Source organism: Falco rusticolus, chromosome 4, assembly GCF_015220075.1.
Source record: "Falco rusticolus isolate bFalRus1 chromosome 4, bFalRus1.pri, whole genome shotgun sequence".
Classification (NCBI taxonomy): domain Eukaryota; kingdom Metazoa; phylum Chordata; class Aves; order Falconiformes; family Falconidae; genus Falco; species Falco rusticolus.
This window is the reverse complement of record NC_051190.1, coordinates 44589996-45046842: the sequence shown is the minus strand read 5'-3', so window position 1 is coordinate 45046842 and position 456847 is coordinate 44589996. Positions and strand designations below refer to the sequence as shown.

General features: G+C 50.7%; 27 protein-coding genes and 1 long non-coding RNA gene across 66 annotated transcripts; 12 read left to right on the top strand and 16 right to left on the bottom strand.

Annotated features, from left to right (window-relative positions):
• The first annotated feature begins 1620 nt into the window (after nucleotides 1–1620).
• On the top strand, nucleotides 1621–9250 carry TMEM59L (transmembrane protein 59 like). 2 transcript variants are annotated; one of them, XM_037387280.1, is made up of 8 exons: nucleotides 1621–1870; nucleotides 3679–3784; nucleotides 4071–4165; nucleotides 6002–6148; nucleotides 6245–6344; nucleotides 6669–6780; nucleotides 6900–7041; nucleotides 7310–9250. In XM_037387280.1, exons 1-8 carry the CDS (start codon nucleotides 1721–1723, stop codon nucleotides 7469–7471), a joined length of 1014 nt encoding a protein of 337 aa, XP_037243177.1. In that variant the 5' UTR covers nucleotides 1621–1720; the 3' UTR covers nucleotides 7472–9250. The 2 variants fall into 2 exon arrangements, with proteins under 2 accessions (XP_037243177.1, XP_037243178.1); XM_037387281.1 differs by having other exon boundaries at nucleotides 1635–1870; nucleotides 6924–7041.
• Nucleotides 9251–12987: 3737 nt separating this feature from the next.
• LOC119145794 lies at nucleotides 12988–16495 on the top strand. The gene is made up of 2 exons (XM_037382472.1): nucleotides 12988–14755; nucleotides 16392–16495. The coding sequence occupies exon 1, from the start codon at nucleotides 13306–13308 to the stop codon at nucleotides 14308–14310; it is 1005 nt and encodes a 334-aa protein (XP_037238369.1). The 5' UTR covers nucleotides 12988–13305; the 3' UTR covers nucleotides 14311–14755; nucleotides 16392–16495.
• Nucleotides 14911–17031, bottom strand: LOC119145793. 2 transcript variants are annotated; one of them, XM_037382471.1, is made up of 3 exons: nucleotides 16430–17031; nucleotides 15933–16065; nucleotides 14911–15419 (listed from the first exon to the last, which is right to left on the bottom strand). In XM_037382471.1, the coding sequence occupies exons 1-3, from the start codon at nucleotides 17011–17013 to the stop codon at nucleotides 15327–15329; spliced, it is 810 nt and encodes a 269-aa protein (XP_037238368.1). In that variant the 5' UTR covers nucleotides 17014–17031; the 3' UTR covers nucleotides 14911–15326. The 2 variants fall into 2 exon arrangements, with proteins under 2 accessions (XP_037238368.1, XP_037238367.1); XM_037382470.1 differs by having other exon boundaries at nucleotides 14911–16065.
• A 538-nt stretch (nucleotides 17032–17569) lies between these two features.
• On the top strand, nucleotides 17570–35808 carry KLHL26 (kelch like family member 26). 3 transcript variants are annotated; one of them, XM_037383558.1, is made up of 3 exons: nucleotides 17570–17738; nucleotides 29513–29695; nucleotides 32829–35808. In XM_037383558.1, the coding sequence occupies exons 1-3, from the start codon at nucleotides 17692–17694 to the stop codon at nucleotides 34408–34410; spliced, it is 1812 nt and encodes a 603-aa protein (XP_037239455.1). In that variant the 5' UTR covers nucleotides 17570–17691; the 3' UTR covers nucleotides 34411–35808. The 3 variants fall into 3 exon arrangements, with proteins under 3 accessions (XP_037239455.1, XP_037239457.1, XP_037239458.1); XM_037383561.1 differs by lacking the exon at nucleotides 17570–17738 and adding an exon at nucleotides 19251–19373; XM_037383560.1 differs by lacking the exon at nucleotides 29513–29695.
• Nucleotides 35809–45468: 9660 nt separating this feature from the next.
• On the top strand, nucleotides 45469–95023 carry CRTC1 (CREB regulated transcription coactivator 1). Of its 4 annotated transcripts, XM_037383545.1 has the most exons (15): nucleotides 45469–45651; nucleotides 65823–65939; nucleotides 68921–68968; nucleotides 71960–72097; nucleotides 74147–74208; nucleotides 75102–75196; nucleotides 76523–76608; nucleotides 77016–77059; nucleotides 77380–77600; nucleotides 80372–80508; nucleotides 81075–81326; nucleotides 83565–83666; nucleotides 88943–89029; nucleotides 89857–90037; nucleotides 90803–95023. In XM_037383545.1, the coding sequence occupies exons 1-15, from the start codon at nucleotides 45526–45528 to the stop codon at nucleotides 91012–91014; spliced, it is 1908 nt and encodes a 635-aa protein (XP_037239442.1). In that variant the 5' UTR covers nucleotides 45469–45525; the 3' UTR covers nucleotides 91015–95023. The 4 variants fall into 4 exon arrangements, with proteins under 4 accessions (XP_037239442.1, XP_037239443.1, XP_037239444.1 ...); XM_037383546.1 differs by lacking the exon at nucleotides 68921–68968; XM_037383547.1 differs by lacking the exon at nucleotides 83565–83666.
• A 7837-nt stretch (nucleotides 95024–102860) lies between these two features.
• Nucleotides 102861–140241, bottom strand: LOC119146201 (cartilage oligomeric matrix protein). 6 transcript variants are annotated; one of them, XM_037383541.1, is made up of 23 exons: nucleotides 140216–140241; nucleotides 138136–138773; nucleotides 134937–135048; nucleotides 120416–128536; nucleotides 118695–119938; nucleotides 116474–116559; nucleotides 114223–114274; nucleotides 111875–112047; nucleotides 110474–110611; nucleotides 109582–109659; nucleotides 109273–109431; nucleotides 108563–108667; nucleotides 108293–108400; nucleotides 107964–108123; nucleotides 106606–106724; nucleotides 106114–106166; nucleotides 105485–105678; nucleotides 104810–104988; nucleotides 104621–104669; nucleotides 104175–104371; nucleotides 103860–104032; nucleotides 103558–103697; nucleotides 102861–103392 (listed from the first exon to the last, which is right to left on the bottom strand). In XM_037383541.1, exons 5-23 carry the CDS (start codon nucleotides 118768–118770, stop codon nucleotides 103346–103348), a joined length of 2286 nt encoding a protein of 761 aa, XP_037239438.1. In that variant the 5' UTR covers nucleotides 118771–119938; nucleotides 120416–128536; nucleotides 134937–135048; nucleotides 138136–138773; nucleotides 140216–140241; the 3' UTR covers nucleotides 102861–103345. The 6 variants fall into 6 exon arrangements, with proteins under 6 accessions (XP_037239438.1, XP_037239434.1, XP_037239435.1 ...); XM_037383537.1 differs by lacking the exon at nucleotides 140216–140241 and adding an exon at nucleotides 139589–140109; XM_037383538.1 differs by lacking the exon at nucleotides 140216–140241 and adding an exon at nucleotides 139869–140109 and having other exon boundaries at nucleotides 138136–139743.
• Nucleotides 140242–140466: 225 nt separating this feature from the next.
• Nucleotides 140467–164598, top strand: UPF1 (UPF1 RNA helicase and ATPase). 4 transcript variants are annotated; one of them, XM_037383528.1, is made up of 24 exons: nucleotides 140467–140808; nucleotides 147740–147882; nucleotides 148294–148383; nucleotides 148942–149109; nucleotides 150015–150195; nucleotides 150766–150927; nucleotides 151543–151627; nucleotides 151851–151949; nucleotides 152163–152271; nucleotides 153087–153246; nucleotides 153372–153490; nucleotides 153768–153932; nucleotides 154157–154271; nucleotides 154467–154610; nucleotides 155059–155272; nucleotides 155503–155620; nucleotides 157250–157406; nucleotides 158425–158567; nucleotides 159257–159431; nucleotides 160176–160257; nucleotides 160788–160949; nucleotides 161279–161496; nucleotides 161967–162089; nucleotides 162209–164598. In XM_037383528.1, the coding sequence occupies exons 1-23, from the start codon at nucleotides 140584–140586 to the stop codon at nucleotides 162084–162086; spliced, it is 3354 nt and encodes a 1117-aa protein (XP_037239425.1). In that variant the 5' UTR covers nucleotides 140467–140583; the 3' UTR covers nucleotides 162087–162089; nucleotides 162209–164598. The 4 variants fall into 4 exon arrangements, with proteins under 4 accessions (XP_037239425.1, XP_037239423.1, XP_037239424.1 ...); XM_037383526.1 differs by having other exon boundaries at nucleotides 152154–152271; XM_037383527.1 differs by having other exon boundaries at nucleotides 150006–150195.
• Nucleotides 164599–164667: 69 nt separating this feature from the next.
• GDF1 (growth differentiation factor 1) lies at nucleotides 164668–169141 on the bottom strand. The gene is made up of 2 exons (XM_037383588.1): nucleotides 168835–169141; nucleotides 164668–167791 (listed from the first exon to the last, which is right to left on the bottom strand). Exons 1-2 carry the CDS (start codon nucleotides 169109–169111, stop codon nucleotides 166956–166958), a joined length of 1113 nt encoding a protein of 370 aa, XP_037239485.1. The 5' UTR covers nucleotides 169112–169141; the 3' UTR covers nucleotides 164668–166955.
• Nucleotides 169142–169279: 138 nt separating this feature from the next.
• CERS1 (ceramide synthase 1) lies at nucleotides 169280–184579 on the bottom strand. 3 transcript variants are annotated; one of them, XM_037383595.1, is made up of 7 exons: nucleotides 184069–184579; nucleotides 174880–175039; nucleotides 174194–174374; nucleotides 173703–173864; nucleotides 172506–172653; nucleotides 171753–171901; nucleotides 169280–171285 (listed from the first exon to the last, which is right to left on the bottom strand). In XM_037383595.1, the coding sequence occupies exons 2-7, from the start codon at nucleotides 174992–174994 to the stop codon at nucleotides 171243–171245; spliced, it is 798 nt and encodes a 265-aa protein (XP_037239492.1). In that variant the 5' UTR covers nucleotides 174995–175039; nucleotides 184069–184579; the 3' UTR covers nucleotides 169280–171242. The 3 variants fall into 3 exon arrangements, with proteins under 3 accessions (XP_037239492.1, XP_037239490.1, XP_037239491.1); XM_037383593.1 differs by lacking the exon at nucleotides 184069–184579 and adding an exon at nucleotides 182965–183287; XM_037383594.1 differs by lacking the exon at nucleotides 184069–184579 and adding an exon at nucleotides 183037–183287.
• Nucleotides 184580–186062: 1483 nt separating this feature from the next.
• On the bottom strand, nucleotides 186063–192001 carry COPE (COPI coat complex subunit epsilon). Its single transcript, XM_037383604.1, has 10 exons — nucleotides 191840–192001; nucleotides 191463–191525; nucleotides 190941–191041; nucleotides 190580–190732; nucleotides 190060–190113; nucleotides 189073–189154; nucleotides 187868–188023; nucleotides 187525–187593; nucleotides 186943–187017; nucleotides 186063–186403 (listed from the first exon to the last, which is right to left on the bottom strand). Exons 1-10 carry the CDS (start codon nucleotides 191963–191965, stop codon nucleotides 186356–186358), a joined length of 927 nt encoding a protein of 308 aa, XP_037239501.1. The 5' UTR covers nucleotides 191966–192001; the 3' UTR covers nucleotides 186063–186355.
• Nucleotides 192002–192168: 167 nt separating this feature from the next.
• On the top strand, nucleotides 192169–197429 carry DDX49 (DEAD-box helicase 49). The gene is made up of 13 exons (XM_037383567.1): nucleotides 192169–192315; nucleotides 192406–192529; nucleotides 192628–192713; nucleotides 192962–193083; nucleotides 193173–193360; nucleotides 193497–193637; nucleotides 194200–194275; nucleotides 194380–194456; nucleotides 194971–195068; nucleotides 195423–195497; nucleotides 196092–196180; nucleotides 196569–196640; nucleotides 196929–197429. The coding sequence occupies exons 1-13, from the start codon at nucleotides 192201–192203 to the stop codon at nucleotides 197118–197120; spliced, it is 1455 nt and encodes a 484-aa protein (XP_037239464.1). The 5' UTR covers nucleotides 192169–192200; the 3' UTR covers nucleotides 197121–197429.
• An 8078-nt stretch (nucleotides 197430–205507) lies between these two features.
• HOMER3 (homer scaffold protein 3) lies at nucleotides 205508–237064 on the bottom strand. 3 transcript variants are annotated; one of them, XM_037383573.1, is made up of 11 exons: nucleotides 236957–237064; nucleotides 236377–236492; nucleotides 235793–235959; nucleotides 217752–217908; nucleotides 216697–216828; nucleotides 216184–216291; nucleotides 212702–212823; nucleotides 211625–211781; nucleotides 209622–209732; nucleotides 208637–208717; nucleotides 205508–207584 (listed from the first exon to the last, which is right to left on the bottom strand). In XM_037383573.1, exons 1-11 carry the CDS (start codon nucleotides 236970–236972, stop codon nucleotides 207396–207398), a joined length of 1356 nt encoding a protein of 451 aa, XP_037239470.1. In that variant the 5' UTR covers nucleotides 236973–237064; the 3' UTR covers nucleotides 205508–207395. The 3 variants fall into 3 exon arrangements, with proteins under 3 accessions (XP_037239470.1, XP_037239471.1, XP_037239472.1); XM_037383574.1 differs by lacking the exons at nucleotides 235793–235959; nucleotides 236377–236492; nucleotides 236957–237064 and adding exons at nucleotides 219820–219964; nucleotides 229063–229344; XM_037383575.1 differs by lacking the exons at nucleotides 235793–235959; nucleotides 236377–236492; nucleotides 236957–237064 and adding an exon at nucleotides 229063–229344.
• Nucleotides 236381–261816, bottom strand: SUGP2 (SURP and G-patch domain containing 2). Of its 9 annotated transcripts, none has more exons than XM_037383517.1 (13): nucleotides 261708–261816; nucleotides 261033–261154; nucleotides 258197–259879; nucleotides 257139–257256; nucleotides 255931–256439; nucleotides 255631–255742; nucleotides 254306–254826; nucleotides 253278–253342; nucleotides 252463–252599; nucleotides 239210–239291; nucleotides 238936–239034; nucleotides 236957–237162; nucleotides 236381–236492 (listed from the first exon to the last, which is right to left on the bottom strand). In XM_037383517.1, the coding sequence occupies exons 2-12, from the start codon at nucleotides 261151–261153 to the stop codon at nucleotides 236989–236991; spliced, it is 3621 nt and encodes a 1206-aa protein (XP_037239414.1). In that variant the 5' UTR covers nucleotide 261154; nucleotides 261708–261816; the 3' UTR covers nucleotides 236381–236492; nucleotides 236957–236988. The 9 variants fall into 9 exon arrangements, 7 of the variants coding, with proteins under 7 accessions (XP_037239414.1, XP_037239421.1, XP_037239415.1 ...); XM_037383524.1 differs by lacking the exon at nucleotides 261708–261816 and adding an exon at nucleotides 261507–261574; XM_037383518.1 differs by lacking the exon at nucleotides 261708–261816 and adding an exon at nucleotides 261440–261562.
• On the top strand, nucleotides 261640–268137 carry ARMC6 (armadillo repeat containing 6). 2 transcript variants are annotated; one of them, XM_037383572.1, is made up of 8 exons: nucleotides 261640–261738; nucleotides 262663–262815; nucleotides 263264–263346; nucleotides 264039–264609; nucleotides 265082–265227; nucleotides 265777–265908; nucleotides 266423–266560; nucleotides 267405–268080. In XM_037383572.1, exons 2-8 carry the CDS (start codon nucleotides 262695–262697, stop codon nucleotides 267615–267617), a joined length of 1404 nt encoding a protein of 467 aa, XP_037239469.1. In that variant the 5' UTR covers nucleotides 261640–261738; nucleotides 262663–262694; the 3' UTR covers nucleotides 267618–268080. The 2 variants fall into 2 exon arrangements, with proteins under 2 accessions (XP_037239469.1, XP_037239468.1); XM_037383571.1 differs by lacking the exon at nucleotides 261640–261738 and adding an exon at nucleotides 262001–262097 and having other exon boundaries at nucleotides 267405–268137.
• Nucleotides 268138–268787: 650 nt separating this feature from the next.
• SLC25A42 (solute carrier family 25 member 42) lies at nucleotides 268788–291713 on the top strand. 4 transcript variants are annotated; one of them, XM_037383601.1, is made up of 8 exons: nucleotides 268788–269010; nucleotides 280297–280419; nucleotides 281546–281657; nucleotides 283980–284005; nucleotides 284855–285021; nucleotides 285672–285788; nucleotides 286269–286420; nucleotides 286814–287139. In XM_037383601.1, the coding sequence occupies exons 2-8, from the start codon at nucleotides 280336–280338 to the stop codon at nucleotides 287137–287139; spliced, it is 984 nt and encodes a 327-aa protein (XP_037239498.1). In that variant the 5' UTR covers nucleotides 268788–269010; nucleotides 280297–280335. The 4 variants fall into 4 exon arrangements, with proteins under 4 accessions (XP_037239498.1, XP_037239499.1, XP_037239497.1 ...); XM_037383600.1 differs by lacking the exon at nucleotides 268788–269010 and adding an exon at nucleotides 269624–269689 and having other exon boundaries at nucleotides 286814–291713; XM_037383602.1 differs by lacking the exons at nucleotides 268788–269010; nucleotides 285672–285788 and adding an exon at nucleotides 269580–269689 and having other exon boundaries at nucleotides 286814–291713.
• Nucleotides 291714–293975: 2262 nt separating this feature from the next.
• Nucleotides 293976–298458, bottom strand: TMEM161A (transmembrane protein 161A). 2 transcript variants are annotated; one of them, XM_037383569.1, is made up of 12 exons: nucleotides 298392–298458; nucleotides 297706–297809; nucleotides 297538–297618; nucleotides 297226–297323; nucleotides 296936–297092; nucleotides 296481–296632; nucleotides 296330–296390; nucleotides 296049–296192; nucleotides 295736–295849; nucleotides 295345–295519; nucleotides 295170–295266; nucleotides 293976–294932 (listed from the first exon to the last, which is right to left on the bottom strand). In XM_037383569.1, the coding sequence occupies exons 1-12, from the start codon at nucleotides 298392–298394 to the stop codon at nucleotides 294676–294678; spliced, it is 1443 nt and encodes a 480-aa protein (XP_037239466.1). In that variant the 5' UTR covers nucleotides 298395–298458; the 3' UTR covers nucleotides 293976–294675. The 2 variants fall into 2 exon arrangements, with proteins under 2 accessions (XP_037239466.1, XP_037239467.1); XM_037383570.1 differs by lacking the exon at nucleotides 295736–295849.
• A 4111-nt stretch (nucleotides 298459–302569) lies between these two features.
• On the bottom strand, nucleotides 302570–329773 carry LOC119146244. Its single transcript, XR_005103667.1, has 4 exons — nucleotides 329351–329773; nucleotides 315658–316021; nucleotides 303470–303562; nucleotides 302570–302895 (listed from the first exon to the last, which is right to left on the bottom strand). It is a non-coding gene; the product is annotated as an uncharacterized LOC119146244 (long non-coding RNA).
• A 6759-nt stretch (nucleotides 329774–336532) lies between these two features.
• On the bottom strand, nucleotides 336533–339054 carry LOC119146224 (collagen alpha-1(I) chain-like). Of its 2 annotated transcripts, XM_037383591.1 has the most exons (3): nucleotides 338875–339054; nucleotides 338704–338764; nucleotides 336533–338501 (listed from the first exon to the last, which is right to left on the bottom strand). In XM_037383591.1, the coding sequence occupies exon 3, from the start codon at nucleotides 338399–338401 to the stop codon at nucleotides 337307–337309; it is 1095 nt and encodes a 364-aa protein (XP_037239488.1). In that variant the 5' UTR covers nucleotides 338402–338501; nucleotides 338704–338764; nucleotides 338875–339054; the 3' UTR covers nucleotides 336533–337306. The 2 variants fall into 2 exon arrangements, with proteins under 2 accessions (XP_037239488.1, XP_037239487.1); XM_037383590.1 differs by having other exon boundaries at nucleotides 336533–338764; nucleotides 338875–339052.
• A 921-nt stretch (nucleotides 339055–339975) lies between these two features.
• Nucleotides 339976–351447, bottom strand: MEF2B (myocyte enhancer factor 2B). The gene is made up of 9 exons (XM_037383582.1): nucleotides 351290–351447; nucleotides 344151–344230; nucleotides 343746–343949; nucleotides 343546–343674; nucleotides 343299–343461; nucleotides 342119–342264; nucleotides 341442–341553; nucleotides 341275–341365; nucleotides 339976–340791 (listed from the first exon to the last, which is right to left on the bottom strand). The coding sequence occupies exons 2-9, from the start codon at nucleotides 344202–344204 to the stop codon at nucleotides 340479–340481; spliced, it is 1212 nt and encodes a 403-aa protein (XP_037239479.1). The 5' UTR covers nucleotides 344205–344230; nucleotides 351290–351447; the 3' UTR covers nucleotides 339976–340478.
• Nucleotides 351448–355565: 4118 nt separating this feature from the next.
• TMEM221 (transmembrane protein 221) lies at nucleotides 355566–361279 on the top strand. Its single transcript, XM_037383605.1, has 3 exons — nucleotides 355566–356090; nucleotides 359445–359530; nucleotides 359811–361279. The coding sequence occupies exons 1-3, from the start codon at nucleotides 355801–355803 to the stop codon at nucleotides 360326–360328; spliced, it is 894 nt and encodes a 297-aa protein (XP_037239502.1). The 5' UTR covers nucleotides 355566–355800; the 3' UTR covers nucleotides 360329–361279.
• Nucleotides 361280–361394: 115 nt separating this feature from the next.
• BORCS8 (BLOC-1 related complex subunit 8) lies at nucleotides 361395–369592 on the bottom strand. Its single transcript, XM_037383624.1, has 5 exons — nucleotides 369490–369592; nucleotides 367841–367953; nucleotides 363401–363465; nucleotides 362871–362978; nucleotides 361395–361949 (listed from the first exon to the last, which is right to left on the bottom strand). The coding sequence occupies exons 1-5, from the start codon at nucleotides 369524–369526 to the stop codon at nucleotides 361907–361909; spliced, it is 366 nt and encodes a 121-aa protein (XP_037239521.1). The 5' UTR covers nucleotides 369527–369592; the 3' UTR covers nucleotides 361395–361906.
• Nucleotides 369593–370333: 741 nt separating this feature from the next.
• On the top strand, nucleotides 370334–375794 carry RFXANK (regulatory factor X associated ankyrin containing protein). Of its 2 annotated transcripts, none has more exons than XM_037383612.1 (10): nucleotides 370334–370661; nucleotides 371025–371239; nucleotides 371465–371542; nucleotides 372324–372404; nucleotides 372771–372836; nucleotides 373014–373114; nucleotides 374151–374276; nucleotides 374790–374856; nucleotides 375093–375173; nucleotides 375423–375794. In XM_037383612.1, the coding sequence occupies exons 2-10, from the start codon at nucleotides 371032–371034 to the stop codon at nucleotides 375458–375460; spliced, it is 846 nt and encodes a 281-aa protein (XP_037239509.1). In that variant the 5' UTR covers nucleotides 370334–370661; nucleotides 371025–371031; the 3' UTR covers nucleotides 375461–375794. The 2 variants fall into 2 exon arrangements, with proteins under 2 accessions (XP_037239509.1, XP_037239508.1); XM_037383611.1 differs by having other exon boundaries at nucleotides 370336–370661; nucleotides 375415–375794.
• Nucleotides 375795–376285: 491 nt separating this feature from the next.
• On the bottom strand, nucleotides 376286–378685 carry LOC119146237 (nuclear receptor 2C2 associated protein). Its single transcript, XM_037383623.1, has 6 exons — nucleotides 378616–378685; nucleotides 377765–377811; nucleotides 377530–377620; nucleotides 377325–377430; nucleotides 376937–377004; nucleotides 376286–376642 (listed from the first exon to the last, which is right to left on the bottom strand). Exons 2-6 carry the CDS (start codon nucleotides 377803–377805, stop codon nucleotides 376526–376528), a joined length of 423 nt encoding a protein of 140 aa, XP_037239520.1. The 5' UTR covers nucleotides 377806–377811; nucleotides 378616–378685; the 3' UTR covers nucleotides 376286–376525.
• Nucleotides 378686–386377: 7692 nt separating this feature from the next.
• NCAN (neurocan) lies at nucleotides 386378–402783 on the top strand. Of its 2 annotated transcripts, none has more exons than XM_037383515.1 (15): nucleotides 386378–386604; nucleotides 392800–392879; nucleotides 393954–394355; nucleotides 395089–395263; nucleotides 395336–395463; nucleotides 395746–396039; nucleotides 396363–397196; nucleotides 397289–398461; nucleotides 399018–399134; nucleotides 399365–399478; nucleotides 399684–399842; nucleotides 399949–400031; nucleotides 400119–400263; nucleotides 400843–401025; nucleotides 401137–402783. In XM_037383515.1, exons 2-15 carry the CDS (start codon nucleotides 392807–392809, stop codon nucleotides 401292–401294), a joined length of 4038 nt encoding a protein of 1345 aa, XP_037239412.1. In that variant the 5' UTR covers nucleotides 386378–386604; nucleotides 392800–392806; the 3' UTR covers nucleotides 401295–402783. The 2 variants fall into 2 exon arrangements, with proteins under 2 accessions (XP_037239412.1, XP_037239413.1); XM_037383516.1 differs by having other exon boundaries at nucleotides 401133–402783.
• A 119-nt stretch (nucleotides 402784–402902) lies between these two features.
• HAPLN4 (hyaluronan and proteoglycan link protein 4) lies at nucleotides 402903–408113 on the bottom strand. The gene is made up of 5 exons (XM_037383587.1): nucleotides 407983–408113; nucleotides 406601–406718; nucleotides 405863–406225; nucleotides 404806–405108; nucleotides 402903–404089 (listed from the first exon to the last, which is right to left on the bottom strand). The coding sequence occupies exons 2-5, from the start codon at nucleotides 406716–406718 to the stop codon at nucleotides 403752–403754; spliced, it is 1122 nt and encodes a 373-aa protein (XP_037239484.1). The 5' UTR covers nucleotides 407983–408113; the 3' UTR covers nucleotides 402903–403751.
• A 944-nt stretch (nucleotides 408114–409057) lies between these two features.
• Nucleotides 409058–414569, bottom strand: TM6SF2 (transmembrane 6 superfamily member 2). 3 transcript variants are annotated; one of them, XM_037383584.1, is made up of 10 exons: nucleotides 414449–414569; nucleotides 411702–411808; nucleotides 411493–411590; nucleotides 411181–411284; nucleotides 410935–411017; nucleotides 410619–410743; nucleotides 410405–410506; nucleotides 410191–410283; nucleotides 409991–410110; nucleotides 409058–409648 (listed from the first exon to the last, which is right to left on the bottom strand). In XM_037383584.1, exons 1-10 carry the CDS (start codon nucleotides 414538–414540, stop codon nucleotides 409442–409444), a joined length of 1131 nt encoding a protein of 376 aa, XP_037239481.1. In that variant the 5' UTR covers nucleotides 414541–414569; the 3' UTR covers nucleotides 409058–409441. The 3 variants fall into 3 exon arrangements, with proteins under 3 accessions (XP_037239481.1, XP_037239483.1, XP_037239482.1); XM_037383586.1 differs by having other exon boundaries at nucleotides 409058–409528; XM_037383585.1 differs by having other exon boundaries at nucleotides 411702–411837; nucleotides 414449–414528.
• Nucleotides 414570–416657: 2088 nt separating this feature from the next.
• Nucleotides 416658–436199, bottom strand: SUGP1 (SURP and G-patch domain containing 1). 2 transcript variants are annotated; one of them, XM_037383543.1, is made up of 14 exons: nucleotides 436129–436199; nucleotides 435720–435891; nucleotides 435027–435130; nucleotides 434348–434575; nucleotides 432325–432448; nucleotides 431581–431684; nucleotides 429752–429875; nucleotides 427420–427961; nucleotides 422239–422345; nucleotides 421409–421586; nucleotides 421041–421147; nucleotides 420060–420205; nucleotides 418414–418543; nucleotides 416658–417870 (listed from the first exon to the last, which is right to left on the bottom strand). In XM_037383543.1, exons 1-14 carry the CDS (start codon nucleotides 436151–436153, stop codon nucleotides 417844–417846), a joined length of 2118 nt encoding a protein of 705 aa, XP_037239440.1. In that variant the 5' UTR covers nucleotides 436154–436199; the 3' UTR covers nucleotides 416658–417843. The 2 variants fall into 2 exon arrangements, with proteins under 2 accessions (XP_037239440.1, XP_037239439.1); XM_037383542.1 differs by having other exon boundaries at nucleotides 435720–435922; nucleotides 436129–436156.
• A 526-nt stretch (nucleotides 436200–436725) lies between these two features.
• Nucleotides 436726–455857, top strand: MAU2 (MAU2 sister chromatid cohesion factor). Its single transcript, XM_037383578.1, has 19 exons — nucleotides 436726–437015; nucleotides 437111–437128; nucleotides 437378–437443; nucleotides 438122–438217; nucleotides 439907–440001; nucleotides 440514–440541; nucleotides 441017–441172; nucleotides 441699–441845; nucleotides 442339–442429; nucleotides 443079–443182; nucleotides 444214–444291; nucleotides 444867–444932; nucleotides 445221–445304; nucleotides 446262–446311; nucleotides 446554–446631; nucleotides 447112–447223; nucleotides 447818–447908; nucleotides 449630–449757; nucleotides 451228–455857. The coding sequence occupies exons 1-19, from the start codon at nucleotides 436926–436928 to the stop codon at nucleotides 451300–451302; spliced, it is 1653 nt and encodes a 550-aa protein (XP_037239475.1). The 5' UTR covers nucleotides 436726–436925; the 3' UTR covers nucleotides 451303–455857.
• The last annotated feature ends 990 nt before the right edge of the window (nucleotides 455858–456847 follow it).

Genomic DNA, 456847 nt, shown 5'->3' with positions numbered 1-456847 from the left:
TCTATCCCATTTACTTGGCCATTCGTCACCGGTGCTGGACACGAGGCCGAGGGGCTGGCAGGGCTCCAGGAGGGGGAAGGGGGGAGCGCAGCCGACCTGGCAGCCCCGCCAGCCCGGCCGGAGCACATTTTCTCCCGGCCCTGGTTTGATTAACAAGATGAATAAGCTGGCGGAGCGCAGCGGGGCGAGGAGAGGCCCCACTCCCTGCTCCCGGGGGGGCATAGGGCTGAGCTCCCCAGCCACCTCCCAGGGGGGACCCGGCCATCCCCACCCCTCTCCCCCTTCCCCAGGGCACAGAGCACCCCTCAACCCTGAGCTGGGAGTGGGAGACCCCCCTTTCCCCATGCCGGGGTCCTGCCATGTGTTCCCCATTAGGGCTGGAGGTTAGCGAAGCCCCCAGCCCCCCTCCTCCTCCTCCTCCCCCCCCCGGGCCCGCTTTGGGGTGCTGCCATAAATAAGGCTAACGGGCAGGGCAGCGGCGAGGCGGCGAGCGCGGGGCCAAGCCTGCGCCTTTTATGTCTTTTAAACCCTGGGAAATCGAAGCTGTAAATCTGGGGTGTCAGGGAGAGCCCAGCGCCCTGGCTGAGCGGGGCCCTGCGGAGCCAGGGTGTGGGGGGGACCCACCAAGGTGGCTCCGGGAAGCCCCCAGGAGGGAGGCACGCCTGGATCTAATGCTGCCCTGGGGGGCACGGTCCCTGGAGGGGTGCTGGGCTGGGGGGCAGTGAGACTCCGGGGCTGCTACTCGCTGGTACTGGTGTGCTCCCAGTGCCAGGGCAGCCCTGTCTCTGTGCACCCCTGCTGCTGTGTGCCCCCTGGTCCCCATGGCCCCCTCGGTCCCCATGGCCCCCCCAGTCCCTCTGTGCTGCTGGTGTCAGTGTGGTCCCAGTCCTGCTGCTCCCCTAGCCCTTTGCATCCCCTAGTCCTACTGCACCCCCTTGATCCCTCTGCATCCCCTGGACCCCTGCATCCCAGTGTCCCCCCGCATCCCAGTGTCCCCCTGCCCCCCTCACTGTGTCCGCCACACCTTCTGGTCCCTGTGTATCTCCAGGTCCCCCTGCATCCTGTACCAGAGCATCTCCTGGTCCCCAGGCCCCACCTTGTCCTCCTACATCCCGTGGTACCCTCGCATCTCCCAGTGCCCCTGCACCCCCCCATACTCCCACACCCCCTGGTGCTCTGGCACCCTGCATCCTCTTGCACCCTCCAGTGTCCATGTACCCCTGTATCCCCCTGTGCCCTGACACCCCCATCTTCCCGCACCCCAGTGCCCGTGCAGCCTGCATCCTCCTGCACCCACGGGTACCCGAGTACCCCCCTCTCCTCCCATACTGCCGGTGCCCGTGCACCCTGCATACTCCAGTGCCCGGGTACCCCTCCATCCTCCCGCATCCCCAGTGCCCGTGCACCCTGCATCTTTCTGCACCCCCAGGTACCCGGGTACCACCCCATCCTCCCGTACCCCCGGTGCCCGTGCACACTGCATCCCCCGGTGCCCGGGTACCCCCATCCTCCCGCCCACCCGCTCCCAGCATCCCCGGGCAGCGCTGCCGCCGGTGCCGCTGGCGGGGGCTGCCGGTGCCGCCGGAGCTGCGGCAGGCTGCGGCGGCTCCCCCCGCCCCCGGCTCCCCCCGCCGCCCCCGCCCGGCGCACGGCGCGTCACGGCGGGGCCGGCGGCGGCGGTGGGTGCGCTCCGCTCCGCGCTCCGCGCCCCGCGCCCGCCATGGCGGCCCGGCGCCCCCGGGCCCTGCTCGCTCTCGGCCTGGCCCTGGCCGCCGCCGCCGCCGCCGCCGACCCCTTCTCGCCCCAGCTGGGGGACACCGCCGGGTGCCGCGGGCAGTGCGGCCGCAGCCTGCCGCGCCGAGCCGCCGCCGTGAGTCCGGCCGGGCACCGGGCACCGGGGGTACCGGGGGTGCTGGGGATACCGGGGGCACCGGGGTACAGGGGGTGCTGGGGGTACCGGGGGCACCGGGTACCGGCCGTGCTGGGGGTACAGGATGTACCGGGGGTACTGGGGGCACCGGGGTACTGGAGGTACCGGGAGCATCAGGGTACCGGGGGTACTGGGGACACTGGGGTACCGGGTGTACTGGGGGTTCTGGGGGTACGGGGGGCACCGGGGTACTGGGGGTGCTGGGGTTACCAGGGTACCGGGGATACCGCAGCACCACGGGTACGGGGTGTACCAGGGGCACCGGGGGCACTGGGGTACTAGGTTTACCGGGGGTACGGAGGGTACGGAGGGTACTGAGGGCACCGGGGTACTGGGGGCACCAGTGGTACTGAGGGTGTCGGGGGCACTAGGGGCACTGGGGTACCAGGGTACCAGGAGCATGGGGAGCATTAGTAGCACCAGGAGTGCAAGGAGCATCATGGGGGACCAGGGGTACTGGGAGCATTGGGAGGAACCGGGAGCACCAGGGGAAACTGGGAGCAGCAGGAGTATCAGGGACACTGGGAGCAGTGGGAACAGCTGGGGCACTGGCAGCAGCAGGAGTATCAGGGACACCAGGAGCACTGGGACCAGTGAGGGCACCGTGGGCACCAGCCCACCCTGTGTGGGCATTGCCGCTGCACGGCCACACACCAGCCCCCCCCCCCCCCCTTCCACAGGGAGCACCGTGGTGGGCACCGGGAGAGCCTCAGAGCCCCGGTGGTCTCCGCCGCCACAGCTTTGGGTGCCCCCAGCGAGGGCACCCACTGCAGTTTGGGGTGCCTGCAGTGGTTTCGCCCATCTTGGCATTGGCGTGCCCCCCAGTCTCACCTGTGCCTGGTTTGGGGTGCCCTTGGTGGTGGCAGCCACCCCACACTGGGGGTGCCCCCCAGCCCCCCATCACCAGTGGCATGGCACAGCCATCCCCAAGAGTGGTGGCATGGGGCCAGTGGGGCCAAGGACAACCGGGGTGGCGGGTGACACCGTGGTGACAGGGTGGGCCAGCACCACGTGCTGGCAGCGGGGACTGAGATGGAGCCGAGCGCTGGTGGCTGGACCCGGAGCATCACGGAAAGGCCCGGATCAGAGCTGCCGTGGCCGTGCCATGCCAGGGGCTGCCCGGTGGCCCCCATCCCCGAGCCCCCACGCGGGCAGGGCTGTATCTAGGCCAGTGCCTTGGCAGGAGCCAGTGTGGCCGCCGCTGCCATGGGTGGGATGAAGTTGTTTTCCCATCGGGGCTGGAGCTGCCTCCCTGCCAGCACCCAGCCCTGCCTGCTGGCCGGGGCACCCGCTCCCCCCGAGCCTGCACACGCCGTGACCCCCACATAGGCTCAGTGCCCTTCCGTCCAGCCCCCCAGTGTGTTCCCAGTCCACCCAGTGCATGCACCTCCCCCCATGCACACCCCCCCCACCCCCCCGAGTGCAGCCCCCACCTGCTGCCAGCCCACGCCAGGGCCTGGCAGGTGCCGAGCTCCCTGACCGAGGCGGGGGGACCCGCCACATCCTCGATGGGGCCGGGGCCACGTGCCAACCCCACCCTTGGGTGCAAACGGGGGAGCGAAGGCAGTTCTCCCAGCCTGGGGGATGCCGTCACCTTGGGTTTTGGGGTGACAACCCAGCAGGGGTCCCGCAGGAGAGCCACGGCGCCTGGTGCCCCCCAGCTGGGTGCAGGGGGCCGCGGGGGGGGGCCGGCACAGCCACCGGGCTGAGCTTGGTGCCAGCTCCACGCTCCCTCCTCCTCCCTGCAGGATGCTGTTCTCAACGCCTGTTACCGGGGCTGCCGGCTGTTCTCCATCTGTCACTTCGTGGATGCGAGTGCCGAGCTGAACACAACCAGAGCCGAGTGTGAAGCAGGTGAGGAGCCAGCGGCCGAGCGGCCCCTGCGCCCCAAAGACCATCCCAGGGGTCCCCCCCACATACCACTGGCACCACCATGACGCTTTCCACACTCCCGAGCATCCTGCCTCCGCTCAGCCCCACGCTGTGCCCCAGGGCTGCATCCAGAGCCTGCTGCAAACCAAGCAGGTTGCAGGTTTACACCCACTGGGTGTAAATCAGGAGGGGTAGGGGGGTGCTGGGGGTGCGGGGCTCATCGGGGGGATCGAGCCCCCCCTAAATGACCCCTCCTCCTGCCTTGCAGCGTGCGCCGAAGCCTACAGCAACGCAGAGGAGCAGTTTGGCTGCGTGACAGGGTGCCGCAAGCAGCTGCCTGAGGTGGAGAACAGGAAGGAGAAGGTGAGGGGCGGGGGAGATGGGGAGCCCCTCTTCCCCCCTGAACCCCCTAGCCTGTCCCTGGTGCCACCGGCCGAGGCTCTGCCCTGTCCCTGCATGGAGCTCCATCCTGGCTGCTCCGTCCCTGTGCCATCACCCCATGGGACTGCCGGGGACTGGTGGCATTTGCCCCCACAAGGAGCCTGGAGCCATGGAGCCTTGGGGGTGGCTTCTCCAGCAGCCTCGTCCCTTGCCTGACCCCCAGCATGGGGACGTGGGGCATCTTGGTCACCCTGAGCCTGGCAGGGACCAAAGGACAGGGCAGAGCAGGCAATACCAATGCAATGGAGACCCTGCTGAGCCCACCAGCCACCCCCTGCCCGGGACCCCACGGGGGAATGCTGGGACATGGTGGCTTGGTCCTTGGGTTCCACTTCAGGGAGGACTTCTTCCTCCCATGGGAGCTCAGCCCAGTCCCTCCTCTCCCTGGGGATGGAGGCTACAACACCCCACACATGCAGCCCATCCCTCTGTCATCCATCTATCATCCCTCCCTCCCTCCATCCATCTGTCATCCCTCCATCCATCATCCATCCCTCACCCCTCCATCCCCAGCACAGGCATCCAGCCCCATCCCTGCCTTTGCTGCCTCCTGGCCATCCCCACCAGCAACCTCATGTCTTGGCGAGGTTGCTTCGGTTCCCCTCGATGCTTTCCCAGGGTGGCTCGGGCCCAGACCTGCTCCCTGCATGCTCCCACCACCCGGCACAACCCACGCCGCAGGATGCCTGCCGCATCTTGCTGTATTTTATGTCCCCCATTATAGGTGCCCCCACGGAGGGGTGCCGCGGGGGTGCCAGAGGGGTGCCAGGGAGACACGAGCCCGCTGCTGACCCGTCGCGCTGCTTCACCCAAAGCACATAAAATGGATTAACGGGGCTCGACCCGTGCTGCCACTGGTTTCGGCCAGGCAGGGTGATTATGCCAAATTCCCAGGGCGAGAAGTTCTGGCTGGTGACTGTTGCAGATTCCCCCGGTTTTGATCTGTTATCCTTCCCAGCAATTAGCAACGCTTTTTCCTCCTACATTTAATTAATTCAGCTTTTGCCCAATTAATTAAATTAGACTTTGGCCCAAGGAAGAGGCTTTTGGCTTTGTACACGTGCAGATGAAGATAAATTTGTGCTGTAGAAAGCTGCGGCTCCTTCAAAAAACCGCTTTGCAGCCGGTTTTTAAGACCTTCCTGATCCCATTTCCCAGCCCCTCTCCAAGGTCGGGGACGAGCCTCGGGGGGTGACCGGCTGACAGGGAGGGCTGGCACCCCCTTCACCCCCCCAAAAGCATTTTTCCTTTGGGTTCCCAGACAAGCAGGCAAAGCAGATTTAGCATAATAATTAGATACAGAATCTGACCTATTTATTTCCTGTTTGCTGGTTTGACCGTGCAAGGGGCTGTCGGAAAATGTTCGAAGCCAGTGGCAGGGAGCAGCCAAGCGGATTCCAGCAGGGATGCTTTAAAAATAACAAACTGCCGCGACGGCCAAGAATCCAGGGCACCGAGAGGCTGCCAGGAGAGGAACGCCCTCAGCATCTCGGCCGCTCGCTCCTATTGTTTCAAGCGCTGGTGTGAGCGCAGGGCTGCTGAGGGCTGGGTGACGGCCCTGGGGACCACAGCCCCAAGCTTGGTGACCCTCCTGGGGCTGGAGCACAGGCCCTGCATGTCCCCATCCCCGGCAGAAGCGGGCTGAGCCCCAGACCTGAGCACCCAGCTCAGCCGGGACACAGCCTTGGGGTGGGACGTTGTCCGCTGGGGTGGGTGACAGGGGGCTGGCGGTGACACCATGTCCCTGCTCCTTTGCAGAGCCTGGAGCTGAAGGTGCCATCATTCTCCGTGTTCGATTTGGTCTCCACCTTCTGCAACGACATCGTCAGCTCTGCCCAGAGCTTCATCTCTTCCACCTGGACCTTCTACCTGCAGGCGGACGATGGCAAAGTCGTGGTGTTTCAGGTGGGGGTGTCCTGTGTCCTCTCTCTGCTGGGTGCTAAGAGGAGTGAGGACCCACTTGCTCACCATTTTCTCCCTCTTTCCCTGCTGACCCACCAGTCCCAGCCCGAGATGGAGTATCCAGTACCCGAGGTGCCGGAGGTGCAGCCAGCGCAGCCGGGACCAGGGTCCAGCCCCCGTGTCCTGCAGCCCCACACAGGTGCAGGGGGGTCCGGGCTGCTGGGGGGGCACTGGGAGCCTGCGTGCCCTCCTGGCTCTCATCCCATTTCTCCAGAGCTAAACAAATTACCCGCTTCTTGGGTCTGATTAGCTTCCCACACCCCACACCCACGCAGGGGGGGTGGGTCTGGATTCAGGACCCACTCCAAGAAGCTGCTGGGATCGTCCACACCCCCACCACAGGCGGAGGGTCCCCGTGGGGGAGAGGGGACCACCCGGCACCCCTGCACCCGGTCCGGTGCGGGCAAGGGGCAGGCATGCCCACAGCGGGTGCCCGGGCTCAGAGTCGCCTCTCCCCCGCCAGGCCCCCGGGTGAAGGGGGAGAAGCCCCCCGTGAAGAAGCCACGGGGCAAAGCCAAGGCACAGCACCCGGACCCCCCGCAGCCGGAGCACGACTTCCTCGGCTGCATGTCCAAGTAGGTGCAATGGGGCTGCGCGGGGCCGGAGGGCCCTGGACCTGCTGGAGCAGATGCTCTTCCCCCCAGCTGCCTCCCCAGCTCCCTGTGCCCTGCTATAAACTCGTCCTTTTTCTTTGGTGGGGGGTGGTGGGGTGTTACAGGCGCTCGGGCCTTCCTCGCTGGATCCTGGCTGCCTGCCTCTTCCTCTCCATCATGGTGATGCTGTGGCTGAGCTGTGCCAGTTTGGTGACCGCCCCTGAGCAGCATGTCAAGACCCAGGTATGGGGTGAGCGGTGCTCAGCGCAGCCCGGGGTGGTCCCACGGGGGTCCCTGACACCCTGTGTCTCCCCGTTCTGGCTGGGTGAATCTTGCGGGGTGAAGATGTGGCCGTTCAGTGCCTGTGGTCCCCGGCCACCGTGCTGGGCATGCTGGCATGTCTGTGCTGTGTGGTACGTCCCCAGCCAGCCCCGCGGTGATCCCAGCCGGGGGACAAGAGGGTCCTGTCCCCTGCTCTGGGGCTGCATGGTCCCCTCTGCCTCTCTTCCAGCCTCTGAGCATCAACGGGGACAAGGAGTACCTGGAGGACCTGGATGGCCCAAGCACCTTCCCCCTGCCACCCGTCATTGCTGTCACCCTGTGCCCTGCGCACGGTGGTGAGGATGCGGGGCCACTGCCCCTCAAAGTCGACCTGGACAAGACCGTCCTGTAGTGCTCCCACCCCTTCCCGTCACCTCCACACCACCTCCCTGTCACCTTCCCCATGGCGTCATCCCCGGTCCTGCTCCGCTGCCCTGTGTCCCTGGCTCCTGGCGGGGCATCTCTGGCTCTGGCACGGAGGGGACCGGGGGTGCGATCGGGCTTGGCTCCGCTCTTCTCCCCAGGGATGGCCACTGCGGAGGAGGCTCCCAGGAGCCAGGCTGCGGCTTCACCTCCTCCGTAGATGTTCTGTTTTCTGGGATCCTGGCTGCCAGCACTCAAGAGCCAAAAGAGGAGCTGCCAGAGTGGGGAGGCCGGGGGGAGCCCGTCCTCATGGTGGGGCGGTCTGTCTCCTCCCGACCGGAGCCCCCGGGGCCCCGCAGCCCTCCGGGCATGGGTCCAGCGCTGGGCAGGAGGGAGCCGGCTGCAGTGGGGGATGGAGAGTGTCTGCAGCGTTCTGGGCTTTGGCTCGGCACATCCCCGGCCTCCCACCTTGGGCTGAGCCTCCAAGGCGCCGTCTCTGGCCCTGAGAACTCCCTTCCGCTGGCCGGAGCCGATTGCCTTGGGGAGCCGAAACGTGGCGAATGGATTTGGTGTTGGCAGCTGGAGAGAAGAGCAGATCTCGCTGCCTCCATGCCCACGCGAGGACCCAGCCAGCCCCTTCCTGGAGCTGTGGAGGGGCCCCGGGATGGCTCCTTCCCCTCCCTGCTCCGTGATGCCTTGCGGGTGGCTGGCCCCAGTGCCGACGGGTTGCTGGGACCAAGCAGGGGACGAGGTGGCGTTTCCCTGCCTCGTGCTGTCATGGCGCATTCGAGCTTGGGCAGGAGGTGGGAGCTGCTGGGATGCCTCCGTCCTGGGCTCAGCATCCCTGCCCGGAGCCGGGAGCAGCTCAGCCTGCGGGGCTGTAGCTGATGGCAGGACCTAGCAGCAGCCAGCCTCCGGGTCCCCGGGCTCACAGCCCTGCCCTGGAAGTAGGGGGCCGGCCCTGGGGTCTCCCAGCCAAGTGGGGTCCCCCTCGGCTCACCCCAGCACAGCCCCTCGGTGTGGAGGGGTCCCTTCCCTCCCCCTGCTCCACAGGGCTCTGCCTCTGCAGCCAGGCTCAGTGCGAGCTGGGGCATCTCCCCATATCCCCACCGTTCTCCATCACTTGACTTCATGCGTCGTTTCGTGGTTTGATTTGCACCGGCATGTGGTTCATCGGCCCCCGGCCCCCCGTGGGGCCACCCCCGCGCGCGGAGGGATGGCTCGGCGGTCCCTGCCAGCCCCGTGTCCACCTAACACAGTCTGTACAGATTAACTTATTGCCCGCGACTCCCCACCCTTGGGTTATTAGGCTCCCTCCCTGTGCTGGCTGCTCCCCGGCGCTGAGCGGTCTCGGGGGGCCATGGCGTGGTGGGGTGGGGGGGCTCTGGTCCCTGGTCCCCATCCCCGCCGATTTTGTGCTGCTCCATATCACTTTAACCCGTGCAACATATCTGGGGCTGGGGAAACTGGGGGGGGGGGGGGGGGGTGAGGGGTCTCGTGTACATTTTGGGGTACACTTTTCATTGTTGCTTTTTGGCCGCTTGGCTCAGTGCGAAGCTCGGGGGGTCTGTGGTGGCTGTGGCCTGGGGGGGGTGTCTGTGTCCTGGCCACAGCGGCTTTCCCCGTCCCTGGGTGCAACCGTGCCAGGCTGCGAGCTCGGGGGAGAGGGCAGCCCTGGAGCCCCCCCAGCTTCGCTTCCAAAGGGCAAACCCAGCCTCAAGCTGGCTGGGCAGTGCGGGTGGAGGGGAAATAAAAGGTTTGTACCAGATTTGGATGAGTCGGTGGCTTCACGGGGTGCCCATCACCAGCTGGGGAGCAGGTTTGAACCCCCTTGTGGGGCTGGAAGGTGGGTGCAGGTCAGTTCCCATCTTGCCATCCCATCTGTGCAAGCTGAGCCAGGATGAAACCTCTGGCAAACTGGAGAGAGGTCCCCTGTCTGGGCTGTTTTGCAGGGATACGGGGCGATGCTCCCCTCTGCTGCAAGCTGCAGATTTACCGGATCGAGAGATTCAGCATCAAGCGTAAAAGGAGATGCTGTGTTCCCTGGAGAGCTGGTACCGACATCAGTGGGTGCTGGGAAGGTGCGGGGTGGGTGGGGGGCTGTGCACCCCAACACGTTCACCCAGCAGCTGTGAGGAGGAGGAGGCTGAGACAGGGCACTGCGGAGGGCTGCATGCACGTGCTCACATGTGCCTGTAAAGACAGGCTGGGGAACGAGGGCTTTTCCCTCTGGAAACTGCCCACTGAGACCCGGGCACCCGTTGCGAGGAGGGAGAGTGCAAATTGGGCTGCGCACACGCGTGACACGTCAGCGTAACACGCCGCAGCCGCCCGGGCTCGAGGGCTGGGACGTGCTCACACGTGCGTGCACCCACCTTTCCCCTGCGGCTTGTGTTTTTCCTGGCGCAGCGCCTGCGTCCACGCCACAGTCGAGCTCTCCCCATGCCAAGCACGACACAAAAGCTCACGCAAGGGCCTGGAGGCTCGTTTTTAGCACTTCAGTAGCTCAGCAGGGTCCCATCCTCGGAGCCAGCAGCGACACGGGGCCCCTGAGAAGCCAGGGCTGGTGCTGGCCTCAGCTGCTTGTTTTCCCTGGGATGTGGAGCCGGGGATGAGGAGGTGCTGCCTGACCCCCGGGAGGGCTGCGGATGGATGCTGGGGTGCGCGACACGAGTCGCAGCCAAAGAAGGATCTCCAAGGGGGATGCAGCGCCTGGTCCGCTGCCTGCCAGCAGCCTCTCCTGCCGGAGCACGGCCCCCGCCTGTCCCTAAATTGGGGCTGCGATGTCCCCTCCACGCAGCACGGCAATGCTGGGGGCTGGAGGGGGATGCTCTACTCTGCTGGGCTCAGCTCGCCAAATGGAGGGGAGAGGGATGGTGTTCTCAGCGCACTGCCTGCCCTGCCTCTGCCTGTGCCGTGCGCAGGATGCTCTGGGCAGCCTTGGCTGTGCAAGGCTGGCATATCCCATGGCTGCATTGCCCGGGTGGTGGGGTTTGGGGGCTTGCACGATGTCCTCAGCAGGTTGGGTGCCTTAGGGTGCCAGGGTGGGCAGGGGGGTGTTGGGGGCTGGCAGGACAAGCAGGAAGAGCTGAGAAATGGCAGCCCAGTGCTGGGCAGCCTTTGGGGTAGGCACAAGCTCATGACCCAGAGCCCCCTGGCCAGGGTCAAGGCACCAAGTGCCCCCTGGATGGCATGTCAGAGGGTGTCTTTCTCCAGCATTTTCCATAGGTAGCCCAGGACATCAGCGCTGAGCCTCATTACAGGCTAGGTGGGGGTGCTGGCAGCTGCTCGCCCCCAGACACCCACTCTGCGGTGATGGAGCAGCAGTTGGGTGCAAGCAAGAGCAAGCAGAAAGACCCCAAGATGGTGCTGCCTGGGGCTGAGACCCCCAACACAGGGTTGTCTGCATCTCCCTGCCACGGGCTGGTGCAGAGGGAGGGGGCAACACACAAGATCGGTGCGGACAGCTGGTAAACCCTGCCCGCTGCGGGCAGCGCTCCGAGTGGGTCCCCTCCTGGGATGGGAGCCGGGCTACAAACCGTGGACAAGCTCCTTGCCTTTAAACTGGAATCAGATTCCGTGTTGCTGGCTCGGGGTGCAGGAAACCGTGCCCAGGAGCAGGTGAGGAGGGACCCCACTCCAACAAGAAGGAGACGCATGAAATTAGCTGGTTCCACTCCCCGCAGCAGGCAGCCGGGGTGTTTTCCATCCGACGCCTTTTCCTTCTCGCTCCCTCTTGTATTTTTTCACGGGGGAAGCAAAATTCATGGTGTGTGGCCCCATCGGCAATGGGCAAGCCAGGCTGCGGCGGAATCACACCCTTCAGCCCATGGCTGGTGATCAGGGCACGGGGGACCATGAGCCCATGGCAGATCGTGTCCTCGTGGCGAGCATCTGTGCACCCACACTCGCCTCAGCATGTCCAGCCACAGGTCAGCAAGAAATCACAGACTGGTAGGTGGGGACTGTTAGCCACGCTGCGGCAAGAAGTGGCCTCAAAAAGTGGGGGAAGGCCAGCAAGCTGCCCCCCACACCTCCACCATGGACCCCCGCAGCATCTCCCTGCTGAGGAGATGCCATCGCTTGGCCTCTGTGCCGGTAGCAGGTGCTGAGGGTCACAGGGGGTCTTGCTGGCTGTGGTTGGGGTCGGCAGCGCCCCCGACCCTCGCCGCTGGCTCTGTGGCTGCGCTGGGCTGCTGTTCTCACCTCCAGAAAATGCCCCCTCCTTTCTCCACCCCCCTTCAAATCTCAGCTGCTGGGAGCTGGCGTGGCTCCACCGCTGCTCGCACACTCCAGCTGAGGAGCCAGGCCACGCGGCGAATGCATTTGTGCACGGATTTCCCTCCCCTCTTGCCGTCTGCTCCCAATGGTGTCGTTTGCCCCTATTTCTCATCGCGCTCTCCTGTGCTGAAGATGACTTCAGGAGCACTCGCAGCTCCTTGTCCCACTGCCGGGTGCCTGGAGCCCTGTGCCATGTCCCACTGGGATGTCTCTGCTTAGGAAGAGCATTGGGGTCCAGGGATGCCGCACAGGGCAGAAAACCCAGAACTGGGACAGCAGGACTCCGACAAGTCCCTGCCTTGTGCAGACACGCCAACCCACACTTTTATGCTTTGTGACCAGTTTCTCCAGATTCAGAGTGGACATGGTGTTGGTTCACCTGGGTCTGAACCTGTTGCTCTCCTTCGCCCTTTCCCACTGGCAGCCCAGGGAGATGCTGCTGGGCACGAAGCAGCCGGGGGGTGTTTCTTCTTCTTGCCTCATGTTGGAGGAATGAGGGTCTTTCATGAGAGTCACAATCAGGGTGAAACAGTGGGTTTGGGCCCTGCCAGGGCAGGGCTTTTGAAGATGATGGAAAAAAGAGCCTGGGTTATCTCAGCTGGGGAAAGGATATTTTCTAGCTGCTCCAGCTGCCTCTCGCTGCCCCTGGCCTGGCTCCTGCTAGCACATGTCTGCAATCCGGTGTTGTCCTGACCAACACACAGAGCTGTAAATTCAGCTTTAATCCCAACGGAGGTAAGTCTCCATCCAGAGACGGAGCGAGGATGAGGATGCAGGGTGGAGAGTTGGACAGGGGTTCCAAGTGAGCTCTGGCAGCACCGCTGGCTTGCAGCACCTTCCCGACGCTGCGTGTGGGAGCTGAGCCCTTGCCCTTACAAATGCTCCTTCAAACTGTGCCGGGCACCATCCTGGAGCCAGCAGCAAAGCTCATGTGGCCTTCAAAGATAGAAATCTCATGGTGCTGCTGAAACCAGGCAGCCAGGCTGGCGGGGGAGCGTGGTGCTGTGGATGGGCACCCGGGAAAACACATCCATGGGTTTCCTCTCCCTGTCCACCTTCCTATGACCTACCCCAAAGAAGCGGAGCCACGGGTGATTCAACAACAACAAAACCAAACGAAAAACAATCTCCTCGTGCTAATGGGATTGGTTCTGTCCCTACCACGCACATTCCAGCCTGGCTCGAGGGACCGCTCGGGGCGGGGGGGAAGGGGAGGCTAATGAAGCCAAATTATTCTCCGTCTTCAAATGTCAGAGTTCAGCGCGGTGCCGCTGGCTGGACCTGGCGCAGCTGCTGTGCCGTGGTGGTGCCGTGTGGAGGCGAAGCACCCTCTCGGCAGCCGGCACGGAGCACTCGCACACATCCAGCCCACCGCCAAGTGACATACATTTTCCATTCCCTGGGCTTCATTACTTCTTGGAACGCAGACTTCGCTCGCTGGGCCATGAGGGGCTTCGCTTCCCTCCGTGTTTATTTTCGCTGCTGTGTGTTCTTCTGCCAGGTGAGGAGCACAGCCAAGCTGGTCAGGGAAAGCAGGGATGTATGGTTGTGGTTTGGCTGGATGGATGGGAATCGGGCTCCCTTAAGCACCGATGCGGCAGCGCGGTGCAGCACCTGCTCACCTTCAGGCGCTGGAGCCATCCCACTGATTTCACGGGGACGACACGTGTACTTAACACTGCAGCACGTGCAGAGGGGATTTGCTGGATCGCGGCCTTGCACCAGTGCCGAACAGTGCTGGGGACAGCCAACGCCTCCAGCTGGTGTGGGAGCCGGCTCCCGCGGGTGCCGCGTGCGTCAGCTCGCCTTGCCATGCGTGGGCGTGGAAGAAGCCCAAGATTCATAAAAGAAGGTGCGCAGCCTTCCCCCAAGGCAGACCCCACGTGGCTCTGCTGTCTGCTGCCTGCTCACGCCTGCTCCTCCTGCTCACTCTTCAGTGCAAGGCACAGCAATGCCTGTGCCTCCCAGCACATGCGCGCAGTATCTGCGCAGGATGAGATGGAACCACTGCTCCAGGGTCTGGGTAACACTGCCTGGAGCCATTGTTTCCATCCCGGCAAGGATGGTGCTCAGCTGGTGTGTTGTGCCGGAGCCTCAGCAGCAGCTGCTGTGTCAGTTCGACTCTGCAGCAGGAGATCGGGGACCTGCAGGGCTGCTCTGTGCCCTGGGATGGGTGGGAGCCTACAGTTATCTGTGTGGAGTTATCTGTGGTGGCAACTGGCAGAGGTGGTGTGCAAGGTGGGGAAGAGGGTGTCTTACCTTCACCAGCCTCCCAGGACAACGCCTCAGGGAGGTAAAACACATCCAAGCCTGAACACGACCATGGGGAGATGCAGGCAGGATATCCTGATGGGGCAAAATAAAAGGGAGGGAGAAGGACCAGTGCATGCAATGCCACGGCCCATCCTTCCACGGAGAGCCCTGGCTCTGCCAGCACACGCAGACACACCCCAGCCCGCATGCTCGATGCCTCCCTGGGCTCACACGCTTGCCGGGATTACACGGGGATTAGCAGAGAGCTGTCTACCAGAAATCAAAAGGGAGTAAAACCAGCCAGAGGCACAGGCACTGAAAAAGCCCACAGCACCCTCCAGACATGCATGACAAGCAGAGGATGGAGCAGTATGGGTTGCTGATGCTGTGCGGAGGCAGTGAGCAAGAGGGAGGTCACTCGCAGACTCCTCCATAACAATAGCAAATAAGGGAACGGAGAGTCTTTGTTGTGCTGGGGAAAATCTAGCAAGAATTGGGAAAAAAAAAGCTCGTTGCAGCCAGCTGTCTGCCTCCTCCACCCAACACAAACTGCGTGGACCGATAGAGCTGCGAGGAATTCCTGTTTCTGAGCGTTTGCAGGATGAAACGAAAAGGTCGGAGGAAAAGGCAGTGCTGCCAGCTCATGATTTTGTCATTAGTCTCACAGTGTTGGCCGCAGATTTTAAAGCCCCAGCTGTGGGAGTCGTGGGATATGCGAGAGCTTGGCTTGCAGTAAAAGGTACATTGATAGACCTCATGTTTTGGGGGGGGGGGGGGGGGGGGGGAGAAGTGAAAATATGACTCAAATACATCCTGATGGCTTAAAATGAAGAAAGAAAAATGTAAATACTTTGGAGTTTATTATTTCTTTTTTTTTTAACCTAGTAAGTTAGATCTGTGATTTTACAGGCAGACCACCGCTTTCCACAGTAGGAATACCAGGACTGCCTTGATAAACTGTGTGCGCCAGATAAATATATTAAAGTTGTGCAAGTTGCTCAGATGCTGTGCTAACACTGGTCGTAAAAATCACCTTAGATATAAGGCAGGCTCCTTGGGGAAGGGGCTAAGTGCACTCAACAAATAATGAATAGAAATAAAAATAAATATCAAATGGCCCATAAAATCAAACAATAATGGTAACTAAAAAGTTCCTGGATTTGCTGCCAGAGATAAAATCCCATCAGCAGTATGAAATAACAAGAAATACCCCCTTTTGGTTCCTTCTCCACATGACAAAAGTCAGCACGCCTGGTCACCAGAGTAGTTATGGAATACATCTCCTTTCCAGCATCTTGCAAATGCATTTTTCATGCTTTGAGAGACCTTCTGGGGTTCAATTTAACTGGGATCTGGGGAACATGTGAAAGGCATTTACAGCATGCAGCACAGCCTGGTTTTTCCTGCAGGGGAAGCAGAGGTGTAACGTTCACAGCTCCCATCCACTGACCCACCTGGGACAGAGAGGTCCACAGCAAGTGGGCAGCCTGGCTGGGCTAGCTGTCAGCAGGGCTGCTTTATTACCATGCATTTACTGAACTGAAATAGATGCACTTAAAATATCTATATAGACCTAAAAATAATAAAGGGAAAGCATTTATTTTAAACGTTTTAAAGAGCGGGGCATGCCACAAAGCTAAAGCGACAGAAAGCAGCCCCAGGAGAGTGTGGAAGGTATCAAATGAAGCAGAGCTGGTGTCTGAGGAAGCAGGACAAGTGCGAGGCACTGGAAAGGAGGGGCAGGAGCCCTGAAACACCAGCCAAATGCACAGAGCAGTGGTCAAGGTGGGGGGAGAGCTGGGGTGGGGGCCACGCTCGCTTCTGCGGCTCCGTCGTGCGGGCAGCACTGCCCGGCAGAAAGGGCATGGTGGTGAAACATCGGGGATGGACTGCTGCGGGCTGTGCTGATGACTTACAGCGTTAACGTTCATCCGCTGCCTCTCATCTCCTCTTGCTCTCCCCGTTCCTCGATGCGCTGACATCTCCTCTTCTGTGTAGGTCAGGTCTAAAATAACAGGGCCCCGAGGTCCTGGCTGGGGTCTCCATGCGCTGCAGCAATACAAATAGCAAATTAATAAGTACTGCTTCCTTTTCTCCCAAAGGTTTTACAAGGCTTAATTAATGAATGTCTGTAAAACGCATTTGGAGCTGGGAATGAAATGTGCTGTGGAAATGCCAAATATTTTTAATGCTCCAGCAGATTTAGAAGATTTAAATAAGAAAAATACACAGCTTCGCCTCTGAAACAGATTGCTCTCCTTGAAGCAGAGGGCTCCAGAACATGAAGTTTTCATCAGGCTGACTTGAAAGAGTATTTTCACGGCTTTCCAAGTGCGTTTATTCTCATGTATGAATTCCCCCTTTCCCTTATACAGATGTGGACACCAAGGCATGGGAAATCAAAGAAATTTACCCCCGGTCGTTGGCAGAGCCACCGCTATGAATAATTTCCTGATTTCCACTGACGACTGGAATGCCCTCTAGACCATCCGCTCTCTCCAGATGTGTGCCGGCTTTAAAAATTACATGGACCCTGCGACGCTTGGCCTTGTCTCTCCCGGTTGTTTTGGGAAGAGCCAGGAGCGACTCTGATGCCGACCATGTGTGGGGACGCGGGGCGGCGAAGGCATCTTTGGCACCAAGACTGTGCAGCGGGAGCGTTGCGATCTCCAACGACAAGACTGCACCCTCTGGAGGGTACTGTTGCTCTTGCACAAAGCACTTATGGCAATAAAATCCTGGTCCATAATCATCCAGGTGGTTTGGTGGGAGGTGGCGCCCCCAGGACGATGGGGAGCAGGGTTGTCCCCGCAGTCCCGGGCTGGTTGCACACAGGATGGTCCCTGCAGGAGACATTTTGAGTCGCACGTGAAATGCCGAAGGCAAGCGTGGAGCGCTGGGGTGCTGGCTGCGGGCAGGGGCCGGCGGCTGCCCTTGGATGGTGGTCGGCTGGAAGGTGCTGGCATGAGGAGGCCCGTGGGGTGGTGACAGACCCATGGGACCCCTTAGCTGTGGAGCAGTGACAGACCCCCCCAGACCTCCGCAGCTGTGGGGCGGTGACAGCCCTTGGGACCCGTCAGCTGAGGGATTGGGACAGACCCCCAAGTCCTCTCAGCCACTGAGCAGTGACAGCCCGCAGCGACCCTCTGGCCATGGGGAGGTGACAGTCCCCCGGGCTTCATGGTCATCGGATGGTGACAGCCCCCAGGCCCCCTCAGCTGTGGGGCAGTGACAGACCCCCCAGGGCCCCTTCAGCCACGAGGGGGATGACAGACCCCAGGGCCCCCTCAGCCACGAGGGGGGCGACAGACACCCCAGGGCCCCCTCAGCCATGATGGGGGTGACAGACACCCCAGGGCCCCCTCAGCCACGAGGGGGGTGACAGACACCCCAGGGCCCCCTCAGCCACGAGGGGGGTGACAGGCCCCGGGGCCCCTCAGCCATGAGGGGGTGCCAGCCCCCTGGGTCCCCTCAGCCGTGGGGCAGCGACAGCCCCCGGGCCCCCTCACCGGCGGGGCGGTGACAGTCCCCGGTGGCGGCGGGGCGGCGCCAGGCCCGGCGGGAGCGGAGCCGCTCCCCGGTCCCTGCCGCCCGCCGCGGGCCCCGCTCGCTCCTGCGCCTTTAACGCGGCGGCTCCCGCCGCCTCCCAGCTCGGGGCCCGGCGGCGCAGCGAAGATGGCGGAGTCCGGCGGGGCCGAATTCACCGCGGAGCGGCCGAGCAGGTGAGCGGGGCCCGGGCGCGGCCTAGGCCGGGGGTTCGCGGGCGGGCGGCGGGGCGGAGCGCGGGGGCCCGGCCCGGCTGGGCCGCGGTGGCGGGCGGGGGCCGGCTGGGCCCGGTGGCGGCCGCGGCGCCTCCTCGCCTTCCTCCAGCGCCGGCAAGCGCCCCTCTGTTCAGTTATTTTCCCTTTACGTTCGGTGTTGCGGCTGCCCGGGGGTCCCGGCGAGGCGGGAGGCCGGCCCGGGGTGCTGAGGGGGTGCGCTGAGCAGGGCCCGGCGGCTGAGCGCCCTCTGAAAGGTAACGCCGGTAATTAGTAACCAGGCTTTCCCAGGTGGAGCTGATGAGGAGGAAAGCTGAGGTTTGAGGGAAGCTCTACGGAGAATATTGTGAAGCACACCCCGACCCCGCTTGGGCAGGCTGCGGCGCCAGCGGCTGGGGGGGTTTGTGGACACCCCTTTTGGGGTTACAGGGGCGCCCCAAGGTTTTGGTGTTTCAGGCCCATTCCATCGCACCCCCCAGCCCCAGCCTCCTCCCTGGGTCACTGGTGGTGGTCCCGGGGTGTGACTCGGCCTTCCAGGGCAGCGCGGGGTCGGAGGTACCTGGAGGGGTCTTGTGGCGGCGGGCGGCTGTAGGGGTGCCGCTTCGGGGGGGTTCTCCATTCCCAGGGCTTCCCTGTCTTTCCTCATCCAAAAGTTGCCCTGTTGGACACTTCAGAAAGTTGTGTTGTCTGTCTCTCGGGTGTCATTGCTGTCAACCTGTGACTTGGCTTCAAAGCATCGTTTGTCCTCATCGTAACTCTGCGTTCGCTCCTGAAATAACCACCCTGTATGTCGGAGAGGGAGAGCTCTCGCTGTCATTGTTCAGCACTGGCGAAGCCTGTCTGAATTCTCACCTTATATACTGTGGTGTTAAACCACGGCGTGTGTATATATATATATATATATATATATATACTTTTTTAATTATTATTTTCCTCTAATGACCCCTTGTGTAAACTCTGTGCTGTGTTCCCTGGGGCATTTCATTTTATCTCTCTGCACCTCTTTTTTCTTCCCTCTCAGAACAGGAACGGCAGCGCTTCTTTCACACGGGTGTCAGGAGGGCTGCTCGCTTGCCGCTCCAGAGTTTCTTGGTTCTGGGTGTGTAGCAGTGAGAAATGGAAGTAATTTGTTTCAGGGCTGTGATAAATCACCCAGGCTGAAGCTGCAGCCGTTTTGTTCCCTGAGCTGTAGCTCCGTCATGCTCCCTATCGCTGCATGTTTATTTTCTTTGTAAATTTTAAAGTAAAGCCCCTTGAAGTTTGGATACTGTTTCTTGTTGGTCGTTAGTCTTCTGTTTTAAAGGATGTGTTTATTGGAATATCCAAGGGGAAAACCTGATGGGGAGCATTGGACGTGCCACATAGTCTCTCTAGAGCAAGAAGAATTAGAAGGGCATTCCCTATCAACACTGGTTCCTTGTTAGGTGCTTCCACTTCTGACTTCTTTGCATTTACTGAGTATTTACTCTCTAAGGCAAAAGGACAAAGTCCTCTCTTGCTGTTACACGCATGCCATTTCGGTGGTGCACTGTTACTCAAACAGCACGGACAGAATTTCCATCTTTGGAATTGCTACTGCATGGCTGATGCTTGTTACCCGTAAGTATGCTGGCTTCCCCAAAGCAAGAAAATTAACTTGTCTGCTGGGGATCCTGTGCTTTCATTCGATAAGGAACCTGCTATGCAAGATGGGATGGACAAAAGGCTTTTGACACACTGATGGCATGAGATAAGGCTGTTGCTGTGTGTTGAAAAGCAAATGGCCCAAATCTTCCATTTTGAAACAAACTTGTCTGCCTTTTGTTTGTTTCCCTTCCTCTTTCTTCCTCAATGGATAGAATTTCATGAGTTACAAATGGGTTTCATATTTTACTCAGCCCTCCGTATCATGCTGAGGCTCACTCTGTAATACTGTGCTGCTCCTGAATATATGCTTTTTGATTAGTGAACAAGCAAATACAGAGGAAATGGTGAAATCCATTGGTACCCTTGGTAAGAGAAGCGCCCTGTGCTTTAGACTTTTTAGTGAGGTGTGTGAACTCTGCTGCAGTGGTGGTGAGGCAGGATTGTACAAAGCAGGGTGACGAAGATCTAGGAAAATCATCTCAGATGATAGAGAGGATGTTATCGTGCAGACCTTTAAGCAGGAATAAAGGTGTCCAGACGAGTTGTTGAGGAGAGCTGCGTGTCTCTCAAATTGGGAATAATCTGTCGAAGCAAGGAAGGCAGCCAGGTTGTAGAAACACTTTTCAAAAACCTCCCCAGTATTGTTACACACTGGCGTGTTTGCTGAAAGCGGTCCCACCTGTCAAAACCAGAATGAATGGGCAAGGGAGACCTGCAGGTCTTCCTTATCTCAAAGTACATATGTCTGTGTTCACATCAAGAGAAAGTCGACCTGAACTCTCCTAACCTTATTGCTTCTGAAGAAAACGGTGGGAGAGAGAGAAAACTTGCAGGAGGATGGAGTAAAACCACGTTGGGGGAAGATAATGATAAGGGCTGTGACTCTGCCTTGCCTTTGTGTTTCTGTAATCTTACATAGCTTCAGCCTTTTAGATTCACCCCCCACTCCTTTTGAAACTGTTTGAAGTTTAGTTTTGTGTGGTTTCTATGCTCTATACACTGCCACATGGCAATTTGAAAACAGATTTAGTTGTTAGATCTGGTAGACGTGGTGTAAATGTTTACACTCTAATTGAATCACTGTAAAAATAACTGCTGCTTTCTTTTTCAACGTTGGGAGACTTATGAGCTGGAGGCTTTATTTAGAGCAAAAGTAAACTTAAGTGATTCTTTAAAGGTTCCTGTCTTACCTCCAAGCGTTGTGTAGCATTAAGTGCTTTGTAAGGAAAAGCCTTGCATCAAGGGACAGTGGCTAAGGCGTCTTTTCCAATTTGGCATTTACATGGAAGATAAATGCTGAACTTGCACAGAAGTCAGTGACCTTTTAGAGAAGCCGTTGTTGCACTTCTGGTGGTCTTGGGTTATTCTGTTCAGGTGATCCAGTGAGGGTGGCACGAAGCCTGTGCAGAACTGAACTGCCCAAGGAGCCGGGAAACATAATGATGTTTAGGATGGGCGCAAGCCTGTCAGGAGGTAAGTGCAGAGGATTTAGGTAATGAGGGAAACAGGCTACAAACAGCTGCGTCAGTAAGAGGATTTGATCCTGGAACTGAATTGGAATTGGTGTTACGATGCCAGGTGCTGAGACAGCTGCTCGCATCTGCGAGAAAAGATGTTTTCTTTAGTTTGCATTAAAGGGATGGTGGGTTTTTCTTCTGTTGTCTGCTGTTTCATCATTTTACGTTGCTTTTGCTTGAGATCCCTAGCAGCTCTGAGGCAATAATCTGGAGGGTGGAGGTGCAGGGAGAGGAAAGGTGTGCTGTTGCTCACTGCACGCTGTAGTACCTACTCTGCATTTAACTAGTCCTGTCGTTTTTATTGCAACACTGCCCAGACGATGCAATCGAGTGCCGCAGAAACAGGCTGAGACAAACAAGTACCTCGTAGTCCGATTTTGAAGTTTTTTGAAGTTTCTTCCGAGTGTGGAGCAAAGAGCCCGGTATGGTTGTGTGGGAGAAGGTAGCAGAGTGATTTGCTTGGTGGGGGGAACTTTCTGCCCTGCTGGGAACTGCTAGTGGAGCTGAAATGGGCTGTCCTCAGCGGGAACAGGACCCAGGTGTTGCTGACCTGTGACGAGCCAGGAAGCTGAGACTTTTTTGGACGAAAAGCGGCGGTAGCTGTGCCACGAATCAGCTTTGCTCTGTTTCCAAAGGTGAAAACATGATGGTGGAGCGGGGTGGTATCTAGAAGGCCAGCAGCAAACAAGTGCTTGGGGCTGGGCTGAGTGTTCCTTTTGGGGTGGCCTTGGTGGCTCTGCCGTGCTTCCCCACACCACTAGGTGCCTCTCGGCCTTTGCACAGCAGCTCTGCCACGGGTGCTGCTGGGAGGTGCGCAGGGATGGCGGCAGAAAACACCCACCACCGCTTCTGCCTGCTAGAACGACTCTGGTGGTGTGTTGTAAAAGGAGGATTCTGCTTTTTGCCTGTGTTTTGTTTTGTTTTGGTTTTTTCTTCTTTTTCTGGATACAACTTCGCTGTAGTTTTCCTTTTTCCAGAGCCGGGGGTTGGCAGGGTTTGACTGTAAGGGCAATGTGGTGGGGGGAACATGGAACTGTTTAACGCAGCGCTGTCAGCAGGAGTATCGAGTGTATAAAGAGCCTGTACTTAGCCATGTACTGTGGATACACAGGCTAATTTTACGTGGTGTAAAATCCACCATCCGTCTGGGGGTCCTTGTGTGGCTGGCTGAGCTCGGGAGCAAGAGAGCAGCTGACTTTTTCATTGCTGTGATACTGCCTGTGGCTGTCAGAGTAATTTATATGCTTAGAGTGATTTTTATATTTGCTCAGTTTGTTCCTGGCTCAGTGGGATTAGGCTTGGGGCTGACAAGAATATAATAAGGATAAAGTTTGGGGTGGTGAAGTAGTATCTTCCCGTTCTTGGTTATTGTAAAAATACAGGTTGAGGTGGTGGAAAGGCAGGGTGGTGTTAGTGCTGGGTGATGTGTGTCGCCGTCGCCTGCTCCATCCTCTCTGCTGCTGGAGGAGGTTTGGGGCAGGACTGAGGGTGCCCCAGGAAAATCCCTGTACAGGACAAGGTCCCCTGCAGTAGCTCTGTATATGGGCAGAGAGAAGAGAAATGGCAGATCCTGGTAAATAAATGATCTTCTCAGCCTGACACTTTGTTTCCCTCCAATATCTTGATGCTACCAGTGTGCAAATTTGGACTCACGGGTCCCTTACCTGAGAGCTGCATTGGCTGCTTAGGGTGCTGAACAGAGGGGACCATGCTACTTTTCCCATTTGTCCTTGCACCAGCATAAAGATGACGCTGGCTCTGTGACAGAAGCGTTTTTAAGAATCTCGTTCTTTTTATTTTTTATTGTTGGTGTGTGTCCATTCCCGCCCCCCCCAGTTTGTCCTGGGTACAGCGTGTACTGACCAGTCCCTTACGTTGATACTCCATGAGGTTGCACAGAGTTTAATGTGTTCAGGTATTTCACCCTCCACTTTTTTGTTGCTCCAGTGCTCCATTTTACCAGGCCAGCCAGCTTCTGACAGCCATCCAGTTTTATTAGTGCTTTTAGCAGAAACCAAAATCCCACCTCCTCTGGCTTCCGAACAACCTACTGATTGAAGCCTGGGAGCAGCATGTATTTGTGTGTGTGTCCGTGTCCGCTGGGCCCTGTGTGAGTCCAGCTCAGGAAAAAAAGAAAAACACGGATTTGGAAATGTGTCTAGGACTTCTCAGGGGACAAAAAAAATAATAATAAAAAAAAAAGCCTCTTGCTTCAACTTGCTGCCTTACCTTTGGGTTATAGGTTTTCCTTGGTTCCAACCTGGGAGAAGTGGGATGCAGATAAGCAAATAAGATCAGTAGGACCTCATTCAGAAAGCACTTAAAAATGAAACATGAAGGTACCTCTTGCCACCTGTGAAATGTCTTTAGCTGCTGGTTTCACTAAATGCAAGGCTGAATCAGGCGTGGGTTGTCCAGCAGTGGAGAGCGTGGGAGCCCAGCAGTGCCTGGTCCCAACCCAGCATCGGGCAGTCCATTTCTTGAGCCCTCAGTTCCCTCTTTGTGAGCATGACAAGCCTGTTGGGTCGCTGTAACACAAATTAAAAAAAGAGCTTGGTTTGTTGGGCTTTGTTCTTTTTTTTTAAGTAATGAATGTTACTTGTTCTCCCTTTATCAAATGTTAACTTTCCTTTTGTTTTGGGACTCAAAGTGTAAAAGACAAAAGGCGAGACTTTTCAAACTTTACTATTCAACTTCAGGCATTTTACAGAAGACCATTTTTTTCACCTTCTCTAACTCAGACCCATTTATAATATCTTATTTGAGCAGTCCAAATCGCTAGTCACTTTTAAATAGAGATATTAGTCTCAGGCTTTCTACTTGTATTTATTGCCTTTGATAAAAGAGGGGGTGTCAGGAGAGGAAAATGCGTGGAGGCCGAGGAGAGAAATAAGAAATTAAGGGAAGGAGGTGGAAAGGGGAACAAAGAAATCGATTAAATGATTTTGCTTGTATATCTTTCCGAAGGATGATTATGTTTCTCTGCAAAACATCCCCTTCATTCCCTGTGTTAATATTTAATTAGTTGCTGATCATTAAGTGCTTATTGTTGTTGCTAATTTGGACAGGGAAACCATGGTAAATGTTGTTTCTGATGGGGTGCTGGTGACGGTCTTGCTTGCTGCTGGGAATGTAAGTAGGTTAACAGGGCAGGTATTTTTAAGTCTCATTGCCTGGGAGCATCTCATCTTTCTTGCACCCAAACTTCAAGGAAACCTCTTGATGTCTTTTTGTAAGGGGGTGCAAAGGCCACGGGAGCGTTGTCCGAAAGTCCCAACAAGAGCCCATGAGACAGCAAATCTACAGGAAAGGGTTTAGCCTTTTTTGCCCTAATGTAACATTTGTTAGTGTGAGGTGCTGAAAACTTATTTTCATCATTTGGGCATGTGATATAAAGCCTCAGGATCTGAAATATTACAGTAACCATGGCTACCAGTGACTTATCTGAGGGAGTTTGACTTTTGTTTTGATTTTAAGTGTCTTAATTGTAGTTTAAAAATCAGAATCTGAATGTGTTTTTTACTTAGGCATGAAACTAAAGGCATTAAATGATTTGCATTATTAAAATATCTATAATGCTGCCTTTCAAAGGTTCTCAAAGAAGGTCCTTAATATTCATACCCTATGTTCTAAATAAAGTTACTCTTCAGCTGTATGTTAGTTCTGCTGCTCTTGCCATAAAAAATTTCTTGCAGGCTTGAGTGCTCCGGAGGTGCCTCGCTGGCTATTTTGCAATCCCAAGTCCTTTGTTTATCCACAGAAAAGCTGTGGCACTCCGTACTTGATGCATGCGAACACACACACATGCTGCTGCTTTTCCTCCCTCCTTTTTTGTACCCCAGCCATGCCCCGCGGGGTCCTACCTTTAGAGCTTGTGTTTACTGTAGAGGCTGGCTGTTGGAAGTTTGCCCTGCTTAGAAATCTTGCCAACCTCCTTGAGTTTCTCCTGTATGAAAAATTACCGAGCACCACCTGCCCAGAGAGTGGGAAAATGTGGGTGGATATTAGCAAGGATGCTGAACTGGGATGGAGAGCCAGCCTGGCTAGCACTGAACTACCCCTCCTTCCAAAGAGGGCTGTGTTATAAAAGAAGACGACAGGCAGCTGTGTAGCAAGAGATTTTTCTTATTTAATTCAATCAGTGAAATGTTATAATCTGGCGTGGTATAATTCTCTCCATTTGTACTTGTGCAGTAGTTGCAAACATGCTGAAATACGAACTCATGCTTGGTAAGCCTTTAATTCCAGCTTTGATGTTTTTAATCATCAGTACAGATTTGGTAAAAATGATTCATTAGCTTGAAACGCATCTTGGATAACACGTGATGTTGTGGAGAATCAAGGAGGCAGAGCCAGGGGACGGTTGTTCTTTGGGGTGTTCTTTGTGCCCCATCTGAACTGTTCCTTGAAGTATGGCCCTTAAATGTCTCTCAGCCCATCAGTTTTAGAGGCCTCTTGGGTGTCCAGCCCTGCGATCAGATGCCTCCTCGCTGCATCTGTTTCTGGTCAAAGATCAAGCAGCCCTTGCTCAGAAACATGTCAGCTAAGGATGTGGTCAGCGTGCTTGGGGTGAGGATGAGCACATGGCCAAGCTCCTGCAATAGGTGCAGCAGCAGAAGCAGAATTTCTGGGCTTGTTTGCTTTCCCTGGCTGCCTGCTGGCTGGAACCACTCCCTTAACCCTTTGCTTTAACATTTTTGCAAGCCTGCGACATGTGTACGGTTTTGGGCTGATTTTCTCCAAGCTACGGTCACATACACCATGCTGAGCTTTATCCTGCGGAGACTGGAGAGGATTGAAAGCAATCTGGCTTCAGAGCAGTGGCTTGGAGACAAATCCTCAATCCCATTACTCGTTCCCTGGCAGTCCCTTTTTGAAAAGCGGGTACCGGTGATGTTAGCAGCCTTTGAGGCTGCTGCCCAGAATGGATTGCCCTTTGGAATCAGCGTGTCTCTTGAGTTCCAGCTGCCCCCACCATTCGTACGATGGGTGCAGTTCCATGAATATAAAGATGCCTTTCACCACTACGGTGATTTCCATATGGAAAGTGGGATTTCTGTTGCTGTGAAGTCACCTTTATACCAATATATTCATGTTACGATCATGTAAACACTTGCAGATCCCCTTGCAGATCACTGCGAAGCCTGTGGGATGTGCAGTGGAGGTGCTGCTTGACATGGGTTTTGTTTTACTTTTTTTTTTTTCAAAGGATAAATTTGATGGGGTGCAGCCAGACACGCTTGACCCCGCTCCAAGCCAGCACGCTCAGCCCCTGCCGAAGGTCGCTCCGGCCACAGAAGCCTCTGCAGACCCCTGTGGTGGGGGAAGTACTTCACACAGTGCCGTCCTTTTGAGGACAAAGACGAAAAACTGAGGAAAATACCAGAGGCTCTCCAGCCCTCCCTCCATCAGCAAGGGAAGGGGGGAAGGAGCAGAATAAACACTTTCTCACTGTTGTGTGATGAAAGGCTTTTATCTTGAAGGCATGTTCTGAACTGCTGAGGAGGGGATGCAACTCTCCCGAAGTTTGTCTGCAAGGCTGTTTCTTCTGTAACAGATTGTTAAGCAACAAGTACAGGGCATATTCAGATCTCAAGATAGGGACAGCTTCACAAAGGCACTTTCAGATGTTCAAGGCTTCCTTTTGTGCTTTATTTTTTTTTCTTTTTTTTTTTTTTTTTAGTCTTGACATCCAGCTGCTGCCTCTCTTCTTCCTCTATTCCTAATGCAGTGCAAGGAGAGGAAAGCAAGGCCGTGTGATGTGATGCACGCCACTGCACCCTGTGCCACAGCACCCTGGTTTGAGCCAAGCCTGCTTTTATTACAAATCCTTTTTTATTAAATGCGGTGCAAACAGTGTTTGTTGTTGTTTGCTTACCTCTCCTCCTCCCGCTTTGTTTTTTTGTAAAACCTCTTGATTTCTCATGCTTTGTGTGGATTTTATTATGCTTCCAGCTTGTATGTTCTAAAAATTCTTTGCTTCCAGACTGAAAAAAACGGGACATTATTAATGCTTCTCTTAGTATTTAGTTTTGTTTTGTTTTGTCGGCCCCCCCCAGCCTTTGGAGGATTGTGTAATCATTGGATCCTTTTATTCTATACCTGTAAATAGACAAAGGAACTAGTACAGGGAGTTTTTCTGAGGTGGCTGTTCACAATTGCCTATTGAAATGAATTGCACATGCAAACACGTTTATTCCAGCACAGAAATATCTACCCGCCCAGATTCAGTCGTCCATCTACTTTAAACTTACACTCTGGTTATTAACAATGACTGTAAAAGTTAATTGAGAAAAAGGAAAAAAAGAGGAATATTTGTTCGGGTAAAGGTTGTTTGAAGAGGGACCCGCACTGGAAGGGTTGTGGATAGAGTGAAAGTGATTCTATATGGGTAAGCCCTTAGGCTGGAAAAAGGAATATTTTAAAATTGGTATGAAAAAAATGCTGAAGGAAATTCCCATGAGAAGAATCCTGCAGGAGATCGCATCTAAATGAAGTTACAGTAAATCTAGGAGTTGCCATCTCCCAGATGAGCTGCCAGAGCTGTCTGTGTGTGTATGTTACCTGTCCAGTGTGAAGCAAAATGGGTTTGCTTGGTGAGTGATACTGTGTTCAGAGGCAAGATCCATTTCCTTGCTTATGCTCAGTGTTTCCTCCTTTCGAGTCCAGCAAATCCAAGCCATTGTTCCAGAGAGGAGAGTAAAATGAGTTTGACATGATGAATATTCATGCACTCCTTCCCTCCAATCTCCTTCCTTTTTCGCCATGGGAAGAGCTGGAGCAGAGAGACGTTTCTTGGCTCGCGGAGTAATGGATAAAGGTCTTGTCATCAACTGACTTTTTGCTAATCCTTTTTATTATAGGAAGGATGTTGGAGTTTGGACTCCACTCTCTGAACTAAGATTTTTTAGTATGCTTTGACTTTAAGGTAGAAATTTCAGATCTCTGCTACAAGAAGCACAGCTGACTGGTATCAGTCATCCCAGTAGGAACTTGTATGAATATTGAGGCATGTTCCCAGGGCTGAGGAGTTTTGAAACGGATTGCAAAGATTTGATATCTGCATCCTGCAGCATCCCAAAGAGCTCTAAAGCTACTCACATAAAGCGGCTGCCCTCTCAGTGCTCTGATGAACATCGCAGATTTCCCTTAACTCGCCTCTTCTGTAAAGCTTGCAGGAAATTGCAGTCCGATAAGTTAGGCAAGTAGCAGGTCCTGTCCATTGTTCCTTATTGTTTGAGGATTGTTTACATCCCCTTTTTTGTTATCCCATCTCCCTGACTCTTCTCTGACCTTGCCTACTTTTTTCACCCATTGTGTGTGGCTCTTGTTGTTTAGGTAGTAAACTCTTAGGGACAGTTGTTAGCAAATGATGGGATTATGCAGCCCCTAGCACATGGGTAGCTAGTCTCTGTACTGCTTTTTTTTTGGCTGTGTTCATATATTCTACCTAAATAATAATACTACTCTTTAAGTACAGTACTAAGTGCACTCTCCCACTGTGGCCTTGGGAGCAAGTAATGCAGCTTTCCAGATTCGGTATGATCTGCTTGGGATTTTTTAAATGTTACGCTTCCATAAAATATTTTTAAAATACAAAGACCAAATAGCAGGATGCTTCTGAAAATATAAACCCCATCCTGAAGAGTGGTCCTTATGTGTGTTTTCTTCCCAGAAGGACCCAGATCTTGATCCTGAAAAGTAGTTCAGAATTGGATTAAATTTGCAAAGGAATTTAGGATTTCATGCTTCTGATGGTGTGAGCGGTCCCTGTTTGGTGGACAGGGTGTGCTGATCCGCTGTCGCCTTGCTCAGGAAACCTGCAGCATAATTGCAGTTATTTTCAGAGGAGCACAGAGCATCTAATAGTCTTTTCCACTTGTGCAGAGATAACTGCTGATGTTCACCTCCAAATGCAGCGTTCTCGCTGACAAGTGCATCTGAGGCCAAGTGAATCTAAGAATGATGCTCTCTGCGCTGGGGAACATGTGTGAGAGGCATTGGGAAAACCAAGGAAATATTTACACTGGGAGGGGACTGTTTACAGTGTAGTTCAAACAGCTGACGTTATTTAGAGCAGCTAGTGCTATGTAATATTTTGCTGTTGCTCTTCTCATGAGGGTCAGGCATAAGGAAAGGATCAAATAGGGCTAGCAGGGCTGTCCCTGGACGGTGCAGAGTATCTAACAGCTGCAGGCAGAATAGGTGGTGAGAAGAATAAGCAACTGTGATCCAGTCTCGTGGTTGAAGTCAAGGTCAGGGTGGACTCTGGGGTAGTTGTAGTGTGGGGACACCGATGTTCGTTGGAGGCTTTGGCCCCGCTAGTTGATGTTTGGAGGGTCTCTGAAGCCCACGTGTGCTGTGGCGTGACGGGTTGTCAGTAATGCGAGAGTATAATTTAAAAATTTGGAAGTCTCTCTTGTACTGGGAGAAGGGAATACGAGGTACTGATGTCATGATGTTCTGTGTGGCGATTGAGCTGGGAATTTGCGTTCAAACTGCTTCATGTTACAGTGTCTTCCCCAGCATGCTTTGTAGGTATACCACATATTGTTTTAATTTAAAACCAGCCTGTCTCTCTTGTTCTGTTTTTAGCATGGCTGACAAGAACAGCACCCTGAAATGCACGTTCTCTGCTCCTGGCCACAGCACCACTCTACTGCAGGGACTGGCCTCGCTCCGAGCTCAGGCTCAGCTGCTTGATGTCATCCTCACTATAAATAATGAAGTGTTTCAGGTTCATAAAGTTGTCTTGGCTGCCTGCAGTGACTATTTCAGGTGAGAATCTGACAGGGAAGCAGGCATTTTTACCTTTCCCATTGATTTTCTGTTTCCCCATCCTCCCCTACCCCAGCCTTCCCACCACTCCCTGAAATCACACCCATGCACAGCCCCTTGGAGGTACGGTTTGCCCCACTGATGTCGGTGGGGTTACCTGCAGGCACGTAGAGGCTCAGAGTCTGTCCCTCTACACGCAGATGAAGTTTGTTCGACTACAGCAGCTGGGCCAAGACCCAAGTTCAAGCTCAGGTCTTGAACCCACCTTGGCGGCCTCAGTAGGTGCTCTGCCTGTTGAAGGAAACAGGCTTTTGCCCTGGAGCTATTTGAGCTGATTGCGAAGTGACAGCAGGGCTCTGAAATGAGTCATCCCATTGAAGGATGGTGCCCATTGTAAATACACTCCTGTTATCTTTAAATACTACTGATCTGTCTCCAGTGCTCACGGTTCTTAGCCTGAGGAGTATGAAGCGGTTTGTGTGTGTGTTCCCCAGGCTTCTGGTAGGTAGGGGAGAATTGTCCCGTCTTGTGTGGGTAGAAAAGTGAAGCACGGGGATGAGATTTCCCAGTAAATTAATGCAGAGTGAGCCATTTGCAGAGCAGGAAATTCAGTCGTAAGCGAAAATATGTATTCATCCACCTTGCCTCTGTCAAACTCTTTTGTAATGGTTCTCTGGCTTGGAATGACTTTTGAGTTAGGGATTTTTTTCTGGTGGTGCCAGCAGCAGTGTCAAGTGAGGCCCATGCTGGAGGCAGTGGGTATAGGGAAGGTTCGAAATAACAGAGAACTTGACCTGGGTGTTGTTCTGGACCGCAGGTCGTAGCAAGTCAGGGTGAAGGGCTCTTCAGCAGGGTTTGCGATCCCTTGATGTGTAGGTTCCTTACCAGAGCAGACTGGTTTGCTGAGCAGGTAACCAGTGTCCCTTGGCATATCTCTTGTATCCCTTCACCCATTTCTTCAGCTGCTCTGGTGGCACCCGTCTTACCTACACATTTTCTAGGCTGTTCCCTTCTCTCTCCCTTTGGTAACATAAACCTTCCAAGCTTATCACTCTCCCTAACAGGCATGCAATTAATGATGGAGCTGATCTCCCACCAAATGCTAATAGCACTATTTGTATTCATAAATGCTGTATGCAGTGCCACTGCTAGTGTGTTTTCACTGTTGAAACATAATTGCTGAGTAGGTTTCTTGTTATAACTTCTGTGATGCTAAGGAAGGTTGTCCTGGGGAACAATGGCAGAATAATCTAGCTTTTGAAAATACTCTGGTTTTATGCAGAAGGGGGGAGGGAAGAGAGTGAAATTGAGGCATTTATATAATCAGCATTTTAGAACCATAACACTTTTTAAAGGAATTGCATTTTGTTTGATGATTTGTCTTCATCATGGCAACAATAATGCTTTTCTTTCCTTATGCATGTTCAGCTCTGTGTAGCTAATGCATGAGTACATGTACGTCTGCATATCCTCTGGGGCAGGGGATCAGGGCAGCATGCTGTTCTGTGACATGGGATATGCAAGGGGGTTTTAGCAGAATGCTCTCATCTGCTACATGGACAAATAATTGTGAACAGTATTGCTGGTCACTCGGTTACAGAAAGCTGATTTCCATATGCAGATACTTCCTTATTTAGGTCATTCAGGATTTCTTGGGTTTATGCTGGGCGGCAGCAGGTTTTCTAGCCTGGTTTGGACAGGAAACTTGGAATTCTTGTCTTTCGACACTGTTCCCAAGATATTCCTTTATTCCTGTGTTGATGCAGAAGAGCAGGGTCTGTTCAGCATATTTTTTTTTTTATTTCTCTCTGACTAACTTGCACCTTAAAGTCACTGCAGCTTCCTAAGGCAGCCCTACATGCCTTCACGATGAATTCACCTTTCTGATGGAAAAGAGTAGGTTATCGATGGTGGAAAAACCAACCCAAAATGTGCAGGCAGCTTCCAGCAGTTTGAAAGGTCTTTTGTATGGCGGGCTGTAGCCTTGCTGTGATGTGCGTACGGTGGCAGTGAATGGCGAAACTCCGTCTCGCAGTTTTTCCAGCAACCTGTTTTGACTTTGGCTTCCCCAGAACTGCTCTGCTACCGCTTGTTGAAGACTACACAGAGCACAAACCTTTGCCCCTGAGCTACCCATATATAACAAAAACTGCTGAAATTTAATGTAAATGTATAAAAAAACCCAAATGTGCAGTTATGTCCCCATCACGCCTACAGGCCTTGTAGCTGGGAAACACAGCACCGCTCTAGAAGAGTGGTTTACGAGATGTCTGCGCACAGTCCTTGGCGTGGTATGTGCTTCCTGTGGAATTTAGAAGCCTCCCAAGGAGGTGATCTAGGGCCTAATCTCTGCGTGGCCTGGTCAACTGGTGTGCTTGCAGCTGTGCTGTAACAAAATATTTTTTTTTTTAATTGCCTGTTAGCCCCCTGCCGTCGTACTGCAACATGACAGAGGTTTTCTAAAGTGGCTGCAACTCCTATTTTCTTAAGGCGTTGGGAATGAACCTTGGAGGGCAGGTTCTGTTGTGATTACCAAAGCTGTTCCTAAGATGTGTTGCATATGCAATATTGAAGCCATTTCATAGCTAGCCCGCGATATCACAGACCAACTGAAATCTGTGCCTAAAGGCAGAGCTGCAGGCAAGCTCAGAGGATTGATGGCCTCCTAAACACAGGTTTCTTCGGAGGTGTATTTTTTGTGCTCACAAATACTGCGTACTTTAGGGTATGGTTACCAATCTCTGCTGGTACAGGTCCTGTAGTATCCTTTGGTTGTTGAATATCATGGGTTTGTTGGTGTCCGGTGTACTACACTCCATGCTCTGGTAGCTCTGCTGACTTCTTGAAGCTTGTGGTCCTCTCTTACTTATGCTGCCAACGGGATTGAAAAATTTAACTTTCTGATAGCTCTGAATGTTACTTCTCAGTGCACTGTTTCTGCATGCTTTATGTAAGTAATTGCACGCTCAAATTTCTCGTGGCTTTTAGAGATTTAGCCTTGACTTATTCCCCCCCTTCCCCATCTTCCCTAAAAGAATCAGTATGTTTTAAAAAAATAAAATTCTGAAGTGATCTGTCATTTTACATGTATTTAAAAAGGGGGAAATTTTTTGTTTGTGTTCTTGACCTCCAGGGCAATGTTCACAGGTGGGATGAGAGAAGCCAGCCAAGATGTGATCGAACTGAAAGGTGTATCTGCAAAAGGACTGAAACACATAATAGACTTTGCATACAGTGCTGAAGTGACTCTTGATCTTGACTGTATCCAGGATGTGCTGGGAGCTGCTGTTTTCCTCCAGATGGTGCCTGTCGTGGAGCTCTGCGAAGAATTTCTGAAGTCTGCCATGAGCGTAGAAACATGTCTCAATATTGGACAGATGGCCACCACCTTTAGCCTCGCATCCTTGAAGGAATCAGTAGATGCATTCACTTTTAGGCATTTCCTCCAGATCTCTGAGGAAGAGGATTTCCTCCACCTGCCACTGGAGCGCCTCGTTTTCTTCTTGCAGAGCAATAAGCTGAAAAGCTGCAGTGAAATAGACCTCTTCCGTGCTGCCGTCCGCTGGCTGCAGTATGACCCAACCCGCCGCGCCAATGCCAGCCAGGTCCTCTGCCACATCCGCTTCCCACTGATGAAGTCCTCGGAGCTGGTGGACAGCGTCCAGACCTTGGATATCATGGTGGAAGACGTCTTGTGCCGGCAGTATTTGCTGGAGGCGTTCAATTACCAGATCCTGCCCTTTCGCCAGCACGAGATGCAATCCCCTCGGACCACCATCCGCTCAGACGTCCTGTCCCTCATCACCTTTGGTGGCACTCCCTACACCGACAACGACCGCACTGTGAGCTGCAAAGTCTACTACCTGCCGGACGCCAGCGTGCGCCAGTTTAAGGAGCTGACGGAAATGGAGGTGGGCAGCAGCCATTCTTGTGTGGCCGTGCTTGACAACTTTGTCTACGTCGTAGGAGGGCAGCACCTGCAGTACCGGAGCGGCGAGGGAGCTGTGGATATCTGCTACCGTTACGATCCGCACCTGAACCAGTGGCTGCGCATCCAGGCCATGCAGGAGAGCAGGATCCAGTTCCAGCTCAATGTCCTCCACGGCATGGTGTATGCCACGGGTGGGAGGAACCGGTCAGGGAGCTTGGCCTCCGTAGAGAAGTATTGCCCCAAAAATAACGAGTGGACTTACGTGTGCTCCCTGAAACGCAGGACGTGGGGGCACGCTGGAGCCACGGTAGGGGACAAATTGTACATATCAGGTGGGTATGGCATTTCAGTAGAAGACAAAAAAGCCCTGCACTGTTACGACCCTGCTGTGGATCAGTGGGAGTTTAAAACCCCGATGAATGAACCCAGAGTTCTGCATGCCATGGTCAGCACAAATAATAGGATTTACGCTCTGGGAGGCCGCATGGACCACGTTGACCGTTGTTTCGATGTTTTGGCTGTGGAATATTATGTGCCTGAAACAGACCAATGGACAACGGTGAGCCCGATGCGTGCAGGTCAGTCAGAAGCTGGCTGTTGTTTACTAGAAAAAAAGATTTATATCGTAGGAGGGTACAATTGGCATCTGAACAATGTTACGAGCATTGTGCAGGTGTACAACACAGAAACGGATGAATGGGAAAGGGACCTACATTTTCCAGAATCTTTTGCTGGGATAGCATGTGCTCCTGTTATACTCCCGCAGGTAACCACCCAGAGATAACTATGCATGACGGCGTCGGCCTGTGAAGTCACCTCCTGTTGCATGTTATCAGGATGCTGTGGTGTTTCTTTGTTGTTTGCAAATGGTATTGTGCATTTTGTGGGTGAGGGAAGGAGAAAAATAGCTTGCGTTCCCTCCTCCATAAAGTCCCTCCTCCTCTTATGTAGTGTTCTGGCAAGCATGTTTCATCAGAAGCACTTGTCAGCTAGTTAGACTTCACAGATGTTACAGCTGGAAAAAGCCTTTCTCTTTTTTTATTTTTTCCTTTTTTTTTTATGGGGGGGTGCATTTTGCCAGTTTTTCATATTTTTAACAATGTTATACATTGCAAACATTGACAGCTCAGGAGTAACTTAAGTACTGTGGTTTGTTTAAAAGAGTTCAGGTGTGATTTTTATTAATAGCTCCGAAAATCATTGTATGTTGCTTTGTTGTTTTTTAGCAAACAAAGAAACCAAAAGCTATATAACATACTGACCTCCAGAAGCAATAAAGGGACAGTGGGAGCTAGAAGAGCTCAGGTGCTTGGATTATGAAAGCATATTCTTGCTTTTCAAAGGTGACTTTGTTTTTGCCTCTCCTCCTAAAAGGGGAATATTTATCCCTGCACACCTCTGGTCTCTGTTGGTTCTTCATTGCTTGTATTACGCTGCAATTCCAGATCCCTTCCTCACCACCCCCAGACAGCACCGTGATGCTCTAGTCCAGAAATTCTCCCTTAATCGGGGCATTCAGAGTTTGCAACACTAAAGCCATGCTGATAGCTTGATTACATATCAACAGGCATGATTTTTAAATTTTTTTTTTAATAACTGCCAAAAATGTATTTGGCTTCACTGGCAATAAGAGGTCTGGAGCTGTTTGCCTGGGCTGCCCCACTAAAGCAGAGAGCCCCCCCCCCCCAGTTTCTGGTTTGGGACCCCGTTGCCTTTGCCTACCCCATCGCTGCACCAATACGCATTCATCCGAACTCTTTTCGTATGAAAAGAGTAAAGGAGGTGGGTGCTACTTGCTCATAAGCTTGAAGGTTTTCTCCCTTGACTTGTAAATAAGACACTTGGCATCATAATACGATGGAAATCCAAGTGGAATGGGGTTTTTTTGTTGTTGTTGCCAGTGGGTGTTTTAAATTAAGAGATTCATTTTAAGATGACTCTGTCATTTTTGTAAAAATCTGTGTTTACTGCACAGAATACTGTTACTTCCTGAACTTTCCTTCCTTCCAAGCCATTTTTTCTAATTAATTTGACTGATTAATATATTGAAAGTTTCTCCTTCTATCAGGTATTCTGTTTCAAGGGCTTTGTTTTGTATCTGTGTAAGTTTGATTTTGATGTATGCAGTCTTCTTTTTAGAGAAACTGTTGCATTCTGCTGTTAAATAAATACTGTGCTGTAACCTTTAGAGACAATATGTAACGTCTGTTTTGCTAATGAATCATTGAGCAGGTCTGTGTAAAGCATGAACTCCATACCTCGGATTCACTGAAAGATATTTTTTCTGGAATAATGAAATTGAAGCACCTTTGGATATTATATGGTGAGAGCACATGCACTCTCAGTTAAGCTCTGCATTCTAAATTTTAGATAAAATGATGCATATTTTCATCTGTTCCTACCTATTTGCTGGTTTGCCAATAATAAATTAATGAAAAGTACTTGTTGTTGTATAGTATGCTAAAGTCAGTGGGCAAGCTCTATGTTCTAACTCTTAGGCAGTTAATTTACTCCATTCTCTGTTCATTTGGTCTGGCATAGAAGCCAGAAACACTGAAGAACAGTCTTGGCAGATAACAAGCAAATTTTGAAAGGATGAAATGTAACTCAATACAAGCTTCAAAGTTACAAAATAATGGATTTTCTTCTTTTAATGCTTCCATATGTTTATTGAAAGGGTCCTTTCTTAGGTTAGTAACAAATAGAAGGTTACTTCCTTTCCTATTTGCAGAATACCATTCATCCTCTGATGAGCGTGTCATTCCTTCATCATTGCCTTCCTGAAATACTTAAGTATTCTTCCCTATTTTATTTAAATTTTCCTACCAAAAGGATTTCTGTGGCAGCAGTTGATGCTTTGGCTGTTCTCTAATAACCTGAGTTTTTTTGAACACGCAGCCATAGTGCTCATAACCCACACCACATCAGATGGCGGGAGAACCCATGCAATGATCATAGTTGGCATCTCTTTGTAAGGAAGCGGTGCTTTATTTTTTCACTTCAAGCTTCTAAGGTACGTGTGTGTGTCGGGGGGTAAAGGGCAAAAAAGAAAAGAAAAAAAGCAAAAATGAAAAATGAAAAAGCGTGTTTTGTATTGCTTTTAAGGTCAACCTTGCAAAACCAGACTTCACCTCTGTATTCGTTCATACTGGAATGGTGGCTTTGCAGGTAGGAGGATACACAAAGCCGTTCTATAACTGTATTTAAAAACAGAACAACTGTTGCCTGCCATGCAGCGAACTAGCCTGGTACTCGCATTCCCATTCCCTGGTGCTGCGGAGTGGGAGCTGGGAAAGGCTTCCAGATTCTTTCGCTGAGGCTTGCGACAGAGCACTGCTGTGTACCACCTCTCTTTGTTACTGGAATGTTCTTTTTATAGCAATATAAATAACTATTTTTCATAATGTTAGCTAGAAATATTCTAGCTGTTCTATCGCAGAGACTGACTAAAATATTTGTGGAAGTGCATATCATCCATATTGCTAATAAAATTTGTTTTATCCCTGTGAAGTATGTAGTTGTGGTTCTGGGCTGTTCTGTGCGTAACCCATCCGTTATTCTGAAAACAAATGGGTCTGATTCTTCTGCTCTATTGCAACAACTTGACTGCTTAGATGAGGGTCTTCACATAAATATCTTGTGCTTTGGAGCCGGGATGAAGAAAACACTTTATGGGATGCCCCACATGAAAAGCAAGTGGTCCTCTTCAAGAATGAGCAAAGCCACATAAATGTTTGATTGCACACGGAGTCATTTATTAGTCTCGGAGCAGCAATAAACGTTATAGGGGTAAACCTGATTTGGTACAATTTAAAATACCCTTGAACAGATGGGGAACAGTAAAAGTGCAGCATCATTAGTTCTAGGTATTTGCAGAGTATGCATGTCCCATTAGGGACTCCTGTCATGGCCAGGATAATAGCTTCTGTCTTCTCTGATGTTTTATGGGCCAGAAATTATACTTAAAACTATAAAGAAAGAAAGCACTAGAACTCTTGGCAGGGTGCAGAATAGCTAGAGATTGGGAATGTCTGCATCCTATTAATGGTGTCATTGACCCTTTTCCAGAGGGTCTTTCGGCTCGGCAATCTGACTGTCGTTTCTCCCTATCCTAGAACCTTGCTAATTCACGCAGACGTGTCCTAGCTTTTATACCAAGGTCTCGGAAGTTTAATAGCAGTGGAAAATTTCATTTCTTTTGATTTACAATGAATGAAGGCACTCCCGCTAGCTCTTAGTACGCTGGTGCTGATTTAAAATGATGCTATGCAACAGAACTGCTCGGGACCTCTTGTAAGCCACATCAAACCCAGTCAGACGTTTCCACTTCCATGTCTGTGATAAGGTCTTTAGTTGCTGAAACTCTGCAAACTTTAGGGACATTCATCATGCTAGGATTATTGAAGCCAGACTACTGTCAGAATAAATAAAACATGTTTCCCAGTGCAACTCTAATTATGATTTTTAGCCAGTTGTGTAATGTGCAGAACTTTATTTACAATAAATCTTCCAGTTGCTTGCATAAATGAATGAGATTTCATCACTTGTGACTTAAGGACCAGGAAAAGTTAATGTGGCTGAATAAATTTACAGTCTAGCCTGGGTGTGTTGGCATGTCAGGCGAGTGAGGGAGCGGAGCCGGCTAGCGTTGCCTTCCTAAGAGGGCTCAGCTATCTTGAATTTCACCTGGGAGCATATATATATCATATAGACATCTCTCCCTTCAAGTTATTTTTTACAAAGACAGCTTAGATTCTACTTTGCATTTTAATGGCGAGTAGGCACAGTATCATCCCACAGACTCCAGAACTTTTTGTTTCTCATTCCAAACTAATAACTGAGTTTCAGTATACACAACTTTGGCACTTTTCAGTTTCATATTTCAACTTTAGGGAGTTTCACAGAGCAGTTTTACCATTTATTTGTGGGGCAGGTACAATTTCAACTGCTCCAATGTTGAACGTTCCATTAAATGAATACAAAATGTGCTTTCTGCTTGGAAACAGCTGCTGGTTTAGCGGTGCAACCTGAAATTACCCTCAGATTGTAAGAAAAAAGGGTAAAGATTTAGTTGAGGGGGATGGTGGGGGCCTGCAGGAGGGGCAGCATTGGAGTAGTGTGTGCAGTTTGCAATGGAAAGTAAGAAAAGCTGTTAGAGCAAAAGTTTTCAGAAGGTTTTATAAGCTGTAGAGAGAAAATCAAAGGTTCTTGGCTCGGTCCCTGAGGCTTTGCAGTTGCTGTTTCACACCCAGGCCCCTGTCACGTAATTAGCTAGAACTAGTTTATATGGCTTCTTAAAAAATGAAAATCTTTTCTTGCTTGTTTACGCAGGCTAGCAGCCAGTCTGCTCCTGGCTACACTGCTTTATATCTAGAGCAATTCCTTTGAAGTCACTGGAGTTGCACTACATTAACACTGGAGTATCTGGAGCAGAATTTAAACTTTTAGTTGTGTTTAATATTTTTGATGTATATTTTCCTGTCACAGTGCTTTGAAAAATGTACTAAAAACTATTTTACATATGGTTATCTGACATTTGTAATCAGGTTGCTAATCTGTGTCTCCCTACAAAGTTTGTAATTATTAGATTTAAATCCATTCTTCCCCCCCCCCCCCCCCCCCCCGTGGCCTGGGGTCTTATTAAAACATGTGATCCTCCTTACAGATGCAGATTTACTCTTTGGCAGTATCTATACTTGCGTTCAGTATTACTGCCTTAAGGATAGTGGTTTACAACTGGATTTAGAAGGAATGTATGAATTTTACTGAGCTTTGGAAGAGACAAATTTGCCCTGTGGTGCAGTTAGCGTGTCTGGACCTTAATTTTGCATGCTTCAGGGTGCTGGTGTGATGAAAGCTTCCTTGTGCCAAAAGCGTGTACTTGTTATTCTTTAGGAAGAAAGGGAGAGCATGTGTCATGGAAGGGGGGTCAGGTTTAGTCCTCGGATGAATAGAGACGCTCTCCACGTGCAAGCACATGTGTGTTTGCCCATGAGTTGTGCGGGCTGGGGCAGCTGTCCCATGCTACTTGCAACAGCCTTCCGCCATGTTCTGTGGGGTTGCACCATGCTTGGGGCTTTTTCTTGTAGCATCCAAGTCTTTCTGAAAGCCTGCTGCATTCTGTTGGACTGCAGCTGTGCTGTTACAGTGGGGGTAAGAGGAGGAAGGAAGAGGGTCCCTGTCCTTCTCGCTTTTATTGGTAGTAGTAGCCTAGAAATATGTCCACCCATTGTACCATGAAGGACCATTAAAGCAAACCTTGATGCCTGGCCAGATGTTCGGCAGGTTTTCGGCTGAAGGCTTATAGCTTGCAGTGGAGAACCTCCCGTTTTCACAGTAAAAACCAAGTTGTTACATTCCTTCTGAGGCTTTTTCGGGACAGCAGTTAGAGTTCAAGCAAATGACTCACTGCTGCTATCCAAGAAGCCTGAAAGGAACTTCTTAGAAACGCACTTTTCTTGAGACACAGACCCTTCGTCTGCAAAGCCCCAAGGCTCGCAAGCAGGGCAAGGCACCTGTGAGGCACTTCAGGGGGTATTTCAGTCTGGTGTAGAGTTTGCTGTTAAACGTACGTGTAGGTATTTTGCTGAAATAAGGTATAACCATGTGTTGGAAGTTGCCGTGTACTGATGCGTTGTGCTGAATTGCAGCCTTAAAATGGCTACAGCCAGCAACCAGATCTGCGCTACAGACTTTGCAAGAGAAATCTGCCAGTGTCCCTGAAAAATAAAATTTCATTTCTCTCCTGTCAAACTGTCCCATTTGGCAGGTTTATCAACACAGCTTGTTTTGCTTCAGTAGCAGGAAGAGGGAGGGAGAAAGGAGGTGCTTCTACTTTGCGGCTACAAAACAGTTTGCAAGCACGATTGTACTGTAGAAGAAATGCTTTGCTGTTAGGGCACGCTGCTGTTCCTGTCCGGAACAGTCCTCATAGCAGTCATAATCCAGAGCAGTCCTTGTAGCGATGTAAGCTGTGCTGCATTTGCACCCCTTGTTCATTTGGTGTGCAAATGCGATCTGTGTGTGTTGGGCAAGAGAACAGTTCAGTCCCAGAAGCCACAAAACAGGGACTGCCGTGGAGGTTGCTTAGTCTCCTGCTGAGAAATCGACCTTCTGTAATGCTCCTACTTCAGAGTGAAATGACTGAAACTCGGGATGTGCCTGAATTTGGCTGGCATGTTTGTCTAACTGTTCATCAGGGTTTCATGCAAAAATTACCATACCTGCAAAAAACCCATACTGAATTCTCCTCCGCCCTTAGATAGACTGATTTATTTTTAATACCTTCAGCAGGACAGTCGAGCCTTTAACTTGTAGGTAAACATCTGTCCCAAGGCATGGAAATAGCAGAGGTTGGTTTTGCGCTGGGATGTGAAGTGGAGGAGTAGGGAGGTAGTTGACTCTGTGGAGCCTGCTAGCCACGGCTGAAGCTCATGGTTCATGGTGTTGTATTTCTGCTGCTTTGCAATTCTGCTTGGTTATAGTAGGAGAGAGCAGGACAAGGCCTGATGCTTGTGTGGTTTCACACCAGGGATTTTTGCCTACCATAAAGCTGTTTTAATATACACGAGTGCTCAGAAAATGTCAGCAAAAGAAACCTTTGGATTTTTAATCTGTCACTTGTGACCCTTTAGGCACGCATCTCTGAAGCTGAACCATGAGATTTAAAAAGAAATTATTTTCTGCTACTTTATATATAGAATATCACCAAATTCTCTGAATTTTGATTTGACAGGCGGCTATGGAAGGAAACATCTTGCTCTCTGACATGCTTCTCTGTCTGATCTACAATTTGATTTGCGATGGTGTAATCTTATAGTGGTAAAAAAATATTTCCCGGTTTCCTGTTTGTTTCAGTAAAGTGCATGATTCTTACCGGTGCCGCACTTCTTAGTGCTGACTGTGAATATACCTGCATAGAAGACTTTGCCTACCATCCAAATGTTATCTTTGGAAAGACATAAACTAGCTGCCGCTTTACCGGCTCACCACATCACCTTAGCATCACGGGAATACTTCTGGCTTCAGTGTGGCGTGAAGCCAAGCCTTGATTCTGGGAAAAATAACCGTAACAGAATCCTCTGTGTGGTTGCCAAAGTATTTCAGAGCACCAGAAGATATGACTTGTAGAAATAAGAATAATATCTTCTAGTAGTCAGTGTTTGCTTGCTTTCTGTAATTGTAGAATTGACAGGGAATGGTAAAGAAACTAAACTGGAAGGATGACAAGGGAATACTGGTACAGACAGCAGAACCAAGCCTTCTATGCAGCTGTAACTTGGTTTGCTTGGAGTTCGCGTCAGATTTGATGAGTGGTGCAGAGAGGGTAATTCAGGTGCTTTTATCTGCCCTCAGGAAACAAGGATATCTTAAAGAAGTGGTCACAGATTCAGAGTGAAACAAGAGAATGTTTTCCTGAAATACATTCCTGAAAGCACAATTTGGAGCTCAGTTCAAAACAGCACTGGAACTAGGGACTGTGGACTTTGCAGGGTATTCTTCTCTGAGAATAATGGGAACTTCGTTGCAAACGTCAGCAGGAACATTAAGTAGGAAGTGAGAAAGATCAAAATCTTTGTGTCTGTAGGCAAAAAAAAAGTCAGCTTATTTGTCGATCAAGGCATAATCTCATGCTGTCTGTTGTGTAAGTTCTGCAACCTCGCACCTTCCTCTGAAGCCTCTAAGGGAAAATACAGAAGTAGCTGGATCTCTTCTGTCCGAGCAATTCCTAAGGACCTGGAGGATAACAAACAAGCAATAAGTAAACACGAGTTCCTCCCTAAACCCGCTTGCTCTCAGGCTGCATCTGCTCTAAGAAGCTGCAGGTTGCTCAGTGAGGAGTTGTTTGCAACAAAAGCAGATGTGAACACCACAGCCCCGTCCTCCAATGACTCTTTGTTTGCTTCAGAGCAAAGCTCTGATTCTCAGTTACAAGAAACTTTTTCATAACACGTCTGGAAGGCTGGGGGAGATAGAGCTGCTGTCTCGGGGGATCCCATCACAGCTTTCTAGTGAGATCAAGTTGTTCTCACATGGCTCCATATGTGCTCAAGGTGAAGACGGCAGGAGACATAAATAATACTTATGGTATGAGCTCATCATTTTGTCAAAAGCATGGCATATCTCCTTCGGTGGAGGAAGAAGGAAACCTGGCACTCGCCTAAAATGTCTCCTTGCCAATGCCTTAATGCAGTCAAGATTTACATTGTCTGCTGGGTCATGCACTTAGCAGCCATTCGGATCCACCCACACCCCAAAAAGTGGAGCTGTGAGTGGGTGAGACATTCCAGAGGCAATGCAGCAAACACAAATGTTGTATTGAAGAGAAAGAAGTTTGTTATGCAAACTGTTTTAAAATCAGAGAATTTAAGAACAGAAGCAGGGTCCAGGTTGCACACTGGAATTTAATCTGATAAAGCTGCACAGGCAAAACAGTAAGAAAAGGAATTTTCTTAAGGGAGGAAGCTGTAACACCCCCCCCCCCCACCACCACCTCCCTGGCCATCTGCATTCCTTCCCTGCGAACCAGGAGCTGTCAGAGGGGAGATTTCACTGTCTTCAATCTCGGGAGATCCAAGAGGGTAAAATCTATCAAGTTTCATCTTAGGCACTTAATCTTTTGGTGCTACAGATGAGGCAGAGTGGCAGCTGGGTCTCTAGATGTTTGATATTACCACCTATGGTATAAAATCCAGGATAACTCAACAAACTATTTATCATCGTCTCGCTTCTTGAGCAAAACCAACACGGATAATAGGTATCTTAGTGTTGAATCTTTATGATTTATATGCTTTTAGCATGACAAGCCAATTTTGCAGGTCATACGCTGTTCATGTGCGCAGCTAGAGGGTATTTAACTGAATATGTGTGCCGGTTGTTTATTCCTGGTGAAAAATGCAAGAAGTGGTTAGACTAACATCTGTCAGGAATGACAGAGGAAGGGCTGATCCTGGCAGGGCCTAGATGATCTTTTAAGTCCCAGCTCTGTTTTCTGCGATGGTATCTCATACCATGTTATAAACTTCAAGTGCAAGCTGGCAACTAGAATTTAGGGTAGGACGTGACTTTGTGGCTAATAGTAATCCTCACAGTTGCTGAACTAAGTTTCATCCATCCATCTCTAACAGTCTTGCAGTGGTGGATAATTATAATCTCTTATTTTTATGTGGGCGGGAAATGCTTATAAATGACTGGTAAGCTGACTGAACCAAGGCCACAAAGGTGATCAGTAGTGGAAGTGAGAACAGTCTTGATTTCTTTGATCTGATAGTTTAACCATGACAGGATTTGGTTACTGGAGTAAGCACCATTCAGGGGCAGAGCGATGCACCAAAAAAGGAGAGTGTCCACTTTCTCTCTGTCGCTTTGTAAAAAAAAAAAAAAAAGCATTAAAGGGCAACATGTGGGTATGGGGAAGCAGTACTGTCAGGATTTATTACTGCCTAATGCGTGTGTCCTGCATATCACAGTGCTTTGCACTCATCTGACGTTAACACAGCTGGAATCAATGCATAAGCCTAAGCTTATGTTTTGAAATGGCTGTACTCCCTAGAACTGCCCGCTCACATCCCAGCAGGGTCATCCCCGCCTGTCATCCCGTCCCTGTGGCAGATACGCTGCGTCCCACACACATCACTGGCTCGGTCAGTCAAGGTCCTGACTCCGTGGGGAGGGGGGAGCAAGTCTCTGGTGGTGTTGACGTCGAGTTGGGGTTTGCTGGGAAGAAATCTGCGTCTGCGGAAGGCCATGGGAGAGGGAGCAGGGTGGAGCTGGATGTGCTCGCAGGAGTTTGGCAGCAAAGAGTCGCTTGTGTGGGAAGACTGCGCCGTTTTGTTTCTGCATAGTTTAGAACAGAGCTGCGGTAGCATCTTCTGCTTTGCTGTACAACACACCTAAATGGTCTGGGAAAGCAGGAGACTCTCACAATTCCTAAACCTTTCTTGGAAATAATGCCTTTACTTGGTATCTTGGGATTTCTGCTGTACAGGTATGGCTCATCTTGGAGCTTCACATATCTTATCTTCCAGGAAGAGGCAGCAATCGGAAGAGTAGGAGCTGTTGCTTTCTTACAAGACTTGCTAACGAGTTTGTAAGTTGTTTCCCTTTCCCTTTCTCTGGCTGCTGCACATGCTGCTCCCTCCCTCCCAGCACTAGCAGGTGGAGGAACAGGAGCTGGATCTTAGACAGGAGCTGGACCTTTGTCACCTCATGCCTCAGCAGGGCCCGACTGGATCCACCTGAGGTGCTGGGACAATGGGTTCGTTCAGGAAATTCTCCTGCCTCCCATTTTGTGAAGCAGAGAAAAGCCCCTTTGAAACAAGCCCGCTAAGCTCTCAATGACTTAAAAAAAAAAAAAAAAAAAAAAGCAAAATTGAGGATTTAAATTTGCTGGTTACAAAATACCTGGGGTTTTAGAGGTTTGGGATTTACCTCCCCCTCAGGGGCAGGCCTGGCTGTTGGTGCGCACCCCGGGGCTCAGGCCCCGCCGCATTCCGGCGGGAAGCGCCCTCAGCCGCGAGGCGCGGGGGCCCACGGAGGCGGGGACACCCGCCAGCACCAGAGGGTGATGCCAGGGCCCTAAAGGCGGAGAGCCCGGGGGACGTGGCGGCGGGGCAACGGCAGGACCGAAGGGAACGGGAACCGGCCCCGGCGACGCCGCCTCAGCGCGCCCGTGGCGTCGGGGGAAGGCCCCGCCCTGCGCACGCGCGCCGCCCGCCACCGCCTCCCGCGCGCGCCGCCCGCCGCCCCGCGCATGCGCCCCTCCGCCCCCTCGCCGCCCCCTCCCGCCCCGCGCCGCCGCCGCGCAGGCGCCCTGCGCCCCCCCGCCCGCCCGGCCGGCCCGCCCGGCGCATGCGCCTCGCCCCCTCCGGCGCGGGGAGGGGGATGCGGACGGGGGAAGATGGCGGCCTCGAACAACCCGCGGAAATTCAGCGAGAAGATCGCGCTGCACAACCAGAAACAGGCGGAGGAGACGGCGGCCTTCGAGGAGGTTATGAAGGACCTGAGCCTGACCCGCGCCCACCGGGTGAGCCGGCGTCGCTGTCCCTGCGGCCGCCTGCCCGCCCGCCCGCGCGCGCCCCCGGTGGAGGCGGGGGGGGGGGGAGGGGCGGCGCCCCCCGCGGCGGCGCCCCCCGCGGCGCCCCTCGGTCCGGGGGCAGCGGCGGCGGGCGGGGCGGCGGGCAGCGCCCCCTGGTGGGGCCGGGAGGCGCCCCCCAACCCCCCCTCCGCCCCCCCCCAGCCCCCCCTCCCGTTTCCCCGGCATCGGGCCCGGTGCCCGCCGTGGGCCGGAGCATCCTCCGGAGAGCGGCACCTGCCGTCGGGCGGGCCGGGCCGGGGCGGCGCGGCGCGGGCAGGTGCGCGCCGGGGGGCGGCGGGGCAGGGCCTGCCCGGGGGCGTCCTCGGTACCTCCGTCGGAGGGGGGGGCTCTGCCCGCGGCGGGCCCCTCACGTCTTCACGGGTGGGGACTCCTCAGGGCTGGCTTGGGGGAGATCCCCTCTCCCCTGGGATGGGTCTTGAGGGGCGAGTCTCGGTTCCTCGCCCCGGGTCTGAGGGGGGTGTCTCGGTTCCTCACCCCGGGACAGACCCGGATCTGAGGGGAGGGGTCCTTGTTTCCTCACCCCGGGTCTGAGAGGACGGGTCCCGGTTCCTCACCCCGGGGCAGACCCGAGTCTGAGGGGAGGGGTTCCCTGGTCCTTCACCCGGGTCTGAGAGGACGGGTCCCGGTTCCTCACCCCGGAACAGGCCCGGATCTGAGGGGTCCCCCCAGTTCCTTCACCCGGGTCTGGGGGGGTCCCTGGTCCCTCACCCCAGGACAGGCCCCGGGTCTGAGGGGGAGCCCCAGCTCCTCACCCTAGGGCAGGCCCTGAGGCTGAGCAGGGGGGTCCCACTTCCCACACCCGGGTCTGAGGGGATGGGGTCCTGCTCCCTCAGCCTGGGACAAGCCCAGACCGGGGCGGGGGTCCCAGCCTGCGGGGCAGGGGCTGCCAGCCTTGCAGCTGCCTGCTGAGGAGCGCTTCCCTCGGGGCCCTGCAGCATCCCCTGCTCCGTCAGGGGCAGGCAGGGCAGCCCAGGCCCCAGGGGAAGCCCTGGTTTCCCTGAGCTGCCGGACTCGGTGTCACTAATGTTGTTCGTGTTATACTCTAGTTATCATAGGTGCTAATTGCTGCGCTTCCAAATCCTCCTTGTCTTCTGATGTCTCTGCAAAGCCCATCAGCAGAAATTCCCGGCATAACAAATGCGCTTCCAAACATCAGAAGCCTTTTCTGGTTTAGATACAGGGATATCAGAGCTTTTCTCTATGATCATCCTCTCACCTGCTTGCTTGTCAACGCTTTTGTTTTTCTTTTAACCGTTTAAAGGAAATTTAGGATCTTGTTTGTGGCTGAACCTTCACAGGAATGGGAACAAGTGAACATGCAGTTGGATTTGCAGTAAAATGTTTCCTCTGTGTTGGGATAGGTTAAACATCGGTTCTGGATTGGTGCTGCTGCTGGTCAGGTGTAAGAGAAAGGCACACTGCTTCTGTCAGCTCCTGCTTGGGAAGGTGTGAGGCCAGAGCTTTTTTCGTGCTAAACTATTTGCTGATGTTTCATAGAGGATGCTGGTAGAGTTACTGTTAGTTGAGAGCAGAGTGAGGGCAATATAGAGATGTTTGCTGTCGCTGGAGTCATCCTGTTTCTTGCAGCTCTGTCGTGCCTGTGCAGCTCCATAGCGTGGGGTTTTGCCTGTTGGTGGTCAGTCCTTGGCTGCTGCTTGAGAGCTGGGCGTTCTTGAGAGAGAGATCGTTCTTGAAGTCTGCAATTACAGGTTGTCCTTCAGTTAACTCTTAGGTTTAACGTTCACCTTCCGCAAGATAAGTCAGAATCCTGTTTCAGTTTCTACTGAACCTGAGTGTTCCTACCCCAGGTTTTGCAGACGGAAACCCATCTTGTTTTCAAGAACCTGGTATTGAGAAAAGGACCCAAGATGAATAAGTTTTCTGAGGATTCTGGGTACTGAAGTGATGGAAACACTGACCAAATAGCTGAGTAAAATGTCCCCTTTGTAGACTTTTTCTTCTAAATTCCATGATTTCATCTGTGTTTAAAATGCAGTATAAAAGCAAAAAGGGGTTAAGCACAACTTTGCTGTTTGCTCTCATTTTCATTTGGCAACCAACACTTTGCTGTCAGTTTGAAAACGCGTTACTCAGTTTGTGGAAGCAGCCCAAAATTTCTGTTGCCTTTTCATTATTAGTAATTGTCTTTTTGCAATGTTTACAGTTTTGTCTGTTTTATTGTTAGTTACTGGTCCTAGCAGAGGCAGAGAACTACTGTTCCACCATTTCTTGTGCGTACACATGCTGTTTCTGAGCTTGCTTTCTGACTTGGTAATCTTCCGCCTATTTATACTGTTCAGTTCATCTGAGATTTTAAAGTCATGATAGGTCTTTCTTGCCCAGGACAAAACAGAGCATGATATTAACTCTTTCTTTCTCTCATGCCCTCACCATTCAATTGATTAAAAAAAATAATAAATCCTTTGAAAAAGAAATCGCTTTGGTTTCAAACGTGTTCCCCTATGCTCAGGAGCAGCAAGGTGCTGTTTTTCAGCTGGCAAATTCAAGAATGCATTTTAGCCTTTCTGGGAGACACAGACCTTGCAAAGAGTCATGGAGGTGGGTGGTCGGTAGAAGCACTGGAGCTGCTTAATTGTCTTGTGAGTGGGACCTTCGTATTCATAATCCAGAGATTTCTGTGAGTCCCATAGTAACAAAGTGGGTGAGAAGAGGGGGAGGTTTTTTCGCTGTGACATTGACTCTTTATATTTTGCTTGTGGTTGTGCTCCTTTCCTTTTTTTATGTGAAGCATGAAATTTTAGAACTGCACTGATTTCTGTGTTTTAAGCATGGGTTGTTTACTAGGGCCCACTCTCAATTTCTCTTGTAACATAGCCCAGTGATGCTTGCTGCGTTGCATGTATTTACTCATACAAGGCTGTCGCTGCCCTTTAAAATTGTAGTTAACAAAACATTAACATGCAGATAACACAGATAGTGCAGATCTTTTCAATGTATGACTCTCCATATGCTAGAAAGTCTTAAGAGTTTTAAAGAAAATTTGGGCATAGCTTGTGACCTGCATTTTAAAGGTGGGTCTTGTTCAGTTAGAGATGTTCTCAGGTTTCTAGGATTGGGGTTTTTTGTAATATACATTGTTAAAGTTACTCAGTTTTGAGGGATTTCATCCGGAGCTGTGTTTGAGCTCCCTCTTATGGACCTTGCAGTCTTACCTTAAAAAAAGAAAAAAAGCCCCCCCCCCCCCCCCCCCCAACCCCTAACTCCAAAACCACACCAACTAGTGCTGTCTCCCAGCCCCACCTGCCTGGAGAGCTGCGCTGATGCTACTGGAGTGAAAACAGGGAAGAAAACTGAGGTTAATGGTGATGTTTGGAAACATTCTGCAAAATTCCAGCACCGCTATACAGTCTTCTGCACGCAAAGACCCCCATGCAGGCAGCTTGCAGAAAGTGCCTCAGTGAGCCACTACTAACAGCACTTCTCAAAAAGAGGGTATTTAGTAATGACCTGTATTCCTCAGTGATACAAAACTTATTTTCTGTGTTGCCAGGCACATAATTTAATGCTTTGTCAATCTGTACGATGGTGCTGTGACAAGGTTTGCTTGCATATTTTTAGGTGCTACCAAAAGTTGTGTATGCCTGCATTGCTTTTCTGAGTTCTTGAAAGCTATGTGAAGAGTCAGTGTTTCTATTTTAAACCTGAATATTTTTAATGTGAAGATCCTGTTTTAGTTTATTTTTTTCAGATGGAATATATTGTAATAGCATAGCTATCCATAGGTGTCCATTTGACTGAAGCGAAATTAAATAAAATCCAAGTGAAAGCCCCATAGTTTGTGTTTGTGTGTATGTGTGTGTGTTAAAGAAACATACACAGGCACACACCTCCCTGTAACAAAACTTGTACTTACATATGAGACAGTCAGTCATTTACTTGCTCCTACTGGCTGTGGAAGAACTCAAAATGTCTCTTTGTACATTCACAGATCATCGTTCAATGTAGATAGGATGCAAAACAGTATTTAAACGCTTAGTTAAATCAGGAATGCTAATCTGTGGTTGTAAAACTGAGAAACACTAATGATGATACAGTGTTGCAATGTTTCCTAATGTCTTCAGCATGTTTTTATTAAATAATTTGATAAAAAAGGAATTCCTGACTATGTAATAGTATTTTTGAATGTTGGAAAGATATTAAAGAAATGCATCAAAATCAGGACTGAGCCATCCAAGCATGGAAGTTAATGCTTTCAACTGGAAGTAGTTTTGTTCAAGTTAATAGTATCATGAGTTTCTCTCAAAAGAGAAATGTTAGTTTTTCAAGTTCTAGCCGGTGTTTTTCTTCTTTGTTACTTTCCCAGACAGGGTTCGGGCCCTGAATGTGCACATTTCCAGACAAAGAAATAGGTCGCTTAGGCTTCATCTGTGATCTTCCTCTAGTTTCTCTGATGAAGCAGGACACAGAACCAAGTCAGTTGGTTTCCGTACCACCAGACACGCTCCCCACATCGCAGTGTCTGTACCACTGGCAGTGGGCATCTTCATTCTTGTGACAAACACAGGCTGAAATAATGGTGCACTGTCATTAATTCTTTGAAAGAATTATTGTAAATCAGGAGAGTGAAAATGCAGAGGTGAGCTACTCGCAGGCGCACAAAGAATCTCTTGTCTGTGTGCCCCACGCGGCTTTCCTTAACTCATCTGAGCTGTCCAAGGTAAACATACAAATCGGCTTCTGATAGGCCATGCTGGACAACTCGCATACTTCAGTTAGCAGTGTGACGCTGCTTCTGGTAAACCCAGTCAGGTTTTTGTTGTGGTTATTTTTTCTTTTAAGGAGACAATGACATTTTTATTATTATTATTACTATTCCATCATTGCCCTGCATTACAGCTGCTTGTTTCAGCTCTCAGTCTTTTTCTGTGCAGTGGCGAAGTCCATCTGTTTTAATGATGTAGCAAAGCCATGAAGGAGCTGTAGGCACGTGAAACTATGATTGTACAACCTCTCTGTTTCAGTGTATTAATTGTAATTCACAAGATGAACGTGTGGAACTCAGCTCAGTGTGGTGCATTTCAGTTTTCTTTAGCTTCAGCGGTGGAGAGCATTTGCAGTAATTTGCATTTATAGAAGCTGCTCATTTAGTAAGAGAATACATTCTCAAGGTTATGTACAGTCAGCTCTTCCAACTCTTTGAGGGTGATTTGGGGTTTTCCCTCAAAGAGAATTACTGAGCTGCAAAGCCATTCTTGCAGAGGTGAGCTTTGCCTGGAGTTAAGATCCTGAAAAGTTTTACATCCAGATACTGATTTTCTTGGTTTTGTATTTGCAAATTGAAGTTTTGATGCCTTTCAGTTATAGTTGCCAATATAGGAGCTAAAAACCTCCTGTAGAAGTTACAGACATGGCAAAAACATCAGTCAACAGGAGGAGTTGTTGCTGTGATGATCTGAATTATGTGCTGGCATCAGTAGAAGGGCAGAGGTAAACGAGTGTTCTGTGCTTAAGTAAAGCATTAGACCACAAAACAGTACAAGAGGAGAATATGTTATACTGAAAAATTATTTTAGTAGCAGTGTGGCTTAGGCACAAGCTTTCTTCAGTACCCGTTAGATGAAATGGAAAAGAGCGGCTCTTTACACAGTGAAAAAAAAAAAAAAAAAAGAGAGAAAAAGAGGGGGAAACCCCTAAGCCCTGGAAAGCCCATAATATGATTGTGTAAGGATGTGGTGTTGAAAACCATTTTTAACTGTAGTTACGTTTCTCAATTGGATTACTTTTTATTTTAATTTTTTTATCATGTAAACTGCATTTTTATTTTCCTAACCATCTTGCATTACCTGTGCTGATTTTGAAACAACATTTATTTTAATCTGTTCATCCAACTGCTCCTTCTAGCACTAACCATGTTTTCAGTTTTATAATCAATTTATTGATGTCATTGATTTTAGTTATGAAGCATTTACCGTCCCTTATCAAGATCAAGACCCTGATTCTTTGCTGAGGCAGCAGCATTGTGCACATTTAAGCTCCTGTAAGCTTTTCAGTCAGTGCGAGCTCTGGCATGGCTCAGCGGTGGGTTGCATCAGGATTGGCCATATTAAATCAAACCGATGGGTTTGGGTTTGTTTTCAGTTTGGTTTTTTTTTGTTGTTGGTTTTTTTTTTTTTTTTTTAAGGTGAGCTTTAGGCCAGGCAGGTTCCTGCTCTGACTAGCTGTTTAAGTTTTTCTGCAAGAAATGATCAGGTATTTCTAGACACTTTCATTGTAGCGATAATAAAATACTGATTTGGCAAAAAGTAGACATCTTCTCAAAAATGATCAATAGAGATTTAAACAAAATGTCTTAAAAGCTAAATATTTTTATTTGGTTTCTATTATCTATCTCTAATTGCAAAGGAGTGTTTTCTTGGGCTGTGTTATCGTGGTTTTGTTAGTCTCCCTGACAGCATCGATCAGTCTCTAATGGTATGTTCCACACTGACATCAGTATTTTTGTACCTGAGGTAGGATCTGAAACTCAAGTGTACTTCAGGGCACTTTTCAGCAAATGTAATACTGTATCTTAAAAAAAATAAAGAAAATAAGCTTTTCCTTGTTAAAAATAACATTTCTGGTTGCGATGGCTAAAATTTTACCCCAGTGTTTTTGTAGACATGCTGGAGTAGCTGTTGCTTTGTAGTTGAGGGTATAGGGTAGCAGACAGGATTGGAGTAAGTGGGTGAAAAGAAGCAAACTGTCAAAATCTGGCAGATTTTTTTGCGTGTGTGAACATCAGCTTGCAGCAGTGTTCGTTTTGTGACAGTGACTGGTTGCGACCTCAGTGCTGCTTCCCCTTTTTTCTTTTGGTCTAAACTAATTGCGTTTCAATAAACAAACGCGGTCCCAAAGGTTTCGGTGTAAAATTGAGGTGGTATTCAAACTTGTGAGCCTTTGTTTAACTCATTAGCTAAGATCAGTGTATCTGATAGTGCATAGGAGTTAATACTTAAAATGTCACTTTGATTTGTTTTAAATCATTTGTGTAGCATGTTCAGTGCTGTGTAAGTGATATCCAGGAACAAGATTTCTGTCAAGATCTCCATTGGTACTTGTCGAGCCAAATCAACATTGCAAAAGTGCATATTTGTTGACCAAGGATGTTTTTGTATGATCTCATTGGTACTTTATAAATTATAAAGTTGTAACTGAGTGTTGATAATAGTCTTGTTTTGCAAATTATTTCTTGGGGACTGAAACTTCTTCCCCTTGTACCAGAACAAGCCTTTGCAATAAAACAACAACACACACCCAGAAAAAAATGGGTCTTAAATAATGAAGTAGAGAAAGAAATGATGCATTCTGGCTTTAGGCTTCAGTAATAATTCTGCAGCACTTCACAATCCTGTCTAAAAGTCTGTATTTTACAGGCAGATGTTCTCAATGTGTATTACTTTCTTGCCTGCTCGGTCCATCGCTTTTCTTGACGACTGGGAAAATATCCTCTGTGATATCCCTGCTGGGCTACTAACTTGTGTTTTTTAGTATGGTTACTTATCACTACGTAGTAGTAAGATGTGTTAATGGCTGACTGCAGTTCTGTTAGATGAGTTTTCAATTAATTCTGATACCCAGCTATTACTATTTATGTTAGTATTATTGTCCTTGGACAGCCGAGGTCTCAAAGGGGAAGGAATTTGAATTGATTTTCCAAAATACGTGTATTTCCAGGCAGATGGTGATAGTTCTCAGCTCAGAAAGCATATCAGTTATTTGTGACCTGCCTTTCTGTACGTCAGTGCCTCTTTTGACCTGTTGTAGAAGCAGCATCTTGTAGCGATATGAAGCTGTGCAGAAGATTTTTCTAGCTCTGGAGTCCTTAAGTGGTGTTTCGACATCTGTAAGCTGGATTAAGGGGGGAAAAACTCGGTGGCAGAAGGGAAGACGAGTGATTGTTTCATATACTGACTTCTCACCTATTCTGTGCAGAGTCTTAATGGGGATTGTATTCATGGCATCTGTTCAGCAACCGCTAATTATTGGAGTGGTGTCACTGGGTTTCTCTTGGTTTTGTCTGTACATGCAATGAGCAAGGATTGTCTTTTAATCACAATTCCATGAGACCCTGTTCCCCCCCTTGTCACCTCTGTGGCTTTTCTCCATTAGTGAGGGAGAGCAAAATAATATCTTAAGTATTGTTAAAGTTTCCATCAGCCTACTCAGATTCAAATGTCTTATTGACCTTCTCATTGTAATTAGATTTTTCTTTTGTGCAGTGAATGATTACATTGTAAAGCCTTTTGCATTCGAAGAATTTTGACTCTAATGGCAGATATTTTTAATACCTAGGGAATTGTCTGGTGCCTCATGAGCTACAAACAAGTTCTTGAGCTGTAATAGAAGGGCTTAAGGTTGAGCTGCAGTGGGAGGAATTGTTGGGAGGGAAGAACATGCTGCAAAGGCCATGGTGGTTTTGGGGACTGGTGAAGTGTTATCTTGGTCTCATGGGCTGAAGGTCAGCGTGAGATGGCTTTCTCTGCGTGTGCACCATCAGGAGACTCGGCAGCAGCTAAATTGTGCATTTATTCTGTACAAATAGGTTTTTAACGGAACCAGCTGTGCTTGTGGCTGCTGTCAGTGCAGAGTTAGGTTCTCTCCTGGTCGCTGATAAACTCCAAAGAGTGCAAACATGCCCTGCTTGTCGCCTAATTTACGAAACTTGTAGGGTTACATAACTGAATTTTCATTCTTCAGCTAAAAATAATAAATGGAACATAAAAGCTATTTTTATCTTGCTTAATGAGGGCATCTCTGCTTTTATTTCATCTTTTCTGAGACATTTCAATAGAAGGAATGGGGTTGGTTTAGGAACTTTTATACTGGTCATTCATTGTCCATCGTTCTCTGAAGTCTTGTCCATCAACCAGCAAAGAGAGATGTTGGCCTGCTCAGAATGAGTGTTTTCTTTAAAAGTACCTTGTTAGCTAATAATGATTATTAAAATAAGTAGATTTTGAGTGTGTTATGCTAAATTTAAATACAGCAAAAAGAATTCTTTGCCTTCTGGATATCAAATAATCAATAAGCTTCAAGTATGAGGCCTCTCTGATGTATTACATTGCATTATCAGCAACATACATGCCTCCTTCTTTTTGGAAACCCTTTCAGAAAAGAAGGGTGGCATTTGCAGAAGTGACATGGGATCTGGTTTGTTTTTAAAAGCAGTGCAGATTGGGTTTGGTTCATATTGTAGCTTAGCTTGGCTCTCTGCCCGGTGATAGAGCAGAACTCTGAAGAATAGTCACTATTTTAAGTCTCTAGTTGTGCTGTATCCTGTTTTTACTTGCTACTCAGTTGTGACTGTTAAATTTTAAACAGTAAACCTTTGTTCACCAGAAATAGCAAAGTGTTTTTAAACACAGAGTGACAGCCCATGTATTAAATGTTACTATTTATTATTTATCATTATTACTTTATTTATTCAAGTTCTGCGAGGTGGCCTCTGACCAGTTCTTTGCCCTCCAACCCCCAAAATATCAAATAGTTTATATCAGTTCATGTTTTGGAGAAAGTTAGATGCAGCTAATGAGTGAAGAAGTGCCACTGTTTAAAAGTTCTGCTGGTGTGAAACAAAGAAATAATAATTTTTAAAATTGCAGCATTAAATGCTACTACCTTCTTCCCTCTCGCCTCCTTTCTCTGCAAGTTAAACATTCTGGTTTGTTCTCTTCGGGTTCACAAGAAAAAGGATTTTTGATTTCGAGTGTAATGTGGGTTTGGGTGGTTTATAAAGTGTAAGTGTACGTTAGGGGGTGAGAGCTTTTCACTTTCACATGAATTCTAGAAGACATCTGGGGGTAGAGGTCCGAGTATGTGCATAATTTTTATAACCCCGTTTCCTCACGGTTTTATAGCTGAGGCAATCTGGGGAGTTGGTTGCAGCTCCTGAAGGAGAATCTAATGGTGCCTTGGAATTTGTAGATGACTCATAACAGGACAAAACAATCCAGTTAAGCGATTTGAGGTCTTAAATAATCTCTCCAACAGGAAGGTGAAGAAAACATGAACTCATGAGTAATAATTGGCTCTCTCAGAGTGCTAGAAGTGCAGTGATGGCTAGTTGGCAGGGATTCAGATGGTTCCTCTTTAAGCTTCGCTGATCAATATATTTCTCAGCTCTTATGAATGAAATTTATTTGACTGGACTGTAGTGCTTTTAACAAAGCAGTATTACGGTTACCAGTTGGGAGAAGTTTATTTTAAGTTGGTTTATAGCAGTGACATGTTGCGCCTCAGCTGCGTGGGATAGGGCTGTATCTAATCTTTTTGGGTTTGCTTTTCCTCCTGTTCTCTGCTGATCTTTTTGGGTTTGCTTTTCCTCCTGTTCTCTACTCACTACAGGAATCGGCCAGGTGACAGGACAGTTTTTCGATGAAGAAGAGCCTGCAATAACGGCTTTCTTTCCATTTTGTGGTGCAGCCATCTTTGCCTTGGCAGTTCTTCATGGACATGCTAGCTACAAAGATTAAATGGTTTTAGATAATCCCAAAAATAAACCGATAGGAATACCTCCCTCAAATGACTAGCATGGCCATAGAAACTGGAGAAAAGAACTTACTCCATCGTCTCCTTTCTCCTTTTTGAAGCACAGAATCATTCAGGCTTGCTTTAATTTTGTAGGGGCTTTTATGCAGCTGCAAGGAACTCACGCAGGTGTTCAGTAGTTGTACACCCTTTGAGACCTCACAGTTGTACTGGTAAGCAAGTGGAACTGCAGCATATATGTAATACTATCAGGTAACCTTTAAGCTTAATCAGGTTTGTAAAATTTTAAGTTAGCTATCTTGCTGTCCCTGTTCCTCTGAGTAGCAGTTTTCATTACTCTGGTGATGAAAACCCCTTCTTCTGATTCCCAGTTTGTTTTTTCACGGCATCTGGAGAGAGCTCCTGTTTCATGTCAAGCTCTGGCTCCGTGAGATGGAGGGGGAGGATTCTGCTTCCCCTCCCCTCTGTGCAGACCCTGGCCCTGAGTTCCTGTGAGCTGGGACCATTGACAGGCTGTAGCAGAATCCCCTTGGTTCTGGTTCTTGAATATGTGGCCTTCTGTTTTGTTGTTAATTTCTGAAGTCTTTGAGAAAATTTGGGTATTTCAGTGCATTGGGAAAACCCTTGATCCTTGAACAGTATATTTGGTAGCATACTATAGCTATCCACTGGTAAAAATCGAGTGCTGGCCTTGCGTTTGCAGCTCTACTATGAGTAGAGAGTTGGTTGTGAAGTGTCTCAGTGTGGCAGGAACAACGCCATTGCTCTTTTGTGGCTGCTAAATTCCAACATATTACAACAGGTTCCTTCCCTAAAAGGCAGAAAAAATGGATTTCTTTTTCTTTTCTTGAATTTTTCTTCTTAATGACTGCGTTGGGCTGGCCTGCAGAGTTTTTCTGTTTGTGTCCTGACATGTCCGTGCGATAATGGAACAAGTGCTTGAAAACAACTTAAATGATGTTATGTTGATGGAAGAGTAAACAATGATGTAGCAGTTCTAAAAGCATGGGTTCAAATCCAGTTCATACCATATGTCTGAATTTTTTTGTCATAATTTTCACTTGGTTTGTAGTAGACATTTGGCTTCCTGTTTTGGCTTGGTAGCACTTTTCTCTGCAATATTTATTGCGCTAGGATGCTAATAGCATTAGGCCAAATATGATTGGCAGAGGCAATGAGGGAAACTTTTGCTCGGCTTGTCTGCACTTGTCTGTTCCTAGCCAGTGTTAAAATCTTCACTTTTATGAAAATAAAAACATACTAAATTTTTTTTCAAAAAACCCCACCATTGCAAACATCTTGTTACAAAGCCAATGATGGAATATTTTAAATCCCAAGTGACCCAGACAGAGCAGCTGCTATCACTGCGGATTATACCTTTCCTCTAAACTTCAGACTTCATTTCCTTTACCAGTCTTCCTGGGAGGAACAGCTGTGCCTTTGGATCCACTGCTGCGGTTGGATCAGTACTTGAAACTGCAGGAAATAAGTTAACTTTAGAAATCTGGCTTGATGGTGTTTCTTCCTGATTGTGACAGCCCAAATGAGAGAGAAATGCAAGGGATTCTCTTCTCTTTTTCTTTGATAAATTAGCCTGTGTAGTCTGTCTCCATTAGCCAGGAAGGTTTGTGAAGGAGCTAGCTATGTTTTTCTAGCGTTACTTTGTGCACCGTGTTCGCTTTTTGTTGTTGCCACGAATGGCTGATTATTCAGAAATAAAAGAATGGTGTCACTTGCTTTGCAGCAGGCACGTTTAAATGTGTTCTGATGGTGAGAGGAATGTGGCTTTCTGAGTTCCCTTTTTGTATCTACGGTGTGCATTAGCTTTAAGGGGCTGATAAAACCACCTGTATACTTGTAATTCTATATATTTTTTTATCTAGCTCTGTGGTCAAGACTTTTCCTAGAGAATCAGTGTCTTTCATCAAAGAATTTGAACAGCAGTTTCCTGATACCACATCTTTTTCTTTATATTAGGTAGAGTAGCATTAGGTGCTCTGAAAGACAATTTAAAAGAAGTGGGTTTACACCATGAGGTTTATTTTACCCTATCTCATAGGGCATTTGTTGGATTGAGGAGAAACATCTATCCTATACAGACTTCTGTGGGCGCGTGCTCAGATGAAAGGGAAAGTATTGATGTTACTAGATTTCATCATCTAATTTTTAATTATTTGGTAAATGAAAGTAAATGGCTAAAATTTCAAGTAGACATCCATCTCTTCTTTAGCCCCCTATTCAGCTATTAGATAACATGCCTAGGGAGATTTTAATCTGTAATGTCTAAATAGGGGAAGTTTTTTTTTTTCATTATTTGCAATAAATGGCTAAAAACCTGATAGAACTATGAAAATGGTCAGTATTAACTTAGCAGTTGTACTCAAACTATAGAAGCATTATATGGATTAAAAAGTCAAGCATTCCAAAAGTCTTTCCAATCTTCATTCGTCTCCTTCTGTGTGAGCAGTATGATGGTCTTTAACTCATTTATCGCATCTTCCCCCCTCCCCTAGTGAGACTGAAACCCCAGCCTCTTTCAGCACTGAAATGGATAATGGTGGTTTACTGGAGGTTGTAAAATATCTTGATTTATCCACATTGTTCCGTGTATAGCTCTGGGCCTTGGAGTGCACCCGTCCAACTTTGGTTTGCTGATAGGATAATTAAACCCCCAGAGAAGTGCTCCGCGCCTTTAGACTGTTGAGGAGCCTGAGTAGTTCAAAACCAACTTAATCTTTACAATATTCTTCTGGTGTGATTATTCTCATTTTATAGGAGGTTAACTTAGATGCGAGTGGTAAAATAGAAGGAATTGATACTCTGAATGTCCAATTTGGTACTCAGGAGGAAAACCCAACAGCAGGTCTTCAGTTTTTAAAGTGCTTTATCCACTCACAGCACAGGTCCAGCTGACTCCAGGAGTATAGTACTTTAGACCCCATTCAGTTAACCTGAAAATTAGCAGCTGCCTCTGAAAAAGTCCTTAATTGCTCAGCTGGTGTCCTGAGGCACTTTGGTAGCAGAGGGAAGACAGAAATGCCGGGGTGCTGTAACACAAGGCCTGTTCTCTTGTTATTCTTTTCATACCTTCCAGCTTCCGTGAGAGTGAAGATGAGGTTTGCTCAGGCACCACTTTCAGTAGGCAGCCCTGAATCATAGTGTGAGATCAGAGTGTCCGGCTGAGTTAGTCTGAACGTTGAAGAAATCATCCTTTTTGTGGGCTCCTACTCTTCTCTCCCATTTCCCTTCTACTATCAAAAATGCATCTGGTTGTGGAGTGAGCAAGTTAGGAGAAACCAAGCTAACCCACAAAGTTTCTCTGCTAGTTCAACCTTCTTTAACCAGATTTCTTTCAGGTCATGAGAGTTCTGGTGCAAGGAGAGGGGCAAGGTTATACAGCTTCCCTGGGAAAGAAGAGGCAGCCAGAGCACTGGGACTGTGTTCTCCACGGTGCGATCTGCTTGGTTGTGTTATAAAACTACATCCTCCGTTGCTCATGAAACTTTTTTTCTGCTAATAACTTTCTGTGTCTTCTCATTATTGATATTAATTTTAGATTCTTGGCTTTAATGAGATTGTGTCTGGGTCTGTTGATGTAGAGAGGGACTGGCAGCTGAATACCTGCTTATAATTAATGAAATTGTGGCTAACATTTAAATTTTCTTTTCCTTGGCTTACTAGGATTCTCTTTTATTGATTTATGAATCCTTCCTCGTTTAATTAAATAAATTCTAGACAGCTTTCTTGAAGGGTGGTTTTAGTAAATGGGCAGCTATTTTGATGTATATTAATTTTAGAAATTGGTTGGGTAGCAAGTGCAGGGTTTATAACATTCAAATTCTAATAAGAACTTTGGAATATTAACAGAAGAGGATTAGTGTGAGGGAAGGGAGGAGCCAAACTCTTGGTGGCCAGGGCAGTTATTTAATTGTTGGATAGTTTTTGGCAACTTGGACAGAGACATAAAGAACATTTTAAATATAATAGTTAGATGGGTAATTAGGTGATTTTTAGCTAGCGGCTATATTGCCACTAACTCTAAATGCAATAACTATGATCATTAAATTGATGTTAACTTATCTTTCTTTTTAAGACTGTGTTTGTTTTTCTTATCAACATGAGGATTGTGAATGGGAAGAAATCTCCCTTTGAAGAAAATACTTCCACTGGGATTCCATTGAGTAACTGATGTGTCTTGAGGGTTTGCTTGACTTAGTGTTTAATTTCACGTAGGAGAAAGAAACCAGATTAGTTTGGGAGACTCTCTGCCTTCTCCTTGCTCACAGAAGAGGCAGAGCGTGCACACTTAACTTGGAAAGTTTCTCTCTTGTTGCCCTACCTGTGTAACTTGAAAAATCCAGTTGTGAAGATAAAAAGGTGCTTGGTCTCTACTGTCTATCTTTGGCGATTCTGCAGAGAGGCCAGGAATGGTAATAGAAGTGCCTTTTCATTGAGGCAGAGCTTACTAGCAAGAGTTGGGCTGTGAGTTCTTTCCTAGGGAGAGACAGAAAATAGCAGTGACATACTACTGAGGATGCCAAATCGATCTGTCAGTTTAAAAACTCCAGGCAACTGTCTGTTCTTTTCTGTGGCAGGTCCTGCCTGTGGTCGATTTAGGAGAAATTTCAGACATATCCAACTGGGAAACTTTGAACCGATTTGAACAATAGGATTTACCTATAATGCAGTCTCTAAAACTTTCAGTTAATCCTTTAAACAGAATTTAATTTCCAATTAAGCTTTAATAATACATTTCCAATTTTAATCTGCACTTATTTTTGCTGCTTATTAGCCTCAACATGCTGAAAGGAAAGCTTTCTAAAGTGAAAAGCTAAAATTTATAAGAAAGCATGGTATGGAAACTGCAAGACGGCAAAAGAGCAGTTATCATGAAATCTTACTTCCTGTATTCATCAGATATCTTAGGGTTTTTTATCAAACGGACACTCCACCCTTTTATTACAGTTATGGGAATCAAATGTTTATGTATTAAAAAGGGCATTTAAAAAGAAACTTTCATAGTGGGTTTTGATTGACTTAATTCCAGTATCAGATTTGCTGTTCAATTACAGTTAAGTTCTGTCCATAAGATTGTAATTTGTCCAGAATTTTTTTGGAAGAATTTGGAGAAGTTGAAGCGTTGAATTTTAATAAATACTTCCTTTGATTCCCATCTGCATATTTTGGACACTTAGAAAGTCTGTAAGAAAACTGGATATGCTTTTAGGGATATGTTTCTCCCTCTCTCTCTCTTTTTTTTTTTTTTTTTTTTTAATGTATTGTATAACTTGAATCTCTCCCTACAAACACAGCTGTATATCCAACAAACTTTAACCCAGTCTAAATGGAAAAATTGAGGTAGTTCATAGAAATGTGTTCATATAGAAGCTAGTATCTGGAAGAATGTTCCATTGTTAGCCAGTAATTGTGTTAAATCTAATATTTTTTATTTCTTGCCAGAGTTGTGTGTGTCTTTACTTCCATTCACCAGAGTAAGATCATGTCATGTTACTGAGCTGTTAGCTGGGTTAAGAATGTAATTGCTTGCAGATTCCTAATTACTACATGGAAAAGTAATGATTCCTTTCCTGTTTGCTCTGAAGGTGCTGCTACTGCCTCGCAGGTACCTTTGCAGAAATTTATTTGTTTTAACATAACTTCAAATCTGGTGAACCAACAGTGTGTCAGCCTTTTATTTGAGAACATTTTCAGCTATTCTAGAAAACTGCTTGTACAGAAGTATTTGATTTTTAACGATCAAATTGGATTTTAACTTAAAATCTTCGGGGTTTTTTTTCTTTAAGTAGCATAAGAGAAATGCTGGTGGAGGGAAAATTACAGATTCAGTTAGGATCTGTCATTTGGGAAACATTTCTTCTGAACAAGAATGCCAAGCAGAAATAAAATGGTTTAACAAGCAAAAGCTTTTTCCTTACCAGAAGCTTTCTCAGGAAAGAACCGGAATATTTAGCAATATTTTCAACTGTCAAGGAGCTATTATCTTGGCCACATAATACATAAATGGAAAAGCTGTAATGTAGAGTTGCTAAGTTCTCATGGTTCAAGAAATTAATATATCTGGTGAACGCTAAGTAATTCATTATTGTACTTCACTGTCTAAATTCATATAGAAAGCAAGTTTGTTACTAATTGAATCTAACCCCAGGAGATAAAAGCTAGAGTTGTCATGAGACTTGTTAACATTTTAAGAGTAATCTGAATTTTTCTATTAAGAAAAGGCACTCTTTTTTTTTTTTTTTTTCCCCTTGTAAAATAAAACCCCACAATCTCCCTCTTCAGACCTAATCCCCAAACCCCAAATTGTGCAATACACTTAATTCACCTCACTAGGTAGCTGTACAGAAAAAAAAAAAAGAGGAAGTGTTCATTATAGTCACAGCCGATGTCTGTTTTCATTTCCAGTGCTGCTTTTCTTTGTGCACAGGTCCCCTTAGTAAGACTCGAGACTCCTGAGTTACCTCAAAGCATGACAGTGAAATTTGCAGGTTTTTTTGCTGATCCTCTGCTTTGAAAAATGTGAGCTGGTTTTGCTTGAGGTCTTCCGTTGGAATGACAGTAAGATCTAACGTCGCAGTTATTTAAAAATGCTTTCTTCCCAGCTGAAAAGCTGGAATTTTGAGGCACTCAGCAAACTGGCCTGCTCAGCTTACGCTTGATCTTCATAGATTGCAAGTGGCAGTTGTTGATGGTCTCTAATAAACCGCGTAGTCTGGGGGCCGCTCGTTGTTAAAAGGCAAGGAGGCTGGAGAGAGGAAGAAATACAGATCTACACGCTGGTGTAATGATATATGTTAGCAATAACAAGCAATCAGTTTTCTCATTTTTGGCACAGATCTCCAAAAGTGTTTATCGAAGGTAGCGTTACTAAAATTAATGATACAGCAAAGCCATTTAACAAGCTCATTTCTGAGAACCGCTGTAGTTCGCGATCTCTTGTGTTTCCTCGTTTCCATGTTTAACTGTAGTGGAAAGACAAATGGTCGTGACCTCCCTGTTACATTATGCTTTGAGGTAGGTATATACCGGGGAAGGCCAAACATAAAAAAACCCCAAAAAAACCCCCAACATAGAGCACCCCCACCCCTGGGTGCCTTATAGTAGGTTCTTTAAAAGAAATCAACACCTGTTGAAATAGTTACTTCAATGTTTGGCACGAATCCCAAGCAAGCCTTTTTTAACAACAAAAACATATGTATGGGCCAGGCAAAAAGCACAGCTAGTTCTGATATTGTGCTTTTAGCGATCTGCAGCTACAAGTTAGAGGGGCTGTGACTCATTAAGTGATAGCAGCGCCGAGCGTTTCTCTAATTTCATGTATGGCTTAGAGAGCGCTGGATTGTCATTGCATGTCAAAGGATAGCAGAAGGAAAGCTGGGGGGGGGGCTTTCCTGCTTTTTAGATGGGCTCTTTTTCAATTGTTTGATACAGCACACTGTGAATCTTTTATAGGTCTTGGGGCTGGGGGGATTTACCTGCCCTTTTGTTAAGGAAAGAACCATCAGCCGCTATGTGCCACATAGTTGAGGCTTTTGAGAGCGCCCGTTCCATAGAGAGGTTTCATCTTGAAGAGCCATCTTGTAAGTTTGGGATTTATTTGGTCCCTCAGCTGAAGCATAAAGATTTTGGCTGTCTGTATATTTGGAAATTGGTGGCTTCTAGGGGAGATACTGCAAATGAAAGGTACTTGAGTTGCTTTCCTAGGGATAGTTTTAAAGTCAGAAGAATGCATGCAGTTTTCCTTGGGGTTATGTTGTTTTCTCCCCCTCTATTCAGGGACTATTTTAATACATATCCCCCTAAGTGTTGGCACGATAACAAGCAGAACCGTCCCTTTTCTCTCTATCCTGTCTTGGTGCTATCAGCATGCAGCGTGGTGTCTTCGCTGTCAGCACTGCTCAGCATCCCTGCTGGTGTTACCACTGTTTTAGCAGAGGACTCTGCATAGATCATCTTGTCAACACGGAAAGTACTAGCTCTTCCTTCCGTTTGCTAGGAACATCTTCACTCAACCTCAGGGCCTTTGTGGTAAAACTGAGGAGGCAGGGCCACTTCTTTCCATCCCTCTGTTTCCTTTGCTTGAAGAAAGTGTAAAGAAAAAAAAAAACAAACACCCATGTAAACATCCCGTTTTGGGGATGCCACATTTTCTAGTACTTCTTCCAAACTTTGCTCTTCAAAATTCTGGCATTGTGAGGTGAAGGCTTTCAGATCTATTTGAATGAAACTAAACCAAGATTTGTTGATGTACACGCTAAAGTACCTTAGCAACCAACCTGCATCTAGTCCAAGATCTGAACATTTAGTCTTTAAACAATTCTTTGCTACCAATCTAGAAATGTTCTTGCATTTTAGAGTGCAAAAACAGCCAGTTGACATCTAGTGAGGAACAACATACATTATAAAATATGTACTCCTCCACAGTGGGAGGAGAAGGAGCTTATGTAAGCTCATTTCTTTGCTACTTTAATTGTAGTTTCTTGAGTCCTTGGAAGATGCATCCCTGGGAGCAGGATTGTTGTGTTCAAATGATTGCAAATTCTGCTTTTTCAGTGTAAAATAGGGCTTTGGTGGCAGTGTGTTATTAAATCTATATGTGTTTGCTGTGAACATTACAGAATTGATGGAGAAATTATTTTAAATATTGGTGCTACTATGCTAAAAAATCTATACAGGTCATTAACAAAAGATTAATCAAAAATTGTAGCTCTTAATAAGAGCTCTTGAGACAGTATAGCCTTCTGAAAGAAGTGACAATGAAAATAAGTGGATGTTTGAGTAGAAAAGAAACAACTTTCTCTTGCACACTGTTTTTTTGTACACCAGAAATGTGTACAGCTATGGGAAAGCATACTAGAATATTCTAGTAGAGAGGTGTCATTCAGAACTAAGGAATGATATCTGGCATTTATTGAAACTTTGTAGTCTGTAACGTTTATTTTCCTGTATACCTGTTCAGTAAGGAATTCTTCACTGTGGGTTTTTTTTTTTGTTGGGTTTTCTTTGAAAACCTGTGTCTCCACACTTTCTAGTCTAGAGAGCTTTTCCTGATGCAAGAAACCAAAGCAGTTATCTAATGGTGCAAAGCTACAACGTACTGTAACATCTCTGTTACCTGGGCTGCTAAAAGGTTGAATGTTTCTTTAAACAGTATCCTCAAACTAAATCAAGATGACTTTCTTATTTCTATATCACACACGTAAACAGCTGGCTAATTCTGATATTAGTGTCATGATCAGACTGACACAGGTTTTTTACATCCTGGTTTTCAGAATAGCAGCTGGTGGAAGAACGGTGTGGTTTCGCATGGTGGTTATTTGTTGGAAATTAAATACGATCGCTGACTGTGGAGTTGATTTTTCTTCCATCACTTTACACTATCACACAAGACCCAGCGTGGCAGTTTGCCAACCGTGCTTTGTGGAGAAGATCGACGTTCACTCACAGCAGTTGAATTTGTGCTGTTTGTAGATAGTATCCATTCTTGGTGATAACGGACATGGTGTCAAGTTGAGTCAGTTAAAACAGTTGAAAAATAAATGACTTGCCATAAGTGACTTTACCCTTATGCTTTCCTACTCCTTTTCTTTTAGTTACAGCTGCAGAAAACCCAATATTTGCAACTGGGACAGAGTCGTGGCCAGTACTATGGTGGGTCACTGCCAAATGTGAATCAGATTGGAAACAGTGCCATGGATCTCCCCTTTCAGGTGAGTTTAATAGGGTATTTCTTTCTTTTTGTTGATTAATGCCGTGCCTGGGTACTACTTTTTCCTCACAGGTCACCATGAACTAGCTGCTGGTTCAGAACATAGCACCACGGCCTCAGCAGCTCACCCTGTTTGCAAAATTTTTGCTCTTTTGGAGTGGAGTATAGTTGCGTATAGGATGTGTGGCTATTTTTGTATTGTATATATCCAGTGGTAGATATTAGTTCTCCTGTCCCTGGTCATGATGCATTTGTATCAAGAATACACGGAGGCGATGCAATTTCTTTTTGTCAGTGAATATTCATCGTGATTGGGGTTGTTATTTTTTGTTCAGTACCAAATTCATAATGAAATCTTCTGCAAAGATACTGTAGATTCAAAGCAAAAGTGGAAGCAGATAATGCAAGGTGATGTGGAAAGCGCTGGGAGATGGGGGTGTGGAAGAAGGTTCCCCATAGCGTGTTCCAGGGGAGTGATGTGTGGATTTCAGGAGAGGAGAAGGAGGAATGCGGTACAAACTGATATCAGAATAGTTGTTTTTCGTTGGGCTGGCTGAAAAGTAAATGTAGGGATGTACTGGCCTTTTTTTCTTCTTTTTTTTCTTTTTTTTTCTTCTTTTTTTCCTTCTTTTTTTTTCCTTCTTTTTTTTCCTTCTTTTTTTCCCTTCTTTTTTTTCCTTCTCTTATTTTTCCTTCTCTTATTTTTCCTTCTTTTTTTTCCCTTCTTTTTTTTCCCTTCTTTTTTTTCCCTTCTTTTTTTTCCCTTCTTTTTTTTCCCTTCTTTTTTTTCCCTTCTTTTTTTTCCCTTCTTTTTTTTCCCTTCTTTTTTTTCCCTTCTTTTTTTTCCCTTCTTTTTTTCCCTTCTTTTTTTCCCTTCTTTTTTTTCCCTTCCTTTTTTTCCCTTCCTTTTTTTCCCTTCTTTTTTTTCCCTTCTTTTTTTTCCCTTCTTTTTTTCCCTTCTTTTTTTCCCTTCTTTTTTTCCCTTCTTTTTTTCCCTTCTTTTTTTCCCTTCTTTTTTTCCCTTCTTTTTTTCCCTTCTTTTTTTCCCTTCTTTTTTTCCCTTCTTTTTTTCCCTTCTTTTTTTCCCTTCTTTTTTTTCCCTTCTTTTTTTTCCCTTCTTTTCTTTCCCTTCTTTTCTTTCCCTTCTTTTCTTTCCCTTCTTTTCTTTCCCTTCTTTTCTTTCCCTTCTTTTCTTTCCCTTCTTTTCTTTCCCTTCTTTTCTTTCCCTTCTTTTCTTTCCCTTCTTTTCTTTCCCTTCTTTTCTTTCCCTTCTTTTCTTTCCCTTCTTTTCTTTCCCTTCTTTTCTTTCCCTTCTTTTTTTTCCCTTCTTTTTTTTCCCTTCTTTTTTTCCCTTCTTTTCTTTCCCTTCTTTTCTTTCCCTTCTTTTCTTTCCCTTTTTCTTTCCCTTCTTTTTTCCCTTCTTTTTTCCCTTCTTTTTTTTTCCCTTCTTTTTTTTTCCCTTCTTTTTTTTCCCTTCTTTTTTTTTCCCCTTCTTTTTTTTCCCCTTCTTTTTTTTCCCCTTCTTTTTTTTCCCTTCTTTTTTTTCCCTTCTTTTTTTTCCCTTCTTTTTTTTACCTTATTTTTTTTTCCCTTCTTTTTTTTTCCCTTCTTTTTTTTTCCCTTCTTTTTTTTTCCCTTCTTTTTTTTCCCTTCTTTTTTTTTCCCTTCTTTTTTTTCCCTTCTTTTTTTTTCCCCTTCTTTTTTTTCCCCTTCTTTTTTTTTTCCCCTTCTTTTTTTTTTCCCCTTCTTTTTTTTTTCCCCCTTCTTTTTTTTTTTACCCTTCTTTTTTTTTTTCCCCTATTTTTTTTTTCCCCTTATTTTTTTTTTCCCCTTCTTTTTTTTTTCCCCTTCTTTTTTTTTTCCCCTTCTTTTTTTTTTCCCCTTCTTTTTTTTTTTCCCCTTCTTTTTTTTTTTCCCCTTCTTTTTTTTTTTCCCCTTCTTTTTTTTTTTCCCCTTCTTTTTTTTTTTCCCCTTCTTTTTTTTTTTCCCCTTCTTTTTTTTTTTCCCCTTCTTTTTTTTTTTTCCCCTTCTTTTTTTTTTTTTCTTCCTGCTGTTGTGACTCCAGAGGTGAGGCACTATAAACAGAAAATCAGTGTTTTGTGTGAAAGCTTTGCTGTTAGTAAGCATGTTTGGACAGAAGATGTATAGTGGATAGGATTACATGATGGATACTTTGGGGCTTCTGATTTCTGTAGTTAGTTGATTTAGGGGTTTTAAAATAATTAAAATTTCTGAATTAGTTTTTTTGAGCAGTAACTTTTACGCTTTTATCTCGCAAGGATGGGTTAAGAATTAAATTTTGCAGTTTGTGGTTTTCTGATGAAAGCTGGCTTTAATAAATATGGAGAAACTACTGTTGATGTCCTCTGACTAGGCCTTTTGAAATACACGTAGACAGCTGAATTTGTGGAGGTTAAAAGCTTGAATCTTGTGCAAGAGGAGAGGCAAATGTCTATTTTAATCTGGTTGCCGTAAGGGAACACAGTAGAGAGGTTTGTAATGTTAGTATTATTCCACAAGCATCTGGTCTCTTCAAGATTTTCTCTTCTTTTTAAGGAGGTTCATGGTTACTGTTCTTTTAAAGCAATAGTATTCAGTATTTTGGAGCTTGATGGCCATTACTGATGGTTATTACATAGACTGTTTTAGTCCTGAAACTAATAGAGTGCTTGAAAGTGAATATTCAAAAATTTATGAATGGTTGGAGGAAGATTGTCCTTAAACTCCACCTTTCTATATATTGTTTTTCACACACACTCTCAGAAATCCAAAACTGTTACAGATAACAAATGGTGACAAGCAACAAAATAAACCCATGTATTTGTGTCAGTGATGAATGCTTTCCAGGTTTTTCACTTTTAAGCTAAAATACGATGAAATTGCCAAAAGATATTTGTATGATGTGCCCGTCAGGTAAAGCCTGTCTGGTTGTCTCTGGTGAGAGCGTTAGTGTCTGAGAATCTTGGTTCTTTGCATTTACAGCACAACGGAGCTCTGGCAGAAGCCTTTGGAGCAGTTCCTGTCTCTTTGGTAAACAAGTATTTAGGTTTGTGCAAATACGTATTTAGGACTGGTGTACTGTTTGCCCAGGTAGATACGTATTTTAGCACATGTTACACTTTTTCTGGTATGCGCAGTATTTATTTGATTCACCGTCCCAGCTCCAAAGGAGTTATGGTCTGTCACATAAATACAGGTTTTGCCATGCATCCCGGTTTGGAACATGCATAATAATTCCTATACAGACTTCCTGGACTTGCTGTGATCTGCCATGTGATTATTTATGATTTATGGGGGATTAATTTGATGCAGACGGTGGTTTATTTGGCACTGTCTTGGCCTGTGATTAAAGCCATCTCTGAGCATGTGCACTTAGCCTGCATGTTGAACTCCATCGGGAAAGGCAGAATGATTACCCAAATGCTGCTTGTCACCAGGAGGCACTGAAATGTAGACTGTCAGTAGGTACTGCTCCTCTCTTTCCCCCTCACCCGCCTTGCTCGGTTTTATTTCTTAATGTCTTGATAAATCTTAAAGGGACACTGGTTCTTTAGAGCACTGAGCTTTTTCCTTCCTGTCTGTATTTAGCTGCCCCCCCCCACCCCCCTTTTTTTTTTTTAATGTTTTGTGGAGTTTTGGTTCTGATCTCAGATCCCTGAATGTTTTTCAGGGAAGCAAAACAGTTCAAGTTCTTAATTTTCCAAATAAAATTGATGCTTGGATCTGTTTGGGTGGTTTGGGGTTTTTTTTGTGGTTTTTGTTGTTGTTGTTGTGGGGTTTTTTGTGGTTTTTTTTTTATCACAGTTGTTTATTATAGTTAAATATCATGTGCCCTGCAGCGATGGGGTTTCTAATGAAGGCGTGTTGCCTGGTGTTTGGTCCAGAGTAAGTTTCCTTGGATAGTTGCTGTGAGAGAAGCCAGACCTGTTGGAGGTGATACCTTTTTTCTCAAGTGTTTGTATTTTCTGATTTCCCTAAGCAAGTTAGGGATTCACTTGGGGTCTTTGTTCCTGGAAAGCCAGAAAACAGCATTGCCCAAAAATTCCTTGCTCTATAAATTGTGGCCTTGTGATGGGGCATGGTCCATGTTTACTTGTACCACTGTTGCACTCAAATCAGATTTTTGTTGTGTTTTTAATGCAGAAGTTGTGCCTGAAAAAGGGAAGACTTTTTAAAAATTACTATTTTTGAGTTCAACTTTTTTGTCTGTATACTCATATGCATTGGTTCCTTTTCAATTCCAGGTGAGGTCTGCATTCTGTATGCTTCAGGCTGGCTTCTCCTTTTTTAGAAACGTTGTGGTTGAGACCACTGGCATAGGAAATTGCTTTTCCTGTTGACTGTCCAGGCACGCATATATTTGCAAATTTTGCTGCCTTTTGGGGTAGATCTGATGTAACAGCAGTACGAGGAAGAGTTTGAGACCTTTTGTTGTTGTTTTGGAAGTATGAATATTCCTGGTTCTGTAAACAAATAGATTGCTAGTGTTTGCAGCAGAGATGAAACCAATGTGTTTTAATGTAAATTATTTAAAATTGAAATGCTGTGACTTGAGGTTTCTAAGGCTTCGTACAAGAAAGTTATGCTTGCTAAGGAACTGAAGCAAAACACCACGATCTTAATAGCCGAGAGTACAGTAAAAAGTCACTGTGCTCTCTCTAGTCCCATGTTGACTTAAGCAATACTCTGCTGCATATAAAGTGTTGGCCCTGAAATGAGAAAATAAACACCACGGCCAGTTTGTATCCATTTATATTAACACAGGTTATGTGTGCATAGAGGGAGAGGAGTCTAATTGCTTAAATAGAAAAGAGTTTAAAATAGTAGAAAGATTCTTAAAAAAGTTACTGCAAACAGAACATTTATAAAACTTCTTAGAAATAATAATTTAAACAGCCAAAGCCAGATACTTTAATCTTTTTTTTCCTTCTTTTTTTTTCTTTTTTTTTTTTTCTTTTTTTTTTTTTTTTTTTAATATGGAAGCCAGATGGTTTCATGGCTTGGCAGACAGGACAGTGCATTTGCCACGTGCAGCACCTGAATGGAGGAGGAAATTTTGGATTTGCAAACAGATGGTGTTGAGGGACTCAGTAAAGCTGTTCACATTGGCAAGGAGTGGAAGACTGTGTAGCTTTTTTTTCCCCAGAGACCCATATATTGCTGTTGAAGTATGAGTAGAGGTTGACCATTCAGTACTTCCTTTTTCCCCCCCGCAGGTATATGCTGGGAAAGGCTTTTGAAAATGTAGAAGTTTTCCAGTTTAGCCTGGGAACTCATCATCCCCGTCCTTTCTCTGCCATCCTTATTCTCTGAAATCACTTGCTGACAAGTAAAAACTCTCAAGTTATTGGTGCCAATAAGATTCAAGGTGGAATCAACGCACCTAGGTTCACTGCGCAACCTAAATGAAATGAAAATCACTTAAATATCGGATACTGAAACTTTTTCTAGACAGAGGAGGAAGGAAACTGCTTTTCTTTTTCTTTTAATTCTATCAGTGTCCCCTGTTAAATAATGATGTTGAAAGGAGGGGTGAAAGGAAGTTTTGAGAGAACATGGCATATTCTGGTGAATGTTAGGCTCACCGTGCATCTTCTTCCTGCATCTCCTGCCCTTGTAGTTTAAGCTCTGGTTGCCAGCATGTTCCTTCTGGATGCATGCTGCATGTTACACCAAGGGAATGTAAACAGCAGTTGTCAGTAGGCTCCCTGGCACACTCGCTTGTGGTATTTTAGAGACACAAAGGTTGGAGAGCAGTGCTGATTTATGAGAGGGCAGGTCTAGCATGGTCTGCCTCCGCTTGTCTCTAATCTCTGCCTGGAAGAGATAGCCTCGGTAATTGCTTTCCATGGCTATAGTAAAAATGTTGCTGGGGAAAAAATTTACATAGTTACACTTGTCCATGGCTTTTTTGAGTTTCATTCCTTGGAATAATACAGCCTTGCATACAATATGAATAGGTTCTGGGCAGACTGCTTGCATAGGTATTTTTCTGCTTATAACTTCATGTGTGTCTCTCAGACTCCTTTTCAGTCATCGGGGTTGGACACAAGCAGGACAACTCGGCATCATGGTCTGGTGGACAGAGTGTATCGTGACAGAAATCGTCTTGGCTCCCCGCATCGACGCCCTCTCTCTGTGGATAAACATGGAAGACAAATATCCTTTGGTTCATGAGCTGGCAGTAAACACCTATCTTTCCAACAATATCACAGTTTTCAGTTTTTATAGTTCCCTTCTTCCTCCCCTCCTCACCTGTCAGCAGAGTTGCTTCCCATCTCAGTTAATGTCATCTGCTTTTTCTGAACTGTGATCTAGTCTATAAATACCTACTGTTCTGTAAAGTAAGCATTTACCTTTCTCAGTTTCCTCAGCTCTAATTGGGGATAATGATACACGTGAGGCTGAGAGGGATTGAGATCCTTTGATTGATTGGTGACAGCGAACACGGCTTCGCTAAGGGCAAATCCTGCCTGACAAATTTGGTGGCCTTTTATAACAGGGTTACGGTGTTGGTGGATGAGGGAAGAGCAACTGATGTCATCTACCTGGACTTGTGCAAAGCATTTGATACTGTCCTGCACGACATCCTTGTCTCTAAATCGGAGAGACATGGATTTGATGGAGGGACCACTTGGTGGGTAAGGAATTGGCTGGATGGTTGCACTCAAAGAGTTGTGGTCAACAGCTCGATGTCCAAGTGGAGACCAGTAACGAGTGGCGTTCTTCAGGGGTCCGTGTTGGGGCCAGCGCTGTTAAACATTTTCGTTGGTGATACGGACAGGAGGATCGAGTGTACCCTCAGCAAGTTTACCGATCACACCAGGCTGTGCGGTGTGGTCGACACGCTGGAGGGAAGGGACGTGATGCCATCCAGGGGGACCATCACAGTGTGAGAGATGGGCCCGTCTGAACCTCGTGAAGTTCAATAAGGCCAAGTGTAAGGTCCTGCATGTAGGTCAGGGCAATCCCAAGCACAGATACAGGCTGGGCGGAGAATGGGTTGAGAGCAGCTCTGAGGAGAAATACTGGGGTGTGTTGGTGGATGAGAAGCTCAACATCATCCAGCAATGTGCATTTGCAGCCCAGAAAGCGAACTGGATCCTGGGCTGCATCAAAAGCAGCGTGGCCAGCAGGTTGGGGGAGGTGAGTTCTCCCTCTCTGCTCCACTTGTGAGACCCCACCTGCAGTACTGCCTCCAGCTCTGGGGCCCCCCATGTAAGAAGGATGTGGAGCTGTCGGAGCAAGTCCAGAGGAGGCCATTAAGATGATCAAGGGGGCTGGAGCCCCTCTCCAGGCTGAGAGAGTTGGGGTGGTTCAGCCTGGAGAAGAGAAGGCTCCGGGGAGACCTTATAGCAGCCTGCCAGTACCCAAAGGGGGGCTACAGGAAAGCTGAAGAGGGATTTTTACAAAGGCACATAGGGACAGGACAAGGGGGAATGGCTTTAAGCTGAAAGTGGCGAGATTTAGATCAGGTATAAGGAAGAAATTGTTCCCCGTGAGGGCGGTGAGGCGGTGGGACAGGCTGCCCAGAGCAGCTGTGGGTGCCCCATCTCTGGCAGGGCTCAAGGCCAGGCTGGATGGGGCTCGGGGCAGCCTGGGCTGGGGGGAGGGGTCCGTGCCCATGGCAGGGGGCTGGAACTGAATGATCTTTAAAATCCCTTCCAACCCAGACTATTCCATGATTCTATGAAAAGGCAGGGCAGTCTTGGTGAAACTGAGTTTCTTTTCAGAACTGAGTAAATCCAAACCAGAATAATTCTTTGCAGTTCATTGTGTGTTTTCTTACAAGTTGATTCATCGGTTTAGTATTTGCCAAGTGCTGTTTCTTCTTGCCGTTTGTGAGAGTGAATTAGGTTATTATTTCTGGCTGGCTTAAAATCTGCCACAATTGGATGGCTTGATGGAGCTAAAGGGAATGTATGTGTGGGAGAGTGGAAGGATGATGGCTTTTCAGGGAAGAGTTAGATGCTCAGAAAGGGAAAAGAAGGATTGTTGTCCTGTTGCTCAAACATTACAACAATCCCGATAATACTTTGAGTGTCCTTTTAAAGTCAGTGTGTTCCCTGTAGGGAATCCGCTTGCCTTTCTCTTGTGAGCTTAGTGGTTCTGACGGGGCAATTTGAATTATTCCTTGGGAAAAGAATTCAAATAAGCCTCCTACTTAAATGAGAAAGCAATGTTCTTCCCCTTAACTGATGGAATCACGTGGACAGCTGTCCGTATGGCACTGTGTATCTGTCACCTCCCTCAGACACAAGCTGGAGAAGGTTAGTGGCACAGTTGTGTGCATGTGTCTTAGTATTTGAACTGCATTCTCCGATACAGGCTGTTATTGTTCCTCACAGGAGTTGGCCATCCGAGTTGCCATGCCTTCCTGAATTTCGAAATTGGGTTTTTTTCTTCTATTATGCTTATTCTTTTAGATGACCTGCTTTTAAAATTAAGATGTCAGCTCATGTGATCTGTGTGAAGGTAAATCTTGCCAGATGGTCGAAGACATACCCCCAAAATCATTGAGTGGTAAATTGGTATTTTTGATAAATTGACTTGGATATTTCTCATGGCACAGAAACTGGGTTAGTCTGCCCTCACGAGCGTTCCAGTGGAAAGGAACAGAGTTGCCTGTTACTGCCCCTCGAGCTCCTGACACTGGAGGTTCTGGCTCGCCTAGGTGGTGGCCTGCGTTCCCGAGCGAAGGACTGTTCGTCATGAGAGATGTGTTGACCGTGGAGGTTCCCGTCTCCACGTGCATCCTGAACCAGTCATTTTCCCTCCCTACGAAACAGGGATGCTTGCTTTTCAAAGACTAGTGTAACCAAAGTATGTATAAGCAGCTTTCAAATTAAAAATTGCATTATTTGATCATGCATAATCTTAACAAAGCATATCAAATTATTTTCTAACAACGGCAACCAATTTATCCTGTATTCCTCTCAATCCCATTATTGAAACAATTGCTCTTCAAACTTGAACTAATTTGTTCTGTGAATTGATTGTTTCACAAGGAAAGTTGTGTCTGGTGTATGCCATATATAGATTTTGGTTTTTTTAATGCAGAGTATTCAGGTTTTATTGAGTTGGTTACATTTGTCTGGGGTTAAGCATTCTTTTATTTACAGAAACTGACAGTAATTTATTTTTTTTTTTGCCTTCCTTTCAGGACAAATTCGGATTCTGCCTTGCACCAGAGTACTATGACTCCAGCTCAACAAGAATCCTTTTCAGGAGGGTCACAGGATATGCAGCAGAAGAGAGGTAAACAGAGAAAACCAGTAAAAATATTTGTAACTATCAAAGCATTGTACTTCAGATTACCTGCACATGTACTGGTGTTAATCTCTTTCTATAAATACACATGTACATAACACTTCCTAAATTCAGTTACACGGGAATTGAAACAAAGGACCCCATTTACTCTTCTGGGTACTGAAATCCAGAAAAGACTACAGAAATCTAAGACAGAACATTTTCCTGAACCCTGTTTTCTGTTATTCTCAGACCTATGGGGAAAAGTAATCTGGGCTTGTGGGACTCTGGCGGTTAGACTTGCTCTCAGCAGTACTAGAGGTTTGTGATAACTTCTAGACAAATGTAGAGCTCACAGGCATTTCATAGTTGGTGAAACAATATCGTGAGGTGGCAAGGCTTCATCTAGGTTTTATTTATGGCATTGAGGCCACCAGTGGATATACCCTCTTGGCTGCAATGCTTACAAACGGGTCTCTCCAGTAACATTTCCAGTTACAAGCTGGAGCAGCGCAGCCCTGTGGCACTAACAATTCGGCTGGCCTCTGCTCCGGCTGTCTGTTCCAGAAATACCTTAAAAGCTCTTAAATCTGTGTGGAGAAATTTAATCGTTCAATAAGCACCCAGAGACAGGTGAACGCACAAGTTGGATGCATGTACCCTGTACTGCAGCTCTTCCGTATACTTCTACAACAGCAAAATATTAAACAATGATCAACTTAAGCAGTATTACATAAATACAGATTTATGGTTGTTGTTGAGAAAGGCTTCTGTTAGATCTGACTGGGCTTCCTTTTGATGTTTCTTCGTCACCTTGATGTTAGCATGATGACACTGTTGTTTGCTTTGAACAGACATACTTGGAATATGGAGAAATAACAGCTTTAGAGCATTTCTCTTCCCAGGGGAGATGGTCTGGATTTTTCCCCGCTGGAATTGTCCTTTTGGCCACCTGTTAGATATACCAGGTGTATATATATCACTTGTGCAAAATTCAAAATATAGGAAAAACTAGGTCCCAAGATACACTTTTCTATGTAGATCTGAGCAGACTATATTGGAGGCCAAATTTTTTTTCAGTATTATTTGTTTTTTGTTTTTTTTTTTAAGCCGATAATGCCTCCTTGCTAATAAATACAATTTTGGTCTCTGGTCTTTGATTTTTTTTTTTATTTTTTTTTTTAATTTTGATCTCGTAACAGTAGAATGCCACTGTTTCATATTCATTGATATTAGATTACTTAAGAGTTTTCAAATGGTTAGATTTCAAATCTGAAAATTTCTTACTGAGACACTTAATATTATATTATGATTCCTTTTGTTCTCATTTCTTAGTTTTATTACTGACTGTCCCTGGAATGGAGGAAACCACCTCTGAGGCAGACAAAACCCTCTCTAAGCAAGGATGGGACACTAAAAAGGTAGGGATCTCCCATTTCAAAGTGTAAAGATTTTATTTTCTGAAAGTATTAAGTAAATTAATGCTCTGAATATTGTCAACCAAAACAAACTACTTGCAGAGATTAGATTAAATGCTGTATTGGAAACAAACCACTCAATGTTAATTAGATCAGAAAGGCACTTTATATGTATGTATGCATGCACATGTTTGATTATATCAGGAGAAACTTGAATTTGAGCCTTGTTGGGCCAATAAAGCAAAAAAGGTGACAGATGTCTTCTAAGAGCTTCACAGAGCTCTTGTGTAGAGGAATAGCTCTTCTGTAGAAACATGTTAAATTGAGTAAAACTTATTAATTGAAGTATATCCTAAGCATTAATCTCTAGCAGTATCTTTGCTTTTAAAAACATCTTCCTTCTATTTTAGACTGGGTCATCAAGACCTAAATCATGTGAAGTTCCAGGAATCAAGTAAGTTTTAGCAATTTATTTTAAAGAGTATTGAGGTCTTTAAGAGAGAATGTTTTGTATTGAATGTCCTCTTGCTTGTGAGGTTTCTGAAAAGTTCTTCGATGGTGTAACACTGCAATAGATACTGACAAGCCAAGCCAGAACCTCTATAAGTGACCCACTGGCTATTACATCTCTTATTAGTTTATCCGAAATACAATATATAGTTCTGTATATGGCAACTTCCTTTTTAAAAAACAATCTTATAAAAATCTGTCCAGACTGAAATATAAATTGAGGTATGTCTTTTTTTTTTGTTTTATTGTCTCTCCCTTATTTAGCATCTTTCCATCAGCTGACCAGGAAAACACTACAACACTGATTCCTGCTACGCATAACACGGGTGGCTCCCTGCCAGACCTGACAAACATCCATTTCCCCTCCCCTCTTCCAACACCGTTAGATCCTGAGGAATCCACATTCCCAGCCCTGAGTAGCTCCAATAGTACTGGAAATCTTGCTGCCAATCTGACTCACTTGGGCATCAGCACTGCCAATCAGGGTAAGATCATAACACTCAGGTGTTTTTGCAGATTGTCCGTAATATGTCACTTGTCTTAAATTATGGAAGTTCCCTTGCTGAATATTACTGTTTTGTCTGAGAGGTAATTGCATTTTGCTGTTGATTGACGTTTCTTTGTAAACAAGTTGTATCAAGCCATTTCTGTACAAAAGAGTGAGACAGCTGTATTTAGTTATATGACTTACAAATTGTCTTTCATTTTTCTGATGTTCTTGGTGCCCAAATCTGCTTTTTTTGTTGTATTTTATGTATAAGACTACAGGAGAGACTAGCATCCAAAGTGTGCCTCTCTTGTAATCCATTGTACTTAACACCAACAGCACTTGTGTTATGGAAACATCTTAGAGTAGGGCTTTTGTTTTCGTTCCTTTGGAATGTTGGGTTGTTTTTTTTCAGTGTGAGGATTCTTTTGGGGAGGGAACACTGCTTGCTTCATCTGAAGCAGATTTTCTCATTTGGGCATTTAAGAATGATATGGAGCCATTACAAAGTGTGCTGGTTGTTGTGAACTTGACTGCTTAAGTTTTGAAAATACCCTGAATATTCAGGCAACATAATAAGCAGGGCTTTGGGAAATAATACCAAGTGCACACCTTAATTTCTCAGAGCTCTCGCTATGGTGCCTTTGTGTTGAAATTGTTGCCTTTCTAGCAGTGTAGGTTTTGTTACAAATTCTTCTCGTGTGCAGTTGCTGTTTGAGCTGTTCAGCGTGGTGAGTCTGAGTTGTGGTTGTTGGGGTTCTTGGACTTGGGCAGTACTGATAATTTTTATTTTTTACAAAACAACTCCACAAACCAACAAACGTTTGTCATGCTGGCAATTTATAATATTCATACTGATCACCTGATAATTTCAGGACACATTAACTTTATAGGCAAATAGCCTAAACTGGCGATGGCTATTTTTTAAATAATTTCACTGGGTCGTACTGTAATAGTTGTGAAGTGGGTTGCATTCTTTTGTTGTCGGTGACAGTTGCAGTCAGTTGATTCCTAGAATAGAAATGAGGCATTGTATCCAAAAAATGCCAGTGTATTTCCTGTGTTAGGCAGGATTCCCTTACCCACTTAAAAATCCTCTCATATATTGGGAAAAGGAAATAATTCTAATCACGTTAGCATAGTGTTACGACTGAGCAGTTATGTCTAAGAATGAAGCAAGAAGGTGGTTTAACCATTTTAAGTACAGAGTAGGGCAGCAGCTTTCAGCATCCTGTGACAAGTTTTCTGGTCTCAAAAGAGACTGTGCAGAGTTTCAGAGATGGGCTGTTGCTCAAGTAGAATTTAGCGAGTCTGTGCAGACAGAACTGTTGTTTGTATAAAAAGAAACAAACTACTTGCATGGAGTTAAGCCAGATCGGGTCACTAAATTTTTTGCTGTACCTATAATTAGCAGAGTAAACGGTATAAAACCAAACCGGTAAGTATATAATTGCTTTGAAAACATTTCCTGATCTATCAAAGACTAACAAATAAAAAAAAATATACTCATTGATGATTTCGCTGCTTCTCTTTGGAGACTATCCCATAGTTTAACCATTGGCATAGTCACTGTTTGGCGCTTTTTTAAACTGATTTCTTCAAGCTTTCCTTGCCCTTCTTCTAGCTCTTCAGCAGAAAGTGTAAAGGCTTTTGAACCTTTTGCAGGAGCTGTGTGCCTTGCACAGGCATGCCCTCAGCAGCCCCAAGAAAAGGTGGGGGAACAAACACCTGCCCGGTTACAAAGAACTGCCAGCAATTTCAGATTACACATCAGTGCCTTTGAGTTTGTCAGTTCGCTGACATGTTCCGTGAGACAGTGTTGATTTTGAAAACATCGCAGGGGAAGCCAGGCAGTCTTCAGAATCTGTGCCGTTTGAGCCAGTTTGCCTGCTGGCTCCTTGGCAGCCCGGACTTCCTGGCTCCCTGGCAGCCTGCCTGGAAGCCTTGAACATTTGCCAAGTGCCTAGGAGCTCACAGGCTCTTGTGAATTCCTCCTTTCTGGCAGCTCTAGAAGAACAGCTCACCAGCTAGATTGTCCTGAAATCACTTTCCAGGGTGTCTCGGTTCCTCTGGGGTGAGGCAGAAAATAGAGGAGGTTGCAAAACTTGCAGTTTTTTGTCTTGAATTTGAACAAAATTAAAATGCTTGAATTGTTTATCCCGCCCCCCTGCTAGGTCATGGATCTTTAGAGTGTGAAGGATGTTTCCTGCCTTCCTGTGCATTGGTATGCCGTTAAAAATGGAGTACTTCCTGTGCAACCAGTTTTTCTTCTGCATTTTCCATGAAATAGGTGTTTGCTTTTATAATATCTCAAGTGCCCTCTGATTATTCTTGTTATATGGTCTGTTATCTTCTTTCTGAAGTTTGAGCCCTTACGAATAGAGCAGAATGTGCTTTTCTGGGTTCAGTGCGTGCGGCCCGGGAGGTGTGCGAGAATGATACCTATTGTTTCTGTAAACCGCTGAAGCTGCTCTGCTTATTTCAATTTCAAGTCAGTGTCTGAACGAACCTGAACAACCATGACTGGTTTTGGTCCAGGATAAACCACAAGGATCTTCCACTCATCCTACTGCTCTTCAGCCTGACAAAATTAATTGCAAATTAGCTAGTGAGTTCAAGCCTGATTGGCCAAGGTGCGTTCAGTGCTTTGCATTAAGTAGTTGTCCACTCACACCGTTAATTTTTCATCCTTTAGGTAATCACCCCTGTACAAGTATCAATACACCATTGCTCTGTTCCCATTTAAGCTGGTTGGTTTGTTCCTGGCAGGAATGACAACGACGCCAGCCCCTTCCCAGCAGCACCGCCAGCCAGCCGTCAGCCCTCTCTCCTTGAGTGCAGACTCAAGACGACCACAGTCACAGCAGATGTCTCCTACGCTTTCCCCTTTGTCACCGATTACTCAGGTAGGACCTTCCTTGGAGAGCTCAAAGTTTTCAATCACAGATTGTTTACTGAGGAGAAGCTGGCTGTAACTTCATCTCTCTTTTTCTGTAATTTTCTTCTGTAAATGTGTTCGTTAATTCAGAGCCCTAACAAGGGAGAGCTTTGTAGAGGGGACAGATTTTACTTTTGCTTTTCTTGAACCGTGGTAAAAAACACCTGTTAGGACACTTTCCTGCAGCGTTGTTATCCCAGAGTTAGTTGTGAAATTTTGAAGATACTTCTCTGATTTATGGGAGAAACTCAATTAGATTTTTAAATTCCTGAATGTGAGACTGCCGTTGACTGGGTTATTGATGTCTGACCTGGACATTCAACTGGGCTTTTAGAGTATTTGCTTAGTGTACACTGGAGGTGATACTAAGCCTTTTGAAACCTGGTCCTGACTGTTTCTGAACCTTTAGGAAACGTTTCTTTAAATGCAAGATGAGATTGACTTAGTACAGTTCCCTTGGTGTGAAACTTGATGGGCTTGAAAATGAAGGGAAATTACCTGCCAGCATGGATGATTTTGATTCTTCTTTTTAAGGCCGTGGCTATGGATGCATTGTCTCTGGAGCAGCAGCTTCCTCCATATCCATTTTTCACCCAGACAACTTCCCAACAACAGCAGCAGACGCAGGTGGCAAGTACCCTGCCTCAGAATACTCCTTTAATGCAGACCTCTGGTTTACAGCGAGGAACACAGCTCCCCCCACTCTCTGTCACGGTACCTTCTACCATCCCACAGTCACCTCCTGGTAGCCAGGCCCAACCATCAATGGGAATAGACATCAACTCGGTAAGCTTGGGCACAGCTGGAAATGATAGAGCTTCCATTTCCTGCAGCGTAGTGTCAGAGGTCAAGCTGGACAGCCCTTGTAATAATTATACTTTTAGGCAGAGTCTGAAGCAGACTTAGGATGGTTTTGGTTGAATCCACGTTTAAATGTTTTATAGAGGAAAATTTGGTTTTCATGTGCGCTTAGGGTGGCTGTATTTTCATAAAGTGGCGTCCCTTACCACTCCACGTTTGATTAGAGCAGCTTAAATAGATCAGCGTTTATTTAGTGCCTTGCCGCTGCCGTGGCATCGATACGTTTGCCGGCTGTTAAGTGTAATGCAGCCCCAACACATTGTATGTTACACAGTGTGCTATAGCCTGGAGGAGGTAACAGAGCTTCAATAAAGAAACCTGCTAGCAAGCATTTTCCAAAAGTTGAGAGAACCAGGTATTTTCTATACTTTTTAGAACCCTTTCATTTTAAGGAATTTTAGAGCGTACGTTATGATCTTCAAAAACTGGGTTTGTGGCTGCCTTCAGATGCCCAGAGGAGGTAGACTGTATACATACATACACCGATGATTTATGGACAGGTTTCTTTTTCTTGCTTGTTTTAACATGGTCTGTTATGAAATGTTCTGTCTGTCTCAACATAACGAAAATCTGAAATGCAGAGCAAGGTCAGAGTTCCAGGCTATCGAGGGAAGAATTTCACAGCTCGTTCTCTGCTCATCCTGCCCTGCTGTGTAGGATCTCTGGTGTTGTCTGACCTGTTGTGTCCTCCTGGCAGTGTTGTAGTGACAGCAATTGGTTTGAGAATGAGATGAAATCGTTGTCTAGTGATCTAGCACTTGATCGGGGGTTTCATTTGTGGATCTAACTTTTAACAGTTCCTGCTGATGAGTGCTTCTTGAAAGAAGTTGCTTCCCTTTCAGAATTGGAAGGGGAAGGGGGAAGGACAAACCCAGCAGTGGAAAGGATACCAATCCGCTCAAAATGTGTTAGAATTAAAACGCTGGGACGCTTCTCATGTAGCTACTAGTATAGATGATTCTGATTTTCATTCTTTGCTTTCTGTGTTGCTTTCCTCATCCTAAACTTATTTACGACCTTAACTTTTAGGGTGCTGTGCTTATCTTTTTAAAGCAACTGAAACAATTCATAAATAAATGTAAGTTTAAAGCTAGTTTATCAAAAAGCCGTTGGAGCTGTGTTACGGTCTAACTGACAACTTCTGTGCAGTTTTTGTAAAGCAATATTGAAATTCTTTTTGCTGTAGTTTGGATGTCTGCTTAAAGTTTGTAAGGAGCAATGCATAGCAGGAAGGGTTAAGACACATTTTCTTGAGATTTACAGAATTCGGTGTTGGGAAGCATTTGTAGTACAGCGTTCTCCCACGCTGCAAAGCTGTCTGATTAAATTACTCCTTTTCTTAGAACTACTGGATTGCAGGTTTTCCTCAATCATCTGTTAATTTCTAGAGGAAGTATGATGAGAAGAGCTGTACTTACTATTTATGCTAATTAGTGCAATATTCCATTAAATGCCAGTAAGATTATTAATTTGCTCAAATCCAGGGTTCTTTATGCCCCCAAAAAGGTAAATCTTTGAAAGTGTGTTCTCAAGATGACTGGGAACAATGGAAATGTTACTAATATAAACCTGCAAAACACAGTGTGAATTCTCAGACAGTGTCTGTTCCATGTCCTGGGGTAAAACGCAGCGTTGCGAAGGATTCCAGCCGGGTGTACACTTCCATCTGGATAACGCACCCGGGCTTTAAGACTAGGCAGAGTAATAGGAGAAGGATTTCTAGAGCAATGTAAACACAGGTTAAGAATGTGTGGGTATGGCAGTTGAAGAATAAATTACATTATTTTTGAGTTATTCCCAGCTTTCAAGGCTTCTTTTCCCTAAATCATTGGCTGACCAGATTTTATTTTTTATTTTTTATTTTTTATTTATTTTTTTTTAATTGAGTGTAACTGAGAACAGGGAGGAAATAGTTCCGCAGTTTTGCTTATACAACAGCGCTGCCCTGCTCTCAGCCCTTCAGTCAGACCAGACCATGCCACGCTGATACCTTAACTCTCTCCTTTTTGCGGCATTGTTCACAGTAATCGTGTCTTCATACATAGCCAAGAATTGCTGAAGAGGATGGTTTCTCCCAGCTTCCTCGAGCTGTATACGCCAGAAGTTTATAATTTTCCAACCTTCCATCAATCCCATGGTCTTTAATTCTGTGTTGTTCTGTAGGCTTCACTCCAGCAGTACCGCAGTAATGCTGGATCCCCAGCCAACCAGTCTCCCACCTCTCCTGTCTCCAATCAAGGCTTCTCTCCTGGCAGCTCCCCTCAAGTAAGGGACTCTGTGCTTCCACAGGCCTTGCTTCTTGTGTTTGTTTTTAGTTGAGTCTCTCCATTACTGACCCATAGTTGTCTCACTGTAATTGTATGTGCCTCATACATTACCGATGTCTCATCTCGTCTGCAGTTCCATTCAGTTCCAGAGTTTTTCAGTAGCTGGTGAATTGCCTTTTGATTGATCAAAGCTGCTATTTGAATGCTCTTAAAACTCAGTTACCTCTTTGGGGTGTGCCATGGACAGAACCTCCAGGTAGACCCCTTCCAATTAGCGGTGTCGGGTAGGAGCTGAGGGCTGAGGTTGGGAGGGCAGGGGGGAGAGAGAGAGAGGGAAAGGCAAGTGCCTCCTGCAGCAGGATAATTCCTGTGGCACCAAATACCCCTCGTGTGGCCAAATGCATTGACATCAGGACCTTTATTTTACATGGGAACGTAGACTTTGACAGAAAACACCAGAGAAAACGCTCTTAAAAATTAGCAGCTGTATCTTGTGGCTTGCAAGTAGTGGATTAGTAAACACGCTTTCTTGCATGGTAGCTGGTTTTTCTTCCTGTGTATGTATCTACTCATACATCCACATGTCCTATATGCAAGTCGTAGCTTGGTATGTGTGTTAATCCTACGAAGGGAGATTTTTATCTGCCCGCAGCAAGACAGTTAAGCAGCCTTTGGGGGTGCCCCTAGCGTAAGGGAGTGAGTGCATTTGCAGTGCAGAAATAATCTGACACTGCTAAAAGAGCTCCGTATGGCTGCCCTTTTCCTAAATCCCACCTGTAGAAATAAGGTGCAGGAAATTCTTTCAGAGCATCACAACAGAGTCTGAAAATACATTTTCTGTTTCATCATTTAACGTTTTAAGGCTGTAAGGAGGATCCTATCTAAATAAGTTCTGCCCCTTCATGGTTCCAAAGCAGAAGCTTCGTCTCTCCTTGCCATTAGCCAGAGACAGGTCACTGGTAAGCTCAGTAACAGATCCGAGTGTCAGGACTGTCTGGATTTTCTTAACCCTTGCTTAATTGCTTCTTAACTTCTCTCTTCTGCCTGCTTCTGTGACTTCTGCTGTGTTCTGTGTGTGGCTCAAAGAAAACAAGCAAACTTACTCCTCTAGGCTGTCATGTAGAGCAAAGCTGTTGCCAAGTCCTGCTGCAAATTCTCAGGTCCAGTTCTCATTTGGGCAGTGCATCCAATTTTGATTTTTGCATTGATTTTTCTTTCCCCCTTGACTTCTCAATAACTCCTCCTTGGTTTTGTCCCACAGGCTTGTTGCCACTGGTCAGTCCAAAAGTACTGGAGTGCTGCAAGCGCTCCCCAGTGGAGCACACACTTGGCTGTAATTTTTCCTGCTGGGCCCGTTTTATCCTGTAAAGCCTTGCTTTGGTTTTGCTATTTTCAAGTGGGATGCCATAACTGAGTGAAAGGAAGAGGTTTTATTAATGCTGCTTACTTTAGTATTGGCCACTTAAAAATACCCACACAATTCTTTACTTTCGCTAAATTAAAAATGAGACAGCTTTCCTGCCTCCGTCAATGAACCAAAAGCTAGTAGTGCCGAGCGAGCTATCTGTGGTAGTCGTTGCAAATATGAAGCGTGGAGAGAAGCAATGGGGGAAGAAAAAAACAGTTTGGAAGAAAAATTTGGGTTGGTTGCAATTATGGGGGCAGCTCCCAAATAGCAGGATCCATTAGACTGTAGAGTCATCTACTGCCAAGCATAAAGGCAGATTGGTTCCAACAGCAGAACATGCCCGTTGTGGAACAGTCTGGCACTGGCTGACAAGAGTGGAATAAAGTAGGTGTGACCGGGTAGGCGTCCTCCGCTTGTTCCTGTTTCTCTGATTAATTTTAGGTTAAATCGTTCTGCAGCGTACCAGTATGATGAGTGACACGCTCTAAAAATAGAAATCTGTCGTTCTGATTTTTATCACATACGGTTCATTCACCAGAAGTTATTTTTCATCTTTCCACATCTCCAAATCTATTTGCTCTTCTGTTTTGGATGTGTGTTTGTTATATGAAGGTCTTCCTGTTCAAACACGAATTGAAAAGCTCTGCTTGTAGTTCTCAGCTTTGTGTTTGCATGGCTTTTCATTGACAGTGGCTTGTTTATTACTACTTTGCTTTTCTCCTCTAACACCTGGCATACTGTTCCAATTAGATAGAAATCTGTTTTTTTTAGTAGACTGGCTCTATACTGGATAATATGGTATGTATTTTTAGATTAATAATTTAAGCCAGGGGTTTTGTGGTTTGGGTTTGGTTTTTTTCTTGCAGTCACCACATCATTAACCCAAGAAGATGTACTGTTGACAAAACAGACCTCATCTCGCGTTTCTGGAGGAGATGGTGTTAGCAAGATGTTTTTCACAGAGTTGTCGATAAATTATTCTAGGGCTCTGAAGTGTTGAAGTAATGACATTTCCAGTTGATTTCCTTTGGGAGTTTCAGTGCTTACAGATGTAATAGCCGGTATACTTCAGAGCTGAGGGATAAATATGGGCTTGTATGTTTTGTTAGGAGTTACTAGCCTAGACTTGCACAAATAGATTTTGGTCTCCTGTTTATTATATTTCATGTTTTCCACACTTTTTAGGATGGGAACAGTGCTTAGTGGCATGCAAAGGTTTTAGGTTTTGCCCTAGTTCTGAAAAGCTCCTCCGTGAATGAAATGTCAGAAGTTAAAGGAAGAAAAATACCTTGATCCTCGTTGGAGCTCTCAAATAGCGATTGTGTTTCTAGTGTTGGTCCGAACTGGCTTTGATTCATGTTGAGGATGTGACATCCCGAAGCGCAGATTTTTCATTAGAAATTGTTATAAAACATCACACAGCTCCGAAGCCGTGCCTTGTCGCTTAAAATAGGAACAATTTTCCTGTGATAAGAGTTAAGCCTGGCTGGTCCTGATCGGCTTGCTTGAGTCAGCTCTCACTTCTGACTCTGTTTTCTTTGTTTTTAGAAGGAAGTGTCACATGTAGCAGGTCGAGTAATGCCGAGTTTGAGTAGTTGTTCAACGTGTGACTGGTCAGCAAGCAAGATAACAGTGATTTAAAGAAGAGTGAAAAGTGTGGTGTTTTTTTATTTATTTAAGTAGTGCTTTGCCTTTTCCCTGATGAGGCATGAAGCGGCTCTTGCCTGTGATGTTTGATGACTTCCTTGTAACCTGGTCTCATGTGAGGGATAGAGCAGCGACAATAGTTTTGAGGACCAGATGATAAATCCGAAGACCCGTTCCAATTATAATCGTTTTCAGTTTTTCCCTGCCTCTAAGGAGGGCATCAAGTAGGGTGTTAAGCTGCAAAGATGCCGTTATTGTTCTGTGGTTGTAGCTGTGACAGATCATAAATGCGCAGGCAAGTGAATCAAAAATCTTAATCTTTTGCCCATAAATCCCTCTTCTTGGCTCAGGCTCTACTTAGTCAGTCTTAAGGATGAGCTTCATTTAGTCAAACCATTGCTTACGGAGAAGTTACCGTGTGACCTCTGATGAAGATCTGGAGGCAGCTGTCTGCTCCTGTTTCTGCCTCTGCCAGTGTCTTGCTCTCCCACAGCGCGGTGGTGGTCCGTCAGGCTTGTGTTTCCAGCGTTCTGACGTTACCCAGCAGCGCTGCTCCGCAGCAAATTTCTCCCTTCCTCAAGGGCACTCAAATGGTACCTGCACCCTCGCCTGCAGCCGGTGGAAAGCGCTTCGCGGCGGTGCTCAGAGCAGTTCTTGGATCAGGCAGGATCTGCTCAGCGAGGAGTTTTGTAGCACGCGCAGCGTGTGCTGACCTTTCAGCCACCTTCCCCCATGGGGTCTCGTTCTCGAGCTGTGAATTCCTCCCTTTGAATGCCACATTTATCCCAAAGCATCCATATAACGTGATAGCCGAGGATTCTGGCTGAAGGTGGGAAGGTTTTTGTTTGCTTTAAAAAGAGTATATTGTTGCTTCTTTCCTGGTAGTCCCCTCTCCTGGAAGTTGTGGGCAATTTAGTTTTTCTTTTATACGAGACTTCCCTTCTTTTCCTTGCATGCCACCTGCAAATAAGCTGCGCTGAGATATGCTGCTGATGCAGGAGGGAGAATGTTTAAAATGGGATGTTTGCTGAAATGTGGATGTTCACTGTTGTGGACATCGTCTGCTGGTTTTTTGTGTATCTTAATCTCTGGCTGCGTTTAGTGCTTTTAAGTGGTGGCTGGTATAATTCTGTTCTGATATTTCCTAGGCTTTTGTTGAATTTCATGTGCTGCTTAGGTTTTTAAGGAGAAAAATTGTAGCCTTCCTCTTTTAACGTGTAGATAAAGCAGCTGGAAAACGCTGTGCAAGGTATTGAATTATGTTTTTTAAGACTGATACAAACTCTCCGTGCAAGTTGTCTTTTAGAGACACCATCTGTTACAGCTGCTGTCTTTGTCAGTGGATGTTTTTTCAGCTGGAATATCAGGATTTGTGACAGTTTAAAATAAGAGGTGATCTCTCTGTGATTTCTGTTATATCTGGCAATTCTTTGGGACAATATTGAATAGTATTACAACTTCAACATCAAATTCTCGGTCACCTTTAGAATAATTGATAGAGAATAACTGATAAATGCTTGTTGTGCCAAAGGGGACAGTAAAATAGCAAGGCTGAGGGATGCCTCCTGAGATTCTTGCCTTCAAACTGCTGATAACATGCTTTCCCAGGCTTTCTCGTTAACTTTTCTGATCCGCAGCAAAAAGAGAAATGACTTTACACTGTCAGTTTGGCATGTTGTTGTCTCAGTGAACTGGCTGTGCTGTGAACACGAGGTTGCAGAGGCAGTGAGCTAGTCGCTACCTGCGTGCTGGTGAGCAGCTTTGCATTGCATTTTGTTTTTAACGTGCAGTTTACTTCTGTGTGGGGTTTGTCTTTCACACACCCCCTCAAAAAAAAAAACCAACCTTCACAAAAAAGCTGAAGTTGCAGCTTGATTGTGGTTTTTTCTTTGATTTATTTCTTGTGTTACCTAGCGCACTCGTCTGTTTTCATAAATCAGAAGTTTTCTGTGTTGTATGTCCTCCGTGAGGAAGTTTGTTTGGTTTACTTGACTGTATTTTTGTGCTTACCAAAAGGCAGCGTAACATGGAAGGATTTGCGTGTTGCAGGGAAATACCGAATGTTTGATGAATTTGCTGATGGTTAGTGGTTGTTAATAATAAAGGGCACTGCTAACTAACATTGAGAAGAATCAGTTGGAAGGCTCGAGTCACTCGCACACCGTGGGTACGTCTGTTTGTGAGATTTTTGCACCATAAAGACTCTGTTTTGTTTTCAGCATTCTTCCATTCTGGGGAGTGTATTTGGTGACTCCTATTATGATCAGCAGATGACAGCTAGGCAGGCTAATGCCCTATCCCATCAGGTGAGCAAATTCATCTCAGATTTTCAGCTATATTTCGGCCACTTTCAGCTTAAAATAAATACAGATCAACTTTTGATTATTTTATGTGAGATCACATTTTGTCCATATAGTTTTACTTCTGTTATTTTTAGTTTGCAATACTCTGGGATTGCTTTTCTTCTGCCTTCCCCCCCCTCCTCCCCTGCCTTCCCCCTTGTCCCTCCGCCATTGCAGCAGATGTTTTTAAAGGTGTTCTGCCAAGTTTATTGGATTAAAAATAATGAAAATAAATTTTAAAACCCCCACGTTTCTGGCCGTAGTTGCATTTGGGAAAGATTTGCTTGTAGGTGGTAACAATATTTACTCCTGAATTTGGCAAACAGCTCGTGCGCGGTACCAAAACGCAGCGAGCAGACCCGTGTGCCTTCGTTAGTTTGGCCAGGCAGCGCAGTGATTCATTCAGCTATGAAATACACGCCGCTAGCGGGAAAACCCGAGATGGCTTCTGAGAGGCAGTGCTTGATGGGCAGATACCTGAGTTAGTAGCATGAATTACGTTTGGTTTTTTTTTTTTTATTTTGTTCTAAAGCTACCTTTTCTTTTGTTGTTATGGTATCAAAAGCAACACTTTTATTTTTGCATCCACCCTCATTCCCCTGCACTCTGGATTTGGCAGAAAACTATTCTGGAAAGTTAAGTGAAAATAGACCGTATTTTGACCAACGAAACCTAAAGATGAATTTGTTTGCCTGTCTCGATATTGCTTCCCGTACTTGAGCTTTGTAAGTTGTTTTGCTGTTCTTTCCTGATGGTTAGAAGTAATAATTCCTTTGTGCCTTGGTCTTCAGCTTGAACAGTTTAATATGATAGAAAACGCCATTAGTTCCAACAGCCTGTACAGCCCTTGTTCCACCCTTAACTACTCCCAGGCAGCCATGATGGGACTTACCGGCAGTCATGGCAGCTTGCAGGACTCGCAGCAGCTGAATTACTCCAGCCATGGAAACATCCCCAACATCATTCTTACAGGTAAGAATCAGAGCCTGAACCGGCAACCAGACCATGTCGGTGTTTCTTTGTTGTGCAGTGGCTCGCTTCGAGCCGAGAAAGGAAGAGGGTGTCATTGCATGTGAAGGTTTTGTTTCACCTTGGGCGAACGCTGTTACCGGTGTGATGTGTTTCCCGAGTGCCAGCGAGCGCGATGGCTCTTGTTTAATCCCAGCAAACTGTTAGAGCTGCAGTGGCAGCGCTGATTGTCTTATAGACTTCCCCTGCCTCTGAATTTACAGGATCCTCCGCCACAGCAAAGGAGAAGCTGCAAAAGCCAAACTTCTTCCTCTGCTGCTCTGGTCGGGCTTGCCAACAAAGGGCTTTTTGGTGTCACATATGGTGGCGAATCTGGTCACAGTGGGATGTTTGGAAACAATTTCTGCGCAGGCCACTGAGAAAACCATCATTCAGTCCGTATTTCAGCCAAGAACTCTTGCTGATTAGAATGATGCAAATGAAGGTTATTCCTCCTAAAGCCAGAGGAGAGAAAAGAGACTCGAGTGATGCCACTTTGTGGCCCCCAAATGTACATATATGATTTTTGCTTTTTGTTAGGCCGTTACAATGGCTTTGAGATGCGCTGACAAATCTGTAATTCCTCCGGCTGGAAACGAGGATAGATGTTGCTCCCCTTAGTTCGATAAATCGTTCCAGAATTTTTGCAAGCTGTTTTATCCCCTGACTGCCTGGCGAGTGTGTATTTGCTAAGCCCTGCCAACACCTTTCTCTTCCTCTTCCCTGCAGTGACAGGAGAATCTCCTCCCAGCTTATCAAAAGAACTGACCAGCTCTTTGGCAGGAGTGGGAGACGTCAGCTTTGATACGGATTCCCAGTTCCCTCTGGATGAACTCAAAATTGACCCTTTAACCTTGGATGGACTGCACATGCTGAATGACCCAGACATGGTCCTCACCGACCCCGCCACAGAGGACACGTTCAGGATGGACCGGCTGTGAAGTGCGGACGCCAGGAGCGTGGGAATGACGCTTGTTCCTGGAGCCCAGCCGAACTAGAGAGTCCAGTGGGTCAGTCGTGTCAGAACAGGAGCTGCCGAGAGCAGTAGCTCTGTCCTGTACAACATGTACAATGAGTAAAGCTTGTCGTTCTAAGCTTGCAGCGCTGCAGACCCCTACTCCCTGTCGCGCCGTATTTCACCCCTTATCCGCTCATTGCCATTAATGAGTAAGGAGTTTCCATCAGCCTTTTCCTCTCCAGAGCCCCCCCCTTTCCCCCCACCAAGGCTCCAGCGTTAAGTTGTCAGTTTATCCTTTTGCACTAGAAAAGGGGTGGTTTTGGGCAGGCGAGGAAGGTTCAGAGCCAAGGGCAAAGAGATTCTGTCGAACGAACCACGCCGGTGGCTGCTGTTGGAGATGGGGAGGGGGACGCGCCGACGGCACCCCCCCCTCCCTCCCCCCGATTCGAAAGCAAATCTCTGCATTGGCACCTCTGGGAGGGGCTGGGGGAGCTTCGGCGGTTTTGACTCTGCTTTGTGACACCTGCTTTGTAGAGTAAAACGCTGCTTCTTCCCTTCTCGCTGCGCCATGTTTGTTTGCAGGTTTGTCTCCTTGACTGTTGTCCTGCACCTGCTGCCTCTTCTCGTGCCCCGAGCAAACTCGCCCGCTTGGCAAAGCGGCAAAGCAGCCTGGCAGCCCGATGGCCTTTGTAGCTGGCCAGTCATGAAAGGCGACTGTAAACACTAGTTTCAAAGCTTTTTTTTTTTTTTTTTTAATATATATGTAATATATATATTTATATATATGTATACATATATATAGCATTTCTGAGCACACAAAAAAGTACTATAATTCATTACTTGATTAGCACGGAGGAAGGATCGGAACATTTTAAAGCAGCTAGAAGAATATAGGAGACTAACGTGCAGAGCATATTTCTAATTTTACTTTGTGAGAGATTCCTGGGCAACAGGAAGGGCATTTCTATAGCAATGCCTGGCTCAAGTCACGATGACTATTTTTTATTTTTTATTCTTATTCATTACTTATTCTGTTACCATTATTTATGATCTTTTTGGTTTTTTATTTAAGTATTTGGATATTAGGAAAGTAGCTAAACTACATACAGCCAATTGAAGCACTCTACATAATACTTGTACAGTACATCTTTTTGTGTTTTTATTCCAGAAATATATTATATATATTATATATATAGGTATTTTTAACTAACTGGAATTTTAAACAGATGTTGAGCAGAAGGAAGCCTAAGGCAAGTCTAGATGTTTTCCTTTTATATAGTCAAAATAGGGTGGCAGGAACTTAGATATTCCTTCTTTCACCCTGGGGAAAAAATAGCTTGCTCCACAGCAAACAGTACTGTATCCTCAAACAGGTTGAGATTCTGTTAAATTTATAATAGACTATTTCTGTTAGTCCTTGTTAATATTCTGTGCTGCGGTATAACGGACCGGTGAACAACACTTTATCAATGGAAGATTAAAAACAAAACAAAACACCCCAAACCCACAAAACCCAAACCATCCATTGACTCCAAATTGGTGGTTTCACTTAAATGTCATGGCTGAATTGATAACGATTCCCAGTGAACTGATAATGATTCCCAGATCTCTGCGCTTGGGGCTCTCATCACATTTGACAACACAATTAAAGATTTATCGAGAGCCCACCAGGCTTACAGCAGTTGCTAAAAGGTTGTCTTTGTTACACTGGAATCTGCACAGTAACAGAATCTAAGTCCAGGACCCTTCTCTTCAGTAGAAGTTACAAATTAACATTATTTTTAGGCTTAAATTAAAAATTACGTTGGGCCTAACACCCCAAACGTGAGGTGATCGAACACCTGCTAGAGGAAGGCATTTCCACGCAGCAGGGGTTGAACATCCCCATCTATTTTTGTTAAATACGGCCTGGATAAAAGAGCCATTCTAGTCTTCATTTCAAGACGAGTTGCGTTTTGTTGGTCCCCCCCCTCTGGCATGGTAGTTCCACATCTGCTCTCTCCGCTTGGTCTGCATCAGCTGGATTTGCTTTTTCATATAAAAACCTGTCCGTTCTCTCAGCTCTCATGACTTTCAAGCAAAAAAAAACAACAAAAAACCACAAAAAAACCAAAAAACCAAACCCAACCAACCCCAAACCAAACCACCCTCAGCACTTCCACCCGCGCCCTTCCCCTGGCGGCAGCTTTGCCTTGCTGTTCCCCGCTAACGAAGGTCTGCGGAGGAGCTGGGCTGCTCTTAATGAGTTATACTAGGTTTCTGTGTGCTTCCAGAAATCCGTGGGACGCTGTCCTGAGATTCGGGCAAACACTGCTGAGCAGAGTCGTTGTTGGGATCTCTCTAATCTGGGTGCGTGTTTGCTCACGTTTGTGCCATTAGTTGACCATTTGCACTAAAAACGTTTTGGTTTTGTTTTTGTTTTTTTTTCTTTTTGATCTCTTGGCTTAACGTGTGTCTTTTCTTTTCGTGGTCCTCCCCATGCGATTGAAAGTTTATCCCGCATCTTCGTTGAAATTTGGGTTGTTTGGGCAGGATTTAAGCCCAGTAGTACTGGTTAACTCCTGGTGTCTGCTTGTTTCGGATCGCTTAATGCTTTTTCAGTTGAAGAAGGCAGAAGGGAGAGGTAGCTCGGACCAGGAGGATACACCGGGAGAACCGGAGTCCTTCGGGCATGGGTGGCTCCGAGTCCTTCGCTTTGGACAGCCGAAGGTGCAGTGCGAGTTCAATCCGCTTCTTGCAGTTTGCGTAGTTCCTGGATGGGATTTCTGTCTGTATCGCGCTCTCGTTCAAATGACTCTCATGCATGTACATTCTCGTTTGTGATCTATTTTTTTAAAACCAGAGTCACTTCGGAATGAAGCGGCCAAGCAGGAGATGTGATGCCTCACTGGAGACTTTTACAGGGAGCTGTTGCTAAATGCTACCTTCTAATTTTTTTTAAACGACATGTGTATATAAGAGATCTTGTTTATTAGACTTGTAAGTAGACATTTAAAATGGCCTTAATTTAAAAATAACACGTCTGGATGCAACTGTCAAAATTAGGGACCATCTAGTGGAGAGAAATCCAGGTTTTGTTCCTTTCCTGCGGGGCGAACGGTGAAGGGTGCTCTGGGAGTGGGAAGGCGCGAGCCGGAGTCATCCCGGGAAGCAGGTGACGGTTGTGTGGGACAAGATGCGCTTCACCCCCTGCGCCCAGGAGTGGGCAGGGAGAAGCTGCTTTGGGTACCGACCCTTTGAGAACCGGAGCAGTTATGGCAACAGCGCTTGCGTTTTGCTTCCCCGGCTTCCCGACAGTGTCGTGTGGGAGCTGCGCTTCGAGAGAGACGTTTCTCCCCCTCTCCCCATCAAGCTGATGGTTTCATAACGCGTGTTTGCGCGAGGCTGATGCGGAAGCAAAACCAGGCGCTGGGGTTGTCGGAGGTGAACGGGGAGCGGGTGCCCTGGTATTTTCAGAACCTGTAATTGTGATTTGGTTTGAAAATATAGTAGCGCCGTTTTCATGGGAAACGGCGCGTGAAGGGGTGAGAGCTGTTGGGAGCGGCTGGCCCTCCCCATCCAGGGACGGATGAGTGGAAAGAAAAACGATCACTTAGCAAAAAAAAAAAAAAAAAAAAAAAGAAAAAAAAAAGAAAAAAAAGTAGTATTATTTATAACTTTTTGAGTTAAATGATATTGAAACTGTCTGGTGTCTCAAAGGGTTACTGTCCAAACATACCTGCTGAGTGAACCCTACCCCCTCCCTACAACGTGTGTTTTTATATCTCTCTCTCTATATATATATATATATATATAAAATTTCCCAAGCTAGACTGTTGCATTTGCCAATACAATGGGGAAATAATAGGAATAAACCTTCGGTGTATAAAATACTGTGACTTTCAACAGAAAACCCCCGAAGTCCAGCTGTCGGTGGCAGTGCGGGTGGGTGGGAGGGGGGAGGCTCTCGGTGTACATAGCTTCCTGCATCCCCCCCCCCCCCCCAGCCGCCCCGAATGAATCTGCACAGGCCGGGGTCGGTCCCTCCCGACCCTCTCAGCTCACTACTGCTTCTGCATGGCAGTGACCACTCACCCAGCGATCTCTAACTGTGCAAAACCTTCCCTGTATAGAGAACCTGTCATTATTTTTTTTTTTTAAAAAAAAAGGAAAAAAAAAAAAGAGGGGAAAAGGTTTCCAGAAAGAGGCTGCGAATTAATTTCAGAAATTGTCAATTATTTGTACGTTGTTATACCTTACTTTGAATTTAATTCATTTTAAAAAAAAAAAAAAAAAAGTGTGCCTGAGACCCTCGGCACGAACCCAGAACGCTTACAGACGAACCTGCAGCTCAGAGAACAATCTGCCCTCTGCGTTTGCATAAAAGCAGCATCCGATCACTTACGGAATCATTTAAACTCCCCTCAGAAATAAGGTCTTGACTGCGCTTGCTTGTAAAAGCTTGGATTTCTGTAGAAACAATAATTAAGGCTCGAGATCTTGTCCCTTAATGAGCATGGTACTCCCCCTGGAAACCCCCTCTGTACAAGAAGGAAGAGGAAAAGCCCCCTCATCATCCCGTAGGTTACAATGTACGCTGTGCTTTCAGGAGGAAAAAAAAAAAAAAAAAAAAAAAAAAGCAGAAAAAAAAAAAGGCGTTTATTCCTCTGAAAAATGGAACCCCCGTCACTGTGATGGCAATGTGAAAGCGCAGGTAGCGTTTGTTACGTGTGTCTGTTCTTTTTAAAAAAGAAAAAAGAAAAAAAAAATACAAATTTGTAGTGTTCCTGTTCTTTGTATTTTTAGTTGCATATTATTTATACTGCGCAGTGTAGGCATGGATTGCATGTCAGTTTTCTATGCGGGCACCATGATGACATTATAACTGTGTATTATAAATCATTTTTACCTTTTTAAACAGAATCATTGTGTGGAATTTCTATACTGCAAAACAAAAACACTACATTACGTACTATATTCATTTGTGTTATTTATTTTATTATTTTGTGGGGGGGGGGGAGGGGGGTGGTTTTAACTGTGGTGTATATTGCCTTATGTGGGCTTGACGAATTTTATCAAAATAAAGGCCTAAAGGGGTAAAATAACGTTTACTGTTTTCTTCGGTAAGTTGACTCGGGGAGGCAGCTGTGGAAAACCACGCGGTGGAGCGCAGGAAGGGAAGGGGATCGGTAGCGCAGAGGGATGGTGCGGAAGGAGCGTGCAGCCGAGTGCCGTGTTAACTGCAAGCAGGGAGGAGTGCGCGGCTGAGGGGGGATTCGGGTCTTCGTGCCACTTGGACGTCGGTAATCGCGTCGCAAGGATGAGGAGCCTTGTCAGGCCCGGCCACGTCCCTCCTACGGGTGCCAGTGTCTGAAGGGGCCGTGGCACGGCCGTCCTGGGGACCAGCCCTGAAAACCACCTCCCACGCCCTCGCCCCAAAGGATTTCACGCTCCCAGCGCCACTTGGAGCGGGGCAGCGCAGGCGCTTCGGGGAAGATCCCGATGCTCGTTCTCTGTCGCAGGTTCCCCGCTTCTGCGAGGCGAAGGGTCTGAGTGCGGTGGCTGTCTGAGGGTCACAGGTAATGAGACCACAGAAGAGGGCAGGTGCCTGTACCCCGTGTTCCGCGGTGCTGGCGGCGGGGCCCTTGGTGGCCGCTGGGTCCTGGCGCGGGAGGTGCCGTCGCGCCAGCGCTTGGCAGCTGCTTCTCCCCGCTCGGGTTCTGGCCCCGCCGTCTCAGAACCAGCTGAACCTGTTGCTGCTTTAAAGTTGCACGTGTCGTCTCGTAACTAAATAGTAGGCAAGGAAAGGCCTAAATAGCGTTGGGTTTGGTTTATCTCAGTTCTTTTTACTTTCAATTTTGCTGTTGAGTAGCTACAGGAGAATAAAAGTAAACGCTACGTGTTGGATTTTTGATGTAGGTTTTCTGCTTGCTGGAGAATCCCAGCGATCTCATGTTCGTGTTTGCCACTGTGTACGAAGGTCCTGTTTTGTTGTGGTTTAATTTAGTAATTGGCTCAGCTTTAAGGCGACATAATTTGGGGCAGAAAACCCACGTGGAAAGTAGCACTTGTTTTTTGGAGAGACAGAGGGAGAAATGCTCATGGTTCCTGACCTGTCTCCGGCTGTTTGCTGTCATGACAGACCTGCTGGCCCTCAGGAGCTGGTTACTGGTGTCGGTTTGGCTGTTGGAAGCGGGTCGCTTTGAGTTTATCCAGCTGCTTTTCCCTGTTTCCAAAGAGCAGCCGGGTAGGGGAGCACTGGGACCGCTGGCGGTCGGCACAGCGAGGCTTTACAGCGGCCCTTGGGCTGGAGGGACGGGCCCTGGAGACACGGTCGCACCCTGAAGCTTTCCCACTGTCCCCCTGTCCTGCTCTCCCGTTATCCCGTTATCCTGCTGTCCCGCTGCGAGGCACCTGCGGAACCTGCTGCTGCAGCGCTGGGAACAAAGCAAACACCTCGGGAATCGCTGCCTCTGGCGTCAGCAGCAGCTGCTGGGGACCTGTCACTGCGCGCTCTCTGCGCGCTCTCTGCGCGCTCGCTGCGCTTCCTGACACGTGCCACCTGCCACAGGGATTTCTGTCCCCACTGGCGCGTACGCGAGACTCTGCTTTCCCAGTGGCAGCATTCAGATGTTTTCTCACAACGTGACAATCGGATGGGAATGGAGGTGACAGTTTAGATGATTTTACTCTTTAATTTTGCCTGCCCTCAGCCTATACCGGCTCCCAGACGCTGCTACTTTTTTTTTTTTTTTTTTTTCAAATGTGCAAACAGTATTTCCCCTTGGTGGCGGTTGATGCGTTCAGGCAAAAGGGATAAACCCCTCGGTGAAAAAATGAACCATAGTGGTGGTGGGAGCTGCCTGCGGGACAGCGCCACGTTGGGGGTAAATCACCTTTTGCCATCTTTCTCGGTTTTGGGAAGCTGGGATCTGCCATGTGAAAGCGGTTTGTTGTGGAGCATGGACACGTTGACTTTTGTTGCTGGTTCTAGTCTCATTTTATTGCGCTCAAAACTCAAAAAAATCATTTGAGCTGTCGGTCTGTGCCCTGGGAATGTTAATTACCTGTTTCCGAAAGCTGACACTTCGGTCCGTGCGCGGAAGGGATGGCGTTTCCCGAGCTGGTGGAGGGATTCCTCCTCTTCAATAAATGAGTGTCCGTAACGGCAGTCGCTTTCCGTGCCAGTGTGGGCTGGAGCCAAGGGTGCTTTTGTCGCAGGAGGCGACCTGGGCTACTTCTGGAGGAGTTCGCCGGTGCCGCTGTGGCAGAAACCTCCTAGGTGGGAACTTAATCCGGGTTTATTGCGGGGAACCCGGGCAGACGTGCCCTGGCTCTGAGCGAGCAGCTGTGTTTGTGTCAGCCTGGCTTTTGTCGGTCTTAAAATTGTCAGGTTTTTAGTGTCTGTCGGATCGAGGTTTTGTTTTATAGTGTTTTTCTTCATGTTGCATGGTGGATGAGGCAGGATGAGCTGGGCTTTGCGGCGCTGGGACCTGCTGACGGGTGACGGTGGCAGTTGTGTGGCAGTCGACGTGTTTGCTCAATGTTTTCAAAACCCTGAGAGGCTGAGGGGACGCACGCAGTTAACTCCGCTCTCACCTTGCTTTCGCCTCCCAGCTTACCCGAGCCGTTAGAGAATCCTTCGATAAATAAATGGGGATGAGCAGAGCTGGGAGGGCGCCGGGGGCGCTCGGCACGTGGGTGGAGAGGCCGCGTCTGCTCCCGGCTCTTGTCTTGGAATATCCGTTCTTTGAGCAGAAGCTGTTCAAGCCTCGTGACCCCAGTTAACGAACAGGGAGGGCATCGCTCGGCTTTGAAAGCATCTTGAAAAAGGAGACAAGACCAAAACGGTTGGTGCTTCTGCTGGAGAAACGCAGCTCTCGGGGGCGGAGGTGTTGTGGAGGCTCCTGAGTCCGTTCTGGCCCCGCTCTTGTCGGTGGCAGAAGCCCAACTGCTCCAGGCACTGGCACCGGGGTTTTGCCGGAGCAGAACCGTTGGCTTGATGTTCTCTGGGGCCAGTATTTGCCGCTGCGGCGGGTGGTGCTGCCTCCGGGGCCAGGGCAGGAGGGGATCGATCCGTTTGTGTCACCGTGAGGCCGCTGCTCTCGGAGCTGGGGGACGGCGCACACGTCACATACAGATTTCCCCGGCTATCGGCTCCGGTTCAAACTTTCGGTATCGAATAGAGCTACAGCCTCGTGCGGATAAAGCTTTGCAAGGTGTCAAGGGCGCCCTGTTCTGCAAGTGAAATGAAAGGGTTTTTTTTTAATTGCGGTTGAGATTTTTTTAACGAGGGAAAATGCAGGGAAATGTGTGTTCTGCCCCTGGGAACGTTACTCTCCACCACATGCAACTTGAGCTACATCTTTAAAGATGAGTCCGAGACCTGTGCAGATTCATCCACCCTTCAGTTCTTCCCTTAATGTGCAATAGAAGGGGGGGGCTTCCCCCTCAATACATGTAAATTTGTCACGACTGAGTAACGGCGAAGGGGAGCCTCGGGTAAGGCTTCGGCTGGTGGGCAGAGGTTTCTATTTGTAACAAATCTCGACGAAGCTGTGGAAGTAGGGCAGGGGCTGCGGCGGAGGCAGTCGGAGCAGGGGTCGTGTAGAGCGAAGGACAAAGCCAGGTGACAGAGCGCTGTCGGCTCTGGGGAGGCGCCAGCTCTCAGCGCGCTGCGTCGCCCTCCGCCTTTGGAACTGCTCCGTCTGTACGGGGGGGTGTAACGTTCGTTTGTACGTGTGCTACGGGTTGTTCGATCCGACCTTTTTATACCGTGGTTTAGGAAAAAAAGGGAGGAAAGGTCTCCGGTTATAAATTAAGAGCTGGTTTCTGGAACTGGAGTCGTGGAGTTGTCGGAATTTCCTTCAGCAATTTTACAGGCTTCAACTTGCTCGTAGCAATTGAGTTGAATTATACCCTACAAAGGGCAAATTTTTTTGATTCAACAAAATCTGCTCTGGCTATTTGTCGAGAAAGAAGAGCAAGCAGCGCTCCCACAACCTTGCTTAGGTGTAATGTCCCGAGCCTCCCTTTCGAAAGGAAAAGACGAAGCTTGGGCTCGATTTTGGAATTTCTAAGACATTAAATATAGAGAAGATAAATAGGTAAACCTTCTGTCCTTGCAGAGTAGATGATGAATATAAGAGTTAGATGATAATACTTGCGGGGCACAATGTCGGGGGGGAGGGGGGGAGGGTATAGGGCTTGCTTAAACAAAACTTTCGTTACTTACGGGATCCTGACTATTCATGGCATGAGCATCAACCCCCTCGGACGATAACCGCGTGTACCAGTATACCCTGTACACATCCACCAGTCTCTGGTCGGCGTTATGCAGCGTAGTAATTAAAATACTGTATTTCAGTTAGCTAGTAACTAATAAGACAGTAGGTAATGAGGTTTTATTTTGGGGAGGAATTAGAACTTTTAGATACTTTTTCTTCAGACCTTAACGGAGCCCCCATCTGTGGAAGGATTCCTTGTAGAAGAAGTGGAAGTTAAATGTAGTAGTACTCATGAAGGGAAAGTTTGATTTTAATAAAATTAAATACAGCTGCTTTTGGCAGCTTCTCTCACAGACTGGCAGCTAAAACAACTTTGTGTAGTTCATTGAGCTTGGGGAAAAATGTCAGATTTATGCATTTTCAGAGACAGTATAATATACTGTTCTTTACAAGCTAAACTTTTTCTATTAAAATAATTTGTGGATTATTTCACTGATATATGCAATCCTATATTCAGCTACAGCGTTGGTGGCACAGGAACTCTGGAAAAGTTGTCCCTGCGACATAAAAGTTTTATTTATTGTGTTTTTCTATAGGTAAAGTGGAAAACTGAAGTTGGCTTTAAGTGTTTGCAATCTGAGAAATGATGTGAAAAAAGCAGCTCAACTAAATGTACATTCTTTTCAATCTTTTCTTTTTTGTGTGAAGGCTTTTGTCTTTGTATCTTTGCATTATTTGTAAATGAAATGTAATAAAAGTTCAAATGTTTTTGTCTCTGGCTGCTTAGCTTTCTCTTAGTTTCATTTGTCGTTTGTTTGCTTTTTTTCCTGATGGTTTTCAGTGTCGAAATATTGGTGTTTTCAGTGCTCGTGGTTGTAAAGAAATAGCGAAACGAGATTCTTTTGATTAGCTGGGTTCTTACAGCTAGGAGAACTGCTCTGGCTCGCTCTTCAAGAGGGAACAGATGCAAAGCGTTGTGCGAAGGCTCGAGATTTAAACCATCTCCTGCACTTTTCCCCGAGTCCTGAAGCCCCGGGTGACGCCGCGGTGGCCAGCTCTGCTCCGCTCCGCTCGGGTCAGAGCCTGGCCCCTTTCTGGGTGTCTTTGGAGCTTTCTGGGGTACGGGGAGTCTGTCTGTTTGAGTTGCTGGATTTTTGCAAGAGAAAATGAGCACGTAGACGTTGAGACTTGCCTAATTAGCCCGTCATATGTGCGTGCTTTAACGAACTGGGTGTAGATTTCACCGCATCTTGCGTTAGGTTGGTCAGCGATGAAGAGTTCTGTGTTCCTAAGGCAGCCGGGAGGGAACGGGCAGTTCCCCCTCTGCTCGGGCCGTTATTTTGAACGGAATTAATCTTTTTCTGATGCTGTTTTATGCTTGTCTGTTGGAAAGGTGCATTTGCAATCACTATTGTGAGCCGGGGCCGGGTTTGCTGGGGAGAAGCTGCCCTCAAACGCGCCACCTCTGCCCTTACCCACTCTGGCATCGGATTCTTACAAGGGATAGAAGGGCCCTGCGGTACGTACAGCACCCTGTGGAGGACGTGCTGTACTCTGGCCTGCCTCATGGCAGAAAAAAACCTCTCTGGGTTTTTTTTTTTCCTCTTGGGGAAAGAAAACTTGGTGGCTGTTTTCCTGACAGCCTTGGAAGGGTGAAGGGAGATGTGCTGGATGTGCTGTGATCACAAGCAAACAGCCTCTGAAGGAGCCAGTTAGCGAGACCGGGGTTCCTTCGGCAGATCTCTGCCTACGCTGCTGCCTCCGGAACGGGAAATTCAGATGCACGGAGCTGGGGAGACCCGCACTGGGTGAAGTGCAGCTTCTGCCATCAGCTTGCCGAGAGGAGAGGAGAGGAGAAGCTATGTTCACACTTGGCTCATTTGGTAACATCAAACAGAAGCAGCGCGTCCAGTGTGGGGTATTTATCGCTCGGCCGCCTCCCGGAGCGAGCTCCTGACTCCCCGGAGCGCGCCTTCAGCTACTCAATGGGAGCTGCCTGCTGAAACCACGAGCAGGTCGTCTCCTGAAACCATGAGCAAGTTTCAGTCTCATTAAGGTGAACTGCTTACCTGCAGCATCTTGCCCAGTCTGGCCTTTCCTGGCTCTCTGGGCAGCCTGGAATGCTGCTGGGTTATTGGTTACCTGGAAGAGACGGGCTCACAGCAGCTTCGAGGCGATGGGATCACAGCCCCACTCTGCCTGCTGCTCCCAGCTCGGGAGCACCCGCGCTGCTACCGGCCTCAGCTTTCCCAGTTCCTGGGCTGTTTGTGGGAGCTCTGGCATGGTGTCGTAGGACAGGTCAAGCATAAAGCTTTCACTTATCGCTCCAAAACTGCCGCTTACAAGGAGGAGGTAGGACACTAACTAGAGGGAGGGTCTTGAATGACAAAGCGGCCCGTGCGTGTGCGCTGTGAACGGAAATGTTGATTCAGCCGAGGGCTCTCTAGCTGTGCTATCACTTTCAGCTTCTGAGAGCTTCTCTGTTACACATCTGTACCGGAAAAGTTTCAGAAGAGGAAAAAGCAACATGCATGTGACCAAGGAGAAGTCTAGTATTTATTATCCAACATTCCAAGTATTTATTATCCAACATTCCAGAACAAAGATACTCTCCTTAAAGTGCTTTTTTTTTTTTTTCATCTTTTGTGAGCAAGTCGTACACAGGCTGCTCTCTGTGTCCTTTTCAGACTAGTGCTGGGTTTGCTTTGCAGTAGGTCTCAAAATGGAAAACAACATTCACACTCGAGAGAGCCTTGGAGTAGGGAAGAGATTCCTGGGAATCAGCCACACTAAACTTACTCGAACAATTCCGGCTACTACAGGTAGCTTCTCAGCACATCTTTTTCCATGTAGCGTAGAAAACTAGTGTTTACAGCAGCACGGGCTTCTGTTCACACTTGCTGCCTACACCTCTGCCGTTCCAATAGCTTTTCGTAGCGTTTAAAGAAAGTTGCTGTTGTAGGAAAGATGCCAGATAATGCGTTGGCACGTGGTGCTGTGCAGAGGGCAGTGGTACGTTACTTACAGTTCTTCATACCAGAGCAATAGTGGGGCAGCTGAGTACAGTTTTTAAAGCAAGTTGGGCTGGACAGACGTTTAAATCTGAGGTTAGTCTTGCTGAACTCTAAATGTTTCATAGTCTTCTGGAATGGTGTCTGAGGAGGACGAGATTAAAGCAAATCGAGATTAGAAGTAGAACCAGAAATGAAAAATACTGTAAGCTATGTTGCAGATGTACGTGTAGGCTATCCATGAACTAGTGAACGTCTGGAAAGCACAACGGCAAAAACTTCTGCACCTGACTTTCCAAACTAACTCACCATTGCAGCGATAACGCAGGTTTGACCAAATAATGTTCTCTTGGGAGAAGCAGAAGACTCCCAGGCGTCCTCCTCGCATGGTTGTATCAAGGACAACTCCAGTGTCTGCTACTACTTCAGGGCCTTCATAGAAGCGAGCTCTAGGGGAGAACAAGCACATGTAGGACAGGAACAGAAGACTGATGCACCCTTGTAGAAATCATCCCTCGGTCAGACACTCTCCCTTTACCACAGGACTGCACCAGAGATGCTGCTTTTGCGTGTGAAACTTGCGCTCAGCCGTGCAAAGGTAAACCCCTCACCTGATGTAGCCAACTTGCGGCCGATGCTGCAGGAACCAGCGGTAAGATGTCTTGTCCTTCCAGCCAGAATTACGAGGGTCTTTCCACAGCAGTTTGACCTGGTCCGTGGTGTCTCCGGTGTGCCAGAGAGAGTTGCGGAGATACTCACCGGGGCCTGTTTTAGACTTCACTGCCTAAGACAGGGAAGAGACCAGTAAAATGTGCAGATAAAGGATTGACTGACTACAGCTCATGCCCCGCTGTGTGTGTCTGAGCAGCACAGCTAAGGGAAAGGCCAGAATCCACTACTGAATTCTTTTTCAGTGGCTTCTATACCTTCAGTTGAATTCCAGGTTCTGCTACTGCTCGGAAGGGGTTTGCCTGCCAATATGTCTGTTCCATCTGCTTCCACATGACCACGTAAAAGCTGGAACTGTCCTGGTAACCAAATATGAAGCCAGCGTAGTCATCATCTGTGGCAGTGTTGACGTGGAATGTGCCCTCAAAGTCCACTCCATTGAATGCCGTGTAACCTGTAAGTGGTAGGAAAGACAAATACTTTGTGTTCTAAGACAAAATGTAGATCCATTTCTTTCTGGGTTCAGATGGGGGAGATGGATTTTGCTATGCCAAATCTGGAGACTCTGCCTACTACAGAAAATATTTGCCCAGGAGGTAGATGGAATCATCAAGTAGGGTCTGAAGTATTTGTAAAAGCTGTACCGAGAAGTATGCAGTTAATAAGTGATAATTTTCCAACAGGACAATACTAAGTGCCTCACCTACAGCCAGGCCAGGATCGCTGTTCATGGTCTGGACAATTTCCATGCCCTAAGAAAGAAGAATGTTGACTCGTTAGTGTAGTTCCAGACCTACTACCTTAACTTTTGTTAAGTGACCAGGGGAGAGGCTTGTTTGGTACAGGCTTGTTCCCACTGGAGCCAGTAGCCCATCCTGGAGCAGGCTCCTACCTGGTTGAGGACAATCCAGTTGGGGTCAATCTGTGCGTCGCCCTCAGGGTCCAGCACAACTGTCTGGAAGGCCCGGAAGTCTGTGAGTGTCACTTCTGCGTTCTCTGGGCACACATCGATTCTGTCAATCACCATGTCTCTGTCAAAGTCATCTTCACAAAGGTTTCCCACGCCATCACCTGAGAGCACAGGAAGAGAAAAGGGAGTCACAAGCTTTCACAAATTTCTCCTACCCCTTGTACCCAAGTCTTACTCAGCTAGCCTTTGGCTAGCACAGTTTAAGGTAGCCATGTCTATGCAAGGTTAGGAGGTGTTCAGAGCACCGGTACAACTTCCTTTAACTCAGTTGCAAAGTAACTCTGAGGCTTCTCTTGCTTGCAGACGTGTTGTGAACAGAAGAAAGACCTCAAATTGTAGACACTTTGGGAAGAGAACTTCTCCCAAATACAGTGCTGGTGTCAGGGTTATTGGACATCTGAAAACGATGTGGGACTGTCTCGAGTCTATGCTTAATTCTAAAGTCTTAATGCTTTTTGTCTAAAGTCTAAATTCTAAAGTCTAAAGTGCTTAAAATTCTGAACTCCTCTCTAGCTCTAGAGGTCAAACCGAAAGGCATTGGCCACCAGGAATGGACCCCTCCCCCAGGCAGAGCTGATGTGCATCCATTTCCCTTACCATCTGAGTCTTCTTGGCCAGGGTTAGGGACAAGCCGGCAGTTGTCAGGACCTGGAGGTCTCTCATCTGGAATCCCATCATCGTCGTCGTCATCGTCACATTCATCTCCCAGCCCATCGTTGTCTGTGTCCACCTGGGAGCTGTTGGGCACTGATGGGCAGTTATCCCGTGAATCTTGGTGGCCGTCCCCATCACTGACGGAGAAAATTACAGGGAAAGATTATCTGCTGGCACGTGCTTTTAAAAAAAAAAAAGGCATGCAGCACCTTTCTAGGAGCTGGGATCCTCAACAGTAACAGCAGCTGGTGATTTTAGCCTTATGGAAGTCTTAAGCTATCAGTTATACCAGCAACAGATCAGAAATATTCCTGCTGTATGTGTAGCATATGAACAAATCTGCAAGCGGCAGCTAACGACAAGCAAGCCTGCTGCCAGCAAGCTTACCTCCGTGAGCTTTCGGACGTACTGGCAAGTTCCTGAGGTCTGAAGAAAATTCCACCTCCCTTAACCTCTCTTTTTATCGGATAAGGCAAGCCAGGCTGTCACAGCGTTGCCAACGCATGCCACCTTCTCCCTCCATCCCCAAGATTTCATGCAACCTAAGCGTAATTTTTGCAGCTAGCTCTCACCTGTCCTGGTTGGTGTCACAGACGTCTCCCACTAGATCGTGATCGGTATCTTTCTAGGAAAAAAAAGCAATAATAATTTACACTTTCCATAGATCAAGAGGAGGATTAGGCAGTAAAGAGAGCAGAGAGGTGTTAGCCTCAGTGCCATAGCCATTCTGATTGAGGACAGAGCTGGCAACAGTGGGAGAGTTCCTTCTGCAGGATTTACAAGCTGCCCTGATGAATTCAAGCAGCGCTATTTCTAAACACAGATGAATGGGGTAGGAAGAGAGACGTCCAGAGTGCAGCACTTCCTCTCCGAGTTATGCTTCCACATGCCAGGATGTGTGATCCCGGGGGGGGGCTGTACCTTTTGTACTGCAGGCTGGCAGCTAAAATTGGCAAGAGGCCATCTTGGGTGAGTTACCAGGTACGCACGTCTGAGGCAGACGATACTGTCTTCAGTGAGAAAAATGAACCCCTAAGACTGCAAAATGGGAAGTGCTTACTTACCTGGTCCGGGTTACTGACTGTTGGGCAGCTGTCACACACATCTCCTACTCCGTCACCATCGCTATCTTTTTGGTCAGGGTTAGGAACTCTTCTGCAGTTGTCCATTGGGTTTTTGATTCCTGTAAAACATGTGAAGGGGACCCATCAAGGCAACAGGGCTAGTAAGCTCTACGCAGCCAGATCTCTTGGGTCTAAGAGATGGCAAAAATCTAGGACAGCTGAATTCATGTAATAAAGCAATTTCAATTTTTGTGTATACTTTACACAGTTTAAATTACATCTAGCAGTTACGGAGGACAGAAGAGATCAGCAGCAACTGATCTTAAAACATGCTCCACCAGACTGCATTGTGATGGAGCGCATGTGATCTGAGCGTGCTGTTGCACATGGCCCTGAGAGGAAATGTCCTTGCCTGCATTCCCTGGGGAAAGCCAAAGAACTGAAGAACATGGCTCCAAACTGGGATCCTATCTGTGGAGGAATGAGTGGCCAAGGAAGATGAAGCTGTCTGCAGTTCCCTGAACCAAGACTGTCTTTTCCTCTGTAAAGCAGATGTCTATATAATTATAAGTCAAGGTTAATCAAGGTTAATCTTGGCTATTTGACATGGAAGATGTAGACGGTGCCTTCTCAAGGCCCGAGACAGGACAGGAACAATCTAATTGGCAACCTGTATGACTTCGCTTCCTACTCCTCTGCATTTACCTACTACACCAGCAAGTCATGCCAGCAGGGAGCTACTTGGCAGGATGTAGCCAGACCCAAGCAGCCCTAGATGCACTGGAAATACTCTGTAAACAAATAAGTACATCTCAGACCAGCAGCAGTTTTGATTTCTGGCTTTTGAAAGCAGGCTTTGTGCAAATACAGCATCAGTAGTGCACAGACTGTTTTCAAAGCCAGCTAGGTGTTTTTTTGCCCCAGAAGACACCTCTGACACATACTGCCTTGAGCCAATAGCTGCTAACAACTCTGGTATTCCCATACTTCTTCATAAGTTTAAATTGCAGCACAAAGTAGTGTCCTTGTCTGGACTCAGATCAGTTTGCATGGTACATCTTTCTTAAGTCTGACACAGGTTTGATGTGATTGTGCTAATAAAAAATTGTTAGCACCATCCTGATGATCAATCTTTAAACCCTGCAAGAGCTGAACTGTGAAGGATGCTGGGTTGATCTTGGCATCTGAAGAGCTGAGCTGTGCTTCATCCCATCAGAAATTAGTTCCGCTCCTGTAGAGCTGAAGCCTCTGAAGGCTGGCACCTGCCACAAGGCTCTCCAGCTGGGTGCTGGATAGCTCTCTGGTTCTTAGGTCAGTACATCTGCTCCTCTCTGAGGATGCCCTCCAGCAGCTCTTACCATCTCCGTCCATGTCATCGTCACACTCGTCTCCCTTCCCATCGCCATCAATGTCCCGTTGATCATTGTTCTTCACTTGGCGACAGTTGTCACAGGCATCACCAAAGTTATCCTTGTCCGCATTGCGCTGGTCTGCATTGCGTGTGTACACGCAGTTGTCCTGTGGGAGAGAGGGACTGGCTGAGGGGAAACGTTTGGCAGCAAGCATGCTACTAAGGAGTAAGAAAGATGAAAGTTCTGAGGTATGTGACCAGCTGCTCTGAGAAGTTGTTTTGCAGGACCTCTGGGTACACTTAGGTATGGAATAGCTTAAACATGAGAATTCAAACCTCAGCATTCAATATCCCGTCTCCGTCAGCATCATCATCACAGGCATCTCCAATTCCATCCCTGTCTGCATCCTCCTGGCCAGAGTTGGGGACAGTCACACAGTTATCCTGAAAGGAAAGCAACAGAGGGCCTGCTGGGAAGCTCTGCATGTCCTTTAGCCTGAGTTCTGAAGGTTGGGCAGGGTCTCACCAGCACCCAAGGCCCCCCCTCAAATCAGAACTGCCCCGTTCTGGTTAGGCACTGCTTCCAGCTAAACAGGAGACAATTACCTTGCGGCACTTTTTGTCAGAGCAGCGTTGCTTCTCGTCAGGGACTCCATCAATGTCCGTATCCTTCCCACAGACATAGCCGTTCCCTGCCCACCCCACGAGGCACTGGAAGACAGCAGATAAACAAAATGAGGCTACTGGTGAGTCCCCTGATGGCAGTATGCCTCCAAAATTGAAGGCTTTCCATGAGAACCAGCACAAAGCATTGCAAATTCAGGTACGCAATGCTCTACAGGAAAAATATTATCTGGAAGAAAGATGGATGCTGTAAATAGCATTTTAAATAGCTGAGATACAAGCTCTGTGCTTGTTCCTGAGATTATAAAGACAGATGCAGCAGCAAAAGTTCTTGGCTCCAGCAGGTTGCTGAACAGTGCCTCTCCCTACTCAGCCGTGTGTAATGTTTCATGACTGACAAATATATAGCGCTTCACGGAAAAACAAACAAACAAGCAAACAAATAAATCCCAACAAACAAACAACAGTGGATCTGAGGTGCCAGGAGCGGTCCAGCTTCCCCGGAGAGCACGGAAAGAGGCCCTGCCCTGGCTCAGGTGGTGGTGGGGAGCAGGGCTGCGCAGGGAAGGCATGCTCTCCAGGAGAGGGCAGTGGCAGACCCAGGAGAGCGAGCACAGCGCGAGGGAAAGGGGAGCCAGCAGCCCCCAGGCGCAGGGAGGTTCCCCCCAGGCGCAGGGAGGTTTGGCCCTTACCACGCAGGAGAGGGACCCGTCGCGCTCCACGATGCACTGTGCTTTCTCGTGGCAGGGACTGATTTCACCATTAGGGCAGCGCCTCACTGTCTGGCTCTTGCAACCAGTGACCTGATCCCCAACGAAGCCAGGTTTACAAGCCCCGCACTTGTAGGATCCCTGCAAGAAAAAGCAATAGGGAATTAACTAGAACGTCATTCCCAGCAAACCTTTGCTGTAACCTTCCTCAGCGGCTGGACTGCCACAGCTAACAGAGGCCCCAGAGCCTGGGGAAGAGACACCCATGTGAGGCTTTCCCATAATATTTACCCGTGTATTGATGCAGATAGAGTTTGGGACACAATTTCTGGCAGCACCTGTCTCACATTCATTGATGTCAGTACAGACCTGTCCGGGAATGATAAAATAGACATTAACTTCACTCTTAAACAGACACCACATCAGATTAGAGGATTAGGGCATCACTAGATGCAGAAGCAAAGCTCCTGTCACACCTTGCTAGGACCCACAGCTCAAGGTTCTCCTTCAGACCAGCTTCAGTCAGATCCCAACAATACTCCTACCCCCCAGCAAGCTGGTCACCCTCTACAGAGTCACCAGAGATTTTAGCCTGGCAAAATAGCTTAGCTCTGAGCTGAGCTGTCAGAGTATCTCCTTACTGTAAAAGGACAGAAGAGAGTCAATGGAGCAAGAAGGTCACAGACTGTGTCCTATGACCAGCTAGCAGCTCTCTAAATAACACAAGCCACATGCCGTTCCTGCTTTTGGCAATATATTCTTATAAACCATACTAAGACTAGGCGGTTGGGTGTTTTGTTTTTTTTTACTTTAATCTGCCTACAGCTGTCAGGGAAGCGTTGGGGCAGGGGGGGCGGGCAGTAGCTGCACAAACTCTTCTGTATCCTAGTGCGAAGGATTCTCCAGTCTGGCTTCAGAGCCACAAATGTGTCAGAGACGTAACATTCTGTCCAGCATAAATTCAGCAGAGGTAAGGTCTTGGAGTAGAGGGCACACTGCTGCTGATGTGCTGGGACATCGTTGGCAAGCCTCCTCTCACTGCGTCAGGCTCCCCCCCAGCACAATGCAGTCATCTTGCATTTCCCTCCCATTTCTTTGAAGGTGCCAAGACCTTTGCATTACAATTACAGAGGGGAAAGAGTTAACGGCTTCTGAAGGATACAGAAATGTTTCTGAGCCTTACCTGTTTGTTGGCCCTGGCATAAGCTAGTCCAACCCCTTCGACCATTTGCCCAGTGAAGCCAGGAGGGCAGGGATCGCAGCGGAAGCCAGGGGTGGTGTTAATGCACTGGACCTTTGGGAAGCAGGGGTTTGCATTGCACTGTAAACAAGAAAAAGGTTGTGCAGAACTGTGAGGCAGGCTCGTTCCACACCAGCTGTGAAGGCAGCTCAAAGCAGGCCTTGCTGGGTGAGATCCAGCTATTGTACTTTTATTTTTAAAGAATAAACCAAAAATGCATAGAAGTTCCTGGCTTTCCTTGCGAGTGGAAAATGCAGTTTCCCCATCTCAGTTGTTCTCCCAAGTTCCAGTATGTGCAGACAAGTAAAACAAATCAACTTTCAGGACTAATTCTTCTTAGGTGACATCAATTGCCCAGGCAAAGAGCTGGCTTCACTGCACACTTTCCTTCCTGGCAGTCTCTGAATCCAGAGAACTGGATAATTTCTTACACTGGTTTTGAAAGACAAGAACAGTTGTTTGTTTACTTCTCTGGGAAGCAACAGTCTTTCCAAAATTGCTATTAATGCTTGCTTTATTTTCTCCAACACTTCATTATTTTCACTGAATACTTATGCTCCGTACCAGCAGATGCATTACAGTAATACAGTGGTTCCCACATTTTGGTGACTAACAGATTATCATCAATCTCAAAATCTCTCATGGACCCTTTTAACTTCAGCAGGTTTTTGAACTGAAGTGCCATGGAGGTTGTATGGTTTTGCAAGGCACTTAAGAGTTACTTGGTGGACTAAGCAGTGAGCACAGGACTATGGTCTGGGAACCACAGAACTAAGGAATCTTATGGACACGCAGAAATAATGGTTGAGTAAAACTTTGCAAACATGCAGAGAGTAAACTTGACAGAATGCCACACGTTCTAAAAAAAACATAAATTAAACAGTATCTGCCTCACAAGGTTTAAAGGCAGAAGTAAAGCAAGTAGTGTGGTAAGATTTATTGTATAAAGGACTATTCGGGAAGCTTTGATTCCATTCCACACATAATAAATCTTATCTCTAACAACTCATCAGCCTTTAGCTCAAAAGATTGTAAGACCAAAAGGGACTGTTCTGGTCTTCCAAACTCGCCTTCCTGTGTGGCACAAATGAAAAGATTTATTTTGTTGGAGCCCATGTATCTTTTAGAAAGAAATGCCTAGCTAGACTGGATATAAACCCAACATGGAACAGAGCTTAAGGAGGGCGAGATCCAGACTTCCTTCCATTGAAATGATGTTTCTGTTGAACTTCACCTCCTAAGGGAATTGCAAGACTTTTCTTTACAACTACAAGATAAACGTGCAACACTCCAACAGGAGCGAGCCAGTTTTGTAACTCCCAGCCTGTTCTACTCGTGTTTTACCTCATTGATATCTGTGCAGTGGGACCCATTGCCTGAATAACCTGGGGGACAGGGTCCGCAGCGGAAGCCAGTGCCAGTCTCAGTGCAGGTCACTCCAGGGAAGCAGGAGTTCGGGAGGCATCTGTTAAACTGTGTCACAGTGATGACAGGGCCTGTCACCTCAGTGTGCATGCCTACAGGACAAGAGGAATGTTAAGAACAGAGCTGTCTCTGCCAGAGGCTATCATCAGGTGGTCCCATTGTTTCAGAAGATATCAGTGTGCTTCACACCCCAGACATTTCCTCACAACCTTTCTGAGAGCTGAGCAGTTGTAGCACTGTTTTGTAAACAAAAATGAAGCCAGAAGCAGCAGTTTGACAGATTTCTGAGTCAAAGCAGGCAAAAAATAGATAAGCAACCCCAGAAGTCTTAGCTCCCAGTCCAAAACTCTTGTTGTGCCACCCTCCTCATTGGTGTAATGCCCTTGCTTGTGGAGTCCAACAGAGATTGGTTCTCTCCTTGGTTCCTCTATAACTACACCTCAGTGGTGGCATGGACATTTGGCTAAAGCAGAACCCACACAGGCTTAAATCTGGGAAGCATTGTGGAGGGCTGTCAGCCAAAATCTCCGCTGTAGAAGGCAGGCATGTTAAACAGGTCAGCTTGGTTCGTAGCAGGAATGCACTCACATCAGGCTCACGGAAGGCTCTCATGCCATAATGTTATACATAACATGCTACCTGCTGTCTCCACAGGACTAGGAAACCTCACATCATCCTGACAGATGAGAAATCAATCTGTTATGCAGACATTCTAGGCTGGAACACAGCAATGTGGTCTATCTAAGCCCAAAGCATTATGTGTGATGTGTAGGAAAGTGTAACCCATGTAAAATGCTACTGTAGTCCTATCCAGAAGCACTCTGAACACATCGAGCCTGTCCCCACACTGCTGCACACCAGCCTTCCTTAAAGGTTTCAGGCCAAATGCCAGGTTTTTGTCCTTATCCTCATGATAAGGACAGCACAAGAGAACTTGCAAAATTAATCTGTATGAGATGCAGAACTTTACTGACTGTGAATAACTTTCAAGACTGTGAATAAACTTTCCCAGCATCTAGAATTGTCACGAGTCTCCCACACCCACTACTCCAAGTGGCAAGGACACTTTTTGCTCCTACTTTCTCCAGCTTGAAAGCCCAACATAAAAAACCTGAAACAAGACAAACCAAACCCCAACACTCCACCACCGCCAGCTGCAAAATCTTCACTAAAAGCAAGGCCTCCTCTCTTCATGCTTCTCTTTCTGAGAAATAACGAGAGAAGCACACAACTGCTGTGAGTCACATTGTTCAATGCATGACTAAAAAAGGCTCAAATTCTACAGTAAGGAGTACAGGAGAAGAACGCATATAAAGCAGAACAGCAAGTGGGAAAGGCAGAAATCAAGTAACAGAGAGAAAGTTCAGGACAGTTTTATGAGCAAATTATTAAAACAATTGCTGTGGATGAATGCATTTGTGTACTGCAGGTCCCAGAAGCTTTGGCTAATCTCTTTTCCAGCAGAAGTACAATCTCTCCAAATGCAGAAGTGGTTATTGCTCCACCCTTTGAGTGTACTGGCAAATAATAGAGCATCTCCAAGAACCATGCTTTCTGAAAGCCAGATACACTGGAAGTAAATTCCAGTCTAGAAAAAAACCCACACATTTATTGGGGAGCACAGGGCAAGACTTATATGGGAAAATTTATGACCCTGTTTCCTGAAACCTCTGTAAACCTCTGCTTGGATGGTGGCAGCACTAGGATGGAAGGAATAGCGCAGCAATGCCTCTTGGGGGTGATGTTCTCTTCCACTTGCAGCTCAGGAGTAGCCAACTATATCCCACAGGATACCCAGTGTGCATTCCCAGGCAGTTCTAACATCAGCCATGGGCTGGCTTATTAGGAGATGTGGTTGGGCAGCTTTCCGCACTAGAATGCGGCTACCCTGAGAAGTACAGCGTGGTATGGCACACCACCACTAACAAAGCTTACTTCAGAAATAGTGGAAGTAAGCAAATGCTGGGTTTTGCTGGAAGGAAAGATAAGCTTTTTAAGGCTACTTCTGCACCCCATGCTCAGGGAAGGGGTAACGGCTTCAGCTATTGAACCACAAGAACAGCATGGAACACTGGTCCATGTGTGCAGAATGCTGTGGGGGGAAAAAAGCATCACTGAGTATTACCCTGTGACACTCGGGATAATTGTGAAACAAGCCATTTCCTTTGGGGAGATGGTCACAGGTGGCATTTTACTTTTGTTTGGACACAACGGCACAAAGGACTTGGAGGAGGCAGCTGAACATAGGACTGGGCTCAGTAACTCACCACAGGCATCACACTCCATGACTGTATTCTTCAGGAATGTTATCTCCTTAATCTAGAAGAAAACAAGAACCACCAAAGGCTGAGTTTTGTTCCCACGCAAACTAATAGCCCCACTGTCAGAAAACAGGGTGTCTCTGTGAGACTGCACAGCTATTGACAAACAAATTAACTCGTACCCCAAAATCTGTGTTGCAGACTTTCTGGAAGCTGAGGTGGCTTGTATTCCCTGCCATAAGTCACTCCCTGGTGTAGTGTTTCTACAGGCTAACTTGATAATAATATTCTGTCCCAGATGCAGGAAACACTTGACTTGAATACACAGAAACAAGTGTCATAGAGAAACACGAATCTACTTCATTTGGTTCTTCTACTCTAGAAGATGCTGAACTAGCAGTCCTAGAGAGGTCTGCTTTATCTGCAGTCCAGGCACTGCGTAAGTCAAGTCAGGAGGAGGTTCCCCTGTGAGCCATTTTTGCAGATACATGAATAACCTAATCTGATATTGCTTATGTTATTCTTTGGCCTTAATGCCCTTGCCACGAGGAGATTTAGAATCTGTTCATGAAAGCTCCTCCCTCCAGACTTCCTCTGGTCTCCTCCAGGCTCCTATTCCTTCAAGCTTGCTTCAGTAAAGCAGTGCAAAGATGCTGTTCCTTTGGTGAAGAAAGGAATACGGGACAGGCACAACTAAGCGTGTCAGTCTCAAGCTAACATTTATCCCTAGCATCTTAAACAGCAACCCCAGCCGACTTCTGTCCTGTAAAAGCCTCACTGGCTATCTACAAGTGATGCTCAGGACCACCCTTCCACACCCTGTGGGCTTTATGTTTTCACGATTGTCATTCCAGTTGGACAAAAGCTTCTACTCACGCCTCTCTGCCAGCTCCCAGCTTTAAGGGCAAGCTTTCTTTTTATCTTAGATTCTCTCTTCTCTTCAACACCGCCTGGGGTCATGTATTTTGAATAGTTAATGCAGAGACAGATCTAACGAAAATCCCCAGAACATCTCCCATCAGAAGTGGGTGACAGAGAGCAGAGTAGAGAATTTGGAGCACTGCTAATGAATATCAGCGGTTCTTTTGTGCCAAGAATCCTTCGGCCTTGGCTCAGGAGAGTCGATCTGGCCTTTTATTGTTATGCCTTTTGCCATCCTTATTGCCAGCATCCCAAGATGCTGAATCAAGGAAAAGTAAGTTTTAGAAAACCTTTGCATAGATTAAGAACTTATGAACTGCCACCTTGGCTCTCCAGTTGTATGTGCAAGTTTGTCTTCCGAGGAAGAGTTGTCTTGAAAGTGCTGTTGACAAAAAGGCCATGGATAAAAAAAAAAAAGAAAAAGTAGGTGGCAAGAGTGAGAGAAAGAACAAACAGAAAACCTGTATGGAGAAGCAGTGCTAAGCTGGAAGGGAACACTGGAAATCATTGCTGGAGGCTGCCAGGAACCATGTCTGACCTGATTCCTAGTAAACACTGGGTATTTATGCAGCAGCCTGAAATGTGAGAGTAACTCCATGCAACAGATGTTTTTGCAGATTAGAGGCCGCCCAGTTTGCACTGGCACAGGGACCTGTCTGCCATTCCAATTATCTGGCAGGCAGAGGCTGCTGCCCTCAGCTCCCAGAGTGGATCAAGGGAGAATGGAACCTTTTTCTATACTTAAAAGAGAGTTGACCAGACAAACCACCATCTCCTCGTTAAAATGGGAAAAGATCTCAAGCACCCAAGAAGTTCCAAATTCCCTAAGAAACTACCAGAGCCAGAAAGGCTTTGGATTAAAAGAAGAGGAAAGAGTGAATACAGAGCTTGTTTAGACTCCATATGACTTCCCTTTCCAGGACCCTAATAGATGGCTGAAAGGTCTCTTCCATCTTCCAAGTTTGGACTCTTTACTGATTTCATGAGCGCACAAAACCAAGGAAAAAGTGACTTGTTTTTTCAGTTAAATATATACCCACTGTGTGTGCGTGTCTTTATTTTTTAAGAGTTCGTGCTCCATGTACACTGTTTTACAGCAGACACAGTTCTGAGCAGCAGAATTTGGAATTCAAATGAATCCGCTGTATCTCAGAATTATGAATCTGACTAGGAGACCACCTCTCAACTCTGGTTTGCAGTGCAATAGTTCTATTGCCCATTTCACTTAACACCAGAAGCAGCCCCCCCCCCAATTCCAGAACTCAGCACGTGTGGCAGAGGATTCAGAGATCTTTCTTGTGCAGCATAGAAGGAATTAGGTCCCTTTCTCACCTACCTGCTGTTTCAACAAGTCTCGAACTTCTGTAAGCACACGGTTAGTTTCTCTCATCTCTTCCAGCATTTCTGGCCCAACTTCACCTCCTAAAAAACCCAAAGTGGTTGAGAAAAACACAGAAGAGCCATTAGCAGTACAAAGCAACTGATACTATTAACTTCAGCTTAATACTAAAGACACAGGCTCCTCCACACCAGTCTCTGCCAGTTCCTAACTAGAAGATTGTTGGAATTAACCGACTTGCACATGGGGTACAATTAGCTCTGGGCGGGACAGGCAGTGATAATCAGCCATGCTTCTCAGGTAGGTAACAGTTACCCCTCCGCAAACAAATTGGCCTGGCAGTCTGGCAGTTGTGGTAGCTGTTAATCTGGCACGGTCTCTGCAGTTCGCACATAGGAAGGCTTTGCTGCCAAAAGAAGCAAATTAATAATTCAGTACTGTGGAAGCTGCTGTGAAGGGCACCACTAAAGTAAAGCTGTTTGCTGAGTCTATCCCAAACGTGCTGCCAAGCACTGAACGTGGAAAACCAGCACATCAGCCGTTGCTGGGCCTGTTCTCAAGGTACCAACTTTTTTCTTGCTGGAGAGGGGTTCTTTTCACACAGCGGCAGTTTCAAATTGCTGTGTAGTGGCTTTGGGACACAAAGGATACATCTGCTCATCCATGCAACATTGCAAAATCCTGTTTAAGCTATGCTGAACAGAGGATATAAATCATCTTACAAGGTCACCTAGAGCAGATTAACATGATTTTTCCCTCCCATCTGCTACATTCTAGACTTGCCTAGTCGTTTGTGACATGCTAAGAATCTAGTCTATGCTCCAGCTTTGCTCAAGAAGCATGAATGGAAGTAGCTCATTGTTTCTAGAATTATGTAAGTTTTAAGAGAACTTGAACCATTTAAAAACAATTGGACACGAAGTTCAACTCTGGTATTCTCCTATCTGCCATGAGAAAGTACCACCTCATTTCTCTAGTTTTTCTTAGGTTAATCCAGCCCCTAGCAGAAGTCACACCATGCCTACAGTGCAAGCAATCCTTTATGAAGAGAGAAATAACATTATCTTCTACAAACAGCACTGTGCATCCAGGGGAAAATTAACCGGAGTTAGGGGTCTGCCTCCTTGAGCATGAACAATTTGCCAGTGCTGAAGGCAGGATGGGAGTTCGTGCTACTGACTTAGTACAACAACTTCGGCATTCTCACGTAACAAATGAGCCAGAGAGCCTCATGGATCTTCTCTGCACAGAACCAAGAGGACTTCATGAATATTTGTAACGTCTCCAATACATGTTGGTTTGGGAACTAAACTGAAGCCACAAATGTGTCATTCTAAGATGGAAAGACTGAATTAAAGTGGTGTTTCTTATTTTATTGAAAACAAGGAGCTTGCACATGATTTCTGACTTCAAACAGAGGTTTTGAATAAGCTCCGCATGAAGGCTTCAGGCAGCTTCCGTTATTCTTGGGAAGAATTTTCCATCCCTAGTAGCAAGATGTAAATGAAAATAAAAGTTTGGGTTTTTTTTTAATATTCAAATTCACAATAATGATTCAACCACTCAGGAGCGATTTCCAAAGGAAATCTATGCACTTGCAGACATTTGCATTACTATGTGTCCTTCTCCACAGACTCATTCTGTCTCCACAAGCAAACACCTGACTCTCTGGTCCACAGCCTAGGTCTGCCAGATCTCACGAATGCTCTTCAAGTTGAGCATTCCCCTAACAAGCTGTTCACAGAAGTGAAACTTTTCTAATGAATTTAGTATGGCTACATTCCTAGAAGTCAAAGCTTCCCTTAGCTCTGTGTGCACAAGCAGAGACTATCTAAGGATCCTGATATAGGACATTCTGTATGGTCTGGTTTTTTAACTTAAATCACATGAAAAATGCAGATTAATGTAATGTGATGTGTCTCTTGCAGGTCATTACAAAACACAACACAATTTCCAGTTGCCCTAGAATAAATGCTTTTCTCAAAAAAACCTTCACTACACAGGAGTGGAACTGGGGAAAAATGTAAGACTGAACATTCAAACAGTTAAGCTTCGTGTTTCATATGAAACTACAAAATCCCTAAACATTGTTTTTAGCTTTCAGTAGATACAATTGAAATGTTACCTTTTTCCTATTCCCTTCTGCAAAACAAAATTTTTGTAGGAGTCTAGAAAGCATACAAGTCCAAAAAATATAGACATAATTAAAATTACTTACCTGCTCTTCTCTGCTGATATGATGAAAAAGGACAAGAGAGGAAGAGGAGAAAAACAAAGGCTTGAGCTGAAATCATCTTTGAATCTCCAGGCAGTATGGATGTATGGGCTTCTCTTGCAACGAATTTTTAACCTGCAGGTTTGCCTCTGCTCCCCATTAGTGTCTGTGGTTTGCTATTTATGAAGTTGCATTCCTTCCTCTGAAGTTCTTATTCTCTGATGCTGGACGAGGGTGGACGTCATTTCTGGCTGCTAGTCCACAGAGAACGTTGCAAAAGTAAACAATATGAGAAACTCATCAGGAGAGTAGTTTAATTTTTTTTTTTTAGACCAGCTTGCACCAAAATAGGTCAGAAAATTCCAGAATTAAATGGATTCTTTTTGGATTGGGGTTTTTATTTCTTCTTCATGAACACAGGATAGACGGATGATTCATAGCCGTATCCGCCACAGATTTTCCCTCTAAAATTGCTCACAAGATCACAAAAGCTATGAGACATCTGGACTTCACTAGAATTTCAGAAAAGGCTCTTTGAACTCCCAAAAGACAGCTTCACCACTCACTCTTGGGGCAGAATTATTGAATCATCTTCCAGCTCCAAAGAGGAGCGATCACATCCTATTTCGGAGAGGGATTGGGCAAATGTATGAGCCCTTAGAGGCTGATGTTCTTATTACCCCCCACCCAGGCTTGTTTAAAGGAAGGATACAGTGCACAAGTGACGGCATGAAAGGACGGCAAACTTTGTCGTTTCTTGTCTGCAAAGCAATGAGTCTCAATCCAGCATTTTCCATCAGTCAGTCTCAATCCAGCACTTTCCAGCAGAAGACACAGAGCGGATTGAGAAATCCATCTAGAGCAGCCAACGTAAATCTGCCCAAAGAAAATCTTAAAGCTACTACATCAAGGAAATTGCAAGTTAAACTGTGACCTGTAAAAAGGGTTAGTCTGGAGATCAGTGAAGTTCTTGATCACACATTCTCACTGTTTGATTGTGAAATCTGTCAGTATGTTGATCATACAACACCCTTGGGGACACCAACAGGAAAGCCCCAGGAAACAGTAGCTCAGTCTTAAAAGTGTTAGAGCAGCAGGATCCTTGGATATTTACATAAAAGATTTTTTTCTCATTTTGACCTCAGACCTCCCATGTTCAGGAAGAAACTTCCTATCCCTGTGGCTGTGCACAGTTCTCGAAGGTAACTGGGTGCAGTCTTGCAGGCGCTGGTGGGCATGCATGTTCGCTACAGTAAGCAAATAAATATTATTAGTTTTATTATACAGGAATGCTGCAGCAGACAGATTTTACACTTTCTTGCAACAAGCAAATTTATAATGAAAACAAAGTAAATCTGCATGAGTTACCTAGGTGGTATTTGCATGGTTCTGCTTGTCTGGCACACATGCCATCTCATGTTACACACCGCAAGTGACTTCCCGCTGTCAACCCACAGGTAAATCAGCTTTGAGGGTTTGATACTTGTGGTAAGCTGAAGTGGTTTAGCTGGAACTCAGAACAACTGAGTTTCCCAAGTTTTAGCATTTCTGAGTACTTCTGGACAAATCAAAACCATGGCAACCGATTATATTAAAGATAAAATACACTGGTTTTTGCAGTGATGTTCTGGGAAATATTATTTACAAATTTTATTTTATAGCAACAAATGGGGAGTGAATGAAAAATGCCCTGTCACACATCCCACAGAGACCAAGCCTTTCACCTGAAACAGTGACAGCTGATGTCCATCCAGCTGATGTTTGAAGATGCTGTTGGCAAGGGGTGAGAGAGGCATTCAGACTTCCCAGACTGCTCAGTCCAGGACCCTGATAGATGGCAAGCAAGGAAGCCCATTAGTACCTGTTATGGTAGCAGAGAGTTTTAAGGAAAAAGCATATTACTTCAACAGAAGCCTGATAGGTCGTTAATAAAGGAAGGTTCTTGCCAACTATGTAAAAAAAAAATATCTGGTGGTTTGTTTTTTTTTTTCAAGTAGGGAGAAGTAATAAAACTCGAGAAAGAAAGAAATGTAACTCAAATGGAATGAAGAATGGACAAGGGTCACTTGTGAGGTCACCTCGGAAACAACTGACATCATCTTTGCTTTGTATGGAGAAATATATGTCCATATAGAACGATGAGATAATCAAAATCTAGTACTACAAAAATAGAAACGGAAACAAAAAAAGGAACTATTCAATATAAGGCAAATAAAATATGTATGAGCAGTAATGATGTTTTCTGCTATCTAAGCAAAGTATTACTCAGTGCTATCAGGACATAAACCCAAACAAACCCACATAAAAGAAAACAACCCTTGAAGTCAGACACCTAATAAAAAAGTTGCTTGAAAGTCCAGTATCCAGCTAACTGGATACTTCTGTGTTTCTAAGTTTTCAGGGGCCAAAAACCTGCCAGTTTTTGATAAGAAATTGTAGGCTGACTAGAAACAACCATTTCTGAGGCCACATGAAATTGGCTTGTAAAACAATGTGACCCCCAACCAGCAAGGGAGCAGTATTTGTACCTAGGAAGAGCTCTCAAACACTATCCAGAAAAGTCCTGCTTCCTTGGTACAGAGTTCAGTGTTTTTCTGAACACTTTCAGCTGCCAGAATCACATGCCCTTTTGTAATACTATAAACTGGTGATCACATTGTGTGTAAAATTCATTATATTTTCTAATATGCCTATTATTTAACATCCAAATTAACTCATCAAAACCATTATTATAGAGAAGTTAGGTAATTTTCTTTGGGTTTGCTAGGAACTGAAGGAATCCAAATAACTGATGTTAAAAAAAAGAAATGTCCCAAGCTCCTGGAGTCACTGCAAAGGCAAAGAGTGAACCCCTTTCTTCTGAAGAATACCTTGTATTGACAAGCTGCAAGTCCCCAAAGTAATTAAAACATTCAGGGCTACCAGCAGCAAACCTGGATCTCTCCACAGGGATGAGAAAAAGAGGACTTTGGTAATGTGGACAATCTGCAAAGTGGATGATCTACAAATACGTCACCATCTCTGTTCTCCTCTGCAGGAGAGTCACTAATAATAAATTTATTAGTGGAGGCTGGAGAGTACATTAAACTGGCTCACAGGCAGCGCACGTTACTTGTAAGTAACTTTACAGTTAGCTGAGGTGTTACAGCACAAGAGGGGAAACTGTGAGTATGTACTTAAAAGATGCAAGTTCTCAAACTCAGTAAAGTCAGGAATGTTCACTGCTAAGAAATGACATTCATTTCCCTCAGCAGCAGTTAGTGTAGGGCAGCATGGTGACAGAGTACTGCTTGTTATTACTGCTGACTTATTCCAAATGAAATGAACCAAAGCATATTAAATCTGCATTACACTAATTTTATGTATCTGAACAAACAGGTCTTCTGCATATTAAGGTAGCGATCAGTAAGTCTTTACATTATTCTAGAAACCCAAAGCCATTTCTCGTTAGTCTGCAACAGTTTCTGGGATCATTTCCATTTCATTGACAGTAGCAAAATAACTGTACAAATTAAAATGTAGCTAGTTTCTACAGAGCTTTCTGTAGTTGAGCAAGACATGGTGTCTCCACAAGGTGAGGTCATTCCTACCTTTATTTTCTTTGGACTCATTTTATACCTTTCTATATTCAGATCTGGGGGCTAGAAATCCCTGTAAATCACTACTTTAACACAGCTTAAACACATAGTAGCAGATCAGAAAGTGTTTGGTTCATTATTTCTGGATGCCTGTGTCTGTCTGAAAAGGACAAATTCAAAAGTACCTGATTTATTTGAACTTGTTATTTGATGGGGAAACATCTTCCAGATTTGTCAATATCATTTTTTAAGCATTACTGATTTGAAAAAAAAAAAAAAAAAAAAAAAAAGGTGAGCAGCAGATAGTGTTTATTTGGGCTTCAGTGTTAAAGTTTTTCTGCACTCTGTGCAGTGCCAGGTTAGTTACACCTTTTTCCCTGACTGGAGTTGACATCACAAATGAAACAAGCACACAAACAAACAACAAAAAGAAAAGCTCATACTAGTTTAAAGTTAAAATACTTTCCATCTCTGTGTTTTTAACTAATCTTTGCCAAGTGAAGGACAAAAGTCAGAAGGAAAAAGTTATTTTTCAGTCTTGTAAGGTCAAGTTCTAAAAATAAGTGAAAAACATCTACACCCTCTGAAATGGTATGCTTAGTGTTTTACAATGTTTCTTATATATTTATGGTTGTAAGAAACCAAAGTATATAAAAGATGAGCAGTGAGGACTTTTTAAAAAAAGTCTCCTTTTCCTCCCAATACAGGATCAATAGTACTAATAGCACTCTTCACAAGTACTTCTCTACCCTGTTCTTAAATACTTCCAGCAATTGAGACCCCACAACCACCCTAAGCAGCCTTCCAATGTTTTATATTCCCACTGCTAGAAAATGTTTCCAAGGGATGCTATTTATGCTATTTTGCCTCTTTTCTTATTCACCGTGGACTCAAAGAGCAGATTACTCCCTTCTTTGACCTAGCACTATGTATTTGAAAACTTGTGTTTCAATTCTATACTTTTGTAAAAGCCTGGTAATGTACGCAGCTTCCAAGTTTTATACAACCAGTATAGCAATGTGGAGACGAAAAACGATCATAGTCATTGCAGACTGTCAGCAGTTAGTTCTAAGAGAAATAAAAGTCCTGAAGTCTCAACTAAATCTTCATCAGTTGTGTTTTTTCTTAATTGTCACAATACATAAACTATGACTCAGAAGACACATCATCTATTGTGGTGAACTGCTAGATTATAACTGAAGTTGAACAAACATTTCACTCATGAGTAGATCCGTAAGAAGCCCAATACATCAGAATTTCACAGCAGTTTTTTTCAGCTTGTACTTATTTTGAATGCTATTGTCTAACGTTTGCCAATTCCAAAGATACACACTGTGAGAAGGACTGGATGCTGAAGTCTGAGGCTTAGCTGCCAGCAGAATCTTCAGCCTTGTCCTACCTTTCTACTATGTCCTTCCAGACGAAACAACAAACCTACTTTCAAAAGTCTGCAAAACATGATTTTACAGCTTGATTATGTACAAATACTTATTTCATCCGTTGCTAAAACACAATCTCAACAAACAGGATTCCTAAATGACCTAATTAGAGCTATTTGCAGTGCTGAAGTAACAAAACTAAATAATGTAAAGAATAGCACCAATGCTTTATGGGAGACAGATTCGTTACTTGACACAAACACCTAATGCAAATATTACACACAAAATCCATCAGTCAATAGGTAAGAACATTCCTATCCCCTCCCCATATACCTCATTCATTGCAAGATGGAATAATCCATTATAGGTTGTGGTTTGTTACATGTTTGAAGAGTTACAACTTGCTGCAGTCTGGTTTATGTCTCTAACTTTGAATTCCTCAGGAAAGCAAGCACTGAAGAAGACCTTTTGTAAGTATTTTGATGTTTTTTTTCATTTAATCAATGACAAACTGCAATGTCAGAGAATCCAACCCGCAAAATGAATGGACATGGCTCTGTTGTGCATGACGCTAACTTTACCATTCATTCTTCTTGTTTTCTACCCTACTAAGGGAATGTGACTAATGTTAATAAAGCCATTTACATGAGCTAAAAACACAAGTCACACAACTTGCTGTGGCAACAGGCAGAATGACATAACGCTGGGCCGTAACCACGATATCACAGCAGTTGGCACATTGTGATAAGGACGTCTCCTGCAAGGAAGCTACTGCCTTCCACCACAGAAGCATGGCGCTCCTTGAAATAAGCTTAGAGTTCCAGAGGGTCCAACTTTCCTGCTTGCTCCTTCAACGCTTCTAGAAATTTGATGACTTGTACACTTACTGCATATGAAAAGCTGGCTTTCAAGGGAACATCATTTTTATCCTGGGCATTTTCTTGGAGTTCTGAATGCAACAAAACACAAACACCATAACATTAGTGTACAAAAATAGCTGCAAACTGGTTTCTGAAAAAAGGCACAGAGATGCCTTCCAAAGTCTGAGGGAGGAATCCCACAAAAAAAGACATTGATGAGCCAAGAACACATTCAAACTCTTTGTTTTATCCTCAGCTCCTAACCCCCAACCAAAAATAGAGGGAAAATAAAGATGCTAGTCCAAAAATTTCTAAACCATCAGGACAGACTCCCTGAACCTCTGGACCTGACCTACCGGTAAGAATCGGAAGCAGCTCCTGTCCTACAAGGTTTTTTGATTCTTCATCTTTCTAACGAGACTCCCAACAAGATAACCATTTGTAGCAACCATGAGAGAGTTAAATGGCCTGACTTTTTATTGCCACATTATTCTTCTGAGGAAGAAAGAATCCTGCTCTACAGACATGGAACTGAATCACTCTGAAGCTTGAGCTGGGTCACACCATGCAAGTAAATTGAACCTGGAAGCCCAAAGCTCATGCCAGCACTGTAATAACTAAACCGTCTTTCTTCTCTGAAGAAGGGGAATCTTCATTCACAAACATTGGCAGGGAAAGATACTAAAATAAAAAAAAGCACACAGACATTCATCTAAACTAAGCGATACTACATATCGTCTGGGCAGCCTTACCACCACACTAAGTGGCTGATCTTCCTGGAAGTGACATATTCTGCCCACACTGGCTAAGAGAACGACACACGATGACACAGGAACTCTGAGGAGCATCAGCAAGAAAGGCTGTACTTTTACAAGAGAAGAAAATATCCAGCAACTATAGGCCATAAAAAGTGTCTAAGTGCATGGCAAGAACACTGTTCAGTTTCATCACAGATGTGATAGTGCACTTCCAATACTCAGAGAGCAGCAGGAAGTACGAATGAGGCTAGCCTAGACTGTTCAGGTCACCTAGATTACTTGATTACTTGGTTACCAGTAGGTACATCCAGGGACTTGACTCAGGATCAGCAGGAGACAAGGCCAGTGACAGGACTGGTGACAAAGACACAATATAGGTCCAAGGTCTATCCTGAGACAGGGCTAAAAGACCACGTTGAACGTTGTTCTTCATTTAAAATATAGCCCAAAACTTCCCAGTGGCTCAATGAGTTTTAATACTCTAATACGTTGTCTCTAGAAAGGTCACAGCACTGTCAAATATTCCACACTCCAGGGTTCCACACTGATAAGCTGACCCCTTCCAAAATGCCTGAGACATTGTGTCAACATAATCCTGCCTGAAGAGAACTAAGACACCTGGAACTGAAATGCTTTGTTCAAAACTGAGGGCAGAAGGCCAATCAAAGGGCCCACAGATTTCGTGTTGGTCCTCATTCAGCTTTGCCTTACCTCTCATTTAAGCCTGCCAAAGACAAACCATAATGAAAGAGAAGCCCAAGGGGCTGAAAAGCAGCAGCACGTTCAGATCAAGAAGAGCTGTCTCCCATCCTTCCCGTCCTCTCAAGCAGCTCGCTGTAATGAGGCGTACAGATGGGGGTTTAAAATGCTGCCAGAGCTCCTTCTCCCCACCGCCACCCGGCTCAAAACTGTTCCCCAGCATATGTCGTAATCATACACCCAGAAGGGTTGTTAAAACCTTACAGGAAACATCTCACATTTTTTCCTTTACTATTCATGCCATTTTCTATTAGGGACAATAAAGACTTCTAACACTGGATTAAGCTCATTTGCAACAATGAGCTACTATTGCTCCAGGAACCAGTGGGAGCTCAGACTTGTTGAGGGAACTGGGAATAATTAACTGAATTGTACTGGAAAAAAGGAGAAGACTGAAGGCTGTTTTGACCAAGAGAGAAGCAAACTGATGCGATGGTTAAGCCATCATGTCTTGCTGGGAATTATTGGTGGGAGTATCGTTAGAGTATGCAGGTTTTTTCAGTAAAACTGCTTTGGCCATGGTCTCCCTTTTTGATTTTTGCTACTAAAAGACACCTCCCAGAGTCATAATGACAATAACACAGTTTTACTGATTGCTTTCACTCATTGCTTAGTATGCACTAAGTCACTTCCCCGAACTCTTAGGTATGGCAAACCTTAAAAACAAAAGCTTTTCTTAGCAGACTGGTTTTTCTTTTCCCCTAAATGATGTATATAATTCACCTCCATGGTCAATCCTTATTGTGTAATCCAGGGGTCTTCAGCAAGAGCGTAAACAGGAATTGTCTCATTACAGAAGGGACTGGAAGTGCTCAGTGCTCTGAGATCACACATGTAGGTGGGCAGACAACACGTACACTTTTTAATAGTCTAGGGACCTCTCTTAGGGAGCACTGACTTGGTTTTGATCACGGACCAAGACTTATTAACTCAAAAGAAACATCTGGCATTGACCCCTTCACAGGCAGAATACTGAACCTAAGGGACCCTGGAAATCTACTCTGATACGTTGCTGGAGCTGTCTGCACATGATTAGTTCGGTAGCTATACATAAATGCACATACTGTATGAATAATACTATTTCTGTATCACATATACAAGTATTACATAGATGAGTATTTGCTGTCCTCAAATTACTGCTTTCCAGCCACAAGTTGGCACATGCCATTAGCCTTTTGACATGCAGCTTCAAAAAAAGATTAAGTTTCCATCGTTCCTTTCAGCAAGGAGGATCCCAAGGAACTTGACAATCTATTCATACCTAATACCACCAGAACATAGACACCTTTGGGACAGAGAGCACAGCCAAATACATAACAGAGTGCAGAACAGCAGAGAAAAAGGGAAACATTTGGCTTAGGACTCCAGAGAAAACCTTGCTGTTTATAGAGAGAGCCAAGGAATGGTTAGCATCCATTCATGGGAGACAGAACTGTGCTTTCTATGGTCACATCCCAAATACCCACAGAGAAAATTTGAACTTCACAGTTTATTCTGCCTCAGCAGTATGAAGTGGTAAGTTACCTTTCCCAACAAACTGGACCAGTAGTTCTAATAACTGCGTTCAGACAGACCACAAAGCTGTCCTTTCTGCGGACATCTCAAGGGAACATCAAGAAATTTTCCATTCCAGAAGTTATATTAAGCAGACCTGTTCAGGTCTCCTGGATACATGCAGCAAAAAGTGTAGCTTTTTAATAAGTGTTGATTCAAGATTAATGGTAGTTCTCTTGACACTTCCTCTCTTACCAACTGCAACAGGGGCCATTTTTTCCTTCCCATTTTCTCTTTTTAACATAACCTTTCCATAGCAATTAGCTCTACCGCTTACATTAAAATAAAACAAACAACACACCAAAAACCAGAAGGAAGATATCTAGTGTGATTTAACAGCTGGAAATAAGCAAAACCAGCACCAAGCCATCAGGTCTTTTCAGGACACCAGTGATCAAAAGACCACTGTTGAGGTACTCTGTAAAAAAGTAATTTGCAGTCAGCTGTTTGCAGGAGACACAAACTTTTTCGCTACTGAAAATCAGAGTTAACTTGTACGGAGGGGAAAAAAGGATAGAACACTCTGTATTAATTCCCCCTCACATCTTCACTGGCTGTGGGGATGCTGAAAGCATTAGGTCAGAAGCCTGACCATTGTTTTTTCCAAACTCAACTCTTAAACATACTGGATGGAACTGAGAAAGGGGGAAAAGAAGTCAGTCACTAAATGTCACTCTTTGTCTCGTCTCAGGAAGAGGCTACACACACATTCAGCTTTCATATGAGTAGTTTAACACTTGCATGCAGAAATATGAATTTTTCTTATACAAGGGAAATGCAGAAACAAGCCTTTAGGAATTACAATGAAAATTATTCAAGTATACATGCTTTCTTCGATTGCCATGGAATCAGGATGACTAGGACATTCATGAAGGGCACAAAGATACAGGAAGCACCAGCAGATTGTCAAGGCTGTTCTCTAAAGTGGTCTCATTATCCATATGTAAAATGAGAATCCTGAATATGAAAAAAGAAAATGGGTTTATTATTATATCAGAACCTTAGTATTCCACAAAAATAATTCTTCTTCTTATGATGGTGGTAGAGCAGAACATTGTCTCGACCTTTTTTGCTTATACCCTGCTTCAGCTGATTAATAACTTCTGCTAGATTTCAAGCAAAGAAGAATGAATCTTATTCCTGGAAACTATCTTTTATGCCTTCATTAATTGTTCCCAAAATCTTGACCACAAAAGGATGCCAGCTCCTCAAGAATGACAAACCCAGTATCTTCTAGACAGACCCCATTATATCACAAGGCAGTATATTCTCCACACTGCTGTCCCCTTTCCAGTGTTTGCCTGAGGCATTCCATAGGCTTTCTGTCAAAGATAATTATGGCTGTCATAGGAATGAATAGACGGAGATGTTCACTGGGCCCACGCTCTGGGGGTGGGCAAGGACAGGTATCGTCCTCAGAAGCCAGGAGCACTTTGTCTCTCTCAAAAGAGAGATCTCATACAATATGAAGTTGAATTTTCAAACAGAAATAATAGCACAGAGCCAGGCAGCTGAGCCCTTATTCACATTTGGTTAGATAACAACGTTAAATACTCAGCTATTCGCACGCAGAAGTCTCTCCCTGCTGAGGCCTGAAAGCGCACAGGTATGACTCAAAAATATCTGAGTTGCAGCTTTCACCAAGCTAAAGGGAACGTCTGTGCTACCTCGTCCAGACTACTAGAAAGTTATTAACAGCTGCAAGTCAAAAGAATCAATTCAAGAGGCATATTAGCCTTAAACAGTTGCACTTGTGAAACTGCTTGTTTCACCAACCCCACAGATTGTGGAAACTGAGAATTCATACTTCTCCTGGTGCACATACTGTCAGCTCATCTTATCATACATCTCTTTTCACATGCACATTTTGTTTTCATAAGCTTTGAGACATTACAGATTACTGGCTTTATCCAAAAATTGTGCTTCTTTGTACGTCATTTATAAACTCAGAGGAAAATTCAACATCATCCAGACTATGGGTTGGGGTTTTTTTCACCCCAGAGAAATGGAAAAATGGCGTGTACACAGGCTCACAAGTGGTGGGAAGCTCTCCAGAAAGATGGAGCCTGGAGACTAATACAAACCTCTTGAGTTTTCAAGAAAATATCAGACCAGAAATCTCACAGGAATGAACTGGCTCTGGAGATTTCTGGCAATTCCTTCTCCGGACCCCACCCAAAGCTGAAAAACAGCCACAAAAGCAAATCTATTATTTTTCACAATATTGTTCAGTATCATGGTCTGTGTAAAGATTCAGAGTAAGTCCTTGCTTCAACTAAATTGCTCTTCTCATACCTAATTGTGATGGTCACAGCATTACTCTAATTTTAATTCCACATGGAAACTAGAAGTTTGATCCTCTGTATTTTTGCAATACTCCCTTCAATAAAGGCCAATTGCTTTTGGCTAGCACAGCAGCCAGTTTCTTCCATTAACCTTTATTCAAGCCAAAACACTTTGGGTGTAAGCAACATTGAGTTCCTGAGACAATGACGGCCAGAGAAATACCTATCATGAGAGTGGAATCCGAGAGCTCTCCCCAAACTCCAGCTGCTTTGTCTCTCCTTGACATCTTTTTAGTCTTTGAATGCTTTCTGCACAAGCCATTACACCCTTCAACACTTCTTCCAGGAAAGCGCACACAATTCCAGGAACCCCACGCCTCAGGTGAATAAATAGCAATGACAAAAGCAACTTTCTACTGGCAAGGCAGGAGACAATGTTGAAACTCTGAGCCTCTATACACAAACGCAGTAAAAGCTACCACGAAGGCCAATATTTCCCAAGGAAATCAAATATCAATGCATGGTTTGAATAGGAGATCTTCTGGAAAGAGTAATGAACATGTCTAACCCTGTACACTCAGCAAAATCTGATCTCACAGCCTGAGATCATTTGCTGGCTTCAAGGTACATCTGGGAGTTACTCCGAACACAGTGGGAAGAGAAGTGGTTTCTAGGGAGATCCAAGTTACACTTCTAAATCTCCCTACAAAACAGGAGCTTTTGCCATTTAGTGCTGCAAGTGCCCCCTTCCTTTCTTCCCCGCGCCCCCCCACCCCCCCACCCCCAAGGTTTGTGCTGGCCTCTAGCGGAATATGGAACAAATAGTATAAAAAGGAAAAAAAGCAGCAAGGCACATGCAGCCTCCTACAAAGCTGACCAGGCCTTCAGCTATTCATAGATTAATTCAGTGGGAATTCGTTTAAAGCAGTACATACTTGCTAGTAAAGGGCAAACCTTTATACCCTAGCCTGAGAGTGATCCATCAATTCAGACCACTCGCAGCACCATAATGGGTCATTCTATAAAGAAAACATCTGTAACAACACAGTTCTTAAATGATATCTTTGGTGTTTCCCGATGCTCATCACATCATCAAGTCCACAAGAACAATATCCCTTGTTTTGTTTCAGCCTTTCTGCTTCCTCAGTAACAAAGGTGGATGCAGGCTACAACTGGATTTGGTTTGGGCCCCAAGAGAACAGCTCCAGATCAGTCTGGGATCCAGCAATCAGCCTGTTCCACTACTCCAGCTACCCCAAGATTTGGCTTCAGACCTCAAGACACATGGTCTGATCATGAATGAGTACACTGTTTGACTAGTTATAATACCATCCTTCCCTCCATTTCCTAGTAAGCCCTCATACTCATAGAAAATACTGGGTTATTTATCCTGCCACTCCTTAGGATTATTCTAATCTGGCTTTTCCATCATGACCTTGCATGCTTTGGACTTTCCATGAGCTCTTTATTACACTGTGCAACTTCTCCTGCTGTAGAAGTTCTGCATCTTGGCTAGCGGCCCAGTGCTGCTCTTGATCCAAAGGAGTTCATCGTCCAATGTTTAACATCACTTTTTTGTTTAACTGACATCATTACTAAAGCGCTACTTAGAATTATTGCCCTCCAGACCTTCTTCATATCCATTTTGCAATCACCTCTTCCAGCAAAGTCATACACTAATCTGCTGCCAGGAAGGTGGCCTAATATGTTAGTATCTTGTCTGAGATTGGAATGCCACTTACTTGCCAGAAAGCTTCCCATAGCACCTTTGCTCCGTCTTTACGTTACAGCTGAAATAGAGGCTGTAGGATCTAGTTCAAAAATATTTCATTTTGTTAATAACATTTGCTAACAACTACATTAAAAAAAAAATAATCTGTGTTCTGGGTTTCCTCCATATGACATAAGGCTCATGGATTTCTGGACCAGAATTGAGAAGCTGTTTGAAAACTTCTGTTTGATCATAAATCAAGGCCAGTAATTACCTTTTTAGTAAAAACAGCCTCAGTTCACAGTTTCCAGACTTGATGGGTCCATAGCGTTGCCATGGGCTTTCCTAAGGGTCCAGGAATTCAAGCAGACTCCACTTTCATTACAGCACCTGTAGCAGCTTCTGCAACATGAATCTCGAAAATGGCATCACTTGATAATTGCTGTCTGCATGACGCTGGAAGGAACAGTATGGAAACATTCCTTATCTCTATTTTTTCACAGCTCTTCCAGCACCTTTCCATTTATTTACTCACTGTCACACTGGCTGCCTTCCACAGTGGGAACTCTGCCTCCTCGCACAGCACATGGAAAAGCCAAAAGCAAAGGCTAGCTGGGTGGTTCATTTGGAAGTGCTGTTGAAAATCTGGTAGAAGGCAGATTGGATCAGGTCTGGAGAAGATCCCGAGGTGTTGCCATCAGGGTGCTGCTGCTCCCCAAGGCAGGTCAGTGGGTCTTAAATGGTCCAGTCTGAAGAAGCCTCAGTAACCAGCACCACCAGGCTGGGGTGAGAGAATCGCTTTCAGTGTTAGTGGAGTAGAAAGCCAATCCATAGCATGGTTCCTTTTGAAAGCTAGGTCTCTGGTAAGTTGAATTTACTAAACTAAGTTAAAATCAGTTACAAAGGGGGAAAAAAGCGATAATACCCCACACTAAATCTGGGCCTGGTCATGTTTAAAAAAGTTTATTTCTTACAAAAATAGTTTCCAAGCTGTAAACTATGATGCCAAAAAATAGGTATAACACTACAGAGATCTATTAATTAAACCAAGAGTTTTCTTTTGCTAAAGCCAATGAGTAAACTACTGAGGGCAACAAAACACTGGCACACCTCTGCCTGCTTAGCAGCTGAGGAGCAAGCCATGAAACTGTACTGAGAAAGGGAAAACCAATAACCCTTAGCAAAGAAACTCCACAAAACACTCCTTAACATCAATCTGATAGTGGGAAACCTTGTTTTAAGCAAGCAGGGGCAAATTCACTGCATTTTAAGCCCATTGTGTTTAGGAAGCAGGTGTGTTATGAACTGAAAGGTTCATTTTCAGGAGTACTGTCAAAATCTGGGACCCCACTGCCCTCTTAATCTTTCCATATGCTGTTTGATGAAATTCTGCCAGTGGCCTGGGTACATTTCCAAGGAACTCATGACTTCTGGGAAGGCATTACAAAGCTACACTGGAACCATTCATGACCTGTGTTCAGTACTGGCTTGGTTCCTTCTCAAATCCACAACATTTTGCAAAGAAAACATTCTTTCCACTTCAAGCAAGCTTCTCCATCCAGAAACCAGTCTGGTTCAGGCACTCAACCTCTTCTCGCCCTGCCCTCACCCCCAGACATCAGAAACACAAGCCTTCTAAAGGAAGGGCTTCCATGATGGCAAAACAACTGCAACACCTAATACATTTGGTCTCACTCAATTCTAGATCTGGGTTTTTTTCAGACAAAAAATAAAGGAAAAGCAACTGTTAACATAACTAGCCTTACCTATAGCTGCTACTATCAAAGTATGAAAGTTCTTACACTCATTGTTCTCTGAACCTTTAATATTTGCAGTGAAAAAAGAAGGCCTAGCTGGTGAACTCTGTTTCACATCCATAGGAACTGAGATGTTCATGGAAAAGCCAGAGAAGATAATTTTTAAGAGCTGGACACCAGAAAATGAAATGGTTCATATTTCAGGACAAGGACCTTCTTGGATGCAGATGTTTAGTCCAGCAGGAATCTGAACCACTCCTGTAAGTCATGTAGCCACATTATATGGCTAAACGCACATTGTTACATGTGTGTTTACAGACACACACACCCCTCAGCAAAACCCAAAGGGCAACACACCTAATAGATGGATTGCTTACATTATTTCATTTTTGAGACAAGTGCCCAATTAACAAACTTCTCCCACAGCAGGAGGAAGGATTTACTTTATACGTAGAGAATGCAAGTATGTTATTCACTTAAACAAAAAGCAAATAAAAAGATAGGGTGGGACTCAAAAAATACTGGTTTTCAAATGATCCATTCTCTTAAGATACTCTTTACAAAAACAGCTTCATATTTAACCCTGTGCATGCTACCTTCCCCAGAAGTTAAAAGCATGTTTGTAAAGCAGTAATGCTTTGAGAAGAAAGCAAGCTGCTACCACATCAGAAGTCCTGTTGCTAAAACTCAAAGTATTTATAAATTTAAATGAGACACCAGGGATAACCTGAAAACTCAGCACTCTTCTATTTTCCCCACTAAAACTGAGGGAGGAACACCAGTCCACAAGATTCAAACACACATCAAAACCCTTTGTGAAGTACTGGATTTTACATTATACCGAAATAACCTCACTGCTTCTCCATCTGCCTAGGATGACTGCCAGAAATTAAAACAAAGAGGCATATACACTCTTTGTAGTCAATCATGAACTTCAATATTTGTTTTTAAGCTCAGATACAACATCTGTTTTGAAGAAGCCCCATTTAAAGAAACGTTGATGCCCCTTTAGAAACAGTATTTTTAAAAAGTCTTCTCCTTCCAGACCTCCTACCAAAGATTTAATAGGTAACAGATACTCTCAAATATCTTTTTGAATATATCCATCAATTCCAGCAATTTTTTTTCTTGGATTTTAGAAACTATGCCTTTTTGCTTGCGATCTTTAACTTCTGTGGTCAGTTACAGAGAAGTAGATCACTTCACATAGTACTTTTGCAACCAAAAACCTACAGAAAGCCAGAAGCTCTGTTAATAAAAAGATCTCCCCCCTACATTAGTTCCTTGAATTCAGATTCTGTGCTAACGTGGCATTGTTTAGGATGAACACACACTTCAGCTGTTTTCAAGGAGTGGGAATTAGAAAGGATTTTAATAGATTTTTGCAGGGAAGGATTTCAAATTTTAGATTGAAACAAAATATTTTTAATTAGTATTTTAACATTGTTACCTTTTCATTGTTTATTAGCTTTTTAATATCCACTTACCTTAAGACAGCCAAGAAAACTGGTTTACAGCATAGAGTTTATAGCTAGTTTCATTTACTGGCTTTCATATACTGCTATTATCTTTTTATGTCAATCATCACCTTAATATATAAGTACCTTCTTCCTTCAAGATCACTGAAGAAATGTCAGTATCTTCTCCTCTTTTTCCTTCATTAAGTTATCTATCCATGACTTGTTTCAGGAATATTTTTTAAAGCCACAATTGAACCTGCAGGTAAATGAGTTGAAACAGAAATATTACACAATTTGCTGAAGGATAAAAGCATTGAGATTCCCTTGATAATGAGTAATAGCCCTTTTCTGTGAATTTTCTATACTACGTTACTTGTACTCCTGAAATCAAAGCTGGGTTGCTGTTAGATTTCTGGCACCTTAGAGAAATTCTTACATTTACACAATAATACTTTTCTGATATGCTTTTAGCTTGTGAAAATATTCTGTCCATTAAAGGCCTTTTCAAAAATGACCACTCAATCTAATACCACTCCACAGAGATCTTTTAATGTGATGTTAAAATATCTGTCATATAAATGTAAGCATTAAGACTGAAGCCATAAAATCATAATAAAAAAAAAAGGGGTTTTTTTTCCCATCTTACTCAGAACAGCTCTTTCTCCCAGTATTATTGTTCATATTCCATAAAGCAGCATGCTCAATTAATGATGCGTCTGTCTCACCACGGCTGGAAGTAAAGCTTTACTGACATTAGGGATTAATAGACTGCATATCCTTACACACACATGCTGCATTACTTTCAATCTAGTGCATATTAGGACTGTGCTTTTTAATTCCACAAGAGCCCAATAAACCCTTCAATATTTACTCAGGGAGATTTTATGGTCTTCTTGTTTCATGAAGGTATTTATATGAGCTCTGATCTTACGACATTTGCATCATCAGCCATTAATTTATAGAAATTAAATAGAAATAAACAAAAATAGATCCATAACCACCTTCTCCAGATGCCTACTCAATGCTGCAATATTTGTTGGTCCAATACCTAGATATGGAACAAAAATACAGCCAACCCAACCGCTCCCTGTCCTGACGCTACTACAGACATTCCAATAGGAAAAAACTGAGGAAAAATTACGAAGTTCTGGGAAAAGATCCATTTTAGCTATTAAAGCTTATTATCACATTTTTAAGGGCTATAAAGCTTTTTAAAGATTATATGGGATGAAGGAAGCTATAGAAATGTTATAATCCCAGAAGATCTTCCTAAACAAAAGGAAAATGTATGTTGCTATGAACCTGCTTCAAGCTGTTCTTTTGATTATTTTTTTCCCCAGCGCTACATTAGCTTTCCTTCTATGTCCCTCTTGTGGCAACTGAGAAGAATTGTAACATCCGCAATGGAATGCCCAATTCATAGCCTTCAAAAATTTTTGCTTTGTTGCTGCATTTTTGCTGTGTTTTTTTTTAATAAAAATTTTTGTTTTATTGCAGTTTTGTTGGTATAGAGGAGAATAGTTTTTCTTTAAAAAACCCAACAATAGGTATTCTTTGCTTTTCCATCTATTAGTACTCAGGCTAGGTAAACTAGGTAAAATTGTATGGAATTTTCATTTGAAGGTTTCTTTCAGGGAAAAGGCAAGCAAAAGAAAAAACAGAGACAAATAGAAAATGAAGCACTTTTAAAACAATATGAGCTATCTGAACATTCAACAACAATGAAGAAATACAGATGTGAAGTGAAATAAGAAAGTGGTTAAATATGCATAATAAATTTGCTGATTGCATTTATTGTTCTAGAATATGTTAAATGCATTGCTAACCACAGTACTTATGATACAGATACAGATGTGTAATGTGTGAGCATTCCTTCAGCATGCTTTCTCAAGAACATCTGATCTCCACTTCATACTCGTTTTCCCCTAACCTGAATCGTTTTATCCCAGGATAAAAATACACATATTTTTTTTTATCCAAGCCTGTCATTTGAAGTAGCAGTTTTGCAAAGATTCCTCACACTCAGTTTGATTGGCTCTGAACCTCTCACGTCATGATGACACTTTCCAGCACTATCTCCATGGCTTGGAGTTTGCAGAGACCAATCAGTTCATTCCTTTTCCTAACAGCTTGTTTTCAGCCCTCTCTTGTGCAGTCCTGAGTGGAGGATGTTATCAAATCCCAGTGCTAGCATGTCTTGGAATTGAAATGAGTTTCAAGGAAAGTCCTCTGGCAAAGCCAATTATTTTGAGTCAGGGCTGTTATTTCTACCAACACCTGAACTGCTGTATGCATCCCCTTTACATTCATAATGATCAGGAACCTTTATTATCACCTCGTCAAGATAATCACCTTAAACTTTATTTAGTTTGCTGGAAGCAAGCAGAAAGCATCTTTTTTTAAAATCAAATTCACCCACATTTGTTCTCTTGGATAGCATCTTATGGCTAAGTATGTCCTGCGAATTCTAGCTTCTAACTATGCATAAAAATGGTAAAGTAACAACATTTTCAGAGAATGTGTTCCAGTTTTCTGAAGTGTTACCTTTTAAAATTTCATACTGCATGCACGACAGCAAAGACCAATGAGTCAGAGTGCCATCTCTCTGCATTAGCCTAGATTTAAAGGAGAAAACTCACAAAAGATGGCTTACTCAAAAAATATTGTCTACGAGCTTTGTAGCATGGCCTGCATATGTCCCTCCATGTTTATCTTTCAAAGCACCAAAGTAGCCCACAGAGTTTCCAGCACGCAGTGCACTGCAATTAATAATGTCATGAAAGTCACATGTACCCTCTTCACAAGTCATGCTTCTACGTTGGCATAAAGACTATTTGCAGTCTCCATTTTTACACACAGTAACCAGGAGCCCAATGGCCACAACTAATTGCCAGTTTGACCCCTTGTCAAAATATATGGAAGTGAACTGCAGGCCATCCACCCGACTTACTCTGGTTTTACTTTTGCCTGGCATGACCGAGGAGCAGACCATATGGTGTGGTGGGGGATCTCCTTGCAGCCCTCCAGCTTCAGCACCTCAGACAGCAGCATCATCTTGCCCACAAATGTGGCCAACAGTCCTTGGTGCCTCCATATCAGAAGACAAATTTACCTTCTGATGGCAGAGCGAGCTAAGGACCTGCAATTTTCAGCAAGTTTTCCAAACAACTTCCCTTTAAAAGCATTGTTATGTTCTGTTTTAAGTAAGTGAGAGGGAAAGAAATCCAGCAGTGCATCAAAACTTTGATCAGTTTCCAAAACTTTTGAGGATTCTGTAAAGCAGCCAAATGGTGCAAGTACGTTCTGTTTATTAATAAGTAAGTGTTCATACCAAGCAGCCTACCTGGTTTTATAAATTTCTTCTTCAATTCCACTTTCATCCTCAAGTAGGATTTCATATTTTCTCACAGTTACACTTTTTTCTGAACTACGAAACAGTTAATTTGCTGTTTGTTTTATGAAAGCACCAGTTTAGTTCATCCATGGATGCTTTCCAACCAAACTTCTGGTGGGCTTTAATTCAGTTGTATTTCACCTTTAGGAATCTAGAAGAATCAAGACATTATAACCGTCTCGTGACACAGATGAACCTAAGTATGGGTATACACTGGCTTATCCTGATGTCACCATGTTAAACTGGAGCTGATGTGACAGTCACAATTCAACAATAAATTCTCCATTCTGCCTTTTGATTTTAGTGGCTTGTTGAATTAACCTACTTTAATCTGAATCCTGAATTAGGATACATTTTTGATAAACTACTGACACAGTCTATTCTTCCTAGAGGCTTAATGCTAAAGATGAATTCAAACAGTCTGTGTGCAGAAGTGATGACTCCTGTATTCTCTTGACTTGCTCTTTCCCTTCCTGTATTTGGTGTGCAGCATTCCTAGGACAAGGATGCTTTTCAATCTTCATCTAGATCTTTTCAGCCTACCAGCTGCAAATCTGGTACATGTTGTTTCAGTTCCAGGCTTTATCCTACACGAAAAGCAAAAATAAAATTAAAGTTACTTGTAAAAGAAGATACATATTTGCATCTTATAGTTGAAGGCTTTAGTAGGGAAGAGGGATTGAATATCTAACCTTTCATATCGATGTGTTTCACAACACACAGAAGTTATCTTAAAAGATATTTGTTGTGTGCTAATAAAAGGATGTTGAAATAAGGGCAACCAGATCCAAAACTTTGTTTATTTATGGGTAGAAACATGTGCTACTCGCCTGCTCTGCACAACCCAGTCATTCATCTTCCCTGACCTCAGAGAATCTCCATGGCCAACTCCACTACCCTCACCTCACAGCAACACAGCTTTCTGGCTCTCACAGTTTTATTAGGTATTACAGGTATAATAGGTATTACGGCTAGAACAGGTATTACTATAATACCAAATCCTTCTTAATTACCATGTCTGCCTCAAAACACTTCAAGCCCCTGCGTAACTCCCTCATCCAGGCTACCTCTCTGTTAGCCCAGACTCTAACCACTCCTTTTAATCAGGAGCACGAGGCCGACAGGCCACAGAACGAGCAGCTGCAGCTCCAGGCTCGCAGCAGCCTCTAAGGAGCTAAAGGGCCCCACACTGCCTCCACAGGGGCAACCACCACGACACCTCCCCTCACACGAACCTGGTACCACCAGCACCACACAGGCTGCAGCCTCCACAGAGCCCATCCACCACCACAACCCTCCATGGGGGTCGACAACCAGCACAGCCTCTCTCCTCCCTCCAACCTCCTCAGGGCCCTTCGCCACAGGAGGCTCAGGGGTTTACCTTATGACTCTCTACAATTACCTGACAGCAGGCTGCAGGCAGGTGGGGTCGGCCTCTTCTCCCAAGTAACAAGAGACGGGACAAGAAGAAACGGCCTCAAGTTGTGCCAGGGGAAGTTTAGGTTGGATATTAGGCAATATGTCTTCACCGAAAGAGTGGTCAAGCATTGGAAAAGGCTGCCCAGGGAAGCGATGTAACCACCGTGCTTGGAGGTGTTTAAAAACCGCGCAGATGCAGCGCTTAGTGATGGACCCTGTGGTTCTGGCTTAACGGTTGGACTTAATCTTACGTCTTTACCCACCTAAACGAATCCACGAGTCGAAGTGCCAGCCGCCTCCTCAGGGCCGCCACCGCCTCCACAGCCCGCCACCGCCTCCACAGCCCGCCTTCCCTCTTCATCTCGAGGATCCATTGGCTGTCAGAGCCGTCAGTCATGAGAAGGCTCCGCCCCTCACCGCGCGGCGGGGGGGGTGGTGTCGGTGAGGGGAGCGCCTCTGACAGGGACCCCCCTCCCCGCCCCCGCCCGCCAGGTGGCTCGCGGCGCCTGCCCCGCGCCGCCCGCGCCCCTTCGCGCCTTCCGCGGCAGCTCCTCCCCCTCGGCCGCCCTCCCCAGGTGTGTGCGTGCTACGTCACCCCTCCCGCGCGTACGGGGCGTGCTGGCGTCGCCGTCCTCCGTGCGCTCCGCGTCACCGCTCCTGGCCTGGCGCGCGGCGGCGGCAGCAGCGGCCGGACGGTTCCGCTCGCAGCGCCTCGGGGTTCGCTTCTCCGGCGGCGCCCGCCCGCCGCCTCGGCCGCCTTCCTCCGCCGTTGGCTCCGGGCCGTGCGGGACCCGCCCGAGCGGGAAGGCGGCGGGCTCGTTGGTGGCCGGTTCGCCCGCGCGGCCTGGTGCGCGCGGCGGATCCTGCCGCTCGCGTAGCGCGGCGCCCGGGCTCCCTGAGGTGAGGCCCGGCCGGCTCGGGCTCGGGCTCGGGGGTGGAGGGGGTGGGGAAAAGCCGCTGCTCCTCGTCGCCGCCGCCATGAGCGTGGAGGCGTACGGCCCCAGTTCGCAGACCCTCACCTTCCTGGACACCGAGGAGGCCGAGCTGCTCGGCGCCGACACGCAGGGCTCCGAGTTCGAGTTCACCGACTTCACTCTCCCCAGCCAGACCCAAACCCCGCCCGGGCCCGGGCAGGCGGGGCCGGGACAGGGCCAAGGGCCCCCCGGCGCGGGGCAGGGACCGCCGGGACCGATCGAAGCGCAGGTGAGTCCGCGGCCGGAGGCGGGGGAGGGGGGGGGCCTCAGGGCGTCTCCGCTACTGGGGCGCGGGGGGGGGGGGGGGGTCCGGAAGGGGCGGGCGGACCCGGCCGTGGGGCCGGCGAGGGGAAGCCCTGGGCGGGCTGCGGGGCTGGGCGCTCGGCCCCCGGCAGCGCCGCACGGGGAAGTGGAGCCGCGTGTGGCTGCTCGCCCGCCCCGGCGGGAGGAGGCTGCCGGCGGCCGGCACACGGCGGGCCCTGGCCGGCCCGGGGAGCGAGCCTGGCGGCCGGTTCTGCCCTGGAAGCGCAGGGGGAGCGCGCCGGGGGCAGGGCTGAGCCCGGCCGGCGGGCTTCGCGGCCGTGTCGTGGCAGTTGGGTCGCTTTTCCTTGCGACGTTGAAGTAAGAAATCAAAAACGCTGCTGGGTGTCATTTCAGCTTCTTTTCCTCTTTAAAACAAGTACGGCCATAGGTAGTATTTGGTTATCAAGTCGGGTACTGAAGAAATTAAACGTTACTTCTAATTTCGTCCTTCATATGACTTAAAAACAAAATAGGCTTTTAATTTGTTATTATTATTGTAATCTTTATTTCTTTGCCACCTTTTCTGCTGCACAGTTGCAGCGCTGGTTTGTTTTGGGTTTGTATGGGAGTGACGGTTGACATGGCCTGAGATTTAAGTTCAGATCTGGGTCTGGTTTCCCATAACTTAAACGGGTGAATTTTTTTAAATATAGCCTGTTGGTACCTACATGACAATTAAATTGCATTTTTTCAACAATTCACAAAAGTGAAAGTGAAGAAGGAGCTAGGGTTATGTGCTCGCAAGTGAAGTGTTGCCAGTGAAGATACTGCCTGTCACTGTGCTACATCTTGACTGTGTCTATAGTAAAAACAAAAACCCTGAAAAACTGTTCCTTTAAAAAAAAAAAAAGCCGGACTTTTCTCCATTTAAAGATCATGAAATGTTCTGCTGAGTTTCATTACATCTGGATAAATACTCATGCAGTCCCATTATTAACAATTAAATGTATGTTATCTATGTTTTAAATATGAGTGTAACAAGGAGTTGAAATGCTTTACATAGGTTTTTAACCCTGAACCAAACATAGTTTGAGTGGGCTTGATTTTGCCTTTTACTTGCAAAACCTGATGTATCAGGGCTGGTAAGTGGTACTGTGGGTGCAGAAGTGAGCAAACTGGAAACAAGCCAGCATGTCCAGGCACTGAGAATCTACAGGTGTGCAGTGCAGGACTGAAGGTGGTATTATCCCTACAGTCCTACCCGTATCGGGTTTATCCCAGGGCAAATTGAATGACTTTTTTTTTTTTTTTGGTACTTGAAAGTGCTCAGTGTGCAGCCTAGGCGTAGCTGCTGCGCAGGGACCTGCTCCAGGTAAGAGTCTGGGATAGAATTGGAGATGTGACCCCGTGGGCTGTTTGTGTATTTTCTGTTTACTTACAGCTTCTGAGTTTGGGTTTGGTAGACTTTATCCAGTTTGAGCATTGAAATATTAGTGTTACGAAGTAATAGTAAAATCTTGTCTGTGTACGGTCAGACTATACATTAATTGATTAAAAAGGCAGATTTAATAAAATTTCAGTTTTTAAAGCTTTAGTGGGTTGTGAGCATTCCAGAACTCACAGTAGAGAATATGTGGCTAAAAGAAGAAAAGGCACCCCAAAATAAGCCTCATAAGCTAAAAGACCAGACAAGAGGATTAATTTGAATTTTTTGTCTAAACATGTTTGGAAAGCCTTTGAAGTAAAAAAAATAAAAATATCTGGAGAGCACATTCAGGTACTAGTATGTCTGTAAGATTTTTATTTTTTTTAAAGTGAGTGCATTTGTGATGTTTCCGCAATTTCTTGTGGTCATCCTGATCTTCATTTTGACTTCAGAAATGTGGGTTTTGGGGAGGGTGGGGAGAGGGAATGGACCTATTGCAAACAAGAACTCTCAGAAGTGCAGTAAGTATAGTGTCCTTCTGAGCTGAGGTACAGCAAAACCCAGATCCCTGGATCTGTTTAGACTTGTACATTTCAACAGTCTCATGAGTGATAAGATCAGAAATTATGGTTTTTAAAGATTCTAGGGAAAACTTTGCTGCCTTCAAGAAATAATTTAAACTTGTTATGTCTTTTGGCAGGGGACATACTAGATAATAACTTCTGAAGCACCAAAATTGATCACATACATTTTGCTCAATTAAAGGTGGTCACTGTGATCATAATTGAAGCGACTTAAATAAATGCTCTTTTATTAGAAGCTGATAAACGTTGGAGGTGTATACTTCTACTCTGCTGTTTCATTCTGGTACTTTATTTTGGTGTCCTAGTGTTTAAAAAGATTACTTGAGCAGTACAAAGCACCCGGTTTCTTAAAATGTGATTGATTTAGGCAGTCTACAAGAGCTTCCTTTCCCAACATATATTTAACTAATAGTTTAAAAGGATGTTGTTACAGTTGATTAGTGTCCAATTGATGAAAGATAGCAAGAGGTTAGCAGCGCAGAAACAATGTCTACTGTTTTCAGAAAACTATCTGTTGTTTACATATAATTAAAATCAAACATAGGAATACACTTTTCTAAATATTTTAAGATAGCTTCTGGTTTCTGTCTTATTTTTTCCCTTTTCAAGGCAAGGGCTTAGTTACGGTGCTAGGAAGCAGTCACAGGCTCGATGAGTGTGGTGGACGAGGCACATGGTGTTAGTGTGTTAGTTAAGCTGTTCAAGTGGTTGAGGGAGGCTGGGTCAGCTATTAGATTTTTGGTCTAGACTATGGGGGCTGGATTTAATTTCCAGTTCTAACAAAGACTGTTTGTCTTAGCAAAATGAGTCCTTGTTGCTCAGGTCCCCATCTGGAAATACAGTTTAGTGTCTACGCTGCTCTGGAGGTGTTGTGGCAGTGAATGTTCTCTGTAATATCCCCTTCCTGATTTTGAAAGGGAAAGCAAATCTTTATAAGAGATTATAATAAAATACCATAACTAATCTATAGCTTTAATGTAATATTATATACCTCTATAAACACCAAGTGCTTGGGTTACCCATACAAGTCCAAAAGTATGTATTTTTTCTAAAGCATGAGGGGAAAATTACCTAGGCTGGGACAGTGTGACTGGGTGTCCTGCAGTTACTGTGCAGTGTTGAAGTGTGTTGCCATGATTGATTGGACAGTAGTCTTGTAACGCTTACTCTTGTAGCAAAATACCTACTTAACTGCAATTAGTTTTCTTGTTACAGCTTGAAATGTGCTACTTGAAAGTAGAACTACATAAAGCTGATGTAGCTGCGTTCACTTGTGGATCAGCTTCTGATGTGGGTGGGGTACATTAGCTGGAAGCACTGGGAGAAACTGAGATGGTAATACTCTGTTCCTGCTGATTTTGGGACTCGCTTATACATGGTCAGTAGAAGCCACAACATAGTCTGGTTTACGATTCTGTAATTCAGCTCTCTCGACTTTTACTGTTGTCTCTCGACTGGTATTTTAGACGCCAGGAAAGGAGCAAGGGAGGGACCAGTACCTTGGTGGTAGTTTTGGAGCACCTCAGTGTTTAGACTGCTGTAGCTGTTAAACTTGCTGTGCTAGAAGTTTCAGTCAACACTTTTTAAAATAGAGGAGGCCTCCCCCCTCCTTTATACAACAGTTGATGGTGCCAGATTTTTAATAATATGCACATAGGCTAACATCAGAGTAGGTTTTAGAACAATAGTTGAGTCACTTCCTCATTGTGTGCCTGCCAAGGCCTAGTACTCGCTCACTGCCGGATTTTCATAGTAACAGGTGACATCATTCCTGCCTAACTCTCTGAAAGGGCAGGAGCTCCCCAGGGTGTAACTAACACAGTCACCTGGTGCAGAAGTACAGATAGCTTGCAATCATTGTAGTTTCTTGGTTTTCTGCATTATAAAAAAAAATAGTTTTATTACTGTTCAGTAATGTTAATTTTTTATGAGCACCCAAAAAAAAGTATTAAACTTGTCAACTGATGTGTATAATAATGTGTTCTGCCTCTTTGGAATAGACTGATAGAAATGCACTGGTGAATGCCTGGTATTTGTGCTTCTAAGAAATTCAGTTTAACTTAAGGCTTTGGAATTCCACCTGCTTCATGATCAGTTAATAAGTTATCTTTGTATTTTGTAAAATGGCATTGTATATTTAAAAATGGATGTTTATCTTCAAACATCAGTGCAGATGCCATTACACATTGAGCTGATTGGATTTGGGTTCATCATACTAGTGGGTTGTTGCATGCTGCTGCAGTTTCTTTCAGGTTTTTTTTAATCTTTTCCCTCTGCTGGTTTTGCACGTTCTGGGCTGACGGTTCCTCTTGGCTGATTCTTTCTATTAAAAGCCAGTACTTGGAGGTAACATCATACAAAGTCATGCTATTTAGACTGTGTTTTGCAAATGAGCCTCATTTCATTTGAAGATAATGGAACAGAGCTTGTGTCATTGAGTCCAATTCCTTACTGCTGAGGGCAAAAGTGAAGCGGCTTACACTTATTTTTAAGTTTAACTCTTGCAATTGGCTGTTAAATTTTAATGTGCAATACTGAAACTAACTGGCATGGAATCTAAATGAGACTTTCAGAGAAGTAAGCTTGTTTTGATTTGCCTATGAGTTACAGCTATAAAATGCTACAGCAACTATTTTTATCAAATTTCTTTTAATAAAGATTTAGCGTTCTTCTCGCTGTGGACAGCTTTCTCTTGTCAGAGAATCATGTTACAGATACCAGATAAATTGCATTACAGTGTCTTAAGTGCAAGAGTTACTAAAATACTACGTTGATAGACGAAGGCCTTGAGTGATTCTTATGCTGCCATTTATTAGCTAGTTTGAAAATTTTCAGGAATAAATTCATCTTGTCTCACCCAGTACCTTTAAAAACATTGTGTGTGGTGGGAGTATTAATAAATCTGATGATTTTGCTGTGATAGGGAAACTACCTCACTGGGCTCATCTCAAATGTTCTATTAATAACCACTGCAGTCACTGTGGTGGTCCCTTTCCCACCTTTTTCCACTCAAGGTTTCTGTGAATTATGGCATGCTTATCTCTTCCCACGTTTTACTGAGATCTTGGCTGAACAAGTCAAAGAATCAGGTAGCTGAGTGAACAACATTTTGGGGGATGTGAGGATCTGGCCATCTTGGGAGGTTCTTGACAGCATGGTGTTAAGGTGCTAAGGCTCTCCATGGCTGTTAGTCTGTGCAGCAGTAGAATTAAACAAGGAACACCTGTGAGGCCCAAGGGCCAGCAGCTGTACTAGTCATGTCGCAATCTGATTTGTGACATGTGTGCTTCTTGATGCTCCTTCCTGGTGGTAAATGCACTTTACCCAGTATTGCCAAAAAGGACTTATTTTTAGCATGAGAAAGGGTTGGTGTGTGAAAGTTGCTGATGCAGCACCAAATGTTGCAGGAGTTGGTGGTTCTGGCAGTTAGTGTATCCTCAGTGGAAAGAGCGCACCTGTGCTTGTATGCTGTTAGTGCACTTGATCTCTGAAGTGTGTTGCTCTGAAAACTTGGGCTGCATTACTGGTTTTGATGGACTTTGGCAGCTTTCTTGGGTAACTTAGGCCTCGTTTTTTAAAAGGAAAACATATTGTAGCTAACCCAAATCTAAAGTAACACAATAGTGACTGTCACACCGGATGTATTTTGCAAGTATGCTTGATTCTGTGTGTAATACGGTGTTGTGGTTTAACCCCAGCCAGAAACAAAGTACCATGCAGCTGCTTGCTTCCCCCGCCACCATCTTGGGTTTGGAAAGGAAGATAGAACTTGAAGGTGGAAATAAGAACAACTTAATAATTAAAACAGGAGGGAAAACCAAAACAACAATAATAACAATTATAATGAAAAGGGAGTAGGGGAGAGGAATAAAACTCAAATGGAAGGGAGAAAAAGAAACCCCAAGTGATGCACGATACAAGTGCTTGCCACCTGCTGAGCAATGCCCAGCCAGTCCCCAAGCAGTGATCAGCAGGCCTTGGCAAACTCCCCCCAGTCTATATACTGAGCATGATGTATGCAGTACCCCTCTGGCTACTTGGGGTTGGCTGTCCTGGCTGTGTCCCCTCACAATTTCTTGTGCCCCTTCAGCCTTATTGCTGGCAAGGTCTGAGAAGCTGAAAAGTGCTTGACTTGGTATGAACGTTACCTAGCCACAACTAAAACCACCAATGTGTTATCAACATTGTTCTCACACAAAATCCAAAACACAGCACTGCACCAGCTACTAAGAAAATCAACCCTTATCCCAATTGAAAACAGGACATAGAGTTGGTACATCTTGAACAAGTGATACTGCCTGGAGAGTTAGAGACTCAGCTGAAAACCAGTTTCTTTTCTTTCTTGTGCTATTTCAATCTTTTTTTTTTTTTAATTTGGCTTATATGAGAAGAGCTTTCTTGATTACCTGCTCTGTGTTGGACAAGTGGCATGAAGTTGTGCTTCTGATGTCTTTGGTTGGGGGGAAACATGGATTTGGTGGATGGAGACCTGCAGAATAGGTGGTGAAAGTCCTGTACAATAAAGATTCTGCTTTCAGGTAGATTTCTGGAGTAAAATCAAGGGTGAAAAAAACCCATGTTTGATGCTGCTGGAACTGTTTAAACAGGATTTTGTGCATTGTGTAAGACTGGGTGGAAAGACATAATTGCAGAAAAGCCATCTCCTTTCAACTTTTTTCTGCTTATCAGTTGGTGTTTAAATAATGCTGTAAGATAGGAGCTAATGAAGCAAGTATTGATTATATAACTGGTATGTGCTCCAGCTCTTACCAGCATTTTTCTTTCCTTTTGAGATTTTCTACATTGAACACAAATTTTTGCTTTGAGGAGTAGGGGTCACTGTCCTTGGCTTTATGTTTTGGAGTCTGTTTTGATTGTATAACTTAAGCACTGACCTTGCATTTCAGGTTAATGGACCTGATGGCATTCTACAGAATGGAGCTGTGGATGATAATGTGGCTAAAACCAGCCAGCTTCTGGCAGAGTTGAATTTTGAAGAAGATGAAGAAGATACCTATTATACAAAGGATCTTCCTGTGCATGCTTGCAGGTAAGGCCTAAGCTTTGCCCCAGGCTTATTATTTCCAGGGGGCAGGAGCACTTTGTGTGAGTGAAAGGTGGATGCTTAGAGGATTTTGGAGACAGCCACATTATGGGTAGGAGGGTGGTGCCCTCTGGTGAGCTCTTATAGAGACTTAGAGCTGCTACATCCAGCAGGTCTTTGAGCTCCCTTGAAGAATAAAAAGGCTAAGCCAGCCTAGGGATGGTAATGGTGGGAAGTGATAAAATACTTGTGACTCAAAACAGAAGCTCGTGTTTGATGCTTTTACCAACACTCATGTTCCCTAATTTTCTGCTTCCCCTCACTTTTGTATGCTACTAGGGAATTTAAATCTTGTGTTTGAATTTTCCTATATGCGAGTACCCAATCGCTTCCCATTTTTGCTTTTTTTAATTCCAGCTACTGTGGCATCCATGACCCTGCCTGTGTGGTCTACTGTAACACCAGCAAAAAGTGGTTCTGTAATGGGCGTGGAAATACATCTGGCAGGTAAATGGTCAAATGATGGAAATAACAATGACAATCTTGTCTTTAGAGTGTGTTGGTTTTGAAGTGGTATGATGGCTGTGACTGACATTTGGTGATAATCTAGGTCTAGTGACTTAAATGTGAACCTCCAGCTGCCTCTTTAGCTTTTCTGCTGTTCCCAGCTCAGACCTCGATTTCAGCAAAACTTGAATCACTTCTGTGAAGTCAGCTTGCTGCTGCTTCTCCTATCGTGAATTCCTGCAAAGCACAGTAGAACTGATGCTCTTGACCTGTGGAGCTTTGGGAGGCTTCTTTCAATTATCAGTAACATTGAAAGAATAGGAAACATGTAAGAAATTCTTTTACATTCATCTACCTTTAAAGTGTTCATTCACTGAGAAACCACCGAAACTGCAGTAGCAGTGTCTTTGCTTGGATGAAAAGAGCAAGATCTTGCCAACGTCTGCCACAGTGTAAATAGATTTTGTGTCTTTTAATAACTGAGTTGACATATCAAGTTAGGACTAAATGTGGTTTTCCTGTTAACTTAATATAAATGTATGTCCTCTTTGGTTTCAGCCACATTGTTAATCATCTTGTGAGAGCGAAGTGCAAAGAGGTGACTCTCCATAAAGATGGACCTCTAGGAGAGACTGTCTTGGAATGTTATAACTGTGGATGTCGTAATGTGTTTCTCCTTGGCTTTATTCCAGCTAAGGCAGACTCTGTGGTTGTTTTGCTGTGCAGGTGAGAGAATGCCTTTGTTGGCATGTTTGTGTCAAGTCTGTTGCATAACCTTGTTTCTAAAGGATAATGCTTGCTTTCATTTGGTACCGAAATACATTTTATACTCTTAATTTGCTACCGTTCTTCCTTTAGATGATCATATAGACTTCATGCCTTGTGTAGATAATGCAATAACTGAACATTCTGTTATGTGGGGCAAATATCTTAACTCTATAGAAAATGAAGCAGTCCTTAATGGAAGAAACGTGTGGTTTTCCTTTTTTTTTTTTTTTTAAACTGCTTTTTCAGATTTGGAAGTGTAACAGATCAGTTCAGAAAATTACTCTGGAGTGTTGCTGGAGTAGTCCCTCTGTTACTTAGTGCGTTTTTCTGTCAGCACGTAGAATCATTTGAAGATGACAGTAAATCAGGAGTTGTTCTCTGACAGGTTCTATCAGAAATCATGATTTCATAATTGTATGCATTTTAATTAAATGCTGTCACCATGTATTTGACAGTAGAAGGTGTGTTTCTATGGAATGAGTTATTCTATTTGTTTAAAAAAACAGATGGGAAGTAATCCTGAGTGTTTTCTGATATATTGTATGTGTGCATAATCTTAATGGACTGTAACCACTTCCAAAGGTGAGTGTCATATATAATATTTTAGATGCTGAAACTTCAGTTCTAGAAATGCCCAAGAAATGCTATGTAGGATACTGAGCCTTCCCAGTGTTGAAGTAGCAAATACAGGAACTAAAAAATTAATTGGGCCGGTAGGCTGGGGTGGTGGTGGTTGGTTTTTTTTTTTCCTTTTAACTGAGATACTGGAGTTGTTTTAAGAGCCTATTTTTACATTTGATATGATAGACTTTTTCTTACACCTGTCTAATTTAATAATTTTTTTCAATGTTTTGGTTGTGCAGGCAGCCATGTGCCAGTCAGAGCAGTTTAAAGGATATTAATTGGGACAGTTCACAGTGGCAGCCTCTTATCCAAGATCGTTGTTTCCTTTCATGGCTGGTAAAGATTCCATCCGAACAGGAACAGTTGAGAGCACGTCAGATTACAGCTCAACAGATTAACAAACTGGAAGAACTTTGGAAGGTATGTGCTGCTTTTCAAGTACTGGTTATATTTTACAAAGTGCTAATTTTCTGGCTTTATGAAGGAGGGACAAGGCTGTTTTAACAGCTGTATAAGACAGAGGACATACTTAAATTACATGAGGTTTAAATCCTGCAGATTTGACAAGCAGTGTAACTGGAAATTGGTCAACAGAGTCAGAGTCACGAAATTGTTTGTCTCAGTAGGAAAGTTTCACCCTTGGGTTCCTCAGCTCTGTTCAAGTTGCACTGTCAAGCAATCTGAAAAAACAACTTTCCTTCCCCATTTCGAGTCTTTCACTTGTTTCTGCTTTATGTGGTGACTAGCTGAGATGGGAACAGTTAGTCCATGCTTGGTATTCAGTTAATGCTTTTTGAGAGGCTTTTCTGTACATCCTTTAAAGCATAACAGACCTGACTGGATGTGAGTGTAGTTTTAACAGGTGGTCATACCTTGATATAACTTCCCATAATAGTAAAACATGGTATTACCAGTCCATTGCACAATGAGAGCTTATCACTTGTTTGTGCTTAAAACCTTGAAACAAAACACTGGTGCTTTACATTCTAGGAAAATCCATCTGCAACCCTTGAGGACTTAGAAAAGCCTGGTGTTGATGAAGAACCACAGCATGTTCTGCTTAGATACGAAGATGCTTATCAATACCAAAATATATTTGGTCCTCTAGTCAAGCTTGAGGCAGACTATGACAAGAAACTCAAGGAGTCTCAGGTAATGTGCTTGAAGTACGCTTGTTTGAGGGGGCTTCTGGCTAGTTCTCAGGTATCAAAGCACGTGGTCATTCTCAACAGCATAGAACAAAGGCCCAAATGAAATATATGTCTTTATTACAGTACTGTCGCATCATAGTAATTGCAGTAGTAATGGTGATGTATGGTAGCAGGGAGAGGAAAGGAAAATAAATTGAGGTTTTAAAAAAGAGCTTGAAATACTTGGGAACTTCCACCTTTGTTCAAAGTTCATCTTTCCAAGAACCATGTTCTATCATAGAACTGCAGTTTGGCCACCTTCTTTTATGTTGTCATTGAATTTTGTGAGGTCATGCAAGCACTTACTGAATGTTTTAAAGTTGGGGGTGAGAGAATAATAATGCAAGTGGTGATTACGACTTCATTTCTCATTAAGTAACTTTCGTAGAACAGAATTATCTTCTGTAGATGGTGTGAACTCAGTCCGTAGGAATAAATACAGAGATTTGTCTGTACTGTGACGTTGGTACAGCACCTTTAGTATTTCTCTACTGTTTCAAAGTATAGGACAGCGAGGGCTGTCGTATCAGCAAACAGCTCTTTAAGAACATAATAGATGCTTTTTCTTTACCATTAGACACAAGATAACATCACAGTGAGATGGGACTTGGGCTTGAACAAGAAAAGGATTGCTTATTTCACTTTGCCAAAGACTGATTCAGGTAATGACAACTCGATTATGTTTTGTCGGGGTTTTTTGGGTTTTGTTTTGTGTGGTTTGGTTTTTGGTTTGTTTTTTTTTACTGCCCAGTGAATAACAAAGTTTTTAAAGAACTGTGATCTGGCCTGGGATATAAGATAGTATTGTAAGGGGTTTTTTGTGTCGGGGGATGGTTGTTTCTTGGTGAGTATTCTGAGTGTGGGTTTTTTTTCCTTCCTTTGTAGATATGCGTCTTATGCAAGGAGATGAGATCTGCTTGAGGTATAAAGGAGACCTGGCTCCTTTATGGAAAGGAATTGGTCATGTTATCAAAGTTCCTGATAGTATCCTTTACTTAGTGAGCCTTCAGGAAGGCTTAATTGAAGGTTTAAGTCTCTCCAAGAAATCAGTAATTGTGTACAAAAGTAATTTTGAGATAATTTTAATTTGTTGAGGGCGGGCGGCTGGGTGTCTGCTAAAAAAAAAAACCAAATCAAAATTGGGGAAAATAAAATTCAAATTTTTGCTATAGATTACTACTTAACGAGGTTCTACAGATTATGGTGATGAGATAGCCATTGAGCTGAGGAGCAGCGTTGGAGCACCTGTGGAAGTTACTCATAACTTCCAGGTGGATTTTGTATGGAAGTCAACTTCCTTTGACAGGTATTGAGAAAGCACTTAACCTTTGCAAATAGTGGGTGCAGTTGATGTGTATATTTTCCTTTACCTTTGGGAATTTTTGAACAAGGAAAGTTGTATTGTTTTGTGATGCTAGCAATCAAATCTGAGTATGCCCAATGTATCAAGTCTATGAACATGGTAACTGGTTCATAGAGCAACAGGCCTAACTTTTACTAGAAATGGAATTAATCTGAATGCCATCAAACTACCTTTTTTCTCATTTTGAAGGGATGCTTAGGGTTTGTTGCAAGTACATCAAGGGGGAGAAACTTACCTTATGTCTAGTAATATTTGGAACGTATGAAGAAAAATTGTTTTGTAGTTCAGCTTCCTGAACACTGCTCCATCATGAAGTATGCTCTGATTTGAGTTGACATTCTAAACTTTGAGTTACTTTAGCTGAAATTTCAAGGCATTTGAATCTGCTGTGGCGTCAGTAAGCTTCAGACATGTCTGTACTGCATTTTGTTAGGAGTTTTATTACAGTGGAAGAGTACACATTTTCTTCAAATCTTGCACCTAAAATTACTACTGCAAATTCTTTTGGAGGCTGGTGCTTCTCTGTGGATTTTTCTGGTTATAATACTTTGTAGTATTCACATAGGGAAAAACAACAGCGGTGTTCTCAGGGTCTAATGTTCATCTCTTAATTCTATTAGCAGGCATTCTACATTGTTCTTTTTCCCCAAGGCATTTGTGCCTGATGTCTGATTAACCTTTGTGTAGGATGCTTGTGGATAGTTGTATTTGAAGTCATACTGATTTTTTTTTTTTTTTCTGTCCTTCCCTCGTTTCAGAATGCAGAGTGCTTTAAAAACATTTGCTGTGGATGAGACTTCAGTGTCTGGGTACATCTATCACAAACTGTTAGGTCATGAGGTAGAAGATGTAATTATTAAATGCCAGTTGCCAAAGCGCTTTACAGCACAAGGACTTCCTGATCTCAACCATTCTCAGGTAACCTCATCTCCTTTTTACTACACACAAAGAATATGATGAAGAATTTATAAATAGAGGTTGAACAACTTTGTAACTTCCTATGCATAGAATGTTAAACAGCAATAACTTTTTTTTTTTTTTAGGTTTATGCTGTGAAGACTGTCCTGCAGCGTCCTCTGAGCCTTATTCAGGGTCCCCCTGGTACTGGAAAAACAGTGACATCAGCCACAATAGTCTATCATCTGGCTAGACAAGGCAATGGGTAAGAACTGCTCTCCCTAAATCTTTATGTATAAGGTTACGATATTAATGGTCAAAGAATCAACTTGATTTTAAAAACTAAAATAACTTGTATCATTGAGCTAGTAAGGTTTTCTAGAAGTATATTTTTCTGGGAAGATTTGTGCTTATTTCAGAAAATGTTTTTCTGCAGCATGTTTTTAGGGTGTGTGTGCCATAACGCATGGTTTTATTACAAGTCCATTGGAAAAAAGTTTTACAGTGCATTGAGACTGACTTCTTGCTTTATTTTTGTCAAGGCCTGTGTTAGTCTGTGCTCCAAGTAATATAGCTGTCGATCAGTTGACTGAGAAGATCCATCAAACTGGACTGAAAGTGGTTCGTCTGTGTGCTAAAAGTCGTGAGGCAATTGACTCTCCTGTCTCCTTCTTGGCATTACATAACCAGATCAGAAACATGGATAGGTAAGAAGTGGTTGAGGGGGGGGGGGGTGGGGGGTGAAAAATCAACTGAAGTGTTGTGGTGGGCACAACTGATTAACTCTGTGGTGATGGTGTGATACTTGCTTGATGTGATAACTTTTTTGCTTCTATACATGTGTCATATTTAGTTTTACAAATGAGTTCTGCTGTAATCCTACCCAGTTCTTAATTAGGCTGTAAAGCAAAATTCTGGTTTTTTTCTTTAGCATGCCAGAGCTTCAGAAACTGCAGCAGCTTAAAGATGAAACTGGAGAACTGTCATCTGCTGATGAGAAACGTTACCGTGCACTGAAACGAACAGCAGAGCGTGAATTACTTATGGTAAGGTTCCCTCGCTTCTAGCAGCTTGAATAATTGCCTTCTCCCAGTTGAGGCTTAGCTGCAGTTTGCTGGTAGAGATCAGCGTACAACTTAAATTTTGGGAGGATTCCTGGGATGGTATTGAATATACTTCGGTGTAGAAATACTGTCTGTTGATAACCTACTTGACTAATTTCAGTTCTGTTTCTGTTTCAGAATGCAGACGTGATCTGTTGCACGTGTGTGGGAGCTGGTGATCCAAGACTTGCAAAAATGCAGTTCCGCTCCATTCTGATTGATGAAAGCACACAGGCTACTGAGCCGGAGTGCATGGTGCCAGTTGTCCTGGGAGCAAAACAGGTAGGAGCCATTGGATTTCACTAAAGAAAATGTCATTGAAGAAAGAGTTTATGAATAGAGGAAGTAGCATCAAGCAGTAACAATCACAGTGTAGGCATGTAAGGATACAAAATCCTTTCCTTTCATGGAAGGTGGTTCCATAATATAGATCTAAATGATTTTATTTTGTTAGTCCTCTTAGTTTTCTGTTTCTGTGGCATAATCTTTGCCTGGAATATGTTGGTGCTGTTGGAACAATGTGGAGACCAAATAAGATCTTAATTGAAAATGATCAGCTGAAAAGCTAGTGGATGCTAAAGGTTTATAAGCCTTAAATTAGATCTGAAGCTTATTACAAGTCAGACTGATTACTTGGTAGTATATTTTATAGTAGGATACTGCTATTGTTCTAGCTGTTGGGCCAGTTTCAGAAAATAACTTGGAAATCTGCAACCTTCTTTTTCCACAGCTTATTCTTGTGGGTGACCACTGCCAGCTTGGTCCTGTTGTGATGTGTAAAAAGGCTGCAAAGGCTGGCCTGTCTCAGTCTCTCTTCGAGAGGCTTGTGGTGCTGGGTATTCGGCCAATTCGCCTACAAGTGCAGTACCGCATGCATCCTGCACTGAGTGCTTTTCCATCCAATATCTTCTATGAGGGTTCACTCCAGAATGGTGTTACTGCAGGTAAGCAAGAGTGATATGCCTGCGAATTATTTTCTTTTCCATTCATTAAGGATCAAAGGCAGGCTTCTTTAATCTAGATGAGGGGTTTTTTTAATACATTTGCCTAAAAAAAGAATTTCCACTGCACTTAGTGTTGAGTCTTTACAGTGCTTTGATATGAGAATAAGTATGTTTGCTAGTAAAGCACAGTGCTAACTGTTTTTTTTACTTACTGGTTTTGTGCTCTTCAGCGGACCGTGTGAAAAAAGGTTTTGATTTCCAGTGGCCACAGCCAGATAAGCCGATGTTTTTCTATGTTACACAAGGACAGGAAGAAATTGCCAGCTCAGGCACTTCTTACTTAAACAGGTAAACAAAATTAAATGCTGAGATATAAACTTAAAAAAAAAAATATATTTTGTCCCAGTGCATCTCAAATGTAAGGGAGATTATTAACAGATCCATTTAACAGTCTGGTGACATCTCTTGGAGACAGTCACAATTAAATGAAGTCAGGAGAGTGCAGTGTACAGTTCCTGCTGCAGACCAAATAGCTAAGCGTTTCTGTATCCTTCAGAATCTCCGCAACAAAACTCAACAGTATGCTGTATTCACTGTGACTTGTGGTGCCTTGCTGTGCGAATAAAGGCGTAACAGCTAAATAAAGGCTTGTGTTCTCAAAGAAGTTACTTCTGTTTCTGTGAAGGTGGTATCTCTGCTTCAAATGAGCCAGCCCCCGACCTCAAATGTGTTGTGTGCTGGGATACAGTACTTCAGTGTTATCGATTCTTATGTTCTGCAGTAGCTCTTCTATAATTAATAAAACGTTGTTTCCTATTAACAGCTATGATTGGAATTGCTTGTGTGCTGGTTTTTAATAAAAGCTGCCATCAGGGATAGTGCAGGCTGAGCTGCCTTTTGGAGTCGATTTGCCCTAGGCTCCCTTTACAGTAAACAAAGAGAAAAAGGCATCTGCAATGGGAGCAGTTCAGATCTTAAGTGGGTTTGAATTGTTCTGTGGAGATGTGTGTTTTCCTTCACTAGTAGTATAAGGAGCATGGGACAATTAAGTGCCTAATATGTGGAATGAATTTGGGCCAGCGAGTCAACTGACTGCAGCTGCAGCAGGAAATGCTGATCAAGTTGCATTTTGAGGCCAGAACCCAAATAGCTCCTGAAGCAGAGTCCTAATTCTTAGACTTTGGTGGGGTGCGAAAGGAATGGGAACTTAATTTTCTCTTTTCTACCCCCTTTTTTTTTTTTCCCTGCACTTTCCACGTTTTTCAGTTAGTGAGCTTAAAACACCTTATTCCTCTTATTTGTATGTGTGTGTTCATGTGCCTGGAAGGGAAACCAGCCCAACTTAAGAAAAATATCTGCTGCGATATTTTTAATCTGTCTGTTTCATGAACAGCATGTGCAAGACTGCTGAATGCAGCAAGCCAGATTGTGCACACACAAATGGCACAATAGTTGGCTGACAGGGAGACTGGCATTAAAAACAGTCTATATTTAAAACTAGAAGATAAAGCAACTGAAGGAACCGTTCGCACAGTGGGATGGAACATTTTTAATGATCTGGCTCATAAATGTACACATGTACTTTTAACTAAGTAGTTCCATCTTGGAATAATAGCCACCGTGAATTTAATTGTTCCAGAAAGTCTAGTTGTGTAGCTCTGAGAAGGTGGAGGTCTATGTAAGAAGAAATTTCTGTGTCCTTCTGAGACCTTTTTTTTGAGATGTTGGCTTTTGCTCATATTCCTCTGGCTGAGAATATCTTGTGTCTGGCCTAAGTCAAGAGGTGATTAGTGGTGAATGCTTAAGCAGAATTAATCTGAGTGCTTGAGCGGTGTAAAATTGATCTTTTTCCCGAAGTAGCCTTTCTGACAAAAGGCTAGCACAGGGTACATGGTCAAGTTTTTTAGACCCATTAACTTGCAGAAAGTTAAACCTAATGCCTTGATTCTCCTTAGATAAACAAATCTCTTTTTCTAGGACGGAAGCTGCCAATGTGGAGAAGATAACTACAAAGCTATTGAAAGCTGGTGCCAAACCAGATCAGATTGGCATTATTACTCCTTACGAAGGTCAACGATCCTATCTGGTGCAGTATATGCAGTTCAGTGGTTCCTTGCATACGAAACTCTACCAGGTATGGAGTTGTTACACAAATGAGAGCACTTAGATGCAGAGAACCTAGAAAAGTCAGATATTGTGAAACTTTACAATATTTTCATTTTTAGTCTGGCTTTTTAGGCGTCAGTCTGTGTTTATTCTTAGTCATTTTTGAATTTTTCAGTTGATTGTGGTTAAAATAGACTGGGGAGAAGAGTTTAAGAGGTATCGAGTGCCAGGAAGTGTCAGGGGAGCAGCTGGCCAGATAAAGGAGAAAGCTCTAAGGTCTCTGTTGGAACGCACTGAAGCCTTCCTTTCTCCTCCGAGGACTCACGGAGGCACAGAAGGGAGAGGTCATTAGTGCTTCAGCTATGGAAAAGCTTCAGTCAGCTTGTGCCGTAGGATAAAAGAGCCATGCCAAGAGACATGCAGGAAACCAAGCTCCATAAATTCTGATGGTCATACTATTTATTTGCTTGGGAACATGTCCTCGCATCAGTAGAACTCCTCTACCAAACATGAACATTTGTTGCTACAAACAAGATGGTTGTATGTTTAATGTCGTCTGTTTTGCAATATTGAGAACTTGGTCAGTGTTTTCACTGAAGGAAAACTTAGTGGAAATACTTTTCCTTCTGCCAGGAATGATCTGTCCCTCTGATTCGGGTTTCTCGGTAGCTGGGGGCAGCAGTGCTCATTTGGACCCATCTTACTACAAGGTTTTGGAATACTCAGAAGTCTTCTTGGCAAAATACCTAGAAAAGGAATGCTTTCCATAGTGCAAATGCCAGTTTTGGGGAGGAAATATGAGAACCATAAAGCAGTGAATATAAAAGTAATTTGTCCTAAACTGAGACTGTCTGTTCCTCTTTAGGGAAACTATTTACTGACCAGTGGAATTACTAAATCACTCATCATTTAAAAAAAAAAAATAACATTTTTTGTCAAATGATGGGAACTGCTAGTGCATGGCCCATGCATTTTGTAATGCCTGTTGGTAGCGTAACTGTTTTGCACTGTGCTTCCGTGATCTACATGTTTTCCTTCTGTTTCAGGAAGTGGAAATTGCAAGTGTGGATGCCTTCCAGGGACGTGAGAAGGACTTTATTATCCTTTCTTGTGTGAGGGCCAATGAACACCAAGGAATAGGGTTTCTGAATGACCCCAGGCGTCTTAATGTAGCCCTTACAAGAGCAAGGTAAAGTAAAATCAAGCAAACTTATCTATTCTAGACACAGAATTTGGTCTGCTAAAGCATCAATACAGCCCACCTAACAAAAGGTCTGTGTTTTGTGGGTAGCAGGCCCGTTCCCCACTCCACCTGGTTTAAGGGAACCTGAATATTTCCACATTCCCTACAATTTACAGGAGCAATCTCAACCTAATCAGTGTCACCATGTGGCATCAGTAGTTAGCAGAGGCCGCCATGTCGTTCCCCTTTGTTTGCAGGACAGCACTCTTCCCTTCATCTGCTGCTTTATCCCTTCCAGCAGCCATTTTCCCATTTTGCTTCTCTTAATGGGTTTGATTACTGAGAAGAGTACAACACTATTTGGTTGGCTTCCTTGGTTTCTGCAAGCTTGCAAACCAGTGCAGGGTGGTGGTTGGTTGGGTACACAGATGGGTTTGGTAAGCCTGCAAAAGGAAGCTTGTGATTATTGAGAAACTGACTGCAGCAATCTCCTTTCAAGTCTTTTGTCATACTACAGAAATCATCTGCTGTAAACAAAACAATTGTATCGGGGTCTCCCACTGTCATGGGCTTCTGTTATGTGCCTTGATTTACTGCAAAAGAGATTGGCTTCAAGGCTGTTCTGACATTAATATGTAGCATGGCTTTATTTTTAGTCAAAGTTAATTTTAGTTTCTCTGTCTGCTGTTGTACAGGTATGGAGTAATTATTGTTGGGAACCCAAAAGCACTGTCTAAACAACCACTTTGGAATCACCTACTGAATTACTACAAAGAACAGAAGGTTCTGGTGGAGGGACCACTGAATAACCTCCGGGAAAGCCTTATGCAGTTCAGCAAACCCCGGAAACTTGTCAATACCATCAACCCAGTAAGTTGACATCTTCTTCTCTCAGATGTTTGTGGCATGAAACAGTTGGGGATCGATTGATCAGTTAGAAATGGATGGAATAAAGTCACCTACGTAGCCTCAGCCATGACTTTCCATTTTTGTTGCCTAGTGAATGATGTGTGACTCAAGTCAGTTGCTGCTTCAGCTCTTTCCAAGTTGAGCACTCGTAGAAAAGCTGTTTTAGTGTGCTTTTTAAATTATTGCTCTTTATTTACTGCAAAATTTTATGAGAGGGTAACTTCTGAGGTGAGCGAAACAAAGTAACTGTTTTCTGTAGAAATGGCAAGCTCATTAAGCACGTATACTTAATAGCATTACACTATAATCTTCAACCTGTAAGTTTTATACTTAGTCCTTTAACATAAGATAAGTAGTCGTTTGCGGGAGGAAGGTTGTCCGCCATCACAGGAGGAGAGCGGCAGGGATGGAGCAAGGGGAGAGCTATGATCAGAACCTTGGAATGGACTGAAAATTCATCCGGTGTTTCACAGTTTGAGATCAGCTGCCTGTAGAATCTTAACTTCTTTTTCTTGTTGTCATGATGAAGTTGAAATGATCATTGGATGTTTTCTGTGTATTAGAACTGGTTAGTTTCCTCAGCACTTGTAAAGTAGGTGTGATCTGTGGAGTTTTTCTGGATTTTTACCCAAAATAACTTACATTGAAGTTGCAGTGCAAAGTTTTCTGTGCAAAGGCTTTGTCTAATTCCTATAATGTTTCCAGGGTGCCCGTTTCATGACTACTGCCATGTATGACGCACGCGAGGCTATTATTCCAGGATCTGTCTATGACCGGAGCAGTCAAGGTAAAGGAAGCCATCAGAATTAACGCTTTCATAGATAACTTTTTTTCCTCAACTAGTCCTTGGGGTGTGGTACGTTACGGACTTCAAACTGCTAAACGGTTGAAGAGCCACTCCAGAAAAATACAGAATTTGAGAACTGAGAATGTTGATGAGGTGCCTGGATTTTGCTCTCTGTGTATAGAAGCCCCTACAGTCTTAACTTGATGTCTGCAGAGCAAGTGAAAAATGAGGGGGAAGGGAGCGTGTGTGTGTCTGTGTGTAAATGTTTCAAGAGTCTTAAATTTTACAAATACAGTAAAAGTATCTGTAGGGAGGAACATGTGTTCGCCAAGTCTGAAATTTTCAAGTGTGGAATAATTGGTGAACTGGAAATACTGGTGGTTCTTGGCAGTGGTAGACTTGTCCTTTCAATTTCTCATTCTGATTTATCCTGCTTACAAATCCTGCCTTACTGTTAAAAGCAGAAATATTAATTGATTTCTAAATATTCAGCGGGCCTGAAATCACTGTGGCTTTCCTCCCCTCCTCAGGGCGCCCATCCAACATGTACTTCCAAACCCACGACCAGATTGGGATGATCAGTGCTGGCCCCAGCCATGTCACTGCTATGAACATTCCTATCCCTTTCAACCTTGTGATGCCACCGATGCCACCGCCGGGGTACTTTGGCCAGGCTAACGGACCAGCTGCAGGTATGGGGGCAAGGGTGAATGGTGCAAAACCTATAATTTGGGTCTGAAGTTGAAGAATGGGGGGTTTTGCTACTCTTGCAGCAGCGCTGATGAGAGTAGATGATGTGCTTCAGTAGTAAGTCTTAGTGGGGAGCGCTACAGCCACTAGCAAGTGTCCCTTTGCTGCATCTGCACTGGTGGTTCTGCCTTTTGGTTTCTCTGCACCTGCTATGTTGATGACCTGTAAAACGTTGTGTCTTGCAAGTGGTCAAGTCTTTCTAGAAAGTTAATTCTCACATGTTTGCATGTGTAAGACTTCTCACTGTTGGTTGGTATAAACGCTTTTCCAGGACGTGGGGCGCCAAAAGGAAAGACTGGTCGTGGTGGGCGCCAGAAAAATCGTTTTGGGATTCCTGGAACTAGTCAGTCAAACCTTCCGAATAGTCAAGCGAGCCAAGATGTGGTGTCCCAGCCTTTCTCCCAGGGTCCACTGACTCAGGGGTATATCTCCATGAGTCAGCCATCACAGATGAGTCAGCCTGGGCTCTCCCAACCAGAATTATCACAGGTAAGCAGGATTTGATGTATGGTGTGCCCTTTTCCCTGGGTTTTGTGTTGATCTTTGTGTGTGCACATCCTTGTTTCCTAGTACTAAGGAAAATGGAAACTAAAACCATTTTCAATGACTTGGCCACAGCATTTCATACTCCTCCATTTGGTGGGCTCTCTAAGTACGCCTGAGAACAAAAGTGAAATGCTGCATGTAGAGACTTGAACTTGAGCCTTAATGTTGAACTGCTTGCCTGTTCATTGGCCAGCTATTGCAAACCCCTTTATGCTTGTGGCAATTTGCAGCAAAAAAAGTAGATCTAAAAAAAAAAATAAAAAAAAATCAACAGAACACAGTTCAACAAGTCCCTGACAAACCCAAACCTCTCAGACTTCTTTATTAACCCTGGCTGCTAGGCATTCTGCTTTGTAAGGGAGGACTTGAGCTTGATAATGAGTTAAAGGCTTAACACCCACTTTCATTTTCAGGACAGTTACCTTGGTGATGAGTTTAAATCTCAGATTGACGTGGCGCTGTCACAGGACTCTACTTACCAGGGTGAACGTGCATATCAACATGGTGGAGTGACGGGACTGTCACAGTATTAGAGTGTAAGGCACTTGAGGTTCACTCCTCTGCTTCTTACTCCCCGATTTAAGTTCACAAACACAGTGTCTGTCTTAAAAGCGACATCCCTAATGCAGCTGTTGTTTTGCTTTCTTGCTTTCAGGTTGAGGAAGAAGAGCTAAGCTTGTGTGGAGCTTAGTTCATCAGCATTTTATTCTGGGTAATAAAAAAAATAAAATAAAATGGATACCTGTTTTCCACTGCTAAAACTGAAGCACCACTGTGTGAGAGCAACAGGAGAAAGAAACCAACCAACGGAGAGGAGAGAGAGAGAAAGGAGCGCGCGCGAGAGAGCCCACTGCTAGCTCACTGAGACAAGGAGACTGACCGGAGAGGAGAGAGCGCACTGAAGGACTGGCTGGCGCCTCACTGGGAAGGCAACTCACCCTGAAATGAGTGGTCAGCTGAGTCCCTGCTCCCCCAGTCAAACAAGCTCGAGAGAAGGGCCTTAAGCAGGTTTCACTTCATTCCATACTTCTCTTTGCGAGCAGGGCATTACTTTTCAGAGCAGATGGGGAGAGGAAAACCCTCATCTCAGAGTTGTTCTCGTTTTAAAGGGGTACTATATTTTAGCAGTAACTGTTTACATTTTAGAAGCAGAGTATCTGAGAGAGAGAGAGAGAGAGAGAGTTCCTAAGTGACAGCAAGCCAAGCAGAAATCCAGCAGAACATAGCTGATGCTCAACTCTGAGATGCAGGTTTTGTTGTCCAACACTGGCTCTGAAATCCTAGTGTCATCGTGTCGCCCACATTCTGAACGGGTCTTTTGTGACAAGGTGGTTTTAAAGAGATTCTTTCAAAGGAGCACTGGATTTTTAGAAGTTTGTCTCTGAATTCTTAGTGGTGGACCTGGGAGATCCTTGTTCTGAGAAGCTTACAAAAAGTTTAAAACAAAACTAAATTAGAGCACCAACCTTGAGAACTTTCAGTGTGATTTTAAAGTTGCAGCAATCAGCCTCTTCTTCCTACATTGGATAGCAGTTAGAGTGAAAGGAGCCTGCGCGCTCGAGCAGGAGGAGGGTTTCAAAGTGTTTTCTGTATGCTTTAATTGGCTACTGTCTGGACTCTACTCTGTGAAAAACAAGCCTTTCTGTAAGATGAACTTTGCGCTTGAAAGGGGATGGGTTCCTGTGCCCTTCGGCCCTGGAGGAAAAGATGCTAACAGGCCTGCTTTACTTGCTCCCTCAGACCTGGGGAAGAAGTAGTGGAAACTGGGGATTATATTGGTTTTGAAGTAAAGACTCTACAATGTTAACCGAAGAAGGTTGGAAAAAAATGGACAAAGCAGGCAGTTGTTGGAAGGTGGCCTCTGATAGCTGGGTATAATTAGAGATAATGGGTTAGGCTTTTGTGTGGCTTCTTCAGTGATTAATGCAGATAGCTGAAAGATTCAGGTGTTGAAAACCAAACCCGGAGCCTATTTTTCAGGTAGTGGACACGGCTGTGCCATCAATGCTGGCTTGAGAAATAGCTGGAAGTCAAAAACAGCACATAAGAGAAGCCATCCAATTTCTAAGTTGTACCCATGTCTTAAATAAGTCATATGGGAACACTGGGAGCATTTTATTTCTGTCTAAACCTTTTTAGAAACGGCGCAGAGAATTTAAAATTCCTACAGACCCATTTTTATCAGATCCCTAAATTAGACTAACCTCTACCTCCTAATTGGCAAAGAACAGTAGAGTGTGATTCACTAACCTCGGTGTTTTTAAAGTTTGAATTAAGTTAGCTTTATACTCAAAGGGCTCCAAGTGTTTCTAGTCTTTTTTTTGGGGGAACTCAAAATACCTCTCATATGAATGTACTTAAATGACGTAAAACCCACTTTTTGTAACTGGGGGGGAAGCCCTTTCATTACTGTCCTTTCTGTAGATTGTTGACCGCTTTCATAACCTGTATTTGCTGTAGTTTTTCAAGAGTGTCTCTCCCCCAGTGCAGACCTGGTGTAGCATACCCACAAACTGTGAGTAGCATGCACATAAACATGGAACAGGTGTTCAAAATTTTTTTTGTTCGGTCCTGCAGCGAACATAGTTTGAGAACTGCAAAAGAAACTTTCCAGAAATGAAACCCATTCTTTTCTCATAAAAAGCCTCCAGAGTTTAGACTTCTAAAATGTGAAAGAATGGAGACACAGGCCACCTTCCTTCCTTGTAAGATGGACTGTTTTATTTATTAACATTGCCGAAGGGCTTTTTAATTTTTTTCCTTCCGTAGACTGCGTAGTTGCATAGATTTTTCTGATAGGTTTAAGCTGTAACCCTCTGTGCAATGCAATCCATTGAGTAACGTAACCCCCTCCTCTCCCCTCACCCCTTTATTTCACTGACAGGAATGCTTGCCTCTGCTTTGTGCTGTTTTTTTCCTTTGTAGCAGTTACTCTGAGTTTTATAAATCCAGACATCAGTGCTAGCACGGTGTTACTCTTTTTTTTTGATTTTGTCTCAGTTTGTTTTAAACCTGTTTGTCATCAATAAAATATTAATAAACAGCTCTTGCATTCAAGGTGGCCCCTACCTTTCAATGATGAAACCATGCAATGTTCATTAAAACTTAGTCTGATTGTATAAACTTCAAGTTTATTACTTTTTTTAAACACAGACTAGTACAAAAGTGTGGTGTATGCATAGTGTACATGGGTAAGCAAACGAAGTGTGAAAACGCTGTTAGATGCCCTACCTGTCCTCCCTCAGGCTCAAAGGGGGGTACTGCAAGCCCCAGCACGGTGCTCCCAAACCCTGGTTGTAGGAGGTGACCAGGCAGGCCTGGAACATCCCCCTCCTGCTTCCCCTGTGCTGCAGTAAACGCAAAACAGGCTTTTCCCTCCATTCCAGGTGGCTCAGCCTGGCTCTGCCCACCCTGCAGGTAAGCTCAGCACAGCTACACCAGGGCTGGCTCCTGCTCCCACCGCTGCGGTGCTGGTCAGGGTGCTGGGGAGCCAGGCCCTGAGCCTCCTTTCCACGTGTTACATGAGCTGAGCCCTTCAGCCCCTTTGTCTGCTGCAGCACAGGTACAAAAAAACCCTAATACTTCAAGGTTTTCTTAATTCTGCTCATTTTAAGTAGCTGGCTCCTGCTTGCCTAATGCCGACTCTAAGCCCTTAAGTGGTTTGAAGTGCTTGAGGTGGTTTTCAGCATAGCTCTTCCCTGGCGCTGTTGGGAAATGCAGTTGGACGTGGAAACGGAGGGATGTTACCACACAGCTGAAGCACTGGAGCTGCTCCAGTCTCGGGGTTCAGCTACATGTTTCAGGGGTGTTAGAAAAACACTGTTGCAGGGGACAGCGAGACGTTTCCTCTGCAAAGCCAGCAGTGGTTAAACCCTCAGTGTCGTTCCCCCCCCGCCCCCAGGCAGGGGTCCAGCTTGGCTTGGCAATACTTCATCACGCCTTGAAGACAACACAGCATCAGTACAAAACAAACAAAAAAATATTAATCTATGCTATGTTGTCAGGTTCACATTTAAAGAAAAAAGACAAAAAATTCAAGTCTAACTCTTGATTCCTTTTCTTTCTCCCTGCCCCCACTCCCCCAAAAAAAACCAACCCAAAGCTGCAGGTGTGGCAGGAGAGCCCAGCCTGGAGCAGCTGGTGCTCAACCCCGGCCCCACGGTTTGACACGACACAGGGAGCAGCTTTGGAGCTTGGCCCAGGCTTTAGACCCCCAGCTGCTGCAAGGCCCCGCGGAAGAAAAGCAGCAATGCTCCCGTCGGTGACCACCGTGCTCGGAGGGGCAAAGCTGGGTCCCCGCTGCACAGTGCTGCTCCGCTGGCTCCTGGTAGTGGCATTAAATGAGAGCACAGTCACGCTACTGCGAGGGACTGAGCACCGCAGCCAACAAAAAAAAATTAAAATATCGCTAAAACGCACAACCGCGTGAACGTGGTGCCTGGTACAGCAGGGCTGCCGGTGCCCGATGCTCGGCTGCCATCTGGCTCCCGCTGCAGCTGCCGGTGAGCAGGGACAAGCGCACACACAGCCCCGTCTCATCAATTTGCAAATGAGGTAAATTAAATACTGACCCCCAGCAGGCTGGGAGGGAGCGAGCCTCCACCACCCCACCCCGCGCCCACCTCAGCCCCCTGCTTCACCCTTACCCTCAGCCAAAACACCCGTCGCACAGCAACTGGCCCCACAGCTCCCAGGGGCCGTTCCGGACAGAACCACGGATGCATTTGGCCACGTGGCACCTCCGAGCCACGCACAGCCCAGCCCCAAACCGCCCCATCACCAACCGCAGAGCAAAAATTGTTCCACAGCAAAAGAGAAAACGCTGCGGGAAGGGATTCAGTCACGGAGCCGCAGCTCCTGCTGTGACATCATACCTCTTCCTGCTGCACCAACTCCTCCCGCCACGGCCACGCTGCAGCTGAGCCCTGCACCCAGGACACAGGAAACCACCAGCATCATTTCACCAAAAGAAGGAATTTCTTTTTTGCGCTGAGAAAGCTGCAGCATGTAGCCAAAAAGGCGAAAAATACAGGCCCGCTGCTGCTCTCCCAAGCGGGTGCCTGGCTGGCACCAGCAGCAGCTCGGACAAGCACGAGGGGCCTGGGATTCACAACCTGCTGCTGCCATCGTCCGTGGAGAACGGCACAGACAACCAGCACCAGACCTGATCATAATCCCTCGGCCGATGGCTGCACGCAGGGCTGAGCACCCTAATCAATCAGTCACAGCTCCAGCACCGCTCCCCCCGTGCCAGCCCTCCTCCCCAGCAGCCCGGGGGAAGCTCCAGCGCTCAACGCACCACCGGGAAACCAGCACAGAGGGGATTTAACACACTTGCATTTATTCCATCAATCATTCAGTGCTTCGGGGACCCCAGGGCACGCGCTCCCCCAGCCACTCCGCTACCTGCAACCACACTCATCCACCACCATGTCCTCGTAGTGCCTCAGCACCACGTTGTCGTTGTTATCATAGTAGAGGATGGAGATGGGGGACAGCCTGACAGGGACACAGCAGGGCTGGGGGGTGCCCTCCGGGTCCAGCGAGTGCACCATGGTTTGGAGGATGGCGTGGTTGGTGCTGTTCAGCTCCGCTGTCAGGGGAAAGGGGCACTCGCCCAGGCAGTAATTAGCCATGTAGCCCTGCGGGGCGATGATCCAGTTCTCCCAGCCAACATCACTGAAGCTGATGTAAAGCCGCCGCGGCTTGCAGAGGTTGCTCGGAGTGACCGGGGTGTAGTGAGCACTTCTCCTCCTCCTGGAAGCCTTGCACTGCTGCTGGCTGAGGGTCACCACCAAAAGAGAGGTGTCCAGGAAGGAATCGATGCTGGCACAGAGGCTCTGCAGTCCCATGCTTGCCAGGGCTGATGCGCCACCGCCACTGCTCACCGAGATCTCCAAGACCAAGCCCAGATTCCTGCTGTACGTTCTCCAGTCCTTCGCCACCCCGCTCAGGTTGAAGAGGAGAGACTTGTGCAGCTGGGCGAAGGACTGCTCCACCAGCAGCTTTCGGCTGCCCTCCTGCGAGGGCATGCCCCGGAGAGACAGCTGGGAGGTTTGGTAGAGCCTCAGCTCAAAAACCTGCCCCTGGCTGGAGGTGTGGTAGGAGTTGTGGCTGAATTTGATCTCTAGCTGAGCCATCGTCAAGTGCTCGCTCTCCTCCAGCACGGAGAGGTTAAAGTACAGGCGCTTCTGCAGGCACAGCAGCCTCGGGGGCTGCCCGTTATGAATGAAGTGGCCTGACAAAGGAGAAACAGAGATGGTGGTGGTGGTGCGGGATCAGCCTCCCAACACTCCAGTTTAAGCTCTTGGCTGTGCAGCAAGAGGAAGATGGTGCGGACAGAGGCGGGCAGCCAAGCCTGCAGTTGTCGTATCAAGATGACTAGGCTGCAGTAAGGGCTACCAGCTCAATGGTCTGGAGGCACAAACACTAGCCCAGGCTCCAGCCTGCAGCACCGGGATGCTACAGCCATCCCAGCGTCTCCTCTATATGCTACTTAACCTCTTGGTGTGTTATTTTTCCCCAGCTGTGAACATCTACCCCCCCCAGCCAGGCTGTTGTGGGTGCCGGCTGTTTGGGATGGAGGGGAAAGGAGGACAAATGGCAGCAAAGTTTAGGAGCGGGTAAGCTGCCTGCTTTAGCCAGCCCAAGGTTTTCATGGAAAGCTGGAACCACAAGAGAAGCGAGCTCCGTGGTGTCCCAAGGCCTAGAAGACACCAATCAAACAGTTCCCACATAACTGAGAACATGGCTCAGAGGGGCCACAGGCTGAAGCAGCCAGATGTGCCCCAGGGTCAGCCAGAGGCATGAGGACAAAAAGGAGGAGGGGGGGACACAGCCAAATGGCCAAGCATCTCATCCCTGCCCGAGCATCTGGTCCCTGCCCTGAGCTGGGTGCTGGTCTCGCAGCTACTGCCCAGGCAATGAGTCACCTCCACTGCCACAAGCCCAACGGGCCACGCCGGTCACCCAGGATCAAACCAGCACCTCCGGACTGCTTTAAGCGACGGCAGGACAGAGCCCGACAGGGCTCCACACCCTCACCCTGCCACCTTGCCCACCGACGTGTTTCTAAACCCTAAATAATTGTATCTGCAACATCCAGAGGGACCAGAGCCTACAGAGCAGTGACTTCTCCTGGAGGGCACTGCCCTGTCCCCCCCCAGCCTCTCCTGCTGCACCCCAGAGATGGAAAAGGAAGGACTGGAGGAAAAAATCTCCCAGCCCAGAGATCAGAGGGGCTTCCCAAAGTAAAGGGCCCAAACTATGGCGTTTCTGTACCTTGGTCAGCGAAGACACGGATGATGTTCCCAGGGACGTTAAATTCCTCCACCCTACAGCCATCTGCCAGGTCTTTGTTTGCCGAAGGCATCGTCTTTCTCTTCTGGAAGATCCGCCAGAGCACAGAGGGCACAGGAACGGGGGATTTGGGGCTGGGCTTGGCGCTCAAACCCAAGGATTTTAAGAGCAAACTTTCCTGCAAGCTTAACTCGGTGGCCAGAACGGTGGCAAGCAGAGCCCAGGCAAGGCTGGCCCTGAAGCTGGGGAGAAGCCCCATTGCTGCTCTCCCTCCCGCAGACAAAGGGCAGCCGGGGCTGGGACCTGAAGCCAGGGGCCAGGGGGGTGTTGATGGCCTGATTGGAGCCTTTGATCTGGTTAGTGCTCAATTAGCACAGAGGGATTCCCAGGATTGGGCAGAGGATGGGAGCAGTCCCTCCAGGCTCCCCCGGACCTGTTAACCCTTGAGGCTGCGCGGCAGGAGGGCAGCTGCCCTCCTCCCTCAGAGCTCCCACAACCTCTCCCGTATCTCCACACCATCGAGGGCCAACGACAAAGTCCTTGGTGGCAGGGAAGAAGCCACTCTTCCCCACGCAAAAGTACCAGCAAGTCCAGCCCTGCTCCCATCCACCACAGACATCCCACCTGGACCCAGGGGGAGACACAGATCTGGGTCTCTCCTTTCTCCCTCCTCCCACATCAACTTTATTTCTTTTTTCAAAATTCCATCGCCGCATCCAACACTTCTCTCAAGGCCATCAACTTCCAGCACACCAAATCATCCGACCCTTCAGCTCCCCGCCGCACACACCGCCCTGCCCACCAGCCACACAGCCCCAGGGCCAGGACAAAAAGCCACCAGCACCCCCCTGGGCACGGGGTCCCTGCCCCAGCCAGGCAGAGGGGCCCCCCTGTCCCACAGCCCCTTTCTAGCCCTCGCAGCTGCAGGCAGCGCCACTGATGTTAGACACGCACGCGACACTGGCCAACGAGTTACCACCAAATGCTGAAGCTGGGCAAGCCAGTACCGCAAAGACTCAGTTTACACACACACGTACTGCCCGGGTGCTGCTGTCCCCCCAGATCGGTGCCGTCACTACCCCGACTGCCACGACCAAGCAGCAAGAAGCCTGGGATATCAGTTCCCTTCATTTTCTCTTTCCTGCAAACCCCGCTTGAAAGCCAAGGAACTAAAGCACCGAGATGCCAGGCGATGACAAGCGAGGTGACAATGCCTGCCACCGCTTGGGACAGCTTCCATCAGCCCCAAGTCACGTTTTCCTTTCTGCTTACCAAGGAACTTTCCCCACGGCTCACATTGAATCAATTCAACAGACCAAACAAGAAAAAAAGAACAATTAACCACCATCTGATGCCTGGAATTAATGCCCTGAATCCCCCCCGCCACCACCTGCTGCCTCAGCCGGGAGGGAGCTCCGCTTCCCAGGGAGGACCCAGGAGCTGCGGGTCCCAGCCCTGCCAGAGGGAAGCAATGGGGCAGGCTTGGTCTGGGGGGGCTGCGAGATCCACAGGGCTTCCCAGCACCGGGACACAGCCCAGCGCAGCCTCAGGACCCTGCAGGGCTCCGGGCCGGTGCTGCCTGGAAAACCAACCCTGGGAGCAGGAACTATTTATTCGTTACTTGAGCAAGCGCAGACGTTGCTGGGTGAGAGAGACCCTGCAGGACTGGGACCGGCTTTTTAAGCAACTTAAATCTCCTGGCCCTCATCCATCAGGACAGGAGGCTGGAATAATGCTCCAAGGGCTGGGCTTCCAGGGAGACCCGCTCACAGGACCTGTGCTGTGCCCCCAGACGTACGTGGGCAGCTCCGTATGGGTGACCCCTCCTGAGGGGGAAGGCTCAGGGGGGGCACGGCATCACCTCCCTCGTCCCTCTGGGCAGCTACAGAGCTGGCTTTGGGCTCCCCTTGCCTGGGACCACCCAGTGATGCCAACGGAGGAGAGGCCGCTTCCCTCCCCTGTTCGATGCTGGGTCAGAGGACCCTCCAGGGGCTGCTGAGGAAGGGTCGGCGGGAGGGTCCAACCATAAAGAGAGGAGGAATCACAAAGGGGCTGAGAATAGCCAAGGGACGGAGCGACAGAAGAAACACCAGGGGACCTAAAGCCAGCTCCAAATCCTACCTGGACCAGCAAAGTCACCAGCCTCTCAACTGAACCAGCACAGGCTGGCTACAGAAACACGGCAGCACAGGTGAAGCCTGGTCACAGGCAAGCCCCAGGAGGGGCCTGATCCTGTCAGTGGCATCTCTTCCCCAGCTCCGGGCAGGGGATGGAGGGGTGTCGGGGATGAAGTTCTCCTTGTGCCTTTCATTTGCTGGGTTTGAGTATAGGGTCCTGGGCCAGTCCCCAGATCCAGCCAGGCTGCCCAGGCTGCGGCGGCCACGCTGCCCTTATAACCGCTTGTCTTTCACAAGTCCGTTCTTCAGGTGCATCCTGCAGAAGAGACACGGCAGGCAGTGAGGCTCGGCCTCCGTGCCGACTCTCCCTCCCTTACTTTCACACATTACTACCCAGGTCAGCCCTCTCGACAAGCTCACAGTTTGTCCCCAGTCAGCCAGACCTGCCCTGTGGGATCCATCCTGCCAGACTTAGTCCTCACCCCACGAAGCGCAGGTGCTGCTCAGAGAGAACAGGCTCAAGCAAAGAGCTGGTCCTGCAGGGTGAGCAGGGGAGGATCCACAGGACAGAAAGATGGAGGGACGCACCGCGATGCCCAGGCATGGATACACAAAGCTCCTGACGCCTGCAGCAATGTTTTACACTCTGCATCAAGGCATCCTGCTCTTCTGCCTTCCAGCCCGGTGCTGAACCCTTTGACAGTGGTGCTGGGAGGTCTGCCAGCATCTCTTACCCCAGCCCGCAGATGCTGTACACGTGTCACCCCCCCACGGCCCACATACCCTTCTTTCAGAGCGTTGGGCAGCTGGAGTCCAGCCTCTTTCTTCTTGGCCATCGTGGTTTTCTTGCTGTCCTCCACGTCGTACTCGCGCACGTCATTCACCTCCTTCATCTGCCCCATCAGCACCTTGGCCACAAACAGGACGATGTACTGGTGGGGGGAGAGACACCGTCAGCCACAAACTCCGAGCCGCAGAGCTGTTCCACCCAAGCTACTCGCACCCCACTGGCTAAGGGGGACCTTCCTCCACTGTCTGTAACCCCAAGAAGGGCAGGGCAGGTCCCTCGGGATGGCCAGAGCCCTGGGACGTGGCCGATGACCCACAGCAGGGGGAGGCAGCACTCCTGCAACCACGCTTCACCGCTTTCCCCCCCCCAGATGATGAAGCCTGATGCCATCCTGCTCTACCCAGGGTCGAGCTCACCGCCCTGAGCCCTCCAAGCCCACCCCTCTCACCCCCTCCCCAAAGCTTCAGGGGATGCCGGAGCATTGACACCCATATCAAGTTCCAGCCTGCGCCAGCTGCTGTTATCGCTCTCTCCCCATGGATCCCCCGGGGGTGGGTGGGTGAGAGACAGTCTGAATTCCAGCACAGAGGAACCCCCCGGGCACTGACACCATCTCCCTCCTCCCCTCCATGCCACCCCCCCAGTCTTCTGAAGCATCCTGCCTCCCTCCAGCTGCCCCAGGGCAGGCAGGCAGCAGGCGCCCTGCAGGAGCAGCCAGGCAGGGGTCGCTGAGCCCCCCTACTCACCAGGAACCAGTAGATGTTCATCAGAGTGAGGATGAGGAGCAGAGCATTGAAGAAGAAGTAGAAGGGGATATTGGGGACCGACTGGAGGCTGGAGTAGCAAGTGGCGTAGAGCACCTTGAGGGGGAACCAGTAGAGACGGAACCAGAACCTGCCAGGGCAGAAGGAGCAGCGTGGGAATAATGGTCCACAGGGATCCCAGGGGGAACAGGGTGGGAATAATGGTCTGCAGGGATCTCAGGGGAAGAACGGTGGGATTAACGGTCCGCAGGGATCCCGGCCCACAGGGATCCTGGGGGGAGCAGGGGGGCATTAACGGCCCACAGGGATCCTGGGGGAGCAGGGGGGCATTAACGGCCCACAGGGATCCCGGGGGAGCAGGGGGGCATTAACGGCCCACAGGGATCCCGGGGAGGGAGCAGGTTCCCCTCGCACAACCTCCTGCCCCCAGCAGCCCCCCTCGCACCCAGCTGTCCCTGCTCTGGGCATCGGGCCTGGGTTCCCGGGTCCAGCTCTGGGCAGGGCTTCACGCAGCTCCCGGGAAAGGAGAATGTGATTTCTGTGGGACGCGGCACCTGAGGCAGGTCTGCACTGCAGGTTGCCTCAGCTGGATGGGCGGCAGGAGGGGAACATAGCTGGAAGGTTTTCCTACTCCAGCACCTCCCCACTTTATCACCAAACACCTTCACTGCTCTCCTTCCCTCAAACTGGGGGCTCTTGCTGCTACGCCCGCTCTTCCGAGCAGCCCGTGGAGCGGGAGGAAGGAGACCAAGGCACAGATTAGGAGCGACAACCTGTTACCTGTCTACTCTTCATCTTTTTTTCTCCTGCCTTGCCCCAAGAGGAACAGCAAGGCTGGAATCTGGGACAGCCCTGCGTCCCATTTCCTTCTTGCAAAAGCGCTTCTGACTGCTAAAACCAAGAGAGCGGGGAAATGGGAACAGCTCCTCTCCCCCGGGGTCATTTGTCATGCTGCAAAGCGACATTTCGCAGGCACTTCTGTGGTGGCAGACGGCAAAGTGACTACAGAAGGATTCCAAGCTCAGCATGGGGTCAGGCTCTGCGGGAACCTCTTCCTGAGCAGTTTTGGAAAGGGCTGGTTCCCATGCGCACAAAGCCAGAGGTGCTGGGTACCCTGAGGCGCTGGAGGGACCACAAGAGCTGGCAGGGACAGTTGGAAGTGGGATCACACAAACTCACCAGCTGATGCTGAAGGTGAGGCAGCCGATGTTGGAGATGATGTCGTTGAGGCGATGATAGACACCCCCCCGGTGCTTGAAGTAGACGTTGAGCTTGGTGAATTCCAGCTGCACGTCATTGACGTCGTGCAGGAAGAGCACAAGGATGCCCACGTTGTGGTACCTGCAGGAAAAAGGGGCGCAGGGAGGGAGATGTGTGGGATGCGGGTTGACATCAGCACCCAGCACCCACAGTCCATCACACCAGGAGTGGACTCGCTCCCTGAATAAACCAGACAGCCAGACCTGGCACGGCACAGCGTAGCAACGTGCGTAGTGGTGCAACAGCTCATGAGCACCAGGATTGCTGCGGGAGCACGGAGGCAGGGGAAGCTCCACGGCAACCCAGCCGGAGTCCTCCTGCTGCGTGCCCACCAGATGCACGTGAGCACAGAACAGCTGCAGCTTGTGCTGCGTAGCTGCCCGGGAGCAGCGTCACAGCAGGGACCTCACCTGAAAGCGTAGGAGAAGGCTATGAGGGTCAGCGTGACCACGTGGTGGAGAAGCATGACGACAGAGTCCTTGCGCCACGTGTCCATGTAGGCGGTGGCATAGATGGAGTGCCCGTAGAAGCTACACTGCAACAGGTAGGCGATGGCGATGTCCGTGGGCACATCCATGCCCTTCTTCCAGTCTGGGGTGGGACAAGAGACACCCGGGTGAGCCCAGAGCCTCCTTCAGCGGCAGAGACAGGGGCACGAAGAGCAGCGAGCACGAGCACGCAGCCGCCAGAGCTGCCCCAGCGCTCCAGCTCCCTTTCAGGTCATCACAGACCCAAAGGCTGGAAGGGAACACAGGTATCCTGGCTCCCACACTCTGCCTTGGGCATTAGACCCACTCCCCCCCAGACCTAAAAGGGAAGCCTTGGTTTACTTCTCTCCTGCTTTAACTACTCAGTCCCTCTCCCCTCCTCAGCCGACACATCCCAGCTCCTGCCACCTGCAATAGCCACTAGATGACTCTCTCTGTAACGAAATGAAGGGAGACAGCCTGTTGTGCCTTTCGGTACCCACAGCACCATAAAGGCAATTTAGAGGTTCAGTCTCCTCTTTCACCCCAATTCCCATTCCCTTGGTCAATCCAGGTGCCCTACGACCCTGGACACGCTAAGCCATACCCACTTCTCCCTGGTTCTTTACCATAAAAGACAGATGGTGGGTCGTAGAAGAAGGGGTAGTCGGTGAAGAAAAGCAGGTAGATGCCATATGACCAAGATAACGTGTAGAAAAAGAACTTCCAGGCACTCTCGGGCATCTTGGCAGCATCTTTTGGCTGCAAGTTGCACCACTCCCCGAAAGGCTGTGAGGAGAGAGGAGAAATATCATCAGACAGGGCGAAAAGTCAGGCCCTGGAGAGCCCAGGGCAGCTCACCCGGCCTCCAAGAGATGTGAACGCTGCGTGTGCCACCAGACAGGGAAAAAACAGGCTCACTAACCCCATTTTTCTGGCCTTTACAGCACAAATAAGGAGGTCCAAGAGAGCCTGGAAAAGCAGGAGGCTGGAGATTCTGCCACTCAGCCTTGGCCAGGGTGGGAAGCTGTGAGAGGAGAGCCTCAGAGAAGGCAGGAGCCGACGGCGCGCACCATGGTCCGGGCACCACTCCATCACCCTCGCTCCGGGAGCGGCTGCCCACAGCCAGCTTTTGCACAACAGAGCCAATAACTCATAAAATAAAACCCGAGTCCTATCTGCACAAGGAAACCCAGAAGGGGAAGCTGTAACGAGACTGCCCTACGTGTATGGATCTTGCAGCACGGCCAACTCCAGAGAAGAGCTTTCCCAGTGAGAAAGCAGTGGCTTTGCAGAGTTGTAAACACCCGGCTGGTGCAAGATGCCCCTGCATGTGCAACCAGTGCTGGGGGGGGGGGGGCAGCTTTTTGCAGGTAATGGAGCACTGGGACCTCTTGCTCTCACCCTCACCCACGTTCCCAGAGCAGCTTTTCTAGCTGACCAGTGCTGAAATGCTGCTGGTTTCCCCCCTACTTGTGGTTTGCAGCACCCCTCCCACCTGCCAGGACTCAGAAACAGGTTGTGAAGTCTCCCCAGATCCGGCCAAAGTGAGGGAAGGGAGGACAAGCAGTTCTGCAAACGGCTCGTGCTAATCAGAACGAAACTTTCTCACCCCGATGTCCCCACAGTCCCGTGGCTGAGGAGCATCACCCAGCTCTCCCAGCACTCACGCTCTGCAGCTGTGGGAGAGCTGGGCCACCGAGAACCGGGACAACTCGGAAATTGTTGCAAAAGCAAAGCCCCAGCACTGAACAGCAAAACAGCAGCCGACGCTCCCCTTCGCCTCAGCCCACGTGCCGGAGCACGGGCGATGCTGCACCCCGAGCATGCCCAGCCTGGCTGGGGCTCCAGGCGTGGATGTTTTCCCTCCGTGGCAGCTGAGCAGCAACAGGCAGCGTTTCTGCTTCTCATCACAGCGTGACAGAGCCCTATCAGCCCGGGGAACCTCCTCCCGTCAACTGCAGGGGAGCAGCCGGCACAGGGGAGCGCGTTGCTCCAGGTCCGCAGGGAACCATCGCTGCCCCAAACACGGATAACACCCAAAGGCACCCGGCTGAGAGCTCCCCGGGGAGAGGCCAGATAAGCTGGAGATGAAAACAAAATGCCTGCAGAGTAACCGTACCCTGCCCCAGGTCAGCACTTTTTTCCGGCTCCTCCATGCCCCCAGGCTATATTAAGACCCCAGCTGTCCCCAGGCAGTGGCTGCTCTGGCTTTTAGCCCCTCTCAGCATCAGATTTTCAAAGGACTTCACTCGAAGCATTGTCCCAGCCTCCAAGTGCTTTGTTTGAAGCTCCCAGTTTCCCAGCATTGGGCAGACCTGGATGCACCAGTCCCACACAGCCCTGCCAAAGCGGTCCATATCCCCTCCAACAGCTCCGCTCGCCCCTACGCGTCTGGCATGCAGAGCGCGGCCATCCTCATTGAGACCAGGACCGCGCTGCTGCCAAGGCTTCTTCCAAGGTAGGAAAAAGAGGAGGAAGCTCGAAGGGTGAATAAATAATGCAGAGACAAAGTCCTTAAGCCCAGAAAGCATGAATTATTTGTGTCTCCATACAGTGGAGCATAGAAGCAGCTCAGCTATGGGGACAGCTCACCACACTGCCATGCCAGCGAGTTGCAAAGCCCCCTGCCCCCTCAGCTGGGGCTGGATTTAGGATGCTGAGCTCAGTCCCAAATCCCTGTTGCAGCCTTGCCGCCCATCATCTGCCAAGTCATTTCTCTTCTTCTTTGTGCCTCAGTTCCCTGCCTGCAAAGGGGAAGGAACACCACATGTCCACCCCGGGGAGACAGAGCTGATGGCAAGGACCATGGCCCATGGGGCAGGCACACGGTGGGAGACACCCCGCATTTTGCAGGTGCTTGGACCCTTGGTGGAGATGGCAGCAGCACAGTGCATCGCTGCTGGGAGCCCGCCGGCACCGCCTGGCGAAGGGTCCACCGCCAGCATGGCAGCGGCTCTCAGTCCGGAGCAAAAGCAAAACCCAAGGAATGGCTACCCCACTGCAGCGTGTGGCAACTAATGCTCAGAGAGGGTTTAGCCCTCGCTGCGCATATGGCTAATGACAAGCCCTGGCCAGAGCCCTCCTCCTGCCTTAGACAGCCACGGGGCATCCCCGGCTGTACCCCGAGCTCTACAGAGATGGTAGCTGGCTCCGGAGCAGACACAAGGAGGGAACCAGCAGCACCCAGCAGGCTGGGGGGACAAGTTCATGCCCGTGGGGAGGCCCCACCGAAACCTGGCTGGCTTGCACGGGAAGCGCGAGCCAAGGAGGTGCACGGAGCAGCCCACGCAGGAGGTGTGTGAGCCCTCTCCCTGGGGGTGGGAGGTGTGCGAGGTGGGGGATGTCCCCCTGTTACCCGGCTGCCGTTCCCACGGCAACAGCACAGAGATGCCTGTTGCTAAGGGTGACGGATGCTGCGGCGGGAACAGCGGATCTGGCTCCGGCTGAAAGAGCCCAAGGCTCTTGGCAAGTGATGTAATGGGGCTTTGCTTAAAGGGCAACCAGCTCTTCCTCCCTCCTCCTCCTCCCCATTTCCCCCACGCAAACCTTCAGAGGCACCTTCTGATTCATTTGCAAAATTAACCAGCCAGGGGGACGGGACTGTTCCCCCACAGCCCGGCCCCACACCGCGGGAGGGGGGGAAGGAGCGGAGCAGCGGGTGAGAGCGCGCTGCGAGAGCGGTTTGGAGCTGGAAAGAGAAACCGAATGGAAACTGTCGCTGCCCACAGCTCTGCTGAAGTGTCAAAAAAATACTCGTAGCAAAAAGCAAACACATGCTCTCTCCCTTTTTGCAGCCTCCGGCACTAGAGGAAAGCTGCCAGCCCCCTTAAATCTACAACCAGCTAAAGCAGCAGGACACCAGTCCTCCCAGCAGCCTGGCAGGCTTGCAGCGATGGGCTATGAACCATGGCTTGTTACAGAGGAATCGCAGCCCCCAGACCGCCCCCGTCGCCGCTGCCACCTCCCCAGGCTGGGGACCAGAGCCTGGCCAGATCCCAGCCGTGCCCGTCTGGTCCTGGGCACAACGCGTTCCCCAGAGAACACAAAGGACTGGCTGGCACGACGCAGCCCCGGCCCAGGGAACTGGCAGCTTTACATCAGCTTTTACTCCATGGGGATGAGAACAACGAGCAAGCAGAGCTCCGAGGCCAAACCTGCCATGGCAAACAGCTCCTGCCCCTTCCACCGCAGCAGCACAGCTCCCTGCGGCACCGTGCTGTCCCCCCACAGCGGCGATGGTGCCTTTCCATCCCGAGGGACTAAATCCCCTCCGGACCCAGCCTGGACACCGCTCCCACCCCCTGCCACTGCAGGGATGAGGTGCAGAGCCTGCAGAAAGACCCATCACTGGTCTCTAAACCCAAAGAAATGGGTCTCCTGGAGCCTGTGGACCCGAGGGCAGCAGCCGTCACCCTGCTACAAAAGGGGACCGAAGGGAGCGTGGCATGGAGAGCTCCAGCTCTCACTGCTCCATCCCTACACCAGGGAGCAAACTGCTCAGTGCCTCAGTTTCTCTGCCCACCCAGCAGCTAAGACACTGGGAAGCTGCGTTAGGCTCTGGACAAGACTTCCCAGATAAATAGGTAGAAAAAAAGCATTGTGACAACAGCAACAAACCAAGAGACATTATTTCCTCCTCTGCAAGCGGTAGAACGTGCCCCTAAGAGCAGAAGACAACACTCTTTGAAGACAAGACGCATCTGCCCGCAGGGTGCTGCGGGGGCTGAGTAACTCCGGGTGCCCAATGCTGACGCAGCAGCACAGGGCGAGCAGCCCCCGTGCGCAGCGGTGGCAGCTTCATTCCCAAGAAAAGACCCATTGTTGTGGCTTTCTCCCCTCCCGCTTCCAGGGTTTGTGCTTGGAGCAGCAGGACGAGCCAAGGAAACGCCGGCGCAGCAGAGCCTTCTCCCACCCCTGGGCTGGGTCGGGGTCCTTGGCTCCCGGCAGAGGTTGCATTGGGTGGCCAGTTTTCAGGACAGCAGTAATTCCTGCCTCCAAGTCGCACGCCCGGCACTGGGGCTTGGAAAAATGAGTCTTGGCAATACTGTAGGGTGGAGAAAAGTTGCACAAATCACTGACAGGGATAAGAGAGACCCTCACTTTCCAGCTTCCACGGGGCTACACTTCACACACCTAGAAGCCATGCTTTCCAGAGCATATTTTTCAATTTACACAACACTTCTCCTTGCAGACGACACTGCAATGCCCTACAAATTTTGACAGCAAGCTGACTAGCGGCTGGGCCAAAACCAGGAAACATTCACCCAGTGCAGAGAAAAGGCAGGCGGCTCTTAGGGACGGGGGCGATGCCCGACAAACATCACCAGCTTCAGAAGCAGCTTTTACACGAAATGAATTTTTCTCACTCATGGATTTACACTTCGCTGACTTTGGGGACTTTAACTCCCAGCAGCAAAGGTGGCTCAGGGTAGTTTGGCGCCTGCCTCGCCTTGCCACAGTTATGGGGGCTCACCTCCGTGCATGAATCCAGGGGGGCTCTTAGACCTGTTCGGGCTCAGCGCATCGCTTGAGACCTGCTGGTGAAAGGAGCCAGCTAGGGCAGGCTCGCCGAGCTCCAGCCACTGCCCCAGCCTCTCCCCAGCGGCACTTGGCCTCGGCAGCGCTGGGCTCAGCTGCCCTCCAGGGTGTTTAACGAACGCAGAGATGCTCAGGTTGCTGCTTTTTAATCAAACTCCTCAGAGCCTGGCTGCAGCCGCACTCCACACAGGGGACACAGCAAGGGCAGTGGCTTCCAGAGACCAGCAGAGCCCAGATGCTGGTCACAGCAGGGGGACAGGGGACACAGGCTGAGCGAGGGGCTTCCAGGGGTGGGAACACTCACCTGGAACCAGCTTGGTCCCCATTTCTGAAGGTGGTCAGCAGCTCCAGCGAGCTCATACCATCACACGTGCCCTGAGTATCATTCATGTTTGTGCACTCAGACGTCAATGGACAAGGAGCAAAGACTCTCGGGCCAGACCCCAGAGGGAAGGATCCATCCCTCAGCCCTTACACGGATGCCCATGCCCCCATTATAGCTGACTGCAGGGTCTCTCCCTACCGGGTAACCCACACCTGCTCAGGTTAAAACCAAGCATAACTCATAACTGGGATCTTTCCTACACCAAAACAGCTCCTTTCCGTGTTTGCACCAAGTGAGGATTTTGTGAAGAAGAGGCAATGGGCCAAAAATTAATCTTTGTTCTAAGGATGATGGGAAACCTGCGTCTAATGCACAGGGACCGACCCAACTGCTGCAACAAGCGAAGGTCCACGGTACCAAATCCCAACCAGACCTCTCCCATCACAGGCACAACCTTCCCCACTCCTGCAACCCAACCACAAGACCCTTTGTGACACAGATGGCACGGGGTAAATGCCGCTGTGGCCCTAGAAGGGAGCAAGGAGCCCACCACCTCTCCTCTGGATCCCGCTGATGAAAACAGGCCATGCAGGCATCGCGGGAAGAGGCGTACAGCTTTAATGCGCTCGTTTCTCGGAGGAGCAGCCATGGCCAGAGCTAAGTAAAGTGCACTTGACCCTCCGAGCCTTGTGGTAAGTCACTTCTTCCTCAGATGCAGAGGATCACAATCCAAGAGGCAAGATTTATTATTTATAAATAACGCGCAAGAAGGCAGCGCTCTCCAGGCACCGAGTGGATTCATTTTTGTAACTGTGTTTCAGTTCTTGCAGGGAACATGAAGAGATTCCAAACGAGGAAGGTGGCTCGAGTCTGCACCGGGAAGCCGAGTCCCGAGCACGGGACCCTGGAGGTCTTTTTTCTCCCCGACTTTCTTCTTGAACAACCCCGACTCCACCGCTGCCTGTACAGGGGCCACGCAACACAAACCCATTTGCTAAATGCTGCCAGAGGTTTTAGAGGAAAGCCACAGCCTCCATCTTTTCCCATAGCAACTCCAGCAGAACAAACAGAGAAAAACTTCAGATCCTTTTAAAATACACAGAGTTGTCTCTCCCTGCCACTACCCTTCCACCTATTCGCCGGGAGAAGACCAACGCTATCACCATTTCACCCGGCACCTCTCTCATCACTATAACACATGCAGATGTAGCCACAAGAACCAGCTCTGATCACCCCCACCCCCCCTTCTGCAATTACAAGCGTGACCCATTTCTCCGAGGGAATGGTATCTCTGCGTTCGTACAAGCCACCGAGCATCCTGCTTTTCTTCACGCTCTGACCACCGCTCTCCCCGTGACGCTGAGCCTTATGCACGGGGCAACTGCAGCATGAAGGAAACAAGAGGGCGTTTGTCACGACAGACCCAGGGTCACCTCCAACCTCGCTCAGCCCAGCGGCAGCACCGCACGCTGCCCATCGGTAGCCACAGGCAGCCGGGGTACAGGTAACAAGGAGAAATTCGGTCCCCCCAGACGGCCAGCGTGCCACCTCGCCGATGTGCCACTCCAGCAGCTTCAAATGACTCCGGGGGACTGAGCCTGGAACCTTGCACAAGGTCAGGATCCACCTTGTGTTACCGGATAAGCAAAGGCAGCTCCGCACAGAAGGAAGAGGCAGTTTGAAGGCAGGTCGGCAGCAGACAGGGCAGAGGGGACAGCTGTCGCTCCCCAGAGCCTAATTCTGGGATGCAAAGCAGCTGTCTTTCAGAGATGCTGAAATCAGAGATCCCTGAAATGGGATGCAACGCATCCGTGAAGCAGCCTCCAAAGGAAGCCATTCACCCAGGGAATAAGGCCTGTCCTGCGTAGCTGCAAAGAGCCACACGTGCTCTTGTAGCTACTCAAGGCCTCTCGCCTACTCATGGGGAGGTGAGCAAGGGGTCGTCTCCGAGAGCCAAGGGCTCTCCCCTGACCCAAAACACTCCATCTCCCTTACTTCTGCCTTCCGAGTCCTGTGGAGGCCAGGGTAAGCGCGGAGCGAAGCGCACAGCGTCTCTAGGAAAGCAGCGTGGAAGAAACCGCCTCATGAGGCGGGGACGGAGCCATCGGGAGGAGAGGGGAGCTCAGTTCCGTTACCGACGCTTTCCACAGGGAGAAATTAAACAGAGCTGCTCTCCGCTCCTGGGTACCCCCCTGCTCGCCCTGCCCCTGCCAGCACACCGCGGGAACAGGGAGGGGACGATGGGCAGAGACCCCTCGGAGGCTGCGAGGTTGGGGGTTCGCCTCCCTGCGCTCCCAGGAAGGTCAGCGCAGCGCTGCAGCACCGCAGCCACCCCCACGCCATCCCTCCCCACCGCCGCACCGGGGAGGGAAGCGGGGAAGGCCATTTTCCCTGCAAGCCGCGGGTGACACACAGGAATGTGGTCCTTTCCTTTCCGTCCCGTCCCCCCCCCCCGCCCCCCCCCCAAGGAATCCTCATGGAAATACCACCCCGCAGCCCCCGCGGGGATGTGGCTGCGGGGGGAGCGCTCCCGGTGGAGGGGGATGCTCGTTCCTCTAGGATGCTGCCCAGGGGGGTCGGGCAGCCCTCCTGCACACCCCCCCCAGCCCGCGGGGAAGGGTCTCTCCAGGGCGATGCAGCCCAAGGCGGGGGAGACGGGCATCCCTCCTGCAACATCCCCACCCCCCGGAGAAGGGGCTCTCCGGGACGAGCCTGCCGGGATGCAGCCCGGGGGGGGACGCGCATCCCGCCTGCGACCCCCCCCGCCGCCCGGGGGAAGGGGCTCTCCCAGGCGACGCAGCCCCGGCTGCCGCCCCCCGCCGCCCCCCGCGCCCCCGGCCGCACTGACCCGAAAGAGGCGGCGGGCGGCGGCGCGGCGCAGCGCGGTCCAGGCCAGCGCGCCCAGGGCGCAGAGCAGCACCTCGGGCCAGCCCAGCCGCGCGTTCTCCAGCCAGGTCCGCCGCGCCAGCTCCCAGCCGCAGTCCCCGCAGCGCCGCGCCGCCGCCGCCAGGCTGCCGTAGCCCCGCCGCAGCAGCTGCCCGTAGCCGGGCATGGGCTCGGGAGGCGGCATGGCGCTGCCACCGGCTCCGCTCCGCGCCGCTCAGCGCCGCCCGCCCATGGCCCGCCGCGCCGCGCAGCCGCCGCGCAGCCTCCCGCCTCCCCCCGCCGCTACCGGCGCCCCCAGAGCCGCCCCCCGCGGAGGAGGGGCAGCGTGCCTTGGGGGAGGGGGAGCGGCGCCTCATTAGGTGCCCGCTAATCAGCACTTAATCGGCACGCAGCGGAGCGCCGGCTCATTAGGTGCCCGGCCATCAGCACACTCACTGAATTCAGTCATATGTATATCATTTATACCGTATTTATAGGATATAAAGACATATATGATTCTTATTCGATATATATAATATTATATATCATTTTATCAAACATCATATACCCTAGAAATACGATATAAATAATATAAATTATTATTCATCGTATATATTATATGTATAATTTATATCAAACAACAATCATATACATTATTTATAACCTAGAAATACGATATAAATAATATATGATTATTATTTGACATATATAATATATATAATTTATAACAATCATATGCATTATTTATATCCTATAAATAGGATATAAATTATATGATTATTCGATATGTTATATATCAATATATGTCAAATAATAATATATATTGCTTATATCATATTTATAGGATATACATAATCATATTTATATAAAAATTATGCATGTGTTGTATCATTATAGATCAAATAATATTATTTACAATATTTATGATAGAAATAATACATTATTCTTCTATATATTATATATGATTTAATCATTATACATCGAATAATAATCATACATCGTATAAATGTGATATAAATAATATATATGGTTAATATTTGATCTATATAATATATGTTATATATACTGTTATATACAAGCTTCTTACGCAAAAGGCAATGCCACTGCTCTCCCGAGCCGTGACAACAGGCTGCAGTCTCTCCGTAGCACGAGCCGGACACAACTACCAACACTCTGGGATCAGGAGATGACGACGGACGATACAACCACAGCAAACTGCTCTGCCTGACCATGGTGCACCTTTGGGTGGCCCTGGGGGTGCAAGTGGCCCGCAGCGCTTTGGCAACACTGCAGTTCCTGCAGTTCTCCATCTGAAAATGCCCAACTTAAACATTCACCCCTAAGTGTTCAAAGCGAAACGCTGCTCCACATCTTTTTTTCCATACCTCCCAGCAAGAGTCTCGAAGCAGCGGAAGATTCATCCCTTCCCCACAAAGTGTTTCAGGGTGGAAGCACCTGGTGACCTTCCACTACCACTACAGCTCAGCTTCGGCACCTGTTGCAGCTTAGAAGGCTCTGGAATAACAAGATGCACCTGAACGAATACAAACACACGCTCCCAAAAGGTCACCCCTGATGAAATTTTTACTGAACGCCTCCTCCAGAAGGCAGGCAGTGTGCGCTCCCGCTAGCTGCTGATTCATAGAACACAAACCTTGTTCTGTATATGTTTAAAATTAAAAGTGATAGACCTACAGTCACGTAGACAATTAAACATCTGGGTCATTTGGAGAAGTGTGAGTTTAAGATGGACATTGCCCTAAAACTCCAACACTGAAATTGTCTCATGGTGAGGCACAGCAGGAACCTCGGAACGGAGGCGCTGCAGCAGCGCAGCCGGGGTTGGGATTCAAGCACGGAGGGTCCAGTTGTGTCCTAACGCACCAGGACAATCAGCTAAATCGCAGCTGTGGGATCCCTACTGCTGGAGATGGAGAATTATCAGCACCATCATCACAGGCACTCATGAAACTGGAACTGGAACCAGCTCAACAGGGAAACAAAAAGGCAAACCGCAAGTTTTATCTCATTTCTAGTCACTCCTCTGACCGCAGCCATTCTGTCTTCAGGTTCTCTGGAACCTCTCTAATTGCTCGGGGGCAGCAATGGGAAAACACAAACTCTTCCCCTCAGATCCGAACAACATGTTCCCCTATTCTCACACTGACAGCGCTGGCTCCCGCTATGCCACTTGCTTTTATTGTTTACATTTTTAAGTCAATTTATCATGGCCCATCAAGTGAGTAATGGCTGCCCTGAGCACACAAGCCCCTTTCACGTCTCCCTCAGACAGCTCCACAAAGGAAACATTCATTCCAAACTGGACCATGAATAACCCCTCATTGAAAATAGCTGCTCGCTAAACAAGCCAAGGAGAGAGACAATGAGCCCTTTCAGAGCGATCACGGCTGAGGTGGGCACAAAGGAAATGCCAGTTGGACACATTTACAGCGTAGTATAAACCCCTCTTCCCCCCCTCCCCAAAACCCAAATGACAATTCAAAAGATAATTCCAATATTAGAGGAGGTCCCAGCCCAGGGCTCCGCTCCGACAGCTGCTCTTTGCATCTGATACAACACGATCATTCGACACACAGTCTGCGACGCTAGAGTCCAAGGCTACAGAAAAGCATCATCTCATAGCATTGATCACGTTCCGTCCACAACACATGAGGTTCAACCACCACCAGGCTTTCAGAAGCCACCAGTGACGAGTGCACTGCCACACGTACTGCAGGATGTACTTTCCTGCCTCCAGGACACGAGCTACTGCACTTTACCAATTTAAGATTAAGGTTGAGCCTATTACAACCGGATTATTTTTATTTTGGGGAAGCTTTCCCTCTCACCAGCAGTAACCCTTACAGCTGCGTGTGCTACTTCCAGAGGATGCTGAAGTTAAAGGAGAAGCCATTGCTCCGGCTGGAAGAAGATCCGTAACTCAGGGTTCATCCATGTACTGAATGCAGATGCTTAAAATTAACCTTCACACCCTTCCCACATCTGTACCCTCGGGACAGCTGAGCGGGCTCAGTTCCACAGTGGGATTACTCCAATTCCAGAAATTAAGGGGCACACAGCTCCAGAAAAGGCTTTATTAGGAATGTTTAAGGTACAGTGTTGTGTATTGATTCGCACTGTATTTTAAACTGAGTTCAGGACCCAGGCGAGCTGGAAGACGGGCTTTTCAGCTCCCAAACTCAAGTAGCCACGTGTTATATACAGGTTTAGCTCTGGCTTGCTGGACTGCCAGACCCTGCCTCAGCCAGACTGACCCCCAGAAGGCATTTTTCCATGTTACCAGGGAAGCTTTGCACATCAACCCCCATTCCCAAGGTACCACAGAGCAGGTCCGCAGCCTCGTTCCCCTCTCCTCACGCGCTGGGGGCATACTGCATGGCTAGCCGGTCAAAGTCATTCTCCTTCAAATCAGGAACAAAAACAAAATGAACAAATCTTGAACTTTACTGGTAATTGAATAAAACCTGCGTTAGCTGAAGAGAACACGACTAGCACAGCTCACAAAGGAAAAAAAGGAATTCTAAGCAGCAAGATTGCCTGTATCAGTTCTCAGTTTTTTGCAAGTTGTTCCATTTTCCCTTTGCTACTACCTTTCTTTCCCCCTCCCTCAGTTCTCCCTTTCAGAAGGACATTTCCTCTATTTACGCATCACGTCTGATGGTAACAAACTTCTGAAGGATTCAGAACCCGTATCTCAGTGCTATCCTTTCAAGATGTTACCAGGTGCTGGTGCATGACCCCTTTGTTTACTACCTGGCTCTCGTTTCCCAACATCTCCCACAAGGGGCAGGAAATTTGCTGGTAAGTGATGTAAGGGAGAAAGAATGCGGACCCGCCCCCTCAGAACTGCAATCATGTAGGGGTAAAGAATCCGCTCCCCCCATCAGACACGGGTATGAAGCATGATAAATTCAAGTGTATATTAGAAAGCAATTAGTACCTTTGCCTGATACTCCTTTATGAATGGGTGATTTTTATGCGCATCCTTCAGCTGTGACAAATAGCGATTCGTAACCTGATGAGATGAGATAGATAACTTTAAATATTGAGATTAATTATTGAGAAGCCAAGAGTTTAAAACACCACACTTCAATGTGTGTGTTTACAGTGAGTAAAGACCTGATTTTCTCAGTGTCCTGAATGGTAGAAGCCCCAGTTAAAACCAGTAAGACTTGTCCATACCCTCCACGTAAAAAATAGACCTTAAATAGCAGGTTCAAGAAATGACTCGGTGAGAACTGAACACAGAACTCAAGAGATTCCTTTTTCCGCCCAGGCCTTCCTCTCAAGTATATATCCTTGTCTTCACCTGTATCTACAGAAATTCTTTATTGAATATTGAAGAAATGAGCTCCCCGCACCCCAGAACTATTCTGTTGTGTTAATGCCAATCCTGATGGGAACACTTAAAACTGCAAAACCCAAGCAAAGCTGCCACCTGCACCAGGAACACACAACCTGTCCTCAGCAGCAGAAGGGGTCAATTGTTGCCGCTTGCTGAGCACAAGGACACAAGCCTCACCTCTGGTGGTTTGCCCAAGTGCTGCGACAGGACAACAAAGTTGATCAGCGTCTCAGGGTGGCCACTGTCCTGAAAACAAGAACAATCACCTGATGTAGCTGACCTACCCCCACCGTGACTGAAGTGTAGCAACCAGGACAGTGCTGCCCACACCCACAGCTCACTCTACTGGAAAAGGCCAACTAGGAGAAAAGGCAGGCGCTAACAGTGACCACCCTCAGCGATACGTATCAAATTACTGGTATTTTCAGGAAGTTTATCAGTGAAAGTCTTTGCTGTTTTACTCTATAACACCCCCCCCCCCCAGCCGAGAGCAAATCTGCCTGGCAAAACCAGAAAGCACCTTGTCCAAGGCCTCCTGAAGCACTCCCTCTGCATCGTCCCACTTGCCCATAGCCATGTAGCAGGCTGCCTGTCCGTTAAGTAGGAGGAGGGTGGAGGAGCATTTGTCTGCCATCTCTTGGAAGATGTAATAGGCATCCTGCAACTTCTCGCCACCCTGCAAAGGGAGAAGACAAACACCCACAGTTTCATTATGCGTTGCTAAGAGGCCTGTACATTCTTGCCGTGGTTGCAGGACTAAGCACAAAGTTCATTTCCAGGTTATAAAGCACAGGTATGAAACGTGTAAGAACAAATGCTGACAGCTGTCGGCATTCGTGTGATCTCCTGTACCATGCCAGATCACCGTCAGCCCACAGATGAAAGAAATTAAAAAATATTAAGAACCACTTAAATGATCAAAAGGTTCAAGCTTCCATTCAAAAAGAAACAAACACTTCAAAAGAACCACTTCAGATGCCTGATGTAATAAAGGATTACAAAATGAGATTTTTATAATTAAATGCAGGTATGGACACCTGGCTTTTCAAAAAGTTCCAGGTTCTACATGCAGTGGCTTCCACCAATTAGAGATGGGATCCCTTGTGCAAACTCAGCTCTTAATGAAGATCTAGCCACACACTATTGTACGAGAGATTTCATAAGAAAGCCAAATGAACGCTAAAAAAGAATTCTTAACAGTGTAACAGGTTATTGGCAAGCATAACCCTGAACTTCACTGAATTTTAGGAGACTACTTATTTTCAATCACCTGATTACCTGGACTGCCACACAGTGTATGTTTCTGACTTGCAAACATGCTTGTGAATGTTTGCAAAAGACTGAAAGTCTGGTCTAAGCAGAGAATTACGTTTTTTTCTTGGAGTTTAATTGCAAGCTCTGGATGCCAGTAACACTGCAGCCTTCCATTTTGTATTATAAGGTTTTGTGAATTATTTAAGTGGGGTTTAGCTCTTCCCTGTGTGATCTGAAGGCTAAGGAGCACAGGTGAAAGACTGACAATCCAAAGAATCAAATAGTTTGTGAAGCCAGCTACCAATATTTTCTGTGTTCTTGAAGGAAGGAAAAAAAAACCCCACCCCAAACCCAACAAAAACCATGGATACTTTTCTGAAAGTGTGATGGGAGAAAAGCAATCAAGCAACAAGACACGGAGTGGTGTTTCTCAGATGTTGCCGCCTAGGGATCCCCATTTAAGATACTCACTACGGCCAGGTTCACCCAGGCAGTTGCCAGCTGAGTCAGAGTCGCATCCTCATCTTGCTCCTGCATTTTCTTAAGTTCCTTGCTGCAGAAACAAAAGCGGGAGTCGCACAACAAAGACAAGGCAACTTCTTTAAGAGAGACACAAAAGGTTGTAGTTTCTTCCCTCAGCTCTTTCATCGCTATAGCACAACAGCCACAGCAAGCTGGCAACACGGCCCAAACACCTCCTAATACTTTACTGAAATGATCTGTCAAAGACCTCCCTCGTTTACTTCCCTATGGGAAGTTAAAGAAATTCACATGGCATCTCAGCGTGGCCAGGGTGGGAAGGGGCCTCTGGAGCCCCCCAGCCCAGCACCTGCTCCAGGGCTGGATGTCTCCAGAGGAGACCCCACAGCCTGGCTGAGCCCTGTCCCAGCACTCTGCCACCCTCATGGCAAAGACATTTTTCCTCATATTCAGACGGAACTTCCCATGTTGCAGTTTGTGCCCGTTGCCCCTTGTCCTGTTGCTGGGCACCGCTGGGAAGAGCCTGGCCCTGTCCTCTCGACATCGCCCTTAAGGTGTTTGCATGCATTGATACGATCCCCTCTCAGCCTTCCCTCCTCCAGGATGAGCAGCCCCAGCTCCCTCAGCCCTTCCTCATCAGAGAGATGTTCCAGCCCCTCATCATCTTCATCGCCCTTCGCTGGCCCGTCTCCACCAGTCCCCTGTCTCTCTCGAACTGGGGAGCCCAGCACTGGACACAGTAAATCACATCCTATCAAAGGTCAGATTAAACCTAGAGGTCAGTCTCTTCCTTTAGCTGTACCCAGCTACTGCCACTTGAATGAAAACATTTTGCAGCACACCCACACCTACACACAAGTTGTTCTGTCCACTGCAGGTGTTGAAATGCATCGCCCAGGGAGGCTGGGGGATGAAAATTCCTTTATCAAGACCCACCCCAGAAAAACACCATCAAGAAGCAAAGCGACACAAACCTACCGAGCCAGATCAAGCCTGTCAAGCTTCAGAAGAATCTGTATCATCATGGCCATGCTGCAAGGAACGAGAGCAAAGTGATTTTCACAACTGCAGGCTTTACTGCTCCCTGCGCTTTGCCTGGGAGCCTGCTCCTTAGCAGAGAGAGTGGCCAGTGCCCAGGGACCCACCTCCCTGCTGCAGGGAACCACTAGTGCAGGCCCCAGCAGGGGGAAACTTGCTCCCAGCTCCCAAGCGCTCCCTCGCTGCACTGAGGGACATTAATGCTCACCTCAGCGATTCTGAACGCACGTGAATCGATAAAGCAGGATCTTAGGTTTCACAAGGGAGCAACAGACTTGGCATCGTAGGTCAGGCACCAAATCATTTACTCCAAGGTAGCAAACCTCAAAGTAGTTTCTCAATGGTTTTTAAAGGGTTTTAGACATAAGCCAGACCTCAGGCATTTCTAGGGCACCTCTCCCCAGACGAGAGAGGCTTTGCTAGCACACACCTCCACCATGTCAGGCTGAGTGACACTTACCATTCCAAGCTCTCCCCTTGATGCAGAGTACGCAGAGCCGCGTCAGGATTTTTGTCGTGGAAATAGATGGAAGCAGCCATCAGCAAGAAAGTAGTATTGGCTATATCGACGCTTTTTGCCATTTTCTTGTCCAAATCAGCAACAATTGCATCCCTGTGAAGAGCAAGGGTGAGTATTTGGGAGTGTTTCATTACCACGCAAGACAAAAAGATCCTTCCTCCCCATCAGTTCTGCCTTTTTGAGATTCGCTGCAAACCCACAAAAAACCACAATAAAGACCACAATTCTACAAGAAACTTTCCACATGGAGACATATTTCCTGTAGGCCAGGGCTTGAGTTCGAACTTATTATCAGACTTACCTTTGATTCTCACTTGAAAGATATTCTGCAAACATCTTCACTGCCTGGAGCTCAGGACTAGCATTGGCTTTAATTTCATCCAGGACAACACCATATTTTCTCTGTAAAAGACAGTGAAGAAAACCCTGTGACTTAATTTTTCAGGACACAAGAAATACACGCTTACTTCCTAAAACCACAGTGAGAACAACACCATCAGGAACAGTAGATTTCTACTTTATGTCTCACATTGTACTCTATAAAATGCGACCAGACTGCATAACCCCAAAGAGGCCTATTTACCCATGTGCCATTTTAAAGACAATAAAGCACCTCTCAAAGGGGTCTCACCGGGTCACCCTGACCCTACATACAGTGAGTTGCGATCACAATCGCAGCACGGTCAGGGAACGCATTACGTTCCAGTGCTGAAGGGGGAATTATTACCAAACTGTATAACGCTGTACTCACAGGACTCCCGTTCACGACCCCCTCGACACCAGCCCTGCAGTCAGATTGTGCTGCTGCAGACACAGCACTCACCTGGGCAATGTAGGCGCGGAATAAGAACACATCCCTCTCCACTTCCTTCTCCGGAGTGGACGGCTGAAGGGATGACAGAACATAAGACTCACCCGCAGGGATCCGTACAGCCAGAACCCAACCCCGCAGCAACACCTGAGGCTCCTGCAGGGAAACGATCCCCGCCCCCACCCTCTCAGGGCCCACGGGAGCTTCCCCCCCACTCCCGCGTCCCCCTGCTGGAGCGGGGCGGTGGGGGGCCCCCCAGATAGGCCGGGACGTGGCGGCCAGGATCGAAGGGCACTCGGGGAGCCCCAGGCTCAGGCCTTGAGACGCCGGGGCGGCGAGGCCCAGGGAGAGGCCCGGGGAGAGGCCGCCTACCCCCGAACCGCTCCTACCTTGACCCGCTGCGCCTCATTGATGGCGGCCTGATAGGCCCCGATGTAGAAGCTATTCTTCACGTCGAAGAGCTCGTCGGCATCGCCGCCCTGACCAGCAGAGCCCGCGCCCGCCCCGGACGCCATTTCCCCGCCCCAGACACGTCTCCGGAATCAGCTGAATCGCGGCGGCTGCTGGGAGCCGCCGTCTCCATGGCGACCTCCCGCGCCAGCCAATAGACACGCAAGGAGCTAGAGACGTCAGCAGAGCGCCGGAAGCTGCCTGCCGCGCAAGGCAGGCTGGGTGGGGCGGCAGGGGGTAGCCAATGAGGGGGCGGGCGCTCCTGGTGACGTACGGCAGGAAGCGGCGTGCGGCGCGGCCATGGCGGCGTTCCGGGCTCTGGGGCTTGCGCCGTGGCTAGCGGAGCAGGCACGGCAGGTGGGGCTGAGCCGGCCCACACCCGTGCAGGCCGCCTGCATCCCGGCCGTGCTGCAGGGTGAGTGCCCGGGCCCTCCCGCGCCCGCCGCCGCCCGCCGTCGCCCCCCGCGCCCGCTCACGGGCCCCGGCCTCCTCTCTTCCCCCGCAGGTCGCGATTGCCTGGGCTGCGCCAAGACGGGCAGCGGGAAGACGGCGGCCTTCGTGCTGCCCGTGCTGCAGGTGCTCTCTGAGGACCCCTACGGCATCTTCTGCCTGGTGCTGACACCCACCAGGTACCGAGCAGCCCCGGGAGGGCGCTGAGCGGCTGAGCCGGCCCCGGGAGGCCCCGCCGCCGCCGTCTGCCCTGCTGCAGTTGTCTCCTCCCCGGCAGGGAACTGGCATACCAGATCGCCGAGCAGTTCCGCGTCCTGGGGAAGCCCCTCGGCCTGAAGGACTGCGTGGTGGTGGGCGGCCTGGGTGAGTGCTGCTGCACAGGGCTCGGAGCCTCCGGCCTCCCACTCCAGCCCTGGTATGGCAGGGCTGGGACAGAGCAGGGCACCCGGGGAGGTTCTCTTTCCACACGGTTTGTTTTCTTCACACTGAGGAGCTGTTCCCCAGTGCCCGAGGCAGCGGAGGCTGGTGGGAGTAAGAGAGCAATGCTTTACAGACTAAATGATTTTAAGGTCAGTGTCGAATATTCCTCGGCTCTGTGGTCCTCGTTGCAGACATGGTGGCGCAGGCGCTGGAGCTCTCTCGTAAACCCCACGTTGTCATCGCTACACCTGGCAGGCTGGCGGATCACCTCCGCAGCTCCAACACTTTCAGTCTTAAAAAGCTAAAGTTCTTGGTAAGACAGTTTTATTTTTTAAAATTTTAATACTTTTAAGATTTTTAGGTATGCATGCAGATGAGCTCAGTATTTTTGACTGTGCCTAGGTTTTGGATGAAGCTGACCGGCTGTTGGAGCAGGGCTGTGCTGACTTCACGGCAGACTTGGAGGTGATTCTGGAGGCCGTTCCAGCGCGCAGACAAACGTTGCTGTTCAGCGCCACGCTGACTGATACGCTGAACGAGCTGAAGAGCCTGGCTGCGAACAGACCATTCTTCTGGGAGGCTGTGTCCGAGTAAGTCTCCACCCACTCTACTGAGCGGATGAAGAATCCCGTTTCCACTTCGTTACCTTGTCTCCTTACTGCCTTTCATCTCCCTTATGTTCTATCTTCAACCACCAACTGGTGCTTCACCTTCCCCTCCCGACAGGGTGCGGACGGTGGATGAGTTGGACCAGCGCTACTTGCTTGTACCTGAAGCGGTCAAGGACGCGTACCTAGTCCATTTAATCCAGACTTTCCAGGATGAGCATGAAGACTGGTCTATTATTATCTTTACTAAAACCTGCAAGTGAGTGACATTGTTCCTCCCGATTGCTCCTAACGTACACGTGTCTTTATGTTTCTAGTTCAGATCCGATTTGGACTGAATGGGATGTTAGTCTAGGATGGTATTTGCTTCCTTAGTCTGTTCTGAAGTTTGGTAGAGAAACACCTTTTCCTTGGAGCGGTCTGGGGATGAAGGGCCTCCTAAAAATCTAGCACGCTAGAAGGTTGAGGTGCTTGACCTCCCTGCATCTTCCTTTCCTCCTGCTGATAGATATTGGAAAAGCGAGGGGGGAAATGGCGCTGTTGAGGAGACAGCGCTGTGCTGCTCCCTCCCTTCGGTGGTTCAGGTGACCGGGATTGAGCCCTGGAGCTGGTGACATTCCCCCGAGTGCAAGTGGGAATCCAGTCGCTTTCTCTGGGGTGAGCGGGTGTCCTGTTCCCTACTCCTGTCAGAGCATTCTAGAACTAACTGCATTGTGGGAATTGTAGTGTGAGGGCTTCCCGAGAAACCCCAGCTCTGTCCTCACCCATCAGCTTTACATTTCCCTGTTAGTTTCTGGTAATTTACTTTTTTTCCCTTCAAGGGACTGCCAGGTCTTGAACATGATGCTCAGGAGATACAGCTTTCCTTCTGTAGCTTTGCATTCCATGATGAAACAGGTGAGTGATGGGCAGATCTGGGAGATGGATGCTTCCAGCTGCATCCCTGAGCCAGGCATCTGTCCACATCGCCACATCCCTCATACAGCCTTTTCTCTTTACAGCGGCAACGATTTGCAGCTTTAGCAAAGTTCAAGTCCAGCATCTTCAAGATTCTCATTGCCACTGACGTTGCTGCCAGGTAAGGGAAAAATGTGGTTTTTGTTGCCACACCTCTTAAGCCTGCTTTCTAAACACCAGAACCACTGTGGAGATTAGGGTGGGATTTAGGGATAGGATTAGGATTTAGCAGGAGGGTGAGCTTTAAATTCCCCCTGCTTGAGTAGGACAGGGTTGTTCAGTCCTGTTGTAGACCATCCCTGAGCTGTGCTTCGGAGCCTGTTTGTGTGGGGGGTAGCTCTGATCCCGGCTTGTTTTGCTGCAGCAGGGAAGGGGGCTGTTCTAGCAGAATCATTTCTCTGTGGCTTAATGTGTTTCCCGGATCTAGGGGGGACCTGCAGGGGGAAAGGCAGCGTTGTGTTTTTTGGCTGTTGGGGAGTTGCACGAGGAGGGAGTTTGTCCTAGAACCAGCCTGAGCCAGTAAGGATGATATTTGTTAACATACGGGGCTCTCGGAGAAAGTAGAGGACAAGAATTTAAACTGCCTCTATTAAATCAGCCTTTCTCAGCTGCTGTTCCTTTTCCCTGCATTCCAGAGGTTTGGACATTCCTGCAGTACAAGTCGTCATCAATCACAACACTCCTGGCCTGCCGAAAATCTACATTCACCGGGTTGGCCGGACAGCCCGTGCAGGTGAGCAGGGGAATCCGATTTTTTTGGCTGGCTAAAACTGGGATCCCAGTGTTGGGGCTGAGCCCTGAGTGGGTGCGAGGCAGCTGCAGCGCAGCCTTCCCAGTCAGTACCAGATATACTGGGATCTCTGGCTCAGCATCCCACCTTCAGATTGGGCCGATGGCTCACGCTGACTTGTGTCTGATCTGCGCCAATGGTTACCTGAATTTTCAGAGCAATTAAAGACCCCTCTGAGCACCCTGACCCTATACTGTGCTAGGCTGACTCATGGGGACGGATGGAATTTGGTGTGGGTTAGGCTTCCTCTCGCTCTGCTTGTCAAGATTCATGTATCGCTGTTTTTTCATCATCCAGGTCGCAAAGGAATAGCTATTACACTGGTGACACAGTATGACATCCACCTCGTCCATGCTATTGAGGAAGAAATCAGTAAGTGCCACTAAAATGGGGGATCGTAGATGCTCCTTGGTGCTTGTGCTACTGGCGGCACTGATTTCATCAGTGCAGAATGTTAGGCTCGAGATCATCGGCGTAAAGGTTTCTCTTCCCTGCGTGGCTAAGGCTTGGAGCAGAGCAGGAGCACTTGAACCTCCATCAGCTTTGATTTTGCTCCTGAGTGTGCCAGGCATCAACATCTTTCTCCTCCTGCTATTTCAAGTGGAGGAGAAACCGCCTGATGAGCTTTCTCTAACCTTTTATAAAAGCGGCCAGCTTCTTCCTTACTGCCTTTGGTATTGCCTGTGCGGATGGGGACAAAAATAACAGGTTGCCTTGCATAGGTTCAGGCTTCCTATTTTTTTAGGAAGTAGACCTAATAAATGCAACCTCTTGTGGTATGGGCAGTTGTAGACACCGGGGAGGATTTAATCCTTTGTTGTAGGCTGAAGAAATCGGAGCGATCATAGCATATGACAACAATTCCACTGATAATCATTGGAAAGATATTAGGTTTTTTACTAGTTGAGAACCCACCCCTTGATTTTGTAAGCAACCATGGTCTGCAAATGTCTCACCCTGATTTAGAACTGAAGCTGCAGGAGTACTCTGTGGAGGAGCAGTTTGTGCTTGACATCCTCACCCAAGTGAACGTCACCAGGAGGGAATGTGAAATCGTAAGTGTGCAAGTGTGAAGCGCCTTTGCTGAGAGCACTGGAGATCCTGCGCAGCTGCATGTAAGCAGGAGATTTGTCGCAGTCTAACATGCGGCTCTGGACGTGCAGATTTGCTCTTGAGCATATAAGTAAGAATTTGTGTTCCTCTTTCTGCTGGAAGCGCTTGGATATGTGTGTATGGAGAGTTGGTTTAGTTACTTTCCCTAAGTTTGCTCTATTATTGCACGTTTTCACAGCATTTTTATGCTGCTGCGTGTTGAGGTGGGTACTTTTGGGGGAAGGCCTGCAAGCTACCGAAAATGTGTGTGCTGGGAGGTTCCTCCAACCCTCCAGAGCTGTCTTTTCTGTGTGTCACACACAGTGCTCTGCTGTATTTTTCCTTTGACAGGAACTGGAAGGAATGGATTTTGATGAGAGGAAAGAAATAAATAAGCGGAAACAAATGATCCTTGAAGGAAAGGTGAGAGCTGCTGCTATATGAACTATTTTGATTAGTAGCTGGTGTAATGCTGTCAGCGTGGAAGAAGAAGGGCAGTTTCTCCCTCACTGCTGTGGTGTGTCTGCTCACTCCCCTTCAGGGTGGTGAAATTTTATCTGAAAGGGTGACTAAAAGGTATTAAAAAGTGCATTGGAGCAGCCTCTGACTTTTCTAGCCTGTGACTGGGTAGGAAGGCAAAGGGGCTTGGAAGGGCAAAGGGGGTGGCACTGTCCCTGGGCATGTCGCGTGTCCTGACATTTGCCGTTGCAGGATCCAGATCTGGAAGCAAAAAGGAAGGCAGAGCTAGCAAAGATCAAGAAGAAAAACAAGCAATGCCGCGAGAAGCTCCAGCAGACACTGCAGAGGAAAAAGCAGCTGCAGCTGAAGAAGAAACTGCAGAAGAGGATGGAGCGGCGGAACAACCGGCGTGCTAAGGAAGAGAAAGAACAGCCCTTGGACTGACTTGCTTGGCTCAGACAGCCCTGACGTTGCTGCCACTTTGGGAATACCGGGATCTAATGTGTGTTAATCTGGACGCTTCTGGGGAAGGTGGGTGAGGGGAGAAGGGACACTTTGATAAACTGCCTCTGTTATTTTTTTCTTCCTTCACAACCCTGCTGGCTTGAGCCATTCCTGGCAGCTGGATCAGACTCCTGGAAGAACACCTTTCAAGAGCATGTTTCCTTCCTCCAGCAAAGGAGAGTCCAGACCTGGATTCTTGGTGACGTGAAGGGAAATAAAGATCCTTTCTCTCTCTTCCTCCTTCATTCAGTCATTGCTCTTTCTCTTTCGAGGGCTGGTGCTCGCCATCACACTTGTTTATATCAACAGATTCTCCCCTGAGCCAGGGTCTAAAAATACTGTTGACAAAATGAGCTCAGCCCCTATCGGTGCCACAGCCCAGACATCTCTGAGAGGAAACATTCCTGGAACGCTTTGGGGGGGTTGTATTGTGTGGCTGGTCCTGGGGTTTTCTTGGGCTAATTCTGCTTTCTACATTTACGTGAGACGTGAGCCGTCTGCCTTGGCTCAGACTCCAGCCCTGGGCTGCTGTCCCTACGGATAGCGGAGTCACGGTTTGGAGACCGGGGCTGCTGGGGACTCTTTTCTGAGATGATCAGTTGGTTCAAGGCCGGTTGCTGGCACAGAAGAGCCCCAGGAGGAGGATTGCCTTGTTTCTTGTGCCATCCAAGAGTAACCAGCGCAGTTTGTATTTGGGTCTGCTCTGCTCTGTAGGCTGCTGGGCCTCCCTATGTAGATTTGCACCACGCGTGCGTGGAACAGGAGCTTGGTTAGGCTGGAGGGGGTTGAGCTCTCCCAAGAAACAGTTGTGGTTCCCTGTGGAGACAGGATTTAATATCCCAGAGCAGCTCCGGGCAGAGTTTGGCCAGCTCTGTTCTGTGTCAGGTTTGATCCTCAAGTGCCTTCTTCAATGTTCAGAGCTTTCTATGACTTGAGACTGACAATCTGTTATGTCTGTTCTCTGGCTTACGAAAATAGTTTCTGTGGTCAGTGCCCAAATAAATTATTTATTGCAACAAGTGACTGGATGTTTGACTTCCTCCAACACCCAGGGGAGTTTGGGATCTTGGGGGCAGGGAGCAGTGTTTGTGTGGGCAAACAGCTTGGGGATAAAATCTGTTTTATTTCAAGAGATGAGTAAGGATTGAGCTGCTTGTGGGTGTTGCCGTCCCTCAGTCCCTGCACGCAGCCTGAGCCCAGCTCCTTTCCTGAGGCCACACATCCCTGCGGTGTGTTTGCCTGACTCGGGTGAGGTCTCGTGGAGGAAAGCTGATGTTCCCCACAGGGGAAACTCCTGCAGCCACGGGCAGCAGGGCCTCTGGGTGCCTCCTGGCCAGGCAGCGCTGGCTCAACCTAGGGAGATGCAGGTCCACCTGGCCACGGGGTTTTGGAGATGCCTGAATGTGTTCCTCACTTCGTCCTCGTGGGTGAAAAAACACTCCACAGCCTGCCTGGCAGCACAGCTCGCTGTCGCTGGTGGCAGCTGCTGCAGCAGCAGCGAATGGGTTTGTATCAGGCTGATGCTTTCTGAATACCAAACGCTTCTACAGCTTTGTGCATGCTAATTTGTGGAGCGAGCCTGTTAGCTGTAAATTAAAAAGACACCCTGTCTTGGACAGGCTGCTCCTGCCCTCCTGGGGGGGCTGATCCTGCCTTTGAGTGTGGGTTGTTCCCCTCCCTCTCGCAGACACTCCTTAACCTGCTGTCTGAAGCCTCTTTGCTTCAGCCTGGTGGGGGTTTTTCTCTGTGCGACTTCTGCATGTGACGTGTGGGGTTTGATCAAGGCTCTTGTCTCGAAGCTTTATTCAAAATTCCTTTTAATACACCCTTTGTCTTTCTTTGAGCAGCCTTCTGTGTGAGGGTAAGACACGTGCCGGAAATAAGCACTTTCTGTAGCGCTGATTAGATGTTCTCGCTTCAGATCATCAGTTTTGGGGAGTGGCCGAGTAAAAAAAGAGGTTGCTGTGCTAGCTGGGATGTAGAAAAATGCCTTAAATTCCCAGATTAGGAATCTACATCTTGCCCAGGGTTAAAGGACATGGAGTGATGTTTCAGATTTGCTGTCAGTACTGCCCCCAAGCAGGCTATTCCAGTCTGGGGTTTATAAGCACTGTCATAAACCTTTGGGATCCGCCAGAAATACAAGGACTCCCTTCCCGTCACAGCCTAGACTGTGTTTTGGGTGGAAAAGCTGTTGCTGCTGCCCGTGGCCCTGCCTGCCAGCCCCCCAGCGGTGCTCGCAGCTTCCCTGCCCGGGGTGTGCAAGAATGGCCCAGCGCACGGCTGCCCTGCTGTGCCCTGCCGCACCCATCACCCATCGCTGTGCGCCCATCGCTGCGCACCCTGTGCCTTCCGCAGGCACTGCTCTCCCTGCTCCTTCAGCCCCAGCTCCGATGTATGTGTGGGGGGGGTCTCCCTGGCTGGGTTGCCATGGAAACTCTTCCCAGTTCAGCATCTTGGATGGCTGCCTCTTCTCTCACCTGGACAGAGTGTGGCTGCTGAGCACCATGCTGGCACGAGGCACAGCCGGGGGGGGTGTGGGGGGACAGTCCTGTGCCCCTGCCAGCCCTCCTCATCCTCCTGCCTCCTCTGGGTGTGGAACCATCTCCAGGCCCTGTGGCTCCGAGAGGCTCCTCCATCTCCCACCTGGCGGGGCAGTGGGTCTGGCCTTGGCACCGCTGGCTCTGCGGGCACGTGCCAGGACCCCAGGACTGGCTGCCTTCACTGAGCTTCAGGAAATACCTGGAGCATTTCCCCCATCTCTGCCCCTCTTACAGAGGAACACACACCTCTGGCGCGCGCTTCCCAGAAGTTTTGCAGGGAGAAGGGAGAGGTGAGGATCCTCCTACGTGAGACACGCAGAATTGGATAAATCCTCTGTGCTGGCGCTTCTGCTGAACAAGGAGATGTGGAACGCAGGGGTTGGTCACCTTTGGAGCTGCCTCCCCCTGTGTGTGGGGGTGCTGTATCAGGCAGGAAAGCTCTGGATCTCTCCAGGGAAGAAAAGGCAGCTGCAAGGAAACAGTCTGGGGTAATCTTGGGGCCAGGCTTTGGATTTCTCTCCACTGAGGCAGCAGTGCTGCACTGGGGCTCGTGTTCCAGCTTTGCTGCAGCTGCAGGTGCAACCAGTGCCAGCTCTCCCCTCACAGGGGCTGTACTTGGGGCACCCCCCACCCCATCTCTGTGCCCACTGAAAGCAGCTGTGTAGCCACGTAGGTTCTCCATGCTGTCCAAAATCCCACCAGTCCAGCCCTCACTCCGTCAGCTGCTGCTTTACCTTTGGATGCTCTTTGTAAACAAAACCTCAGCTGTTTGGAAAGCCTTAAGAAAAGCTGCTTAACAAGCTTTTCTGCCACTTTTTTTCTTTTTCTTTTTTTTTTTTTTTTTTTCCCCTTTTTCCCCCCTCCAGGCCCTTCTCCTGGGGCAGCCCCAGGGACCTGTCAGCATAGCCGGCAGATGGCAGCTGGTGTGCTCCGGACAGCCTCGCTGCTGGCTCTGGTCCTTGCTCAGAGGGAAATGGAGCACAGGGCTCCCTGTCTGGGCCGCTGGGTGCTCAGGATTTGGTCTGAGAAAGCCAGGAGACAGCGTGGGGACAGGCAGGTGTCCCCAAGCCTTGCCCATTGGGTCAGGCTCCAACTGGGTCAGCACGTCAAGCCTCAGCCTTTTCCCTTCCCTTGCAGAGCAGGTTGATCCTTCCAGCCTTTTCCCTTTCCTTGCAGAGCAGGATGATCCTGAACCCTGCAATGCTCCATTGTAGTTACGGCTGCTCTCCGTTCTGGGTCTCTCCTCCCAGACCCTTGCAGTTCCTTTGTTGAACCTTCACCTTCCCTGCTGCACCTTAAAGCTTTTCCCTGCCAGTTTTCGGTGATTAAACTCCTTGCCCATGGCACACCCTCCATCAGGAGGTGCTGCCCAGACATGTGTCTTCACTCCGCGTATGACACGCTTGACACCGTAACTCCCCTAGTTCCTCCCTGCCAGCATCAGAACTCCAAAAATGGGACAGAGAGAAGGAATACCTGGGTATTTTTTTTCCTCCCCTTCTGTGCTAAGAAAACCTCCCTGCTGGCTCTGTTTAATTCATAGCTGTCTGTCACTCCCTGCAGCAGCTCGTCTCCTGGGAACGCATCCCTGCATGACTTGCTTTGGATTCCTGTCACCTCTGGGAGGGGGAGAGCAGTTGCCAAGGAGCAGAATACTCCGCTCCAGCCTTGCAAAGAGAATCTGCGAACACAGCACTAAACCTGTTGCAGTGGCTCAGCCCCATCCTTTCATCTCTGCTCGGTACTTCCCAGTATCATTCTTGAATTCCCAAGCCCAAACTTCACAAGCTGTGCTGCTCTCATTGAGAGCACCGGAGAGGCAGCACTCATGCCATGGATCTCCAGGCTCAGACACTGTTTTCATCTACCCGTAACAAGGTCTGGACATGAGTATCTCCAGCCTGTAAGGCTAGAGCGAGATGTTTTCTGTCTGCTGCCTGCTGGGATTTGAAACCCTGTTAGCCCAGCATCGGTGCAAACAGAAGGCAGAGTCGTTCCTCCAGTCCTTGGGAAAAATAAGCTAGGAACAGGGTGAGGAGCTAGTGCTGAGGCAAGAGGCTGTCCTGCTCTCTCTGGAGCGCAGTGTCACCCCCGTGCAGCCCGCAGGACAGGCTGTGTGAGGTGGGTGACAACTCACACCTGGAGCAGCTTATGCAAGTCCCAGTAAACTACAAAGCGGATGTATCTACTGGGATAGCTGGCGCTGTAGACTGCAGAGCCCTGCCCTGCACACCATGGGGACAGGTGGACCAGCCTCCTGCCCTGTTCCACCTGGCACCGCCCTACGGAGGCAGCCAACAGCGGCATCCGCAGAAATGGAATTTGGTACCTTTGATTCTCACTGCCCAGGCTCGCACGCCAGAGCCCAGGGAGCCGAGTGGATGCAAGTGATGCGTCAGCCGCGAGCCAACCGGGGCCTCGCTCCTTGGATTCCCTGTTGCTGGAGCTGCCATCCCTCTGGAGTGTTGCTTGCTCTTACCACAAGTGTCTGATTTCCAGCGTTACTCCAGCCGCTGATTTTTTGGAAGGGTGGAGGGAAGCTGATGGAGGAGGCAGGACCTTGCGCACAGATCGTTAGTGCTGTAGTTCGTGGCCTTTTCCCTTGGAGCAGAAACTGCCTTTACACACCACAATCTAATAACGATAACAATTATAAATGACTCTGGGAAAGGGGACTGTGAACCTCATCAGATTTGGGGGGGGCTTTATTATGCGTGCATGGACATGTTCCAAAACACACATTTAATTGCCTTCTCTGGCACACATGGAAATTGTCTCCCAGTGTGTGCATGGAGAGGCGGGGGTTACACTCCTGGAGCACGCTTGCCTGTGCTGTCAAGTGTAAACAGACCATTTCTGAACTAAAAATAACCTACCCTCTGAGTAACAGAGCAGCTGATCTCTGCAGCCCAGATGCAAGAGCTCAAAAGGGTTAGGTCACCTATTTTTCACTAATGGCACTATTTAATTACAAGTTCCCCCAGGTTTGATCCTTCGGAGATTTGAAACAAAGTGCCTAGTTAGCTTTCCCTCCATCAAGAATTTGCTTCTCTCAAAACCGCAGCTATCAAAGACAATCTGTTAAGTAACTTTGAAGTGAGGCCGCCTAACAACACACGCATTACCGGGGTGCTCTGCAGCAGCTTTTTGGGGAAAAGAAAGATTTTTACTTCTTGTTTAACATCACTCAACAGACTTAAGGTATTAACCAGCCTGGCCTGTGTTAACCTTTTCTTCTGGCTCTCGGGGCATCTTGTAGATGCTGGTAATCTAAGTCGAGCAATCCTTGGGGGAGGGTAATTACTTGCTTTGTGAAGGAGGGATCCAAGCCCAGGCAGGTGAGCAGGCTGCCAAGCTGGTGGTGGTCCTCCAGGTCTGGACTGGCTTTGCATCCCTGCTCAGCCTGGAAGGTTTGTATTGGCATCTGTCAGATGGTGTTTGCATCAGGCACATCCTTTTTCTGAGGCTCTATTATTGGCACGTCCTGGAATAGCAAAGCTTCGTTTCCTCTGGCTGAGCTGGTCAGAAGGAGCTCGGCTTGGGTCTGGATTCGGAGCGGAGGATCACACCTTGCTGCTCATCATCATAGTCAGACAAAGGGGAAGGTTGCAAGATTATTTTTTTTTTATTTGTTCAGCCTGATCTCTTATGTGAGCCATTTCCCCCTTTATTAATGTTCTGTCTAGGTTTTCTATGAATAATTAAGATTTTAATTTGCCAAAAGAATTAGTTCTCTCAAGGTACCTGCAATCAGTAGCATGTCTCCTCCGGTAAGGAAGCCACTGTTATTTAATTGCTGACGGTAATTGTTGTTGTGAGACAGAAGCAAACATAAACCTGCAGCCTTGCCACTCAGCTTTTGTAACACCGTATCTTCTTTTGAAGCAAAAGCAGCACAAAGAGGGAAGGGGTGAGGCTTGGAAAGCACGTGGCCGGGATGTGTTAGGGCGCTACTGTTCTGAACCACAGTTGAAGTCCTTTTTAAATGCTCACTAGCGTGGGGCAGACGGAATCAGCGCTTTGCTGCTCTACCGTCTACAGTAGGATTGTCTCATCGCTAACGGCAGATTTAGGGCATTTGTGGCAAGAGCTGGTGATGAATGGGTTTTCATTAGTTCAGAAGAGGGGAAGACTGCAACGGAAAGTGCCTCCCAGAACCATCCATCACACCACCCCGTGATGCCTCAATAAAAGCCTTTTTTTTTTTTTTAACAAATGCTGAGCACAGGACAGATCTCATCAAAAAGCCGCTATTCAGGTTATTCTGGCAAGGAAAAGAATTGCAACTAACACCCATGGGGAAGAGCAGAAAGGAAGATGGCTTCTGTTCACGGTTCCTGACAATGGAAGAGCAAAGCAGCACAGGCAGGACCGTGATGAGCTGTGGGTGATGCACAGCGAACGCGTGCGAAGTACCGCTGCCTGGAGGTACGCTGCACGCAGTGGAACAGCGTCTAGCAGCATGCCAGGGCCAGGGCAGCTCCGACGGCAAAGCTTCCAGAGGTGACAGCACCATTGGGCTGCAAGGAACAGGCTGCTCAGAGTTTAGTCAATGAGCTCTCTTGGTTCCCACCGCAGAAGTGTTGATTATGCAAGAGCTGAGCGGAGGAATTTGCACTTAATACAACTGGGTGTAATACTTCCTCCCATGAGCCAGGAACAGCACTTCCAGGGGGTTACACCTCCTCGGGATATCACATAGTGGGCTGCTGAGTCTCAAGCACTAGTTCTGGAACTCTGCAGGACCGGTGCACAGCACCCTCCTCTTGTTGGTACCCAAACACCCCATCCACCGCCTGAGCCCAGCAGCACCCCCGATGCCCATTTCATTCACCATACTGGTGAGACCTGAGGGGGCAGGACCGCTTCCACAGCAGTCACCTGGGCTTTGGCTTCATACGGGACATGAGGATAAGCAGCAGGCTAAAACTTGTGCTTTTCAGGGCATTGGGTTTGGTTTGTGGGTTTTTTTCACAGCATTTTTTAAACAGTCTGGTACCAGCTGACTCAGCCTGAGATGAAGAGGTCGAACACCACGAAACAAAGAGCTTCCTGCAGGACATCGGTGGAAGATTAGCTACAGATCCCTCATGTTTGTGACTTGTTGCATGACTTGTAGCCCTTCTTGCACTCAACCCAGACTGTCAGTGGGTTGGTTCTCTTTTTGCTGTAGGTCTAGGTGGAGTTCTCTAGCAATGCTAGGCTGTGCTTTGAGGATATAAAATATCCTTAAATAGCGTAAGAGCTGGGTCTAACGCTACACTGCTGCCTGACCCAAGTGAAAGCAGGTCTGGTACCTGGACTGTCTGGGGAGAGCAGCAGGCAGCGCAGCACTCCATGAAGCTGTCGGAGCTGCCGTCTCAGCCGAGCATCACGCTGCAGCTTGCATCTGCCTCTCCCCTGCTCAGACGGAGTCCTGCTGGGATGTGCAGCAGCTTGACTCCGTCCTCCCTCTCATTTCTCGTCCTCCCTCTCATTTCTCGGGAATGGCCTGAGCACGGCCTCCCTGGGGAGAGATGACTCAGCCAGGCGTGGCATGTGCGGGGCTGGTCAGCCCCGTCAATGAGCAATAATACAGCACAGGCAGTGGCCAGGACGCTGAGCTACAAAACGGTCCCTGCCAGACTGTAAGGATCCATACCCAGCTCCAGTGGCAGCCACAGAAAACAACTGGGAGAGAGTAGTAGTACAGAACGTAAAACTTTCACACAACTTTCTCCCATACCCCCAATCCCACCCTCCTCCCTCCATATGCCAGTGACGGAGATGCAAAGCAAACACACCTTTCTGGGAGCTGATCTCTATTTCAAAAGAAGGCTGCTCCTGTGGGAATAAAATATGAACACTGGCACGGGGTGGTAAACAAACCCCTAGAAATTTTTTGTCACCCAGTTACTTCCTTCCCTTCTTAAATACCCTGAAACAAATATTACTACAGTAACTCCAGCCTCATACAGTTGTGAGAACACTTCATGCAAAAGAAAAAAAAATAAAATAAAACCCAACAACAACAAAAAAACCCCAACCCCAAAACAGAAAAGCCCTTCCCTGGCTGTGCAGGTCTGGAAATCTCGATGTTTCCTTGTTACCCCTGGGAAAGGGAAGGGCTTTGCCTAGACAAAATCCAGCAGAGTCACCAGGGTGCCAGACCCAAATCCTGCCCTGACTTGCAGGCAGCGAGTGGAAACTGCGAGTTCCCCTCGTGGTCAGCAGGTGAGCGAAGGGAGAGGCAGACCCCGAGGAGCCGCAGCTCTGCCGAGGTTCAGCTGGGCACGGGGAGCAGTGCTGGGCAGCCAGGGCTGGCCAAGCACCAGGATTTCTGCAGACCTGTGGAACGTTCCCAGGATTGCTGCTGTCTTTGCCTAATGTAGAGCGGCAAAGAAGGGAAAAAAACCCAAGAACAAAATCCAAACTCATCAGCACTCCTGTAAGGCTACTAACTACTTCTACACAGACACTGCTTCATCATTCAGCATGGGGTTAACATGCTCCTAGGTTACTACAGGGACACAGCGGGTGCTGGGGGACACACAACCTTCCAGGTTTCTGTGATGCCTCCCTCAATTCCTATTACTAGACAACATCTACCATAACTCACGAACATCCCACAGGCCCCTCCGGGCACTGGTCCCAGCATGCTCCAAACGCCTCCTGTTCTGGTTTAAGCTGGCCAAGCGTGGCAAGCTGGGACCCGTACCCTTCACAAGGAGTACTGCTCGGCTGGCACGGAGCAGGACAGCTCTGCGGACTGTTTCCCAATAATAAAAAAAGAAAAAAAAGAAACCAAGAGCAACTGCGACTTGCCCCATTTAATTTCAATTAACTGCAGCCCTTAGAGGCCCAGAGAGATGCCAATCTAGCAGTTTGTTGGTCATCCCCTCAGGGACGTCCCATTTCTAATGTCCCTTTCCCAACTGAGCCTTTACTCTTCTCAGCTTAAAATCTGAACAAGTCATTAAATCCCACTGTGTTAAACTAAGAGCTTTAAGACCTGCGGTTCTTCTTCCTCTGGAGCATGTGACTGAACAGTGGAAAGGACACCTGGTCAGGCAAGCATCCTTCTGGGCAGTGGGGGGACTGCCACCTTTGGAAGCTCCTGACAGCGACCAGTGTTACTGGATCCTGTTAGAAAGACACAAGGTAGTTAGGGCTGGGCAAGAGGAAAAGGAGTGACTGTTGTCCTCAGTGTGCTAGAACTTCTCCTCCCTCCCTAGGTGGGGAGACAGGCAGCAAAGGCTTGCAAAAGGCAAGTGGTTTCCTAAAAAAACTACTGAAAAAAAATGCAAAGGCTGCTCAGCCCCTTCCCCTAGAAAACTGTAAAAACGCTGGAGACACAGTGTGGCAGCAGGGGGGCTGGGAAGGCAGCACGGGGACAGTTGTCATCTCTGGACCACGCCACAGCCATGGCAGGGTCCAGAGAGGGCTGGCTGGGACCTGTCGATGCTCCTGTAGAGGATGCAGGAGCTCAGATGCTCTCTGCCCTCTGCCTGGGCGCTCAGGGGGCAGTAAGTGGCTGCGGCTGGTCTCCATGCTGTCCAGGCAGCTGCTGGTATGTTGGCGTATCCTGCCCGAACAGACCTCGAGGCTGTTCTGTGACTGTAACTGCTGTCGGTGACCAGTCCCAGCTCAGGCTCCTCTCCTCCGGAGGCGTCTCCTCTGAGCTTGCTACTGCTCAGTTGCTCTCTACCAGCTTGGCTAGTCCCTGCCGGATCTCACTGAGCTCAAATATCTTCACATCCATTATCTCTGCAACCTTGGTGACTTCGTTCTGGATCTTCTCCCTCTCGGCTAGGGTCTCTGCCAGCGTCTGCTCAGCCAGGTGAAGGCGTCGCTCCAGCTCTGCGTTGCGTGCCTCCAGCTCCTGCCGAAGGACACAGGTGCAGTGAGGTGGCCGCCCCAGACCACACACACTGCTCACGGACCACCCTTATCTCCACAAAACAGCCGTGCTAACACGCCAGTGCCAGGCTACCCACACCCAGCCAGCCCAGGTCTCCACCAATTTTTTTGACCGATGCATCTCCCTATCTCAAGCCACAGCACGCCAGCATGCACACGCATGTGAGCACGTGTTCCCCAAACCCAGCCATCTTCCCACAGTTTGCAAAGGTATATAAATGCAGATCATCTCCTCACATGTCTATCTAATCTCCAGGTCTGATGGCATTTGATGTTTGGAGATATTATTCTGCCATGAAAACTAGTGCCCGTGTGCGGGGCTGAGCCCCGCAGCAGATCCCCTTGTTCAGTAGCTCAGAGGTAAACACAGGCAGGCAGAGCCCCCAGAGACTGCACAACAGACCGTGCTTCCATCTGTGTCGTTGCCCTGAGGTGCAGAGCAGCTTGCATCCCTTCTGCCAGCCAGACTGAGTCAGAGCTCGGCTCCCCAGCCATCCCTGTCCACCCAGCAAGCTAAGCAGGACTTGGGAGAGATGGAGGGTCACAGGACACCACAGGTTCTGCTCCAGTCCCATCTCAGGGGCTACTGTAAGTGCTAGAGGTGAGTACACAAAGGCTGGGGCGAATGAGAGCACAAACTATTATTCCTCAACCATTGCAGATCAATACCAATGTAAGAAACCTGCACGATGCACAAAAATTACTGGGAACAATAAATTGGGTTCGACCATTATTGGGAATTTCTAATACAGACTTGGGTCCTCTGTTTGACCTACTAAAAGGGGACGCTAATCTGGGTTTGCTGTTACCTGCTGATTGTGCCCCATGCCATTATCTCTGAGGGATACAGGGAGGGTGGCAGAAGGGAAAGACGTAGGCAAGGACCTTTTCCCATCATCCAGAGGCAGAGATAGGCATGGCAGCTCTATGGCATTCACCCTTTGGCTCAAAGGAGGAATGAGGATGGATCCCTCTACTATGAGTGCAGAAGTGTTCCAGATGTGCCATCTTTACCTGCAGCTTCTGCAGTGTCTCCTCACGCTCGCCCTCTGCTTCCCATCGTCCACACTTCTGGCTCTTCAGCATCTGAATCTCCTAAAGCACAAGGAGGAAGAGCATCGTGTCAGATCCGCCCCTGTCCCAGCTGGGCCAGAGCCCACCACATACTCCAAGCAAGGCCCTTTCCCTCACTCCAAGGATTACATCACCATGCTCAGCTCCAAATTTTCCTACCTCGCTTTCTAACCTTCTGCTTCTGCTGTACCTGCTGCCTCCCTCTAAGATCTTAGTCCCTCATCAAGATGTCTGGCTGAGTGCCAGCGAGGTTCAGTGGTCTCTGCACCCTGTTGCATCCTTGCTCAAGATCGGATCGCAGGCCGTTGGGTGAAGCATGCCTTTACCCCAGCATTCTTCCCCTAGCCTGAGTAGGTGTGGAGATGGGGGAGGGCTGACTCTCTAAGGATTGGGAACCCCAAAACAACTCCCCTCATCAATCCTCATGTTGTGGCTCCAACCCGAAGGCTCCATCCACCCACCCTGCTGAAGCACAGCCACCAGAGAGCCTGCAGATGTGTAAACTGGAGAGATTCTCTCCACATCTCCCCTCCTTCACAGCCTCTGTAATTAAAACTGTGCTTTAAATTATTCATTTACATGCAGTGAAAGCGAGAAGCAATTACTCCAGCAGAGTCTAGCTGCAGCTGCAGACGGCTGAGCAGAGAAGGGGTATGGCTGAGCCCTGCCATTTGTGCAGTGCTGGAGCATCCCCACTCCGGGTTATTTGCAGGGGAAGCTCCCAGCACTTTGCTCCTACTCAGCTTTGCCTCTCTGGGAAGGGAGACCACTGAGGGGGCCGTGCTGGCTTGCAGAGGCTCCTGGCTTGCACAGACAGCTCGTGCAACAGCATGAGGGGCCCTCTGACCCCGTACAAGCTGTAATGACAGACGAGGTGTTGGTGATTGACAGGCTTCAGGCTTTGCTCTGCTTTGTAGGGTATTACCTCATCCTTAGCCTTGATCAGGAGTTCCAGCTCCTCAAGGGTTTGGCTCAGCTCTTCCTTGTTGTTCTCACTGGAGGAATCGTGAGCCCCCTGTGACTCCAGTTCTGCTACCTACATGGAAGCAAGCACAGGGAAGGCGTGCTCAGAGATACAGGAATGTCCTGACACCTTGTCACCCACAGTCATTCTCTATCATGTTCTGGCTTCCTTACAAACCCAACGGGGCTTACAATATGGTAGTGGCTCCCACCCAGAGGCTGTTAGGAAAAAATTCTCTCCTGCTCTGCACAGAAACACATCGTGGTGGAACTTGGTCTAGAGGCTCTGTCTCTGCTTTCTCCTGCAGTTCTGCACTTCCAGCAAAGCCCAACCGGCTGACACCAAGCACATGAGCCTACAACCCAAAGGGATGGCTAGATCTAGTTCCATTTACACCCCTGGGCAGCGAGTGCCAAGGACAAGAGTTACTGCAGCTCTACCACAGCAGAGCTGGGAGGAAGGCTTTGCCCAAGCATCCTCCCCATTCCTGAAAAATTCAGCCTGGTGGCTTAGATTAATCATGAAGACTCATTTTTAAAAGCTCATCAGAAGGTCTACAGCAGCTATGGCTGGGGCCCAAGCTCTCATGGGGCCTGCACTGAGCTTTACAGGTGCAGCTCTAGTGATGGGTACCCTCAGACAGGCAGGGCTTGGACCCTGGCATGATGGTTTTCCACAAGCAGGGGCAGCAAGGCAACGCTGGCTGGCCTGGGACCTTGCCAGGGTCCACGTAACGGTGGCTGTGAGCTCTGAGGGTCCACATAACGGTGGCTGTGAGCTCTGAGGGTCACAGAGTCACGGCTAGAATCAACCAGCTCCAGCCCCCAAATGCTCCAGTTCAGGGATGATAATCTAGATGTTTCACTGAGTTACAGTTTCTGCTGTGACTCTGCCAAGCCCCCAGTGGTTGCCCTTCACCTAATGCCCACAAAACCCTCCCTCCTAGCTCCTGACTGCGAGAACAGCCACAAACGAGCTGAGTACGCACAGAGCAATGGCAGGAAAAAGGCAGCCCCGAAGCCACATGTATACACCCACCCCTTCCCAAGATCCCTGCTGTACCTAGGTCAGGCTCCTACCGCAGAGGAGAGAATTTTTTCAGTGCATCTGTCCCACTGCCTGCCTCCAGCAATGAGAATTAGCAACGGGCAGAGCAAATCCTGCAGGATGGCTGTGTGTACTGCACAGACTGGCCACACAGCAGCCATCAAGTGGGAACAGCTGTTAATTGCTATAAATCCCTGCTGTCCTTTGAATGAGCTATCTCGAAGTGAAATGGCTTCATGCCTTCTTCTCCAGGGCTCCAGAGTCCTTTCCCAGCTAAACCCCAACTGTCCTAAAACCTTTTCCTGAGCACTCCACAGTTCTTCCCTCCCAACAAACCCAGCCGTGTGACTCTCACTCCCCTGCCCAGATGCACACAGGCCTCCTCAGTTGATCCGTGACCTCTCTGACATTATGTAGGTCAAAAGATTCTATTATTCCAACCGAACAAGGGCTTGTTTGTACGGCGCCACCCGGGTTTCATGATGTTGCAGCTTGGATTCAAGCTAATTATAGCAGATAGAGCAATCTTCATCCTTCCTGCCAGCAGCCAGAACATTGCCCCTATGCCCAGCTCAGGGGGGGCACAGGCTTTACTCAGTATTGCTGGGCCCCCCAGAAAATCTCAAGGGAAGCTGGTGATCGTTGACTTTGTACTCTCGTTTCCTCCCTTTATCCATGGGGACCCAGCACGCCCCAATGTGCTCTGCAGAAAAGAGGAGCTCTTGTGAGAGCTCCCTAGTTACATGGCCTTATTCCTTGACATGTTTTCCCTGCCAGGCTCATGCAGCATCCTGGATTTCCATCCCATCTCCTGCAGGCACCCATGGAAGCCGATGGGAGAATGAGGTCAAGGGCACCATCTGGCTCCGAGGCAGGGCTTCCTCTGACCTGCTCTGTAAAGGCCCTCCCATGCTCACCCGCTGCCGCAGCATTTCCGTCTCCTCCTGATAAGCAGCCAGCTGCTTCTTCCACTGGTCCACGTTGGCATTTGCTTCATGGAGAGCAGCCACAAGCTTGTTGTTGTTGTCCTGCAGGCTGAAGAATTCAGCTTCCCACTGGACCTCACTCACCGAACTGTGTGAGAGAACAGAAGAAATGTTCAGGAAAGTGTAAGAGAGTCTCAGCATGGAGATTTCTTCTCCCAGTGCTAACACGTACTGAAACAACGTTCTTGCACGTGCTGGGCAGCTACCTGCTCCTCGACAGTTTTCTATTTGGCTTTCATGTCGCTTCCCAAATTTAAATGCTTCTCCCAGCCCTGAATTTGCATCCCTTTCCTTTATCCCTGGATAATGTTTGACTTTGAGGCCATGTGTGCTTGCTTGAGACTGCAGGAACCACACTGTGAGATTAATGGGTTGGGGGGGTGGGGGAAGATATGGCTACTATAAAGGAGCTTTGCAACGTGGGACTGCAAATGCATTTTTAAAATCCTTCTTAGATCTGAGTTTGCTTTGAATAAAACCCTACCACCCTAGACTCAGGAGAAGGTAGCAAAGGACACTTGCTTTTGATTTAAAAATATTCTAAGTGTTCAGCTGGGAGCTTAATAGGAGCCACAGGGCAGAATCCAGCCCAGAGCCTTTTCAACAGACAAAGAACGGAAGCAGCAGGGACTTTGCTGGAATCATCAGGGGAATTAACACAAATGCAGCCCTGGGCCAGCTGGAAAAGCGTGAACATCTTCTGGTATCACAAACTACTGATCTGTAGATAACTGGCATCAACTCATCCCTGCTGCAGGCACAAAGCGCTCTTCTTCCCATCAGCCTGAACAGCAAATTTCACGGCCAAGCTGCAATAACTTTCTACTAGGGAAGAGGGGAAATTGGTACAGTGGAGGGTCTGAGCAGCAGCAGACACGGGGCATTACTCGGCTACTTAAAGAAGTAGCGTTGGGTCAAAAGTATTTGGGAGGACAGGGACATGCACCAAATCATGCCAAAAGAGAGAGTTTAGGAGTCAGGAGCAGAGAGCGCTTGTGGCAGCCTCACCCTTCTGAAAGCATCTTCTTCAGCCGCTCCTTCTCTGTTGTTATTTCAACATCGGCACTTTGGCTCCGGAATAGCTTATCTTCTCCTGGCCCATTGGAGCTGATGATGGGGCTGGGAAGTACCTGGGGGATGAAGAAGAGATGGGTTATCACACAGCAGTGATGAGAGGCCACGTGGCCACGAGGTCTCTGCAAACTCATCCACAGCCCAGTTCACAGGGCTGGTTCCCAGCCCCTGCGCTCTTGTGAGAAACGCTGGCTTTCAGTCCTCGCTTAGATGGTGCTGTGCTTGTCTACATGACCAGGGGTGGCAGAGAGCCTCCTGCATGGCTCAGCAACACCGGTCATAGCATAGCAATGACTTTGGAAGCTACATGGCCACGGGGCTCTCTCTGGGATAAGTAGATCAGTGCTTTGCTCCTCCAGCAGCTGCCACGTCCTCTCTCTCCCTGTCTCCATGCCATGCTGGGGCAGCGATCCCAGCGCACAGGCACCCTGAGCAGGTGGGCTCACAGCTTGCGTGCACCAACTATTCCTCCCTCCCAACTCGAGGTACTGAATTCTCCAGCTCTCAGCTTCCCCTTGACAAATGCCAGCCACGTTATAGCTGTAACCGGAGCCCCAGGGCCATGCAAGCACTCGGAACTGCTCAAGCTGCCTGTTTCAGGGGGCTGCGGAGTTCTTAACAGGATTTTCTTGCTGGTTCTCAGAGCAGTGGAAAGACACAACTCTAAACACAGGTCTACCAGGCCACCTGGGTTCAGTCGCATGTCCACCTCGAATGAAGACACCAGGTGCCACTGGGATGGTGTTTCTCCAGCTCAAGGCGGGGAAGCTCTGCTGTTGCTCAGATGACTCTGGTCCCCATTTCCCAAAGGCATGGGAGAGGAAACTCACAGCCTCTGCACCAAAGTATATCCTTCTCTATGGCTCCATATTCCTGCATACATCAGAGCTTGCAACCAACTCATCCTGAGTGGCAGTGGAGCAGAGATGAACATGCAGAAGCCAACTTTACACCCTCCAGCCCCCTCAGGGACCCCGTCGGCACAGTCTGCTCTCACAGCAGGGGGGCAGCTGGGCACTGACGGGGAAAACAGCTATAAAAAGACACTCTGAGCAATGGGTCCCTGGGATCCTAAGTTGGGGACTATGAGACCAGTGGCTGGGGAGCCCGCTGGAGTTCATAGGTAGCCCTCAAATGCCGGTGGTTAAGGACAGCCACCTGCCCTCAGGGTCGGCTGACATCTATAAATAGAACCAGGCAGGGCCAGGAGATGTGTCCAACACCAGCTCCAGGGAGCAACTGAGAAGTGAGACCTGCAAAACACAACCCTGCCTCACCTTTACTACAAGGTGGGGACACTGAGGAAGGGAAGGGGCAGAAGTTTCCTGTTCTGGTGTGCTGAGACCCTGTGAGTCCAACTCAAACTGAGAACAGCTGAGGATGTATGTGCCATACTGTTTTGCTGCTTACAGCATCCCTAGTGACATACTCTGCAATGGGGATGCTAAATGGGATGGGGATTGGCCTAGAAAGTACTAAAGGAGAGGAGAAAGATGCTATCCTGGGATTTCCCCAGCTCTGAAAATCTGAAGCCTAAGTAAACTAGTGCAGATGCAGAAAATGAGGAAGCCCTGATTTGATTTCAGGAGACAGATCTACTCTCTGCTCACTTGCAAACAGAAACACAATCAATTATTCAAGGACGAAACTCATGTTTGAAGCTCTACTAACGCAGAGACCGCGAATCAGCAGCGGGACAGTGGGAGAAGGGATGACGGATGCCCGGGCTGGGGGAGGCAGGACAAGATCTGCACGCCCACATGGCAGGGGACAGCGCACGCATGGCTGTGGCACCACGATGGCTGCAGGCAGGGGCTGTGCATACTTGTGCTTGAGCTCTCCCACCTAGAGACAGGGCAGGCTCAATGGGCTCACGATGTGGCAGTTTTAGAGCTGCTGAGCCAGGTGAGAAGAATTGAACAGAGCCTTCAGCCATTTCCCTGATCTGGGTTTAACCTTCAGCTTCTGACCTCTTCATCCCTTCGGTTGCAAGTTGCCATTGCAGCACAGGGGAGATGAACGCATCCTGTTGTGGCATCTGAGGAGTGGTGCCTGGTGTAAACAGGGTAAGAGGGAGTACCTCTACTCCCAGCCTCCATCTCCTGTGGCCAGGGGAGCTGGGAGGTGGAGGCTGCAGCTGGCCATCAAGCTTTGTCTTGGGTAACTGTTACTGACCAGAGTCTTTTTCCTGAACCTTTGGTTCTGCTACAAATGCTTTACTGCATACTGTAATGCCACCCATTGGGATGGGGCTTAGAGTTAGCAGGAGTCAAAAGCTAGGCAGATTTTCCCTGGTTTTGCACCCCACATGACATTTCCACGCTCTGCAGAGCCACCACCTTCCCCTCCCTCTCCCCTCCCTGCAGGCCAAGGTAGTGTTCACACTCCCTCCTCCTCCTCTGCTCCCACTCCATCTGTACTCAACCCAGAGAATGCAGTGCCCTGCATCCTACAGCTCTTCTCCTACTGCCAGGAGCTCTGGAAAATGCAGAGGCACCTCTGGAGTGAACCATTTGGGAGGGCAGCTTCACCACCAGCACCGAGCTGCTTCACCATGTGAAAAAGCAGCATGGAGTTCTCCACAGTTTATCCTCTCCCCTCCATCCCACTGCTGCTGGAGCTGGTTTAACCACATGGAGAGAAAGGTAACAAGTGCGCGAGCAGGATCTGTGATTGGCTTAAGCTTTCTGGCTTGGTTTCCTCGGGGAAAGAAAATTGAACGACTGGCTGTCATACATGCAGTTCCACCTTAGGGGAGTGTGATTTCTACTCTCACAGCTTCTCTTCCACATTGGAAATATGACAGAAAAGGGAGTCTGGTCAGCACTCCTCATTCACCAGCTCTAGGAAATTATCTTTCCATGGACCCTCACGGACAGCACCATCAGCTGTCAGAGAACTTGGAGAAGAACCCCCTACAGCCCCAGAAGAGGAAGAAAGACTGTTGGAAATGCCATGTGTCTTCCTTCCTATGATCCTCAACCAGGCAACATGCACTTCTGATTGCTACTTGCCTCTTACTGTCATACTGAGCCCAGGGAGAGCCAGCAGCCTTAAAGAAAAAAAGAAATACAACCGAAAACACCAAACCAAAAAATCCCACACCTCCAGCATGCCTTTGTAAAATGTCAAATGGTTTTGATAGTATAACTGGCAAAGAGGGAGGAGGGTGAACCTTCCCAGGAGCTCCATTTAAGCACTTATTAGTTAATCTACTTCGTGTGTTTCAATGGAGTGACCTCAGGGCCACACGTGTCACCAAAACGTGGAGCTCCAACCTCAGCGTCTGGCCAGAAAACTCTCAGAGAGAAAGGGATGAAAGCAAGAATTACGTGGGGAGATCAGGACGGTGGTCGCTTTCCCCAGCTGTCACTGCCCTGCGGTGAGCTTCACTCACACCTCTCCCCCAGCATTACCTGGTGAGATGTGATGTTCAGGGCAGGGTTGGTCAGTTCCGTTTTATCCTGTGACTTCTCCCTCGCCAAACGGGCTGCTTCCTTCACTTCCTGGAACTTCTCTGCAAACTAGAGGGGAGTGGAAAAGTCAGCTCTGGTGCTACACCAAAATGTGGAACAAACTAGAATTGCTGCCTGGGTTACTCCTCCCCTTGCAACTTCATTCAACATGCTTTTTATTTTCTCTTCATCTAACAATAAAATTCAGGGAATAGTCCCTTCCTGCCCCTGCCCATGATTCTGGCACTCAGGACTGTGGGGTTAGCTAAACAGCAATGACAGAAATCGAGCCCCAAATCCTAACTGAATTTATGATGCTCAAAACACTCTGCAAATATTACTTTAAAGCTCTTCCTAGCATCTTTGCATCAGATTTTAGTGCAGCAGGAACAGCATTGTATCAGGTTCCTAAAGCCTCTTCCAGAGACTGATCTCCCCTTCAGGGTTTCAGGGACATTCCCGCTGCAGCATTACCTGGGAGAGATGTTGCTCCGAAGCAAAGCCCAACCCATACACCGTATTGGCTCGGCTGTCTGCCCACTGACCAAATTTCTGGGAGGTCTTTGTGAAGGTCATGTTGGGGGTAATAGTGCTGTTGATGATCGCCTGTAGAGAGAGGCAATGAGAGTCAGAGAGAACTCCAGCCTGCTGCCCTGCGGTGGTGATGTGGGACTGAGCACTATAATCCCTGTGTACTCTAGGAACAAGGGGTAGAAAGCTCTGGGGTTTAATCTATAAGACAACACTTCGGGCTTTTGGTGACCAAAAGTCTTTCTAGTATGGCTGCATGACATGAACAAATCTCAATCATCATGTCTGCTGGAAAACAAAAAAACCACAACCCACCAAACCAACAACTCAGCATCATCAGCTTCCTCCATTGCTGGAAAATAAAATAAGAGACAGCATCCCTGTCTCTGGGGTCTTAACAACTTTCTGATGTTCTCCATTCTCATGGCAAGTAAAAAAAAAAAAAAAAAGGCTTAGCCAGCAATCAGGGCTAGCCATTACAAAACACTCTCTGCTGGTTAGAGTAGCAACAAAATAAATTGCCTGGGAAGATTGCCGAACATCTGCCATTGGAGGTCTTCAAGGAAGACCTTTCCATTCAGGAAAATGCCTATCAAGAACAGTTTAGGGAGAGCTAATCGCGTTTTGTCAAAGTGACTGAACAGACTACCTCTGCGACTCCCCCAGCCTCTGTCTGTCATTTCATTATATCTACAGCGGCTGGTTTTAGCACAGGATAAAGGCTCTCAGAAAAAGCTTGTGTTTTGCGTGCACTGGGTGTTAGAAGAGAGTAGGGCAGGGACAGACAACATTGGACCCTAGGGCATGTTTTTCATCAGCACAGCTTCTAGTGCCTAACACTAAATACACTTGAGCATGGAGGTCATGTTTTACCTGTCGTTGCCTGCTGCCATGCTGAGAACTGACCAACTTGCCACCAAAACCAACACCAGAACAGACTCTGGCCGGAGAAAAACCTGCCGTCAAGCTGTGCGATGCTGTCAGCAAACACCCCCTACCTTGGTGCCCCCCACACTGATGATCCGGTACACATTGCGCGTGGCATCGTAGAAATAGGAGACGGTCAAAGCGTGCTTGCTGGCAGGGATCCAGTTCCGTTTGGTGGCAGGATCGATCTGGAAGACATGGGCCCTCGTGCTGAAGATTGGCTGCTCCCTGCAAGAGAGTGAACAGGACTGTCAGGGCAGAGGGGAAGCAACGGAGGAAGCGCATCGACTTCCTGGCCCTTGCGTGGCGTTATGCACCGCCAGCAGCACTTCTGCTTTTCGCCTTCTCTCCAGGGATCCAAGACACTACGTGCTAAGCAGCGCAGCTCCCAAGGACACAGCATTTCTCAACCAGCTCGCCCTCACTGAGCCTCCCTGCAGGGAGTAGCAGCTCCCCACGCTCTGGGCTGGTGTCGTCTAGTGTCCTTCTTATTAGGGCAGCCGTGACCCAAGTTCTCCATCATGCCTGTGAGTTGCCTTCCCAAGACCTCTGGGCTTCTGTGCTCTCCCCAGGAGCCCTCCACATCCTTGGCACTCTTCTAAAGGCCATTTTAGAAGCTGGGGGGCTTCTGGCTGATGCTCTTGCAAAGTAAAAGCCCTTGGCTGCTTACGCCTCCTATTTGCTCACCATCCAGATGACAGCAGCTTTCATTGCACACTAGTGACCTGGGTCTATGAAGATATCTTTGGCACAACAGCAAAGCTACCAAGAGTCTCTAAGTACAGGTACGGTTTTTTACCTTCCTCTAGAGCTTCTCAGTCCCCCCTGCTGCAGTCTTCAGATATTTCCAAAGAGCACAGCCTGGTCGTTCCAGCAATAACAGGCTATGTCCTCAGGTTAGTAGATCTTGTACGCAATTTCACCCAAGGACAGGCACCAAACTTGCAAGCAGAAGTGCAAATAGGGCATGGCAATCTCATGTTTGGGGCATACCTGATGGTCCTTCACAACACAGCCAGTGTGGCAGAGCTATGCTAATGATCAGGGGTTATACTATTTTTAGCCTAACTTCAAGCTTTCTTTCACCATCTCTCGGCCTCTTGGTGGTCACTTTGTGGCAACTTCACCAGGTGTATGATTTCTCTGGCTGTATTATTTGTACTTCATAGGGTATCTCCAAGTTGGAGCTGTCGGGAGGTGGATGGATGGAGGATGTGTTTGGGATGTGAGCACAAAAAGCACCTTCCCCCCAGCTCAGCTCTTCCTCTCTTGACTCATGCTTGGGAAGCGCATCCTGCAGTGAAAGGTCACATCGCAGGATTAAAAGCAAGCCACTTAACAATGAATTAAAGGAAACACTTCACCACACAATGCACAGCTGCTGTAAGAAAGCACTGAACCCAAGCACTGCCCGGATTTTGTAACCAGTAATATCTGAGCCGAACTAAGGAGTTGAACCTCAGGCATCAGGATGTAACTTGAGCGTTTCAGTAGGCAGGAAGGAATGTTTCCATGACACAACAGTCCAGGTGCATCAGGGCTTGGGGTCTTCATTTGACTTTGGTTAAAACCCAAGGCACTGGCTGTTGCCATGCTCCTTATGCAAACCTAGTGAAATCTGACGTGTCTGGAAACGTCCCACACCCCCATGACAGCTGCAAACAAGGCAGAGTCACAATCCTGCTATGTGCAAGCTCCCAAAATCCAGACATTTATATTTCCTCCCCACTGCAAGTCCTCACAGCTGCAATGAGCAGACCTTCCCACCAATCCAAAGCCAAGCGTACCTGGTGCTTTCTGAACCCAGCATCAAAAATTAAGGAAATAAAATACTCCCTCTACCTCCCAGTTTCAAGCTTTGCTCCCAGGTTACAGCCCTGACTCGGATCTCTTGTGACTGCATGAGGGTCTAAACCAGCCCCTTCTCTGCACCCTCGCTGCCTGATTTTATTCAGCCACAGACTGTTTTCAAAACGTGATTCCAATTTTCCAGGCTCCACTAACAGATACTAAATCTTACACGGATCACAACTTATCCTCTGAGACACAGTATCTACAGAGTAGGGAAAAAATAATGTTTCTGCACCTGAACCCCTGTGTCCTGGGCTAGTGTCAGAAAGAACAGAGGAAGGACATTACCTAGCTGTTGACATTTGTTAGTAAGGGTAAGACAGACTACAGGCCAGTGGAGTTAGTACACATCTCTCCTCCAACAGCTTCCTTCCCAGGGCTCCTAGCTGGACTGAGGCTCCTTTTTGGTTTTGCCTCCACAGTGATTCATTTCCTAGCGATGGAAGAGTCAGCTGTTATTTATTACACCGAGCACAGACAGAGCGTTCAACCAGGCAGCGTTCAGGGGCTTCGTTTGTCCCAAACGCACAAAGCTTGTAATTTGTAATGATTTCTCATCACTGAACAAGTTTTCTTCCCTGTCATGGAAGATAATTGGGTGAGACGTGTAACTGGAGTTAATCCCTTTGGCAGCAGGCGCTGGCTGTTGGGAGAGGGTCACGGAGAAGCCTGGAAGGCTCTAGTGTTTCCAGTCATGCACACGTGATGCCAGCTGCATGACGGAAAACCCTCCTCGGAGCTCAACCCGCACGCAGGGCAGCTATTCCTGCGCTCGCTGTTCAGCGGGGAGCTCTGCACCCGGAGCTGGTGCAAACCATCCTGCTGACCAAGCGACGTTTCAAACAGCCCCGTGCCATGCACCCTGATGGAGGTCTGGCATTCCTGGGGATAACCTTTCTCTGCCCGCAGGGACAGTCTGCAGCCACACCTGGGAAGTCACCCACCGTGTGCACTCCCTGCCCCACACTCCACGGAGCCAGGCATGATCCCAGACCCCAGCAGTGCAGAACCCCATGCTGCCTCCCCATGACATTCAAGACAGCTGTGCTATTCATTTGCTTTGTAAATTAGTGTCTCCCGTAACTGGTCCCCACCCTGCTCTTTCCCATTATCAGCTGAGCCTGTGTGTCTCAAAAAGAGAGCAAAAATGTAAGACAGTGAATTTGCACGATGAAGGATGCCTGTAGAAGGGGTAGAGCACACAGATCTCCCTGTCTCTCAGCTAGGTCTGCCTCCAAACAGGTCACCTACGGGTGTCTTCATACCTGGAAAACCCCATTGCCTTCCTACTGATCACTCCAAGACAGAAGAGGATTAGAAGGCCACCTAGATGTCAACTGCCCTGTAATTACAGTGTCACTAACCACAAAAGCCAGCATTATTTTCCTTCTGAGCATCAGGAGCAGAAAATTAAATGCCACTGGAAGGCCTGTCAGGCAGGAGAAAAGCCCACCTTCACAGAGGTTTGCTGATTTTTTTTCTATTCACAAGACTGACTCGGCTGCTCTCTTGCCCATCCCACAGCCGCGGGGTGTGCATGCTGTTTTCCTGGTCTCAGGAACACCGAAATATGAAATACACACTGCTGATGGGTGCTGCTGTCCAGGAAGAGTGCTCTGCTTTTTGTGCCTTCACATAATCACAGCTGCCTCGACACTCCTCATACATTTGTTTGTGCCTTATGGCCTTCCCTGGAGCAACAAAACTTGGTGCTGCCTGCGAGCTATCCCTTCCAGTTACAGCTGTGGAAGTCCCACCAGCTCTCTGAACAGGCCTGCTGCCAGTTACACCAGATGTGCTTTGCTTCCAACAGGTAGCAACCTGGCACCGATGGCCGGGCTCGTCAGCATTCGCCTGCCTGCCTGCTGCCAAGAAGGGACTCCTGCACCCACCTCCCAAGCAAAACATGCAGAATCTCCTGGAATTATCTTCCATGTTTCCCCTTCCCGCACTGCAAATGGGAACAGTGGCTGCCAGCTTGCATGTCCCTAATAACGGTGACTGGAGATCGCTTTAAGAGGCCAGCGTGGCACTGCTTTCTCACAGCTACCTGAGCGTAACGCCAGCCTGGCAGGGGCACAGTGCTTTCTAGGAAGCAGTTGCTTAAGCACTGTAGGTAATGCTTAGGAGAGCTTTGTGCTCTGATGGGAGCAGCGCAGAGATGTTCACGCTTCTTTTGCAGTGTTTCTGCAGAGAAAAAAAAAGTCTTTGTTTTAAATCCATCAAATGATACAAATCGTATCCAGCTAGTACAAGAATTTCATTGTCAAGGATACTGGCTAGCGTGGAAACCTGCCTTTCAATACTCGCTTATTTGCCTGACAAGGTTAAAAGCAAATGCTACGAAACAAAAGCTCTCCGAGAGCCTAAGTGGTGGAACACAATAAAAAACAGACAGAGTAGGCAGCAATGCAAACCAAGAGAGAAGAAAAGCAAGAAAGTCTGCAAATCTAGGGACACATCTCTTAGAAGTCATAAATGGCTTATTAAATGGAAAAAGCCTCTCCCTCACCCTTCCTACGATCTCTTTAGCAGCAAAGAACCACGGCAGGGTTTGACACGGCTCAGCACAGCGGGTGGATTGGCAAGGCAAGGGCACTGGCAGGACTGAGGGAAGTTCCCAGCAGGAGAAGCACAGGTGCTGAAAGCCAGATCTGAGACGCATCAGTGGAGTAATGTCTGAGGAGCACCCATCTGCATTCAGCTTGCTTCTGACCTCTTGTTTCCAAAAACACTACAAAGCATTTAAAAATAGCCCTGAAAGTGCCTAGGATTCAAACTGTCATGTTCTCTCTCCCACTACAGCCCTCTTGTCCCCGGGGGTTTGAAGTGTATATGCTGGATACACCACACACCCCTAAATGCTGACACTTCTTTTCCTGCTCCCAGCTGGGAGTCCCTGTAACAATACAGACATAGCAGTGAAAAGGGCATGTGTAAATAAAACCACTTACATCCCCCCAGGGCTGTCCTTCGCAGATAATTAAGAAAAACCAAAGCAAATGACTGAAAGGACAAAGATCTGGCTGAGACACAGACACGATCAGCAAGTGCCTGATGGCAACTGGAAAGGATCCAGGTCTCATCACTGCCAGCATTTGCTCCCAGCCCAGGGAGGGAAGGGCAAAATTCAATACCCCAAGTCCCGATAGCTTAAAAATGACCTGTCCCCGGTGAATGTTCCCTAACACTCCAGCAGCAGGCTACTAGCTACCAGGCAAAACCAAGCAACTAAAACTGAAAAGAAGAGATGGTCTAACTCATCTAGGTACTCCTGATGGGTTCACATCAGCTCCAGAACGCTGCCTGAGCAAAGACCAAAACGCCTCCTTTTGTGGCTTCTCCTTACAGAGAAGCTGGAAGAAGGTCACGGGGTGTTTGGGGAGGACACATAAATATAGGCGATGGATCAATCATTTCCAATTTGCTCACTGACTGAAGTCTCTGACTCAGTGGTCATTAAGGCAACACGTAAAACTGCACGCTGGTCTCATTTCCACCTTGGTTCTTAAATTATTTCCCTCTCTTCAGAATCCAAATTGATTTCTTAATGAATAGCAGCTTATTTCACCATTGCCAGGAGAGCAAATCATTATTTGCCCTCTTAATTTACAGTCTCAGCAGAGCAGAAATGGACTGAGCAGGCCAAAGGGACCGAGTTCGCTAAGGCTGGACGAGGGACCTCATTGCGTTAGGACATGCTGATGCACTGCCAGGACCCTGGAGGAGAAGCCTGCCCTGCAAGCACTGCCCTGTGCCAAGGAGGTACAGATGGCATCAATTCAGTCCCCTGCACCATGCCACATTCTGCCTAGCAGGGGAACAGCGGGCACCAAAGGTACCAAAGGCTGGAGAAGGCTAAAACCAGCGCCACCCCCTCTATTCCGTGCAATCTGAACTCATATGTCACTGGATGCATGGACTGTCCTTGAGTGTCCTGTCTGGATGCAGGCTCTACCCTCCTCTTCGCAGGCATGCTGGCCTCTTCCTAAGCAGGATCTTCTAAAATAACCCCCAGAGAGAACGCAACGGAAAGGGGGATGAGCCACCTCCCAGAGAGGTCTCTCCAAAGAGGGACTGCAGCATTTCCTGTTTAGGAGTCAGCACCAGGGACCGGTGCCAGGCTTGTCCCATGACACACCTGCGATGTGTTAGGATCGTATGGATCGGTAAATAGGAGGCATCACGGTGACACACGCCCACCCCAGCACAGTAAAGCAATATCCAAGCTGAAGCAGAGCTGCTGACACCAGGCTGCCGGGAGCTCGGAGCCCATCTTGCACAGAGGGATCCAGACACACATCTACCTCATGCCTTAATCCCTCTGCTAGGTATGTCTTTAACAGGAGGATTTCACAGTTTTCTCTCTAATCCTCCTCAGAAAAATACCTGCAACTTGCAAACAAGTCTAATAGCGGAACAGAAGTAAAAAGGTGAAGAGTTTTTTGGTTTAAGCCACAGGAGTCACAGACAGAGCTAGGAACAGGGCATGCTCTCCACGGCATCCTCCAGCCTCCTGCCACAAGGTAACAGCACACAGTCCTGTAAAGCAACACATCCCATTCTAAGGAATAGCCCAGGTTAGAGGAAGGGACAGAGAGCCCTGGAAAGAGCTGCTCAGCAAAATATTTAGATCTAAATGTCAACAGGACTGTGGCAGCTCTGGTGTGTTTCACTGCATGCTCACCCCCTTCTCTCTTTACCCCATCCCAACTTCAGCTGCCTGTTGGGGTCTTTGCACGTCAGAGAAACCGTGTTGTGTTGCTTTTACTTTCTCAAGGTATTTCCAAAGCAAATAGCACCCCTTTGGGAAAATCCTGCTTGACAGTTCCAGGCTCGCTCTCTCTTCAGCAGATTCCTAAACCTAAGGGCAACTGCTAAAAAGCAGCCCTCCTGCCAGACCTCTTCACAGGGAGAAAGGGAGAGGAAGAAATCAGGCGTTTATTGTTTGCTTTAGACCTTTTATTGCATCCAGTGATGCCTTTGCTTGATCACTGCTATGCTGGCTGTGGGGAGGGGTCTCTTTCTGACTGCACAGCTGCATTTGACTTGTGCTTTGTCCTCATTCTTCTCTGATTTTCTGTGCAATCTGGAAGATTTTTCCCACTGAGATCCTCTCTTTTTTTTTTTTTTTTTTCCCCTCAGTAATTCTCACCTCACAATCCTGCCTGCCTGTGACATGCCCATTTAGTTAACTGAATTACTTATCACATCCTGCTCACCTGCCCCCACCCTTTGCTGCATGACCAGAGAGAAGAAACCTTATGTTTGCTGTGGAAAAGGAAGCTTTTAGAGTCACCATTCCCCAAATTTATATGAACGTTTATGTCCTGTTCTCAGGTCCAAAGCAAGACGTGCAACAAAAGTGCGGGATCCAAACCTAGACACAAGTAGAGTGTTTTAAGAGAGGGATTTGGCCAGTGAGTCCAAGTTCAAAGTACTCAAGAGACACAGTGAATAGGTCTGAGGTTTAGAATAAAATCTTTTAGCCACTTAAGACAGCAGCTGGAACATGCTGGGAAGGCTGAGCTTTGGTCCTCATTAACTGCATTTGCCTCGGTGCTCCTGGACGGGGTTCAGACAAGGGCATCTCTAGGAAGTCCATGTGCTGTTCCCCAGCCTGTACCTCCTCTCAGTCACTGCAGTTCCTCTTTGCAGGGATATTCATTTACTTGTCAGAGAAAGGAGCCTCTCTGCACTTGGACGCAGAGAGGATAATCACTTCAAACACTCTGCTCTGCACGTAGGCAGTCTGTGGTTCCCCTTCACCTAAAAACCACACCAAAAATGCCTTGCAAGAAATTACAAAGTACCAGATCAGCCGAATCATTTGTTTCTGTGGATCACGGGCAGAACAGTACTCAGCCACAGGGGCAGGGAAGGGCTCCAGGGGTGCAATGTTCCTGCTGACAGCAGCAGGATACCTTCAGAGTATCTAGGAATGTATTTTTACACTGTGACTGGGCTCAATACGCAGCCACAATGAGCAAGCCCCTCCAAAAGAGGTCATCTTCTGATAAAGGCCCTTTGCCAGCCACAGCAGGAGGTAAGGATTTCCCAGCTGCCGTGACAGAACTTTGCAATTCTCACTGCAATCCTCCCAAAAGCCCTTTCTCTCTGCAAGGTCTGGTTTCCTGGATGGGTGTCCGTAGGTCAGCTCGCACAGAGCAGAAAGGGGTACGTGAGAGCATGTGAGCACGACAGATATGTGGCTTAGCTCTGGCACGAAGCCCACCGCCACGCTGAGTCAGCTGGGAGGCCGTGCTGGCTGCTGGCGTCAGGGCCAGGGCTCTCCCTCCTGCTGGATCACCAGCCAGAGCACGCGGGGGTGAGAAACCCTGCAAAGCAGCACCCGCCGGGATAATTTGAGGAAGAGGGTTGGCCAGGGCAGATGGGGGGAAAATGTTTTTCAGAATTTCAGACAGACAGAGCCCAGTATTTCAAAAGGCAGAACTAGAGCACGGAGAGGGCCTGAGAACCCATCTCCTCCTCCTCCACTGCTCTCCGTCTTTGTTTCCTTTTATCTTCCCTCAGCAGCTTGAATAGCTGCTGACTGCACGTCAGTGCTGTTTGGGGAAGAAGTGTGGGTTAATGGAAGCCAAACCTCATTTCTTTCCCTTTGCATTTCTCCCCAAAGTCTAACCCTTCCTCTGAGCCAGGGACTGGGTGTAACTCCCTCCACAGCCTACGGATTCTACTGTTTCACTGTAAATGGGTGTAGAGAGCGTGCTTTGATATTGCTTCCCCAGGACTGGGGTGCAGAGCGAGCTTTGATATTGCTTACCCAAGATTTAGGCACAAGCCCCTAGGACACTGACTGTTAGACACTGAACTGCAAAACCGCTTTGGGAACAAAGTTTGGTAGAATGGATTCCCAGCTCTTTGTTCTCACCACCAGGCGGGTGTTCAAGCCCTCTTAGCTGCAGCTTTGCTTTCGTTCTGTGCTGCATCCTGTGTGACCTTGGGGAAAATGCATAGATGCTGCTAGTGTCCAGATGGGACTGAAAGAGGCCAGACCTCTACTCCACAGCCACAAAGGGAAGGTGGAGCAGTGCAGCTCCAGCAACGGGAGCTGGTGAGGGGCTGCCTTCCCTCCTGCCTCCCCAGCTCCCAAGAGATTACCCAGCAGGGCTTAGCACAGGAATGAAAAGCAGCTGCCTCATGGCCTGTCTACAGATAAAGGGCAGCAAAGGAATCCTGGCTGAATATGCTCCTGTTGGATCAGCGTGGGGAACAGCGACAAGCATGCAAGGTCAGGCACAGAGACAGGGAATCAAGGGCATTTAAAGACACAACACAGCTGAGACAGATTTCTTTTGGAAACCAGTCTCCATCTACAGAACGTCTTGGCTGCTGAACACTATGCTACTGGGTGTCTACAACACAAGCTGTGCATTCACCTTCCCAGGACAACTGTTACTTCTGCTACTAAGCTTCAGCAGCTCTTTCTTCTGAGACACGCAGATAGTTGCTGGAAGCCTGTATAGCAATTAAAAGTTAAGAAACCCAGCAGAGCCAGACTGCAGCTAAGTAATTCTTTATACATTCCAGAAAACATGTCCAGTAATAACTAGAAGCAGAGTAGTGGAGATACATGCACATTTCAAAATGCTCCGTGCCTCCAACACATTCTGCCTCTCCGTTACAAGCTACAGGACCCTCAGTACTTCCAGGCACAGATGCCTGCTCAGCTTCACTAGAGAAAGTCCCCAAGATCATCTACTACTTTCAAATTTTCAACCTGCCCTTGTCAGAGCTCCAAAACACAACCAGCAGCCTCTCTGACACAGGCAGTTTGAACTGCCTGTGTAGCAGAGGTCAGTGGGTGACAGTATAGGTAGGGGTGGGTGAATTAACTTGCTTGGTATACGTGACAAGCAGGTAAACTCTATACTGCTCAAATTAGGCACCAGTAAATTTGCACCTACCTATATTTATATTTGACAATGCTATCAGCAGAGTTCCACTCAGCTAGGACCCAACTAAATTCACTTCCCTCAGGATCAAGAGTTAGTTAATAACAGTTAATTATCAAGTAACTGTCCTCTTCAAAGAGGAAGCCCTAACGCATTAATACCTACAGTGCAGTCGATACAAAAAGGCCATGGAGAATTATCCATGAAAATCAGAACATGATGTTAGAAAGAAATATAATATGGAGGAACGAAACCAAAATCCCTGATTTAAACATAAGTTAATGAAAATCAGCTGCCAGAATGTGATGTAAAAGGTGATGTACTTTTAATCTCTTTCATATCCAGAGTAAGCTAAATGCTGCTGAAAGCTACTCATGATCCTCATGTGATAAACGTACAAGAAAAAAGACACTTTTACCTCAGAAGTTAAGTGAAAATAAGCAATTTTGGGTGAAAATGTTATCCCTGGCTTAACAATAGTTTTTCTACTACACCAGTGTCATTATACTGCGAAGTCTAAGCAGACTGAGACGGTAACACTATCTCAATGTCTTCCATGGGAGCTGGCGACCCTCTAAAGAAATCACATAGCTGCAGTACATCCAAGAAGGATCCATCCACTAACTCTAATGAAGTACTAGTCCCAAGCTATCTGCCTGTTAAACCTTCCTGGCTGTTCTAGAAGTTTACAGTAACTTTTGGGGATCACAGGAAAAGTTACAGGGAAATAGGGACACTCTGATTTAACCTGGCTCAGCACATACTCCGCCAGCTTCAAAGGATCTAACGCCAGATTCATGCAACTGTCGCTTTTGATTCTTCCCCGCTACCTTTTCTGCCTCTTCAATCTGTGTTTGACTGTTCAATCATTTTATCTAGGTAGTCCAGGAGGAAAATTAGCAAAAGGAAATCAAGCCCCTAAGAATGTTATTTATTTCTCTTGCACTGTCAAACCCAAACGTTTGGAGCGAGTTGATCAGACAGGCTTCCTACAGATCCAGTGTGCTTTCAAAGAGCCACAAAGACTTTACTGCACAAGAAATTCACAACACATGTCAGGTCCTTAAAGTTACGCGGTTGAGACTTATAACTAGGACATAAATTAAATACCAGACTAAGCTCCTATTTCCATGCCAAAATCCACTGCCACATCCATGCAGCATTATTTCACTCTTGGAAAATCTGAAGGGGATCATAAACTAAATCATCAGGGATTTCCAGTCAGCTATTTATCCATTTAGAAATGCAAACAGAATCCATTTTACTGAATGCCAAAATCACAACAGCCAAACCAACCTCCTAATTTCTAACTTCTGGAAAAGTTTGTAGACACAACCCAGCTCCAGTCCTCCCACCCAGCCTCCCAGTTTGGATTTCATACAACATATAGATCACTGGAGGCTTCCCTCACATACGAGTTTATTTAAAGAAGTTGCAGAGACTTGCAATTACCTACTTTCTAACCCATAAAATAAAAGGCAAGCCTAAACTTTAAAGCTTGCAATGTGGAAAACAGGCGATTTAAAACCTTCATTTCTTTTGCCATAACCTTTAAAATAGCTCAGCGGCCACGAGCAATAAAAGCAATTCAAGAATAATAAACTGCCGGTCTCACCCCATCTCTGCCGAGCGTCGGCTTCTTCCTCTCCCGTCCTTCCTCAGCCGCTTCTCCCCACGTTTTGATTTATTTCTCCCTTCCTCTTTCTTTCTGTCTTTCTCCGGATCCGGATGCTCTTTAAATTTCCTCCGGAATTTCACTTTGAAATCTTGCTAGTTTTGCTGTTGGCTCGAAACGCCCAGTCACTGCCGAGCTTGCGGGGCAGGGAGGGCAGGGGCCGACCGGCCCCGCGGGCGCCTACCCGCACCCCCGCGCAGAGCGTTCGGCGGGGCGCTGCCCCCCCCCCTTCGCCGCCGACCCCCCCCCCCGCCGCCGCAGCCCCGGCGCTGCCCCCGCTCCGGCTGTCGGGCTCCCCCTTCCCCCCGGCACGGAGGGGAGCGGCAAGAGGAGGTGGTGCCTCACTCCGCAAGCCCGTTCAGACAAAGCCGTCTGCGGCGCCCTCAGCCCCGCAAGTTGCTCCCCGCAGCCCCGCCAAGTGCAGCCCCGCTCCGGAGCGCCAGTTCTTTGTTCTCTCCCCGATTTCTCCCCCCTCCTCCTCCTCCTCTCCCCCCTACCCGCCTCCTCCCTCCGCCAACTGCCCCATCTCGGTCACATTTCTCTGCTTCTTCTCCTGACTTTATTCCCGGGGCCGGGGCCGGGGCCGGCTCGGCGGCACCACCTGCCGGGCAGAGCCAGTAGAGCCGGGGCCGACGGGGCCGGGGCTAGCGGGGCCGGGGCTAGCGGAGCCGGGGCTAGCGGGGCCGGGGCTAGCCGAGCCGGGGCTAGCGGGGCCGGGGCTAGCGGGGCCGGGGCTAGCGGGGCCGGGGCTAGCCGAGCCGGGGCTAGTCAGTCCCGTGCCCCCGACCGCCGCTGTACCCCGGCCCCCGGAGGGTTGCCGCGCTGCGCTGGAGAACTTAATGGGCGCTGGCTCCCCATGAAAACTAAAATCGTGGGGTTTAATCTCAGTCTAGACATCTGCTCTATCAGAAATAGGGCGCTCTTTGTTGTTCTTTTATGAAGTCATTTCTGCAAGTGGAAAATTAACATAAATCATGAAGACGTTTGTATGAGATGGGAAAATAGCCTGGGAAGAAGGGAGCTGCGTGAAAGCGGAGTGTGGATCATGAGCCATCAGCCACTCCCAGCCTGCCGCTGTGGCCGGAGCACCCCCGGCTGCAATGCCCAGGCTCCGAGCAGGAGAGGAGGGGTACCCCTGCCCCCCCGGGAACCGCTGCCCAGGCCCAGTGCCCGCACCTCCAGGATGCTGAACAACCAGAGAGGGCTCACAGGAGAGCCACGAGAGAGAACACAACAAGCTTTGTACTGAAAGAATAAAAGCGCTTCGTCTGTTCGTCAAGGAAAAAGATACAGTGTGACTTGATCATAACCATAAAAAACTTCCTGGCAGAAAGGAATTTTATACAAGAGTGCTTCTGAGTTTCACCAGCACAGGTGGCACAAGCCCTGCGGGCTGGGAGCCCGCACAGAATGGGTCAGTCTAGGAATAAGGTACGTTTTTTCATCATAAGGGTAGAGATGCTCTGGTAGCCTGGCTTCGTGAAGCCAACGGAAAGCCACAGCAGGAACAGATCTCTCCATGCCTGCTCCTTTTTGGCATTATATTCAACAGGTTTGCAGCAGAGATTCTGTGCACAGCAGCTGCTCTGGGTGCTGCTGGCAATGCACAGTGGGTGTCCACCCCTACGAAAGAAGAATGGGGACCTGCTAGTGAACACTACCTATTCCAATGTGCTTGTGGTAAAACTCAGAATTGACCAGTATCAGCTGAACTGGGTGGGGTGTGGTTGTTCTGGGCCTTAAGTTATAACTCTGAAGCTGTAGACAAGTTTTACAGAGTTTTGAGATGGCAGCAACTATGCAAGCTTCTCATACAAACAAACCTTAGTAAAGAACCTGAAATTTGGCCCTGGCAGGAAACTACGTTTGCATTTCCTCGCAGGCACCCTGACCAGTGCACTCAAATCCTGACCGAACACCAGCACTCCTCACTCCATTCCCAGAAGTGCCTCAGCTTCGCTTTATAATACGCCACTACCCCAACTTCCCATGAGCAGGCTCAGTGGTGCTGAGTTATGTCACTGCTGGATGATCCCAGTCCCCTTTATGGTCTTTACTTATCAGGACATTTTAATAGGAAATCTTCCCAAGAGAGATTTTGTTAATCCCTGCACATTAATTTCTCCGTGGGTTAAAAACTTTAGAACTTGCACCAAAATAGTAAGCTCTGTACTGGTAATTTTACAATTAAAGGTGGAAGTAGCACTCATAATTCAGCAATATTCATATCAGATTTCAATACTAGCAGCACAAACACGAGCAATAACACCAGTTCCCACACTGCTTTCTGCGGTTTATCTCCATCCTACTTTATAAGGTATTTACAAGGGAGATTCACTGAGCTGTAATTCTTTGTCTCCGGTGTCCCCACAACTATTGCCTCTGTGTTCGGGGTTATGGTTTGCTGCTGGTGATTTTGAGTGTGACATCAAGATGTATTCTGAGCACACTAAGGTGTTTGAAACACAGGCAGCAGCTGTCAGCACAGAAGATTTCTGGCACCGAGAGCTGAACTGAGGTTAGAAGCAATGGGGAAGGTTTGTGTTTTCATAGCATATTGGTGTACATGCAGAAAAGCCATTGCAGGGCACAAATCGGAGCAGTGCTGGGTGGCTCTTCCAAGCTGGCAGCTGAACAAGTAGCTCAAGGACTACCTCGGCTCTGTCGCAGCACGGAGCACCGGCAGTCCTCTTGCCCCATATTCTCCGTCCTTCCTACGTGCAACATGGCAACCAATGACAAAAGGACTAAAACTGCACCAAAGACACTACTGAAAGTAGGGCACAATATCTTTCATATCGACCTGTTAACTGTAACTTATCTACAGCTTCTCTTAGCTAATTATTTTACACATTTAAATTAGGGTAATTAGATCAGCAGGAATTGAACTAAAACCAAATGCTGGTAGCCTTGTGAGGATTTTCAGAAATGGGATTTTATATTCCATCTGAACTTCCTTTCACTACGGGAAGAGAGTAAGTGTCCCCAAAGATAAGAATGGAAATTTCTATCACTTCCTATGCTGTTAGTTACATACCACTACCCAGTCTGTATCATTAATTTCCATATAGCCCTTTGCATATAGGGAGAGGGAATATAGGTAAAGGAGCCCTGCAATCTAGAAGTAGACCCCCTTTCAAACAGTGAGACAAGACATGCACCTCAGATGTTGTTTCTGCATTGCTCTAACAAAATCACTGAAATGCAGCCAGGCAGATCTTGGCGTAACCGTTTGCCAGCAGCTATCCAGTCTTCCGATTTTCAGATGTCCGTTGTATATAGTTCTCTTGCTCACACTTCATGCCTATGGCTTCACCTTGCTAGGAAAGGCTGACACTGTTCCCACCTTTACATCCTTCTGTGGCAAGTGCAAAGATTGCTCTGTTGGTAAGCAGCAGCGTTAGCAGACACGGTAATCCATGAATTTGCTTCTTACAAGTTCCACAGCTGGCCTCACCTTCCTTCTATGGTATTTGCATGCAATACCCAAGGAGCTGTTGTTGTTATGAAGCGTAACAGAATAATTTGACCCTGGGAGAAAGAAGGCATCCTAAGAGACTGTGACTCCAATTCAAGATAAAGCAGTTTAACGTATTTATGTTTTAAGGGAGAAAAAACACTGCATAGCCACTTCTCCGGTCTTTTTTCCTCTCCAGGTATCTGTTTGTACACATCGTCTTCATTTCCAAGCATTCCTGTTTACCCTGATAACAGGTGTTTTGCTACAGCTGGCAGAAACTTGTTTTGTGTGCAGCTGGAAAAAAATGAGCTGCCTGTGTCTAGAAGAGCATTAACCTTGTACTTCATGCATGTCTGGCAAGAGACAGAGTGAGGCAGCATAGTCTTTTGTTCAGGGATTTTCCTGATCAAGAACCCCTGTTATTTTCCAAATGAAAGAAAGTAAAAGAACATTTATTTGAAAATGAAGGAAAAAGTGTCTCAGAAAAAATGCTCTACTTTCAATGGCCTTTAAGAAAAGGAGCTATGATGTCTGAAAGTTGACCGCAGCTCAGAAATAAATTCAGAACAACGCAGTACTTAAGCTGATTCATGACATTTTTGGACAGAGGAAGATGTATCATAAAGGTCACTAAAAACACATTAGAAAAATAAATGCATGGGAAGTGTTTTGAAAGCCTAAATAGAGGGAAGGGAAAGGGAAAGAAAGGTAAAATATAAGAAGATGACTCAGGAACTTCTAACAAAGCACCAGATCTGACACCAATACTCACTATGGTCAGTGACAAGTAATCTCACCTCACATGTGAAATGAGAATAGTAGCAACCTCTTGGGGCACTGGGAGACTTAATTAGTTGCTATTCGTAGATTAAACAGAAAGTCTGAAGGTGAAAGCACTAAATGCTAAGTATTATTAGCTTCTGAAGTATTCATTTCTGTAATTGGGCAACCCCAACATTACAAGAAAGTGGATCAGTGTCAATTTTTGAACGGAATTTATTCTTAAGGTTCTATCATGTCAAAAAGGTACCCAAATAAGGAACTTTTCTTTTAAAAGTGGTAACTGGTAACACATCTATGTAATACACAATGCAGCTTGTTATCTTCAGTTCAGAGTTTCTCACTCTTACCCAAATTTACATTCCCCATTCCTTACCAGGAAACACCACGTCATCTCAACCAAACAGCTCGGCAAGCGGCAAGCTCCCAGAGCTCTCTGTGAAACCTGTGCTGTGCTGCGCACCGGCGCTGTACGCCTTAAGAAAAGCTCACAAGCGTTGACTCATTAACACCAGACATGTTTGTTTGTGTGGCTGAACTCTTCCTTGCCCTGCTTGATCCCTCTGTAGCCACTGCTGGACTTCCCAAGCCTGCTGTACCAGTGGGTTTTGAGCTGGTTTCTCTGCTCTTCCAAGGCAGAGATAAATGACCCTTGTAGAAGTTCCAAACCAACAAGAAAAAGAAAAGGAGTGCAAACCCAGCCCTCAAGAGTTTTAAGCCAAGCTTCTCTCTTTGGCTGTCCACAGATTCCTGTTTTGCTGCCTCGCTCAGCAAAGGTGGGACTGAAAATCATCAGCTCCTGCTTCACTACACCTTTTTATTGTGGCAGTAATGTGGGCTTCCTCTGTCTTTTCTTGGGCGTAAAGGCCATAGCAGGCCACAGCGATAAGGAATCCCTTCCTTCCCTTTGGATTTCTCAACTGAGAGACAATCGTAAAAACCAGCCGCATCCATTGTCACATTAAATATTGCTATCCCTCCACCATGGAGAAGACATTTAGAGTCCTCGGCCTGCAGTCTGCTCCCGTTAAACTTCCATACTATGCTTGCCAGAATCGACAGAGGAACACCTTCAAGATGAACATTGTTTCCAAGGGTAAAGAGACATTTTCTGACACTATTTTCTGAAATTATGAAGCTAATTTTTTTAAGTAAGAGCACTGGGAATTTAAATTACATAACCAAATACATATTCAAATAAATGTAAAATTGAATTCACCAGTCTTGACAATGGGTAATGAACAGGTAAGGGGTAAAGACAAGGAAATCCCATTACTAACAGGTCTTACTATCAGTGACGTCTCGCTGGCCTTATTCCCACTGATGTGCAACAGAATGAATACGGGACAAGAAGTTTAAGACTTCCCAATTTTAGTCTGATTTTTACTCACCTGTACACATACATAGCCATGGATAAAGGAATTCACCTTCGTATGCCTCAGTTTCTATAGTTAATGACATCTCTTCACAGAAATGCTTTGATGTCTGCACAATGCTTATATCAGCTGTGTAAAAGTTGCCCAACTGTCCCACTGATTGCCTTATTATCCTTTGTTGTGCAGTCTAAAATATACAAGACTAAAGACAACTCTGACTTTAAAGAGACATAAGTGAAGGTAAGAGACACATCTTGTGTCACAAAGAAAGCAATGGATCTTGCAACTCCTTACAAAGTTACTGCATAATACCAGATCACACACACCTGCAGTTATACATTAAAAGTAATTAATTTCCCAATCCCACTGAAAATAATAAAATTAATTTTAAACAGCTGATAACAAATAACCTTCTTTTGAAGCATACTCCTGAACAGCAAAGCATGTCATGTATATGCAGAACAGCACCCTAAAGCAGTGACAGATTTAATAGGACATCCGATGCGTCCTGTGATTTCTGCAAAGCAGGTGTGGGAGCGACACCAATAACTTCAAATAGGTCACGTTTATGCTTCCCCTGAGAGTAAGAGTTTCAGTCTGAACTGGGGTGTTCTGACATTTAGATTGAGAGGGTTAAAAGCATTAGGCAGTACTAGCTCAGCATGGGTTTTTTTGGTCTTAGTTCAAAAGTAATAATCAGTTCTGTGTTTTTCTATAATGCAAGTACTCCAGAGAGCATAAACTGGACAAGCACTTTGATCACATTAAGTTAAAGTATTATTTCTTAAAAGAAATGTTCACTTACCTACACTAAGGCAGCTGGAAGCATCCCCATATTTCACACTTTGAACTAAATTCCTGGGGGTGAGGGTGGAACAAAACAGAAAAAAACAAACCCAAAACCCAAATATATGAAAACACAGACAAGAAGTGTTCCAGCTGGCTTCATTCCATTTCTAGGAATCATCCTAGTTTTGTGTTACAGACATTAAGAGTGCCCTGATAAAGCAATCTCACATCAGGTGTGCAGCTGATACAGTAGCTTTTTACTTACCTCGTATGACCAGTTGGATTTGACAGCAGAAGACATTCCTTAGCAGACTGAGACCATGCGCAGTAAGGATCCCGTGCCAAGATGCAATCCAAGCAGTACTTGTACTGGTGGCACTCGGAAACTGGAAGCTGTACCACTTGAGACAGGGACTGTACATAGAGCATGCCCTGGAAATGCAGGAGGGAGTTCTTTTACAATAGTGAGATTTTAAGCTGTTATTTTCTAATATGGATCAAAAGATGTTCTGGTATTTATTAAAAACATCAATAAACTAAAAATCTTGTAAGAACGGATGGTGATGAGAAAAAATCCTAGCTTTCCAGAGCATGTAAAATGACAACGAGTTCCTTCCCTAATTTTTTAATGAACATAAAGGCTTGTTTCAGTTATATTTTGACACACAGAATTCAGTCTTCTACAGAAAAAAGATGTTTTGTGCTTCTGTTATTAACGAATACATGATAGAAGCAGAATTATGAGACATTTACAGGCTATTTAAAAGCCAGAAGAACAACACAGAAGAGCAAGGCCTGAGGCAAGCTATTACAGCAGTCACTTTCCATATGTAGGGACAGAAGTTCTACCTTTTCAGCAGACAGCTGGAGAGATCGTACAGGCTCAGGAGACAGAAACAGCTGTAGCTCTTCCACAACGAACATTCCCCCATCACAATTGAAAGCTTTATGCAAATATCCATCATCTACATAAAATGAAATGTATTTCTGAAGATAAACTTGTTTAAACATAGCATAACATTTTAGCCTGATAATTCATGTTGAAATTAGATAGAGATTTAGAAGACATTCCTGGGCATAGGGAATTTTTTAAATTCTTCAAAGCAATTCTTATATTTTCTTTCAATAAAAGAGAAGTGATGATTTTTTTCAGTGGAAAAAAAGACCTCAAACAATCCCTGAATTTGCAAATATTACGTCAAGTCTCCTTTGATATGGAAAGTTTCTAAAGAGAGGCTTTTAATGTCCAATAAGCTAAACACATTTAATCTAACTGGGATGAAAATATTAAACCAGCAAGACAGCTTCTGAATGCAAAAATTCAAACAGAGCTGATGAATACTTTTACTTTTTTGAAGTCTCAGAAAAACAATCTGGAACAAAATACTTAAAAATCTATAGTATTTTTTCCTAAAATAAATGCACTTACCTGTTCCTAGAAACATAATATCATAGGTTTGTTTATCTAGGCCCGTGTATCCTGGTATAGTTTGAACCTCTCTTCAGTAGCACCAGTCTATCACCAATTGGATTTACAGATTTATCCATTAGAGGGTGATCTCTAACAAACTGCAAAACTTTGTCAGGCAAGTCAGAAGTATTATACCCAATACTCCGGGCAAAATTGTCAATGCACTAGGAACAAAACAAAACGCACATGATTACAACTGCTTTCACGTTTCACTAAGTTATATAAAAAAGGTGTATTTCCTTCTAAACATTTTGTGATTTCTACTTATCTTCAAAAGATAAAAATCATTCTTTTCCTCACACTTTATGAACTAGCTAATAATCCCACATCTCTGGAGGAGCAGAACTGTAAGCAAGGCAGTTTTTCTAGGAACCTTTGTATGATGGAATGAGAATGCATGTATCTCTTTGCTGATTGACCTAATAATTTGTTACCAAAAAAGATAATCTAGAGGTTCTCCTTTAATTATAACAAGTAAATTCATATTTACAGCACCAGGACGTGGAACTGGCACTTCTCCCCTGTACACCATCCACTTAACAGGGGCATGTTCCAGAGTTACTGGTCCTTTGTAGCTTCCTTTGGAGAAGACTTCCTGAATATTTTCCATATTGTATGCAGAAACAGCTGATATGTCTTATCTTCCACTTAGAAGAAAAAAAACCAAACCCAAACCACAAAACAAGTTTTATTGGCTCTTATAAGGAATACTGTAAAATAACGCAATCTCCACAGTGCACACTGCTGCTATCTTTTTCGGGATTACCCAAAAGATCCCTAACACTAAAAATACTTCTCTGTTGCTGTTTTCATGATTCACTAAGAAGATAATAAAACAAAGACACTCATAAAAGATGGTATTAAATATGTTTTTTTAAAAATCAAGAACCTCTCTCAAATAAATCAAAGCAAATTAAGAGAATGAGGATCATTTGACCACCTTTCTTGTAAACAGACAACTGAGGCCAAGTATTACACGGTAATCAACGTTTTGACAAGATTCTCCTCCCGTTGGCTCCACGCTTCTGACACAGACCATTAATCCCTTTAACTCAGCTTACTGAAAAACACAATACTCTTCCTCTTTGCCTCCATTTATAATGCTTTTCAAAATGATGACTGAAAATTTAGGCAGACTTTTAGGATCGGTTACTGATGTGATTTCAGTTCTACCAGTGAATACAAAGAATAAGGCTCTTTGCCACACCCAAAGGAATACATATTCTACAAATTCCTATCCTAGGACACACTGAACCCAATCTGCCGTAACCAGAAATAAAACTCACATAAACTCCAGTGGATACAAAGTGACAGGTAAGTAGGTGGCAGCAGGTTAAGCTGCACAGTGCTGACTGTGCTGCATTCTGGTAATTCTGATGCTTTTATAAAACATGAGAATTACCTATTCACAGCTACTTTGCCACTGGTATTTTTTGACATGCAAAGTTTTGATACACTTTGTCTTGTTCTTCTTCATTAATCAGAGCATTAAGAAAAAGCTAGTTAACCCTAAAACTTGTAAGGTCTTGGACTGGAGTTGTGTTTTCATTTTCACAGAACATTATATTAGACAAACAGGCCATGACAGATACTTCTTTTGCAACAGGAGAATAATTCTGCACCTTGAAATGTCAGCTATTTCCTTTAGTGCTCTAAAGACCGGAAGAATCCAGGGCTTTGTGTGTGTAATTATATAATTTTATATTTAATTAGTTTTAATTGCCCCACCATCCGACTAGAGAAAACATAACTCTAAAAACTTGGCTTAGCAGGTTTTGGTTAGTTTTTAATTGAAGGCTTTGGCCCAGGAACCAAAAACATTTTGTTTTAGATGATAATGTTTGCTCAGTTGGATCAAGCTGTACGAAAAACAAATGTGGTCCATTAAAACATGCAGCGTAATTTATACAGTAAAATCTGTATTCAGACATAATTACCATATGATCACAAGTTGGGTGATATGCATTGGTTCCACAAACATGTAAGTTAGAGTCATTTATCTTATGGAGGAAGAGTATGTAGTTCTGGCATTTTATCTAAAATAGAAAATAAAAGTAAAATTTACATAGTGTAGTGGATTGCATCTGAAAATTTCCTGGTACCTCAGCAGCAAACAAACAAATCCAACAGACATAAATGAACTTGCTTTTACTTTGTTTATTAAAAAGAAGCTTGATACTGTAGCCATTTTCATTTTAGTAAATAACTTACAGGGGAAAACAGAAGTTCCAATCTTGTCCTTTCCTCTATGAATACATTCCAGTTGTCTTTCCTGTGTAGCAAACCAGTATTCCTAAAAGCCAAAAATACATGTAAGGTGGTATATCACAAATTTTTGCACCCCCACCCCCAAGTTATGTATAAAAAAGTCCCTAAATAATCCTAACTTTGAACCTACTGGGGTAAATAAGCATGTTTTTACATATCTCCATAACATGCAAGGCATAATAAATAACCTGAAGAGAGGTACTGCTCTGCTTAAAAAAGAAGATTCTGTGATAAAGTTTCAAGCCTTGAAATAGTAATACTTTTATACATTTAAAACCAGAACATTAAGTTCAAATTAAGAAAACCACAAGCAAAGTATCTTTTTAAAGAAGGTATGGGGAAAAAAAGAAACATTTTAATTTACCCTAGCTATTTCTCTAGAAATATTATTCAAGTCAAGAGCAAATACTGCATCTCTGCCTCCAACAAATAAAGTATTAGTTTCTTTATTCACAAGAAGAGTGGAAACATTGGATAATGATTCTTTCATAAAAGTGTTTATAATTCCAGCTGCAAAACACAGAATATAAGTTATTTTAAAAATATTTATCACTAGAATCACAGTGTTACATAATAAAAATTCCAGATTGCAAACAAATTGTAACAGAACAAAGGTAAAAGCTTGTACACATTTTCAGAACATTTTCTAAATAATACATAAGTATTTGAATAAATGCATAGGTATTCTTCTCCCAATTTATTACAGGAAACTAAACAAAGCTGTTATTATTATTTCCTATAAACCAGAACCTCCAGCTACAGCAATTACTGTTCAGGCATTCCTCACTGTCATTTGGATGAGTGCATCCGCAACATTTGAGGTGAAACAGTCCATAGCATTCTTTCTGTGCCTAATAAAAAATAAACTCCCAACACTGTGCTGTGTTTCTGCTTGTAAAATTCCTATTTTTCACTTACTTTGGTATTTTACTGTTTTTCTGTGAAGGAGTTCCCAACAGATGCTTTTGTCTCTTTTATTAATTGCAAAACAAGATAAAGGACAACCTCAGTGCTGCCCATTTTCAGAAATTCAACTAGAAATAAATTTCTCCCAGATTTTATTCCTTGCCATTAAATAACTACTGGCAGTAATTTCTTTACGGTACTTGAAAGTATCCTGCGAAGGCCCTCCAAACTAAGTTTCTGTAGTCTTCAAATGTTTTCTGAAACTTGTCAAAATCTCTTTCATTTTCCATTCAGTTAACCACTTCCAGCCATCCTAAAAATTAAAAGCAGTTTAAGTTCATTGTAATATTTGATAAGATAGGTAATATTTGGTATTCACTGTAGTATTTTTGTAAGAGTTGTACACATGCCCTTTTACAAGACTTTGTAGCTATTACCTATATTTATACTAATTAGAAGTAAGACACTATGACGGCAATTCCAAGCTATTACCAGCAAAACAAGCTTTCTGCTAGGTCTGCGATTCTCATTTGCAAGCAGTGATGTTTCAGATTTTCTGCAGGGTCACTAAGCACTATTTCACAAACAGTAAGAACAACTGGGAACATTTGCAGCAGTCAGCTATTTTAAGTATTTAAGAAACACCATAGCTAAACCCACTTTATTTACAGTAATTCACCAGGTTTTAGATATATGTTATATAAAAATAATATATATACATATTAAATCAACCATGTTAGGAAAGAAGAACTTCCATTAAGTTAATTAGAATCAGTTACTCTTACTCTTGGAATATTGGCAGTCCATCTAAATGAGCATGCCCTCCAGCCAATGCTAGAAAACTTAACAAAATTAAAGCTAGGTAGTTGTCATCTGCAATTACAGAAACCACAAAGCCAGATTCCAAATCTGCTTTCATAAAGAAGGGAATCTCTGCTCTTTCTGCACTTTCATCTGTAGGGAAAAGCCCACAGCTGAGGAAAGCATTTGCATAAGCCAAGTAAAATAGTGTTTGGGTTAGAATACTTTTAAATTACTGAATCAGGTCGGAAACTTCAGAAAACTATTGAGTAACTTGTTAGCCCCTGTACTGCAACCCAGGGTGTGAGTCTGTACAAACAGATGTTGCCCATGTGCCAAGACACTTTCTTGGCCAAGAGCACCTATACCCTAGGATGTATGATATTTGAGAACAGACTGTTTTGTTTTATACTCTTCTGTGACCAGCTCTGTTCACAGCATCTGGGACCACTGGTCCTGGCAACAACAGACACCAGGAGTTTGCAGCTATTCTGTCCCATCACATCTTTATTTCAGTGGACAAATCTTAATTCTGACCCTGGATTCCCACTGCACATTTTGCTTTAACCCATCCCCTGACGGGTGCTTTGGACTGCGCATGTGGTGCAGTGGAACAGAGGCGGCCCAGGCCTGAGGGACAGGAGGCATGCCCCTCACTCATGGCCCCAGGCTCCCCAAACGGCACCCCAACCCAGCATCACTCCCCTGAGCCCCCTCACCCCTCGGGGGGCAGCCCCCACACCCCCCCCCACAGGACCCCACCAACCAACACCGCCATACCCCAGCCCGGCCACCAGCCCCACTCCCCTCAGCCCAAGCACTCTCAAAATGGTGGCGCCGCCCCAGCCCCACTCCCCTCAGCCCGCACACCCTCAAAATGGTGGCGCCTCCCTCAGCCCCAGGGTAGCACATGGTGCTGCCCACCGGGGCACGCAGGCCCTGCAGATAGGTGGAGCCACCCTGGGGCAGCAGGACAAAGACAACTCTGGTCCCGAGGGCAATGCCCCAGACTTTCCCCTGCCGGGGATGCCAGAAGCGGAGCCACGCACACCCCTGGGGGAAGGTCCATTCGGTGCCGGAGACTGGTGGGAGAGATGGGTGCTGTGAAACCCAGGTACCGATCTCCCCAGACTAGGGGCTGTGTTGAGATCTGAGGGGAAATGGGCACAAACACATTCTCCTTGTTTCATAGTAAAGTTTGTCACACCTGCTACCTGAGGGGAAACCGGTACAAAAATTCTTATTTCATAGGAAAGCCAGTCTCACCTGCTAACTGAGAGGAAATGGGTACAAAATGTCTCCTCTTTCATAGTAAAGCCCGTCTCAGTCGCTACCTGAGGGGAAATGGGTACAAAAATTCTCGTTTATAGTAAAGCCAGTCTCACTCGCTACCTGAGGGGAAATGGGTACAAAAATTCTCCTCATTTCATAGTAAAGTCTGTCACACTTGCTACGTGAGGGGAAATGGGTACAAAAATTCTCCTCATTTCATAGTAAAGTCTGTCACGCTTGCTACGTGAGGGGAAATGGGTACAAAAATTCTTGTTTCATAGTAAAACCCGTCTCACCCGCTACCTGAGGGGAAATGGGTACAAAATTTCGTTTCACAGTAAAGCCAGTCTCACTCGCTACCTGAGGGGAAATGGGTACAAAAATTCTCCTCATTTCATAGTAAAGTCTGTCACACTTGCTACGTGAGGGGAAATGGGTACAAAAATTCTCGCTTCACAGTAAGGCCCATCTCACCCACTGCCTGAGGGGAAATGGGCACAAACACATTCTCCTTGTTTATAGTAAAGTCTGTCACACCCACTACCTGAGGGGAAATGGGTACAAAAATTCTTGTTTCATAGGAAAGCCAGTCTTGCCCGCTACCTGAGGGCAAATGGGTACAAAAATTCTTGTTTCTAGAAAAGCCCATCTCACCCACTACCTGAGGGGAAATGGGTACAAAAATCCTTGTTTCACAGTAAAGCCAGTCTCACCTGCTACCTGAGGGGAAATGGATACAAAAACTATTGTTTCATAGTAAAGCCAGTCTCACCTGCTGAGGGGAAATGGTTACAAAAATTCTGCTTTATAGTAAAGCCCATCTCACCCGCTGACGGGAAATGGGCACAAACACATTCTCCTTAGTTCACAGTAAAGTCTGTCACACCCGTTACCTGAGGGGAAATGGGTACAAAAATTGTTTCATAGTAAAACCAGTCTCACCTGCTAACTAAGGGGAAATGGGTACAAAAATTCTGCTCTTTCATAGTAAAGCCCGTCTTACCCACTACCTGAGGGGAAATGGGCACAAACACATTCTCCTCGTTTATAGTAGTCTGCCACACACTCTACCTGAGGGGAAATGGGTACAAAAATTCTTGTTTCATAGGTAAGCCAGTCTTGCCTGCTACCTGAGGGCAAATGAGTACAAAAATTCTCCTCCTTCATAGTAAAGCCCGTCTCACCTGCTACCTGAGAGGAAATGGGTATAAAATTTCTTGTTTCACATTAGAGCCAGTCTCACTTGCTGAGGGGAAATGGGTACAAAAATTCTGCTTTATAGTAACGTCTGTCACACCCACTACCTAAAGGCAAATGGGTACAAAAATTGTCATTTCATAGTAAAGCCCATCTCACCTGCTACCTGAGGGGAAATGGGCACAAACCCATTCTCATATCATGGTAAAGGCCGCCTCACCCGCTACCTGTCCTAGCATTTGTCTCCTCTCTAGGTCATGGTGGCGGGACCAGCACAGGGAAGCTGCTGCCGGTGTTCGTCAGGAACGCTGGCTTTCTTGTGTCAAATGACACCCCTAAACAATGGACCATCTTTGTTGTTTATGTTTTTTGTGATTTAGGGGAAATGCATGTAAATTACACAGGCATGTGGGTGACAACTGATCTGCATCCTCTTAGGGACTTAAATTTAACAACCTGGATTGAACAGTAAAATAAACGAAGGGTTTTTCTGCTTGGTGTATGCAACAAATGGGAACTCTGCAGAACTCCCCTCCACTAACCTTCCTCCTGCTGACATCAGTAGGTAACGCACAGTAACTGGTAAGGCATCAAATAAATCCAGAAGTTACAGATTCTCTTTACATTTTTGTGTTGTGTGACCTCTTAATGGTCTCCCATTTTAGACTGTTTTTCAGAATTCTTATTTCTCATCCAGTAATAGTTCCGGTTTCTGAAATAGGTCTTGTAAACTGTTCAAAGATAGAACTTTTGTTAACCCCATGAATCAAACAGTCTACAGTGAACTTCTGCCAAAGGGGCAGCTGTTTTAAAAATTGGATTTTATTGCTTTGTGTTCACTGTTTTACTATTGCTTTATTACCTAGCGGCAGGATATGAAATACGATTTCCCCTTCAAAGCAAAGTCTTGCCTAGGAAATAATTTTCAAGGAAATTAGCACAACCTTCTAATGACATGAATTAGGCACAAAAAGCTGAAGAGAACACAGTGTGCTACCACTTTCTTAAACAGCAGTAACTTTATTGCCCACAGATAATGCAAACATTTTCCACACTTGCTGAAATTCAGCAAGTTACCTACTTAACAAGGTTCACAAAAACTATTTATTTCAGAAGTACCCTATTGTTCTTTTGAGCATATTCTCATTTAAGGTGTTTATTATTGCTCAAATCTACAGTCTGGTTGTGATTGGCCACTCAGTCGTGAGATATGCAGACTTAAAGATCATACAGGACTTTCAGGAATTTGTTTTTAATTAGAAAATACACCTGCCTATAGGATAGAAAACAATCCAAAATAACAATATTTGAATTTCTGAGTCCAGACTTTCTTTGGGCACAATACATCAGGATTAACTTTAAACCAGAACGGAGTATCAATAGAAAAAAATACTGTACATTGACTTTGAGAAATAACATCTCAGCACAGATTTAAGTGTTCACACTAAGGATGCTATAGTGTCTTCTAAAAAACCCAAAAAATAAATAGGAAAAACATCATTGGTATTACACCAAAGAAAAGTTTTGAAGGCAAAAAAAATGGAAACATCTCTATTAGTCCAACACAATTACTCCAAACAGTATATTATTGACTGTAGTTCTCTTACTCTGTTAGGGCACCTCCCCCAAAATGGGGATCTCCTCATTTCTCTCCAACGAGAGCAAATGTCCTTTCTTCTAGAACCAGGTCCTTAAGTATCGTAAATTTTTGAAGGAAAAGGAGGAAAAAGGTGTAGCCAGGGCTTGGACTTGCCTCTGTAAAACTTTTCCTAGCTGTCAATGTAAAAAGCAAGGGACAGGAGACCTGGCTGGTATCTTTCACAAACAAACACTCTCACTTTACCTCTGGATGGAAGGCAGCTGCACAAGTGTTAAATTTCAGTTTGTTGCAATTTCCCTCCTCATATCCTGTCTAAAAAAGGAATTTGAATTTAAAGGCAACAGTAAACCACACACATATGTAAAGAGAAAGTTTTGCTGTTCTAGTCAGTACACCAAGAAAATCAGAGAGACAACTAATTCCTGGGATATGGGAATAAAGGGTAAAATTCTTGCTTTCTGACTGGGGCACAACGGTTTTGACGTTCATGTGGAAAGTAACACTGTCGTGTATGGATTTAATGCACTAGAAGCCACATGAAGAAGTAACTAAGAAATGATTTAGTGGGTATTCTCAACAGAGACATTTAGCAGCACAGAAACAGAGGGACCTTCCTTCCCTCACACACTATAAAATCCTGCTTTACACTAATATAACACTGCGTAATCTCAATTCCACTTGTTAGTGCCATAATGATGCATATCTCTTACAAATGGCCAAATTCACAAGCAAAACATTTAAACCAGAAATTGTTTAGTTCTACATTTATTGCAGATATTAAAAGATTAACAATGCTAACATGTTTACTTACACTAAAAAGAAATGTCAGTTATCCAATAACATAAACATCTTATTGTTACTAGCTTAGCACTACTGCCAATTTGCACGGAACAGAAACTAGCAAATTGCTCTACAAGATTAATGGCAAAAAACAACCAAAAGACAGTAGACACACCACTGAAGTTAGTTAAAATGTTCACTGAAGCTTGCAGTCTTCATGGAAGAGAGCCTGGAACTAAAATAACAGAAAAGAAGCTAGTAAACTTTAAACAAGGCAATGTATCTGCATAACAAATGTTTCACATGTACAAGTATTTAAAATTTTCAAATCAGAGCTGCCTGCAAAAGCAGGTCAAAATAAAAGGAAATTCCTTTTGCAAAAGGAGTGTAAGGTCATCTCTTGGTAAAACAAGATAAAAGTGGCAAATGGTTACCCACTTGAGAGCAACACTGGAATCTCAGCACCAGTACTGCTCTGCTGATATCTTGTCCAAAATTAAAGTTTGGCACAAGAAAGACAGACCATACTACAGTCATCCAGGGTAGCAGATTAAGATTTTCCCAATGTTCACCTTTATTCTCAAGACAGCATTATACTCCAAATTGAATTGCACTCAGGAAGGACGGTACCATTTTCCAATCTGGGTACCAACAATTCTCCCAGATCAGGCGAGCAGGTGTTTAGCAAATGCACCCCGAATGGTACTAGGCCCAAAAAACTCCGGTTAAATCAGAGCAGCACAGAATGCTGATCTGGGTCCGAGAGAGTGGATTTCAACCTAGTGTGAAACTCCACTTCGCCTTGTGCCTTTCTGCAAATAGTGTATCATATGATCAAGAATCCTTGCAAAATGTAAATGTGAAAGAAGAGGTGAACTAGAAGTTTGCAGGGAAATAAAAATGGTGAACAGCAGCTTCATCACTGAAACTAAAAGAAAAGCTACACCCTTTTGAGTGGGTCTGAGAAATACATGAGAGGCCAACAGTATTGGTTCCAGAGTGCCATTCTAAACCAGACTGGGATTGATAGATCTCCTTTTCAAAAGGCTTGAGGTTTCACACTGTGTAACTGCTAATTAGGCACAGGAAAGAAAGAGGGGCAGCGAAGAATACACTCAAATAGGAACTTAACAGGTAAGCATACACTGCCACGCACTGTAATTGATGATCTTTCAAGTAGCCTGTGGTCCAAAATGTTTAAGGATTTTAAGCATCTCCAAGTAAAGCCTATGAGAAATGTCTGGGCTATCAGATGTCCTTAATCAAGTCTGACAACCAGATAAACTTGTTTGTCTATAGCCTTCATGCTTCAACTTCTTGTAATGTAAAGGTGAAGACACATGTGATGTTCATGGAAAAACAGAACTACCGGTGTATTTTTCTATACCTGCCATCGTGGTTTTATTTGGTGATTATGTGCTTCAAGGCAAGTAAAACACAAAATCACAAAAAAGTGATCAGAAAATTACACCACGACATGATTTTGTTTCTTACAGTTTCAAAGACCCATACAGTAAAGAAAAAAAATTGCATTCATAAACTAAAACTGATCGTTACAAGCAAGGAAAAGTTTGTTGCTATAGAATGAAAATGAAGACACTCCCTTTCAACCAGCAGGGTTTTTAATGGAGAAAGAATATAATTTTGTTCTTTAAACAGCAGGCACAGGCAAGTTGATAACTGAAGAACACACTTTCTTGCATAATTGTCAGTTAGGAACTTGAGATGCTGCCACGTTACTGTGGGGTGCTATTAGTGGTGTACTACAAGCTCTTTGCTCTACAAAGAAGCATGGTGCAGGATGGAAACATCAGCAAGACAGCACTCACTGCTAGTAAGCAGAACATGCGTCAGCTCAAGATCAGCTCTTTAAAAAGAACTTCAGTGAAGCAGGTTTTGGTACTGTAACATTCAAGTGAAGACTTCTGACTAGTTTTAGAAAGATAATGATGGAGAATGAGTACACTAAAAAGTGTGATATTAAATTCTGTCACTTTCGGTAACCCAATCACAGATCCCTTATTAACGTGCAAGTCAGAAAAAGATGAATGTTTATTTGTGGTAACACTACTAAATCTTTCATGTCTTCAGAGCTGCTTCACCAAGCAGTTAGGCAATGCTTTTTGTTGAAGTACAGTAGATGAATCCAGTCTTCTCTTTCATTAAGTTCTGGAATAGTCCCTTAAAAGTACAAGCTTTTTGTCTTGTTTCTTGGGATTTTTCAATAAAAGACCTTCTGCAAAGCAAGTATTTAATAGAAACAGAAATGACTCTCTAAACTGATGGTCTTATAAAACTGATGATCCACTTCCAGATGACTTCTGAATATCTGACTTCCAAGTGTTTTCTTCAGTATTTTCTGCAGACACATGAATTGCACCTGGTCATGGCTTGAACTTCATTGAGAAGAAAAGAAATTACTCAAGAATTTGTTGGAGAAGAGCTGCAAATTTGTGTAAAAACAAAAAGTACACTTAAAAGTATGTACTACTTGTTCATTACAATGAAAAACCTTAGCAGCCGAGGTTTTCAAGGAAGAGTTTAGTGTTCTCAGACTTGGATGAACTCAGTTATTCATCCTACACTTAAAAGTTTAGAATCCTATACAAAATAAGCATGCAGGCAGTGACTCTTCATCAAATTGGCATGTGGAGGAAAGGAAACTGCTTTATGCAGACTCCAGAAGTAGATCAGAAGATCAGCCCATCAACAACATGTAGTATAATAAAAATCTGGACTGCCTTGCAAGAAGATCTGAATTTGGAAGATTCTTGGTTTCAGAAAGGATCAGAGCCAAACCAGGCTAGTCACGTTTTTCATGTTGCTTATTCCGTTTTTGGGTAAGCCATCTCATCACAAACCAGGCAAACTTGGCCAAAAAGAGAGGTAAACAGGCACTTCCGAGAACAAAATCAGTTGTTTCTTCCTCAGAAGATGACATCCAAGTTGTTAGCTTGCACAATTAAATACAAGACTAACTTTAATCTTGGAAAATGTTTTAATACATTAGTATTCAAGTCCACTACTATAGAACAAAATGTTCTTCATACTGGCATACTCTGCCGAAGATCTTTCACACAGCAGCCTTTGCATATCCGTGCACTTTCTAGCGAGCGAGTCTCTTATGTCAAACCTAGAAAGTAAGATTGGGGGTAATTCAGCAGTTCAGAGCAGTTCAACGTAGGTCTGGATTTTCATGAAATGTTAAGAAGCCAGATATACTCATGGAAACAGTACTATTTTCTTGGTAAAGGAAGACTTAAAAAGCCCTGGTATTTTAATGTTTGCAGGAATTCATAAACCAGACGTGTCCATTGCACATACCTATTTACTTGCTCTTTTCTGCCTGTACATTTGTATCATTCTTTGACGGAAAACATCAAATGCATCTTCTTTATTTTCTTCCCCTGCAACACCCAAGCCCTCCCCTGCAGAGGTAGCACCCCTAGGGAGTAAAATGAATAGTTAGAACACTCTGTTTCTGTTACATTTGACAATGTGCAGAAGAGATCTAAACAATAGCTTCCAACATAGACACAATTCAAGTGGAAAGGAATTCTGCTGCTTTTGGGGGAGAAGGGGAGCAGAGGCTTGGTATCTGGCATACCAGATCAACTATAAAACAATTCCCACCTCCCATTACACATGCAAATACCCACCAGAAGAAAATGCTCCTGTGATATTAAGGGAGCAGTGAAGATACAGTCATCTGACAGATAAAATTCTTACATGAACTTTAACCACTTCATTCATGGCAGATAGGATCCTCTGTCAAAAGATGGCAAAAACTGCCTCATTTCTTAAATTTCAAAAATGACAGAAGCCAGAAACTTCAAGGAATGAGTAGGAAACACCATGTAACTCTGGATAAAAGATAAAATTTTTACCAAGGGAACACAATGCTGCTTGATTAAAACTAGCACCCAAAGCAAGCTGAAGTCTGTAGGACACACACTATAGACAAAACCTGGAGCTTCTGCCCCTCCAAGAAAAATGAGTCATTAACTCATCTCTTCATCCAGACAAGCCAATAGAAGCAGACAGGCCTCAACAATATCAAAACAACTTTCTGGCCTGGAAGTAGATGGAGAGGATGACCCACAAGAATGCAGAGACATAAATAATTACAAACCATCTCTTTCTCCAGGCTATGTGCATAGAACATAGACACTACAAAGCTAAGAGTAATGAAACTTCTGCCACAGGAATGATCCTCTGTGCCAGTTTTATCCTCCAGGTCAGTTACATTAGTATTATCTAGTAAAGATTTCATTACATGAAGTACAAAATTTTTTTAGATTGCACCACATACTGAAATTGGGATTGCTATGCTATCAGGGTGAAATTTGAGGACCTAGAGTACAACAAAGAAAAATTATTCTTATCCAATTTCTGTAATGATAGGTCCACTTAAGCCAAGTAGCTTGTTGTGCAACTCTGAAATAACATTCACAGACTCTAAAAAGCAAATTCAACTTTACAGTCCACAGCAGAAATGGTGCTGTTTTCCAAAGACCTCCCAAACCTTTGCTTTTTTCCATCTTTTATAGTATGACCTGTTTGAAGCACACTCTCTTCACTTGCTGTTTTCATTACACAACAGTATGTTTTTTCTATTTACACCATAGTTTCTCTTCTAGATTACTTTCAGAATAAAAAACCCAATCAAAGACATGAGATTACTCAGAGGAGGGTCTGTCCCATACAACGTTCTGCCTTTGAGTGTGGGCTAGGTTTTTTGGTTTTTTTAAGCACTTTTTGAACGGTAAAATTGGTCAGACTCATAGCTGTGACAAATTAGTTCTCAAGACAGAGAACAGCTCAGAAGACTAACATGAATCTCCATTTAAAATTTCTGGACCCATCATTTCCATGAGTTGTCACCATGCGATTCACGTATTTTTTACAGTAACATAAATAAAAATCTCAAACCTGCAAATATGACTTGCTCTCACGCCAAAGACAAGTTTTAAGCTTTCCTAACAAAAAAGGGTCTCAAGTTTCTTTGTGTAACAACTGATGTGCCTGAATACATCAGTTTTCACCATCAGCGTTAGATAATGATGAAGGTATGCTCTACACTGGAACTGGAGTGTCTCCAATTATTAATCCATCCCCTTTTGCTCAGAGAATGAGATTAGACAGCATGTGGACTTTTAAACAAGTCATCAATAGAAGAGTTGGTAGTTTTCAAAAGGGGAGGAAGGAGTAGAGGCTACAGATTACTAAAAAAAAACCCCTGCAGTATCAAAGCAAATAACAAGAGAAAGCAAAATGTTAAATTGCACTGGTTTCAGCCTGAGATTGTTGCAAAGTATTGTCCAAAGAACAACTTTGATGGGAAAGTAAAGAAGTGCACACTGTGAAAATAATAATGGAGTTCTCTCTACATTACAGAAAAGGTCAACAAGTTTTTGTAAGAGGTACAGAAAGCAGTTCTTCACTACTCTTTGCAGGTGTCTTTACAAGAGTGACACAGCAATGGACTCAAGCTGAAAAAACTATATTACCACATATTAAAAATGCAGTTATTTGGCCAGAAACTATAGAATGTGGCAGGCCAAGTGTCAGATCAGATATAATTAAATAGCTCATGATCAGCTGTGCAGTGAAAGTTGTGCCAGGAGCTACAGAAACCAAAAAATTACTCATATATTTGGTCTCAGTAAGTTTTGGGGTTAAGAAACAAGATTCTAATGTAAGAGAGCTACAGGTGAGGTAAGTTGCTTTCTCATCCATTTGCTGCTAAGAAGGAAATACAGAAAATACAGTGATGGCCACTGGATCACAGGGAGCACTAACAAAAAAAGAAAGCAAACAACCAGAAGTATCCCACCAACTAAAATGACCAGTACTGTCCGAGACTTGAAGAGAACAAAGAAATCCCTGGAAAAAGAAGACTGTTAAACCACAGACTACAAGTGTGGACTAGAAAGCTTGTTATATGGGTTCAGAGACGAATAAATGGTTTCTGCCTCCTTATGCAGCCAGGGAGTTGAAGGAGGTAGTATCCAGTCTCTGTGCTGGCAGCAGTGGACACCGGATACAGCAACTTTAAAATACAAAATGAAGATTCAAAACCAAAACTATATTTTAAAGGAAAAAACACACTTACCTTCTGGCAGATGCACTTACCTCTTTCAGTATGCAATGGAATGAATCACATAATTAAGAGTGAAAATAAATTTGTTGCCTAAACCTAGGATACTGTGTACGGCATTCTCAAAGTCTATTTATATATTATGTACCTGGTGTGGTAGCAAGGAGATTCCCAGGATAATACTATGTGTTAGGTTTTTTTAAACCTAAATACACCAAACAACAAAAACCACCTCCTGAAGAACAGGGGCACCCATATATCTTTATATATATTTATATCTACACCATTCACGCTGCAGCCTTCAGTGATGTCAAACTGGATGGCAAGAAACAGCCACCTTCCACAGCAGACTGCCCAGCTTGGCCAGAAAAATGCGTGAAGTCTCCACGCTCAATTCTGCTGAGGCCAGAGACCAACGTCAAGACGGAAACAAAACATGGAACTAGCCACATCTAGGTGGGTCAGATAAACACAGTGACTATTAGAATCCCAGCCTTTGCCACAGCTGTCAAATTTCTGTAGTGTGTTCCCATTACATACACTTTTACAGGCTCTCTGATTCCTTTTCCTCGTGTACCAAGGCCATGTCCTTCTTGCCAGCCCATCTTCTGAAGCATCTGGAAACCCACATTCCTGTTTGTCAGTTTCTTGTGTGAAAATTCTAAATCTTTTGGTTTCTATGGTGAGGAAAAAACAGGAAAACAAAGGGGTTTTTTGTTATACAGGGAGATCATGTATTAAAAATCACTCAACCCCACGCACCACCCCCCAGCTAAGTGTGTTTGAATTTCTGGATACACAGAAATATCTTCTAAGCAGCACTTCATTAGCAACACAGAAAAAGTCTATCAAAGACTAAATACCTGACTTGTCAGGTTTTTTTTTTAAAAAAGTATGTATTTCAGGTTCTAAAACTGTTTAACTACATTATCACAATAGCAAAAAGTACACCTTCATATTTTATAAGGCAGTTATGGTTTTTAATAACAAATATTGAATGATTTGATGACTGAATCCCTATTATAAATACAGAAGCAGTCTGTAACATCGTAGCAATTTTGGACAATTACAACATATTTTCCAGACACTGATTTCTTTATTATTATTTTAAAATAGAATACAAGATTAACACACAACTTTTCAACAGTGCTCCAATCACAAAATGTTTAATTTTGACACAGGTAGTTAAAAGACAACAGGAGCCACAGCTCTCCTCAGATTTAGCCCAGTCTTTTTCAGGATCAGACTCTTCAGGTCTTAATTGGATTTTATGACAATGACACATTTTCAGAGGCTGTCTCTTGTAAAGAAAGCTGATTCTCAGAATGCAATAGCAAACCAGAAGAGTTATTTACCTTCTTCTTCTTTGTAACTGGGCAACCACGAGGCCTATCATAAGCAATTCTGACAGGTTCATGCACTGCAAGTCAAATCAAAGACAAAATTCAGCTGTAAAGAAAAACAATTTTAATACAGAACGCCAAAAGCACATCTCAAGTGGGACTTTCAACTCAATGCCTTGGCCTAAAATCAGAAGCAACAACAAAAGATCAGAATAAAATAAAATAAAAAAAAAACCCCAAACGGTAAGACTTTTTTTTCCCCCTCCACCACAGAAAAGGTAATTACTACATGCATGTGTTTAGTTTTGGACATATCATACCAGCAACACACTGATGGGTGGTATAGTGTAAGGACTTCAGATTTTTCATTTCCCTGAGCTTCTGTAACACTCTGATACAAAATTCCGACTGGACTTAAATGAGGTTATTGTATATCATTTTTTTGTGATATTGTATATCACAAATTACAACCTTCACCAATAAAAATCATTATGCAGAGAAAAGACATTTGTTAAAGTAGCTGCAGAGAACATATAATCAGTTTTAAGCTACTTCTCTCTCAATTCTTAGAACATCATGACCTACTGCTGCTGTAGCCATACTGACAGGCCAATCCAAAGTCTAAATATATTTAGTCAAACACTCCAAATATATTCAGTGCTATACTTAAGTCTGTTAAACCTTCCATACACTGATAAAATAAACCCCACAACAACTACTACCATGAGTTTTTTAAGCAGCAGAGAGGGTAACATTCACATATACTTAGAGAATATCTGAGGAATGATGTTTGATGCAAGAAAATAGTTCAGGAATGATGTTTGATGCAAACTTTGCTATTGCACTGCAGTGCAAAGACCGTTACACAATTTACTCAGATTCTCCTTTGTCAGTTGAATGAACCCTTAAAGAGAATATTTTGTTCATTTTTATATTAAAAATTTTAATTCTTTTAGTCAGTAAGTCAGTAACAAAGTACATAAAAATCAGGAATTCTGTACTTACTGACACCTACAAAATATCTTTGAAGTAACACTCACCTTTTGGTTCTTCTATGAGGCAAATCCTTTTAGATGCAGGAATCATACCAACTTTCAGAGACTTGCTGCTGATTCGTTTGCGAGGAAACAGGGCACCAGGAGCAGGAGTTGATGCCTGTGTCGACAGATTTGGTATACCACCATCAGATGAGGTGGCTAGCTGCATTTCACCTGTTGAAATTTCCTCTCCTGTTTTGGAAATCATTTCTTCAGCTAGGTTTTCCACACTTCTACCTGCTGACATGTCATCCTCTTCTCCCTCCTCTGCTTGCTCCATTTCCATTTCTTCCAAAGGCTGGGAGATATCCTCCTCAAACTCGGCTTCCTCCTCATTATCTTCTTCCTCCTCTTCTTCTTCATCCTCTTCCTCTTCTGAAATATCCAAATTTCTCTCTTCAGGTTTAGCACTTTCCCCAGTATCAGTTGCTTCTGACACAGCACTGAAGTTAATAGATGGACATAACTCATAGACTTTCATTCGGTAAAATTTGAAAGCAGAACTGTTACGATCCTGTAGAAACCTGAGCAAAAATTACAGTGAAAGTAACATCAGAATTTATTTTTTTTTTTAGCTAGATTAGAAATAAATCTCTTTATTAATTTTAGAATGGTCATTCCAGGTGTTTTTGTAAAACTGCAGGATTTCCTGACAACATGTACTAGGAACACCAATCATTCTCAATTCTTACAGACTGCTTTTTACAACACAGTTTGAGAAGTCCTGATAAAGGATTCAGTACAATTATCTTCATTATATAGATGGAGAAACTAAGAACCTAGCTCTGGATGACCCAGAAGCAAACAGCAGACCCCAGAAGAGAATTTCGGGTCTTCCAAATTTGAGTCATGCAGTTTATGTGGAAATAGGTGTATTGATTCTGAGAGACAGAAGAGAGAACAGAGCTCCATTTTTGTTGGCACAGTATGACTAAAAGAGAAAAACCTGCTAATTTACACTGGAGCACTTAAAAAACCAACAAGATTGCAAATAGTTTGGCAGAACACTGTTTCAAGATGCAAGCTGATTACTTAGGATATGAAAAAAACAAAAAACCACCACGTATATCACCACCATATATATCAGTGCATGTACGCATTTGGGAGAAGTGTCTTTCTTTCTTGGGTATTTCAGATATTCACCATTAATGGAGGTGCTGAGCAGGACAACAGGCAGTATTGCTCAAAATCCTCTGTTCCTAAACACATTGAATAAAAGCATACATCTCAACAAACAATAAAAGGAAATACCTCCTTAGTAACTGTTTAGATGTATTTTGATTTTTCTTATCGGCCCATGTACAGAGATAAATGTGTGGGTTACTCACCAAAGGTCTGGGTTATCTGCACTGTTGTCTATGCTGAACTGCTCAATTTCTGGTCCTACCTGAGCAACAAACTTGGCAAGCTTCTCAGCAGTTTCCATTGTTTTAGCATCCACTGCAAGAAACAGAATGCTCGTCATCTACAGCTTCATACAAAATCTGCATTGCTGGAAGGTCAATACAGCTAAGAACTATCTTCTTTAGCAAAATAAATGATTTTTAAAATTTCCAGCAGAACATTCTATACAGTTCTTTTCTCATGTAATTTGCAATTGAAAAATCTAATGATGGATCTTCACTTACCGTCAGGAAACTGAGAGGACAATGGTGGGAAAAGTTCAGGCGGTGCTAATAAATCCTCGGAATCTGCCCTTTCTTCTGCTGGCAGAGAGACCTCTGAACTGGTAGCACATTGTGAGGATGAGGCTGTATCGAGGGAAGAGTTCTTCTCAGACAGGCTGGTTTCCGATACAGAAGGCTTTGACTGGACTGAACCTTGAAGATGCTTGTCTTGGTGCTTCAGCGCTGTACCAGCTGAAAGCACAGTCTGTGTCCCTATGGTTGCTCTCCTCACCCTCCTTCCTCGAATACCATGCTGTGTGAGAATTCCAAGCCTTTTTCTTTTAAATAGCCTTCTCTTAATACTTGCGACTTTCCTGGCATACAACATGGCCCTGACTGATTCTGTTGCAGATTCTTCTAGTGTTCTGCCCTCACCACCCGCTTCCTTTCCAGATGATGTCCGCCTTTGCATCTCTGATAACTTCAGTCTGTAATACTTGTATTCTAGACTATCTTCATCAGACAAGAACCTAAATAAAACCATATAAATAAAATGAAAGCCTAAGCTGAAAGCACCAACTAATCTCAAATTCTCAGATCAGAAACTCGGTAGCAATCGATCCTTTTTTCCAGGGGTATACATAAGTTGCTACATTAATGTTAGCCTGCACACGTTCTTCTCAGAATAACAGCCATCTCCACTTCTAAAGCAGTAAGTATGCCAAGCAAATAAATGATGGAGGGTTTTGACATAAATCATTTGTCTAGTAATTAATAAGCTACGCTGCAATTCACATGTGAGGACATACTGTCATATTAAAAGATCATTATGTTTGGAAGTGTCTCAGCTTTCCTTTTCCAACATTATTCCTAGAACGCAAGTTCCCTAAATCTGTTAACTTACTCTATGTTTATATCAACTACATGTGCTTACTATTTTCATCTCGTAAATGTAAATTGCTTTTAAGGTCTTGTATTTGGATTGACATAGAGTCATTATTGACAGATCAAAAGGAATGCGACCTATTAGACAAAAGAGAAGCAACAGGACGATTTCCAGGGATATCAGGAAGTATAATTAGCTTAGGAAACGTTTTCATAAAGTATGATTAAATATACAGTAGGCTTTGCTCTTACACCCATTGAATGAAATACTGAATTTAATTAAACCTATTCCAAATAACTTAATCAGAGAGTAGTGTTACAACATACTGTTCAAACACACCTACCAATATTCAGGACAGTTCTTTTGAGCATTTCTCTCTTTGGCAGACAAGGTTCCTGAAACAATGCTATTCACTAGCTGTTCAATTGTCTCTACGACTTTTCGATCAGCTCGCTGTGGGGCTGTAGGAAGAAACAAAAAGCAGTCATTGTATTATCCTCATCAACGGAGTATCAGTATGTTGCCTTTTTTATTCTTTGACACACTGACATTTGCAATTTTTCAACATATTAATACAAAATAGGCTGCACTTAATACTACAATAAATTAAGGAAACTTCAGAAACTCTGTTTTCTCAACTCAGCTTACATTCCAGAACAGTTTATAACAAGAAGCACCATGGTTTAAAAAACTTTGCCATCCTGGGCAAGTTAAGCCATCCTTTAAAAGGCAATTCCTTATTGCACCAAAAGGATTTTGTGCAAAGTAAGTCTGCTTGAACACTGCTCTGAAGGGGCGAGTTCCAAATTATTAGCTGTTCAGTGTCAGTGCTGCAAGACCGCCCTGCAAAAGTATCTGAGGTTCAAGCAGGAAACACCTGAGCAGTACAGTAATGAGTAAGAATGCTTTAGAGGGTGAACTAGATGGCCTAATACAGTGGAGGAGACAGTATTCCTATGGATGGTAGTATATAAACAACTTGAAAGAAATATGCCTGCAATCTGATATAAGTGCTAATGGTAACATCTCCAACTTTGCTTATATGCAAATACTTACTCTGTGATGTAGCCAGTTACAGCTGTGGTGCTGGCCTCCCTACCTCGAAGTTGTGAAGCCGGAGGGTAGGGCAGCTGACGCAGCCAAGGGCACAAGGTGAAAATCCTAGTTTTAAAGCATAAGCACGTGCAGGAGAGGGGAGGAAGGAGACATGCTTTCATCCACAAAACTGAAAGCGATTGCTACAACAGATATATTTACTACCTGCCTCAGCACTGCTAGGGGTTTACATGGAATTCCCAGAGTTAGGAATTCCTGACCTAATGAAACCATAAAAATGAAGACAAAACACTAGCAACAACTAAAGAAAGTATATACTGCAAAGTGCCTTACAAGTTCACTCACTTTTAACTTTTGTGTCAGGAGAGGGTTTTTTAAGCTGTGCTGTGGACTCTGGCTCAGTTTTTTTCATCTGAATTGGATATCCACTCTTCTCCAACCAAGCCTTCAAGTTTTCAATGTACTCTCTTCCAAACAAAGTTGAATCATCAAAGTTTGGGAACAGTGTTGGTGCTGGAGCCATTTCCTGGAGCCCTACAGCTTCAAGTATTTTCTCTTGCCTGAAAACAGATGCTAGAGCAAAGGTCTGACCCAGAAGAGCTAAGGACTTACGACACAGAGAAACAGTGGTCTCAAAAGCACTTGCCATTTCTCTTGGATTACCAAACCCACTTGTCTTAATGCTCAACTCATACGCATTGCAGGCCATAAGTAGCGGTGTAACACCTTTCAGTAGGCGGTCTTGTAGCCTCATTATGTATTTATCAAAAGGTTTTATTATTTCAAAGAAGCAGTTCTTTGTTTTCACAGCACCTTTGTCCAATAGCATATTTAAAAACTCATTGTCCACTTTGGGAGTTTTCAGAGCAGCATGTTGTAAACTCTTGATAGTAAAGAAACAATAATCTCTGTGTTCTGGCTTTAAGGAGCATTTGAACGAAGCAAGCATTTTTGCACACGTTTCTGTCTCTAGCTCGAAGAGAGCTCCGAAGAGCCGGGAAAATTCTGCATCGTTTTTTATTGCATGAAACCCAGCCCATTTTATAATTTCTATTCCAAATGTTGAAAAAATGTCTGATTTATCCACAAGGTCAAAACTGAGATTTCTGAAAACATGCGCGGGCTTTGGGAGCCTGAGGATAGGTCTCTGGGTTGTTATAGTTGGCCTCTGATTAGGTCGCGGAGGCAACTTTTGATTAGGGCGCTGGACAGTCACTGGCCTCTGGTTTGGTCGTTCAGCAGCTTCTGGCATTTGATCAGGTTGCATCGCTGGCTTCTGATCAAGGCTCGGTTGCAGTTTTTTAGTGTTCCATTTCTTTAGGGGAGTTTTGATCTCTCCTTTGAATACTTTAGTTTTAACGGCACCCCTTGTAATACGCTTTCCTCGCAGAGCTCTTCCCCTGCCAATGCTGCCCCTCCGTATTGGGGGTCGGAACTCACTGTCAGCTTGAATTCCAAAGTCTACATCATACTCCTGATTTTCCATGTTGCCATATTCATCTTCCATGAGTCCCGGTGATCTAAAATCACCTAAAATATCTGAAGAACTAAAATCAGTTTCATGTGGTCCAGTGGATTCCCAAGAGTCAGGAGGGCCATAGTCCTGGTCATGAGAAGCCAGGGCCCCATACTCCCGGTCATGGGAAGCTGGGCGTCCGTATTCCCGATCATGGGAGGCTGGGCGCCCATACTCCCTATCACGAGATGCTGGGCGCCCATACTCCCGATTATGTGAAGCAGGACGCCCATACTCCCGATCATGAGAAGCTGGATGCCCATACTCCCGGTCACGAGATGCTGGACGACCAAATTCCCGGTCACGAGACGCTGGGCGGCCGTACTGTTCATGGTAGTAGTTATCTTTCCTTATGAGAGGACTAGTAGATCTATAAGAAGGTCCTGGATAGTCATCTCTAGGGTCTTCAGTCCAGTCATCATGTGGATGGTGCTGGGCGTTGTCATGAGTGTATCTTCCATCATCATGAAAACTGTCTTCATATCTTGGTCTTGGGATTGGCCTTGAATGAGCTGCAATGATAAAAACATAAATACACCGAGGGATTGCAAGCGGTATTAAAAAAATTTTTAATAAACACATTTAGACACCTACAGGAGTCAACATATCATAACTTCTGAAGAACAGTACACATCTCTAATTTTAGGATATTCCCATTTGCTTTCTTACATACATTGAATAATTCATAATAAGTAAAAAGCAACAAATTATTAGCAATGCCTAAACCGACGTTACAAAAAAATTTATTAAAACTAACTCACTAAAGCTGAAACACCAGTTCCACTATAAACCCCATTTTATACTTGCTCACAACCTTCTCAGTCTAGGAAGACGCTAATGCTGTGCAAGTAATGCTTCCATTCAGATTTCTTGGATGCAAAAATATGGAAAGCATGCACTTTCTGTTTCCACACTGAATGGTGGAATTCCACAGTTGAACAGAAGACTGTATTTTCTGCAAACTCATACACAATTATCTAAGACAACGTTAAAGTCAGAGATACCAGAATTGCCTGCCAAGTATCCAAGATTCCCTATTCCCTAATTCCAGTTGTCAAATTCAGGAAGTACAGAATAGTTGAACAAATTAAGTACTTAAATAAATGATTTCTCCGGAGCTTATACAACATTAAAAAAACAGAAGAGACCCCATTTTAAAACTCTCAATTTCCTATGAATGTAATCCAAGTTATTTTTCTAGGCATTTTATATACCCAATATAGAAGATAAAAGAATTTGCAATCATGTTTTGTATATGTGCACCAAATTAAAGTCCTGCCTTCAGCTTTTCCTTCGAAACTAACACAAAATACAAAGCCTTCAGATGCACTCCTACACTTATTTAACTTATCAGGTATCAACAGAATTCCACCCTGCAGCGGTGCCTCTGGAGAGCTCCCTGAAATGGGACCCACTCCCCAGCGCAGCCTCAACAAAATTCCTTTGTCTGAAATTTGGGTTTTTTGCCTGGAATTTGCATTCCACATTGGAACAGCATCAGTCATACCAAGCTATTAGACTCTTCAATAAAAATGGACGTGGAAAAACACCGGCACAAGTCCACGTTTGTGGCAAACCCCGGGAAATGGAAGGCACGGAACGTGACAGAGCTGTCACCAGAAGGGCTAGTTTAACCCGCGGCACACCGCGCCCGGGTTTCCTTACCTTTGAAATGATGGATGGTGTCCTCTATAGCATCGCTGCGGTCCATGCGGTACCTCTTCACTTTGTCCTGCACCACAGCATCGAACGTCTCCCGTGTGATCCGCCGGGAGGCCATTTTCATCCTGTAGCACAACAGCACAATGCGGTCCCTGCCCGGAGCACGGCCGCCGGGGAGCGGCCCCCCGCTGCCGACACCTTCCCGGCCCCGGAGCCCCACCGGGGCTCGGCCCGGGCGGATCGCCGTGAGTGCGAGGCGGCGGTCAGCTCCCCCCTGTCCCGCGCCCGGCGGCCCGGCCTGAGGCGAGCGGCAGCGTGAGGGGCAGCCGCGCCCGCTGGCGCCCCCCGCCCCTCACCGGCCGCCCCCCGGCAGCCCGCCGCCCCCCGCTGCCACAGCCGCAGGCACCCACCGGCAGGAGGCGACGCCCCTGGCCCGCCCCGCGGCCCGCCCCCGCCGGGAGCCGGCCCTGCCCTCACCGAGGCGGCGCCCCCCGCCCCGGTCCCGCAGCCTCCCCGCCACACGGGAATCTCCCAGCAGCCCCCGCGGGACGCGGCTCGCCCCGCCCCCCAGCGCCGCGCCTGCGCACCGCGGGGGCTGCCGCCACGCACGCGCGGCCTCCCCAGCCCCCAGAGGCGGGCGGTGTCGGGGCAGCGCTGCCGTGACGGCTCGGTACTCACGGGGAGGGCGCGGGCCCCAGTCGACGGCGCGGTAAGCAGAACAGGAGCGGCTCGCTGCTTCCCGCGCCGTCGGCGGGGCCGCGGGGCACCCGCTACCGCGCAGGCCGGGCCCCGGAGCGTGCGGCGTAGTGCGCCTGCGCGGGAGGCGCGGCCGCATGCGCAGTTGGATGCGGCGGGATCTTTTTCGCGCCGCGTTTTTTGGAGTGAGGGGTGTTAGCGCGACTATTTGCACTGGCGCATGCGCACTGGGAGGGCTGGGTGGTGGAGGGCGGGGCCGTTCCCGCCCCCTGCGTACGGTGGCCGAGTGGTGCCAGCGCGGTGAGCCCGCGGCTCTTTGTCAGGCGGGAGGAGCCCGTTGGGGAGCGGCGCTGCAGGCGGCGAGGGACCCAGGTGGGTCGTGACGAGAACCGAGGCCCGTTATACGCCCGGGAGCTCCCCCGCTACCTGCGTCCGGTTCCTGGGCCCTCTCTGCGGCAGAGCCTCCCCGAAAGGCTGGGGAACGGGACCCACCCGACCGGCTGGGCCTGCTGAGGGGGGTGCGGGGGCGGACCGGGCCCTGCTGTGGTAGGGGCTCGGGGCTAGGCCGGGGGGCGCAGGGCCGTGTTGGCCCTCGAGCCTGCAGTGTCTCAGGGCCCAGCGTGCCCGGGCAGGCCGCCCACCGTACCCCTGCGGCAAGCGAGGGGCAGCGGGAGCCCTGTCACGTTAACACACCTCTGCAGCAGAGCACTAGCAGCTTCCCCAGCCAGATCCTGGGCCTCTGAAATTTCTCCTTAGCTCTTTTAGTTGCTCTGTTTCTGCCCATTAAAAACCACCAAAACCACTTATCCCTGTGAACATGTATTTTTGGGTTTGAGTTCTTGCTTTTGTTTTGAAGCAGAGCAAGTCACTACCTTTGGTTCAGGTTAGCATTAGAAGGCTTTGCACCAAAACTAATTGTGGACTGTCTTAATGACAGGGTAAGGAGGCGGTTTATCCCATTAGAGTAAAATGGGATCGAAACAGATTGCGCAAGAAACGTTTGATGATGCAGTGCAAGAAAACATTACAGAATTTGAAATGGATCCAGAAGAAGCTGTGAGAGAAGCTGTGCAGCAGTTTGAGTCCCAAGGTATTGTAAATTCATCTGCTTCTGCAGTTGAGATTATTACAGGCTGAGGTTTTACATATCTTAACTGTTAGTAGAACCTGCATGCAAAGATTGATCCTCCCGTATTGAAAAGAAGCCTTTGTGAAGTGGAACATAGATACCATTAATGCTAACCTAGTTTTGTGGAGTAATTATGACTGAAAAAACTGCTTTGACTGAAACTGCAGGGTGCAGTTTGGTCAATGAAACTAAATGTTTGGGGTTTTTTTCCTTAGTTGACATTTAGCTAAACTGATGCTTTGTTCCAGGCGTATTTGACCATTACATTAGAGCTTTAGTAACATTTCAGCATCTTTGTGCATTGATCCATGCTTTGCAATAAGTTCATCTTTGTTTGCTGTGTTAACTTGACAATTTTTACCCAAGCTCCTGTAACTAATATTAATCTTGGTTTTGTTTTTCCTTTTAGGTGTTGATCTAAGCAATATTGTGAAAGCTGTGCGACAGCCTGCCTCTGAAAACGGTCAAAAGCAAAAGCACGAAATTTTGCTGGTAGGAGCACAAATTTCTGTTGTCTTCTAAGGATCACAGTTATATAATAGTTTAAGTAATAGACTAAGAATAATGAGATATCCCTTCTACTTCTGCCTCTGCCCCATTTCTCTGTGAGCTCTTCAACAAGCAGTTAATCCCATCTGTTTTGCAAACTAGCAGTAATATAAAAGTTCAGAGAGCTAGCTTGCGCTTTTCAGTGGAAGAATCGGTGTGAGTGCAGAGTGCCAGCAGAGACTGCCTTTTGTGACTTGGAAGCAGTTTCTGCTGTTACCAGGTAAACTCAAACGACAGAAGGACTTTAATGAAAGGCATACAAGTAAGCTAAGCGGTAGCTGTTAGCTAGCTCTTCTGAGGGTAGATGAGAAGATTGAATACAGTCCCTCGTCAGTAAGAACATAAAAATACTCATGCACACCACTGACCCCTGTGAAATGTGCTGGTTGGGCCCAGTTCACCCACTACTGGTCAGACTGGCATACAGAGGTGGCAGAAGTACAGAGAAGCCTCTGTTCCTCCAAGGGTCCTGTGCATGAAGACAAAATGCTGCTTTTTAAGACAGCTATTTCTTAAATATGTCAAACTAAATTTATAAGATGACAACCATTATAAATAAACAAGTTTGACTGTGAAGAACTGCTCTTGTTCCTGCACAGTTCAGATCAGAAGTTAACTCTCGTTCTCTTCTTTAGACTTTAGATTCCCTTGGGAGAGCTGTTGCTGACTCTGATCTCGCTGAGATGGCCGAGCAGCTAGTGGTCTTCACTGATCAGTGCAAAGAACAGCTGGCTTTCCGCTACCTGGCTGGGCAGAATGGTGCCTATTCTGTGGTGTTCTCTGCCTGCCAGTTGGCTTCAGGAGACAGAAATTTAATGCTGAAAGCCTTTTACACTCTGTCTGCCATCTTGGATGGGCAGCCAGACCTACTTGACTCTGCTGGCCAGGATCTGCTGTTACAAACTCTGCAAGAATATAGGGAGGATGCAGAAATGACACTGGCTGGGATCCGATGCATTCGGCATGCCTGTCTGAAACACGAGCAGAACCGTCAGGACTTCGTGAAAGGTGGAGTTCTGCCACTTCTGACTGGAGCTATAGTCCAGCACGGAGACAGTGCTGATGTTGTCCGAACAGCCTCCTCGGCGCTCAGGATCATGACGTTTGATGATGACATCCGTGTGCCCTTTGGTCATGCTCATGATCATGCTAAAATGATAGTGCTGGAAAATGATGGGTTAAGAGTCCTCATTGAAGCTGCAAAAGGTAAAATTAACCCCATAATTTTGAATCATCTGTGCCTTCTTATCTGAGAACTGTGCTTTGTCATAACCTGAAGCTCCCCAGAGATGATTCAGAAATTTGCTACTAAAATTATATTTAATTCTGTGATGAATTGTGCCCCGAGAAAGAAAAATATGACTGCTCCAGAGGCTATCAGCAGCACCAGGGTGGCAGTTATCAGAGCTATTTGTCAGTCTGTCAAGGGAGTGTTTTACAGCCCAGTGCAGGTTTACAAGCACTTTATTCCTGCTGAGGTACTTCGTTCTTGCCGAGAAAAGATACTGTATCAGTCTAGGTGGAGAATGCACAGAATGTCACCTGTGCTATTTTAATACAATAAATGTAATATACTGTTTGCTTTTTTTTTTTTTTAAACGAAGCAAAGTAAAGCACCTTGATTCTGCAGCACCCCTCCTTGCTTGTAGTCACTCCATTCATCATCTCTCCTCTACAGCATTCACAGATAACTCCAGTGTTCTCAGTGAACTGTGTGCCACCCTTTCTCGCCTTTCTGTCAGGAATGAATTCTGTCAAGAAATTGTGGACCTTGGCGGCTTAAATTTTATGGTGGCTCTGCTGGCTGACTGCATCGACCACCCGGTGAGCGATACAAAGTGTACTTGGGAGCGGAGGTAAAGCAGCAGGGCTTGCTTTTCATTTTGAAGTCCTGGCTGTGAATGGGCCTCGGACTGTGCATTATTCTAGGGGCAGTTGGGGTTGAAACCCAAACACTGATCCCCATTTACAGCCTTATATACAGAACTAGGTTATATGTGCTCTCTGGGGTAAGAATGTGTCCATTCTGAGCCCCTTGCTCACAGTTACGTCCTCAGTCCTCCATGAGCAGAGCTCTGCTTGCTCCTAGAAGAGCTGAGCTTCTGGTTTTCCACTATTCTAGCTAGAAGAGATTCAAGAGGATTTAGATTCAAGTCCCAGAGAGTTGATGTTTGATTCTTTAAGCTTCTTTAAAAACCTTGGCCAAATTAACAAGATTCCTTACTACTCTGTCTAGCAAGAAAGTATGACTGAGTATAGTGTTGGTCGTTGTAGTTGAGAATTACAGCTATTTGCATGAAGTTGCTGCTTGGCTTTCAGAAGTCTGTAAAACACTGCCCAGCTTTCTAAGCTGTTTTTTCTTGATGAACGCAGGATGTGGTGAAGCAGGTGCTGAGTGCCATCCGAGCAGTTGCTGGTAATGATGATGTGAAAGATGCCATTGTTAACGCTGGGGGAACCGACCTCATTGTGCTTGCTATAAGCCATCACCTTGCCAACGCTCAGGTATGCACCAAAGTGGCTGGTGAAGTGGCGCCAGGGCTGGGAATGGAGATCAGGTTTGGGCTGTATAATGTGGCAGCGTAACTTGTCTTGCTTGTGTGGGGGAACAACCCAGAGCGTTGCTCTGACCTATGTTAAACAGCTTATGCTAAGAGCAGATACGTTCTAAGTAGAGTTGTTAGATGATTGCAACTGAGCAGTGTATTAAACCTTTTAATACCTGGTTGTTGTAGAGGGGTTAAGTGCATGGTTTGGCAAAGATTTGTGTAAATTGAAAGGTATGTCCACTTTAATATATTAAGGGGTTTTCTTGTTCCCGAATCAGATGTGGGATACAGTGTTCTACACCTCTGGGGTGTAAAACTTGATTTACATGCTAGAGAAGCAGGATATGTCAGTGGAAGAAATCTTTAAAAAAAAAAATATTTTTTTTGAAATTGACAGAAAAAAGGACAGCCTTTTTTCCCTGAAAGCAACATTTTAAGCCAGTGAGTGTTTCTTCCCCTTTGTCTTGCAGATCTGTGAGCAGGGTTGTGCAGCCTTGTGCATGTTGGCTTTGCGCAAACCTGAGAACTGTAATGTCATCATGGAAGGTGGAGGGGCGTTGGCAGCTCTTCAGGCTATGAAAGCACACCCACGGGAAGTGGCTGTACAGGTATGTGCCTTGGAGTACTTGATTATTCAGGACTGATGTTGGCAGTGTTCACTGTTTCACTGGGCTTGTGTCCTTTACTTGACAAATACCAAAAGGTTCTGAGTGTGTTGGGAATGCAGCATCTAAACGCAGGACTCCCTACATGTGTCATCCTGATGGGATCAGAGCAAAACTTAGTTTGGGTTTTAAATCCACCTGAATTCAGGTTGAAGCAACTGTGGAATGCTGTGCTTCTCTTCTAGGCATTACTTTTCCTCCTCCTTGAAAGAGTGGGAGGAGGATAGGCTCTTTCAAACCCAGCCTGTGCTATGATGATATCTGTCCTATAGGAAACATTGCCATCTGTTCCCAGTGTTGAATAAAACACCTACATGGCAAGAAGTTAGCCTCTGGTTTTGCATGCGAGTCTTGGTAGATTCTGTGTCCACCTCTGTGCTCCCCTGAGCATTAAAATACTGTAGAAAATATTTTCTGAAAGCGTAGTTTAAGCTAAGTGCCAGGGAAGGTGGCCAGAACATCATACAAGGGTGTGGAAAGGTGGGTCTGCTCTAACTGGAGAATTCTGTCTTAGCATTATTTAAAGATTGGTGTTTGAGATTTGCTGGTCTTCTGACAGAAGCAGGAGGCTTGGTTGTATAAACTTCAGTGTGAAATAGCATCCATACTTTTGTCCATGGATTTTATACTTCCAGAAAATAATTTGTGGAGGTCTACAGCATCTCACATTGGCCCAGAAAATATTCTTTCAGTTGGAGCCATCTCTGCTTTGTGTGCGCCAGCATCCTACGCAGGTGGTATTTCCCAACAAAAGAAGCTAATATCTCTGATTTACCTCTTTCCTCAGAAACAGGCTTGCATGCTGATCCGCAACCTGGTCTCCCGGAGCCGGGACTTTTCTCAGCCCATCTTAGAGATGGGAGCTGAGAACCTAATCACAGAAGCTCGTGCAGCACACAAGGACTGCGATGATGTGGCCAAAGCTGCGCTGAGGGATCTTGGCTGTAAAGTGGAGCTCCGAGAGCTGTGGACAGGTCAGAAGGGAAGCCTAGCTCAGTGAATCGTCACTCCACTGAGCAGTGGAGCTTCAACACATCTATGTATGTGAAGTCTAAGGGGGGAAACCAAGTGGCGTGAATTAATTTGCAGTTACATTGAACTGAAATATCTGAAGCAAATGCCTGGCTTGTGAGGCTGCAGTGAACTTTGTATTGGGAGCTACAGCTGAAATGGCTTTATGCATTCGCAGGCTGCAAATCAACTCTGTGTAGTAACATTCCCCGAATCATCTAATGCCTGAAGATGATTTGCTTCCCCCTGTTGTTATGTATGTTCCCCATGTACAGAACGGGGTCGTTCCCACGTGCTCTACTCTATACAGTAAGAGCAAAAGTGGCTCTTTTCTGATAGGAGTTTGGTATGTACTGTGGCAGCTGGTTCAGATTTGTTCCTCTGCTCTCTGCCAACGGAGGCTAGCAGTCTGGTCTGGTAACAGGATGGATGAGGAGGAATCCCATCGCTTATGAATGTGTTCTGTCCTCTTGTACTGTTCTACTAACTGTCATTTACTGCTGACCATATTCTGTGTTGCTGCTTTGTTTTGGATTTTTCAACCAAGGTAACATTTTAAACAAAAGCAAAGTAAGGATTTCAGATAGTATGGGCCAAAGCAACATAACCTGATGATGTTGCTGTTTGCATCCAGGAGGAAAGTTCACGTTCCTCTTTCAGTGAGATGAGCATGCTGGGGACTGGTAGCGAGGATGGTAGTTTCAAAGCAGGGATAAATGGGCAGTGGTACCACACAGTGGGAATCCAGCATGGGGGAGCGCAGGCTTTGGCTATCTCTTAGCAGGGTTGCACTTCCCAGAATCCAAGAGTGCCGTAAATGTACAAGAAGGCTGTTCACCTCGTGGACTGAAGACAGCTATGGATTTGGGGGCGGAACAGGGGAAGTGAAACATCCAGAACGGTTCTGTAGTCTCAGTTAAAGGCTTCTGTGTGCCCCAGTTCCTTTGCTGGGCTGTGTTGTTACCAGCCCTCTCTGATGCTGAACCTTCCTCCTGCGCTGCTACTGATGTACTTGAGTGGATATTTTCTAATGTGATACTCTGTAGAAATGTTGACCCTATAAAACATAAAAGTGCTACAAGGGTGGTTGGCTCTTTACGGAGCCTTTTTGAGGCAGGAAAAGAAAGGTGGTGGAAATGCCTCTGTTGACTTTAAAGCCTCCTGCAGCCCTGCGCTATCTGCCAGCAGATAGCAAAGGTCATTGTGTTCTCCAAAGGCTTCTGACCCCGGAGAGTGTTTGTGCGATGAGAGGCTCCTGGGTCGCCTCCCTTCTTGCTGTGTGGAAGGCTCGGTGTGTTTGAGCAGTGCTCTGATCCGCCGGTGAAGGTGCCCCGCTCCTTTGTGGCAGAGCGGGCAAGAAGAGCTGGTGAAGAGCCCCTGAGGTCCCAAGCCCTGCGGGAGAGCCTGATGGCTCCGGGGAGTGTGTTTGGTGGAGCCTGGCTCACCCAGCTGGCTCGGGGGGGGGGGGGCGGTCAGAAGTGGCACTGAGGCTTAACGTGGTGCTGCGAGAGAATCAGAAGGGGGGGGGGGGGGGTCGCTCCACAGTGGCAGGAAAGCTTAGATTAATTTTCTTTCCATTTTAAACAAGCGGTAGTGTAATGCTGAGCTTCTCTGACCTGCAGCTGCCGGGGTTTAACCTCGGGTGGAGGCATGGGGAGCAGGCAGAGCGGGGCGCAGGGCACGCAGCCATGCGGGACGAGGCTGGGGCAGGGCACGCTGCCCCGGGGGACGCAGGTGGAGCCGGGCAGGGCCCTGCGCGGGCTTTGCGCGCTATCTGCGTGCCGCGCAGCGCCGGGCGCACCCCACCTTCCCCACCCACCCCACACAGACCCAGCGCTCCGCCCCCGGCCGCGCTGCCCTCCTCTTCCCCGGCACCGGTTGGCTGGTTTCCCCGTCTGTCTGCTGCTGCGCAGCCACTCCCCGCGCACGGTACTGCCCCTGGCGCGGCGATTGGCCAGCCGTCAGGGCGGGCGCCGCCTCCCGCGGGTGCAGCGAGGGAGGGGGAGGTCTGGCGGCCGCAGGGAGACAGCGGCTGAGGCGGCGCGGAGCGGAGCGGAGCCGGTGAGTGCGGGCCGGGCCCGGGCCCCGGGCGCCGCCGTGGGCAGGCACGGCCCCGCGCGCCCATCGCCGTGGCCTCGCGTCACAGGGCCGGGCGGCCCGGGCCGCGCTGTGTGTGCGGGGCCGGGTGACATTGCCGCGGCCTCCCGCGGGGTCACCGCCGCTTCGCCCTCCCCCCTGCCGCGCTGTCCCGGCGGGGCTCGGGCTCCTCCGCCCGCCGCCGCCCCCTCTGCCCGGCGGCTCGGGGGAGCGGCTGGAGCCGCGCCGGGGGCCGGGTGCCGTGCTCGCCGCCCGGCTGCGGCACAGCGCCGGAGGCCCGGCCCGCCCCGGGTCGTGCTGCCCCGCTGCCCGGCCCCTGCCTGCCTGCCCTGCCTGCTTGCCCGCCCCCTGTCTCCCTTCCCGGCCCCTGCCCGCCCCGCTGCCTGCCTGCCCTGCCTGCCTTCCCAGCCCCTGCCCGGTCCCTGTCTCCCTTCCCAGCCTCTGCCTGCCTTCCCGGCCCCTGCCCGCCTGTCCCGCTGCCCACCCCGCTGCCCGCCTGCTCTGCCTGCCCACGCTGTTGCCCACCTGGCCTGCCCTGCTGCCTGCCCTGCCTGTCTTCCCAGCCCCTGCCTGCCCGGCCCCTGGCCGCCTGCCCCACTGCTCACCCTGCTGCCTGCTTGCCCTGCTGCCTGCCTTGCCTTCCTTTCCAGCCCCTGCCCAGCCCCTGCCTGCCCACCCCGCTGCCCTGCCCGCCCTGCCTGCCTGCTCTGCTGCCTGCCTTCCCAGCCCCTGCCTGCCCACCCTGCTGCCCTACCTGCCCCACTACCTGCCCAGCCCCTGGCCATCTACCCCTCTGCCTGCCCTGGCTGCCTTCCCAGCCCTTACTTGCCTGCCCCGCTTCCCAGCCCCTGCCTGCCTGCTCCACTGCCCGCCCTGCCTGGCCACCCACCTGCCTTGCCACTTGTCCTGCTGCTCCTCTTGCCTGGCCCTGCCCCCCTGCTGCCCTGCCAGCCAGTCCTGCTTCTCAGGTTTGAGGCTGGTGTCTGTCGAGCGCAGCGGGCTCCTCTTCCCTTCCAAGTCTTTTGATCAAAGATGAGTGCGTGTGTCCAGGTGCGCCCTTAGGTGTGAGATGTGATTTTTGTTTAGTTTTTTTTAAGTTGATGTGAACCTGTGAGTAAGGCACACTTGCGTTCCTCTGCGGGGGGGTAGGTACCGGGGAGCGTGGAAGGTGTTAAATGCAGTTCCCTTGATGTCTTCTATCCTACTTCAGCGTAAGAAAAAAGTTGCAGAGCAGGGGTGACTTTCTTGCTTTACCTTCAAATGTGGAAATGGAAGAAGTGTCTCGTCTTGGGTTTAAATCATAACATAAAAAGACAGATGGAAAATGCTGGAAATTATTGTGCAGTATTAATAAACACAGTGCCACCTTCTCTGCTGTATGCAAACGTGTAACTTACTCACTGCAGGCGTAGCAGTTGGTGCTGCAATTGCTTTGTTGACCTTAAACCTGCACTGTCCTGAAGTTTGGAGGAGTCAAAGATCTGTTTGTTGACTGTGTTTTTCCTGTTGGCTGTTAATTTAGCAGACTGCATGGAGTGGGTTTGGAGCCTGCTGTCGCTTGGCTCTTTTTGTATTTGGTTCTTACGCTTCATGGTCACATTAACTGCAAAGCCTTTTCTGGAGGTTGTGTGCTCCTCCGGTGTTTTTCTGTGGTTTGATGACTTTAGAGAGTTTTGAAAACATTCTGGTTTTTAAATGACTCTAGTTTGGAAGAGGGGTGTGTGTGTAAAGGAACAGAAGAGATGTCTGTGGGTGTTGGAAAACAGCTGAGGGAAGAGGGACTGTGTAATAAGGGTACCAGAGGGTTGGTATAATCATACCAACAACCTGTGGGTGAATGTATTTTTAAAAAATCATGTGATTGGGCATCTAAAACACCAGGGCTGGATTCTAGGTAGCTCTGAGCATCCTTACATCCTTCTAGAGCTGTGGATGCTCACACTTTTTTTTTTTTCTTTCCCCCAGCATGTCAGAATCATTATTTAGGATATCTGAATGTTGGTCTTGAGGAGAGCTGCTGCGGAGGTGGGGACTGGGACTGCCCTTGGTGTTGGGTGTCAGCAGGAGCTCCCTGGCCCAGGTGATCCTTCAGGCTGGGGAATTTTAGCTCTTGATAGCACAGCGGTATGAGTCAGGAGCTGCGATAATTTCTTGTTCCTTGATCTGCAGCTGTAGCTAGTACACCGACTTGGGCAGTCCCCATTGCAAGTGCATGTTTCGGGCATAGCTGGTGTGTTAAACTTGGCTTCAGGAAGTTACATAAAACATAAGATGAGCACCAACGCAGCCTTGAGTGTGTGGTTACCTGAAACGGATGGGCTTGGTACAGGTCAGACAGGTTTGCTGTTAGAAAAAAGCTCAGGAACCAGCAAGAGTCGTTTTCTTCTTAGTGACTTTGCTGCTGATTGTAGGAAGATGCATTCAGGTTTGTACTTCTCTTAGGTGAAACTGATACCAATGCTTCAACTTTGCAGTGTTGCTGTTTTCCAGGTGATAAGTAAGTATTCCAGGTGGCGTTACATTTTGTGTTGTATGGAAAGGTGAACTGAAATGCAAACAGCTTACTCCAGCTCACAGAATGAATGAGTGTTGGAGGAGTTCTTTGCATTCCAGTTGTGCTTTAAATCCGCTACTCCTTGCTGTTGTGCAGTTAATGATGAAGGTGTGTCTGTGCCATGTGTAAGTGCTGAGTTACCCTAAGGTAATCAAACTTAATTGAAATCTGCAATGCTTTGGCTAACCAGAGTTGGTGCTTAACTTTGCCTTAATTTTTGTGTGGCTCAGAGTGAGTACAACAGTGAGTGGAGTGGGCAGCTCACAGTCTAGCATGACTCCGTGCAGCCGAGGTGGAAAGTGTTGCTGTTAGGAGATGACACCTGCCTGGCACGCTTGTGGGTCGTTGTACTTAGTGATGGAAGGTTGTAGTTCTTTATTTTCCCTTTTTTTCTTTGTAGGCAATGTAAACTGCTGGGGTTTTAGAGCAGAAATTGTAATCATCCGTTACTGTGTTGGAACAGCTCCTGGCAAAGATTGCTCACGTATTGATTGGGGGTTGCTTGTGTTCCAAAGAACCTCAGTTTGCCATCAGAAATTTCACCCATGTTGGGATCTGTCACTTTGGGACCTGTGGTAGCATTCAGATGAATGTATCTGGGAACGACTGATGGGAGTTAACGGTTGGACTTTAAGATCTTAAAGGTCTTTTCCAATCTAAACGATTCTATGAATCTACAAAAGCTTATATTTCGTGTGCCTGTGGGAGGGCTGTTGTCCAAGAGGTCGTGTATAATATTTTCTTGTTGTGTCTTCCTCGTGACATTATCTTTGAGAAATATTTTTTTTGAGAGGAGTATTCAAGCTGGGAGGATGCTTGAATATGGTTGTTGATTTGTTTGGTTTTCTGCCTTCTGTTCCTAAGGGAGGTGATTGCTGCCTGGCCAAGGAGTGGGTTCGGCGGAGGCCCCTGTGATTCACTCCTCTTGTTGAAGTGCTCTGTTCTCCCTCAGATAAAGCTGTTATCTGTCTTGCAGATAAGAACTGGTCTTCAGTTTTTGGCTGTGGAAAGCATAGTTGAGGTGTTCCCAGCAACAGTCTTCTTTTAGCAGCTGAAGAATGAAGCACTGTTTTTTTCTTGCCAAGATTTTCTCTGTTCTGTGGCTCATGCCTGCCTTCCAAGCCTCGTTCAAAATGCAAGTCACCTGCACTCCTCTGAATAATACAGCTGGCTTTGCTAGCAGAGGTTTAGATTTAACCATTTCTCAGTGTTCGTTCAGCAACTGGCTTAATTAAAGTCAGATAATCTAAAAACCACGTGAAGAATTGTATCTTTATCCTCAGTTTTATTGGCAGACTTGAGTTATATCTGGCTGCAGGAGGCAGGAGGAGCGTTTATTTTGTACTTTGGAGCTAAGAAAGGATGTCAAAAAATTAAACTCTTCCAGATACTGTAATTTAGTGAGTGTTCTAGTCGGTGATTCTTTAAAATCACGCTAACAGTTTCTGTACAGACCTTTAAAGGAAGAAGTGCAATGCACTGTTCATAGCTAATATTTTGGGGTCGGATTTGTATGCAACCGAAAGATGAATGTGACTGAAGAGTTGAGTCTGCAGGGCATATCTGGTTTTGATTTTTAATGGCTTAATCAAACTGGAAGGCAAAGATGGACCTCAAGGGGCCATCTAGTTATAGTTCATCCCTCTGTGCTGAGTGTTTCAGCCCTTTTTTCTGTGATTTTCTGCGGTGCTTTTGCTCCCAGAGTGAATTTAAGGCTGCAGTAATCTCAGCATTTACCACATCTCTTTCTCTGTCAGGCTCAATTGCTCAGTTTAACAATAACAATTGAAGGAAACCTCATTGAGCAACTTCCCAGGGTACTGTTTCACTTCAGACTGCCTGGGAAAATGCATGAAAATTTTTGCAGGAACTCTCTTGGTTTTCTTTTTTCCTAATTTAATTATACACTTTCATCAGTGATGTTAACGACATAATAAAAAAAAAAAAAAGAATTAGGAACCAGCTAGCTGTTGACTAATGAGAGAAGCTGGCGTATCTGAATGGAGTTATACAAATGACTTTACCTGAATGAAATTGAAATTCTCCCCCAGAGGTGATCTGTGACTTCAGGTTTGTATCACAATAACGTCTGTGGGCTGTAAGTGTATGGTCAGTGCTGTACACAAATTTAGGGAATAAAAAAAGTCTTCTACGTTTCTGTGTTGTTTTCTCTTCTGCCTTTTGGTAATGATTAGAGAGAAGCTGGTAGCAGGACTGTTTCTTCAGCCTATCTTACGAACACAGCACGTCTTGTGGTCATCAAGTCACAGCAGCTCCTGCCTGCTCCAACACTGTGGCTTTGCCATTACCTGCCAGGGCTCTAAACTACTTTTATAATTACTCCTGGGGTTGTCCGAGGAAAAAGCAAACATTTCTCAGCAAATAGCTGCTGTTGCGTTCAGATCGCTGACGGTGCTGTTTGCTTTGCAGCGTGTCTGCTCTTCTTGCTGGGGAGATGATACTCTTTCAGAAATCTTAGTGTTTTGTGACAGGTCTAAATTCCAGTGGAGAATATCAGACAAACATGTTTTTCAGTCATCATAGAATTGTTTTGGTTGGAAAAGACCTTTCCAACTGTTCACCTCACGCTGCCAAGCCCACCACTAAGCCGTGTTACAAGCCTCCAGGGGTGGTGAGTCAACCACTGCCCTGGGCAGCCTGTTCCAGTGCTGGACAACCCCTTTCAGTGAAGAAATTTCTCCTGATAGCCAATCTAAACCTCCTCTGGTGCAATTTGAGGCTGTTTCCTATTGTCCTGTTGTTTGTTAATTGGGAGTGGAGATGACACCTCGCTACAGCCTCCATTCGGGCAGTCGAAGAGAGCCATCAGGTCTTCCCTGAGCTTCCTCCTCTCGCGGCTAAACCCCCTCAGCTCCCTCTGCTGCTTCTCACCAGGTGCCCCAGCCCCTTCCCCAGCTCTGTTGCCCTTTTCTGGACACACTCCAGCACCTCAACATCTTTCTTGTAGCGAGGGACCCAAAACTCAACAAGGTGTTTGAGGTGCAGCATTCCCGATGCCCAGTACCAGGGGACGATCACTGCCCTGGTCCTGCTGGCCACACTATTGCTGACACAAGCCAGGATGCCATTGGCCTTCTGGGCACGCTGCTGGCACTGGCTCATGTTCAGTCAGTTGTTGACCAGCACCCCCAGTCCCTTTCCCACCGGGCAGCTTCCCAAGCCTGCAGCGCTGCGTGGGACTGGTGTGACCCAGGAGCAGGACCTGGCATGGAGCCCTGTTGAACTTCACACAGTTGGCCTCAGCCCACCGGTCCTCAGGTAGTTGATAAAGATATTAAACAGAACTGGCCCCACTGGGGAGCACCATGTGTGACTAGCCACCCACTGAGCTGAACGGAGTTTTTCACCCAGCGAAGGGTATGCCTGTACCAGCCGTGAGCAGCCCATTTCCCCTGGAGATGCTGACAGAAAGCTTAGAAATAACTAGATTAATAGGATATGGAAAACTTAGAATAATTAAAACTCTCATTGTATGTACAAAATGAAGGTGAAAAGTTCAGAGCGAGGGAGACTACTAAGCCTTCATCCTCAACGACCACCACCAGGAGACAGTGCACAAGCACAAATGGGAGGAAACTTATGTTAATGACTTCTCGGTAGACTAATTATCCTAACCCAACCTATTCTCAGGCATCTACTGAATATGTATGAATGTATACTTGAAATCACACGTGCACAAAGAAGTCGGGACAGCAGGTGCTTTCGGAATTATCCACCCTGGTGCCCGCCGGTGAGTTAAACATACCTGGTTTATAACCTCTCCTGAGTTATAAAGTTTAATTCCGCACGTCAGCGCTGTGGGAAATGGTGTCAAAGGCTTTACTAAAGTCTAAGTAGACACCATCTGCAGCCTGCCCCCCATCCACTAAGCGGGTCGACTTGTCATGGAAGGAGACCAGGGCAGGCAGTGACTGACAGGTTGCGATGACGCGTTGCAAGCCAGTCTCTGGGCTGGATGCCTGTTTGCTGCCTACACAGTCCCATGAAAACCCTGATGCCTGGGTCTGCTTTTGTGGTTAAAGTATTTTGATATTAACAGATAGTTTCTGGTCTCCCCAGGTGCTGGCATAATGGGAGTGGTTAGGATGCCAGGGAAGCCTGGAGAGGATGGGCAGTGTGATTCCTGCCTCCTGGAGCTGTGAGTGCTGTGCAAAACATTCCTCCTTCCCGCTGCTCTGGGAGGTTGGTGGTGGGGATCCACCTTGGGAAAGCACGTGTGTGGCTGGTAAAATACATGAAGGAGGGATTTCAGGCAGGCTGTGCTGTAATGATGTGAAGTCAAACTTTTAAATTAGGTCTAATTTTTAAATCTAGATAATAATCTGCAAGCCTTTACTTTAGCAATGTGATTTTAATTGTACACACCCTAGCTGGAGTATTTGTGCTTATTGCTTGGTTGTGACGCTGGTCTCTGAAACTCGTTGGCTCTTCTGCTGAAGATCTAATTATCTTAAGACTCTGTAACTTAACATATGTTCAAATGAAATAGCTGAAATACAGCGTCATGATTGGATTCGCAACTGGCTTGGACAGCCAGAGCTGTTTTTTCTCTGAACCCCCACTCCCCTTTGGGCAATGAACTGGCACCTGCCTGTAAGACATTCTTCCTAGCAGGATGCTTTTATCATCTGAATAACTTGATTCTGTCTCGCCTGTCCTTTTAATCAAAATCACCACCAAGAAAAGCAGAATGTCTGACTTGTCAGAGAGTCAATTTGACAGCTTGATTGAACTTGCTCAGGTATTCATTAAGTGCCGCTAGAGAGAGCTGGGAGAAAGGAAAGGAAAGACTAACAATGCTCTCGTTTTTAATGTGCAGAGCATATTCTGTGCGCCTCCTGGTATGCAGGGAATGAAACTTGCTGTAGCGCACAGATGTTTCTACAATTGCTAGAACACAGGCAGGTTACCTAGAAAGAGTCCCAGGACTCAAAGAATCATCACAAAACAAACCGCTGCAGCTAAATTCATCAGTTTAAGGTGCCACTGCCAGAAACAAAGGGTTGAGCTTCCCTGTTTCTCAACTTGGTAAATAATCATTGGTCTGTGACTGAATTAGCATGGCTGAGTTACAGGCAGTGTTTTCTGATGGAGTTGAAACTGGATGCTGGAGTAAGTGCTTTGTACTTTCAATAAACTAGCATGAATTTTGTTGAAAAAGCACAGCGTATGTTACTCATTAAACCTCTTTAACTTTTGAACTCGCCTTTGCCAGCAGTTTTGCTTTCTGATTACATATTCTCTTAGGGGAATGGTTTGCTCTACAGCGTGTAGTACTGAGGCGTCTGGATCCAGATGTGTGACAAGGACTTGGGTAACTACAGTATAAATAACACAGAAGTGTGTTATAAAAAAATAAATCTAATCCGCAGCTATTTCTTTCTTGTTGCCTGTGGCTTTGTAAACATAAGTAATGACTGTGTGCCGAGCTATACAAAATACAAGGATTTAAAAAATATCCAGCTGCTCCATGTTGGGTTTCAGTGGATTACTTAATGAGCGAGTCAGATTGCTGTATATGCAAAATAATGCCTGGCTTCTAATGGGCAGGCGCTCCAAATTCACAGCAAAACTTTAAAGCAAAGCTTTGTTCTCTGTGGCTTTGGTGTGCGTAACTGGTCATAACAGCCAGAATGTGGGTAATAACTCCCGGACATCAGAATCCAGTCCAGCTCCAAAATAAAATACGGATGCATTACTTTGCAGTGAGCAACGGGAACAAAAATAATAAACATTATTTTTACGTTTAAGCCTCTGCAAGTTTAGAGCCTATATTTATGTAGAGCATGTGGGCAGTTTTAATGTGTAAAACTGAGCATATAGACAGGTGTTTGTAAGATATGGGCATTCGGCACTAAAAATAAAAAAAGAACATGTCTGAACAGGATCAAAGAGAATATTGTTGAGTAAATGGGTATCATCTTTATGCATGTGCATGCTCTAAAATAAATCCAGGCTTAATAACATCAGTTTAGTTTTAAAAATTTCCTTTTAGTCATCTCTTTCTCAATCATCTTTCAAAATCACGTTTTAAAATAAAGTTGCATATTGCATTCCTAAGCTCTTTAGCATGATTTCTATTTTTGTGGGTTTATTTTTGGTAGAGATAAATCTGATATTGTGACCTACATTTCTTTATTTGAGACAGCTAGGGGTAATATCTCTACCTGCAATTTCTTTCATGCTTTTGCTGAAAGGCATTGTTTTACAGTAAGTCTTCCAGGTCCATAAGATAAGAAGGAAAAGAAGTAACTGCAGGTAGTAATTAGAAATAATAAACAGTCTGTCTTCTTCAAAATAATTTGATGAAGTGCTCTGCTCCGTAGTGTTATGAATCCTGTAAGGAGTAAGACCGTAAATACAAGGTGTTGTTCATGTGGTCTGATGTGACCAAGCTTCCATCACAGAACTTTTCAAGTGCAAACACCGATGCTGTTTAGGTCATGCTTTGGTCTATCAGATGCTGTCTTTCATTAAAATCTTGAGTTATTACTCCCTGAGCAATATCCTGCAATATCCTCCTTTTGCAAACACCCTCAGGAGTTGTAAACACATTGATATGTGTCTTCCCAAAGCTCTAGCGAGTGATGTCTGGCATTAAAGATACCAGGTGTGTTTGTCCTCCTTTGGACCGAGTGCGCGGGTCATGCATAGCTTCATCATCACAAATTGGTCATGCACGAATACAGACAAGGCTGATCTGCCTCTGGCTTTGCGTTAATATCTCTGCTGCAACCAAGGGGTTTGGAAAATGAAGTCTGGCACTAATTTATGAGAGCAATGTGGGGAGAAAAAAATAGGTCAGCAAGTATGAAAGGTGCTGACAAGCATATAATATCTAGAGAGTGTTAAAAACAAATAATAAAATCGTCTTCAGATGATCTTTCCAAGCTGTTGTGCCTGAGGTTTCCTAGGCATCGGAGGGTGGCAAAGGTGAAGGGACTTGCTGGGGAGCACATGAGAAGGCTGGGGCAGAACTGGGGACGAGTTTAGGAGTTCAGATTTCCTCACACTACATTGCTGGAAAGGAAGCTAACCGTGGAAGCGTGGTTCTTGGAGCAGGCTTGTTGCTTCGAAAACTGATCCTTGGACTTATGGACCCCATTTGTGAATAGATTCAGAACTCGGAGAGGCACCTAAAGTTTTTCAAACTTTAGCTCTTTCCTTTCTGCATATTTAAGGATGAAAAAAACCCCACATCATAAAAAGCAGAAACAATAGGAAATTAGATGCTAAAGTGACAGCTTCTCGATAGTCTGCAGCTAACATGAGACTGACCTTGCCTTTCATGAGGCAAGTGAGACCATGTGTCCCAGCAAGGGACATCTGTGCAAACTGCACTGCTCGCCAGCCACGAGCACGTCTGCGTTGCAACTGTGGAGAAAGGGAGTTCGGCAGTCACTGCTGTGCTGCTTTCAGTTGGATCGCTAGCGTCATCAAAATAGCCTTTATGGCACGTGTGAGGCATTGGATCTGGCTCTTTCCTAAAATAACCTCCAGTTGCTTGTGGCAGGCTTTCAGGACTTACTGCTGTGACTATTTTTTTCCATTTTCCAGGGCTGGGTTTTAAATTTCTGTATGCCTTCTCCGATATCTAGATGCTCAGTGGTCAGAGCTGAGTAGCAAGCAAAATCCTCACTGTAAGTGATGGCAGAGGTCAGAGCGGGATCTGGTTCTTCTCTCTAGAAACTGCAGATGTTTTGATGTTGTCACTTGCAGCTGAGTTCCCGGTGGGCTGAAAAGAGTGAATATGATTGATGCAGTTTTTAAATAGCACCAAAGTACACACACACGCACGCGTACGCTTGCACCTTGAAGGAGGGAAGTGGCACCAGGATCCTGGAAATGCTCCTCACCTGGGAACTTGGGAGAGGGGTTTTCATCCTGAAAATGGCCCTGGGAATAGGTCGCTCCCCCTTCCTCTACAAACTTCTTATTTCCTGCGTATTTCCTACTTTTGACACTAACTCTTGCTTTGTTCTTGTTTGCAATTTAGGAGCTGTAGCTCTTCTGCCCACTTGCAAGTGCAACTGGTATGGGTAATGGTGTGAGAGAAGGTCAAGTGGATTTCAAACAGCAGGATGTGGAGCCAGTTACATCGACCCGTCTTCCGTCAGAGGTAAGAGCAGATCGGTGGGTGTGTGCAGTGGCTTTGAGGGAAGAGCTGCCTGGCTGCCGTCCAAAGGAAGCATCTCAATGGGATTTGAGCTGCGGAGTCCTGAAAGAGTTGCAGTGTATGTGCAAGGTACATAACGTGGAACTTTTGCTTTCTCTGAGGACAGCCAAGCAGTTCCAGCCCTCTGGGAAGGGTTGGGCATCACTCACAGCTGACAGGCAGGCAGGGCTGCGTTCCTTGTTCAAGGTTATGTCTTGTTATGTCTTTTGTGGCAGGGCTGGGAAGAGAGCCATAAGTCTTGGTTTCTCTGCTCTTGCTGGAGTCTTGTCAGAAACGCTGGAAGAGAAGGTGACACTGAACCTTGGCCTGATTTAGACCAAAACGCAGGCTGAAGTTCACACAGCACTAGCGCTGCCTTTGCATGGCTACCCTTGCGTTTAGCACCCGACAGGCAGAGACTGGAAAGGAAAATTGAACCGAAGCACGTATTTTGGTAATAAACATTAACTTCTTAGTTGTGAAACATTCCAACAAAAAAAAAAAAAAGTTAACTTCTCCATGAAAACACAAAGCATATCAAAAGTTAACATTCTTAAGCCTTGTCTTGACTTGTCTTTCAGAATGTAACCTTCACGGTGTTAGATTTCAAGTCATTTACTTGCTTTCTGCCCATGTGTTATAAGAAGATAGCTGCTTTATAAATATGAGCTGTGGCAGGAATGTCGATAACAAAAATACTTCCATTTATCGTAGTAGGAAACCTGCCTTGTTTTATTCTTGCAATCTTGGGAACATTGTGGGAATAGGGCTTGTGTGTTACTGGAAGGGCAAGAAAGCGGCTTACCTTCTCTACACGCCTAAATCATGAGGAAGTAGTGGCTTAGCCTTTAGAAGTCTTAATAGGGAGAAGACAGTACATGTGAGAGGTGGCAGACCTTGGAATTTTGCCTCTTGGCAGCCAAGTCTACTCTTTGTGCTTCGTGATCTGACCAGGAATTTACTGTGTTTAAAATTTTGAAGATAATTTTGACCCAAGTCCTTGAGAGGGGGTAAATGCTGCAGCAAAGGTAAAATATTACAACTTTAATTTAGGATTGACTGTGTTGTACTGAACAAAGCTTTGTTCCAGGATAACCAGGAGAAAAAGAAAGTACTCAACTCCCTGATGTCTGGTGCATTGGCTGGTGCTGTTGCTAAAACTGCAGTAGCTCCACTGGATAGGACAAAAATCATGTTTCAAGGTGAGTCCCAGCGGCTTTTGCAAAATGCTCTTATTGTTAGCAGAATCCAAAACAGCTTCTCTGATGTGCTCAGCCAGCCTGTTCTCCAGTGCACTGCCCTCCTTCAGCCTACAGAGACCTGGCAGGGTGCAGACAAAATAGTGATGTTACCATGATGAATCGAGCCTAAAAACCTATTGTTTGATTCTGGGTGGGATTATTGCAGGTGTCAATCAGCTGTGCATCTGGCCCGTACTCTTGGACCCAAGTCTCATGGTAGTCAGCAAGAGTTTTTCAGTCTCAGTGTAATGCAGATACACGTATTGCTGGTTAGAGACGATGCCTCGTGGCTCGTGAACTTTGGCTGGCCGTGTGTGTTCTGCAACATCAGGGAGAGTTTTGGTGTGCAAAGTAAATCGATGCCGTAAGGACAGGGATGGTTGGCAACACTCCCCATTTCTGTGTCTGTTCAGTTTGGAAAAATAAGGTGGGGAAAAGAGCAATATGAGGAGATGTGGTGACACTGGAGGGAGGTAATTGAGCTGTTTGAGTTTCTTGCTGAAGGCTGAATGCCAGGCCGTGCCTGCTCGAATGCATGCAGTCTTTTTTACTGAGGGTTGCATTGTATTGCAGCTGAATTGTTTTGGTTGGAGTTGAAGTCGAGGATGAAAAGTACCGCAGGAGGCATTGACGCTGGTGTACCTGGCTTTGTATTACACAGCTGCCCTTTCCGGAACCTGTAAAGTGTGTAACTGGAAACTAAATTCATCTAATTGGAACTGAAAATTCTCACTTGTTTAGTGGGATTTGGGATTCAGCCCCATCATGAGCTCTGTTCCGTTCCCCCGTTTCAGTGCAGGAACTGTCAGCCGCGCTAATTGTCCCAAAGGGAAGCATGCAGACTGCTAATACAGTAGACATTTTGTGAAGCCAAGAATTTTAAATCTGGTTGATGTCCCAGATTAAATGAATTGGGGAGGTTTAATCTAATCCCTGGATGACATTTAATTTTGAATTGACTTTCATTTGACATGATTTTCATTCTCGGCATAGCAGGGGCTGAGGCCTGGAATAGCAGGGATATAGATCAGGGAGTTCAGGCTGTAGGGAGCTAAAGCCTGGGCTGGCTGCAGGCTGGGATCGCATCTGTGACCAGATGCTTGTGCAGCAATGAGGACGTGCTGTGCTTTCTCACCAGAACAAACACTGGAGTTCATCTAAGGTTGGAAATGTCAGGACCAGAGGTGAGCTGGAAACTGCAGAACTGGCGTGAGTCAACAGCTGTCCGTATAAATCACCTTTAATTTGTACGGGCGTACATTTAGAAAAAGACCTGTTTGGTTTGGCCCATTAAACTTGATGCAAAGGATATGACTAAAATGTGCCCGTGCTGACCAATTTCGTAGGATCTAGCTCTCCTGAAGGTTTTTACTGTGGGGCCTCTTCCCTGGCTGTGAAAAGGGAAAGCATCTCTGGGTCGTGTGAGTGTAGGAAGGTTGTCCCTCAAACTAGAGACTGAAGAATTTTCCTGTGGGAGAGAGAAAGAGCTCTTTTCTGTTGCAGAGCCAGCTGCAATTGGTTATTGAGGTGTTGTTATTTCTTTAAAAAAAAAAAAATGTTGAATTGCATAAAGGAGCAGTGCGGTGAAAACGTATTTGCATGTGATTGTTTGATACACTTGAGAGGTTACAAGTCTCAAAGGAGTTTGAAAGAAACTGCAATAGACACTTAATTGGAACCATATTTCACTAGCGTTGCTGTTCAGGTTTTAGCCTGGGTTTCCTTCCTGCTGTAGGAATGTTACAAAACAGAGCTGCTGTATGCCAAATAAATCTTGCTTCCAAATGCCTTGTGTATTACATAGTTAAAGAGATGCTGTCAGTTTGAATGGATGCAAGAAAAGAAACGGAGTGTTCGTTTGAGTTTTGCTAGGATGAAACCATTCTTGCGTGGAGCCTCGCTAAACAGACCCGTTCTTTGCTGGATTCTGGCATTAGTCTGGAACCTGTGCACAGAAGTGGTCTACTAAAATCAGCGGTTGGTGCAGTTTTGATTTTTGTAAAATGTATTTTTGATTTATTCATTTCTGTTTAGTGCTTTAAAGTAAGAAGCATGACACAAACTGAGTGTTTTTGTAACAGTAGGTGGAAAAACAAACTTAGGTGCTAAAGAGAGTTTGGGAGCACTTACCAGTGGAAAGTCTTTGTTTATGATAAAGAATCTCTATTTTCTCTTGCATTAATTCTTTTGCTTCTGTCTTTATCCCTTAGATAAAATGCCTGTATGGTTTATTTGATCCATCTAAATGTATTGCAAGACCTAATGCTCATTTTTTCTTTTTAGTGTCTTCAAAAAGATTTTCTGCCAAGGTGAGATGATATGTGTGTCTCCTGTTGACCTGAAGTGTTTGATTAATGGCCGTAATAGCCCTAACAGCATCTTTTGTTTGTATTTATTTAACTTTCTTGCTTGGATTTTATTGGCAGCACTAACAGTGAAGGAGCACGGAGGGGAAAGACTGGAAACAGTGTTGTTTATAATACTCCTTAGGACAGCGCTCTTTCATGTTCATGTTCTGGCCCAGTGCCTGGCACAGAGGGGTCTCAGTCCTCGTTCGTACTCCAGGTTCTACCTGTGACATGGCAGTAAATGTTGTGGCATCGTTCAGGGGTTTGTTTCCCTGGGCCCGCTCCTTCAGCGGTTGCTTTCTTCCCCCCCAACCACACTGGAGTTGTTTCAGAGTATATAGGACATTTGAATTTGGGAGCTGGTGGCTGTCCCGGCTTGCTGAATGTTTTCATGCATGTGCATTGCGGCTGCTTCATGCGTGCTGTGCTAATGTGTGCAATCCGGGCGTTTCTGCCTTACACTAAGAAGATTTATTTGGGTGGAGAAATGGTCTGTGCAAACAGCAGTCCAGCTCTGTGCCTTGCCCTCGGAGGGAAAATGAAGATGTCTTGAATCTAAAACTCTGGTTTCCTGACTCTGGTTCTTTTTTGCTTTAATGTATCTGATTCGGTCTCCCCAGAGAGGACGTTTTAGTTGTCTTATTGTGGAGTCAGGGTCGCGAGCATAAACAGCTGATAGCAGATCACTGTGGCTGGGGTGGGAAGGAGGATTTGGAGAGGTTAAGCTATAGGGTCACCTTTTCCCCCTCTATTGTTCGGACTTCCTCTTATCATGATCTCCCCATCTGACCTTTGATCCATTGCCTGCAGGAAGCCTACAGGCTGATTTATCGCACCTACCTCAATGAAGGCTTCTGGAGTCTCTGGCGAGGGAACTCAGCCACCATGGTCCGTGTGATCCCTTACGCTGCCATTCAGTTCTGCGCGCACGAAGAGTACAAGCAGCTCCTGGGGAGTTACTACGGCTTCCAGGGAAAGTAAGATGCAGTGTGGCTTTGGTCCTTGCAGAGGAGGACAGAGCAGTTTGTGGGACCAGAGATGTAGGGAGGGAGCACGTTTCCCTGCGTTGTGCAGGCCTGCTGAGTTGAGAGCTCCGTGGGTACCGAGGTGTGCTGGCCCCTCTCATGATGCCTAGGCAGAACGGGATGGGCGAGGGGGCTGAGCAAAGGGCCGGGCTCCTCATCTTGCACAGGGGAAAGCTTTGTGAGAAGGTGACCCTATCTTCTAGAGGCGTGAGCAAGAAGTGGCCTAGACACTGAGTTAGCGCTTCCCTGTGCCGAGAGCGGGCAGGCAAAACAAAGAGCTTTTCTTTGCAGGAGAAGCAACAAGATCCAGCCTTGCGCTGTTACCTGAGCCATGCGCGTGGCCTGAGCCTCTTGCTCTTGGGCATGTAGAGTCTGAGACACCCCCAGTCAGCCTTGCTGCCCTCGACAGAGGTTTTCTCAAAGCCTCCTCCTTGAACGGCTGTGGCAAACCACAGCTGCTCCAACCCCCACCCACCCACCTCTCTTCAGTACACAGGCAGGGAAGGGATTCGGTAGCAGATAGAGTAGAGCCATGCTCAAAAGCCACGTAGTATTTCCATCTCCAGGTGATCTGTTTGGTCTCTTCTCTCACCTTACTTTAGAGCGCTGACACCCTTTCCTCGATTCATTGCTGGCTCTCTGGCAGGCACAACGGCTGCCATGTTAACCTACCCCTTGGATATGGTCCGTGCTCGAATGGCTGTCACGCCGAAGGAGATGTAAGTGCCTAACAAAAGCAAGTACAAGCACCCCGAACAAACACAGAACTTTCTTTTTAAGGTCAGATGATTTTGTTCCCATTTTCTGGGTCACTTCTTGCTCGGAGCCTTTGGTGTAATAAACCTCTTACTGCTGGGGTCTGAGCACTGATTAAATGACCAGAGCCCTGGTCAGTCCAGGGGCTGGAAGGAGATCGATACTGAAAGACCTCACTAGTAAAACCTGCGTGTTGGTTCTTGAGGAGGCCAGCTGGCACGGTGCCTCCGCGAGAGATGGAACAGCCAGGATAGCATGTGGCGATAGGGCTGTAGGAGAGCTGGTGACTGGCTTCTCCGGACTGAAATCCCTTCTGAGCTGTTTGCTGAGCTCAGAGCCCAAATAATTAACTGTTGATCCTTCAGAAAGTCCTGTTGGAATTATTACTGGTGTGTGCAGTCACTAACCAGCGCAGATTTGGTTTTCCTGTGTCCGCATGCTAGGTACAGCAATATTGTTCACGTCTTCATACGAATATCCCGAGAGGAAGGATTGAAGACATTGTATAGGGGATTTACGCCGACCATCCTTGGAGTGATTCCATATGCTGGGCTTAGCTTCTTCACCTATGAGACGTTGAAGAAACTGCATGCAGGTAAAGGCAACTTGGTTTGCTTTCGAATGAAACGGTGTAGGCTTTTGGCCGGTTCCAGATGTTTGAATTCAGCGGTACAAGTCCTTTGCCTGGCCTTGAAGCCAATTGCAAAGTTCTGTGCTGGTGGAGCCTGTGCCTCTGTCTCTCTGATTCCAGGCTATGACGAAGGCAAGCCGCAGATAAGCAGTATCTCAGTCTTGCAGAGGAACAAGGGGGTGCAAGTCCTGGGTGCAGAAGGGCTGGGTTACATACCGAGTCAGCTAACAACCAAATTGGGTACAAAATCTCAGGAGCTCAGGCACTCAGCACTCCCTTTGGTTCTCTGCCCACTTGCCCTGAGTCACGTGTTTATGATGAGAAGCTTTCTGCCCTCTGCTACTTTCTCTTTCCCAGATCACAGTGGGAAATTGCAGCCATCCCCTCCGGAGCGGCTTTTGTTTGGTGCCTGTGCAGGCTTGATCGGCCAGTCAGCCTCTTACCCCCTGGATGTGGTTCGCCGACGCATGCAGACAGCGGGGGTTATGGGACACACGTACAGTTCCATCCTTCTCACCATGCAGGAGATTATAAGAGAAGAGGGACTAATCCGTGGCTTGTACAAAGGACTCAGCATGAACTGGGTCAAAGGTCCGATTGCAGTGGGAATAAGCTTCACAACCTTTGACCTGACGCAGATCCTTCTCCGTAAATTACAGCACAGCACTAATGTTGAAAGGTAGTAGCTTAATCCCCACAGCCCTTGCTGGGGAAAAGTACAACAACGTGTAGAAAGAGCAATGCTAGCGTCCCCTCACATTGTACATGCTCTCCTGCAGCTGAGAACTTTGTTTGTTCTGTTGTTGTAATTTTTTTCTTTTGAATGAGCCTCTGAGTTTTATGGAAACCTCGACCTGAAACTAACTCTTTCCTGAACAAAATTCTTACGGTTCTGCAGAACTGAGTCCTCTAAAGCAGCTGCCTCACCCTTCTGTTTTACTCTTTGATACCGGGAGTGGAGCCTCTCAAACAAACACGTGCTGCTGCTGGCTCCTCACCTGGGCTCTGTGGGCAGATGAAGCGGTGGATGATGAAAGAGAGGACTCGGTGCTGTTGGAATGAACCCCTGGATCTGGGAAGTGACTGCTGCTCCTGGTAGGCAGTTTTGAGTTACTGAACATGTGTTAGCTGGAGGCAGCGTGCCAAGTGCAATATTCCATTTAGTCTGTCGGGAGTTGCAGATTCCTCTGACCTGTAAGCATCCGTCTCCATAAAACAGGACGCAACAGGATTTAACAGGTCCAGGTCACTCCTTTTGTTCTGGAAGTTGAATGTGAGCTCCGGCTAGAAATGCTGCCCTTTTCCCAACGTTCTTCTCGTTTCTGGGTTGAGTTGCGTAAAATCTCGCTTGCTTGCAATGTTCCTCTGAGATTACCAAAGACTGTAGACAGCAGGGGAGGAAAGTTCTGAGCAGTTTTGCAAATCCAATTCTCATGTTTGTTGTCAGTGTTACTGAGCAGGGGCTGTGCCCGGATTCACGAACAGGATTGAATCGAACTGCAGAGATGCTTTCGGGCTCCCCGAACCCTTCCATTGTTGTCACGGTCTTCAAGGCAGCGTTTTTGGGGGGATTTGGCAGGCTGTAGCGTTGATGCACTAGAAAAGGAGGCGTCGCGTAAAGTTGAAGCAGTTTTATCCTTCAGTATTATTGTCGCTGCTTTCTGCACAATGTGAGAACAAACGTCCCGCAGGTGCACGCGTGACACAAGCGGCGCCATCCTGCAAGGCATGTTCGCGTCTGGTGGATACAGCCTAGTAGTTGACTCAAGCTTCTGGCCCTGCTTCGGAACAACTTGGTTGTCCTTTGGTGCCTGCTGTGTAGGTTGTGTCACCTCTGTTTATTAGTCCACACCTAAGCCTACTTGCTTTTATTCCTAGAGTTCTTCTGGACCGACTGGGTCCTTGGGAGAATGGGCAGCACAGCTGGTATGGACCCTGCAGAAATTATATCTAGTGCCAATCATTTCTAGTTGCAAGTTGAAAATGAATGGGGAAGCACCTTTCAGCGTTTCTGTTTCAAGTGGGTTTTCAGGGAAAAGGAGATTTGAGGGTGGTTTCGGTTTATGTTCCATTCCTCTGTTAAATTGGGAGTGCAAGAGAGGTCAGAGAAGCTTGAGAGTTCTCTGAGATTCGGATTACATAAACCAAGATTAAAAATCCCTTTCCAGCTGATATAGTCTGTAATGTATGAAAGGAAAATAAGGTATAATTTAAAAGCTGTCCTTTCCTGGTGTACGTAGTTTAGCCGTTGTAGTTCGAGCTTTGTGTCATGGCTTTGTTAATGGGAATGGAGGGAATTGCACAATTGGTAGAAATAGCTTTCTCCTTTCTTTTGTCTTTGCACTTGTTCTTTGGAGCATAACTTGCTTCTAATGCCAAATATTTCCCTAGGAATTGAGCACCTACACTTCCATTTTGTGGACACGGCAGAGAGCCAGCGTACTGAAGTATTAGCATGCGTGTTGTTCCCGGAACACGTGCGATACTGTCATGGTTGTGGCTGGGCGGGGTATTAACCTCAGTAATTTCTGCCTCCAAGCCCACAAATGATGATTTCCGTTGTGAAACTTGACTGCAGTTGCCGATTTACCTTGTAATTAAAGCAATGTTAGGTGGTGGTGTTTGAAGAGTCTTTAGAAACGATAGCCATGAGTTCTCTATATTTTTTGCTCCATTGCTAATGGAAGATGATCAGTTGTTCTCTTCGTTGGGGTGAAATTCTGTTGAGTCCTTTGCGAGAGCTCTGATTTCTTTTCTCCAATGGAGAAGCCAATTACTTCTGCTCTTGTCTTTATCCCGTCTGGCCCAGTGAGGAAATACGAAGCCAGTTGCATCCTACCACTGGGGTGAGGTGCAGAGCAGCAGCTAGGTGTGCCCGCAGCCGACGGCGCGGACCTGACCGTGCGTACAATGCGTAGCGAGTTCTCTTGCAGCTTGAAGGGTGCCGGTTCAGAGCGCGGCCCTTTCTGCACAGCCGGTGGGTACTACCTGAGGATGGTCTCCCTGGCTCCATAGCACGGTAGGTCCTCTCGGAGGCGAGCACAGCAGAGCTTGTCTTACGAGGTGCTGAGCATTGCTGAACCCCTGTGGCAACGGAGGTGGCTTGATGCCTCCTGGGTCCCAACTGGGAAGGGATTTACACTGGATATGACTAACCGCTTGGTTGGGACCGAACGGGAGGGCACAGGGTGCCGTCTGCCGTGTCAGGGGTGCAGCTGGTATAGTACCTGGACAAGGAGAAGTCTGTGGAGGAGGCAGCTTCTGGTTGGCTGGCCCTGGCATCGCCCACCGTGCAGCCAGAGCCTGGCAACTCCGAGGTGAGAAACAGGACCTGAAGCACAGCCAGACTTGGAAGCACTGGGCTCAGATAAGTTGTTCCTTAATTAGCAGCTGTACCTGATTATAATTCAGTGGAGTTTTAACCAAACACGTTTTTCCAAGTTTTGCAGGCTGAGTGTTTGTTCAGAGACAGATCTTTGAATTCAGTCTGTAATGGTTTTGGTGCTTTTGTTTCTTGGACAAAAGTGTTCAGAGTAACTATGTGTTACTGCTTTGGGTTGGTTTAAATAGCTTTTTTTCTTTTTTTCTTCTCTGGTTTGAATGTAGAAAAGGAGAAAACAGAGTGTTCTCTTCCCTTCTCTTAATCCTTGCATGAATTGAGGCATGTTCCAGATCTCTCTGCTGCCTGGAATGAGTGCCCAAGGAGTTTGGGCACACTGGTTTGGAAAGGGAGGGTGTCTGTGTGCTGGCCAGGAAGGTCTGTTGCCTTTAGCTCTGAGAACAGAGACAAGTCTAACAGGAATATTCTCTAGTCCTTTATTTCTTTAGAACTTCTTTACTACCACAGATTCTCCTATTTTTCATCTTATTCTTCTCAGATTCCTTGCTTTTATTTTTAAGTCATTGTTCCTTAATGCGTTACCGCCAAACATTAATTTGTGCTTCCCCCCCCCCCTTGTCTGCTCTCCCTCCCTTCCTGCTTCTGCACCTTTAGTCCTGCACTAGCACTTCGAGAAAATCGGGTCCGATGAAATGCATTCAGAATTACAAACCCGCAGCTTTGAGAGCGATACCCAACCAGGCATCCCACTCACAGGCGGGGATGCTTATGGCATGGGGCAAGAACTTAAAGGCATTAGGTGATGGGGCAGAAGGGTTTTTGAAAGGTTCTTGAACTACTTGTCCAGCCTAGCGCCGTCGCTTCTCCTAGCTCCTTTTCTTCCCAAGCTGTGAAACGCTGCTGCTTCTCGCCGTTCCCTCTTTGGGCACCTCCGCGTGATGCCCGCTCTCTCCGTGGAAGTGGCTGCTGGCTTGGGCAGGTGGTTCTGGGAGAGCTGGTCCTTCTGGGATGCTCAGTTAGGGGACTTGCACGTGAAAGGTGGGATCTGAGCTGGCGTCTTGCAAACCTGTTTGCAAACAGGCCTCTGCCAGTTCCCCGGGAAGGTGCCAGTGGTTGGCAGGACTGTGGTGGAAGGATCAGGAGAGGGGTCCCAGGCTCCTGAGGCATGAAGTCCCTGGAAGCCCTGGGGTGGGATCAGGAGAGGGGTCCCTGGAAGTCCTGGGGTGGGCATCGGTACTCCACGGGAGCTCTCCGAAAGCAGTTTTGTAGCTTCTGTGGGAAAACAGCGGTACTTCTGGTAACTTCTTGCCACCGTCCACCTGGAAGGACGCGAGCACTGTTGTCTTTTTACACAAAAAGCAGATGAAAGGAAACCTTGAGCAGAAGCACTGTGGCAACCCCGAGCGAGTGTGGTGCCAGGCCTGGGCGGGCAGGAGGGGAAGGAATGCGGTGTGGAATACTTCCCATGCCCTTCTCCCAGTGCCTGACTGGGTGCTTGGACCCTGCAGGGAGCCCAGGGTGCGCTACGGACCCCCCCTACCTGGACTGGGCCAGAGGAGGAGGTGGCCTTCCTACAAACCAGCCTTTTTTTATTATTATTTTTAATTGTAGGGGCTGATTCCTCCCGCTACCCCCGTCTCCCCCGTAAATGCCGTGTGCTGCAGGGTTTCCCAGCACTGTTCACTGCCTGTGTGGTCTATGCATATATTAGCACAAACACTGTTAAATGCCTTTTGTCCAGACGTGTCCTCACCATCGATGTGTGTGTGTATGCGTGTGTGTCAGTTTGGAACTGCTTTTCTTGGATCTGGAGTTCTATTTTATTGCAGTGAAGACACTTTGTTATATAATGTTTATATATTTTAAGATTTGTGCCAAGAGAGGATGTATATTTAATAAAAAATATAATTGACTTTGCAGGCTCTCTGAGGGTGTCTCCTGTTCTACGTTGCTCATAAGAGAGGGGGGTCTGGCACATCCGGATGGGTTTATCGAGGGGCTAAATATGGGGGAGGTGGGGGCTGTGGCTTGGGGGGTGCCTTTTGTGGGGCTCACGGTGCCCCCAACCACTGTGCACGGGTCATCGCTTGGAGCTTGGCGTAGATGCTGGGAGAAGCTTGAAGGATGGCAAGCAAACTGGGGCTGGCTGGAAGTCTGTGGTCCCTCCGGAGGCGGGCAGCGTTGTCCCCATCCCCAGCGCCGCACTGGGGGACAGGGACGGGTGTGCAATGGCAGCAGGTGGCACTGTCGGCTCAGGCATGGCCCGGCAGCTTCCCCGAAGTTGGGGACCCCCAGCTGCTGCTCCGCTCTTGGGGCTCTCGGCGCTTGCAGCTGCGATCCTGGTCTGGTGCGGATGCGATGCTGCGATGCCCTGCAAGGTGGGAAGGTCTCAGCAGCGAGGACAGGGCCAGTGCAGTGACCCCCCCTGTAGCCCACTACGGGCACGCTGGGGCGGAGCTGATGTCCTGGCTGTACCCCAAGGGAAACTGAGGCCCAGAGGCTGAGACTTGCACTAAACCTTGCAGGAAGAGCGTGGCAGAGCTGGGCAGCGGTCCCTGTCCCCCTCCCCTGGACCAGCTGCCTCTGGACCCTGCCAGCTGAGGGTCAGCATCCTTGCCTTGGCCTTTCTGCCTCCCTCTGCACCAGGGACCACCCCCCCGGGTTCCTTTGGGCTGCCAGCCACGGAGAGAGCTGCGAGTAGGAATGTCCTGCTGTTCCAAGCAGGAGCAGCTCTGTGGGATGCAGGACGGCAAGGGGGGGGTGTGCCATTTTGGATGGAAGTGGGGTGGGAAGGCAGGGCTCATGCTTCCCCCCCTGCCAGGGCACGAGGAAAGAACCCCAGCCCTCAGGTTCTCGCCAAGCACGGCTCGGCGGGAGCAGAGGTGGGTGTGCAGTCAGTGGGCACAGGCGATGCTGCGCCAGAGCTGGGTCATCGCAGGAATTCCCGGTGCCAGGCCGAATCCTGGTGCCAGTGGAGCCTCTGCAGTGACAAAACCTCTTGGTCCCAGCTGCTCCCCTCTCTGCAGAGAGCACGGCCCTTGGCAGAGCCCTGCCCATACTGTCTTCTAAAATAAAGCAACAGAAATAATTCCGGGCTGAGGAAGATGGGGGGGCCCTTTCACTTTATTTGATGTGGCCCAATTTCAGTGCCTGTGGATCTGTCTCCTGCTCTTGGCTAGTCTATCAGTCATTGTCCCCGCCTGAGAGGGTCACGTCTGGGCAGATCTCAGGGGAGGAACTGTCTGCATGTCTGAATGCAGCACAACCCCTGGCCCTAGCAACCATCCTGCCTCCGCACAGGCTTCCCCCAGCTCAGCCCCCGGCTGCTCCTCCGCATGCTCCGGGAAAATTAGATAAATGAGCCATCAAGGCAGTCGGACTGGCTTCTAATGGGACGGCGCAGGCTGGAACAAGTCCCTCTCTGTCCTGGTCCTGCGGGAATCGCTTCTTCCTTGCACTTTTCCACCCGTGTCTTGGGGACAGTGCTGCTGGAGCCAAATTCTTCCCAGCCCTGGGCTGGTTAATGGTGCTGCTCTGGTTTCCCCAGCTGTTGGCAAGAGGGGAATTCCCCTGTCATTTTTTTTGGCAAAAGGGCTTTTACTGCATCCACAGCTTGGGTGACTCGGGAGGGCTGTCCGGATTAGCCCTGTTAACACCAGGCAAAGGGCTGCCTTCTCGCCTCAGCCCTTAGCAAGAGGGAATTAAGACCATTACAAGGCTATCAAAAAGGATCAGAGCCCCTCTCCCTTTCTCTAAGCAGCCCAGACCTGCTAATCCTTTTTCATGCAGCCAGACTAGCACCCACCGTGCGGTGGGGAAGAGCTCGGCTGAGCTGGATGAGGGGCTGCGTACCCCGTGTGTCCCCCCCCTGCAGCCACCATTGGGCTGAGCACTGTGTTACCAGTCCAGGTGCGATCCCAGGGGGAGGAAGGGCCGGGAACAGGCACCAAGTCAGACTGCGATGGGGCAAACGCCAGGTCTGCTCTCGAACGCAGTGAAGCCCGACGGCGGGGTCTGTGCAGGTGCTCAGCCCCTTCCCCTTGCTGCAGTTACAGGGGGCTTTGCTGCTCGCCCCCCTGCCCCAAGGCAGCCACCCTCGCACCATTGGACCCCCTGCCCTGCTCCAGGAGCTCCAGGGCCACAAAGCACAAAGTAGCTGCTTTTAGAGCAGCAAACTACTCTGGGGTACTTCTTTATTTCTGAAACAGCCAACAGCCAGGGCTGCTGAGCCTGAGGATTTCACACGAAGCAGAGGGATGACCCCAAGGAGCTCCATCCCAGCTGGCTGGAGCAGCGACCCTACAAAAACACCCTTGCCTGCAGCTGGTGGGGGCAAACGCTAGGCAAAGCAACCCCCAAATCTGTGCTGGAGAGCTGCGCCACCACTCCAACCCGGCCATGAGCTCTGCACCACGGAGGGGCGATCCCCACCGGGTCCCCTGCCCGGCACGGACTGCCTGGGCTAGCAGGAGCTGCCGCCCTCCAGGGAAACACGGCGGCAGCGTGGTGTCCCTGTGTCCTCAAAGGAAACACAGTGGCAGAGTGTCCCCGTGTCAGCTCAGAGCAGGCAGCACTGAACCCAGCCATGGCACTTCAGCTCCTCCATCACTGTCCGGGGCCAGGAACGGGAGGAGGGGCTGGAGCGGCGGCAGGGTGAGAGCAGGCACGGTGGTGATGGGCGGCAGGAGCGGGTGATGCCCGCGCTGGCCCAGACACATAAAACCTATAATGCCAAGACCTGGAGGCAGAAATATCCCCACGTGCGTGTCCATGTGTGCCACCAGCACGTGCAAAGGGAGAAACCAGCCAAGGCAGGAGCAAAGGGACCAGCAGCCAGGGCACCAGCTGTGCCCCAAGGCACATCCCAGCTACCTCCCAGTCAGGAGGCTGCCAGGTACTGGTGGAAGTAGAGGCCGAAGAGGCTGGTGACAACCTGGCAGGCAGCCACCCACCAGGTGAGGAAGGCGAAGAGTCCACGGAAGAAGAGAGGGGTGAAGATGGCACCCAAGATGCTGGTGATCTGCTCCACCGCAGCACGCACATCCTCCCTGTCCTCGCCGCTGGGACGTGGCGGTGCTGCGGTCGCTGCCGGAGGGAGGGGAAGGGGGTCTGGGTACAGCCCCCACGAGTGGTGCCCTGTGTGACAGAGGGGACAGGTCCGTGGGGGGCCGGTCCCCGTGCTGCAGCCTCATCCCTGTGCTACAGCTGTGCTGGTGGCAGAGTCCCAGCATTGCTGCGTGCATTCAGGTCGTGCCAACTGCAAACTGTGTCTTGAGAGCCTGGGGACGCCTTGGATACTGATGGCTTGACGATGACTTGCCGGTCTCATCCTGCCCCTCCTGAGCCCCCCTGTTCCCCCCACCGCCTCCTTACCCAGCGTCTTGAGGAGCAGCGTGCAGTGGAGGGTGAGGATGATGGGCCCCAGGTACTGCAGGCTGACCACGGAGACGTAGCAGTAAATCCTCGTGATCTGTGGGCAGTGGGGATCAGCAGGAGGCCGGCGGCCGTGCCCGCACCCCCGCTCCTATCCCAGCTCTCGCATCCGGACCTTGCGCTGGATCTCCAGGATGGTGATGCGCCCGGCTTCCTTCCTCATCTGCTCCACCCAGCGCTCGGCCAGGCCCAGGTATGCCTGGAGGTGATGGCGAGTGACAGCCAGGCGCAGCAGGCAGAGGCCGACGATGGTCCAGAGGCGCGCGGTGTTGTAGGCAGAGTCTGACATGCTGGGGCAAGAGGAGGGGGCTGTCAGGGAGATCTCAGGGTCCAGAACTCCCCTGTACCCCAGAAGGTAATTGATGGAACAGGGTGTGGTGGTGGTGGTGAGGATGGGGGTGCTACTGGTGGTGGAGGAGGTGGACTGGTGTGCCCATGCCTCCGTTTCCCCTCAGGGCAAGGATGCCAGGGCACAGAGTCAGACCCGCTGCCAGTGCCCCACTTACATCTGCACCGTCTGCTTGCCCATGGGCGCGTGGAGCAGGAATTCCCGTGAGATGGGCTTGATCCACATCACCACCACGAGGACAGGCGCCAGGAAACTCACGTGGAGCAGGACCCTGTGGCAGAGCCATCAGAGACCCCCACGCAGCCTGGTGCCCCCCCTGGGCAGGGACCGATCCTCACCTATGCCCCCTTCACCCTCTCCCATCACCAAACCTCCTCGCTGCCCTGCAGCTGCAGAGCCAGGGGGTCCCAGCCCCAAGACACCTGCACCGACCCCCCCGCCTCCTTCCCCACCCATAGATTTCACCCAACTGGGTCAGGGGCTTGTCGGCTGCCATCCGGAGAGCATCAAGGTGTGTCTGGGCCAGGCGCAGCCCCGGGAAGGTCAGGCAGGCACCCAGGAAGGAGCACAGGGCCACCAGCCCCAGCTTGAAAGCCAGCTTGGCGAGGGGCAGCCTGTGGAGAGAGAAGGTAGCACAGAGGGAACATGGGCTGGCCCCATCCCTGGTGGTCCCCGGAGGGGTTCCCCACCCAGACCTCCAAAAAACCTCCCCAAAACCTCCATTTTCCTCCCTGCCCAGTCATCAACTCACGTCCACTCCCAGCCCCGCTGCTTCAGGATGCTCTCCAGGTTGCTAGTGACACTGGCCAGCCCTGTGGGGAGCGACCCCACCCATCAGTGGGGTGCACACAGCCCTCAGGGACCCCCTGCCCACCCACCTCTCCCCATGCCCCCTCACCCACCGGGCTCGAGGCCGAACTCCAGGTAGTCCTCGCGGATGACCAGGGCCACCATGGCGAGGAGGAGGAAGAAGAAGGCGAAGGTGAGGCAGACGGAGCGCTCACCTCCCTCCTCTGAGCGGAAGTAATGGCGCATCACCATGAAGAAAACCTTGCTGCAGGCGAGGGACGGCTGTCAAGGAAACCAGGGACTTCGGGGTGTCCCCCGACACTTGTGGGCCCCCCCTGCTCATTAGCACCTTGTAAAGCATCTGCATCATTAGGCCACCGCCTCCTTCTCTGGGGGGAAGGCTCTCATCAGGCACCTTTACAGCTCATCAGCGAGTGGCTTATAAATCCGTAAATTTAAGATTTCCACCACAGCTGGGTTTTAATGGGGAAAAACAAAGGATGGCGGGTTCCTTCTCCGGCAGCCTGGACCTGGCGGGTTGTGGCAATTGCACCCGGCAGAAGGATACACGGAGAAGATGACTGTCAGCAGGCACCAGAGCACCCCGATGTTCGTCTCCTTCTGGGGGTCCGCCAGGCAGTAGTAGCCCTCGGTGAAGATGTACACGGCGGTGGAGTAGACGGCAAAATCCACAAACCACTGGTAGTCCAGGAAATAACGCAGCACTGGTGTGACAGAGGGACACGTCACCGTGCTATGGAGATGGACAGCGGGGGTCCTGGGCACAGCCAAGGGTCCTGAGTCCAGGGCAATGGTGGGTGCTGCGTGCGGAGGGAGCGGAGGGTGCACAGGGGTTACCGAGAGCATCCACGGCGGTGATGGGGCTGGTGTCCAGGCGGAGGTCGATGTCCCGGGGCACAGAGAGGGGCTTGTCATCCGTCACGCCATTCATCCTCCTGCAAGGGAAACCCAGGCTGGGGACGGTGGCCAACGAGCTACTTGTCCCCTGCGCCCCATGGTGCCAACAGCCCTGCGCACGGCCCCAACTGTCAGTGCCTCACATCCCCAGAGGCGACCCACAGCACTCTGCCATGACTTCCATTATCACCAAACCAAGATATTGATCATTTGAAGTCCCTCCTGCCCGCCGAAGCCGCGAGCTGAGCTGACCTGTCCCGCCGGGCCCTGGGGCGCTGCTTCCCTGCCAGGGCGCAGAGCTCCTCGTCCGAGGGGTGCTTGTAGCGGTGCAGGCTGGAAGGGAGCCGTCGGCTGTCAACGGTGCCGGGGGGTGTCCCCAAGGCCCCCCCGGGAACAAGCAGGGAGGGACGGGCCACGTACCTGCCGTTGCAGAGGAGCCAGCGAGCAAAGGAGCAGTGTGGGGCCATCTTCTGCATGACGCTGGCTGCCAGCAGGCTCAGCACCACCTGCACCCCCATCACCGCCTGCACCGGGGGCACCCGCAGGGGCTGACCCTCGCACCCCAGCTCCCAGAGCTGGGGGGAGCTGGGGGCCCCCCCCCAGCCTGCAACGCCGGGGCTTTCTGCTTCCCCCAGCCCCTGTCCCTGCTATGGGACAGCCTGGGGGTGCATCCCTGAGGCAGGCACCCTCCGGACATGTGTCCCCCCCCCGGGTGTGCAACCCCTGGGACATGCTGGGCGTGCACCCCCCGGCAGGCACCCTCCAGGCACGCACACCCCTGGGACAGCCCAGGAATGACCACTCGGGCACGCACCCCCCCGGCAGGCACCCACATGCATGCACCCTCCCCCAGTCGTGCAACCCCCCGGAACACCCCCGGGCATGCACCCCCCCGGGCATGCACCCTCTGGCCTTGGACACCCCGGGACACTCCGGGCATGCACCCCAGAGCATGCACACACCCGCCGGGCTTGCACCCCCCTGGGCTTGCACCCCCCGGCACAGCCCGTGCATGCACCCCCCCGGGCTGACCCCCTCCCGGACAGCCTGGACACGCACACCCCAGGACAGCCCCCCCCGGGCAGGGACCCCCGGCCCGCGCTCACCATGCCGGGGTCAGTGCAAAGGCGGCCGCAGGAAGCCTGGCCGCCGCCACCGTCCCGTGCCGGCCAATCCGCCGCAGCTCTCCCTCTGATTGGCAGCTAAGCGACCAATGGAGAGGCGGAGTTGGGCGGGGGCGGGCCCTCGACGGCGCCCTGATTCCGCTGGCGCTGCCTCCTGGGAGCTGTGGTCCCGGCGCGCCCTGGGACGGCGTGTCCGAGTCCCAGCTGCGCACGGATGGGGGGGCGGATGATGTATCATATACATGGATGTGTATGCCTGAGCCTGGCTGGACCCCAGGTGCCCACCAGAGCCGCTCTGTCAATGCCCTCCTCAGCTGGACAGGGGAGAGAAAACACAGCAAAAGGCTCGTGGGCTGAGGTGAGGACAGGGACATCACTCGGCAGTTACCGTCACAGGCAAAACAGACTCGACTTGGGGACATCAGTTTAATTTATTACCGTTGAAATCAGAGTAGGGTAATGAGAAATAAATGCAAAACTTAAAAACACCTTCCCCCACCCCCCTGCTTCTTCCCAGGCACAACTTCACTCCTGATTTCTCTCCCTCCTCCCCACCAGCAGTGCAGGGGACAGGGAATGGGGCTGCGGTCAGTTCATCGCACATCTCTGCTGCTCCTTCCTCCGCAGGGACAGGGCTCCTCACGCTGTCCCTGCTCCAGCGCAGGGTCCCTCCCATGGGAGACTCCTCCACCAACTTCTCCAACCTGAGGAGTCCTCCAGTGGGCAGTGGTTCTTCCTGAGCTGCTCCAGTGGGGGTCCCCGGGGGGTCCCCAGCCTGGGCTCCTCCCCACGGGGCCACAGGTCCTGCTGGGAGCTGCTGCAGCGTGGGCTGCCCACGGGTCACAGCCCCCTGCCCCGGCATGGGGTCCTGCCTGGGCTGTGGGGGGGAAACTGCTCCCCGGTGGGCTCCATGGGCTGGGGGCACAGCCTGCCTCGCCGGGGGCTTCCCCTTGGGCTGCCGGGGAGCCTCTGCTCCGGTGCCTGGAGCCCCCCCGGCCCTCCTTCCTCACTGACCTGGGTGCCTGCAGAGCTGCTGCTCTCGCATATTCTCCCTCCTCTCTTGCACTGTTGCAGGTTTTTTCCCCTTCTTAATACTCTATCCCAGAGGCACTTCCACCATCGCTGATGGGCTCATCCTTGGCCAGCAACGGGTCTATCTGGAGCCGGCTGGCATTGGCTCCATTGGACATGGGGGCAGCTTCTGGCATCGTCTCACAGAAGCCACCCCTGTAGCCCCCTGCCACCAAACCCTTGCCACACAAACCCAGTACGAGCCCCTATGTACATAGGCACATGCATGTGGGTGTGCGTTTGCACCTGACAGGCCCCTTCAAGCTGAGGCTGTGCGATGCCCACCCCTGCACCCAGCCCCCGGGCACCGTACTTTGGGGACAAAGGAGGGCACAGGGGTTTGGGTGGCAGCAGCTCCATCCCTGTGGCCTCCCCATCCTCCTCCACCCTGGCCCGGGGCTGGCTAAGCTGGGACCTTCCCCTCCCTGTGCACTCCCTGGAGCGACGATGCCACAGGGCTGTAACCATCCCACATGCCGTGTCCTTTTGCCCATGTCTTCCTTGCAGGATAAATGGGATCCTCTCCTGCATTTCTCCCCCTGTTGCTGCCCGGCTGCATCTCCCTGTGAGCACCAGAGGAGCTGAAGCTGGATGAGGCCAGGGCAGAGCCCACCGGGTGCAGCATGTCCAAGGTGACGGTGGATGGTGGATAAGGGGCTTCGGTGCCCACCACGGTGCCAGCACCTGCGTCATGGTGGGGGTCTGCAGGCTTCGCAGCTGAGCTCAGAGATATTTAGGCTGTGCCAGCCCTGTCCTGCAAGGAGCACCCACTCACCCTGACTGGAGGCTCTGCCGGGTGCTGGTGGGTGTCCTGGTCCAGGCAGGGTGCTGGTGGCCCCGAGGGGTTGCCATGGATATCGATCTCCCAGGTGACGGGATGCACTTCCCGCTAGATGTCGCTTCGGCCTGTGCCCCGAGCATCCCCCGCGGGTTGGGGTACACAGGCTTGGGGTGCCACATCCTCCCCCATCCCCAGGCACCCCTGGAGCGGCCTGGGCATGCAGCCCCCTGTGCCCCCTGTACCAGCCTCAGCCAGGAGCTGAGCAGCCCCTCCACCACCAGCAGGGAGAACTCAGGGGCTGGGATGCCAAAAAGTCCCCCCAGTTCCCCCAAAGTGGCCCAATTCTGGCTGCCAGGTGCCCACAGCTGAGCCAAGCCAGGGTTGGAGGGAGAAACCTGCTCCATCACCTTTGCTGGCTGGGCATACCTCATGACCTGCCCACCACCACCCCAAACCCCCAGGGCCCCCCAGCCGTTGCACTGGGGTACAGCACTGGCCACAGGGGCTGCACAAACTGGTAGCTGTGCCTCTCTGGAACAAATACTGGGCCCCAGGATCCTCGCAGCCCCCACAGCGTCAGCTTTCAGCTCCACCGAGACACAAAAAAAAAGGAGGGAAAGGTGGAAGATGGATGCTTGGAGCACCCCCAGCCCGGCTGCCCTCCCCCAGGACACAAAAGCCCCTTTGAGGACTGATTTTACACCGCTCCTGCCGGGATGCTCGAATTAGCATCAGCAAAGGGAGCTGCCGCGACGGGTGGTTGGCGATGCTCCTGTAAAGTCATCAAATTAACGGGGTCCCCGGTCCCGTGCCCGGTGAGGGGGTGCCAGGCCCAGCATGGTCCCCGTAAACACTGGGGGACGTTTCCTCGGTGCTGGGGCTTGGCAGCCACAGGGCACCCACCGAGCTGGAACCCATCCCATCCCGTGCTGCCGCCGGTCCCGCAGCTGGGAGACCCCATGGGCACCGCAGCCGGGGGGCGAGCTGGGGGACCCGCCACCTCTGGGCGATGCTGGGGGCAGCTGGCATGCCAGGAGCCGCTCGGTGCCCATTCCTCCCCCAGAAGTTTCCCATTTTGCACAAAGGCGGCGGCGGGCGGCGGCGGGCATTGTCCGGGCTGCATCGCATTACCCAGGGCTCCCGGAGAAATCACTTGTATTTCACGCTCCATTGAGCAGCTGCCTGTATATATTTTCTGTGTTGCACTTTTAGCATGACAAAAGGAGAGGGCCTGTGAACTCCTTGCTCTTCAGACCTCTCCGACATGTCCCCTGAGCGGAGCCCCCCTCGGTTAGCATAACAAACTGCCACGCTCCCTCCAACGTGCTCCGGCTCCCTCCCAGGCCCTTTCCCCCCGGGTAATTTAATGTATAGCTCAATATTTGGGCGTCTGGGTCGCTGGCAGCGGCGGGCGAGCACGTGCGGGGGGAGCTGGGAGGCAGGGGTGTCGGCAAGGGCATCCTTCCGCGCATCCTCAGGGAAGCCAGCCTGGCCCCACGACACCTACAGCGTGCGTAACTGGTCACCAGCAACACCAGTGGGACCTCACAGTGCTCCCTGGGGAGAGGGCTGAGCCCCACTGGACCCAGCACTGGCTCCCTGGCTCGGGCATCCCGATGCCAAGTGAGCAACCAGAGTCCCCAGCCTGTGCCGTGGCGCTGTCACTGTCCCCTCTCTGTCTGCTGCTGGCGCTGCAGATCTCCAGGCTCTATTTTTGCCTTGAAATTTGATTTAAAAGACAGAAAAATGGGGGCTGCGGGGCTGGAGTGAGTCTGGGGACCAGACCCGCAGCACTGGAGCAACCAGTCAGTGTGCTGGGAGCTGGTGGTGTTGGCTTGGTGTTTGTCCCTCCCGTCTCCCCCTTTCCCCAACCTGTCCCACTTGTCCCCTGCCAGGGCCACCCGTGGGGAGCCCTGCGGACCAGCAAAGCAGGGCCAGACCCAGTTCCCAGTCTGGGGTGGAAACAAGGAGAGGAAGAGGGAGGGAGGGCAAGGTGAGACGTGCCTGTCCCCACGCTGGCCAAGCCTGAAGCTGAGCTGCTCCTGTCTCCCCCCAGCCCAGAGGGGACAGGACATCACCCCCCCAGGCCTGAGATCCCCTCCCCTCCTGCTGCTGGGAAGGGGAAGGTTGGCCAGGCAAAAAGCTCGACCTGCTGGGAAGGAGACACACACTGGACACCGGGTCTTGCAGGGATTTGGGGGGTCCTCCAAGAAAAAGGGGCAAAATTCTTCTCAGACACCAGTGGCACATGTGGCTGCGACACAGCTGGGGGCTTTGAACACCTTTAATGCACATAATTTTTTTTTCTCTTTCGCCTCGTTGAGCTGCAGACCTCGTCCTCCCAATGCCTCGGGCTCGGCATGAGCAGCTCTGGGTCTTTCCACCTTCCTGGAATGCCATCTCACGGTCCGTGCACCTCGTCTGGCAGCAAGGTTGGGGGGGACCCCCAAGTGTGACGTCCTGGGCACGTCTGGCTTCAGCCTTGGGGCTGCTTAGATGGGAAAGGAGGGAGCAAGCCCTTACCCCGGGGGTGGGAAGGGCATCCGCACAGATCCTGCCCGCGCTTCGAACAGAGCCTTGGCTTTTCTCCAGCCTTCCTGGCCACCCGGCCCCCACGGCATCCGCTCACATCACCTGTTAATGGGAGAAACTGGTGTGAGCCCAGTCCCAATCCGGTGAGCATTGGTACTGAGTCCCTACGGGACGGCCGGGAGGTGACTGTCACGACCATGCCAGCTCCCTGCCCCAGGGATTCCTGCTGTCCCCACAACCACAGTCCCCAGCCCGCCGGGCACCTGGGGGTTTCTACAGGGCTCCGACTCCAGACTCCAGCAGAGGGGACAGGCAGGACTTTGGGATCAGTCTGTATTTAAGTGGCTGGTGACACCTTGGGACATCCTGAAAGAGGGCAGGTGACAGCAGGAGCGGGAAAAATGAGTGTCTAATGGGGAGAAGAGCCCCTACGCGGGTGGGAAAGGGGGTTGTGTCCTGCAAAACTCATGCAAGACCTTTAAGGCGATGCTCCCAAAGCAGTGAGTGCCTGGGGGGCACCTGGGCACTGCTGTGGGGTTCACGGGGTCCCCACCTCCCCCATTCCCACCCGCTTCTCCAAAACATCCTCACCGAGCCAGGCTTTGTGCCAGGTCTCTTGGGAACAGGCTGACCCTCACGCCGTCCCCGGGGCACGCGCTGGCACCTCTTCACTCACCTCCTTGTTGCAGCCAGTTGGTTGTAGGGGGTTCCAACACCCTGGCTGTGGGGTGCAGCCCACAGAGCCCCCACTGCGCTGCCGGGCAGCTGCCTGCGGATGAACATAGACGGCGTTAGCTGCTGTCTGCACCGGGGCTTCCCCGCCACATCACCCTGCATGCACCCCTTCCCTTATTCCAGTCTCCTCCTGCATTTTTCCTCTTCCCCAGGGCTGTACCCCTCCCCCCACCCCGCCCCTCCAGCCTTCCCCCCTCACAGCTTTGCAGGGTCTGAGCCTGAATTTGCTCATTAATTGGCCAGTCGGGGCATCCTTGTGTTCTCCCTTCACGTTCAGCCGTCGGTGTTGCTTTATGGGGTGCTAAAGCTGCGCTGACAAGTGCTGCATGGCATAAATCCCAGAGAAGTGCCTGTTCTCGCTGGCTCACCCAGCCCTGATCCCCTGCCAGGGCTCTGTCAGCTTTGGGGGTTCAGGTCCATCCGCCTCCGTGGGGTGGGGAATCAGTGCAGGTCCTGACATTTCCCCCAGCCCCTCAGACCCTGAGCCCACCGATGTCCTCGGTGCACCATACCACGTGCATGGGTGCCCACACAGGGCTGGGGAATGCGTGAGCGTGTTTGCACGTGCCGAAGTTGCCTGATGCTCCAGCATGAATGTCACTCTTAGAAGATCTCCTCCCCAGTGCTTTTATGCTTGGGTTTTGCCAGAGCCTGGCTGGGCAACCATCTCTGGGATGCCAGAGCCCAGTTGGGCAACCATCCCTGGGATGCTGCAAAGCCACTGGGGCGCAGGGAAGTTGCTCACTGCCGGAGGGGTCTGCTGCAAGGCCAGGCTCCCAGCAAACCCACCACAATCCCATGTCAGACCCTCTTCCCAGATCTCCCTCACCCCTTCCCTGCGCCAACAGTGCCATGCCTGTGCCCCACCTCAGAGAAGCCTTGCACGGGGGATGCAGGTGCTCCCAATCCCCCTTTCCCAGGGGGCTGCACTGCTGCCTTACGGGATCGGGGCACACACAGAGGCTGCCCACACTTTCCGGGAGTTTGGGGTTCACTATGGTGCTGGCTCTGCCTCCATGTAGCCAAGGGGGTCCCCATCTGCCCCCCACGTCCCCTCTCTTGTGGGGTGAGACCACTGGAGCTGAGTGAGCATCTGTGCAGTGCCCGGCGCAGGGATGGCCGGGGCTGGGATGAGGAGCTCAGCAGCTCATTCCACGCGATGGGAATGGGAAGGGCCCAATCCTGCTGCAGCACACAGTGAGTTTGCCGTGCGCAGTGAGAACCACCGGCATTTTCTCCTTGCTCCAACATGGGGGCAAGACACGAGTGACCCCCGGGGAGTCCTGGGGCAATTTATGAGCCCAAACCTGGGTTTGTGGCACAGCTCAGCACCACTGGGGCCACTGCCTGGGGGATATAACCTCCCTGAGATGGGGCTGTAAGGGGAGAATTGGGGTGCCCAGGGGGTCCTCCCTCCTCCCCCGGCTGCCCTGCCCTCACCAGGCTGGGAACAGCTTGAGTGTCCAGGCAGGGAATTCATTTAAATAAATTTCCATAGGGATTAATTTTGCCCCTTCTCCAGCAGTGTGGTGGAGGCGAGCACACGTGTGTGTGCATGAGAAAAGCTGAGCCTGTTTTGGGGGAGCTGGGGAAACGAGGAAGATGGGGGGTACCATCCTCTCCCCACAGCCCCATCCACCCTCACTGCCCTTCATCCCTTCATCCCCAGCTCCAGGAAGGTTTTCAGCCCATCCTCACCCACAGGCAAGCCCAGCCCAGCGGGTGCTCGGTGCCAGAGCTGCTGGTCCTGAGCAGGGGGGAACATTGCCTACAAATCATCCAGCACCCCAAAATTCAAAACTTTCCAAACAGAGCTACAGCGAGCCAGGAGTCAGCATTGGGTGGCCCAAAATACCATCAGGAAGAGAGATTTTGGCTGTGCGTGAAGAAAATCCACAGGATTTTCTCCCACCAGAAGCCCATGATGCCCCCCCCAGCACCAGGAGCCTTGTCCTGGCTGCAGCTGGGTGCTGGGTTTGCCCTGTGGGTGCCTGACTTGGGTCCTTCTACACCAAAATTCGACATTTTTGCTTTTTGTTGCTCCCTGAGCAGTGCACAGGGAGGCCAGGCACAAACCCCTGGCAGGGCAGGGATGAGGAGGGATGCAGCGGGGGCTAATCTGGCACAGGGCAGAGGGGGTGCCCCAGGGTGCCACCCAAAATTCTGCTGCCGAAGGCTCCCGCACCACTGAGTAATTCTGCCCACAGGTCCCCCTGAGCTCTGCCCACCCGCAGCCCCGGCAGCTCCCCCCCCCCAGCCAACGGGGATATCTACGCTGGGAAAAGCACTCCTGGAGCGGCCGCACAGTCTGGATGCTTGGAAATCCCAGGAGCCAATAATCTCATGATGCTTTTCAGCTTTTTCCAGCCCTCCCCAGGACCCCTGACACGGGGAACACTCTTTCAGCGAGGAGAAATTATAAACACCCCCCCCTCCCCGTTAAATGAGCGCAAGAGCATCTAAATGACAGATGCGGGTTTTTTTCCATTCTGCTTAGGATTTGGGATTCAAAGCATGAGACGGATTCAAATAACCGGGGGAAATAAATCAGGGCTAGTAAACACTTGGAAACAAGCAGAGCAATAGCTATTTTTGGCTGTCAAATTTGGGAGGTTTTAAGGCTCCTTCAGGGCACGAACTGCTGCAAGAATTCGTTAGCGCTGCAGCAAAATAAAAGCACGGCGAGAAGGGAGAGTTTCCTTTCTCCTCCCAGGGAGATGGAGACGGGCAAAACCAGCAATTCCAGGTCTGCCGGGAGGCTCGCACTACAGAAATGCTGCTTTTGGGCTCTGGGGTGGAAAACAGGGACCCTGGGAGATTCCTGGAGGGAATGTGGCCGTGGAGGGTCTGTCCCAGGAACCTGCCATCTCTCCCAAGCCAAGTTTTTTTCCATTGAGGCTGGAGGGAGCAGAATTAAACCAATTTCTTTGAAAATGCCAAGCGGAGCGCAGAACATCACGGGGATTGTTTGAAAATGAAACAATCCCCTTTCAATTTGGATTTTCCACCGGAATCCCAATTTTTCAGTAACTCACACGTGCCTTTGGGAAAGCGAGGCTGCTGGAAGGGCAGCTCTCGCCATACGGTGCCAGCCCCCGCTGCCTTGGGCTCTAAAGCACCCACCTTTGGTGCTGCAGCACCCACCAGCACCCAGCACTGCCCCAGCATCCTGCACCTCGTTTGCTTGAGTTCCTTAAGGCTCGGAGATTCAGGGAAGCAAGGAAAGCCCTCAGACCTGCTGGCGGCTGGGCTCGTTAGTGTAATTTTGGAAGCCTGGGCTGCCCCACAGCTGGGCACAGCTCTGCCTTTAAACTCCAGGAGCTCCAAAGCTGGGCTTGTAGGGGATGGGGGTGAGATTTTTGGGGTGTGCAGTGTACCCCAAGCTCTTTATTTTTTTTTTTTTTCTTTTTCTTTCCTCAAGAGACCCTGCATGCTGCACACCTCCTGTTCCCAGGTAAACTGACCTTGCTTTGTGTCCCCAGCCTGGCTGGGAACCCAGAATGGGCACCCACTGTCCATCCCAGAGTGGGCAGCCCCTGTGAGTGCTGGGTACCTGGCCCACGGGGCAGCACCCAAATAAATTGAGCTGAATTATAGTTTAAGGCAAAGCTCAGCATCAGCATGGAAGTTCTCTGCTCTTTGCCATGGAAACAAGCGTTGCTAAGGGATTGCTTAATAAGGAGTAAAATATTCTAAAAATCTAAGTTTATGTGGCAGCAGGATTGAACCCCCCGTCCTGGGCAGGGGATGGGGCTGTCGGGGGCTGCCCTTGCAGCAGCTGCCACGCACAGCCAAACGCTCCAGTTCTCCATCCATATGGAGAAACTCCTGGCACAGGGAGAACCAGGCACAGGACAGGGGTGCTGGGTGATTTGGAGTGAGCACAGGCTTCCCAGCCGTGGTGGCATGGCCCTGGGGTCACTCCAGCACGGAGCTGGGGATGTCAAGTCTGCCATCCTTTAGAACAAGCCTATATGTTATCAAATACACTCACAAAAGGGGGCCCCAAGGGATAAAGGCACCAGCACTGCCCCCTCAGAGCAGGGGCGATGCTCTGCTCTTGCACTGTGCCTCAGTTTCCCCTCCTGCATGAGCAACGCGGTTGCTGCCATCAACACCTGAGCTGGCGATACTCAGTTAACTTTATTAATTTTATGGGCATGAGGAAAGGGGCCGGGGGGGTGGGAATAATACAGGCAGGGGCCACCTCTGACCTTGACCCCTGTCCTGGCTCCCTGCGGCAGCTGGGCCGTCGCGCCTCCGCCGACAGCTCAATGGGCGCTTTGTCCGCGCCCGCCGGCCCTGCGCAGCCCCGTCACCCCCAATAATATTTATGGAGTCGGCAGTCACCTTCTCCCCTGCTCCCTGCATCTCAATAACAGCCAGGCTGGTGAGATCCAGGGAATCGGGGAATTTATAGTCTGGAGAGTTGCTGCTCTTTAGCCCCGTGGGGTGCAGAGCGGTGGATCCTGCCCCTTGCAGAGCATGTGCATGAATAATGTGCCCCGGCTTGGTTCTGGGTACTGTTTGCAGCCCTTCAGCTTTTTTTTTTCTTCCTTTCTTTCCCATAAACCCAGCCTGTTTAAAAGCAAACAGGTGGGGCTATTTTCTCACTTTTCCCAAGTCTTGCAAAGCTGCTTTGCTCCCAAACCAGCTTTGGGGGGGTAGAGGAGGTGGTACAAGTGCAACGCTGATTTATTTTACTGTGTTTCTGCTCATGGCCCTGATTCCTCTATCAATTAAAACAACTGAAAGCTCCTTTTCAAAGCTCCAGCATTTAAGATCCTTCTGCCAGAGATGCTGTGGATGGGTGCAGCCCCAGTACCCCCGGGCATGGGGGTGTTCGGGGATTGCCCTGAGCCCATCAAAGTCCTGGGAAGCCCCCTCAGCATCCCAGGCTCCAAAGCAGATGGTTTAAGCAAAAGTGTTTATTCAGGAAGGGATCAACCAGGGAAACCTGAACATGTGGGGCAGAAAGAGGAGGATTGGTGAAAACAATGATCCCAGTTTCCTGGGATTTGGAAAATCCTAGTAAAAGGTGATTTCTCCTTGATGGGTGATTCTGGGCAGGAAGGGGTGGGACATGAATCCAAGTTCCTGCAGAGTTATTCCAAACCTTACCAAAACCGGGGCTGAAGCAGTGGATCTCTGCGAGTGGGAAACTGGGCCAGTGTGGGCATCCCAGGATGCTCCAGCTGCACAGAAATTGGTCAGTTGAGTCGGATGCTACTGCTGCTGTTCCCACATGGATAAGAGTGAGAGCCTCTTGGCACGGATCAGATCCTGAGCGATGGGGAATTGCCAAGGCTCACATCCTTCCCTGCTTCTTGGGGGAAAAGCCAGCCCAGAAAGGATCCAGCAGATCCCCCAGATGACTCGCCAGACACCCAGGGACTGACACTGATGGCTCTTCCAACCGCCAGGCTGGATCTTCAGGAGCCCTAAATCCCCCCCGCAATGTGGAGCTGCTCCCACGTGCTGTCCCCAAAGGCATGTGCTTCTCCGTCCTGCAGGAGCTTGATTTTGGAGCTGTTTCAACGGACTTTGGGAGATGCCCCAGCATAAATGAACCAAACTGGTCCTTTCCCAGCTTTGCCATGATCTTCTGATAAATCCTGTAGTTCGGAGCAAACTAGCCCCTGGCTGACGGTGCAGAGCGGAGCAATCCTCCAGTGCCGACGCGTGTTTCCCTGCTGGTTTGTTGCTTCCTTCTGTTAATCAAGCTGGGACGTAACAGGCAGAAAGGACCGGGATGCTGGGTACGTCCACAACCCCCCCTGCATGGAAAATCCGTTTTTGGGGCTCTTTAACCCCAAAGCTGCAGGTACCGCTGTGCTTCAGGCAGGGTTTTCCTGGGGCTGGGGGGTGTGTGGCTCATCCTGACACCCAAATGGCACATGGGAGAGAGGAGGAGGAGGAGGAAGGATGCTGGGGAAAGCAGAGTCATGATTTCCACACACGCTGAACTTCTTTATAGCCAGTCCATCAGGGGAACAGCTACAGCCTTGATCCCCTGTTCCCATCGCACTGGGGCACCCTAAGGAAACACGAGCATCCCCCAGCACTACCCTGTGAGCCAGAGCAGCTTCCAGCCTATTTAAAAAAAGGAAACCAATTTATCTTCCTCCTCCTCCACTGGATGCAGGTTGGATGGCGCCGTGGAGCATCCTGCCACCGCTCGATGCTGAGCCATGTCTGCACAGCCTGGAGCTGCCACTTCCCAAGGCCACAGCGCAGGGGCTGGTCCTCACTGCACCACAGAGCATCTCCCGTCGGCCTCGCGCGCATGCGGCTTCTTCCCATTCCCCTTCCCCAGGGCTCGTTCAGAGAAATGCTGCATGACACCGGCCCTTGAGCATTGGCGGCTGGAGATGAATCTGGAGTGTCACCTCCTGCCACCGCCCTCGTTCCCAGCCCGCGGAGCAGATGCATGGGAGATAACACACCCCTGCAAAGAGCAGGGTGAGCAGAGGAGGATGGGAAAGTCCTGAGAGGCAAATATAAACTGATTTTTGTGAAGCTGGAGCGCCGGAGCTCCTTTATGCAAAGGGTTTGTGTTGTTCTCCATGCAGGGCAAGAGCTGCAGGGTGCTGATGGAGCTGGGCAAGACGGTTTCTGGAGATGCCTCAGGCACTTCAGGCTTAGTCTGGGTGGGAAGTGGGGGTTTAGCTGCAAGAGGAGGGTATGGGTTGGGGTACAGGGAGAGCAGGGGGCAGCTCGTCAAGGGATGCCCAAGCTATGGCTGCCACCAAGCCACAAAGCAGCTTGCAAAGGGCTGGACCCACCGGGAGGGGGTCTGACCGCGGCCCCTCGCCAGCCTTGTGCCCCCTTCCCAACCGGCGCAGCCCTCCCGGGAGCCAGCTACCGGTGGGCGTCGGAGGGTGGTTGTAACAAGCATCATTGCCGGCTTGCTGAGCTAGGCATAATTGTTGCAAAACCGCTGCGCACATGCTGAGCTTCATAATTATCAGGCTTGTCTGCCAGGCTCTCCCTTCCCCCAGCACAACGGCACACTTGATTATGATTATGGTGGCTAATTTTGTCTGGTGCATCTTAGGCATATGGGCCCCCACCTGCTCTGAATATGCAAACGCCGCTGATTTGCTCCTCGGTGGCCGGGCCAGTGGGCAGGCGGGGAGGGGGAACCTGCCCAGCGCCACGAACAAAGAAACCCCACGCAGCGGCGCGGGCACAAAGAGCCACCCGCACCGGAGCTGCCCACGGCATGGCGGTGCCCAAGCCTCCGGCTCTGCTTCCCATGGGCGAGATGGAGCATCTGTGAGCAGCGAAAGCGCGGGGCACGTCGGGCACGTCTAGGGCAGTGTGCACACGCACACCCCTATATAATCAACACCCTACAGACAACCCCTGCCATGCAACCCCTGGTGTTTGCTGGCTCCAGCCCGCCTTTCCCACATCCGCATCCCGCAGCCTTGCAGAACCTTCCCTGCCCACCAGAACATATTGTTTGGTGACACGTAGGAGGGGGGTTTTCGCTCGCGTGTCGGTAACGCTCATAAAAGCATCCGTGCAATGGGGAAGGGCAGCTGAGGTGGTCTCACGTCTGCCTTGCCGGGACTGCTGTCAGGGGGGCTTTGCCATGCTAATGGATAATTAGATAGGCAGACAGACTGACAAGGATCCAGATGGATGGATAGATGCCACGAGGATCTGGTGACAGATAAATAGGCAGATGCTAATGGGCAGCGCAAACAACAGCTCAGACTCCTGCTAATTCCCACTGTAATTTTTAAGCTGTCTCCATCCTCCCCCCTATCTTCCCCAGTGCAGAGCTCTCACCAGTGCATCCATCACATTATTTTTCTAAAAAAATTATTTTTTTTTTGCACAGAAGTAGCATAAATGGTCTATAAAGGCTCTAAAGAATAACGAGCAGCAGTGAGCTGAGGTGGGCGTCGTATGGGAGCTCAGGGAGGTGACACCCTTGGGGTTACCCTGGGACCAGCCAGAGCCAGGCTCGGCTGTTGGGAAGTCTCCATCCCTCCTTCCCCGGCGCTGCCACCATCTCCTCGATTTATTTTCCCAGTAAAAAAAAAAAAAGAAAAAAAAAGGTTTGTCCCTTTTCTTCCACTGTGGAGGTGGGAAGAAAATTGTGAATGAAGGGGAGGAGGCCGAGGCAGATTAGAGCCAGAGAGCCGCGGCGGAGCGGGTGGTGGAGACAAAAGAAAGCATCTTCGCTTGTTTTCCCTTGCCGCGGGGAATCCACGTGGCGGTTGCGGGAAGGCGGGGAAAGTGGGAAGGGGAGATAAATCCTGCTGGAAAGCTTTCGGCGGCGCCCACACTGCGCGGGAGATTTATAGCCCTGCGCTTCACAGCCACCTGCCTGCGATGGGTGCTGCTCACCTGCTCGGCTGGGCCGGGCTCATTAGCTGGGAACCCTGGTTAATGAGATATGGGGTTGCTCATAGACCTTTGGGTCTTTCCAGTCTGGCAGGGACATCGCTGCTACCGTTGCCACCCTGCTGCTCCAGCCTCGGAGGGGCTGAGCCCTGGTGTGAGCCGCAGCCTCGAGCATCCTCTCATGGGTACCAGCCCAGCTCTGCCTCCTGCTAGCGCTGTCTGGGCTCCTCTGTCTTATCTGCCCATCTCCCGCTTTATCACCTCTCCCTGATTTGTCCCTCAGCCCATCACTCTGTTATCTGCTCTTTTCTTCCACTCTGCCCCTTTTGCTTCCATATTTTTTATTATTTCTCCTATATTTCTCTCTCACACTGGCTTCTTTCCTCCCTTGCTCTATAGATTTCCCTCCTTTTTCTTACCCTCTCCCTTCTCCTGCTCCTTTTCCCTCTCTCCAGTGTATTTTCTCCCCCCTCTGCCATCCCAGGAGCGGTCGGCAGGACTGTGGCCGTGGGGACGAGCACGCTGGTGCTGGCCTCCCCATGAAGGTGGGTCCTTGGGCTGCCAGGTCTCCTGGTCCTATTCCAGGCTGAGCTAGGAAATACATCTCAGGAGCAGGCCAGAGCCTGGTCCGGGATGAGGAAGAGCCCGGGAACTGGTCCCCAAAGGCACCCAGAGCATCACTGCCAGAGCTGGGTGTGAGCGCCCTGTGCCTGCCCTGAGGAAGGAGCTGGAGGAGAAAATCATCATTTCTCCCTTATTTCACCCAAACTGAGGCCAAGGGGGAGGCTGGGGATGTGGAAGGGCCCTGGCCACCCCGTGTTGGTCATCACGGGCACGCCAGCCGTGGGGAGTGGGTGTCCACGGGGGGGCTGGGGGGGGCGCATCCAGCACCCACGATGTAGGTCAGAGCCAGCTCTGTGGGGGAGCGCAGGGGCCCCCAGCCCCAGGATCGCCCCCGCCTGCCGCCAAGCTGCCGGCTGGGATTATACCCCTGGGAGCCTCTTACCAGCACCACAGATAGATACACCCCCCCATCGATGTGTGTATCTAGACGTATCATCTCAGCCTTTTCCTGGGTTTGGGTGGAAGCAGCTTGCCGGTACAATTAGAAGTTTTACCAGAAATGACCCTGTTGCAAATATTCCAGTTTTTAAAGAAGCTGATTCGCATTCTCAGCAACTTGCTGAGAAAGTGCCTGGGGGCTTTTCTGACGAGCTCCCGCAGGTATTCCCAATTTCCTTCGCTTGCTTTATGAGGTAAATGGAAAAAAAGAGAAATATTTTCCTTATAAATATAGATAGATGTATAAAAAATATTCCAGGGAATTTTTTTTTTCCCTGTGCAGATCCCATTTTCCAGGAGCTTTCTGGTCTCTGCACCATCACCTGGCTCAGGTGGATAAAGACCCAGCAGTTACGGGTCAGGGTGAGTGGATGGATGCTATTAGGAAATGTAGGAATGGGAAAAGGTTTAATTCCCAATTTAAAAAATAAATCATTTTCTGGGCACGGAGGTTGGAAGCTCCTTCAATTCTTGATTCTTTTCCTTCCCATCACAAAATACCCTGGAGAAATCCCAGCTTCACCTATCCCAGTGCATCAGCCAAGGGCAGCACATGGGTGACACCAGGACCCCCACAGCACATAAGGAAAAAAAAAGACAATATTGGAAATGTCAAGATCAGAGAGGCTTAAAATACCACCCAACTTTTGGGGAATTAATTTTGGACCCACTTCTTGCTGTGGCCATCACCGGCCAAAACCCCACTTCTCCTTCTGGGTAGTCACCTGCATCCCTCTGTGAGCACCGGGCTTTTTTGGGGGGATAGACGGGCACCCCCAGGGTTCAGACATGGCTCTTGACCAAGAGGGACAGGATCTAGCACGGGAAAGGGGGCAATGATGGCATTGCCTAGACGAGGCGTTTAATTAAGATGCAGGAGCGGTACTTTGGGTGCAAAAAGCGGAGGGGGAAGGGTTAAGGGGCGGCGGGAGAGAGGGGTGAGAAGAAAGCCTGAAGAAAAGAAGGGACCTCATAGCACCCGGCAGGGCTTGATGGCTTAATTACCATATTCAAATCTAATTAATTCCCCTTTGCATAAAAAGGCCACGGCGGGCGTGGGACCAGCCTTGCAGATGGCGTCTCATGCTCAGCACCATTTTGGGGCCGCCGGCCATCTTAGAGCGAGGAGGAGGAGGAGGAGGATGGCTTTTGCCCGCGGCACCGAGCATCTGCTCAGGGCACCCATCGGGCACAGCGCTGCGCCGGGTGCCGGCACCAAGCCCCACCGACCATCATTAATATCGCTTTGAGGAAGAAGAGGGTATTTAAAAGCAAAGGGGAGAAGGAACGAAGCAACAATGAATGGGGAGGGGAGTTCAAAGACATGGGGCGTCATAATTTGGGGGTATTAGTATGCCCCTCGCCCTTGGTTGGGGCTCCTCACTCCATCCCTGCACCTCGGGGTCTCCAGATGGGACAGCGCCGGTCTCCGCGGATGGAGATTGACGGTCGATGTGGGGATTAGTATCCCCAGAGGTATTTGCTGGAGGGGGTGGGCGATGGGGAGCGAGGCGTGGCCGCAGCCCCCTAAAAAGCAGCACTGACACAGCCCTGTGCCATGGGAGCATCCCAGACACATCTCCAGAGGGTGAACCCACAGGGATGCACCCCACATCCCCCTTGGGGTGCCAGCCAGCAGGAAAACCAAGAAAATCCAGCCTCAACAAGGAGATACTCAAAAGCCTTCCTGCGCAGGCATTGTTTTGGGGGAAAACGGGATAATATTCCTTATCTCCCCATTGTGCAACTGGGAGTGAACCAAATCCCTGCCAGAAAACCAGCCCCGAGAGCGTGGGCTGCCCACGGGCATCACGGCAGCACCCGCACCGGCTGCCAGGCTCACGCTGGGAAAGGTGAAAGTTATTTTTTCTAATGTTTCGGACAGCTTTGCCGTCACGTGAAAAAACCTGGAGGAGTGAGGACTGCAGGGGATGTGGGTTTTATCCCTTGACTGACTCCCAGGGATGCTATGCTGCTGCTGTTGCTGCTGCGGGGCTGTGCACCTGCCCACCCCCTTCCCCAGAGATGCTGGGGGCTGGGGTGAAACCGTCACCCCAAAAGAGGCTCCCAGAAGGAGCTGGGAGTCACTTGGGAGGCGAAATCCAGTGTCTGCCAGCAGACAAATGGGATTTGGGGGGTTTGGATGGGGCAGAGCATGAGGATCTGTGGGTGGTGTGGGAGGCTGCCCACCCAGCTGGGGGCAAAGCAAGAGGCAAGGGGGGAAGATTCCCCCTTATGCCATTTAGTCATAGAAAAGGATGTTTTTGAGTCATAAAGATTTTTAGATGTACATTAGAGAGGAAATAGGGGAAAAGTCAATTATTTTGCAATCAAAAGCTGTTACCATTAGCCCAGCCCTCCACCAGCTGGAGGTGGGGGGTGGGGGGAATTTAAATGTTTTCAAAAAGAACTATAAATAAAATGGGGATAATAAGTGGGGGTTTTTTTCCCAAAAAACAATGAGAAATAAACCAGCATGGCACCTCCCAGCCTGGCAATTGCAGCCGCTCACCTGGCCCCGACGGCGAGGAGCAATGCAGCCGCTCACAGAGCTGTCGTGGGTGCCCCTGCTTCTGCAGCGCTGCTCCCTGGACCCCCAAATCCCTGGCTGGAGAGAGCCTGGCAGGAGGTTGTGCGGGGAAAACCCAATGCCGGCGGGCTGGTCTTGCAGGAAGAGAAAGGAAAGCAAGAAAATCCCAAACTTACCCCATTCAGGAGAGACAGAGGGGTATCGAGCATCCTCAGGGCAGCGCAGCTAGCTTCCCGTGCCTGGCTCCGTGGGCGCTGCGCTCACCGTGCAGGGATGTGACCAAACCAGCCCGTCCCCAACAGCCACGTCCAACTTTGCTGCTGCAAACCCATGGCAGGAGCAACCTTCTCCCGGTCTGGTGGCTCCCAAGGGCAGGAAAGCTCAGTCCACAGCACCCCACAGGGCTCCTCTCTCTTTTGATTTCTAGGGTGCTGCGGGGTGGGTGGTCTCCCCATCTCTCTGGCCGCTTCGCCCCATGCCCGTCACCGGTGAGGGATGCTGCTGGACCGTGGTGATCCAAGCAACGCGGGGGTTTCTCCTCTGCAAAAAATAAAACAAGCAACGCTGTCACGTCCAAACCCAAACCGATCACCTCCAACCCCCGCCTCCCAATCTCACACTACTCATCAACCGAGCCATCTTACCCAGCCCAGCCGCCGCGCCGGGCAGGCCCATGTGGCCAAATGATGCTTTAAGGGGATCGCAAAGGTTTCTCCTGGCACTGCCAGAGCCTGGCGAAGGACCTCAAGGTCTCCACACCCGCCCCCATGTACAAACCCCACATGGCAATTGGGCTCTGGCCACCTGCATGGGTCCAGAGGGAGGGTCTGTCACCCCATGGATCACACCCCGCACCGCATCCCACATCCCGTTTTGCAGGCGGGATGGCATTGGCAAGGGAGAGGAGCCAAACCCTCCTGGGAGCCTGTGGGAAGGGAAACCCTTCCGATTCAGATGATGGGGGCAAACATCCTCCAGATGTGCCCTTGTCACCTCCCCCATCCCCCCATCCCCCACCGCCGGTGAGGGGGTGCCTGGGTCTGCCCCAAATCAGCCTTTTTATTACCATCATGGGATGGGGAGGCGAGGACTTCCACCCTCGCTGGCCCCAGCACCCGTGTTCACCCTGCACAACCCTGCTGGGGGAGGGGGGGGGGGGGGCACCCATCAGCCCATTCATTTTACTCCCAAAAACTCGACCGCTCCAACACCCCTCAACATCCTGAGGGTATCCAATGGGAAGAGAGGACCCCAAAAAGACTGGAGACAGGGTGGGTTGACAGCGCTGCCCCAGATGGGTGGTGGGAGCTGGGGAAGGAGGGGGACACACACCAAGGGGATGCCCAAGGGGACGGGGGGGGCTCAGACACAATGCTGCCATTGAGGGGGCCACACCGTGGGTCCCGGCCCTTCCTGCCCAGACACAATAGGGGCGGCCCCGCGCGCCACTTGTGCGCATTGTGCGGCGGCTGCCCCCCCTCCGGCCCCTCCTTTCTGTCCCCCATCAGATAATGGATCTGCTTTGTGTGCTTGGCTGGACAAGGACTTTGTGGCGGAGAAAGAACCGATGTTTGTCTGTCAGAAGAGATCGGCCAAGAAAGGGACGGGGAGGAGTGGTGGCTGCAGCAGGGCAACATCCCTCGTCCTTCCTGCAGCATTGGCCTTGCACGGCCCTGTGCCATCAGCAGGATTCCCAGCGGTGCCGGGTGGGGGGAAAGTCCTCGCTGGGAACTCAGGGTGGCACAGCCTGGTGACTGTGGTGCTGCCAGACCTGTCACTCAAACCCCATCCCTGGTCTCGGTGAGCATCCCAGCCAGCATTCCAGTGAGCATCCCAGCCAGCATCCCAGTGAGCATCCCAGCCAGCATCCCCATGAGCATCCCACCAAACATCCCACAAAACAGCAGCTCCCCTCCCCAAGCCCAACACAAATCCACAGTGGCAGAGGGTCCATGTCCCCCTGACCAGCTCTGGCCCCCTAACCCCTCTGAGCCCCCCGCCCCGGCCACCGTTCCTGATGGAATCAGCAAAACCTACAGGAGATTAGTTCTTCGGCTGCCTCTCTCTTCCTGTACCGGTGTGCGGGGAGGCAGATGGGATAATCCCCGACTTCAGCATAGCCAGAGCCGCAAAGAGCAGGATTAATAAGAACTAGGCTTTCATTTCGGCAGCCCTGAACAGGTCCCTTTTCCTGCAGCATCCCCAGTTCCAGCACATCAGACAATTAAGGGACAGGGGAGCTCTGCAGCCGGTGGCCACATCCTAGCTGCTCCAGGAGAGGAAAGCCAGCCCTGGCATCATCCAGCTGGGAAAACTGCCCGATTTCACCCCAACCGAGCAGCCAGCATTGCATGTGCAGGTACATGCGTGTGTCCGCTGGTACACGCTACTGCCATGTGTGCACTGCACAGCCCCGCACGTTCCCGGGAACCAGGGCAGGGTCCTTCCAGCAGCAAAACCTGCACAAAGCCAGGCTGAAAACTGGGATTATTTCCTGTTAAACCAGTTCAGGAAACGGCGCAATTTATCCTGTTGGTTGGGGCAGGTTTTTCAATTGCTGAAATTCTGTTTTTTTGCAATCAGATCTGTGCAAATGCTGGCGTTTAAGGAAAAAATGGACTTCTGTTTCCCAAAATTTTAGCTTGATCATTGGTTTCTCGCTGGGCTGCTGGGTCTGTGCTTGCTGCTGGGCACTTGTGGGACATCTGCCAGCCCAGACCCTTCCCGAGGGGGCCAAGGCCAGGACGTAACTTCAGGAAAAACCCAAACCCCATGGCACCGGGAGTGGGTTCATCCCACCCATGCTTCCTCAGCACGGTGGCAGTGGCATTGCCAGCCCAGGCTCAGCATCCCAAGACTCCCACCCCGCACCCCACACATGGGTGGCATTTTGAGGTGACAACAGCCATGGGGCTGGGGGTGGCAGCTCAGCAGCACATCCCCCTTCCCCGGTATATTTTGCTGCTGGTGTTCGGGGTCCGGATACCCGCAGAGGGTGAGCATCTCCAACAGCATCACCCGAGGGGACCTCAAACCTGCATCCCAGGTGCTCTGGGGCCGAGCCGGGTGGCTCATCACCCGGCAGGGAAAGCGGCTGGGCCGACAGGATGATTAGGGTGGCCTGTGGAGTAATTATCTCATTGGGCAACTAATACCCTTTCAGCAGGAGTGGGGTGGGGAAGTATTGTTCGGGCTTAGGGATTACATCAACCCGGCTGGAGCAGACAATGTGCTCCCCCTGGGAAGAGGCAGCTCAGCCCCAGGGGAAGAGGAGGGAGGCAGGGGCTGGAGCTGTCTCAATTAGTGAGTGTCCCAGTGAGGAAGAGGGTGGTGGGGGCTCATGGCGGGACGTGGGGAGTTTAGCGAGGAAGGAAAGCACCCTTAACCCTTCATGCTCCTCTTGTGAAGGGACTCGGTCCTTTACCCTTGCGTGAAGCCACTCAGGGACAAGGAGATGCCAGAAGAGCTGAATGCATCCCCTCCTCCCCAGGAAAGCAAAACACAGCCAGTTTTCTCCTTTTTTCTTCTTTTTTTTTTTTTTTTTCCTTTTTGACAGCCCAATGCCAGCCCTTCCCAGCCTCCCTGCACAGCAGCAGCATGTCAGCCACTTCGTCCTTGTATTGGGGACAGGCAGCGCTCTGCCAGCCACGGCCACCCGAGGGGCCAGCCAGGCGGCAAGCAGGGCATGTCCCCCTCCCCAACCCCAAAAAGCAGTGCCAGGGAGGAGGGAGATGCCAAATCCATGCACCTCCACCCAGCACCACACAGCACGGGACACAGCAGGTCTTTGGCATCCCCCTGAAGCTCCAGCTCGGAGCCCACCCGGCATGGCCACCCGGCGCTGGCTGCCGTGGGGTTGGGGTTAGTTTTGGCTGGGGTCGTGGTAAATCAGGCGTGAGGCCGGCGGGCCGGCGGCAGCCACCACACCAGGTTACCGGCTGAGCAAGGGGCTGGCTCCACCTGGCCCTCGCCATCCGTGGGGTGATTAAACACGGGGCTCCCAGCTGCCATACATTTTTAAATAAATGAATAATACATAGTGGGGTGATAAATAAATAACGGCCATACATTTGAACTTAGCCTCTGAGAAAATCCTTTTAGTTCAAAAGGACCGGGGCGCTTGGAAAGGGGAGCCCATGCATTTTGAATGGGCTGCCATCAAGTGTCAGGGCTTGGCAAGGGAGACGAGGGGGGAGGGATAAAACCAGCCTCTACACAAGCGGGGGGGGGGGGGACAGGGATGAGGGTCCTTGGCCATCGCCAAGGGCAGCTTTGGTGGGAGCAAGCAACGACGGCAGCCAGGGCTGCGGATGCCCCGATGCTGGGCACCAAAAGCCCAGTGTGCCCCAACCCCCTGGGAAGGAGGAGGACGAGGATGGAGGGTGCTGCAGCAGGAGGTGAAGGGCAGCCCCTGAGAAAGGCGAGCGGCACATGAAAGGTCCTGTCCCGCTAACCCCAACTGTGCCGAGGAGGAGTCCCTCTTTAGCGGAGCAAAGGCAGCGTTTACTTAGCAGTGGCCCTATAAAGAGGTGGGTGGCCCTGGAAGGCGGCCCAGACAAATACGAGGGGATTAGACAAGTGAAAGGTGTGAGCGGAGGGGTGAAGGGGAGGAGGATGCTCAGGGAAAGCTGTTAGTGGGGGCATAACGAAGCGCCCTGAGCAGGGAGGGGGCGGCAAGGCAGAGGTGGGTGGGAGCTGGATGGGGGGAACGGTATTGTTGCCTTTTTGGGGAGGAATCCAGAGAGACCCCATGTCAGAGGAGCTGGCATGGGCTGGCATTAGCTCTGAGGTTGCCCCAAGCCCCTGCACAGGGTGGCTGACAGCACATGCCTGCCCTAACATGTGTCCCTGCCATGTACATGTGTGTTCAGGCCATGCACAGCCATGCACATGCATGTCTGGGCTGTGCACCACCATGACACATGCACCCCAGCCATGCACAGCCATGTACACACATGTCCTGGCCGTGCGCACGTGTCTTGGCTGCACACAGCCATATACACACATATCCTGGCCATGCATACGCATGTTCTAGTCACACACAGCCATGCACACACGTGTCCTAGCCATGCACATGCATGTCCCAAGACAGGGTCCTGCTGGGACTCGCTCCTTTGCCCTTCATGAAGCCCGAGAGCCACAGAGGCAACTTTAATTCTTTGCACAAACTGCTCCCGCTCGCTTGCATCGTTAAGTGGGTATTGATTTATTAGGCTGTAATTTAAGGCAGAACGTTTTAAAATGAACTCACACACCAAGCCCAGGCACGAGAATAAACAAGACCTGATTTATTTGCGGCCCGTCTCTCAGCAGATGCCGGGCTGGGCCGGCAGCACAGCAGGGCGAACAGGGACAGGAGTCCCTGCAATCGGATCCTGGCTTGGGAAGACCAGGAGAGGAGCATCCCCCTCACCCCCTGCACATCCCCCTGACAGGACGGCGGAGCAGCCTCGCATGCACACATCCTGCACCCTCCAGTATCCCCATGCAATGTCCCCCAGACCCCCCCGAGTGCTGGGGTGCACAGGATGGGGACGGTGGCAGCGAGGGTAGGGGCAGGACCTGCCAGACCCATGGGACAGCAGGTGGGATGGGGCCATCACCCATGGCCTGCACCGGTGGCATCGTATCAGGACTGGTGAGATCCCACAGGCAGCACCGGAGCTCCTGGGATCACGCCTCGTTCAGGCTCTGGAAACTGCAAGCTGGGGGGGAGGGGGGGGTTGAACCAATCCTTTAACTTGGCCCCAGAAAAGCCGCACAACTTCACACCACCCCCACCACCCCCGACAAGCAGCCGCAAGGCCAGACCTCCACCGGCATCAATCAGCCACGCTCCCCTGAATGCACAGCACTGGGATGGCGGGGGGGTCGTTTCACCACCCCTCCCAGGCTCAGCATCCCCCATCCGCCTCCACCAGCTGAGTCCCGGGTGTCAAAACCCCGCCAGGTCCCATCTGCGAGACCTGGCTACTGCGGCACATTCCTGCGAGCCGGCCCTGGAGCAGCAGCTGCCGGACAGAGCCGATCGCTGCCGCCACGACGCGGGCAGCTCGTCTTGACCTTGCCAGTCAGGTGTTGGGGGGGAGGGGGGGGCGGGAATTATTACAAAAAAAAAGAAAAAAAAACCAAACAACCCACCCTGGGTGCCGCCAGCCGTCGCCGGGGCACGGGGAGGGTTTAATGCAGCGGGGACCATAATGGGGCCGTCTGGGGGAGCGAGGGCGAGGAGAAATTAGTGTCAGTGTGTGTGTGCCTTAAACAAACCTGCGCCGGGGTGACGTGAATGAGGGCACAGCCTGTGTATATATTAGTGATGGGATCTGACCTCGCTGGGAGGGCTCCTTCCCTCGCTCCGCTCCTCTGGGCGTGGGAAAAAGGCCTGGGCTCTTTTCACAGCTGTTCTCGCTGCTGCACTGAGCTAATGGAGGGGCTGCCCGGCTCCCTCCTCCCCCCGCCGCCTTTTCAGTCCTTCAGCAAAAACCCCCCTTTCACAGTCCCTTAAAAACACACCTCATTGTTCCCGCCTGGATTGCATTGAAATGCCACTCGCACCCCGTCTCCTGGAGCAGCCGGCCCCAACTCCGGCTCAGCTGCGCGTGCACACGCGTGTGCAAGCCCGGGTGTGCGTGGGAGCACACGTGTGCCTGTCTCAGGTTTATGCATTGCTGCTGGTGCAGAGTTTCATCCCTAAAGTCTGCTCTGGAAGGGGTGTCTGGCAAGGGAGGAGAAATGCAGAGCCAAGGGGGCTTTCCACGCCCTGGGCAGCCAAGCCAGTGTTAATGTCCCCGGCCTGGACCCCTCCCATCTCTCCCTTTTATCCATCTGCTTTGATTTTGATATAAAAAATAAGCCAAAAGGTACCAGCACCCATCCCTGATTTGCAAACCCAGAGGCACAGCAAGCAGAGGGGACGCATGGCTGGTGGTCACACCCCCAGCCCACAGCACAGCCGTGGGGACTGCCGGGGACCCCAAAGACACCAGCATCACCCTGAGCTCCTCCTGGTCCAGGTTTCACCACCAGTCTTTGATGCTCTGGGAGCAAATACTCCCCACCTGACACACGAAGGGATGGGATTCCCCAGGGCTGGGGCGGTTCAGGCGCATCACACCTCGATTTCCCCCACCATGAAGCCCACAGGTTGCCCAAAAGTCTGCTCCAAGCTCTAGAAATCCAAGATTTATAGAAAATAATAAACAGCCATGCAAGGATCAGCCCTCGCCTGGTTTCCCAGGGAATTAGGGCAGAGAAAGTCTGGGCTCAGCCTCTCAGGGAGCTCCAGGGATGGCGGAGCCGGGGGTCTCACTCCTCACACAGCCGCCGCAGGGGGGGGACCAGCCCTCAAAGGCAGCGGCAGCGGCACAGGCGCAGCCCCCCCTGCCCCCAGCCCCACCATCATCCCTTGTTTGCCAAGGCCCAGCCCCAGAATAGCACCGGGATCGTGCTTTTCATTAAAAATAAATAAATACATTTCTGGTGGCAGCGGAGGAAAGCATGAAAACACCATCCCCAAAGGCTCGAAAACCAGAAGGCAAAGGCAGCGAAACCCACAGTTATTATTTTTTGAAGCAGCTGGGATTTTTTAAGCTAATCTCCTGCTGTCCTTGTGGGGAGGGGGGGGCATCACTGGCTGGCGTTCGCAGCAGGGCAGACAGACCGACAGGACAGCATCCTCGGGGCCGCTCGTGCCTCCCCGCGTGCTTTTCCCGCTGACCTTTCCCCGCTGCTCTGATAGATACTTTCTGACAAAAGCGGGGACATCGCACACCTTCCGTCCTTGCTCCGTGCCCAGCGCAGGGACATCGCCACTAGCAAGTCCCTGTCACCGGCTATTAGGGGGAGAAGGTCTCCGCCGCCACCGTGCTCTTTCCGCATGAGTGCCAGTGCCGGTGCCAGGCAGGGGGGTACCCCCAGCCCCCCAGTACACAACACACGTGCCCCATGTTCACCGTTTAGAAATGCAAATCTGTTTAACAGCCACACGCGGGTTTGTTATCGGCAAGGATGAGCCTGAGCTCTTTGAAGTCAACATATGTATATGATGATGCACATATGTGCGTGACCTACATTCGGAGCAGTAGCGCTTCCCTGGGGTGGGCGATGCCCACACGTGCCCGCAGCAAGGGGGCTTGGCCAACCCTCTCCCACTGAAGCACCATCAGTTCCCAAGGGGCTTTCCCTGCACCAGGAAGATTTCTGATGTGGGGAAGGGGAAAGGCTTCAGCAAACGCAGCTCTCTTGGAGCATCCTGAAAAACCGCTTGCCGAAGAGCCCAAGCGAAGCGTTTGGCTTTGGCAGCAGTGACAAAGCGCAGCCACCAAGGCCACATCCTCAGCACCCTGAGCATCACCTACATGCTGGTCCCCCCACACCCCACACCTGCCCCCTACCCCAGTCCCCACATCCCAGTGCAAGTGAGCACCCACCCTGCTCTGCTCGCTTTCAAATATTGCCATTTCCATGGATGGTTTTGACTTCTCCACCCAGCTCAGCCATGGGTTTCCATAGAAACATGATGATATTAAACTGTAAATAATAATTTCTCCATAAAAAAAAAAAAATGGGGGAGAGAAAGCAAGGCTCCAGTGGAGTTGGTGGACTGGGAACAGACCCCAACATCCTGGGCACCTGGCCCCACACGTGAGGTCTTATCTCACCCCCCGAGGCTGGGTCCCATGGGTGGAGGTCCCACGCGCACCCCTCCGGCACCAAGGAGGGCTGAGTGCTCTCGCACCACTCCGTCCGCTGCCGGCACCTGATTTATCCATGTCGGAGACTTCAGCCTGACATCTATAAAAATTAGCAGCTAAAGCCCCAGCCAGGCCATCCTCCACCGGCTCTGGGTAAATAAACAGGAGCTTGGCCGCCGCAGTGACACATACCTGATGGGGAGGAATTGTTATTTACTGTTGCCTCTTCAATGGTTATTTTTAAATAGCCTAAAGTTAAACACATCACTGTTTTTCATTTTCTCCTGCTCGGGGATATGGTTTTGTCTGGGGCTTTTACCCTTTCTGTCTATTTAAGTGATACTTTTTATCATAAATTACTTTTTTTTTTCCCCCTCCTTGCTATCAAGTTGGAAAATCACCAGTGTGCGGCGGGAGGAGGTGGCGGGGCTGGGGGAGCAGGCATGGGGACTCTCTCACCCAGGGACAAGGACATTTGGGTTTAACGACCTCCAGGCACACGTGTGCGATGCCGGCAGCCAGGATGGCTGCGAACACGGCTCCCGACACCCGTCCCCAGTTAAAACCCCAACACCGCGCTGCTGGCAGCAAGAGGCAATCTTGGGCGGCGTTATTTTTAGGGCTCTGGCAGGCGAGGTGCCGGCCCTGCCATTTCGTGTTTCTCGGCTGAGTTTGGCGCTGTGGGGTGGAGGTGGAGCTGCCTCCTGGCTCCTCTCAGCACCCTGACGCCCGGTATCCCCCCAGCTCCCTCCATCCCTCACAGCACAAAGGGCTCCATCCCATCCATCCCCCTGCCAAGCCCAGGGATGGATTCTGACCACCCGAGCTGGCACGGCACGGCGGCACCATCCCAGCATCCCAACAGTTCTCGCTATTCCCATCTCCACAGCTGGGCCAGGGTTTTGGGGAGCACCCCATTGCCCCGGCTCGTTCTGCTCTGCCAGCACTGGGATGCTCAGCCTGGCTTCTTGCTCAGCACCAGGGACCAGGACCCCTGGGGCTGGCCGGGCTCAGCCCAGGGCTGCTGCTCCCCCCCGCCCAAAGTAGCTGGGCTGAGCGCCCCAGCAGCGCCGGGATTATCCTCAGCGTAACATCCCCTGGGAACAAGATTGCAGCTTAGGGCCTAATGGAAAAGAGGAGAGATGGGATTAAAAGGAAAATAATGACTATTTCTTTAGCGAGGCTGGGGAAATGAGACGGGGATTAGCGTCCTCTTTACCAGCGGTCCCCAATCCCACTGGGCGGTCCTGGATCCAGCCAAGGCAGCCAGAGATGCCTGTGCTCAGCATCGCTCCGGAGGGTAACATAGGGGTGGCAGCGTCAACCCCAGCGGGATGGATCCAGCCGTCCCCAGCATGAGGCCGAATTGCCAGTACCAGCTCCAGCCCCATCACCCACTGCATCCCTCTGCCACCGCTTCTGCCCATGCACAGGCGGCACAAAAAGAAGGCGATTTTGCAAATATTTGCCAGCGCGGTGATTTTCCTCTCCCTGCAGATTTGCTGGGAGAAATTATAAAATATTCTGCAAGGAATAAAACATTGAAAATTAAAACTTCACTTGCAAAGGCACAAGCCCGAGAATAAACCTGAAAGGCTCCTTTCTCTCGCCTTCGGTTGCACACACCGCGCGGTGCAATTGGCTGCTTCCCTGGAATAGATTCAGTTGCTATGATACCAAGTTTGCTTTTAACGAACCCCAGAAAATTAATGGTATTCAGCAGATAAGTCCTTAAAGTGGAACCTATTTTAAGAAATTCTTGCTAAATGGTTTACAAGTAGTCAGGAGGGAGGAGAAGCTTTCCCAAGCGTGGCAGAACCTGCGCTGGTTCCCCTCTGCTCCCAGCCAGGATAGCAAGGTGCGTAGTGGTGTGTTTTGGGGTACCCTTCAGCCTGGGACCATGAGCAGCAAGGGAAGGATGGATGCACAGCACCTACTCCCTGCACTGTGCACCGTGCATCCCTCCTGCCGCCGCTTTGCATCCTCCCAGCTGTCCCCACGCGGCCTCGCTGCTGCTGCACCGCTGCTCCCACCAGCCAGCAGCTTCCTCCGCCTATGCTGCAGAAACACGGGCAGGTCGGTGCAGGAAGCCTCTGCCCAAATCCTGCCCAAACCCACACAAAGCTCCAGCATTCACTGCTGGTCCACATCCTGGAGAGATGCTTGAAGGGATGTAAGCGGGTCTGACATGGAAAGCCTGCTCCAACAGCAACCTGACGTCCGTTGGAGGAGCTCAGGACAAATGACTGAGGAGCAGGGGAAGGTTTTCATTCCCCCAGCACAGTGGCCCATCCATCCAGCCCCGCAAGCAGAGCACAGGGTGGCATCAGCCATCAGACGGAGCACATTTGCCCCAGGGACCTGTGTCTCCACCAAGGAGACAAGCTGGTGCCTCTGGATGCCGCAGCGGCCCCACGTTGTGCTGCAGCAAAGGTCCTCACCCGGCTCAGCACCACCACAGCAAAAACACCTGCGCTTCTGTCCCCATCCCCAGACTCCAGGTAGAGCAGCTCCATGGGGCACAGCGTGTACAAGGAACCATCTTCTCTTTATCCCACACCATATTTTGGGGTGTACAGAGGCCATCCCTGCTTTATCCCACACTACATATAGGGTCCACATCCTCCCTGACCAGAAAAAGGCCCAAATTGGGTGAGCCCAGGCTGTGAGTGCAGGCTGGGGGTGCAGGATCAGTGCCAGGGATCACAGGGATCCAGGACAAGGAATCTGCCCCTCTCCTGCCTGAACAAAGCCAGATCTATCGGGAGGGAGGAAGGTGCACCCCTGCCTCCCACACCCCAGATTCCTGCTCTGCTGCAGACTCCAGCAATGCCAGGTGAAAGAGGAGGCACAACCCCACCTAGAAGCCAGGATGTGCAGGGCAGGGACAGGCTGATGGAGCGAGGGATCAAGGTGTTGAGATTTAATATTTGGAGCTGATGCTCTTCCCCTTCTCGTTTCTCGGCACTGACCCAGCCAGGGAATTGGTGCACCACAGACCCGAGTGGCGAGGGGACCAGCAGCCATGCCCTGGTGCCACCACCCTGCTGGGGCTGCTGTGCCCCTCGCGCCGGGCCTGCCTCCAGTGGGACAGCGGTAGATGGTGCAGCATGGCCAGGGCCTGATCCTGTGATGGTTTAAACACATGGGTGCCCGGGTCCACCTGCAGAGCATCCCTGCTGACCACTGCCAAATGCCCGAGAGCGCAGGGCCAGACTCTGTGGCCGTGGAGGGGCCTCCCTCTGCTGCCCACTCCAAGCTACACCCTGAACCAGGCACCTGAAAACACCTTCCCTGAGCTTCCCCAGAATAACTGGAGACCGCTCAGCCTTCAGGGTCACCACTTACAGCCTTTCCCCTCTTCCAACATCCGTCATCGGGGCCAGATCCAGTGCTCCCGCTCCTGCACGGTCCCTGCAGCCCCTGGGCAACCCAGGCTCAGCCCCATGTCCCTTGCACCGGAAAGTCTCCCCGGGTGCTGCGGGGACTGAGAGGAGCCGGAGGGAGCAGGAGGGAAAGAGGGAGCTGGCTGCATGCAACACCCCAACCCACGGGCAGCAAGGGACAGCACGGAGGGGTGTGGGAGGGAGCAGGGGGATGCTGAGCCCAGAGCACCCTTGGAGCGATGCTCCCAAATCTCCCTCTCCAAAGAACAAAGCTGCAATCTCTCTGCAGATGCAGAATAACCAACAGGCGACAATGATTTATTTCTCTTCCCCAGTAGATAAATCGGCCTCGGAAACATGTTTGCGCTAAATTACAATTTGCATGTGGTAATATATTTAAGCAACTTTCCTTCTACTTCGTTATAAACAGGGTTTCTCTGGGGGTTATTTCTGAGCTGGCCCCGTTTAATTTATCTCCGGCACACCCAGCACAAGCAAGCTTAATTGTCGACGTGGAAATTAAAACCACAGTGGAAAAAAAAAAAATAAATAAAATCAAGGTGCTGGGTTTGTAGGTAGCCTGAGGAAGCCCAGGTTGGAATCAAAATAATCACCCCGGCACAGGCACTAGCTCTGGGCCTCAATAAAAATGATTAAAGACAAAACCCCGCTGAAATTTCCACTCCACAGCCACGTTTGGCTTCCAGCCGCTTTCCCCCTTGCAAAGGCACCAGGGCCAGTGCTTCGGGGGGGCCAGCGGCCACCGAGCCCCTCTCCTGCCGGGAGGGCAGGGCTCTTCTCCCGGAGAATAGCGAGCGGGTTTTTACATTCGGTTCTCTAGCTTTATGATATCACATACACTCATACAGCTAGATAACCAAAGAGAAAAACCCACCCAGGTCTTTACCAAATGGGCCTCAGCCGCGCCGTGCACCCGGGGGTGTTTTGCTCCCACATCAGAGCCCCCCAGGGTGGTTGTGATCCACATCCCCTCGCTGCCAATAATGAAGAAACCCCAATGGTTTCGGTGGGAGACCAAGAATCTGCCCCGGCATCTTGGGATGCAACATGCAACCCCAGCCTCACCAATGCCTGCCCGAGCACCCCAGGTCGACGTCTGCACCCCAAAAGGGACTTGCACCCTGAAGTGGGCTCAGCCCCACGCAGCCCCCCACGGCCCAGGGGCCATCGCAGGGCAGGATGCTCCCCCAGGATCCATCCCCATTGACTGCGGCCCAAGGATCTGCCTCTTTCCCAACCCAAATTTGCCCCCAGACCTACCCCGGAGCCCGCTCCCACTTTATAATTACTGGCATGGAACTGCTGAGTCATGAGAGTGGCTGGGGAAGGGACGGCCCCAGCCAAAAAGGGCCCCCCGGGGGTTTCCACCGCACCCCCACTCTGCTCTCCTCTTCCTTGCCTTTCTCCCTCACCCGCTCCCTGCAGCCGGGCCCTGCAAACCCGAGAAGGACCCCGCAGATCCTGGGGGCCCCGGACCGTGAACCTTCCGGGGGGTGGACGACACCCTGCACCCCCCGGGGCGGCCCTGTGCTCTCCCACCCTTGTCGGCAGGGACCCGGCACCGCCGGGAGGCTTCAGGCACCAGCACTGGGCACCAAGCACCGGCGGGGGATGCTCCCGGGGGGCTGCCCAAACCGGGGGGCTCCGGCCGTGCGGATGCTCGGAGGGAAACTCGGCGGAGCGGCTGCCCCCGGCCCTGTCGGGGGACGGGGAGAGGACGGGGGATCCCGGGAGGCGGTCCCGGGGAGGGGGTCCCGGGGAGGGAGTACCTGCTCGCCCCGCGGGGCTGGTGCTGCCCACGGTCGCCGTCAGCTCCGGGTCGCCGCATCCTTCCCAGGCTGGCAGGGTGGGGAGGGGGCTTGGCCCGGGATGGAGCCTGGATGCTCCCTCCCGGTGCCGGTGCGGGTACAGGTCCCGCTCCCGCTCCCCGGCGCCTCCGGGACCTGCCTCTAAAGTTGAGGCAGAGCCGGCGGCGGAGGGATGGCTGGAGGGCGGGGGAGGGCGGGAGGAGGGACGGGGCGGCCGGCGGGGACAAAGCCCGAGCGGCGGGGCTGGGACAGCCCGGGCGTGGGGCCGGGGCAGGGGTCACCCCCCCCCGGGGGGCAGCGCCATTCGCCACGGCTGCCGCTCTCCCCGGGGGCCGGCCCGTCTGCTCGCCCCGGGCCCCCCCCCGGCCCCGGACCCAGCCTCCCGCAGCAGCCGGCCCGCCCCGTCGGGGAGGCGGCTGTGTCCCGGGGGTAACCCCGCTCGGGCAGGGCTGTGGCGGAGCCGCCCCCTGCCCCCCCCCCCCCCCCCGGCAAAGGCAGGGGTCAAACCCGACATGCCCGGGGCTGGGAAGCGGCCGGCGCGGGGAGCGGCCGGACCCTCCCGTCGAAGCTGCGCTCACGGACCGCGGTTGCAAAGGGGAAATGTTGCCGCTGCTCGAGAGTAAAACCGGCTGGAACTCCCCGTCCCGTCCTGGGTGATAGCAGGGTCCCCCGACGGGCCCGGCGTCGGCTCTGCCCCCCCACTGGGGAGGGTCCCCCCGGGCCCGGGACAAAGCGGGGCCGCGGCTCGGCGGGGCGGCGGGGCAGAGCCTGGGGCGCGGTGCCGAGGTCCGGCTCCACGTCCCCCCCGTGCGGCCACCCGGAGCCGGTCCCGGCCGGCTCTGCCCGGTGTAGGGGACCCGCTCTGCTCTCCCGGTAACGGCGGGGCAGCACCGGCCAGGGGCGGGGAGGTAGCGGCCTTTCCCTGCCCCCCCCTTCCAGCCGCCTCACACCGGGATCGCACCGGCGGGCACAGCCGTGACCCCCGCGTGCATACACCCACCCAGGGGCGCCCGGGCACCGGTGCACCCACCCGGGAGCACACGCAGGTGCCCCCCACCCCCGGCTCCCGGTCCCGGTGCACACCCAGGAGCGCTCACACCGATACACGCACACGCCCGGCTGGCGCACACTGACGGTCACACGCGTCCTGAAGCACGCACGGCCCCGCACGCGCAGCCCTGCCCCCCCACCCCCACGCACAGACCCACGCAGGACACTCGGGATCTCCCCAGCCCCCTCCAAGCCCCCGGCCCCCCCAGCCTTGCCCCGGCCCAGCGGGCTCCACAACCCTCCCGGGGCCCCCTCGTCGCACCTCGCTCCGGTGAAACGGCTGAAAAACGAAACCCACAGGCGGCCCGGGCATAGCAGCGGCCTGGGGCACAGCACCGTGCCGGTGCCCCGGCGGTGGGTAGCCCCGACGGGGCTCCGCTGCCAGAGGGGACCGGGAGCGGCGGGGCGGGGCGGGCGGCGGGGCCCGGATCCCGCTCACCGCGCTCCCTGTTTCGGGGAGGAGGCGTGGATCCGTCCCGGGCCCCGCTGCCCACACCCGACCTTTCATATATATGATATATATACATATATATCCACACACCTACATCTATCGAATATATAATATATATGAATATCTGCCTTTGAAGGGGCCGGGAGCCACGCACGGCGGCACTTGCGGAGATGCCAATCCGCAAGCACTGGGAGCTCCCCGGGAGCAAGGGGGCTTTCTGCCCCGCACCGGAGACTCCCGGGGCAGGGCACCTTTTGTCAGAGGCGCCCCCCCCCTCCTCCCCCCCCCCCCAGCGGGGCTGCAGCATGGCGAGGCGCGGGCCGAGCAGCCTCCCGCCGGCACCGGGCACCGGGCACCGGCACCGGCACCGCCGCTCTCCGTGGTGCTGAACCGCCGCCGCCGCGCCCCGGGGCCGTGCGGGGTCGTGCCTGCTCCGTCCTTCTCTTTCCAAGCCGCCACTAATTAATGATTAGTATTGCTATTAATTATTATCGTTATCATCCCTGAGGTTCCCGCCGCTCCGGTGCACCGCGGCACGGCCAGCCGTTCCGAGCAGGAGGATGGTGCCAGCGAGGCAGCCGGTTGCCACATTAACGGTTCGTCCCCCGCACACCCCTGGTAGCTGCCGCCCGCGTTGCCCTCCGTGGGTCCGCACCCGTGTGGGCCCAGCCGGTGCCGTTACCTCCGCAGCCGGGCTCCGAAATGCTTCTCCCGCCCGGCCCCGGGCGGCGGCGGCCCCGGCGGGCTCGGCCCCGCTGCCGTCCACAGGGCCCGGGGCACCGCCGGTCCCGGCCTCGCTCCGCCGTCCCGGTGGGTCCCGTTACCGAACCGCTCGTTCCTTGGGTGAGCCCGGCCGCTGTCCTTCCCCAAAGGGTAAAAACCCCAGCAACGACCGCGGCCCCGCAGCTCCGCCGAGGGAACGAACGGGACCGGCGGAGATTCGCCGCCGCCCCGGGACCACCCTGCAGCCCGGGCCCGGCTGGAGGAAGGGCCGCTCCGGGCACCGGCAGGTCGGGGCGTAGCATCCGCGCCAGCCCCGGGCCCCCGCCGCCCCCGGGCCCGGTAGCCTACGCGCAGGGCCCGGGCGGGCCGCAGCGGCCCGGTTCGCCCCCACCGGTTGCCGGTCTCCGCTACCCACGGCTCCCTGCCCCGGGTGCGGCGGGGGCGGCTTGGCAGCGCCCACACGGGAAAGGCGGCCGCCCCACGCGTGTCCGCGGCGGGGGCTCTACGGGGCCCGCCCGGCCTCGCGCCTCCCCGCCACTTACCGGGGGTCTCCCGCCTGCACTCCTCGCCCCGGTGGCTACGGGCACTGGCTCCGGCCCCGGCGCCTCTCGTCGCCCCTTCTTCCCCTCGCCTACACCCTCGTGTGAATCAAATACCTTCACTACAGCAGCCATGTTGGGCTCCGGTGCGAGCACGGAGCTCGCCGCAGGAACCGCCGGCCGCCTCGGCGGGAGGCAGCGCGGCCGGGCTCGGCTCCGAGAGGCGCGGGGACCCCGGTTCCCACCGGCGAACCGGAGCCCGGGCAGCCCGCCGGCCCGCCGGTCCCTTTCTCCCACCGCGCCGAGGGATGCCGCCGCTCCCCGCCAGCCCGGTAACTTCCCACCGTTACCAGTAACGCCGCTAACTGCGGGTCCCGCACCTGCCCCTCATCCCTCCGGTAGAACCGGTCGTATCCCGGGGCTGCCTTTGGAAAAGAGGGGTGGGGGAGTGGGGGGAGCCGCCGTTACCTCCGCCTCGCCCGTGTGCCGGTCCCCCGCGGCGCCGCTCGGCCGAGCCCACCTGGGGAGGGAAAGAGAGAGAAGAGGCGTCAGGAGGAGCCGCCGTCGCCGCCGCCATCGCTCCAACTTGGAGCAACTTTCCCGGCGAGGCTGGCAGCGGGGGCGGGGGGTGGGCGGTGCTGGAGCCCCTGCCCGGTCAACCGGGGTCGGTCCCACCGGCAGGCTGAGCGTGGGCTGCCCCAAAGCCGGTCCCTTCCACCCGTGGAGTGGGGGCACCCGCACCAAGAGCCCCGGCCCTGCCCACGGGGCCAAGCCGGGACACGGCCTCTGCTGCCGGGGAAATGCAGGGGACCCTGGAGGAGGGGCAGCCCCACGGATGGATGGGTGAGTGGGTGGGTGGCTTTACTGGGCGGGGGGCGGCCCAGCTTCCCCGCACCGTGGGCACCGGAGCCTCCCCCGGGCACCGGAGCCACGCACCTGGCAGCAGCCGCCGCTCCCCGGGCACCAGAGCTTCTCGCCCGCCCGGCCCGGCGCCCCTCGAAAGCAGATTTTTTTCAGCTGGTTTGTTTTTCTTTTTTTCCTTCTTTCCCTCCCACCGAGATTTTTGTCCCCCTTTTTTCTTTTCCCTTTCCCGCCCCATAATTATTTCCCCCCCTCGTTTGATTCCAACGTTGTCGCTGGAAATTATTTGCATTTAAAACACAACGAACCGTTCCCCTGCACATCTCCTCGCAGCTCAATTCAAGCAGTACCGCAGAGGGGGGGGATGACCCCGAGGAAAAGGGGTCCCCAAACCCCCGGTCAAATCCACCCGAATTCCTGCCCGGCTGGAAATATCGATGTGTGCGAAACCCAAAGATTTAACAGATTTTGATGATTTTCTTTCCGCAGCCGCTGTCACCCAAAGGTGTTGTGGCAACAAAGAGCGGGAGGGGATTTGACGCTCGTATTTTTGGCCTGTTCCCGTGCAGAAATATTCCCCCAAAGCCCCGCACGCTTTGCAAAGATTGATCTCTCTAAAAACAATCATCTCCTGCCCTGCAAAGTGCTTCACAAGAAAATTTGATTTTATATTTCTCTCCCGCTGCTAAACCTGTCGGAGGACACACACGCGCGGCACCCGCTGAAACTAATAGGGAGGAGGGGGACTGGAAATCATGCCACCAACCTTCCCAGTCCAAACTGGGGGCGAACCTTTTCCCCCTGTGCAGGGCAGAGATTTCCCCGCTCGGGAAACAACGGCATGGAAATCCCCCCGTGCCTGCTCGGGCAGAGCCGGGCGCTGCAGCACGGGAACAACCCCAGTGACTTTTTTAGTGGGGGAGAGGATAATAATAAAAGATGATAATTCTCTTTATTTATTTTTTCCTTTCTCCAGAAATGCCGAATTCAGCCCCGACCCTTTGCGTGGGGATTTTTTTTTCTGCTTTGCCTTTTTTTTTTTTTTTTTGGTGGCTGGGATACAGCCTGGCATCAACGCAGGGCTGAGAGGGATGCCCACACGACACATACTCCCAGCTCAACAGCCCCAAACACCCGGGTCCCTGCTCCTCCTTTTTTCCCCAAAAACCTCCCACATCCACCCCCAAAAAAATAAAAAATAGCTGCACACACCGCAACTTCGCTCCGGCAGCCCCTTACCTCGGGCACCGGGCAGGGCAGGGCAGTCGGTCCGACCGGCCCGGGGCTCTAAACCCCGGGGGTGGCTTTTGTGAGTTTGCCGGAGTTTCCCCGGGCTGTCCCCTTTTGTGTCCCATTGCCATCTAGAGGCCCCGATTAATTAATTTCACACCGGAGCTCGGGAGAAAATTTTCCCACAAAACAAGTGGCCGAGGAGATGTGAAACCCCAAAGAAAAGGAGTCAACATCAAGTTCAACAGCATGCGGGAAAGGCCTATTTCCATCACAATCGCGTCTGAGCGGGGGCCGGGCGGGGGGCAGCGGGCGGCGGCCCCCGCGCCCCCTCCGCGCGTTCCCAGGCTCGGAACAATCGCGCTCTGTTTGCCTCGCACATGCCGGCGTTTGGGCACGGAGGCTGCCTTGGGATAACAGGAATAATGAGGGGGGGGGGGGGAGGGGGGGAAGGCGGGGGGGTGTTGGTGGAGTGATGGAGGGGTGGGAAAAGGGAGCGGGGCGGCGTGGAGGGGGGGAGCGGAGCAGCGCGCACCTGGGGACTGTCCGGTACCGACCTGTTGATCCCCGGTCGGGAGCACCCGGTGGAGTTTGCGGGAAAAGCCGGGATGGGCAAGAGAGAATCGGCGGGGCGGGGGGGGGTCCCCAAAGGCAGGAGGGGACAGAGCCGCCCCTCGGGGTCGGGGGTGGGTGGGAGACACACACACACTTTTCCCGAAGTTTTCCGGCCCTCCATCCCCGGCCACGCGTTTTCCCACAGCCCCGGGGGAGCAGGGGGTGCCTGCCCCAGGGGAGCGGGGGGCCGGGGCCCGGGGTGGCCGAGGCGGTGGTGGACGTGTCCTGCAACCCAAGCAGCTCGGCTCCGCCGGGCATTGTCCCCACGGAGCCCGTGGCCATTGTTCCCGGCGCTGCGGGAGCCGGAGGGAGGGCAGCTTTCCACGCCTCGTCCCCGTCCCCCCCCAACCCCGACACTCACACCGAGCTGCCGGGACCCGCAGCCCCTCATCGGGGGGAGGAGGCAAAAAACACCGCACCCACCCCCCTAAAAAAAAAAAAAAAAAGCTGGAGGGGGGGAGGCGCGGGGTCCCCCCTCGCAGAGTTCCTCCAAGTTGGGAGAAGCGGGAGGGGGAGCGGGGCGGCCGCCGGTGCCCGCCCAGCCCTACCCCTCCGGTGGGCAGCACCGGCCGCTGCCCCGGCCCAGGGAGTCCGGTGCGGGGCAGGGAGAGGGGAAACCAGCGCCAAAAAAATAAAATAAAAAAAAAGGAGTGGGGGTTGGGGGGGGAGGGGGGGCGGGGGTGGCGATTATTTACCTCCCTCCGTATATCTGCATCCATTAATGACTTGGCCACAGCGTGAGCCCAGCGCCGCCGGGACAGCGGCAGCCCCCGGGCCGGGGGCGGGGGGGCGCGGAGCCCGGGGCCATCCAGGCGGTGCGGAGCGCGGCGGAGCCGGGCTGCGGCTGCCGCCCAGAGCTGCCAGGAGCAGCAGGGCTGTGGGAAGCGGAGCCCCCCGCGATCACGTTGCCTTTACGTGGGGTTAAACAGATAACGTCTTCCCGGGGCTTTAACGCCAGGAGCCCCCCGACCGGGCCCGGGCAGCCCCGGCCCGCCAGGCCCTGGGGTGGGGTGGGGGCTTGTGGGGGCGGATTCCGCCCAAACATCCATTTTGTCCCTTTTGGAAATGGAGATGGGAGAGAGGAGGGAAAAATGCTTTTTTTTTTTTTTTTTTTTCCCCTGCTTTCTCCATATTTTACTACGTAAGGCATGACGTCCTCACGTCGGGAGCAGGATAGGTTAGCCTTGCGCTGGGGGGATGCACCGGGCTGAGGGGGGGGCGCGGGGGCGGGGGCGGCTCTGCCAGCAGAACCTAAAAATAACGGGGATTGTATTATTTAAAAAATAATAATAATCATAAGAATCCCGGTGACCCCGCGGATGCGGCACCGCACGGGCAGTGGGGAGGCAGGGCCGGAGCCGGATCCCCAGCCCCCACCCCCGCGCCTCCGCCCGGGACCGTCAGGGCTCGGGGCACCCCCGGGGCGCGGGGGGAGCGGGGCCCGATGCGGAGCGGAGGCGAAGGCTGGGGGGTCCTTCTGCCTTAACCCCCCCTCCCGGCGCTGGGGCAGAGACTGCGGCAGGAGGTGGCGGGCGAGCAGGGTCACCCCGCGCCCCGGCCGGTGCAGGATTATTCCGTGGAAATGAAGCAGAAATCGGCTATTTTTTATTAATTAAACCAACAAACGCCCCACAGTCGTGTCGTGTCGTCCCTTCCCCACCCCCCCGCCCCGGCCCCGGGTCTTAACACCTCCAAGGTCCGAAGTGGCTGGGAGCGGAGTCCCCCCTTGCTCCGCCGCACCGGGATTTTCAGAGCGCGTTAAAAATCGCTGGCGGTAAAGGCGGTTCCGCGCAGCGCCCGGCGGGGTTTGTGCCCCAGATTTGTCCCCCGGGGGGGTTGGGTGAGCGCACACCCCCGCAGACACCGAGCCGCAGAGCCGGGCTGGGGTGGGCCGAGGTTGCTGCAGCCACCGGCACGACCGGGGTGCGCGTCCCCCCGCGGACCCGGGCCCGGGCCGGGAGCGGGGGCTGCCCCGGTGCCCCCCCGCAAGCTCTGCCCGCCCCCGGTAGGGGCAGCCCCCGGCCTGCTGCTGCCGGGGAGGCCGCCGGCTCCCTGCTCTCCCCTAATGAGCTCCGCTTATGCATTTCCCCATCAACGAATATTCCCCCCGGCGGGGCTGGGGGGTGCCGGGACGTGCTGCCCCGGCTGCCCACCGCCCGTCCCGTCTAACCGGGACTTCACGGGGGTTCGGCCGGTCCCTCCCGGTCCGGGGGACAGCAGGAGGCCGGGGCTGCACGTCGACCACCCCAAATCCTGCCTCCGGCCCCGGAATAACCGTGCCCCGCGGCGGGGTGCGACCCCCGAGCTGCCCGGCCCCGCGAAAGGCCCCTCCGGCTGGGCCCGGCTCCTCCAGCCCCCCGGTACCACCGGGGCCGGTCGTGTCCCCCCGCGATGGTGGGGGTTTAGGGAGGGGGGGCGGCTTATTTTGGCTCCTTGATAACGTTTTGATCAAAAATTCATTAAGAGGCGCTCGGCGCAGCGCCATGAATATTTCAGGGGTTTTGCAAAACAACAAAGTGGGTGTTTGGGGGAGGATACACGGGGGGGAGGGGGGGTGGGGAGCAGCCCCCGGTGTCCGGCTCGGCCCCGGTTTGCTGCGGCGGCGAGGCAAGGAGGGGCCGGGCACCCCCGTGCTCTCGGGTCTGTGCCCGTGCCCGCTTGCCCCCGGCCCGGGGCTCGTTCCCGTCCCGTTATAAGGCGTGAAAGGGCTCCGGGAGCGGAGACCGGCCCCCAGCTGGAGCGGGCGGCCCGTCCCGTCCCGTCGAGTGGCGGCAGGGACAGGCAGCGCCCAGCCCCCTGAGCCCCGGCCCTGCCCGCGCCCCCAGGGCTGCTCTGCGGGCACGCGTGGCTGGGGGCTCCGAGGGGGCGCATCTCCCCCGCCACCCGTGGCCCGGGACCGCCTCGGTGCTCTCCCGGCGGGGGCAGAGCCGTCTGGGTGGAGGCAGTGGCGAGACCCCCATCCACAGCCGAGATGTCCCCTCGGTAGCACCACAACCCCGAGGGACACGAACCACTAGCCCGCACATCCCCCCCCGGGGCTGGGATGTGACACCACTGCGCTGCTCCACGGCTCTGGGGAGGGGACTGTCCCTCCAACAGCAACCTGTCCACCAGCCCCCCCCGATCTGGGGGTCCACGGCCCCGCAAATAGGGGTGCAGAGCCCTGACAGCACATCCCCTCGGCAGCAGAGGGAGAGGTGCTGGCACCGACTGGGAAACAAAGCCCCACCGGTTCCGCAGCCGCAAGCACTGGAGCCCAGCATCCTCCCGGAGAAGCACAGCCCCCTGCCATGCTGGGCCTGCAGGTAACTGGGCTTTACTGGGGCAGCATTCTGGCCAGCTGGGAAGGGGACAAGGAGCCATAGAGGTGGGGAGATGGCTCAGACCCCTCCGCTGTGGACCAGGACCCCCGCAGGGTGGATTAGGTGCCAGACAGCAAGCGCAGGTGCTCTGTCTCTTCCCAGTGTCATCCCAATCACTGTCCCCCCCCAACAAAGCTGGGGGTCCCTGGGTGCCACCTTTGGATCCAGTGCAACGGGGCATCCCACTGTTTCCGCCACGCTGGGGGGATGCTCAGCAGGTAGGCAGGGGCATGGCCAAGGGCAGAGGGTGAGAAGGGCCTCCCTGCAAGACAAAAATGGGGCTGGGGGCACCCCAGGCCCCCCCCCCCCCCCCTAGTCACAATGGGGCGTTACTGGACCTGCAGGCGGCCGGGGGGATGCGTTGCTCCAGTCGGCTCCCAGGTCTCCTGCTGCTGCCCTCTGGGTCCCACCAGCCGTTCCCGTGTCCCCACGGTGGGATGCGGAGAGTCTCCCCAGCAGCCCCAGCCCCTCCCCGGGGCTCACCTCGCCCTGACATTTCCTGGCGCTCCTTCCATGCCAGCGGGTTGCCATAGCAAATCTAAATCTTACAAACAAAACGAGGAGAAAAGCCTTATTAGCATATATTCAAATGAGCCATGCAATAATGCAAACCATAAATCATGCAGTCATTGCTATTCAATCAGTGTCTCTTACCCCAGCCCCCACACTTTCACCGGGTGTCTTGCCTCCCCTTGCCATGCAGAAGCCCCTTCCCAGCCCAAGGGTGGCCCGGGAGGGGACCCGCCAGCCAGGGGGGACTGGGCCCAGGCTGGATCCGTCCCTGGGCTGCCACGGCTGCAGACAGCCCCTAATCCTGCCTGGTATTTATGTCACTTGCCGGGCTCTATTAAACGGGGCAAACTCTTCCCAGGATTAATCTTCCGCCCATGTTTTAATCTCGGGGCTCAGCCACCAGTAATCCACCCCCACCCTCTGCGGGAAGGGGCCCAGTTCAGTGCTGGTGAGCAGCCAGTGTGGTGGGACCCTCATCCCTCCCTGATCCCAATCTGGCAGTGCCAACCCCCCCCTACCCCAAAACCAGGGGACAATGGGCACTGCCAGACCCTGGTCCCCCCCTCCTTGCCCACCTCTCAGCAGCGTGGCCAGAGCCATGGCCATGGTGATGGCCATGGCTAGCACGTCGCAGGCCCCAGGGGATGCTCCCCCACCCCAGGGAGCAGCAGAAACCCCCGCCCCAGCCCAGCCCTGAGCTATAAGGGACACAGCTCAGCTGGGCCTGTTCCACCCCCCCCCCTTAAACCCCCACTTGCCCCCCTCCCTGTCGATTTTAAGGGTACAGAAGGGGTTTTTCCTCCTCCCACCCGTTGGCAGCACAGGGCTGTGGCACTTGAGACTTTATGACCAGCTTTTTGGGGTCTCCCAGGGGGCCAAGGGGTGGGAGCAGCACAGCTGGGCCCCAGGGACCTGGTCAGAGACAGGGGTGACCCAGCTGTCACCCACCTTGCTGGTGGGTGACCCTGGACAGGTGGCTTGGGGGGGACATTGGGGACAGCAACGCTGAGCCAAAGGGAATCAGGGCATGGGCCACTTCTCCCCTTGGGGACATCAATGACCTGCCACCTTGTTAGCCCCCCCGAGGCATGCTGCCTGACCCCAAGAAGCTCACACCAGACACCCCGACACCCCCAGCTCTTTATTGGTGAGAAGATAATAAATAGAAAAGAGCCCCTGGGCCGGGGGAGCAGCACCCACCACCCCCAGCTGCCTCCCTCTGTCCTTCCCTGCTGCCTCGCTGCGGGACCCCAGCAGCCCCCCCCGCCCCGGTTGGGTGCAGGATTAGACCGGGGTGTGCAGGGTTGGACCAGCTGCTGGTGCTCTCAGTCCTGCTGCCACCCCGTGGCACTTGTCAGGCATTCCCGCTCGCTGGGGACATGCCGGTGCAGGGACGGACGGACGGACTGACGGATGGATGGATGGATGGGGATGTACAGCGTCCGGCACTGGACAGGGGAGCGGGGTGGTGCTCCTCGCCCGTGGGGTCCTGGCCTTGCGGGGGGCTGGGGGTCAGAGCTGCAGGGAGGGGGGGCCAGCGCCATGTGGGGGGAACCGGGGTGTGGAGGTGGTTTGCCACCCTGGGGGACCAGGACCCCATGGGAAGCCCTTTGGCACCACTGACTCCCCTGGCAGCATTGCAAAGGGCATGGGGGGCTTCCTGGGGGTCCAAGGATGGGGGAAAAGCGGGGCCTGCTCCCCCAGGCTCTCCCCCCCCAACTCCACCCTGCACCCCATCAGCCTCGCTATCTCTGCCAAGCGTCCATGGCCTGCGCCCGCCGGGTGGGGATGGGGGCCCGCTGCTCCTCTGCCAGTGGCCGGGGGGGCCCCAGGGGGTAGGGGTACCCCTTGGCATAGTCATCCCGTGGCTGCGGGTCTCCAGGGCCTTGGGAGGCTTCGCTCAGAGAGGCCAGGCTGGCTGGGGGGGGCTGGGGGGTGCCCGAGGGACAGCCCAGCCCTGGGGAGACCCGCTCCGACTTGATGCTGATGGCTTGGTGCTGCGGGGGGGTGCTGGGGGCCGGAGCTGGCTCTTCGCTGGAGACAATCCGGCTGCTGACCCTGGGGTAAGAGGGGAGGAGGAGTGAGGCCGGGTCTCCCTGCATCCCCTGCCGAGGTGCACAGGGTCAGGAGAGGCTGAGAGCATCCCCTGTTCCCTCTCTAGAGGGGCTGAGACCCCCCAAACTCCCCCCACATACCAGCTCTGACCCAGGCAGGCAGCGGGCAGCTGCCCACCCAGCTGCTGGGAGCTTGGTGTGTGATGGGGGGGTGGGGCATGGGGACCAGGTCCCCTGGGAAAATCTGATTGGAAATCGGCTCCACCAACAGCAGCGGGTGGGGGGCATTCTGGGGTGACCACATGTGCCCCAGTTTTGAGGTGAAGCTGGACAGAATCCAGCACAGCGGCTGGTGGGCTGCACCTTGGGTACCAGCAGCACCCATGGCTGGGAGGTGGCACCCATGGGTGCAGAGCTCCCCATGAATGGCCTTATCCCTAACCCGTGCCCCACTGTCCCCCACTCCGTGGCCGTCACCCATCCTTACCCCAGTGCTGCCATGTCCCGTGGGTGCTGCCACGCTGTGGGGCCGGGCTGCAGGAAGCCAGGGGGTGGCGGGGCCTCGCCAGCCCCAAACTCTGCTGGGCAGGATGCCAAGAGTGAGCAGGAGCTGGGGGGTCCGTGTTGTGTCAGGGCCAAGGGGCCAGGACTTACCTGCTTGGGCTGGGGCGAGGAAGGAGAAGCCAGTGAGGCCGTGGCTCGGGACACTGGAGCTGCCCGGGGTGAGCACAGGGCTCAGGGGCTGCAAAGTGGGGTACAGCGGCCGCTGCAGGAAAGCGGGGTGCCCCCTGTCAGGCTTTGTACTGCCATCTCCCTGGGGGCCCCATGATGTAGCATCTCCCCCCCTGCCCCAGCTCCTTCCCCTGCCCCCCAGCAAAGCCCTGCTGCTAGGCTGAGGAAGGGGAGGGGGAGCAGATCGGAGGAGCTCCTTGCTGAATTTGGGGAGGGGGCATCTGTGTGGCCCTGGGGACACCAGGCATGGTGACTTGCTGGGAAATGCCTAGCTGCAGGGAGCTGGGGGACACACCCATCACTATCTGCCCTGCTGCCCTCTCCCACAGTGTCACTGCCGGTGACAGGGTGCCCAAGGCCACCAAGCATCCTGCTGGCACCAACCCCCATGGGAACCCCATGGCCAGGGGGTCCAACCCCCTGCCCTGGCATCAGAGGCACCCCAGGGACCCAAAGCCAGCCCACCCCGGGGGGCTACAGATTTGGGGCGGCCTTGCCTCACATGCAGGGGACATGTCCCAGTGATGGGGCCAGTAGCACTGTCCCCGCATGCCAGATGGTACCACAGAGCCGGGGTGTCCCCCCTCCATGGCACTCACCGCTGTGCTGCCACCACTCCGGCCACTCGCCAAGCTACCATGGGCTTCGCCACGTCGGCCCTCTGCCCCCAGGTACAGTGGTGGGGGTGTCTTGGTGGCCAGGGCTCGGTTCAGGTTGCCAGCAGAGAAGAGTGGGTAGCCAATACCTGGATGGAGAGAGGACAGAAGGATGCTGGGGATGGCCCTGAGGGATGCGGGGTCCCAGGGGCTCTGGTCCTCGAGGGGATCCCCATGGCTGTGGCTGGTGGCCCTGGTGCCCTTGTCACCACAGGCGGCCGTGCGTGCCTGCACGGTGCCGTGCTCCGGCAAACCCACTTCCTGCACGAGGCCGTCAGCGCACCTGGGCCGCGGTGGCTGCCCCCAACCCCGCGGCAGCCGCACGCTGCGAGCGGAAACGGCGTGCAAAGGCGGTGGCTGGATCCAGCCCTGGGGCCAGCAGGCTGCAAACCTCCCCAGCCAGACCCTACCATGGGGAGCACCCTCACCCCAGCTCCCCACGAGCAGCCGGGACCTCCTGCAGGGCTGTCCAGCATGCCTGAGGCCACCATGCCATCCCCATCCATGGGAATAGGGATGCTGCACACCTGCATCCTGCACTGGGAATATTGCCCGGCTGGCCCCATACCAACTCCCACCCACCTGGGGGATTTCTGCTGGTCAAGCCCCAGCACCATTTTTTCCAGCTGCTTTTCTGCTGCGTGGCCCTGGAGGCACCCAAGTCCCTGTCACCACCCAATGTCTGCCGTCCAGCTGGGCAGGATGAGCCCCTCAGGCCAGCTCTGAGCTGTGCCACACGCGAGGGAGCTGTGGATGCAGGGTGTGGGGGCCAGCTGGGTGCTGGGTGCTGGCAGGGTGCAGGAAGCAGCTGGAGGGAGGCAGGCAACGGTGTTTCCACAGCTGCAGTGGCACTACCTGCCCACGCACCCGCCCCAGCCCCGCTCCCGGTAAGTCCCCGTGAGATGCTGCGAGAAGAGCTTTGCATGCGGCTCCTGGCTGGGAAAATCCCCGCGGGGCCAGTGAGGACATGGTGCCCACAGTAAGGACAGGGTGCCCATGGAGAGGATGGAGTACCCACGGTGAGGACAGGGTGCCCACAGTGAGGACAGGGTGCTCATGGCAGTGACCTTCTCCCCAGCAGCCGGCTCCCTGCAGCACCCCTGCATGATGTGTCCGAGCCTACCTGGGGGCAGTGGCCCTGGTGAGCGTCCTGGTGGCTTTGGTGCTGTTGGCTTGAAGGTGGGTGGGCGGCCCTGGCCCTGAGGGGAGCTGCTGGCGCTGCCCAGGGCTGTGTCAGTGGCTGGTGGGGAGCTGCCGTAGGCTGCCTCGGGCAGGGGCACTGGGCTCTGCAGGGCAAAGCGGAGGTCAGGGACAGGGAGGGGATGGAGACCCTCGGGGACCCCCCACACCACGGGACACCCATGACTCACATAAAACTTGGGCCGTGCCACCGACAGGTCCATGCCCTCGCTCAGCCTTCGCGCCTTCTCCCCAGGATCAGGCCCCTCATCCAGCTCCAGCTCATGGCTCTCCAGCCCCAGCCCCTTGCGCTTCAGCGTCTGCGGGGAGCAGGATGGTGAAGAGGGTCCTGCACCCACCCTGAGCCCCCCTGGCCACCCTGCGCCGCTACCTCAAGGATGTCGGAGTTGGTGCGGCTCTCGTGGGGCTCACTGTACTCCGTGTACTTGAGCAGCACCTTGTCCATGTCGGTGCTGGCATACTGGAAGAGGCGGTTGGTGCTGTTGAAGATGATGAGGGCGATCTCGCAGTCGCACAGGACGCTCAGCTCGTACGCCTTCTTCATCAGCCCAAATTTCCGCTTGGTGAAGGTCACCTGCAGAGCGGGGAGGGGGGATGGGATGCTGTCGTCAGGCTCCAAACCCTCCTCCTGGGTCCCCAACCCCCCCTGGTTCCAGAGGACCCAACACCCTGGAACAAGGACCAGGAAGGTGGGAGCAGAGCAGCTTTGCCTCCCTTGGTGGCCTCATGGCTCCCCATCCCCCTTGTCCCCACCTCACCCCCGAGCGGCTCCTACCTGACGGTTCCGCTGATCCAGTATTCGGCTGATCTGTATTTTTTTCCGGCCCATTTTCACCTTCTACACTTGAGGGTGGGCTGGAAGAGACCAAGAAGCCCCTGAGCCCCTGCAACCCGGGGCCGGCCCAAGCAAGGATCCACCCCGGCACCGCACGCATCTCCTCACCCCTCCAGCTGCCAAAAGTCACTTTTGCTGAAAAAAAAAAGTTTTCGGAGGAAGTTCCAGCATTTTTTTTTATCAGCAAAGACAGTGGCAAACTGAAAAATGAAAAAAGAAATAAAAATTGGGAAATTCTGCTGGGGCGGGGGGGGGTAAATCTTCTTAGCCAGTTCTGCCACCCCGGCTCCATCACCCCCACCCCGGCCCCAGGGACGCGAGCACCTGCTGGCTGGAAAGCCACCGTGCCACGATGCCAGGTCCCTCGCCGGGAGCACGGGATCAGCCTTTGCATCCCCAAACGCACACCCGAAGCTGCGGGAGCTGCTCCAACCCTGTCCCGTGCACTGATGGGGTCCGTCGGATGGGGAGGGCGGTTATAAGGGAGGCCGGGCTGGCTGCGGGGAGGGTCCATAAAACAAAAGGGCTGGTTTTAGGTTCACTTTTTAAATTTTTTTTTGTCTAACATGAACAGACTAAATTTGACCTCCGCCATTCGCAGGTCAGGAAGTGGCTGTATGAGGAGACAGCAAAGCGAAACCACCCACCTCTTTGAGCCACGTGAGCTAGTGGTGGGAAGGACGAGGGGTCTGTCTGGGGACCCCACATCCCACCGCGGTTGCAGGGTGCCAGCACCCATCGCGGCCTGATGCTGGGCTGTGACACCCCCCGTGACATCCCCTTGTTGTTGCCGGGACCCAACTCTTGCTCTTCTTGCTGTCACCCAGCACCAGTCACCCCAAAACCCCTCTGGAATGCACCGGTGCCACCACAGTCTGGTGCAGAGCCATGGGTAGCATCAAGACGCTCCCAACAGGACCCTCGCACCCAGCCTCACACAAACTGGTGTGCCAGTTTGGGTGCAGACTTGGCCCAGCTCGGTCCTTGCTGTCCCCAAGCCATGGCCATAGGGCAAGAGCTAAGCTAGGAAGCCAGTGGGGCTGGGAGCTCTGTGTTGTGGTTCCCTGGGGATGGCAGGCACCACCGGAGGCCCCCAAGCCCATCCAGCAGCACCCCCCCCATCACAGGGATGCACCCTGGGGGTGCAGGTTGGGGACTGGCCAACCATTTTGCTCCCCCAATGCCCCAGCTTGTCCCGCTTCCCCCTCTCAAGCACGTTGCCATTTACCATCTTGCTCAGCTGCTATATTTAGCTGATCAAAACTAATTTTAATTTATGGAAGGAAATTGCGCTGCCGTTCCCACGGTCCTGCTGCCACCCTGTGTCCCGGGGCCCACGCACGACACCAAGGTACAGGGGGTGCCGAGACCACCCCAGCTCCACCGGAAAAAGCCAACAATTCCCTGGTGACAAAGCAGAGGTTTTCCCAACGATTGTCACTGCTTATGCAGGGCCAGGGATGTTCCTGCCATCCCAGCGCTGACACCTGTGGCGCGGCATCGGGCCAGGGCATACCTGGGGCTGCCCAGAGGGGTCAGCTCTTGCCTACCCCCATCCCATGGTCTTCAATTTGGGGTGCAGAAACAGGAGCTGTTCCACAAGGGGCTGTGGCTCACAGCTGGGTTTGGCCTGTTGGGGTCAGAGGATGCTCACCCAGCTGTGGGTCCCCGCATAGCTTCACCCTGAGACAGGTTTTAAAGGCTGCAGGGGGCTGGGGGTGAAAGACATGTCCCCCCATCTGCAGCAGGGACACAAAATGCTGCCAAGTGGCCTCTCAGCTGGAGCCAGCACCCCCAGCTCCTTGGGTGCTGTGGCACCACAATGCCCTGCTCTAGCACCCCCGTTTCCAGATGTATGGGAAGTGCAGAGGGAGATGGGCCCTATGCCGGGACTGATCGTGCAAGCCCAATGCCTGGCTCTCTGTCCTCCCCTCCTTGCTGCTCCAGGGCAGGGGACAGGGGACAGCAGCCATCCCCAGGTACCAGCACAGCTCCGCACCCCAGAAAGCTGCATCTGCCTGTCCACCCAGGCAGGGTGCTCTGGGAGTACCAGCACCCATGGGACAATGCTGCAGGGGTCCTGGGGGGTACTGGCACCCACAGGGTGATGTCATTGGGGTCCTGGGGGGTATGGCACCCACGAGGCAATGCTGTGGGGATTTGGGGTGGGTACTGGCACCCAACAGGGTGATACTGTGGGGGTCCTGGTGGGTACTGGTACCCACGAGGCAATGCTGTCGGGGTCTGGGGTGGGTCCTGGCACCCACAGGGGGAGGCTGCAGGGGTCCTGGAGGGTACGGGAACCCACAGGGAGATGCCATGGGGGCCCTGATGAGGTGCCAGCACCCACAGGGTGATGCTGTGGGGTCTGGGGAGGGTACTGGCACCCACAGTGGGATGCCGTGGGGGTCCTGGCACCCACAGGAGGATGCCGTGGGGGTCCTGAAGGGGTACTGGCACCCACAGGGGGACACTGCAGGGGTCCTGGGAGGGTACTGGTACCCACAAGGCGATGCTGTGAGAGTCCCAGGGGGGTACCGGCACCCACAGGGTGATGCTGCAGGGGGGGGGCAGCCCAGAATAGCAGGCCGGGGTGGAAGGCAAGAGGAAGCAGCCGCCACAGCACCGTCAGGCCGAGGGAGCTGGGGACCCACCGTGGCCAGACTCAACGACACACTCACCATGGGCTGGGCTGGCCGTGGGGCGGCTCGTCCCGCACAGGGGAAACCGTCTTGAGGCCTCGTGCAACACACAGGGTGGTTTCATCAGCCACCTCCATCAGCAGCTCATTATAGCTCCACTCCTCCTGGGGCATCGCCTCGCTGCCCAGCCACCGCCGGCTATGTGGGACCCGCGGGGACATGTGCAGCCTCGGTCAGGCCACCGCTGCCACCGGCACCATGCCACGTGCCAGGGTCTTGCAGGATGGGTGCAGGGTTCGCAGGGCAGGGGAGGGATGCTGGCTGGAAGGAGGGTATGAGGTATCATGGCTTGCTGTTTTCATGAGTCCTGGTGCCTCGACCACCGCAGTGCGGCAGGGCACCGGCGCTCAGCTCCCCCCGGACAGGTATTAAGGGCTGGGAGGGGAGGGGGGGACTTTTACGCTGGATTTTAATTGCTGTGCCAGGCGATAAGGCGATAAGCAGCATTATGGCTGCAGGCGATTATTGCAGCTGGCGGTGATGGGCACAATGGGGTGGCTCTGCCCAGCGTTGCCACCTCCATCCCCTGCTCCGGCAAGGTGGCATCTCCCACCTTGTCCCCACAGACAGGGACAGCATCGAGCGAGCAGCCTGGCTCCTGTCAGGGTCTGGCAAGGGTGCGTAGCTGGGGACCCCCGAGCAGGAGGGAGCAGGACTGGGATGCTGGCCCTGGAGGAACCTCGCAGCCCCTTGTTGTGTTAGTCTCCACCAGGTCCCACCTCACACAAACAGCTCCTTGTTAGCATCGCTGTGATGGGAACTGATGACATGGCCCTGCCGCAGGGATGAAGCACCCTTCAGCATTGTCATTACTGATGAGGCCAACAAAACCCACCGAAAGCAAAGCTCTCAAACCTTCCAAACCTTTCCGAGAGGAGACGCTTTCCCTGCCCGCGCTGGGCAGAGGCTCCCGTGCTGCCTGGCATCCCGCCGGCCTCCGCTCCCTCCCACGCGTGCTTATCTTTAGCCTGGGCTCTCTGCTCGCTCGCACGCACCGGGCTCGCTTCCACACCCAGGCACAGCCCCTCGCCCCGCCGCCCCTTCGCCAGCCCCTCACGCTGGCCCCTGGGCTGCAGCACGGTTTATAATGAACTCGCCGGATCCTGTACATCTTTAAGGGTCATTTGCATCACGCCCGAGCATGTAAACTCCCTATCCCAGCTCCTAATTAGCACACTGAGGTGAAACGAACCCCTCGAGAGCGACGTGTTTTTCTATGTGCCGCAGCCCTGGCACGGTGTGGGACACTCGGTGCGGTACTGGGGGGTCCCAGTGCTGCCTTTGACACCTTTACATCCTTTACATCCCTTAATCAGCCCAGAAATGTTAAATCCACCGAGTTTATCCTAAAGTCAAAGCGGGTGGGTTATGAGGGGAGCACCCGGACCCTGGGGTGGCGGAAGCTGCTCTGGGATCTGGGCAGTCCCCTAATAACCCCAGGTCAGAGTCTCACAGCTCCCCAGGGTTTCATCCTCCCACCTCTCCCATCCCCATGGGACAAAGTAGCATTGACGTAGAAACTGGGGGAAAAGGCCATTTTCACCAGCTTATTGGGATTTTGCTGCAAATCTGAAAGCTGGGGGTGGCTGAGTAGAAGGGGGGGGGCGGGAAGAAGCCAGCAAGTACCCACTGTTGGCATTCATCAGCTTTCAACAAGTGTTTTGTTGGAGAAAATTATTAAAGTGGGAGAAAGGGTTTCCATCTCATTTTTTACAGGGAGAAGAAGTGAGCTTGGCCGGGAGGGGAAAATCTGAGCCAGGAGCAGTGAAATCCCAGGGGAGGAAAGGCCAGATCCTGCATCGCTGGGACCGGGGTGGGCATGGGCTTAAAACAGGGCTTTAAGGACCACCCGTCATGGGGAGACACAGTGCTGTGACCACCATGGGCCGCATCCATCCCTGGCTGGGGATATGGCCCTGGATCTCACTGGTCCCAGGGGAACAGCAGAGCGGGGGCCTCACGGTGTGAGCAGCATCCCAAGCCCGGCATAGGGAAAAGTCAAAGTTGACCGGGGTTTCTGCTGGCGGTTGACAGGCCCTTCTGCTTTTTATAGGTTGTTTAAACAACTAACCAGTACAAACCAGAGTGGGGTTGGCAGCGCGGGAAGGGGAGCGGGGAAGGCAGAAGGAGCCTTCTGGGAAGCAGGGGAAAGGAGAGCCTGTCGGGGATGGGGTGCTGCGGGGGCTTGAGGACCACTGGGGCGCTGAGGGCACATCAAGGCACTGAGGACAAGGTGGCTGCCTCTGCTAACCACCTTCCTCCATCTCACAAGCATCACCCCAGCACCCAGCGAAATCCCTGGGGGCAATTATAATTCATCTATTCACCCCCATCCCAGCATGGGGCCCAGCCATGGCATTGCCCTGTGCCCCCCCCAGAGCCAAATCCAGGCTTCAGCTGGGCTCCAGGGGACCCAGCCACCATCCATCCCATCCTGGCTCCATCCCGCTTGGGGTGACACAGACTGAAAGTCCCGGCAGCACCCGGCACTGCCACGGCCCGGTGCTGCTGGGTGAAGGGCGGCAATGGGTGGAGGCTTTTCGGTTCCAGAATGACTGTGTGGAGGGAGGAAAGATTGAAACATCCCCCAAAAATGAGGCAGCTCTTGCCCTTGGGAAGATGGACAGACACACAGACCCCCGCTGTGGCCCAGACCAGCTTTTTTGCTTGTCAGCAACACGCCTGGCAGCAACCAAGGGAAGAAACATGCTGTTCCCATGGGGCTGGGCTGCCCCACACTGCAGCTGGGCATTAATATGGGAAATGATGCTCGCTTGCTGCTGGAGGGTTTGCTGGGGGCTGTCAGAAGTTGCTGGTGGCTGGCCTGAGCCCATCCCCGTGGCATTAGGGCTGCGTGGCTTACAAGCCTGGTTTGCTCCTGGACAATCCTCCTGTAATTCTTGTGAAGAGGAGGGAAATTCAAGGGTCTTAAATACATTCATTCCCCCTGTCCCGATCTTTCGGGGCTCCCCCACGGCAGCATGCCATGCTGGACTCTCCAGTCCCCTTGCTGCCAGGATGCTTCTCCCAGGTGTCAGCAGGAATTCTCATCCCCTTGCACCACGCAGTTTCCCTACCCCGCTTTCCTTCCCTGCTGTTGGGCTGACGGGCTCTCAGCACCAAAGTATCATCAGTGCCCCAGGTTCAGAGGCAAGTGGGAACATTTGACATCCTAAACCAAACCTGAGGCCTGCATCTACACCCCAAATCCCCCTCCCGCTCCCCGAGCTGCCACAGGTTTCCCCCCACACGTCACCCACGTGTGATATGTCCAGCTGGCAGCCAGGAACATGGAAAAGGGCCGGGATCTGGCTCCCCAGCCGGGTCACCCACGCTCCCTTCCCAACTGGTACCCAATGCCCCAAGGGATGCGAGTGGACCAAGGGGGCACAACCCATCCTCTCCCCAGCGCAGATCCTGCCTTTCAGCTCATCCACCAGCTGCCACGTTAATTCATTATCTGCAAAACCCCATCTCCAGAGCCAGCAGCTCTGGGAAACTTTCTCTCATTAAAAGAGTAAAGCCCCAGGGACAGGGACTCGCTGGCAATCGGCTGAGCGGGCAGGAGGATCCGGCACAGGATCCACCTGGCTCTCGCCACAGGGACCACGATGGAGGGAGACTCAGTGCACGGGACACGCTGGAGATGCGCTGCGCTGGCAAGAGCCGTGGACAGGTCACATCCCCACCCAGGTGCTGTAAGGAACCGGCTGCAATTTAGCTGCCAGCCCGGCGTGACACCCCAGTGAAGCTACAGCGACATCAGGCCCCGGCCCTGTGGCGGAGTGTCCCGGTGCTGCGTCACAACTTACTCCACGTCGAGCCAACAGCCCGGCGGCGCCGTGCCTCAGTTTCCCCCCTGCGCAGCGGGCTCAGCCCCAGCACCCCGGGGGCTCGGCGGGCCCGGGGGCGGAGGGGAGGCGCCCGGGGGGGCCGGGGCAGGGCGGCTGCCATCCAGGCTGCACTTTTGGGTTAAACCCGGGCGTTCCTCCCTGCACAGACACGAGTAAAAATAACCGCCCCGAGCGCGGCGCAAACCACAGGCTTTTTATAGCCCGCCATCCCTAGACGGCGGGGCGGGGGCCGGGGCTCCGCCGGGGCCAGGCCAGCCCGTGGGGCGCCGGGCCGGCCGCACCGGCACCTCCCCGGGCCGGCCCCGCTCCCCCAGCCCGTGCGCCCCGACGGCGCGGCCGCCCGCCTGCCTGGGGCCTCCCGCCGCAGAGGGAAGCCCCGGCGGGGCAGAGGGACGGGTCGTGGAGAGCGCGGCTGCCACTGCCCCCGCCCCACTCCCCCCTCCCCCATCCGGTAGCGGCGACACCGGAGCGTGGCTGAGCCCCGGTGAGCCCGGGACCCTTCTCCCCACCCCGGGACACACACCTGGACACCGGCTCTTCCTCCTCGGCAACTCCCCGCCGGGTCGGCCGCCCGTGCCCGGCACTGTCAGCGCAGCCGGCCCGGCCCTGGTGCGGCCCCGCCGCTGTCCGGTCCCGGTGCCGGTGCCGGTCCGGTGCCGGTGCGCGTCCCCGAAGCAGCGCGCTGCCCGCCGCCTGCCCGAGCCGCGCCGGCAACATTTGCATAGCACCGCCCACCCCGCCGAGATATTTGCATAGCGCTGCCGGGCTCGCGCACCATTGGCTACCACCACAGGATTGGTTTGCATAGCCCCACCTCTGCCGGGAAGAGGGGCGGGGCGGAGTTGAAGGGGCGGGGTGGGAGAGCCAGGGGGCTGGGGGACCCGGAGGGGCGGGATAGGGGTGAGGCTGGGGGGGTAGGATGGGGGTCCTGGGGGAGCCGGATGGAGGTGAGGCTAGGGGCGCTGGAATAAGGGATTTGGCAGGGGAGGACATGGGTGAGTTTGTGGAAATTTGGGGGGCTGGGATGGGGGTGAAGTTTGGGGCGTCCCAGGGGATGCTGTGCCCTTGCCCGTGGGGACAGTCTGGGGCTGAGATAGAGAGGTCCTGGGTGCAGGTTCAGGGCCAGGCTCTGGGTTTGGTCCATGCCAGATGCCCGGGGCCCCCCTCTTGGTTTCAGGGCACCCCCTCAGCACTGCCAACCCCTTTGGCCCCAGGGTTGGGGGCTGCTGCGCCCCCCCCCCCGCCCCCCCCCCCATCCCCAGGGTCACTGAGCAAAACCACAGCACAAACACCTCATCAGCTCGAAACCACTTTGCAGCTCTGGAAGGAGACTCCCAACGTGCTCCCTCTTTATTTTTGTAAATGAAGTGACCTGTGCCGGGGGGGCTGCCCTGTGCTCCTGCCACCAGCTTGTCCCCGTGCTGCGAGCAAGGCCACCCCACAGTGGGTGGCCCTGGGACCCCACGCGGGGGCCCCTCAACCACGGTGACATAACACAAGGGAGGCTGTGAGGACGTGCTAGGGACACCGAGCGAAACCGCTGCGGGCAGCTCGTTCGTTGCCAGTGACCTTGCAGCTCATCGCCTGCTTGCACCAAACCCCAACATCGACGTGTCCCCCCTCCCGGCACAGAGCAGGGGGGACAGGCCCTGGTGGCACCTGGGGACAATCCAGCGCTGTGATTTCCTGGCACTGTCCCCACTCCCAGCCTGGGGAAGGTGACAGAAACCTGCTTTGCATCAGAGCATCTCGAGTGGGGACTGGAGGATGCAGGTGGGTGTGGATCCTGCAGCTCGAAGCCGGTGGGGATGACCTGGGGCAGAGGCTGCAGAGCGAGGAGAGGCAGAGCTGCCTGTTACACGGTGACAGACCCCCGGGCAGCCCGGGTCTGACAGAGGGGAGTACCAAAGCAGAGCTGGGAGTCAACGTTTCGGCTGGATTAACCGGGCTGAGGTGTGCCACCCCAGGGAGGGCAGAACCTGAGCTCTGGGGATGCTGATGTGCCCTGGCTTGGTGTCCAGGTCCAAACCTGACTCCAAAATCAGCCCTGGAGAAGGCACTGCCCAATTCCCACCCCCACTCACGTTCTGTCCTTGTGTGACCTCCGCATGGGCAAAGCCAGGGTGCAGCCGTGGGGACAAGCGTGACACCGTACCCTGCCCCGGCTCCCCCAGGCCTGCAATTTTCCAGGCATCCCCCGGGTGGATGCTGGGTGCTGTGGGGTGGGTGGCCATGCTGGGGGTCCTGCTCCCTCCAGCCGTGGCGGGGAGGTGAAGGGCTGTCCGGGTGAGCTGCTTGGTGCAGGGTTCCCGCGGGGAGCACACCGTGCTGCTGTAAGCAGCAAGGGGGAACTGATGCAGTTCCCAAGCTCCCGTTAACAGGAGCAGAGCTACCAGGCAGCAGGTGGGAAAGGGGTTATCAAGGGCTTTTTTTTCCCCAGAAAAATCAGCTCCTATGCCAGCCCCATCATGGGACACATCCTTCCACCCTGGCCATACTGGGGGTCCAGTCCCTGCCCCAGGGGGTTCGGGAAGAGGGGCTGGAGGGATGGGGACTCTGGCTGAGGCTTTCAGTGCAGGCTGTGCTGGTGGAAAGGACACGACATCTTTCTTGGAACTGCTTTTAAAGCTCATGATTTATAGAGGGCTTCAGAGTGCAATTAGCAGACTGTTAATTAGCCCTGCTCGTAATCTTAATTGATCCTGAAGAGGAGACGGGAGGGAAAGCAGAAGCATAAAGCATTGGCAGAGTGGCATCCCAGCAGCCGCACAGTCTGAGGCGACGTGTCCAGATGCTCAGTCCTGCCACAGGCCGGGGTTTGGGCACACGTAGGGTGGCCCTTTGCCTGCCTGGGGCGTGGGAACTCCCTGCCCTGTCCCCCTGCAGTCACCTCGGGTTGCCCAGGGGCTGGACCTGGCTAAGAGCAGCTTCCAGCCATGGTGACTGAACCCCTTCTTTGGGCGCAGGGGCTGCCTGGACCCCCTGGGTGAGGGGCTGCCTGGGCTGGCCTCTGCTGCCAGCTCCAGGTCCACAGCTTGAAAGCTTTGAGCTCCCTCTTGAGGCTCTTCCTGCCCCCAAATCCTGGGGTTTTTGGGGAGCCTGAGTTGCTGGATGTCCTGGGCTAGTGCTCTGCACCCCGAGAGACACAGCCCATAGGACACAACGGAGCCCCGACACTCTCCTGGCCATAGGGAGGGGACAGACACTGTCACTGGGAGCCAGTTTGGAGACTGGGCCAAGTGCCAGCGACACGGGCGCAGGGACCGACATCCCCTCCCCAGCCAAAAATGCAAGCGGGGCTGGAAACAAGCCGGGAGCCAAACCTGCGCCGCCTGCCAAGGCCAACACACCAGCTTTCAAAATAGCCCCTGTCCCGCATGGCCCGGCTGGAGCAGGGTGCCAGGGGAACCACCCACGCGGGACGGGAAGGCCGGCAGCGCCGCGGCGGGCAGCACTCCTCCACCAGACGGAAAGGTCACCCCATCCGGATCCCACAGCCAGGCTTGGGCACCGGCCCAGGCGCTGATGACACCAGGCTGGAGGAGTCAGCGTTGCACCCGGTCCCCTGGCCTGGCGCTGGCGGGATGCCCGGGATGTGCACCAAGAGGCCTGACCCCAACTTCCCCTTGTCTCATACACAGTGAAAATTGTGTGCCGGGGGGTGTGGGTTTAGGTGGGGAAACTCTGCCTCAGTTTCCCCACTGCTCCCAAGGCGCAAGGTCTTTCTGAAAGTAACAGGTAACCTGTAGAGTGAGTTTTCCTGAATTAATCCTCCTTGAATCCTCCCTGATTCCTATGGGGGACCCGCTGGTGGGGCAGATCCCAGGGGAAAAGGTGCTTCTGCTTCCCAGGATATTTATAAGACACAGGAAATTTGTGGTGGCCCCAAGGGCCGGCGGCTGATGGCAGGGCAGCACCTCGCAGGTCCTTTCTCAGCCTTGAGGGACTGAGAACATTTGGGGTGCTTGGTCCTGCCCCAGCAAGGATGCTGCTGCGGCAGGCGGAGGCCAAACATGCCTCTCCCTGTGGTGTCCCCTTCTCACCGCTCTCACCCCTCCTTGCTCCACGCTGAGGCCAGTGTTATGCTGGTGGGGTTGATCCCAGGATTTTCCCAGGAGCAGGAAAGTTGGGGCTGGCCCTGGGAACCAGGAGAGCCAAGGGGAGCAGCGGAATACACAGCTCAGAGCAGCTGCAGCACACATCCCTCTGTCCCTCCAGCCATCCTCTCCATCCCTCCATCTGCCTGTCCCTCTGTCCCCCCATTCACCCATCCCTCTGTCCCTCCATCCGCCTGTCCCTCTGTCCCCCCATTCACCCATCCCTCTGTCCCTCCATCTGCCTGTCCCTCTGTCCCTCCATCCGCCTGTCCCTCTGCCCCTCTATCTGCCCCCTCTGTCCCTTCATATGTCCCTCTGTCGATCCACCTGTCCCTCTATCCCTCCGTCTGACCTGTCTCTCTGTCCCTCCATCCGTCCCTCTGCCCCTTCATCCATCTGTCCCTCCATCTATCACTCTGTCCCTCCATCCACCTGTCCCACTGTCCCTCCATCCCTCCCTCTGTCTCTCTGTCCTTCCATCCATTGCTCTGTCCCTCTGTCCCTCCATCCCTCCCTTTGCCCACTCCCTGGCCCCGCCCGGGCCCCTCTCCCCCGCCCCCCCCCGTCCCTCTCCCCCCCCCCGCGGGCCCGAGGAGGCTCCCGGCCCCGTCGGGGGGGCGGTGCTGGGCGGAGCCGCCCTGCGCTGCCGGGGCGGCGGGTCCCTGCCGGGGGGGCGCTGGGCTGCACCCCCACGGCGAGGGGCCGGCCCGGGGGCAGGAGGGGCCGCCCCGGCCGGGCGGCGGCGCGGGGAGGGAGGCGCACCCCGGCGGGGCCGCAGCTCCGCTGCCCCGGCCCGGTGCCGCTTCCCGGGCTGAGATCCAGCTTGGGAGCCCCGGTCGGGGAAGCTCCCGCCGGCCGGGGAGCCTGCCGGCCCGCTGCCCCTTCCCCGCTTCCCGGTGCTTCCCCCCCCGGTTCCCGGGGCCGGACGGGCCCCGCCATGCCCGCCGCCTACCCGCAGCGGGCCCTGACGGTGCTGCTGCTCTTCGGCACGCTGGCCGCCGCCATGGCCCTGCTCGCCTCCAGCCTCATCTTCCAGCTGCCGGCGGGGCGCACCGGTGCCGGTGCCGGTCGAGGTGCGCTACCGGAGCCGGCGGCCGCCGTGCTGCTGCCGGTGTCGGCTGTGCTGGCCGCACTCTGCCTGGTGCTGAACGTCAGCTGCCTCCTGCTCTGCCTCCTCCACGGCTACTTCAGCACCGAGCTGTGCCGGGGGCAGCCCGGGCCCGACCGGTGAGAGCGGTGGGGGCACCGGGGCTGGGGGGGGGCAGGGGCACTGGGGGGCACCGGAGCCCCGGGGGTGCTGTGGGGGAGGCTCAGAGGGGTCCTGGGCACGGGGAGGCTGGGGGGCAGCAGGCGGCTGGAGGGGAAGGGTTCTGCAGGGGACGGAGGGTGCTGGAGGGGTGTAGGAGGGATGGGGGGAATGAGGGGGCAAGGGGTGTCACCCAGGACCTGTCACAGGCTGCCTGTCCCCTTGGTGTGGGCTCATGCACAGCCCTGCCAACCCCTCCTGCACCCCAAGATCCAGCCTTGCCAGGGCCCCCCCGTCACTGCCCCTGCGAAAGGGAGTTGTGCGAGTGACCGATGCTGCTGGCACTCACGGGTCACAAAATCCCCCTCTGCGGCATTTGCTGGGGAAACAGGGATCTCTGTGGCTGACGCGCCCCATCGTGTCGGTGTAGCTGCGCTTAACGACTGTATCAACTAGGAGAAAGTTTATAGCAACCCGTCCACCCGGCTGCTGTACTACTGATCTACTACTAATACACGCTGTTTAATTTCCCTGGTAACATCCCTGTGTAACTCGCGTGTGCTGGGGTTGCAGGGTTACAGGAGCATGGGTCACAGCAGCCTGCGAGGCCAGTTCAGCTCCAGGGCCAAGGCCGGGGAGATGTGCTGGGCCCAGCCGCGATGCCCAGGAGCATCCCAGATTTGCCCCTGTGGAGCGGGAGAGCTGGGCATCTCGGGTCACCGCTGGGGTGACTGCGGAGGCCACTCGCACAGCACCAAAATGACCGCAGGCCTGGGATTGTTAACCACAGACATGTATCGACTTAATCATTACCAGCACATTTACACCTGGAAAACCATTTCCAAAGCAACTCCCCTCTCTGGCCTTGCTGGGGACCTGGGCTGGGTTGGTGCTGGCCTGGCCCAGCACCAGCTCTGCTCCTGGGTTAAAAAAAACCAACAAAACATCTTGTGAATAATCAGATTTAAAAGCATCTTGGTGGAAACTGGTCCGTAGGTGGAGGTCCTTCCCTGTAGCTCATGCGATGGGCCCCAGGGGACCATTTTGGGACCTTCAGCAAGTCAAAACTCATTTAAAGGAAATTATAATGTTTCAACAGTTACTTTTTGTCCCTAATTAGACAAACCCATCAATGCCTCGTGCTCTGTGTGGAGCGTGACGGCTGGAGGCACTCCAACTAGCGGCAGCATCTCCTCTCAGCGTCTTCCAAGTGAGACTGATGCTCGGTGCGCTCATTAACGGAGGAGAGCAAAAATTTCTGCAAAACACAAAGTTCCCGCAGCAAACTTTGCTTTCTGTGGGAGCTGACTTTCTGCTGGTAATCTGTTAGAGCAGCAAAAGTCCCCAGCAGCTGTAAATCTGAGCTCTGGTATCGATTTGGGCTGTAAAATGCACTGTTTGGAAGCGGTGAGGTTCGACTCCAACAATCCCACCTGGGAACCAGGGGTAGCACTAATCAGGCAGCCAGCTGGAAAGTCACAGGTAGAGACAGAGCGTGCCGGCGGCAGGACAGCCCGTTCTCCAACAGCAGCGACTTGTTCAAGGACTTAAGAGGACAGACCAACTGCCTTTGCACGGCTGTGGAGCCCCCCGGCTCATTGAGCAGGAAAGCTCGTCCCAAACAATTTGATTTTAAATAATATTTCTGTGCTCTCCCCCCCTGCAAAGCAAGAGGCTGCTTTTGGCTTTGCTGCAGGTGATACGAGGTGTTGTAGGGTTGGGAGCCCCGGGGTTGGCCTCCCTCTGCCTGGGAGCTCAAGCAGATCACTTAGGCTGGCCGTGCCTCAGTTTCCCCAGCTGCAACCCGAGGGTTACACTGGTGTTTGGGAGGAGAAGGGCAGGTTCTCTGGACACAGGGATGCTGCAGGCTGCCCCTGGGCAGGAGGTGCTGGCAGGAGGTGGCCCCTCTCCCCAATGTGGGATGCCGTTAGCTGCCATCTCCTCATGGCCGAGCTGGCCTGGCCCCACCGGGCACCGGTTTCATTAGGGGACCCGCTCACGTCCCAGGGACCTTTCCCACGTTGGGCTTGTCACACTGAATTACCGCTCTGCTTCTCAGCGCTGCGCTCAATAGTCCCAGCCAGCTCCAAACAAAGTCCTTCTCCTCCCTGCTAATCCTCCCCGACTCAGGTAATTAATAAAACAAAGCGGCTGCTCTTCCCCGCTGCCAGCGAGAAGCGGGTCCAGGGTCTATTAACGGCTCCTAGCTGCAGGGTCCCCATGCAGGCGGCAACAGCCAAGGGGCTACAAGAAGCCCGGGAGGAGGGGAGGGGGCCAGGCCATGCTGGGGGGAGCCTGGGCCAGGGCACAGCATCCTTGGCGGCAGAATTCACCCCGCAGGAGCTGGCTGCTGCGGAGGAGTGACAGGAGGGCTGGTCCTGCCAGGAGGATGGTTGAGCTGCTGCCCCTTCAGCTGCTTCTTCCAAGCCAGGCTGTGTTTCCAAACAGCTCCTGGAGATTTTTGGAGGTGGCCAGCAGGACCAGCAACGCCTTGTGCACCCCAAGTTGTTTCAAGGGACTCTTGGCAGCTTCCCAGCACACAGCCCTGCCAGCATCTCTCAGCACTCCCGTTTCCAACCCCTACAGTTGCCTCGCACCCGTCCGCCAACCTCCACCCTGTCCACACTACGCTGCGTCCCTTAACGAGACCACATCCCGCTCTCCCAATTAGCAGAGGCATCCTCTAGTGACAGCAGCCTCCAAAGCCCAGCAAGGACTGAGCTTTGCCAGGTCAATGGCTCCGAAGCTGCCCCAGCAGAGCTGCTGGCGGCTTGGCACAGAGCGTGCCGGTGGGAGGCACAGCAGCAGGCACAAGGGCTCTATGCTAGGTGGGAAACTAAGTCCCTGCTCGAAAGAAGCTTTTTAAGCATAATTCAAGCGCCAAGCCCCTTCCAGACAAAAGGCCTGCAATCCGAGCTGAGCACAGAACCCCAGTCCCAAGGGTGGAGAGAGAACCTGGCCATGCTGAAGTCAATGCGCCAGCACTTGTTGTTGGTTACCCGGAAAAAGCCTCCAACCCTTTGTCTCTTCCCAGCCCCTAGCCCCATCTGGTTTTTGAAGCACAGGAGCCACGAAGGAAAAGTTTGAAATGTTGAGTGATCTCCAAATCTGTTCCTGAGTGAGAGGGCAACAGCCCAGAGCTGTGCAAACCAGCAGCCAGGGGAAAACCCCAGTTCAGCAGAGGTCCTCGGGCTCAAACTGGCTCTGAACCTCTTCTTTATGCAAAAACAGTGTTTCAGTTTCTTAGCAGGGGCCAAAGCATCGGTGTTTTTCCTGTGCTGAGATCAGGGCCAGGAGATTGCACAGAGCTGTTCTTTTTCTCACCTGTTTTGCAGGGCAGACTGGTTCCTTCTGGACAGCCGCACCGTTCGCCACACTGCCATCGGCTTGTTCTGCTGCGGCGTCTCAGTCTACCTAACAGGCAAGTGCTCGTTGCCCACCAGCGCAGCCCCACGGGGACTGTGCATCTCCAGCCCAGACCATACATCCTGCGCTGGTTGCGGAGTGCTTGTCAGCTGCTGAGTTTCTACTTCAGCAGCGGGTTTGTTTTGCAAATGCCTTTGCCAGCTCATTCCCATAGCGTAAGCTTTCTGTTTGGGGTGACCAGCCCTCGCGAGGGCTCCTCTGGCCTGAATTGTGCAGGTCGAATTCATCGCTTTAGTCCTAGTTCCTCAAGACGTTCTGTGCTCTCTTCCTTCCAGCTCTCGCCATCTACATGCTGTTGCTGTTCGAACTGGAGGCCGGCATCGCCAGCGCCTGCATCCTCTCCTCTGGCATCATTGTCCTGCTGATCACGGTGACGCACGCCCTGGTACGGGCTTCCCAGGTTTCGCGCCGTAGCCACTCTGAGGTCTCCCACACCCTGTATGAGAACGACTCTGCCCAACACGGCGAGTCCTCCACCAGCGATCTGAACAACAAGAACATAGCTGCGCCCCGGCCCCGGTCTGAGATCCACCGGGAATTTTCCTTCCCTCCTTTCCTGGAGCACAAATCCCAGCTGGGCTCTCCAGCCAGCAGCAACCTCACCTCCTCGGGCAGCCCCGGGCTTCGCTCCGAGAAGGAGAGCTACAACCTGCCCCGAACGCACAGGACACTGTCAGCAGAGTCTGGGCTGCTGCAGGTGCAGGGCAAGCCCTGGAACAGCATCACGCAGGAGATGAGGAATGTGATGTCGCGCAAACCTGGAGCCTTGGGCAAGGACTCAACTCTGGTGTGAGTGGAAACGGGACCTTTTCACCCTGCCGCAAGCACCTGGGCCACAATTTGCATCTCTGTTTAGAGTTTAATATAGGTCATGTCTCACCAGGGCAGGGGTCTGTGCAGCCACTGCCTGATGCTCTTTACTTCTTTTACTGAGAAGACGCCACCTCCACTCAAAGCCAAAAGCCCTCAGCCACCTGCACTGAGTCCCTGTCCCCTCCTGTCACTTGCGATGCTGCTGACACTTGCCACCCTGCAAACACGAACCCTGCTGGCAGGGCAGCAGCTGGCAGTGCCCCAGCAGGACCCCCATGGCTGTCCCAGCTGCAGTGAAGGACATGAAACCCCCACTTCCCCCATGTGGGTGAGAAGCAGCAAGTGGACCTTGCCCACAAGCAGACCTACCCTCCTCCAGCAGACACCAGCTGATTTCTCCACCTGGCTGTATCTCCCTGCCTCCTTCCTTCCTCTCCATCCCCAGGAGCCAGCACGGCACCAAGTTTGTACAACCGACCCAGCAGGGCTTTCCCCCAGCATGCAGCCAGGAGGTGCAAGAAGAGCAAGCGAGAGGGAACCAGGAGTCTGCAGCTGCAGGGTGGGGGCTAAGGTGACAGCCAGCCTGCTGCTCGGTCACCAGCCCATCTCAGATTCCCTCTCACCTCCTGTGCCATTATCCTGAAAGACTCCCGTTATCCTGAGCACTCTGGAGACTGAGTTTAGCACTGCTTTGATCCCTGCATCCTTGCTAAATTCTTCAGCAGGACCAAACTGTTGGTTCCAGGATTGATCAATATCGAAGTTGCATCCTTTTTAAAGCAACCTCTAAAGCTGTGCATCCAGCTCTGCTTCCCACTGCTTGACAGGGGATGAGGAAAGTCCTTTTTCTGTTAGGTTTTTGGAGTTTGTTGTTTTTTGGTTTTTTTGAAGAACAGGACAGTGGTGTTTTGTTTTGTTTCTCCACTTGAAAGGCTCCAACACTGCATGTCTTTGTTTTGCTCTGTGCCCTTTGAAACACGCAGAGCCAGCAGGTTCCAAGACCCCCCAGCCCAAGGCGAGCAACAGGGGAAAGTTTTAGACAGAACTTTGTTTTTTCTTTTTATTGTTCTCACTAAAACCAAATTCAGCAAATCCCTGGCACATACACAAAAAACTTTCCTTGCAGAATGCCTCCTGAACAAAGCTGAAGTGTGCCTACGTTACGTCTTTACACAGCCATCTACAAAACACTGAAAGCAAGACCTAGTTTTTCTGAGATATTTCTGTGGCCAAGAGGTAGAAAGAAAAACGCCTCATAGCAGCCTGCCGTTGAAAAGAACTGGAAAGGACTAATGCAGAACCACACATCTCCCTTTTGCAGAGTGCTGTGAAAAGGGACACAACTGCTCCCCAGAGCACTCCCCCAAAGGCAGCCCTGACCCCAGCAGCAGGATTTGCCTGCGCAAGTGCAGCACCTTGTTACTGGGAACAGAGAGGCAGGCAGAGGCCTCTGTGCAACTTCACAGGTTGAACAGGTGGTTTCTCACTCCTCCCCGTGGTTGGAGAACACAGAGCTGTGCTGGAGAAGGCAGCAGCGGATGGCCAGTCTTGTCTAAAATCAGGAACTGGCTGGAGGATTCTTGGCTTGTGGGGCAACAGCGCTGTAGAAAGAGAGAGACAGTCATGTGCAGCAGGCAGGCAGGCCACCAGCAGAACGCGGAGAACCAGGGGCTCCCTCAAATGAAACCTCACTGCTTGCAGCTTAGGCAAGCACACCTTGCAGCGTGCGGCGCAGACCATGGCGCAGCACGCACCAGCGCCCATGGGTGTCAAGACAGCGAGGTTTGCAGCCACACCACCAGCAACACCCGTTAAAAATGCTATGGGCTGTGCAGAGTGCGACCCTGCCACACGGGCTACTGGGAGAATATGCAACCTGAACCAGAAGTGCCTAAGGTAGAGTCATTCTGCAGAGACAGAGGCTCCGTTTGCTGTGGTAGTTCTGTCAGGGATGGGCATTTGGGAATTCTCTCACTCCTGCCCAGTCAGACTCCATTACAATCATCGTTCTTGGGAGGGACAAATACACTAGACTCAGACAATCTGCTGGAAGATATTTTAGTAGCTGTAGTTCAACTGCAAACATACAAAAATGCATCATTGTTCTCCTACCACTCATCTCTATGGGACTCTGCTCAAAAAGGTGCCACATACACATACAAGACAGAGAATAGCACCAAAGGCAGCCTCTCACCTACTCCATTCTCAGTAGCATCAACTCATTCCAAATGCCTTTGATGCAACAGAGATTTAACGTATTACACAACCAAATATCCCTTTTTGAATAAGAAAATAAATTATTTTCCAGTTACCCTTTGGTAAACAAGATTATTTGCTTCCTAGTAAACAAAGCCAGAAGATGACTGGAAGGCAAGCAGCGTGCTCTTTCAAGTAATAGTCTAGAATCATATTACTGAGGTAACTGCTTGGCAGATTTGCACTGGGCAGCATGACATCACCAAAGCCTCTGCCAGCCAGAAGGGTCACCCAGCTAGACAGGCAGCGCGACATCCCCTTGCTACCTGCGGCCCTGAGCAGCATTCAGCTGATCCTTCATGGCTATGGCATGTTTGAGCAGACTGTCGATGCTCTTGAAGTACACGCTGCTGTCAGTCATGTTCTTTATGGCACTGTAAGAAGAAATAGAGGGGGGGTGGAGGGAGATGGAGGAGTGGTTAGTATTTCCAAAGGCACTGCAGTTTTAGAGTGTGCACGCACCCTGATGGAGAGGATTGTTAATGAGAAACCTCAGCTTTATGCATCCTCACACACTAGCTAGCTGGTGGGTGGATTTACTGCAGGAGGTTGGCAGGTCTGCAGCACACATGGACCTGGGGACGGGCTGGCACGCTCGGCACAGTGAAGCCCCCGAGGTTCATGGCTACAGTTCCGGGAGCGCTGCCTCATCCCCTCACCCCCTCGCCCTGACTATGCTCTCGCCCCAGCTGACACCAGGGAGGCGTCAGGGAAGCGCAGGTGGCTTCTGCTTTGTTTCTACCACGCCACCTCCGCGTGCCAACACAACCCTCCTGCTCGGAGGAGTCTCCCATACCTGCAGGCGTACTCTACGGTGTAGATGGCTCCTTGGCTTTGCTCCTCCCAGCTCTGCATGTCGGACTGAAAGAGAAGGCGGCACTGTTAGGTGCGCACCAGGCAGCCGCAGTGTCGCAGCCCGCAGCCGTACGCTCTGCCAGCCCTCCCCAAACCAGGGCTCTGGCTGCTTTTCACTGGGAACTGCATTTGGATTCTGTCTCCCTCTTAACAGCTTCTGACAACACTCCAGGCTCCGGGTGCTACACACGAGCATTTAAAATAAATATTTATTGTGTGTATTTCAGGAAGGGCTACTAGTTCAGGCCAGCACTTTGGCTACTCTGGCAAAATTCCCCTTGGTTTTAGATGTTTTAGCCCACAAGCCAGCTGAGAGCCACGATCAGTCAGGCTGCAAGCAACTGGCAACTGCACTGAGCACAGCAGACCAGCTGGATGTTTCAGGGCATCCAGATCTCCCGGTGTGTCTGGCCCAGCAGGTAGTCAGGATTGGAGCTAACACAGCTCCTGCAGAATTCGGTCCTTAGGCCTTCATGCCAAACCAGGTAAAAATTTCTTTCACAGCACTGAAAGTTCTCATTTCGTTAGACCTGCCACAAATGTTTTCATAGCTGCAAGCATTCCTGTCCTCTAGTCTGCTCTGAAACTCTGGCATCTGATCCCAAGCAGCAGCCAGCACCGTGCCCTTCCTTTCCCGAGCTGGAAGGAGCCCTGTAAACTTCACACAAACTCCAGCAGCACTGCACGCAGCCAGCGCTGGCAGGGGACATCATTGTATGCTGTAGCTCCAAGGAGAGGGAAAACCAAACAAATACACAAATCGCAATGAAAGCGCAGCTGAATTCAGAGGTGTAGCTCAATAGATAACTATTTCAAAAGTCCTTAAGTAGTTTGGGCATTCTTTAAAATATGTTCTCATGGGAGCTAATTCTCCAGTCTATTCTGCTGGGTCTAGTTACAAGCCAGGGAAAATCCAAGGGCCTCTTTCTGTGAGCAAAAGTGGTCGGGCAGGAGCTTGGACTTTGTCCAAAATCACTTCTGCTGTTCAAAGCCTGTCCTACATCAGGACGCTTGACCACACAGATTTAACCTACAAAAGAAACAAGCCTCTACATGCAGGGCTCCAGGCAGTTCTCTGCAGGAGAGGGTCCTTCGCCCCAGGACTCACAACCCCGCAGAGACTGCACTTGTCCCAGAGTCCAGTCACGGTTTACACAACCATATCTGTTGCTGCATGCAGAGGCAGCTGCAAAAGACACAGAGAAATCTTCTGGCAGCTCCTTACCCTGCTCTCTCCAAGAGGTGCCAGATGACCTTTAAGAACCATTTAGACCCTGCCATTGCACTGGCTCAGTGGTATGTCACAGCCACCTGGCTGCGGTCTGCCATTTCTGAGCACTGGTGGACTTAAATAATTTCCCAGTATCAGAGCTAGTGATGCCTCTTACCAGCATTCCCAGCACTTCCTGGGATTTTCATGTCTTTAATTAGGAACAAGAGCCTTTCCCTAGAGCTCCTCATTTCTTAATCTTTTCTTGATGTCCTTTCTTCAAATTCCCAAGACATGCCCTTGGATGCAGTTTAAGAACTAAAGCCAGCTATTAATACACAATAGCACTAATGATATATTACTATCGCTTGGAAGTAAATTAGCGAGGAGATGTAAGTTCTCAAAAGATCAGGCGAAATCCAGAAAGGCTGCTCTGTGCTGAGCAGGGCTTAGCGGTGTGGCTATGATGCGCAGAGGCAGCAAGAGCCTTGAATCACGCTGTATCTTATCAGGGAGGTGGTAAATCTGCTTGGAGAGTTTGAGATGCTGAGGAAGGTATTAAGATTATTGTTCTATCAAATCATAGAAAGTTGCTTGTTGTAAAAACGTGGAGGTGACCTTCTCCTTGCAAACTTTTCTCCCAGCACCTTCCCTCCCAATTTTTCCAAGGTTTAATCCCCCTGGGAATTTCAAAGGCCGAGTCTCAGGAGAACTCATCCAGCCAGAGACGTGAATTGCTGCGTGGCTGAAGGAAAACTGGAAACCACCAATAAATCCTGTTTCCTTTATACATTACTTACACCTTGAAACTAAATTACTTGAGAACGGATCCACACAGAACGTTGCTTTTTCTTCTTTTCTGTTCTGAAGAATTAAAACCACCTCACTTCAATGCCTTTGATCTGATTTAGATAAAACCTGACAGTGTTTTCACGGTGCACAGCCCAGCTGACACCCTCCTGTTCCAGTCTCTAGCCACAAAGCCAATGGGCTCTGGCAGAGCAACCCAAAATATCCATCCCCATCTAATTGAACGCTCTACTGTGACAATGGCCCTGTCAGGGGCCTGAGCACATCCCTCTCTCCTGGGGTTTGGTTGTCTGGGCTCAAGGGCTTGACAGGCCCAGCCTATTTGCTGCAAACAGCAATGCCTGAAACTGGGATAAAATGAGAGTGGGATCAAGAACAATGGAGAGAACCTGGCCACCAGCCCATTGGCAGCAGCCTAGCAGCACAGTCAGGACACTGGCCCAACCGAGTTGTGTTTAACCCTCCCAGTTCCTACCAGGGACCAGCAGGGAGGAGAACATGCTCCCAAACATGCTGCTGCAGCCTTTGAAAAAAAAATTAAAAAAATTAACTTGGGAGCTGACAATGCTGGAGGAAAAGTAACGAGCAGCAGCTCTGGATCTGCTCTTGTTCCAGCTGACACAAATAATTTTCTTGCCATTTTCTCCCAGCTCATGCCACATCAGTGCACCATTAAACACGCAGCCAGTAATCAGGAAAGCAGTTAAGAAGATGGAAGTGCCCATGCAGCGGGCAAAAGGAAATGGATGTGAAAAGCAGCACCTCCGAGCAAGCATCAGGAAATGTTTCTTAACATGAGAGCGGCAAACAGCTTCTTGATCTTCTCTGGCTCAGCATATTTTGAAAACCCATTGATGAAGAGAGTTCACTTAACCAAGTCATCCTCTTTGGGTGTGCCCCGGGGCAGAGGGCACCACGCAGTCAGTTCAGCTTTGACCTGATGCACACTGTCACTGCAGGGAGCACCATGAGCTCTTCCTCCTGTACAAAGGCCACCGCTGCCCCAGACAGGGCTAGTGGCCAGGGCAGGAGGGATGCTGCGAGCCTGAACGTGAAGGCATCAAAGACCAAAGGTATCTGATGCTTGTGCTGGCTGCAGTCACACAAGGGAATGCAGGGTCCTTGTATTTGCCGCTGGCATCGACAGGACAGTGTGACCTCCTTTCTCACAGGAATGAAGTGGAAAGCAACAGCAATTCCGGCTACAAAAGAAAATTCTGTGGGATGGCTGCAACAAGAGAATGAACTTAGATGAGCCAGAGAGGTCACGGAACACTGCGGGTAACAGCGATGAGCATGCTGAGCAGGGAAAATGAGAGAACCAACGGATTTCAGAGATCTTGGCCAGCATAAACCCTGCTGCCTAAGAACATGCTCTGTGTCCATTGCCTTCACTCAGCTGCCGCTTCCATCAGTGCTTCTGCGCTGCCCCTTGCCCTCATCCCCGTTACACACTGTTCAGCGATGGAAACTGATCTCTTCCCTCTGCATGACTTGTCATACAATTTGCTCAATTTCCTTTTGTTCAGGACACATTCCCTGAAACTGGGACTATCTTGATTAAATGAAAGCAAGTGACAGCTCAGGAATAATATTACAAACCTGTCTCCTGCATGCCAGTGATGCAATCACATCAGCATGTGCTATACATACATATACATCTCTATATACCTACCACTGCACGCAGACACTTATATAAAACGTTAATAAATAATTGAATAATAAAGTGTCACAATCCAGGTTAATTTGGAAACCAGGGCTGTAAAGCAAAGGTGAAAAATGGGGCCTGACAGTGCATTAGCATAGACATGAAGCAGTAATCTATTCATGAGACATCACTCCTAATGAATCATGACTGGCAGAAGAGGGAGAAGGACAACAACGCTGGCATTAAAGTGTCTGTGCTCCGTGCTCTGGAGGAAAGTAGGAACACAGCTGTGAGATGCGATTCATTATCCTGCTTTGCCTCATGCAGGCTCTTCTCACTTGTTTCTTCATGCTCCCCCTTCCCTCCTCCCGCCTTCCCCCTCATTTTATGCAGGAAATAAAAATCTCACAGTGTAGCAGGGGTAATAAGATTTAACATCTCCCTCCTCCCTGTACGAAACAGACTACTCATTTTTCTTTGTCTCCAGCTGTGAGAGCAGAGGACCACGGTTGGACTTTTCCACAGGTAAATTTGCAACATCCCCTCTGGTTCAGACTGAGATGGGGTCCCGCAGCACCTCTCACCCTGATGGCTGATCTCCTCTCTCCTTCCCGCTCTCCCCCAGGCAGGTGAAAAAGGGATGATGTGCTAATTTAGGACAAAATTTTGTGCCTGTGTTGCAGCTCTGGAGTTCAAAGCGAAGCATGGCTCACCTTGTGCTGTGCGAGCTCTGGAAGCGATCTGCGCACGTGCTCCTGCAGCCGGTACAGCGCCACAGAGGGCTCGTTGGCCAGGACGTACATGCTCTCCGTGAATTTGTCCGTCACTGCAACAAGAATAACAACAGTTATGGCAAGTGGGGAGCCACGGAGGGGGAAGGCAGGGTTGGAAAGGGTGCTGGCCTGGAGCACTGGTCCTGTCCCCAACACAACAATGGAGAGATCAGAGCAAAACCCCGTGTATTTTTCGTAATTAGTCTGTTAACAAGGATGTGAAAGCAAAATCCCACTAAACAGTTCCATTTCCACTCTCCCCACAATGGCATCTGCCACCAACAATGAGCTCGGCTCTGGCCGCAGACAGACCAGCCTGGGATGTCACTGCCTCCACGGTCCCCTCTGAGCTCTGGCTGCTCTGCTTTCAGGGACCACTCAGGTTGTGCCCATCACTGGGCCCTTTCTGACCAATTTGGAGGGGGCCGGGAGATGAGTGGAGCCCAGCAGAGGCCTGGCTCCCGTTCCTATGCCTGCAGCTGCCCCATCCAGCTGGGAACATCAGCAGCTCCTGGTCTCATTACCAGCTGCTCGGGTTCCTCTCTGCTCCGGGCCTTGAGCTCTCCTGAATCTGCCCCTCCAATGCTGCAGGGTCCTTCTCTTGCTCCCCTCCAGACACCTCCCCCCGGTGACGTGCTAAAAATGTCCCCAGGGGAGACATGGTGGCTTCCCAGGGCTCGGGAAGTATCGGTGCTGTTCTGAGCTGCCTGCTGAGCCACTGCCCCTCTCTCGACCCTCTCTCCTCCTGGCCCAAGCTCTGTCCGCGCCCCCCTCCCCACAGGAACACCTTTTCAGCTGGCAGTTTGCGCAGCTACATAGCAGCTCTGATCTCTGTTTCCCTGCAGGTTTGCAAGAAGATGGAAAAATCAGAGATTGTTTTGGGGCTGGTGAATCAGGAAGCATTTTCACCCGGCTGAAGCAGAACACCTTTCAGCCCCTGCATAATTTTCTATTTTAAGGACAGTTATTCTCTCCTCCTCCCTTCAGAGGTTTTGCTTCAGTGAGAGCTGCTGGGGTTCCACAGGTCTGGCGGGCTGCTGACCGCAAATGGGAATAAATGCAAAACTCTGTAGGAATAATTACACCCAGGCGGTGTAATTTAGGCAGGAACCGACGCTGCTGGCTGCCCATCCGTCCATCCATGTGTCCCGCTAGGCGAGCCGTGAGAGTGGGACACAAGCCCAGGATCCGGGGAGGGGGCCAACAGCCCCGAACTGCACCTTCCTGTCGGGGCACGTCGCCCCCTGCCCTGTCACGACCTCCAGGTCCCTATCGTGACTAACCCTGTGGGGCTTTTCTGGCTCCCGTCGTGACTGCAGTACCCTGTCACCACCCGCGACACCCTGTCACCATCCACCCTGTCGCAACTTGCCCTGCCCCGTTGTACCTTTCTCTCTCACAACCCGCAGGGCCCTGTCGTGACTTCTGCTGTCGCTGCAGAGCCCTGTCCTGCCCACGCTCTGTCGCCACCCACCGGGCCCTGTCGCGACCGGCCAACTCAGAACCGCCAGGGCCCTGTCACGACCGGCCCCGCGGCTCACAGGCCCCACCGTGCCACCACGCCCCCAACGGTCCCGGCCCGCTCCCACCTTTCTTCACCTTCAGCTGCATCTCGGGCTCCTCCATCCCGCCCCGCCGCCACTTCCGCTTCCGTCGGCGCCCGCCAAAACCGCCCCGGCCGGAAACCCCCGCGGTGCTCCCGCCGCAAACATCCCCGGCTGGAAACATCGCACCAGCGCTAAGTTCCGCTGTGCCCCCTCCTCCGCGTCCCCCTGCGCGGCCGAGCGCTCCCCCCAGCCTGTCCCCCCTCCCCGTGACCCGGCTCTTACGGCGGGCAGGCGTCGGGGGTGCCACGGGTGGCCTTCCCCGGGTCGGGCCATGCACCCCCGCTGCCTCCAGCCAGCCCAGCCCCCGGGGGGAGGTGTTAACACACCACTATCGCCCCTTTCCCCATCGGTGCCCCCTCCCCGGGTCTGTCTGTGGAGGCCTCGGGTGCGGAAAGGCCTCAAGCGCCCCGCGCTGCCCCCCCCCCCCCCCGACTCCCCCGGTGCTGTACAGGGGAGCGGGGGTGTCACCGGGCTCCTTGCCAGGCCACGAGGCGCGGGGGCCCCCCTGTGCCCCCCCGTCCTGTGTCCCCGCTGCTGGGCACTTGCCACCTCACAGCCCCGCCATGGCGCCCCGGGCCCGTGGGACTGCAGCCCCCCCACGCCCGGGCCTGGGGGCCGCTGCCCTCAGGCACAGCGAGACGTGGGGCGCCCTGAGGGACAAACGGGGGTTGCGCCCCCCAGCCGCCCGTGTCGGTGGGGACCCGCGGCTACCGCCGCCCCGGCCCGCCCCGCGGCCTGTCGCTTTAACGCCGGCTCCGCGCCGGGGCCGGCCCCCGCGCCGTCAGCGGGCAGGTGGGGTTGGCCCCGGCCCCCCGCTCCCCCCGCGCCCCCGGGCAGCCCCCCCGGCTGCGGCCGCAGGAAGGGGAAGTGGCGGGGCAGGACGCGGAACTGGGCCGCTGTGCGGAGGGTGCTGGGGGCGCCCAGGCTGCTGGCCGGGGAACGGGGCCTGGTCTGAGCTGGGACGGAACCCACCGGCCGGCCCAGGGACCCACCGGCCGGCCCGAGGACCCACCGACCGGCCCAGGGACCCACCGGCCGGCCCGAGGACCCACCGGCCGGCTCGAGGACCCACCGGCTGGCCCGAGGACCCACTAGCTGGCCCAGGGACCCACCGACCGGCCCACAGATCCACCAGCCAGCCCAGGGACAGCGAGGTGGGCAGGGATGGCCAGAGATCGCAGCGGGGTGGCTGAGGAGAAGAGGGGGGCTCCCTCCAACCTGCTCTGGCTCCATTCCACTGTGAGCGGGAAGGGGCTGTGCTGGGATGAGCGGCTGGGAGATGGTCCTGGTGCAGCTTCCACAACACTGCCGTGACGGGAGCTTTTGTCTGCCCGTGGTGCCGGGAGGCTGGCTGGAGAGGGCAAGCAGGACCCCAAACCACGCTGCCGGCATGGAGGAGTTTGATGGCTGAAAACACTTGGTGCTCGGGGACTCAGCAGCCTCCCCCTTGCTGCCCTCTCTGTCCTGGGAAAACGTCCCTGCTTTTTCCCCCTTCCTAACATGTTGTTGTGTTGCAGCTGCCCCATGGAAGGGGAAGAAGCAGTTGCTTGTCTCGCGGAGACCCCCCCGATCAACAGGGACACCCAGGAACTCCCAAAAGAGGATGAAAACAGAGCTGAGGGGGCAGCAGCCACAGAGGAGCTGCCTGCAGCCAGGGACACTGGGGACAGCGGTGCTCCCCTGGGGTGTCTGCGGCCAGACCAAGACATGCCACACTTGGACCATGGGGACGGTGAGTGCTGGGGGTACTGGGGCAGTGGGAGCCAAGGCAGGGCATGCACCCACCCCGGATCCCACCACATCTGTTCCCCTGGGATCAACATGCCCACCACCCCAGGGTCAGGGTGCTGGCAGGGTGCTTGCTGTGCTGGTTTGGTCTCGTTGTGCCGTATGTGGAGCCCAACCTGCTCCCCAGTGAGTGGCACCAAGGTCCCTAACAGCCACCCTGGTTTGGCAGGTGGAGCGGACATTCTCATGAAGCCCTCGACTGCGTCGATGGACAGGCAGAGGAGCACGGAGCTCTCGACCCTCGACAGTGAGTGTTGCAGAGCCTGGTGCTCACAGATGCTCAGGTGCAGCCCCAGCGGGAGACAGGTGGGGGAGAGGTCGTCTGGGTCTCTCATCCCACAAAGGCAGCTAGAAAAATGTTCTTTACTTCTGCCAGTCCCTCCCTGAAAACAGTCCCTCTGTTTTCATTCTCTTTTGGGAGCTCCTGGGTGTCCCTGTTGATTGGGGGGGTCTCCACGAGACAAGCAAGACTTGGCAAGGCCAAGTCCAAATCCAGACCTTGGTGATGACTTGTGCCAGCAGTGAGAGGTCACTGCAGCTCCATCCAGTGGAACTGGAGATGGCAAACTCTTTTCATATGCTTTGCTAATTAAACTATGCATCGCTTGTTGAAACCACATTGAGATTTCGAGGTGGAGCCCTTCAAGGGCAGGAAATACGAGGATGAACTTGAGTGCATCCCCCAGGCTGTCCTCTGCAGTATATCGTGTGCAATTATGCCATTAATGCCAGATCCCTGCCTCCTGCAGCGCCCCAGATGGACCCTGCCCCTCCCTGGGCAGCTGCTCGAGCTGTTTTATCTTCCCTGCTCAGCTGTTGTTCCCTGCACACTGGTCAAACCTCCATCTCCAGGCTCTTTACTTGCAAGGGAATAATTCCTTTTTTGCAAGACAGGAGGGAATGGCTTCAGATAAGGCATATGAGACCTGAGCTTTTGTGAAGCTCTTGGCTTCCAGTCAGCATAGTTGGAGGAACTACAACTGTGCACACAGGAGGCATGCCCTGACTCTCCCCTCTCTCTGGAACAGGTTTCCCCCTGAAGCACTCAAACACGCTGACAAACAGGCAGCGAGGCAACGAGGTCTCGGCTCTCCCAGCCACGCTGGACAGTGAGTACTGCCCGGCTGAGCAGGCTGTGCATCTCGGACGCAGATGCCCGTGGGGTGTAGAGGGCACAGAGGGACAGCAGGACGGGAGCCTTTCTGTCTCCTGCTGCCATGCTTGCTGTTCAGTGCCCATCGGGGTGATCTCTCAGGCTGCTTCCTCCAGTGCTGTTGCTCTCAGCACTTGCCAGGGCTGGCTGTCCTCACTGCTGAGCTGCAGAAGGGTGTTAGTTACGCACTGGGCTTCTTGGGGCTCATATAGGGGCTGGCCACTTAGCACCTCCCCAGGCTTGCAGGGACCCACCTGCAGATGGTGGGTGCTGAGCTGGGGAAACGTTTTGTCGTGATAGGGGAATTCTTTCTGTCCCCCAGCACTGTCCATTCACCAGCTTGCTGCCCAGGGTGAGCTCAGCCAGCTGAAGGAGCACCTTCGGAAAGGTACGTGTGTCTGCGTTCTCACCCCGGATCAGGCAGAGTCCTGCCAGGTCATAGCACACGCACTATTTGCTAACCCCCCAGCTTAGTTTTACAGCCTTTTCTGGGTTTACCAGGAGGACAGGGATCAGAGTGGGCTTTACCCTTCCTATTTATGATGTCTCATCCATGTTTGCGCAGGCGAGAACTTAGTAAATAAACCTGATGAGAGAGGTTTCACGCCGCTGATCTGGGCTGCAGCCTTTGGAGAGATCGAAACGGTCCGTCACCTGCTGGAATGGGTAAGGCCACATTCACGCAGCACGTTGTTAACAGGAGACTTCCCATCTCCAGTCCCAGTGGCTGCCAAATTGTCCAGCTCTGTCCTGGTACCATCATCATCTCAGCCAGTCTTTCCCATGACGCCAAACAGGACATGTTTGCAGAGCTAACAGCTCAGACGCTGTCAGATGCTACTCCCCATTGGGCTGTGAGCTAAGTCAGGAGCGTGAAGAGCCTTATCTCACAGCTAGCAATAACTGTTTGTAATTAAATATCTGTTTATTGGTAATTTGAGATCAAGCTTATCACTTGGGCCCTGTAATCTGCCAGCAAATGTGCTTGCTGAGGTATCATTGCAGTTAATGAACTCATTGCTGCATCGTCCTTGAGTGCTGGGCTTGCAGTTGAGGACTGTCTGGGGGTGAGCAGGAACCAGATCCTGCTGTACTCTGGGTCTAGCTGCTCCCCAAAGCTCCGTCCCACATCCATGTTCGTCCAACGATTAGCAAGCACTCTCACCTCACAAGCACTAGCCAAACTCTCTCTGTGTTACTGTATTAGGAGCAAAACTGCAGTGCATTACCAGAGACACAAACAGAACCCCAAATAAATGAGGTAATACACTGATAAAGGATAAAACGATGTCCAGGAGAGGTCTGTGGCTAGCAGGGCTTGGAGGGCAGGGAGGTTTGTATGTAAATCAGTAACAAAAGAGACAGTGGATACTGTACAGGCATCTAGACGGGGCCGGTAAAGCTGTTACTAGGGATAGGAAAAAAGGCTGAGTAACGGGAACCATCAGGCTTGATTTACTGACACTGGAGAAGGGCTTTTAAGTCCTTACCCGAGATGTTTGATGGTGATTAAAACATCTCTGATAAGGATTTTGGTATGGAGAGGTCACTGGGAATGTGTGAGCTGTCTCTGCCCCTTCAGGCTGTCAGAATGTGGTGCCATGATCAGCCCCCCGGGGGTACCCAGCAAGGCTGTGCTTCGCGCCCCAGGTCTCCACAGGGCTCCTTCACCCATCGGGGCTAATGCCTGTGCTGTCCCCAGGGCGCTGACCCCCACGCACTAGCGAAGGAGCGGGAGAGCGCCCTATCCCTGGCCAGCATGGGCGGCTACACCGACATCGTGGTCATGCTGCTGGAGAGGAACGTGGACATCAACATCTATGACTGGGTGAGTGCTGCGGGCTGCTGCGGGGACTGCGCCAGCGCTGGGAGCGACACCGAGCCTTGGACGGGGCTCTGCAAAGCTCGTTTTAAAAAGCAGCAGCACGTTCACATCGTTCTGGTCTGAGTTAGCAGCGATGTCTTTCTCCTAGATGCTTCCCAGGCTCGCAGTGCTCATTTGCCTGCTCATGCAGTTGTTTTGAGAAATGAATCTGGAGAATAATTTTAAATGGTTTCCTCAGTTGTTCACAATGTTGTGATGTTACCAGCCACAAGGAAACGGCGCTCAGAACTTAAGGTTGTCTTTAAAATTACACAATTTAAAAGTTATTTATGGCATACAGAGAATAAAACCCGCACAGAGCCGCCCTGTGAGAAAACGCCCAGCCTGGAGCTGGGAGAGGGCGGAAAGGGGATCCCAGTGGATCGGGGATCTGCTGCTCTGGGAGAAGCAAAAGCTGTGTGAGCACGAGCCCCATGTGAGGCTGGCGATGACACAGCCCCTTCCCTTTCCCTGCAGAATGGCGGCACTCCTCTGCTCTACGCCGTGCGTGGCAATCACGTCAAGTGTGTCGAGGCCCTACTAGGTAACGGGCAAGATCTGCACTTAGTCCTTGGCCTCGAATAGCGGCTCGTTGGTAACCGCCTCGGGGAGAGAGCGTGACGTGCCTGGGGGGAGAAACTGAGCAGCCCCCCCAGTGATGGGGGGCTGCCCAGCCAGCATGGGCACCTTCTGGGGGTCCCCTCACCCTGTGTCTGACCTGGAGGGGACATCGTGTCAGCAGGGGAGCACCATGCCCTGATCTCCACTGCCTGCTTGCAGCTCGCGGCGCTGACCTGACCACAGAGGCAGATTCCGGCTACACCCCGATGGATCTGGCCGTGGCACTGGGACACAAGAAAGGCAAGTGTCCCCTCTGACCCTGGCAGGGAGCGCTGCCTTCCCTCCCTGGAAAGCCTCCAGGCAGTTGCCAGCTTCCAGCCCTGCTTGGGGCTTTCTTTGCCCTTGTACCACAGCTCCCTGCTCTGCCACGCAGAGAAACCGAGCCAGAGAAATCAAGATGGGTCTTGTTCCTCTTTTCCTCCTCTCCAAACCAGAGCTCTGCTGGAGCTTCCCTGGGTCTCACTTCTCTCCCCTCCGTTAGTCCAACAGGTTATCGAAAATCACATCCTCAAGCTATTTCAGAATAAGGAGCTGGAGTGAGGGGGTGGCTCACGCTGCACTGCTGCAGCACCAGCGCTTCTCCTGGCCGATGCAGGGCTCTCCGCTGGGACCACCACCCAGCCGTCCCAAAACGGGCAGCGGCACAATGGTTCAAGCAAGGAGCACATGGAGGAAGCCAGGAACCGCCTGCCCTTGGAGGATCTGTGCCTCTCCCAGAGGGTGGCATGGCCACAGCACCTCACACCTGGGGACACTCCTCAGGGCAGCTGCATTTCTGCCCTGTCCGGGCTTGGCTGCTTTGTGCGTGTGTGCATTCAAGTATTGCATTATTTGAAGTAAACTCTAAAGCAGCTGTGTGGAGCCCTGTCTATTGCCTCAGCCTGTCACAGCTGCCAGTCCCTGACCCAGCACCAGCTACTGGGGAACCATGAGGGGAACTGGGCCAACCAACCTCTTCAAGGCTGCACCCCCCGAAGTGCCCCAGTATCCTTCTCCAGAGCTGGCTCTGTGAAGAGGAAAGCTCCCTCTGATGCCCAGAATTTTGCCTTCCCTCCCTGCACACGGTGCTATGACCAGACAGGGAAACATCCATAGGCAGGAGCAAAACCCCGCAGGAAGCATCGCCCTGCCAACCAGGAACACAGCACAGCCCTGGCTGATGGCTACCGATCCCGAGCTGGAGCGCCGGGGGCTGCAACCACTCCAAGGTCAGGGGTGGTTAGCGAAGGCGAGAGACAGCCAGAGCCCACAGCACGTGGAGCAGCACTTCTGCCGAAGCCACGCACCGGCGTGGCCATGGCAAACCCCAGAGGGCTCGGTCCCGGGGTGCTACTTGCCCAAGAAGCAGCTGGGAAGGAGCGGGGACACCGTTTATTCAACTGGTTACACGGGCTGTGTCCCACCAAGGTCCAGTATGTGGATCTCCAGCGTTGCTCCATCACTGCTACCCCGAGGGTTCCCTCTCGGTGCTTTGGGGGGCAGCTGGGGGCTTTCGGGGTTCACTTTCCTGTCTGCCCCTACACAGCAGAGCCTGCACAGGGGAGCGCAGGCGATGGGGGGAGCAGCCCTCCATGCTGTCCCTCACTGCTGCCCTACAGCTTCTCCCCCAGCACCCCGAGGTGGTACACCACGATCCTCCCGAAGAAGTCGGTGCTGTTCTCAAAGGTGATCTTCAGCTTATCCAGCACCGTCTCCTCCACCTGGAATCTGTGCGGGGCCCATCAAGGAGAAAAAATAGGCAGAGGGATGCCGGGACACGTGGGAGATCTGCTCTAAGGGGGCACGCATGCGGCTCACACCCTGCCGTACCACAGACAGCAATGTCCAGATTTGTTCCGGCTCTGCCGAGCAGCTACAGCAGCAGCCAAGTGCCAGCAGGGACCCACAGCTCCGTCGTTTACATCACAGCTCTGCCCTCGCCCCCCTGTCCCCCCACAGCTGTGGGGGGCTCTGAACCCATCCACCCAGCCGCAGAACCCAGCCCACGCCACGGCAAAGGATATCTGCATGGCGTTGGTGTCCTTGGGGTACAGGTCGGATATTTTCACCAGTTCTTCCCCTGCTCTGCAGCCTGTGGAGAGTGAGGGTGGAGGCAGCGGCGTGGAGGCTTGGCTGCTGGGGGAGCCTCCAACTGCTGCCCTGGCCTCGGCCGCCCCAAAAATCCTCCCTGCGCTGGCTCTGCTGCAGGGCTGGGAGCAGGCGGACCAGCAGGACCCAAAGCACCCCAGGTCCTCGCTGGTCACCCCTCTCTGCTCCACCCCACAGCCTCAGCCCCTCGGGTTTCAGGAACAGCTAACAAACATCTCTGGGCCTCATAACAAACAGCCGTGGGATCCTGGGGTGGGTAAACTGAGGCAGAGGGATCCCTGTGCCACCAGAGCAGCTCCTCACCTTCCAGTGTGCACAGCCGGCTGGAGAATCCCCCCTGGAACTGGATGTGAAACTGCGAGACCTTGACAGCGCGGGGGAAATCCAGGGTGACCCACTGGCACGTGCCCTGAAGGCAGGAACAACACCGGGGTTCTGTGAAGGCTCCCATCCCCCATGCACCGCTGCTGTCCCACCCCTCTGGCCCTCCAAATCCTTGTCCCCACACCTGGTCCGAGTTCCAGCACGTCTCCTCGCTCGCATCAAACATATGCTTCTTCCCAAACTGCTTCACATCCCGGTTAAGCACAGAGCTCACCCTGCAGGGACACACACCACCGTCCCGGGGACACGGTGGGGACAGTGTCAGTGTTGGGACACGAGTCCTTTGCCGGGCCAGGGGACGGTGTGTGGCACCCAGGAGGGCCCCACTGCCTGCTGTCCCCTCGGGGGCCGGGACTCACCGTGTGGCCGTGTCGGCGCAGATCAGGGGCTCCGCGGGCATCGCTGCCTGTGGAGAGACAGCGTCAGTGAGGGGCAAAAATGGGGACACCCAGCAGCCTTGGGGACCCCTGAGAAGCACAGGGGACCCCCAAACAGCACTGGAGGTATCCAGGCAGCACTGGGGATCCCTGGACAGCATTGGGGACTCCCTGAGCAGCACTGGGACCCCCTGACAGAACTGAGGGCACGCCAGCAACATTGGGCACCCCCTAGCAACATTGGGGACTGCTAAGCAGCACTGGGGACACCCTAAGCAGCATTGGGGACCCCCAGACAGCAATGGGAACCCCTGAGCAGTAATGGGACCCCCAGGCAACACTGAGGACCCCTGAGAAGCACTGGGGAGTCCCGGGCAGCATTGGGGACCCCCAGGAAGCACTGGAGACCCCTGAGCACCATCAGGGAGCCCCAGGCAGCATCAGGGACCCCTGAGCAGCACTGCCCGCCCCCCCCCCCCCCCCCAAGGCAGCACTGAGGAGCCCTGGAACAGCAGTGGGGACCCCTGAGCAACATTAGAGACCCCGAGGCAGCACTGGAGAGCTCCGGGCAGCACTGGGGACCCTTAAGCAGCATTGGGGACCCCCGGGAAGCACCGGGGAGCCCAGTGCAACACTGGAGACCCCTGAGCACCATCGGGGAGCTCCGGGCAGCAGTGGGGACCCTTGAGCAGTATCGGGGAGGCCCAGGCTGCAGTGGGGACCCTTGAGCAGCACTGGGGACCCCCGGGCAGCCCTGGAGAGCAGCGGGGACCCCCGCCCATCCCCGAGCACCTGCGGGTGCCACCCCCTCCGCCGGGCCGCAGAGCACTCACCGCCCCGCCGGCGCAGGAAGCCGGGAGCTGCTTCCCGGGCCCGGTCGCCGGCACCGCCCCCCGCTCCGCCCCCGGCACCGCCCCCGGCCCGCCCCTCGGGACCTCCCCCCCAGCTCCGCCCTCCCGCCGCGAGGCCCGGGGCTGCCGCAGCCCCCTGCAGCCCCCCCAGGCCAGGCGGGGGGGCGTCCAGGCCCCCGGGGCCCCCCTGCAGCCCCTCCAGCCCAGCACCTCTGTGAATGGCGCCCCCCCCCGTACCTCACCCCCATTGCGAACGCCTCGCCTCGCCCCGCCCCAGCCGCCCCCCCGGCCCCTGCACCGCCCTAGGGACGGGGGGGCGGCTGCCGGGGGTCCCCGCCGGGCCCTGGCCGGGGGCGGGGGGTGCCCTCCCGGGACAGCTCTGTAGGTGGCGCTGGTGGAGCGCAGCGCGCGCAGCGGCGGGGGGGGTGCAGGAACCCTGCACAGCCCGGGATCCGGCACAGCCCGGTAATCCTGCACAGCCTGGGATCCGGCGCAGTTTGGTAATCCGGCCCGGTCCGGGATCTGACACAGCCTGGTAATCCTCCACAGCCCTGGATCCGGCGCATTTTGGTAATCCGGCCCAGCCCGAGATCTGGCACAGCCTGGTAATCCTGCACAGCTCGGCATCCCTGCACACTCTGGCATCCTGCACATCTGAGCATCCCTGCGTGCTCCAGCATCCTGCACACCCTGGCATCCTGCACGTCCCAGTGTCCTGCACAGTCCAGTATCCTGCACACCTGAACATCCCTGCATGCTCCATCATCCCTGCATGCCCCAGAATCCCCACATGCTCCAGCATCCCTGCACTAGAGAATCCCTACGCTGCAGCATGCCTGCACACTGGAGCATCCCCCCAAGTTGGAGCATCCTTGCACTGGAGCATACCTGCACACCCCAGCATCCCTACACACTCGAGCATCCCTGCACTGGACCATCTCTGCATGCTCCAGCACCTCTGTGTCACCCCAGCATCCCTGAATGCTCCAGCATCCCTACACACTCGAGCATCCCTGCATGCTCCAGCATCTCTGTGTCACCCCAGCATCCCTGAATGCTCCAGCATCCCCCTCGATGCAAGTCACCAGCACAAAGCACCGGGAAATCCAAGCCCTCCCTGCTTCCCCACCGCTGCTGCTTCCTCTCTCACAAGCACCCTGACCCAGCAGGGCTGAGCTGCCCCCCCAGCCTGCATGGGGGCTGCAGGGAGCCTGGAGCAGCTGTGTGGGGAGAAATCCCACACACACACACATAGAACATGGCAGCTGCTTAAAATTATCCTTTCCAGGCATATGGTGCCACGGCACTTGCCCACGGCACTGAGTCTTTGTGAATGTGCCCCGGTGCTTGGCAAGTTTGCCAAGCCTTGACCCCATGGTGGTCCCACAGCCCCCGTTGGCCCCCGCTGCTGCTTTGGTGGGGGTGGCAAGGCAAGGCAAGGTGATGGCACTGCGGTGCTCCGCAGCCCCCCCAAAGCTTGCTGGGTGCTGGGCTGCTTGCATGAGTCAGGCGGCCGTGCCGAGGCTGCCTGCGCTCAGCCACAAGCAAAAATAAACCCAGCTGAGAGCTGCAAAGTGTCACCTCCCCCTCACCGGGCGGCTCAGGGGGCTCGGGCCCTGGCCGGGGCGGTGCGCACGCCTGCACACGCATGTCAGTAAGCACACACGTGTGTGTCTGTGCATGCACATGCATGCAGCGAACACACCAGCATACGCGTGACAGCCTCTGTCTTCCTCCTCCTCCCCCCACTTCTCCTCCTGCCGAGTTTTGCCTGAGAAATTGGGTCAAAAACCGCAGGAGCCTTAATTGCCCCTCGGCTAATTGCGCGTCGGGGGACAGGGCTGCCATTTCTGCCACTGCTGTCCGTGTCACCTCCTGTGCGCGCCTGCCGGCAGCAACCCACCCTCACCCTGGTGACCCCCCAGCCCCTCCAGCCCTGTGCGCCTGGGGGGGGTGGTGGGGGGGGTGGGGGCAGCACTCCAGCCCTGGGGCTCTTCAGCCTCAGCATCTTCCTCACCCCCTGACTCTCGAGGAATGAGGCGGGCGGTAAATGCAGCTGTTTCACGCCACGCTGTGCCGGGAGCAGCTTGGCGGCGATGGCGTTAGCTCCCGGCTGCTGTCCAGCCCAGCACTCAGCCGCCCGCCGGGTGGGCCTTTGCATTTTATCCAAGAGCTAATAGAAAGGCTGGTGCCAAAGCAGGCGCCGGCACAAATCCAGACCCCCTGCTCCCACCGGGCATGAGCTCCCACCCGTGAGCCACTGGGATGCTGGCCCTGTGCCGGCGCGGCCACCTCGTGCTGGCGGTGCAGGAAACGAGCGTCGGTGCCTTTTGTGCGGCGGGTGCCGGCGTGTGAGTTTTGCTGAGCAACCCCAGCTGGTGCTGGGAGCCGCTTCCGAAGAAGAAGCGGGTGTTGTGCCCTTCGCCATTAATTACTTGCAGCGATTGATTTCCACTTCCGTGTAAACACTGGAGATTACCGGTGAATGTGGCACAGGCGTTATTCAACACCGCTGCCTCTGCCCGGCACAGGGCCCTGCCTGTTCTCCGGGATGCGCCTCTGCCTTTATTCCCCCATCCCTGAGCAGAGGGGCCGGGGGTCCCCGGGGGGGGGCGGGAAGGGCAGGATTTGGCACAGCTGGTAATTAATGCTCCGTAACAATGTGATGGCATCTCTGTGCTGGGAAGGAGCTGTGCAGGGCGGTGAGGGGTGCGTCCTTTGGAAGGGGATGGATAAAAAGATATAATTATCATTATCTTACTATAACCCTGCTTTTAAGCTACAAACCGCCGTTTCCTTCCGAAGGGATGAGGACACTGGGCTCATGGCCGGGTTGCTGCGGTGCCAGTGTCCTCCCTGGTGCCGCTGCTGCTCACATCAGCTGTGAGCAGGTGTGGGGGTAGGATGTGCTGTTAATGAGCTTGGCTCTGCTAATGGGAGATGCTGCTCAGCATCCCTGCACGGGCAGTGCTGGGGGGGCAATTACAGCCCTGGCTAATGAACCAGCACGGCATCCTGCTGGCCCTGCTGCTAACTATTGCCAGTGTCAGAGAAGGGCTGACCAGGGTTGGTGTCCCCTGTGTCTGCTCCCATCCTGTGCCAGCCTGGTGGGCTGCCCCCCCAAAATCACCCACCGGCACCGCGGCAGGCACAGAGGTGCACACTGGGCCCTCCCCGCAGATGCTGAGCTGGTGGCATTGCCACCCAGGAGAGTCCCCAGAAGAGGGGACAGTGCCAGGTTGCAGCCGGTGTCCCTGGTAGAGGGCAGGTGCTGGAGGGGCTGGGTGCTGCAGGAGGGCGAAGGAGTGGGTCCGGCTGCCAGAAGGGGGAAGGGAAGGAGGCAGTTGCCATGGAAACAGAAAATAAAATCAATGCATCCTGCCAATGGGTTTGGAGGGAAGTTGGGGATGGCCAGGGCAGGGTCCCTGCGTCCCCAGGGGGGATGGTGCAGCCCTCAGCCCAGACACCTCCATGCCCTCGCCGCCGTGCCCGGGTTGTGCCGTGGGGCAGGTTTGGCCCTGGCCAAAAGCTGAAACAAGGGCGAGGAGCAGCAAGTGAGGGTCGGCAGCAGCGTGGAGGTGGGTCCATGGTGCCAGGTCTGAGACCATCCCTCCAGAGCAGACCCTGGGCTGGGGCATCCTGCCCTGCTCCAGCCCTGGCTTCAGACCAGCACCTCAGCCAGGACAGGCACTGGCTGCCGGTTCACCCCACCATGGAGCCGTCCATCCGTCCGCTGCCTGTCCCCGTGCCAGTGCCCCGAGCGCTGGCCCCAGCTGCGGTGGCAGAGGCCTCATTAATAAGCCGCTCTCCCGATGAATGTGGCAGCTCCACTGGAACGGGCTTCATTAGCTGCCGGTGGACCTGAGCAGAATAACAAGCGGCTCTGCAGGGCGCGGGACAGGGTCCCCCTGCACCCCCCCGGCGAGGCAGGGATGGGGGCATGCTGCCACGCTCTGGCCATGGAGACATGCGGGGTCCCTTGCTGCACAGGGAGGGTGCCTGGCACCCCAGTCCCCTGGTGCTCAGCACCCGTGGGATGGCAGTGGCAATGCTGCTCAGCACCCCGGTCACGGTGCCGTGGCTCTGGCTGCCAAACTGGGCAGCACCAGAGCTCGGGAGGCTGCTGGTCTCACCGGCTCCCAATGGGCTCTGTCATCGGGGTGACGAGGGTGCTTGGCCACCTGCTCTTGCAGGGCCAACCCCTCTGTTCCCTTCAGTACTCTGTGGTGTCCCCACGCTGTGGGTTGCCCACATCACCTCTCTGCTGTGTGTCTTGGTAAGAGTGAGACCTGGCTGAGACCTATCAAACTCATGTCATGTAGCTCCAGGCCCCCCTGCTGTCCCCTGGGCAGCTGGGGCCAAGCCAGGGCTGTGTGGGAGCCGTGGGGACCCCCCAGCCCCACACCAGAGCCGGAGCCATGCTGGGTCTCCCCGGGGGCAGCAGTGGGTCCCTGCCCTTTGCAGTGGGAGCCCCTCACCATCGCCACTGTGCACCCCAATTGCCCGTGGCCACCTCCCCGAGTCCTTGTCACAACAAAGGAAAACATCTCTGGATGGAAACTGCAGGAGGGTCGTCACGGCAACACTGCTGCAGGATTTCACCAGAAACCCAGCATTCAGCCTCAAAAAGACACTCCGGGCCCTGCTCGCCACAGCAGATGCCAGTGCAAAAGCCACCGGGGTTGGGTTTGAGAGAGGGGGGCTGCGGGATGGAGTCACCCCAACCAGTGCTGCCCTGAGGGCCACTCGGCCTGTCCCCAGTGGTGCACAGCAAGGACCCGGTGGCAGATGTGCTGCCTTGTGGTCCGTCTGTGCTCTTGGGGTGACACTGCAAGGACAGGCTGGATGTGGGGCTGGGTGTGTGGAAGGGACCCTGAGCCGGGCAAGGATGGGGACATGGGGACATCCCTCTGTGCCAGGCAGAGCTGGCTCTCCCACCCGGATGGAGGGATGGCCACGGCGGGATGGTGGGGCTCCAGGTTGGGTCTGGGGGGTAGGGGGACCCCATGAAGTCATGTTTCAGTTGGTGGGACCAGCTGGGGTAACACTGGGGCTCCAAACTGGTGCCAGCAGAGGAGCTGGTCTCCACTGCCGCCCCGGCGTGGGCTGCGGTCCCTGGGCGTGGAGCAGCTGCCGGCGTGGGGAGGCGGGCGGGGGGAGAGGTGTCTATTAAATCCCCATCCATAAGCTGCGCTGGCTGGTGTCTGTTATGACATTTATCTGCACTCGAGAGGAGAGCTCCGATAACTCACTGCCGGCACCTTCCTCAGCAAGACAAATGGCTGGTGGCGGATCAGCCACGTCGCCTCCACTGGGGCCCAGCTGGAGCCCTGATGCCCCCCGGGACACGGAGGGTGGGTGCCTGGGGTCCCTCTGCTCCCCCCTCACCTGCCCATTGCTGCTCCGAGCCCACAGGAGGTTTGAGTCCCTGAGTGGCTCCGTGGCCCTGTTGTGGCTCAGGGTCAAGGCTGGGTGCAGCTTTGTCACCGTGCCCGGTGCTCATTAGAGGTGGGTGGCCCATGGGAGGTGGGTGCTGGGGGAAGCCCTCTCCCACCACTATGTGCGGGAAGGAGCTGGGGCTCCTGGATGAACCCGTCTAATCCCCAACCTGTGCACGTGCGGATCAGACCCTGCTGGTGCTACCGGTTTTCCAGAAGAAGCTTGGGAAGATGAAGAGCGGGAGGAAGGCTTTGTGCAGCGTGGAAGCGGCAGGTGGGTGGGTTGTGGGTCTCGCTGCGGGTGCAGGACCCAGCTGTGGTGGGGCGCAGTAGGAGCATCTTCACCCCGAAGGGTGCCCAGGTCCTTGCATGAGCTGGGTCATGCTGGACCATCGTCCCCGGGCACATCGGATGGTACAGCACCCTCCTTCCAGCTAACCCCAAGCAGCACCCGTGGGTGCCCTGTCCAAAGCAGGATAGCAGGACTGGAGACCCGTAGGGTGGCAGCACCAGCCACCTGGATCCACTCGGAGCGGGAAATAGCCAGGACATCAGGGTGCCATCAAATCCCCCAGGACCTTGCCCCCAGTCTTGCTCGGCAAACACCATGGGGGTATTAACCCCTGTGGTTGTCCCCCACGCTTGGGCACCTACGTGGGGACGGGGACGCCAGCTGCAGGCACATAAAGAAGGGGAACAGAAGAGCTCTGTGCGCTGGCAATGCCGGGGTTGTGCCGGGGGGGTGCGGTACACAAAAGGCAGGAAACGCCGCGAAAAGTCTGGCACAATGGAGTCGGAAATGAGAACTTTGCTCTCGGGTTTCCGTGGACCCATCCTATGGGGAAAATGAAGGGGGGGAATATTTTGTCACCGGTGGTTGCCAAGTCGTGGGAGACAGGGTGGCATTCTCCATTCACCGGCAGGAAGGTGACCCCTCCCCAAACCCTCCCCAGCAGCTCACTGATGGCTTCCTTCCCCATTTTGGGGTTCGTTTCTGGTATTGCTGCTCCCTGGAGTGGCTCACCCATCTTTCGTGGGGTTGTTTGGGCTTCCTCGAGCCTTCCTCCAGCCCCGGAGTCTTCCGGTCCCCGTGCACCCATGAACGGCCCCGGGGCTGGAAGGCACTGCTGGATGCAGCCTGTGTGTCTTAGCAGGGATTTTGGGGTGCAGAGGGGCCAGGAGGTGCTCCCCTGTTTGGAGATCCCCTAAAATCCCTCTGGGTCCCAGGGAAGGGACAGAGAGGGGCACGGTGGCTGGAGCAGGAGGGCCTGCACTGACCCGGGGGGGCTGCAGAGGGGCTGGAAGGACCCCTCCCCTCTTGGGGACCCCCCTATTACAGGGACCCTCTCATTACATGGAGCCCCCCATGACGCCCCCTCCTCTCTTAGAGACTACCCCCATGACAGGGACCCTCCCTTGCCTCTTAGGGACCCCACTCCTATTACAAGGACCACCCGTCGCTCTTAGGGCGCCCCGCTCATGAGCCCCCTCCCCTCTTAGAGACCCCACTCCTATTACAACCCCATCTCTCCCTTCCCCGTGCTCATGACCCCCCACCTCCCTTAGGGACACCCCAACACAGGGACTCCCTCTCCTCTTAATGACCCCTCCACCCCTCTTTTCCCTCTGCTCATGACAGGGAACCCCCACCCCTTTTAGGGACCCCACTCCTATTACAAGGATCCCACACCCCTCTTAGGGCCCCCCGCAAATGACCCCCCCCTCCTCTTAGGGACCCCATTCCTATTACAAGGACCCCCCCACCCCTCTTAGGGCCCCCTGCTCATGACCCCCCTCCCCTCTTAGGGCTCCCCCATGACAGGGACCCTCTCTTACCTATTAGGGACTCTGCTCCTATTACAGGGACCCCCTCATCACTCTTTTCCTCCCCTCTTAGGGCCCCCCCATGACAGGGCCCCCCAACCCCTCTTAGGGACACCACTACTATTACAAGGACCCCCACCCCTCTTAGGGCCCCCCGCTCATGACCCCCCTCCCTGCTTAGGGCCCCCCCATGACAGGGATCCCTCACCCCTCTTAGGGACCCCACTGCTATTACAAAGACCCCCCACCCCTTTCCCCCCCCCCGCTCATGACCCCCCTCCCCCCTTAGGGCCTCCCCAAGACAGAGCCCCCCCCCCCCGCCAAGCCTGGGGCTGCGGTGCCTGCGGCGCGGGGCGGCCCCGCTCGATGGGGAGGGGGCGGCCCCGGCGGGGGGGGGCGGGCGGCCCCGGTTGGGGGGGGGGGGGGGCGGCGCATGCGCGGCCGCCCCTCGCCCTGCGCCGGGCAGCGCGGCGGGGCGCGGAGCGGGCGCGGGTTCGCCGCCGCTGCGGGCAGGTGCGGGCGGGCGGCACCGGCACCGGCGGGGGGGCCGCGCCTGCCGCGATTGGCCCGGCCTGGCCCGGCTCGGCCCCCTCCGGGGGGCCCGGCCCGCTGCCCCCCTCCGCGCCCCGCTTTTAAGCCCCCGGTGCCGGCGGGGTGCTGGGCTCCACCGGCGGCGATGACCCTCTGCGCGCCGTGAGCACGGCCCCAGGTATGTGCGGCACCGGCACCACCCGCGCCGCGCCCCGCTCCGCTCCGCTGCGGTGCCCGGAGCCGGAGGCACCGCTACGGCAGAAGCGGGACGGATCCGGGCAGGGGGCTGCGGTGGGGACAATGGGGCTGTCAGGTCTGGGGACACTGGGATCGGGGCTGGGGGACACTGGGAGGGGGGACAGGGCTGGTGGCCCTGGGGTGGGAGTGATGCTGTGGCTGAGGGATGGGGATGCGGAGGGTCTGGGGCTGTCAGGGATGGGGGACACTGGGGCTGTCAGGGATGGGGGACACTGGGGCTGTCAGGGATGGGGGACACTGGGGCTGTCAGGGATGGGGGACACTGGGGCTGTCAGGGATGGGGGACACTGGGGCTGTCAGGGATGGGGGACACTGGGGCTGTCAGGGATGGGGGACACTGGGGCTGTCAGGGATGGGGGACACTGGGGCTGTCAGGGATGGGGGACACTGGGCTGTCAGGGATGGGGGACACTGCGGGGGACAGGGATGGTGGCCTTGGTGTGGGGGTGATGCTGTTGCTGAGGGCTGGGGACACTGGGACTGGGGCTGTCAGGGCTGGGGACACTGGGACTGGAGCTGGGGGACACTGAGGGGGATGCACTGGGGACAATGGGGCTGTCAGGGCTGGGGGATGCTGTGGGGGACAGGGATTGTGACCCTAGGGTGGGGGCAGTGCTGTGGCTGAGGCTTGGGGACACAAAGAGGACTGGGGCTGTCAGGGCTGAGGACACTGGGATTGGGACTGGGGACAATGCTGGGGTTGGGCTTGGGGCACTGGGACAGGTGGACAATGGGACTAGGGTTGTGGGGACACCAGGACAGGGGGACACTGGGGACACCAGGACAGGGGACACTGAGGGGACCAGGGATTTCAGGGCTGGGGACACTTGGGACTGGGGCTGAGAGGGGCTGGGGGACACGGGCACTGGGACCAGCGGGCCAGGCAAGGCTGGGGGGCACTACCAGGGCAGCAGCATGGTGCTGTGCCCTGCCCCCCCAGGAGCTGGCAGCAGGGCGGTGGGCAGGGAGAAGGGGCAAGGGGTGGCAGGATGGTGGGTGCTGGCGGGTGGGTGCTCCCTGGGTGCCACCCCCATGCGGTGCCGGAGCTGGGTGCGCCTCGGCCCCCTACCCTGCCTTGGCCACCCAGGTCCCCGGCAAGGAGGGAGCCAGGAAGTTTCGCATCCCTGGGGCACCCCCGGCTGCCAGGGAGCAGGCAGGGCTGCCAGTGTGGCAGGGGTTCAGGACCGCGGGCAGAATGAGTCCCAGCCTGCATGTCCTGGCATGGGGGCTGCCGGGGTGGATGGGTGCGGGTACCGGCGAGGGGTCTGTAGCTGCCTGGGGGGCTCCTTGCTCCCACGCGCTGGGCTGGGGGCTCGGCAAGCCCAGCGCCGCCAGCGGGGATGGTGCTGGAGGCCCGGCTCGGTGCCAGGCCCACCGGCCCGGTGTTTTCCTCCCGGCTTTCGGTGCCAGGCGCAGATGCTGCTTTCGGAGTCGCTTGCCAGCGTGCGGCCAAGCCATCCATAGGGATGGGGCTGGGGGCTTGCCACGATGCTGTGCTGGCTTTGGGGCTCCCATGGTGCTTTCGGCTTCCTGGGGAGAGACAGAAAACAGGGGGGTAAAAAAATTCAAAAAAATTGAAAAAAAAATAAAAAGAAGAGCAAATTCTAAAATAAAGGCTGCAGACTGTCTGCCTAATAAAAATCGCACCCAGCAAAGGGCCCATATTGGACGGGATCACAGTTTTCCAAGGTGCTAATTTATTCTCGCAGGCTTGGGGGGGAGCGGGAAGCATCACGTTGCCTGTGAGATGTGACGGCAGCGAGGTTTGCAGAATTCCTTTGTTGTGGGCAGAGAGGAGGGGACGTGGAGCCGGCCCCGCTGCTGGGCTCCCACCACGGCCACGCAGTCCCCGGGGGGGCCCTCGGCGGACACCCCGTCCCCGTTGGGGTGGTGGAGGCACTGTGGTGGCGCTGGGAGGGAGGTGGGTGCTGCTGGGGGGCTGGTGGCTTCGGTGGGGTTGGATGCGGGGGGAGCAGGATTAGCCCCGTGGGGTGCCAGTGGTGGGGGGGATATGCTGGGTGGGTGGGCATCGACTTGCCGTGTGTGCACTGGCGGCACTGGGGACCAGAGTGACCTGTGGGGACAGCAGAGGTCACAGGGTCTGCGCCCTGGCTGGGGGGCAACTGGGGGCACCCCCAGGGGTGGGGCGTCCCAAGGAGGGGGCCACCCGTGTCCCGCTGCATCACGGCTACCTGGGTAGGTGGGCAGTGCCCCCCCACCCTGCCCCCCATCCCCTGCGCTGTCCCAAATGTCCCCTCTGCTGAGCAGGGGACCCCAAGCCCTGCAGCCGCCCCTGTCCCAGCCCATGGCTGGGGGCAGGTTGGGACGAGAGGGGACCCCAAAACCGGCTGGGTGGTCCCGGCACCCAATGGCCTGTGAGGAATTAAGCTATGTTTCAGCTGAAGCTAATCACCAGCCCCGGCTTTGCATATTCATGAGACAGATGAATTATTCATGAGGTGACAGCTAGTGACAGATGTGAAAATGTTCGCCCGGGTTGAGGGGGGGCGGCTTTGCACCAGCGTTATTTTAAATTTCTGTCGTCTGCCGTCCCCCCGACTGGGTTTGGGCCGCTCGGGGACGGGGGGGACACTCCTGGTCCCCTAGGGGGCCCAGCCACGTGGCAGCGGGGACATCGCTGTGCCCTGAGCCTGCGGCATCGCCCTGGCAGCACAGAGGGACACCCCCCCGCCCCCCCCTACCCCCCCCCCGCGAGATTCAGCCCTTCGGGCTGGCGGTGGCACAGCCAGTGCTGGCTCCCTGTGCCACCCTCCTCGCCTGGCTGTCACCGCCGGGGACGGGTGCGGTGATGCTCTGTGTACCTGAGCCTGCCGCCACTTCCATGGGGACCACGGGCAGATCCTGCCCCAGCGGGATGGGGCTGATGCTATTTCCCCCCACCCTGGCAGAAGGGCTGGTGGTGCTGAGCCGTGCCAGCAGCAGCATCCCCCTGCCCTCGGTGGGGAGGCAGGATGCAGCCAGGGCTGATGCTGGCGGTACCGCGGGGTCAGGATGCAGCTGTGCCAGCCCCGGGCTGCCTCACCAGTGCTGCTGGAGCTGGATTGTGGGTTAGTGGATCAAGAGGAGGTGGGAGGGAGACGATCTCAATAATTAACGAGGTGCTGAGGCGGGAAGGATGCTGCCTGGCTGCGGCTTCGGCAGCCCCTGGTGTGGCGTGGGGCTCCTCGTGTGTGGGTCACCACATGTGGTGGCACCGGCAGGGATGGAGGCTGCCGTGCCGCTTGCCCCTGACCTTGGGATAAACTTTTTGCTGGCTCAGCGCAGGGCCAGGCTCGGCGGAGGTGGTGGCCGGGGGTCCGGTGAGGGGCTGGAGGGAACGGAGTGTGGTGGGGACCTTCCTTTGTCTCCATGGCTCGGAGAGGAGCCGTGGTGCCATGAACATGGTCCCTGCATGCTTCAAGGGCAGGGGTGCCAGCTGGGTGGCCCCGAGAGAGCGGCAGGCTGGGGCTGTGTGTCCTGTTCCCGGGGTGGGGGGAGCCCGGGCCCCCCCCTGCCCATGGTCCGGGCTCCCTGAGGAGGCAGCGGGTGCTGCTGGCAGGGCTGGCCCTTCCCACCACGGCACCGTCCCTGCTTTGAAAGCAAAACCTGCAGAAATGCTGATGTCAGGGAAGGCGACAGCACAGCCAGAGCCATGCAGTCCTGCGGCCCCCCAGCCCCTTGCCACCAGCAGCACCCACATCCCTGGTGCTGCCAGCCTGGGGTGCCCTGGCGGGGTCGGGGACCACAATCCCATCCCTCCAGCCCAAGCACAGCATGTGCCCAGCCCTGCAGCCCACAGAGACAGTGGTTGGAAATCCAAAGAGCAACTTTCCTGTTTAACATTTAAATAAACCCTGGGCTGTTTACCCATCGGCACTGCCCGCCGTTTGCTCAGCAAGGACCCATCTCCAGAACAGCGGCTCTGGGTAAACAGCCGAGAGCTTAGAGGAGTATTTATACGCTGGCACCTTAACGCGGCTCATTGGGGTGTCTTGGGTCCCTTCGGCTCCTGCTCCATCCCACCCCACCACCCCAACGTGGCGTGGGGCTGGAACCCCATATGGGGTTTGGGGCTGGTGGCCCCGGGTTATGGCTGGCAATGGGGGCTGCCTCGCTGGGAGCTGGGGCAGCCACAGGCTGGGGTGGAGGAGGAGGAAGGGGAAGGTCTTGGGGATGCTGTGGAGAGGTGTCAGGGAGCGAGACTGGGTTGCTGTTGTTCCACGTGGGAAATTGTCTTGTTTGCCCTTCAGTGGGAAAAGTTGTCTGGAAGCTGCAGGGGGAATGTCGAGAGATGCAAAGGAGAAAATGGGTAAAAAGACCAAAAAGGGACCGTGGGTGATCAGAAGCCCTGGGACGTGTGTGTGCGAGCACAGCCCCGGGCACCCTTCTCCCACTCCCCATGCTGAGCATCCTGGATGTTCCCACCCTCGCCCAGCAGCTCCCAGGGTGGTGGCTTGGTGAAGGACATGGGCTAGGAGGGTGGATGGGAGCCTCCCCACCCTACACCCAGGCACTGATGGTTTGTGCTGGGAGAGCTCTTGACACCCCAGAAAGTCAAAATTAGTATTTCAACGGGGAGGAGCTGGAACCTCCCGAGCTGGACCTGGACTGTGCCAAGCAATTTGTTTCCACCCCAACCCCACCACCCCCCCATAGCAGGAAGACAGGGAAAAGTTTGGTGCTGCCAAGGCGGCGAGCCTGGGGAATCTCCTTCCCAGAGCATCCCTGAGCCGGGAGGCAGGAGCCGCTGTCAGTGCCATGGTCCGGGGTTGTTGGGCTCCGGGGGCTGTGGCTGGGCAAAGGTGCAGCCCCCTCCCTGCTCTGCACCCCGGGAATTTCCCTCCGGAGCTGGGGTCAGGTCACTGCCTCATCTTTTACCAGCAGCTGGGTTTGGAGGCAGAAAAGCCCCGCAGAGCTGCTGTGGGAGGGAAGGGGCTACAAACGCTTTGCTTCTTTGGAAGAGATAAGATAAAACCTAGTTTTGCGTCCCCCGAAAGGCCCTTTTCCAGTGCTGAACGTGGGGGGTCTCCTTTTTTCTCGCCATTTTGCTCTTTCTTTCTATTTTTGTCCCATGAAAGCGGAAGGGACAGAATGAGAAATCAAGGGCTGGAAAATGGAGCATCAGGGATGGGGGTACCTGTGGGATGAGCCGAAGCCTCGGCTCCAGGCAGCTGGGAGAGGGATGAGGGGTTCCTGGTGTTCCCCCAAAAGCCAAGTGCTCCCCAGCTCACTGTCTTGGCCAGGGGACAGGGCAGGGGTCAATGCTGGAGCTGGGGAGACCTGCACGCCACAGTGGGGACCAGCGAACCCCATGCTGGAGCTGCCAGCACAGATGCTGGTTGCTGTGCTGGTTGCATCCCTGCTGCCTCTGCTTGGCCGGTTTGGCGGCTCGGGGTGCCAGCACCTGGTTAAAATCCCAAACAAAGCCCCAGCCAGGAGATGGTTGCGGTGGGAGCTGGGTGGTGGTTGTGGTGGGAGCTGGGCGATGGTTGTGCCCGCACCAGGCGGGCAATCTGTCCGACTTCCCTCTGAGTCCAGAGACCAAATGATTTAGAAAATACTAATCGTCGCTGCAGTCAAACAGATGGATGGGAGATTTTCGGCAAGCGGCGGTGCCGGCTTTGTGCTCCACGCACCGCACGCCAGCTCCGGCAGCCAGAGGCATCCACTGCATGTTAATGCTGGGGGCAGAGCAAGGGCTGGCTCCAGTGCCACTGGCTCTGCTACTGCCAGCTGGGGGGCTGCGGGACCCCCAGGCTTGCCCACTGCCCATGTAGACGCATGTCCCACCTCCAGCGGGGCATGGGGATGTCACCATGGGTGGCAGCGGTGGCAGGGAACAGAGGGACACCCCAGTAGGGATGTGGTGTGCCGATGGGTGGCACCCCATCCTCCATCCCCACCCCACACTGGCTTCACGACAAGAGTGAAATCCAACTCTCTCTGGGCTAATGGCATTTTGCTAAGTGGGGCTAATCCTGCTTCTTCCCCGCGGGTCCCGGGCGGCTGGTGTCAGTGTGGTCCTGCGGTGATTTATGGCCCGACGGTGCTGCCTGACAAGCCAGGAGTGGGCGAGCAGCAGCCTTCCACCCCCACCCCCCCGCTCTCATTGCAGGTCAAGGATGGTCCATGTGATGGGGGATGCCGGCTGCTGGTTCCTGCTCGGGCTCTCCCTCCTCCCCATCGCTGTCCTGGGTAAGTGCCGGCAGTGCTCCATAGCCAGGGCTAATTAGCTGATAAGGGTAAACAACAGCAAATAATGAACTATCAAACCATAACAAATAGTGAGGGTGAATAATAACCAGGGGAGGGCTCAGGCTGCAGCCCCCCATGCCTCCCTGCCCAGGGCTGCAAGGGATTAGCAAGGGAGAAGCCCCCCAGGCAACCGTGGACCCCCCCTGCACTGGGATCCCTGGAGGCAAGGCCTTAAATCCTTAATCCCACTGGCGGCACCCCCAGCCCCCTCCCCGCTGCAGTGCTGAGCCCCCCGGGGATTTGCCGTGTCTCTGACCAAGAGGGCCCATGTCCCCCGAGTCCCTCGTGGCTGCATGGGGGGCTTTGGGATCCCCCTGGCCTGGTGCCCTCCCATGCATTTCCCAGTGAGCAGAGGGTGTGGGGTGTGATGGAGGTGGGGGGGAAGGTGCCAGGCAGGGATTAGTGGCCATCCCTGGTCCCCAGCCAGCTGGGCTCTGTGGGGAGCATCCCCCCGACTCTGCTGCAGGCAGGAGGGCCGGGCCACAGGGGCTTCTGAGATGTGGGATTTGCAGCAGAGCTGGGAGCATGCGTAGGCTGGGGCAGGATTAGTGCAGGAGGAGGAGGTCAAGGTCATGACCGCTGCCATGCTTTCTCCCAGTGTGGGGATGGCTGTCCCACTGGTGCTGCAGGGGTTGGATGGCACCGAGTCCCTGGTGAGGGATCCACCTCTGTGGGCAGGGACAGGGAGTACCGGTATCCTGATGGGAGCAGTGTGGGACCCATGGGTGCTGAGCAGCAGCTACAGCCTTGCAGCATCTTGGGGGGGGCAGGGGACTCAGCTGAGTCAGGGGTTCAGCCCTGGAGGGGCAGATTTAATGTGCAAGGTTGGTCTCCAGCTGCTAGACACGGACACTGCACATCATCTTGCTTTGTTCTCTTCCTTGGGGAGCTCAGGGGTGCCCAGTACCGAGCCCCAGCACCCTGCCGTGCCCCCAGCTCTCCCCTCTGTGACCAAGAGCCCAGCAGGAACTCCCGCTGCCCATCCCCGTGGTATCTGGGCACCTCTCCCTGCAGGCTCCCAGGACGATGGGAAGGTGATCCACATCAACAGGGTGCAGCACCAGCCCGTGCGCGTGGGGCTAGGGGAGCCAGTGGCCCTGCCCTGCCTCTTCCTGCTGCACCCCTCTGCCTCACTGGGGCCCAATGAGCCCCCCGACCCGCCCCGCGTCAAATGGAGCAAAGTCCGCTCAGCCACCGGCCAGAGGGAGGACATCCCCATCCTGGTGGCCAAGGACAACGTGGTGAAGGTGGTGAAAGCCTACGAAGGCCGAGTGTCCCTGCCCGGCTACCCCCGTGACCGCTACAACGCCACGCTGCTGCTGCGCGCTGCCCGTGCCAGCGACGCGGGGCTGTACCGCTGCGAGGTGGTGGCCGGCATTGACGATGAGCAGGACCTGCTGCCGCTGGAGGTGACAGGTGAGCCGGGTATTGCGTTGTGGGGTGGCATTGCCAGGAGAGCAGTGGGGGCATCGTGGGTACCACAACAGGGTGGCGTGGGTGCTTGTGTGGGCTGTGCACCCCATGTATCCTTTACAAGCCATGCGAGCTGCTCACCCCGTGCAAGCCCTGCACCTTGTACAAGCTGTGTGCCTCGTGTACCCATGCAAGCCGTGCATCCCATGTACCGTGCACCCCATGTGAGCCATATACCCTGTGCACCCTGTACAAGGTGTGCAACCCATGTACCCTGTGCACCCTGTACAAGCTGAGCAAGCCATGCACTGCATGCCAGCTGTGCACCCTTGTGCACCACATGCAAGCCCCACAGCTTATACAGGCTGTGCACCCCATGTACCCTGTGCACCCAGTGTACTCTGTGCACCCTGTGTGAGCCATGCACCCTGTGCACTCCATGCAAGCCCTGCATCTCATACAAGCTGTGCACCCAATGTACTTCATGCACCCTATGTGAGCTCTGAATCCTGTGAACTGTGCATGCTGTTTACTTCATGCACCCCATGTGAGCCCTGCAATTTGTGCACCCTGTGCAAGCTGTGCACCCTGTGCAAGCTGTGCAAGCCCTGCACCCTGTACAAGCCATGCACCCCATGAACCCCGTGCAAGCTGTGCCCCCTATGCACACTGTGCCCCCTCCAAAAGCCGTGAGCCATGCACCCTGTGCCACCTCTGCCACCCGCTGCCCTTCCAGGCGTCGTCTTCCACTACCGCCCTGCGGGTGAGCGCTACACACTGACCTTCACCGCCGCTCGCCGTGCCTGCCTGGACAACTCTGCCATCATCGCCTCGCCCCAGCACCTCCAGGCCGCCTTCGAGGATGGCTATGACAACTGTGATGCAGGCTGGCTGGCCGACCAGACCGTGCGGTAAGTGTGCGGCACGGGCTGCTGGCTGGGCACCCCTCACCGCGGAGCACCCACCGTGCCTCTCTCCGGCAGGTATCCCATCACGCTGTCCCGGCCCGGCTGCTACGGAGACCGCAACAGCCTCCCCGGCGTCCGCAGCTACAGCCGGAGGGAGCCCAGTGAAGAGTACGATGTCTACTGCTACGCCCGGGAGCTGCAAGGCAAGTGGTGCTGCTGCAGCTGGGTGCGCGCTGGGCTGGGCGGGTGGGTGGGTGCCCAGGGACAACCCCCCGGGGGTGATGCTGTGGGCATCTCCGTGCATCTCTTGCCCGCTGCCGTTTGGCTGCAGGGATGGGTGCTGTGCCGTGCCGGTGCTGAGCAGCACAGCGTGGCCATAGTGCTCAAGTCATGGAGACTTCCAAAAAGCACCACTTGGCTCTGAGCTGTTGGGACCGTCACGACATTCTGTCCACATGTCCCCGACGGGCTCTGCTCTGTTGCAGGGACGGTGTTTTACGCCACGGTGCCGGGCCGGTTCACCTGGCAGGGGGCCTGGAGGCACTGCCGGAGTCGGGGGGCTTTGCTAGCCACCACCGGGCAGCTCTACCTGGCGTGGCGCGAGGGTTTGGACCAGTGCGACCCGGGCTGGCTGGCCGACGGCAGCGTCCGCTACCCCATCAGGCTGCCACGCAGGAAATGTGGTGGCGATGCATCAGGTGTCAGGACCCTCTACCAGTTCCCCAACCGCACCGGCTTCCCACCCCCCACCTCCAAATTTGATGCCTACTGCTATAAAGGTAAGGGGGACCGGCAGTGATGCTGGCACCATGTTCCGCCCCAGCCCCCCCCCAACCAGCCCTGCCCCTTCTTCCCTTGGGAGTCGGTGGGCTTGGCTGGGAAAACTGCTGCAGATGAATATTTAATTGGGGAATTAATGAGATAAATGAGGAGAGCTGCGCTGGGAGGGAGCCCAGCTCCATGCATCATGCTAGCATGGCGCAAAGCTGGGGGATGCGGTGCCTGGTACTGAGACCTGGAGCGGGATGCAGGTGCCTGCTGGTGCCCTGGGTGCCCGTCCTGCCCCTCGGTCCCACTGCTGATGCTCGTGGTCTTACCCCAGCACACGAAGCCGCAGGGCAGAGGGAGCCAGAGAAGCCGGTACTGCCTGTGCCCAACCCACTGGGCAGCGACAACAACGTGCTGGTGGAGCACAGCGAGGACCTGGACACGTCAGGGGACACCCTGCGCGACCGCTACGGCCTCCTGCCGCAGCCAGGACCTGCAGGGCTGGGTGAGGATGAGGATGAGCAGTTGCGGCTGGCGAGCGGCAGCCCGGTGGCACAGCGCGGTGACCTTCCGGGGGCTGCACCCTCTCGTGGGCTGGGGCTGGGTGATGGTACGTCCCTGCTTCCCACTATGGCCTCCTCGCCGGCGTGGCCCCATGAAGATGAAGCTCTCAACGTGGTGGACCAGGCGCCGGTGAGCTCTTGGCAGGATCCGGCCAGCACCAGCCCAGCATCGCCAGTGCAAGAAGACCCTGAGGAGCCCCTGGCTGCCCTCCTGCCACAGAACCAAAGCCCAACCCAGGAGCACATCACCGGCTCACCGCCAGCACTGCCGGGGCTGGGGACAGTCCCTGGCGCGGCAGCAGGGACCCCCAGCACCCCACCGGCCAGTTCCCATGCCCCACGGCAGAGCAGCTACGCCGGGCTGAACGGGCGCTACTTCCAGCTGCAGCGGCAGAGCCGGGACCCTGCGGTGGTGGCTGGGGACACCACGGTGGCTGGGGACCCAGTGGGGAAGGTCACCCAGGCCCCTGTCATGGCCCTGGAGGTGAAGGGGGCTTCAGCCAACACTGTGGAGACATGGAGCATCCCCCGTGCCAGCACTGAGAGCCTGCGGCAGGAGGGCATCTACTTGCCCTCCAACGCAGTGGAGGAGGAGATTGGCCCTGGTAAGTGATACCCGAAAGCGGCTTGGGGGGAGGGGTGTTCTAGTGGGAGCTGTGCCGGTTTGGGGTCCCCATGGCTGTGCCATCTCTTGCAGAGCTGATGGCACCGGCCACCGCCCAGGTGTCCCCCTCACCGCAGGCGCCTGCCAGGAGGGAATCGCCACAGCAGAGCCCCGGCAATCCTGGGGGGCCCACACAGACACCCCCTCCGCAGTCCCCATCCCTGCCTCCCCCCGTGGTTCCCCACGATGCTCTCGGTCACCAGGACATCACCACAGCTGGGGCTCAGCCTCATGTCCCCAGCGCCCGCGGGGACTCCCCCCGGCCACCCGCAGATGCCACTGAGGACTTTTCCGGGGACACTGTCTCCCAGGAGGATGGTGGCTCCGTCCCACCGTGGCCCCCATTGCCCCCAGCCCCGTTGGTGGCTGAGGGCCCCGAGATGGCCCCGCAGCCCCGTGGTGATGGCACTGACAGCAGCGGGGCCCCAGGCGATGGCACACTGGAGAGGCAGAGGAAAGCAGTGACCTTCCTCCACCCAGCTGGCCCCTCCATGGGGCACCCTGCCACCCCCAGCCCCACCGAGGTGGCTGCTCAGGGGGCGCAAAGCCCCACGGCACTCCCCGGGCCAGCCGAACTGCCGGCTGAGCTCAGCCACGAGCAGCCAGCTGGGTACGGGGATGCCAGGAGGGGCTCAGCCGAGCCAAGCAGCAAAGCACCTGTGTCCCCCCCAGTGCGGGATGTCCCCTCACCTTCACCTCCCGCTGTGGCCAGCGAGGTGACCCCGATGGAGGCAGAGGCACTGGAGCCAGCAGCTGAGGAGGGGTCCACAGCCTTTGCCCCCACAGCCCCGTGGTCCACCAGCCGCACTGCACCGGAGCTGGAGGGGGCAGAACATCTCCTCCTGCCCCCCCCAGGCCCTCAGCAGCCCCCCACCAGCACCAGCCCCCCGGGTGTCGCCAGCCACAAGGATGCACCGACAGCCCCTGGCGAGGAGGATGCCTCCAGGGAGGTGAAGAGGGAAGAGCCCCCTGCACCCCTCAGCTCCCGCAGCCCCTGGCCATCGCCCACTGCCTCCCACCCATGGGTGCCGGAGGCACCCAGGTCCCCAAGCACGGGGCCGCTCTTTGAGCCCTCCATGGCTGCAGAGCTGGGGGGGGCTGGGGGGGCCCCGCTGCTGGATGCCGACAGTGGGAGCGGCGAGGAGCTGGCACTGGAGGAGCGGGAGCTGCTGGCCTGGGCGGGCACCGGCAACGCCAGCCGGCACGGTGAGCGTGGTGCTGGGGGGTCAGGGTGCTGGGGGCACCCAGCGCAGATGGGCACAGGGAGGGATGGGCTGGGTGGCAGGAGGACCTCCAGGGTGACCCCCCCAGGCTGGCACAGCATGGTGCCAACCCACAGGATGGGGTTTAAGGAGGGGGTTGGCGGGGGTCCTCTTCTTTTACCCAAACCAATTTACTCACTGGGGAGTTTCCAACGACTGTGATGGGCTGGGAGTGGGTCCTGGGTTTTTCAGAGGGAGCCGAGCTATTAGCATAAGCTGGGGAAGCATCCTCTTAAATATTTAATATATTTGCAGTTAGTAATAATACTAATGGCTGGAGAGGTGGGGATGCGTGGCACACGCAGCCTGGCCATGGCTGGAAAATGGGCATCAAAGATATTTAATGTGCAGAGCCACAGCCCGGTGGAAAAGGCACCGCGGATAATGTGTGGCAACGCCGGGGCAGGCCCAGGCTCTGGGTCCTGGTGGGGAAGGGGTGGGTGCCACAGTATGCCCCCAGCCCCAAACCCCACCTAAGGGTGCCCTCTCCCACCCCCCAGCCCCGGCCGACCCTTGCCAGAACAACCCCTGCCTGCACGGTGGGACCTGCCGTGCCAACGGCACCGTCTGCGGCTGCAGCTGCACCCCGGGCTTCACCGGGGAGAACTGTGAGATCGGTGAGCGGCCGGAGCATCCCGCAGTGCTGGGGCAGGATTTGGCCCTGCCTGCCGGAGGAGCAGCGGCCACGCTTGGAAGCGGGGAGGGGAATGGGGCTGTGGCACCGAGTCCTGCTCGGTCCCCGCCATCCGCAGTCACTGCTGGCACCGGTGCTGGCGGAGGGATGGGGGTCTGGGTGGGTGGTGGCGTGGGTCTCCGCATGGCTGCAGCTCCCAGAGTGTCCCTGCAGACATAGACGACTGCCTGTCCAGCCCCTGCCAGAATGGCGGCACCTGCATCGACGAGGTCAACTCCTTCATCTGCCTCTGCTTGCCCAGCTACGGCGGCAGCCGCTGCGAGAAAGGTGAGGAATGGCCCCCGATGTCCAACCCCCCCGGGTATGTCACCATGGGGTGGGGGAGTCCATTTGGGGATGAGTGTGGGGAGCTGGGAAGAGGGTGCAGGAGTCCTGCCTCCCGCTGCAGTGGGGAGCTGCTCCCTGCATCCCTCCCCGGGGGTTCTGGGGGCTGGTCCCCTTCGCCCTCCCCACCGTCCCCATCTCCCTGCAGACACGGAGGGCTGCGACCACAACTGGCATAAGTTCCAGGGTCACTGCTACCGGTACTTCGCCCGTCGGCGCTCCTGGGAGGATGCGGAGCGGGACTGCCGCCGCCGTGCCGGGCACCTCACCAGCATCCACTCGCAGGAGGAGCATGGCTTCATCAACGGTGCGGGGTGGGGGGAGAGCACCCCCTCTCACAGCTCTGCAAGCACCAGCACCCCTGGGTGCTCTTGGTCTTCATCGTGTGAGCCGTGGGTACCTCTTCTCTGTAGGCTTTGGGCACGAGAACACCTGGATCGGGCTCAATGACAGGATTGTGGAGCAGGACTTCCAGTGGACTGACAACACTGGCTTGGTGAGACCCTTGGAGGTGCAAGGTGGGGGGCTCGGGGGGCAGAGGATGGGGGGCACAGGGGGCTCACCCTTTCTCGGGTCCCACCAGCAATATGAGAACTGGCGGGAGAACCAACCTGACAACTTCTTTGCGGGCGGTGAGGACTGCGTGGTGCTGGTGTCCCATGAGATCGGCAAGTGGAACGATGTGCCCTGCAACTACAACCTGCCCTACATCTGCAAGAAAGGCACAGGTACTGCCTGCCCTGGCCTCCCTGCCCCTGGTGTCCCCATCCCACAGCCCCCTGCATCCCCGTCCCCATCCCATAGCCCTCCACAGCACCATCCCGCAGCCTCCTGCATCCCCATCCCGCAGCCCCTGGGCCACCTTGTCATCCTCAGGAAACTTCTCCCAGCGCTTCCTCCAGGAAAACTCGAGCATTTCCCCTTAATCTCTATTTTTTTTCCTTTTTTTTTCCCCACAGTCAATTCTTCCCTCTCCACTTTAATTTGTTTAATTTGCCACCATTAAAACTATTAAGTTCTCATTCCTTATCTTGAAAGTTATATTAACCTCCAGCTGCTTATTGTGAGCCAGAGCAGCGCACCGCCCTCTCCCACCGACCGCGTGTTAACGATGCACTCACCCTGATAAGGCCATTAATTAATGAAGTAAATCCTGGGGAACACCTCGCTGCCAACCTGGTGGAGGACACCCCTCCCAAAGCCATCCACCTCTCCTTCGGCTGGCGGAGAGAACTGGTGGCAGCAGCAGGGTGTCCCCCTTGTCCCCTCTTGGTGATGGGGTGACGGGGGTCTGTTGTCCCCCCCAGTGCTGTGCGGGCCCCCGCCGGAGGTGGCGAATGCCTTCATCGTGGGGAAGAAGAAGGAGAAGTACAGCATCCACTCCAGCGTGCGCTACCAGTGCGAGGAGGGCTTCACCCAGCGCCACGTCCCCACCATCAAGTGCCACAGCACCGGCAAGTGGGACCGGCCCAAAATCCTCTGCACAAAACGTTAGTGGGGATGGGGGGTGCTGGGGATGGGGGGTGTCAAGGCACTGGCTTCCCCTCCGGGGCCATGGTTCCTAACCCCCCCGGGTCCCCTCCCTTGCCCCTGTTAGCCAGGCGGTCGCACCGAGCGCGGCGGCACCACCACCACCGTCACAGCCACCCCCACCACCAGCACCACCACCACAAACCCCGCAAGGAGCGGCGAAAACACCGCAAGCACCTCCGGCTGGACTGGATGGAGGAGGGCCACTACTTCTAGAGCCGGGGGATGAGGAAGCACAAGGGTCCCCGACGGGATGTGGTGACGTTTCCTGCCCCCCTCCCACCCCCCCTCTTTTATAGCCCCCCCTGGCTTTAGCTCCTAGGATGCCCGGCCCCGTAGGGAATAGGATCCGGAGGGGGCGGCTGCGTGTGCGTCCCCAGCCCTCCCTGCATGTCCCACGCTCAGCCCCCCCGACCCGGGGTCGAGTCCCAGCCCCGCACGGGGACCCCCCATCCCTGTGCGGGGGCTGTTCCCTGGCTGGGCTCTGGCCCCCTCCCCAAAGTGGGGGTTAACCTGCCAGCCCCCCATCTCCCACCTTGGCCATGGTGTCTCACTGGCCTAGCGTGGCTCTGTTTTTTTAGCAGCTCCCCCCCCCACCCCACCCCCCCCATCCTCCTGCCCCAGCACCCCGGTCCTGCCCATGGGGCACCTTGCAGCCGGCATGGGGACCCTGCCCAGTGCGGGGCGGGGGGACGATGCCACCGGGGCTGGCATCCTGCTCTTCTGCCTGGTTTGGGGGTGGTTTATTTTTTTCCCCTTTTCCGTTTGTCGTCGGGTCCCCGTTGGAGTTGGCGTGTGTGTGTACGGCGCTTTCTGATCTCTGCTGTTTGCGACGTGACTGCCGTGTCCTGAGCCCCCTCCCCCCCCCCCCGCCCCCCACTTCCCCGTGCCATTTCTGACTCTGCCTTTCTGTACTGCTGGACATTTTAATAAATTTTTTTAACAGTTGAGTGTCCCCACCCTGCGCTTTCCTGGGGGGCAGGAGGGGTGCAGAGACACCAGCGACAGTCCCCCTGCTACTTTTGCCTTGCCTTGGCCTTGCCAGCACTCTCCATCTGCCTCCTTTCGCCACCACTAAATTAATTTTAAACAAACCTAATCCTCCTCCCAGGACTTGTTGTGCCAGTGCCACTGCCTGCTCACGGCGTGAGCCGAGGACTCGTGAATCACGCCGGCAGCGAGCAGCATGGCCGCAGCTTTCCTCGCCGGCCCGGTGAGATGCAGAGATACTGATGGGTTTATCAGGGTGCTGGCTGCATTAACCATGGGCGAAGGGGTTGTGGCTCCCACCCTGGCTGCCATCCATCAGCATGTGGAGGCCACCACCTGGGGTTCCGGTGGCCCCTGGCACCCACCATCCCCACTCTCCCCCCCTGGAGGTCACAGTGGCCGGGGGTGTCATGTCCCAGCAGTCACTTATCTTCATCAGTAAAGGTGATGGATGGCCCGTGCACAGCTGCACTGGGCATGGAGGAAGACCCAAGCCCCCTCCAGTGTGGGGGACCCCGGGGTCCCTACCTGTGCCCTGCCCACCCCCACGGTGGCTCCCAGCGCCGTGCTGCCCTGAGGTGGCTCTGCTGATGCTGCTCCCTTGGAGCTGGTCCCAATAAACCCAGGAGGGATGCCGTCGGGATGCTATGGGCAGGATGCTCCGAAGTGCCCAGCTCCGGCTGCGAGGGAGGGCGCAGCGAGGCTGGGGATGCCGGGGTTCCAAATAGGGAACGAACCCAAGTGCCCTTGGCACGAGCAGCCCTGTGGCACAGGGCAGCCCGGGGTCCCCTCACACCCAAGATGCCCCTTGAGGATGGCACCAGGGAAGGACACACGAGAGCCCGGCTCAGCTCTCAAAAAGCGGCCGAAGCTTTTATTTCATCTACGTCCAGCTCGCGAGCGCCAGGGCTGCCAAAAAGCCTCGAGCCGGTGCTTGGCCAGGTGGGTGCAGGGAACGTGCCCACCCAGCACCTCCCCGCTCCCGGCATCAGCCACTTCTGCACGAAGCCAAGCGCTAAAGAGCTGCCCCAGCCCCAGGCAGGGGTGTGCGGCCGCCCAGCTTGCCCAGCTCCAGCAGCAGCCCCGTGGGGCGGCCAGCGGCGAGTGGGTGCATGCGGGTGCTGGAGGGGCTGTGGTTGCCACCCCCGCTGCCCATGTTGCATGAAGCCAAGCTCAGTGCCCCCCATCCTTGCCCGTGCCAAGGTAGGATTCTGGGGATGGGGCAGAGCCTGTGGCAGGTCAGCCCCCCCCCCCAAGACCTGCCAGTCCCCTGATGCTGGCTGCCCATGGCATCTCCTGGGGGGTTTAGTGTAGCGCTGGGTACCACGGACATGGGGGGCTCAAGCCTGCTTTGCTCTGGATGGGCCTCTAGCACATGCAATATGCTGATTGATAAGCAAGAACTGCAACGAGCTGGGGAGCCAGCCCTGGATCCAAGCACAGGCTCCTGGCTGGGCTACTGAAGCCGTTCCCCTCCTGCTGCCTCAGTTTCCCCAAGCGTCACCGGGCTTTGTCGGCAGCCTGCGGCACAGCAGCCGCACCGGCATCACATGGGCACCTCTCCCAGTCCAACGCAGGGGCTGCCTGCAGCATCCCGCGCTGTCATGTCGCAGGAGGCAGCGCCACCGGGGAGCTCAGCATACAGTGGGGGTGTCCCCGGCCAAATCTGGGGGTGCTCCCGCTGAGGGGGTGAGCCTCACACGCGATTGGGATGCCCCCCACCCAGCGCCTTCTCGGGGGCAGCCTGGCCAGCTTTTTTGAAGCAATAAACCCCAAAAAGCTTGTACTTCTTGTCTGGGAAGCCCAGGTTGCGCACGCCGGGCTCCCGGCCCCCGCAGCGTGCCCGGGGGTTGACGATGGGGTAGCGGATGCTGCCATCCTCCAGCCAGCCAGCCTCGCAGCGGTCCAGCAGCTGGATCTTCCAGGCGGCGTAGAGCTGGCCCACCTTGGCCACGGCCGCCCCGTTGTTCTTGCAGGCCTGCACCGCCTCGGTGTAGCTCAGCTTGCGGTAGGTCTTCAAGAAGTAGACTTTGCCTGGGGGGGAGGCGGACAGACAAAGCGGGGGCTGTCAGGGACCCAGGTGCAGCATCCTGCATCCTGCACCACACTGGTACCTAGCAGGGTGGGATGGGGCTGAGCGGTGCAAGGTCTGTGGACAACACCCTCCCCCAAATACATCTTTTTTTTGGGGGGGGGGGCTGGAGGAGGTGACCAGCTGAGTGGGCTCTGGGGAGCCACCGCCATGGTGTGGGTAGATTTATGGGGGCTGCACGGCGGTGGTTGGTGATGGCTCCTTGTGGTGATTACACCTGCTATTTATCCTGCCTGCCACCATTAAATAAACATCGGCAGAGCCCCCCCGCACGGCCCTGCCAGCCGGGAGGAATTTACACAGCCCAGGAGCCCTCCTGGCTCCCATCTGTCTTTTGTGGCCCCGGCCTCATCCATCACCCGGGCTGTTTGCTGCTGCAATTACCTCCATCCCTGCTCCTGCCCGGGGAAGACAGGGTCTGCTAAAACCATGTGCCTCAGCCCCAGAGGTGATGGGGCCAGATCCTGGTCCTTGCTGGGGGTCCCCAGCACTGATCCCCTCTTAATGTGCCACAGAGCCCAGGGGAGACACATGCAGCCGCATCCTTCTCTTGCCCAGGGCTGAGAACCTTCCTGGACCATCGTGGGACTCCCCCACATCCTGCACAGCCAAAACAGAGAGCCGGGTGCTCTGTGCCTCAGTTTCCCCCTGCCATTACCGTTGAGATTGGAGGTGAAGCAGAAGGCGTCGTAGTGCTCGCTTTCCTTGTGTCGGTAGCCGTAGTTGCGTACCCCCACCGGCGTGTCCTTGCGGCCGCACTCCTCCCGCGGCCGGGAGATGGGATACTGCACGGAGCCATCCTCCAGCCAGCCGGCATTGCACCAGTCCATGCCCTCCAGCCAGGCCTGGTGCAGCTGGTCGTGCGAGGCCAGGATGCCGTCCTGCTCCAGGCACGCCTGCTGCGCCTCGTGGAAGTTCAGGGTGTAGCGACCCAGCCGCGGGTGGTAGGGGAAGATCACGCCTGGGGGGACGGAGAGGAGGGCTGGGGTATTGGGGGTCTCCCCCACCTTATTTTGCAGCTGCACCCAGCGAAGAGGGTGATCAGTGCAAGGCACCGGCAGCCGGCGGGGAACAGGGGCTGCCGTGGGCTGGGAGACCCGGCTGCAAAGCCCGGCGAAGATGAGCTGCCATCGTCTCTGCTCGGGGAGTTTGGATGCTCCAGGCTTTGCTCAGTAACCGCAAAGGCCCCCGGGCCTGTGACTGCAGGGACCCCTGTGCCCCAGGACCTGCTGCTCTGGGACCTGGAGACATTGGTGGTGCCTGTGCAGGGTCCAGCCAAGCCCTGGTGTCCCTGGAGCGAGCCTATACCAGCGGAGCAGTGCTTCTGTGCCTCCTGAGCCCCCAAAAAGGGTTTCCCCCCTTTCCTGGTGTCCCCAGCTGCAGCAGCCTGTCCTGGTGGGCTTGGAGCCGCGCACGGCACCAACGCTGCTGCCACATCCCGATCCCCCCTGTGGTGCTTTACGAGGCCGTGCTGCTATCTATCTCCAGCGTTTATTAGCTGCCAGCCTGTAAACCTGGAGCAACAATAAAAGCCAATAACAGAGGCAATAAACCATGGCACACGCCAGGAAAAACAACCAGCCATAAAGCAAGACCAAGCCCAGCTCGGGGACGCAGCATCGGGAACCGCGTCCTGGCCATCCCGCGTGGGACATGGGGACACCTGGTGTCCTCCCCATCCCAGTCCCTCCTCCCCAGCATAGCCACGCCGCTACCTTCGAGGTCCAGCTTGACCATGCCGGTGTCATCCTCCAGCTCGTTGGTGACCTCGCACTCATAGCGGCCATAGTCTTGCAGGGTGACGTTGCGGATGATGAGTGAGGCGTCGCCGAAGCCATCCTCCTGCAGAGCCGTGCGGCCGCGGTAGCTGCCAAACGCCCGCCGCGCCTTCCCCAGCGCCACAAAGACATCCACGAAGGCCATGGGCTCCGTCACCTTGGTCCACTTGAGGCGGATCTCGGCCGGGTCGTGGGCGGACACGTCGTAGTGGTACCGGCAGGGCAGGATGATGGTGCCGCCCCGGTGTGTCACCACCTTCCCCGGGGCTGTCTGCACGACCACGGCCCCGCTGTCACCCTCTGCAAGGGACACCGAGCTCAGGGGTGCCCCTGTCCCCAAGTCTGCCCCTGCCTCCATCCCAGGCAGTGCCAGCACACGGGCAGGACCCGTGGTGGGGACAAAGGCAGGCTGGGGGTGTGGGGCAGGCAGCGGGACCACCTTGGGGGGGAATTTCCCTCCTTTGGGGGCAATTTCCCTCCTTTGGGGACTTTGCAAACCTCGAAGAGGGTCGGGCAGCTCCTGCCCAGGGCAGGGGGCACAATGGGTGCCCCAAGGACCCTGATCAGGCTTTAATGGATATTAAACCCAAGAGCCCAACGGCTGCAGGATGGCTCCCCTCATCCCACCCTGGGGACCAGCCCAGCCCCCTGCTGCAGATCCCAGTCCCCACTCACCCATGACATGGACCACCTTCTTCCGTCCCCGGGTGCTGAGCGGCGGGTCGGAGGCGAGGACACCAGCGAGGAGCAGCAGAGCTGCCGGGCCAGCCGCCCAGGGACTTTGGGGACGCATCTGGGGGGACAGCAGAGCCCCTCAGCACCCTCCCACCCCCCCCAGGGAGGAGAGCGGCGGAGGGGAGGTCTGTGAGCAAACCCATGCTCTACCTGACCCCCAGCTGCTTCAGCAGCCCCCCCGCAGTGATGCTGGCCCCCAACCCACACCCCGTGGGGGCTGTGCCGGCTGGGGGAGGTGATACCATCACCCACTGACACCCCTCCTGGGGAGCCCCTCACCCTGTCTCCCACCTCACCCACCCCAAGCAGAGGGGGGTGAAGGGCTGTGCTGGGTCACTCATCACCCCTCCCACGGAGCCCACCAACCCGCAGGGACCCCCACGCCCCCGGCCTGCGCCAGCACTGAACTCCACTTCACCCGCTCGGTTACAGCCGGATGAATATTTCATGGCAGCCGCGCCGGCCGGATCGCCTGAGTTATTTATGTCAGCGCCGGCACATCTGGAAACTGAACTGACGCCCGGGAGGGGGCTGTGGCTGCTGGAGCCCCCCCAAGCCCGCCGGCTGCATCCCCGCTTCCCCAGGCACAGCCGGGAGAGATGTACGGCAGAGCCCCCCCGCTCCCTGGGGGGCTGCGACCCCCTCCTCCCCGCGGGCTGGGGCCTGAGCCCCGTGCTCCTGGGGAGCCCCACAAGCCAGCCCGGCTGAGTGGCCCCCCCGTCCATCGTGGGAATGAGCCCCCCTGCCCGAGAGGAGGGGGCTGGGGAGCCAGGGCCAGCTGTGGGGCAGGGAGAGCAGGGCGCCCCCCCGGGGAGTCCCAGGGCCTGGCTGTGGGGCAGGGGGAGCGGGGTGGCCCCCCCGGGGGTCCCAGGGCCCGGCCGGGGGCAGGGGGAGTGTGGTGGCCCCCCCGGGGGTCCCAGGGCCTGGCTGTGGGGCAGGGGGAGCGGGGTGGCCCCCCCGGGGGTCCCAGGGCCCGGCCGGGGGCAGGGGGAGTGTGGTGGCCCCCCCACTGTCCCAGGGCCTGGCTGTGGGGCAGGGGGAGCGGGGTGGCCCCCCCGGGGGCGGAGGGAGCGCCCCCCCCGCTGTCCCCCCCGGCGGCCCCGCGGCCGGTGCGGTGTTGCAGTGCGGGACACTGCGGCGGCCCCGGGGCTGCGGGACGCCGGTGCCCGAGCGGGCAGCGCAGCGCGGGCGGGACCAGCCCGGCCGCCGCAGCCAGAGCAGCCCCCGCCCGGGCTGCCGGTGCAGGGGTGCCGGTGGCGGGGGTCCCGTCCCGGGGGTCCCGTCCCGGCTCCCCGCGGCCGCAGCCCCTCCCCCGCACTCACCGTGTCTCCGCGGAGCGGTGCCGGCCCGCGGGGGGGGCCCGGCCGCAGGAGCGCTCCGGTGCCGCCGGTGCTGCCGGTGCGGCTCCGCGCAGGGGGCGGCACCGGGAGCTCGGCCCGGCCCTGCCCCGGCTCCCGGCGCTGCGCAGGGCCGCCGGCTTGCCAAGGTCACCGGCCCGCCCGGCCCCGGCCGCGGCCGTCGGGACCCCCGGGACCCCCCGGTGCTGCCGGGAGCCCCGGGCCGGGCTGCGGGCCCGGAGCCCGCGGGGTATGAGCAGTTCAACCGGGTAAATGCTCCCCCCTCGGCCCCCGCAAGGGCAGCCCAGAGCCACTGCTAGCAACCCCCATATGCACCTCCACCCGTGCGCACCCCCACCTATTTGCATCCCCCACCCATGTGCACTCCCACCCGTGTGCAGCCCCACCTGTGTGCATCCCCCCATGTGCACCCCCGCTACCCGTGCGCACCCCGACCCATGTGCACCCCCACCTATGTGCATCCCCCACCCATGTGCACTCCCACCTGTGTGCACCCCCACCCATGCGCACCCCCCACCCATGTCCATCCACCCGTGTGCACCTCTACCCGTGTGCATCCCCCCACCCATGTGTACCCCCAACCCCTGTGCACCCCCCACCCATGTGCATCCACTCACTGTGTGCACCCCTGACATGTGTGCATCCCCCCACCCATGTGCATCCCCCCACTCATGTGCACCCCTGATGCTTCTGCATCCCCTCACTGTGTGCATCCCCCCACTGTGTGCACCCCCACCTGTGTGCATCCCCCCACACGCTTGTACCCCCACTCACGTGCACCCCTGGCACAGGTAGGGGCACCCCTCCCCCCGGCTCCCCCCGCCCCGACCCTGAGCCGTGGTGCCAAGGGCAGCACAGGCAGCAGGAGCCCCCCCCAGCCCCTGCACCCCAAAGGGCAGCAGGGGACACAGTCTGGCAGCTGCTCCCGGCCCTGGGCAGAGAGCGAGAGCCCCCCGGGCCCCAGTGGGTGTCGTGGGAGGCCACCACAGTGCTTTGGCCGCTGCACGGGGGTGACATCCCCAGCTCTAGGGACGGGGGCTCACGAGCCAAACCTTTGCTCCTTTATTTTGTAAACAGTGTTTTCCTGGCACAGTCCCCACTCCTGCATCCTCACGGCGTGGCTGGGAGCACCGGGGTGGCTCAGGGCCCGCTCGGCCCCCGGGGACCCGCCAGGAGTGGAGCCCAGCTCCCACAGCCCCCCACCAGCAAGACCCCCGCGGGCCTGAGCAAGGGCAGAGCAGCGGCTGCAGCGATGCCCCCGCCGAGCACCCTGGGGTCCCCTCCAGCACATCCCACAGCGCCAGGGAACACAGCGGGGACCAGAGCATCCCTGGGGACAACTCTGCCAGCCAGGTCCCACAACAGGCTGCTCTGGCGGGGAGAGGGGAGACGGGCAGCAGCCCCCTGGGGGGGGCAGGACATGTCACTGGTGCTTCTTGGTGGCGTGCAGGCTGGCAGGAGTGGCGGGCAGGAAGAAGGCAGGGCAGCGCAGGCAGCGGAGGGCCAGGAGCTGGGGGCCCAGTGCGTAGAAGACGTTGGTGAAGAGGAAGCTCCACCAGACATCTTCAGGGGTCTGGTAGGGGAAGGGCGTGCGGGCGTGCAGCGAGGAGCCCAGGTGGGAGAACTGAGCCTGGGGACACAGGGTGGCATGGGGGGGCCTGGCCCACTGCAGCCCATCCCAGCACCGAAGGGTGTTTGGCAGGAGCACACCCAGCGCATCCTATCTATAGACCTGCGGGCTCGCGCCAGCCTATTTCTGGCAAACTAATCCCCGGCTCCATTAAGATCCACCGAGGCCAAAGTAATTAGCGGGCAGCGGCGGTGGGAACTGCTCCACATGCAGCGGTGGGGGCGGATCTGTCACCCCAGGCTCAGCCCTGGCCCCCCACTTGCTCTCCCCTGGCCAGGACCAAGACCCAGCCCGGGGGTCCCACTGTCACCCCCCACCCCTGCAGCCAGGGGTGGCCCTCACCTGCGCCACGGCACCGGCAAACACCAGGCTCCAGTCGGGCAGCCAGGAGCAGCCAGGCAGCACCAGCCCGTAGATGCAGAGGCAGAAGAAGGGGAGGACGTAGAACATGTAGATCAGCATCTGGGGGGGTCACACACGGAGAGGGTCGCCCCGTCCCCCGGCGGCACGGAGGGATCCAGCCCTGCCTCCCACCCACTCACCTGCACTTTGGGGTAGGCGACAGGGTCGCGCAGGTACGGCTCGTGCTGGTAGATGTACTCAAAGCACGAATCAGCCGGACAGTCCAAAACCACCTGGGGACGAAGAGTGGAGGGAAGGTGGGTGTGGGGCAGATGGACCCTCCCCAGGACCCCATGGACTCACGGGACCCCTACAGCCCTCTCCGGGACCCCCATGTGGGGAACCAGCACTCACCATCCCCCTGAAGAAGGTGAATGCAGCGGTGAGGAGCAGGACCAGGATCAGCCCCATGTCCTGGGGCCGCTGGTACAGGCACTTGCGTTGCTCCTCTGCAACCTGGGAGATGGAAAACGCCGTGTTTTCGGCTCCACACGGTCCAGGCCCAGGAGGGGGATAAAGCTGACGGCTCCCGGTGCAGCTCCCCGTGGAGCCTGAGCTCCCAGCTCACCTTCTCAGGGCTGAGGCATGGCAGGACCTTGGGCTGCTGGAAGAGCCTCACCCCAGCCCAGATGGGGATGAGGATGTAGGGCAGGTTGAGGAGGAAGGCAGGGCTGAGGTCAGAGCTGTATTTCCCTGAGGAAGGAGAGTACAGGATAGGCACGGCAGGGCGCTGGGCGCTCAGCATCGATACTTGCTGCTCGCCCCCAGGTCAGCACCTTCCTCCTCTGCCCGCAGGATAAGTGCCTGGGAGCAAAGCTGCCAGCCGGCAGGATGGAGGCGGCCTGGAGGGACCAGCAGCGGAGCCCCCCTCCGCACCCCCGTACCTATCAGGTTCCCAAGCAGGAAGACGACGATGCTCATCAGCAGAGAGCCCAGCCAGAAGAGACCCAGGTTCCTGTAGCTCTTTCTGCAGAGACACCGAGCTCAGACGCCTCTGCCAGGCTCAGAGCTCCCCTCCCCACAAAATTCGGGATCCTCCAACCCCCACGAGCCCCTCCGAGCTCCTAAGCTGTGAAGGTGCCACGCGGCCACAGGAGCCACCGTGCCTTCCTGCTACTGTCCCCACTCACCTCTGGCCGATGGCCGCGATCATGGCGAGGTAGAGCCCATAGTGGATGATGCCATCCCAGTAACAGATCATGATGCCGTGCGCCGTGCGCAGGTGGGGCTCGCCCTGCCCGTTCGGAAGTTACCGGATCATACGGGGTGGGGGCAGATGCCTTCCCACAACCCCCTAGGGGACCCCGCGGGAGCTGGGGCTGCTCCGTGCATGGTCCCTCTGGGGCAGGAGCAGCTTCGGGAGCAGGAGCAGCATCGGCACTGGAGCCGGGTGCACAGGGCTGCTCGTTGGTGTGAGAGCCCGCGGTGGGGTGAGGTGGTACCTCTCTGACGTAGACCTCCATGAAGCCAGAGATGTAGCCATCCTCCTCCAGTGAGATGATCAAGTCGACGACGGAGGTGAAGGAGAACACCACGAACACTGTGGGAGAGCGAGCCAGCTCTGAGCAGGTCCCACGGCGCTCCCCAAATCCCAGCTCTCCACTCCCTGTCCCAGCACAGGATCAGTCCCCACACCCCGAGGGTGACTCACCACAGAAAAGGGGGTCCTGGAAGTGGCTCACTCCGCTTGTGAGGAGGATGATGGAGAAGAGGCCGGCGAGCACCAGCACCACCGTCAGCATCAGCACCAGTGGGCTGCTGCAGGACAGCAGGATGGGTTCAAGCACCTGGGCATGGCCGGGGAGTGAAGCCCCATTTCTCCTGGTCCAGGTGAAACTCCCTCTGCCCCCCAACACCCCCCCCCCCCCAGACCCCGGTTTTGAGAGGTCTCCACCAAAGCAGGGGGAACAGCGGGATCAGACCCTGCACGCCAGCACCAGTGCGGGCCATGGTGGCACATGGTGCTGCCCATCCTCTGTGGTGCAGGAAACGGCTCCGCCGGGGTCTGAACTAAACCCGAGGAAGCGAAGCCTGGAGGCAGCCTGGGTCTGGCACCCAGGCACGGATGGGGAAGGGGCTGCCTCGCCAAGACTCTGTGCCAGGGCAGGGGAGAAGCCCCAGCGCCGTCCTCCGTCTCCAGGCTGTGGCAATGGGCCACTGTCACAAGAGACCAGGGAAGCCAATGATAAAGCAAATTGGTAACAAGGAGACATATACTGAAAATGTGTCCTAAGAGAACGAGGAAAAAGGGGAATGTGTCCCGAGCTTGCTGCACCCCCTCCCAGAAGCACGTGCATCAGCCGGAAGAGCTGCAGCTCTGGTCCAGCCAAGCCTTCAGCTACGAGACACCGAAAACACGACAGTATTTTTCACTCAAGCCTTTAACCCTGTTACCAAAGAAAAAGAAAAGGCAAAGTCGCAGCTGTCTGCACAGACGTCGCTGTTAATAGCTTATCCTGGAGAAGCACCCAATTAGCGGGCTGAGCGCTCCTCGGCACAGCACGGCGGATGTGAGACCAGGGATGAAAGGCCAGCTGTCCCCCTGCCCCAGGGTCACCCGGCTGAGAACAGCCCAGGTCTCATTTACAGGAGGCTGTGACAACACCTGGCTCCTGTTTGCCTTGTGCAGGCGGAATTACTCTGACAGGGACAGTGGTGGGGGAGCCCAGGACCCCGCACCCAGGGACAGGATGGGTGTCCCTGCGGCACCACGTGAGGCTGAGCTTGTCCTCACCACGCGCCCTGCACGTCTGAACCAACAGATGCTCTTGAAGAAACCTCAAAACAATAAAATAATTGAAGTGTCACCACCTAAGTGCATTATTACTAGTGTATAATTAATTACTACACAACTAATTACTCCCACAGAACGATTAATTCAGAATTCAAACACGGATGCTGCAGTGGAGTAGCACCTCCGGTCACCATGGGACCGGGCGTGTGATGGGGTTTGAGACTCACCAACACGTGCTGATGCTGGGGCCACCCCACACACGCACCAGCACCTCAGGGTGCCGTGCTCAGGGCACCCAACTCACCCTGCCAGGCTTTGAGGCCACCATCGCTCGTCCCACAGCGGGGACCAGTTAAGGAACAGGGGGATGTATCCCACTCGGCATACCCCTGCAACGCCCAGGCCAGAGAATAATATTGTTACAGGCTTTAATTTGGGGGGCAGGTTGGGGGGGTCGGTGCTCCCCAGAGCATCCTACCGATGGTTTGCACCCGATGCCGCATTGTGCAGAAGGGCTGTGGATTTCATAGCAATGGATCCCTGAGATCTGGGCTGCAACAGTGCAGCATCACCATGGGATGGAAGGGAAAGAGGAGACCAAAAAGATGGGAATGAAAACCAGGAAATTAAAATTTTTAAGTAAAGTTTATCAGGTGGCCAGGAAAGCCCCGGCTTTAAAAGTTTGGCTAAAAGCCCTTCCTGCTGGTGAAGCAAAAGCAGAAATTAGCTATAAAAAGAAATGTATAATTAATGGGAAAAGGAGAGTCAAGGGGCTTGGCAGGAATGAAAGGATGGAAATACGGGGGGAAACCCGTAGCTGGCAGGTCCTGGGGTGTGAGACTGGAAATAAGAGTAACCAGCCAGAAGGTGGTTTTACATAGAAGAAAATAAAGCAAGGAAGGGGGTGGGGCTTGGGGGGCTCACCGGGAGCTGGACCCTGGCTGGGGGTATCAAACCCCCCAGGCGAGGGTGATGGCCGGAGATGTGCTGAGCCCCCAGAACATGGCTGGGCTGGGGCATCGCAGGGGGGTCAACGCTGCAGTAAACCCAAAAGCGGGGCTGTTGCCAGGCAGTGGCAGTGACGAGGGGTGGCATCGGCCACTCTGGGACACGCCAGCAGCCAAACTGCCAGGGGGTCACTCAGGGGGGGATCCAAGGTGTGGTGGGGTCCCCAGTGCCCGGGGTGGCATGGCTGTGTGTGGAGGTGACACCCAGTGTTGGGGGTCCTGTCCCTCTGGCCCAGGGGCTGGGGTGGGGCCAGGTGGCTGGAGAGGGTTCTGATAAATCAAGGAGGTGCTGAGCACCCTCATTGCTGGGGACTGGGGCTGTCGGCGAGCCCCAGCATGCTCCGTGCTGGCGCTGAGCCTGGGCAAGCCTGCTGCGTGTCCCCACCGACAGCGGGATTTAAAAGCCATGAAGGCAGCCATGAACCATGCCGGAGAACTCCAGCACCCTGCCCTGGGCACTGCTCCCCCCTCTCCAGGTCTGGATGGGACCCAGTGGCCTGTCCCGGGTGGGATGGCTCCCACCACCCGCCGACAGAGCCTTGCCCTGGGCCAGACTGGATGCTCCCCCCGAGTGCCAGGCTGGACCCAGCATCCAGGACCAACAGAGGCCAGGACCCAGCACCCTGCCCCAGAGCTTTGTCCCTGGTCTGCACTCACTCTGCCAAGGTGGTCGCGCTGTTGATGCCGAAGGCCACGGGGATGGCGAGCAGGGACGGGGCGAGCACGCCCGGCACGGCGGGGAGCTGCATCCCCAGCACGGCCGTCACCGCTGCTGGAGCCCGTGGACTTTGGCCCCAGCAAACAGGCAGCGCCCTTAAAGCGCCAGAACCGCCTGGGGGAAAGGCCAGGGGGTCCCGGGGGGGGGCACCCAGCAGCCGAACACCCCTGTGTCCATACGAGGGTCCGTGCTGGTCTCTGTGCTCAAGGGCTGCCTTGAGAATTGGTGCTAAGGGCTGCGGGGAAAGGATAAAACCACTCCAGAAGAGCCTTCTGAAAGCTCAGGGGCTGGTGGGTTGGGGTTTTTTTCCCCCCCAATTCATTCTGGAAACCTTAAGTACTTAAAAGAGCCAAGAGGACACACCTCTTCAGATCTGTAAGGGGAAGAGAGAAAGAATGCAGCACATGAAAGCCAACGCTTCATCCCTGCCTTTAACAATGGATTGAACTGAGCAGAGAACAGGAGTTTCAAGGCTTCTGCATCCAGCTGGGAGCCCAGCGTTTCCCTCGCACACCCCCTGCTCACACACGAGTGTTTATCTCCCCCCAGCCTATGCAGAGCCCTGCCTCCGCGGCCCAGAACCGGCCATGCCCTCACAAACAGCCACGGCACACGAGGGACGTCTGCCGCGGCCGCCCAACCTTTCCCCTTCCCCATGAAGCCTTCACCAAGGCGCCACCACCTCATGCTTTTTTGCCCTCCCGCTTCAGAGTCCGGGGCCAACCGGCTGCCCTGCACTTTGCCCTGGGCTTGTTCCTCCTCGTTCCTCCGTGCGGGACATGGAACGCACCCCCCGCGCCCTGGCAGCACGGAGCTCCTGGTCACTGATGAGGAAAGGCTCGGCAGTGCTCGCCCACCCTGCAGCAAGGGGGGGGTTCAGTCGTGAGACAGGGCTTTGCGGCTGAGACCCCTGCCCCAGCTCCTTTGGCCAAGCAGAGGTACAAAGAGCAGCACGACACACTGTAAAAAAGGAAACCAAAGGGGGGGTAAACCCAGGTGATTCGGGGTGACCTGATGCAATAACCTTCAGCTCCTCCCAAACGCCGAACCCTCTACAAGCGTCACTTCAGCCCCCCAGCTCTTGCAACAGCCGCTCGGGGCAAACAAGCCCCGATGCCTTTGGGGGGAGGTGATTTCATGGTGGCCCCCCATGCCACGCTCGCTCATGCTCAGCCACCCACATTTTCACGCCAGCCGGGCAGCCAGCACAGTGCTTGCCAGACAGACACCGGCAATTTATTTATCTCAAGAGTCCAACTTTGGTGACCTTCCAGCCACGCCACAGCGGCTGCTGGTTTGATTCTGTTTCTGAAGACTAAATCCCCACTTTGTAGCTAATGATGGCAAGGAGGGGGACGGTGCCAAGTGGCTCACTGGATTTCTGCAGAGCGGACCCTGCCTGCTGCTCCTGGGCGCGGGGAACAGCGTGTGACTTGCACCGACGTAAGAAAAAAAACAGAGCAGAGCACCTATTGATGAACACAGTTAAAGGGCTCAGGAAGACCAAGGCCGCTGTGTTGAAATAAAAGGAGTAAAGCAACTTCTGCCAACATGACATCAACACGGCACACAGGGATCCCTGTAGTATCGGATTTAGCTTTAAAAACCCAGTTGGCGAGAGTGGAAAGCCTGCCCGCTTCCCAGGTGGCCACCAGCTCGCTGCCGCTGCTGCAAGGATGTACGTACACCTGGAATGAAAAGAGATTCCGAAAATGCCTCCAGCTGCCTCCCAACAAGCCCCTCCATCTATAAAAAGAACCCAGCAGTGAAACAGGCAGCCCAGCCTCAGCCCCCTGGTGCTCCAGCCTCTGGTAATTCAGGAAAAGCAGCTCAGCAGCTCCGGCTCGTGCCACCCAGGCACCAAGAGCCAGCGACAGGGAGCGAGGCGACAGCTGGGTGCCCTCATCTGCCAGGAAAGGGCAGCTGTCACCGTGACCTCACCCACTCCAGCACAAACCTGGCCCTGCCAGATTTCTTATCTGTATTTCCCAATCTTCCGTGGTCACCGCTCACGGTGATTAGCCATGCCAAGTGCCACATCCCCATGTAGGAGCTGCAGCCAGCGCAAGCAGCGCGTGGCACACTGGCTTCCTGCGCCTGCAAGGTGCTCCCACGTTTCCGTTTCTCTCAGAATGAACCCCTCCCAAATTCACAGTTTCAAATGTTTTTATTGAAAGTCAAGTCCTTGACTCTATGTTGTTAAGAAAAGTTAACAAAAGAGAATCACATGCCAAGTATTCCAGCTGAGGGAAAACAAACACAAAAGCGACCAAACCAACCAACCTCACTTTGTTTTCTCTAAGATGCCTGGAAGGAAGATCTAGAGCAGTCTCACAGCCTACACAAACCCACAGTAAGACCACTCTATCCAAAAATTCAGCGATTAAAACTAAGGAACAAATGAGTTTTATTTTATTTACAGACTGCACAAAGAAAATTTGTGTTTGTAGAGGGGTTGCTTATGACAATAAAATCCAAATGGCCTTTGACAAACTGTGTTTGAAGGCTTGGTTCTTCGGCATCCCCAATCCACACAAAGTGTTGGAAAGTCTCTCGTTTTGCTGGGAAGCTGGGGGTGAACTTTAGTGTTCGAAAAACCAGGAGGCTCTCACCTCTGATGCTGAATGAACTTGCCCTGTGCCCCTCAACCCTTGCAGCCACGCTCCACACTGATCCACGCCTCGGCTTCCACAGGCCAGAGGTAAAACAACCAGGCACTGGTTTTGCAATGTCAGTTGAAGGTCAGACTGTACCTTCTGGCTTCATGACAGCATCAAAACCCAGTTCTTCAAGGAACAATAGCCTGACTGAACAATAGCCCCAAAAGCTGGGTCAGAGACAGTCCCTTGTTATATTTGCAGTTAAAAAAAAAAAAACAAACCACAACAGAAAACCCAAACAAAAAAAAAACCAAACCAAACCCAGAGCAGCAAAAGCTGCGTATCTGAACAACAGAGGATCTGCTGTTACACCAAAAAAGAACGCATTCCTCATAACATGGCACTGAGCTAAACACAAATGGAGTCCCTGAACTATTTCTATTGGTATCTTTGGTGCTACCCTTCCGCTGTCAGCAGGGCACGGTGTGAAGATCTCTGTTCTCACCTGCTCTGCTTTTCTCTCTGATCACCACCCAGGCCTTGTTACGACACCGTTGTCATGACACTCGAGTGTGCAGTGAGTGGGCTTGCAGGCCTCTCTTCTGGGTGAAAGATGGTATTATGACTTCGGTAAGTTTTACAATATTAGCAAATAAGAGGATGATAATGCAGTTTCGTAACATTTCACAGTAAAAGTACAATTGTTTTGAAAATACGTCGTCCCAAAAACATTCTCAGTAGTAAGGTCGTCGTGGATTGTTCTGTGGGGAATAACAAAAGAAAATTAATAAAAATTGCTGTCTTCACAGAACAATGAGCATCTGAGCTCAATTATCTGAAAAAGCCACTGAAAAGTGACATTTCTGACAGTGAAATCGGAGGTTTTCCCATCAAAAATTACAAATGTAGCTTTCTAGGTGTGCTGGCATGCTGAATGCAAGAGGCAAATGCAAGCTTCCAAGCATTTTGCAACCAGAAAAACAATTATTCAAAATAAAACATAGATTCACAGGCAGCCCATCCGCTTCCTTTGTGTTCATTGCTTATACTTGGTTTGCACCAGATAGAACTAAACCCAGGGGCTTTTGTATATATATAAAAAAAATCACAGCAAGCAAAACTGTGCATCCATGGACATTTTGGTAGTGATAATTTGATTCAGCATAAGAACAGAATCCAGAAGAAACTTTCACAGCATTTGCTCTCTTGGCTAAGCACTAGAAACACTCCCACCCTTACAAGATACGCACGGAAGCCTCAATGGATTTGTCACAGTGTCTGCTCTAGTTTTGGGACCACCTTACCAATGGATTTGGTCGGAAGCGGTAGGCGAGCATCATCCGTTTACGGAATGCCTCGTACTCATCATCCTCCTTCGTTAGCTCGGCAGGACGATCAATGCCAAAACCAGCCCCATCCACAGCAGTAGTTCCCCTGTTTGGAAAGAGGGAACAAAGCCTCCAAGGTAAGCAGATGTGACAGGTCACCTTCCTCTTCACCAGAAATACCTGCCGCCTCTTGTCATCAAAGCTCCATCAGGGAGCACCGGGCATCATCACACAGAGCGTGCTGCATCAAGACAGACAGCTAATACCGAGCAGCTTATTGCATTTGCCACCTTTCCACACTGCCCTTCTAAATCAATGACGCTGCTATTGCTAGATGGAAGCAGTAGTGTCAACATATATTTGCTTAACCTTTTACATCTGGAACAGAAATACCGTCTGCTTTGGATGCCTCCCCACTGAACAGTGCTCTGACTGGCAGAGAAACCTTTGGCAACCCAGCACGTTGATCTGTACCTCACCACCTGGAGGCACGCAGCACCACTAAACACCACACCTGCCTCCCGTTCCTTCACTCCAGAACAGTCCAAAAGTGGAAGCAATTCCTTTCCATCTGCAGTAGCACCTTCTTGGCAATTCCAAGAACATGAGAGGTGGTAGAGCCCAGGCAAATCACAACCCTTGTTCAAGCCTGCGATGGACAGAAACCGCCTCCCTGCTGTTGTTTGTAAGCCATGCCGCTTTGATTACAACACTCTTTTATTACAGGACTTCTCTGAACTAATAATCATGCTGCCAGAGAGATCTTCTTGTGAGGGAGGAGCAGAAGTGCTTTGTACAGCTACTTTCTATTGTGCAGTAAACAAACAATTGTTATTTCTAAAAGGATCTAATGCTAAATAACAATTCAGAGTATTTCCTATCCCCCAATATTTGGTTTTGAAGTTCAGCATATGTTACCAACAGATGATCCACCTAAAAAGAGATGCTCATCTATTTTGGGATAGAACTCTCAGAAAGCTTTATTATATACAAAGCGCAATCAAATCAGAAAACTTCTGTGCAAGAAAAGTGATGTCAGGACAGTTGCATGATCACACACAAAGCTCTCTCACCTGGACTGCAACACCCTTCAAACACAGGTCTAGCAGTAGCAAATATTGGTAATTGCCTTTCACCCTCTTCAATAAATCACCTATTACACCAGGGACTAGCTAGCAGGCACCAACAGCGCTAAAGATGCAAAAGGCATGCTCTTTAATACTTAAATAAATTTATGACTTCAAAGACATGACTTAATCCTCGCACGCCCTTGGAGAGGTGAGGTGCAGACAAGTATCATCTTCATTTTCGAGATGGGGAAACGGGGGAGAAGGCACCTCTCAGAAGAAGGCACTATGCAAACTGAGATTTATAAACAAAATACTCTCGTCTCAGATCATACCTCTTGCCTGAGATAAAGTACCAAACCCAGGCCTTGAGGGGAGGGAACCCCAAAGAAATCAGAAACCATTTTTCTCCTTTGCTGTGAGGATTCCATATCCTGTTCAAGTGATGAATTACAGTCCCACTCGTTGCAGCTGCTTCCAGTAGGCTAAGGTAGGAGCATCAATTATCAGCCCAAGATGAAAGGACTAAATCAATAGTAGAAGAACTCTGCTTACTTGCTGACTGGGTTTTTAATCCCCTGTCCATCCGAGCCAAGTCCCTCGCCTTCCTTCCAGCCCATCTTCATTAGCATTTGATAACCTATGTTTTCCACAGTCAATTTGAACTCTTTGTATTCAGAATAATCTGGCTCACGTCCTTCCTGCGGAGACACAAAAAGTAGCGTTGGTTATTTTTTTTATATGCACCTATCTTTGTGGGCCAGAGGAGGGGAAAACCAGCTTCAGCTACTCAAAAGTCAGGACGGTTCTGGCAAACAACAACTAAGCACCATTTCTTGGGATTCCAGTTCTGCACCACCACAGAGAAGAAAACAGGTAAATGACAAAGCACTGCATGACCCTATAGCATAATCTGCAAGAAGCAGGGAATGCTACTGTGAGATTAAGCTAAGAAATATTTAGCTCCTGAATTTAAAGTTGCTCACTGGATCAAGCTTCAGATACAGTTCTTATTTAAGCCGGGATCTCCAGGGAATGTCAGACTCCATGCTGGTTACATGGAAACATTATGAGCGTTGCACCAGCATCAAGAACTTCTACAGTTTAGGAAGAATTGGCAGGTATTGAAGTGCTTTGCATAAGCTTTTTGTAGGCTTTGTATTTTCACTTTACTGCAATCATCTGGATAAAAATTCAATTTGTCCTTGCTTGGCATCAGCAACCACTCAGCCAAAACAGGACCGGCAGACAACGGTGGGTAGCCTGAGAGGCTGGTCTGTAAGTTTCAGCCAACTCCCAAATACCATCCTAACAGTGTGTTCTTTAATTTGCTACAGCCGTTGCTCTGCAAAGAGCAAACTACTAACCCCTTGTTTCCTCCCAAAGTAACGCAGCTCCCAGTGTAAGGGCAGGAATACTTGAAGGGTGCAAGGTGGCTCCCTGCTGCAAACAAGGGCCAAGCATGCCCGAGATCTTTCCCTCATGGCTACGGGGCAAGCCTGAAACACCGCCGCTGCCCTGCAGAGCCTATTTCACCTTCAATGCCTTGAATGTCTCCATGAATTTCTCCAGCTCGTCAGGTGGAAGGAAGTCTCCGATGAAATGTTTCCCTCTGCCCATCTGGGTCAGCTGCTCAGCCCACTCTGCCCAGGACACAGATGAGAGAAAACAGCAGTAAGGTAGTGTTCTTTGACTTGGAATTTCAGAGGGTTTTGTGAAGCATAAAGCCTCCAGCAACAGCTGGTCATTATCTCCACTCAACAGGCAGGGAAGCCACAGCACAGAGCAGTGAAAAGCGACCCTGCAACTCCCACACCAACACCACGATCTCAAGACATGTCCCTCTGGAGGCCTCTGTACCACCACAGAGCGAGCGAGATGCTTGGTGGCAGCTCCCTACACACCTCGTGTCTTGTCCATCTCCATGCGCCGAAGCTGGTGCTCCCACGTCCCCAGCTCACTGTCCACCTCTTCATCGCTGTCATAGCCGTGTTGGTGCTGCTGAATTGCCTTTTCCCACATCATCTGCATCTCCTGCATGGCTCGCTTGTGCTTCATGATCATGTCGTACATCTGCTGCATCTAGGGGAAGAGATGCAGCAGCGTGCGCAGTAAGACAACACGCTGGGAGGCGGCAGGGTCTGCCAGAGGCACGCAGAGCTCAGCACCAGAGCCCGCACCCGCCCCAGCTGCCACGCAGAATGCAGGTTATGACAACTACAAATCCCGGCAGGCAGCGCCATTGCTTGATCCGAGCCTCTCGCTTCTCAGATCAAACAGGAGCATTATGTGCTGGCTCCTCCAACACAGGCAACTCGATATCAACACTGGGGACTGCTGCCATCTGATCATACACACACACTTTAGATCACCCTCACGTTCTGGCAAAAGCCAATTCTGCTCTCCTTCCTCCAAAGCCAGCAGGTATCCGCTCACCTTCTCACTGCTGGAGCAATACATAAACAGCTGCAGGCGTGACACAACAGACCTTATAGATTTTGGGGTTTAGTTTGGTAGGACAGCAATTGGCTGGCTTAATTCATATTCCCCAAAGTCCTCTAATATTTCTGCTGACTGCAGCGTCACATGATTCTTCAGTATTCAGCACAAATCCTAGAGATTTGTGCTCTGGGACACTGGGAAAGTTTCTTTGCTACCTCCACCTCCATTTTCCCATCTAACCCAGCCATTGCTGCAACACAGTATGAATTGGGAAATCATTTCAGGGCATTACCTCCTGCTGCTCCTTCAGCTGTTTCTTCTGGGCTTCGGAGAGCTCCGTCACACCCACCAAACCAACCGGTTTCCCTTTTTCATAACCAAGACCCTTCAGGTCCTGAACTGTAACAAGCACATGTTAAAACACTTTCAAAAAACTGAGACAGCTGCTCAGACCAGCGAAGCCATATTCGCAAGATCCCCACACAAAGTCTGACACTCATGTCATGGTTCCAGTATTGAGACAAGCACTTCAGGAAAGAACAACCGCCTGGTAGGACTTTGGAACCATAGGAGCAGGAAAGCCACTGGGTCACACAGCTCCTTCGCCTGCCACCTCAGAGTATTCCCCCACCCTGGCCCGAGGCTCTGCCTGCATCACATCAGCAGACCTGCGAACCATGTCTCACATCCTCAGAGGTCACGCTGCACAGCAGTCTGCTATGCCACGCTTTAAACATCATTCCTCCTTAAGATTAATTCTCCTCATAAGGCTTCCTCGTGAACCCCAGCCGTTGCAAAGAGCGATACTTAATTATTCAGAGTTGAGTCACAAGCAGATCTGAGCCTGTCAGCATATTGTCCAATCTGTGCACGTAAGTGTCTGCTGATTACTATGTAAACAGCAACTTCATTCAAAATGAAAAGCAAATGACCACATTAGAATAAAGACATGAGCATTATGCTGCTTTTGGAAGTCGCCATTCCCCAAGGAGATTTTAGTTTCTAATCTACAGGCTCAAGTGCAGCATTGCCAGGGATGTTGCCTCTGCTTTCAAAGAGGGGGCATCTGAAGTCTCTGCTTGACAATCACATTGACGTATCCTCCTTTTTCTGCAGCATCCCCTTTTGGAAGCTCCTCCTTCCAAGTGATTTTTGCAGTTTTATCAGATAAACCCTGAAATTAGATATCAACATTATCTGGGCAGGACACTTACTCATTTCAAACGACCGTATGGCACTCTGAGTTCAAAGGGCAAGTTAAAGGCAAGAGAGAGGGGGGGAAAAAAGGAAACCTACTTGTAATTGCTGCACCACGAAAGTAAGTAATTGAAGCACTGCAAAGCAGAGATTTACAATAGAGGCTGCCTTGCAAACTTGGTGCATATATATCTAGCAGGGCTGGCAGCTCCTCTCTAAAACACCTCAGAGCCAAGACCTCAACAGTTAAATATTTAAGGGATTAAAAGAAGACACACAACTGCACCTGAAAGCGCACCTGAAAGCGTGTTGCATTTTTCAATACAAGGAAAAGGATTTCTTCCTAATGACTGCAAAACCCTCCATTTGAATGTAAGTCCAGACTACAGTTAAATGATGCTTCATTAATTATTCATTATCTATTAATTATGAAGCCCGATAATAATAGCATCATTGTTCATGACACCAAAAGTCTACACAGCATGCTAATTAGGCCCCAGGGGTCATCTTCTCCCTTCCTCTTATTCGAACTCAGGGCAATTGATCTGAGCACTCATCTCGCCTCCTTTCCCACATGCTTTTGGCTGAGCACTCCAGGATTGGAAAGCAGCTTAACTCCTGCCTCCCAAGGAGAACATAAAACAGCGCATCCACCCTCCCTCGCACAGCTACAGCCTCTGCACATTCACACCAGAGCCGGGAGTCAACTCTGCAGGAAGAGTTATGTAAAACACTGCAAGAGGTTTTCCAAGAGGAGAGAAGCAAGAAGCCGTGTTACGCTAGGCTTGGTGCTAGGATACGCACTTGCAGCTCCCAAGAAATAAGAACAAATAGAAAAATAAACCTATCTATCATTGATAAACAGCCCAATTTCTGTCTCTGAGAGCACTGAGATTCGGAAACAGTCTGGATGAGCACACTACGCCTATTGCACATAAAGAAGGATCTGGCCCCAAACGTTACGTGAGACCGGGGCACTTCAGCATCAGCCCCAGTCAAAGTTTCACCTCCTGTCTCAGGGCATGGGAAAGCTTTCTCTGAATGCACCGAGGAAGACTCTCTGTCCTTCACAGAGGTCAGCAGCTTTTTGGCTTAGTTCTGAATTGCATAAACACTCAGGCTAAGAGCCAGGCATGGCTCTAGAGGCCCTGCGAGCTGGTGGCTTGCCAGCATATATAACCACCTTAAAGGAGAAAGGTGAGAGCCTAGCATCTTCTTTTACTTCCCAGAAAGCATATGCCACTGCTCCTTCTTGTGCTAAAACTACATCTGGTTTGTCTGACTGCTCTGGTACCTTGCAGACTTTATGCTGAGAGATGCTGAAAAACCACTGCAAAAATTTAGCGCTGGGAGATATTTTTGTAGGTTTGGCCCAAAGTATCACAATACAGGCAAAGTTGACAGAAAAAGCAAAGCTCCACCCCAAGCCCACTTCTGAAGATAGGAAAGTCTACTCAGAAAATAAATCAGTCAAGGAATTTGCATAAAAATAGGCAAAATTTTTAAGTTCCTTATACCTAGCACAGGCAAACACTATGCAAAAGATAAGGAGTCGCTTCTCAGTCCCATGCTCAGCAGGCCTGGGAAAAATACATTTTTTTTCCTCGAATGACATCAGCTTTGCCTACAGGGTTAATGGTGCAGTCTATCTGCAGCATTGGCAGAAGACTACCCGAAGGTTTATCTGTTTCCCACATGCCTGAAGAAGAGCTTGTTACAAGGGAAGTGAATGTCCTTTAAGGACAACAGGAGAAATCCCAGTACAGAAATGCCTGATTTTTTGCTTCAGAGTCTGAAGATCTTACTCAATTAAAAGTAATCAGACTCAAACCAATCCAGTATCAGGTTTCAGAAAACTCTAATGACACCCTGTAATTTCCCATTAGCCCACAGAGTTCACTAATCACAGTATCTTTGTGCTGTTCAGCTTTTCAGATATATTAGTCCCTGCAGTACATACGCAGTTAAGTGTTTCAATATCAATATGTTGCAGAGGAGCCTTTTTTCTGTCCAGAAGGGCTACGCTTTCTCCTCTCCACGATACTGATTTATTACTAAGAGTACATAGGAAAAGAATCAGAACAGTCCTCTACTAAATCCAAAACAATTGCTAAGGATAAAGGACTAAGATGTAGATATTTAGGGAACGAAAGCACACTGTGCAACTCTAACCTTCCGCAGGACCAGGGCTGTAATATGGAATTCTCTTCACCTGTCAGGTTGAAGATCTTAATTCTGAAAGGGATTAGGCTATCTGAACCAATAAAAAGATAAATCCTTCCCCCTGCAGAGCATTAACAGTGCATTAACATTTGATTTGTTATACTTGACAAATTGTTTGCTGTTCTTTTACAGTCATAGAATTGTTTAGGCTGGAAAAGACCTTTAAGATCGTTGGGTCCAACTGTTAACGCAGCACTGCCAAATCCACCACTAAACCCTAAGCACCACGTCTACACATCTTCTAAGTACCTCCAGGGGTGGTGGCTCAACCACTGCCCTGGGCAGCCTGTTCCAGTGCTTGACAACCCTTTTGGTAAAGAAATTTTTCCTAATATCCGATCTAAACCTCCCCTGATGCAACTTGAAGCCGTTTCCTCTTGTTCTGTTGCTTGTTACTTGGGAGAAGAAACTGACCCGCACCTCTCGCTACAGCCTCCTTTCTTCTACCTGACACAAAGCCGTGCAGAAAGTGAGCACGAACACAACGAGCATATATCTGTCTAATTAAGGGGAGGCTAAAAGCCAGGGGAGATTTCAGCAGGGGGTATTAAGACAGAGTCTGATGCTTGTTTTGATAGCACCTGACCAGCTTCGTCATCGAAGTGTCACTACTGTCTGCAAGAAGCAAAAATTACTCTAGAGGTACAAAATCAGGGAAGACTTTCACATCCGATTTCTGCCTTACTATGAGCAGCAACTCAAGGTCAAACGACTAAGCCATCCAGGTTGGTATTTTGTCCTGTACACAGGAGAGGTATAGCCAAGACTTCTGTATAGAGCTGTGATCAGAAGACAGAATTACGTAGGAACTTCTCTTCATCTACATTTGAAGCGCTGGATTAGGAGACAGAGTCCTTCCTTCCTTCCTTCCTGATCTCTGCAGAATCAACAGACACCACAGCCAACCCTACATCTTACCCAAGCCTAACAATCAAAGCTATTAATGGCTGAGCAATTATCTCCTCTAAAACCCCGCCAAAGCAAAGATCCACCTGCTGGAGCAATGAATTGTACAGGCTGACCAAGGGCTGAGAATTAGCTGTGGTCTCACCCTGCAACTCAGAAAATTATAGCTTGTTTTGTCTTACTTGTCCCACTTCATCTGTTCTGCTACTGCCTTTTGAAAAAAGTCCTTATTCAGACCGGTACTTGGTACTTTTCCTGTGACTCTAGCCTTGTACTACTAATTCTGTTTGCCAACACCGACTGCCTTGTGTCTTCTCGTTCTCCTTTTTGCATCCTTTCCCCGTACCACACTCACTGGGCAAAGGATTCAAAGATGCCATCTTAAATGTCTGCTTTCACCTGTTGTCCTCGAGTGCCTCGATTTTTGTATGCGCCTCCAGCTGCCTGCCTCATTACCTATCTGCACATGCACAGACGGGCCACAGGAGTTCAACCTCCAAGAGCTCCCTTGAAGTGTCCAAATTGGAAGAATTATCTTCCAGCACTTGAAGAGAGCTGCACCCCCTGGATGAACTTGGCAGGTGAGGTAACAGGAGCAAGAGCCTCAACGCTGGATGAGGACCGTGAACTCCATCTGTAATCCAATGAACTGAAATGGGTAGAAATCGGAACGGGAAGTTAAACTTGTGTCCGCCAGCACTCGGGGAACAGCTATTCCCATTTAGCCTTCTGATCAGCTAGGGTGAGATGGAAGTGCTGCCCAAGGATTTTACCCTTCCATGGGGAATAAGCACAGTTCAGCCTTTGATACTTGTTTTCTGACAGACTCTCTTCCTGAAGTGAAATAGCCCTAAACAGCGGAGAGGCTGAGGCTGTAATGAGCTATAGCACAGCAGGGGTTTTGAGATAGCTGGAGAACGATAAGATCCAATCCCTGGTGTCAGTGAGATAAAGTGGTTTATCTGGGTTTCCACACAGGGGAGAGTTAGCTGCTAGACCTAGCTGAAAGATAGAGGGCTGGCAACCATGGAGATTACAACAGGAGATAAGCCTCACTGGGGTTTCTGCTTGCAAAGCCTGCTGTGCTAAAGCAGAATGCACTCCCCAGGAAAACCAGTTACTCAGCAGAACACATGGACCCACTAACCTGAAAGAGGGGAGGGAGAATCCAGCTGTTGGACAAGCTGCGGGAGGGGCAATTCAACCTTGTCCTCCTCTGGCCCCCACCTGCTCTTCCGCTTCTTTTTAGTAGTGCCTGTAGCAGTAGCTGTAGTAGTTGTTGCAGCAGGAGTTGTAGCTGTCTGATCGGGTGGAGTTGTAGAGGATGGTGAAGGCGAGGGCACGGATGAGGATGAGGGCAAGGACGAGGGAACGGGCAAGGGCAAAGGCGAGGGAACAGGCAAGGGCAAGGGCAGTGGCACAGGCAAGGACAGGGGCGAGGGTGAAGGAACAGGCAAGGGCAAAGGCGAGGGCGAGGGAACAGGCAGGGGCAAAGGCAAAGGTGAGGGCAGGGGCAAAGGCAAAGACGGTAAGCACAAAGGTGATGGCGATGCCTCAGGACTGGTCTTCCTTTTCAGACTGGACTCTACAGGCAAGGGGGCGCACGCAGTGCTGCTTTTGGCCTTACGGAACTCCTCCAGTTTCTGCCGGTAATACTTGTAGCCTTTGCTGTTTGGCTCATATAAAAACCTATAAAGAAAAAAAAAAAGAAAGAAGTGAGTTTAGACGTAACAGCCATATGCAGGGGTTGGATATAGCTCAGCTTGGTCAGGGCTTTTCTTTCCTGCAATGCTCTTGCACCACTAGCCTTCCCACACACTTCCCTGCTCTCCAGCACCATCCTGTGTGTACGTGCACGCAATGCAGGGCTCTGCGTGCTTTTGCAAGGTAGGCTGCAAGCCTGCGGGATCAGAAAGTGTATTTCCCATTCATGAGCAAACCACAGCTATTTTGGGGGCCAAATAAACACACAGTACCAAAAAGGATCATGTTACATATGTGGAAACGCAAGGTCCTCCCCCAGAATTCACCTGCCTTCCAGAAACGTTTGGAAAAACTGCCAGGGCTCCACAACACATCGAGTTTCAGTTCATTAAAGAAAACAAACATTCCAGTCTTACCAATGGGAATGCCAAACCACTGCCTAAAGAAACTGCTCCCAAGCTCTCTATCCAAGCTAGAATCGTTGACATTACCAGTCTGCTTAATTACACCATGACTCCTCCTTCTGTTCCCTCACACATGAAAAACATTGCTTTATTTGCTACCCCTTCCAGAAATAGGCATCTCTGACCTTTCGGGTAAAATAAAACTCCTTAGTCTCTGTGGGAAGAACATGAACAATCCTCCATCTAGCAGCTACACACAAAATAAAATCAATAGTGCCATGCTTCTTACAAACAAGTTATCTTTTAAATACTTCACACAGGAACGCTGTCTACTCCTAAATTCTCTACAGTCTTCCCTTTTTAAAGGACAAGTTTAACATTTGGCGTAACTTCTCCTCAGGACAGTTCCAGCTCCCACATGAAAACATAAGGGCTAACAGGCCTTTCCCATCTATTGCTGCACAACATACACAGACAAACACAAACAGCTCTCTGACGTACTTTAAAATTCACTAAACGTGGTCTTGCACCCCTCTGTTTGAGTAACAGCATTAAGGATTGCTTCAGGACCTAGCAGAGGGCAGGATGGGGCCCTCCTTACAGCAAACCTGATGAAATCCTAACAGAGGAGATACTGTTTTACTTGACCATGCTCAGGTGGGATCACAGCGGTGTTTTAAAGTAAATAATGAAACAGCTCAGGTATTAGCACATCTGTCTGATGTAATTCACAACACAAGGGGAGTACCCCAGAGGTCCAGAAGGCAGCCAATAAAATACCAAAGTATCAGCCACAAAAAAAGGCTTGCTGAGCCCCACTTCACTTCCAAGGAACACACCAAATTGTTTGTAAGAGCAGAAAAATGTAACATGGATGAGACCAAAGGGAGGCATTAAACAGCTGTCAGTGAGCACTGAAGAGAACAATTCACATCTGAAAGGCTGAAAACGATATTCCAAGGGGGGAGCTAATGGTGAAGGAGTGCTACCTGTACGTTAGCGAAGATGCTGTGTAAAGAGCAAGCCAGAAAATTAATTGGACAGCAACGGTATGAGTGGTGGATGGAGGCCCACACCAGAACACAGCTATAGGGAGAAGTATAAAGGTTAGAATTATGCTAGTACATTGCAAGAGAAAGGTGAAGAGGGGTGGAAGTCATAAATTAATTTGCGGGAAAGCAAACAGATTTCTCTCCCTCTGTGCCTCACTTTAAACTGTGGAGCTTGAGAATGTGAAGGTATCGCTGCTATAGGAGTGCACTATCCTTGTAACTTATCACATGCTTATTATCATTTCCCCTTTAAAAAAAAACCAAAAAGACCCACACAAGCCCCCCGCCCTTACACTCAGCAGCAGGTTTCTTCCTTTACCTGAAAGCATGGTTCTCTCTGTTGTTCTGCAAGGCAATAGCTTCCACCTCGGGACCCCCGTCTGCTATGAACCTGGCCAGTTTCTCAGCAGAGTTCTTTGTCTCTTCGTCGTCTGGGGGTGAAACTTTAAGCAGGCTGTCAGTACTGGGCCCAACTCACACAAGCAACAGTCAAAGCCTATCTGTTCTAAGAACCCCAAGAGCAGAATAAGGGCAAAAGGTCGAGTTTAATTTTTAGAAATGTTACACATCAACAGTCATCAGAGTTTATATCACAAAAACATGATATTGCATAAAGGCTGTACAACAACACTGTAACCAGAGGCCTGCCCATTCACGCATCAGCTTCCTCTGTGCCAGGAGCTAGATCAGAGCAGATTAACAGACAAGTCAGCTTTTGTCTTCAAAGATGGTCCCTTGTCTGTCTCTGCTACAGAGGAAGGCTGTTTCTTCCCTGTGTCAAGCGCTTTTCCATAGAGTAACACCTCAGCCCTCGCAATTATCTCTAGTTAAAGACTTTGCCACTGAAGTCCCCAGGAGCAATGGGAAAGCCTTAGGAAAAAGTGGCCAACTAATAACGCACCGTAATCCCACTTGTACCTACTGTCACTACCCATCTGCCAGCCACTTTAGGGGAGGGTTGTAGGACTGAGGAAACTCTCCATGGAACAGTCCCAATCCTCACCTGGAAGAGGTGGCTACTGCAGCCTTTGTCCAAAGGCACAGAGAAGGCTCGGATCGTTAATATTTCAAGCATATTTGATGTTTATAAGGAGCCAGGCAAATACATTATTTAGCCATGACAGCCTTATATGACATTTGCTACCTGCACAGTACCAGTGCCAGTACTCCAGTGTGCTGGCACAGGACCAGGAGGCAGAAGACATGATTATAAGCCATGGCCAAGTCATAACCTTTCCTTGCTTCAATATTCCACACCTGTAAAGTATGGATAATACCGCTTAGCTTCCAAACTGTTGTATCAGTTAGTTGATATTGGTAATAAGCTCTTTCAGCCCACAGTCTATTAAACCATGATTTGTTTGAGCTGTTAACGCATCAGCATGACAGCTAAATTGCATTAAGACTCCTTTCCACAGAAAAGGAAGATGACACAGAGAGGCTGAGGGATTTGCCAGGGCCACACGGCAGGCCTGTAACAGGCTGGACTAAAAGTGATAAATGCCTGGCCCACACACCACACTTCACCCACTAAGTAATTTCTGTCAACACAGTTAACCAGATTCCACTGCTCACACCACCTGTCTGTTGGCTGATCATCCACTTCTGTTGTTTTCCCACCTGAAAACACAGTCCCTTACTTGCAAGGATTTGTGTCCCAAGCAGAAAATAGAAAATTCAGATAAGGAAACGGCAGCAGAAATGGGGATTATGTTCGACAAACAAAAATCCCATTTTCATTTATAACAAATCAAATAAGAACATCTGAGAAAAAGCACTTTTCCTAAACGCACGTTCAGGGCTGAAACACTTTCCAAAACACACACAGTGAAGCATCATTTTAGTTCACCTTGTTAAGTATTTTGGAGAAATACAAGGAAAATCTCTTTCAAGAGCCCTCTACACAGAGCACGGTACAGCATGCTGTGGGCTTGGGCAACAGCCATTTTTGGCACGAGTGTCTGACATCATCATGGTGATGCTTGATCACCATTTCCTTCCATTTTGAAATTTTATTTACAGGCAGCAGATCGACAGCCAAATACCCACTCCAACTGTTTCCAGAACAGACCTAACAAGCAGTTAGAGAGTGAAGTAGTCAAATTTAACCTCTGCAATTCATATTCTCCAGATCCCGGCCTTAATTACCTTTCTGAGAAGAGGATGCCTGAGAACTTTGATTCTCTTTTCTTATCTCTGCCACTTTCTTTCTGTAGTAAAGGAATTCTCTGCTGTTCTTATCATGCAAAAACCTACGGTGGAGATGGAGGAAAAAAGGGCATCAGCAACAACTACACAAACGTTGATACTCTGGGATATAAACAGCTCAAAACCAAATAATACAAAATAGATAAAATTACACAGAAATGCACTTAAAATGTGCATTATAAAGCCTTCAGCATATATAAATACACGCAGCTTTAATCTAAGGAAAACGTGCATTATAAAGCCTTCAGCATGTATAAATACATGCAGCATTAATCTAAGGACTTGCATCCAAATTTTTTGTGTCTTGAAGGGAAACAGGTAACAGCCTTTTCTGATATAGGAGGGAATCCTCTGTCCACAGCCACGCAGCATGTCAGCAGCAGAGGGGACAGAACCAGACCCGAGACAGAGTCCATCCCCACGTGCTAGATGTTGTACAGGCAGCCGGACCACCCGGGCTGTATTCCTGACTCTAGCTCATCTGCATCCTCAGCACCATCACAGTATCACTTTCTGCCTCAGCTTCCCCAGCTATAAAACAATTAACTCGTAACAAAGCTCAAATCCACCAAATGATAATTAAACCAAACACATCCATGAGAACTATATACACGAGGCTGATGTTTTTCTCCAACAAAGAGACAGCATTCTGCTTTGGAAGACAAGAGTTATCACCACACTTACGAAAAAGCTGGGTTATCCTTGTAGTCTTCCATAGCGACCTTCTCTAATTCTGGTCCCCCTTCAGCCACGAACCTAGCCAGCTTTTCCACCACTTGTCGGGTCTCCGCATCCTCTGGGGGTAAAACTTTAAGCAGGCTGTCAGTACTGGGGTTCAACTCACACACCAAACAGGCAACAGGTACATTACTTCTAAGAACCATGGCGGCAGACAAAAGTAGAATGGGAATGGGAAGAAAAAGGATGAAATGGGGGATCCAGTCTTACACAGCTGTACAAATTACAATCCCTAGGTTACTGTCAGCCTCTGCGCTCCCCTAGTAGGAGATTAGTAATTTGTCTACACTTTTCCTATGAGAAAAAGCCTAAGATTTGGATCACCACAGTTTAGGGTGCAACTTCAATCGCAACACAATTTGCTTCTGACAATTCACTCCCTAGAAAACACAATGGGGAGGAACAGGAACTTGGTTTTAACAACTACATCACTCACTAAAGATTACAGATTCCAGTTCCCAAGACACTACGCTGCACCCAGCCAGCAGAGACGGATTGTGTAGCTGGAGCATATAGCTCTTCCTACCAGCATATGCCCATGTCTCAACCCTCGCCTGGAGGGAATCCTATCAGTTGTAGGAGCTCAGTCTCCAAGAACCTGTATTTTGGCTTCTGTGCCAAGAAGGAAACACACTAATGCTGACAGCAATTACAGAGCTGATGCAGGACACGTTCAGTGGGAACTAAACACAGGCATTTGTCTAGACAACGGTATTTTTGGTAGAGCAGTGAACAAAGAGCACACAGCAGCAATGTCGGCCACACTGCTCTAGACTAGATTCAAACACACAATCTTTAAATTAAGGGTCCATAAGACCCATTAAGGGTCTTTGCTCTCTGCAGCCAGTGGCTATTTCTTACATTCCTGCAGTGCATCTGACACCAAAATTCAGACTTGCTAAGATTATGCTTTTGTAAACCCCACCAGAAATAGCTAGACATGCATTTGTAAACATATAATGAAATAATTGACACAAAGCTTAGTGTGACTTATTTAGCAATTGCAATCTAATTTTACACTTGATTAATACGTGCGCATGAAGTTCCGATTATTAAACAAATTTGCCTTCTGGCTTCCTAGCCTAAGTTATCCAGATGAACTTGGTTATTTAAGTGCTGCAATATTCTTCATTGATTTTCTAGCCTACTTAAAGTAGTCAGGACCTAGAGGTGAGATTTTCTGATTGTCTAATGAAACTTTGGAAAGAGGCAGGTACTTTGATTTTACCTAATCATAGTTCCACGCCTAACGTAATCTTTTTACATTTATTATTTTATGCAAGTTTATTAACGCATGCAAGTTTATTAACGCATGCAAGTTTCCCCCCTACACAGCCACTCCCAAACTGAGGCCTTTTCACTTTCTAGAATTTAAAAAACTAAACTTCCATTTTAAATACAAGCATGCTATCTATGTATTTTCTAGAGGACTTGGCACTAGGCCTATTACATTTCAGTCGTACAAAAGCAGAATTCTTATCATTGGCAAACAATCGAGCTCCGTTAAGAGCAGAACATATTTCTTCTTCTTTTTTTTTTTTTTTTTTTTTTTTTTATTTTCACAGAGACTTATAGACCAGTCAAGCACTCGCCTTGGTAACTCGGAGAAAATGAATCTTCCTAGGCACAAAACAGATCTGGTCTAACTACGGCAAGTCACTCATCTCTGGTACTGAGCTCGGGCTGGATCAGTAATATCTGACTGTTCAACCCTCAGCTTTTCTGCTGAAGCTGGCTTTGGAGGAGTCCACCAGCATTAACCAGTGTCATTTATACTTCACAATGCAGAAGTCTGCACGTGGGAACCGTGCAAAGAACATAAATTCACAGCATAAGAAAACAAACCAACCAACCCACCCTCCACTGAGGAAAAGTACTAAGGGAATCCTGCTCCCTCACTCAACTGCTATCACTAGAATAAGTGGACCTGCACCCCAAAACAAATGATGTAGTACAAGGCGTCATTTACCTTTAATTTCCAACCACTGCTCATAATCTTCCTCCTCATCTTCATCTGGCGACTGAAACACACTGAGGCGGTTAACGACTGGGGTCTGTTTGAAATGGGAGTAGTTCTTCGCTTGGTGCAGCATGCTGCTCAGGACCTGACCGGGGCGCTTCCCAAACAGCATAGGTTTCTTCCCAACATTTGGTGCAGAAGTGTTTGCCGCGTTATTAGTAGAACTTGGGGGAGGTTCTTAGAAAAGAATGAGGGGAAAATAATTCCTGCACATCCTTACTGGTTTAATATCAGAAGGTTACAAATAACAACTCAGACAGTAATACAGCTGCAACAGGCTGTTATTTTCAGAGTAAGTTAAAGACACTGACTGGTGAAAGCTGCATAATGAAATTAAATGAAAACTGTGGTGTAGTTTTTTGGGTTTTTTTTACAAAGCAAGATCAAGCTACAAGAGAGATGCTTGTTTTTAACAGCACCTATAGAGGGGAAGAGGACAAACTGCCATATTGCATCTTGAAGACAGACTTTAATCCAAATTTAAAGGGGTCATCACTGCTTTAGAACTTACTCGTACTGGTAACAGCTCATAGCAGGGTTTCTAAAGTGAACATACATGGAGGCAGCTCACACAAAGCTGGTATCACCAGGAGAAGAAAGGCCTCCTGTTGCTCAGAAGTCGACCTACCAGTACTTGACTTTTCCTTCTGCAGCTTGAGAAACTGCTGGAGGAAACTGCCATCATTAACAAACTTGTTGGAAACACAGGCTTCATTTTCAGTACCGTCATCTCTGAATAGAAAAAGAAGAGTAGGTGATGGTACTCATCATCCTGCCCAGCCCCCCCACATGCATTTATATCGAACAGGCAAATGCCAGTGACTACTCTCTCATCTAACACTGAGAACGCACCTGTTTTTAAAAGCACAAGAACTATTCAGCTTGTTGCTTACAGCATTTACCCACGCTCTCCACCTGGCTGCTTTATAGCTGTGTTGAAATGGATTTCTACTTGCTCTGTTACGCTGCTCTGCTTCTGAAAGCTCCCAGCAAGCACTTAACTGGGGAACTGTGTTAACTCTTAGGAGTCACAATTATAAGCTAGATAACAAAGAGGAAACTGAAGTGCGATAACATCCTGTTAAAAATAAAATTTGCTGTTAACACATATCTGTTTTCGCTAGTATCTGAAAAACCCGGCTAGATCAATTAAAGCACAAGTATCCTATTCCAACCTTTCCTCAATTATCAATTTTCATTTTCACAGTATCTGCCTCCAAGCGTGAGAGCTTTGTACAGCTCGTCTCCTCGCTTGCATGTGACAAACACCCGTTTTCCACCAGGAAAGCTCCCATCTGAAAGCACCGCAATTCACACGTACTCTCCGAAGAGAGGCAGCTGCTGTATGCTCAGGTAATTCTGCCTCGCTTGCTGCTCCAGCCTGGCCTCGATCTCTCTCTTTTTCTGCGCTATCAGTTCCTCTTGGTGAAGAATATTCACGTTCGTCTTGGCCGATTTAGACTGTGCGACCCCAAACCACCGGCTCGCCTTCCCTATGGGAAAAGGGGGGGATGAAAACGAATGCTGAGGGGGATGTCACAACCCTATCCCAGACGCACACCCCGCCCCCCCTCAGCCTCCCCCCGGCCTCTCCGGGGGCGGGTGGCTGCCCACACAGCGGCAGAGAGACCACCGAGCCGCCCCCCCTGCCCCACGCTGCAGCCGGGGGCCGGGCCGCGGGGCAGGGGGCAGAGGATGACAGGGCCGGGGGGCGGCAGGAGCGGCCGTACCTGGCGCATCCCTGGCGTTGTCCATTTTGGAGCTCCCGTCCCACGATGCACCGCAGCTGGCGGGGCGGGCGGTGCCGGGTGGCTCTGCAGCAAAGGCCTCTGGGAGATGTAGTCCGGCGGTGGGGGCCTGTCAGCCTCCCTCCCCGCGCCTCCCGCGGCAGCGAGGGCCGGCTGCGGGGGTTGAACTGGCTCGCTGCGGGGCAGGGAGGGGGTTGTCCGTCGCCAAGCTCCTTCCCCAGCCCCCACGACACAGCGCGGCGCTGGCGGGCGGACAGACTACAACTCCCATGAGGTCGCGCGCCCCTGCCATTTCCCGTCAGCGCCTCAGGGGCGCAGACTCCTCCCAGCGGCCCGCGCGGCGGCGGCGGCGGGGCGGACTCCATATCCCATCGGCCCCCGCGCGCCGCTCCTCGCCCCCGCCCCTCCCCTCCCGCCCGTGTTGTCGCGGCGGCCCTGAGATGGCGGCGGTGGCGGCGGGCGCGTCGGGCTCGGCGGCCGGCGCGGCCCCTCAGCAGCAGCCGCCGCCTCAGCAGCAGCCGCAGCCGGCGGCGGGCGGCGCGGCGGGCTCCGGGGAAGCGGGCGGCGGCGGCGGCGCGGGGGCCAGTGGAGGAGGAGGTGGCGGCGGCGGTGCTGGGCCCGCGCCGGGGTCGGGGTCGGGCGGCGGCGCGGCTGGTGGGGAGTCGTGGTACCTGGCGCTGCTGGGCCTGGCCGAGCACTTCCGCACGTCCAGCCCGCCCAAGGTGCGGCTCTGCGTGCACTGCCTGCAGGCCGTGCTGCCCCGCAAGCCCCCGGCCCGCATGGAGGCCCGCACCCACCTCCAGCTCGGCTCCGTCCTCTACCACCACACCCGCAACGGTGATCAGGCCCGCGGGCACCTGGAGAAGGCGGTGAGCCCGGGGTAGGGGGCAGCCGGGCTGGGGGGGCCCTGGCAGCAGGGCCGGCCTGGGGGGGCTGCAGACTAACCCGCTGTCTTCTCTTGCAGTGGTTGATATCCCAGCAAGTATCCTTTTTCCTGGCCACCCGGGCGAGGAGCGACGCAGCCCAGCCACCACACTCTGGCTCCGACAGCAAAACACCTCCGCAGAGAGCACCTGGCCCTGGGGGTGGGGGCTTACCTGGTGGTTTTAATCTACTTCCATGGTTGGGGGCTGCTTTCCTAACATATATGTTCTCTTAAGGGGTTTTGGACGTCGGGCTGTTGCTAGTTTCCAGAGAGCATTTAATATTGACTTAACTCTGCTGCTGCTAGATTCCCCAGTTTGAAGATGTTAAGTTTGAGGCAGCCAGCCTTCTGTCTGAACTGTATTGTCAGGAGGTGAGTGCACTGAGATTCCTTCAGCAATTATTGGTTGTTCTGAGGCTGCAGGGCTCTTTGATTTGAGTGTCTTTGGTCTCAGAGTAGTGTATTGCTTCTAGTAATAGGATTTACAAAATTTTTTGGAGGTCAGCTGTAGTGTGAAGTGTAAGCCCAAGACATTTTGTCTTTCCTCTCGTGAAAGTTGCTGCTGGAATTGCAACCAGGTCTTCCACAGCGAAGGAAGTTTACTTCGCCAAAGTTTCTGTAGCCCTCGTGTAGATAAAGACAGGCTAATTTGAGGGGAGGGAGGGAAGTAGGTGGTTTTCCTCAGGCTTTTGTTGTGTTCCTAGGTTATTTTTACTCTTTTCCTATGGAAAAGCCTTAGCTAGTCTTTACTTTCACTAAAGCAAATGTTTGCCTTTTCTCTCAAGTGCAGGAAAAAGCGCACGTGAGGATAGTGGCCAGAGGAGTGAAAGGGCTAACACTTCTGAACAGACTTTGAGTCAGGCATAGATGCGCGGGCCTGCGTGTTACATACTTGGCTTTGTTGCTTTTCCTGTTTTAAGTCTCCCGACCTATGAGACTTTAACAGGGGATCAAAACAGAATACAACTAGTTTAAAAGTTATTATTGCTAGTGATGAAGTTCCCAGTAGCCTGGTGTTGATGTTGACTCGGATGCACGTTTCTGTTTCAGAATTCAGTGGATACAGCAAAACCTCTGTTACGCAAAGCCATTCAGATTTCACAGCAGACTCCATACTGGCACTGTAGATTGCTTTTTCAACTTGCAGTAAGTGATTTATATTGATAGCTATGTTACTGTAGCACTGTGGCTGGGAAAAAGGGCTAGAAAATACCCATATTCTTTTTAAAAAGAGCTTGGATGTCTTCCCCTCCCCTTCCCCCCACTCCCAATCATTGCTGTTAATGGAGAGACAAGAAGAAAAGTTCATGCTATGAAATAACAATGTGTTGGTAGACTACAGTTTGGATCAAGGCCCGCTTTTTACCTGCTGAGGGCAGATGGGGAAGAAAGCAGGAAGGATCATCCAGTGGGCACTTGCAACATACAGCTTTAGAGGTGGGGCAAAATAAGATCCACCTTATGGCTTGCAGGAAGGGCAAATGTTCTCGTAAAGCCTGCTGGAGTTAAGTTTGCCAACCTGAAGTGTTCGTTTGATTATTTTCAACCTAATTAGCATGCAGAGCAGAACTGGGAAGGGGAAAGCAGCTGGTGCAAAGACCTCTGAGCAATGTTACTCTTCCTGTTCTGTAATACGCTCCTAAGTGTGGCTACAGCTGCGCAGGTCAGGCTGTCTTTGCTTCTAGGAATAAACTGATGCATGTTGGAATTTGCAGTGTTTAACATTTGTTACAGTCTTGAACTGTGTAACTACTCTTAAAAGTGCTGATGTTCCTGAGTGATCCGGTGCGTTAGGTGGGGAGCATATCCAGGAAGTTAACTGATCAGTGGGAAGAGCAGGTTATTGCTGAAGAACTTCTCCTGTTTTTCCAGGTTATTCTCTGCTCCTAAAGAGCCTCGAGGTGTTTAACGCGAGAGTTTAGGGAGTTAATTGCTCTTTTCAGGTACTCTGCTGCCCAGAGCTAGTTAGGAAGCAATTTTATCTTTGAAGACTCTTAATAGTCACCTGTACTTGTCTTTTCCCCCTTCCTGATGAGCTTAAACAAGCAGACCAACTTTGCTGAAAAGGAATTGCCAAGCTCCTTTGTGTAGTTTAGGAACAGTGAATTGTGGAGAGCCTTAGTTTCCCATCGATTAAAGGACAAATGTTTGCTTTGCCATGAGTTAATGCCTGAGCACTCAGAAGCAGCCTAAGCGTTTTTCTCAGTCCCTCTCTCTTAGGATCCTTTCTTGAAGTTTGACATTGTTTGCCGGTTTCTCTTCTGTGTGGTATTTCCTTTCTGGCTTTTGCTTGACCACAGAAGGCCTGTGTGTCTCACCGCTTTGATGCCTGTTCTGCTACAACTGTGTGGCTTTCTGCCTGAGTTTGGTAAAGGTGCAGAAGCTGGCAGGCGGGAGGGCGTGAGAGGCGCTCTGGCAGCTGTGTCATCCTCTCCCGGTCGCCTGAAACATACCTTGCGGGCTCTGCTGCTCTTGCTGGAAAATACACTGTTGTGCCACTTACTCCAATGTAACAGTCCATGGTTATATTGGAGCTGTTGGGATCTGATCTGCACGTGATCTTCATGAATCGGAACAGCTTTGCGTGGTATGAATCTGGGCTGAGACATTTTCTTTGAGATGTTATAGACTTATTTTTTTCTTCTGGAGAATGCCAGGTGTTCCTGGAAAACGTTTATAAAGTCAGGTGTGACACACATAACAAATACCAGTTTAGCACTTGTAGTGCATAAAGCACAGGAATGATTACATTTTTAAAAATTGCTGATTGAATTCACAAAGCAAATGCCAATATCTTACAGCCTTTTTGTGTTGGTTTTTTTTGTTTCATTTCAGCAACTACATACACTTGAAAAAGACTTAGTATCTGCATGTGACCTTCTTGGAGTAGGAGCAGAATATGCTCGGGTGGTAGGATCAGAGTATACCAGGTGAGTTCCCTGGACTTTTTTCCCTTCCCATAGGAAATATTTTGGTTTCCTCTACATTTTATTTAGTGATATTCTGGTTTTATTTAAGAGATGTGATTTCTCTGTGGGTTTTAAAGGCAGGCCGATATTTCTGAGTTTCTCCAGCTCTTTCCTTTTTCTTTTGAAAGCAATAATGCCCACCAAGACTCTGGGGAGTCTTTTTTTCAAACTGAACTTTGTCTTTATCAGCAAAAGTTTTCCCAGTAGCCTGGTTTGGCCTTAAACTGTTGTAACTGGGACTGTCCAAAGCTTGGATACAAACCTGAGAGGCTGGGATTTTGATTCCTGTGGCTAGGACTGAACTGTTCCATTTAGCTTTTAAACGTGTTTTCTGTGGCCGGTTCCCTAATGCTCTTTTGTCTGTTGTCTTTGAGGGGGAGAGTGGCAGATATGGGTTTTGGTTTTTTTCTCAGTTATACACAGTTGTGGTTTGAGTAACTTTTTGAGTATAACATCATTTTGTTTCATTTCAGAGCACTGTTTCTGCTAAGCAAGGGGATGGTAAGTTGGATGTACTTCAAAAGAAAAATAATTTTACTTGTTTAACTGGTATAATGCAAGTTACAGAGCAATAGAATGTCACTTGCCTGAACATAGGCTGCTGCTTTTCAGGTATCTTGCACAGTTATCTGTGCTTTATGTATTCTGTTTTGTTATGTGAGCAAGCACAGCATTAATATATATATGGCATGAGCCTTAAGTCTGCAGAATTCTTGTGAATAGGTTTGGCTTTTTTCTCCTTTCTTGATTATGACAATTTTCTGGAAGGAAAAAGGATAGCTGCAGGTTGTCACTGGAGCTTTTGTAATTAGGGATGAGAAATCTGGTCATGTGAAAAGGCTGGTGTGTTTGCAGTAAGATGTCTTTGAGTCTGTTTTTGTTACAAGTAGATCAGTGTACCTGGGGCTCTACTGTGGTTCCCCGAGTGTTTAAACTGTTTAGCACAAAAATAATGCATTTTTCTTTTAAATTATAGCTTCTTCTAATGGAACGAAAGCTGCAGGAGGTGCACCCTCTCCTTACCCTTTGTGGGCAAATAGTTGAAAACTGGCAAGGAAACCCCATCCAGAAAGAGTCATTACGCGTGTTCTTCTTAGTCCTGCAGGTCACGCATTACCTGGATGCTGGGCAGGTACATGAGTTGTGCTTGTAGTTCCCATGTGAGAACTGGGGAAGAAGAGTACTGCTTCAAAAGTAGTTAATTATTACACTGAGGTGATTTGAGGGTTTGTTTTTTTGTTGATGCTCTGCTTTTTGTTAATGAAACTTAATTTCTATAGATTTTAATCACAAATGGAATGAGGAGTGGAGAAATTACATTCCTTCTTCCTCGAGGAAAGGTTTACTGCGATAATGCTTACAACCACGGCAGCCACTCTCGCTTCCATATACTGTTGGTGAAGATAACAGGCTTTGTGAATAATTTTGAAAAACATTTTGAGTGTCTGTTGGTTGTATGTGCAAATGTGAAGGGCTGATTGTTGTTAATCCTGGATGGGGCCTAAAGTAGTTGCTATTCTGTCATGCTAGTGTTATGATTTATGCATGAGCTAATTTCCTGAATGGGGGGATTTATTGCCTGGCAAGTTTTCCCTACTGAGTAATGTTCAAGCATCTGGGCTGCAGGGGCTATGCCTGATGTGAATCATCGTTTGCAGGTGAAAAGTGTGAAGCCATGCCTGAAACAGCTTCAGCAGTGCATCCAGACCATCTCCACGCTGCATGACGACGAAATTCTGCCCAGCAACCCCGCTGATCTCTTTCACTGGCTGCCCAAGGAACACATGTGTGTGCTTGTCTACTTGGTGAGAAGCTTTTTTTTTTTTTTTTTTTTTTTTTTTTAATTAATGCGTCTTGCTAATTAATGAGGAGTTGGTTTAAAAACTGCTTGGAGCCGGCAGCAGTAGATTCTGCAGACCATATGCTGCTTTACATTGCACTGGCAGTTTAATTCTGCCACAGCATCTGTGAGACTATTGCTTTCAGTGATGTCAGTGTTTGAAGAGACTGTGCGAGAAGTTTGGAAACTGGAATGTAACTTTATTAATGTCCAAGCCAAATAGAATCAGATGAACTTGTATGAAATAGAGCTATGTTGGCTTGTTTTTACTGACAGAGTGACAATCGTGACTTCAAATTCTGCAACTAGTTGCCCTGTTTCTTAAATATAATGAAAATCCTAAATGATGTCAAAAGTTCGTTTAAAAAGCTGGTAGCTGAGGAGTTCTGTCAACTCCCAGGCATTTTCTCTTTGCAAAAAAATTATATCTTTGCAATCTTTCCCATGTTTTCCGGCAGGTGACAGTGATGCATTCCATGCAAGCAGGGTACCTGGAGAAGGCTCAGAAGTACACAGACAAAGCACTCATGCAGCTAGAGAAGCTAAAAAGTAAGGATAAGGGTTATAGTTTAGCCAATGCTGCAAGATTCCATTACTTGTTGCTAATTTAAATTAAAACAAATGAAATCTGCAGCAACCTTCTCACTGCGACAGCCTCCTATCAGTCTGTGTCTGCCACAGCAAAGAACTTTGCTGTTTTAAAACTGAGTTATTTTGAATACAGAAATGAAGGGTTTGGGGTTTTGACTGTAATTCAGTAAACAGAGCTGTAAATACGTGCAATTTCATGCTGTCTTTCTGATTGTCTGTATTTGGCTATCCAAGCTTTTGATTCTCTAAACTGAGCGTGTGTTCCCAAGTTTTTCCTTCAGTGGTGCTCAAACTCCCACTCCTGACAGTTCAGGCATTGTGATTTTGGTGGGGTTTGGGGGGTTTTTGGTGTTGTGTGGTTTTTTGTTTTTTTTAATGAAAAACAACAAACCTGTGCCATCTACACATGGAGGAGGAGCTGGGCAGTATGCTGACCAGGTGGTCCAGCCAAAGCGCGCTCTAGATTTCCCCAAAGGCACCTTTGTGTTGCAGTCCTGCTGAACCACCTGCACTTGAGGAAGCTGGCGAGGTGTGGGAGAGGCTGCGTGGTTAGGACGTTGTTAATGTCTTAAGTAATTCAGTAAGTGAAGTTTTGTTCCCTTTTCAGTGTTGGACTGCAGTCCGATCTTGTCATCATTCCAAGTTATTTTGTTGGAACACATCATCATGTGTCGGCTTGTCACGGGACACAAAGCCACAGCATTACAGGAGGTAAAAATGGGGTTTCGTCACTTCCCTGCTTGTGGATGTAGCAGCGGTAGCTTTGAAAACATGGGAATTTCCGTTTTGAGGAAGGTACTTGGCCTCAGAAGGGGGTTGCAGTGGGGCTCAGCTGCTAACAGCTACAGTCAGGCCTGACGCTGTGCTGGATATCGCAACTCTGAAGCTGCAGAGTTAGCCTCCTTCAGTATTTCATTTAAGAACACTTTGGAGTTGCTCATGGAGTCAGTAATTGATCAGTGGCTACAACTGACACCTTCCTGATCGTACATTGCAACATGACTGTCTTTTCCCTTTCACTCTGGTTCCTGACAGAGTGGCTCTTAACTCTTACTCTTAGTGTTTGTTTTGTCCAATTCTTCTGTTTTTAAGGTTCCCTGCCTTTCTGTCTTTTCTTCCTCTTACATACTGTGGTGCGGGGGGAGGAAGAGAGGGGTGGTGTTATTTAATGCAGGAAAGAACTGTGCATTTTTTTTTCCCTCCATTCTCCCAGTAATTTTTAAATCCTCTTCGTCCTTCCCTTATTTATAGGACGTACTGCTGTATCATCTCAACCTCTGCTGTCAGCCTTCTCATGAGTGTACTCAGAGGGTGGGGGGAAATTTAGCCTACTAAAAGAATAGTCATAGGTTCTGGCTCATAAAACTCATCACAAGCACGTACCCTGTGGAAGCTTTTTGGTTCCAGCCCTTCTCTCACATGGCAACTCAAGTTCTGAGGGTGTCAGATCTGCGACTTTGTTTGCAGGTGGTGCCACCATATGGTGGAGCTGCTGCAAAGCAAATAATTGAAAACCAGTTCGAGTGTGCGCGTCTGTGGGAGGGAGGTGTGTGCGTGGGGCAGCGCGTGTACCTTGGCTGGGGGCAAGTGTAGCCTCCGCTTTTACCTCAGAGCACGACTTAGAGTTCCTGAACCAGTCACTGGGACTTACTGAGTGACGTGTGTGATGCAAGTACATAGGTTTAGAGCGTAAAATGAAACACAGAAAAGGTATCTTAAATCTTGGTTTTTTTCCCTAACAGATTTCACAAGTCTGTCAGCTCTGCCAGCAGTCTCCCAGACTGTTTTCTAATCACGCTGCCCAGCTGCACACTCTATTAGTAAGTGTCTGCGATTAGCAGTAAACTTTCGATGCTTTGAACAATCGTACCCGAGACTCATACTCATCACCAGTAACTAATGAGAACGTAGCGAGGCAGATGGTAAGGTTTCCTGCTGAGTAATGGGGTTTGTGTAATCGATTGCCAGCCCTGCGGTGGGAACTCACATCCAGTGTTATCTAAACTTGTCAAAGGCTTAAATCCCTTTGTAAAATAAGTGATTTGTAGCATGATAGTAGACAAGGTAAATGCACAAGACTTACACTGTTCATGTTTGAGACAGTTGTGGGAACTGTGTAAGGGGAAGGGTTTATGTAGCATTGCTGTTTGAGTGTTATAAGAAGAGGGTTTTCTTAGAGAAATGGTGTGTTTTGTACACGAACATGCTATTTTGAAGGACTTTGTGTAGAAATTGCTTATTTTTCCTGAGAGCCAAGCAAAACTGAGACTTGTTGGTTACCTTTGCTACTGCTAATACCCTAAAATTTCCATGCTTTTGTGCATGCTTTTCTTTGCACTCTCAGCTTGCTGTACTTGTGTTCCACGTTACCTTAGAAATACCGTGTCTTCTACAGGGGCTCTACTGCATTTCCGTTAATTGCATGGACAATGCAGAAGCACAATTTACTACAGCACTGAGGGTAAGATTTTCTTCCCAAACTGTTTATTGTGGATGTGTTCAATGTGGAAACGGGCTTGTTGCAATTGTGTGGGTCACTGAACAGTTGAGGTTGGAAGGAAAATCAGGAGATCATCTATATTAGTTGCACTAGTTCATTTATTTCTTTTTCTGTGCTGCTCACTGTTCAGGTCAGGAGGATTTATTAATAGCAAAATACAAGGCACCAAATCTGTGATTTATATGGGGTGAGTGGATTCTGGGTTAGATGTTGAAGTACTTGACTGTGCTGTTCTCTTGTATGTTTTAGCTCACTACACATCAAGAACTGTGGGCATTTATCGTGACAAACTTAGCCAGTGTGTACATCAGGGAAGGCAACCGGCATCAAGAGGTGAGCTGGTTTCTGACTGTTCTAAAAGGCTAAACATCCTTGGAGAGAAAACCGCTATGTGTTTGGGTTATTCTTTTTTGTGAATATTTTTGCAAAATGGCGCCTTGTGTGGCAGCCAGGGCAACTCCTTAATCAGGGTAGTCAATTAACGGTAAAGAAGCAGCTAGGCCAGCTGCTGCAAACCACTGAAGCAGTGTTCTGCATTGGGCGCAGAATTCTCAACAGCGCTGGGAGGGCAAGCTTCCCAACGTGGAGTGGGGGGTTCACTCCATCATCTTGGCTCATTCAATGTGCTCGCTTCAGCTTCCATCTGTTTAGGGCTTTTATTAGATGACATAAAACCTAGCGAGGTTTAACTAAACCTCCCAAAATAGGTACATGCACGTGTGTGTGCATTGTGCTGGGAGCCGTATTGATACGAAAACGGAGCCGCATGCGCTCTGTGATGTGTCCGATCCCTCGGTAGTCACTTTTCAGAGATGTGCTCGCAGGTTTCTTGTGCAAAGGCTGTAAATGACCTTTTTCACCAAGCACGTGGTACTTTGTTAAGCTTAGAGAGCACAAATAATAATTTAAAAAGCTGACTTTTTTTTTTTTTTGCTTAGTTGATTTCTGGGTTTAATTAAATAGCAAGTCTGATGCAGCATTCATTTGGGCCTTGAACAGCTCAGATAGGACAGCTAAAGATTTTCTGAGGAAATATTAATGTTCTATAAAGTCTGAGAAAGCATGTTTTATATAAAAATTGATTTTAGGATCAAGATGGGCGTGGAAACTCCTAATACTGGAATGCTTATGCCATTATCTAACCAGTACAAGTAAACTGGAGTGCGTTTGTGGTGACTTGCACCCTTCTGATTTGATGTGCACTTGCTATAAAAACACTTGCTGTCAGTACTGTGAGCCTGTATGTGTGAGAAACACTGATTATCTTTCTTTTCCCCTCCCACTTTGTAGCTTTACAGTTTATTGGAAAGGATAAATCCAGACCATAATTTTCCTGTGAGGTGAGAATTCCAGAAACTGTCTACATGCTGATGTTGCACTGGTGATGGTAATACTGGATTTGTAGCGGGCTTTTTCTAAAAAGAAACCAAAATAATCAACTTCTTTTCAAGGCAGAAGTTCTGACCATGCGTTAAATGTTTTGTTTGGAGATGTGATTATTAGGCAAATTCCTAGAAATCTGCCTGTAATGCGTGTAATCACTGCACAATGCCTAGATTTCAACGCATTGCTTTGTCCATAGCTCTCACTGTCTTCGAGCAGCTGCTTTCTACATCCGAGGTCTGTTCTCCTTCTTCCAAGGAAGATACAACGAGGCAAAGTGAGTAGAAATCAGTGCACTTGGAAGGCGGGAGGGGGGGAAAAAAGGAGAAACTAAATCAAGCTTTTTAAGATAAAAATGAAAAACCCGAGGCCTTGCTTTCAAACCTGCCAGCTCTTCTCCCTGTGGATTTTGTCCACCTTCTGCTTTACTGAGGGGAAGATACCGGGAAGCTGTTGGGTTTAGATCTCTTTAGTTCCAATTGCTAATAACAATATCACGCCGCGTTCTTTAGTGGCACATCTGAAACAAAAGCTGTTCAAGGCAGGGCCTCTATTATAGTTATTTTTGCTAAATGAAAGGTGAGGTTTGGGATTTAAAGGCTTTGTTTAAGGTCACCTGCAGCACACATTTATCCCTGGGTGCTAATATTTGCCAGTTAGATTAAGTCGGTTCTTAATGATGTTTCTTACATACTGGAGGGAAAGACTTTTTGAAACTTTATTTAAAGCTTTTTTTTTTTTTGCTCTGTTTTGGTAGGCGATTTTTGCGAGAGACGCTGAAAATGTCAAATGCAGAAGACTTGAATCGATTAACAGCCTGTTCTCTCGTACTCCTGGGTCATATATTCTATGTGTTAGGGAATCACAGGGTAAGCCTTCATAGTCTCTGCTGTTACCATGTAAATGTTTGACTTGTCGTTTGCCAAAGAAAATCAGGACGTTTTGTGAAATTAATCTTATTTTAAGAATGCCTGTTTATTGGTGTCCCACTAAAAGTTGGCAGCTTTACCAACTTATATAATTCTGTAGCTGTAATTTGCATGTTTAATAACACTTCAACAAAGTAGCAGTGTTTGAAGTCTGTTCTAGAAGTGTGTTTTTCTGTAATGCCTGAAATCACTCGAAAAAAGGAGCTGAATAAAGGACAACATCATTCAACTGGATTGTTTTGGAAAGAATTGTGGGTACAAGCTCCTTAATTCTCATCATATGCCAGAGTACATGAAATATTTATATTACCTTGCACAAATAGACACCGTAATTCCTAGGACAGAGCAAAATTCCAGACAGCTTTTGATGTTTGGGTTATTGTCTCCTTAAGCACTTGTTAGCTAGAACAGGGCAGCAGTTAGATTTTTATTTTTTTTGCCACAAATTTAACATCTCTGTAATGCGTGTTCACAAAGGGAGAAAAATTAAATAAATATATTATCCATTTTATTTTGATATCTGCTCTTCACCAGGAAAGTAATAATATGGTAGTACCAGCCATGCAGCTTGCAAGCAAGATACCAGATATGTCTGTGCAGCTGTGGTCTTCAGCTCTGTTGAGAGGTAAGTTAGGAAAAGGTCTTGTACTTTAAAAAAGCAAAAAAAAAAAAAACCAAAACAAACCCCAAAACGGCAAAGAGCCCATTGCTGCTAACTGGGGATTGTGTACGGGGATGCGTACTGATGCAAGCGCTTGCCGAGAGATTAAATGAAAAACTGCCGTGGTTTATAAAATACCACTGGAAACGCGAGATGGTTCTTCCCGTTACCGATCTGCAGCTCTGGCGCTGCTGTACATATTTCATTTGTTTTTCTGGGGGGTGCAGGATGCTGGGGAGAGCTCCAGCATCCCCATGGGATGGGCGTGAGGTGGTGGGTGGTTTCTCCTGCTGTCGCTGAGTGGCAGTTGAACTGGGGATGTTTTGGAAAGGGCTCCGGCTCACCCCCCTGCAGCATCAATTCTGCTGCTGCTCCGCTCTTCTTGGACTGCCGTTCCCATTGTAGTAAACATTTGATTAAGTTTCACTTAGGCTTTGCTTCTGTGTATGGGCTTTAATAAATATAAGAGACTATTATATCACTTTGTTCATAAATATTGTTTAATCTAATTTACACAGGCCCTGGGATGCTTTGTTCAAATATTGACTAGCTTCTTGGCAGACCATCAACGTTAATGCTGCAGTTGATTTGCTCTCACTAGAAAATACAGCAGTAACTCTACCCTTTTTCCAAGAACTTACCCCGCAGCTTCAATTTATATTAAATTGTCATGTTTACTATGAGCGTGGTGCTCTGCGTGGAGCACGGCAGGCCAGGCTTATTTTCTGCTTTGCCGTTTCCTTTGCTACAGAACTGCTTCCAGGCAGTTGTAATAATTTCCTTATTCATTTCCAAGCGGTAGTTCCCGTACAAAACGTGCCGATAGTAGACTGACGTATCTGCTGTAGATGAAACACTACCCCACGTTGGGCTGCCGTTACCTCCGGTTGTATCCACTAGGCTGGGAACGTGGAGAGGCAGTTTCGGTTCTACTTTGATTTTTCCCAAGAGTTTCCTCTGTAGAACTAATTGCCTATTCATGAAGAAAAGGTGCTTGATGAGGAGTTAACAACACACAACCCTGTGTGTTCATCGATAGGAGGTGCAGCACCTTGCACCTGCCACATGTAATTTGTAGCTGAAATTGTGTGATTTGTAGTAGGTTGCCAGTCTTAAGTCTGAGCCGATACCTGTGAGTAAAACTCAGAGAAAGCAAGACGCAAGGATCAGCGTTCGGTGTCTACAAAGCAGCGGGCTTCTGGAGTTCCCCAAAAGCAAAAGATCCACCCAAAATAAAGTGGTTCTCGACCGCTGAAACCTGTGTTGCTGCGTGGTGGAGCTGCAGTGAGGAACCTAGGAGCTTCCCCAGCTCCCACTAGATGGTGCTGGTAGCTAAAAAGACCGAACGCAAACTGCACGGGGAGGAGGGGGGCTCTTCCTGGCCCGAGGGGGTTCGTTCCTCCTTTTAAAGCTACTGTAATGTTATTTTTAATAGTTGGAAACTAAAATAACAGCGAATCCTGCAATGTGTGCTGCCAGTACTACTGGCAAAGGGAAGGCTTTGGGGTTCCCTTATCCCTCTGCTTCTCTCAGACGTTTTTGTTCAGAAGCGATACAGTATATCGGCCTTTTAATCCATTCAGTCATCAAAAATGGGAGCGGTCTTTCCAGATGAGAGAGCTGACGGGTGGGAAGCAAGCAGGGACAGCGATTCCAGGTGAGCACACGATGCTCTTGTCTTTCAGACTTGAACAAAGCCTGTGGAAACGCCATGGATGCACACGAGGCAGCACAGATGCATCAGAACTTCTCACAACAGCTCCTCCAGGACCACATCGAAGCGTGCAGTCTTCCAGAACACAATCTAATCACGGTAAGCAATCTTCACCTGGCAGTTAGGAGCGGTTTTGAGGCAAAACAATGTGCTGTGCTTTGCTTTACTATTCCTTTCTTTCTGTTGAGCACGCTTCCCAATAAGTTGCCAAAATTTAGTCTGCTTCTTAGTATTTAAACTGGACTGATAATAGGAAGAGGAAATGTGACTTGACTGGCTAATTTTTTATGAAGGTTATTCGGTGGGTATAGTCTTTGCTTCTTAGAAGCGTTTTCTTGGTACAACAGAACTTAGAATTCTTTAAGAACTTTGGTAGTGGGTAGCTGCTTCCTTTTGCTGACAACTATTGGTTTTGAAAGAAACTTACTATATTCTCAGGTTTCATTTTAATGTTTTAAGTCATCCAGCCTGCCTTGTTCTGGGCAACGCTGTTGTACGCTGCTAGAAGTGCAGTTTCTACTGATAGTTTAGCATTCCTGCATTGTTGGTTTCTAGTCAATACACCATTTGATGTCTGCGTAGCCATTGCCTTAAAGTGCAACTTTCTTGGGACTTCAAATAGCGTTGTCCTTCCTGTCAGAAACATTTGTATAACACTGTTTTAGAAATACAGAATTTAGAAATACAGAGCTTTCCTAAGCTGCAGCTCGGCAAAGGCGCAAGAGTTTACTGCTCTGGACTGAAATAATGTCCAAATGGGAATGTGAGATGTGAAGAACTTGACGTCTTTTTCTCAACATTCCCTTTTGGGGAGAAGAAAGGGGGGAAAAGCCAATAGGAAGATGCTGTTTTCTGGCTTTGCTTGCAAAAGGATCCTGAGGCTTGTGAGAATGAAAGTGTGGGTGATGCAGCCCATGTAGAGAGACCCCCCAGGCAGGTGTCTGCCCCCATCCAGGAGCACAGCCCAGGCATGGAGCCACGAGCCGGTGCTCCAGCCTCCCCACCAGTGCTTGCCACCGCTGGCTTGTGCATAATCTGTGCTTGTTAATAATCTGGAGGGGGAAGAGGATTGAGAAACAAATCCTAAACCTGCCCATTTTAGAAAATTTTTACTAACGTGAGGAGGAAAATATTATAGTAACGGCATGAGTGAGGACCAGAGGCTTTACTTGCTCTGGAAGTGCTGTGGCTGCAGTGTGTAATGGGCGCAAAGACATCCAGAGTTGGGTTCCCTCATTCCTGCAAATGATGGTTTCCCGCGTTTGGAGGGTCAGAAGTTGCCTGTGAGAGCAGGAAATGCTCTCACTTGCCGCTGACCCTGGATTCAGGATGGGAGTTTGGAATGCCAGGCATGTGGAGTGGCTTGGAAAGAAATACCGTTCAAGGGACCGAAGCTCCCCACATGTAAAACGAAGTCAAACCTGATACGCAACTTCTGGTGATGAAATCTTTAATTATCCCAAGGGTAGTGAAGGTGGGAAGGGTGAGCTCCTTCCCCTGGCCTTGCTGCTGTCCCCCCCCCCCCCAGGCAGCGGCTGTAGGATTTTCATGCTGTTTGTTATCTTTCAGTGGACAGATGGACCACCTCCTGTACAGTTCCAGGCACAGAACGGACCCACCACCAGCCTGGCCAGTCTCCTGTGAAACAGAATAACTATCAGGACAGTGTGTTTAAAAAAAAAGAAAGAAAAGGAAAAAAAATGCCAAAAAAAGGAGAGAAAAAAATATCCATGCGTAATCTTTTCTTCAAAGAGAAGGCAGCAAATTCCTCTTCTAGTGAGGGCCTTGTAGGAAACAGATTGCATAAAGACAACGTACATTTCATAGACTTGCAAAGTGAGAAGGGCATTTTAAGCTGCTTTTTACATACGTGTGTGAATATACAGCTAGTGTGTATATACCTACTGGTTTTAATCTGCTTTCCTGAGAATTAAGGTTTAGTCCAAAGGACACTTGTTCCTTAAATTGTTAGATACCTACTTCTTAAAAATTGTCACAGGAAATGGACTCACACAGTTTTAAATACCAATTGTACTCTAAATATTTAAACCTTCCCTGGAGTATGATGCATGCCAGTTTTAATGTTTTCTGCGCCCTTCCCGCTCCTGGGAATAATTGGATTAAATCAAGATTGATTGTAGGGTGCCCTAAAGTTCTCAGCTGAGTTTCTGAGGCAATGTTCTTCTCATTGCATGCAAGTCGTTGCTGGTGCCATTTGTAGCCTTGCAGTGAAGGTAAGGATGAGACTGGAGTGCCGGCGGGCAGGGTGTTCGCAGCCGGGGGCTGCGTTTGCGTCCTCGGGGTGGACTCCAGGCAGAGCTCCAGACTTGCGCCGCGATCAGAGGAGCAGGTTCCACGTCCTGGATTCACGAGGGTGTGACGATGTGCCACCACTTCGTCCCTGTGAGGGTCTGTTGTCTCCCTGCATTGATGGCGGGTCCCACACGGGGTAAGGCAGAACCACAGCTCTCTCCATCTCTGCTGCTTTGTCGTGATTTGTACGAAAGTCCTTGTCCTCCCGTCTAGTCCCTACGTTGGCCAAGCAACTGGGAAACGGCAGTTTGCATCTTTACTGCAGCCTCAGCAGGGGAAGGCAGTGTCCGTGCCTTAACGACTTTTACAAGTCAGCTAAACTAGGTGGTGAAAACCCAGCTCCGGTGTAAGCCAGAGGCTTATGAGAAAAGCTAAATTGCAGTATTGCCCTTGGCAAACACGTAACGCTTCCCAACTTCTCTGTGTTAGCTTTCCGCTGTGAATTCTCACTGCATTTGCCTGTGCCTCTGCAGCCATCTCAAAACAGGAGAAACGAGGCCCAGGTTTCTCCTGCAGAAAGCAGTATGAGATGTTAATTCCATGAAGCATCAGCAGCTTTATAGCAAGGATCTGTGCCAGTCCGTCGCAGCGCCATGTAAACTTGCAAGGCTCGTTGGGCTGAATAAAGGTGTTTTTCTCTCTTGGTAGCTCTGCATATTTATCTACCAACTTAAAACGGGGAGGGAAGAGGAATCTGACAGGAAAACTACTTGTGCAGGGCTTTCTGTGATCGCTTCTTTCTCTGAGGGAGGAAGGGAATATTGTAGAGGAAGTATTTGATCCCCTTGAACCTTCAGACTTTTTATTGTAGAAGGAATACTGTGAAATCCGTTGTTAGTCACAGAAGGGTTTGGGTTGGAAGGGACCTTAAAGATCCTCTAGCCCTGTCCCACTGGTCATTCTTTTTCAAAGTCTTGTCCCCTGTCTAGCAACAGCTCACAGAGCCACTTGCTTTTTGTAATTCACACACCTCACTTTCTACCACTGAATGACCTTAAGGGGACAAGTGCTCTTCCAATTACCAAAATGTGATTTGATTTTTTTTTTATTAGACATGGGATCCTGTTCTCAGATGTCTGCTCTTGGAGAAGCCATATATATTTTAGGCCTTGTTAAGTCTCCAGCAGGGAAAAACTGACCTCAATATTGGTATAAGGAGAGTCTTCTTATTGGAATTGCAAGGAAAATATTCAGTGCTGTTTAACGTCTCCTTTAGAAGTCAAAAAATAGGAAAGTTGTGAGTTGGCACAGAGGTTATTTGGAGGTACCAAGTACCAGAATCCAGGCAGGTGGACCCTGTTCAGCATCACTTGCTCATAGAGTGTCCTGTGCTTGCCCGCGGTGCCCTGGCAGGCTGTGAGCAGCAGAGCTGACGGCCGGCCTGATGCGGCGTTCCTGTGGAAGCTGCCTGGCTCGGAGCACCGGGGCAGGAGCCCATGTCTGTGCCAGTGCCGCAGTGGCACCATGAGGAGCGGGGTTCACGCTTGCTCCGCTTGGCCCGAGGCAGCCTGGCTGTGCTCAGGTGCCTGCCAGAGACAGCCCAACTTTGTAGGCTCAACAGCTGTCAAGTGCTTGGATTTTGGTCAGGAATGATTGGGGAAATCCTGCCTTGGGAATATTGATATCTCATGGAGTATTTTTAAGGTTCCCCCCCCCCCTTTTTTTTTTTTTTAATGGGAAGCAGTAACTCTCTTTGGCTGTCCCCTCCTTAAGTCACTGAGTTGCAAGAACTCAGGACCTGTTTTTAAGAGCCTGAATGCAGCAGCTGTTTCTGTGACGGTGCTGTTGGCAGCTGAGGCATGACTAGGAACTGAGAAATGTCATAGAAGCACGGAATGGTTTGGGTTGGAAAGGACCTTAAAGACCATCTAGTCCCAGACTCTGCCATGGGCAGGGACACCTCCCGCTAGCCTAGGTTGCTCCCAGCCCCATCCAGCCTGACCTTTGGCACTTCCAGGGACTGGACAGCCTGTGCCAGCGCCTTGCCACCCTCACAGTGAAGAATTTCTTCCCAATATCCAAATCTTTCACCTTAAAATCATTTCCCCTTGTCCCATCACTAGATGTACTTCAAAGCTGCTAGAGTCCTATCGAGGTAATCCAGTCATTCTCTTTTTTGTGTGTGTGTCTTCTATCATTCAATCTGAGGCAGTTATTTAACTGATTACATGCCCATCACAGCTATAATAAACTATTTTAAATATTGGCCAAAAAAAAGCGTTGCTTCCATTAAAAAAAAAACGCACTCTAGAGAGCTGTGGTTTGGGCTGAATTTAAGAAGAGCATTTTGCAGCAAGCGAGATGTCCACTGGTGCCTGTTCAGCTCCTGACCTTCTCTTGCTGCTCAGGGAGACCTGCGGGGCAGGAGAGTGACGTGTGGTGGCAGTTCCCCGGCTGCTTGCCGGTCCCCGTGTGCGGAGCAGCCTGCTTTGCAGCTCACATCCCTTTTTGGGAGGGAAGGAAGTACTTGAGGGAAAGGCTGCCCGCTTGCTTCTGATGTATGTGCGCTCAGGTTTTGAATGGGAAGCATTTGCTAAATGTGGGAGCTGAACTTGAAATGTCAGGAGGAACAGCCTGGGGTTTCTCTGTCTGGGACAAACCAGCCTCACCTGGGCTGCGCTCACCCCCAGCCCCGTGGAGTCCAGAACACTGCTCCACTTCCAGAGTCCTCTTCCCATCACAGAATTTCACAAATCATGTAAATTTGAAAATAACTGGGTGATTTTCTATCTCTAAAAATTCAATGTACATTTGTTACAATGTACAGTGCTTTTTAATTACACTTGTATATTAAATTATTTAATAGTTTTTGCTTTTCAGTATCTTTTGTATGTAGCAGAGATTAAAACAAGGACCTCATAACTGAAGTTCTTCCTAATTTTCAAATGCGTATGTAAAGTTGAACAGAAAACTAGAAGTTTACAGTTTACAAACAATGTTCTGTTAAGTGCTTGGTCTGTCTAACTTGATTTGAACAACATATTTCTAACTTTTTTTGTCCAAACATTTAATTCTCTATAGAAACAACATGAAGTCTTTTATGAACTTCTAAAAAAATTATTCTTCTAAAGATGTAATTTAGAGAACTGTACAGTTTTTTCTCTAGTATTTTTAAATGAGTAGCAAGAACTTACACAGAAGCATCTAATCACTGTTTTGTAGATAGTGTAAAAACTTATATATGTATAGAGAATGCAGTCTGAAGAAGTGTTTGCCTGTTGTATTTCATTTCCTACAGTATGACCATCAGAAAGGCCCGTGCACACAGGAAATCTAGATCAATCTGGTGGCTAGGGAATTTAAAAAAAAATAAAAAAATCATGACCTTCATTCCCCATCATCCCATACATGCACTCACTGTGACAGCACGAGCAAAAATTGACATTGATAAAATGTTAGGGCCTTAAGTTGCTATGCTGCCTGTGGACACATGGAGTTCAGCACAATGGATTCCGTGCTACTTTACTGCTTTAATTTTGAGTTTTCCCAAATTCTCCAGAACATAAAATTACGAGAGGAGTTCAGTAATGTCCTGCTTTACTCTAGAGATTACTGACCTCCCTGAATCACGCTGAATTAGATCAGTTGCCATGATGTACGGCGGCTCTTGCCACGGTGGCAAAGAGTGAGTGAGAAGGAAATAGTGTTGGTAGTTTAGGCTGTACAGAACACTTGGAGAAATCAGGATGAAAGAACACCTGTCTGTGCTCTTCTACTGTCTGTCTTAGCAAGTGTATTTAATTGTTTCCTGCAGTGAACCTTTAAATGTTATGTCAGGTTTGTACAATGTATTGTTCAGTGTTTGTAGTTCTCCGTAAGTAGCAGGATGTGTACCTTCTGCCAGTGCTCCTTCCTGAAGCTGTAAATACAGTAACTCCTGTAATGAGACGGAATCGGGGGCATTTCTTTGTCGCCTTTGTTTTCCGCTCGTTTTCTATATTAGAAGAATTTTTAAATAAAGTTTAATTTTACTTCTTCTAGCAGTTTGTAGAATACTAATTCCTTCAGTTGATCCGCAGGCAATCCTGCCTACAAAGGATGCATTTTAGGTGGTGACAGTGACTTACCCCATCCATTTAAGGCCCCATTTTGGTGGTGGGGCAGGAGGGCAGGAAGCCACGGCCGGTGTGGTGCGTGCTCGTTGGCACATGAAAAGACTGCCAGGGGGCGCCGGGGGTGGGGGGGGCACGTGGGGAATGGGGATAGATCATCGCTGCTGTGCCTGCGGTCAGGCCGAGGGCTCCTGCCTGCAACGTGAACCGGAATTTCCTGCTTGAAATGTCCACCTGGCTGCTCACCTTAGCACGCTGAGGGTGCTGTGAGCCTGCTCCAGAGGCAGCTGGAACCCTGCAGGTGTCTGGGATAAAACAAAGACTTTTGTGGACTGGTCAAATACCTGGAGTTTTTCTTATTTGGTCTAGGACAGAAGGGTTTTTTGCTGCAGCTGTGCAGTCAAGAAGGATGCTGGCTATACTTGATCTTCACAAATGGGATCTGGGTTAATGGAAGATTGCTTTTTGTGTCTTTTATCCCAAAATTTTCTAGCAGGGCTTTTTAAGTGTTTAAGCTTAAATTTAAAAGGAAGAAGAAAACTGCCGAATTAATTTGTCCACAAGTAAAACTTTGAAGAAACTAAAAATGTTAAGACTTAACTGCAGACTGCCCCTTTCCAAAACGTCATCAGAGTTGCTAAGCTAGTCCTTTGAATTTCATCATAGAAGCTGAGTAGGTTCTGTTCCAACAAGTTACTCGCTACATGAGAATTTTAACCGAAATGGCGGCTCCCTTCCTGCCTAAAGTAAGACTCGGCTATGCTGGCGCTCTAGTCTCCTTACCCTGGTTATCCACAGTTCCTTCCTCAGAAAAAATGTGGCAT

Coding starts and splice junctions, on each gene's coding strand:
- ARMC6 (XM_037383571.1), top strand. CDS start 262,695: ATGGGATCGAAACAGATTGCGCAAGAAACGTTTGATGATGCAGTGCAA. Junction 262,816..263,263: donor GCAGCAGTTTGAGTCCCAAG/GTATTGTAAATT, acceptor TTTTCCTTTTAG/GTGTTGATCTAAGCAATATT. Junction 263,347..264,038: donor AAAAGCACGAAATTTTGCTG/GTAGGAGCACAA, acceptor TCTCTTCTTTAG/ACTTTAGATTCCCTTGGGAG.
- BORCS8 (XM_037383624.1), bottom strand. CDS start 369,526: ATGGAGGAGCCCGAGATGCAGCTGAAGGTGAAGAAAG. Junction 367,954..369,489: donor GCAGCTGAAGGTGAAGAAAG/GTGGGAGCGGGC, acceptor TTCTTGTTGCAG/TGACGGACAAATTCACGGAG. Junction 361,950..362,870: donor AATGCTGCTCAGGGCCGCAG/GTAGCAAGGGGA, acceptor CTCTTTCTACAG/CGCTGTTGCCCCACAAGCCA.
- HAPLN4 (XM_037383587.1), bottom strand. CDS start 406,718: ATGCGTCCCCAAAGTCCCTGGGCGGCTGGCCCGGCAGCTCTGCTGCTC. Junction 406,226..406,600: donor GAAGGTGGTCCATGTCATGG/GTGAGTGGGGAC, acceptor TGTCCCTTGCAG/AGGGTGACAGCGGGGCCGTG. Junction 404,090..404,805: donor CTTCACCTCCAATCTCAACG/GTAATGGCAGGG, acceptor CCTCCCCCCCAG/GCAAAGTCTACTTCTTGAAG.
- UPF1 (XM_037383525.1), top strand. CDS start 140,584: ATGAGCGTGGAGGCGTACGGCCCCAGTTCGCAGACCCTCACCTTCCTG. Junction 150,928..151,542: donor AGAAACTCAAGGAGTCTCAG/GTAATGTGCTTG, acceptor CTTTACCATTAG/ACACAAGATAACATCACAGT. Junction 153,933..154,156: donor CAGATCAGAAACATGGATAG/GTAAGAAGTGGT, acceptor TTTTTTCTTTAG/CATGCCAGAGCTTCAGAAAC.
- SUGP1 (XM_037383542.1), bottom strand. Junction 434,576..435,026: donor GAAGGAAAAGTCAAGTACTG/GTAGGTCGACTT, acceptor TTCTTTTCTAAG/AACCTCCCCCAAGTTCTACT. Junction 421,587..422,238: donor AGCTGAAGGAGCAGCAGGAG/GTAATGCCCTGA, acceptor CTCTTCCCCTAG/ATGCAGCAGATGTACGACAT.
- TMEM59L (XM_037387280.1), top strand. CDS start 1,721: ATGGCGGCCCGGCGCCCCCGGGCCCTGCTCGCTCTCGGCCTGGCCCTG. Junction 6,149..6,244: donor GCAAAGTCGTGGTGTTTCAG/GTGGGGGTGTCC, acceptor CTGACCCACCAG/TCCCAGCCCGAGATGGAGTA. Junction 6,781..6,899: donor TTCCTCGGCTGCATGTCCAA/GTAGGTGCAATG, acceptor CCTTTTTCTTTG/GTGGGGGGTGGTGGGGTGTT.
- COPE (XM_037383604.1), bottom strand. CDS start 191,965: ATGGCGTCCGGGGCGGGCGCGGGCTCTGCTGGTCAGGGCGGCGATGCC. Junction 190,114..190,579: donor CAAGGGGAGAGCTTGGAATG/GTAAGTGTCACT, acceptor CGTTCCTTGCAG/CATGGCCATGATGATACAGA. Junction 187,594..187,867: donor TTCAGGAGGCCTTGGACAAG/GTGCTTTCTGGT, acceptor TCTTGTTTTCAG/GACAGTGGCCACCCTGAGAC.
- MAU2 (XM_037383578.1), top strand. CDS start 436,926: ATGGAGGCCCGCACCCACCTCCAGCTCGGCTCCGTCCTCTACCACCAC. Junction 444,933..445,220: donor AATTTACTACAGCACTGAGG/GTAAGATTTTCT, acceptor TGTATGTTTTAG/CTCACTACACATCAAGAACT. Junction 447,909..449,629: donor GTCTTCAGCTCTGTTGAGAG/GTAAGTTAGGAA, acceptor CTTGTCTTTCAG/ACTTGAACAAAGCCTGTGGA.
- LOC119145794 (XM_037382472.1), top strand. CDS start 13,306: ATGGTTGTGGTTTGGCTGGATGGATGGGAATCGGGCTCCCTTAAGCAC.
- NCAN (XM_037383515.1), top strand. CDS start 392,807: ATGGTCCATGTGATGGGGGATGCCGGCTGCTGGTTCCTGCTCGGGCTC. Junction 394,356..395,088: donor GCTGCCGCTGGAGGTGACAG/GTGAGCCGGGTA, acceptor CTGCCCTTCCAG/GCGTCGTCTTCCACTACCGC. Junction 395,464..395,745: donor CTACGCCCGGGAGCTGCAAG/GCAAGTGGTGCT, acceptor GCTCTGTTGCAG/GGACGGTGTTTTACGCCACG.
- MEF2B (XM_037383582.1), bottom strand. CDS start 344,204: ATGGGCCGGAAAAAAATACAGATCAGCCGAATACTGGATCAGCGGAAC. Junction 343,950..344,150: donor TGGATCAGCGGAACCGTCAG/GTAGGAGCCGCT, acceptor CCCGCTCTGCAG/GTGACCTTCACCAAGCGGAA. Junction 343,675..343,745: donor CCAACTCCGACATCCTTGAG/GTAGCGGCGCAG, acceptor TGCTCCCCGCAG/ACGCTGAAGCGCAAGGGGCT.
- DDX49 (XM_037383567.1), top strand. CDS start 192,201: ATGGCGGCGTTCCGGGCTCTGGGGCTTGCGCCGTGGCTAGCGGAGCAG. Junction 192,714..192,961: donor CGTGGTGGTGGGCGGCCTGG/GTGAGTGCTGCT, acceptor TCCTCGTTGCAG/ACATGGTGGCGCAGGCGCTG. Junction 194,276..194,379: donor TGCATTCCATGATGAAACAG/GTGAGTGATGGG, acceptor TTCTCTTTACAG/CGGCAACGATTTGCAGCTTT.
- SUGP2 (XM_037383517.1), bottom strand. CDS start 261,153: ATGAAAATGGCCTCCCGGCGGATCACACGGGAGACGTTCGATGCTGTG. Junction 256,440..257,138: donor AAGAACTGTCCTGAATATTG/GTAGGTGTGTTT, acceptor GGTTTTATTTAG/GTTCTTGTCTGATGAAGATA. Junction 255,743..255,930: donor GTCCTCTCAGTTTCCTGACG/GTAAGTGAAGAT, acceptor TGTTTCTTGCAG/TGGATGCTAAAACAATGGAA.
- TMEM221 (XM_037383605.1), top strand. CDS start 355,801: ATGCCCGCCGCCTACCCGCAGCGGGCCCTGACGGTGCTGCTGCTCTTC. Junction 356,091..359,444: donor GGGCAGCCCGGGCCCGACCG/GTGAGAGCGGTG, acceptor CCTGTTTTGCAG/GGCAGACTGGTTCCTTCTGG. Junction 359,531..359,810: donor CGTCTCAGTCTACCTAACAG/GCAAGTGCTCGT, acceptor TCTTCCTTCCAG/CTCTCGCCATCTACATGCTG.
- KLHL26 (XM_037383558.1), top strand. CDS start 17,692: ATGGCGGAGTCCGGCGGGGCCGAATTCACCGCGGAGCGGCCGAGCAG. Junction 17,739..29,512: donor ACCGCGGAGCGGCCGAGCAG/GTGAGCGGGGCC, acceptor TTCTGTTTTTAG/CATGGCTGACAAGAACAGCA. Junction 29,696..32,828: donor GCCTGCAGTGACTATTTCAG/GTGAGAATCTGA, acceptor CTTGACCTCCAG/GGCAATGTTCACAGGTGGGA.
- LOC119146237 (XM_037383623.1), bottom strand. CDS start 377,805: ATGCCCGCGGAGCCCCTGATCTGCGCCGACACGGCCACACG. Junction 377,431..377,529: donor CGTGCTGGAACTCGGACCAG/GTGTGGGGACAA, acceptor TCCTGCCTTCAG/GGCACGTGCCAGTGGGTCAC. Junction 377,005..377,324: donor CCGGCTGTGCACACTGGAAG/GTGAGGAGCTGC, acceptor CACTCTCCACAG/GCTGCAGAGCAGGGGAAGAA.
- CRTC1 (XM_037383545.1), top strand. CDS start 45,526: ATGGCGGCCTCGAACAACCCGCGGAAATTCAGCGAGAAGATCGCGCTG. Junction 74,209..75,101: donor TCAGACACAAGCTGGAGAAG/GTTAGTGGCACA, acceptor CCTTCCTTTCAG/GACAAATTCGGATTCTGCCT. Junction 76,609..77,015: donor AAGGATGGGACACTAAAAAG/GTAGGGATCTCC, acceptor CTTCTATTTTAG/ACTGGGTCATCAAGACCTAA.
- RFXANK (XM_037383611.1), top strand. CDS start 371,032: ATGGAAGGGGAAGAAGCAGTTGCTTGTCTCGCGGAGACCCCCCCGATC. Junction 372,405..372,770: donor TCTCCCAGCCACGCTGGACA/GTGAGTACTGCC, acceptor TCTGTCCCCCAG/CACTGTCCATTCACCAGCTT. Junction 372,837..373,013: donor GAAGGAGCACCTTCGGAAAG/GTACGTGTGTCT, acceptor ATGTTTGCGCAG/GCGAGAACTTAGTAAATAAA.
- CERS1 (XM_037383593.1), bottom strand. CDS start 183,186: ATGCCGCCTCCCGAGCCCATGCCCGGCTACGGGCAGCTGCTGCGGCGG. Junction 175,040..182,964: donor CCGCCCGCCGCCTCTTTCGG/GTCAGTGCGGCC, acceptor CTCTCCTCACAG/CCTTTCGGGGAGTGGTGCAA. Junction 171,902..172,505: donor TGAACATCTACTGGTTCCTG/GTGAGTAGGGGG, acceptor TCCCCCCACCAG/TACATCGTCCTGTTTGTGGC.
- LOC119145793 (XM_037382470.1), bottom strand. CDS start 17,013: ATGGGTCTGTCACCACCCCACGGGCCTCCTCATGCCAGCACCTTCCAG. Junction 16,066..16,429: donor GGCTCTGCCAACGACCGGGG/GTAAATTTCTTT, acceptor GTATTGCTGCAG/CGCATGGAGACCCCAGCCAG.
- TMEM161A (XM_037383569.1), bottom strand. Junction 296,633..296,935: donor CTGACAGTCATCTTCTCCGT/GTATCCTTCTGC, acceptor CCTCGCCTGCAG/CAAGGTTTTCTTCATGGTGA. Junction 295,520..295,735: donor GGCAAGCAGACGGTGCAGAT/GTAAGTGGGGCA, acceptor CTCTTGCCCCAG/CATGTCAGACTCTGCCTACA.
- LOC119146224 (XM_037383591.1), bottom strand. CDS start 338,401: ATGCCCCGTTGCACTGGATCCAAAGGTGGCACCCAGGGACCCCCAGCT.
- TM6SF2 (XM_037383584.1), bottom strand. CDS start 414,540: ATGCAGCTCCCCGCCGTGCCGGGCGTGCTCGCCCCGTCCCTGCTCGCC. Junction 410,111..410,190: donor TCGCCTACCCCAAAGTGCAG/GTGAGTGGGTGG, acceptor TGACCCCCCCAG/ATGCTGATCTACATGTTCTA. Junction 409,649..409,990: donor TTGCCGGTGCCGTGGCGCAG/GTGAGGGCCACC, acceptor CTGTGTCCCCAG/GCTCAGTTCTCCCACCTGGG.
- SLC25A42 (XM_037383600.1), top strand. CDS start 280,336: ATGGGTAATGGTGTGAGAGAAGGTCAAGTGGATTTCAAACAGCAGGAT. Junction 284,006..284,854: donor CAAAAAGATTTTCTGCCAAG/GTGAGATGATAT, acceptor CATTGCCTGCAG/GAAGCCTACAGGCTGATTTA. Junction 285,022..285,671: donor TACTACGGCTTCCAGGGAAA/GTAAGATGCAGT, acceptor ACCTTACTTTAG/AGCGCTGACACCCTTTCCTC.
- GDF1 (XM_037383588.1), bottom strand. CDS start 169,111: ATGGGGCTTCTCCCCAGCTTCAGGGCCAGCCTTGCCTGGGCTCTGCTT. Junction 167,792..168,834: donor CCGTGTCTTCGCTGACCAAG/GTACAGAAACGC, acceptor CTCCTTTGTCAG/GCCACTTCATTCATAACGGG.
- LOC119146201 (XM_037383541.1), bottom strand. CDS start 118,770: ATGATTTCAGCTCAAGCCTTTGTTTTTCTCCTCTTCCTCTCTTGTCCT. Junction 114,275..116,473: donor GAGACTTGTTGAAACAGCAG/GTAGGTGAGAAA, acceptor GTTTTCTTCTAG/ATTAAGGAGATAACATTCCT. Junction 108,401..108,562: donor CTGACAAAAAGTGCCGCAAG/GTAATTGTCTCC, acceptor CTTTCCTTTCAG/GATAACTGTGTGACTGTCCC.
- HOMER3 (XM_037383573.1), bottom strand. Junction 217,909..235,792: donor AATCCAACTGGTCATACGAG/GTAAGTAAAAAG, acceptor ACTCTCTTGCAG/GGAGCAGCCAATCTTCAGCA. Junction 211,782..212,701: donor AAGAAGATGCTTTCAGAAGG/GTGAGGCTGCCA, acceptor TCTCTCACACAG/TTCGGTGAGTGAGGTCCAGT.